The sequence below is a fragment of the Bemisia tabaci genome, chromosome 5 (assembly GCF_918797505.1).
Source record: "Bemisia tabaci chromosome 5, PGI_BMITA_v3".
NCBI lineage: Eukaryota > Metazoa > Arthropoda > Insecta > Hemiptera > Aleyrodidae > Bemisia > Bemisia tabaci.
In genome coordinates, this window is record NC_092797.1 from 49,630,709 (window position 1) to 50,207,424 (window position 576,716).

General features: G+C 39.8%; 18 protein-coding genes and 3 long non-coding RNA genes across 45 annotated transcripts; 11 read left to right on the forward strand and 10 right to left on the reverse strand.

The window, feature by feature from the left end:
* Positions 1-405: 405 nt before the first annotated feature.
* On the reverse strand, positions 406-3,408 carry LOC140224676 (YEATS domain-containing protein 4-like). The gene is made up of 2 exons (XM_072300866.1): positions 2,681-3,408; positions 406-632 (listed from the first exon to the last, which is right to left on the reverse strand). Exons 1-2 carry the CDS (start codon positions 2,742-2,744, stop codon positions 493-495), a joined length of 204 nt encoding a protein of 67 aa, XP_072156967.1. The 5' UTR covers positions 2,745-3,408; the 3' UTR covers positions 406-492.
* Positions 3,409-8,381: 4,973 nt separating this feature from the next.
* Positions 8,382-11,642, forward strand: Tap42 (immunoglobulin binding protein Tap42). Its single transcript, XM_019044092.2, has 3 exons — positions 8,382-8,816; positions 9,619-10,355; positions 11,129-11,642. The coding sequence occupies exons 1-3, from the start codon at positions 8,706-8,708 to the stop codon at positions 11,331-11,333; spliced, it is 1,053 nt and encodes a 350-aa protein (XP_018899637.2). The 5' UTR covers positions 8,382-8,705; the 3' UTR covers positions 11,334-11,642.
* Positions 11,643-11,978: 336 nt separating this feature from the next.
* LOC109032112 (uncharacterized) lies at positions 11,979-22,632 on the reverse strand. The gene is given in 9 exon segments (XM_019044080.2): positions 11,979-13,468; positions 14,420-14,508; positions 15,395-15,524; positions 16,316-16,552; positions 16,555-17,506; positions 18,361-18,515; positions 19,847-19,982; positions 20,952-21,101; positions 22,339-22,632. Coding segments are annotated over 9 exon segments (2,022 nt in total). The 5' UTR covers positions 22,396-22,632; the 3' UTR covers positions 11,979-13,352.
* LOC140224680 (uncharacterized) lies at positions 11,979-390,361 on the reverse strand. Its single transcript, XR_011899928.1, has 2 exons — positions 390,279-390,361; positions 11,979-12,792 (listed from the first exon to the last, which is right to left on the reverse strand). It is a non-coding gene; the product is annotated as an uncharacterized lncRNA (long non-coding RNA).
* CLIP-190 (Cytoplasmic linker protein 190) lies at positions 23,371-129,261 on the forward strand. Of its 21 annotated transcripts, none has more exons than XM_072300867.1 (18): positions 23,371-23,529; positions 25,283-25,550; positions 88,385-88,444; positions 92,251-92,328; positions 93,706-93,774; positions 96,658-96,810; positions 99,217-99,480; positions 100,093-100,261; positions 100,830-101,019; positions 102,634-102,687; positions 113,003-113,143; positions 113,940-114,104; positions 114,739-116,383; positions 117,305-117,456; positions 118,595-120,513; positions 123,712-123,953; positions 124,600-124,926; positions 126,612-129,261. In XM_072300867.1, exons 2-18 carry the CDS (start codon positions 25,397-25,399, stop codon positions 126,656-126,658), a joined length of 5,829 nt encoding a protein of 1,942 aa, XP_072156968.1. In that variant the 5' UTR covers positions 23,371-23,529; positions 25,283-25,396; the 3' UTR covers positions 126,659-129,261. The 21 variants fall into 21 exon arrangements, with proteins under 21 accessions (XP_072156968.1, XP_072156969.1, XP_018898578.2 ...); XM_019043025.2 differs by lacking the exons at positions 23,371-23,529; positions 25,283-25,550 and adding exons at positions 57,155-57,324; positions 59,017-59,091; XM_072300868.1 differs by lacking the exon at positions 93,706-93,774.
* Positions 130,428-288,957, forward strand: rl (Mitogen-activated protein kinase rl). 2 transcript variants are annotated; one of them, XM_019043681.2, is made up of 9 exons: positions 130,428-130,666; positions 161,124-161,250; positions 179,990-180,100; positions 259,082-259,216; positions 259,972-260,088; positions 271,540-271,707; positions 273,986-274,174; positions 275,571-275,700; positions 282,610-288,957. In XM_019043681.2, exons 1-8 carry the CDS (start codon positions 130,542-130,544, stop codon positions 275,688-275,690), a joined length of 1,092 nt encoding a protein of 363 aa, XP_018899226.2. In that variant the 5' UTR covers positions 130,428-130,541; the 3' UTR covers positions 275,691-275,700; positions 282,610-288,957. The 2 variants fall into 2 exon arrangements, with proteins under 2 accessions (XP_018899226.2, XP_018899218.2); XM_019043673.2 differs by lacking the exon at positions 282,610-288,957 and having other exon boundaries at positions 275,571-278,736.
* Positions 173,805-176,715, reverse strand: LOC140224677 (uncharacterized). Its single transcript, XR_011899926.1, has 3 exons — positions 176,378-176,715; positions 175,154-175,360; positions 173,805-174,214 (listed from the first exon to the last, which is right to left on the reverse strand). It is a non-coding gene; the product is annotated as an uncharacterized lncRNA (long non-coding RNA).
* LOC140224678 (uncharacterized) lies at positions 215,105-219,723 on the forward strand. The gene is made up of 2 exons (XR_011899927.1): positions 215,105-217,315; positions 219,064-219,723. It is a non-coding gene; the product is annotated as an uncharacterized lncRNA (long non-coding RNA).
* On the forward strand, positions 290,641-294,825 carry CIAPIN1 (cytokine induced apoptosis inhibitor 1). The gene is made up of 5 exons (XM_019044930.2): positions 290,641-290,958; positions 291,545-291,885; positions 292,473-292,635; positions 293,308-293,432; positions 294,320-294,825. The coding sequence occupies exons 1-5, from the start codon at positions 290,799-290,801 to the stop codon at positions 294,431-294,433; spliced, it is 903 nt and encodes a 300-aa protein (XP_018900475.1). The 5' UTR covers positions 290,641-290,798; the 3' UTR covers positions 294,434-294,825.
* Sse (extra spindle pole bodies like 1, separase) lies at positions 297,330-311,507 on the forward strand. Its single transcript, XM_019042414.2, has 12 exons — positions 297,330-297,571; positions 298,966-299,095; positions 299,516-299,640; positions 301,760-301,886; positions 303,186-303,402; positions 304,458-304,576; positions 305,329-305,545; positions 306,859-306,992; positions 307,781-307,960; positions 309,207-309,374; positions 310,228-310,334; positions 311,122-311,507. Exons 1-12 carry the CDS (start codon positions 297,496-297,498, stop codon positions 311,262-311,264), a joined length of 1,743 nt encoding a protein of 580 aa, XP_018897959.2. The 5' UTR covers positions 297,330-297,495; the 3' UTR covers positions 311,265-311,507.
* Positions 312,168-335,194, reverse strand: LOC109031084 (uncharacterized). The gene is made up of 13 exons (XM_019042404.2): positions 334,786-335,194; positions 334,079-334,175; positions 332,860-333,009; positions 331,427-331,565; positions 329,297-330,135; positions 328,176-328,472; positions 326,613-327,095; positions 325,301-325,422; positions 324,361-324,494; positions 317,009-317,301; positions 315,791-316,194; positions 314,715-314,972; positions 312,168-313,081 (listed from the first exon to the last, which is right to left on the reverse strand). The coding sequence occupies exons 2-13, from the start codon at positions 334,119-334,121 to the stop codon at positions 312,989-312,991; spliced, it is 3,255 nt and encodes a 1,084-aa protein (XP_018897949.2). The 5' UTR covers positions 334,122-334,175; positions 334,786-335,194; the 3' UTR covers positions 312,168-312,988.
* Positions 336,600-340,124, reverse strand: Chrac-14 (DNA polymerase epsilon subunit 3 Chrac-14). The gene is made up of 2 exons (XM_019042435.2): positions 339,600-340,124; positions 336,600-338,383 (listed from the first exon to the last, which is right to left on the reverse strand). The coding sequence occupies exons 1-2, from the start codon at positions 339,868-339,870 to the stop codon at positions 338,226-338,228; spliced, it is 429 nt and encodes a 142-aa protein (XP_018897980.1). The 5' UTR covers positions 339,871-340,124; the 3' UTR covers positions 336,600-338,225.
* Tpi (triose phosphate isomerase) lies at positions 340,230-346,668 on the forward strand. Its single transcript, XM_019042428.2, has 5 exons — positions 340,230-340,489; positions 342,764-342,877; positions 343,291-343,385; positions 345,094-345,312; positions 346,157-346,668. The coding sequence occupies exons 1-5, from the start codon at positions 340,381-340,383 to the stop codon at positions 346,361-346,363; spliced, it is 744 nt and encodes a 247-aa protein (XP_018897973.1). The 5' UTR covers positions 340,230-340,380; the 3' UTR covers positions 346,364-346,668.
* On the reverse strand, positions 347,860-351,025 carry LOC109031106 (thioredoxin, mitochondrial). Its single transcript, XM_019042445.2, has 3 exons — positions 350,628-351,025; positions 348,769-348,892; positions 347,860-348,180 (listed from the first exon to the last, which is right to left on the reverse strand). Exons 1-3 carry the CDS (start codon positions 350,798-350,800, stop codon positions 348,052-348,054), a joined length of 426 nt encoding a protein of 141 aa, XP_018897990.1. The 5' UTR covers positions 350,801-351,025; the 3' UTR covers positions 347,860-348,051.
* Positions 390,362-390,560: 199 nt separating the features above from the next.
* RpS13 (ribosomal protein S13) lies at positions 390,561-395,186 on the reverse strand. The gene is made up of 4 exons (XM_019044980.2): positions 395,004-395,186; positions 393,291-393,418; positions 392,770-392,971; positions 390,561-390,790 (listed from the first exon to the last, which is right to left on the reverse strand). The coding sequence occupies exons 1-4, from the start codon at positions 395,024-395,026 to the stop codon at positions 390,652-390,654; spliced, it is 492 nt and encodes a 163-aa protein (XP_018900525.1). The 5' UTR covers positions 395,027-395,186; the 3' UTR covers positions 390,561-390,651.
* A 287-nt stretch (positions 395,187-395,473) lies between these two features.
* On the forward strand, positions 395,474-416,886 carry Helz (Helicase with zinc finger). Its single transcript, XM_019042457.2, is given in 21 exon segments — positions 395,474-396,489; positions 397,600-397,828; positions 398,800-398,985; positions 399,951-399,961; positions 399,964-400,147; positions 400,650-400,932; positions 401,482-401,739; positions 402,408-402,618; positions 402,965-403,250; positions 404,579-404,685; positions 405,060-405,286; positions 406,095-406,227; positions 406,736-406,854; positions 407,910-408,056; positions 408,992-409,138; positions 410,577-410,760; positions 411,802-411,994; positions 412,431-413,268; positions 414,170-414,297; positions 414,662-414,929; positions 415,464-416,886. Coding segments are annotated over 21 exon segments (6,114 nt in total). The 5' UTR covers positions 395,474-395,783; the 3' UTR covers positions 416,733-416,886.
* Positions 416,887-417,344: 458 nt separating this feature from the next.
* Calr (calreticulin) lies at positions 417,345-426,537 on the reverse strand. The gene is made up of 8 exons (XM_019042469.2): positions 426,317-426,537; positions 424,628-424,729; positions 423,890-424,093; positions 422,767-422,918; positions 421,889-422,197; positions 420,991-421,182; positions 419,846-419,974; positions 417,345-419,416 (listed from the first exon to the last, which is right to left on the reverse strand). Exons 1-8 carry the CDS (start codon positions 426,399-426,401, stop codon positions 419,396-419,398), a joined length of 1,194 nt encoding a protein of 397 aa, XP_018898014.1. The 5' UTR covers positions 426,402-426,537; the 3' UTR covers positions 417,345-419,395.
* LOC109031133 (large ribosomal subunit protein mL38) lies at positions 426,317-447,667 on the reverse strand. 3 transcript variants are annotated; one of them, XR_002008767.2, is made up of 6 exons: positions 447,130-447,662; positions 446,336-446,459; positions 445,566-445,724; positions 444,611-444,689; positions 443,753-443,954; positions 426,317-427,644 (listed from the first exon to the last, which is right to left on the reverse strand). XR_002008767.2 is itself a non-coding variant. In XM_019042514.2 (5 exons), the coding sequence occupies exons 1-5, from the start codon at positions 447,301-447,303 to the stop codon at positions 440,500-440,502; spliced, it is 612 nt and encodes a 203-aa protein (XP_018898059.2). In that variant the 5' UTR covers positions 447,304-447,667; the 3' UTR covers positions 440,242-440,499. The 3 variants fall into 3 exon arrangements, 2 of the variants coding, with proteins under 2 accessions (XP_018898059.2, XP_018898037.2); XM_019042514.2 differs by lacking the exons at positions 426,317-427,644; positions 443,753-443,954 and adding an exon at positions 440,242-440,575 and having other exon boundaries at positions 447,130-447,667; XM_019042492.2 differs by lacking the exon at positions 426,317-427,644 and having other exon boundaries at positions 442,915-443,954; positions 447,130-447,661.
* LOC140224679 (uncharacterized) lies at positions 435,308-441,604 on the forward strand. The gene is made up of 3 exons (XM_072300875.1): positions 435,308-436,009; positions 437,828-440,202; positions 440,706-441,604. The coding sequence occupies exons 2-3, from the start codon at positions 438,003-438,005 to the stop codon at positions 440,873-440,875; spliced, it is 2,370 nt and encodes a 789-aa protein (XP_072156976.1). The 5' UTR covers positions 435,308-436,009; positions 437,828-438,002; the 3' UTR covers positions 440,876-441,604.
* A 7,002-nt stretch (positions 447,668-454,669) lies between the features above and the next one.
* LOC109032484 (uncharacterized) lies at positions 454,670-539,414 on the forward strand. 2 transcript variants are annotated; one of them, XM_072300876.1, is made up of 4 exons: positions 454,670-454,979; positions 496,779-496,830; positions 520,427-520,625; positions 535,351-539,414. In XM_072300876.1, the coding sequence occupies exon 4, from the start codon at positions 535,352-535,354 to the stop codon at positions 536,204-536,206; it is 855 nt and encodes a 284-aa protein (XP_072156977.1). In that variant the 5' UTR covers positions 454,670-454,979; positions 496,779-496,830; positions 520,427-520,625; position 535,351; the 3' UTR covers positions 536,207-539,414. The 2 variants fall into 2 exon arrangements, with proteins under 2 accessions (XP_072156977.1, XP_072156978.1); XM_072300877.1 differs by lacking the exons at positions 454,670-454,979; positions 496,779-496,830 and adding an exon at positions 515,015-515,130.
* Positions 539,415-566,757: 27,343 nt separating this feature from the next.
* On the forward strand, positions 566,758-574,598 carry trus (programmed cell death 2 like trus). The gene is made up of 5 exons (XM_019044897.2): positions 566,758-567,274; positions 568,580-568,740; positions 569,683-570,082; positions 570,685-570,971; positions 573,660-574,598. The coding sequence occupies exons 1-5, from the start codon at positions 567,167-567,169 to the stop codon at positions 573,925-573,927; spliced, it is 1,224 nt and encodes a 407-aa protein (XP_018900442.1). The 5' UTR covers positions 566,758-567,166; the 3' UTR covers positions 573,928-574,598.
* The last annotated feature ends 2,118 nt before the right edge of the window (positions 574,599-576,716 follow it).

The window sequence follows — 576,716 nt, forward strand, 5'->3', positions numbered from 1 at the left end:
AGAGGTTTCCATTGACCACCTGGGACCAATTCATTTTTGATAATGACAAATGAGGGGCTTAAAGTACAAGGCACAGCATAAGTGCAGTTTTTGCTATTTCATAATATACTTGTTAGAAGTTTCGAAATTACATGAATCCTCAAGGCAGAAAGAAAGTTCAAACTGACTTTATGATGTTTAAAAATAGGAATTTGGGAGCGAATTTTTCATAGAATATGCATCAAGACTAGTTTCACTTGAAATCGTTAATATCTCAACTTTTAAAGACTGCACTAATGCGCCTTGATCTCCAAGCCCCTCAATTTTACTTCAATGCAGGAATACCAGAGAGAATTTAAATGAGGCCTTGTTCTTTATGATGATTAAGGGAAAAAGATTACATAAAAAAATCTTAAGGAAGCTGAGTTTATATAAAAGTAGGAACTTTATTTACAGGAAATTTTTTTTAATTCATTATTTACAGTTGCCTCACCTGGTTTATCGCTTTGAAGTTTAAGTACCAATTTCATTCTTGAATTTAGTGATTGTTTCTTTAGCATTTTTAAGACGGTCCTTGTACTCCCTAATTTCTTGTCTAATCTTCTTTTTGGCATTTAAAATGGCTTGAAGGATTCTCTCCCTCTTTTCATCAACTAAAACAAATCAGAATTAGAGTCACCTAAATTAATTTTAAAGCAACTTTAAGTTAACAATTGAAAATAAAAAAAACCAAGATACGAATAATATTAAAAGATGAACATTCCAGATACAGTAAAGAATTCATTTAATTTTGCAGCTTGGGCTTCGCTCTAGGTTAATCTTCTTAGGTCCATTTCATAATCATACCTTTGATACAAAAGGTCTTCATTTACATCCCTTCTTGCTTCATGCTAACTAGATATTGATGGCCAAGGTCAAAAAATGTGGAACTCTGATTGTGACATTACTAATCTCCACTCTCGTGTCCCTTTTTTTTCAGAGGAAACTAGCCCAAGTACAGTTTTTTTTTACATTTTCTGTAAATTTCCCATACTCATTCATAACTATTCACAGATAGTTTTAAAGAGATACTTTAAAATATTGGTTCTCTTTTAAAAAATAATACATTATCGGGGATTTTTAAATACTTGATAATATCAAAAAAGGGCCATCTTCAAAATTTTGACAAACTTACTCTCCGAAAGGAATCTTCTCTTAATGGATACGCAAACCAGTCCCTAAAAGCTTACGACTGGTTCTCTTGCGAGATATCATTCAAGGGGGTTCAATTTTCAATAATTTCGAAAAGGAGCTATCACCAGAGAGACCAGAAGTCAACCTGAAGTGTTGTTGAAATACACTTTCTATCTTTACTGACAAGCTACTGTGTTCCTTAGATTTGCCTATCATTCTCAGCTAGACAGAGAATGGAGATGTTGCATGTGTGAGGAATTTGCGATTTGACTGTTGATTCTAATGTAAAAGTTCGCGAGAAACACGATGGTGACACTGGTTTTCTCTGAAATCAACTCCCAAGCTCAAAAAAAGCTCTCAAGTTGAGGCCAAAATGGAGGGGATATCCCACGCTATCCTGAGAGCCCACCTCTACATCAAGACAAACTCTCCATGCAAAGATAGGGAGCCAATACATTGACAGGGCTGCCACTTTATTTGAGGACTCTGAAACTGAAAACACGGCATCACTGCTAATGTTTGCTCCCTATCTTTGCATGGAGAGTTTGTCTTGATGTAGAGGTGGACTCTCAGGATAGCGTGGGATATCCCCTTTATTTTGGCCTCAACTTGAGAGCTTTTATTGAGCTTGGGAGTTGATTTCAGAGAAAAACAGTGGCACAGTCGTGTTTCTTGCGAACTTTCACATTGGAATCAATAGTCAAATCGCAAATTCCTCACTTATGCAACATCTCCATTGTTCAGTACCTAGTTCTAACAATACAAAGCAAGTAAGTAAAAATGTTGCCTTTTGAATTTGATTTCACATGTCGACGGTGTAAGTGGGCAATCACATAACTCGGTTTTCAACGTCGCAGACTTCCTGTCATACTATATTTTTTGAACGGAGAACTACTCGAAGCTAATTCTTTAAAACTGCCGTGAATTTTCTTCTCTGTGCAAAGAAAATTCTGCAAAAACTTCAAGGAATGATGTCAGTTTGTTCTCCTTTAAAAAAATAACAAAGAGGCAGAGATTTTCAGACACCGCAAACGAGTTATGTGATTGCCGACTTGCACCGTCGATGTGCTTTGTCACATAATAATGTGTGTTTCACTGGCACTGGCACAGAAAAAACACGACACGGTGATAATATTTTTCAGGAAAGATCTCAGCGCAATAGAAAATTCCTTACATATATGCGAAGATTATAGAATTAAACATGGAAAACTGCAAATAATATAAAAAAAGGGCCATCCCCATTTTTATCCTTCAGTTCCAGTATTCATTTAAATATCTGGTTTTGCTCTGGATTTACTCATTACTATCATACACAGCATCAAACCTGCAGTCTCGAGATTCACTTTCCGAGCAGTTTTTTAGCTCTTCTGAAAAATTTAAAAAAAAGGAGATGGTCTTTCTTCGAAATTATTAATTCAAAAGTTACAATGAAAAAGTAAATTTTTCTACTCCAGCCCCGAAAATACAAGTTTGGTAATAATGAAACGGTAGCTCACAAAGGGTATTAAAAGTTGAATGCAATACTTACAATCAGTTTCAAGTTTCCACGGGCCTATGGTGGCTGGTTGAGGATTTGTTAATAAATTTTCCATGAACGCAGTTGGATCATGAAACACTATTTCTTCTTAGTACGCTGATACAAGAGTTTTCATAGAAACTAAAATATCTGGATTTGTTAAAAAAAGCTTCAGCATATGGTGGACTGTTCCCTAAACAAAAATGAAAGTAACGGTTACTCTGTAAAGTACAGACTCGTTGGAAATCAAATGAAAAAATTCATTAGGGATGATATCGATTGATAACCGCACTCCAGAAACTACAACAGGTAAATGGATGATAATGATTATTATTAAGAGCAAAATCTCAAAAGTTCCCTGACAGCCAAATTACTTATTGATGGTAGCAAAGCTCTTTCATAGCCTCTTTCACTTTGCTACACTGCTCAGCAACATGAAAGGGCACGAATGCGTAATGTTTTCCATTATTGTTTTAAGGCCACCACCATTGACTATCTACAGAATTAGAGAAGGGTCCCAGGAGGCGTTCCTCCTGAAATATGCTGTCATTAGAGATGAACAAAAGAAATTGACTCTGCGATCGACTTGCACAAAATTATGGATTTTCGCTCATCCAGGAAGACGGCAACATTGATCGAAGTTTCCCGTTTGGATTTTCTCTAAATTTTCCGAGGATGGTCCTGGGAGTGTGGACTCAATACATAATGTGTCAAATCGGATGAAAAAATGAAAGTGTGGAAACGTTAGAGCCTGTTCCGAATATCCGCAACTCGACTCGTATGGATGATGGGGCGATTCGGCAACATTTCACGATGTGTCCCGTTTGGAATTTCCCTAAATTTTCCGAGGATAGTCCTGTTAGTGTAGACTCAATACACAATGTGTGAAATCGAATGAACAAATGAAATTGTGGAAACGTTAGAGCCTGTTCCGAATATCCGCGACTCGACTCGTATGGATGATGGGGCGATTCGGCAACATTTCACGATGTGTCCCGTTTGGATTTTCCCCAAATTTTCCGAGGATAGTCTTGGGAGTGTAGACTCCATACACAATGTGTCAAATCAGACGAACAAATCAAATTGTGGACACGTTAGAGCCTGTTCCGAACATCCGCGACTCGGCTCGTATGGATGATGGGGCGATTCGGCAACATTTCACGATGTGTCCCGTTTGGAATTTCCCTAAATTTTCCGAGGATAGTCCTGTTAGTGTAGACTCAATACACAATGTGTGAAATCGAATGAACAAATGAAATTGTGGAAACGTTAGAGCCTGTCCCGAATATCCGCGAATCGGCTCGTATGGATGATGGGACGATTCGGCAACATTTCACGATGTGTCCCGATTGGATTTTCCCCAAATTTTCCGAGGATAGTCTTGGGAGTGTAGACTCCATACACAACGTTTCAAATCGGATGAACAAATGAAATTGTGGAAACGTTAGAGCCTGTTCCGAATATCCGCGACTCGACTCGTATGGATGATGGGGCGACTCGGCAACATTTCACGATGTGTCCCGTTTGGATTTTCCCTAAATTTTTCGAGGATGGTCGTGGGAGTGTAGACTCAATACACAATGTGTGAAATCGAATGAACAGATCAAATTGTGGACACGTTAGAGCCTGTTCCGAATATCCGCGACTCAGCTCGTATGGATGATGGGGCGATTCGGCAACATTTCACGATGTGTCCCGTTTGGATTTTCCCCAAATTTTCCGAGGATAGTCTTGGGAGTGTAGACTCCATACACAATGTGTCAAATCAGACGAACAAATCAAATTGTGGACACGTTAGAGCCTGTTCCGAATAACCGCGACTCGACTCGTATGGATGATGGGGCGACTCGGCAACATTTCACGATGTGTCCCGTTTGGAATTTCCTTAAATTTTCCGAGGATTGTCCTGGGAGTGTAGACTCAATACACAATGTGTGAAATCGAATGAACAAATGAAATTGTGGAAACGTTAGAGCCTGTTCCGAATATCCGCGACTCAGCTCGTATGGATGATGGGGCGATTCGGCAACATTTCACGATGTGTCCCGTTTGGATTTTCCCCAAATTTTCCGAGGATAGTCTTGGGAGTGTAGACTCCATACACAATGTGTCAAATCAGACGAACAAATCAAATTGTGGACACGTTAGAGCCTGTTCCGAATAACCGCGACTCGACTCGTATGGATGATGGCCCGCCCAACACGAAATATTGCAGCAATATTGCAGCAATATTGTCAATATTGAAACAATATTGTCATGTAAATATTTCCTTAAATACACTGCAGAAATATGTTGACAATATTGCTAAAATATTTCATGACAATATTGTAACAATATATTTATAAAAATGTTTTAAATATATTTACAAAATATATCTATGTAATTACTTTTAAAACAGTTTGTAAAATATATTTACAAAATATTTTAAAATTATTTTAGAAATATTAGTTTAAAAATATTTGTTTAATATTATGTTAAAAATATTTTATAAATATTTTTGTAATATTTAAAAATTAATTGCTAAAATGGCAAAAAATGGTTTGCGATTTCTGCAATTTGCTTTTTTTGCTAAAATGCCCACCCTCGTGGCGAGAACGACAAAACAATTTGCAAAAGTGGTAATTTTATTGTGCGAAAATGGCACTATACTTTTGCGAAATTAACATTACTAGTTTATGCTATTATGGCTAAAATTTTTGCTAGATTTTCAAAATGTTTGCCAAATTAGCGTATGGTTTTGCTCTGTTTACCAATTATTTTGCGGAACTTACTAAAATCAATCGCTAGAAAAAAGAAAGGGGGGGGGGAAGAAAAGACAAAAAGAAGGGAAAAAAATAAATAACATAACATAAATACATCGACATAAATTCAAACTAGGAAAAAGCTCAAATAATTAAAACTGGAAAAAGACGCAATTATAAAAAACAGTAATTTGGTAAAGAAAAAAATGAGAGAGAGTTAAAAAAAACGAAAATTTGTAATACATGAATAGGAATATGTTGAGTACAATTAATAAAGAATTTGAAACACAAATTACAGGATGAAATAAAAAATAATAAATAAATAATAAATAATAAATTCTGGTAAAATATTATAAGAATCCGTCAATAAACAAACATATTACGGACTCAGAGGCCTGCGATAGTTAAGAGATTGAATTTACGGGCCCATCTACATCAAGCCTGGCTGGTCTGGTGGTAAAGTACTGGACTTCGGATATCAACTCCACCCCGAGGCGTGGGTTCTAATCCCGACTAGGACGGCGCGGATTTTAAGGTCTGTAACAACTCTACGATCCACAACCTGGACGCATGTGTACATTAGAAAGAAAATTAGTACCAAAGACGTCTCCTAGAGTGCGCGCACACGGATATGGAATATGATAACCTCATCGCAAGTAAATATTTTTAAAATATATTATCAATATTACCTTGACAATATTGCTGCAATATTGTCAGGGGGGCGGACAACAAACTATTGCAGCAATATTATTTCGATATTGTTAAAATATTGTTAAAATGTTTTTGACAATATTTCAGCAATATTTTTAAAATATTTCCGTGTTGGGCGGGGGGGCGACTCGGCAACATTTCACGATGTGTCCCGTTTGGAATTTCCTTAAATTTTCCGAGGATTGTCCTGGGAGTGTAGACTCAATACACAATGTGTGAAATCGAATGAACAAATGAAATTGTGGAAACGTTAGAGCCTGCTCCGAATATCCGCGACCCGCCTCGTATGGATGATGGGGCGATTCGGCAACATTTCTCGATATTTCCCGTTTGGATTTTCCCTAAATTTTTCGAGGATGGTCGTGGGAGTGTAGACTCATTACACACTGTGTGAAATCGAATGAACAAATGAAATTGTGGAAACGTTAGAGCCTGTTCCGAATATCCGCGACTCGGCTCGTATGGATGATGGGGCGATTCGGCAACATTTCTCGATATTTCCCGTTTGGATTTTCCCTAAATTTTTCGAGGATGGTCCTGGGAGTGTAGACTCAATACACAATGTGTGAAATCGAATGAACAAATCAAATTGTGGAAACGTTAGAGCCTGTTCGAATATCCGCGACTCGACCCGTATGGATGATGGGGCGATTCGGCAACGTTTCTCGATATTTCCCGTTTGGATTTTCTTTAAATTTTCCGAGGATAGTCCTGTTAGTGTAGACTCAATACACAATGTGTGAAATCGAATGAACAAATCAAATTGTGGACACGTTAGAGCTTGTTCCGAATATCCGCGACTCGGCTCGTATAGATGATGGGGCGATTCGGCAACATTTCTCAATATTTCCCGTCTGGATTTTCCCCAAATTTTCCGAGGATAGTCCTGTTAGTGTAGACTCCATACACAATGTGTCAAATCAGACGAACAAATCAAATTGTGGAAACGTTAGAGCCTGTTCCGAATATCCGCGACTCGACTCGTATGGATGATGGGGCGATTCGGCAACATTTCACGAAGTGTCCCGTTTGGATTTTCCCCAAATTTTCCGAGAAGTAGTTGATAAATCGACGAAGCAATACTCCCTCCCTCCCTCCCTTACTCAGCTTCTTCTCCCTTTCCCCTGTATCCTTCACTCCTCCCTTTTTCCGAAGGATGGATGATGGATGGATGGACTCGACTCGTATGGATGATGGGGCGATTCGGCAACGTTTCACGATATTTCCCGTTAGGATTTTCTTTAAATTTTCCGAGGATAGTCCTGTTAGTGTAGACTCAATACACAATGTGTGAAATCGAATGAACAAATGAAATTGTGGAAACGTTAGAGCCTGTTCCGAATATCCGCGACTCGACTCGTATGGATGATGGGGCGATTCGGCAACATTTCTCGATATTTCCCGTCTGGATTTTCTTTAAATTTTCCGAGGATAGTCCTGTTAGTGTAGACTCCATACACAATGTGTCAAATCAGACGAACAAATCAAATTGTGGACACGTTAGAGCCTGTTCCGAATATCCGCTACTCGGCTCGTATAGATGATGGGGCGATTCGGCAACATTTCTCGATATTTCCTGTTTGAATTTTCTCTAAATTTTCCGAGAAATAGTAGATAAATCGACGAAGCAATATTCCCTCCCTCCCTCCCTCCCTCCCTCCCTTACTCAGCTTCTTCTCCCTTGCCCCTGTATCCTTCACTCCTCCCTTTCAACACCCTTTCTTCTCTCCCTCGCCCTTCCCGCATCCCATATTCAGTATCTACGACTTCCATAGCCATCATCTGATCTTGACGGATTTCTGCTCTCCTTTTCCTATCCGCTATTTGGCTCAAAAAAGCTAATTTCAGTGATTCATAATAATAGAGGAATCCAAACGGGTAAATTAATGGTAAAAAGTGATCCCGGAACGAATTCCTCTGTATAGTTTTATGATGGTTCCGGATTTTTTCCGGATCTTTTAGAATACTACCCGTTCCAAAAACATCGGACATCAACTTAGTAGGTAACTCAAGTAACTCCTGGGTAACTCAGGTAACTCTGTAGCGTTTAGCTCCAATATCACGAAAAATTAATCGAAAATAGCTTCAATGAATTATTTCCAGAACTTTATTCGTTTACGTAATGAATGAGTTCAAAATACATTCAATCATTTCATCATACAAAAAGAAAAATCTGGATGCAACAGACGCAACTTTGTATACACAGATGTACTTTACTTAGTTGCAATCACGAGAAGAGACGACCTCTCACTCTGTTTTCATCCATGGTGCGTTTGTTGTGAAGTTTTTCCATGTTTATATTTTGCTCTTTTTGATTTCACTATAGTTTTCCTTCGTTTTTTCATGAAATTTTAGCATTCTGGTGTATCAAATTTCACCTTTTGGCGTGATTTACAGTTAGAAGAATATCTAATTTTGTCACTCCTTTTATTTGTTTATTTATAACTCAGTAAATTGGAGTGTTCATTGCTTATATAGCGGTGTTCGAGTTTGACTCTGCTCTTGTCTCTTCTCACCAACTTCTCACGCATCCATTCAATCTATTCAAATTTTGCTCTTTGTTTTTCGCACGAACTTCATGTGCAATGTCTAATGAAGATTCTGAAAAGACATTATCAGACCACTTCGATGAAGCTCTCAAAAGTTATGAGAGTATCTGCAATTGCTCCGAACCAACTAACAGTCCAGAAATTCAGGTAAAGTCAAGTAGTCAAGCCTTAATCTTGAAATTTAACACTAATAAAATGTTATGCCTTAGAATATATTGCTCTTTTAACTTATTATGGAAAGTCTAATTCACACGATCACATTTTTCGCATGTTCATAATCAGATTAAATTTACTTACTTGGTGATTTCATAGCGGTACTCAATCATACGATAAGTTGTACAGGAACTTGAATGTAACATCATTTTCCAATTTTCATCCCACTTAATTGAATGTGAAGCTCGAACTATGATTCAAGCTTTATTTATTGCAGGGCAATATATCTAATTATAAAACGTGTTTGACAAAAGATTCTAAGTCCTAGGCAACCAAAGCGAGAGATTGATGTCCCATAATTGATCTGATTCCAAGGCATTTTAACAGAGTATCTACCATTTGAATCTGAATATTGATGACAAGTAAGACTGCAATGAAATGAAGGGAGGCATCTCCACAGACCTTCACCTGTCTTGTAGTATCTGTTACAATCTTCTGGTCTTTTTTATACACCTAGGTTCCACACCAAGTGTGATTATTTTTGAGAAATAGTGCCATTCAACAGAAATAAGAGTATCAAAGAATTTATTCCCTGACCTGTGTAGAGTCAAAAAATTATAATGTTGTCATGCAACCTCCCAAGTTTTACCATTCACCCTTTGCATGATAATTTAATTTAAAAACTTTTCCCTTGAAATACACCATGCGTCCTCCGTCTCAAGTCTACTCTTCCCTCCCTCACTGAAAATGAAGAAGAGGTTTATCTAACTCCTTGAATTTTTTGTTTTGTTTACAGTACCGAGTTAAAAAGTGTATGAATTTGCTGGAAGATACAACTCGATTGGTATCGGAGACAGGCATGTTCAGCTCCAATGAGTCCATCAGTGAAATCGCAACTTCTCACATAAAATTCCTACTTCTGCCTGCTCTTTTGGGGTCCTTGGCATTAAAATTAACCACATCAGGAGATAGGACTGAAATTGTTCAAACTGCAGAAGTTTATTTCAGAGACTTCTTGCAGCGCTGTAAAGATTATGGACTCACAGATATTCAACTTCCTCCAGCTCTTGATGAGGATGAAACTGTCGCTGAAAAGCCCACAGCTGGACCTTGTCCAGGAATTGATTTCATTGGAATGGCACAAAGGAGACAAACTAAGATTCAGCAGTATCATCAACAAAAAGAACTAGAAGCCAAATTATCTATGTTAAAAGAGGAAATGTCTCGAAACGTTGATGAGGAAATTAAGCGAGAATACTTTATTTCACTAGTAAAATCTTATGTTCACAAGAGTTTTGAAGACTTAGAATGTGTCATGTCTGAAAAAGAGATGCTTGTAAAAATGGCAGCTATGAGGAGTAAGGCGAAAAATGAAGGTTTACCCGAAGTTCGCAACAATGTCAAGACGAGGCCTCTTGTCCCGATAATCATCACCAAAAATGAAATTCAGAAGCAAGTGTTTGGTGCAGGTTATCCTAGTCTACCAACTTTTACAGTTCAAGAGCTTTATGAACAAAGAATTAAGGATGGAGTGTAAGTCTTGTCCTCTTTTCACGTATCTCATATATTTAAATGCCTCAGTATCTTTTTTCAATCTCTACGATTGAGGATTCCGTAAGAAGGGCCCATAGAACATGGGCGAGCCCACTGCATATCATCTGGAAAAGCAAGTAGCAATGGTCAGCCATGCCCCCGGTTTTTTCATTCAGCTATTGCTGCGAAACGAGCGTACTTGGACTTTGGGTCTTCCCTCTAAACCGCCTCTTAATCTTTTTCCCCACAACATTGATACAAAATTTATGGAAGCTTGTTTTGATTAGGTAATCAGGAGTAGTTGCATCCCTTGACAATGTAAAGTACTTATGAGCTCAGGTTTTGGACACAGGAATCAAGATCCACATTTTCAGAGTTTAGCAATCAATGTATCCATGTCCGGAGAAGTCCGATAAAAATAGGACTACCTTACCTCAGCTTTTCGGTTTTCCTTTACAAATAGAATGGAAAGAAGTTAGGCTGTAAAAGTCATAACTATACGATGAAAAGAAGCTGGAAGTCATTCTTATGTGTATCTATGTCTATCTACGTGTATCTATGTTTATCTACGTAGTTACTTAGTTTGAGAGGAGTGCAAGTCTCTCAGACCCATTTACTTTCTGTCTGCCATCGATGCAGAGTATCTTGTCGTGTTTCTTTTCCAACGCTGAAGAGGAACCTGCAGAACTTGTACCAAACTGACCTGTAGAACCAAAATGTTTTTCATTTTTTTATTCGAAAATTTTTGAAAGATCTACTTGTTCGGATTTCAGATGGAGCAATCCAGCAGAAACTTCAGCCAGAAGCTTGCAAGGTATGTGTGATCCTAATGCTCATTTGACGAAAGAAAGAGAAGAAATGGAAGAAGAGAAGGCCATCGAAGAGGATGATCCGGAGACTCTCGCTAGGGCCCGCATGATGGACGAATTCAAAGATGAAGTGAAAAGAGGATCTGGCAACAGATATAACCGCAGCTAAAATTGAACTTAGAAATTGACACTATCACTGTGTGAATGATGATTTCATTTCTTGTCAATCCTTTTTTTTGTGATCAATGTTATTTTTTTTTACATTATCACCCATTATGGTTGATTTTATCCAACCCTTAAAGACTATTGTCTTTTGTTTCCTATTTTTGATGTCTAACACTAGGTGGATAAGTTCTAAAACAAATTGCTGTACAAAGTTGAGTATCTGGAATCCCTTTTTGTTTTCTGCCCCGTCTATATTTTCAGTCCTTGTAGAAAGTAAGAATCCAAACAATAAAAAATGTGATCTATTCGTTTACATATTTTTTCCTTTGACTTTTTTTTCGAAGAAAGAGCAACATTTTACAACCGCTTTTTATCTGGATTGCGCCATAGCCTATTTAAAATGAACAATTGGTGCTGTATGCTGTGTCACCAGTTCATTTGATGTACCCTGTATGCCATTTTTATTCTTCTTAAAGTTAACTAAGTTTACAACATCTGCCATTTTTTAAAGCAAAAATCGGCTCTTGCTCTAAAATCTTTCTGATGGGCACAAACAAATTTAACTTTTAATTATTAAGAAATGATAAATTTAACTCTTTTGATTTTACTAAATTTGACTTTTTTACTGCGGTAGTGACAAAAACAATACTTAACAAGTGTTTAAAAGACTTTTATTATTGTGGTAGTGACAAAAACAAAACTTAACAAATGGTTTATAAAATATTTTGAAAGGGTTGAGTTTTAAATTTTTACAACTTATAAATAAACTGCTCAACATAAATGCTGCAGAGAAATTAGTGAATCGTACAGACTTTCTCTTTATACATCTACAGATTCTTGCATTAGAAATTTTTTTTGGAAAACACGATTTTTGAAATTTCAAATGTTTCTGCAACGGGCGAAATCTAAAGATTTTTTTTTTTTTCGGTTTATGAGGCAATAGAAATCCTAAGATTTTTCCAAAATTCTTTGTAAACATACACAAATATCTTGTGCCATTAAAGGTTTCCCTGTCCCTGATAATTCCTAGGTCAAAATTATATCCTCATTCCTCGTCAGTTGCAGGTTGCAAACAGATTTGATCTGTTCCTTGGATTTAGTGAGAAAATCTCACCACATGTAGAAAAAAATCATTTTACTTTCAAAAAATTTCTTGGCTAAGAATAGTATTATAATCAGTCTAGAAAGGTCTGCCTTCCTATTTGCTGACTTTAACTTAACACCGAATATTTTGGCCAACAATGATTTCTGAACACTTAATTTAATATGCATGGATACAACATAATTCTGTTTTTCTCCAATGGTTTGTCCCCGTTCTGGAATGCTAAGGCTGATCCTAGACTTATAAAAATTCAGGGTCTTTGCTCTGATATAATTCACATGGAGCGCAATAATTTATATCAGCACATCCTGAGGAACATCACGAGGCTAACATTACAAAAACTTTGCTACCTCACGATGAGCTTCTTAAAATTGATTGGACTAAAATTGAGAGTTTTCAAATACTGAAAAATAAAACTGAAACTAAAATCATTTAAAAAAAATAGAAAATGCTTTCGGTTAAGAGGGATTAAAATCGAGAAAGAACTGATGGAGAGGATTTTCAATGGGCCAGTGGCACTGAATGGAATCTTACTTTGTACTTTTTTCTGGTAAGAATGAAGGTGAAAGAAAGAAAGGAAAGTCTAATTCTCACTCAAAACAGTCTGAGTAAATTGTCTGAGCACTTCAATGATGGTTAAATTACCAGTGATTAGTCGAAAATCAGACCCAATTCCCAAACTGAATTTTTTCAGAGAAAAGTTGACCACAGTATCAATGCGTTCTCACGATAATTTCCAGACTGTACTTGCAAATACGAGGAATTGTCAATATCCCCTTGCAAATAGAGTTCATGGTGTCTTTGCTACACCGCTGAGATGAATGAGATAAACCTTGACTTTCAGGCATGTCGCTTTGAGTTGCTGCCTCTTCAGGAACCCGAGAGAGAGAGAGAGAGAGGGAGACGTTACCAGAGGCCGAACTAATGTTTCTTGAGCTTGCTCATCTGGGTTAGTTTTTGTTGTTTCAGCTTTCGCATTTTCTTCCTCCTCTCTTCTTCCTTTTCTCTCTGGATATCTTCTAAATCTTCCAGAAGACCTGAAATCAAATGGAAAATGGAAGCAAAATAATCAAAAATGGAAAAAAATAATTAAGAGAAGAAATTCATGGAAAGGAGTTTTTTTCTGAAGAGACTGAAAAATGAAGATTTGAAATGCTAGGTAAATGGTCAAAAAATCCAAAGGAGATGCATGTTGATGGTTGAATTGCGAAATCACGTATCTCCATTAGTTCCATTGCAGATTTTCTGCAATAATTCATTTTTTCTTAGAAAAACAAGTCAACATAATTTTTTGAAAACGTCCTTGATTTTTCTTCTCTGTCAGCAGAATGTTCTGCATTAACTCCAAGCTATAAAGTTGTTTATTTTCTCTTCGAAAATGTAGAAAACAAAATTTTGAAATACACAGTAGAGATGCATGGTTTTGCACTTCCGTCATTGATGTAGGTGATTCAGAAGTTACAGAACTTGAAAAAGTCCGCTAAAAACGACAATTCCTCACAGGTTTGGCAAATTTACAAAGGAACCACTAAGCCATCTAGAGAGAACTACATATTATGGAAAAGTATATCAATGGTAAAACTGCAGGAATGCATACAAATCTCAGTTTGTGGCATTGCAGACTTCCTGTCACACTTCATCCTCTGCATGGCAAACTAATAAACGTCATTCCTTGAAAACTTGGCTAGATTTTTTTCTGGCATATTCTGTGAAGATTATAAGCAATGATGTTGGTTTGCTTTTCTATTTGAAAGATAAAATAGAATCGTAGATTTTGAAACAGCTCGACCGAGATATGCATTTTTGCTGTTTAACTGTTGAGAAGTACATACCAGAACATTTAGGGCAATTTCTATGGTTCTTCACAGGTAACATTTCACAATATTTTCTTACTTAAGTTAAAGGCGTTTGGAATTTTCAAAACCCTGGCTCTATAAGTCGGCAAAATATCAGACCTGAATTTTGGTGAAAAGAAACTAAAAACTCACCAATCCTCGCACTGTGGAATTCCTCCTTTTGAACTTGATGGAAATTGGACTCCATAGCAGCATCATCCTCATCATCCACATATCTGTACCTATAAAAGAAAGGAAATAAATAAAAATCGAAGGCTCAAGAAATCCAGCTGTGTAAAAAAAATTTTTAGGAGCATCAGTTGTAAATTTAGTTTTAACTCATGTGTTTACACTTGACATTATCATTCTTACTGACATTAATGACTTAAGGTGACTTACAATTAGTCATTTTTCCCAACAGATGAGACAAATCGACGGTGTAAGTCGGCAATCACATAACTCGGTTTGCGACGTCACAGACTTCCTGTCATACTTTATTTTTTAAACGGAAAACTACTCAATGGCAATTCTTTAAAACTGTCATGATTTTTCTTCTCTATGCGAAGAAAATTCTGCAAAAACTTCAAGAAATAATGTAAATTTTTTTCTCCTTTCAAACAATGATATATAGGCGGAGATTTTCAGACACCGCAAACGAGTTATGTGATTGCCGACTTACACCGTCAAAATGCAGCACGCTGCAGGCTATTCGAAAAGCAAGAGATTGGGGATCCAGGGGGCGTAGCCTACGACTAAACGTAAAGCAAGCTTGTGCTGCTAATTTAAGATACAATTTGAACGATTTATATTTTATCTCAGGATGCAGCTGAGTTAAAGCTCAGAATGTAAATTACTGTGATCTTGAACGAACACTTTTCACTTTTTTGCTAGCAAATCTGCACTTGTGTCCCTACATAACTTTATATTTATGATCTTTTTGTTGGTGAGAATATATAAAAAAGGTCAAGCTCCTTGAATTTTCTCGATAGGAGATACTTTCCGGAGGGTGAAATAAGAGGACTTATTTTTTTAAGAGACAAACTCGAGCTTCCGCGCTTGAAAGAATTTTTCAACGACAGAAAAATACCACAGTGCTGATTAATAAATATAGGATTTAAGAACGCTTACTTTGATTTATCATAACCAAATATTTCAGAAATGGCTTTGGAAACTTCATTCGCAGCATCATCTTCATCATCGTCTATAAAATCGTCCAGCTCAGAGTCATATTCATCTTCATCGTCAGACTCAATACGTCCTGAAACAAAAAGATCAAAAAATCACAATAGGGCAAGATAATCAAGGTGATATTTCAAACATACTTCACGCAGATAAAAATTGAGTTTAATATCAGTGATCGATTATTTAGCTCTCCTGGCAGGCAAGTTTCATGCATTGTCATGTTATATCTTCAGCAAGCCTGGTTTCTTAATCTCAATTGTAAGCTCTGAATGATGATTTGATATGATTTTGTGTCTTGGAAATTTTGCTTACATACTCGAGAACTACTGAGAAGATCCTTGCAGAAACTGAATTTAAATGTGTACAACTAAAAATATTTTTTTTTTGGGTGTCCTTATCTAAATAAATACTGAAAGTGATAGAAAACACTCAAACTCAATCAACATTATGAGGTTTCTCTGGATATTCATCTGGGATGACCTCAATGTATTCCAGGCATGAAAGACTTTGTGATATATTCTCCATGCTAGGGTAACATCCGAGCGCATCTACAGAGCCGAATGTGTGAAATTTGGACACTACACATTCATGCGGCCGTTTAAAAATGCACATCTTGTAAACAGCTCGGTGACAGGCAGGCTAAAACAAATGAAAGCTTTTGGAGTAAAAGTTAATGAAGGCTTTCTCTCCTTCATGATTATCAAGGAATCAACATGGATAGTGTACTTAAAAATAAACGAGTAAAAACAAAAATATTAAGAGGATCAATGTTTTCAATAATAGAATAGTTGAACAACATCCGAGATGAGTCTTGCTCCTGACGCAATATTTAAAAGAGGAAGATTATTTAAACTTTAGGACACTTACGTTTCACAACTTTTAAAGGTTTTTTCTTCATATCTCCTGGTCTAGATTTTGGATAGAGATCTCGAGGAGGAAACTCTCTTGGTTTGATATCCTTGCGAGGCAGTTCTCTTGATTTGACATCTTTGGGAGGAAATTCTCTAGGTTTGATATCTTTCGGAGGGAATTCTCTCGATTTGACATCTTTAGGGGGAAATTCTCTAGATCGGATATCTTTCGGAGGGAATTCTCTCGACTTGACATCTTTAGGGGAAATTCTCGAGGTCTACCATCTTTAGGCGGAAATTCTCTAGATTTAGAATATGGATCTTTACTAGATAAACTCTTAGACTTTTCGGGGGGCAGAGAAACTTTTTTACTTTTTTCATTCCTACTAGAGTCAGATAATGGCTTCTGTAATGTATTCTTGAGGATTGAGGATGAGGATTCCTCAGATCGATCAAACTGAAGATCTCGCCGAACTGAGCTGGATGAACTGCTTTCATTAATCTTGGGTGAACTTTTGAAACCATTCAATTTCCTATTGTCGTCATTTGACGGAGGCCTCTTAGAGGCACTTAAATTTTTGTTTTGGGATATTTTCACATCCCTTTCCATAACTTTTTTCCTTGCTAGATTACTATTTTTATCACTTGTGAGATTACTTGGAGATGACCAAACTTTACTGTCTTTCTTCAACCTCTCCTCTGCTGGTAAACTTTCGTCTGACTCAGATATGGATACCTTTTTACTAGATATTTTGTCGGATGAGCTTGGTTTCTTCCCAATCTCATCTTTTCTTCTGTTCTTCAGGGCCATTTCCCGCTCTCTCCTCAATCTTCTTTCTCTCTCTTGTTCATATTCTAATTTTTCTTTTTTGGTCATTAGCCTTTCAGGCTCTTGCCGTTTGACGACTGGAGCTTCTTTTTTAACCACTACAGGTTCATGTTGTTTTTGCTCTGCGATTTTAAGAAGTTCATGAAAATCCATAGGAGGGGGCATCGGTTTTCGCGGCTTTTTGGGTTTTTCTGGTTTTTCTCTCTCTTTCTCTTTTCCATGTCTAGTTGGTGCATCATCTGATTCATCTCCATCTCTTTTTTCCTCATCATCCTCCCCGTCCCGAGCACCATTTTCTTTATCTTTGTCTTTTCTTTTCCGTTTTCGAGGTAGGTACTTTTCTTCCTCTTCCTTTTCCAGTTGAGCTTTTACTCTGTCCTGCAAGAAAAAAAGAAAGGAAACGACAATATAGGAAGTCTGTTTTATAAGAAAGAAGCTTATGTTTGTTTTTATCTTGGCGTGATGGAAGAAGAGAGAAAATCATCGCTAAGGACAAAACCAATGAAAATGATACAAATAGAAACTTTTCGCCAATGAAAACTAACATTTTCACACAGTGCAGGATCCAGAAAGATGAATCTACTAGGATATTCAAATTGACTGATGGCCATCATTTCTTTCAATGGAAGTTCACAGGAATAAATAAAAATGCATGAGCATTGACAAATTAACCACAAAAAAGAAAGAAAAAAAAGAAAGAAAGAAAAAAGAAAACGTAGAGGTACCTAGTTTTTCAACTTTTTCAACAGTTTTTCTTTTAACTAGCTAATACTGAATCTTGGAGAACAAAACTGTCTCATTAAAATTAAGATTTATGGTGTATAAGAAACAGACTAGCATTAATCTAAACTAGACATCAAAATAGCTAGGCAGCAAAAATTCCAGCAGTTTTGGAGGTTTCCTCATATGGGACAAAGATTGCAAGAAAAGTACGTTTTAATGAAAATTTCTTGACTTGTGCTACTCATTGTACTAAATTGTTCTCAGTGGTTGGAATTAAAAAAATGTTTCTAGTGAGGAGTAGGTAGCGGTGAAAAATACTGTTACAAGGCGTAAGATACATTGCCTGTTTTAAACAGCTCAGTCTCTTTGGGCCACCTCTTTGATATAGTAACCTTTGCATTTACGGAGATATTATATACAAGGCTAACCTAAAATTTTTGCTCCGACTAGGGAGTGTAGTTCATACCTGAAAACAAAAAAGAATTTACAAAGGAGAAAAATTAGCTTACCCTTGTACTAGATATATCTTTGGCAGATACAACCTTCTTCGAAAATTTGTTTTCTTCAGCAGGCTGTGCTAAATATTTCTCCATTAACTTATTGTAAAGTGATGATGCTTCTTGAGAAACGTAGCCGTAATCATCTTCATCACACTGCATTGGACCTGAAATTAAAATGTTCTGATCTTACTATGTTGATGTGAAAATAATGAATTCTAAGTAAAACTCGAGAGTCTTTAAAAATTAAATATAAAATCGGGTAAAAACTCACTTACGCCCTATGATATAATACAGCTAGATGCGTTTCTGACTGTGTGGTCGAACATCAGTGGCTTCATTGGACCATAAAAAAGAGTTTTCAGAGTTTTTGTTCGAACTGATATTATTTTCATAATAGCTTTTATTTCTCTGATTACTATACCTTTTTTTGCTGTTTTCATAATTATAATTTTGTGTTTTATAAATATCACTTGTTTTAGTAAGCTTAACTTTTTTATAAATCACATATATCTTACCATTTGCTTAATTTTATTATATTTCATGGTCATGTCAAACTTATTACTACCTAGTTTCAATTATGGTTATGATAATTAAAATTAAGATTGTTAAAGTTAATTTTTCTGGAATTGAAAGGTATACTACTTTTCTATTCATATCAATTATTCAGAATATCTTGTTACCTAAAATTACAGATGGTGTAAATAAAGAAAATATTTTTCTCAATTTTTGGTCTTTATTTTCTTTTTTTACTTTTATAACTAAGAATACTTTATCTAAATTAATAATCATTGTCATTTTTAAGGAGTAAATGGCAGATAATGCCTTCTGAGGTCCAGCTCTCCTCTTGTAGATCAAAAGTCTTTTATCGATGTTACTGGAAAAACCGCCATTTGCTGGATCATCTACTACAACAGCAGAAAACTTAAATTTGACCGTACAAAAATCTTCTCCCAGAAGTAGGGTGCCTTCCACTAACACTAATCACGTATAGAGCGTTGAAAAATATTTTCAGATCATTGACAAGTTAAAAATCTCATGGATTGAAGATTGTTTCAGCAGGAGCACAGAATGTTAGTTAAATCAAGCCTGAAATTTTATTGTTTGGGTATTAAAGAAATGACTGAAAAAAAAAAATTCTGCAACCCTGACCACTGATAAGCACCGTTGGGGTAAAGGATGTGTCAAGCTATCATTATCAAAACTGAATGTATCAGTAGAGTGGGTAAGTGAATCTAAAGCCCTGTTTAAAAATCTTTTTCTTCATACAAGAGCTAAATTTCTGGATTTCAATAGTCCCTGAGAAACTCTATTGGCCCCCACTTACGGAGGTGATCGTTCCTTCGCCCCCGAGCCAGTCTGTCCCTGCACTAATTACAGGCTAAATTGGATGGTACCTGTTAGATTACATTGATAATTTTCTGATTTTATTATAGATTTTTCGTTTTGTCTAATTAAATTACACAGGTCTGACTACATCAAGATGAAAATCCCTTACCTGCAGCTGTCACAGCCGTGTTGACATCATCCTTAGCATCATCTATCACAGCTTTGTTGGCAGATTTCGTTCTTTGTAACATTGATTGTATTCTTTTGGTTGACTTTTTGTCTTTACTTCGTAACGCCAATAATTCCTGTAAAATTAGGAGGAGAGTGATTCAATGTTGATCTCCTAGAATTTTTTCATCTGGTTTTTTTTTCTTTTAAAATAAAATTGATTCTGAAACTAGAGTATTGCTGGCCTGATCTCAGAGGAACATCTTTAAATTTTTCTGAAGATGAAGTGCAGTTTATGATAATACTGCTGGGCCTGTTTACTACTATAGAGTACATAGAGTTATAATATAGTGAAGTGAGCTGGAGTCATGTTCTGGTCGATGAGTTCCGAGCACGATGAGCGCAGAGATTCAATCACATTTTCGATCCATAATGGAGAGGTAGAATACGTAATGATTCCTGACCTCTTTGTTTACATCTGATGGCCGGACATTCTTGTATCGAAATGGTGGCCTGTCACCGCATAGGAGCCATGGAATTTAGAGACTGGAAATACTTAAAGTGGGGCCAGCACCTCCGTTCCTATGACGACTCTATGTACTCTATGCTGTTTACTGAATGATGCATATAGGAGGTCAGGATGACTATTATGACGATGTTTCGATTGAATAGCAGAAATACACCAGATTTGGATGTTTTGTTGCATTTTCTTTCATTAAACGTTTCACTCCACAAACCTTTTGAATTCACAACAATTGAGTGCAAGTCTTAGGACCTGTGATACCGGTCAAGATGCTTGCACAGGTTCGAGCTTTTTTCTTTTAGAATGACACATAAATTACACAGTAATTTTACGTTTCTAAAAGTTAATGAATGCAGGGGCTCATTGATGATTTAGATGACAAAGAGAGACTAGAAAGATTAGTGACTTGATATCTCGAGGCAAGAGAAAATTATCCAGACTGACTTCCGCAAACCCAGAACAGCTTCTAACATACTTTTGCCTTTCCTTAATAATTAGAAAGTTTTGCTCCATAGGATAATGCTTCATTCCAAAAGTTGAGTTAGAAGGTAGAGAAAACTTATGAAACTTGAAGGAATGTTACCTCTTTTTTCCTCTTTTCTTCCTCTAATTTCCTTTGCTCTTCTTCATTTTTCTTTTCAAGGAATTTCTTAATGCCTGCAGACAAGTTTTTCTGCTTTTTATCTTCTTTTTTTGGCGGAGCGAACTTGGTGCTGTAAAATCTTTGCGGGGCCTGAAAAAAAGGAAAACGACAGGGTTATTAACTGTCAAGAAGATGTTGACCTTCAAAAGTTTCAACAAAATTTTAAAATATCCTGTTCCTTGACTGATAAGAAAGAAGGGTCATATTTGGAACAAAAAGTTGAAAAGTGGTCGAACTAACAAAAAATCAACACAGGTTTGAGCGACCTGCTGGAGATAAAAAACTCTTAGTTTTAAAGGTACACTGAGGAAATGAAAAAACAAATAAAATCATGGCAAAGGAACTATTTAGACTTAAAAAAAAACACAAAAATTACTGATCTTCCCTCAAGTTTCTAGGGACTCTCAAAATTCAAGCTTCATCATTACGGGAGACTGATTCAAAACAGAACTACCAGATGCCAAATAGTCAGTTTTTCTTGAGTCCGTTTGGATTGCCTAGCCGATTACCCTACCGTTTGGATGACTTGCATATTTACAAATGAATCCATCATCCTTTTTGCCCAGTGCAGAATGGCCTACTAAGATGATTAGGACTACTGAAGGGCATTAAAAAAATGGAGGAACTAACCAATGGTGAATAAGTTCACTTCTACAACGCAGTTTTCATATGGATATGGATAAAAGGCTGTACTAAAGCAAAGTTATCTGTCCTCAATTCATTACTACTTCTGGTTAATACGTAAATCTTTTTCCTCTTTCGAAGCTTTCGATTTGCGCAGTTTCGGCATACTCGGTACCCTGTGTTAAAATTTCTCCAGGCTTTGTTTCAGAATTCTTGCATTAAATTACCAAGTAAGTAATTGATCAGTTTGTCCTCAGGTTCAAGTGAATGGCTTGGGCACTGGTTTGATGAATTGAAGGGCTACATTTGCACTCACGTACCAAAATCCAATATTGTAAGTTAAATCACTCAGTTCTAAGGGCTATGGCACATAAGTTAACGCATTGTAGATGGCGACAAATTTGTCAACTGTCTTCAGTTCGGCAGCTAAGATAAATTAAAGAATCAAAATGGCTGATCTTGTGTGGAGCTCTATAAGTGCATAAGCTTATTTAGTGGAGATTCTGAACAGAATATATATCTACTGACGGTCTCTTTCATCACACCATATGATGACATGATATGGTAAGTAAGAGCTATTTGGTTGGCTAAGGATTTCAGGAACCAAGGATAGAAGGACAATCTATGATGTGACGATCCGCAAAAAAGATTGGTTTGTACAATTTAAGAATGTAGATAGTTGTAGGCATCATAAGATACAAACCTCTTTGACTTTTTGATCATTTTTCTGGGCAGTGTAGAGCAGTGACCCAAAATCCATTTCTGAATGAGTTTTGACAGGGGTTGAAAGTTACCCCTGATTGAGACGAAAACTAAAGTATTTATGAGCTAATTGCAAGAACACTGAGCTAGTTACATGATGAAAGGTTTATCTGCCAAGATCATTTACACAAGCAACATTTTCTATGATTTCAAGGGTATAAAATCCAGGAAAAGAAGTCTCTCGAATAAACCTAACCTCTACTGTTTGTTTACATGGCAGACACGACGACCATTTGCAAGTCGAAGTTGCCAGATGAGATCATGTTCATTGCGTTAAAAAAATGAATATATTTTAGTAAATGAATGATCAGACAACTCTGTCGTGCTTACATTTCAGGTCATTCAATTTGTGAACGTGATTGGTCTACAGCAAAGACATAAAGACGGAGCGCTCGTATCTAAAAGCACGGGGAAAAAGTGAAGCTAGGTTCGGCGCTGCGCGCTTGTGTGAGTGTGTAAATGAGCGCGGGAATCCATGGCGGCAAACGGAAATTTGATTTGAACTTGTCCTCTTGATTTTTGCACATTTCTTCTTTGAAACGTATTTTAAATTCCTAAAACGAATATACTAAGAAAGTTCGGTCTGCGTCCTAATATAATACACCTACTTTTGCTCGGTAACAGGCAGTAATCTCAGATAAAGTTAGTTTTTCTTCTGCTTATGGTGGTTCTGCAGGTTCAAACAGGCCGTTACAGTTCTAGATCAACGTTACTCCCAAATGAAATTAATCGGTCGACGACGGACTGAAACTAACCTAAAGTTAAAAAAATATGAGTGTGTACCTGAATTTGGGCAAAAATCAACCTAAAATACTTTGTTTCCGCAATTTTATTTATTAGTTCCCGCCCTACATTTGAATTCAAACTTGTCCCGATTTCGCCGCCAATCCTCTAGCCAATAGTAGAGGTGATTGAAAAGAAGCTTTAGAAGCTTCATTTTTTGCTTTTAGTGCTCCGTCTTTATGTCTTTGGTCTACAGCACTTTGGCAACATTATAACCTCACTTTTCAGTTGAGTGTTTGGCAGTTATTTTTTTCGTTTTTCCGTAAAATTTTCGTGCTTTTTTGAGTGGCGTTTGGCGTTTGTCGTGGTAATTTTGTGTTCGTGTCGAAAGCTTCGCGCCGTGATACGGGTGAGCATCCATTTCATCACTACACAGTATTACTTTACGTGTAAAATTTTCTTCATTTAGTCATTTTTTGAGTTTGTCACTCATCAAAATCCTGATGTGAAAGACTAGCAACCTTACCTTCTTTGTGCTAGACTATTTGAGTGACTAGACTGGAAATGGTCCTACAAATTTGAAATGCTGCTGTTTCCAGCCATATGCAATCACCAAATAAAGCATCTGAATGTGTCTGGGCATCTACCCACAAGCTTTAGTCTAGAAGTTTTACGACGAATGATACTCCATTGCGTAGGTCATCCCTAGAATCCTAGTTTTGCTCACACATCTAGTTCTCTTGACATTGAATATTCAAGTCATGACTAAAGTCACAAATGGACTAATTTTCAAAGAAAAATGAAGGCGTTTTCGTTCAACTCTCACTAGAAACAAACTTGACGTTGAATTTAAGTTTGCTTGAAATGATCTATAATTTACTATCTTTGAGAACGATTACCCTCTATTATTGACACCCTTCATCTATTCTAGATTTGTGTTCAAGGTGTTGGACATCAGTATTCATTCAGCGAAAAGTAGCGTGCATGGCCAGATTACACAGCTTAGTGCAGAGCCTCCTAAATGTGTAGTCACTGGGCTTTAAAATGAGTTGGCATCTAGTATCAGTAGCTTTGATCTACTGGATGAAGGAAGAGAAAACTCCCACTTTACCGCGCTTAGGGAAAACGTAGTGCCTATGAGCAACCGAATGTTGCTAGTTTTCCTTCTAATAAAATATTCATTTTCAGGGGGAGTTATGGATATATTTCTTCGAAATATTCAGAGACGCTTACTTAAATTGTGAGTGAAATTCACCGAAAAGTATTTAATAAATTTTCAAGAATATTTCTGTTTTATTGTAATAATTTTGGCAAAGTTTTGTTTTTCATACAGCATTTTTCCCAAGTACGGTAGTGCTTCTCTTAGGCTTGTTTCCACACCACCTTAGGAGAGCCCGACCATACTGAATAGACGGTGGCTACTCCTGGAGGTAGAGCTTTTGGTGTGTTTTTTTAACGTGGTATCGCCAGGAGCCCTAATTTCTTAATTTTCTTTAATGAAGCGTGTAAAGTACGCAATCCGTTAATTCTCAGAGCAGTACTCACCTGCAAGATCTCTTTGCCAGTGTGCTGTCAGTCAATCTTCAAGTCACCAATGAAATTTTATGTCTACCGCATTTTTGTCGCAATTCGAGCGAGAATTTCAAATTTTCAAAATTTTTCTGAATTTTGTCAAGTAGAGGCACTGGAAAAGTGCTGAATTTTTCTGTTGAGGTACTAAATTTTTGGGAAATGTTCTGAACAAGTACCGTCAAAGTACTGATTTATGGTTAGCCTGTCTTAGTAGACACCCTGTATTGATTTTCTGCTACACATGGCAAATTTGACGGCGTAAGTCCGCAATCACATATCTCGTTTGCAGTGTCTCAAAAACTCTGCCTCTATGTTATTTTTTTAAAGGAGAACAAATTGACATCATTCCTTGAAGTTTTTGCAGAATTTTCTTTGCGGGGAGAAGAAAAATCACATCAGTTTTGAATAATTGCCGTTGAGTATAGTTTTCCATTTAAAAAATAAAGTATGACAGGAAGTTTGCGACATCGCAAACCGAGTCATGTGTTTGCCGACTTACACCGTCGAATTTATTCAAAGACTTCTCACATCCTGTTTTTTTACTCTTGAATGGTCAATACTTAATTTTTTCATCTCTCATTTTGTTGCAGGGTACTTTGAAATGCTGAATCGGTTCGCGTCGCGGGGTTCGGAATCGAGCTTCTAATGGTGCGGTTTTTGAATCGGTCGTGCGAGTTTTTCCCTTGTGATTTTGCTTTTAAAGGATGAGTGATACATCGGAGACGCCGAGTCTCAGCGAGTCGGTTGTTTCGGTCGCTTCTCAACGCTCAACTGCATCTACTGCTTCTGGAATCAGGCCCCCATCGAAAATCAGTAGATTAGTAAGGCCAAAACCAGTGCCTGCCACGCCGAGTAAAGGTGAGTCTTTTAAAGATGCCTGCTTTTACTCACATTCTGCACTAATTTTTGATTTAAACTAACCTCAAAACATTTTATTTCTGGTTCTTTAAGAGTATCTTATTTGTCTAGAGTAGTTATTTGTCGATAACGTGTATCATGTTGTCGCATCAAATAATGTTTGACATTCACTGGAAATTTTTTTCTTGAGTAGGTATTATTTTGACTTAAATCGTTGTTTCTCGTTGACAAAATTTGGTTTTTTTGAGTCAGACCCGATCGGATTTAACTTAGAGTCATTTATTTTGAGTTTAAAAAACGTTGTTCTACTATTGTTAGGTTTAAGTTAAAAACAAATTTTAAAAAAACAACGTTTCTTTCTGACTCTAAGTTAAATCCGCAGGAATTTAACGGATAAAAAACAAATTTTGTTGACAAGAAATGACGCTTTAAGTGAAAATAATATCTCAAGAAAAAATTTTTTCAGTGTTTAAGTTTACACTTAACGTACCTCAGGGGTGCGGAACCTTCCTGTCCTTGCGTTAAATTTAAGCATTTCGATGACCAAAGTGCGAAACCTCGTATCTCTCTTACAGTGTTTCAAAATTTCCGCTCCAATTTCATTTTTTTGAAGAGAAACAGGCTATAACTTCATAGCTTGAAATTGATGCAGAATATTCTGCTAACAGAGAAAGAAAATTCAAGAAATTAAGTACGTTGACTAGTTTTCCAAAGAAAAAATAAAGTATGGCAGGAAGTCTGCAACGTCGCAGACGGAGATACGAGGTTTCGTACTCTGGCATCGACTTGCAGCAATAAGAATTGAGGCCCTTGAGTATTTTTGTTTGGAACCGCTGAGGGACTCAGAAAGTTCAATCCTTTTTGAAAACTCCTCCTCTTGAGTTGCCTGTGTCACACTATCAAAGCTAGCTATAAAAATATGAATGTCAGGTGTTGTGATTGGCTTATTCGATAACTTGGACCAATCACAGCACTTGACCTTGACATTTTGATGGAGTATTTTGATAGTGTGACAAGCCTATAATGAGGAGGCTCTTAGTTTAATTCTGGAGCCTTTGAGGTTTCTGCACCCTTGCAATTGCTTCCAGCACATTTATTTTACTTTACTATTTGCGTTAATGCAGTGAGCTGTATATAAAATTGCTTTTCTTCTGGGTGCATATTTTGCAAGTTTTGTCTTTTTTGAAAGTCAGAAAAAAATGTAACAGTCAGAGTGGAGTGTCAGTGTAAATAAGAAACTGGAAATGTCTGATATTATACTGCTGTGCTAAGGAAAAACGCCGTATGACGTTATGAACCTTCATGTGTTGCCAAATTTTCTTTGATAAAACACAAGTTTCCTGCTAAACTTATAAATATTTTTCTTTTAATTTTTTGGATAATTTTGCTCGCAATTTCAACTAAAGTTCCTGAAGATTGCAAGGAAAAATATTCGTAACCTTTCTCAATAATAAACATTAATTCGAGGAAATTCGGAAACTCTCGAATGTTTACACGGCATTCTTCCTTAACACGGCAGTATAGTGAATGTTGTACGTTGGGTCCCGGTTCCCCTACATTTTTCCAGGATATTTAGATCCTAGTTGCCTCTGTAGGTCTTGCGCGGTATTGATTCTTCGTTTAATTCAAAATTAATGCAGTTTTTTTCATATTTAGAATGGTTTTTTAACAATTTATACCCACTCGGTTTTTAAATTTGAAGAAGCAGTCTTATGTAAAAGAAAACAAAAAAGAAGAAAAAACTAGAGAGAAGATGAAAAGAACATCGAAACCATTCAAAGAAGGTGAATTTCATTGGCTTATAGAGTGAGATTTTTGACAGTTTATTTTTCGAATTCTTATCTTGAGGAGAAGTTGTTTCCCAAATGTGTTTTTTTCCCCTGTTGGTTTAATGCTGTTATCCCAGTGGGACCTACAGCCAACTATTGAATATTTGTATGAACTCAGAGGCTTTATTTCATCTAATACAGATTTTGATAACAATATCTGTCGCTAAGTAAGAATTTAAAGTAGGTACATTTAAAAATTAATTTGAAAATAAACACATAATTTTCTTTTGAAAATTTTAATTAGCCGGCCAATCGCCAGTGTTACCACCAAGGGCATCCATTTATTTCCGAGGAAAGCACAGCTCTAGTCTCCAGTGGCGAGGCGTGAACAATCGATCATCGATATTTCCTCATTTGAAACTGTGGTAAAGAATCGATTATCAGGGTGTTCGTAACGAACACCCTCTCTATCCATCAAAATCTATAGGTTTAAACGGCAGATCAATCGATATATCGCAAAGCACGCCACGCCTCTGGGTCTCATGTACAAATTGTAAGCGGCTCTCTCTCTCTCTCTCTCCCCCTCTCTCTCCCTCTCACTCTCTCCCTCTCGAGGAGTCGTGACTCGGACGATCAAGTCACGCTTATTGCGTGCTCTCAGTTTACAGGCGCATCATGACGGGAACGTGTTCAAAGCACTACTTAAAGCATTGGCTCTTGTTTTGTGACTTTTTAAACGGAAATGGTTCATATATCTTGTGTGAAATGCACGTGTTCCGTTGAAATTTCGTTCCCAGTTTCAACGGGAAGGGTCTAAAAAGGTCTTTTGAGGTCCAAAAAGACCCAAACCGGTATAGATCTCTCGCCGTGACTCCAACTTAATATTCTAATGGAAACAACCTGAGCTGAACAACCCCCACCCCCTCAGTTTTGTAGAGTTCTGTTAGAGTTTAAAAAAATTTAGTTTTGACTCTAATTATAATTTTTGGAACTTCTAGGCTTTGATTTCCTCGCGAAATGGTGTGGACCCAGCACCATTTTTCCACCTTGTTACATACAGTATTCGGGTCTCTTCATAGTGTTTTTTTTTTTTTGTTTTTCCCTCATTTTAACGGGAAGTATACATACACTGTTAAGAATTTCGAAGTGGAATTCTGTGCCGGAGTCTGTACGGCGCCCAAGAACCTCCAGTGACATGAATGCGGAGCGGAATTTATTTTCCATACGAATGACTTAAACTATATTACAGAGCGGAATCTTCTCTTTTTGCAGAGTATCATACGATACGCTTTTATAGTGCTAAATTTCACTACGAATTGGACTGCATTTTGCAATTTGGACCTATAAATTTTGGCTCATCTGAAAAAACACTTATGTGCATAGGGAAACTAATGGCTCATACGTTGTTTTTAAACCGGGCCGGAATTTATAGGTCCAAATTGCAAAATGCAGTCCAATTCATGTCACTCGGGGTTTTTAGGCGTTTCATATACTCCGGCGCCAAATTTCACTCCTCGATCTGAACAGTTAACGGGCGAAGAAGATCAACAAGTTAAATTATCCATGCCCCGAGAGATTTGGCCGGAAAATTTGTCGACTCGTTATTTATTTTTAAACTCGGGTGTATCGATTTTTATGGAAGTACGTGGGACGACCCGACCCGACCGGCAGACTGTAATATGGTCTCCTGCTCCTCTGTATCGAAAACGGACCTTCGGCTACTCCTGCTGGTTCAATCCGTGCTCAAGTGTTTATTTAAGGAAGGTCAGTTTCGATATTAAAGACGCGTATGCTGTCGTGCTAAGGAAGAACGCCGTATGAACATTCGCGAGTTGCCATATATTTCCTTCGATGAAACGTATATGTTCGAGGAAAGTTATGAATATTTTTCCTGGGGTTTTTCAGGAACTTTACTCAGGTGTAATTGCGAAAAAATCGAAAAATTGGAAGGGAAATATTCATAAGTTTACCAGGAAATTTGTGTTTTATGGAAGGAAATTTGGCAACGGCTGAAGGTTCATACGGCGTTTTTTCTCAGCACGGCAATATGCTCGCGTTAACTCCACCGTAGCCGGATCGTCAAGTATCATGAGAATCAGTGGCGATGCGTGAACGATCGATTATCGATATTTCTCCATTTGAAACTGTGGTAAAGGATCGATTATTGAGGTGTTCGTTGCGAACTCCGTGTTTATCGATCCTCTTCCATAGGTTTAAATGAAGGACCAAACGATTTATCACCACTGATGAGAATTCTTCACCTCCGTTCGAATGCCGTTGTATGCCGTTCAGGTGGATCTTCAACTTTTTCGAAACGCACTCTGGGTACCATTAATATCTCTCAGATGTTAACAATTTGGTAGATTTCATGATTTTGGGAACATTGGAATTTCAATCTGGAGAGCAATCATTATGGAATAAGCGTGCCGAAAATCATCTTCCAAAATATGTAAATAAATGTAGTAGTACTGGGTTCACTTCACACCAAGCATCCGATTTCATCGATGTCGATGGTGAATTGGTAACACTACGTTTAATCTTGTTTTAAGGCTTTGTAAGATGAGTCTCGTTACGGACGTTCCTTAAAGACTGATTTACAGCCTGAAATATTGATTTTTTTCAAAATAACCCACCCAAAGTAAAAATTTGAAATATATGGATCGTATCCCGCATGTATTACACAAAAGCCGGAAAATCCACATTAACCTTCGTATTATTTGTTTTAAAAAAACTCGTAAATTCTAAAAATGCTAGCTCTTAAAATACTGTCCGAATTATGTTCTAGGAAATCTGTTATGAGTATTTCTAAAGTAAAATTTAAGTTTAAAAAAGGGTTGGAAGACTCTTAAAAGATCTACTGGAAGTTTTTAACATTTGTGTAAAATGAATGTAAAACAACTCTTAAAAAAATAGTCGTTTTTCTTTAAGATTTTTTAACTTTTTTTCTTACCTACAATATAATATCCAAAAATGGTTTCCTATATATAACATAATTTGTAACAGCTACTTAAGTACTTAGTGGCGCGAAAAAGTCATAAGAGTTTGCCTTGATCATGATCGTTTTTATAATGAAAGTCTTTATCGATAGGGAACTTCGTGAGCCTGAAGCGCCTTCACCCCCCCCCCCCCCCCATGATACTCCACGCACTGCCGCAGAGTTAGTTTAGTTGCTTCTCCGACCCGAACCCAATCGAAGACCGAGTTGAAGATTTCGCTCCTAAGAGAGACTCGCTCAGGAAGTGCCCTCATTTTTCCGCAATTAATGAGTTTTTGAGAAGTGCACTTGAGCTATACTCTCGAAAATAAACTGCAAAACGGGCGAAACCGAAAAATATTTTAAAGACAGCGCAAGTGATACGCGTGGCAAGAACGTATGTGACACTTATTTGTTGAAACTACGTAAGAACGTATGTGACACTTATTTGTTGAAACTACGTAAGTCCAAAATCATCAGAACCAGGGATGAATCTTGATGAATTGGGATTGTTCTGAGTGAATTAGAATATGATAAATAGAGACGACTTTTGTCATAATTTGGAACAATTTGGGATAGGTAAATAAGGACAAACCATTGTAAAAAAAAGGGATGAATAGGTAAACCTGAGTACACGTGATAGATTGGCAAAAGAAACTACATGTTCTGTCTTTCAAAGGCAAATCGGCAAAGATCTTGAATCGATATATGGAAAATTTAATGTTGGTGCCACTCTGCAGTAGCTCGCCCACGGGCTTGAAGTCGATGTAGGTAAACCGTGAATGGAGCCGATTGAATTTCGTTGACCTCCTTGATCCTCCCGCGCGGAATATGAGATCAAGATTGTATTCATGGAATGCGGTAAAAAAAAATTTAAAACAATGAAGGAATATGGTATCCTTCTTACATCCGTTTTTATTATTCGAATATTTGTCTAATTAACTGCACCCATCGAGTTCCAATTTGGTTCCAAAATATGCTTTAACGAAAGAACTAATGATCATTTCTCAAATGTACACTTTATTTTTATGTTTAAGATATGCTTGAAACATATCTTATTAAGTATTGCAAAACGCAATTGTTTAGAAATCTCAGTTTTCTGGGGGGAAAATGGTAAAATACGAGGTCATCTTTGACTTTAGCAGAAAAAAGTAAGGTCTAGTAGCCCCCTCAGACTCAGGTTTAAAATCATTCCCTGATGTCCTTCCACGCGCCAAACAGAAATATCAGTTTTTCTTGGGGGAGGGGGGGGGGGGGGTATGTGGGCGGATTAAGTAATTTTACCCGCAGAAACTTGTTCTCAAGACACAGTAAGGAAATTTATTTCAGCATGAGTTGCTTAGGGTGCCAATGCATTTTCAGCCGCTAAATTCGACAATTTTCATTGTTTTTCTCTATCATGCACTAGTTTCTCGGGAAAATGGTATGTTCCGCACAGAAAAACATATATTTTCGGTAAATATTCATCTCCTGGAAATTCGTCGTTGTGCACAGGATGTCAGATCATCATAGGAATCAATCATCAGTGCTCCAGCACTTTTTTATTTTTCGGCGCAGAAACGAGTAGGTAATGCCCGATTTTGCAATCTGTGGATCGTCGCCGCCGCAATTTGTGGCGTGGGTCTGGTCTGGAAGAGTTTTTTCAGTCGATTGCCAGGCCAGGATGTTTTCTTTTAACGCGTAGTGTATCGGCGACGTTCTGAAATACCGAGGTAAAAATCATATGAATCGAAAAGGATATCTCAGGTGGCGGCGTTTCCGTTTTCGTGGTCTTACAGCGGAAGAAGTTCGAAAAAAGTAAACGGAACAGCTTGTCGCCCCACCGATCCCTTCTTCGCCAGCGCCGTTGCCGCTGCGCGACACCTACGGGTCGATTATTGAATCGTTATCGAATGATCCTGATCGATATATCCCTATCTTAGCAATGCTTTTTATCGATCAAGGTCATTCGATATCCACTCACAATCGTCGCTGCCGCCGTTTACGAATTACGACACCTGTGGGTCGATCGTTGAATCGTTATCGAATGATCCTGATCGATATATCCCTATCTTAGCAATGCTTTTTATCGATGAAGGTCATTCGATATCGATTCAACAATCGAGTCGCTGCCGCCGTTTTGCACTCTGCCGCCCTGAAAGAATGGTCCTCAAATAAATAAATAGAAAAAGTTTTAGTGAAAAATTGATGACCAAAGTGGAAAACCACGTATCTCTGTTTGCGGCGCTGCGCATTTCCTGTCATAATTTATTTTTTCATTGGAAAGCTAGCTAACGTAATTTCCTGAAAACCTCCTTGATTTTTCTGCTCTGCCAGAGAAATATTCCGTACCTATTTTCAAGCCAGGGTTGCCACATGCCACAGTCAGGAAAAACCGGAATTTGTCAGGGAATTTTAAGAAGTCAGGGAAAACCGGGAAATTTCAAGGGAAATGACGAAAATATCAGGGAACATTTGTTAAATCACCTTCATTTGCTTCCTAGAATGGGTTTGAGGTTTCAAACAACAATTTTTTCCTGGAAACTATTTTCAATTATGCCTTCTCAACCATCCGTCACATCTTCAACTGTCAGGGAATTTCACCAAAATGTGTCAGGGAAATCAGGGAAATGTCAGAGAATTTAATTTTCTAAATTCTGTGGCAACCCTGAACGTTGGTTTGCTTCTTTACGAAAAAGTAAAATAGAAGCGGAAACCGTGAAACACCGCAAGGGAGACACGTGGTTCCGCACTTTGGCCATCGAAATATTTTAAGAGAAGTTTTCCAGCGGACCGATTATTGAAACTGATAGATAAAGCGATAGACAAAGACGACAAAAGGGATTTGGAGGGATCCTATTGGTGGAAACGGGTTGTTGCAATGGACAAAGGAGGTAGGTAATCGAATCGACTAAGTAACGGCAACCCACGAGAAACCCGACAGTTAGTCTATCATTTTCCCCCTTACTCGATGAGAACCACCCATTTCAACCAATAGAATTGCTTTATACTTCCTATGTCATCTTTGTCTATCGCTTTGTCTATCAGTTTCAATAATCGCCCCGCAGCAGGGTGCTTGCATTTCATCCTCAGAAAATCGGCAGCGGCGTGGCGTAAATAATCGATTATCGATATCTCGCCATTTGAAGCTATGGTAAAGAATCGATTACTACGGTGTTCGCTGCGAACACCCTGATAATCGATCTTTTTTCATAGCTTTGAATGGCATAACAATCGATGTATCGCAATTCACGCCACGCCACTGAGAATCGGCAACGTCCTTCCGCTCGCGCGGCGTTTTTCCCTAGCTCGAATGCTCGACAGCATTGAGCAGGTATCGATGATAATTTGTAGTTATTGTCGTTCGTGGGTATCCGGCGAGCTCGCGCGATAATCGTCGCGAGTAATGATATGCGTTTGGATCGTGCTCGGGCATGAAGTAAGATGAGTGATGGGTTGAAGCTGTTTAGCTCCTCAGTTAAGGAGAAACGCCTCATAAGCACTCAGATTTTGCCAATTTTTTCTCGATAAAAACCGAACTTTATCGGTAGCTAATCTGTATTTTTCTTCGAACTTTGCGCTTGATTTTAATGACAACAATCTCGTTTGTCTGAAGATATGTGCAAGAAAAACCTCTCGGATCTTTTCCTGTATTTATAAATATTTTATCAGAGGTTTGACAATTTCCAAGTGCTCTTACGCCGTATTTCCTCGGCATGGAAGTTTAGGATTGTGGATCTTGGATGAAGGTGCGGATGAAATCAAATAGTTTCACCTGCAGCCTAATTGTTGAAACTTTAACCGGCTATGGCTTGTGGTTCCAGCTACAGGATGACATCGATGCGCATCAAACAGACTACATTTTGCAATGAGCCTCTAGACAGGGTAAGAACTGGAGGCTCTAAGCACATGAATCTGCATCAGAATTTCGCGTAGAATTCAATGGTACAAACGGGAATTCATGAAACCAACTAATAAGCGAGATATTTGCGTAAATAGACTGCGCATTTTTGTAAATCCCGCTCGCCTAATATACGAATGACGTCACATTTGTAGCCAATAGGATTGTCGCAGCGCTGCGCAGCGCCGACTGAGCATCGGCCATCGAAAACGTCCAACGCTCCCAACGCCGGGATCGTAAACAAACGAAAATTGATAACAGGAAGGACCCAAGCACCCAAGCAACTCGAAATCTTTTAATTTTCATTAATTACAGTCCATGTTCGACTTCAAGAAAGCATTTGACAACCATTTTCCTCGTATTTTATAACCTGGAGCCACAGCCTATCGGCTCATTGTAATGTGCACTCTGAGAATCAGTTCCACAAGTCCAAACCCTGACATTCTTTTCTTTGACCATTCTCTTTTCATTCTCGCCACAATTTAAGTGTTATGCAGTTTCTTTATCTAAAATATGTGGTCTTGAATTCATTCAGGAGTCAGAAGTTTACCTTTCTTTTAGTATTACAGCCCTTTGACCCCTCAAACTTCACCGATATGACCTCATGTAGTTCAAGGTTTCTCTGGCCCGAACCGAGTGATTACACATCTGAGGTGTGTCTCATGGTTCTTCAAATTAGCAGTTTAGAACTAAATTAGGGACTACAGTGACTCAATCCAGTTCTGCTTTCTTGTTCAATGTTTGTTATCAGTGTCTGTTCTTTTACGTGACCAATCTAGTGCATGCACTGTTACGCTATAAGTACAGGTATTATTGCTTTTTTCCTGCTGTCAGACCTTTTTCTTAAGCCTGCTGATTCACCACAGAATCTGCCCTAGTTGTGTAAATAATTTGGTGTGTAGTTATTGAGTTAATACCTCCTTGCGGTGATGCAAACTTTCTCAGATCCGTCATAAGTGGGTATTGCATTTAGACGATCACTCGGACCAGATGAAATCACTGCTCTAGCAGCTTCAAATTTATACTTTGATCTCTGATTCACTAATAAATAACACTTTATGGTGTCATTTATATTTAATCAGTTCAAAGCTAATTCGACAATGAATCATCAATGGTCCGATCGAAAAAGGAATTTTCTGGTGCGTGCTACGGCTGAATCGACATTACCTACAACTCAACTTTCGAAAGCATGAACCTTAAAAAAATTCATCAGGAACTGGTACTTGGTAAGTAATAATTATGTTAGCACTCTCCTATTTCTGAAGAGATGTGTGTCCTGTAAATTTCAGAATATACTCTCCTGCCATATATCTAAAGAGGAATACAACATCTCAAGTGGGTGAAGTTATAAAATTGTGGAAATTGGTCATTTAAAGGGCTTTTCTGCTCGAAGACATGACTGAACCAATCTGAAAGCTGTGAGTTACGAATGATGGAGGGTCCAAGGTGTCTTCCCTGCTTTAAAAGATAAGGAATTGTGCCTCAGGCCTTAAATGCTATTGGAAATTCCAAACATTGTGAATTCAAATGCACGCTACACTTCATCAATGAATATGGAAATTTGTCTCAGAGAAAATCTGATAAGACCATTCTGGTAGTTATTTATTCCTGGTTTCTTAATTTCAGAATTTTTGTATTCTAGTTATCATCAAATGCTAATCAACAGATATTGCACAAAACAGTTGCTAATTATTTGAGGATTCATTTCTTAATCAGTATGTTTTATGTGTTTCATGCAGCGACGAGCCTTACTGAATTTCATGAAATGAAGTGATCACACCTACTTACCTGCAACATAGTTAGATCATCCTCCAAGCGTTAAGAAAATATTTTTCCTCTCTTTTAAGAATTCAGGGCGAGTAAAACCTGCTCAACAAAAGTTTGTGTAAGATTGTTCCATTCAAAATCACCTAAGAATCATTTCAATGGTAAAGTTGCCAACGATTCCTATTGAAAGTCGTTTGGTTCACTGAATTTTTCAGGTACCGAAAGATGAAAGGATCTTGAAAAGTCATAGAATTACATCCCACCATGAAAACAAGTTGGGAAAAACAGTTCAGATTGACCAGGGATGACATTTGTAACATTTACTTCTCAAACCAATCTAATGGCCAAACATAGGTATCATTTGCAAAACGTGTAAATTACATATCCTGAATACGTTGCTCAAACTTTCTACATCCAGTTCAGATTTTCAAAGGGAAGCAAGTCAGCATATTGTTTGAATTAATTACTGAATTTTCTGCCCATGTAGAGGAAAAATATCACATTTCAGAGATTTTGTTGAATGATTTTTTAATTGAGAAATTAAGAGGAACAGGAAGTCTGAAACTTTGTGAATTTAGGTAAGTGGTTTCCCAGTTTAGCCTTGTCATTAACATCCTCTTTTTGCCATGAATGATTATCCACAAACGTAAGCATACTCACACTAACTGTCCAACAACAGATCCGTATGTACCCTGGTGATACCTTAGTAACTTCAGATATCTTACCTTTTGAACTACTTGAATGGTTGAAAAATATTTTCACTTCAAGACGGATGGTCATGTCCTGATTGAAGCTTTCGAAAATTGAATGTAGTGTCGATTCAGCCATAGCACGCACCAGAAAATTCCTTTTTCGATCGGACCATTGATGATTCATTGTCGAATTAGCTTTGAACTGATTAAATATAAATGACACCATAAAGTGTTATTTATTAGTGAATCAGAGATCAAAGTATAAATTTGAAGCTGCTAGAGCAGTGATTTCATCTGGTCCGAGTGATCGTCTAAATGCAATACCCACTTATGACGGATCTGAGAAAGTTTGCATCACCGCAAGGAGGTATTAACTCAATAACTACACACCAAATTATTTACACAACTAGGGCAGATTCTGTGGTGAATCAGCAGGCTTAAGAAAAAGGTCTGACAGCAGGAAAAAAGCAATAATACCTGTACTTATAGCGTAACAGTGCATGCACTAGATTGGTCACGTAAAAGAACAGACACTGATAACAAACATTGAACAAGAAAGCAGAACTGGATTGAGTCACTGTAGTCCCTAATTTAGTTCTAAACTGCTAATTTGAAGAACCATGAGACACACCTCAGATGTGTAATCACTCGGTTCGGGCCAGAGAAACCTTGAACTACATGAGGTCATATCGGTGAAGTTTGAGGGGTCAAAGGGCTGTAATACTAAAAGAAAGGTAAACTTCTGACTCCTGAATGAATTCAAGACCACATATTTTAGATAAAGAAACTGCATAACACTTAAATTGTGGCGAGAATGAAAAGAGAATGGTCAAAGAAAAGAATGTCAGGGTTTGGACTTGTGGAACTGATTCTCAGAGTGCACATTACAATGAGCCGATAGGCTGTGGCTCCAGGTTATAAAATACGAGGAAAATGGTTGTCAAATGCTTTCTTGAAGTCGAACATGGACTGTAATTAATGAAAATTAAAAGATTTCGAGTTGCTTGGGTGCTTGGGTCCTTCCTGTTATCAATTTTCGTTTGTTTACGATCCCGGCGTTGGGAGCGTTGGACGTTTTCGATGGCCGATGCTCAGTCGGCGCTGCGCAGCGCTGCGACAATCCTATTGGCTACAAATGTGACGTCATTCGTATATTAGGCGAGCGGGATTTACAAAAATGCGCAGTCTATTTACGCAAATATCTCGCTTATTAGTTGGTTTCATGAATTCCCGTTTGTACCATTGAATTCTACGCGAAATTCTGATGCAGATTCATGTGCTTAGAGCCTCCAGTTCTTACCCTGTCTAGAGGCTCATTATGCACTACAATATCTGACTCAGTTCAGAAATAGCTAATGTGCCATTAGTGCTATGCACCTATCTGTTTTTACGGATGAGCTAGAAATTTTAGTTCCTACCTGCAAGATGTACACTGGGAAAAAAAAACACACATTGGATCTAGAGTCCAGACTCTTAAAAACATCGACAAGAGAAAATACTCTTGATTCAATCGGATTTTTGTTTAAATCAAGAACCAAGCCTCTTAATTTGAGCGGATTTCCTTTTGATTTAAGCTTAAATCTGATTGAATCAAGAGTATTCTTTCTTGTCAATGTTTTCCATAGTCTGGAGTCCAGATCCAATGTGTTTTTTTTTTCCCAGTGTAGTCCAAGTAACATAAATTGACGGCGAAACTGCAAAAACGCGTATCTCTGTTTGCTGCGATCCTACTTTCTGACATGATTTAATTTTCAAATGAGAAAATAATCAAGAATAATCAACGTCATCGCTTTCCGGTCCTTCACAAATTTCGCAATTGAACGTCAAAAGTAATTTTCCTTAAAAAAAAAAAAAAAAAAAAAAAAAAAAAAAAAAAAAAGACCCGTTAAAGTAAGCTGAAGAAAACTGAAGAAGTCATGCTCCAGATACCAAAATGCTGCAATTTCGAAGACCGACAACATTATTATACATTTAAGAAATCAATGCTAGCGTGCTAAGGAAAAACGCCGTATGAACCTTCAGGCGTTGCCGAATTTTCTTCAGTAAATCATACATTTTCAGGGAAATTTGTAAAGATTTTTCCTCCAACTTTTTCAATATTTTTGTCCTCAATTTCACCTTACGTTCCTGAAAAGTTCAAGGAAAAATATTCATAATTTTCCTCAGAAATGAAAATTTTACTAGAGGAAATTTGGCAACTCCCGAATGTTCATACGGCGTTCTTCCTCAGCGCGGCAGGATGCATTTCTCGGATTACTAACAACGCCGCGATAAAAATCAGTCAGCGTTTACCTCATCGGCACAACTTCAATAATTGGACTGTATTTTGCAATTTGGAACTATAAATTCTGGCTGTTCTGGAAAAACACTTATGTGCATAGGGAAACTTATGGCACATACGTTGTTTTTAAACCGGGCCAGAATTTATAGATCCAAATTGCAAAATGCAGTCCAATTAACGCTGGAATTCAGCGAAGGTGTTAGAGAAACGAACAGCGCCCTCAATTATTAGTGTAGCATACGACGACAAACCCGAAACGAATGTCTTTATGGCGCCTGCAGATGCATCTATTCGGGCTCCATGGATGTGCGAGTTGCATACGCACGGATTTGAAGGCGTTTTAACTTTCCAGGTAATCTCACACGGGAAAAAAAATTGCTGATTCAACAATTCAATTGCTGAAAACAGTGAGTGCAATGTTTCAACGCAGATTTTACAACAAAAACATGCTACTTTAACCACATTGTAAACTAATTTAACCACGGGGGTGGTAAAAGTAGCATTTTTTTGTTGTAAAATCTGCGTTGAAACATTGCACTCACTGTTTTTAACAATTGAATGGACCACTAGACAAGGTACGAATTTAAGCGATCTGATACATGTTTCTTAACCAGAATTTCACGTAGAAAACGATTCACACAACGAAAATTACTGAAATCAACTCCTAACGGAGATATTAACGTTTTTATTTCACATTGGTTACGAGGAATTTGAACTGCCCGCTCACAAGAAACTCAAAGCTCTACATAAGTCAAATCGCCCACTACAACGGTTTCAGCAAGCTTCTCAATCGAGCAATGTTCATTTCCCACCATGTGTTGTTCAAACTATTAGCAATTTGCTATAACTGAGCCAAAGCGTCAAGATTGAGGTTGCCAGATTTTTATATCGCAGAGACTGTCATGATAAACGTTTGGCGCGCGATGTGAATCACGTAGAGCATTGAGTTTTCATGAGCGGGTGGTTTGAATTCACGCATCAAGAATCATTAAATATCTTCGTAAGGAGTTAATTTCGGTAATTTTCGTTGTGTGCGTCGTGTTTTACGTGAAATTTTAGTGAAGAAACGTGTATCAGAATGCTGAAATTCGTACCTTATCTAATGGTCCATTCATCTAAGGTGTTAGAGAAACGAACAGCGCCCTCAATTAGTGTAGCATACGACGACAAACCCGAAACGAATGTCTTTATAGCGCCTGCAGATGCATCCATTCGGGCTCCATGGATGTGCGTGTTGCATACGCACGGATTTGAAGGCGTTTCAAATTTCCAGGTAATCTCACACGTGAAAAAAAAATTGCTGATTCAACAATTCAATTGCTGAAAACAGTGAGTGCAATGTTTCAACGCAGATTTTACAACAAAAACATGCTACTTTAACCACATTGTAAACTAATTTAACCACGGGGGTGGTTAAAGTAGCAATTTTTTGTTGTAAAATCTGCGTTGAAACATTGCACTCACTGTTTTTAACAATTGAATTGCTGAATCAGCAAGTTTTTTTTCCGTGGCAGCTTCATCCACAGCTCAGCACGGCAGCGCCGCGGGCTGTCTTGATTGGATCTAATATAATATGATAAAGCGCCTTCAATTTTTCACCCATACTCCAAATACACATCAACAAGTATTTTCAACTGTTTAGGTCTGTTTCATGTTCATGTTAAAGCCAGTTTTAAGCAAGACATCCGTAAATGCGATCTTCTGCATGTTTTCGTTGTTGCATTTTCAACACACTACACACAAAGTTCGAGGCTGGAAATTCATAAAAAGGCGTAATTTTACCCAGAAGTACATGCTCTCTGGGGGACCGATGCTCTTTTCGGCTGTTTTGTCTGAAACAACTTCAACTTCAAGCACTTATTGTTTTCTCATTTGTCTCTGTTTCGTAAAAATTATACAAATTATGCTCTTCTAGCTTCATCAGTGATTTAAGGTGATTCGATGGACGCCATATTTTGTGTCAGAACGGCATGCGATATATCGCATCAATTGGTCCCATATTTTCAGCTCCTCGTCATTTTTCTCCTATTTTGAGATCGCACTTCTGTTGTCAGGAGTCTAAAGCACTCACTTACCAATTTTAACAAAGAAATTCAACTTAATAAAGGCGTGGTTCTTTCAGAGAGAAAATATAGCATTCGAGTGCAGTTTCGATATCAGTATCGAATGCGATGTTTTCTCTCTGAAAAAACCACGCCTTTATTAAGTTGAATTTCTTTGTTAAAATTGGTAAGTGAGTGCTTTAGACTCCTGACAACAGAAGTGCGATCTCAAAATAGGAGAAAAATGACGAGGAGCTGAAAATATGGAACCAATTGATGCGATATATCGCATGCCGTTCTGACACAAAATATGGCGTCCATCGAATCACCTTAACCTGAGTTAGATTAGACGAAATTTGAAGGAAACTCGACTTCGAAAAGACAGGTACAGGTCTCCTCGATACAACGTCAAAATAGTTAGATAGTTGAAACGCCTTCACATCCGTTTCGATGCAACACGCACATCAATTGAGCTCTAATAGTTGCATCCAGGCGTTTTAAGTAATGAACATTGGGGGATCCAGCAACTTGGCAACATTGTCTTTTCTCCATTCAAACCTATGGAAATGTATCGATACTTGGAGGAGCCAGGTTCTTCGGCAAGAATCGATTATTTAGCATAGGTTTAAATGGAGGAAATCCGGCGTTGCCAAATTGCTGGATCCGCCTCTGGTATCGAAATTCGTCTCAGGTTCGTCGTGTGATGCACTAACTCAGGGCACTTTGCTCGTCCGTCTCGCACACGCACTTAATTCCAGCGTTGCACATTGTTTGGATGAAGTAAACTATTGCCGCTTTTTATCGCAACGTTGTCAATATTTCGAGTATTGCATTGGTTTAATAACGTGTATGTAATTATGTATGTGTATGTAATGCAGAATAACGTTGCTGGTCCTCGAAATTGCAAAACAATTTCGGCATCTGAGCGTGATTTTTGGAATTTTCTGTAACCTTCCTTACCGAGTCGTCCTCTTTTGTTTTTTCTTTCAGTAAAAGACGTTTAAAAGTGTGAAATTTTCGAAGAACGATCCTGATAAATTTCACGAACAGCAATGACGTTGATATAGGTTAACTTTTCCATACATTTTAACTTTTTTCCTTCAATAATGAATCTCTTTAAATAATCAAGTTTTTTTTTTTTGAGGTTATCCCTATTCTTTTAAACAGTCATTGCTATCAAAGCTGTTCAAAAAACTTCAAGTTGAAAGTCCAAATTCTCACCTTTAATCATTCAACTCAGAATGCGGCTCAAAAGTCGAGAAGGTGGAATGTAGGCGTCACTTAAGCCTCTTTTATGACTCTGCCGCGGTCATTCCTGACCTGCGGGAGTCGCGAGTGCAGTGCACTGCAATTTATTGGCTCCCTCGCCCCCCCCCCCCCTCGCCACCCCTCGTTTCCGCTGCTTCGAGCAATATGACAACTGCAGTGAATGTTGTCGTCCAGTCTTAAAAATTAAAATCACCAGCTTTTTATAGATTATATATGAGGAGTTATCTGTAACAATAGCGGATGTGAAAAATTACCTTTTCGAAACACGCTTAAAAAATTGTTTTGTTCACACAAAAATTTAATATGTTTGGCTCGCTGGCATGATGTACAGATCTCGAAGATCACATCTCAAGTATTTTCTCAAAATTTTCTCGATGCCAAAACGGTTTTTTGAATGTGTTTCGGAAAGGTAATTTTTCACACCCGCTATTGTTACAGATGAGTCCTCATATCAGAAGTAAGCAAACCGACGGCTCAAGAACAATAGCTTAAGTGACAATTTTAGCGAAAAGGACCTAGCAATTTTGCCGCATTCTACAGTAAATAATGAGGAAGCTGATGATTTTAGTTATTTCCTTTTTTGTAGGGGAGCGCTGCAATGACGCTGCAATGTATGAAAAATTGCAAACCTAATCTTAAAATTACAAAAATGGCAAACTTTCCTCTTCATCCTGTAAAATCGCCAGTTTGCAGGTAGCATTGTTGCTTAGCCATCGATATCAAGATACTGAACAATTCTTTCGTAAAAACTGGTTTCATTCTAAATTTTTGCTAGAAAACTGATATATTTTGTCCACCCTGGTAAAAATTGGCGATAAGAGCTACGTTTCAAAATACCGCAGGAATTCTTATAGCCGGCTAAAGAAGGCTGCAGAAAATCATATAGCTGGCTGTAGAATGCGGAGAAAATCATACGGCCGGGCTATATGATGCGATTAAAAAATTATGTAGCCGGGCTATAGTTCCTATAGCCGGGCTTTACACTTTAACGCCTGGCTGTTGCTTTTTCGCCATCGGTTATAAAAGGCTATAAGAAATTGCGCAGAAATTCGTGTGCTTTGGAAATCATTAAGTTTGATACGGAACCACCTTAATATTTACGAACGCATGTTATATTTTCCTTTAATACATATTTTTTTCATCAATTAAAACGAGAATAATCCATACAGGATGTGCAAACATTTCAAAATCATGAGTTGAATAATGCTGATTCCGCCAGATTAAATATTAGAGCCTAACACAAAGCGGAGCGACGACGCACTGGCGCCTACAAACCTAACAGGGATACTTCACGCATTGCGCAACGCGTGAAGTATCCTTGTTAGGTTTGTAGGCGCTAATGCGTGTTTCGCGCTTGCTGCCCGCCTGCCACGGCGCTTGAAGCAACTATTTCACACCAGAGGTATTGCACAGTATCATACGAAACTGAAGGCGCTCTAATATATTAGGAATGGCAGGCATCCATCAAAAGTACGGAGCTTTCCTCGCAAAATAAATCAGGATACTACGGCCCAAAAAGAGAGCAGTGGTTCAAAAACTCAGTAAGTCCTAGCATCCGTAATTAGTGACGTTTAGCATACACTTTATCGCCTGACTATGAGTTGCTTAATTCGGCTATAAAAGTCTGTAAAAAATTGTGCAGCCGGCTATAGAAGCTACTGGAAATCTTGCAGCTGGCCGTAGGTCTATGGTATTTTGGAACACAGATTCTACTGTCAATTTTTACCAGGGCAGGAACACTTCAGCTGTTAATACCCAAAAAATCTCGTTTGTAAATTCTGAATGAAAAATGAAAGTATGCGAACGCGAAAATTAAGCCGACTTTAATCGAAAATCGAAGGTAATATTTCGCGTTAGCAAACTTTCTGCTTTATTTTAGAGTTTACAACGAAGTTCGTTCGCGATGTCTAAAATTAAAGCTGAATTTATGCGTAAGCTAAATATTGCATTTGATTATACTCAAATCCGAGATTTTAGAAGACCCGAAGATCTGAAATCTATAGAGTTCTCGGAAAGAAACGACTGAAATCGTCGTCTCCCTTATGAAAGAACGTAACTGCATTTAAAAGTTGCCAAATTTCTCCTATCAAATTGTATTTTTACCAGGAGAAAGTTGGGCAAATCCAACCGGAAATTCTTACTGATTTTTCTTCCGATCTCATGCAAAAATCAGAAAAATTCTGGACAAAATTTACACAGGTGCCGTCTTGTAAAAAAAACTAACTATTTGAGTCAAGTTTAAAACTTCAGTATTGAGTTACATCCTTTCCTTCGGCAGGGTGTCTACAAGTCCGGAAAGTTCGGAAATAGTACGGATTTTTTAAGGGCGGTCCGGAAGTACTGAAAAAGTGCGGAAATTCCGCAAGAAGGTCCGGAATTTGTCTAATTACTTTTGTCATTTCCGTCTCAATTTGAGCAAAATTCAATTTTTTTAAATTTCGACAATAATTGGAAGTACCGAAAAAGTACTGAATTTTTCTGTTGAGGAGGTACTGACTCTTTAATTATAATCGATGAAACGCTAGCGGAGATTTGGAGATACTGAACGTAACCGAGAAATGCCTTTTCTTCGAGTCCAGCGCCCAACGCTTCAAATGCTCCAAAAAGGTGTATAAAAACCTTTTTTAACGCTTGTGTCGGGAGGTTGGGAATTCCAACATAATGATACCGTCAGAGGCAGGAGTAGAACTTAAAATTACCTCGATAAAAATGAGTTGTGATACAAGGGTATGGCAACAAGGAAATGAGACGTAGTGCGCGCCTACTGTAGACGTTATGGAACACCCACTCCTTTACCCAGTGTAGTCGTCGTCGCTCCTCGGACGGAATGACGTATCTTCGTTTTCACGTGAGCCCTGGAATGAATTGATTTATATGGACAACAGGGATCACGTCAAAATTGAGGTACGCCTTTACGTCAGAGGAGCGAAGTCGTGTGACGTCATTGTGTGGTATCACTTTGCCTATCGGAATTGCGTCCCTCACTCGTACGCGTTACACTCGATTCGGTGGGATAGGTCAGATGTTGCGGGAAGCTCGGTGGATTTCTTATAACTGGAAGACTTTTGCCTTTTCGTGGAATTAATATGAAATGATCTCCGATTCGGAGGTTTACAATCAGAAAGAATGTCTCCCGAATGAGATCTTATCGGAATTATGAATAAACGAACAGTAAGGTTTCTGTGGCCAAGGCCACTTTTTTTTCAGACAGAATTTGAAGACAGAATTTAAATTCCGTATCGGGGTGTCTACAAGTCCGGATTTTTAAGAGCGGTCCGGAAGCACTGAAAAAGTACGGAAATTCCGCAATTTTTTAAATTTGTTGTCATTTTTGTCGCAATTTCAAATTTTTTAAATTTTTCGAATTTCGTCTAATGGAGGCACAGAAAAAGTACGGAATTTTTCTGTTGGGGGAGGTAATGAATTTCTTGAAAATTTACTGAAAAAGTACTGTAAAAGTACTTATTTTTAACCAACCTGTTTCAGTAGACAGTAGACACCCTGCCCTGCGTAAGCATCAAAGATTTGCCTCTGCGAGGAACAGTTAAGGAGTTTGGGGGATGCAAAAATTCGTTTTGGTTTCGCAGATTTTGCAAATTTTCGCAAATTTTGCAAAAAATTTGCAAAATTTTTTTGGACGAAAGAACGTAACTCCATTTCAAGGTCGCAAAATTGTCCCCAAAAATTCAATGCTGTACAAGAATATACATTTGTAATTTTCCCCTCAATTTTTTTCTGATTTTTGCATGGTATCAGAAGAAAAATCAGGGAAATTTTCAGTCAGAGATTCCGTTGATTCTTTCGATGAGAATGCAGTTTGCGAGAGAACATTTGGCAGCATTGAAATGTAGTTACGATTTTCGTCAGGGAAACGATGAAATTCAAAAGTCTCAAATATTAAGTTAAAAATTGACTTTGAGCACGAAGGTTTATACACATGAAGAAAAGCTGGAAAACTGAGAAAACCACGGTGTTTCAGACGTGGATGAACCGCCAATGGAAAAAAAGCCATTCTGAAAAATGGGATGGCTAGGAGCTTTCTGAAGCCTTTGGTATCACTTTTCTCAATGAAAAATCACTGTAACCCCGTGCCAGACTCTGTTGCCAAAGCTAAGATATATAACTTGGTATATATCTCTAATTTTGGGGGGGGGGGGGGTTCCTCTTCTATGAAGCCACGTTGAAGGTCTACTCGAACCTCTCTTACAGTCAGTGTACCTAAATCATGTGGTGCTTCCCCGAGGAACAGAACCAATTAAAGACACGCCTACGGATGCTGCCGTCTAAGTTTTCCGTAGGCTCATTAAATTTCGTGATTATATTTAAAAATCGACCTTAAAACTGCAAAATAGCGTATCTAGTTAACAGTGTTTCAAAATCTCCGATCTCATTTTATTCTCTACTAAAAGGAAAACAAACAAACATTATTGCTTGAAATTTTCACAGAATTCTCTTCGGTTGGAGAAGAAAACTCAGTACACGTATCAAGGAATGACATCAAGCGTTTTTTAATTAAAAAAATAAATACCGACAGGAAGTTTGCATTTTGCAAACCGAGATACGCTTTTATGCAATTTTTTCGTCGTAATCGTAATACTCTTCTTTTCAATGTATTTACGGCGCACAGTGGTTTGAGTCAGTCAATGGAAGAAGTCAGACATAAATTTTTTCAACTAAAACTGTGAATTCAGTTGTTTATTTCGTCAAATTTTAAGTTTAAGGTGTATTTTCTAAAGTAAAGTTTACGAGAAAACCAAATGGAACCACTTTCAAGACATCAACGTTTTGCAATAATGAAGTTACGAGCTTTTAAAGTTTCCTAATTTTATCCGACTTCTCCCATTGATTTGTTCCACTTCGCGGTGCTTCACGTCACTGTTCCTGGTAAAATTTTCCTTCATCGTTTGGCGACCCTTTTAAGGAGCCAATGGATCATAAAATTATGTTTTTAATTGTTACGTCGGCAATTCTGCCGTTCTAAAGAAAAACGTCGTATGAACATCCTAGAGTTGCCAAATTTCCTCAAATAAAATGTTTATTTTTGAGGAGAGCCATGAATATTTTCTATTGAAATTTTCAGATACTGTAGATCTGGTGGTGAATGGAATTCTCTGAAAAAGCGGAGGAAAAATATTCACAGATTTCCCTGAAAATGTATGTGTTATAAAAGGAAATTTGGCAACGTCTGAAGGTTCATATGGTGTTCTTCCTTAGCACGGCAGAATTGGCCGGCGGATAAAGGCGGTGGTGGCGAGGTGCTACAATAATTGCTGTGTCACGGGAGTCAATTCGCCATTGTATCGGCTATCGATGAAGAGCTCCATCCTCAGAGAGATGTTATTGAGGATTATGGTGCAATATCGTGTTCTCCCGAGCGGCCCGGGTCCTTCTGCTCTTGTTCCTTTTATTAATCTCGTGTTGTCAGGGCTCGGTCAACTTTGTTGAAAGTCGTTTATTATACCTGTCAGAATTAGCGGCGGAATCTGTACCATCACCCTTCGCTCAAAACGGCAAATTTATCTCCGATTCGTTAAACTTCCCAACTTTGGAGGTCGCAGAATGTAACTTGCATCTTTGCGATTTTGTACCTAACCAGCTAAAACTATCCTAAAAATGGGGGGGGGGGGGGGGATTTCTCCGTCAAATCGTCGCTTGGCTGACATAAGACCGTAACTACACATTGAGATAAGCCCGGAAAAGTATTGCGTTGTATGGCCAATGGGGTTCATTGTGTGGGTGCTCGAGTGATGTGGTGGCCCTGAAAAGGGCCGTTTTAGATGGTGATGAGAGACAGGATGGATGGCGTCTGGAGCGAGCGAAGACTGGAGCAGCGTGACTGGTCTTGACTGACTGGAGGACTGAGCACGAGTGCCGTAGGTGGCCGGGGGCGCTGGTCTTATACCCTCGGGGAGCGACCGTGTCGGCCAATCACGGGCGAGCGCGGGATGCGCCGCGCTGGAGAGGCGGTGATCGGCCGCCACAGTACTCCCCTACGGCTGAGACGGAGTCTCTAAGAAGTTGGTGAATTTTGCTGTGAGCTTTCTTTATTGTTTGACCAAGTCCGGGAAGCGGAAATGCACTTTCCTCCCTGATCGAGTTCTGTATTCCGGGGCTTTGGTCTCCGCTTCGTTGGGTGTTGGGGGCGGGACCGCAGCTGGGGCCGGAGTGGTTTTGGGATGTGCGAGCTGTACAGAGGCTGGTTCTTCGGGTAGGGTGTAGGCCGGTTTAAGGCGGTCGATGCTGATGTTGACTTGCCTGCCTTTAATCAGAAGTTTGTATACTTTGTCGGTACGCTCTATGATTTTGTATGGCCCAGTGTAGGGGGGCTGTAGGGACTTGCGGCTTGTGTCGTCTCTGAGGAAGGCGTGGGAGCATGTCTTCAGGTCCTTGAATATGAACGTGTTTGCTGTGCCGTGGCGAGAGGCAGGTTTGGGCCGAAGATTTGCCATCTGGGTGCGCAGTTTGCTGACGTATTCTGCAGGGTTTTCTTGAGTTGGGTTTGCGACCAGTAGTTCCCCTGGAAGGCGTAGAGGTTCGCCATAGGTCAGCTCTGCGGGTGTTGCTTGGGCGTCTTCTCTAAAGACGGATCTCATGCCTAGAAGTACTAGTGGGAGGGCTTCTAGCCATGTGGAGTTTGGGTGGCACATGATGGCGCTCTTGAGATGTCTGTGCATCCGTTCAACCATTCCGTTTGCTGCGGGGTGGTATGGAGTTGACCGGATGTGGTTGATTCCTAGCTGTTTCTCCAAGGCTCGGAAGAGATGAGATTCAAATTGTCGGCCTTGATCACTGGTAAGCTGGGAAGGTGAACCGAATCTTGAAATCCAGCAGTTTAGAAGGGCTGTTGCGACTTCTTCAGCTGTGATGCCCTCTAGAGGTTGTGCTTCTGGCCAGCGGGTGTAGCGGTCGATGACCGTGAGGCAATACTTGTAGTTTTGCGCCAGAGGAAGAGGTCCGATCAAGTCGATGTGGATGTGCTGGAATCGGTTGGATGGAGTGTTGATGGTGCCTAGAGGTGAGTGTACGTGCCGGGAGACTTTGGCTCGTTGACACTCTTGACAGGCTTGGGTCCATCTCCGACAGTCAATATGCATTTTTGGCCAGACGTAGCGATCGGAGATGAGTTTCTGTGTTGCTCTGGTGCCGGGGTGGCTCAGGTTGTGAAGTTGCTTGAAGATCCTTTGTCTGAGTGGAAATGGGACGTAAGGTCTTTGCTGCGTTGTAGAGTCGCAGTAGATTTTGATGTCTGTTCCTGGGACGGGAATGAGCGTGAGTTTGATTGAAAGTTTGTCGTCCTTCAGGAGTTCTGGTAGCTCTGGGTCGTCCTTCTGTGCTGCGGCAAGTGTGTTGAAGTTGATCTGGTTTGTGGAAGTGATCGCTTCGATTCTAGAAAATGCGTCAGCGACGACGTTGGCGGAACCTGGTATGTACTGAATGTCCGTTGTGAACTGGGATATGAATGAAAGTTGGTTCATTTGGACGGGCGGCAGGTTTCCATGTTTCTTGTCGAAGACGTAGGTTAGTGGCTTATGATCTGTGTAGATCGTGAAGTCCTGACCTTCAACTGCCGGTCTGAAATGGCGGATTGCTTCGTACACGCCCAGGAGTTCTCTGTGCGGCGTGGGCCATTCCTGTTGCCGTGGATTGAGCTTTTTCGAGAAGAAGCCGAGAGGTTGCCACTTGTTGTCGACGAGTTGCTGTAGACAGGCTCCAATCGATGCTTTCGAAGCGTCTGAGAAGAGGCCTATGCTTAGGGGTGCGTCGGCGCTTGGGTGCGCGAGGAGTGTGGCATCTCCGAGGCTTTGCTTGCAGGCTTCAAAGGCGTCCAGAAGGGAAGGTGTCCAGTGAATCGGTTGATTCCCTTTTATGCCAATGAGAGCTTCGTGTAGGGGTGCTTGGTAGTAGGCAGCATCTGGCAGGAAAAGACGGTAGAAGTTCATCATGCCCAGGAATCTTCGTAGACCGTGTGCATCTGCCGGAGGTGGGTATTCCATCAGTGCTTTTATGCGGTCTGGGAGTGGTCTGATGCCTTGGGCTGATACTTCGTAACCGAGGAACTCAAGGGAGTCGGCGAAAAAGATGCTCTTTTTGATGTTGATAATGATGCCGTATTTTGCTAATCTCTGAAAAATCAGGCGTAGATGCTTCTTGTGTTCCTTCTTGTCTTTGGAGGCGACCAGGATGTCGTCTAGATACGGGAAGCAGAAGTCTAGGCCTTGTAGGACTTCGTCGATGAACCGTTGGAAAGTTTGTCCTGCGTTGCGCAGTCCGAAACTCATGTAGAGGAATTCGAATAGTCCAAAAGGAGTGGTGATGGCTGTTTTGGGTACGTCTGCTGGGTTGACGGGGATCTGGGTGTAGGCTTTGACCAGATCTATTTTTGAGAAGACCTTACAGCCTTTGAGGTTGACTGTAAAGTCGTGGAGATGGCGAATGGGATATTTATCGGGTATGGTGCGAGCGTTGAGTGCCCGATAGTCGCCGCAAGGGCGCCATTCATCATCTTTCTTGGGTGCCATGTGAAGAGGTGAAGACCAGGCGCTTTCGGATCTCTTGATGGTCCCTTCGTTGAGCATTGCCTCGAACTCAGCTTTAGCGATTCGGTATAGCTTGGGTCGGAGGCGGCGAGGGCGGGATGAGACTGGGGGTCCCTCTGTTGTGCGGATGAAGTGCCGTGTTGAGTGAGGAACCTTGTCAGGTTTTGGGCTGCCTGGCGGGCGAGTCAGTTCTGGGAATTCTGCTAGGATGCTGCAGTTGGTGGCCGAGATTTCTTTGACGCTAGGTTGGTCGCTGGTTGCTTGGCTTCCTTGGGCTGAGAGTGAGGTAACCCCGTCCACAAGCTTCATCTTGTGGCAATCCGGGAGAAGATGGTATTCGGCTAGGAAGTCTGCGCCAATGATGGGAACGTCGACGTCAGCGATGATGAACCGCCAGGAAAAAGCGCGTCGTAGGCCGAGGTTTAAGTTCATGGGCAGGAACCCATAGGTTTTGATGAATGATTCGTTCGCTGCTTTTAGTTCATAGTTTGTTGGTTTGAAATGGCCAGGTAAGAGACGTCTAGGGAAACAGCTTAAATCAGACCCTGTGTCTATTAGGAAGCTGTTGTTGCTGTCTCTGTCTTTAATGAAGAGGCGGTTGGACCGTGTGGGGCAGCCAGCAGCCGCCACTATTGGCTGCCGTTGTCGTTTGTTGAACTAAGGTATTTGCATGGTTGATGGCACTTGCGAGCTTCTTTTCCGAAATTCTCATGATAGAAACAATATCCTTTCTCGGATTTGAACGGCTTGGGTGAACTGTAGCGTGAGCGAGATTTGGAGCGGGAACGGCTTCTGCTTCTATCGATATTCCTCTCCAGGTTCTTGACTTTGACGTCTAAGAGGTCAAATTTGTGACTGAGAGCTGTTAGCATTTCTTTGATGTCGGTTAAAGGGTCAGCAGGTTTGGAGATTTGGTGAACTGAAGGAGGAGGGATGGTTTGATTTGTGGCGGAAGTGGAATGAACGGAATGAGGAATGGTTTCCGCAATTCGGTCTGCCACATCGGCTATCTCAGTCAGCGTGTTGTTGCTGGGTTGGGCTTGCAAAATGCCTTGCACATAGGCGGGTAGCCTACTTAGCCATAGTGGTTTCATGATGTTGTCAGCAATTGGTGTGCTGCCAGCGACAGTTTTGAGTCTGCGTAAGAATTGGGATGGTTTCAAATCGCCGATTTCCTCCTCTTCGAGTAGTTTCTTGAGGCGTGAATTTTCGCTTAGTGAGAAGCGGTTAATTATCTCCTTCTTCAGAGTGGTGTAAGGAATGTTTACACTAGGTCCAGCTCGGATTAAATCGTTTATTTCGACCAGCCATGATCCTTCGCTTTGACTGATAACGGTACGATATTTATCAATCTCAGCGTTTATGCCGTAATCGGCAAAAATGGCTTCGATTTGAATGAACCATAGGTCTGGCATTTCGGGGCGAAATGCAGGCAATTTGATTTTTCGCTTTATGATTTGTTTGTTGGCTGAGGTGGAGAGACTTTGTTCCTCTTCCAGCTTGCGTTTAGCGTCTCTGATGAACTCCATTTCTTGGCGGAGGAGATTTAGATTTTCCTCGAGTAGTTTGCAGCGAGAAGAGGACTGAACTTGTAGAGCTTCAGCATTAGCCAGGTATTGTTTTACCTTTGCTGGATCTTGCATGTCTTCGTCGGTCAATGTAGGGATGCTCATGATTGTTCAAGAGGTGTGACGAGTTGAGTAGGAGATTGGCTAGAATAGCAAGAGAGCGCAGTCGGAGCGTGATTTCAAAGAACGTCGGGAGTCACCACTGTGGGTGCTCGAGTGATGTGGTGGCCCTGAAAAGGGCCGTTTTAGATGGTGATGAGAGACAGGATGGACGGCGTCTGGAGCGAGCGAAGACTGGAGCAGCGTGACTGGTCTTGACTGACTGGAGGACTGAGCACGAGTGCCGTAGGTGGCCGGGGGCGCTGGTCTTATACCCTCGGGGAGCGACCGTGTCGGCCAATCACGGGCGAGCGCGGGATGCGCCGCGCTGGAGAGGCGGTGATCGGCCGCCACAATTGCAAAGTGTAGTTACGCCCTTATGTCAGGAAAGCGACGAAATGTTGAACATGAACATTTCAGAGAACTACATTAACATTTTTGGAGGTCTGCTGAAAAACACAGAGCAGACCCAAGTATATTTATTTTGAATGCCGCCGGCATCATGCCTCTGTGCGCCTTCAATTTTTGAGTTATGTAATTTTACCTACGCATGAGTACGTTTAGTTGTATTCAGTGATTGAATGTTTATAACGCGAATCCTTGCTTGATTGAATGCTCACCAAAGATAAATCTTAGTATTAGGTAATGTAATCAATTCGCCCGTTTTCCAATATTACTCTCAGTTTTTAATTTTTCTCAGAACCGAAAACTTCAGTGTTTCTTACGATTCAAATTGGAGATCTTGTGCAACCGAAGTTTTTTTTCTCATTTTATAGCAAACATTAAAGCTCCTGGTCATTTTATATCGATAATGGACGATTTCCACTCTGACAGCATTTTGCAATTAGGAACTGCAATTTCTAGCTCATCCATAGAAACACTTATCTGCATAAGGAAACTAATGGCTTACATGCTGTTTCCAAAATGAGTCAGATACTGTAGTTCCTAATTGCAAAAAGTGCTGTTTCCAAAATGAGTCAGATACTGTAGTTCCTAATTACAAAAAGTAGTCCATTCGATATTTAATTTTATCGTCCGCTCGTAGTAATTCGCGCACGAGCACCAAAAGTCGTCTAGGAGTTCGCCGAGCAACGAAATTAAGATCGGCGAGTGGGCTATATCTGAATAGAGCGTATTATTGGAAGACGAGTTCTCACATTGTGCTAATCTTTTTATCACCTTCGTGATGTATGCCGTGTGCTTCTCCTCCTATGTACACCGGCAATCGAGCGCTCCTCCCATTCGCATACTCTCGAAAAAATCTCAATTCAGGATGGGTCCCAGTGACATACCGACGGTCGTCCTTGCATATGCATTCGCGATTTTCCCCCGTGGCGCCTCGGAGCCTGGCGTGGATCCTCTGAAGCGGAACCGTCGACATTATGCGAGTTTCCCTCCGGGATATATTACTAGGTATATTTTTTGTGCTCCACGTATGAATCAAGTGTTGTTTTTCAATGTTCACCCGCGGATACCTTTACTATGGACTAGAGTCCCTTTTTACTGAGAGTCAAGACAATTCGGCTCATGGATGTCACAAACGGGAAGAAAGATTACAGAAATTGAACGTTTTTCGTAATCTTTGATCGGCCCATTCTCAAATGCCTTTCTCCGTTCCTCCTTTCATTCCGTTTGTTCCTTGCCGAACCCGTAATTCCCTGGTCTATTCCAGATTATAATCTTTGCAATTGGTTTTGCAAATTACCGAAATGAACTCTCCACCAAGGCACTGACATTTTTTTAAACAATGGTTATGAACAAATTGAATTTCCCGCTTAAATGAAAAACAAGAGTCTACTCGAATAAAAGCGCGTACTTCCACGATTTCGGAGGGCCTTACAATAATTCCCTCCCACCCTGTGTTGTTCAAAGTGTAAGCAACGTGTAACAGCCGAGCCGAAGTGCTGACATTCAGGTTGTCACATTTTCATACCGCAAAGACTGTCACGGTAACGCTCTGTATGCGGTTTAACTCAAGTAAATTATGGTTTTTTATGTGCGCAAAGTTTGAATTGTTGCACCGGAAAAATTGAAATCTTTGTTAGGAGTTTCGTTGCACAGATCGTGATCTGCGTAAAATTTTGATGAGGAAACATGTATCATAATGCTGAAATTCGCACTATGTCCATTGATCTATTCTTTTTGAGAGTGCGCATGAGTATCCATCCACAGAGTGTGCGTTGGATATTCTTGTCACAAGCAATTAATATGTAAAAATTATAGATAAACCGAACCTTTTCGCCGCAAATGGTGAGTTTCGCACCCCATCAGAAGTAATAGTAAGGTTATAGGACGGAAACAGTCGGTAAGTCGGCGGTCCTCATCACCACTGTTCCACTGCTCTGATTCCTGGTGACCAAACTATTATTAAGAAGGTACCGTTGAGAAATTAAAAACAATAAAACTGAAAAAATATGTATTTCTGTATGCAAACATTCTCGTCAATTTCTACGATTTTGGATATCGATGATATTATTCCCCAAACTTTAATGTAACTCTGCTTTGTCCTATCAAAAATGTTTAAAACAAACTAGCTTTGAAAAAAGCAGATAATATTCACTAGAAAGAAAAATTCAATTCAAGTAGAATTGTTAAATGTTGCTTCCAAAAGGCGACTTAGCGTAGTTAAGGTTGTCGTAGACATTTTACCATCGGATTGGTCATTTTCGGATCGAATCGCTCATTTTTACACCGTAACCATCAGTGGCGTGGCATGATTTGCGATGTATCGATTGTTATGTCATTTAAACCTATGGTAAAGATCGATTATTAAGGTGTTCGCTGCGAACACCCTGTTTATCGATCCTTTTTCATAGGTTTAAATGGCAGATCAATCGATTTATCGCAATTCACGCCACGCCACTGGTAACCATGGTTCAAGATCAGGCAAACGTACTGTGAAACTTCGTAAATACTTCCTAGGAGTATGCACCTTTTGAACCGCCGTAAACTTTTAATTCCTCTTGAAACTCAAAAAGTCGGCACTCACCTCCGGGGCCTCACGTTAGCTACGTTAACTTGACTGTCGGCTTATGATTGATCGGATTTAGCTTTTTCTGCCCTCTTCAATGATTTTGTGAACTTTTAGTGAAATTATTAAGGTATTGTCTCGAGGTATGGCGTCGGACCAACTGGGCTGCATTTTGCAATTAAGAAATACGATTTCCAGCTCAGTTTAGGAACGACCTATGTACCAGTAGTTTCCTCCTGCACATGAGTGTTTTTACGGATGAGGCAGAGATTGTGATTCCTAATTGCAAAATGAAGTCTAACGGTGCTAATCCTGCAACTCCATGTCTCTGCCTCATTCGATTATCCAATATGCATCGTGCGTGCGGCGTGTTAATTTTATCAGCGAATACCACTATTGTGCCTCCTGAGTGCGCGCTTTTGCCTATATTCTAAATTGAAGGCGAAATGTCGCACTTACATCGTTTCAACCTGAGGCTGAGGATACCGCCGTGATCGCGTTTCATGTTTACCGCTTCTAATAAAAGCGCGCAGCTTTGCCGAGTGGTTTAAATCCTCAGTACTTTTCGAAATTCGAATATGTTTTTTGAGTTAAATTCTGTTGTAAGTTGTTACCTGGAAAAAATTAAATTGCTGATTTTACAATTAAATTGCTAAGAAAAAAAGTGACCGCAATGTTTCAACGTAGATTTTACAACAAAAAAATGCTATGTTAACCACTATTGTAAGCCAATTTAACCACGGGGAGGTTAAAGTAGCATTTTTTGGTTGTCAAATCTACATCGAAACATTGCAGTCACTTTATATAGCAATTGAATTGTTAAATCATAAATGGAATTTTTTCCGTGTACTTAAAAATGAGAACATCGTGAGTCGGAATAAAAATTACATAGGTAGATAGACTTCAGATTAGTGTAACAACGCAACCAGGGTGTCCACCGTCAATAAAAACCGGAAAATATCAGGAAAATCGGTCATGGATCAGGAAATTCTAAGTGCTTCAAGCATTCTTCCAACATTAGCGTCAATTCATCGAAAATTTTTATTTGTAACTTCATATGAATGTGAATTTATTCATGCGGAAAGGTGGGAAAGTTCAGATTAAACCTAAGGACAATCCAAAATGAAATTTAAGTAGACGCCCTGGCAGCGTAGTAACGTAGCTCACTATTGGACCCCTTTTTAGCATAGATTCCCTTCAACAAGCTGCAAAAACTTTACTAAAAAACGCACACCGATCAGGGTCTCTCCAAGTCCAGAATTCCCGGAAAGTCCGGCAATAGTACTGATTTTTTAAGGGCGGTCCGGAAGTACTGAAAAAGTGCTGAAATTCCGCGGAATTATTACAATTTTTTTTTCATTTTTGTCGCAATTTCAAATTTTTGAAATTTTTCGAATTTCGTCAAGTGGAGTACTAAAAAAGTCCGAAATTTTTCTGATGGAGGAAGTACTGAATTTCTTGAGAATGTACTGAAAAAGCACTGTAAAAGTACTTATTTTTTACCAGTCTGTTTTAGTAGACACCCTGCAGAAGATAATCCGCGCGCGGTAATAAAAATGACAAGGAAAAACACCACATTGTCTAGTGATGCGGCGTGAAGCTGCGATCCTGGAGGCGTGGGCGTTTCGTGGACCAATATCATCGGCCAACACCGAGATGCGTCGCGTATCCTTTTCGCGTCCCCCCTTTTGTGCCCCCTCCCCCCGCGGACCCCGCCACCGCGAGCGCGCCTCCTAAGGTCGCCCCGCGCCGGGCCCGATCAGCTATGCAACCAGTCCCCCAGCAGCCGGAGCCCGGCAAGTGATCGACTTAACGACTTCAGTTTGTTTTGTGTCTTGTCCTTGCAGAGTTGGATTTTTCTGTGTTCGCCATGCCTACCGCCGAGTTGGATTTTCAGAATTTGGGCACCTACTGCCGGATCGAGGGTGAGTTTCAGCGAGGCTCCGCTGAAATCTGGTTCTGTTTTCCATTCGCTTCATCCCCCTTTTTCGGGGTTTCAGAGTGGAAACTTGGTTTCTTGGACATTTTGTACAGCCGGATATTTTTCGGATTATTTTCTATTTATATTCAATGACTGGACCTTCTGACAGGGTGACAAGTTCGTGGAGTGTCAAGGGAAATCTGGGAAAGTCAAGGAATCTCCTGCATTCTGAAATTTCGGGGAAAAGTCAGGGAAACTCTTGCATTCTGAAAAGTTGGGGAAGAGTCAGGGATGTTTGCTGCGGAAGCTTGATTTTTTTTTTATTTTTTTACGAAGTATTGCGCTTTTGCAATACCAGAAAATTTCACCCTGAAAATGTTTCGTAAAAGTAATTTCCATGATTAAACATGCCAATATTAAAATATTGAAACGTCAGAAACATGCCAGGGAATTCAGTGTTCAAAAACCCTGAAAATTCAGGGAAAAGTCACGGAATTTTAAAAAAACAAAAAAAAAAAAACAAACAAACAAACAAAACTTGTCACCCTGTCTAACTGTACGTGAAGGAGGTAACTGAAATTTTTGCTATTTGAATAAAAATGAGTTCATAACTTAAGAGTAACATTACTCATAAAATAAGTACAAACGGATTTTGCGTGACTGGACGATTCAATTCCCTTCAAAACCTTTCACGTCTCTGATATTTTTAGGAAGAATCTCTCCTTTACTTTTATTCAGTGATTGAAACTCCCTCTAAATGAAGGAGGTAAGTGACATTTTTGTGATTTTTACCAGAATGAATTCGATGTCTAAATATTAAAAGGAAAATTTTGCTATCAAACTCTAAATTTTCTTGTCCTGTCGACAATTTTCAATGCCCCCAATCTTACACATGCTCCTCTTTTTTTAGCAAGGCCGCAGATTCACCCCCAGATTTATCACTTGAAAGTTTATTTTATGCCTAAAATCCTAAAAAAAAGTCAGAGGAAAGTTAGACTATTTTTTTTCCAACAACGTAGAAAAGTCAAGAAATGTTTTACCTCAAGAAGAGCCTGCTTTGAACACTTAGTATAGTCACGATTTTGCTAAGTTTTTCAAAATAAATTTGCTGAAAAGCACTTTCATCTCAATTTTTCTTGAAACATGTCCCTTGCCTCCTTCATTAAATCGGAGACTTCAATTTTATTTATGACCAACACTTAAAATCTCTGACCAGTGTAAGCTTTTTAATTTTTCCAATATCCTGTAATCACAGCTAGTTTTTAAAATTTAAAATAATTGTATTAAGGATATTTACATGCACGATAGTATTATTTAGCAAAGATATCGTACGAACAGAGTTTAGTAATCAGAAAAGGTCATACCGCTGGAACATTTTGCACCCTTGAAAAATACTATTTTTTAAATAGTTTAGTATCACTCTATTTGTCTTGCCTATCTCGTTTCAAACCCTTTTCCGTGGACTTTTGGAGTGGATTTATTTTTTACCAAGTCCATGCAGGTAATTGATTCACCCACCCGTCAGCGAGAAGAATGTTGCAGGACGTGGTTTTATTTGAATAGTTTTTATCCGTAAGCTAACTAGATGCATCGGCCAAGGATCCGTTGTTTTATTTTCCAATATTCTGTGTCGATCAACAACTGCCTTTTTTAAGAATCCTCAGCAAAATTTCTTATTTTCTTTTCTCTTTCGTAGATCTCTATTTGCGAAATCGATTTTTCCTACCTTGGTTGTACCGTCGATACAACTTCCTCAAGCAAACGTACTCAAGCAAGTATTTTCTACTTGACATCACGATGTCTTTTCGAAAGTCTAACACTTAGATAAATAGTGCAAAAGTAACGCACAAAAGTCCCTATACTCCACCCCCACTTGCTTGTTCTATCCACCGATTTGTTTTTAAAGCGTCCAGCAGTTGGTACGCAAAAAAGCGCATTAAAACGCTGGGGCTATATCCCACGAATATTCCAATCAACGGTTTATTGCGTGACATTCAGTTGAAAATGCGTAGGCATTGAAAAAAGAGGCTATGAAATCGGTAGTCTGTCTTTTTTCCCGCAATGCCCTGCTGGAGTCTCGAATTCCAGTAAATGCCAAACCACCTGCTTACCACCGAATGGTTGCAATGCACCTATTTAACGCATATCATGGCGCCATAATCATATACCGTTAACTACCCACGTTGCTCATGCACTCATTCATAAAATCGCGAAATGTCAGCATTCAATCGGTTCCGCATTATTCAGATATTTGTTGCTAAGTAAATAGTTCTCTATTGTCTCGTGTCGAACATTTTACATTCCTGCCATGTTATTAAAAAGACCAGTAGTGTGAAGAAGGGTGATTTAAAAATGGTCTTATTTATGTCCGATCGGAAAATCTCATTCAAGGAATCCTAAGTTCTACATTAAATTGTCAATAATCATCCATAAGACATTTAGAAATTTTTCAGGTGATTGAAAATTGGCAAATATTTTTTTTGAAAGTTTGAAAATAGTCTCATCATTTCATGTTGCACAATACGTCAGTACGAGCTTTCTTCTGCACGTTTGCAAGGTTACGTTTTCAACACAAAACAGACAAATCCTAAGGTTAGAAGTTGGGAGAAAAGGATATCATTTTACTCAAGACAGCAGTAAGTCCAGCTCCTTTGCGGAATTAATTGCACTTAACAACTGCTTCCGCGTAACTCTTTTTTCCTGCGAATTAGACGAATTTGTCTATTCTAGCTGTATCAGTAAGTTTTATTAAAATTTGAAGATCGGTCAAATTTTGAAGGAAACTCGATTTCAAAAATTTTAACATTAATACTCCCTTCGGTAAAACGAACAGTTATTATTATGCACCAATGCAGTTGGTGTACGAAGTAGTTTGGCCGTTTGCAGCGCCAACTGGATTACAATAAGTTTTTATGTGTTTATTAAAACAAACTTTACTTAAAAATTACGTAATTAGCACAAGAACTATACATTTGTCTTGTACCTATCTACATACATTAAATGAAACTTTCAATCGTATTAAGCAAGGAAGTATCGTTCGTAAATACAATTATCTGAAAAACAAGAATTGTATAAAATTATCCATCTTTTTTCTCTGATAAATTAAGTGTAAAATGTAAGCTTAAATATTTTTTTTAAAATCAGTGAAGAACGTCTAATTTTTCAAGTATTCAGCATCGCAGGGTAAAAAAAAATGTTTTACGTTCGTAACCTCCAGCAGTCTTGTGGAATCTCGATCTTCGATGATTTTTTTTTGATAAATTGAGTGTATGAGTTTACAAGCTTAAATGCTTCATAAAATCAGTTAAATACGTCTAATTTTTCAAGAATTCAGCATTGCAGGGTTAACAAAGTGTGTTATATTGGACGTTTAGCAGTCTTTTGGATCTCGATCCTCGATGGATGATGGACGTCACCGTCATCGTAATACGCACACGCAACATGCAACTTGTCCTATCTATCTCACTCTGTGCGAGCTGCGTAGAACTTTCCCACCCGTTTAAGCGGCTCGATTGTAAAAAAAGATCGAAAGTGGCGTCCCTGTTTATGCAAAAGAAAGTAAGCCGTGAAAGTTCGATCGTTAATCGATGACGGGGTAATTGTCGCTGGCAGTGAGGACACTGAAAACGGGCCAGGACCGGTGTACGTAAGCTCTTGCGCGTGGCGTTGCGTTGTGCCCCGAGTGTTAATTTATATATCATCTCGGACGTTTGCAAGGCGTTTAATCTGATTCTGGGTTTTCGATTTATCGCCGTTGCGCTTCGAGGGCATGATCTCTCTTTACGCGTTAAGGTGAATCTATGCGCCAGCTGTTATCTAGGGGCATATTTTAGTCTTAACTTAATCTAATATTATTTTTTAGCTGACTATTATACTGGATACCAGATCTTTTAATAAACTACACATCCACCAAAGTATATAAACATAACCAAGAAAATGATTAAAGAATATATTATGTAAACTAATTCTTAGTAAATCAGCTGATATTAATCATAGAGGAATAACTATGATTCCTACGAAGTAGGAATTCTTAGGACTACATTCCTTAGGGGGCCCCGTTTGGTTTACACGGTAATTATAGGGATAGGTCTAAGAAGATCTTAACATAGCATCAAGAAAAGGACAATTTGTGCCAACCGTGTGCAAAATTCAGCATTATAACTTTGGTAATGGGTCTTTGCAAGGGATCACAATGGCTTGCCACTGTTCAAAGCACAAAATACCGAAGAAAAATGTCTATGATTTAGACAAACTTTGAGGTAAGTTTAAACCTACCTCAAAAAATTTACGAAACTAGCTATGTATTTTTCTTGTATTTTGTATTTATGTAGGAATAAATCATTATAATCCCTTTCAAGGACCCATTTTTGAAGTTGTATTGTTGAATTTTACTTCAGGTTTTTACGCTGCGCTGCAACACGACCGCACCGGCATCCTAGGGAAGTAATATCCTTATCGTAAACTTAGACTTGAAAGAAAAATATTACATAAATTTGCGTGGCATTACTTGAGTGAAGTGACATTAAAGTAAAACTTTATGTATACAAATTAGGAAAACGTACATTCCTCATTCCTTCAACAAGCAGGGCCGGATTTACCTATAGGGCACTGGGGCACTTGCCCATAGCGGCAAATTTTGAGGGGCGGCAAATTTTGGCACTGGATTAATTGAAAGTTAAAGCGAGAAAAAAGGAAAAAATGGAGACAGAGACGGAGCGAAGTGAAAAATGAGCGGCAAAATGTATGAAGGAAGGGAGTTGACGCTTGACGGGAGCGGCAAAGCTGCCGCCCCTCAGGTCCGGCCTTTGAGCGCTAGGATGATCCTTCGTTGGAGTGATACTAAACAACACGGCAATTTTAAACATCGGGGCAGACTTGATAATCAATTTAGACGTTGATGCTCTGGCACGGTGCCCCTGAACTCACTTTAAATGCGACTTTGTTGTACATCAAAAATTCAAGTTGGAGGTTGTAGTGGGGTACTCCCTGATGGGTTTTTGGGCAATTTCGAAATAGGTTGTCGGAGCTCCTCGAAAAATAATCGCATTTTTGTGGTTTTTTAGGGGTAAAATAGCAAAATTGGCCTCCGGGCGACAAATTAAACCCCCTCTCTCTCATCCTTGCCTTGACCGATCTGAATTTTTAGTATGTTTTTGCCTGGTATAAGATGGGACTTTTCTGAAATTTTCATGCCCATACAAATTTTTTTGCTCCCGCGGCAGCGTTGCCAAGTTGCGGACTCCAAAATATCGAATTTAATGATAAAATGAAGGTTTCGGAGTGTGATTTCCATTCAAAATCAAAAATTCAAATTGTAAGTTGTAGTAGGGTACTGCCTGATGGGGTTTGGGCCAATTTCGAAGTAGAGTGTTTGAGATTTTTGAAAAATAATCGAATTTTTGCGGTTTTTTAAGGGTAAAATAGCACACTGAGCACGGGGCGGCAAGTTGAACCTTTTCTCTCTCATCCTTGCCGTGACCGATCTGAACTTTTAGTATGTATTAACCTGGTATAAGATGTGACTTTTCTGAAATTTTCATGCCCATACAAAATGTTTTGCCCCCCGCGGCAGCGTTGCCAATTTGCGGACTCAAAAATATCGAATTTGATGATAAAATGAAGGTTTCGAGGTGTGATTTCCTCCAAAATTTCACGAAAAATGTGCAATCTGAGAGTTTTCGATAAGAAAAGGCATACTTGAACAATTTAGAGTTGCAGTGTTGCCAGCTTTTGATTTAAAATTCGTCAAAATGACCCAAATCGTGTTGCAACCTCGAGCGCTGGATTTTTATTTCGTTCAGAATTGGTTATTACGGTTCTTCTGTACTCTATGCATTTAGGTACCATGAAAATTATGCCATTACTTACTTGATGGATGCAGCTAACTCAAAAAGAGAGGCCGGATAAAGCGATGAGTCGGGGGAAAACGAGCGGTTCGGGTTGACAGAAAGTTCTTAAATCTACTCCATCACCAGAGAGTAGAATTTGAGAACTTTCTCCCACCCCCCAAACCTTATCCCTGTTGCAGTCAATCCTTTGAACATCTGATCTGAAATTTTGCCCCCGAATTTTTACCAAAAACATGATGTGTTTTTGCACAAAAACGTGTTTTTATTTTTCATGTTTTTGGTAAAAATTCGGGGGCAAAATTTCAGATCAGATGTTCAAAGGATTGATGAAGCATTTTGAAGCAGCTACGCGCACGCGCCCAGGCGGCGCACGGGGGGGGGGGGGGGCAAGATGAGATGGCGTGGGAAGTTGGGAGTGCGAAGAGGGGGAGGGGGAGGAGGGGATACTGTTGACAATATAGTGGCGAAATATTGCAGACCCAGGGGCGGCAAAATGTAGCTTGCCCAGGGGCGGCAAAAAGCTAAATCCGGCCCTGTCAACAAGTAAGAGGTCGGTCTCAAAAAGCTGTCGCTCAAGTTATTATATCAATGAGCGACGTCCCTTTCGCTTAGAGATTTGCATTCCAAAAAAAATCATTTGAGGCACCTGTAAATTGTTTTGGCGGACGAGAGATTTATCTGGCGCGCTCCAATTTATGCAAGAATGCTCGGAGCTGTCAGCAGAGATATTTTGGCGGCGATCGGAGGCAGATCTGCCTTATTGTGTTGTCTCTCGGCGCGTGGGACGGGCTGAGCAATAATCAATCAATTTAAAATGATCTTCAGTATTTTCAACGGCATCGTTATTTAAGCATCAATCACAAAAGCTTTAACTGTCCGCGAACCACTCATCCCTGTTTTTTCGAGAAGTTCTAAGGTCAGTGTCCGTGAGTACTCGCTTGTTGTTCGTTCTGCACGGACGCCGATGGCGCCTCGTGGAAGTTGGTGAATTTCAGCCTCGTCCATTCATTTTTTTTTTTAAAATAATCGATACCGGTTGAATCTGAATGAGGCAGGTTAGAGTTTTGGTGTATTTTCCGAAGAAAAGTTGAAAACCGACGTGGATTCTGCAGGGTATAGACGAAACGTAGTAATTATTATGAGCAGGGTTGCCACAGTCAGGGAATACCGGGAAAACTGGGCAATGTCAGGGAGTATTAAACAGTCAGGGAAAATGACGTAAATGTCAAAAATGTCAGGAAAAATGTGTTAAAACTCCTGTATTTGCGCTCTAAAATGGGGTTGAGGTTTCGAACTACAAATTTTGCCTGAAAACTATTTTCAATTATGTCTTCTTAACCATTTGCCGTATATATCTGCAATTGCCAGGGAATTTCACCAAAATGTGTCAGGGAAATGTCAGGGAATTTCATTTTCCAAATTCTGTATAGCAACCCTGTATAAGACGGCATTTTGCATCTAGTGATCCGAAGGAAACTGAAAGACAGGTTCACTCCTAGTTCCATTTTTAGTCGGATTTTCGGCCCGTGTCTCCCTGCTGCATGCGCGGTTAGTCGAAGCTTTCGTCTCGCGTCATCGTGGACCGCGAAACACGCGCAGATGCGGTTTTTACGATTCTCAGAAACTCGTTAACCTAATGAAGAAAATCAGAGGTGTGATTATTGCCGAATGACTCTCTTCCCTCGTGTCCCCACGATTTGGCTTTCTTTTCTCTCTATTTGGTCGTGTTATTCGACCAATCACCCGTAGGTTGCGTTGTTGCCAAATCTTGAAGTTGTAAAATATCCTACACCAATCTTAAGTCAGCACGGATTGGTTATTTTCTGCGGACGCCAGTGTGTAACGGACGGGTCCACACGGAGAAAAATCTATGGCTTATAAACCAATCAGTGGTTCATACGGAACCCCACTAATAGTAGTGAAGGCAACACATAATAATACATATATCTTAGTCATGGTATACATACTATAGAATGGTACGAGCTACCACAGTATGGTTCACAGACCGATAATCATTAGTTCATATCCAACTATTAATGGTGATCCATATGAATCACTAATTGGTTTATAAGTCATGGCTTTTTCTCAGTGTTTATGCACGGTCAGTAGCCTGGATCAATAGGATGATAAGGTCTTGAAAAAGCAGGGTATTTTCGGCGAAACCTTGAAATTTTCTATTTCAGTCATGCAGAATATCGCATTTTCTCAATTTCAAGAGTCATTGCATTTTCTACGCATTTTTCTGCAATTTTCCGTTGGAAGAATTTGTGCATAATGTCATGGTAAAGCACATCGGGAAATCAGAGAAATTTACGTTCAAAATCCTTGAAAAATCAGGGAATCATGAAATTCGAACTTGTCACCCCAAAAACTTTGAACTCGACGAAAAAAGATTTATTGGTTCTCACTTCTTTTTCTACAAACTATATTTTGCCATAATCTCGAGGTATTTTTGAAGATTTTAAGGAAAACTTCAAATTTAATTGCGGATTAATCTTAACAAATCACAATTTTAAATTCGAAGCGATTCTTTTAGGAACTATTTGCCAAACTTTCACCTCCACAAACTATAGTTTCAAAGTTTATATGCACATTCAAATACTTCCATGTTTTTTCTTATACTGGGTGCTACTGTATCAGCTGGAGATCTAGAGCGAGTTCATTTATTTTTCGTGTACCGTGAAATGCAGCATTTTACTAAACTAAAACTTCTAATTTTAACGACGCGTTTAGTATGCTCTCTCGGACTTTAGCCTAGTTTTTGTCAATATTGATCCAGTTCCCAATTTGCCGAAATCTAGGGTCAACTCTTTCTTTATTCAACATTAATCAAAGGTATTCCATTTGAACTATTTTTTTTTTGAACAGTCTATATGTAGCTACTGTTGACAGCAATTTTCTACCAGTCCATATACAGAATATATTTTTGTCCATTTTCAACGCTATCCAATTTTTTTCAAGCATATTCCGAGCAGGCAAGGTCAAGTATTAACGATAATCTGTGGATTAACTCAGTAACGGATAGAATTGAATTCGAGTGCTATTTCGTTTTTCTATGCAGGCCGGCGGCAAAAATTCCTCTTGATTGGCGCTTACTATCTCACCAGTTGGAGAGATAGTCAATAGAATTGAAAGGAGTGTAAACAGCACATTAAGAATAATACACACCCAGTGTTGTAGTCCTCAAAATTGTAGCTAGAAAAAATACACCAAAGAATAACTTGAACTAAATGAGTCAACTCGAAATCAAGTATGTTACGTGTAGAGGAGGTGTTATTGATAAAATTAGCCTTTGAACTAATAAAAATGTTCGTGCTTCTGGAATAATGGAAAGTGATCGTTTCAAAGTGGGGAGAATTTCCGTGGCATTGGTATCCAGGATTTCGACTGACGTGGAATATTAAATCACTTCAGACATCAATAGCATCATTAAAAATGCAAATCTCAGCTTACAAATTTGACCTAGTGGCCCGAAGAGTATTAAAAGAATGTTATCGAGAAGTGAAAAGCTCTGTTTTTCCGCCAGCTTAGCTTTCGCGTATAACTATACCACTTCGATAGTTCAACATATTGTAAATTCAGCCATTTCATGATGCCTTTTTTTTGAGAAATCGATTTTTCAGCCCATAGACATGCATTAAAATGCGGTCCTACAAAAAATTAACTTTTATAACCCCATAATGCGCTCTAAAGTACCGTTCCCAATTTTTAAGCGGTTTCAATGTATGTTTAGTAATAGTCAATTGAAAAGAGTATTTTTAGACGAGTTTTGGAAAAAAGGTCCTTAGTGGTTGGTCTTGAGAATGACAATCGATTTTTCCAAAATGATCCCCCTGATAGTTTAAATTTAATCCACTTATCTGCATTGCGCAAAGGCTAAGGATCCATCTTAATCCACATTGTGCTGCGGGCCGATTATTGAAATTTATAGACAAAGCTATAGACAAAGAAGACATAGGGGGTATGGAGCGATCCTATTGGTTGAAATGTGTGGTTCTCATAGACTAAGGGAGAAAATGATGGACTAACTGTCAGGTTTCTCGTGGGTTGCCGTTAGTTACTCCATTACCTACCTCCTATGTCCATTGCCACCACCCGCTTCCACCAATAGGATCCCTCCAAATCCCTTTTGTCGTCTTTGTCTATAGCTTTGTCTATCAGTTTCAATAATCGGCCCGCTGTGCTGCGTCGCGATATCGATTTATCTCGCTCTAACAGCGTCTAGTGGCAAGTGGGTACCGCCGAAAAGTCTTCGGCGACCACGTTCCGAACTCTGGAGTGCTCTTAATTGCTTCGATGTCGAACGGTGGAATGTTCTGCTGCGCTAAATAAGAACATCGTATGAGCCTTCAGACGTTGCCAAATTTCCTTTTATAATCTACGGATTTTCAGGCAAAGTTGTTAATACTTTCCCTCCGATTTTTCTGAGGATTTTGCTCGCGACGTAATCTCTAGTATATCTGTAAATGTTGCCAAAAAAGGTACATAATTTTTCTCGGAAGTAAGTATTTTATCAGAAGTGATTCGGCGATATCCAAATGTTCATACGGCGTTTTTTTCTTGAGCGAGGCAGTATTCTGCCGTGCTAAGGTAGAACGCCGCATGAACATTCGAGAGTTGCCGAATTTCCTTCGATAAAATGTTCATTTTTGAAGAAAGTTATGAACATCTTCCCTTGAAATTTTCAGGACTTTTCGGTGGAATTGCGAGCAAAATTATCTGAAAAACTGGAAGAAAAATATTCACAAGTTGAGCAGGAAATTCGAGTTTTATCAAGGGAAATTTGGCAACGCCTGAAGGTTCATACAGCGTTTTTCCTTAGCACGGCAGTATTGTTGCTCTCGACGTGACGTCTAACGCGTTGGTCTTCTGCGGCGAATTTGCGTCGAAGCAATTGTCGAGGAGCAAACGGTATTGCTAATGTTGATCTTGATCGGCAGCAAGTGCCCACGCGCTCGCCTCCCCTTGTCCCCCCGAGCCACGGGCAACCCCCGCACTCATCTCGCTCGCGACCGCCTTTTTTCGCCGGTCCGTAGGTACATCCGCGTACAAGTTGCGCGCAGCTTTCGGAAGTTTCCGCGCACTCCCGCCGTTTTTGGTCGATTCTAATTTCTGCCAAACGTATCCCCGGAATTGGGTTCAGGAGATCGCAAAGTCTTCAGAACGTGGAATAAAAGGAAAATACCGGTATCTAAGGGTGTAGCCAGGGGTAAATCGGATTGCATTTTGCAAAAAGGAACCACTAGCATTGCAATGTTGCTAAGATTGTGCAACTTCTTTTGTCTTGGAGGAAAAACCCGATTATCCGTTAATAGTTTCTATTTTACTCGCTGAAAACTGTAAATTTAAGACAAAAATTACCATCTAAATTTCATAGTTTTTCACGATTTCCGCAATTTTATTGCAAAAGATGAAGCTGCACAATCTTAGCATCATTGCAATGCTAGTGGTTCCTTGTTGCAAAATGCAATCCAATTATTCCTAATAAACGTCATTTTGTTTGATTTTCGAGACGTTCCCTCCTCTCATGAAAGCGCATAGCTACGCCACTGGCCGTAATTCCGCAGGGGACGTAAAACATCCGGAATAATCAGCGGATAACATCGTTCCTCTCGAGTGACCTCTATTTCCAGGTGAGCACTGGAAAGCTGCAAGTTGAATGAAGAACAGGGCTCACGTGGCAATTGAGGTACGCCCTTGCGTCGGAATTTCGACGATACGTAAAAAATCGGCGCTTAAAACCGAGAATTTTATCTCTACCCGCGCCTCAAGCTCAAATTGTTGCATTATTTTGAAAATTGACGGTTCGCGTTGACTCGTTTTTAGAGATTCAGACAAAAGATGAAAAAGTTGATTTTTCCCCCGAATATACAAAAAAAATTGTGTTTTTTTTTTCTAAGAGGGACTCTTGAGGAAGATGATGAAAATCCCGAATTTTCATCGGAGAACTTGTCAGTGGAAATCAGGATAGTTGTAGGAAATATCAGGGAATGAAAAAAAAGCAATCTTTCTAGACACTATGAGAGATCGATTTGGCCGTCACCCTCTAGCGTAAAAATCAGAGAACTTCAAAGGTTGGCGGCAGTGGTTCTGCAAGAAATAAGGCAGTGCCAACTCCCTTAAAGGCTGTGGCGGTAAGATGTTGCAGAGAGCCAGAGATCGCTGTGAAATCGGCCCTCATGTACGTAATTCCACTTGAAGAGCAAAAGCTCAGAAATATTGCAATGTTTTCTCCGACCCCTCAATTGTCTTGATCATACAATTCAGAGGAAACATGACGAATATCCGCCGACAGGAAGACGCGAATGTCTTTCAAAACAAGCGTATTGAAGGTGCGAAAAGTATTTTTTCTTCTGACACCAAGTAATGAACTTGGAAATTCGGCGTTTTGTCGAATTTTACGGCGTCGAAGCCCCGAGGTCCATTCCAAAGAGACGCAATGACATTCCGAAGGGAATTATGTCTAACTCTACTCACACTCAGGTACCGAAAAAAAAATACGATCGCCGATTAGCAGCTGCCATAGCATCCTCAATTCGCGCTCGTGAGTGATACAGGAAGCTCATGTTTGGTCATCGGTCAATTCTTCTAATCTCACCTTCGTTTTTTCTCGTAGATTTATAGGCAGCAAATTGATTGTGTAAGTGTAGGCGTCAGAGGACATCCTTCCGAGGTGACACGCGGATTAACCGACTATTCGTCTTGTTGGCGACAAAAAGTTTATGTTACCATTTATTTATTGTTCACAGATCATAGAATACATTGAAACGCTTTATCTCGGTTCTAATCACGAAGTTTTGAAAAGTCACAGAATTTTTCCTACCCTGAAAATTCAGGAAATTTTGCTGCGGAACCTCTAATTTTTCTCGCAGCCAAAAAGTTGTATTTTTCCAATAGCACAAAACTCTGCGCCAAAGATTTTTCGTGGAAAAATTCGTATAAGGAATCTAAAAGTATTGACTTGTGTGTTTGAACCGCCAACCTGAGGAAATTTTCGGAGTAGAAAGTTTATGAGGCAGCAGGTGCAGCAGGAGGGTGTTTTTTTACTGTAAGAAACATCATGCACAATCTTTGCGACACACAGTGGATCGAGTCTAGTATACGAGAGATCGGACAACATTTGGAAACTATAAATGCGTATAACTCCGAGTATACAAAACTTAGAAGTTCTTAAAGTGACTCCATTGGTTTCCTCGTAAAATTTTCTTTTACAAACATCCCTCGCAGTTTAAAATTTGACGCAATAAACATCACAATTTTCAGTTTTAGTCGAAAATTTCATGGCTGACCTCTCCGATTGACTCGCCTCATTGTGCGACATCAGATGCGGCGCTTATCAGTTTTAGAATTTCCACCCTTCAAACAGACATCGAGTTATATAAGGAAGAAAGAAGGAAGGCAAAATCCTGACGATTGCAAAAATCCTTGCAACTTCAGCCAAAAATTTTCAGAATGTTGAGAAGAGTTGAAAAATTTCATCCGATTCACTTTTTCGTCGCACGCGCACGCGCGAAGAATATTTTTCTCGAATCTGCGAACAAGGCGGTCGGTCAGTTCGTAGGCGAATCCGTGTTCCGCAGCGAAATCCTGTTATTCCCGTAATAGGAGCTTTGAATTAGTCGCCATAGTTTATCTTTCCTGCTTCCACTAAAAAATGAAACAGACTCCTCTGCAGCGCTGACGTCCGACCGATGTTTACCAAACTCACGAGGTATTGCGTGGATGTCTCTTTTGCATTTAAGACGCTTTGGATTTTATTTTTATTATTATATTCGTTTTCCTTTCGGGAATCCGTCGATCTAGTTGTTTCCACGCGATTGCGTTTCGCCCGGTCGGTGACTCACCCCAATAGATTTTTGAGTTCCGATGTCAACATCCTGAATAGTGAATAGTAACGTAAGATGAATGGAAAAATGTTAAGGAAAAAGCACGTAAACTGTTATCAAAGTTGACGTTTCGTAGCACGAGAAAACTTTTCGGTATGGTAGACTTTTACGTCATTCCAAAATCTAAAAATAAATAATAAGAATATGTCGTAGGTATGGTTTCAGAAACAATTTGTTTACTGTTATTACAAAGCGCTATTTGTTTACTATTATTATACACGCGCTTCGACTTCATTGCTGGGAAGGACCATCCACCATAAATAAACTGGGCTAAGCGGAAAGGAACCAAGCCGCATCAGATTTTGCTAACTTCAATCGGTCGATTTAATTTTTTACATGAAAACGATTGTGCGGATTTCAATGAATTTTTTGCATAGTACGAAGGAAATTCCTTAAAATTTTCAAAGGAATGCGCATAAACGTTCTCTCGTAAAAAATTTCAGCCACAGGCAATGACTGATGTGGCTTAAATGTCTGACGTGCTCTAAATCACGTCAGACATTTGCCTCAATCATTGGCCCCTTTCCCCATGCCAGGAACCTAACATGAATTGAACTTATTTATGCTAAAAGGAACTATGTGCATAGGGTCTATGTGTAACGTAGTTCCTTTTAGCATAAATACGTCCAATTTTATCGATTCAACTACAAACAGCCAGATTGCATTTGACATCCCTAAAAAAACAATTTTAAAAGAAATTGAACATTTTGGTGAAGTGGGATTAATTGGACCGCGTTTAGCAGAGAGGTACCAAACCACATCAGTTATTGCTAAATTTAACTGGACAATTTAGTTTTTTCACAAGAGAACGTTTGTACGGATTCCTTTAAAAGAAAAATCCCTCTCGTCGTATCATGAAGAAAATTCACGGAAAGCACAATAATCCGCATAACCATTTTCATGTAAAAAATGAAATTGCCCAGTTAAAAGCAATAGTTGATGTAGCTTGGTTCCCTTCTGCCGAACGCGGTACGATTTTATCCGACTTTCCCATGGAACCTCACACTTTCTATCTTTTAACGCATCTCTATAGCCCAAGCAAAAGTTCACAACAGCCCCGTTATGGTCACGTGGCATGAACGAGAATATATTTGCCCACGCCGCGCCGTATCTCTCGCCCTCGGTTCTCAGGGCGGACGGAGGAAACCCGTCATGTAGCAGTGTAATACCGTTGAGTGTCCAAGTGAAGTCTTACTTTCGATCGTGACGTCATAGTACCCTCTAGGGCAATGAGCCGCATGGACCGTCGTCAACACGTGCGTGCGGGGTGTGGGTCATTCGTAACGGAGTAGCGACAACTCACTACTCACCGGTGAGCGAGCCGGGTGTTGTCGTCACCTCAGCAGGTTGATTATTTGATCGAAATCGGTAGACAGAACGATACAAAGAGGAAATGGTGCGATCAGGCCCGCCACAAGGGGGGGGATTCTGGGTCCCTGGTACCGGGGCCCGGGCCCTGGAGGGGCCCGTGACGCAGGTGATAAACCACTACGAATTCATGTGTAACCCTTGTCTCGTAGGGAAAAGTGAAAAAATTACCCTAAAAATTCCGCAAAAGGTGAATAAAGTTTCAAGAACACGCTAGGGCACTATAAAATTTTTCTTACTTTTTTAGAGATTTTCAAGATTTTGAGAATATGTAGAATGATATTTTTAGTAACTGTGTTTCATTTTCTTCCGTTGTTGGATGCTAAGAGGCTCCTTTCTGGGCATCCTCGACTTCAATGGCTTAACTCCCTTGCCATAGACGTACGAAAGGGGAGTCCAGGGGGGCCCGGCTCCCCATAGAATTGAAAATTATCATCTGCCCCCTCAAAAAAAAATTTATAGATGTTTTGAATGCAACAATTCGAAAGTTTTTGGTGCTGAAAGTAAACAAAAAGACGTAATTATTCTGCAGAAATTGATGGAAAATCTCCATCGTAAAAGCTTCATAATGCGTCCAAATAGATTTCAAATTTCAAAAATTTCCCGGGGGAGGCCCCCCGGACCCCCCCTCCCCCCGTGCTAGGGGCCCGGGCCAGAAAATTGGTACCAGGGCCCGAGATGGGATGAGGCGGGCCTGGGTGCGATCCTACAGGTGGAAGCAGGTAATGGAGATGTTGGCTGTGTGTGAGGAATTTGCGATTTGACTATTGATTCATATGTAAAAGTTTGCGAGAAACACGATAGTGCCACTGGTTTTCCCTGAATTAACTCCCAAGCTCAACAAAAGCTCTCAAGTTGGGGCCAAAATGGAGGGGATATCCCACGCTATCCTGAGAGTCCACGTCTACATCAAGACAAACTCTCCATGCAAAGATAGGGAGCAAATACAGTGGCAGAACTGCCACTTTATTTGGAGACTCCAAAACTGAAAACACGGCAACCTTGCTAATGTATTTGCTCCCTATCTTTGCATGGAGAGTTTGTCTTGATGTAGAGGTGGACTCGCAGGATAGCGTGGGATATCCCCTCCATTTTGGCCTCAACTTGAGAGCTTTTTTTGAGCTTGGGAGTTGATTTCAGAGAAAACTAGTGGCACCATCGTGTTTCTCGCGAACTTTTACATATGAATCAATAGACAAATTGCAAAGTCCTCACACAGCCAACATTTCCATTGCAATGGACAAAGCGTCGCTCTTCTGACGTAAGGGCGTATCTCGATTTTCGTATGAGCTCCAAAAAGCATGGAAGCAAATGTAAAGCGGGGCTCACGTGGAAATCCAGATACGCCCTCACGTCGGAAGGGCGAGGTAAGTTATTCGATCATTTCCCCCCCTTTACCCTTCTACCCGGTCTGAAAGTTCATAAATGCATTCAGTTGGTGCTTATCAAAAACCGCGGACCTACCAATGACTTGCACCGTAGTTATGCGGTTCTGTCCGGGCCGAGAGACCATTCTAGCCCCACCGTGCTAACAATAAGGCCAAACTGTGTAGGGTTTTCATCGGATGTATGCGTTTCTATCCGGCTTGAAAGAACATACATGGATTGCATTTTTTCCAAAAGGAACCTAGAGCACTGTAATGTTGCTAGGATCGTGTAACTTACATTCTTCGCCAAAAATAAGTGAAATCGTGCGAAAACTTTAATTTACAAAGGTAATTTTCCTCTCGAAATCATAGCTTGTCGGGAGTAGAGATATATGAAACTTGTTTAGATGATCAGTCTATATGCAAGGTAAGAAAAGTTGCACAATCTTAACGACATTGGAATGTTCTTGGTTCCTTTTCTTAAATGCAATCCACATGCACTCTATTCTGCCGTGCTTAGGAAGAACGCCGCATGAACATTCGAGAGTTGCCGGATTTCCTTCGATTAAACGTTTATTTTTGAGAAAAATTATGCATATTTTTTGTTGGATTTTTCAGATACCTATTTGAGATTAAATCGCGAACCAAATCGTCTGAAAAATACGAAGAAAAATACCCACAGGTTCAGCAGGAAATTCTTGTGTTTTCGAAGAAAATTCGGCAACGGCTGAAGGCTCAAACCAGTGGCGTGGCGTGCTTTGCGATATATCGATTGTCATGCCATTTAAACATATGGAAAAGGATCGATTAACAGGGTGTTCGCAGCGAACACCTCAATAATCGATTCTTTACCATAGGTTTAAATGACATGACAGTCGATATATCGCAAAGTACGCCACGCCACTGGCTCAAACGGCGTTTTTCCTTAGCACGGCAGTATTGTGCCCACACTGAAAAAAAATTATCGGCGTTTTTACCAAGGTCCGTTGGTACCTTTACCATCTCACATTTTTACCAATTATTAGTAATTTTATCAAGACAGACCGGTAAGCTTACCTAAAAACTGGTATTTTTACTGTTTTTTTCAGGTAAGAATACCACTTTTATTGGTAATCAATTCCCGGTAACTTTGCCATTTTATCTCGATAATTCTACCACAGTCGATAAAAAATATTGGCGTTTTTACCAAGGTCCAGTAAAATTACCGAGAAAGTTCAATAATTTTACCGAGATTTCTTGGTAAAATTACCAATTCCACAAATGGTAATTTTACCAAGAAAAAACCGGAATCAAATAGAACCCTGAATTCTTGGTAATTTTACCCATTTCTTGGTAAATACACCGAGATTTTTTTTTCAGTGCAGTTAAAACCGTGGATCTGCGCACGGTTTCCTCCGAAGTTCCATCCGGCCCGAAGGACCATGACTGTAATCCCTCGTGATAACCAATAAGCGCGGAGTCACGTTTGGTTTCCATTGTTTTTACGCGGTTTTGGGTAAGCGAAGCGCTAGGTCCACGCGGAATCGGAGGAAATGGCGAGGATCGAGGTTTGAAGAGCGATTGCGAAACGGAGGCAGGAGGCGCAACCTCGTTCACGGCTACGTCGAGCCAAGCTGCATCCCACGCCTTAAACTTGGCCGTCATCCTCCTTCGCCGCCACTGCCACCGCGATCCTGGGCGCTCCTGGTCGCCGTGTTAGGGAAAAGAACCGTAAGTGGATTCTGGGATGAACCTCGAGACGCACAAGAGCATGTGCTAACCGCGGCTTGTACAGAAATCCACTTACGGTTCGCTGTGCTATCTCTGCTGGTCACTGCTCGATCCTGGCTCCGTCTTCGCTGAAATCGGAATTCCAATTCGGTTCGCTCATTTCCGAGTTTCAGCCGATGTTGCCGGGTTTCGGTGGGTTCCGAAAACTTGGAAAACTGTTGAGTTTGAGCATATCAGTGAGCGTGTCTACTGTCGAAAAAATCCGAAAGTATTAAGACCTTTAACATCATGTCAGCATCAGGAAAAACCGGAAAATATGAGGAATTTTGGCTGATCAGAAAAATCGGACGTTTTATCAGGAATTTTTCTTACGCGAATCTCCTCAGCGAAGTCTTACTGCTTTTTGCCTACCGTGCGAGGAGTCGTTGCGCCGTCTTTGTTGAAAAATCAGGAATTTTCAAAATGAAAAAATCAGGGAAATATCAGGATTTTTCAAAATTAAAAAATACTAGACACCCTGTGTAATGTCATCAGAAAAAATCATGACAAGATCAGAAAGATCGATCACGGAATAGAAAATTCCAAGTGCATCACACATTTTTCAACTAAATGCAGTTTAGTACTAGGAAAAGTGCAATTTAAGAAATATGTTGGTCTATAAAATCAAACAGGTGTCAATTTAGTTACGCAAAAACTTAGGAAATTTTAAATATTAGGGAAAATCAGGAAAATCCAAAATTAATGTTTAGTAGACTCTTAGTAAGTGGAATATTATTAACCCCAAATGCCGTATGATAGGAAACAGAAAAATGTCATCAAAGACGTCAGTGAAATATCTGGAAATTCAGGGGGACGTTTGCCCGTGCCGAACCCTGGAAAGTCAGCAAATTTTCTCGCGAAACCTCGAATTTTTTTTCTTCCAGTCCAAATATTTTATTTTAAACATCTCAGAAGTTTTCTGCTTTAAAGTTTTCGCAAAAGTTGTGCGTGAAAACATTTACATGAGGCTAAAAAAAGAAAATCGTGAAAATTAAAAATCATACCGACGAAAAGAAAAAAAAAAATTTTTAGAATGACGTAAGCAACGGGCAAAAATTAGCAAAAAATCTACAAGTCCGAAGGATCGGTGGCAAAAATTTCTATGTCTAAATTCACCTCTGAAGTTATGGATGGAATCCTTAAATGACGTCACCAACGATTGTTATCAGTAGCTATTATCAGTCGATGTTATTTGTCGCTTCAAAAATTCAAAGGACCCTAGGAGGAGAGAAAGATGTAGTCGCACGTCAAAAAACCTGAGAAAAATGAGGTCTGCCATATTATACAGAACCGAGATACTGTCAGTTCACAATTTCGCACAAGCGGACAGCAGAGTCCCAAAACCGAACGCAACCATTCGCCCTCTTTTTAAGTCGAGGAGCTTCTTGTCTCTTATTCGCGGCGGCGACGGTGCCAAACAGCGAGAACTATTTCACCTTTTTAAATTAACAATCCGTGAATTTGACTTTAAAATTTGGCAGGGCGGCGCAAGTTTGTTTATATTTCGTACTTCTCATTCACGTACACGTAGGACGCGGATGCCACGCTATTTTGTTTACCATTAAATTGAACGGTATTTTTTTGCCGTTCGTTTTTCTTCCGTCCGGCGCGGCGCGGCGGCGGGTGTGGGCGCAGTAGCGCTTGCGTTTGCTGAACAAAGCGTCGCTCCTCTGACGTAAGGGCGTATCTCGATTTTCACGTGAACCCTGTTGTCCATATAACTCCATGTTTTCCAGGGCTCATGTCAGAATCGAGATACGCCCTTACGTCAGAGAGACGACGAAAGTTGCCGCGAATCCAGAGAATGGGAAAGGACCCTGGAAGTCAGGGATTTCGTTATCTCTCTTCCTCTTGAGTGTTTGCTTGGCCTGCGTTGCCTTCTCGTTGGCAGCTCTGAGGAAAATCGGATTCATTACAATGGAGGAAACAATTTTCTCGTTGCGTTTAAGAAGTTATATTTTACACCGAGAAAAAAAAGTATGGTTTGAGTGACAGTAGTATGAGTATGGTGATCAACAACGGACTCTATGGTCGCAAAGACTTTGAATCTAATCGTATTCAACAAAATTATGGGAAATGCTACCAGATGTCTGGTCAACTTTACCGAACATTATTACCATGTCTAGACTCACGTCTAGGATACACGGAGAAAAAAACTTCGTGCGTGGGACCCGAAGTTTAGGTCATATGGATCTTTGAAGTTTTCGGATTGAACATCCGAACACTTTAGGTCCAGCTGCTGAGGTTTGGATCACACATCTGAAACTTTAGTTCTTACATCTGAAGTACTTCGGTTTTCACATCCGAAAAACTTTGGTTCTCATACCCGAAAAACTGTGGTTCTCACATCTGAAGTAGTTCAAATGTAAGAACTAAAGTTTCAGGTGTTTGATCCGAGCCTCGACAGCTAGACCTGAAGTGTTCAGATGCTCAATCCGAAAACTTCAGAGATCCATATGACCTAAACTTCGGGTCCCACGCACGAGGTTTTTTTCTCCGTGTAACTCCAAAATTTACCATAGTTCTGGTAAAAATTGCCATACTTTTGTTCGCCCCATCTCTCGGAAAAAAACATAGAAAGCGGAATACACTGAATTTAACCATAAATGTTCAACGGAAGAAGTTTTTGGCGCATGTTATTCAGTTGTCACAAAGAGCTCCACAGCCCGAAAAATGAAAATTTTCCGTCCATATTTTCTACCGTTTGGATGTTATTAAAACTTAGAATCCTATGTGAATTTTCTACCGTTTGGATGTTATTAAAACTTAGAATCCTATGTGAATTTAGCATAACCCACAGGCAACTGAATCCAGTTCTCTCCTTCTCAAGAGCTCACAGCAGAATCTTTCCCTCCTGTACTCAGTCATAGCACTAAGTTATTCAAGAGAATTAATCAATATTGGTTTTACACTAGAGTTTCGCATTCAGGCGTTTTCGTTCAGTAACGCTGTGCATTGAAGTGTTGACGCATTATCGTATTTGTACTTGGTGAAGACACAATACACTTTTGCATCATGATGTCTCATCGTGGGAACCCAGAAACAAGTAGTTCCTCTCTGTGAGATCACTGCATAAGATAGTGCAAGTTGAAAACAGCCTTTACATCACCAGGCCAGAGAATGGTTGGCTTCAATTATTTCATAACTAGGGGCTCATGGGGCTGCTTCGCAGCCCCTTATTTTTCCTGTACACTTTTCACTTTCACATGTTTTTTTTTTTTTTATTTATTTTCATTTAATTTTCTGTTTTGTCTTTGAATCGGGTCTAATTATTTCTTTGAGAGAATAAATATAACAAATGTTTTCAAAAATTGTAATTTTATTTAGTAAACTTTAAACTAAAATTTTGTTTTAATCTTCATACAAAATTATTTTTCAAATATTTTAAAAAATATTTCAATATTTTCAATATTTTTCAATATTTTTATTTATCAATATTTTATTTTCAATACTTTCAATATTTCAATATTTTACAAAATCTTACACCATTAACTAATCCACCACCCAAATTCATATAATTAAAATTAGTAAAAATTATTATTATTTTAACAAAATCATAACTGAAAAGTTCAATTTTTAAATTAAAAAAAATAAATCAGAAGAAAAAGGATGAAATGAAAATGGAAATTAATAATAAACATATTTATACACATTGAAAAGAAACAGCGTGAAAAGTTCTGATCGAAAATGAGAAAAAAAAAACTTGGAGGTTATTGCCTTAATGAGGAAAAATTGGCAATAGGAAAAAGATGGAACCAATCATGAAAAACCGTAGAAAAAAAAAAAAAAAAAAAAAAAAACGCGGGAAAAGAAAATGTAAGTTGATGGCAGTTGAGTGTTGGAAGTAACCTCACTTAATGATGATTGTTGAATGAAAACAGCTGATAAAAAGACAGCAAACAGTAAAGTAAGATGCGTAGCAACAAAACTTTTCCGAAAAACAAAAAACAAAAAACCCCCACTTCCCCTCATCCAATTTATGAGTTTTTAGGGATTTAAAAATCGGGGACGAACCCCAGAAAATAATTTATAGTTTTCCCGAAGCATTGAGAACAACACCTTTCAAATGAACCAACGCCCCTCGCAATTAATACAGTGGTTGATTCACAATTTCATTCTATTTTTCAAATTAAATATTAAGATTACTAATAATACTTATTAGCTAAATTTTTACGTAGCATAAAAACCGGAAACGGTTGGGTGAGGTATAGAAGTCAATTTCAGAATTCAACGGTTTTTTTTTACCCATTGATGATTGATGAAAAACTTTGTGAGCATATAATTCGCCAAGCGATGATTGGTGGATGTCGAGGAGGCATTTTGCAAGGCGAGTTTTCGGAAATTATGTCAGAATTGTGAAACCAAAATTGCTCAACTGGTCATCAGTCATCATCAGGCGAATTTGAGCGTTGACTTCCGAGAGTAACTTGTACTCTATGGAGAAAATAGTAATGCGGAGTCTCTAAAATATGTTGTCTTTGATTTCAACATACCTAAGTAGTTTGTTTGTTTTGATCCTTTAACTCAAGCAGACCGAAAAAAGCACAAAAAAATTGGCGTTTACTTTTCTACTCGAGCGTTCAAGTCTCTCCGCGCCCACGATATGTAGTCGCAGATGCAGCGCACTTGTATCGTGTTTTCCGTCGCTGCGTGTGCAGCGATGAGTGATCACTATTAATCGATGACTATAATCGATCTCGATCGCTCACCCGGTGATCACGTCGCGAATTAAAAGCATTCGCGAAAAACAAGGTTGCGATTATACCGCGATCCTAACCTCTCACCCGTTCTACTGCCTAATACCAATGGACCACTAGACAAGGTACGAATTTAAGCAATCTGATACATGTTTCTTAATCAGAATTTCACGTAGAACACGATTCGCGCAACGAAAATTACTGAAACTAACTCCTGACGAAGATATTAACCTTTTTATTTCACATTGGTTACGCGGATTTTGAACTGCCCGCTCACAAGAAACTCAAAGCTCTACGTGAGTCAAATCGCGCACTACAACGGTTTCAACAAGTTTCTCAATCGAGTAATGTTCATTTCCCGCCATGTGTTTTTCAAACGATAAGCAATTTGCTTTAGCTGAGCCAAAGCGTCAAGATTGAGGTTGCCAGATTTTTATATCGCAGAGACTGTCATGATAACGTTTAGCGCGCGATGTGAATCACGTAGAGCATTGAGTTTTCATGAGCGGGTGGTTTGAATTCACGTATCAGGAATCGTTAAATATCTTTGGAAGGAGTTGAATTCGGTAGTTTTCGTTGTGCGCGTCGTATTCTACGTGAAATTTTTGTTACGAATCATGTAACAGAATGCTGAAATTCGTACCTTGTCTAGTGGTCCATTATAGCGAATCGCCCGCTACTTCTGTACCCACTTCTGCACCTGCCACCTCGCTTACTCTCTCATTAACTTTGACACGATTTTTTTTTCGATTCGACTGAGCTCTACCCGTTTTTCTGTTCCTTAATTAATTTTCGTCCCATCAATTTTGTAGCGCCGATATAAACACAGTAACTCAAATTAGAAATAGTAAGGATTAGGATTAGCAACAACTGTTAGTAAGGATGATTATACACGGAAAAAAAAACTTCGTGCGTGGGACCCAAAGTTTAGGTCATATGGATCTCTGAAGTTTTCGGATTGAGCATCCGAACACTTAAGGTCCAGCTGCTGAAGTTTGGATCACACATCTGAAACTTCAGTTCTTACATCTGAAGTACTTCGGTTTTCACATCCGAAAAACTTCGGTTCTCACATCTGAAGTACTTCGGATGTAAGAACTGAAGTTTCAGATGTGTGATCAGAACCTCGACAGCTAGACCTAAAGTGTTCAGATGCCCAATCTGAAAACTTCAGAGAAGCATATGACCTAAACTTCGGGTCCCACGCTCAAAGTTTTTTCTCTGTGTGAGAAAATGTTTCACTATGGTACAGTCTTATTCGTACCTGTAGCAATTTTTTTTTTTTTTTTTTTTTAAATCCTGATACCCAATCCTGAATCACCCTGTGTATAGGGCACACGATAAAGTAATAAGCTATGATTAGTTTTAATGAGTGTCGTTGTTTCTCGCTCTGTCGTCGGTCTTAATTAGTAAACCTCAATAATCGCTTTAATAGCCGATTGTTAACAGCTTTGCCCGGCTGAGCTCCCGTGCGTTTATGTTCGTGCTCATTATACTGCACCGTTTTCGTGAGAATATTGACCTCTCATAATGGAGTCTATTGAAATATGATTTTAAAGAAGTCATACTGGATTTCGTACAGTATTTTCTTATCTCCTGAGAAAGAGCTTTTGGGACAAATAATGGGCTGCTGTCGCCTGTATTTTTGTGCCACAAAAGTTTTACTGGTTATAATAATTTCATTCCTGAAATTTTTTAGAAATTTGCGGAATTTTTGTCTCTTTACACATTCGAAGCGAAAGTATGTCCGGCAAGTTTGCTACTTTTCGTGCGGAGAACTGGTTAATATGATTTTATTTTTGGAGAAAGGAACAGTAAGGAGCACTGTTTACGTTGCGCGGTGATGTAAAGGTTGCCCTAAAAAATACGAAGGCGAAAAACACTCTGCACCGCTGGCACCTAGAGTAAAAATTAAAAAAAAAAATATCCTTTTTTTCCCCCCTTAATTTCCCTTCTTCAAAAATAAAGAAGAAAACAATAAAACTTACACTGGAAAATAAACCACATTGGATCTATAGTCCATACTCTTGAAAATATTGACAAGAAAAAGGACTCTTGATTCAATCAGATTTAATTTTAAATCAAAAGGAAATCCGCTCAAATTAAGAGGCTTGGTTCTTGATTTAAGCTTAAATCTGATTGAATCAAGAGTATTTTTTCTTGTCAATGTTTTCAAGAGTCCGGGCTCTAGATCCAATGTGTTTTTTCCAGTGTACAATTCGCGTATAAACAAGTAAATGAAAAGTAAAAAATAATGAAGAACAAAGTAAAAAACAATAAATAAATACATAAGTAAAGTTTTTAATTTTTATTTTAATAGGCTATTATGCTCATGTATACGGAAATATTTATCTTGCTGACGTCTCGTCCCATGAAACTGTCAAATCCTTTACATCACAAAGTGTTATTTATGATCATCATTGTTGGTCGGCTCAATTGCTGGGTAATGGTACCCATTTTTAGAAAAGGGCTCGCGAAACATTGAAAGGAGTCAGCGCACCGGTCAGATCTATGCTTTGTAGACCTTGACTGTCATGTCGTAATGAGATTTTGATTCTTACTACGGTTACCAAGGTCATCTTTGTTTGGGTTACGTGAACTTCGTGTGGACGCGTGGCAGAAAAAACTCGTTAAAATGAAGAGCGTGCCAGGAAAAAAAAAATTGCCGGTCCAGCGCCTTTTTGGAACGAAATTCGAGAAGAAATTGGACCTCTCATCCGCAACATACTTCTGCCGTGCCGAGTAAAAACGGCGTATGAGCATTCAAATGTTGCCAAATTGCCTGTCCGAAAATATTTATTTTTGAAGAAAGTTATGGATATTTTGCATCGAAATTTTCTGAAGTTTTAGATCAAATTTCAAATGAAATCCTCCGAAAAATCGGAAGAGAAATAGTCGCAAATATTTCCGAAAATTCCTGATTTGTCGAAGAGAATTTGGCAACGCCTGAAAGCATACACGGCGTTTTACTTTAGCACGACAGATTTATACACTCCACCCGTTATTTTGCCTTATTGAGTAAGCTCCACACCACGAGAATGCATAAAGAGGAAAGTATAAACGAGAAAGAAAGACGAATTTCCTTGCATATGTTTATCTCTCCTCGGAAAAGACGAATTCATTTGACTTACTGCGATTTATTTTAAGCGCCTGGGCGTCGTTTAGTTCACCCGCGCATTTGATTTTTTTTTTTTTTTTTTAAGAAAAAATTGGTCAGTCCTTTTTCGTGTAACCTAGTCTTGACCTAATATGGATTAATGTCACGCCACTGGCGGTTAAATAAATCCACTCGTTACTTTTATACAATCACGCAACGGGATGCTGCGGTTGGCGACACAGTTTTTCCTCCATTTAAATCTATTTTAAATAATCGATTCCCGGTGAGCAGTGGCGTGGCGTGCTTTGCGATCTATCGATATTTCCCCATTTGAATCTGTGGTAAATAATCGATTATTAAGGTGTTCGCTGCGAACACCCTGTTTATCGATACTCTTCCATAGGTTTAAATGGCCGATCAATCGATATATCGCAAAGCACGCCACGCCACTGCCGGTGAGATAGATTGCATCCATAAATATCGATTGTTTTACATTATTAAGATGGATGAAACTCATGTCAGTGCTACCAACTCGCAAGAATCGTCTCCGCCTCGAATGAAACGAGATGCGATGTGTCTTTGGCGGATTAAAATTGATTTAATCCGGCTGGCTTTTCCACGTGAACCCATTTCGATCAGTTCTCTGACCATGAATAATCTGATTAGACCGAAATAAGGCGTTTCGTGAAAGTAAGAGCACTCGGGAATGATATTATATCGACCCTCAAAAAATCGCACGGATGAGGGCAAGGTCTTGGTTCGGAACCTATCTAACTCGGAAAATAATGGAAAATCGTTTGATTCGAGAAAAATGGTTTTTCGAATCGGGCGCATATTTCATTCTATCTACGTTTTTATTTTCTTCAGAAAAAAATAGTTCTACATCACATTGGAAAAGTTAGGCACGAATTTTTGTTCGCTCAAAAAATTAAATTGCCGATTTAACAATTCAATCGCTAAAATAAAGTGACTGCAATGTTTCAATGTAGATTTTACAACAAAAAAATGCTACTTTAACCACCCCCGTGGTTAAATTAGCTTACAATAGTGGTTAAAGTACCATTCTTTTGTTGTGAAATCTACGTTGAAATATTGCAGTCACTTTTTTAGCAATTGAATTGTTATCCAATTTAATTTTTACCGCGTGAATTGTTTCTAAAAGTGCCCCATTTCTAAGTTTACGAACGTTCAGATTTAAATATTGAAGAAATTTTAATGTGAAATAATAAAAATTTAAATTTTGGTTGAGCTCAGTTTTTTCCGTTCATGGATATTGCTCCCTTTCAGAGTTGGGCACTTTTCAAAGCAAGCGATTCATTCGCGCGCGGAGGGGGACTCGATAGCAGAGCAGAACAGGGCGAGGCTCACTCCTTCCATCATCCTTCTTCCTACCTCCGTTGCACTATTATTAGCCGATGCAAGCTTACGCAATCGCGGCATTGTGTCCGGACGAGTGTAAACAGTAACCAAACGGACGGCGATGGATTCGAAGCTCGACAGCAAGTGGGATCGCGCTGTGGGAGGGGATCTGCTCATCTTCCGGGCCAACCTTCGCCAGGAAGCCACTTAATTACGAAAAGTTATCCTGAAAATTAATGCGCTTTCAAATTGCCGCCACTCAATTACTTTGAAACCACTCACGTGCTGTAAATGGAAAACAACTAGAGTCCCTTTATACTGACAGTCAAGACAATTCGGCTCATGGATGTCACAAACGGGAATAAAGATTACAGAAATTGAACGTTTTTCGTAATCTTTGATCGGCCCATTCTCAAATGCCTTTCTCCGTTCCTCCTCTCATTCCGTTTGTTCCTTGCCGAACCCGTAATTCCCTGGTCCATTCCAGATTATAATCTTTGCAATTGGTGAAAATGTAATCTTTATTCCCGTTTGTGACACTGTGAAGGCCTAAAATACGGGAACCAATCAGAAATGGATTCAAATTATCTTGACTCTCAGTATAAAGGGACTCTAGAAAACAGCCACGGGCAAGAATATGAGTGGTTTTGTTCCGGTTACGAACTTGACGAGTTGAAATCGTCTAAGGGTGAAGAAAAACGTTTGTCCGCAAATACTCCGAATCGTTCTAAAAACTCCTAGTTGCTGTCAACGAATAATAAATTTGAATAATAATAGAAAAATGCTGGTCGACAATTTTTATCTGAATCCTTTTAGCAAAGAATCAGCAGAAAATAATGAGATCTTTTCTAGCGCCCAGTTTCTACATTCGATTATGGAGATGTTGCATGTGTGAGGAATTTGCGATTTGCAATTGATTCTTATGTAAATATTCGCGAGAAACACGATGGTGCTACTGGTTTTCCCTATTATCAACCCCCAAGCTCAAAAAGAAGCTCTCAAGTTGAGGCCAAAATGGAGGGGATATCCCATGCTTTATCCTGAGAGTCCACGTCTACATCAAGACTTACTCTCCATGCAAAGATAGGGAGCAATACGTTGACAGGGCTACCACTCTTAAATAAGAATCAATTGGACTACATTTTGCAATTTGGAACTATAAATTTTAACCCGGTTTAAAAACGACGTGTGTGCCATTAGTTGCCCTATGCACACAGGTGTTTTTCCAGAAGAGCCAGAATTTATAGTTCCAAATTGCAAAATGCAATCCAATTGTCAAATCGCAAATTCCTCTCACATGCAACATCTCCATTACGGAGGTATCGTTTTCTTTAGAATCACGGTGTTTGACGTCATCACCGCGGTGGCACAAACCTTTCCTCCACGTTGAGTTCATAAATTAGTAATGCCTGTTACAGTGGTTGCTCGACTGAGAACACGAATGAAATCAAGGTGGAAGATATCATGGTATATACCACCGCTGTGGATGACGTCACACACCGTGTTTTTCGAAGAGTGATCTTACTGGACGCGAAAACTCAGTGTTTTCATTTTTTGCTGATCTAGAATCTAGAATCATCAAAATGTGATTATTTACCTAGCGCAACTGGCCAATTTTCGTCGGTTTTGATGGTTGCAATTGTAGGTCAAAGATTTAAACGCATGGGAGGATTGAACTCGCCGCCTTTCACCCGAAGTCGGAGTTCGGCGATCCTACTCGGAGAACTTCTAGAACCCTCTGGGTGCCTCCTCCCTCGAACTCAAGTAATAAACAAAGCACGTTTTGCGTGGGTCGCCCCGATCTCGAGCCGTTGTAGGTTCGCAATTTGCGGCGTAATAAAAGCAACACCGCGAGATTTTTCGATGCGCTCATCCAGGGCAGAGGTGTTGACACTTTCTCTCTCCTTCTTTCTTTTTCTTCGCTCGCACTATGAATCACTGTGGTTGTAGGTGGTTGAAAAGTCGACAGTTTTCAAGGTTGCGAGGACTTCTTTCGTCGCCTATTTTTGTGAAAATAGTCCAAGTTCTAACTCATATTTGGATTGCATTTTGCAAAAAGGAACCACTAGCATTGCAATGATGCTAAGATTGTGCAACTTCATCTTTTGCAATAAAATTGCGGAAATCGTGAAAAACTATGAAATTTAGATGGTAATTTTTGTCTTAAATTTACAGTTTTTAGCGAGTAAAATAGAAACTATTAATAGATAATCGGGTTTTTCCTCCAAGACAAAAGAAGTTGCACAATCTTAGCAACATTGCAATGCTAGTGGTTCCTTTTTGCAAAATGCAATCCATTTGTCTCTAGGATATGGTTTGTAGAACATGAAAACCCGATAGTCATTTAATGAGGGCAAAATATTCGGAAAAATCAGGGAATTTATTCAGAGAGATTTGTCGCTAAAAACCAGGGGTTTTGTCTCCTCCCGCGCAGAGACCATATTATTTTTGAAATTGGTGATTCGCCCTGACAGAGTTTTTAAAAATCAGACCAAAAACGGTAAAGTTGATTTTTCTCCAAGAGAATCGCCAGGAAAATGAGAGAAAATACCAGGTTTTCATCAGGGCATTTTCCCCTGGCAGTCGCGAAAAATGACTGAGTGAAAAATTCTAGACATCATGTTATGTCGTGTAATTTTTTTGAAAATAAGACTGAGAAGTTTGTAGTTTCTAATTGCAAAATGTAGTCCAATTTGTTCGAGATGATTCAGAAAATCGGTATTGAGTTTTCGACGAATTGCTCACTCGCTCTCATTTGGACTTTTTGCAACGAAGAACTAATATCTCAGGCTTATCCATAGAAGCACCTATCTGCCCAGGGCATCTAATGACTCAGCTTTTGTTTTTCCTAAAATGAGCCAAAAATAGCAGCTGGAAAGTAGCTTATTTTAAAGTTTTGGCCCATGTATCTCAACTATATCATAGTCTTATATTATTATTGTTCTCTAAATCCTTATTTACTCACTTTCATTGTAAGTGTAATTTTGTAATTTTGTAACTATTCTCAAGCGACAATAAAAAAAAAAAAATAAAAAAAATAAAAAATAAAAAAATGATAAGGTGATCTCGGGCTGAGCTATGTCGGTATTTCGAACAAAGTTACCTGATATAATCCGTCATATTTGCGCGAAACTCCAAAAGAAAATAATTTATGATGCGAGCATTTAAAATGATGCAAAAAGAAGTCAGATGGATGAAATCAGATAGAGAGTCAAATACGAGTGGCATGTGATCGTGTGAATAAGCATATCTCCTAGGGATACTGCATTTTGCATTGAAAGACCTATAGTTAATCATAGATTTGTCATAGAGCGTGGCATTTATGTAGTTCACAAGACGAAGAACCGGCATGTTATTATCAGTGAAAGCTTGTAGAGATGAACTGACTGTGTGTTGTGTACCTTATGGTTTGCCCCTCTTTTTAGCATCGGTCTAATGCGAGAAAAATGACTGGCTCTCAAGGAGTTGTCAAATCTACCGAGCCTGGTGTAAAATTCAAAATCGTTGTGTTGTTTAAAGTGCAGTACATTATAACAACACAGTAAAGTAGCCTTCGTGAAATCGCAAAATGTTCCGGCGGATTGTCCAGCAAATTATCAAACACTCAAATGAAATGTTCATTTTTAAAATTGTGAGAGTCTATGTTTAAATGGATGTTTTTTTATTATTTTCATATTTTCCGTTTCCTGCAGATGGGAATAAGACGTCTATTCGAAAACTAAGCGATGATTTGATTAAAACAAGATTGAGTGGTAAGTCTTCCGTTCCATGCACGTTTAAAATGATCAGTTCAGTAGACTGCACAGTAGGCACTTAAAATTGCCGCATTCATTTAAATGCTCGATAGAACGCATAGCAGTGCTTATATGCAACGTGTGTTATCTTTATATGAGTTTGAGGATTTGGCATTTCCTCAGTCGAATACTTTGTTTCTATAAGTACCCGATTTCGGACCAAGAACAGGGTGTCTACAAGTCCGGAATTTCTAAAAGTCCAAAAATAGTACTGCTTTGTTAAGGGCGGTCCGGAAGCACTGAAAAAGTGCGGATATTCCGCAAAAAGGTCCGGAATTTTTTAAATTTTTCATTTTTGTCGCAATTTCAAATTTTTTAAATTTTTCTAATTTCGTCAAATGGAGGTACTGAAAAATTACGGAATTTTTCTGTTGGAAGAGGTACTGAAAAAGTACTGTAAAATTACTTATTTTTGACCAGCCTGTTTTAGTAGACACCCTGAAGAATCCCCAAAAAAGAAGAAATCGAATTCAGCCGTAAATTCTCGACATCCAATTGACAAGCAGCATCAACAATTTCTCGTGAAAAGCATTTTCTCAGGGGCCGTCCATAAATTACATCACCCAAGTACGGAGAGGGGGGTCTAGCGTTGGGTGACAGGGAGGAGGAGGGGTTCAAGCCAAGGATGACATATAAGCTTTCCTGAAGGTGAAAAGGCTGAAAGTCTTGCTTGACTTTCATCCATTTCCTGCGTTTTCCCCCAAAAAGGGATTAAAAATATAAAAATACTCAACAAAAGGAATTTTATAATGTTCTTAACGCTACCGACTATTTTTACTGATTTTGATCGATTTTCTGCGTTTTCTTTCCGGAAGGGAGGGGGAGTACGCTAAGGATGACGTAATTTTTAGAGGGACTAGCAGTGGATGATAGTTGGTAATGATGAGAGGGGGGGGGGGGTCGAAAAAATTGAAAAAAATGGGTGAACTTTTTTATGGCGGTCCCTTACCCACCTTCTTTGAAAAGTCTCGACATTCATGTTCAATAACCTTGAAAAAATCAGTTTATTTCGGAATCCAACAGAACTAGTCACTCTTCATGAGCTATAAGATCCCAGGAAACGTGACTGTATTATGAGCTGAAAAAGCCCAAGCACTCCTTAACTTCAAAGACGAACGTCAACTCACAGAAGGAGTGATACAGTTTCTGCGGCGGCTACGGAACACGTTGATGGAAGACTATCAGTTCCTTTGGGCTTGGAGCCAGCTTTTGATCGTGATAAAAGGGCTTTTTATTGGACGATGGCAAATGAATAGTCCCGGTATCCTCTAATGGACTTTTCTCATCAGATCGGTCATCCGAGCCCGTGTTACCGCGGACACTAATTGATCGTTAGGTATTGATTCCGATTCTCGCGCCTTGGATCGGGTTTTTCGTGATCGACCTCAACTCAGCTGCAATTATTCCTCGTTCGTTGCTCTCAATTATCCTTCCAGTTTTCCATTGAAACGTTCAGATTTGACGTAGAAGGGTTGAAGGTGATTCGATGGACGCTGCATTTTGTGTCAAAACGACATGCGATAAAATCGTATCGATTAGTTCCATTTTCTCGACTACTTGTCATTTTTTTCGAATTTTGAGATCGCAATTCTGTTGTCAGGAGACTAAGGAATTCACTTACCAATTTTGACAAACAAATTCAACGTAATGTAGGCGTTGTTTTTTTAGAGGGAAAATATCGCGTTCGAGTGCAGTTTCGATATCAGTATCGAGTGAGATATTTTTTCTCTAAAGAAACCGCGCCTTTATTAAGTTGAATTTGTTTGTCAAAATTGGCAAGTAAATTCCTTAGTCTCCTAACAACAGTATTGCGATCTCAAAATTCGAAAAAAAAATGACAAGTAGCTGAGAAAATGAAACGAATCGATGCGATGTATCGCACGTCGCTCTGACACGTCTTTTGTCATTCCTGGCTGAATAACGAAAATAATCGGTAAAAATATAGCTTGAGCTGCTTGACAAAATTAAATTCGCTGAAAACCAGTATAGTAGGAAGTTTTGTTCGAAGATTAGGGACAATTCAGGAAAAGTCTAAGATTGAGGAAAATTCGGAGTCAGGGAAAGCGATTGAAGTTAGGGAACTCATGAAAAATAAAAGAAACTATGGAAAACCTGCATCCCACTCGAAGAGCTCGAACAAATTCTTCCCCCATGATATTCTCAAGAAAGTCTCATATTCCTGACTTTTCGATCATCGCCTGGAGTATTTCAAAGATCGCAGACAACCTTGGTACCGGGCCTGGTCGCTCGACCATGTCTGGTGTTTTCTTTCAGGGTCTGATCGCTGAATGGTCTCGGCAGGCTTCCATCCGGCCGTGTCCCGCAAATTTATTTATCGATCCGAATGAATTGGCTAATCGAGACTACTTCAATGATCCCAACTTCAGAAAAGGAATATCAGGAGTTCAATCAGGTCTAAGCATAATGCCCGCACTAGTATCGCCGGGACAGCTCACAGCCCGCACGCAACTAGGCGGGCTCCATCTATTATATCCACCTATCGTTTTGTGCACCCATGTCATTCGGGGATAATTTATCACAGTTACGCTTCCACGCAGCCTTATGTTGATTTTTCTCTAATCAGTCTCATTACCAAGCTCAAAGACTTGTGCGGGGACGTTATTATGACGTCGAATGCAAATGCGCTGGCGCCATAGCTTCATTCCAGCGGACTGATTATCGAAATTGATAGAAAAAGTGATAGACAAAGAAGACACAGGGAGTATGCAGCGGTTCTATTGGTTGAGATGGGTGGTTCGTATAGACTAAGAGAGAAAATGATGGACTAACTGTAGGGTCTCTCGTCGGTTGCCGTTAGTTAGTCTATTATCTACCTCCTTTGTCCATTGCAATCACCCGCTTCCACCAATAGGATGCCTCCATATCTCTATTGTCTTCTTTGTCTATAGCTTCGTCTGTCAATTTCAATACTTAATCAGGCCGCAGCGGGATGATTATTGAAATTAATACGCGAAGTTTTAGACTAAGAAGACAAAAGGAAATAGAGCTATCTTATTGGTTGGAATGGGTGATTTTTATGGAATAAAGGAGAAAATAATGACTGACTAATCATAGGATCTATCAGGGGTTTGCTTTCACCAATAGAATCGCTCCGTATTCTCTTCGTCTTCTTTGTCTATCGCTTTGTCTATCAATTTTAATAATCAGCCCGCTGGACTTTCGAAATTTTATCGAGTGATCCGGATCGCTAAATTATGTAGCATCCCTAAAATAGAAGTTTATTGATCAAGATACTTCGTACACGATTCAACATTCTACCCTCAGCAAAGTTGCAATTTTCAAACTGGGACCCAACGCAACGTTTCTTGCCACTTATCGACGATATGAAACTGCAGAAACGTGTATCTCGGTTTTTACTTCTTTTTTTTAAAAAATATAAAACTACTCAATGTCATCTCTTGAAAACTGCAGTGATTTTTCTGCTTTGCGTGAAAAATATTCTGTAAAAATTTCAAGCCATGATGTTGGCTCGGTCTTCGTTAAAAAAATAAAACAGGAACGAAAATTTTGTAACACCCAATCGACATACACGATTTTGCAGTTTCACCATCGTCATTGTGGCTTTTGCATATTTCTGTGAAGCCTGTATTCCACTGCATTATACCCGCATTCACTCAAGTTATGATTTTTTGCCGCATTTTGCATTATCTTGCATTGATTTTTAAATGTTTCGTGTGTAATTTGTATGCTTTGGTATGCGCTTTTCTAAGTTTCGTTCTTTTCTCCCGTATTTTTTTATACAGGGTCGATCGACGAAAACGATGAATTCGTTGCACCGCTCTCTATCAACAGAAGGAGAAGTTCCGAACGTCGATTTTCAAGTGAGTTCTCACCCTATCCCGTCATGAACCTGTCCAAAATTTACTTTTATTTTCCGTTTTTATTTTCAGTTCCAGTTTTTTATTTTAATTTTTCGCATTCCCTCTTCAAAACTTGATTGTTCTGTCCCTCTTACCTGCCCATTTGAAATTCAAAGCAGAGCGCTACAATTTTTTAGGCGATGTTATCGTCATCAAAGACTATTTACATGTATCCGAAATAATTAGAGCCCTTGAGCGCTTAATTCTCTGATCTATGGTTTAAGGACAAGAGTGCGCCTAAAAGTTGTTTTGTTTAGTGATCTGAGAGGATTCCAACCAACTTATGTATGCCATTTTACTGTCCTGTCATTTGAAACCAGGTTTTCATTTACCTTACCTCTTAGAAGTTCAAGTCCCACTTTTTCAGAGAAAGTCTCCCCTAACTGTTGTTCTGCTCTTCATATCATTATATCAAGTGCATTTATGACCTATTGTAAGAATGAAATTTTTGTTCCTCTTGTTATGCTTATATTTTATTATTTGTCTTTTCTTTTGTGTCCTTGCACAGGGATTGCCAACGTGCAATTGAAAATATCTTCTGTTTTAAGTTCTTTTGCATGCCTCGTTATTTTTCCCATATCCTGTTACGTTCTATCTTGTTATTCTTTCTTTTCCTAACCCAATCCATTCCTTTAACGAACTACTAGGAATGAATACCAAATCTGTATTCGATAATTGGAGCTAAATACCTGCCGTATAATGTTGAATACTTTATGAAATGGAGGGACACATTTCTTAAAATGGGATTCATATAATGAAGAAGAACGATTTTCATAAGGATCACAGTAGAATGGAAGTAAAATTCTAAAGAATTTCCTAAGACGATGGTAGAAAACGGAGCATTCGAGCTTGGACTTAAAGTTCATCACTGAGTTTCTGCCCCTCCTTTCCACCCGCTAGCTGTGCTCCCATCTTCAACCCTTCTTCCCCTATGCTGCCGTGCTAAGGAAGAACGCCGTATGAACATTCGGGAGTTGCCAAATTTCCCTTAATAACACCTGTATTTTTTACAAACTTTATGCATATTTTTCTTTGAAATTTTCAGGTATTTTAAATTAAATTGTGCACAAACTTGTCTGAAAATTTGAGAAAATAATATCCACAATCTTCCCAGTAATTTCGGTTTTTATCGGAGGAAACTTGGCAACGTCTGAAGGCTCATACGGGGTTTTTCTCAGGACGGCAGTCTGTCTCTCTGTTTCCCGGTCGAATCTTCTCCAGATCCTGTGGCTTGAGGCACCCCTCGAACCTGGTTTTTATGTTTTGTATGCTTGTTTATCGTGTTGCTTATGCCGTTTCTTGCGAGCACATTGTAGCTTTACGATTTTTGCATGCCAGATGCTGGATCGGATTCGGGTTGGGCCGATGCACGGCGCCTCAGCGAGGCCGGCGTTCGACGAACCTCCGGTAAGCTTAGCTCTATTTTCTTCCTCCTTTCTTTTGTCTCTCTCACAATTTTACACTGGGAAAATTCACATAGACTTCGCCCGTCGTAGGGTTGCCACAGTTTAGAAAAATGACGTAAATGTCAGGGAAAACGACGAAAATGTCACAGTAAATGACGAAAACGTCAGGAAAACCGGGAAATGTCAGGGAAAATGGCGAAAATGTCAGGGATTTGTTAAATCACCTTCATTTGCTTTTTAGAATGGGTTCGAGGTTTCGAACAACACATTTTTTCCCCCAAAAATTTGTTGGATTTCTTGTGGATTTCTTATAACTGGAAGACTTTTGCCTTTTCATGGAATTAATGTGAAATTATCTCGAATTCGGAGATTTACGGGGTTGCCATAGTCAGGGAATACCGGGAAAACGGGAAATGTCAGGGAATTTTAAAAAGTCAGGGAAAACCGGGAATGTCAGGGACAATGACGGAAATGTCAGGGAAAATGTGTGAAATCACCTTTGAATGCTTTCTAGAATGGGTTTGAAGTTTCGGACAACAAATTTTTTCCTAAAAACTATTTTCAAGTATGCCCTCTTAACCATCCGTCACATCTCCAATTTTCCGGGAATTTCACCAAAATGTGTCAGGGAAATCAGGAAAATGCCAGGGAATTTCATTTTCTAAATTCTGTGGCAACCCTGCCATTGAAAGCTTTCACCAATCAAGCTCATGAAACACTTCACCCAGAAATTCAGAATCTTAGACCTCCCGCCCCCTTTCACCCTTATTTGTAATGCTGCGTAGATATGAATGGAGAATTCGCACGCAAAATTTTTATTGCTTCATCTGATAGTGGCTAAAGAGTTGATTTCGCAATATTTTTCATCAAGCTTACAGCGCCGACATTGCAAACCCCCTCCCCCCGCCTGGAAGAAATTCTTGATCGTAGACTCCTACTTCCCTCCAATGTACGAAACATCTCTGACTATGGCACTGCCGCCCCTTCATATGCATTTGCATTCAGCCTTTCATCGGATCGTTGAATTATTGAAAGTATAATACCTACCAGTAATAGTAAGCTCTTTAGATCTATGTTATTTATTAATAAAAGGGCGTTTTTAAAATAATCGTCTTTTACAAAATTATGTCTTATGTGTAAGCATGGATGTATATTTTCTGTTTGTTTTTTTCCTTCTGGGTTTTCTTGCGTACCTATCTCCATGTACCATTTGCGGATAAGTTTGTGGTACTCTTTACAGTCTATATAGGTAAATCAACCAAAGTTCTCGGCTACAGAGTCTTCCAACTATTTTTACTAGTCTCCTAGTTCGTTACGAGGCTTATTTTCTGTAATCGTCTACTGTTGGTTGCGCCAATCTTATCTGTTGCAAAATGCCTGTATTGCTTGGTTTCATGTTTTTCTATGCGGTTTTCATAATTTGGTGTTATCTTGAAATGTTTTTTCTGAGCTATTACCCATATCTTATGTCAAATATATTAAACCGTTATCCACAAGTGTCTATGAAAATCTGCTGAACTACTTAGATTGAAAGCAATGATTCAAAAAATACCATTACTGAGTTAAGTCCATGCATGTGTGTCTATATGTAGTTCTAATTCTAAAACTACTCGTTCAAGAAAAATAAGTATTCATTAAAAGGTAAGCTCCATAGTACATGCATTTTTTCATCAAAGAGAATAGAAACTATTTTTGCTAAGGTATGGATGACAAAATGATAGCAGAGACAAACCTCTGTAAGGATAAATTGAAAGAGTAAGTTTTCAGAAAGGTATAAACACCATCGTTCCTGAGAATATTCGGCAACAACACATAATAGAAGGCAAGGAATAAGTGAATTGTCGCAAATTAGCGTTTAAATTGAATAATATGCAAAAAATCATTGGTATACATGAAATAATCGTCAACTTGATATGATTTGTTTTTTCCCAGATTTTTTATCCTCTCTTGATTAAATGTAATTTTTGTAAGAATTTTGTTTGTTCAATCAAACTAGAGAATATTTGCAGTTGTGTTCACCGCTGCATTGGATCAAACATTTTATGTGACGCTTCTTGTCAAAAATGAACAAGTCGCAAGCAATAAGCAATCGCCTGATCTGTAATTATGATGTACTTATGTTGAATAAAAACATGTATACATTTAAAAAAGAGAGACCAAATAAAAAGAACTGATCATTATGTTTGGAATTAAAACATAGGTTTTTCCTCATTAAATGCATGATACCAGCTAGCATAATTGCGAGTGCGTGTTGTGAAATCGGCGACCTGAGTTGGGTTTGGTTCGGTCACGCAACTAAACTAACTTCCCGGTAAAGCGGAGGGTATCGCCGGGATTTGAAGGCGCTTCAAGCTGACACGAGATCGTGTCTACCAATGAAACCTTTTTTTATGTCGATGCGTATTATTAACACGCACATATCGCTCGAAAATTGACGGCAATTGCTGACTGTCTGCGAAATTCAGAATGTTTTCACTAAATACTAAGAACTGTTCTTTGCACATTTTTACATGACTATTTGTTTTTATTCTTAGCAAAAAAAGTTCCTCGTGAAATCCTAGTCTGCTTTCTTTTATACCTCAAATTTAAGGAGGCTATTAAGTCTGTCAAGTTAATGATTGGCGAGTGCCTATAATCATTACACTCACGAGTATTTAAGTAGTTCTGTTTTTTTTTTAAATTTAATTTATCTATTAAGTTGGTTAAATTTACACGGAAACATAATTATTCAAGATACATGCAGATGTCCATGCTTAATTAAAGAAACTTAACTTAATGAAACCCCGGGACTGCCGGAGGGCATTCAGCAGTTGTGTGCACGTGTTATTTTTTCAAAAGTGTACCGTATGCAGGAGAAATTGAGTAATTTTTCTCTCTTTTACAGATGCCAGTGTCGTTCTCACTGAAGACACAGATAGCTTCATCATCGGAGACCGAGTCTGGGTTGGAGGAGCTAAACCTGGACAAATTGCTTACATCGGTGAGACACAGTTCGGGCCCGGAGAGTGGGCTGGCATCGTACTCGATGAACCCATCGGTAAGTTCGACGCAAGGACACGTGTCTCCACCACATTATGTCATCCTTAAAATACCTGACCCTATCACAATAAAAATGCCAATAAAATGCATTCAGTGGCGTGACGTGCTTTGCGATTTATCGATTGACCAGTCATTTAAACTATGAAAAAGGATCGATTATCAAGGTGTTTGTAACGAACACCTTAATGATCGATTCTTTACTACAGCTTCAGAAGGAGAAATATCGATAATCGATCATTCACGCCACGCCACTGAATGATGCATTGTTTGTAATAGGAGATGATCCGTCGTTTATCGCACGAAGAAACGAAGTTCGTCTAAGAAACGTAATTGCATTTCAATGTTGCCAGATTTTTTCGCGCTAATTACATTTTCACGAGGAGAGTTTTGAGAATTTTTGACTGAAAATTTCACCAATTTTTCTTCGGCTGATCTAATGTAAAAATCAGATTTTTAAACGAAAATAATACAGGTTTTTTCTCCCAAAAAATTAAACCGATTAAGTCAATTTTGCAACCGTGGAATAAAGTTACGTTCCTTCTTGCGGGAACCGACGAATTGGGGGGGGGGGGGGGGGTGGAATTGACACCAAGCTTTGGCGGGATCACCAATTTTGCTCTGTTGCTTGCAAATATCTTTCTGCCTATTATACTTAAGGGTTGAAATTAAGTACATATCTGTATCGATCAAGTACAGTGATTTCCTTGTCTTCAGTATATACTCACAAAAATGATTCAAGCAACTTACAGTGCGCTTTTTTCTACTCTTTGATGCTTCCTCCCCTTGTAGAGAGACTGTATTAGAAAATTTTGCGCCCAGGGCTGCTGAATGTTCTTTAACCAATGAACGATCGGTCGTCAGTAAGCTGCGGAAGCAGTGAGAAAATTGCGTAGGCCACAACCTTGAATAATGGATGATGTAAAATTTATTACGTTTTGGAAATGCGCTCCATTTTTGCGTACACCTTCCGAAGGTGTGTACGCGTACTGCCTTATCACGCACTTCCAAATAGCATGTGCGCCTCGGAACTTAACGCGATTCGCGAGTCAGGAGCTAAGAGCAAGACTAGAGTAGAAAAGTTGAATGGGGTGATACAACTGATTCGACTTCCCAGCAGGTAAAATTGTATATCGACGAAACAAAGGAGACCTTGGAACTCCATTCGGCTGACTCAGAGACGTTAACGCATGAGTAGAAAAGTTGGATGGGGTGATACAACTATTTCGACTTCCTAGCAGGTAAAATTGCATATCAACGAAATGAAGGATAACTTGAACTCCTTTCGGCTGACTCAGAGACGTAAACGTTTGAGTAGAAAAGTTGGATGAGGTGATACAACTATTTCGACTTCCTAGCAGGTGAAATTACGTATCAACGAAATGAAGGAGAGCATGAACTCTTTTCAGCTGTCTCAAAGACTTTAACGCATGAGTGGAAAAGTTGGACGGGACGGAACGTGTGATACAACTATTTCGACTTCCAAGAAGGTAAAATTGTACATCAACGAATCGAAGGAGAACTTGAACTCCTTTCGGCTGACTCAGAGACTTTAAGGCTTGAGTAGAAAAGTTGAGTGGGGTGAAACACGTTATAAAACTCTTTCGTTTTTCAAGTATACAACTTTGCGATTCCACAAAATGAAGGGAAACATAGTGTTCTTCATCATCCCAATTACTCAATTCGTCAAACCTAACTTTCAGTTCATGTGACCGAACGCTCAGTGCGTACAACCGAATTTATGAAGATTCGATGAAAGAACTTGGGTTACATGAATCAAACATTCGGTTAAACAAATAAAAAAAATTGGTTTTATTCTAAAGAGTTAAAGCTCAACTTAATCGAGGGGGTTGGAGGACAAGACGTATAAGTGCAGTTTTTGTTATCTGGAGAAATTCGTGTTTGAAGTTTCGAAATTACATGGATTCTTGTGGCGGAAAGAAAATTCAGACTGACTTTTTGATGCTTAAAAATTGGAGTTTGGGAGCGAATTTTTCACTGAATATGCACTTGCGCCAACAACAAACTACTTGTTTCTGTACAAATTAAAAATGTTCAAAAACCGATTATACCCAGATGACTTACTTTTTTATTATTCTTTACGCACAATGGCCATTTCGGGTAGGCTGCCTATCTTCAGGTCATCTTCAAAAGTAAGTCATCTAAGTAAAATCAGTTTTTGAAAATTTTTTAATTTGTATAGAAAAAAGTGTTCATAGTGCCGATAAAGTGTCAGAAAAATTGTGCAGTATGCTACAACATAACGATAAACTAGTTTTACTTGAAATCATTAATATCTCAATTTGTTCAAAAACTTTACTTATGCGCCTATCCTCCAAGTCCCTCAATTAATGTTTGGACAGCGTTTAAAGGAAATTCACGATCTTTTAACTTTTGATTTTTCCAGGTAAGAATGATGGATCCGTTGCTGGAGTACGCTATTTCCAGTGTGAACCAAAGAAAGGGGTGTTTTCTCGGCTTACTCGCCTGACAAAACACAGCTTAGACTCAGGCACATTGACTGGTCTACTCACCGGAACAGCAGATGCTAGAAAATCGTCGATTTCCACGCCTCAACCACGCAAATACTCAGCTGCATCCACCCCTTCCATGGTTTCACCCACATCCAGCGTCAAAAGTTACTCCCTTACCACACCCAGTCGCAAAGCCAGTAAGTTTTTGTTCTTCTAATTTTGTTTTAATTCTATTAAATTCTAATCATATCTTAAAAGAGAGAGAATATTTATTTTCTGCGGTATTTGGCACCAAACAATCTTCCTAAGAGAGGAAAATAGTCCCGGCCATATTTGATTTTCATTTGTACAATGAAATGCTTTTTTGGCCTTCAAGAATCTTTGTCCTAGCTTTTTCTGTGGGAGCACAAGCAAAATAATACCCTGCTACCACATCAGACTCTTATAAAATGAAGGTATTTCTGAATATTATTCAGACATAATGAGCCTAACAATCTCAGATGTTGTCTAGTTTTCTCTGATATTTTATTTTTTGAACAGGAAACTAAACAAACTGAAAATTGAAAGTTTTGGAGTACACTTTTCATAATTTAAGGTAAATTCCTAGAAATTTTGGAGGCGTGAGGGAGTTTAGCACTTTTTTAAAAAAATAAAAAAGGAGAGAAAATTTAGCTAAATGAAATTGCATTAATTCTGATTCCAATTAAATGTGTCAAATTGTCAATCCCTTTGTGTGTTCACATAGAAGAATTGAGAACTTTGTCTCACTTCTAATGGAGGTTTTAATTCTTGCAAAATATTCTTTCAAGGTTCAGGCGAACTGAAAGTCGGAGACCGTGTCATCGTCTCAAGCAATCAAGGCAGCAAAGCTGGAATCCTCAGGTACAAGGGTCCTGTAGATTTCCAGCCTGGTGAATGGTGCGGAGTGGAATTGGATGAGCCCATGGGCAAAAACGATGGCTCAGTGGCCGGTAGAAGGTTGGTGAACTTTTAAAACTGTTAGAAATCCTTAAATTCCAAATCCAGTTATGAACGAATTGAAAATTTCTAGTCTCATTTCTTAAATAATGAGGAATAAGTTCTTTTAATATTTGCAATCTAGGACTTCCCATTTGCCAAGAAACCAATAAATATTTAAATCAAATTGGGCAAATTTGAGCAAATTTTAGTTTGCTGAATTCATTTTTACAAATAAAAAAAAAAAAAACTCTTTATTATGGAAAGAGGAACATTTTTGTGAAACCTAAATCCAGTTGTCTGCCTAACGATAATTTTTTCTTTCAACGGCTGATTTGACTCGTGTTGATTTGGTTTTTTTAATGAGCAGAAAGTTTGAATGGATCAATTATGAGCAAACAAAATAGTCTATCTTTGATAAGAAGCAATTTTTTTAAAATTTTTCACTCTGAATAATTAACTCTTTATAATAACACAAACTCTAAATATTGAACACTTTAAAGTGCCAAAATGTATTTCCCATAACCAAAAAAAAAATGCCCTGTTGTTGTATCTCCATATCTTATTTTTCTACTTCATTCCTTTGCAGGTACTTTGAGTGTGCTCCAAATTTTGGCCTTTTCGCCCAATCTTCAAAAGTGAGTCGATCCCCTATTGGAGCCAATAGACGGCCATCCTGCGCTGTGCACAACAGTGCCATAAAGAGATCTGGTTCTCGCGAATCTCTCCAATCCTCTTTTAGTACATCCACCGCTGCCTCTGGTATTCCAACAATGAGGGTAAGCCAAGTCAAATCGTGCCAGTCTTTCATATTTCAGTCCAAGTAAATCCTGCCCAATTATGGTGACTTTCTAAATTGATTCCCAGGAGTCTGAGCATTGAAAGACAGCTTTCTCAGAAGTTTTTTTCTGAACTGATGAAACTCTGGAGGTTATCAAAGTTTGAATCGATGTTTGCTCCTCTGATTCAGAGAATGTTTTGTTTTACCATCTTAAATGGGCCTGTTGCAAACTTTTGCCAGAGCAAAAATAAGAGTTGTTTCCATGTAGATAATGCCTCAAAATTCATATGAGCGCATTGGCAAAGTCTGAAATGCACTCATAAATTCTCAATCTGCGCAAGAAATTTGCGTTTTTTTGAGCTTCCCGCTTCAAGAACGATACCATGGCACTGGTGAACATTTTGTTAGAGGAGTCTCTCAATAGAGGAATCGGCAATATGCATCATGGCCAGCGCCTCCGCAGTTCCGAGCGTAATTCGAAGTGAGTTCAAGGTTAATCAAGGCAGGCAAGGAAACTATGTACGTAAACATGCCGATTGTTATCTGATTTTATCCTGGTCAGTTGTTATTTTGTCCCATCACACATATTTTGGCAGATTGCCGTCGGTCATGATGAATATTGCTGACAATGGAATGACTCCTCTAACAAAATGTTCACCTGTGCCGTAGTATCGTTTTTGAAGCAGGAAGCTCATAAAACCGCAAATTTCTTACACAGATTAAGAAGTTATGAGTGCATTTCAGACTTTGCTGATGCGCTCATCGTGATTTTTTAGGCATTATCTATAAGAGATAATTCTTAGTTTTGCTCTAGCAAAAGTTTGCAACAGGCCCATTGCAACGTTACTGTTTTTTTTCTTCAATAGGGAACAGTAGATTATAATGAAATGTTCAGATATGATATTTCTCCTCGGATCTTGTCCTTTTAAATTCAAACAGTTCATTGCATGTCATAGATAATTATTTTTTATTTTAGAGTATTACTAGTCGCTCACTTCAATTTGCACTTAAAATTTTGATGGGATTCTTCTAATTTTTGTATATATATCAGTACCCCAGAGTCAAAAGGTACCTAACTCCATTTTAGTCCTTCCGAGGTATCAGGGAAAAACCTTGCATCCCTGCGTCCTTGCATTGATTCTGATGTAAATTGCAATTTTTTAAATCCTGTATCTCACAACCGGCCTTAGATAGGGCTACCAAATTTTCCACAAACACAGAACCGTTATTAGAGATTTCTAAAAGGACGCTAACTCGATTTTTTCAAAAATGTGAGTTAGGTACTTTTTGGCCCTGGGGTACTGATATTATCAATGTTGAAATTTTTTCTTAAAATTCCTAATCGAAAAACATCATTTTAAAAAGCATCTCTCTTTGTTTTTTGGCAATTTTTATCATGTAGAAGAATTTGCTGTTCTGAGCTGTAAAATGAATTTAAGTAATATGAATCCACCTATAAAAATAGTTTTAAGATGCAATGTATGGTGAAGCCATCAAGTAGAAAACGGAGTACTCTAATTTTGTGTTCAAGGAGATTCTTCTTCTCTTTGAAATCCAATCAAGTGAGTTCATTTTTAGGTTCTAAAGTTTTTCTCTGCTTAAATTTTTTTAGAAACCTGCAATTCGAGCGTCTGTACCGGCAACACCATCGAGGACACCTCTGCAGGTAATGATTCTTTCAACATTGACTCGTCAGTTTTCTCCTCAAATTTTTTTCTTCTTATTTTCAGTTGTACAAATGATGAATTTGAGCCTTTGGGAAGTAGTCAGGTAAACATTCATTCCTAGATATCTTAAATAATGTTGCAAATGTTCATGTTTCTACAAGGAGAGAGTGTTTCTGTTCCAAAAACAAAGCAATCAACCTCAAATACCTTTCCAAAAGTCATCTAAAATGAACTGCAGGGACATCAAATGCAGTAGAATGCTGCAATTGAGAAATATTACATTCTAAGGAAAACGTCATAGGGAAACTGCAACAATCAATTATCAATTAAACAACTATTCCTACTGCAACAAATAAAAGTCTACATCATGTCTCCCTAAAAATTTTGTCTCCTAACTCTTAACCATAATCCTCGTGGACGCGTGAAATTAGAATTGAAAACCAAGAGTAGAACGATAATAATTTCACTACGATAGTGTTTTACCTCTTGTTTCATGCAGAGAATGGCTTTATGTCATCAGCATATATACTTCACGGATTTTAATTCAGGTTTTTGAATCTATGAATTCAGAATTTAGATGAGATTAGATTTTATGGGTTAACTTAGAACAGCAATGGAAATGGCAATTGTGAGTAAGAAATGTAGGTTCTACATTTTTTCATTTTAATTTTCTTCTCTTTTCGTTTGAGTGGGATGGGTTCTGTTTATTTTTGACCAATATAGGCGCGAAGCTGATAAATTACTTTTAACTTCTTGATTAATTTTTTTAATTTGTAGGAGAGGAGAGAATCAATTCCGTGTCATATCATCTCTTAATCTTCATTCCTAAATTATTTCATGCTCCATCAAGCGTTGATGAATATTTTGAAATTCTGTTTTAAAAGAGTAAAGAAAAAATTTTTTAAAAAAATAAATAAGATAACGCTTAATGAAAGTTTCTCTTTGTACCCTTAGGTTACTTTTTCTCCAAAGGTTAGTTTTGGTAGTTTGTTAAAGAATGGAACAAGTCATACTAATTGAAATTGTAAGTAACTTAATCTCAGCAAAGGCACTTGCGTTGTCACAGGCACTGTGGGGCAAGAATTATCACAAATAGAAGTATATTTACATATTTTACTATGGGATGCTTATCGCTTTCTTCAGTAGGTATCAAAAGAAATAAAATGAACTAAATCTTGAGGAGCAGTCTTCCCGGTCAATTAAGGTTTAGTTCATGGATGCTTCAATTTATCTGATGAAGGAGCGAGTTAAAGGTATAAAAAGGTTTGAAAAATATTTTTGCTGATTTCAAAACTTTGTTTGAATTAATTTGAAACGAGGATTGAGGAGAAACTGTTCATTTCATGCTTAATGTTGGTGTATGAAATGAAGTTAAACAGAGTTTTAATAGAAGATAGTAAAGAATGTCAAAATTAGACTTATGACCAAATCGCAGTGTACATCTTGAAAGCCAGTTAGCCTCCCTCTGTGACATGCCCTTTGCTATTCTTTCAGTCGCAGCAATCAGTTTTGCACTATCAGCTTCTTTTTATGAATTTCGGAATGCATTTGTTGCCATCACGATAGACAACTGAAACTGATCGTCATATCAATTTTTTTATGCCACCATTTGCTAATTTGGATCATTCGCTTTATGTTGCCTCCTGCAGAATCTGCTTTCACGTTTTTTGTTTGAGTCTTGAAATGCATGCTCTGTGTTGTTCCCAATTTTTCCAAGCTAGCAATTTATTTGTTTTTGCAGCGTTCAGCTTTGATATGTAATGTTAAATTATATCACTTTTTTTAAATTATTATTTATTCTTTTGTTTGGAAGTCAAAGGATTATTTTATAGAACTTCTGCTGCATTTGTTTCCTCAACAATTTTTTTCGGAAGCAAACTACTTTCAGTGCAGTTTCCACTTTGCATGATAAGTACTTTGAGCACCTTCAAAGTTTCCTTTTTTTAAATAAAAATTTCTAGGTATTCCAAAATACCATTGGTTTGCCTACAAACTTTGCAGAGTAAATGATAGCTGTTCATAGAGTATCAGGTTTTTTTTTTTTTTGTTTTTTTTGTCTTTCTATGTCTCTACTGAAGTTTCACAAGTTATAATATGACCTAATAACACCTTAAGGTCAGGTTGAGACCATTTGTTCAAGAATTCAGTCAATTTTTAAGTAAAACGGATAGGGGTCTTCGAATGAATCCTTGCCGTAAGATATGGATCACTACTTGTTTCAAAATATGGATACACTCTGATAAGGCCTCTCAGTGCTCTTATTGGGATTTATTGAGCGGATTTATTGGAACGGTGCGAGATTCTAGTCAAAGCATTGTTGTTTAGTATGAAAGTCCTTTGGGTTGCTTGGCCGCAAAACTGATGTACATGACAACAGCTTATTTTTTCCAGCTCCAAAAACTCTTGATACCCGTCATTTAGGAGCTTCTCGTCATTACTATTTTTAACGGAACTGTTTCATTAGCTTACTGTAAACTGATGGGACCCCTCTGATAATGAATTGAGAGAGGACAAATTTAAGGATGGAACTTTATTTCCTCCCTCAATCTGTGTGTATCCACCGGTCGCATAGTAGTTCTTACGTTGTTGAATATTTTATTATATAATAAACAATTAGCCGTGAACAATTTTTTAAAAAAGGTCGCTAAGAAAATTAAATTTTCGTTCTTTCCATTTGCTTTATACATTTTGCTAATTTATTTCAGGTAAGAATGGTGAAAGTGTATTATCCCAACTGGGAACCTGGTTATTATTAAAGAGTGCCTTGCTGATGGTTCCACCGCCGGCTCTTCTGTTGATTTTATGTTTTAAGTATTTTTTAATGAATCATTGTATGATTTCTTTGTTGTAATTTCTTAATTCTGTTTTGCTTTAAGCTTGCTCTTTCCTGTTTTATTATACATTATTCTTCTCTCTCGTTTCTTCCCCATCCTTAATTCTTGTTTTCTTCTTTTTTCTTCATTAATTTATGTTTAGTCATTAAATGAATCTATGTGATAGTTTATAAGAAGATCCCTTCTTTTTTATATGAAAAGAAAACAAAATTATACTTCCTTAAACCCAGGCTCAAGTTATTTTCCTCCTTTTCATCAAAAATATTGAAGGATTGTGAAAATGTAACGAGCAAAATGCAACTCAGTATTGATTTTATATCAGCATGTTGTTGAATGATTGCTTATATTTTTGCCTTATTCTTTAAAATCATACTCTTTTCTAGGTATTGTATTTAAAGGTTTTTGATTGTGGAAGCTTAGAATAGCCGTAGAAGTTACACTATTATCCGTGGATTTTCTTCTTTGAGAAATATTCCTTACTGGCAAAAGTCTTCTGTACTTTTTACAATATGCTTTGTGTTCGTTTGGTTTTTGCTTTTACCTTTTTTATTCTTTTGTTTGAGGGAACGAACGCTAAAAGCTCGACAATCAGTATAAGCTTCCTTTCTACCAGCCATAGTCAATTTTATGGCTTTGATTGTAATTCACGTCAAAATTTTTTGATAAACCTAATAATTGAATGCCATTGGTCAGACCTCTCCTCCTTTTATTAGTTTTGGTTTTCCAAAGTACTCAAGTTCAATGGCGCTTTTTCTCCACTATTGATCTTATTTGTCGCTATCAATGTACGTTTCATACTTTTTTAAAAAGTAGAGTAGTATATCCAGTTTCTTTTCTTAAAATTTATATGGGTACGTAGGTAATATATTTTTCAGTCTCTTAGTTTTCAAGGAGATTTATCAAGATTAAAATTCATATGTCAAAAAGAAAGCTCAAACTGAAAAAATGTGAAGCACTAAATATTCCATCATAATTATTATTTTATCGTATCTATGCTTCGAAAGGGCATCATTATTTCTTCTGGGGCATCAGTGGATAACGCTTCCTGGTCTTATACTAATAAGTTAAGCATTTAAGATAGTGAGATTTTCAATTGAGTTTGCCAGAACAACAAACATTACCAGAGGTAGTGGGGCAGGCATGTATGAAATCGATGAAAACTCCTAATTTAAAGTCTGCTTTAATCAGTGCCTAAATCAAACTTTTTAGGTAAACTAAACAAGGATTTTCCTTTCTTCAAAAGTAAAACCATATGAGAAGAGTTACTGTATTCCTACTCTTAAAATAATATCTTAAATCGGACGTATACTTTGTGCCTAGAGAGTCGATCCAGCTCTCTAGTAATTAAAATGAAAGTTTAGGCTCCAGTCCAATCAACGGCTCAAAATTTTTTTCTTTTTGTCTCTTCACTTATCAGTGAATTTGAATATGAATTTCAAATTTCTGCTAAGTTAGAGGGAAAATCAGTAGAGAACTCTGGTTCATCTACTTCGATAGTCAATTTTATCATGGTTTTGTTATACTATATGAAGGCCACTATTATTAAATAGTAAAATAGTAGTCCTTTTTTATCAAACCCTTTTTTTAATTAAAAAAAAAGAATTAATTCCTCTACCAATATGAATGTATAAATACAAATAAAACAGGAAGCATTATTAATGTGGCCATATTAAGGTAATCAACTGCTGTTAACGTCTCAAACGACATGAATTATTCTACCAAAAGCCACTCTTACATTATCTGCATAATGCAAAGTTAAAAATTATGAAAAAGTGTTATTATGGTCATAGTAGGTTTTGAATAACCTTTATAATAACTCTGGAAGAATTTAAAATTGTGAGAGTAATAATTGTATAAAGAATTCGATCTCACAATAAGAGATATCAGAAATTATGCGTTATGTTCGATGAATCAATCTATGTAAGAAATGGATCGTCTGTCAATGAGCAGAGTGTTAGCTGTTGCCATGAGCCATTTATCGAAGCCTCCTCTGTCTTGATGGCTTTCAGGTAAGTTTCTAAAAAAAGCAATGACTGATCTGCAGTTCAAATAGTAATCCTTTACCGCCTGCTATCATCTTGTCTTGTGAATTTTGAATGGGACAAACTTCAATGTCAATATACTTGTAGCAGTTGCATTGGTAGGGTTCAGCCTAACATTTGACAATGCCTGCTTTTTTGAGCCAGTCAGTGATTTAAATTTACTCAAGCTTTGCTTTTGAAGGAGAATCAGCCTTGAAATTTGGCAAAAAGAACAGGTAAACTGAAAACAGTTTGTAGAGCCAATTTTAGCTCCGTTGAAATGGTCTAGTGAGGAAAAATATGTGGTGAACCTTGGAATGAAAGGGCACACAGGCAGGAACATCCGAAAAATTCCCGGTAGGCCAGTCAATATTTAGCGTGATTTTGGACCGGTTTGTCTTTTTTAAACGCCAAGAAAACAAATAAAAATTGGCTGATTCCCAGTTTTCCTCAGCCCTGTTTTGAATTTGAGCTAGTTTGCCTTTAGTTCATTAAAATAGCATGACGGAAGATTGCCTGTGTTCTTGTAGGCGAAATGTAAGCATCAGGTCAACCCATTTCAACTCCGTGCATTGTCACAAGAAATATTTTGCATGCTGTGTTATTGGCTCTTGTGGCTAAAATCGGAATGTGAACCTTCCACATACTTGTTTTAGACCTTTTCTAGACTGTATGACAGAGAATTTCTACATTCTGGAATGTATGTACCAATGACGGAACTGAAAATAGATGCTTCTCATCTCAGATCTCAGTGGGTACATTTTTAATTTTTTCTTCCAAGAAAATGACTAAGAACTATACACAGAATTCTTCAAGAATATCAGTGACTGAACAAAGAATAATTGTTCAAAGATGTAGGCAGTTATTATAGTCAAAGCAAAAATGGCACTCATATTGATGGCTAAATTCAGAAAGTGCCTGGGTATCTCAGATTGCAATGTTGCAAATCGTCACTGCTCATGTTTTATTTTTTCAAAGGAATACTAACCAGCAGTTTTAGTGAAATTTTTTGTGAATTTTTCTTAATCATTCTAAAAAAATCCCACTAAATTGTGAGAAAGTTCTGATCAGTTCTCCCTGGAAAAAAGCAACATTTAATCGGAGATTTTTAAACGTTTCAATTAAGGTATGCATTTTTTGCATTCAGCCATCAATGCGCATTGTTATCCTCTTAATTTGACAATTGTTATAGTATCACTGAATAGTTATACTGCTGTAAAATCAGTTAACCCTAGTCTGCCTGAGTGGGGTCAGATTGACCCCACGGGAGTTTCAACTCTTTGCCATTTCTCGTGGTATGCACGAAATTTTTTGTCCTTCACAAATAGCTCTACAAAAACATCTAGGAACACGATTTTGAAGGGGGAAAAAAAAAAAAAAAAAAATTTGCATGAGAGATCAGAAAATTCACGAGTACCGCTAGAAAGCCTGAGCGGGGTCAGATATGCTTATAACATATATTTTACCATTTAGCATCACAAAAGCTTACTTTGAAGGTGTATTCATTTTTCTCTTTTTAATTTTTTTCAGAAACTTATATAAAAAAAGCAAAATTTTTCAGATTTTTTTCATTTTCAGTATTTAGTAGCCCTATGATTTTTTTTTCTCATGCTGAGAACAATATGGCAACATGTGTATGATAAAATGGTTGCGTGCCCTGCGCCGTGTTTTTTTAAAAATTAGATATGCTTTATGGTTAAGGCCTGTAAGGTTAGTGCACTGATATTAACTAAGAATATGAAAAAAACATAGCTAACTAATTGATTTTCAGCTGGGGTCAAATTGACCCCGCTCAGGCTTTCTCGTTGGTTCAGAGGCTCAGGGAGACTAGGGTAAAGTGTATAAAAGTCTATGGGTGGATCTGGATCATACTATATTTAATGAATAGATGTTTCAAATTCTATCAAATCGTACTGGAAAATGATCAGAATTTGAGATTATAGAAGCATTAGGAACAGCCTGATAAAAGGTTTAGGGAAAAATAAAAAATTTTGAACAATAAATAAAAATTACAGAAGCATTATTTACACCAACAAAAGATTAAAACTCATGGTCAAGCAATGCAACAATAAGTTTTGTAGTGAAGCTGTGCCCTGATATCATGGACTAAATATGTCACCACCTCCTCATATATTTCCCTCATATTTTCGATTTTCTTTTAAATTCTCAATAGTCTCATTTAGGATGGCTGGATCCAGTTCACTTTTCAACTTTTAGTCTTTATCCTCCAACCATCTTCCATAATCACCCATAAATCGTGTTTTTTTCTTATTTTCATCTATCGTAGTTCGTTGGATCTACCATATCAAAACCCAACTGGTGCTGAAAATAAACCTTAATAAGAACTCGCTAGTTCCAACATCACCATTTTAGTAAGAACTCGCTTGTTCCAACAAAATACAAACCGACTGTAGCGGCAAGCAATGATGAAAATCCCATCGAAAAGGAAGTTTTTGCTTCTGCTGCTGGTCTCATATTTGGTGAGACCCTTCATGAACAGGACACTTTCCTTCCATCTGGACATTTTCACCGTGTTTTACTGGCATTTTCCATCAAAAGGGCAAAATGAATTTCTTAGGACGCAAAAGAAAAATTTAAAAGCTAAGCTGTGAGGATAAATGAATATCAAATTGATGGCAAAACTTGAAAATGAAGTACCTGTCTCAGTTTGCGACAAATCATACTTCTTGTCGTATTTTAGTTTCTTGTCAGGAAACTCATCAACAGTTGTTTCACGAGCTCCCGTAGTTTTTTTATCTTTATTTGAGGGATATTTTGTGAAAATTTCAAGCAAGTGCGTTTACTTGTTTCCCCTTTGAAAAAATAAACCAGGAGTGGAAATTCTTAAAATCGCAGTTATGATTTATGGTTTTTGAGTTTAGCCATCAATATTATTATACTCGGAATAAAATTGAGAAAATTTTGTGCCAATCACGTTGCTCTCTCTTTTGAGGCTTTAGGAAGTGGAGGCAATTCATTCACGAATGTAAAAGAGCAAGCTTAGATGTAAATTGAATTGAGACATGTAAAAAGGGAGAAGTCCAAAAACTCATGAGCTCCAGCACATGTTTCTGATTATGTCTAGCATGACTCATGGGTATTCGCCTATTTGTCTCTTTCACATGTCAAAACTTTCAGTCGGTAAATTTTAATTTTTGGTACAAGAAAAAGGCGCAAGTGTAAATACTCATGAGCCATGAAAGAGGTTATCAACAACAAATGCCAGTGCTCAGAAGTTTTTGGACATCCACCCTCTTTGCTTATCTCAATTCAATTGGTGATGGGAAGTGATCCAAAATACCATAGGAAGGCGCGAAAGGCTTGGTGTTAAAAAGTATCGGAAGGAGAGTATAGTAAACTCTCAAGCTGGGCAACTTAAAGTGATATGCAGCAGACTCTAGCTTGGCTGCGGTGATTACAGATGCTGATTTAGATTGGCTTTAGCTATTTTTACCAAAGTTTACATTTAGATTACATTTTGCAATAAGGAACCACTATCTCTGGCTCTCCCACAAAACTACATATCTGCACAGGGAAACCAATGGCATGTAAGTTGTTTTTCAAATGGGCCAGAAATAGTGGTTCCTTATTGCAAAATGTAATCCATTTTACAGTAAAGAGGGCCAAAATTCTGTAAAGAATAGATAGTCGGGCCCTAAAAAAATTGACTCCTAAAATTGTATCGCAGAAAATTGCCGTGATTTAAATCGCCAGAAGAGGGTGACGTTATAGCCGTCTCTCTTGCAACCATTTAAATGCCCAATATATATTTGACCTTCAAGGAGAATACTATTTTCAATGATGAGAAGGATAATCTACTGGTAGAGAAACAAAATTTTATGCACAGTTTTCCATTAGTCATCAATACGTCCACTACTCAAAGAATTTATTTTTTAGTGAAACGATTATAGTTGTCAGGGCAGCAATGTTAAGGTGATTTGATGAACGCCATATTTAGTGTCAGAATCCAAATATTGCATTTAAGTGCTGTTTCAATATCAGTATCAAGTGCAATCTCAAAATTGTAAGAAAATGACAAGTAGCTGAAAACATGGGACTAATCCATGCGATATGAGCTCAGATTCTCATTTTACGTGTATAGAAGCCATCTCAACGTTTCCATTGCTAATATAGTTGACGAGATGTAGGCATCTTACAAGGGGTGGTTACTGCCACTTAAGAGCATGTTTCTAAGTTGCCAGTTGCCATTTTCTAAAGGTTATTTTGTGCAACCAAAAGAGAATCTGTTTTTTTTTATCTCTGTGATTTTATGTCTGCAAGTATCTCTTCTTAATTTTGGCTTGTTTTAAATCGCTTGCATGAAATGTGGTGTTGGTATTAATTATAAAATAATGAGAAGAGAAGAGATTGTAGAATCGACTTCAAACTTAAATTTTTACAAACAGCTCAAGAATGTATACCTGACTACTCACCAGAGATACCTACTTCAGTCTCAACCCCACAAGTTTCAATTTCATTTATCATCAAGTTGTTTTACCTCTCTTATTTTATTTTTCATGGGCATTTGTACTTTTCTACCTAATCTAACGTTTATTATTTATTACAGAACCCATCCTGTCTTTTTTTGCAACACATTTTAATCTTTTAACATAATCAAATTGGCTGATAATTTTGATATTGAGATATCCTGATACCTAATAGACTGAATAATATTATGATAGGTTTGAAATGTGAACAAAAATCACATGTATCATACATGAGGATGGATATTAACAATAAATGAATAGAATCAAATACAAAGAATAAATCGATGGTGAAATCAAGCCATGTATCTTGGCTTGCGACATTGCAGACTTCCGGCCATATTATTTTTATTTAATGAAAAAATAGGTACTCAACGTCAATTCTTGAAAACTTGCGTGATTTTCTTTCTTTTTGTGAAGGAAATTCTGAAAAAACTACAAGTAATGATGTTGATCTGTTCTCATTTTAAAGACATTAAAAAGGATTTGAGAAATAGATTTCAAAACACCAAAAACAAGATACTTGGTTTGGGAGTTTCACCGTCGAAATGTGAATGATAGAAATCATCATAGAGAGGGGGAATAATACTATGACACACGCCACATAACATAATAGGCACATATCTCCAGCAATAATGACAATTTAATTTTTTGAACAAAAATGAATAGAAGATGCATCTTCATCATTTCAAGTCAACGATGGCATTAAAACTATTGATTTTTCGTCTCACCAGCTTTACTTGCTGAGTTTCAGCATATGCTGATGCTCAGAAATCTATAATAGTGGAAGTTGGATTTTTAAAATTTTTCCTCAATATTCAATAATATTTCCTTGGACATGTTGCTCAAATGGAATAATAGGAGAATTTTCTCATAGGATATTTGTAACGTCAAGTGTTAACTCTCTGCAAAATGTAGGTACCTGGAGCTCCAGCAAATTTTGCCAATGTTCACTCCTTTTTTTTTTTTATTCAGGATGTTTTGAAAGAAAAAAATGCGTATATCGAGCAGTTATTGAAGGAGCAAGAGTTGGCACGATCTCAATTTACGAAAGCAGCAACCCAAGTTGGAGACACAGAACTCAAACTAAATACTCTACAGATTGAATTTGATCAAGTTAGTATTCTTTATTACATCATTTGGATCAAGTAACTTGGGAAGAGACCAATCCTCATTTTTCAAAAAACTTAGTTAAGCTTTTTGAAATCAAACTACCTACGTCAAAATTTTATTGTATCAAAAGATGAAAAGTGTAAACTCATATTTGAAGTTATTGGGGTGAATCTAAGTGATTCATTCATAAAAGAAGACTTACCATCAATAATGGACTAAGTGCCAAAGAATCGAAGATTGAGTTAGAAGTTACATTTACTCTTAGCGCTCTGACCCCCTAAAGTTTTTTTGTGTCATTCATTCAACCGTTCTTCTGAGTTGATTTCCATGATTTTTGCAGTTATCAACAAGTGGTAGCCCCTAGACAAGCTAGCTCCATCAAGATTCTGGGAACATTACCCAGGTTTTTCATATTTTGTGTTAAAATTGTGAATTATGCCTTTCAAAGGATGAATGTGTTCAATTTTTATCACGCAGTTCTTTCTGTTTCTTTTATGTACGTTTCACATAAAGTTTTGGTTTTTTATGTTGCATATTTTGCTGTTTTTCTGTTTGTTTCTATCTCTGAAATGAGTGATTTTGAGAATTAAAAAGATTTTGAAGTCAACTTTGTTCAACAAACTTTTTAAACTTGAATTTCACTTATTTACTTAAAGAATAGCAACAAAAGGCTCCCTAACTCGAATATTTTAACAATTTTTTTACACTTTTTTAAAGTCCCAAAATAGTCAGTGCCACTATTGCAATAGGCTTAGTATTTTTCTGTGTATTTTTATTCATTTACGTTGTCCTGTTTCAGTTTCGTAAGGAGGTCGATGTGAATCGGAAGAAGTTTGAAGAAAGTATAGCTAAATTAGAAAAAGAAAAACGAGAATTGATAGAGCAACTAGACGATGAAAAACGCAAAAGTGAGGATCTCCAGTTCAGAGTCGAAGAAGAGTCCATCGAAAAAAGTGAACTCCAGGTACTTAATTTTAAGTTTCAGCAGATAGTTTTACTTTTTTTTTCACTGATTCTACCTACTCAACAATGAATGGAAGTTCGTACTTTTGTCATTTAGGCTCTATCATACCCTTTTTACTAGTTTTTGCATTGTTGTGGAAATGATACAGTCAGTTCTTTTTATGCTAGCCATGCCTGAAGAAATACATTGCATTTTTTTATCAAAGTCACCATCAGAATGAGCATTATTTTTCAATTTTCTTAGCTGAAAGGTATATTAACTCCACTGGTTTTAAGCCCCTCAAAAAAATGTAAATAATATCATTAGTGTAGCATTTATTTTAGAATTTTAGGGAGTAAAAATTAAATGTCCAGCTATTTTTCTTTGGAATTTGAGTTTTAAGGGAGGCATGCTTCTGAAAGCTCCCATGAAAATGCAGGTCAATCGATTTTACTGAATGACTTCTCTGACTCTGACTTCACTCTGTCATTATGTTGACCATTTTCTTGTGTCCAAAAATTGAACATTATTACTTTCATCTGTATAGGTTCACTTACTAGGCTGCAATGCCTAAAACTGAAATGAACTTTATTTTGCCTATTGTTCAACACATTTGTTTATCACATGTGTAATCGTTTGTTTTTCTCTTCCACAGACTCAAATTGAACAGCGGTCAAAAAGGGTAGCTGAATTAGAAACTTTAGTGAAAGAAGGGAATAGCAAACTTGGACAGACAGATGCTGAATCCAATAAATTATTTGAAACTGAAGAAGCGCTGTTAAAAGTGCGGGAAGAGCTGGAGGCCATCCGCAAATCATCCAAAACCAATGAAGAAACACTACGAAAACAGTTAAATGAAACTCAAACTAAACTAGACAATAGCGAAAAATTTGTCAAAGACCTACAAAACGAAGTAGAGAAACTCAGGGAAGAATCAGCCGCCAGCTTGAGTAAAACGGTTGAAGATTTGAATAACGAGATCTCCAAGCTAAGAATAGAATGCGATGAAGCTTCAGACAAAATGAAAATCATGGAGCTTGAAAACACTAAATTAAAAGAGGAGGTCGAGTCTATGGAAAAGTTATCAAAATCCCACGAGGAAAGTTTGCAAAGTGAATTTAATATTCAAATTTTGAAATTCAAAGAGCAGATTCAGTTGTTAGAAATAGACAAAAAAAGAGAGAAAGAAAAGGCTGATGAACTAAGTGCGATAATAGATGAATTAAATAAGAACAAATTAGAAGAAGAAAAAAAATTAAGAGACTCTAATCTTGAATTAGAGAAGAAAATAACTTCACTTGTCAATGAATCAACGATGAATTTAGAATCAAAATCCAATAGCTATGAGAAAAAAGTAAAGGACCTATTAAATGAGGTTAACGAAAAAACAAGCACGATAGAACAACTTAAATCTCAGCAAAAATTAGTGGAAGATAATGCTAAAAATCTTGAGATTAAATTACAGTTACAGCTGAATGATTTGCAAACATCTTTAGATCAAAAATCTAAAGAACTTGAACAATTAAAAAAAGATATGGAAGAAAAATTGTCCAATTCAAGCAAAGCGGAAGAAGATTCGCGTCTAGCTTTTGAGAAGAAATTAGGAGATAAAGTTGAAGAATGTAACAAATTAAATGAAAAACTATCTTCGCGAGAAGTAGAAGTAACGGAACTGAAAACAGCCATGGAAACAAAGCTGTCAGAATTTAAAAATCTGGAAGATAAATTATCAGAAGAATTGAAAAAACGAAAATCATTAGAGAATGAGCTTCAGTTAAGACTTGCCGAGAGCTCAGGTTCTGCCGAAAAAAACACAGAGCTCGCTGAAACTTTGAAAAAACTTCAGGATGAATTGGGAAGTAGCAACGAGAAACGGGAGCAACTTGAAGCCAAGTTGCTGAAAAAAGCAGAAGATTTTAAGGAACTTGAAGAAAAATTAAAATTAGTCCAAGCTGAGTTCTCAAACATCGAGGAAAAATTAAGTAAAAAATTAGATGAATTTGAGACGGTTCAAAATAATTTAGCTTCAAAATCCTCAGAATGTGAGAAGTTAGCTGTAGAGTTAAAGGAGAAGGTGAATCTCGTAAAAACATCGGAAAATGAATTAAATAAAATGAAGGGAAAGCTGATTGAAGTCGAGGGAAAACACAGTGATGTAACCAAAAGTCTCGATCAACACCTACAAGAATTCAGAGAACAACAAGTTGAAATTGAGAAGAAAACAGAGGAGCTTGCTCGCATTAGTGAGGAATTGAAACTGAAAGACATTGAAATTAGCAAATCATCAGAAACCATCAAACGTAAGTTAAAAGATTCTAGTTCATGACTTCATCATATTTTACCTATTTCTACAGATAAAATTGAACTGATTCGTACTTTATTATATTACAGCTCTAAGGGCGCCTAAAAACCGCTGGAAATTCATGCCAGGAATTCCTCCTCCCATGTAACGCGCGACGCAGACCCACTGACCTCTCCCCGCTGACAGTCTCCTCCCTACCCGCCTGCCTTCCTCTCACCATGCACCGTGCCGCACGCGTTTCCCACTCCTTGGCTGCTCTCCGCATCGCGTTGCTGAGTGAGTTCAACCAGTGTCGATTCTCGACTGGTTGAGAGCGCAGCGCTATGCACCTCCTCTCGATTAAATGCTGCGATCGCTTTGGAACTCATGAAGAATTGAAGAGTGCAATCGATTCTCGAATTTTCTCGATTAATCAATTGTTGTGCCATAGAATATTCTAGGAGGCTCAGGAACATTCCGACCTGGGCGAGCAATTCCTGGCGCGCTTGCCCGAACCGACTGATGAGGCTCGTTTTCAATTATGATGTGAAGATTAGAATGCATGCATAGGCTTATTTACTTCTCCGCTTAAACTTGAATCAAGTAACTAAAACTTAAACTAAAGTAATTGTACACCTGTAAGTTCAGGAAATCAATAGCGATAAAACAGTAATTAAAAAGGATCAAACAAACAAACAACAAAATAAGACTTTTAGTTCTAGGGACGACCTTGTGTACAGCCTCTAATCTTTAAAATATGTATTCTAAAAATATGACACAGAACAGAACCTGATTGTTTTCGAAAACTTCACTGCCTAATCTAGTAGTTGTTACTAATGATAGTCTCAGCTCCTTCTAATTAGGTGCAGTAGCTTAGCTCCAACGAAACTGATCCTGCTGTTTAACTTATTTTTTATTTTTACCCAATATTCATTTCCAGAGTTGAACGATTCGATGGCAAATGCAGAAAGATCGATTGAAGAACAAACAGAAATTATTCGAAATTTAAATAATGAAAAAAGTGACATGGGAAGGAAAATACAAGATTTGGAAGAAAAGTGTGAAAGCCTCATCCAGCAGAAACAAAAATTGGTAAGTAACCTCTTTTGTAGCCTTAATTTGTGTGATGATTGATTTTTAAGTGCATTATACAAATCCATTTGCTAAAATATTACTTTTTAAATCGATTTGTTGTATCCTCTTGAGATAAACTTAGAGTATCTGAGTGGCCACTTTGTGCGTTTCACTGAATTTAAAATGAAGATTCTGAATGAGGAGACAAGAACAAAGTTACGATAGGAAACAAATCATTAGAGAAATAGATCAGTATTTGTATCACTTCTAAACCACAATCGCTGTCTACAACAAGCAGAGACAAAACACATAACGACTCAGTAGTGAAGCAGATGAGAATAGTAAGTGTAATAGGAGGGTATGGATTCGATCAACATGAATCAATCGACACCGATTCGATCGACAAATTGTTAAAAAACTGGTGTCGATTCGATCGACATGAATCGATCGAAAAATTAAAACGTGATTCAATAGACATTAATCGATCGACACCGATTCGCTCGGCAGTTAATTTAAAAACACCCGTGTCGCTTCGATCGACATGAATGGATCGAAAACTGAAAATGTGAATTGATCGACACCGATTCGATCGACAAAATTCGATTGACTCACAGGTTTGTCAATTGACTCACGGGTTTGTCGATTGACTCACGGGTTTGTCGATCGACTCACGGGTTTGTCGATCGATTCATGTCGATCCATTCACGTTTTCATTTTTCGAACAATTCATGTCGATCGAATCCATACCCTCCAGTGTAATAAGGCTAATTGTAAATAGAATAATAATAATAATTACCATCATAATATTACTATTTACGCAATGATACGATAATATTACAAATATTTACGAATAATATTACTATCGAAGCTAAACTCAGGTTCTGAAGAGGGAAGGAGAGGGAAATTTAGGACTGTCTGATAAACCCCTTCAGAGAAGGATGGGAGCCAGGGAGGGACGAAGGGACCTGACAGAGAAAGGGGGTCAACAAATCTAAAAATGTGCCTGGCTTCTTTGATGGACAGTCCCCTATCTTTGAAATTTTGCCGTATTGTACTTTCTAAATTGCAACAGATGCTTGGAAAGCTAGATATTTTACCAATGTTTTATTTACCTAATCATTGATTTATTTGTCACCTCCTTTATTTCTGCTTTTAGGAAGACAACATTTCGGAACTCATGAATAATTCCAGCAGTTCATCTGAGCAGCTGACCAGGCTTCATTCAGAGCTCAGAGAAAAAGGTCAAGAAGTTGAAGGGCTTAGAGAAGCGTTGAATGAAAAAACGAGAGCTGTTGAAAGAATTGAAGAAGACCTGCGACAGCAGTTAGAACTCCTCTCTGAAAAGAAGAGCAAATTGGAGGCTGCCTCAAAAGAAGAAATTGAGAAATTGAAGCAAGAGCATGCAAATAATTTAGCAGCTCTAAAAAGTACACATGAAGCATCATTAATGAATTCTTTAAATGAAATGGAGAAGGTTAAATCTGAATCGATCAGTACTGAAACAAATTTGAAAGAACAGATCAATCTTCTCATAGCAGAGAAAAAAGACCTCGAAACCAAGTTGGAGTCGTTTAAAGATAGAGAAACTCAGTTGGAATCGGAGTTGAAAGTTCTCCAAGAAGAAAAGCAGCAGATGGAAAAGGATCTAAAGGAAATCAGTGATGTGAAAGCTAAAACTGATTCTGACCTTGAGGCGCAACTAGCTGAAAAAGAAAATAGCATAAAAAGATGCGAACACCAATTTGAAATGTTCCGACAGTCTGCCAACCTTATGGAGGAAAAGTTCAAAAAGAAAGTGGAAGAACTTACTCAATCTTTATCCAAAAAAGATACTCTCCTAACCTCAGCAAATATTCAAATAGATGAGTTAAAAGTAGACTATGAGACAGCAGAGGCCAGGATACAGGATTTGAAAACTAAAGTCAGTAAGAAGAAAGAAAAGATTGAAATGCTGAACAGAGAGTTACAAGATACCAAAAATATTGCTAAAAATTTGCAGACTGCTGTAACAGAAAAAATTGAGTTGTTGGAGAAACAGGAGAAAGAAATACAATGCCTCAAAGCAGAAAAAGAATCTTCCGTCCTAACTGCCGAGGAAAAAATCAGGAACCTTGCTGATTTAGAGAAAACTCAATCACAGTTTGCTGAAAAAGAGGTTTCTTTAGTAAAAGAAATTGAGAGTCTGAAGTCTGAAAGTAATAAAATCAATGAAGACATGAAGGCCAAAGAAAATCAACTTCAAGATTTACGTACAAAAATTGAAAATCTTCAGAGAGACAGGGTAGACAAAGAGAATGATTTGAACAAAGAAATCGAGACTTTGAACGTCGAAAAAAATCGCATTAGTCAAATACTCGAAGAAAAAGATGAAAAATTGAAATCTTTATACGCTGAGATTGAAAGTATCTCCCACAAAACGGCTGAAAAGGAAACCCTGCTCAAAGTTAAAATTGAAAATCAGCAGAAAGAGTCAGAAGAACTTACAAAGCAATTAGCTGAAAAGAGTAGTCAGATTCAAATAGTTAGTTCAGAGCTTGAACTTCTGCAATCTAAAAATCACTCTCTCAACGATGAGCTGTCTGAGAAGACAAACAAGATAAAAACTCTGACTGAAGAGTTGAACTCTCTGAAACAAAGTATTGCCCAAAATAGTTCAGATAAAGACAAGATTATTTGTGAGAAAAATAATATTATTTCGGATTTGCAGCAAGAAAAAACGGCTAGTCTTAAATCTTTCAATGCCGAAGTAGAATCTTTACAAAAATCAAACAACATTTTGTCCGCTGAGTTAGCAGCTAAAAATTTGTCTCTTACTTCTTTGACGGAAGAAATAAGCAACTTGAAGCAAAACATATCAACCAATTCTGAAAACAAAGACAGTGCCTTATTTGAAAAAGAAAAAATCATTGCAGAGTTAAAAACGGAAAAAGAAAATGTCAACTCTAATCTAAGCTCTCTCATCACCAAATATGAGGATTTGAAGACAAGGTTCGAGAAAGAAAGAGCTAGTCTTGAAGAAAAGCTAAAAATTAACGAAAAAGAACAGAAAGCTCTGGCTGAATTGAAATCTACACTGTAAGTACTATTTCTCAATTTATTTACTATTCTATCAGTTTTTGGACCATTAAAAAACTTCCCATTAAAAATTTAGCTCATGACTGAATTATTTAAAATCAAGTGCATACTTTTTGTAATGCATACATCATGTGCAAAATTTGCTCCTTAATTGATCTTTAGAATCCCATTTTATGCAGAGCTAACAAAAAGGATAAGTTATGTCCGGCGGCTACCCTTCATAAATGCACCTCTTTCAAAATCCCTCTCATAAAACTGATTTCATTCAAAGTTTAATTTTTCAGCATAAACTGATTTTAATCAAGTAAAAAAAAACTGCCCCTCCAAGTTTTCTTTTTACTCGTAGCATTGTCTTGAATCTTTATCAATATATTCACCTGACCATAAGATGTTTCAAATATTAGGAGCATTTTTTGTTGTAATCCGTTATTAATGTAAAATTTCATATTTTCTTCTTTTGTGTTATTTTAAGTTTTCTTTTTTATTATTATATTTTCTTGCCACAGTTTTATTACAAAGAAGCACTTAAAATCGTACAAAATTAGTAACTTTAACTGTAATTTTTACATGGCTACAGAAAGGTTGAAAATGATTTAACTCGGGAACTGGAAAGGCGAATGAAAGAAGATGCTATCAAGCATCAAGAATTGTTAGCTCGGGTTGACTCTGTCCATCAGTTAACAAAGAGTTTTTCACCAGGACAGGACTCAGATTTCAGCCAATAAACAAAAGCATCTTTCAAAAACTTTCCATTTAGTGTAATTCAAGAGGTAACAAATAGAAACTACATATCTCACTGTTACATACATATCTGCAATTGATTTTGTTTTTTGTCTTCCCTTTCTTGAGGAAACTAATGGGGCGCAAGGAGTCAAACTCAGGATTTTAGCTCCTAAATTAGCTAGAAAAAGGGTTACTTCTAATTCTTTCTTATAGTGAAAACATTAGAGGCCAAAATACACAGCAACAGCATGCGGAGTAGGGAGCAAGAAAACTTTTACTTCATTTTGCAACTCTGTTAATTGAAGTGATAGCAATGGTTGTCAGACCTGTTTGACTTCTTGTTTTGACCCTCGTTTTCACATGATGAAAAGAACTCAAAGTTCGCTTGGGTGGTATAATTTAATTTGTTTCATGGTGACGGAATAATGGAGGAATTTATAGCGTCTGATACTGCTTTTCTTTAATAGCAGATGTACTATTTACTTCCACATCAGCTTTCAAAAATCGCGTAATTCTCTCGACTCGTTCATTTTTGCCAGGTGCTACATGGACCTTGTAAAGTATCTAATATTTTTCATGTTTTTTATATGATCCATTCATTACAGTTTGGTTTTTTCTCAACAGTTTCCAGTTCTTTAAAATGTTTGCCTTCTTAAGTCTGCATTCTGTAATTTCTGTGCCTCTTAGTGCCTCAGTTTAACCCATCTACTCGTAGGTAGTAAGAACCAGCTTTCTCATGAAACTTAGGTGCTATTGTAAATATGCTTAATAGTCACAGCATTTTTGCCCAAATAGCTCTTAAGATCATAACAAACATTTAGTAAATAATCCATCCTTATCAATCAAGAAAATTTTGTAAAAATATTTACAAAATTTACCCTAAAAATATTTACAAGACTGGGGAGAGTCGAAATATGATTATGGATTGAGATAAATGCTGAAAAAATTCAGTCAAATAATTTAACATCCTCTGAGAGGAATATTCATGTATTCAAGCTATAATTTTTCCCAAATCCTTTTGTCATAATAGTCTTCCATTTGCTGTGCATTTCATTCAATCCTCATTCTTTGCTGCCCAAAATGAGAGAAAGCTTTTGACGAAGTTCGTGAAATCAGCACGGGCCAGCGGGAACACAAGAAAACATTCTGCTGAGCTCGCCATTATTCAGGGTGATTTTGGACCTGTTTTCGTAGGAGGAACCTATTTGCATATCCAAAAAATAAGTAAATGAGTCAGTCCAAGCACTAATGGGCTAATATTCACGGTCACTATTTCAGTTCCAGGGCATCCCTGCGTACAATGATTGACTGTTTTAAACCCTAGTGTTGTTCAATTGCTCCCCAACAACTAATGCATCAGTAACGTTGACTGTGTGTAGGTTAAAAGTTGACCTGTTTCTTTGGAAATAAATATTTTTTATCATCAAACATCTCCGTGGAATAAGAGATACTACATTTCCGGAAAAAAAGGAAAGGGGGCATAGGTTTCTTTCATCATGTTTTCTCACTGATTTTTGTTTTTTTATTTCGTTGCTTCGAAACCCGCTCTCTCTTCCCCCTCCTGCTCTCGCTCCCGATCTTATAATTGAAGAGTATGCACCCACCTCTGCAACACAGGAGCTACCATAACTAAAACCAAGCGATTCGTTGGTACTACTAGCTGATGGCTAGTAATTATTCGCCAGAAGTAGCTTAGTTGTTAATCGTCTGCACCATGACAGCAGCAAAATCATAACTTGAAAAATTTTACTTAAATCATTTTCATCAGTAAAAATCCACTCTCCGATCTAGAAATTCATGACAAATTTGTAATCTCTGATAGTATTCCCTTTCAGTATTCTTATTCGTATGATGTCATTGAGATTTTCTCGTGCCAGTTTTAGAACCTTTAACTTAAATTTAAGGTCAATCACAGGGAAAGTTAAGGCTTCCAGTATATCAGTAGACAGCTCTGTCCCTTCAACAGGTCTGTTGCGAATGAACTCAACACCATGAACTGAGATAGACTCAACATGAAATGGAGAGTCCACTAAGCCAAATAACCTTGTTACTGGCCGGATAAGGAGACAAACTTTGAACAAATAATTTTGCTCACTTTTTTATCCTAAAGGAATAGTTTATTTTTTTCCACAATATTAAATTTAAATTTGTCATTGTGACAAAAGACCATGATGTAATTTGTTTAAGTTCAATAGGTATTGAAGAATAAAAAATCTTTCATCAGTATGGTACTAAGAAATGAAGATTTAGCTGTCAGTATAGTGGAACGAATAACAGTAAAACAATCTCAGTAAATGTAAATCCCCTTTTACTGGTGGGAAAGATTTTGATTAACGTGTGCTTTTTTCTCCATGTCACCTTTTAAGTTTTGAAATTTTTTGAAAATGTTCATGTTCAGTGCTTTTGAAGATTTTTATTCACAAAAATACTGAATAGAACATTACCTCAGCATTATTTTCTTTTTTCTGATTTCAGAGAGAAGGAGAGTGAAGCAAGCAAGAAGCAGATAATTGAAATGAGCCATACATTAAATACTAAGAATGAGGAAATGTCATCGATGATATCAGAACTGGACACATTAAGGAGAGCCATGGTTGATGCAGCACAAGTTCAATCTGAATTAAACGCTCTGAAGTTTGAGAGAGACGAACTTTTGATCAAACTTGGTTCTGTGCAAGCATCGGCAACTCAATCTCTAATTGATGCTAAAAGCGGAGGTAGCTTACTTTATCACATTTTTTATCACCACTTTCAGGATATTTTATGAAAAAGACTGAAAATTTGAAATATCTTGAAACTTCAACTCTGGAAAGACAACCATTAGCGCTGCACATGATATCAAACTTTGCCTCAGTTTGGTTTGGGGCTCATTGCTTTGAGTACATTCTGAGCACTATTTTTTCATTTTTGAATAGTAAATCCAGACGAATATTTTACAATGATGAACAGTTGTAATTTTAGTTAATTGAATGATAAATACCTGAAGTAAGAGGGTTCATATGTTTCTGTAATTTGCAGTGAAATTAATGCCAAAATTTTTTTGCAGTTTTACGTATGCATTTTGTTGATGAATTGAGTCAGGGAACTTTGATGATTTTGTTCTGAGAGATCCTGGAAAAGTCAGGAAATGCTTCTCTGAAAAGTCTGTAGACACCTTGTATGTACCTTATACATGTTATATTAGCGTGCCAAAATAACCTTATGGATGGGGCAGCAATTCAACTATAGCAGAAAGTACACGCTATTCAATACATTAAATGCGTTTTTCTCTAAACTGTGATCTCAACTGTGAGTCAGCCTTCTCACCAAGGAAATTCTCAATAAGGGAAATCTTGCTATTAAAGTCGCTTTGTGTTTGCACAGATCCTGCCTTCAAGCAGTTACTAGAAGAGAAAGAATTAGCCGACAGCCAGGTTAATTTCTTGAATTCCATCATAGCTGACCAGCAAAAGAAACTTGACTCTCTTAACAATCAGCTGGAACAACTTTATCTGGATCCCAACACAGCATTCAATCCCGTCAAGGAAAAGAAAATCCCAGCTCCTCGCTTATTCTGTGATATTTGCGATGAATTTGATCTCCATGAAACGGAAGATTGTCCACAACAAGCATCTGAGTCTCCACCGCCAGAAAGAAGAACTAAAACGGGCGTTAAACCTGAGCCCCGCCCATATTGTGAAAATTGTGAAGGTAAGGACAAATTTTTCCAATCACTTCTCCTCCTGCATAAAATCATTCATCACTACAGAGCCTAGCAGATCTACACTGATAATGGGTTACTAGACAAAGTATAAGCTCAAGCTTTACGGGCAGTGGCCCCATGTGGCGTCCTTTTTAATGTATCGATTGATCTGCCATTCAAACCTTTGAAAAAGGTTCAATAAACAGGGTGTTCGCAACAAACACCTTAATAATCGATTCCTTATTCCCATATATTATATATCCCATATTATTATTATATATTCCCATAGCTTCAATTGGAGAAATATGGGTAATCAATCATACTTGCCTTGCCACTGATAACGTATCTTGTTTCCTCCTCAGAATTTCACAAGGAAAACTAATCATACAACAAGAGGTCTAGAATTCATCTCCTAAACAAGATATAAGCGTTTGCAATTATTACTGGTCATGTGGCAAAAATATAAATGACGTTATTTTATCAATGTAACCTCCATTTTCATTTGTGTTAAAAATTCATGTTCTTAATTGTTTTAATCATTACTACATGTCAGACCGTATTGTTTATATAACGTTGTTATAGAATAGACTTTGTAGCATTATCTCAATAAAATATGCAGACTTTCAGAAATTTAAAAAAAAGAAGGAAAAATGGAGAGAAAACATAAAAAAAAGATTTAAATAGTCAAAAAAAAAAATTAAAGAATTTTTTTGGGATCTAAAGTCTACTGGGGACCAACAGTTTTCACTGCATTTTTAAAAAGTTTGACAGAGAATCTTAATCTGTCCACTAATTCTCCTATTTTTTACAACTATGCGATGTACATTTGTGAAGCTGAACACAATTTCATGCATTGAGGATCGATAAGAACATTGTTAGCCATGAAAACTGCAGCAGACCGACAATTTTACTCCCATTTCTAAACATTTGACAAAGAATCCTAATTTCTCAAAGATTTCTCCCCATTTTGGACCATTGTGCGACCGAAATTTTTGAAATTGAACACAGTTAAATGCTTGGGAGCCCAATGAGAACATTTACAGCCGAAACCCATCAAAGGTGTAACTTTTTCGTCCATTTTTCCAGTCTTTTTGCAGTAGAAATGCTGTCCAGAATGATGGCGATTTGGCAACTTTGCCCCCTCATTTCTCAAAAACTGTGCGTATACTCAAGCTAAAATTTTTACCAGAGTTTTAGGGTATCATAAGGTATCGTTTGGGCCCGGTTCCAGAAAAATCCCCGCTGGCCCAAATTGTGCCAAAAAACGGTCGTTTTTGGCGTCGCTCTTTGTATTGATCCCTCTTAAAATTTCTTAATTGTATTTTGGCACTCATTGATATGGCCATTTAATCATCCATGATCGACCATTGATGACTAGGTGGTGTTACTTCTTCTCTTAAAAATTACTTGGAAGTTATAATAAACATTTACCTAGGCAGCATTGCTGTGCATCAGCCAGAATTGAATTTTTTTAAATTTAGTTTTAATGCCAATAATTTTGCTTCAAGTATTTGTAATTGGTAACGGCTGATGACAAAATGGCCTCCCTGCCACTTCTAGTTGTTTGACTATTTGTCTCCATTTTGATCGTGTTGATTTTTCCTCTTGATCTGTCGATTGTTTTTGCCTAAATTTTTTCAGTCTCCTCGATAAATATTTTTAAGGTAATTCAATTTCGTTTTTCTGTTTTCAGTGTTTGGCCATGATACTGAAGATTGTGATAAGGATGAAACTTACTAAGCCTCCCACCGACATCTTCTACTTTCCTTGTCTTTATTTCTTTTTCTTTATTTATTTTTTTTTATAATTTTCCTTAATGCCTCTCTCATGAATCAAATTATTTTGGAAGGTTTCTCTGTCCAACTTCATGAGTTTCTTTTGGAACTACTTTAAAGAATTTAGCAATTTAAAAAGGGCAGCAAAAGTTTGAAAATGTACTTTTAAATGTCTTTCCTTAAGCTCTCTCATGTAGCGGCCTATTTGTTGATTTTTAGTTTTAATTTTGTTTTTTATTCTTGTTAATATTGTTGATTTTGTTTTAACTCTTAGGATCTTTCAGGCTTTTTTGCTGTTTGTTTTGAAAATTAAATTCTCTTTAAAGGAGCTGCAACTAACAAATCAGCTTGATCCATATTTATTGATACCGATGGATTATATACCTGTGTGCATTAAACAGTTGTCACTATTTTTGGTAAACTTTCATACCGGCGACAGGATTTCTTTAGTTTTTCACTTGAAATGTATCTTCTGGGATTGAATTTTTATCCCTGTAAAGTAGATAAAACACAAAAATGTAATGTGTTTTACTTTGTTTTATTTGCCAGATAAAGTTATGAAATGAAAAAAAAAAAATATTCAGATGCCTGTTAAACATCATGTTACAGTCGAGATTTTGTGTTTATTGTTTAAAATTTAACCTTTTTGTTTAAATCTCTTCTTGCCATTACTCATGCATTAATATCTGAATATCTTTCTAATTTTTGAGCTTTTTGATCCGTATTGAACAGCCATTTTTGGCCAAGTGTGCCATTTTGATCTCGCAATGATGTGTTTTTTCCTTGTCTATGACACCTTTTTTGGGGTTTTCCTAGAGACTCTTTTTGGTTACAAATCGTTAAACCCCTTCACCACATTATGAATCATTTCTAGACAAAAATTCTCTTTTTATTTATTTGATCAAATCAAGAATGTCATACTCTCACGCACTCTGTTGCATCTCTGAAAAATAAATCATGCCTTTTGTTTTACTGGTAATTTTTAGTGTTTCAACTTTCAACAATCCTTGAACATTGAAAGGCTCTTTAATAAAAAACCAACAAAAAAAATTGACTTTGATTAATTTAAGACTCATTTTACAAGGATAAGAACAATAATTCCAAAATTATCTTGAATGTACCAATTTATTTTTCTTAATTTATGGAGGGCGCACCTCCTTTGAATCTGGCTTTATGCACTGGAGTACTGGAGCAATTCATAATTTGCATCTCAGATTTTCAGGTGTTCATTGAATGGATATTGCTCTTATCATAAATTTTTGTGTCAAACTAGTTGGTAGATTTTATTATAATTATTTGATTTTAATTGAAGTACCTGTAGGGCAGAGTATTCATAATACTTGTCTTGTCTATTACCAAATGATTTTGGAGTGTAAAAGCCTTTTTTCTGTCTCCCCCGAGGGCCTTTTTTTTTTATCATTCTGCTCATGCAGATTTTATCTTTATTATTCCTCTTTTATTCATTTCCTGTAATGATGTAGTTTACAAATAGACTTCCAAAGAAGATCTTTTTTATATTTTTTGTCCGTGAAAATGCTTAAACACCATTGCTGTACTTATGGTTGTGAGAAGGCTGCCCCAAAACAACTAAAAGTTATCTTGCTCCATGAAAATCACTCTAGAAACTATGCAAAATATGGTTGGTTGAAGGTTTTATAGTAATTTTCTCGTATTTAAACAATGTAGCAATAAGATCATGTGGTTTAAATCATACCTATTTATCAAAATGTTTTGAATATAAAATTTGACTGAAGCTAAAGGGTCAAATCAACTTTGCAAAAAACTGAATGACTCAGAGCGGTCTTATCAAAATTTAATGTTATCATCCCCAAAATATTTGATAAAGATAGATTGGACGAAGATCGCACACCTTTTCCCTCATTTCAACTTATTTTCATCGGATACTTAAGTTAATGTCTCGAAATTCAATGGGGTCTTCTCTGAGGTAATCAATTTTTTTGTAGAGTTGATTTTATGCGTATGGTTTTCATCAGAATTTATTAGTTTTCAACTGTCACTCGTCAATCATAAGAATCAGGAAGCCTCAACTTTTTTAGTTCAGTATTATGAGTGAATTTTCAACCAATTATAGCCATGCTAAGGAAGGACGTCATATGAGGCTTCTGACATTGCCAATTCTCCTTTGATAAAATACGAATTTTCAGGGAAATATGTGAATATATTTTCTTCAATTTTTCCGAGATTTTTATTCGCAATCAGGTCTGAATTATCTGAAAATTGAAAGAGGAAATGTTCAAAACTCTTCTAACAAATATGTACTCAGTTTATTGGAGGACATTTGTCAACTCTCAAATGTTCATGTCGTTTTCCCTCAGCACGGCAGAATAAGCCTTACACACAGCTGCTGTTTCAGTTTTTCGTAATCATGTTTCAGAAGTTTTTTTGTCAGTGATTAGATCGAAGGAATTAATGACTTCCCTGATTGGTTTTAATATTTGTTGTCTTCAAAGTCTATTTCATGTAAAAACAGCTACCTACTTACAATAGTAGAATTTGTTACTAATTGTTTAAGTAAAAAAAGGCAAATAAAAAGGCTATATTTTTTTATTTGAAGCTCTTTTTCTCATCATAACTCTCACCTAAAATAAACAACAAAATAATGCCATTGCATTTTACACGTTAATTGCAATCCGGAGATGCAAGACTATTCTTAACTAAAGGGTTGTGCCCCCTGCACACGGAAAAAAATTAAATGTTGATTTAGCATTTATACTGTAAAAAAGATGTCCGACAAGTTTCAAATGCTGATTTTACAATACGAAAATGCTAACATAACATTTTAATTTGTATGTTTTGCAGTGGGCGTAGTTACATTAGCATTTGTTAAAATGTAAAATCAGCATTTGAAACTTGTCGGACATCTTTTTAACAGTATAAATGCTAAATCAACATTTAATTTCTTTCCGTGCAGCGGTCTGGGGGTAACTTCCGTTTGATCTCCCTTAAAGATACATTTTATAACATCTTGTTCAGAACTTTACCTATATCTGAACTTTTCAATGCGAGAATCATTTTCTCCAAAGCTTTTGAAGAGGAAGCATTGAAGGTTTTTCTAGGTCAAACCTTGCCTAACAGCTCATTAGCTTTAATAAATCAATACCTGGTGAAAGCTCTACCCAAATGAATAGATGAAGGAGTCTAAGAACATTTTTGCAATTTATCGAAAAATACAATTAAATTTGAAAAACTACATCAAAGCTTCAATGTGCACTGAATCTAGTGGTGCCGTCAAAAATCAATTTTTGTTGCTGGAAACATTACTTTTGACCACTTTTCGGCTCAATACTCCCCTAAACCCCCCCCCCCCCCCCTCAGAATGCGCTCTCCTTATTTTGAAAAAGGCGCTAAAAATTGCCCTTGCTCACCAATGGCGTGGGACCCAAAAATGGCGGTGCTTTGTTTTGGTTTTTGAGTATGGGAGGAGGGCAATAGGAGGGTCATTGCCAACTTTTGACGGTTATCACCGACCGCACTTGCTGCCAACCTTACCACATCCAAGATAATTTTTCTCAAAAATTGCATACGATTAGCCCTAAAAATACGTGAAGAAGTCGCAATAGTGCATTTGGGTCAATTTTTCGTTACGATAAGCAAAGAAAACTACATTTTGAGTCATTTTGCATTACATTATTTTATGGCGTCCGCCATTTTTGGGTCCTAAGGGCTCCATTCAGCCTAAGCCTAAGATGGCTAAGCCAATCAGAGGTGGCAACACCAGTGGCCATACTCTCTCAGTATAGGTACTCTATCGAATCCCGTTGAGTTCCCGTCCCCCTTTTATCCCTTGTTTTATTGTTTTGAGTCGAGCGAAGTTATCAGTCGTGAAAATGGCGGCCGAGGGTTCGGAAACTAATGCGCGGAATAGTGAAAGTGTTCGGGGTCAAATATTCGAAGTTGGACCAAGATACACAAATTTGGCTTACATTGGAGAAGGTGCTTATGGAATGGTCGTGTAAGTACCAGTTCAAGTACTCTAACTGTCGTTATAATTGTGTTTTGGCAACAGGTTGGCCCCTTCTCCCCAGATCCAGCCACTATTGTTGCGATGATATTTGCCAATATTAATGGTCTGCTCCTACATTAAACACCATTAAATCAAATCCGTGACTGTTCTCGTCTCATAGAATCACACCCTTGTGTTCTTATCAGTGCCCGTACTGTATATGAAACATGGACACAAATGTGAGGTTTTAAGTCTGTCGAAATTGCGTCTCCTTCGGACGACAATGCATCGTTGGGTCCATTTTCATGCTTGAGGAAATGCTACCTAATTTAGTGCAACATGATCGGAGTGCATTGCTGGATGGCGATTCTGACATCCTTTGACGCCATCAGTTTTGTAACACCATTCAGAGTTCCTATGTGCCGTAAAAATGAAAAACAGTCCCTGAGTAATGAGTGGGAATGTTTCTGAAGCGACATGAACTCGGATGATGAAATGTTATTTGATATCATATCCTGTCGTAAGATTATCATCCTCAAGGAGAATATCTGTGGCGTCGAGTCTGGCCTTAAGTAGGTGCTTACTTAGTTGTGATGCGCAATGGATTTTTTCATTTTGGGATATTAGATACTTATTTTCAGGCTTTCGTGTTATCCCTGAACCTTTCCATCTCATTCTATACGGTGATCATTTCTAATGCGCTTTTCATTTTATCAGGGTATGAAAATAAGTATTTCGTTGCTTGAATCGCTGTTAATTCACAGTTTTACCACACACTGAATTTTGAATTTTATAGTTACAATTATTTTCCATGACACTTATGAAATAAGTGTTCTAACTGCCACAAGGTCCTTCCGTAATTCTAGCACTGTCTAAAGAATCAATTAATAGAAAGGTATCATAGGTAGGAGAGTCAAGTTGAATTTTTTGAGGCTTCTAGAAAAGTGTATTTAGAGTCACAGGAGTAGAGAGCGCGTTGCACAAATTTAATTTAAACTCTGAAATTGGGCAGATAAATGAGCCCTAGTTTTCAATGTTTGCCTTAAGGTGAATCCAGGCTTGGAACTTCGCGATTTGGCCACCACATCGCGCTGCTCAGAATAGCCGTATATATTTGCCAAATAATAAAAACCGTAATACTTATTCAAGATTGGGGATCCAGAGGATACAGCAACATACTTGAGGAACACTCAGTAAAAAAATCTTCCCAAAATTCCCAAAAATGAAGTCGTAACTACGGCGGAAAGTAATTCCCATTGCGGCAATGGGAGAGAGATAGACAGAACAAGAGGGATTCGGTTAAGAATATTCTTTGACATGTGTTTTCAAAATGATCAACTATTCAAAAAAAAAAGTCCTCAAAGTAATTAAATCCTTTATTTTTATTAAAAAAAGAAAATACCAGTTTGTGGAAAAGAATAAAGAACCAATACTTTGTCTAGGATACAAGTAAAAGAAGTTGGATTTCAATTTGGTTCAAATCCAGTCTAACCTTTCCAGAATAATCATACTCTTCATGTATGAGAAATTACTTTTTTATAAAGTTGAAAAGAAAATTAGGAGTCGGTAAATTTTAGGACTAAAATTAACCATCATAATTTATTTTCAGACCTTGCAAGGCAAAAGTAATTTTGATCTGAGATCTTTATGAGTCCACTTTACCACGGTCCACGGTTACCTGAGGCTGGCTTGATTAGGGACGGAGGGGGATGGGGCTTTATGTATGGTAGAGCGCAGGATTATACTTTAAGTGTAAAAAAACAAACAAACAAAACAAAAACAAAAAAAAACATCATAATGAGGCAGTAAAAATTATTTTGTTTTGTTTCTTTTTTTTCTCTTTTTTTTCCCTCTCATTATTTAGCCTTTGAAGAGCCAGAGACCCCAGATATTTGTCCTAGGTAGAGTCTGTGCTGACTAAGTCTATGCACTTCTAGACTGCAACAGAAGATTGTCTGTCATCATTTTTGCATGGAAAGTAAATAAAAGTAAGTAAAAAGATGATGGATCTTCTGTTGCCGTCTAAACATGCGTAAACTTTAGTTGCCGAGAACTCTACCTTGGTTGGTCCTGGCGTTCACCTGTGATGAAGAAGAACAGCCAAGTACTAAAAAAATTTTATTTGGATTGTTGATTTGGAAATTGTTATTAGGATTACATGATTCATAATTTCCTCAATTATTGTTGCTGTGGGGATGAAGCATTTTTTGCAAAAAGGCTTATCAGAGGAAAAACCTGAGAACTAGAGGAAAGCAGATTTGAGTCAAGAGATACCAAATACTATGATACTTGATGGTAAGATTCAACTATGTGCTGTGCAAAACCAGCCCCCCCCCCTTTTTTTTTTTCGGGAACTGTTAGTGGCTGAAAGTGCAGGATTCAACTCCTCATTACTGCAGTGCAGGCTGTGGCTAGATGTTAGTTGAAGGATAAGTGTAGTAAGTGCAGGATTAATATCTGAGGGTCTTTTCAGTAAAAAATTGTGATTTTTCCATCCTTCCTATGTAAATGATGAAAATTGTGCATCATCGTTTCTTAGCTCACAAATACTTTTGGCCACCCGCTCATTTTCAATACTACATTACCTACTACAAATATCTCTACCAAAAGGGTAATTCTCACCGTAGATAAACCGCAAAAATAAATTACAGCTGGAAAAATCGCGTACTTTGCGTAGTATTCAGTTGAAAATGGCGTATAATTTTTTTATTTTATACAAAACCACTGGAAAACTCGCGTGTCTTCTGAATTTTCATCCAAATTTGCATAAAAATGTTTTAAGAATCAACACAGGTCAAAACGGACGCCATGCATGCAACAATTCGAACTCCGAAGTAGTCATGCGGTATCACGCGAAAATGAAGGAAAATCTTAGCTTTTCTCCTGTCTTTATAACTACTGACGTGTATGAATGTAGGAATGCTCGCAACATTATCTGCGGAAATCAAGCGCGCAACTTTTCGATCTCCGGTGTAGGTATGTGGTATCACGCGAAAATGAAGAAAAATCTTAGATTTTTGCCTGAAAATACGTCGGCGACTGACGTTCATGAATGCCCCGATGTTCATGAAAAAAATATTTAAATCCTTAACATTTTCAAGTAGCGAACCACCATTGGTTCCCCTTTGCCGAACCGCGCCCAATACTGCTGGGCCAAGGAAAAATATATACATTCAAGAGTTAAAAGTCGCCAATTTTCCTCCAGTATAATATTTATTTTTGAGAAAAGTTATATCGATGACCGAAGTGCAATACCACGTACCTCCATTGCGATTTTTCAAAATTGTTGCTTCTACCTATTCTATTCTTTCTGAGGAAAGCAAACCCATTTGTAGCTTGAAATGTATGCGGAATATTTGAAGGAAAACATTTAAGTGTAAGTTTCCCAAAGAATTCGTGTTTCATGAGATGAAATATGGCGATGTCCAAAGGCTTATATCAACGGTGAAACTCCCGAACCGAGTATCTCGGTTTGCAACGGTGCGGAGTATCTGCCGTGCTAAGGAAGAACGCCGTATGAACATTCGAGAGTTGCCATATTTCCTTCAATTAAATCTGTACCTTTGAGGAAAGTTTTATATATATATATATATATATATAAAGCCGCTTTACAACGCACTCTGGCGTTCTACGACACCCAAACGCCACTTATGCCTGTCTTCTCAGAGGTTATCGGGCAACCGACACCGCAACATCTCTTCGTCAACGCCCTGCCGCCAACCCTTTACGGGACGTCCCCGTCGCCTCTTCCCAGGTGGTACCCAATCCAAAACTTGTTTGGGCAACCTCTCCTCCGCCATTCTTTGCACATGTCCATACCAGCATAACTGCCTGGACATGACGTCGTGCACGATATCTTTCTCAACCTTCATCACCTGGCGAATTCTCTCATTACGGACACGGTCCCGTCTCGAAATGCCGGCAGATCGCCGCCAAAAATCCATTTCAGTTGCCCTCAACATTTCTTGCGTTCTTTTCGTCAAAGGCCACACTTCTCTACCATAGAGCACGATACTTTTCACGATGGCGTCATATATTCGGTGCTTGTTTGCCTTTGAGATGCTCTGATCCCAGAGCACCCCGTTCAGCATCGCGATGACTCTCCTGCCCTGGATGATCCTGTCCTTAATTGCTCTATCCAAGTTATGCATATTTTTCCTTGAAATTTTCAGGGACTTTAAGCGAAATTGCGAAAAAAATTATTCAAAAACTATTAAGGAAAATATTCATAAGTTTACCAGGAAATTCGTGTTTTATCAAAGGAAATTCGGCAACGCTTGAAGGTCCATACGGAATTTTCCTTAGCACGGTAAACTTCCCGTCATAATTTCTTTTTCAATCGGCAAACCACTCAAAGTTATTTTTTAAACACTTCCACGATTTTTCTTTCTGTGCTAAGAAAATTTTGTGAAAACGTCAAGGAATGATGTTGATTTGTTCTCTTTAAAAAAAAAATTAAATGAGAACGGAGATTTTGAACTACCAGAAACGAGATACGTAGTCGAAGAGTTTCATCGTCGATACGCAGGGTTGCTACTGTCAGGGAAAACCGGGAAATGTCAGGAAAATGACGAAAATGCCAGAGAAAATTGTCAAATCACCTTTATTTGCTTTCTAGAATGGGTTTGCGGTTTCGAACAACAAATGCCTGAAAACTATTTTCAATTATAATGCCTTCTTAACCATCCGTCATATCTTCAATTGTCAGGGAATTTCGCCAAAATGTCACAGGGAATTTTATTTTCTAAATTCTGTGGCAACCCTGGATGCGGTGTTTTCCTTCAGTACGGCAGAATAAATCCCGTCTCGTCGGTTCGCCCTCTTACTTGATCCTGGGATGGGAGGAGAGAGGAAGATACGTTCGCAACGATACGGAAATCGAATTTCATTGCACGTGGCTAATCCCATCGAAAGAATTCCCTGAACTTTCTCAGGTGATACCTAAATATACCCGATGAGATAACCGCTCCCTCGCAGCGTGAGGTGCCGAACACGACGTGAATTTTCCCGCGAAAAAATTCGCACTCGATCTTACCCCCTTTGACGTGGAAGCTCATTCGCTGATGGGTAAACTAACTCCCTTCCTTTGCCCGCCGCTTCCCATTCCGCGGATTGGGTATTCAAGTCACAAGTCGTCGTTATCCTCACGAAAGAACGTATCTACGTTCCATTGTTGCCAGATTTCCCCAAGCAATTCGAATTTTTACCAGGAGATATCGGACATTTCTAACTGAAAATTTCGTCGATTTTTCTCCTGATCTCTTGTGGAAATCAGAAAAGGTTTGAACAAAAATTGCACAAGTATATTCTCCAGGGTGTCTACAAGTCCAAAAATAGTACTGATTTTTTAAGGGCGGTCTGGAAGTACTGAGCAAGATCCATCCATATAGGTCAGTCATTGCGCAGATTTCCCCGCTCGGGGTAGGCCCTTTCCATTGGCTCGTGACGTCAGCATTACTGCCGCGAAAACCAGAAAAGTCGGAAACAATGCTTTTCTTATGGGAGAGGGCAACTTTTTTCTTAACGAGTCATTTAAATTTCTTACTTTTAAATCCTTTGAAACTTTCTGAGTGTCGAAAGAAACGTTCAGACATTAGTATTCAGGGTTTCGATTTTGCCGAATTTGTGTTCTTTCATTTTTACAGTTTACTCTGCATCAGCCATTTTTACACGCGAATCTATACCACTAGATGGCTTGTTACATCGCTGACTTTAAAAATCATTTAAAAATATAAAAAACGCAAATTCAGCTGAATTTAAACCCTGTACGCTAATGTCTAAACGTTCTTTTCGACACTCAGAAAGTTTCAAAGGATTTAAAAGTAAGAAATTAAATGATTCATTCAGAAAAATTTGCTCTCTCCCATAAGAAAAGCATTGTTTCCGACATTTCTGGTTTTCGCGGCAGTAATGCTGACGTCATGCGCAGAAAATTCTCATTTCAGTTTCGGGAATGACTGACCTATATGGATGGATCTTGGTACTGAGTAAGTGCGGAAATTCCTCATAAAGGTCCGGGTTTTTTTTAAATTTGTTGTCATTTTTGTCGCAATTTGAAATTTTTCTAATTTCGTCGAATGGGGGTACTGAAAAAGTACGGATTTTTTCCGTTGGAGGAGGTACAGAATTTCTCGAGAATGTACTGAAAAAGTACTGTAAAAGTACTCATTTTTGACCAGCCTGTTTTAGTAGATCGTCACCTTCCAGGCAAAGTATCACAAGCGCCATGCGACGTTTAAAAATTTCCGCCGCCATTTTATTTTTTCACAGAGAAATAGTTCAACGAAGCTGTCCGAAAATTTCACTGAATTTTCTTTGTGCTGTCGATGAAATTTAGTGAAATTTCCAAACAGATTCAACCAACAATTTCTCAGTAAAGAAATAAAATGGCGGCGGAAATTTTTAAACGTCGCATGGCGCTTGTGATACTTTGCCTGGAAGGTGACGAGATACCCTGTTCTCGTGAAAAAATGGATTCTTCGAGTAGATTTGGCAACCTCGGAATGGAGTTACGTTCCTTCGTTCGGGGAACGCCGAAGTGATTTACTAGGCCAGATCACGTCTTGAAATCATGACCCTCGGCGACCGGGCGGGAAAAATCGCTTCCCTCCGGAAAGTCGGTGGAATAATAAATTATTACCGCGGTCACGCCATTAACAAAATAAATTCTCCCGGCTAGATAGGCAATCGCCGTGTCAACTCAATATTCGCTCCGACCCGTAAATTTCGCTGTGATTTCCTCCGTTTTTCACGGCGGTTTCCGTTGCTCGCCCTTTCCTACGCCGCCTTTTTCTCTTATCTCCGACGAGGAGATAAATCATCTTCGAGTATGACTGTCGCACCACCCGCGCCCTTCTGTCTCGCCGTAGGGTTGTGCTTGTTGTGTACCGCCGTGCTAATATAGAACGCCGTATGAACATTCCAGAATTGCCAAGTTTCTTCCGACAAAGTGGTTATTTTTTTAGGAAAGTCGTGAATATTTTTCTTTGAAATTTTTATAGGAACTTTCGGTAAAGTTACGAACGAAATTATGTGAAAAATTGGAAGAAAAAGTTTATAAGTTTATCAGGAAATTTGCGTTTTATTGGAGGAAATTTGGCAACGCCTGAAGGTTCATACGGCGTTTTCCCTTAGCATGGCAGTGTGGTCGCTCCTTTAACAGCCCCTTTCCTTAGGGTTGAATTCATAGTCGTTCCTTGGCTTACACTGGAAAAAAAAAAAGAAAAAAAAAAAAAAAAAAACAAAACACATTGAATCCAGAGTCCAGACTCTTGAAAACATTGACAAGAAAAAATACTCTTGATTCAATCAGATTTTTGCTTAAATCAGAAGGAAATCCGCTCAAATTGAGAGGCTTGGTTCTTGATTTAAGCAAGAATCCGATTGAATCAAGAGTATCTTTTCTTGTCGATGTTTTTAAAAGTCTGGACTCTAGATCCAATGTTTTTTTTCCAGTGTACATTGTGATTAAGGAAGGTGCAAGGAGATCCTTGACATTAAGTCCTCACCAATTAAGTTTACACACAGAAATCAGTTTACTGCGACAGGAAGTCGCCATCTTGATTCTTGTATTTTCTCCATTGTCTTCATGCCAAAATGACGTAAGGCGATCTTCTATCGCAGTCCGTAAATGCGCGAACTTGTTTAGCCTGGACTCGAGCATCATAAAAAAGGAAAATTTTTGCAAACCTCGAGTTGAATTCTGCAGCGAATTTCAAAATATAAAAATGGATCTGCACGAGGGATTAAAATATTCGCTATTGCAAAAAAGTACAAAATATGGAAGGAAAATTCATTGACCAACTTTGTGTTATAGGTGCGAACTTACACTAAAAATTCACAAAATTCGCAATATATTTTCTTGCATATTTTGTACTTTTTGTAAAGGCGAATCATTTTAATCCCTATGAGGATACATTTCTAGAGTTATACAACTGAATTTATTCGAGTTTTGTAAGTAAACCATACGGAACCTCCTAATGGCACTTATGTTGTTTCGTAAATGAGCTAGAAATATTAATTCCTAATTGTGAGATGTAGTCTATGTTCTCACATTTTCACACGCCCGTTCGCCCGCCAACTTTTCTCAGCAATTTCTAAAGTGATCAAAATTATTGAAAAGCTCAAAATTAAAATTGATAACTCACTTGCACGTAGATCATAAATTAAAATCAGACCGGTTTTTAATTATTAATCTAGGTGCAAGCGAGTTACCAATTTTAACTTTTAGCTTTTTTATGATTTTAAAAATCTCGTGCAGTCCTCTTCACGTTAGATCAAAATTATTTGCCATTTTCTTCGTTTTCCCCCTTGACTTTCGACTTTCGACCCTTACAAAGTTCCCCCTTCGAAATTTTCAGAGCCTCTCCTTTTTTGCGATAGGGCATTTTCTGCACCGCTGATTCAGGGCTCTCGCTCTCAGTCTCCTCTCGCTGAATTCTCCACCTTAGAGTCCCTTTATACTGAGAGTCAAGACAATTTGAATCCATTTCTGATTGGTTCCCGTATTTTAGGCCTCCACAGTGTCACAAACGGGAATAAAGATTACATTTTCACCAATTGCAAAGATTATAATCTGGAATGGACCAGGGAATTACGGGTTCGGCAAGGAACAAACGGAATGAGAGGAGGAACGGAGAAAGGCATTTGAGAATGGGCCGATCAAAGATTACGAAAAACGTTCAATTTCTGTAATCTTTATTCCCGTTTGTGACATCCATGAGCCGAATTGTCTTGACTCTCAGTATGAAGGGACTCTACTCCACCCATGTCTCGACAGAAAATTTTCAGGAGAGCTAGCTCCAGGAGAGGAGGATTGAAATAGGTCACCTACGTGATGGTGTAGGGTGAGCGAGAAGGATTAAGATCCATCCAAACGTCAAATTTCAACGTCTAGTATTATAGGATTACCCCCCGAAAAACGGAGGATAACCAGTGGCGTGGCGTGAATTGCGATATATCGATTGTTATGCCATTTAAACCTATAGAAAAGGATCGATAAACAGGGCGTTCGCAGCGAACACCTTGATAATCGATTCTTTACCATAGGTTTAAATGGCATAACAATCGATATATCGCAATGCACGCCACGCCACTGAGGATAACGTCATCCCGTCGCTCGCCGTGTTACTTAGTGCTCATCATCGTCTTCCACCTTGGTTTCATCAATCAGTGATGAATTGCACTAGATCCTCCGCGCGCTCTGTCGCTCGGTCGTGCGGTGGGAAAAGCAGTATGTGCAGAAATCGTCGCTCCTTGCGTAAAGGCGTACCTCGATTTTCTCATGAGCCCCAAAAAGCATGGATCAGGGTTGCCACAGTCAGGGAAAACCGGAAATGTCAGGGAATTTTAAAAAGTATGGGCAAACCCTGAAATGTCAGGAGAAATGACGAAATGTTAGGGAAAATTTGTTAAATCACCTTCATTTGCTTTTTATGTCGAGTTTGAGGTTTCGAACAACGAATATTTTGCCTGAAAATTATTTTCAATCATACCTTCTTAACCATCCGTCACATCTTCAATTGTTAGGGAATTCCACCAAAATGTGTCAAAAAAATCAGGGAAATGTCAGGGAATTTCATTTTCTAAATTCTGTGGCAACCCTGGAAAGAGAGATACGTCCTAACGTCAGAGAGGCGACAAAATGATATATGCGTAGGAGATGGAAATGACTATTCTAAATATTTTTCCAATGAAGGAGAGACCTATGTCGTAGGCAATTAGCAATCGCCAGCACAGTGCAATCTATTTCTGTCGAAGATAAAGACGTAAATACTCAGAAGTAAATGAACAAGGTAGATAGCACTCATTCAGGGTTGCCACAGTCAGGGAATACCGCGAAACGTCAGGGAATTTTATCAAGTCAGGGAAGACTTTGGAATGTCAGGGAAAATGACGAAAATGTTAGTGAAAAATTGTCCAGTCACCGTTATTTCCTTTGTAGAATAGGTTTGACGTCTCAAGCAATAAATTTTGCCCAAAAACTATTTTAAATCATGTCTTTTCAAGCATCTGGAATATCCTCAATTGTCAGGGAATTTTACCACATCGTGACAGAGAAATCAGGGAAATCTCAGGGAATTTAATTTTTTAAATTCTGTGGCAATCCGGAAAAAGTCATTTTTCCATATCGCAAAGGATGAAAGACTTTGCGTTTTAAGCATTACGTTGTTCTCGAGGGACGAAAAAGAAGAACCAAAGTTTCACGAAGTGATTCCGGACCGTATACTTAGTGTCGACCGCTATTTGCGACTTACTTAAAGCCGCTGAATTTCACTCGGTGCCGGTGTCCTTTGTTGATTTATTATTTCATCAGCGTAATTTATCTCTTCTTGAGGACGTGCTAAATGTTTTGCTTTTCCATAACTTCAATCCCCTCAGGCAGTCGACAAATCTATTCCAAACATCACTGCGGAACGTTAAGATGGCCCGGGGAAAGTTTCGTACTTAATTATTTGCAGCCTGGAACCTGAGCAAAAAAAAAAGAAAAAGAAAAAAAAAAAAAAAAAAAAAAGGCGAAAATAAAATTGGCAAGCTAGAATCCACGCTCTCTCCCTCGAATCGTTTTCTCTCACTTCATTCCCTCGTTTTGTCGTGGTTCTCACAACGAATCGTCATTTCAATCCAAGAAATTCGTCGAAAGTCATTCTAAGAAAAGTAATCCAGTTAATGATTCCCGGGCAAAAAACTCACGTTGAGTCAACGGATGCGTAACTTTTCATGTTTTTTCAAACCGCTGGAAAAATCGCGTATATGCCGCGACACTCAAGTGAATTTCGGTAATTATTTATGTTTTATCAAAATCTCTGACATAAATTGCGTACGTGCCGCGATGTTGAGATGGAAATCGTACATAATTTCTTGTGTTTTTGTCAAGATGCTGGAAAAATCGCGTATTTTTTTTGCATGCAAATTTTTACGAATCAACACTGGTCAAATCGGACGTCAAGCGCGCAACTATTCGAACTCGGGAGTAGTCGTGCGGTATCAAGCGAAAATGAAGGAGAATCTTTGCTTTTCGCCTATCTCAAATTCCTGACGGTTCATGAATATGGCTGTATCCGAATTGCGTCCCAGGCCATTCCAAATTGCGTCCCGAGCTCTATCCGAATTGCGTCCGGCGCATATATCGGGAAGGCGGCAAAACCGCATTTGAAAGGCGATGTCAATCGATGATGATCGGACATGTTCAGCGAAAAATTCCCGGTGTTTTAAAAGTTAGTATCGATGGCTAAATTATTGAATCTAATACGAAACACAATCATCAAAAAACTTGACGACAACGTTTTGACGAGACAAAAAGTCAGCAACTCTGAAAAAAAAGCAGCAGCAGACTTTTTTTAGCCAGTAAGAAAGTAATTTTTCAAGTGAAACTACCGTGACGAAAGAGCCCTTTACACCTGTATTATTTGTTTTACAGTTGGACGTAGTTCTACCAAACAGACCTATGTGGAAGTGAGAAATATGGGGTGTGCTTGTTAGTCTCTGGCCGTAAGAGTGAATGAGAATAATTGTGCGCCAGTGACGTCAGCGGCAACGAGGCCGCCCGCGAGCGAGGGGGAGATGGTCGTCGGGGGGCATTAACTCATGAGCCCTGTGCACAAGGCTCTCTTGCCATGCCCGCGGCTCATGAGTTCCGCACTCAGCTGCACATAGGTCTCTTTGATAGAATGCAATATCCCGCTTTTCCAATTCTTCAAAAGGAACCATGCCCACTTTTACATTGCTTCTTATGCAGATTTCTAGAGCACACCCCACATTTCTCGTCGACACATAGGTCTGTTTGGTAGAAATACGTCCAGTTTATGACGAGACTCTCTTGATCTCCATTCGCCAAACGGTTTTTGTAATATGGGAACTTTATGTCAACCGAACCCGACCATTCACCGCTCTATTCCTATTTATTTTATTCTGCTTTCCGGACATTGGTATCAACATGAGAAAAAGGTAAGCAGCGTTGCCATTTACGCCTTTTTCTGAAGAATTAAATGGGCGTGATCTGGGACGCAGTTCGGAGAGTCCCGCCGGACGCAATTCGGAGTCTACGGGACGGAATACGGACTCACCCTATGAATATAGGTATGCTCGCATCATTATCCGCGAAAATCAAGCGGGCAACTTTTCGATTTCCGGTGTAGGTTTGTGGTATCCCGCGAAAATGAAGGCAAATCTTAGCTTTTCTTCTGTCTCAAACTGCTGACATGTATGAATGTATGTATGCTCGCATCATTATCCGCAAAAATCAAGCGCGCAACTATTCGATCTCCGGAGTAGGTATGTGGTATCACGCGAAAATGAAGGAAAATCTTAGCTTTTCTTTTGTCTCGAATTACTGACGCCCATGAATGCCGCGATACTCATGTGAAAAATCAACGGGGATTCTCTTCAAAGTGACAGGATGTCTCTTTGGAATAACAGAGATACCATTTGAAACAAGGCGATTTCCTGTTGATTCGACGATAATGGACCACTAGACAAGGTACACATTTCAGCATTTTGATACATGTTACTTAACTAAAATTTCACGTAAAATACGACGCGCACAACGAAAATTACCGAAATCAACTCCTTCTAAAGATATTTAAGGTGATTCGTCAAGCTCAAGTGACTTGCGCGAATCGTGCTCTACGTGAAATTCTGGTTAATAAACATGTATCAGAATGCGTAAATTCATACCTTGTCTAGTTGTCCATTATCGGCCAAGAATTACTATTAGGAATGTCTATTTATCCAACAGAGAATTTTCCTCGTGCAGCAAAATTTTGTTTCCGTTAATTCGGTTAGAAATTACCCGGTAGAGTGAGGTTAGTTTCTTCATTGTAGTCCCTGAATTACCGGGGATTTTTTTCCGTCGGAAGCCCGATGAACTTTTCGGTCCGCACATTTAGCGCCAAGATTGATCCATTTTCAATTTCGCGACCCGGCGACTCTCGATGCGGTTCCGCGACCCGGCGACTCTCGATGCGGTTCCGCGACCCCGCCGCTCCTGGCGATTTCAAGCCACGGCTCCACAGACACCGCGCGGCCTCAATCGATGCAATGATTTTACAGTAAATCTTCACCGCGCTTAACAGGGTTGCCACAGTCAGGGAAAACCGGGAAATGTCAGGGACTTTTAAAAAGTCAGGAAAAACGGGAAAACGTCAGGGAAAATGACGAAAATGTTGGTGAAAAATTGTCCAGTCACCGTTATTTCCTTTGTAGAATAGGTTTGACGTCTCAAGCAATAAATTTTGCCCAAAAACTATTTTAAATCATGTCTTTTCAAGCATCTGGAATATCCTCAATTGTCAGGGAATTTTATCACATCGTGACAGAGAAATCAGGGAAATCTCAGGGAATTTAATTTTTTAAATTCTGTGGCAATCCGGAAAAAGTCATTTTTCCATATCGCAAAGGATGAAAGACTTAACAGGGCTTAACAGGGTTGCCACAGTCAGGGAAAACCGGAAAACGTCAGGGACTTTTAAAAAGTCAGGAAAAACGGGAAAACGTCCGGGAAAATTCGTTCGATCACCTTCATTTGCTTTCTAGAATGGGTTTGAGGTTTCGAACAACAAATCATGCTTGAAAACTATTTCCAACTATGCCTTCTTAACCGTCCGTTACATCTTGAATTGTCACGACGAAAATGACGAAATAATGTCAGGGAAAACCAGGAAATGCCAAGGAAAATGACGGAAATGTCAGAGGAAATGAGGAAAATAACGAAATTGACAGGGATAATTTGTTAAATCACCTTTAATTGCTTTCTAGAATGGGTTAGAGGTGTCGAACAACAAATTTTGCCTGAAAACTATTTTCAATTATGCCTTCTTAACCATCCGTTACATCTTGAATTGTCAGGGACTTCCACCAAAATGTGTCAAGGAAATGTCAGGGAATTTCATTTTCTAAATTCTTTAGACGAGATATGAATGAAAGCACTGTGGAACGTACTTGCTCTTCAAAATCTTACGTAGGAAAAGATTTTCACAATGGGAAATCTGGAAATCAACTCCTCAGCAACACCTAAATGTTTGAAATCTAACATTTGTTAAATGGCAAAAATACAAGTTACGTTATGTGTTTAATCCAACTTTCATTTGAGCTGTTGAAATACCTGTTTAGTTAACGGCTCGTTCAAAATTTTCTTTTTGATCTTCCTGTTATTTCGTATTCAACGTAAAAGTTTGAAGAGAAGACATGTGCCGTCTCTTTATAGTTTAGACCTTGTCTAGTAGCGGAAAATTAAAAAAACCCTGGATTCTTAAGATTCACCAAACAATTTGGACCTGATCGCGCAAATAATGGACCAGTAGACAAGATATGAACTTAAGCATTCTAATGCATGTTTCTGAACTAAAATTTCACGTAGAACACGATTCGCGCAACGGAATTTACTGAAAACTCCTAACTAAGGTAGTTTATTGGCGGATCTAGGAAACCGGGAATATTGCCTTTCCTCCCTTTCAACCTATGGAAATGTATCGATTCTTGCAGGGGCCAGGTGCTCCGACAAGAATCTATCATTTAGCATAGGTTTAAATGGAAAAAATTCGGTGTTGCTAAATTGCCGGATCTTCTTGTAGTTATTATCTCGGCTAGGAGTTGATTTCAATCATTTTCGTCGCGCAAATCTTGTTTTTGGCGAAATATTGTTTCAGGAACATCACTGGAAAAAGAACACAATGGATCTAGAGTCCAGACTCTCAAATACATCGACAAGAAAAAGTACTCTTGATTCAATCAGAATCTAGTTTAAATCAAGAACCAAGCCTCTTAATTTAAGCGGATTTCGTTTTGATTCAAGCAAAAATCCCGATTGAATCAAGAGTATTTTTTCTTGTCAATGTTTTCAAGAGTCTGGACTCTAGATCCAATGTATTTTTTTTTCCAGTGATGAATCAGAATGCTAAAATTCGCTGCATTAAGCGGCGCGATGGACTCGCGTCTCGTGGAAGCGCGATCCGAGCGAGAGTCAAATCGTCGCCCCTATGACGTAAGGGCGTATCTCAACTTCTGCTCGAGCCCTGTTTTACCTATAAATCCATGCCTTTTGGGACTCATGCGGGAATCAAGATACGCCCTCACGCCACACAGTGGATCGAGTCATCGAGAGAGGTCGGACATACATTTTTTGACCGAAACTGCTAATTTTGATGTTAATTTCGTCACATTTTAAATTTCAAGGGGTGCTTGAAGCTGAAAATTTCACGAGAAAAACAATGAAACCACTTGCAGAGCCTCAAAGTTCTGTACGAACGAAGTGGATTGCATTTAGCGAAAAGGAACCACCGCGATTACAGTGTTTTCAAAATCGCGCGACTTCTTTTTTTTAAAAAAAAATGTTCAAAATTTGTACACAGTTAAAATTTACAAGGTTATTTTCCCTTAAAATTTACAGTTTTTTTGGAGGAAGCAAAAACTATTCGCTCCTCCGGGATATTTTTTAGATAATTAGATTGCATTTTGCAAAAAGGAACCACTAGCATTGCAATGATGCTAGATTGTGCAACTTCATCCTTTGCAATAAAATTGCGGAAATTGTGAAAAACTATGAAGTGTAGATGGTAATTTTCGTCTTAAATTTACAGTTTTTAGCGAGTAAAATAGAAACTATTATGGGATAATCGGGTTTTTCCTCCAAGACAAAAGAAGTTGCACAACCTTAGCAACATTGCAATGCTAGTGGTTCCTTTTTGCAAAATGCAATCCAATTATGAAGAAGCAACATTACTACAGCACTGTAATTGCGCTGGTTCCTTTTTGCTAAATGCGATCCAAGTTAAAAGCTTTTGAAGTTTCCAAATTTTGCCCGACCTCCCTTATTGACTCGATCCACCGTGCGCCAGAGGAGTGACAAAATCCGGCGGCAACGGCATCGAACATGATCGATTATTGTCATCAAGAGCCCTCGCCGTGCGTTCGAGAGAACCTGTTGAATTCCGAAATCGGCACCCTCGACCGTCACCGGTGACCAATAGCGAGGCGCGAACGATCGATTATCGATATTTCCCCATTTGAAGCTATGGTAAAAGATCGATTAATAAGGTGCTCGTAGCGAACTCCCTGTTTATCGATCCTTTCCTATAGGTTTAAATGGCGGACCAATCGATGTATCGCGAAGCACGTCACGCCACTGTCGTGACGCCTGTCCAGCCGCCCGGTTCCCCCGGGAGCGCTCCGCAAAACTCGTGACGACAATCCACCGAACACATCGTTTTTTTTTCTCGTTTTTTTCGCATAGCGGGTCGCGATACTTTTGACCGCTCCTCACTCGGCGGTTATCGGCTCTCGGTAGAGTTGGAAAGCAGTGGCGTGGCGTGAATGGACCACTAGACAAGGTACGAATTTAAACAATCTGATACACGTTTCTTTACCGGAATTTCACGTAGAACATGATTCGTGCAACGAAAATTACTGAAACCAACTCCTAACGAAGATATAAACGTTTTTATTTCACATTGGTCACGAGGAATTTGAACTGCCCGCTCACAAGAAACTCAAAGCTCTACGTGAGTCAAATCGCGCACCACAACGGTTTCAGCAAGCCTCTCAATCGAGCAATGTTCATTCCCCATCATGTGCTGTTCAAACCACAAGAAATTTGCTATAGCCGAGTCATACCGTCAAGATTGATGTTTCCAGATTTTTATATCGCAGAGACTATCATGATAAACGTTTAGCGCGCGATGTGAATCACGTAGAGCATTGAGTAATCATGAGCGGGTGGTTTGAATTCACGCATCAAGAATCATTAAATATCTACGTAAGGAGTTGATTTCGGTAACTTTTGCTGTGCGCATCGCATTTTACGTGATATTTTAGTTAAGAAACATGTATCAGAATGCTGAAATTCGTACCTTGTCTAGTGCTCCATTGCGATGTATCGATTGTTCTGCCATTTAAACCTATAGAAAAGGATCGATAAACAGGGTGTTCGCAGCGAACACCTAATAATCGATTCTTTACCATAGGTGTAAATGGCAGATCAATCGATACATCGCAATTCACGCCACGCCACTGTTGGAAAGTGCGGTCAAGCGGCTACCGACGCACAGTGGATCGAGGCAATAGGTAAGGTCGGACTAAATTTGGAAACTTTAAACGCACATCACACCGTTTAACACAGTATATTGAGGTCCTAAAAGTGGTTTCATTGGTTTTCTCGTGATATTTTCTCTCCAAAGCACCCCTTAAAGTTGAAAATGTGACGAAATTAACTTCAAAATTTGCAGTTTTAATCAAAAATATCATGTCCGATTTCTCTAATTGACTCAATCCCCTGTGTGACGCTTTGAAAGTGTGGTCGGCTCCCGGACGGCGCTGTCGGAGCCCTGTCACTATGTAACAGTAGGGGCGATTTTGCAAGTTGGCAACTCTGTTTTTCCTCCATTTAATTGTATGCAAAGTAATCGATTCTCGGGGAGCACCTAAATCGATATTTTTAATGGATTTAAATGGAGGAACAACAGTGTTGCCAACTTTCAAGAAACGTGTCTGGACGGACTGGAAGACAACAAAGGATGGAGTGGGAATTTTGTGGTAAACCAGAGTAGCCTAAGGGACAGCTCATTTTTTGTTTGATTGGAGTGGAGGGATCCTGGCGTATCCAAAAATATGAAAGGGGGCTCTATATTGTGAACAGGAAAAGAAAAATCCCCTTTTGTCACTTTTTGGGGTCCAAGAACTTCAAGTGTGCGAAATGGTGGAGGGGTACTCTTCCTGTAAACCAGTGGCGTGAGGTGCTTTGCGATGTATCGATTGATCGGCCATTTTAACCTATGGGAAAGTATCGATAAACAGGGTGCTCGCAGCAAACACCTTAATAATCGATTATTTACCACAGCTTCAGATGGGGAAATATCGATGGATCGCAAAGCACACCACGTCATTGCTTTAAACAGGAAAAAGAGGATTACGGAAAGTCTTTTAGTGAAAAATCCGAACAGTCTGGAACAAAATACAGTCTCACCTCTAATTAAAGGAGGTGGGGATGGGCGAAAGCAAACTACTCAAAAAAGAAAAATCTCGAAGGAACGTGAGTGTTCCTCTTACAAGATTTGTTCATGATATTTGAATCGAAGCATGCTAAAAGGGCGTAAGTTCAAAAAGTCACGAACACAACTTTGAGCTCTTTTTTTTTTTTTTTTTTTTTTGTTTTTTTTTTTTTTTTTTTTTTGTTAGGTTTGTTAGCGCTTGTAAACTAACGATAAGTGCACTTGCGACTTTCCAACGAAAGCCAGAATTAACAATAATTGAAATAGCCTCCATGCACGCCGGGCTTGTCGATTTCCTTTGACATTTTTGCAGTGGTGAATGCATAGCTTAAGTGCGCTCCACCTAGAATTGTATTTAGCAAATGAGTGGTTTTTATACGAGGATCAAAAATAAACAAGTGGTACGGAATAAAACAAATTAATAGGAACTTTGCAAAACGATACTCCGGATATCGGAACTTGGCTGTTTTGAAAACGCCTTCAAATGCGGCGTGATACCTCACGCATTCCGGAGAGTTCAAATAGTTGTATCATTTCGCCGTAAGAATGTGACGGAAGATTAAAATTGAAATAGCCTTCATACACGCTGGCCTAGTTGATTTCCTTTGACATTTTTGCGGTGGTGAATGCATAGCTGAAGTGCACTCCAGCTAGAATTGTATATAGCAAATGGGTAATTTTTTTAGGAGGATTATAAATAAACAAGTGGTACGGAATATAACAAAATAATATGAACTATGCAAAACGATTATCCGGATATCGGAACTTGGCTGTTTTGAAAACGCCTTCAAATTCGGCGTGATACCTCACGCATTCCGGAGAGTTCAAATAGTTGTATCATAGCGCCGTAAGAATGTGACGGGAGATTAAAATTATGAAACAAGCTCATTATAAAATTGTGTCACAAGACAAACGAAAACTAATTACAATTCCTGTCCAAAAGATAGCGAGCAATGCTTGAAGTCCACTGCGCAATTAAATTAACTTTGGGGGAACGGTGGACAATTCTGCCGTGCCAAGGAAAAACGTTGTATAAACGTTCGAGGGTTGCCAAATTTCCTTCGATAAAATGTTTATTTTTTAGGAAAGTTATGCATTTTTCCTTGAAATTTTCAGAAACTTTAGGTGAAATTGCGAACAAAATTACGTGAGAAATTGGAAGGAAATTATTCCCCAACTTTCCTGAAAATTAGTGATTTGTCACAGGAAATGTGGCAACGCCTGAAGGCTCATACGGCGTTCTTCTTTAGCACGGCAGAATTCGTCGCCTCTGACGTAAGGGCGTATCTCGATTTCCACATAAGCCCCAGGAATCATTGATTCATGCATAAATTAGGGCTCACTTTGAAAATGAGATTCGCCCTTACGTCAGAGGGGCGACGACTTATTTGGAGCTGTATCAATTTTTGCATAATTGTGCGAATGAAGGCTCGGCTCTCTCTATGACTCCGATCCCAGTTGTAATTCCTTCAGCCCCTAATTTTCCTGTTTCGCTTTGCCCGTTCTCGAGTTCGTAAAAGGCTCTCTATATGTGTTTCTATCAAACGGAACTTTGTGCATTGAGACATGAGCCCTGAGACCCGTAAGAATATATGCATAACAGGGCTCACGTCATAATGCACATATTTCCGTTTGATAGAAATCCGACCATCTGTGAAAGCGGCTCTCGCCGGATTTTACTCGTTCCCGCTTTCCCTTCCACCCCAAACGAGCTTTTCTTCCCCATTTCTTAATCTGATGATATTGAACGACTCGCTGATGCGCTGTAGCTCTGCCAAGAAAAGTAAAGGGTATTTTTCTAATTTAGTCAATAAGTGCCGGCATCGTGCACGTCGATGGGCAATCGGCCCCTATATATTTTCGGGATATTTCGGGTTTTTGTAATCAGTGCCTGCATAAAAACCTCAATATCGAGGGCTGAGGAACAGTGCCTCCTAACTGACAATTTTGACGAAAATGAGATGGCGATTTTGACGTATATTATACATTATTAAATACGCAAGCTGATGATTTTAGTTTTTCTCAATTCCGCACGAGAGCGCTGTAATAAGCTGAAATATATAACAATATCGCAAATCTAACCAAAAAATTACAAAAATGGTCAAATTTCTTCTTTGTCCTGCAATCTCGTGAGTTTGCATGGTAGGCGATATTGTTTCTCAGGCATCGATGTCTTGGTTGGGAGTTAATTTCAGTAATTTCTGTTGCTAGTGTCAAGTTCCACTCGAAATTCTCGAGAGGAAATATATATAGATCAAAATGTTTAAATTCGCACCATGCCTAATAATCCGTCGTTTACTTCTTTTTTATCTCACTTGGATGTAATTAAATTCAAAGGAACTATCTATTTTGTGACATTGGTCCTGCCATGCATCAGTGGCGTACGTGCTTTGCGCGATATATCGATTGATCTCTCATTTAAACCTATGGAAAAGGATCGATAAACAGGGTGTTCGCAACGCACATCTTAATAATCGATTTTTATCTCAGCTTCAAATGGGATCCATCAAAAATCGATCATTCACACCTCGTCAATGCCATGCATTGAGGTGTAGGTTTCAGTGTCCAATTCTCAATGGAGATAGTACAATTTGATTCAAGGACGTCCATTCCTAAATGCGAACATTGTACCGCAGAGTGAAGCCCAATTCACACCATCAAACTTTTCACTCATCTCTTGAATGCAATTTGTCGCAATGAAAAGTTGGATAGTGTGACACTGACGCGAGAAAACGACAATTTGATGAAAAATCGCACGGAAACTTGAATGTGACGTCACATCCAACTTTCCGCTCAACTTTCCTCCATCCAACTTTTCGTTCAATTATGTCGGATGAAAAGTTTGATGGTGTGAATCGGGCTTAAACAGGTGTCTCTTAAAACGCCGATAGTTCAGATTCCTGAAACTGCGTCCCGCGGAGGAAGTAGGCAGGGAAGTCAAAGATAATAACACTCTCCCGAGAGCTTATTTTTAAATTGCCCCGGCGGTGGATCGCGGAACAAAAGCTCGCAACTTTCCGCGAGAATTCGCGAGTTAAGTCGCGCGCTATCGACTAATGTTCGCACGTCGGCGGATGAAGAAGCGGCGACCGATGCGATGGAAATGGGAAAGTTCATGATGAAGCATCAAAGCGTGAAATATTACTCATCGCAAAATTTGATCGATCCCCGGCCCGGCCGGCCGCGGTGTTTTTACGATTCGCCGCACAGAGGATACTAGGACTATTAGGAGAGTTCGGACAAATTTTTTAAACTTTAAAGTGATTCCATTGGTTTTCTCGTGAAATTCTCTTTTAGAAGCAATCCTCTAAGTTTAAAATGTGACGAAATAAGCATAAAAATTTGCAGTTTTAGTCACAAATTTTATGCCCGACCTCTCTAATTGACTCTGTCCATTGTGCGTCGCTCACCTCTAGCAGTTCAATTCTCTCGCCGGGTGAGTCCTTTCAAATGAAACGATCGGCAGACGCCGCCGATAAAATAGGTAACAGCTTGGAAGCTCCTAGCAGTAGCTAAGGAAAAACGACGTATGAACTTCCGAGAGTTGCCAAATTTCCTCCAACAGGGTCTGGCGTAGCGTGCTTTGCGATATATCGATTGATCCGCCACTTAAACCTATGGTAATGGATCGATAAAAAGGGCGTTAGAAACAAACACCTTAATAATCGATTCTTTGCCATAGCTTCAAATATAGGATAATATCGACTCTCGCCTCTGAAAAGGGTGTCTACCGTCAGACAAACTGGGAAAATCCGGAATATTGGTCATGGATCAGGAAATTTTGAGTGATTCAAGGATTCTTTCGAACATTTGATTCAATTCATTCTATGTTGATTTTTTATGTGCGTAACAAGTGTCAATTCATTCGCGCGAAAAATCAGGAAATCTCGTCCAAAATACCAGTTTAAACCAGGTGGTTATCAGGAAAACTCAAAATTATATTTTAGTAAACACTCAGTTCAACTAAGTGGTTCTTTTGATGAGGAGTAATGAAGATTTCTTCTTGAAATCTTCAGGTGAGTTAGATCTGATTGCGAATCAAATTCTCTGAAAGAATATCAGGAAAAACATTCATATATTTTTCGTCTGAAAAATCGTATTTTTAGAGATGAAATTTGGCAACGTCTTTAAGCTCATACATCGTTCTTATTTAGCACGGCAGCCTAGACCGGCGCGGCGAGTCGATCGTTGAATTTTCGTCGAATGACATTTTATCTTTTCAACCATATCTTATCAATGGTATTTATCGATCAATTTTTCGATAAGGATTCGACAATCGAAACGCTGTCCGGAAATTTTGGGGTGAACACAAGGAACTGAAGGGCGCCTTGAAGGACGGAAAAGAGAAAGAATGTATTCGCGCTTGGCGGTTCGCGAATAATCTATGCAGCCGTGAAAGGTTTGCGTAAACCCTCTTTAATCCGTTTTCATTCATCCTGATTTTGATGAGATTATAAAAAATTAGAAAAAGAATGTTTTTGCCAGGAGGATGAGATATAGCCTCGGCAACACACAACATCAATATCCCCCCGTCATCTGAAGATTGTGGCCTTGAGAGAGTTACCGGAACATGCTTGCCGTATCCTGCCGTGCTAAGAAATAACGCCGTATGAGCCTTCGAACGTTGTCAAGTTTCCTTCGATAAAAACCGAATTAACAGGAAAACTTATGAATATTTTTTTCCAAAATTTTCAGACAATTATGCACGCAATTGAATCTAAAATATCTGAAAATTTCAAAGAAAAATGTGCATAAATGTCGTCAAAAATACATGTTTATTATCAAGAGAATTTTGGCAATTCTGGAATGTTCATACGGTGTTCTTCCTTAGTATGGCAGTATTAAATAGAGAAGAAGGAGGCGGGAATTTGTTAATTTTGTGAAGTCTTGTAGTTGCATAGCTTTTAAATATCATTGGTCGTTTTTTACATAGCGTCTGCGAAATATGGAACAGCGACCGAGTGCAATTGAACGGATTTAAACCGAATCAGCTGAACTAGATATTAAGTGCTTTTCGTGCTTTATGTTTTTACTAAAAAACCAAAGAACAATATGATTTGTATTTCTGTAACGATATACTTTATAATCTAAGAAAAATCGGAGAAACTCTCCAAGCGATGGTCGTTTAGTTCTTTGTCAGAAACAATCAAACATTAAAGGAAGTTAGGCAAAGTGGAAAGCAGTCGGGCTGATTGTGGTGAAAGTCATTCAATTTATCCGTAAAACTAAACTATGTACAACACATTTATAATAATTTACAATGGTTTTCGGTTCATCTGAGGCCAAGGGGAGTACCAGTATTGTTATGGGGGCAGAAATGCCATTTTTGTTTCACGAGTTCACCCCTTGATAATGAATGGACCAAACATTAAAAAAGCGCATTGCCTCACAACAAGTTTACAATACGTGTGTAAGACAGAAGAGAAATCATCCCTTCCACACATCCAAACTCCGAGTCCTTATTTTCATGGGGCCCTGTTGACCATATCAATCCTACTTATGGAGTGAAAACATAAGTGCATGGATGGAAGAGCTGCTTAAAAACAGCGTAAAAATTAATTTCATAAAATCAGGACGGTTATATTAAAAACGCGCAGCAAGAAAAAGTTGGATGCTTGGTAAATTAAATTATGCGTCGATCTCCATCTGAATATATACATATGTTTAGCTGGAGTGGTTTAATATCATTCGGAATTCGTTTTCGACCCCCATTCCTGCAATACAATGTTGGATACTTTCGCGATGAGTAAAATGCAAATGCAAATTCATACAAAAATACTACGTAGCATACAGCACCGTAGACAGACGTAATTAATCCTTCATGAACTCGCGGCAGAAAAAATCGTATATATACAGGGTTATTCAAAAGTCACGCACCACTGGCCATAACTTTAAGTCCTAATTTTGATATGGACTAGCGGCTCAAGACGTTTTTCCTCATATTAAGGGGGAAACTTTTTAAGGTATTTCTAGTTTTTGATCCCCTTGGGGAGAGGAGAGCGGGGGGCAACTCAAAAATTTCAAATGGCCACCCCCCTCATGGCCGGTGCGGTGGTGCGTGACTTTTGAATAACCCTGTATTAACCTCCGCCGAGTACTTGATCTTTAATGAAGAAATTTCCGCTAAAATGCATTTTACGGCTTTTTTTACGACTCTATTTGACTCTGTTGTTTCCCGACCGGGTGTCAGGAGGTACAAAATATATTCGCTCCCAGTTCACAGAATGTTTTCATTTTATAAAAAGCTACGCATTTTAGACCCTCTTAAACAACCCTATTTATATTCCGAGCCAGCACCGCCGTGGGACCCACACCACACGCATCTGGAAAGCGAGAAGGAGCTCTGCCTTTTGTGAGGAAGAACGCCGTATGAGCCGTCATACGTTGCCAAATTTCATTTGACAAATCACGGATTTTCGGGTACATTTTTAAATATTTCTCCTCGGATTCTGCAGGAAATTATATTCCGAATTTCATCCAAAATATCCGAAAATTTTAAGGAAAATTGGACCGAGTTTAACAGAAAGGAACCAAGCCACATCAGCTATTGCCAAGTTTAACTGGACAATTAATTTTTCTCCGAGAGAAGGTTTGTTCGGATTTCTTTGAAATTTTTAAAGAATTTGCTTCGCACCATAGAGAATTTTCACTGAAATTTGCACGAAAATCCGCACAACCGTTTTCATGTAAAAAATTAAATTTCACAATTAAATTTGGCAATAGCTGATGTGGCTTGGTTCCTTTCTGTTAAACTCGGTCCAATTATACTTAACTTTCTTCTAAAATAATCATTTTTCGAGAGGAAATTCGGCAACATTCGAATGCTCATATGATGTTTTTCCTAGCGCGGAAGAGTTCCCTTTTAAAATGTTGATTTTCGCTACCGTCCGCGGCGAAACTAAACTCGTCGCGAAGTTTTTCCGAGTCACAGAGGGATGCAATTCCAGCTCCGGCCAAAGTGCCGTGAGGAGGTAACCGAAGGTCGAGTCAACCTCTTTTGCACATCACCTTTCTGTGCGGGCGGTGAGCATCTCGATCTAGGAACCAAGATTAACCGTAGCCCGCTTGCTTAACTCACTCGGTTAGCGCGGTCGGCAGTCCAGCACCGTTGTCAAAGCTCGGTTGAAAGTCATTTTTTCCCCGGTAAAACTAGGGTTCAAATCCATGGTTGCCCCTGAAAGATAATCAAACACAACCAGTTTAAATGTGCTCCCAGGCTTAAACGTTCCTTCTTTTTGAATAACATTTAAATCGGAACCAATATTTGTCCTCTCTGTATGTTTGTTTTAAGGGTGGCAAGTTTTTAAAAAGTCATCGGAAACCTGAAAAGTCAGGGAATTTTTCTCAACCCTGAGAGTTGAGGAATTCCGCCGCGGAATGCAGAACCTCGAAATTGTTTCCTCCTGCCGAGATAGCAGCTTTTTTCCTTCGCATTTACAATCGTGCTCCGTAGGTCACTCATATAATCATCTAGTGGAGTTTTTGCCTTTTAGTTTAAATTCTCGAAATCTGAATTTTTTTATTTTAAAGAGGCTTCATGCTGAATTGCTTTTGTTTATAGCATGTTCATCAGAAATCATGCCGAAAGAAAAACATTGAAAAGTTAGGGAAAAGTCAAAGAATTTCATTCTGAAGAAAAAGGCACGGTCTATGTAGATATACCGTCCGCCCCAGGCTCAGAGCCCGGAAGCTCCGGGTGCTGAAGCAGCAGCTGCGATTGCCCTCAGTTCAGTAACCGGAACAGCGCTTGCGCCACCCGAAACTTTTGGTCTTATTCAAGTCCGGAACGGACGCTATGTCCTATGTAGCTCGGAACTGCGGCTTTCACAGCCTTAGCCTTCAGGGTGTCTACAAGTGCGGAATTTCCGGAAACAGTACTGATTTTTCAAGGGCGGCCCGGAAGTACTGAAAAAGTGCGCAAATTCCGCAAGAAGGTCTAGAATTTTCCATTTTTGTCGCAATTTAAGAGAAATTCAAATTTTTGAAATTTTTCGAATTTTGTCAAATGGAGGCACTGATAAAGTACTGAATTTTTCGGGAATGTACTGAAAAAGTACTGTAAAAGTACTGATTTTTGGCCAGCCTATTTTAGTAGACACCCTGGCCTTTTTTGAAGTGCATGTTCAAAATCCCTAAAAAGTCTCGAAAAATCAAGGAAATTCGAATTCTAAGAGAAATTTTCCTCCTGATTTTCCTTCAATTATGAATTCCTTGAAAGCCAAAAACTGGCTCGTTGTAAGGGATCTCCGGCAACGGCGCGGCGTGCGGCCGATCCCGCCGTGGGCAATCGCGTACTCTTTCCAAGAAATAGCTTCAGATTTAAATTTCGATTTTTTTTCTTTTCAGATTTCCGTCTCGAAAAATCAAGGAAATTCGGAATCCCAAGAGAAATTTGCCTCCTGTTTTCCTTCTATTGTAAATTCGTCGAAAGCCAAAAACCGGCTCGTTGTAAGGACTCCTCGGCAACCGCGTGTGGCCGACCCCGCCGTGGGCAATCGCGTACTCCTTCCGAGAAATAGCTTCAGATTTAAATTCGTATCCTCAAGTTAACTCGGAACACCCGCGCCGCATCCCTCCAACTTCTGAGGGATTACGTATTTAAGATCCGACCGCGGCTGCTAAACTTCCGCGGGCCCCGTAAGCCATCCCTGTTAATCACGGTCAAGTTCGACCCCGGGATCCGCGATCGTCCAACCCTGGATCTAACCTACGTCTTCGGGAGCAGTGATTCTGGGACTCGATAAAGAACGCGCCGCTTTTCGAGCGTGTCTTCTCTCTCTCTTCTTTCCCGCTATTTTCAGGTCGTCTAAGTGAGTGACTGGCTAATCCTCAAACCCCGCTCTTCTATCCCGGATAGTGGCTATTCAAGATAGCTTCGGAAACTCAATTTTCCCGCCTCACGTTTGCGCGGAAAGCGTCCACAGCAAGAGCGCCGTAAATCCAGTCCAGATTTTGCGGTTTTTTCACCAACGAAATTCGATCTTGATTTGATACCTGAGCATTTAAGTGCCTCTTGCTCTCAGTGATACTGATAGTTCCCAATAGTATGATATAGTCACCGTCAGTGGCGATCTCGCACGTTGGCAATACACTGTTTTCCACCATTTAAATCCATGAAAAATATCGATTCTATGTGAGGCAAGCTGCCTCACTAAGAATCGATTGTTTTACATACATTTAAATGAAGGAAAAACATTGATGCCAAATTTCAGAAATCGCCACTGGTCATCCTGAAGACATGAAAGATGAACGTTTGCTGGTGTTTTTGGAATAGAACATTTTGTCGAGGAAACATTTAGGATTTCACGACGTTCTTGCTACGAATGGAAGCGTTCCTCGTGGATTATGGCAGGAATGGTACAGCACAGTTAAAACTCCCGTGTTTTTGGTTATTTTAGGTCAATTTTCCTCTCTTCTTCCTAATCTTGTATTATTTAATCGACCAAAACCCTAGGTTTGGTTGTCTTTTTAAGTTAGGTCAGGAAAATTACGCGGCGCTCTGTTTGACTCTCTCCCCCTCTAATCTGTGTCCTGTGATGAATTTTGGATGAACATTTTTATCCAGCGAAAAATCAGCGCAGACTACAGCGTTACGGAAACAGCCCTAAACTTCCTTATTCCGAGAGGGGCTTGTGACACACCCTTAACGCAGGCTCAGACCCCGCTCCCCCTTTCCCCCAAAAGGGGTTGCTCATTTTTGAATGGCCCAGCGTTGTGGAATTCATTTGATCATCGAAGTCATGAATTGGATTCAATCGGCTGACGCAATTCCTGACGTGAAAACAAAATATAGCCTGGACGTAAATATACATACAGTGAGCATCTCATTGAGATGCGTATTACGTTTCGCCGTTCCTTCTCATCTTCGTACTCATCAATTCAGTTATTATTGAGTCATTGGCGTCTTGAAATGGATGACTAGACGTCTAAAACAATAAGTGTCAAGATATAATAAATATATTACCAGATTTAGTAAGTATCTCCTTCGCTTTGCCGTTTTACGGGAAGAAAATAATCATATTAACATCAATCATGTTTCCTTAATTCTCCTCAATTGCTAACTTCCGATGACCGGATGACTTCGACAACGCACCTGATTGTAGTGCTCTCAAGTCAAGTGAGAAAAACGATTTAAGGCTACTCGGCCTCTCAGTCAACCGTTTAGCATTCAAGTCGACTCGCAAATAGGGAAATGCAAACATTTCGGCGAATTTGCTGTTCACAACTTCAAGTGTCGATATCGAGTTCTGCGTCGCACTATTATCTATGACTAAGAAAACTCGGCGGTTCACTAAGTTTCAGTTCTTTATCCTGGCTGATAAGCTTGTATGGAGAGAGAAACGATGACAGATAGTGATATCCAAGGTTTCCTTCACGGCACAATGTATAGACTCATTAAAAGTTGCCAATAGGTGTCTAATTTTTTCTCCAGACGCAGGCGCTTGTCAGACGATGAACTTGCGTAAAATTAAGGAGGAGTTTATCAATGTTCATCAGCTTGCATTACTATGAATCGATGTACATCTCTCACACAAATTTATCACTCGTCTGTGCGCCACTCTTTCAGGTTATATGATTTCGCAGAAACGTCGGTTCAAATCTCACGCATGCAGCATGCACCATTGCATTACTCGAATGAAAGTGATTTCACAGAATGATTGCATTTTAAAATGTTGTGTCTTATTTTGATTGAGGCAACAACATTATTAAAAGTAATCGCTTTCAATTGAAACGCTGGATGCAGAAAGGGAATTTCTTGGTTGCGGTGTTCAGAATCTCTTCTGACGTTTCATCCATTTTAATTAAAGAAGTTGTATGGAATTCATTTAAACTTTCACTGAATTTTCTTTATGATTTTATAATGCTGAAACTGAAAAATTTCAGAAAATTCACCCAATAGTTTCCTCTCTAAAATATAAATTAGCAGCGGAGATTCCAAAACATCGCAACCGAGAAATGTTCTTTCTGAACCTAACGTCTCAATTCTGCTTGAAAAGTTGAAACTTCTTTTTCTTCATTTTTCTCGCCCCTGCTTAGTAAGTTTTGATTTTCGTCTATCCGTCTTAAAAATTAGATGAATTCCCAACCATCACATAAATTATCAGACATTGTTTACGGAACAATAGGGATGTTGGACGATAGACTCTTAGGAAAGTGCTAAATGACAGCCGAGAGGGCCCCTTTTTATGATCGATTTCTGCCTTCATTCGTCCTTCGGGAAAAGGTCAACGTGGCGCGCTTCAAATTTTATTGCCCCGGAATAACGAGCGCTTCGATATATATTCTCTGCACTCGTCAAAAAGGTCAATACTTTGTTCGGGCAACCGATCTTTTTAACAAAAAAAAACTCAGGATCTCCGTTCTAAACGTATGATTTGATTGAAAGCTGACATTTAATTTATTAATGGACCGCATCTAGTAGGAAGGAACCAAGCATCATTAGTTATTGCCAGAAATTGGGCAATATAATTTTCTACAAGAGAAAATTTGTGCGGATCTCTTCGAAAATGTTGAGGTATTTACTTCGCACCGTGCAGAAAATTCACTGAAATTTGTACAAAAATCCGCATACAACCGTTTTCATGTAAATGATTAAATTTTCCAAAGAAATTGTGCTATAGCTGATGTGGCTTGGTTCCTTTCTGCTTCACCCGGTCCAAGTATTCATCAGACCCATTTATCTGTGCGATTATCTTCGTATATCTGAAGACTAGCATGATACTTATGAAGTGCAGTTCCTCAAATTTTGAATTTTTTCCCTTTAATTAATGTCCGTCGATATATCGATTTTTAGATGCAGTGTAATTAATTGATGCTTTCTTATCAGAAAGTTACGATTTTCAATCAAGAGCATTTTTATGATGTACATCACTGAAAAGTTTGGGAATTGGTAGAACTTTAACACGCAAAAACGTTGGAGTCAGAAAACTTTGAAGCACAAGACAGCTTTGTCGCCCTGTGTGTGTAAAACGTATCAGGGTTGATTTTTTTCGATTTGTTGGTTGCCAGGTCGCCCTCCTAAGTTATTGCTATAGACTACGTGATCAGAAGACTTCAATTTGCAAAATGGGTTCCTTCTTTCGGGTGACTTAGGTGTGACTCTTGACTCGCATCAATCAACTGTTGGGCACCTGTCAACTTATCCCTTGAGATTCCAGCTTCTCTGATTTTTGAGAGCTGCTATGAGCGAGTGCACTTTCTATGGGGTGATCTTCTGCGGCTCAAACTCCCGATTTATACGTCAAAAGCGTGGAGAAACGCAGTAACATTTTGAACTCATAAAACCATGTATATTTTGCTCTGAAAAGTGATTTACTTTTTTCTAAAATTGTGTGAGATTTTTCTTCTCACACTTTGATTTGGGCCTACTTTAGCTTCCTTTCCAATTGTTTTTTCTCAGATTGAATATTTTTCATGTATCATGTTTTTCCTGTCTTTGCAAGCGGATTTTACTTAAACGTTTTGGTGTTGTTATTTTGTTACAGATCTGCATTTGACAATGTAACAAAAACCAAAGTTGCTATCAAAAAAATTTCACCTTTCGAACATCAGACCTACTGCCAAAGAACGCTACGGGAAATCAAAATCCTCACAAGATTCAGGCATGAAAATGTAAGTTCATTCATTGTACTTTTCATTGTGAGTTCATTCATTGTAACTAATTGTGAATTTTATTACTTTTATTCGTGTTCGGTTTTTTTTCGTGACACCATCTTAACAATATTGCAAGACTTACTTGCCCGTTCACCAAAGAATAATCAAAATACTCAAATAATTCACGTGAAAAGAATGAAACAAGTATAGAAGTAGGAATGAGTGTAAATTAGGTACTATTTTCGAAAGTTTTCACTTGAGCTTGAGAAGAATCATTAGACATTACCATTTGCTTTGTCGTTAGTATCGCGAAATCGCCTGTAAGTGTTAATGGTTCAATCGGAAATTCCTGGTGTAAGTTGGAGCTCTGTAATCAAAAATACCAATATGAAAATTAGAGTTCAGCTTGAAAACTCAGGATTTTGAGTAACCTCAGTATCTGTAAAATTCAAAGAAGGGATTGGTTCTACAATGCACAGTATGGCTTACCCGAGCATTTCTAGAAAACTGAGGTAGAATTGAGCTCTTTCACTCTGAGAAGTAACCCTTTCTGAAAAGTTTCTTCCTGCCCTCCTCAGGTTTGAGTGCCATTTCGCTAACAAATATTGGATCAAAGAAGAAGTTTTAATGTTGACGAAATGGAGGGGTGGCTGTTCTTGACGTAAAAAATGGCCTTACTTTTCGTGATTAAGTAACGGGGTTTTTATTTTTCAGATCAGGGTAAATCTTAATGTTCAGCGGCAGTATACCCCATTAAAGCTTTTTCAACAGGCTGAACATATAAATGAGTTTTCTCTTCTTTTTCCCTGTCTAAATGTTTTGATCAAACACGCACCAGACATTTAAATTTATCACATGTCTTCTTCCTCTTTTGATTTTTATGTCATTATTCACGGATAGAATTCAATAAGTATGAAATTGGTAGGATGCGCAGAGCAATATAAATTCGCGCAAATCTAAAACATTCTTGGAGAATAGGCTAAATTAATGGCCCGCCCCTAGCTTTGTCGATGCTGAAAGATCATATATGAGATTGGAAACTTTTCGATCCTTTAATAGTAGAGTGTTAACGTAAGGAGACCTTCACCAAAGAACATTCCGTATCCAGACCGATACAAACGCCATTAAGTTTCAGCGAAGAAAAGAAAAATACGGAAAGAATTTTCCTTTTTTTCGAGTCTGACAGTTTTCGTTTTCGGAACAAGTCATTCCAGTAAAATTCACTGCAGGAAAGTCAAGCGACAGAACCTGAGAAGACCCCCACCGAAGAGCATTCTGTACTGCTAAGCTACGGAAAAACGCCGCATGCACATTCGAGAGTTGCGAGATTTCCTTCAATAAAATGGTTATTTTTGAGGAAATGTATGGATATTTTTCCTCGACATTTTCAGGAAACTTAGGTAAAGTTGCAAACAACATTATCAGAAAAACTGGAAGAAAAATATTCATAAGTTTACCAGGAAATTCGTGTTTTGTAAATGGAAATTTGGCAACGTCTGCAGGATCATACGGCGTTTTTCCTTAGCACGGCAGTGTACCCGGACCGATGCGAATATTTTCAAGTTTCCGTGAAGAAGAAAAAGGCGCTGAGAGTCGGAGGAAAGCGAGATAAAATGTTACATGCACGTTTAAGTGTTAAGTGCAGATCAGAGTTTTCGACCCCTCACGATCCATGCCAAAGCTCGCTTACACCCTCGCCGCGCTGCGAGATCTAATCGGCGGCTAATCCCCTCCCCCACCTGTTGCAACCCTTTCACCGCGGATTCGGAGCCATCGGAACTTCGTGACGTTATTGCGGGTGCGTGCCCGTGGAGTCGAAGCGAGACTTTTCACACTTGACCCGCGTCGGGAAATTCCAGCGTTTCGTTCGGTTCCCCGAGTTTTTTACGCTCCATTTGTGTTTCGGTCCGCGAGAGGGCGCGATAAATCCGACGAAAATACTGCTGTGCTCAGCGTTTCCGGCGAGCTGGAAACTTGAAAAGTCCGAAAATGGAGATGTTGCATGCGTGAGGGATTGGCGATTTGACCATTGATTCTCACGTAAAAGTTCGCGAGAAACACGATGGTGCCACTGGTTTTCTCTGAAATCATCTCCCAAGCTCAAGGAAAGCTCTCAAAGTGAGGCCAAAATGGAGGCGATATCTACATCAAAACAAACTCTCCATGCAAAGATCAAATACATTGGCAGTGTTGCCGTGTTTTCAATTTTAGAGTCCCCAAATAAAGTGGCAACCCTGCTAATGTTTTTGCTCCCTATCTTTGCATGGAGAGTTTGTTTTGATGTAGAGGTGGACTCTCAGGGTAGGGTGGGATATTCTCTCCATTTTGGCCTCACTTTGAAAGCTTTTTTTGATCTTGGGAGATGATTTAAGAGAAAACCAGTGGCACCATCGTGTTTCTCGCGAACTTTTACATAAGAATCAATGGTCAAATCGCAAATCCCTCACACATGCAACATCTCCATTCACAGATAAAGTCAGAGGTATCATTGGTTAAGTGAGGGCCGTATTCATAGTCGTTCTTAAGCAGTTCTTGCCCTAGGAGGCCTGTATCGCTATTACCTGGAAAGTAAAAACGCCTTCATCTCCGTGCGTATGCAACATGGCCATCCGTGGAGGTCGAACAGTTGTATCCAGGCGTTATGATGAAATTCTCTTACTATTCGTCGCATGTAGTATTACTTTGACTGCAGTAATTTTGCGACTAGGATAGGACCTCTCGGACCTATACTTATTTGGTATCACCCACAAAAGCATCTACCTGCTTTGAAACACTCGTGACACATGCGTTTTTTGTAAAATGAGCCGAAAATAAAGGTTCCCTAATGCAAAGTGTAGTTTTATTGAGAGTTCTTTGATTGTTTCTATTAGGGTCGAATTCGCAGTCGTTCCTTAAGTTGTTCCTTTCCTAAGGAGGCTCCACATGGTTAACACCGTGATTAAGGGAAGATCAAGGAAGCCCTTAACATCGCATTACGTATAAAATAGACAATTGCTGCAAACCTGAAGTGAAATATTGTATTATAACTCTGGAAGTGGGTATATATTAGGGATTACAATGATTTGCCATCGCAAAAAGTACGAAGTACAAAAGAAATGTATTATGATTTTGACAAGTTTTAAGGTAGGTTCAAACCCATACTTCAAATAATACAAAACTTGGGAACTATTTTCTTTTTTTCCAACGCCTCGTAAAGATTCTTTTCAAGAGGTTTGATACGGAATTTTACTTGAAATTCGCAAAAATCGTCAATTTCATCAAGCTATGAATGAAGCCTTTTTAAACGGAGGTTTAAGGAAGCTTAAAAAATCAACAAGCCAAGGCTTAATCATAGATTGAAAGAATTATCTTCAATTTTCTACTTCTAATGTGGCAGAAAAAGCATTTTTAAGATCTATAAAAAAGATTTAATCCTCCCCTTTAGAAATAAATAAGTAAGGCAATTTAAGGTTTCAAAATAGGACTTATTCACATTGTACACCATGTGGGACAGCTCCCAAAGAAAGAAGCTGTCGAAGGATCGAATATGAATAGAACATAATAGAAGAAAACGGATAGAAACCCCCGGCAGAAAATCCAAACGCCGATAATTGAAACTCGACTGTAATTTCATGAAATCTCAGAACTTCAAGCGATATCATCTCAGCAAACGAATTCTCCCATTTCGAAATCTAAGCGTTCATTCCATCCTCTAAATAGAGCCCCGTCGATTTTTCTCGGTACGTGCCAGTGGCGTGGCGTGAATTGCGATTTATCGATTGTTATGCCATTTAAACCTATGGTAAAGAATCGATTATTAAAGTGTTCGCTGCGAACACCCTATCTATCGATCCTTTTCCATAGATTTAAATGGCAGATCATTCGACACATCGCAAAGGACGCCACGCCACTGGAACGTGCTGAAACGACGGTGCGCACACTTGTCTCGGCGCTTTGTCCGAATGTCTTTTAATCTGTGGCGCGAAGCGCGATTGAGTTTATTCGGGTACAATTAAATTGATTATTGTTTCGTTCCCGTGGAATCCTGTTTTTGTTCCCGGATTAATTTCTCCCCCTCGCGATGATTGGACGAGGGACGGATGGCGAGTGAATTCGACCATTACGAGCCGGAACATGGAAACACCTCCGTGACAGCGAAGGCTTGTTTTCCAATCGCCCGAAGCACTCGAATTCTCCGCGTGTTTTATTCGCACGACCAATATAGCACGCATCGCTAAAAATAAGCCTGTCCTGGGAAAAAGTATCTTCTGGCCGTGTTTATAGTCGTTCCTTCGATCAGCTTTTTTTCATGTTGTTTGCAGTGCGACCAAAGAAAGTTTAAGGGGAAAAGTATCTTATGGCTGTGTTTTTAGTCATTCCGTAATCAGCTTTTTTTCATGTGGTTTTACAGTGCTATTCAGGAAGGTTTAAGGGGAATCAAATATAATAGTGTATTTTCTTCGGAAAATACACTAAGAGTATCTTATGGCTGTGTTTATAGTCGTCCCTCAATCAGCTTTTTTTCATGTGATATACAGTGCGACCAAGGAAGGTTTATGGGGAAAAAGTATCTTATGGCTGTGTTTATAGTCGTTCCTCAATCAGCTTTTTCCATGTGGTTTACAGTGCGAATAAGGAAGGTTTAAGGAGGTCTCCATTATATCATCATCGTAAAGATGAGTTATGCAAATTTCGACTATAATTCTCCTTGGCGACTTTAGAAACTCATCGCGTTGCTCAGGATTACTCATGATCATTTTTATCACTAAAACTGCATAATTTAATGGACCACTAGACAAGGTACAAAATCAAGCATTCTAATATGTGTTTCTTAATCAGAATTCCACGTAAATACACGAATATTCTTCGTGATATTCTGGTCAAGAAACATGTATCAGAATGGTTAAAGTCGTTCCTTGTCTGGTGGTCCATTCCAACGTAAGAAGAAATTTTGGAGGCTCTTAAGTAGCGGACACATGTTTTTAATGGATCAGCAAAATCAGCGATTAATAGGTCTGATACAGTGGACTCTCGATAATTCGAAAACCTCGTTAATTCGAAGGAAAGTCCGTTTCCCTAGGAAATCTCTAGATAATTCGAAGAAAATCAATGTATTTTTCTCCCCTCGTTATTTCGAAATTTTTAAGCTGGCTCGACCCTCTATAATTCGAAATTGCGACGAAAATTCTCTTCGTAATTCGAAGTGTGGGAAGTAAATATGGTCCTCTCTCTATTATTCGAAATAAGGCGGTACATTCCCTCTACAATTCGAAGTCAACTGTTTATGTACCTGGGTGTCTGAAAGAGCTGATAGGATTGTCAAAATGTAAACATGTAATTAATAATTTTAAAATTAAATATAAATAATTAATACTTAATAATTACTTAGTGTAATTTTCACCTCCGTAAAGAAATAAACTGATATATTTGGTTCCTTTTGACGTAAATCCGTCCATTTGCCTCTCTACATTCGAACCTCTCTAATTCGAAATCCCTCCGCATGAATCTCTTTAATTCGAACTCTCTTTATTTCGAAACCTCGCTAATTCGAAGAAAAAATCGATTCCCTTCAATTTCGAATTATCGTGAGTCCACTGTATCAAATGATGGCAATAATGGTCCAGCATCGAGATCGGAAGGAAAATAATATGCGGGTATTTTTGCGAAAACGGAAAGTCAAAAATTTGAAAAAATTATATTTGTGCAGGAATGTTGCATTTACTCTTAAGATCCGACGTTCCATCGATTGTGTGCTCCGAACTCGATGCGGCACGACAGTCCCGATATCGAAACTTGGCCGATTTGAAAACGCCTTCAATTGTGGCGTGATACCTTCCGCATTCCGGAGAGCACGAATAGTTGTATCACCGCGCCTTACCAACGCGACGGAAGATTAACATGGAAGAAGCCCCCACTTCCACGCTGGCCTCGTCGGTTTTTCTTCGTCATTTATGCAGTCGTAACCGCATAGTTAAAGTGCGCTCCAGTTAGGACTGTACTTAGCATTGTTATTTTCAGAGGAGGACTAAGCAAGAATAAGTGGCATGAAATAAAACGAAATAATGGGAACTCTCACGTGGTTTGGGAGTTTCGTTGTCGATACTGGTATTTTTCCTCGACCGTTAGTTTTAAGCTCCAAAAACTGTCCTACTCTATCGTGACGTTTGTAAAGGCTTGACATTTTTCGTAAAGGAGCTCAACCAATGGAACCTTCCCCGAATGACATATGTATTTTTGAGGAATGTTATGCATATATTTCCTTGATATTTTCAGGTATTTTAGATTTAATTGCTAACTAAACTGTCCGAGAAGTTTAAGGAAAAATACTCACAATTTGCCCAGTAAATTCAGTATTTATTGAAAAGGATATGGTACCGTCTGAAGGCTCATACGGCGTTCTTCCTTAGCAGGGTGGCATGACCCGTAAGAAAAAAATAAAAGATTGGAAATTTCAGCGGAATATTTCATGAAATTTCACGAGGCTGTGAAATATTTCAGGGGCTAAAGTATGCAACCCGCACTCAAACTCAAACAAAATTTAAAAAATTCACAATTTTTACATTTTACAAAACATGTAAAGGAACCGGTATTTTTCGATTCTTTCATACATTTCTGAAATTCCATGAGATATTTCACGTGAAATTTCAGGATTTGGATTTTCATGACATATTGCCACCCTGTTTCTTAGCACGGCAGACTCATTCCTGGAGCATCCAAAAACGAGATGGAGGTCTCCAACTAAAAGAGACTTTCCAGCGGAAAGCCGAAACGCTTTTCCGTCTCCGCAAAGCGAGACTCATTTCCTTTTCCCGCGCGGTTTTCCGTCGAGTTTCCTCGGCTCGCTCTCCCGGACGCGCTCGAGTTCGCCCGAAACAAATTATCGGAGCCGAGCGGATCGCTGTTTTGTTTTCGGATTAATTTTCCTCCCCCATTAAGATTAAACGGAGGGGGCCTTTTTCTCCTTTTGTCGGAAATGCGCGGAGTTTTATTTTCGTTGACCTTTGCTCTCCCGCGCCTTCTGCGATTCACGAATCGGCCAATCGAATTAGCCGTGGATTTCGGGATCGCGTGGCGCTGCCAGGCCGGCGCCGAGCCAGCCGTTGACAGATCGTGCATTAAAATTCGGATATTTAACATACACTGAAAAAAAAACTCCAGCCGTGGAAGCCGTACTTACGGGCTTATAGACTACCGCTCGCGTTCCGGGCTCAGAGGCCGAAAGTTCTGGGGGTATAACCCGGAGCTATATAAGCTACGGCTCCAGCACCCGGAACTTCCAGCCTCTGAGCCCGGAACGGACGGTATGTCTCTATAGCCCGTAACTTTTTTTCCTGTGTAGCTTTAAATCGTCGTTTTCCTACGGAGGAACGTAACCCTATTCCAGGGTTGCAAAATTGACTCGAACAATTCAATATTTTACGAGAATAAACCTACACAATTCTCGTTGAAAGTTCGTCTGAATTTTGCATGAGATCAGAAGAAAAATAAATGAAATTTTCAGTTAAAAATTCCCTAGTTCTTCCGGTAAAAATGCAATTAGCGCGGAAAGGAACGTAACTCTATTCCAGGGTTGCAAAATTGACTCGAATAAGTCAATTTTTACGAGAAGAAACCTGCATGATTTTGTTGAAAAGTTGTCAGATTTTTGCGTGACGTCAGGATAAAAATTAGTGAAATTTTCAGTTAAAAATTCTCAAAATTCTTCCGGTTAAAATGCAATTAGCGCTGGAAAGAACGTAACGTTATTCGGGGTTGCAAAATTGACTCAAACAATTTGCAAAATTGTCTCAAACGATTCCATTTCTTACCTGAATAAACTTGCATAATTTTCGGTGAAAATGTGTCTGATTTTTGCATGAGATCAGAAGAAAAATCAGTGCAATTCCTTCCGGTAAAAATGCAATTAGCGCGGAAAATGTGACAACATTGTGATGTAGTTATGTTTTTTCGTGAGGAAAACGACGAAATTGAGGCAAAAACGATGATTTTTTTCAGCACAATTCGGCAACAACTGGTTGAAGGGCCCAAAGGGCGCCTGGCTAAGCATAACGCTCGCGGCGCTTCGACCCACTTTCTCTCTGGATGCTTGGCAAAATATTATTCCTGTACCCGCGTATGCGTACTCTTCTCAGCTCGTGGGGGAGGGGGGAGTTATCCCCCGAGTATTTCTGCGTCTCGAGGCGTCCGTGAGGGAGGGAACCCCCTCTCGTTTGTTTTGAGAACCTGGCGAAATGAAGGAAAATGAAGTCGGCCATGTGTTGCGGGTAAACAGACGAGTCAGGCGTTTAGTGAAATGAATGGGCGGATAGTGGGTGCTTCGATGTACTTTGTGGCACGATATGATCGGCGGTATCGAGGGGGAAAAATTCATTTGCTTTTCCTCTTAAAAAGTGAGGGGAAGAAAAAAATTCCAAACGGTGGCAAAACCAAAACGTAGGTAGATTCCTTCGGTTTTTAAGGCTGAGAGGAAGACAGATGGAGAATTTGCATGCAATTTTTTATTGCTTCATCTGCAAGTGCTTGAAGAGTTGATTTTACAGACATTTTTATAGTTTTTTTTTCTGATATGGGAATCAGTGTAAAAATAGATTTAAAAGTGAGAAAATGCACCGCCTAGTGACGTCATCTGGCGGCATTTCCCATTTAAACACACGTATTTTAGCAGATTAGATAATTTTGTCTTATCTTCTCCAATAAATGTTCAATTCATAAACCAAAGGCATCCCTGTGTTCAGTTCACTCAGAAGTTTCCTCTTAAACACGAAATTCATCAAATTTCAGACACCTGGAAATTCTCTATTGACTGCATTTTGCAATGCGATGGCTCAAGTACGAAATTACTTATCTCCATTGCGGTGCTTCAAAATCTCTGCTCATATTCTAGTTTTCCGAAAAGAAACAAGTCAACTATATAGGTTGAATTTCTACGGAATATTTTGCTCACAAAGCAGAAAAATCCGGGAAGTTTTCAAGAAATTAATTCGACTGGCTTTTCAAAGAAAAAATGAAGTGAAAGACAAAAGTCTGTGACGTTGCAAACGGAAATACGTGGTTTTGCACTTCGGCCATCGAATTACTATCTCCAGCTCTAGGTCATCGATAAAAGCATCCATCCGCATAGGAAAAGTGTCATTTACGTTGTCTCTAAAATAAGTCAGAATATTAATTTACTGTCTCAAAGTGTAGTCCAAATATCCTTAAGGTGATTCCAAGTGATCTAGGGAAGGCAACTGCCACCACGTAGCGCTGCTACGTGAGTGAGTCTTCAGGAAGGAATTGTCGTCGCCACTTTGATTTTTATGAAGGAAATCGATCCATAACGTGTAGCCGCATAAATTCTGAGCACAATGATACCAAATTTGTCAAGAATTATTGCAAAAATATACCCGAAAGTACGGGAACGGATTTTACATAGGGTATCGTAATGAGTAAGAGAGAGATAGCGATATGCCGATGTCAGCTGCATGCTGCATGGTTGCCGTTGCGGTTGCCCAATTCCTACTTTTGGGTTGCCCCGTGGATCCCCTGATTGTTTTGATTTCGTTTTCTGAGTTCTCACTCTGCGAATAATTAGACTGCTGACTATCGTATTAGAAATGCAATAGTGGAAATATTCATCCGTGTAAGATGTGTCGTAAAATGTGTCAACTATCGTTTTCGCGACAAGTTTGAACCAGATTTGTGCTAATACCATAAATTATGTAAATTCATTATTTGTTTCATGTTTGTTTCCATACAAGTTTAGAGGTTAGCAATGAACAGTTCCTTTGCCCCTTGATGTAGATACATAACAATATTTTTTACATCGGATGTTTGACACTGCAAAAGCAGTGAACCATTACAAAATTGTGATGTCAGGTAATACAGCCTCCCACTACCTTGTTGTTTCGAATTCAGGTGTATCGATGATACTTTGCCAATGGTTTCGTTACAGCACTGAAAACCTAACAAAGAAAGTTACGCAGTCTTTGATTCAACCCTCTTTCTCCTCCCCAATTCTATCTTTCGTAGATGCCTTTACAAGCCTCTGAATGTTTCATAGAGTGCCTGCTTCAAACTTCCATCCCGACTGTGATCTTCCTCATAATGGTCGTAGAACGTCCAAATAGTTGGCCAACTTATTGAGTGCGGAAGAATTATTCCATCCATTAGACCTTGAAAGTAATTGTAAGAACGAGGATGGAAAATCCTCCTTCCCATGTTGAATGCCTGACAACTAACTTACTCAAGTAGCCCGATTGTTGAAACTTTAACTGGCTAAGTCAGCAAGATAAGACAAGATATTGCCCCATCTGCGCTGCGTAATATATCGATTCCCGATTCTTGTTGTGCCGACATAAATGTAAATAATCAGGCTGCTGATCTACCATTCTAACTGAAAGACCTTATAATTGCAGAGTGAAATGACAGGAGTGGATTTTATGTGTATGTGTGATGACACTTAGTGATCACAGGTGTCGCGAAAGGAAAAGTGGAGACAGCTCTGTGACAGAATTCATGTTTCTTGCCATAAGAGATAGGAGTGTAGTGTTGGGATGATCCACTGATCTAGCAATGTGAAATTAGTATTAGGTATGATAAAGCTCAGAAGAACACATTGGTCTGTCCTGTTCTGTCCTCAACATCATGTGATCAAGAGTGTTTTGGGGTCTTTCCAAAGGTCAGTTCGTGTCCTCTCAATGAGAAGAACTTGATTTTGGAAAGGCCTGCTGGCATTACTTTCACTCATCAAAACCATAACTTTTAAAAAGCATTTAATGCTAAGCAGCTACTGGAGGTAAGAAATCACAAGACATCAAAATTCAATCAGAATTGAAAATACCGAAGTAAGTATTTAATTTTACTTTTTTCAGTATTGACTTAACTTAAAATAATTCATGTCGCTAAGTGTACTTACTCCTCACTATCAATCGTAAATTCACTTCCACTAAATTTTGTCTCAATAACTATTTGAATCACGCAGGTCACTAGTTCAAGACAAGTTCTGTTATTGGTCCAATCTCAAATTAAATTTGATCGATCTCTCCCTGCCGGTTCCGTTTAAAGATTTCAAAATACCTTCGTTTCGTCAACTTAGTAATGGGCACTTTTCCCTACAGAACTGTTACGTTTAGGTTACCAAATTTCTGTTGAATGAGAGGAACAGTTGCACAAGCATAGTAACAACAGAAGCGCTATAAAGTTTTGAATTTCTTTCCTTCAGATGTTGGCTTGCATAAATTCTATTTTTACAAAATCATAGGTCAATAAATCAATTCAAGAGACCTGAATAAATCCTGTCTGTGAAAATTTGAATTAAAATTATACCTTAGAAACTGCTTCAGATTAGATTCCTTTTAAATCTCATAAAATGTTTTATCCTCTTTTATGCTTCAAACTTTCTGTTCTTGAATTTCTTAAATTTTCTTTTGGAAGTTAAGTATAAGGGTTCTCAGACGTTCAATTAAAGCAACATACATACTTTTAACATTTCAGTTGGCGGATTCTGAAGATAAGAAGCTTGAGATGAGGTCTGCCGTGCTAAGGAAAAATGCTGTATGGACCTTCAGGCGTTGCCAAATTTCCTTTGATAAAATACAAATTTCCTGGTAAACTTATGAATATCTTCCTTCCAATTTTTCAGATAATTTTGTTCACAATTTAACCTAAAGCCCCTGAAAATTTCAAGGGAGAATATTCATATCTTTCCTCCAAAATAAACATTTTGTAGGAGGAAATCTGGTAACTCTCGAATGTTCATAGGACGTTTTTCCTTGGCACGGCAGAGATGTACTTCACATTCTAGAAGCAAAAGGGAGCATTTCCCTCACTTCCTTCTCTCACAGGGAAGATTGTGGATCAAAGCAAGAAATTTCCTATACCTATAAGTTCCAGGCTACTTGGTTTAACAATACAAGGAAACCCTCGAAGAAAAACATACCTACAATGCATATTAACGTTCCAACATATTCCAGACTTCCCCCTCCTTGCTCTGGACTTGACAGGAAAATTTTATGCATACATTTATATTTTTGAAATTGATAAAAAAAAAACCTTGAGAAAGTAATGACGTTTTAATTTCAAAATTAGTACTTTTAACTATTTTTAATCATTTACATTTTTTATTTTTAAATTCATATGATCCCTGCAAACAGAAGAAATTTCATTCCATCTAAGATTCATATTTTTCTTGCTTTTAATTTTTCTCATGAGGGAAAACGTTTGTCAAATCGTTTACAATTATTATGGAGAAAAGCTCAAGTTAAACTAGATGATCGCAGCAAACAGGTTACTGTAAGAATGGAACTCAGAAAATATATAACTTTTTTAAGTTGCGCAAAACTGGATGGTTTTATCCTGTTTATTCTCAGAGGTCCAGTGGCGAGGCGTGAATGATCGGTTACCGATATCTCCAGATTTGAAGCTATGGTAATGAATCGCTTATTAAAGTATTCGTTGCTAACACCCTGTTTATTGACTCATTTCCATAGGTTTAAAGGGTCGATCAATGGATATATCGCAAAGCACGCCCTGCCACTGCAGAGGTCCATAGTTGTTTTCAATAAAGCTTACCAAAATCTTTAAAAGTGTGAATGAATGAAAACCAGCAAAACTTATCTAATAAAGAAAATAAAAAATTTATTAAGATAATGAGAGAAAATTTACACACATTAAGAGAGACGCTGCCAGACCATTCTAACTATGACTTATTTATTCTAACTTCAAATACTATGATACTCTGATTTCTAACCCTTTAGGATACCTACATGTAACGTTTGAGTTTTAGCGATTAAATTTAAAGAGTAATTTCTAGAACTAAAGAAAGTAAGATAGGTAAGACTAAGGGGGAAAACGATGCTCCTTGTGGCGTCTGAAGAAAATTTGAAGCCAGTCAGTCCCTACTGAGATGTGGAAAATTTCACCGATAGCGACAAGATAGACCCTGCATTTACTCTAAGTCCAGTTCCAGTTCTGGAATATGGGAGCACAGGATTGTCTGATTCATATGACTGGGGTGGTCTCTCTGCAAAAGAACATAAGGCATTTCATCAAAATTAAAAACTAAACAGTTTAGAAAATGATTATTGTTAAGTAGCATTTGACGAGCACAAAGACATGGAAGGTAGCCAACAAGACAATCCGATTTGATTGCCACATCCGGAAGTTACAGGGGAGGAGGGGAATGAAAATCACAGGAACCTCCCAGGAGAAGGGAGGGGATTCCCAACAATAATTCACTGATTCTTCGCCTCTCATGAGAATTCTTGGTAGAAAAGGACAATAGAGAACAGAGTGCAATGGCTAAGGCCGAAAAATATCCTTCCATTGAACCGTTTCAAAAGCCTTCTATTATATTTTTTGTTCTTCTGAAAAAGAAACTGACGAAAATATATGATTCAAATTGTTATGAAAATATTTACGATTGTGTTAGAAATTATACAGAATATTTTAAGGAAAACTGTTGGTTCATGTATTCCTTAAAAAATTAATAAAGCATGAGCGGAGGTATAAGCACATTGCATTTGGAGGTGCACAAACAATTTCTACCGTACAGAACTCTTCTTGAACTTATTTTGAATAGACCCGTGTACTTAGCTAAATTTCTCAATACAGTGTGTTACGACCCTCTAGATCTGAGCTACTCATATAGTCTCTGTGATTAATGAACGTGGATTCACTGATTAGCTAATTTTTTCTTTCCTTACCTCCTTGGAGAGAGTTCACCAATTTCAGAGTTGGCATGAGGCGAATTATGAATTTTCTTTCTGAGGGAGGTAGGGGGTCGCAGTGCACTTGCATCAAGGAGGGTCAGTGAGCAAGGGAAGGCACCCACCTGGGGTAGTGGGGAACACCTACAGCTTCAAGGAGAGATCTTTTACATTCTTTGATTTCACATAAAAAATGTTGATAAAATTTTGCAGAATACAAAAATATCGCGTAGATATTTTGCAAAATCCCTTACCTTTTCTGGAGAGCACCCTCTATCTCCAAAGGTCCAAAGGTCACTGGTGCCCACTCTGGTTGGATCAGATCACAAGAATTGGTGTTCATTGAGTTAAACGTCCGGTTCTGGCAATATCCTTACAGAGAATCCCAGTAGAGAGTGACAGGATTCACTAAAATTAATGCTGCATCAGTATGATCCTTTGACTTGACACTTGGACACCTCCTGGAAAAGAAACATGCATTCCTGATGAAATGAATGGCAAAGGATGGTTTTTCAGAGCAGAACATTGTATAGAAAATTTCTGTAAAATAAGCCAAGTACCTAAGTAGGCACTCTTAATAATCTACTCGATCGTCCCTCCTTCAACTGCAAAGCTCATATTATCCAGAAATTGAAGGTACCTCTTACCTGTTCAAGCATTCATTTCCTTTCTAAAATTACTTACCGTTAAAGTAATTTCTATTATCGTGTCCATCCTCTCATTCAATGAACCAAATCAAAGTTCGGTCAGAGCATACTTCAATTGGACCGCGTTAAACAGAAAGGAACCAAGCCACATCAGCTATTGCCAAAGTTAACCGGGCCATTTAGTTTTTTACGAGAGGACGTTTGTGTGGATTCCTTTGAAATTTTTAAGGAATTAGCTTCGTACTCTGGAGAAAATCCACTGAAATTTGCACAAAAATCCGCACAACCGTTTTCATGTAAAAATTTAAATTGCCCGATTAAATTTGGGAATAGCTGATGTGGCTTGGTTCCTTTCTGTTTAACGCAGTCCAATTACAATTGACTTAATATTCCAGAGACACTGAAAGTTAGATAAGCAACAGGAAAAATTCACTGAACACACATATATTTTTTAAAAATGCATAAAACTTCCCCTTTGAATTTTTGGGTCAGCCACCGTCCCCTTACAACATAGTCAGTGTCGCGCTATTGCTTCGCTGGAATCCTTGTCAAAAGATTTCAGCCTTTTGAGGTGTGGGGTCGGAAATCTAGCTGTCTTTGCTCATTGGTTTTAATTCATGATTCAAGATACAGGGTCTTTGGTTCGTCTCTGAGAGTGCATAAACATACTCGGAACATACGCGCTTTCATTTACCAACTAATGAGAATTGTTGGCGCAAATATAGTGTTCACCCCAGTCTCCGTATATTTTGCTTGTTCCTCTAAAGTATTTGCGCCTACTGGAATAATAGGGGTTGCGTTTGAAGAAGTAAATAGAGTGTAAGAACTTACCTAAGTTACAGTGCGGTGAGCAGGTCCAGTGCACTCGATTCCGTCCCAAAATCTTGTTAAACACAAGTTCCACTCGCGATTTTTCCACAATGATGGCATTAGAATAACAAGCAAGAAAAAAACGGGAAATTCTATTCCTTATACGTAAAGGCGGTAGAGTCTTTATCAGATAAACAATTTGAACATTGTATATTGTGCAGGTAAACAGAAGACATAACCTAAAGTTAGGTAAACAAAACAACAACAATCATGGCGGTCACTTTTCTCACGGCCGCTTTTCCTCACCTCAAAATCTGTTACCGTACTTTCACCTCGTAAACTGAACCAATCTCGATGAAAAATACATCAAAAAATAATACAAAAAATTAGCTATAAGTTATGGATCCGATTTGGGAAATCTTCGCAGGGAATTTGAAGTAATAGACGATTTACTGGTCGCTTCAGAAAAACGACTAGTGGCGCTCTCTGCGCGGATACGAGCTGTCCCTAGATCACTTGGAATCACCTTAATTATGTCATTGCCGTTAATGCTTTTGAAAGGCTCCAAATATGATAAACATCAAACATAACATCGTCTGATATCAATCTTTTCCCGGAAAAGCTGATTTCGACCTTAAATCGGTCGCATAAAATCGCTGCCATGTTTGTAATTATTCGTACCATTCGATATCTCGGAATAATTCATTCGGAATAGCCACCCTTGCTGCACGACGCTGCTAATAGCGTAACAAAGCATAATAAAAATGTATCACGAATGAAAGAGTCAAGTGACTTTTTCGTGATTTCGAAAAAAATGCTTAAAGCTGAAAAGTTGCATAGAGGTTTATGACGTAAATCAGCTTATATCTCGAATACTGGGGCGAAAAAATAAGCTCTAATTCCAATACTTTCACCAGGTATGTTTTCTGACGAGTTTTAATCCGTGTAACTAATTAATTTCTCGATTTTATTTTCGTTACAAACATGTCCCTTAGCGCCTTTATCCATGAGACCTCTCTTTTATTTTAACTGCACACGGGCGGTGAATAATTTCTGGCTACGCTATTGTTCGCACGCGTGCAAAAAATGTAACTGCCCCACTTTCAGAACTCGTGTCGCTAAAGTGACTGGTTTCAGTGCCGTGGTACGATGAGCGAGCTATACCTACTCTCTTAAAGTTTTGTTGCTTTTAAAGGCTTAACTAGTTTTAAAAGCAGAAAAGAGAACTTTTATCAGATTACGAATAGCTCTACCTCTGCTTTATTAATTTATTTTTCTCACTAATTAATTGATGTTAATCTCGAAGTTTGCAGCGCTCCGTGAGCGTAAGCCGTCGCAATTTTAATGGGAGGCGAAGAGGATTGTGTTTTAAGTCGCATATCCTGGAGGGGAATGGTGATCATTTGCTGTTGAAAATGCCTTAAATTATCTAAGAACATCTTTTGAGAGTCAGAGTCTCAAAGGAAGAAAAGCTCTAGGCTAGGCAAGCCTCTGTAGCTCGTGCTGCTGTGGAGGATGCTGCATGAGACCCCAGATGTTGCCAAATTTCCTGTGATAAATGCGACCTTAACATGGGTTCGAAGGCCGATTTTGGCAAAATATGCCGTTTTTTTTGGCATTCGACCGCAAATTCCGCTTTTCACAATCGACCCTCAGACCAATGTATAGGCCAGTATCAGACCCGGAAATGATCAGATCGAAATGAACTCCGTCAGATATTTTCAATGAGCAGGAAATGGTGAAGATCAGGAAATTCAAGATGGGCCCAAAAATGGTCCCTTATCGACAACCCTCCCTCATCAGATAATTAATCTACTGCTTTGAAAATGTGACAGAATAATATTAACAAAATTGGGTTATAAGACATTTCGTCAACGATTTTTTGTCCGCGCACCTGTTTTTTCCAGTAATTTACGTCCACGCGTTTTTTTCGGCACGGGAGTTTTGGTCCACGTGCCAGTTGAGACCCAAAGTTAATTGGCCCACACAAACAAACGACAATTGCTCACGACGTTTTTGGATGAAAATGTATATAATGTCTTGGAAGAATGAGGGTTTACTTGTTTTTTTTTGTTTTGCCTGTTTGGTCCAACGGAGAATAATATATAGTTGAGAGTTTTGGTAAAAATGGGGGAGCGTCAATTCCATGAGACAAAATTCACTAAAACTCTCTACACCTCTTTGGTGTAACAGGACTTAATTATATTTCAAGAAATTCCCACCTTGTTATACCTGAACCGGATAAACCTCTATATTTGCCTCAGCTAAAGGCTCTTAGATTTCTCCTGTGTACGATAAGTATCTTGATTTATTTTGCGAGGAAAGATCTGTACTTTTAAAGGATGCCTGTCATTCTTAATACGTTCAATTTCGTATAATACTGTGCAACACCTCTGTTGTGAAATAGTTGCTTCAGGCGTCGCCGCCGCACGGCGGGCGGTTGGCCAGCGCAAAACGCGCATTGGCGCCTACAAACCTAAGTGGATACTTCAAGCATTGTGCAATGCGTGAAGTATCCACTTAGGTTTGTAGGCGCCAGTGAGCCTCTCACGCTAGCAGCACGCCGCTCCGCTCTGTTCGGCTTTAATATTTATACTCGCATAGTCAGCGTTTTTTAACTCATGATTTTGAAATGTTAGCACAATCTGCATTGATTATTCTCATTTAAATTGATGGGGAAAAAATGTGTATCAATTCATCAAAGGAGAATAATAATATAATGTGTGTTTTTTAAATAATTGGTGGTTCCGTGTCAAATTTAATGATTTCCAAAGCACTTTAATTTTTTCTTTTACATTTTGTGCTTTTATTGTGCTGCAGCGAAGTGTACGCGCAACGAAACGCTCAAAATTTGACGTATTTGACTCTAAAAGATCGATGTACAAATGGGTTAAAACTAAAGATTGTGTCTTCTTGGTTTTTTTTCATCTTTTATTCATTTTTACAGTTTCTGTCGGCACAACTGCGGCTCATTGAATTTAATGTCGCTTGGAAAAGGTTTAACAAATATTTGTCAAGTTTTAAAAATATAAATGTTTTCAAAATGAAGTAATAATTTCGTAAAGAAAAAATTTAAAAAATGAAAAAAAAGTACCTATACATATATAAGGTATATTGTACATTCAATATTTTAAGGATAGAAATAAAACCAAATATTCACCAATGATAATTTAAAAAGATGATTCAAAAGGAGAAAGTAATAACGTTTCATTTAGAAAATGAGCAACCATAACAACACCTCCTTCTCTCTCAATTTCTCATTTCCATATTGTCAATATAATTTTACATACCGACTAAAATATAACGCTTGGACCAAGTCACTGTTGCTTATTTTACGTGTGGGCGTAAACTACCGGACAAAAAAGGTGCGCGGACAAAAAATCGTTGACAAAATGTCCTGAAACCCAAAAATGCCTTCAAAATATTAATATTATAAGGGTCAATTTGGGAATCTCTGAAATTTCACCATTCAAATGAAACATTTATCGGCTCACGGTAAGATACGTTGCGTCGATAAATTCCAAAGTTTATGTCAGGACCTTGCATACAACTGTACACATTTCAACGGTACAATATCTGCGTTCGCACTATATAAGACACTCGCTAATTCTTTAATCTCCGTTTCTCTTTCAGATTATCGACATAAGAAATATACTGCGATCGTCAACCATAGATCAAATGAAAGATGTTTACATAGTTCAGTGCTTGATGGAAACTGACCTATTCAAACTTCTCAGAACTCAGGTAAGCTTTCATGAACTACTTTTTTTTAGCACGGTCGGTGAACTTTTGCAACCCTCGGTCTTGCTGTCAACCGAAGAGGTTGGTCTGCAAGATTGAGGTCTCAGTCATCGGAACGGAAGAGCGTAAACCGAATTCATTAGTTCGTGCAACCGAGAGTTTTTTTCTCGGCCACGGTTATCCCCCTGGATATTCGTATTTGCCAGGAACATTTTCATGACGTCCGAATTTTCTTAATTCTCACGGGTTTTTTGTTTTTTTTTACGGCAGTGTTGCCGTAAATAAATCGATTCAAATTCGTCTTTTTGTTTTCACAGTAGCATTTATCTTTTGAGCTTTGACAGCGCTGTCTGAAAGCTGTCCGATTTATCCGCTCAAGCATTAACCCCATCCGTTGCGGTGGGGTTGAAGCAGTGTTGCCGATGAGCGGAAAATTCACCTCATTGTCCTCTTTAGCGCAGGCATCATGCGGGCGAATTTTTACTCGTTCGGATTATTTCGACAATAACCAGTTCTGCTGCGCTGAGGAAAAAAGAGTCGTCGGCTGTTGATAGATTTCCTCTATTAAAATAAACAAATTTTGTGAAACTTATGGATTATTCTTTAGAGGATTTTAATTCCTATTTTTTTTTCATAGATATACGAAATTTTTAAAATATTCATTACTTTCGTCCAAAAAAATAAATTATAGGAAAAAATTTGACAATATTCGAGTGATGACATCATTCCACAGCGCAGCAAACGTTTGAGTCTTTCTATACGTTTGACTCGGTGAAACAGCAGGACAATAGCGACGATGGTCGTGCAGATTGACAAATTCTTGAAAAGTTCCGGAAAACCGTGGAAAAGTTAGACAATTTTGCCGCCGAACCTTGTCATTTTCCCCTTCAGCCAAAACACCGCATCTTTTTAATTTCTAAGAGACCTCGCATTTCAGCTTTTTTTTTGTGAAAATAATTTCTATGATATATCATCAGGGTGTCTACAAGTCCGGAATTTCCGGGAAAAGTACTGATTTTTTAAGGGCGGTCCGAAAGTACTGAAAAAGTGCGGAAATTCCACAAGAGAGTCCGGACTTTTTTCATTTTTTCGTCATTTTTGTCGAAATTTGAGCGAGGAATTCAAATTTTTGAAATTTATTGAATTTTGTCGAATGGAGGTACTGAAAAAGTACTGAATTTCTCTGTTAAGGAGGTACTGAATTTCTTGGAATTGTACTGAAATAGTACTGTAAAAGTACTGATTTTTGGCCAGCCTGTTTTAGTAGACGCCCTGGTCATTTCGCCCACCCCCGCTCCCCAAATAAATTGAGATGTCAGGGATAAATTCCGGAATTTCTGCTCCGAAACTCTGAAAAGTCAGGAAATTTCGAAATCCCAGGAAACTTGTCGCCGAAGCGGGGGGGGGGGGGGGGGGGGGGCTCGCTGAAAGCTAGAAATTTTCAATCGATGGAGTAAAGTTTGAAAGCAAAAGCGGGGGCGGGGGGCGCAACAGCGTGCGGCGAAAGCGCCAAACCGCGAACTTGCACAGGGAGGCGCCGACCGCAGGGAGACTGCCATCATTTTGGCGCCCATTACGAGGCGGGAAAAAAACGAGAGAAAAAGGACAGGACCGTTAGAGTCGGCCACCCCCGCCTCCGCCCACCCGAAGCCTCGTTTTTTTCTCGTACCTAATCCGCTCACCGATTTATTTGCCCTCGTTATACTCCGGTTCCGGATAATACGGTAGGTGCCGCGCCATGCCGTACAGCGGGTTGATTCTTGAAATTGATAGACAAAGCGATAGACATGGAAGGAGAAGGGATAAATTGGTGGAAGCGGTTGGTTGCAATGGACAGAGGAGGCAAGTAATTAGAGACCGACTAATGGCAACTCACGAGAGGCCCCATAGTTAGTCCATCAAATCCCCCTTCAGTCTACTCCAGCTCATCATTTTCCCCTTCAGTCTTCTCTAAAACAACCATCCGTTGTAACTAGTGGGATTATTCTATTTTCATTTCGTCCCCCTTGTCTGTCTATCGCGTTGTCTCTTTATTTCAATAATCAGCCCCTCAGTCGCGAAAGAGATTTAGACATAATGCGGGAACTTTTAAAGCTTATTTCACCGTTAATGCAAGACTGAGAAGTTCAAGAATGGTTCCATTGGTTAACTCGTAAAATCTCCTCAAGGCTGATTATTGAAAGCGATAGACGAAACGATAGACAAAAGAGGTACATAATAGACTATCTAATGGTTACCCACGAGGGACCCTATCCGTATAGTTAGTCCATCATTTCCCCCCTCAGTCCGTAACAACCACCCCTCTCAACCAATACGATGGCTTCATTTCTCCTTTGTCCTCTTCGTCTACAGCTTTATCTATCAATTTCAGTTATTAGTCCCTTTAAAATACATAATGTCACCAAAAAAAAAAAAAAAAAAAAAAAAAAAAAAAAAATGCAAATTTGCAAATTTAGTCACTTATTTCTTGTCCAACCGCTCCTTGAAGCTCTTTCCACCGTGCGCCGCGTGAGGCATCAAACGAAAGCCCGGATTGATCGGATCATCACGGCTTGATTCCTCGCGTCTCCGGCGGCGGCGTTCTCCTCCCGATTACCTTTGCAGCGCCGCGAGATGATCTCGAATCGATATCAAAGCATCTCGATCGATAGATAACATTACCAACATAGGGATTAATCGATGAAAGTCATTCGATGCAACGATTCGATATCGACCTGCAGCGGGGCTTCGTCCGCGTTCCCGCCATGTACAGTTTCTCGTTATCTTTAGAAATCTCTCGCGGCCACCTTTGGCGCCGGGTCACACGTTAGTGGAAACCTTTCGCGGGTCTTTGAAAGCCCAGCGGACGCGGAGACACAAGCTCGTGTTCCACGAATCTGTTCGAGAGGATATTTTTATCTCTTGCTTTTTCACTCTTTATTAAAGATACAGGGCAGTGGCGTGACGTGCTTTGCCATATATCGATTGATCTGCCATTTAAACCTATGGAAAAGGATCGATAGCCAGGGGGTTCGCAACGAACACCTTAATAATCGATTCTTTACCATAGCTTCAAATGGAGAATTATCGATAATCGATCATTCACGCCTCGCTACTGATAGAGGGTCTGCAGGGTGGCCGTAGCCAGAGAAATCTGAGAGAAGTCGGAGGATAAATTATCAGGAAAAAGGCGGTAATATTCGTGTTTACGGAAGTGGCGAGTTTTTACGTGTTACGCTACAAAGCTTCTCTGAGATGGAAAAATGTGAACATTTTTTTTAGACCTGAACGGAGAGAAAAACCTCCGGCTATATACTTCGAAGGATATTTGGACCGCGTCAGCAGAAAGGAACCAAGCCGCATCAGCTATCGCCACATGTAATCGGGCAATTTAATTTTTGACGTGAAAACGGTTATGCGGATTTTTGTGCAAATTTCAGTGAATTTTTTGCATTGTACAAAGCACATTCTTTAAAAAAATCCAGAAGAATTCGCACGAACGTTCTCGTATAAAAAATTAAATCGTCCGGTTAAATTTGGCAATTGCTGATATGGCTAGGTTCGTTTCTGCTACAAGCGGGTCATTTATGGTTGAGAAGACTGGAACCCTCAGTCAAGAGGACTGACTGCTTTAGCTCGTCGCTCCTCTGGCGAAAGGGCGTATCTCGATTCCCGCATAAGGCCCAAAAAGCATGGATTTATATCTAAAACAGCGCTCACTTGGAAATTGAGATACACCCTTTCGTTAGAGGGGGAACTAGTTTTTAGAACTGAACTTCATTTCGGAACTAAAACTTCGTTCCGAACCGGAAAACTTCTGTCTATACGGAGTATGTTCCGTATGAAACAATGGACCACTAGACAAGGTACGAACTTAAGCATTCTGATACATGTTTCTTAACCAGAATTTCATGTAGAATATGATTTGCGCAACGAAAATTCCTGAAAGCAACTCCTAATGGAGATATTAACATTTTTATTTCACATTGGTTACGAGGAATTTGAACTGCCCGCTCACAAGAAACTCAAAGCTCTACGTGAGTCAAACCGTGCACTACAACGGTTTCAGCAATCTTCTCAATCGAGCAATGTTCATTTCCCACCATTTGTTGTTCAAACTATAAGCAATTTGCTATAGCTGAGCCAAAGCGTCAAAATTGAGGTTGCCAGATTTTAATATAGCAGAGACTGTCATGATAACGTTTAGCGGGCGATGCGAATTACGTAGAGCATTGAGTTTTCATGAGTGGGTGGTTTGAATTTACGCATCAAGAATCATTAAATATCTTCGTAAGGAGTTGATTTCGGTAATTTTCGTTGTGCGCATCGTGTTTTACGTGAAATTCTGGTTAAGAAATATGTATCAGAATGCTTAAATTGGTACCTTGTCTAGTGGTCCATTAGAGTAGAAGCTTTGTGACTTGATACAAATGCGAAGAAAGCCGGGCCGTATAAGAAAATTTCCGTTCAGTTGTGGCATACGGATAATTTTAACTGAAATTTCGACTAATTTGGAGATTCGGCGGTAGTTTTGAGGATCGGCCACAAGGAAAATTTCTAGGCCAATCCAGTGCGAAATCAAACGAAGGAATCGCCTCCCGAATCAGAAGATCGGATTTGGACGTAGGTATTTTTGCTCAAAGGAACTATGCGAGAGTGGATTCAATCAAAAGGAAATATGTGCATTGAAGTTACGTGCCCACCCTCTGATTTAACTCATTTTCACGCAAATTCGTCCATTTTGAACACCCTTTATGCAGATATTAACGTGTACAGAAATCGCCATACTGAAGATAGTTTCGAGAAGATCTCATTTCAATCAGAAATTTACAAAGATAATCTGAAGACGTCTACTTAAGCAGAAGCTTTACAGTAGATTCCTGTCGTACTTGTCGTAGCCGAAACCGCAAGCTTCTTACTCATTCCGCGGAAATACTCACACTCACACACTCATTCAAACCCTCGCTTTCTACGATCCGCATGCATTTACATCGTTATCAAACGATACTCGTATCGATATGGAACCCTGATCGATAGATCCGTATCTTAGCAATGGAATGTATCGATCGAGGAAATTCGATAACGAGTCGAAAATCGACTCTCTGGAAGTATCCTCACGCTAGGTTCACTGTAAGCGCCGATTACGATCACGACGCAGTTTTGCAGCTCTTTGTACGAAAAGCGTCGAAATAATTGCGCACCTTGTCGGGAAAGTTTAGAGCGGTAGGGTAGACAGTAGTGCTGTAAGGAGAACGCCCCACGTGCATTCGAATATTGCCAAATCAACCTAGCTGAAATATCAGTGGCGTGGCGTGAATAATCGATTATCGATATCTCGCCATTTGAAGCTATGGTAAAGAATCGATTACTAAGGTGTTCGCTGCGAACACCCTGATAATCGATTTTTTTTCATAGGTTTAAATGGCATAACAATCGATGTATCGCAATTCACGCCACGCCACTGTGAAATATTTACCTCGGGAAAAGCCGAGTCAGTATATTTTAGAGATTTCACGCTGTTATCTTCCTTGCAGTGTATACGTGACTTTGTGTCAACGATCGGATTCTAAAAAACCTGGAAAATTTCAAGGAATTTCAATTCTAAATTTCAGTCGCCAGCTGATCACTTGAATTTTTACAGGATTCCAAGGGATTCAAAACATGTGGATAAGTTCGGTGGGAAAGTAGGCAACTTAAATATTTAAAGGAGTCCCGGCATTTTTCTCAGCAAATGTGGGAAGTTAAGGAACTTTTTACAAACCTTGAATCGGAAAAACCAGATTTCTGTTCTGTCGTATGTATAAACTTTTCGTTGCCTATAGTGTGGAATTCAGAACCTTCTCATTCAAAAAAAGAAAAGGAAACCCCCTTGAATCTGATTTATGAGAGGAAGGCAATTTTTTTTTAAAAATCACACGCTGCATTTAATTTATGATGATTCCCGATGAAAAATTCGGAACAATAACTTAAAATCGGTCAGGGAATTTTTTTTTTCCAAAATTGGCGGAGAAACCTTTCTCATAAATTTCGGCAACGTTCTTACGGCGGCGTTACCCCCGAAAACAGCCCGGGTTTATCGCGGCAACTTAATTCTCGGAAACACGGGCCTGAGATTGGTGGGGAAGTGAGAGCAATATACGAGAGACACAGGGGGGACGGGGAGAAGGGTTAATAATAACAGGGGTCGGTGTTCTGCCAGGGGGGGGGGGGGGGGGCTAAGCAGGGGGTCAAATCATTTGTTTCTCGCTATTGTTGAGCCGGCCTTTGTTCTGTCGCATGCCGTCATCGCATCGTTTTGGAGCCCCGGGCGAGGCCGCGGCGAAAGCTCACGGGGCCGCGGCCGTCCGCTCCGTAGCGTCCTCAACTTCTTTCGGTTCCGGTCGAGTACCCCGTCTCTCGTCTCGACCCTCTAATAGCCTCGTGTTAGTGACGTTGCTTGAGTTAATCGATCCAAGAAATAATAACTCGCAACTATAGTCTCTTTATATCCAGAGTTAAGACAACTCGATTATCAGCTGACTGGCAGCCGGCCTTGGCTGGCCATGGAAGCCGAAACGAGTGCACCCAAACGAACGATATTGAGGGATAAGGATCAGGAATCCTGCGATGTCTGTCACACAAAAACAACAACATCAACAAATTGATCAATTAAAAAGAAAATGAGATTGGTTTGTAAATAATTTCTTAATCTATTTTCATTTTGGACCGATGGAAATAACAATTTACTCTTGATAAACCACAATTAGGTAATATTTTCATTATTCTTGTTCACATTCGAGGTACCGCCATCTTGGTGCACTCGTTTCGGCCTCCATGAGCGAGAGCCAATCAGAATTGGATTTTTTTTTAGGCCACTTTCAGCCCAAACAAAAGTGAGTTGTCTTAACTCTGGGTATAAAGGGACTCTACTCGCAACTTGAGACGCGAGGATAGACTCCTGACTCCTCTCACCTGACGCCAGTCTCTACGGGCCATATCCATAGTCGTCCCTTAAACGTTAAGACTCTCTAAAGGCATAAGAATAGCTTTGGTCAAGGAGACCTTAATGTTTGAGAAACGCCCATGAGTCCCGTAGAGAGTAACCAAGATAAGGTACAAGAGAAACGAGCAAAGCGGTCTTGATTAGTATCGTATGCGACGAGCACAAAGCTGATTTCTTAGCAACGCATGGACCATGGATGCAACTATTCGACCTCTGCGGATGTCCGTGTTGCATACGCACAGATTTGAAGGCGTTTTAATTTTCGCATTTATCGCTTCATCCGCGGCGGCGGGCTGTACTGGCTGGCTGTACTGCGAGGCCCCGAAAAGACAGCGTCAATTCGTCGTCGCGCCGAAAAATCAAGTTGATTAGTTTTCCGACGAAACAAATAAGTATGTCAGGCGATCTGCAACATTGCAAATGGAGGCACGTGGTTTGGCACTTTGGCCATCGATTTGTCTTTCGAAGAAATGAATGCGACAGGAAATCTGTAGCATCGCAAGCTGAAATTCACGTTCATGATTTCAGTAGTAGTTTCATTAGTATCTGTTCATGATACAGTCCGATTAGCTCGTTAACTAGCATTCTTTTGCTGGAGGTAAGGAAAAATTCAGAGTATCTTGACATCGAGGTCAAATATTTTTCGTTAAAACCAGGCCGTTACAAAAAATCAGGGCATTTTGAAGTTTCACTAAACTTGCAGCCCTGACTGTTAATGAAGCGCGAATTGCTATACCATGGTACCGTGCGTGGTAAGGAAGAACGCCGTATGAGCATTTCAGACGTTGCCATTTTTCCTTAAATAAAACACGAATTTTCCGTGAAACCTGTGAATACTTTTCTTCCATTTTTTCACAGAATTCTATTCGCGATTTGATCCAAATTATCTAAAAATTTCAAAGAAAAATACTCACATCTATCCTCAAAAATTCATATTTTATCGATGGAATTGTGGCAACATTCGAATGTCCATACGACGTTTTTCCTTAGCGAGGATCGGAGGATCATCATCGTTAAGGAAGGATTCCATGGCGGATTCCAAGCCCCGGCCGACCCCATCGCCATCGGGGCGTGAGCATCATTGATTCCTCTTGGATTGGCGTCGGGATTTCGGGAATGTCGCGTCTAATTGATTGTTCTCATTTTTCACCTCCTCCCTTTTAAACGCTTTCCGAGCGCCCGCCGAACGAGAGCCCCTCGTTCTCCGCACCGCTGCCGTGTTACCAAAGAGAGCAAAAAGTCCTAAAATAAAGTTTTGAGGTAACCGACTTCGCAGCGATTGAGCGGAAAATTGTATTCAATCAATCAGTGTTGCCACTATCAGGGGAAGCTGGGAAATGTCAGGGAATTTTAAAAAGTCAGAGAAAATCCGGAAGTTTTAGGGAAAATAACGAAAATGTAAGGGAAAATTGTTGGGTCACCTTTATTTGCCGGCTGGAATGAGTTTGACGTTTCAAACAACACATTTTGTCTGAAAATTATCGCTAGCTAGTAGCGTCTCGTTAACTATCTGGCATATATTCAATCCTCAGGGCATTTCACGAAAATGTGTCAGGGAAATGTCAGGGAATTCATTTTATAAATTCTGTGGCAGCCCCGAGTAGCTCAATATCCCCCATGAGTATCCCATGAGAGCGCAATATCCTGCTCTTCGTAAAATCATCAAATAACTCCCAGATATTTTTCGGATCATGAAAAATCAAAGAATTTCACCTTCGACTGTAAAAAGAACCTAGACTCTGGGAAAAAGTAACGAATATTTAAAGTTAATATAATATAAGTAGTAGCACACAAAGTAACGTAAACGAGCGTTAATAGTTTTTGGTTGGGTTTTCCGTGGGTTGCATTCACCAAATCTTCGGGTTGAAAATGTGCAACCTCGTTTGAAATCAGGCGCGAGCCGCCAGGATCGGACCTAGATCGCAGTGACGTGGCGTGTAGCGTGTTTTGCGATAGATCGATTGTTCTGCGTTTTAAACCTATGCAAAAGGATCGATAAACAGGGTGTTCGTAACAAACACCTTTATGATCGATTTTTTACTATAGCTTCAAGTGGGGGAATATCGATAATCGATCATTCACGCCTACTGCTAGATCGCATTGATAAGAGTCTAAAGCGCAAGCCTCTCGCAACTTCTGGGCGACATTAGAGAACTAGAGTACAGGACACTTCCTTCGTCCCCAGATGTCTGCATGTCTGAGGGTAACTTGGGTATTCGGTCGATTTAATCAAAACTATGGCCGACTGCAAGTTCTCTGGTTGATTAGACTGAAAAAAAAAAAAAAAAAAAAAAACCCTCTCAAAGTTACCATAAACTCGGAAGTCGGAACTGATTAACTGTGTACCTCATTTCATGGCCGGCGATGCAGCAGCACGTGGTGTCCTCTGCATTCCTTCTATTTTTAGACACGCAGCAAGCAAAGCTCAAAGTTGGAAATTGGCAGGAAAGGGTAGGATTCTACTGTAGGTAGCAGTAAGAAGCACAACTAGTTCGTGGAATTTCGTTGGCTTACCGCTGCGTTGTCTTAAACGACGTTAATTTTTTCGCTTTTACTGCTTCTTCATAATTCTCGCTTTTATGCAAATATGAAGAATTTTCCGGTTTGATTTGAATCGGTCAGCAGTTAAATGTGACTGCATCTGTAAAAAAGGATCTTATCTACTGGAACTGTTTCCAAATGTGCAGGGGAAGAAAATTTGGAAAGTTTGGCGCAAGTTTGACCATAAAATTGAATAATTGAACGATATGTTAGTCCTAATGTCCCGGTACATTCCAGTTTATAATCTTTGCAATTAGTGAAACTGTAATCTTTATTCCCGTTTGTGACACTGTGAAGACCTAAAATACGGGAACCAATCAGAAATGGATTCGCATTGTCTTTACTCTCAGTGTGAAGGGACTCTCGTTCGACAGAGAAAGAGGCAGACTCTATCAAACTTTTCATTCAACTCTTGAATGCAGCTTGTCGAGTGAAAAGGTGGATAGTGTGATACTGACGCTGGAAAACGACAATTTGATGAACAATCGAACGGAAACTTGAATGTGACGTCACATCCGACTTTTCGTTCTGTTGGCGGCGCCAATTGTATGGAAAGTTGAACGGAGAGTAATTTAATACATTTTTTTCGTTCATCTTTCCATCCAACTTTTCGTTCAAGCATGTCGGATGAAAAGTTGAATAGTGTGAGTTGGGCTTTACTGCTCTCTTCGGCAACACAGGTGTCAGGAGTGTTCCTCGCGGTTGTCGCGCTGCAATCCCGAAGTCTCAACGGAAGCTCAACGCTTCAACGCTGATGACGTAATGCCCCGTGTAGCCGTCAACAAGGCTCTCTTCCCGTTTTCGCGCGTCTCTTGCCCGATCCTTTCCGTAATTAATAAAATGTCGACGTCCCTGCTCCGTATTCCTCGCCGAACTTTCCGCTCCTCGCCCCTCCCCCCCCCCCCCCCCCGACAACCCTTCCGAATAGTGTCTCAGGTGCGCCTCTTTTTTTTGACAGCCTCGTCTTTTAGTATTAAGCGCAGTTTAATCGGAGCGCTCCCCACGGCTCGCCTCCTGACTTCTACTCCTAGATTTTTAATTAAGGAAGAAGGTTTTCTCCTTTCTGCGCTTTTAGTCAGGCCGCACGGTCCACAGCGAAAACGTTGTGGCTTCACTCATGGTTTTGCATTTTTACAAAGAACCAAGTTTTTTTTACTTACAAGATTGGACGTAACTAGTATTGTGCCAAATAGCCTAACTCCGAGAGAGGAATGATGTCCTGTATGAGATTTTTCCCTATACTGAGAATACTCTGCATAATGCGAAGTCATTACGTCACTAAATTGGAATGCCAAATTTGGCTGGCCATGCTATCAAAAATGAGGGAAAAACGATGACTGCCATAAATTCAATTACATGATGCTACAACTACAAACAAGCAAGTGAAACAATGAACGGATAGAATTTTCGAAAAATCACCGGTTTTTTTTTGGCTGTCATGACGTCACCTTGACTGTAATCGTATGATTACCAACTTTTGTCCTTCGCATTTTTCTTCCAAACATAACACTGTATCATGAGAAAACATGACATCATACATACTGGGCAAGGTGTCTAAAAGCCTGGAAAACCTTGAAAGGGGGAATTGTGAGGGAATTTCATTAGGTCATGGAAATCAGGAATCATAAATATTGGATTTTTGAAAAAACTTGAAACTTAAAATCTGAAAAAAAAAAAAAACAAAACATTAGCGCTGTATACTCAAATTGAGTCCCTATATGGTCCAGGTTTCAATGTTCTGAGTTACACTCTAAACAGTAGACTGAAGGAAACTTTTCTACAGGTAATTGCAATTTCAGTTAATTGATTGAATAACACCTGAAGAAACAAGGTCTACATTTTTCTGTCATTTTCAGTAAAATTGATGCGAAATGTTTTTCATTTTTAGTTCGACGCGTGACGCGGCTCATTTGTCGATGTGGAAAGTCTTAAGAAAATGTGGAAAATTCAAGGAATTTTTTCCTGTCAGGCTGTAGACATCCTATCGGCGTTGTTTCTTCATTTATCTTCCATGATCTTATTGTTTTATTTTCATTCATTAGATTTTTCATCAGTTTTTCCGAATTTTATTGGATATTTTTTCAACTCTTTCACTTAAACAGTTGTATCGCTGTTGAGGGTTTAGAATCCACAAAACAGTGATTTCCTCTTAATATTTCCCCCTGTTTACTTGTCCTCTTCTATCGTTTCAAATTATTTTTCTCTGTAAGTAGAGGTTCCCATCGAAGTATCAAAATCAAATTTTTCGATCGAACTCTACAAAAATAAGTCAACTATAAATTTCGCGTCCGCGGCAGTGGACCTTACGCTCCTTTTCCCCGTGGAAAGTCACAAATAGGGGAGCGCAACTTCTGTGATAGAGTTATCGGCTTGAGACTTCCCGGAGAATATGCCGTCGAGGAAAGAGGACTATTTTCAGAAGGAAAGTCCCGCGGAAAATTCAGAGGATTCCGCTCCAAGACTGAAGTCGGAATCTTGTTCAAGTAGTTACGCAGCGAGTCGATGAAGTCACAAATTGTTATACCGAATAAAACATCGCGGATAAGTGGACGAATAAAAGTTCGACGGGAAAGTTGACTTTTCCAATCGTGTTATTTCGCCCTTCGATTTCCCTTTCGCCCCGTACGACGCGATTATAGGCTAGTTCGCCAGAGAAGAGTTAGAAGTTTCGTCAAGTCTAGTGGGATCCCAGTCTTTCTGCCGACGACATTTCAAGGGAAAGACAGATACACTGCCTTGTTAACAGGGTAATAAGTGGCAGGAAAAAATCGGGAACCGGGAAAAGTCAGGGATTTTTTCGATTCGTAGTGCCTCAGCCCGTTTGTGACGACTTGAAAAGTGCTTCACTGATAAGTAGGGTTGGAGTAGTTCAACTTAGCCAACCCGAATTGGTATTATACACTGACAACCAACTTATCGAAGTTGTACACCAACACCATTGGCTGATATTGAGTCGAAGCTGTCCATCCTTTTTTTTCATTGTCGAATATACTACTTGAATACTAGGTTCGAATGGTGAATTAGCACGAAGATATTTTATTAATTCACCTGAGAGTGCTTGCTGAACTGAATTCGCAGTATTTTTCTTATTTTTTCGTGAATGGGAATCTGTAAAAAAAGATTTAAAAAGAAAATAAGTGCTTCCTTGTGACGTCATCTAGCGGCATTTCTCATTTAAACACATGTATTTTAGCAGATTACAGCATTTTGTCATACCACCTTCAATAATTGTTCGATATTTAAACCTAGGATATTCTCGTGCTCAGTTGTTTTAGCATGCAGTTTCATCTTAAACATGACATTCACCACGTTTCAGACGTCGGCAAATTCTCCTCCTGGCTAGCGACCGGAAAAACGGGAAAAGTCAGGGAATACATGCAACTCGAGGAAGAAAAAATCAGGGAAAAGTCAGGGGATTTTTTGTGGAGCTGGGTTCCACGTAAACATTAGGTCCGCGACGGACCAGTTGATCGTTTTCAGTCACATTAAGGCCTTGTCTCCACGAGCCGTTTCACGAGATTTGTCCCAGGGAAAAATCCCACTTATGAAGTTGGGCACCAAGCATGGTACTTGTACCCCTAGGACCCACTGAGAGAAGAAGAAGAAGTGAAAACGAATTGTGCGATATTTTATTCATTACTACATTGTTAATGTTTGTTCATTGTTAAAATAATGTGTCTAATTGTCAATTGAGTGCAATTATTATTTTAATCCCGGTTAAATACTCGACTTTAACCAATTTATCTTCCCGCGAAAACTAGTCGCAGGACTGTATGAGCCCCGTCCCGTGGAGACGGTAACTGGGAAAAATCCCAGAAGTTTCATTCCTGCGATTCGAACTTGGGACAAATCCCATGAAAACGTCCCGTGTAGACAAGGCCTAATGAAGAACCCTCACTTTTTCGTAAAAAAGTCAGGGAATTTTACTAGATGAAGTCAGGGAATGATAAAATGAAATTTTGCCAGCGAGTAATTCATCGAGCGAAATTGGGCAACATCGGAAAGCTCTTAGGAGGTTTTTTTCTGAGGACGGGAGCACAGGTAGCGGTGGCCTACCTGTTGCTTGAAAGCACGACGACGCGCAAGCTGGAACTTCCCGGTCGATCCGTCTATCAAGGGACCGGGGCAGCACCCGCTCGCTTCAGATGTTGAGGCGTAGTTGCCAGACGATGCTGCCAAATGGAGATTTCTCCGCCGCGCGGGGTGCGGAAGGGCGAGATCCGGCAACGCTGCGAAGGGAGCCACGCTCCAGGCGGAAAAAGAGCGGCTCAAAGCTCGCTTTTTTTATTTAATAAATGGAAATGTGTTTCTTTCTTCTTTTCCGTGGAGTTGGTGATTGCGAAAGACTTTGAACTCTCTCGCAACTTTCAGGACCCCACTGTTGCGCCAGATTTATGAGACGTCCTAATCCCGTGTCGGGCCAAGCTAAACAAACCGCCGCGCTGAGGAAAAACGACTAATGGACGTTCGAATGTTGCCAAGCTTCTTTACTCAAAAATGTGTATGTTTCAGAAAGTTTTGATTAATTTTTCTTGAAATTTGCAGATACTTAAGTTAAAGTTCTGAAGAATCTCTCTGGAAAATTGAAAGAAAAATATTTACAACTTCTCCGGAAAAATCTAAGCTACATAAGAGTGAATTTGACAACCTTTAAAGGCTCATACGTCGTTTTTCCTTGGTCCGGTACGCTCATCTTCGCGCCAAAGGTGCTTGAACCGTTTTGGTGGACGAATTCGTGACCAGTCCGCGAATATCCACACTCAAAAAAAGCTCCGGCCGTGGAGGCCAGAAGCACCGGATCTGGAGCACGGACTGAATGGGCTATATGGCACTACCGTTCGCCTACGCGCCTGACGGCCGGATTGCTACGTGCGGGGACGACGCGGATTGCAACGGACATGAAAACCGTAAGTCGCGGCCTCGAGCGGCATAGGCAGCTTGCGCTCTAGGCGCTACTTACGGGCTGGATGGCCGGAGCTCTGCGCGCCGCCGCTGTCCGCGACGTGGTGGATTTTTTCGGAACTACAGCTGAAAATTCACCATTAAAGTACATAGAAAAGAAAAACTTTCCAGCAAAGTTTTAAACATTGAGTGAATTATCTTGTGTCAATTTCTGAACAAGATTTTTTTTCTTTCCTTCTTTTTAAAATAGGTATATATTTCTTTGTTGATAGTTCATAACAATTTAGTTTCAGGAAAGTGATGGATAATTCACTGTCTAAGAAAGAAAAAGAGCATATGAACGTTAGCTTGTTGATCACGTTTCAGATATCAAGAGAGATTTGAACTCCTTGGCTGATAGTTCAGCAAGTCAATTTGAGAAAAGAGATAAATCTTAGAGAAGAGATGATGCTTATTGAGAAAGAAAATCAGCATATGAATGTTACCTTATTCATCGTGTAGAGATATCAAGAGAAATTTTCAAAAACCTAACTTTAATGTTGCAAGCCTTCATAGAAATAAATAAAGCACTGGGGAAGCACTGGAAGGAACAAATGTAGATAGATCAAAAATTCTTGCTACCTATTTTAAATGTAGAACAGACTGTCCAAGGTATGATAAATTGCTAAAACTCATTGCAGCGAAAAATGTAAATTGAAAAATCATTTTTATCACTTGGCAGCCCGTTCTCAATAAATGTAATTACTTTCACTCAATGAGAATTCAGCATTTGTCAAAAACAAAACCTGGTTCATCCCTCAATAAAAAATACGAATGCAAAGTAGGAAATCACCTAAATGATTAACAAAGGAAAACCACAGGCGTAGGTCTAGGTACTTACAGATTTTTACTCCTTACGACTAGAAGAGCTTCAGAATCTTGAAAATGAGGTTGAGAATATTTCAAAGTGTAAATTCAGTAGTAAAAGTTGACAAAACTTCAAGATATAACTCTCCGCAATAACTACCGGATACAATTTCCACAAAATATTAGCGAAGAAATATACCACCGAAAATTGTCACACTTGTTAAAATTATAGATCTTCCCTTCAGCAAACTGAAGCGCGATTCACACAAAATTTTACCACTATTACAGTAACACTGAGCTCCCTAGAATTGGGATATGGAATCAGAGAGATTATTCACAGCAACAACGTTCGAGCTTGCTCTCACTATCAGATAATCTGCGCAGGATGGGATCTGTACAGTTTCCGCTATCAAACAGCTGTTCTTGTAACAGAGAGGGAAGATGTCAGAGACTGCAATACTACTCACAGTTGAAAACATCTATGAGTTAGAGATTAGATCGAAATGGAATAAAAACTGTATCCTCTTACACAGGCAGAACAAAGCAAAAGCAGTGATGATAGAATACAGTCAGCAATAAATGGATATTCTCGTGCCTACATTATCAGTATTTTAGTGTGGCGGTAATTTACTCTGTGGGAAGATGCGTGGCAGGTAATTGATTGCTTTTCTTTAATTTAAGTTCTTTCCCTTAGTAGGGGGAAAATAAGTGAATTGCAAACGAACTTACAGGGGGAGAGGATATGAGCTCAGTGCGTAGGTACTACCAAAACTGACAATTTTCACTTAACTCTCGTCGCATTTCCGAAAGTATTTGACAAGCGTTATCACACAGAACTTTAGAATCAATCGTGCACCACACAGAATCAAGAAAATATATCGGAAACCTCCAAAATTAAACGAAAAACGAACACACGTAATGAGCAATGACCAAGCAATTTAGCGACTAGATTCTAACCTCAATAAACAACGCTGAGTGGTGGCTCCCGAATATGTTCAAGGCTGGCGGCAACTTTAAATTCACGCACTGAATAACATTGACGTAAAATATTATAATTTTCTGCGAATATACACGGAGCCGTCTGAATTTTAATCTGATGGTGACGCCATTTTCCGAAAACTGAATCTCACCTCACTGCCAACGGCCGTGGAAGCGGTTGGTTCCGATCCTGAAACCCGTAACTTACGCTCGGCTCCTATCCGGTGTTACGGCCACGAAGGCCGCGCGAGCTCCACGGGACATCGGCCGCGGCATCCGGTACTAGCTGGCTGACGGCGCGTTACCACCGGGATCACCAGTGTCCAGAGCAACCGGGTCACAGGGCCGTAGTTTTTTTTTTGAGTGCATCCAGCGAAAAGTTTCAAAGGGGCGATCGTAAGCAAACAGGGACGAGTTGAGAGGGGATGAGATATTTTTAAGGGTGAATAATCTGTCACATCTTTGTGAATGCGATTCGCTTACGTGCCTAGGGATCTGAGCGAGAATTTTTCGTTTCAGAGAAGGTTCCCGGGAATATCTGACTGAAATCTAATATACCGGGAAACTTTGATCGAGAAACACACACACTTATTCGCAAAAAGACGGTTATCATTACTCACGTGCACTTTTGAGAAACGCCGGAAACTCTCCAAATGGTTCCCCGGAACTCTCCAGTTCTCGTTTATGGCACTTGGCTTTCCCGGAAAATTTTGATCCCCATAGAACGAGTATGTGCCTCTCAAAACAGCTGGAGGGAACTAGGTTAAGGGGCTAAGGGGCCCCCAAACTCAGGTCAAAATACGAATGTCCCCTTCGGCACCCCTAAGTTCAGAAGGGCCTCTTTGGGCCCTTTTAAACCTGTAGCCCCCCCCCCCTCCCGTTCAGCGACGGTAAAACTGCAAAAACGCATATCGCGGTCACGGTGTTTCGAAATCTCCTCTACTATTTTATTTTTTTAAAAAAAGTAAATTTTATTTTTTAAGAAGGAGTTCAAGCCAATATCGTAGCTTAAAGTTTTTACAGAATATATTTTATAAAGAGAATAAAAATCACAGAAAATTTCAAAAAAGATGCGTTCAGTAGTTTCCCAAGTAAAGAACTCCGCATGACAGGAAGTCTGCAACGCCGCCCCCCCGAGATACGCAAGTCTGCAGTTCCACCATCACTATTCTCTTTTCGGCGTGGCTCGTGCCTCAAAAAGTCCAAAGTCATATGCAACAGGAAATTCATTTTTCGGTACGTTTGTACGAGTCTCCAAGGATGATTGACGTCACAGAATGCCTTACATTTCCGATCAAAAGTGTGTCAGCTGAAAATGCCACGAGCATTCGTCTCCTAAATGAATAAACATTAGTAAGAGTACAGAAACTGTTGAGATCATGTGCTTTCTTCAAAAGCAGGTCGATGGAAACAACGCCAATCGAATTCATCGAATGATTCTGTGGACTCGTATGTGGAGCAGTTCATTTCTATAAAATAAGCAGTTTGTCTTCGGAAAAAAAGGGAATAAAGGGAAAATTAAATTCCTCGAGTGGGAATATCGAACCGTGAAACATGCCTGCTCTGCCGAATGAATTGATTTTGATAATGGAGTGTTATCATGAGGATGATACTTTATCCACTCTCCAATCGCTTAAAAATTCTCTTTGAAAGGAAAAACCCCGCGACTTGAAAAGGGAATGGAAAATTCCCGTAGCGAGGGATATCCCAACTTGGAGGCGGTTCCATCCGAATGGCGTATTTTAAACGCTCCGGGGTGAGTCATTAAAAAGTCGTGAGAGGGCTGGCAGCGAGTAAATGAGAAGCTACATCCCCCATCCATAATCAATCAAAACAGTTGATGCCGGAAATTGTGCCGCGCGCACGTTGAAATGTGATCAATACACCAAGAGTAGCAATACCCTGAATATCTTTATCAGCTACATCAGGACTGACGATCAGTTTATGACGCCGTCGGTGTCGGTCTCGCAACACCACGTGGAATAACATATCGCTAACTTCATGTACAAATGTACCACAGTTCCTAAATAACATGTCCTAGAGTCCCTTTATACTGAGAGTCAAGACAATGCGAATCCATTTCTGATTGGTTAACCGGATTTTAGGCCTTCACAGTGTCACAAACGGGAATAAAGATTACAGTTTCACCGATTGCAAAGATTATAATCTGGAATGGACCGGGGAATTACGGGTTCGGCAAGGAACAAACGGAATGAGGGAAGGAACGAAGAAAGGAATTCGAGAATGGGCCGATCAAAGATCACGAAAAACGTTCAATTTCTGTAATCTTTATTCCCGTTTGTGACTCCATGAAGGGTGTTGTCTCGACTCTCAGTATAAAGGGACTCTACATGTACCAATGTACCACAGTTCCTAAATAACATGTCCTAAAAGAACTTACAAAATGCCTGGGACGTCGGGGGGGCTCAACACATTCATCGACCAGCATACAAAAATATATGCACAAGAAAATAAAAAACAGCTGCTTTCTATGTAGGTGTGTTTTAAGTTCTCCAAAGAAAATGAGCGTTCGTTGCGATGAAAGAACTTTCTCGACAAAATTTCAACCATCAACTTTGAGAAAACTACACTACCCTTAAAAAAATAAATTCTAGAAAAATGAATCTCGTCCGCCGTTTGACATCGGAAGCATTGAATAAAGGTATCACAGATTAATCTATTCTAATTATGTAAGGTCCCTCTCCGCCATCTTGTTGTTGAGCTGGTGCGCCATTTGAGTGCATCGCCACTAGTATACTAGAATACCCATTGAGCTCAGGGGAGAATTTCACGAGCGCCACCGCGCGCCGTTCGCAGCGCTTCATGGCCCAAAACTCAAGAATAGGAAGAAATAAGTCGGATGATGACAGAGAGATCACGAAAGTTTCGTAACTGATGTTTTTAGAGTCGCTAATGTCGAATTTGATGTCAAATTGCCTACATTTTAACACCCTGACCTATTAATTGTGGGCAAGTTTATGGCACGCTGCGGCGCGGCCGCGGCGTGCTGCCAGCTCGAAAAGCGCACTGACGCCTACAAACCTAAGTGAATACTTCAAGCATTGCGCAATGCGTGAAGTAGCCCGTTAGGTTTGTAGGCGTCAGTGCGCGTTTCACGCAGGCATATATATTCGGACTGCGTTCAGCAGAAAGGAAGCAAGCCACATCAGCTATTGCCAAATTTAATCGGACAATGTAATTTTTTACATGAAAATGGTTGGGTGGATTTTCGGGTGCATTTCAGTGAATTTTCTGCTTAGTACGAAGCAAATTCCTTACAATTTTCAAACGTGGCTTGGTTCCTTTCTGCTAAACGCGGTCCATTTGTGTGTATTCTCTCACAGGGTGTCTATCGGTCCCCAAAAGTCCCCAATTATCCCCGATTTTGGAAGGGTGTCCCCGATATCCCCGAAAGTTCCCAATTTTCTCGTTCAGGTCCCCACAAAATGACAAAAATCGTCCTAAAAAAAACTGAAGTGTTGCTTGGTTTTTCGTGTGTTTTCATCGGTTGAACATAACTTGTAAAATTAGTCGTATAAAATACACCTTTGAACCCTCTAACTAGCTCCCTTTCTCTTACTTTTTCGGGAAAAGCTCCCTTTCTCTTACTTTTTCGGGAAAAAAGTCCCCGTTTTTCTTGATAAAACATCCCTAAAAGTCCCCGAAAGTCCCCAATTTTGGTTTTCTATAACTGTCTCATAACCACACTGGAACAAAAAACACATCGGATCTAGAGTCCAGACTCTTAAAAACATCCACAAGAAAAAGTACTCTTGATTCAATCAGAATCTAGCTTAAATGAAGAACCAAGCCTCTTAGTTTAAGCGGATTTCGTTTTGATTCAAGCAAAAATCCGATTGAATCAAGAGTTTTTTTTCTAGTCCATGTTTTCAAGAGTCTGGACTCTAGATCCAATGTGTTATTTTTTTTTCCAGTGCACGTTTTGATCTTACAACTCGCATTCGGTAAGGAACACTACCCCAGAGAAGTAACAACGTCATGAGCACCTCGAATGATAATTGGTCCCGCGCTTCGTAAGCCCCAACCTCGTTTCCTAGCCCCCCCTCCCCCCTCCCTTCAGGGCTCCCGTTTCCTCCGGGCTGTTCTCCAAACAGTAACTCTCTTTTATCGCTCATTATCATCGGGCCGTTCGCTGTCATGTCGGGCTCATTACCTGCTGTCCCCGCGCGGTTCTATGCTGCCGTGCTAAGGAAAAACGCCGTATGAACCTACAGGCGTTGCCGAATTTCCTTCGATAAAGGACGAATTCTCTGGTGAACTTGTGAATATTTTCTTTCCAATTTTTCAGATAATTTTGCTCGCAATTTGACCTAAAGTTCCTGAAAATTTCATGGAAAAATCTTCATGACTTTCCTCAAAAATGAACATTTTATCGAAGGAAATTTGGCAACTCTCGAATGTTCATACGGCGTTCTTCCTTAGCACGGCAGTATGATCTATTCCGTCCGCTCTACGTCTCCTCGGGACGGAACCCAGAGACCCGAAACGGAGACGCGGTTGGAGCCAGCGGAACCGCAGCATCAGTTACAGCGGTTGGCAGTGGAACCGTGCATGGCGATGACAGTCCGCTGGCTTTTGGCCTCGCGTCCCGCCTCTTCGAGAATGGGACTGTCGCAAACTTTAGGTGGAGCGAAAAGGGAGTATTCCAAACGGAAAATGGCTCAAATCACGGTGAGTATACCTTTAAAGCTCATTTCGTCGCTCCTCAGTGGAAAATAAAAAACACATTGGATCTAGAGTCCAGACTCTAGAAAACATTGACTAGAAAAAGGACTCTTGATTCAATCAGATTTAAGCTTAAATCGAAAGGAAATCCGCTCAAATTAAGAGGCTTGGTTCTTGATTTAAGCTTAAATCTGATTGAATTAAGAGTATTTTTTCTCGTCGATGTTTTTAAGAGTCTGGACTCTAGATCCAATGTGTTTTTTTTCCAGTGCTCTGACTTAAGGGCGTATCTCAGTTTAACGTAAGCCTTCGTTTTCGTATAATTCTATGATTTACGGGGCTCATGTAGGAATCGAGGTTCGCCCTTACGCCAGAGGAGCGACGAAAAGAGCTTGTTCAGGAATTTTTAATCATTGCATTTTTGAAAAGTAAACAGCGAACGTACTTCTCGGGGATTTTATCGGATTTTTCTAATGATCTTAGCCCACACTGGAAAAAAAAAACACATTGAATCTAGAGTCCAAAAACATCGACAAGTAAAAATACTCTTGATTCAATCGAATTTTTGCTTAAATCAAGAACCAAGCCTCTTAATTTGAGCGGATTTCCTTTTGATTTAAGCTTAAATCTGATTGAATCAAGAGGTATTTTTCTTGTCAATGTTTTCAAGAGTCTGGACTCTAGATCCGATGTGTTTTTTTTTTTTTTTCCAGTGCACTAAAAACGAGCTCAATGTTTGGACCCACAATTTAAACCAGTAACGTCATTCCACCAAAACCTTGAATTGGGGGGGGGGGGGGGGAGCGACCTGACATGATCCCTAAAATGATACCTAAATAAAGATAAAATCAAGTTTTCAGCAATTTGATCAATTTGTTTAGTTTATTTAGGCCTCTTGAAACGCCGGGTATCGTGGCGGCCACAATCCAATTATCGCGCGATGCTTCTGTGGCGTTCCATCCATGCAGCCAGACGTTTTTACTTTTAACGTTATTTGTAATATTCGTTCTTTGCAAAATGTAATATTTTTTATTGTTCGTGACACTCGGAGAACCAATCAGTAAAACGTAAGTCGATCAGGATCAGGCATGGCTTCCTCAAATGTCTTTACTCTAGCGAGAAACAATTGTTAAGGGTTACATCCCTAAAATTGTGGTACTACCCCAATTTGTTGGATGATATGGACATTTTCAATTAATTTTGGTAGTACCGTAACTCATGCTGAAATAGAAGCCAGGTAGTACTAAAATTGGCTGGCCGAAAATCAGTACATTTACAGTACTTTTCCAGTACATTCCCAAGAAATTCAGTACGTCCTCAACTGAAAAATGCGGTACTTTTTCAGTACCTCCAAATATTTGACGAAATTCGAAAATGTTCAAAAATTTTAATTTCTACTTCAATTTGTGACAAAAATGACAAAAATTAAAAATTCCGGACCTTGTTGGGGAATTTTCGGACTTTTTCAGTACTTCCGGACCATCATCATAAAGTCGCGATTATAGCGCCGCCTCGCGCTCTGCGACGCCCAATCGCCATTGCCCCCTATCCTCCCAGAGATCATCAGGCAATTGGCACCTTCTGATCTCCTCCTCCACCCCTTGTCGCCAACCTTTCACAGGACGTCCACGCCGTCGCCTTCCGGGAGGAACCCAATCGAAGACCTGCTTGGGCAACCGATCATCTGCCATCCTTCGCACATGTCCATACCAGACCAACTGCTTGGACCTGATATCGTGCACGATGTCCTTTTCCACACCCATTATCTCGCGTACCCTTTCATTGCGGATACGCTCTCTTCTCGATATCCCAGCAGACCTTCGCCAAAAGTCCATCTCGGTTGCCCTAAGCATGTCTTCAGTTCTTTTCTTAAGTTGCCAGACCTCACTCCCGTAAGTTACGATACTCTTCACGATGACGTTGTAAATTTTCCTTTTGGTCTCCTTGGAGATACTCTGGTCCCAGAGAACCCCATTCAGCATCGCGATAGCTTTCCTGCCTTGCACATTCCGATCTTTAATGGCCCGATCCAAATTTCCGTCCTTAGTTAACCAAACTCCGAGATATTTATACTCTTCACAGTCCAGGATCTTCCGGCCATCCTCCAGTTCAATGCTTTGCTGATGCATTTTTGCAGATGCTGTTCGGAATGGGCGTCCCGCTACGTGAAGATGGCACCCTTTATACTCTGTGCTTTGCTGATGATCAGGTGGTAATAGCTCAGGACGAAGAAGATGCGAATTACATGACGCGGAAGCTAGTGGAAGTATACCGAAAGTGGGGAATGGAAGTAAATGTGGTTAAGACGGAGAAGTTGGTTATCGGTGGTGATCAGCAAAGCATTGAACTTCCGGACCGCCTTTAAAAAATCAGTACTATTTCCGGACTTTCCAGAAATTCCGGACTTGTAGACACCCTGGGAGCGGAGATTTTAAAACACCGCAACCGAGATACGCATTTCCGTAGTTACGGCCGGCGATATACTGTCCTCACACAATTTTAAGGTGGGACGCTTTTTAGTTTTTCAGTAAAAAATTTGAGTGGGACTCATGAGAAAAAAAGGAACACGCGATACGATAATAAGGCTAATTTTGTTTAATGTTGTCCAAAAACTGGTCAATATTTACGACAAGTCATCGTTATTACACAGCCTGGCAACGCCAACAAAACTTCACGATCAGTAAGTTAGAATTTGTTAGCCAACGTGCATTAAAAACTTCACGATCAGTAAGTTAGAATTTGTTAGCCAACGTGCATTAAAAATCAGCATAAGGCTGAAAATCTTAATACACAGGGAAAAAGCTCATACGAGCACAATTTTCCCTTAAAGAGATACGCTGTTTGGTACAACACTAGTTACGACCGATCAGGAAGGCGACATTTTCAGCTTTATGCTGATTATTGACGCTGGTTGGCTAAAAAATTCCAACTTTACGACTCGTGCGTCTAACGCAATCAGTTTGAACTTCACAGTGGCGTGACTAATCGATTATCGATATTTCTCCATTTGAAGCTAAGGTGAAAACTCGATGATCGATATTTCTCCATTTAAAGCCATGGTGAAGAATCGATCACTAAGGTGTTCGTTGCGAACGCCACGTTTGTCGATCCTTTTCCATAGGTTTGAATGGCAGATCAATCGATACATCGCAAAGCACGCCACGCTACCGGACAAAATCTACGAAATCAAACGTCGGTTTCCCCGCGCCTCGGGGAGGAAGCGCACACAGCTCCCTCGCAAATTGAAAAACCTCGGCTGCCGACTCCGTAAAAAACGAGGACTTTCTCCGCGCCACGTTCGGGGAGTCTGCGGGCGGACTTGAAAGCACTAAACCCGCCCCGAACGTCGGAAACGTCGCCTGCGAGAGTGCTCGCCGGAATTGACAAATGGATGCATTTCTATCAAACGGAACTACGTGCATTAAGACATGAGCTCTGAGACCCGTAAGAATACGTGCACAAGAGGGCTCACGTCACAATGCGCATAGTTCCGTTTGATAGAGATGCGTCCAAATCATCACCCGCCGACGAAAAAACACCTAAACGCCATTCCTACCGCGCCCCAGCGAGCACGGGGTTAAACGGCCGTCGCGGCTCATGCTGAAGCGCCGTTACGCGGTTACGAGGGACGCGGCGACGAAATCACGCGAATGTAAAGCACTCCCCGGCGCGGCGCACAGTGGATCCAGTCAATCAAAGGGTCGCACATAAAATGTTTGACAAAACTGCGAATTTCGACGTTTATTTCGTCACATTTTAAAGTTCAAGGGGTGCTTTCAGAAGAAAATTTCACGAGGAAACCAGTGGATCCACTTTCAGAACCTCAAAGTTTCGTATAAACGGAGTTATAAGCGTTTGAAGTTTCCGAATTTCGTCCGGCCTACCCCGTTAACACGGTCCACTGTGCGGCGCCGCGCTCGGGCTCTCTATTATCCCCCGGTAACTTCATCTCCTTTTCCTGAATTATCCCTGCCTCCCGGCTTATCCCGTTACATCAATATTGTTTTATCGCCGTCCTCCCCGGCCGGGTGGGTCCACCGGGGGGGGGGGGGGGGGGGGCTCCCGAAAGTTGGGAAGTTTTCACGCGCGTCTGCAATAATCCTCGCGGTGAATGGGAACCGATGTCTCGGGTAATTTATGTCGATGCTTTTAGGGAGGTGTTACGGCGAGCGCGTCCGACCTGCGATTCGATTGCTGGATCGTTATCGACAGTGGCGTGGCATGCTTCGATATATATCGACATTTCCCCCTTTGAAGCTATGGTAAAGAATCGATAATTAAGGTGTTCGTTGCGAGCACCCTGGTTATCGATCTTTTTCCACGGGTTGAAATGGCAGATCAATCGATTTATCGTAAAGCACGCCACGCTACTGATCGTTTATCGAATGATCCTGATCGATAACTCCCTATCTTAACGATGATATATATCGATCGAGGTGATTCGATATCGATTCGATAATCGAGGCGCTGGGCCGGGATCGTTGGGAAGATATCGATCGATAGATAGCGAGGCTGAGATAAGGGATGAATCGATGGAGGTCATTCGATAATCGAGAGGGAGGGGGTGGGGGGTCTCGATGGGGCCATTTTTAAGTCGGCGAGCACTCAAACACCGGCTGCTCCTCCGTGGGATGTGTGCGTGCGACCCCCGAGAAAACCAAGATGTGTGTGTTCTCCGAGGGAACGTAGATTCTGCGAGGGGAATAAAGATTTGTGAAGATGTGTTACCACCTGCCTGGATATCCGACCGCTGGAGACCCTTTCCAGTGAGCACGGGAACAAGAGCGCGGGGTCGGTGGATAATATGGACAAATCCCATTGATAATGGTAGTACCCCCATTAACTGTGACAGTACCCCAATTTAGGTTAGTAACCCAAATGTTGCGGTACTATGTTTTTATTATAAAGAGGCCGCATCAACAATCAACATCAAGTCTTAAAAAGATTCTTGACGTAGAGAGAAAAATTACAAAAGTTTTCAGAAAAATGACATTGAGGAGTTTTCCACGTAGGAAAAAAGTATGACAGGAAATCTGCAACGTCGCAAATCGAGATGCGCGTTTCTGCAGTTCCACCATCGACACGCCCTAGAATGTAAACAAAATCGCAGAAAGTTAAAAGACATTATGGTTCCTAGATTTGTTTTCCTAATGTAAAAAAATCGTTGAAAGTTTAAAGGCTTTATGGCGCCTGGATTTATTTTTTATTCCTTCTTTTTTAGCGTTTTTCAAAATCATGAGGAAAACTTTAACAACTTAAATCGCGCGATCTGATTCTGTGTGGTTAATAAAGCCCATCAGCATTATTACGATTTCTGCGAGGTCGAATGTTAATGAACAGTGCAATAAAAGAATTAATTGGACGTATTTCTGCCAAACGGAACTATGTGCATTATGACGTGAGCCCTGTAATGCATTTATTCTTATGGGTCTCAGAGCTCATGTCTTAATGCACATAGTTCCGTTTGGCAGAAGTACGTCCAATTATTCTCCTATAGTTTATCGGATGGGGCTTTTTTTCTTACACCCCTGTATCTGAACTTTATGCCCTCTCCTCTGAATGAAAACAACCACGCTACGCCAATCATTGCTGGCAAAAAAGCTTATAAAGTGGCCTTTATTTTAAAACAAGGCAACAGTGTAAAGTTTCGATGCGCACCTGTAGAGCTTACGTCTGAAAAACCTACTTTACCCACTTTGAGCATAAGGAAATTGACACTATCCTGGGACCAGATTTTCTCCGGTGAAGGAATCTAAAACCTCCCACCGAAGGGAAAGAGCTGTTCAAATGCAACCCATTTTTCGGAAAAGATAATCCGGCACAGATTCGGCGACCCACTTAGATTTACTGAGCGAGAAAGCTTGTCCATTTGTCTTCTACGTGAATATTTTTATTTCGATCGTTTGATACGCTCCGGTTTATACACCTCCAGCGGGCCGATTATTGAAATTTATAGACAAAATCATAGACAAAGAAGATATAAGGAGTATAGAGCGATCATATTGGTTGAAATGGGTGGTTCTTATAGAGTAAGGGGGTAAATGATGGACTAACTATCGGGTCTCTCGTGGGCTGCCGTTAGTTAGTCTATTACCTACGTCCTTATTTGTCCATCGCAACCACCCGCTTCCACCAATAGGATCCCTCCATATCTTTTTTGTCTTCTTTGTCCATTGCTTTGTCTATCAATTTCAAAAATCAGCCCGCAGTTCTTGATGAAAGCTGTTTCACGAGTAAGCCATCGTAAATCGTAATATGTGAAAACGTTTGACTGTTTATCAAACTTGACAACATTGCATGGCAATTTACCCGGGCGGAGAGAGTGTTGCAACACGAGTCTCTCCGCAAGATCTTTCAGGGCTGACATAATTTTTATGTGAATTTTGTGTAGGATATAGTAACTGGAATAAATCGATTTGACCTGCGTCACATCCTCACCGGATGAATAACTCAGGAATCCCGAGGGAGAAATGAGAAATGAATGTCACAGGGGTGAATGAATTTTTTTTTAAGGGAATTAATCGCACGGAAAAAGCAACCCACATCAGATCGTCGCCCTCCTGACATAAGGGCGTAAGCATACTCTGCAATTAACCCTATCGTCCATTCGTTTCAAAGCTTTTCCGGGCTCATCTCAATGTGTAGTTATGCCCTCATGTCAGCCAAGCGATGAGATGTTGCCAGTATATAGCTGATATCTCCCGAGCACCCACGCATAACCAAAGAGGAAAAAACCAGAGCACGACACCAACCTATATACTGCTGCGCTAAGGAAAAACGTGTACATTTTTGGACGTTGCTAAATTTTTTCCGATAAAATACGATTTCCCTCGCAAACTTATGCATTTTTTGGAGAATTTTGCTCAGACTTCAATGATTCAGGGTTACCGCAAAATTCAGAGAAAACTTTTCATGACTTTACACAAAAATAACTTTTTTATTGAAGCAATTCGACAACATTTGAATGGTTACTTATACGGCGTTCTTTCTTATTACGGCAGTATATTTATCTAGTTTTCTCTGATAGGATTGTGAGGAAATGTAAATAAAACAAAATATATGTTTAGTCAAAATGAAGTAAAAAAGAAATAAATGAAAATAAAATTTAAAAACCAAACGATAAAAATAATAATTGTGATTCGCAAGCCACTTTCCAAATGGAACTACTCATCTTTTTGCTTCAGAAACATTTTGCAGTAGACACATTACAGAATGATGTAGACGCATGTATGCTGTAAAGAACTGTTTTTAACGTGTATTACAGTTCATTTTAGCATAAATACGGCCAATTCAAGGTTCGGCAGCAACATTTCTTGACTTTTCAAGGCTGAATAAATTTGTCTGCATTAAGAAAAAAAATTCAGTCCTGTAAACCGTAGTTTGTCGTTTTGTAGTTAGCAACAGTAGGGGCCGCAGCTTTTAGTTCAGGAGAGCAATGGTGTAATTTATTCAAACGGTAAAAGCATTTTTCGGAAAGTGGACCAAGTTGCAATAAAAGTTGGTAAATAGTATAATTCAGCGGCACAATATGCAACTCTGGAATTAAATTACGGTGGAAGACAAACGAGTAGAGCGCAGTTAGGAATGTATGCGGCTAACACTAAATGTAAGCGAATTTAATTATAACGACTGGATACAACTATTCGACCTTTACGGATGTCCGTATTGCATACGCACAGATTTGAAGGCGTTTTAACGCCGCAGACACTCAATCGCTTCACCCGCGGGTGTACTGTACTGCTAGGATAGAAAATGACAGAGCGCTTTAAACTACATTCTATTTTTTAAGGTTTATGCTACAGAGACAGTTCTTATAGGCATGAAAAGTTGCGCACAGGCGTCAGATGAGAATATCTTCCGTGCCTTACTTTTGATATCACGGTGTGCTGATCATGAATTAATCGTATGTAGAGGAGCTATTCGTGCTAAAAAGATGTACTTGTAGTATAAACGAAGAATTAAATGCTCTCGGTCCTTTTGGATCCTTGCAGTGCTGTCTCAATTCATGCAACCAAGTTTTTCTATAGTTTGGTTTGGTTTGAAAGTTCGGTTGCATAAACTGAGAGCGCGATCGATGTAGAACTCTATACTTTACGGTTCGTACAACCAAAATTCCGTTGTTAGGGGACTTTTCAAGAAGTTGTGATCATACATCCCATACTCACATACTGCTGTGGTAAGTAAAAGCGCCCGGTGAACATTCGGGAGTTGCAAATTTAGCCCGAGAGAATATATATATATTCGAGGACAATTCTGCATTATTTTCCGTAGAATTTTTAGATGGTTCAGTTTAAATTGCGAGAAAATTTTTCTGAAAATTTTGAAGAACAATGTTCATAACTCTTATAGAAAACTTGCGTTTTATTAAGAGAATTATGGCAACGTCTGATGGCTCATACGACGTTCTTCCGTAGCACGACAGCAGAACAAACCAACCTATTCCTAAGATCATATTTTTCCCCTGTCTTCGACCTTTTTGTGCGTAAGGTAAGAAACCAAAGAATATCAGGAGGAATATCGACCTTGAGCTGTCAAAATTGAAGTGCGCGCCGTGGGACCTGCAAACGACAGCATGCTCAAGTAAAGCAGCATGCGAGCAAGGCTCGTGTAGGTGCGTATGCTCACTTGACCCCTCGCATCTGTCAGAGCAAAACCGCCGAACTTCCATAAGGCTCCCATGGGAGTTGAGTGGTTCTTCCGTAAAAATAAATACGAACCTTTCCATCATTTTCTTCGTCCGTGTTCTTTCACGCTCGACCGGGCATTAATTCGGTTTGTTCTGCGGTGTCAGAGAATCGAGCTGAGAGTTCTGCCGTCCTAAGGAAAACCGCCGTATGAACCTTCAGGCGTTGCCAGATTTCCTTTGATAAAACACGAATTTCCTGTCGAACTTGTGAATATTTTTATTCACATTTTTCAGGTAATTTTGTTCGCGTTTTCACCTACAGTCCCTGAAAATTTCACTGAAAATATTCATAACTTTCCTCAAAAGTAAATATTTCATTGAAGAAAATTTGGCAACTCTTGAATGCTCATACGGCGTTATTCCTTAGCGCGGCAGAGTTGCTCGAATCGCTGAATGTTTAAATCTTTGTCATTATCTGATGGTCTCTGGAATATGTGCTTTCTTACGGAGCTCAGAGCTCATCAAGAAATTTACGTTCGAGGTTTTAGCGTCGACTGATCCCCTCTTCCCATACCAACTCTCCGACCCCTCTGTTTTTTCGGCCTGTGTGTTCCTATTCGAAGTGGAGAGGGGCGAAAGAAGCAAACTTTTCTCAACGATCGAGGGGAGATTTTGGACTCTGCGTCAAACTTTTGAGTGAATAAAAAACACGCTTTCACTTTTCCACCGCTGATTATCTTCATTGTCCGGGAAAACGCTGCCATGCAGCGAGGCCTTTGCGATCGGAACCTTCGAAAAACATCTCGACGTTTCATCACCTTATTCTTTTTGTTGGCAAAGGAAACCCGAGAACTTGAGACGTGGAATCCACTCGCAGAGTGAGTAAACATATTCGGAAACTTGAGAAACTAATTAACGAAGTGGCTGGTTGGTCAGTTTAGATAAAGGAAAGTTTGGATACTCGTAGGTCATCACACCGGAGGAGCTTATTTAGACACTTCTCATTTGCGAAAATTGATTGAGTAAACATACAAATGTCAAGTGAATGCTACCACAAGTCGTACTCTGTAATTGATTTTTAGTGTTTACATTATAAATATTTTCTAACGGCTTACGTACTCTGCTGAGTAGAGTCCCTTTATACTGAGAGTCAAGACAACACCCTCATGGAGTCACAAACGGGAATAAAGATTACACAAATTGAACGTTTTTCGTAATCTTTGATCGGCTCATTCTTAAATTCCTTTCTCCGTTCCTTCTCTCATTCCGTTTGTTCCTTGTCGAACCCGAAATTCCTCGGTCCATTCCAGATTATAATCTTTGCAATTGGTGAAAATGTAATCTTCATTCCCGTTTGTGACACTGTGAAGGCCTAAAATCCGGTTAACCAATCAGAAATGGATTCGCATTGTCTTGACTCTCAGTATAAAGGGACTCTATGCTGAGAAGGAGCACGAGGAAGGGGTCCAAAAATTGTATACGTGTATGGGAAGAAAAAGATTCCTTCAAAATGAGTTTGGATAATCCAGAGTTTACTAAACGTGTAAATTTGAGAATAAGTAGCCTCTTTTTTTCTGATATCAGTACAGGCAGAGCTATTGAAAGGCCAATATCCGTAGATTTCAATGATCGTGAAGATATAATTTCTGTGCGGTTCCTTATTTGTTTCGATCTTCTCTCTTCAAATATTGCAGAGAATACTTGCTGATATGCCAAGGTAATGTTTTCTGAATTTCGGTCATTTATAACGCAGATTGCGAGGGAAGAAGTGAATTTCAGATTTTCTCTGTGTCGTCACCTTTCGGCCGAAGTATCACAAGTGCCATGCGACGTTTAAAAATTCCCGTCGCCATTTCATGTTTTTTACAAAAAAAATTGTCCAACGAAGCTGTCCGAAAATTTGTCTGTACAAAAATAAAATGGCGGCGGAAATTTTGAAAGTTGCATGGCGCTTGTGATACTTCGGCTGGTAGGTAACGACATGAAGAATGCATAGAAGAGTCTATCTTTTCGATTGTCTTTATACATCCCAGCGCCTCGATTGTTGAATCGTTTATCGAATGAATTCGATCGATAACTCCCTATCTTCACAATGCTATATATCGATCAAGGTCATTCGATAACGATTCAACAATCGACCCGCAGGTACACACAAAATGAGGTCATGGAAAGCTTCAAAGTTCTCGAATTTTGAAGTCGTGCTCTCTGCCGCCGTAACGCGGCGGGAATCCACGACCAACATCCGCGAAGATATCGCCTTTCAAAGAGCGCGGTTTGACTCCATCCACCACTGCAGCGCATATCGCACCCGAAACATTCAACAATCCGTCCGCAAGTCTCTCCCCAAGTCGAACTTAATAATGCAACGAACTGTTAACAAGCACGGAACTTCATTTCGGTCTATCGCTAACGTCCAGTATTTAGTCTCGTTGTTTCGAAAGCTCTCTTAACACGAGCGCAAAGCGCTGCGAGCGGAATCAAAGTTGTTGAGCAGCGTTGAGACTTCAATTTTCCTGCGTGGAATTTATTCGCGGAATTCCACTCGTTTTTCAACGAACTTGCCACTTAAAACGGCGCGTGGAAGGTGGAAGGGGGTAGTCGGGACTCATTTTATGTTGTGGAATTCTTGCGCGAGGCTTATTAGTTAATTGATTTGACGGTGCACTGATAACAGTTCATGTTTGAGTAACTTTTGACTTTTTTCATGGTAATTCTTTCTTATTCTTTTTCCACGGCGCCAAGTCGGTGTTAGCTAGCTCGAAATTATTAACGCGAACATTGCTTCCAGGACCCGGAAAAACCGGGATTCATCAGGGAATAAAAAATTTCAGGAAAAATCAGAGAAAAATTGAGGAATTCGCTCCTAAAACCGGGAATCTATTCTTCTGCCTCTTCGAGCATTTCTTTGTTAAATTTTGCGGAAATTTAAAGTATCTAATGTTGTTAAGGTTTATGACATTGCTCCTGAGTCGCCATTATTGACCTCTTGAATGAGGTATTTGAATCTTTAAATCATCATTATACTGCCGTGCTGAGGAAAAACGTCGTATGGAAATTCGAGAGTTGCCAAATTTTCCTTGATAAAACATGTATTTTTGACGACATTCACGCACATTTTTCTTTGAAATTTTCTGATATTTTAGATTAAATTGCGTAAAAAATTGTCTGAAAATTTTAGATTATAATATTCACCATTTCCCGAGTAAATTTGGTTTTTATCGGAAGAAAGTTGGCAACGTCTGAAGGCGTTTTTCCTTAGTTCGGCAGTATAGAGGAGACGTAATTGAGCAGATAACATGAACATCAGAAAAATGTTTAAAATTAAAAATTTAAATTTACGTTAAAAAATCGGTCGAATGATGAAAAGAATTAGATACTTAAATTTAGAGCTCCGGAAATGAATGTGGTTTTTCCCAAGAAGAGCCCGTGGAAGGGAGATAGGTAAAACTTCGGTTTTTCATTAGGGAATAAGTTCATGAAAATCAGGGGAAAATCAAGGCCCGAGCATGGGCAAGAATTCTAGACACCATTCGCAAGCAGCTCTCTGAAGGAAGTCCTGAAGAAAACATAAAATGAAAAAGAATAAAAAAACTGATGATTTGACGAACGGAGAAACCCACGGAAAGACGTTGAGATGACTGTGTCCATGCTCAATTATTTATGCTCCGAAAGGGAGAGAAATTGACTAGTCAATAATGAATGTGCATCAAGATTACACACCACGCCGATTGCACATAATCATTAATAAATAACAACTCGGATTCAGGCTCAGCAAGTAAATTGATGAAAATCGTGTTCTGTTTTTGTCTCAACTCCGGAAGCTAATTGAACCACATTTTGCTATTAAGAACGACAATCTGTAGCTCATTTTAGAAACAATACATTTGTCATTAGTGTTTCCATGCACATAGGTGTCTTTATGTATGGACCAGAAATTGTGGTTCCTTCTTGCAAAATGCAGTCCAATTTTAAGTGTTCGATCGTTGAATTTCAGCGGTTTCCGACGAGACCAATGAGTTTATTAAAAGGGGGAAAGTGAACAACTATCGATATAGGACGGCAAAATTTTACGAGAACAATCGCTAAATTTGACGTGAAATATTTTTTGGAATTTTGGAATTATGAATTGCCTAGAATGTCTCATCGTCCGCGGATGTAAAATTTTCAGGGAAAGGATTTTCTTAAAGTTGCATTGATATTTCTCGATATTTTTCAATGAAATCGCAACTTCTTATTTTTTTTTGAGATTATTGATCGATCTGAGTTATTGACAAAAAGCTCCCTGCAGTATCTTAATGCGTATCTCAATGGACCACTAGACAAGGTACTAATTTAAGTATTCTGATACATGTATCTTAACCAGAATTCAACGTAGAACATGATTCGCACAACGGATATTACTGAAACCAACTCCTAACGAAAATATTAACGTTTTTATTTCACAATGGTTACGAGGAATTTGAACTGCCCGCTCACAAGAAACTCAAAGCTCTACGTGAGTCAAATCGCGCACAACAATGGTTTCAGCAAGCTTCTCAATCGAGCAATGCTCATTTCCCACCATGTGTTTTTCAAACTATAAGCACTTTGCTATAGCTAAGCCAAAGCGTCAAGATTGTGGTTGTCAGATATTTATATCGCAGAGACTGTCATGATAAAGTTTAGCGCGCGATGTGAATCGCGCAGAGCATTGAGTTTTCATGAGCGGGTGGTTTGAATTCACGCATCAAGAATCATCGAATGTCTTCGTAAGGAGTTGATTTCGGTAATTTTCGTCGTGCGTATCGTGTTCTACGTGAAATTTTGGTTAAGAGACATGTATCAGAGTACTGAAATTCGAACCTTGTCCAGTGATCCATTGCGAAGTTTCAAAATCTCCGATGATGTTTTATTTTAAAACTAATCCAAATTTTTCCTCGCAATTTTGTGCGATTTCTTTATTTAAGTGAAGAAAATTCACAAGAAATTTCAGTAGAAATTGCTAGTTAGTTTTTCTTGGAAAATATGCCATGAGATCGGAGACTCGCAAACGCCGCAATCTGAAAAAGACAATTTTAAACTTCAGCCATCGGTACCTACTTTGTTGATTCTTAACATGGCGGACTAGAGTTTTAAATAGCTTTTTTTCTCGAGACTCCTTTTTTTTTAAACTAGAAACTTCAAACCGCCAGAGCTCCGGTTCAGTTTAACATGCTCGAAAGTTTTGTGCCAGATCTCTCGTTCGATATTCCGCCATGCTCCAATTTTCAACCACTCAATTTTGAGTTTTTTTGGACTTCGAGCTTTCGCCCTCGATCGTTTTTGTTTTTTTTGTTCTTAATCATAGTAAAATTGTAATTGAGTCGAAACCCAATCACTGGTCCGACGCATTAATCGTAGGATCAATTCTGTCGCTACGACCCTTCGTGCACAAATCGGCCGTGCGGGGGGCATCAGGGACCGTCGAAAATTTCCATCACACGTATTCGACCGAGTGGAGGGGGAGGGGGGTTGGGGGGCTGCAAAAGGGCATCTAAGCGTGCTCGAGCTTTGAATAGGAATTTTTCCCGGTAATTTAATTCTGCGTGTTTCCTAATAAAATTAAACACCGAAGTCCCGTCCCCTATCAGCACGTAACATCAACGGGATGAATTCGGTAAGGATCCGGCGAAACAGGTCAAAAACTGAATAATGCAATATTTCATGCCTTTCCGCATTGTTGTCGCGTCGTGCCCACGTTCAGTTTCACTTGCATCATTACATCAAAATGGACCAACTTTTTTTTATTTTTCATGAAAGCACTTATTTCCACAGATGAATCACTGGAAGTCTTGCTCATGAGCCCAAAAAAGTCAACAATTCTGGCTAAGAAACGAAATCATCTATCTGTATAGAAATGTCAGTGAAACGTGAAGTATTTCTGAAATGAGCCTCATCTAGGAACCAATCCGTATGGCTCATTCATATGAAGCATCTAACCGCGCAAGGAGACAAATGGAAGTTTTGACCTTTTGTCGATGAGTCCCAGAAGGAACCAATCTTCGTAAATGAGCCCAGAGAGGAACCAACCGTATTTTGGCAACACTTCAATTTATTAAAGCACCACATTTGTGTCGGGAATTCAATGTAACGTATGTCATTTCTGAGATAAGTCTAATCCAAGATCAAATATTCATGATTCACCCGTTTTAGTACCCTATATTTGCATACAGAAATCAACGTTGCAAAAAATAATTAATCGCTCTTTTTATAATAGTATCTCAGACTTTAAGTAGGTAGACGTATTCATGCTGAAAGGAACTATCTTGTACTCTATTCACTTATTTTTCCTTTCAGCATAAATACGTCCAGTTAATCTTCACATTTAATTTTAATATTTTAATTTTAAGACAGTTGAGTCCCTGTAAGAATAAGCCTACGAGTCTCTTGGGTTGTCTACCCATTTGGCAATGAGTCCTTTTCCTCGCAGAATTATTCATGATCGTTCAATATACTAATTGCAACGCTTTAACCGACATCAGCAGACTTGCATCACTTCATGCCTAATTCCCGCTCATGTTTTTCCACTCCTTTTGGCGGAAAGCTCAACTTTTCAAATTTTGTGAGTATTTTCCGTTTAATCCGGGAGAATTCTTGACACGTTTTGTGGCATCGTATTGCTAAGTTTTCGATCGAAAAAATTAGACATGGCAGTACATATTGTACAACGAAAAGTCGATCGCCAAAGTGCGAAACCGCGTATCTTCCATGCGGTGTTTCAAACTTTCCGCTCTTTTTTATTTTTTAAAAGAAGAACAAGTCAACTTTATGGTCTGAGATTTTTACGGGATATTTTATCAATAGAGAAGAAAAATCCAGGAAGTTTTCAAGAAATTACGTCAACCAGTTTTTCGAAAAAAAAATGAAGTATATGACAGGAAGTCTGCTCGCGACGTCATAAACGGAGATACGTGGTTTTGCACTTTATTCATCAAAACATAGTTATGATTCTGGTGGTAGCCGTTCAATTAGTCCCTTGACTGACTCAGTCGAATTGGCTCAATTGTCGGTACAAAGTCCCTGAAACAGCCAAGAGTAGGATAGGCATGTTTTCCGGCCAGAATTGTGCCGAATTGTGTTTGTTCTAGTAATTTACTTATTCACTCATTGTAAAATCTGCTTGAATCATTCATTTTTCAAAGCACGTGCACGTGAGGTATTAAAGGAGGATAGTCGCTGTGAGTGTGAAGAAAGCCAGAGCTCCTTCAATTTTTAACGTATGCAACACGGACATCCGTCGAGCACGAATAGTTGCCCTCAAGCGCCGTACAGTGAAGCAAGTCGATGGGAGAATTTTCATTATTACAAAACGTAGAAGTGAAAGAGTGGTTTCATTGGTTATATTGTAACCTTGCCTTCAAGGAGCACTCCTTAAAAATCATGATATACAACCAATAACCAATAAACATTAAAATTTGTTGTTTTATTTATTTATCTCAACGTTTTTATTACGCGTCGCGTCGTGACAGATTTTTATGATTTTTTTTTTTTAGTTTGGTTCTTTCCGCTCGGAGTGTTTTGTGTTTATGTGCTGATAATGCGTCCGGTGCTTGAAATGTCTTTACGATCAGCAGTTGGACTGTATTTCTAAACTTGAAACTACAATAATTTTTGGCTCAGTTTAGAAAAAGACGTATACACCATAAGTTTTCCTATGCACGTAAGTGTTTTTACCGATGAGTCAGAATTTAGTTCTTCATTGCAAAATGCAGTCCAATTAATGAAATGCTTGAAATGGCAAGCCTTTTTCCCATATTATTTATAATTGTTTTGAAATGTTCTTATTAGTGTGTGCCAAGGGCGCATGCAGTCGCATCTGATCAAAGGCAATTTAAACCGCGTTCAGCAGAAAAGAAGCAATCCACATCAGCTATCGTCAAATTCAGTTTTGAAATTAAATTTCTTACAAGAAAACGGTTTTACGGATTTTTTTTGCTAATTTCAGTGAATTTTCTGCTTATACAAAGCAAATTCGTTAAACATTTTGAAAACATCTGCACAAACGTTCTCTCATAAAAGATGAAATTGCTTCGTTAAAGGCTAAAGCTAATGTCGCTTAGTTCCTTTCTGCTAAACGTGGTCCATTTTAGGTGAGCGTCGAACAGTTAGAGGGTGAGAAAGGGGGAAGGGAAGGGGAGGTTGGAGGTAAAAAGAAAAGAGCCGACCGGACGTGAGAGAGTTATAAAACTCAAATTGCGCACCCTCATGCGTAATTTCGAAAATTTGAAGGAGGCCTGTACTGTGAGAATACGATGTAAATGCTACTAGTCGAGAAAAAAAATTGTGTCCATCGCAGTAACTTCACCACTGTGTCATCATTATAACGAGCACCTCTTGTCTGATTCATGCCGCGGAAAATGGTGACTGCAATTGCTGTGATAACTGCCACGTGCTCCGACTGAAGAACGCTCACGAACTACGCATATTTTGGTTTAAGGAGATGCAATCACAGACAGGGTGTTGCCGCTTTTGTTCCATAGTCAGCTATAAAAAAGAAAAAAGGTGCGGCTATCTGTGCTGCCGTGCGAAGGAAAGATGCCGTATGAACATTCGAGAATGAAAATAACCAAATTCTCTCCGATAAAATGTTCATCTTAAAGAGAGTTGTTAATACTGTCTATTGAAATTTTCACATAGGATGGATCTGATCACGGATACAATGCGCTAAAATATTCGAAGAAAAATATTCACAACTTTTTCTGAAAATTTACCTTTAAGTTGGACCGCGTTTAACAGAAAGGAACCAAGCCACATCAGCTATTGCCAAATTTAACCGGGCAATTTAACTTTTTACGAGAGAACGTTTGTGCGGATTCCTTTAAACATTTTAAGAAATTTGCTTTGTATTACGGAGAATATTCACTGAAATTTGCACAAAAATCCGCACGACCATTTTCATGTATAAAAATAAATTGCCCAGCTAAATTTGGCAATAGCTGATGTGGCTTGGTTCCTTTCTGTTTAACGCAGTCCACTTAATCTTACCTTTCAATGGTAATTTGGCAACGCCTGAATGTTCTTATGGCGTTTTCTCTTAGCCCGGCAGCGTGGCTTCGCACCGCGAAAACGAGTTGGAAGAGATCGTCAGGAGAAAATGTATCATCGCGACTTAGTTTAGGAAAATTATCCTGTCTGCAACCTAGATACTTCCTGTCATCATCGCATTAGGGAATTGATTTTCTCTTACGTATGTAGTGAAAAAAATCTCGAAAATGAGAAAAATAAACAACGCAGGAGTGATAGAAACTTTGAGTCGCGATTTCACGGCAATTCACGTCGAAATTGCAACGTTCTTGTTTTAGTATCCTTGGAAAACCCCTTTTTTACGATGTTAATTGTTGCATTCTCACACTGGCAATACATTGATTCTGTTCCGCTAATAGTTTTCGTTATTTCTCTGTGTTTCAGGTTAGTTGACTACTCTAAGCCATTGAAAACTGCCGGGTCAATATCGCATCTTCGAGTATCGTAAGTCGCTTTGACTTAATATCTTCGGCACAGGGAGCGCTAGACCCCTAACTAAAAAATTTCATCGTTCGACTCTTTCAAGGTGGCAACTATGTTTTCCCTCCATTTAAATGCATGTTAAATAATCGATGCTTGGCGAGGCGGTTTGTCTCACCTAATATCGATATATTTAACGGATTTATGTTATGAACACTTCCGACTTTATAACTAACGGGAATCATGCTACTAAAAATTGATGATTCCGACCCTAATTACTTATTTTCACCCCTCTGGAATGTTCATTTGGGAAGTTATGAACCGTTTACTTTCCAGGAAGCGTAATTTTGAGGGGCGTCATTTCAGCCCTCGTTTGAGCGTGGAATCTCAGTCTCATTTATTTATCTAATTCTCTCCTCCTTCCTCCCGTTTTTTTAACGCCCCTAACAACCAAAACCCGGGAAATTGTGACGTTATTAACTGTAATCATGCGCCATTCTTTCTCGTTTCCATTTCATTCCATCCCTTCCCCTTCAGCCGATTTAAATGGGATGTTAGAGAAATCTTGTATAAAAACAACTTTTAAGAGCTAATTAAATACCAGCAATTGCGGCCGAACTAAAATTTATCTTATTTAATTTGCTTAAAGTATATTTAATTTGAGAATGAAAGGATTTAAAAATTAGTTCAAGTAAAAGTAAATTTTTTGAGAGTTGTAAGATGGACTGTAAACGATTGACTTAAAATATGATATTCTTTGGAGATATAATTAGTTATACTTTGACGGTGAAATTACTAGACCCGCGTATCTCGGTTTGCGGCGTTGTAGACTTCCTGTCATGCATACTTTACTGTTTCATAAATAGAAATAAGCTACTCAACGTCAATTCTCGAAAACTTCAGTGTTTTTTCATCTCTGTAGGAAGAAAACTCTGTGAATATTTCATGAAAGGATAGTGATTTATTATTCTCCTTCGAACGAATCAAATGGGAGAGGAGATCTTTAGACACCGCTAACGAGATGCGTTGTTTCATAGTTTCACCGTTGACTCATAGTACTTTTTAACTAAAGAGGAACATGAGTTTTAGGAGAAGGCATCGATTCTTTTCCGAAATTTCTTTGCGTTGCTGAGTAAATGTAATCGAAGAATGCATCAAAATAAAAATACTCAAAACGCGCGATTTGGAATAATTCAAAACGAAGGTATTCGTCGTGTACGAATCGCCAAAACACCCTAACATCTTTTGCAATGGAGGAAGTGACTTGGCATTATTTGACTAAGTGAAATGAATTCGAGGAAAAAATTGTATCGTCTTTTAAATGCTCTCCTCGGAATAATTTTTCGCTTCCGGCAAGTTTTCCACGGAGCTAAGCTGTTACGAAGATTAAGAGTGCAGTTCCCCACCCCCACCCTCAATCCTCCGGGGCAGAAAAAATGTACTTGTTGTCAGCGAAGAAGCCGGGGCACTGTAATCTACCGAGGAGGAGGAAGAGTCCGAAGCGTAAAATTAAAGTAAATTATTACTCAGAAATCCTGTTTGATGTTTATTTTTCTCCCGGTTATTTTCCCCCTGAAATACTCGCTCACCGAATCAAATAAATAACGACGAAACTCGGAACAGCCGAAGTTCAACGATATTATGGTTGCGTCAACCTCCTTAAAAACTCGTATTTTCTCACTTAGTTTTTACATCGCCCAGTGAATCCCTGCCGCGCTGATGAAGAATCTTCATTTCCATCACAAAAGAACGTAACTTTATTTCAATGTTGCCAAATTTCCCCTCGCTAATTGCATTTTTACCAGGAGAATCCTAGGCTTTTCTAACTGAAAATTTTTATGATTCTTCCTCTGATCCCGTGCGAAAATCGGACAAATTTTCGACAAAAATTACACAGGTAGAATCTTGTAAAGAATTGAATTGTTTGAGTCAGTCTTGCAACCATGAAATTGAGTTAACGTTCACGGAAAAGACGATATAGTGCTGAGCACTAACTGTTTGGATCAAATGGAGCCAGCTGATATGGCAGTACTGCTGAGACACTGAAAAAAAAGTATGGTACCATTTACTATGAGTCTACTTGATTGTTTTCACAGTGATACTATTTAGTGAAAATAACCAGAATTGTAGTATTATTCACCAGAATCAAGTGCTTCTTACCATAATATGGTAAATGCTACCATAGATTCTGGTGTTGATTACCATACTCGTATCTGTGTCAGATTATGGTAAAATCTACCATATTTTTTTTCAGTGGACCTACAGTCTGTAGAGCTGGACCCTATTTTTGTACGGCTCAGCACTACTGCCGCACTAGCTAGCTCCATTTGATCTAATAGTTAGTTCTCAGCACAATATAGTTTTTTTCCGTGATTCGTTCGTCCCGGGAAAGACGAACTATTGTATGAAGATCCAGATGTTGCGAGATTTTTGCCGATAAAAGTTGGCTCTCTCGATACTCTATATTTATTTTCCTTTGAATTTCTCACAGAATTTTATTTTCAATTCCATTCACTGAATGCAAGGAAAAATATTCATAACTTTCCTCAAATATAAATATCTCATCGGGAGAAATTTGACAACATTCTGTGTTCAAACTGCATTTGATGAAGCCGCCGAGTTCTTCTTTATTGCACGGGGCATCGTTGGCTCTCAAATTGAAGCAAATAATCCCATTTCAATACTCATCCAATCGGATGTTTCTCCCCGTATGATGCTTTACGCATACTGTACGTACTTTATAACACTATGTTTCAAGAGAGAAACATTTTTATCTTTATTTTTTTATATAACCTACTTATTCCCGTGCAAGTAGATGAAAAATACGTATTCAAAACAACTTCCATCCGAATAAAATGAGGACTCCAAACATCAACCAATTCACTTTCTCGTTTCACTCTCGTCGTAAGCCCGCCCACATTTTCATCGCGCGGTAAAAGCATAAGCCGAAAGCCGATGTGCTTTTATCTCAATGAGCAACTATTTTAACTCCGGAGTGCCTGTTATTGCATACTCTCTGAAGAGAAGGCGTTTTGCGTATCATATGAATTTTGCAATTCGTCTCACTTCTGAAGCATTCTGGCTAACCTAAAATATTTTATCTCCTTTAAACCTTTTCTTGAAACTATTAAGTTGTCAATACCGAAAATATTTAGGTTGCCTTAATTTAAGTCCTGAATGTAACTAAGAATATGCCTAAAAATGCACATATTCTCATAATGGAAATAGGAAGAGGGAACGCCATTATCAAGATGTGTATTTTTCAAGGCCTGTAAAATATTTTGGTGCATCTTCGCAGGCACTCAGAACTTTTTTCGGAAATCCTTGAAAGAGCTTTCACTCTCGGTGAAAAGTATCGTTAAAAAACTGTCTGTAAAATTAAAACTAAATTTTCTTCGACCAAAAGAAAATGTCCTCTTGGCAAAAACATTTTTGTACGTCAATTTTTTCTTCCTTCCAGTATAACTTGTTCATTGATGACAAATCGGATTTTCTTGTTATTAAAACAAAATGCATTCACCTCGGAAAATATGTCTTCTGATCATTGATAGTTCAGTTTCAGTTTAAAAAAAAAAATGTTTTTTACAATTTTTACTGTCTTATCAATCAGAACTTCTTGAAAATTCCTCGGTTATATAGTCCTGAAGAACTGTCGTCAGGGATTCTGATCCAGTTAAAGCCACCCAACTTATCGCCAACGGCCGGAAGACGACGAAAGTCGTTGGCACAGAACGTCGTCCCTGACTAGAGAGCGCATCTCTATTTTCACATGATCCGTGGATTGCACAGCGTTATACGAAGAATAGAGCTCACGAGATGCACCCTCTTGTCAGAGGGTCGACGAGAAGTCGAGACATCAATCGCAATACAAATCCCCAACTTTCACGAGGACTCAAAAAAGCATCCAGTGCGGTGGACCGGCGCGAAATGAGCGGAACTCCCCCGAAAAGTTGAGGGATCTCCGCTCATAACGTCGCCCCTCCGACGTAAGGGCGTATCTCGATTTCCACATGAGCTCCGAATAGCATGAATTTATGTTCAAAACAGGGCTCATGCGTAAATTGAGATACGTCTTTATGTCGGAGGAGCAATGATAATAGCCTGTATCGCCGCGTTCCGCCCGTTCGGGCTGAATATCGGGCGGAAAAACGCTGACTAAACAGATTGGGAGTTGGCATTTCGGAAGCCGAGTCCGAACGATAAACAGAAGTTATTTTTCACGTCCGAGTTTCGGGGCGTACGCTACGCTCCCTCGCCCTCGCCCGGAAAAAAAACGCCGTGTGAACGAACGGACGTTGATATATTTCCTTTTAAAAAACACGATTTTTTTTGGAAAAAATGGGTTTGCTTTCTTTGATTTTTCTGAAAACTTATGATCTACTGACTTTGTTGTGTCCGTCGGTGGCTAATAATTGAATCGAGCTTTTTATCCAGCCTCACAGTCATATCGGAGATTGAAATTTCGAGCGCTTTCTCAATTTTTGACAAGGAAATGTTTTTGAATTTGTGCGTAGGTAAATGTCTCCCGTAAAATGTTTTATCAGCTCATTTTTTTAATTTCTTTTTTTTTTAGTTTTTTTGTGCTGAAATTGCGTTTTCGTCGACATTGCTTCATTTCCTAGAAATACAGCGTATCCAAACGTTTTAAATTTAACATGATGCTAGGAATTTCGAAGTGCATGTGAGAGTCTGATCAGTTGTTCCTTTCTAAGGGCTGGAAAGTGCAGAAACCTCCCTAAAAAAATCAAAAAAATCTGGTATTTCTTCAACATTTGCCTATTTTCTTACGCATTCAACAAAATTTCCAAATGTTCATTTATACATATCTTAACATTTTGTGTAATGAGTATACCATTTTTAAAAATGAATATTTTATTAAAGGAAAGTTCGGGAACTACCTAACTCTGAGAATTTCAAAAATTCAGTCTCGTACAGAAAAACGGATTGCAAGACCAGACAAGCCGCCAACTCTTGCAATTTCTCTCTTTATTTTTTAAAAAAAGGGGTTTTCCCCTTCCACAAAATTACCATCAGCGAATCCCGTTCTTTTTAAAAATGGCCCATCTACGAAGTCCTCAACACCTTCCCTTCTCTTGCCAAAGCGAAAACTTTCGCACCACCGCCTGACAGTCTATAAAAATGATTAATAACATTCGCCAAAATCATTCTCAAACTCCGAAGAACCATCGGCTTCCATCAATTCGTTCCCGTTTTTGCACCCCCCCCCCCCCCCCGAAAAGTTGAGTCGTTTTCGAACGAAACGGTCCCTCAGCCAACTTTTATTTCCTCGTGCGTCGTCTTCGGTCTGATACATTAATAACCTGCGCCAAAAAAATTTTCAACCCCGCAAAGACTATTGGCTCCCATCTATTTTTTCCGTTGCTTGCAATTTTCCTCTCTCGGACTCAGGTCGTTTTCGAACTAAACGATCCATTACTCGATTTCCAACTGCTCTTACGTCGTTCTTCCCTCGGTTTCGGGAAGCGAGGATGGAGAACTTGGAGCGGAACGGGAGAGCGTATATCGGGATCCGTGGCCGGATTTACAAGCTCGGGAGCCCGAGCGCCCGAGTTCAACGAACCTGCAACCCGCCGAGCACGCAGACCGTCGCGTCGTCGCTTGATAAACTACCCGAATCCGAACCCGAAAGCGACTGCCGAATGGCGAGTGGCGAATACCCTCCAACTACTGTCAAGTGCACAACTTTCAACTTAGCCTCTCAACCCGCGACTCGATTCAAGTGCCGTCACGCACGCACACACTCGAAACCGCACTCGAATACGCGAGCAGCCCTTCTTTATTTTACCGCCCTCCCCGCCGGAGACAATATATTTTCGGGGTTGCAGACGTCAAGGCGAACCTGAAAAGATGGGGGATTTTGCCGCAGGTCAGGGGAATTGTCAGCTTGTAGAGGAGATCGTAGTTACGTGTACTTGTTACCCAGGCAAATAAATCGGCAACTATGAAAAAATTAAAATTTCTACCAAAATTACCTGAAAAAATACGTCTCTTGTTTTCTATAAACGCGCAGCAGTGTAAGGCTCACCGTTCCGAAAGAAGCCGAGCAGCTTCTTTTTTCTTCAAAAAGCGAGGGAATTTTGCCAAAATTAATCAGGGAATTATGCCTCTAGTCAGGGATTTCTCTTTTTAGAATTGATAGGGAATTTTGATATGTTAGCTTAATTTCCGCCCTGATTTTAATGTAGAGACTTAGCTCTGCTATCCACACTATTTTGTGGAATTTACGTTCGGAAGTCAACGCTCAGATTCGCCTATAATGATAATTAATGATCTTGAGTTGAGAAATTGGTGTAGCGATCTCAACCTAAATTGCAAAAACTCACTCGGCAAAGTGCTCATCGCGACATTCACCAGTCATCATTGTCGTCAGACATCAATTTTATGCTCTACAAGCTATAATCACCATTAGGCAGAAAGTAGCGTGGACCTGCAGTATCTCGTGGACAGGATACCACAGGGCTAATAAGTCCGACTTTGGAGGATGACCACATTCAGGAAAAACTCCGAAAACAGGGAAAAGGTAGGGGGAGGGGGTGGATCCGGGAAAAGTTGGAGAGTACTCAAAAGTCAGGAGAAAAACAGAGGAGCTTTAGACGCTCAACTTTCTACACTGAATATTGTTGGGAAGTGCGAGGGGTTGAAAACGGTGCTACGGAAAAAGTTAGTGACAAAGTTTATTTGATCGTGGATTTTATTCCAACACTAAGCACTTCACTCACTACAATCTTGAAGCTCTTAATAATTACCATGGACTGTTTAAGTGTTACGTTTGCTTTTTTCCGGGTTTCGTTGCCTCTCGTAATTCATAAGTAACGCAAACCTGAACTTTCGGGGAATTATACGTCAGGGTTACCGGCGGCTTGGAAAACCGGGAAAATCACGGGATGTCAGGGATTTTACTGCGACCGGGAATAGTCAGGGAATTTCATACACACCTTCACTGAAACATGTCACTGATCTTCGAACTGTTTAAACCATATCTTATTTTATTTTGTTTTGTTTTAAAATTCCTGTACATGAAAGCTGCAATTATAGCCATAATACAGGCCAAAAAAAAAAAAATACAAAAACAGCAAATTAGCATGAAGCATAATCTTTCAGGAGCAATTCATCAATACTGTAAAACGCTTCTTGAAGTAGGAGGTGTTTCAGCTCCAACATGAAACACCTCCTACTTCAAGAAGCGTCTACTTTCTGATCATTATTAAGGCTTGTCATCTCTTAACCAGCTACTTCGTGGCTTTTTCCATAATTTGATCTCGATACAAGAAAATTTTGTAAATTTTGGTTGAGAGGTCATGGAAAGTCAGGGAATTATATCATTTTGGAGTCAGGGAAGAGCAAAAATAGTCGGGAAAAATCAGGGAATTTTAAGATGAAGAAATTGTGGCAACCCTGTTAAACGTTCCAAACCCCTGAAAAGTCAGGGAATTTTTAAATCCTAGGAAACTTGTCACCTTGTACAACTATCTCCTTGATCTCGTGCTCACCGTCGAAACGGGCCGCTTTTATTCTCTCCTATCCAATTTTTTATAGCGCACTTTACGGCGAACGCCCCATTTTTCTCACTCGAAACATAGACCAACCGCCGAACTTGCCAGTATCGTGGTTTCGAGGATGAAGCGAAACTCGTTGTTACGTGAAATATGATTTTCTCGCTTGCGCGTCATTTATTATCTGAATGGAGGTCATCAATCAAAATTTTCGGGTAAAAACCGTACGCTCCCGGCAACAGGCAATTTTGGCCTTAAAGATCGTGTCCTCCTCCTCCAGTTTCATGCTTTGAAATGTGCGGAATGGGTATACGGCTTCGTCGGCAAATGCCAAAAGCGCCGGTCTATACGCAAAAAAGTGAGCTGCTGATGAAATAAGGGCTGTATTAACAGAAATGCATTTTCAGGGTGTCTAGCATCAGGATTTTCCCGATTCTATCAGGATTTGAGGTCAACCAGGATTTAATCCCGATTTCATCAGGATTTGAGGAAAAATTGATCGTAAAATCAGGATTTGAGGAAAAATTGATCGTAAAATCAGGATTTGAGAATATTCGGCCGTCCGCTTATTTTCCGTTAATTATTCAGTTTCCGTCCGTCAATGTTTCTCCGTAAAAATCAGGATTTTGAAAAATTATAAAATCAGGATTTAGCAGTCAAAAATCAGGATTTGGAAAAATTGTGAAATCAGGATTTAGCAATCAAAAATCAGGATTTCCCAAAATGAAAAAAAAAAAACTAGAAAAACTGATTTTGCAATAAGGAACCACTATTTATGGCTCATTTCAGAAACAACATACATACCATTGGTTTCTCTATGCAGATATGTGCCTTTATCAGAGAGCCAGAGGCAGTGGTTCCTTATTGCAAAATGTAATCCAATTGTAGTTCTCGGAACAGTCTCTTTTCTCAGGCGGATCCGTTTGGTGTGTGTTGCGATCGAGGGAGCTTCAAAGGAATCCTTAAAATAGCATCATTAAAAATACAATTTTTACGAATCCTGAGCCAATTCAACAGCATAACTGTACCATGTTCAGCATAAAGAAACCAAGCTACATCAGCTATTGCCAAAGTCAACGGGGCAATTTAATTTTTTCAAGAGAACGTTGGATTCCTTTTAAAATTTTAAGAAGTTTGCTTCGTACTATGTAGAGGAGTCACTAAAATTTGCACAAACATCTGCACAACCAAATTCATGAACAAAATTGAATTTCCCAATTAAATTTGGCACTAGCTGATGATGTGGCTTGGTTTCTTTTTGTTTAGCGCGGTCCAAACATGCTCTCTCACAGAAATTAAGTAGCCGAAATTTTGAAACGTCACCATTGCGGTGCCGTAGTTTCACCGTAAGTACGATTCGTAACACAGCCGAAATCCAACCCTCTCCGTCAGAAAACCCTCTTTGAGGCAACGTTCAAACGTTGTTGAGAACGGAGGATCATGCGCACACACTGTTTACTCATTTAAAATGCGCTTAAGCAGTGTCTTGCGAATTTGCAGGCATATTTAAATGAAAGAGGTTTCTTAAACGGAAAAAAATAAAGAATAAAAAGCCAAGCGTAATCCTGAGGTAATCTGTACGCGTTATGTGAACAAAAACGGGATCCGTTACATCAGTCCGTCGCGCTGAACGTAATTCATGCGGATGATCCTTCAAAACAGCTACAAAAACAAATAACTTTATAACAGTGTTGCCTGGTCACGAATCTCAACCGAAACCAGAGGTCCTCGCCGCCTGAAATTTATTTTCCCCCAACAAGTTGGCAAAACAGCGCGGCAGTAAATCCACTTGAGCTGAACTAATGGCAGGAGGGGTTTTTCACAAGTAGCGAGTAACTTCCTGTGGGGCGTACGTTTGCACAGCTCCTTAAGTCTTTCTTCCGAGTAAATATTTTTACGTTTCAAGTTCCACGAAATTTCCCGAGGTTTCCCGGATGCTCTTAGTCACTGAGCGATTCGAATTACCCGCCTGAAAATTTTTCCGACTTAACCGTTTCGAACGACAGCATTGAGGCTATGTTGTGCGAGTAAATTTTCTCAGAAATTGCACGATTGTACTCGGAAATCCAAGAATTGACGGCAACTTAAAAGCGTTTGTTTCCTCTGCATTCCAGAGAGAGAGGCAAAGAATATGTGCATAATATGTTCATTCTAGTGCACTCGGGCCCTGAAAGAATTTCAGTGTGTGTTGCGATACAATTATTTTCTCAAAGCGCTGAATTTTTTTGACTTATTGAGGAGTAGAGTGGATCAGAAGGAGAAGGAAATTTTTTTGAAACTTTACTCAAATTTTTGCCACACGTCCAATTTGTTCTTGACGGTCGGCTTTAGTCACACTGATTTCGTTGTCGGCGGAAACGAGGAGCTGGAATCCACTGATTCTAGTCTTAGTTTTTAACACTATTTGCTGCTTATTGAGTTGATTTGTTCGGTTTCATCGTGTTTCAAACGCGTTTCTCGCGAAATAGTGACGAGAAGTTATGTTTGATGATGTATCCAAATCCTTACCCTTATGACGATTCATTGTGTGGTAAAGATAGAGTTTTTGACATTTATGATTTCTTTCTCGTAATTCGTCGCTCTCCTGACGAAAAGGCGTAACTGCCTTTCGTGATGAGTCCTGTTGTCCATTTAACTCAATGATTTCCCGGGCTCATCTCAATGTGTAGGTACGCCCCCTTGTCAGCCAAGCGAAGAATTGAGCGACGTTAACCAAAATCATCTTTACTGCTATTGATGCCTCCTAATTGGACTGCAATTTATAATTCCAATTAGAAACTACAATTTCCAAGCCATAAGCCATCCATTAAAACACTTATGTGCATCGGTAAACCAATGGTGCATATACGTTGTTTTTAGACTGAGTCAAATGTTGCAGGTCCTAACTAAACAATTTAGTCCAATTTCGTATTACGTTTCTACAGCTTAAAAGAATATCTAGTAACATTTCGGCTTGAAATTGTATGGATCGACATATCGACGGCGTAAGTCGGCAATCACATATCTCGTTTACGGTGTCTGAAAATCTCCGCCTCCATGTTGTTTTTTTAAAGGAGAACAAATTGGCATCATTCCTTGAAGTTCATGCAGAATTTTCTTCGTACGGAGAAGAAAAATCACGGCAGTTTTAAAGAATTGCCGTCGAGTAGTTTTTCGTTTAAAAAATAAAGTATGTTAGGAAGTCTGCGACGTCGCAAACCGAGTTAAGTGATTGCCGACTTACATCGTCGGTGTCCTTTCTAAACAAAGGAAAATTCTCTAAAAGTTTCAAAGCTTTATGCTGCTGAGTTTTTGGGCAAAAAAGAAAAATCAGGACATGTGAAATGCAGTTAAGTTGTATCCGGTCAAAGCCATCTAATTTGTGTTTAATTTTGCGTGCAGTAAGTTCCCCTCGGTCTCCGTGCAGTGGCGTGGCGTGCTTTGCGATATATCGATTGGTATGCCATTTAAACCTATGGTGAAGAATCGATTTTTAGGGTGTTCGCTGCGAACACCCTGTTTATCGATCATTTTCCATAGGTTTAAATGGCATAACAATCGATTAATCGCAATTCACGCCACGCCACTGCTCGGCTCGTACCGCAGTTGGGAAAGACAGGTCCTAGACACGAACCTACCACCAACTCAATTATGCCAAGGAAAAAAGCCGTATGTACCATCAAATGTCGCCAAATTTTTCCCGATGAAGTATTCATTTTTGACGAAAGTCATGAATAGACCGAATTCTATACTGGTTCAATGTATCACTTGGTCTCAAACATCAGAACACAGCTTTAACCCAAAGTTTAGGATTTAAGTTATAAAAGCTGAAAAAGAGGAAATTCCTTACCATTTCTCATTTTTTCTATGCCATGTAGTACTCAAAAGAATACAAAATTAATTTAAAACAAGCAGTGAACTCCAACACAATGTGTTGATAAGGCGCGTCATTAACTCGCACATATCAACCCCTTTAGTTTTCATTTACAGAGATTTCTAAATAGGCAAACAGCACAACAAGAGAATTCACGATCCAACACTGCGAGGTCAAAGACGCACCTTGACGAGACCGTGTATTGTGAAAGTAGAAAGCTATTCGATCGAATTTAAGTTTTTTGATCTGCCTCAAGCAAAATCTTATCAGATTCTCGAGGAAAAGTGCTACGGAATAATTTAAGCGAAGAAAGGAAAAATTCTGTCGAACTCCTAGAAGATAAAGTCGATTTAAAGGTATTTTGGGGCTAAAATACCCAAATCACCGGTAGTAAAAATCCCGTTATATTATTGAAAAGAAATTGACTCGATATAAATGCAATTGCATTAAACACGTCTTGATTTTGTTATTTTAAACGTCTTTTCATGCAAAGAAGTTCAACCATGTCGTTGCTTTATTCATTCATGAATTGAAAGTAAGCAATCTACATCCCGAAAATCTACTGATTTGCCGTAAAAAATTGCAGAAACTTGATATACCAGGTCGATGCACCCACTCGTTGAATTTACCAACCAATTTCGTGAGTGCAGATGTGTAAAAATCAATATGCTATAGTCATTTTGGGTGCATTTATTTTTCATGAAACAATAATAATTTCAATCCCGAAAAACCATCAATTTTCCGTATAAAATCGAAAAAATCAAAATATGTCGACTCCCCGACGTGAAAATTAGATTCTACGTGTGTAAATACTTATGTATCGATATGCTGAACAGAAACTATGTGTGGACACAGTCAGAAGCCCGCGGCAACATTAATTCAACAGAAAAACTGTAAAAATTAGATCGGATTTTAGCCGCTTTGCCCGCCTCTCCTCGTTACTTACAACAAACCGTTCTTACACTCATCTCAAAATTTTTCTCAGAGCTTTGGGTTATTATCAGCTTCCATTTAAACTCCAGTTCGATGGCCGAATCGGCTGCCAAAAAAGCAAGCCACTGTTGAAGGGTTCTATGAGAAATTCGTGATATTATCGACTCTCAGGAAATCACCCCATGGCTAAAATTGGTGGTATAAATGTTTAAGTGCTTAAAATAATCGTATTCAAGAAACTAAGGAATTAAACTATGGATTCAATTTCTTTTTAACAATATAACGGGATTTACTACCAGTGATTTAGCTATCATAGCCCCAGAATACTTTTAAAGCGCCTTTACGTTCCAGAATCTTGACGGATTTTTTTTTTTTTTTCTTTTTTGCTTAAACGATTCAAGAGACATTGTAGTTAAGAGTATAAAGATTTTTCGATTTGGACGTATAAAAAATGTTTAACTCGTTCAGGCACACCGTGTATTGTATGGAGTACTGCTGTTATTCGACCGTTGTCTTCAGGTCAAAATTCTTACAAAGAAGCCCCTTGCAAGAGGGGAATTTTTGTAATTTCTCCCAGTTTTTTCAGCGTTAGGTATATAAATGAATTGCTTGTCAAATTCTGAGGTCAATTATATTTAATTGTAATTTATACTTTCTTTTTTCCCCATCATTTTATTTTTCGTATCGAGAAGTCGAGGTTTTGTTGATTTCTTCGGATTTCGATTACTGTAACTTCTCTTCTATTCGGCCGATTTTTATGAATGAGGTCTCTTTTTATTTGTGTTTTAACGGAGAGTAAGGAAAAAATTGCTAAATACACGCGAAACAATTTTTTTTTAAAATTGGATGAATCCTAGCGTGACGGTGAAATGGTTAATGAAGCGTGAGTAATTGGGGTACGGGTATCGGCCGCGTTGGGACCCAAGGCGGCCCAAGGCCTATTGTTCTTCGTGACGCCGACGCAGTGATCAGGAGCGTGGGGAAGAGAGGGCTGAGTGGACTCCTGTATGAGCCACGTTTAGAAAATGGTCTAATGAGTCTCGAGGCTCATCACAGATTGCACTTACCACTATCCTGCTGGCCCCGGCTATCAGAGCAAGGAGTACCAACTTTTGAAAAGGATAACAGTGGTGTGGAGATATGTCAAAGCAACGTTTTGAACAAAACGGAGTGAGTGAAATTCTCATTCAAGGAGTGCCGAACTGGTCAGCCATCCTCGAATCAGTTCGCTTGCTTCCGCTTATATATGCATATTTTAAATCAGCGCGCCCTACTCTTAGGCTTTTTTTAAAAAAACCAAGTAACGTAGACTCTTGGTATTCACTGCACATAAACTAGCGAGCCCCAGAATGAGAAACAACTTTAAATCATAATTATTGACGGATAAATAAACTTTTTACACGCTTTGGAAAATCTCAGAAGTTCGCGGTAGTCACTTTTCGGTAAGGAACTAAGGGACTCGGTTATTGTATCGAGCAGGGTTCGAAACGATCGCAAAGGCGGTATACTACGTATACGCGCCAAAAATCCGTTATCACAACTACCTCGAAAGACTTTTGAGTCTATGTTCACATAATGAACCAATCGATCCCGATACAATTGCAGCGATAGAACGCCTGTTAGATGTATCGAATACGCTCTATACTTTTTCTTGCCATTTCGAGGCACCTGGGATAAAATTGCGTTTATAATCCGCCGAAAAATTCTAGGGAACATACTTTGACCGCGTCAAGACGAAAGGAACCAAGCCACATCAGCTATTGCTAAATTTAATAGGCATTCTAATTGTTTACGTAAAATCGGTTGTGCGGAATTTCGGTGCAAATTTCGGTGAATTTTTTACATAGCACGAAGCAAATTCCTAAATATTTTCTGAGAAATCCGCAAAAGCGTTCTCTTGTAAAAAATTGAATGCCCAGTTAAAGTTACCAGCAGTTGATGTGGCCTAGTCCCTCTCTACTAAACGCGGTCCACTTTTCCTTGCCATTTCTAGACACTTGAGATGAAATTGCGTTTATAATCCTCCGAAAAATTCTCGCAAGGGAAGAATAGGGAAAAAAAGGAAAATACTCGTAAGTTTTCTCGAGAATTCATAGTTTTTCAGCCTAAATTTGGCAACGCCTAATTTTCATAGGGCATTCTTCCTGAGCGCGGCAGAACACACTGATCCTGTCTTCCGCTGAGAACTTTTCCATCCATCCATCCGCCCCGGGGGAGAGGGAAACCCAGCGAGCCTCTGCGCCCCCCTCTGCCCCCCATCCCCCTTTTTTGGACCGTCGGAATAATGACGGCGAGGAACTTGGTGAGGCCCAATGCCTCCGGGAATTCAGCTCCCCGTTGTGCGTTGCGGGGCCGCGTAATATTTTTACAGCGCGCGTCTGTTTTTTCCCCGGCATCAACAAAGGGATGAATTTTGAAAAAAGGTAGCTTAAGCTTTCTCGCGCGCGGTGACGCTTTTTACACGTAGTAGCTGACGATTAAGAGCGTGCCTCCTGTCCTAGAACGAGGTTGCCCTGTTTTTTTTTTCTTCTTCTTTTTTTCTTCTAATTGAAATCAAGAGCTGGAGCCTTCTCCAGGATGGACCCGTCTCACAATCAGTAGAACTACCCGTCAGTTCTGAGAAAATTTGACACCACTAACGGGATTGGAACCCGGGACCTATTGACCTAGAGTCAGACACGCTGACCACTAGGTCATACCGGCCGACTGAGAAACCTGTCGAAAGGTCTGCAGAATTCATGGTGCATTGATAAATCGGTGAATTCCGAAAGTGCAAACCTCCAAAGTGCATTATGAAGAATCGCACTCTAAGGGTGATGAAAACAGGGAGTCGTTTGAGCAAATGCAAATGAGACGAAACCGAAGAGAAGGAGACAAGAAACACTTTCTCTTTGTTAGAAATCTGGTTGCGATGTAACAATATTGTTTAATTATGTGGTTTTTAAGGAGTCTCTGTGCAAAAGACAAACGAGCACAAGAGTTTAGTCAGTGTGTCGGTGACGGTCAACTAGAATGCGTATACCTGAAGAAGGGGGAAACTTAAGAAGAAACATTTTTTACTCGATTTTTGTCTAGGCTTTTGTGCGAGGAACTTTAATACCCCTTTAATACTTCACCATTGCTTCATTTTTTATGAAACCGGCCTTCTGGTCCTTCAGTTCGACGACGCCGAAAAACGTAAGAAACGTTCGTAACGCGAGCCCACCGTTTGCACCGCGCCGCGGATGAAGCGCTGTCTGCGGAATCAAAACGCCTTCACTTTCGCACGTATGCAACACGGACATCCGTTGAGTTCGAATAGTTGCATCCAGGCGCTATAATGAAATTCGTTCTGTGTTCTTTGCAGGCGTTACGAATTATGGACGCTTCGCTTGTTTCTCTTATTTCTTAACTTCATGCCAGCGTTGCATATGTAGTGCTGATGAATCCAAATTTTGCTGATTTTCCATCTCGACTTTGTCAATTTTCCGAAAAATGTTTTTATTACTGGGAATTTTTGGAAATCTTTGAAAAAATTTGGACAATTTGGATAATTTGGAATGCGGTCCCTACTCTCAGGGTGTCTACGAGTCCGGAATTCCGGAAAGTCCGGAAATAGTACTGATTTTTTGAGAGTGGACCGGAAGTACTGAAAAAGTGCGGAAATTCTGTAAGATGGTCCGGAATTTTTTTTTTTTTTTTTTTTACTTTTGTCGCATTTTGAGCGAGAAATTCAAATTTTTTGAAATTTATCGAATTTCGTCAACTGGAGGTACTGAAAAAGTACCGAATTTTTCTATTGAGGAGGTACTGAATTTCTTGGGAATGCACTGAACAAGTACTGTAAAAGTACATATATAGCCTGTTATTATTGTAGACACCCTGTTACTTTTATTGACCAAAGAAAGAAGAATATGGTAAAGTCGTTTTACGGGCACTTCAGGGAAAAATTGTCGAGCACGCATCCCAGCATATTTGTTTGCGCGAAAGAATTAAAAAAAAGTCCAACTGAAAATGTGTACCAACCTACGAGTCAGCTCAGAATCCGGTAGGGTAGGACCTAAAGCTTGTAGAAAAAATGTCATACGTCACTGATTCCTTGTGAGTCATGCTACGTTTTGGCAACACTCGAATGCGCACACGGTGATTTTCTTTAAGAGCTCGTAGACACGCGACTCAGGACTAAGAAATTCACCTACCTTCTGCCTGTTGCGTCGGGAAGTAAATTCAATTCATACTGTACGGGAGGTAGGTATGGAAGGATAAGTAAACTTCTCCCGTGAGATGCCCGTGCCGTAGTCCCATTTCTATGTTACTTAACACCTCAAAGGGATGTTTTAAAAGCGTATCGCTTGCTGTTTTTTATTCATTTATTTTATTCTATTTTTCTCTTCCGTTCGCTATGCGTGAAACCATTCCGTTCTATAGGTAAAAAGCTCAAGAGGACTTCGACAAGGAGGCATTTTTGCGTCTTGATTTTTGGATCCGTTCGGAGATTTAACATGTTGCTGACATGAATCACCGGAAAAAATTTTTAAAAAATATTTTTTTTTTTAAAATTAAAACAAAATTCTCCTTGATTTAAATATTTTTTCCAGGTAAAGAATTTTTTGTAATTCAAAGCAGAAAGTTTTAAGTGAGAGAAATATTTTTTAACAAATAATTTGGAAGTTCAGAGAAATGTGAGATTGACATCGATGACACATTCAATCCTTTTGAATCCAACAAAAATTTCGTCCCCGTAAAAAAAAATCCCTTCCAATGAAGAAAATCATTTGCCGCAAGAAATTTTCTTTGAATCATAGAGCCCTTTGTAGCAATTGAAAAGAAAATTTGTTTCAGCCATTTTTCCAGTGTTTATTCATTTAGTCGGAGGCTTTTTTTTTTATCCTAATTTAGTTTTTAGGTTGACTTTATCCTTAAAATCCTGCGAAGGCATTCAACATTCTTATGAAGACCGCACACCGAATGAGCTCAGATCAAAAATTCTTCTGATATGAAGACCATACGTCAGCCCACAAGTTTAACTTATTCAGTTCGAAAGATCGATTCGTTTTAATCTTTTATTTGTCCTCCAGAGGTAAATTTACTCCACATGGTTTCCATCAATACTGCCGTGTTAAGGAAGAACGCCGTAAGAGCCTTCAGACGTTGCCAAGTTTCTTTCGATAAAAACTGAATTTATTGGGAAAACTGTGAATATTTTTTCCCAAAATTTTCAGACAATTTTGTACGCAATGTAATCTAAAACATCTGAAAATTTAAAAGAAAAATGCGCATAAATGTCGTCAAAAATACATGTTTATTATCAAGAGAATATTGGCAACTCTGGAATGCTCATACGGCGTTCTACCCGAGCACGGCAGAATTACACCCCCCCCCCCCCCCCAGAGTTAATTGAAACGGGTGAAAAGAATTCGGTGTTTTCTTTGAAATGTTAGTTTTGCTAGGAATCTGTCTGATACGTAAACCACACCGAATAGGTTTCTTTATCCTCTATCCCATCCCTGCCCGTTATTATTCGATCTCTCTGTCTCTATTGATTGCATAAAAAATTCAGGTGATTAATCAGACTCAAAACCAAAGAACAACCTTTCAGCTACTGAATATTCCGATTGTAATCAAGACAGCAAGGTAGCAAGGTATGAATGATTAGAAGAGCAAGTATCTCCACTCGCTCCCAACAGCGGCGAGGCGTGAATGATCGATTATCGATGTTTCTCCATTCGAAACGATGGTAAAGAATCGATTACCAAGACGTTCGTTGCGAACACCCTGTCTATCGATCCTTCTCCATAGGTTTAAATGGCAGATCAATCGATATATCGCAAAGCACGCCACGCCACTAGCACCCAATGCATGTTAAAGCTTTCTGTTAGCATCAGAGGATTTTGACTTTAAATTCCTCCTACGAGCTTTTGAACGTGGTCGGGATTTTGATGTCTTGAGCTCGAAAACAATCATTTTCGGTGTTGCGACATTACGAATGCTTTCTTCTCGATTTATTGTTCATGTTAGGATTTTATTTTTCAAAAAAATGGACTGAGGGTATTGGAAAATGAAGAAATTATAGAATCCCTGTGTAAAATTTTTGCACGGTGAACGGTCAAATGTCAAATCAACCCGTAGTAACTGTTGTAACCATTTTAAAAAATTTAAAAAGTACCAGACTAGGTCAGCAGTTGAAATGAAATACAATTTAAACTCACTAGTCAGCGAAAAATTACGAAATCAGAAACAGAATGAACAGACTAATGTAAACAGTCACAGTTCAGGAAATGCACTTAACGCTATTTAGAGCCTAAATCTGTGATTGAAGGGTGTCGAAATTGTCGGATTTACATCTTTATACTTCCTTTTTCGGCTCGCTTGTTCGGCTTCGCAACTATATCGCTCGCAACTCATAGCAACTCACTGCTCTGGATCATAGGTGATGTTTCCAGTGGCGTGGCGTGAATTGCGATACATCGATTGTTATGCCATTTAAACCTATGAAAAAAGATCGATTATCAGGGTGTTCGCAGCGAACACCTTAGTAATCGATTCTTTACCATAGTTTCAAATGGCGAGATATCGATAATCGATTATTCACGCCACGCCAGGACTCACCGTCACGTCTGTATAATGGCACTTACGTTGGCTCTAGAATGAGCCGTAAACGGGGGTTCCTTATCGCCAAAGAGTCCAATAGATTTTTCCTTTGTAACGAGGAACTACGATTTCAAGTTCAATCACAAAAACACCTATCTGCAAGGGGAATCAAATGGCGCATGTGTTGTTTATAAAATTAGCCAGAAATAGTAGTTCCTTATTGAAGAGTGTTGTCCAATTGATTGCCTCGTGTTCTTTTTAAATGTTTCATCGGAGCTCCCACTGCACAAAAGTCCAATTGCACTTCATTTTGTAACGAGGAACTACCATTTCAGGTCCATCCTTAAAAACACCTATGTGGAACGGGATCAAATGGCGCACGTGTCCTTAATGAAATGGACCACTAGCATTGCAATGATGCCAAGATTGTGCAACTTCATCTTTTGCAATAAAATTGCGGGAATCGTGAAAAACTATGAAATTAGATGGTAATTTTTGTCTTAAATTTACAGTTTTTGGCGAGTAAAATAGAAACTATTAAGGGATAATCGGGTTTTTTCTCCAAGACAAAAGAAGTTGCACAATCTTAGCAACATTGCAATGCTAGTGGTTCAATTTTGCAAAATGCAATCCAAATGAGCCAGAAATAGTAGTTTCCAATTGCAGAATGTAGTCCAAATGCTTGGCTCATGTTCCAGGATATAAATGTCTTATGAGGTTCCGTCTAAGCTTTCACAATGATATACATATATCATCGTTGATACTGTTATCGCAGCATTCTCCATCTCCATCACCAAAATAATAAGTTTTATGGATCCCACGAATAGCGAAAACTCTTCCGGCCGACGGGGTACTAACTTGTCACACAAAGGCGGGGTATCGACAAGGGTCGTTTTTGGGCCAACCCTAGCTAAATTTCTTCAACTTCACGATGCTTTACTCATTGAATGTTTATTTTTTACGGAATACATCACGATTTTTTCGTTTCCGGTCTCTTTGTAAATCTAATACTGGCCTAAATATGGGTCTGATGGCCGAGTTACGCGAAAAATGCGGACTTTCCGGCATTCGTCCTCAAACCCTCAAAACTCGCATTTTTCGCTTATAAATCGGCCTTCAGACGACCCACTTTAAGGCACTATTAGACACTTAAAGAGACTAAAAAGTACCATATTATAATGAGTTCAGTAAAATGGATCGCGTCAAGTAGAAAGAAACCAAGCCACATCAGCGATTGCCAAATTTAACCGGACAATTTAACTTTTTACAAGAGAACGTTTGTGCGGATTCTTTTAGAAATTTTAAGGAATTACTTCGTACTATGCAGAAAATTCCTGGAAATTTGCATAAAAATCCGCGCAACCCTTTTTATGTAAAAAAATCAAATTGCCCAAATAAAATTGGCCAATATCTGATTTGGCTTGGTTCCTTTTTGCTTAACGCGGTCCAAATAGTCTGAATGAGTAAAAAATTATCGAGTTCGGAAGATGCAGGGTGGTCCAGAAACGGTGTTTATCGATGTCTCGCTCCTTCGAGAACAGCAAGGAAGGGGAGGAGGCAAAGTCGCGTTGAAGCTTAAAAAAAAGGGAAATATAACAGAAAATTGGATCTAAGAATTCGTCGTTTCCGCACGAAGGAACGTAACTCCATTGCAAGGTTGCCAAATTGACTCAAACAATTGATTCATTTGACAAAAATGTACGTAAGAAATTTGTATCTAAAATATTGCTATTTTTTGCTTGGAATCTAGGGAAAAATCAGGTAATTTTCAGTTAGAAATGCCCAAGATTCTCATGATTAATAGGAGATTTGCGAGGGGCAAATTTGGCAACATTGAAATGGAGTTACGTTCTTCGTCCAGGAGACAACGAATTCGATCACGAGCGACACAATCCGCGACAGAGAGAAAGAATCAAAAGATCCGGCACCGCCGTTCCGGAACAGCTTCATCGTCCCTCGTAGTAAGCTGAGCCCCGATCGAAGATGGGACGAGAGAAGGGTGAGGGGAGAGGGGGGGGTGGAAGAGGGGGTCGGGGGAAAAAAGCCGTGAGCGCGTCAAATCCGAAGTTGCTGCATCACGGAAAAATCCCCCCGTTTCCCGTCGGAGTTACTAATGCCAGCTTTTCCGCCACAATTTAGCAATGCCTTATTTATCACTCTCTATTTTTTGGCTCCTATCATTCCGCGCCGGTTGCCAGAACTATAAGCGTTTTCCGGGGGGGGGGGGGGGGGGGGGGGGGGGGCTCCGCGCCGGGGTTGCACAGGGTGATTCTAAGTTAAACCGCCGAATCGCAGGAGCTTGTTATATGGACCGAAGTAGGACTCTATTCCATGGAATTTTTCCACCGAGGCTTTTTAAGGGGGCTGCAGTAGCCCCTCAAACTTTCTGGGAAATAAGTCGTTTTCCGGCACTTTGGCAACGGCAATGCAACGAATCTTACGGAAATCTTCATGCGCACATAATATGATACGCAAAATACATCAGTGGCATTTGAACAATCAAAATCTCAGTTGTAAATCAGGATTCGGGCATAGGCGGATCCAGACACCTCTAATGGGGGGGGGGGGGGGAGCTGAGTGCGGGGGCCTCCTCCAAAAAATTTTTTTTGAATATTTGAAACATCCATTATGCAGTTTGAGTCAATTGTCTCATGAATAATTACCATATGTAATCGTCTCTCCTTCTTCTTTCCTCCTTCCTTCCTTCCTTCCTTCCTTCCTCTTTCCTCTTTTCCTTCTTTGCTTCTTCCTTCTCTTCTTCTTCTGCAGTTTGAGTCAACTTTGCCATGAATAACTGTCACATGTAATTGTCTTTCCTTCTTCTTTCTTCCTTTTCTTTTTCTTCCTCCTTTTTTCGGGCAATAGGGGAGGGGCGTATTCGTATCCTGGATTCGTTTATTGTTCCGAGGGGAGGGGGGGGGGTGGTCTGGACTTCAAGAGGCCAATAACATGGTTTCTTCGCGAGCAAAGACGGTATTTTGCGAACTTCGGCAAAATATGTCATCGAAAAAAGTCTTATTTTGACCCCTAAAATACGTTCCCACATTCTAGCAGTTTAACCTCGAATCACCCTATATACGGACTGAAAACGGAAAAAAAGTAGGGCACACCCGTCCGTCTGCGCGAGCTATGATTAATTTTAGGGGTCGTTTGCGGGAGAGCGAGGGGCGAGCGCTTTTACGACGCCGCGCTGTCATAATAAAACCGCATGGACAAATTAGCATGAAAAATGGAGCCGTAACATGCGGCTGGGATTTGCCGGGATGTCGACGCGTGTAACGCAGCGTCGATTTCTGCGCGAGGGGGAAAAGGTGGCGATTTGGGCTTTTCATGACTCTACACGCGTAATCTGACGTTGAACTTCGCAAAAACTCAACCGGCGCAAAATGAAAAATTTCCTCGATTTTGAAGCTCTACGCTTAGCTCTTGATTATCCGGATCAAGTGGGACTAGATTGATCCGAATAACAAAAAATCCGGCTGCTCTTTGGATACAATTTTTTTAAAACAAATGCTGAAGATAGTCGACTCAGTTAGTGTACCTATGTAATTCTTGTCGAAAATTTGTCTGATTTTCGCAAGAGGTCAGAAGGAAAATCCGCGAAATTATCAGATATAAATGCTCAAGATTCTCCTGGTATAAATGCAATTTGCGAGTGAAAATTTTGCAGAATTGAAATGAGGGGCTTGGAGGATAAAGCGCATAAGTGCTGGTGTTGATATTTCGAGAAATACGTGTTTGAAGTTTTGTAACTACATAAATTCTCATGGTGGAAAGATAGTTCAAAATTACTTTTTGTCGTTTAAAAACTGGATTTTGATACCGAATTTTTCACAGAATTTGCATTAAAACAATTTTTCATAGTATCATAAATATCTCCTTTTTTTCAAAAACTGCACTTATGCGCTTTGTCCTCCAAGCCCCTCATATCGTCGCTCCTTTGACGTAAGGGCGTATCTCCAATTGAACGTGAGCCCTGTTCTCCATATAATTCTATGCTTTCCGGGGCTCATGTGGAAATCGAGATACGCCCTTGCGTCAGAGGAGCAACGATATGTAGCTATGTTTTTTCGTGATGGAAACGACAAACTTAACCGGAGGAGTTTCTCTAAGTTGGACGAAAACCCTCTCAGAATCATGTGAAGCAATCGATATTCCTTGGGTGATCCGGGAAAGGACGCAAAAGCGTATTGTGTCAAGGAACTAAAATTGGACCGGAGTCGATGTGGAAATAGCAGCGAGAGTTGGAGCATGAGATCGATTGAACGGATTTAAACAAACACGCACAACCCCACGGACGGCAAGAGTGAAGATTGATTGCTTCAATTAAGACTTCTCAACTGAATCCGCGGTGACCTGATGTCCCACGGTATATTTCCCCACAAATCGGACCTCCCTCCGATCCCGAGATTGCGAATATTTCCGCCGAGCTCAAATGGACGTATTTCCATCAAACGGAACTATGTGCATTAAGACATGAGCCCTGAGACCCATAAGAATACATGCATTACAGGGCTCACGTCATAATGCACATAGTTCCGTTTGATAGAAATACGTCCAAGTGATTCTACTGCGTATCTATCTCCGCTCGGAAGTAAACAAGTTCTGCAAGAAAATCGATCGCTGAACGTGCGAGGAAAAATTGCCTTCAAAATTGCGGGTATGCAATAAAACTACATAGGCGTTCGAATAGTTATCGCTCAAATGTGAAAGGATCTTTGAAGGCGTTCACTAGTTTGAATACGTCTTGCTTCCGATATCAGCATCTGTGTTGTGCATTGATTGTTTTCCTCAGATGGGATGTTTCTGACTGAAATTTTGAAAGAGAACGCGTTTTTGAGCTTTTTAATAAAAAAATTAAGCTCAAAACAGCTTTTTTGACTGTTTGAAAATTGACTCCAGGTTGCAGTTAAAGTAAAAGTGTTTCTCATTGGCTTATGTCGTAACATGGAGTGACCACCCAGGTTTTTAATCAACGTAAATCCACTGTAACATGGCTGCTGTGCGATTCCCATCACAAACAAGCGATTTAAGAAAACAAATAAGGCATTTCGTAAAAATACAAATAATTAAAAAATTTAAATATTAATTCCTTCTTGGAAAAAAACATTTTGTGCTAACACATCAATTGCTGAATGTGCGAGGAAAAATTACCTTCCAAATGGCAATTATGCAATAAAACTACACAGGCGTTCGAATAGTTATCGCTCAAATATAAGAGGAACTCTGGAGGCGTTCACTAGTTTGAACACGTCTTGCTTCCGATATCAGCATCTGTGTCATGCATTGATTATTTCTTCTGTAGAAGTTTGTAACGGAAATTTTCGAGGCAAACGCCTTTCGAGCTCAAACAACAAAACAACATTTTTGGCTGTTTGAAAAGAGGCTCCAGGTTGCAGTTTGCAAGTTGTGCAGATAGATCAATCGCTGAACGTGCGAGGAAAAATTTCCTTCAAAATAGCAAGTATGCAACAAAACTACACTGGCGTTCGAATAGTTATCGCTCAATTGTAAGAGGAACTTTGAAGGCGTTCACTATACTGTGAATACGTCTCGCTTCCGATATCAGCATCTGTGTTGTGCATTGAGTACTTCTTCCGTAGATGTTTCTAACGGAAATTCTTGAGAAAACCGCGTTTTCGAGCTTCACATAAAATAAATTTAAAACATATAATTATGAAACTAATAAACACTTGAAAATAGAAATTAGTAAAAGTGAAGGGAAAGGAAGACTGAAAACTGTTGGTTTTCTAATTTGTTACGTATTTTTCTAGGATGTCTACCGGTCCCCAAAAGTCCCCAATGTCCCCGATTTTGGAAGGGTGTCCCCGATATTCCCGAAAGTCCCCGATGTTCTTGTTCTTGTCCCCAAAAAATGACAAAAATCAACCTAAACACCGCCATTTTCAACTTTTCCCTCCAGCCGCGGCGGCGCGGTATAACCAGAAATAAAAAAAAACCTAAGTGTTGCTTGGTTTTTCATACTTTTTCATCGGTTCAACATGCACGGAGAAAAAAACTTCGTGCGTGGGACCCGAAGTTCAGGTCATATGGATCTCTGAAGTTTTCGGATTGAGCATCTGAACACTTCAGGTCTAGCTGACGAAGTTCAGGTCTGACATCTGAAACTTCAGTTCTTACATCTGAAGTACTTCAGATGTGAGAACCGAAGTTTTTCGGATGTGAGAACCGAAGTCGTTCGGATGTGAAAACCGAAGTACTTCAGATGTAAGAACTGAAGTTTCAGATGTCAGACCTGAACTTCGGCAGCTAGACCTGAGGTGTTCAGATGCTCAATCCGAAAACTTCAGAGATCCATATGACCTAAACTTCGGGTCCCACGCACGAAGTTTTTTTCTCCGTGTGACTGGTAAAATTAGTCGCATAAAATACACCTTTAAACATTGGAAAAAAAAAAACACATTGGATCTAGAGTCCAGACTCTTAGAAATATCGACAAGAAAAAGTACTCTTGATTCAATCAGAATCTAGCTTAAATCAAGAACCAAGCTAAATTTAAGCGGATTACGTTTTGATTCAAGCAAAAATCCGATTGAATCAAGAGTATTTTTTCTTGTCAATGTTTTCAAGAGTCCGGACTCTAGATCCAATGCGTTTTTTTTTTTCCAGTGAACGCTCCAACTAGCTCCCTTTCCCTTACTATTTCGGGTAAGAAGTCCCCGATTTTCTTGAAAAAACACCCCTAAAAGTCCCCAATTATGGTTTTTTATAACTGGTAGACACCCTGTTTTCAAAACTTTATTTTCGATATTCTGCCCTCTTTTTCTTTTCTTATTTTCTTTCCTCGGTCGATACGCACTCACAGGAACGGCAGCATAAGCTGCTCAACAAATCGACGACCGCGTACGTATCTCGGGAACGCGTTACATTTCAGCGCGAACCATGCGCGCTTGTCGTAGACCATTTATCATCCGAACGTGGCGTGATGATTATGTCACTCTAGCCCAACAACCCCTTTCGAGGTCCACGATCCCCCGGGTGTTCCTCTCCCCCCACCCCCATCAACTCCCCGGCATCGTCATCCCCCCCCCCCCTTCGCCGTCAGTGCAAAAGTCAAGAACCTTAGCGACGTGTAGAGCGGTTTTTGCCGGTGATGTTTACGCAGCGCAAACTGCGGTAGCGATCATCCTCACTGCGTGACGCAACAAGTCGCGGTGAGCCCTTGTCCAGGTAATGAAGGATTTGTGGATGTAAAATTTAGGTGAAATCAGGTTATGGTCGTTACCTGTAAAACTTTTGACCCTGAAGCCAAATATTTGGTTTCCCAGCGATTTTCTTTGTGCTAACGCTGGAAAAGCGAGAAAATTGCAAAAAAATCTAGTTTTTCCGCAGTTTTTTTTAAAAACATCTCCATTCCAACACAAGATATCGAAAAAAAAAGTCGTATCCCAAACTGAAGTTGACAAAATTTCCTATCAAGAAAACATGCTAACTTCTTTCGCACGCACTAAAGGGCCAACCCTGGAGCCGTGAAAATCTCCTACAACGCCGCAAATTATGATTTTTCGCGATTTCCCGTCATTTCTTCGAAAAATGGCCGTTTTCACGCCAAAAAGAAATAAATTTAAGTTTAGTTTTTGGTTTTAAGAAATCAATTGGTTTCAAATCAAAGCTCATTATGCTAGATCTACACTGGAAGTAAACAGGCATCGCGGTATCGCGAACAAATCTTGCTAAATTACCGGTTCTTTTCTAAATTTTCTGCTGAAAACATGTCCTTTACGCTTTAAGGCACGTTTAAAATCTTGTGTTTCTCGCGAAATTTTACATAGGAATCAGCACCTACATTTCAAATTCCTGACATATGCAATTCACCTTTCACCTGCGATCCCTGGTAAAAATTGGCGATAGGAGCTGCGTTTCAAAATACCATAGGAGTTCTTATAGCCGACTAAAGAAGGCTATTGAAAATCATACAACTGGCTGTAGAAAGCGGAGCAAATCATATAGCCGGGCTGTACGAAGCTATAAAAAAGTATACAGTCGGGCTATAGTTCCTATCGCCGGGCTTTGCACTTTATCGCCATTGGCTATAAAAGGCTATAAGAAATTGTGTAGAGATTCGTGTGCTTTTGGAAATCATCAAGTTTGATACGGAACTACCTCAATGTTTACAAAACACACATTATATTTTCCTTTAAAATATATTTTTTTTTCATCAATTAAAATGAGAATAGTCCATACAGAGTGTGCAAACATTAAATATTAGAGCCTAACACAAAGCGGAGCGGCGACGCACTGGCGTCTACAAACCTAACAGGGATACTTCACGCATTGCGCAATGCGTGAAGTATCCCTGTTAGATTTGTAGGCGCCAATGCGCGTTTTGCGCTCTTTGCCCGCCCGCCGCGCCGCAGCGTGCCACGGCGTCTGAAGCAACTATTCCACACCAGAGGTATTGCACAGTATCACAAGAAATTGAAGGCGCTCCAACATATTAAGAATGACAGGCGTCCTTCAATAGTACGGAGCTTTCCTCGCAAAATAAATCAAGATACTACGGCACTAAAAGAGAGCGGTAGTCCAAAAACTAACTAAGTCCTAGTATCCGTATTTAGTAACGTTTAGCATAAACTTTATCGTCTGGCTGTTGCCTAATCGCCATCGGCTATAAAAGGCTATAAGAAACTGTACAGCCGGCTACAGAAGCTATTGGAAATCTTACAGCCGGCTTTAGGTCTATATTATTTTGGAACACAGATTCTACTGCCAATTTTTACCAGGGATTGGTAGTCTGCCGTGCTAAGGAGAAACGCCGTATGCATGCGCCTTCAGACGTTGCCAAATTATCCTTCATAAAACACGAATTTCCGGGTAAACACATGAATATTTTCCTTCCAATTTTTCAGATAATTTTGTTCGCAATTTCACCTGAAGTTCCTGAAAATTTCAAGGAAAAACATTCACAATTTTTCTCAAATATAAATATTTTACCAAAGGAAATTTGGCAACGCCTGAGGTTTCATACGGCGCACGGTGGATCGAAACCTGCAAAAAGTCGGACATGGGCGATTCTCACAAATAGTCATTTCATTGATGTAAATGTCTTCCCAAAGAGTTATATTTTATGATACAGGTATTGGTTTTCAATTTTTTAACCCCAGTTTAACGCACACAGCCTCCTAAAGTGGCTCAGGCGGCACTCGAAACATGTTGCCTCACTCGGGACAAACCGTTCGCCTGTTGGTATTTCCCTCCGATAGATTTATGACAATTTCTGACTAAAGTAGCTTGTTCTCCTCCTTAAGTAGAATATATTTCACTAATAACAAGTTAAGATATCGCTATTTTTATAAGCGGTATTCTTGCTTAAAAGTACCCTCCTCAATACCGTAAAAATAATAATATAGCTAGACTTTTAACCAGCTATTTCAGCGTATTTCAGGGAAACCTTTGTATAGCAGTGTTAACTGATCCCTGAAGATTCATTATCAAGAAAAATTGGCTGCCCCAAAGTGCCATTTTGGGAATAAAGCTTAAATGATTTTGAAAAAGTGAAGTTCATAAAATGGTGGCTCGAGAGAATTCGAATTTCACAGGTCTGTGGCGAATAAACACCGGGTATTTGATAGGTGATTTGTATGTAATTTTTAGTGCTGAGTCCGAAAATGACCTTGGTTTTTCTCCAACACCCACCGATTTTCCGGAAAATTGAGATTTTCCACTTAAAATGGACTTTTCGGGAAATGTGATTTTCCGGAAAACTGGTGCATGGTAAAGAGAAACCAAGGTCATTTTCGAATCCAGGAGACCAAAATACATGAGAAAACATGCCTTGCGTGGTTAAAAAAATGTCCACGTTGTTTCAGATAACGGGGTTTTCCTCTCAAATGTCCTAATCGACGCATATGATACTGATCCGTTTGTTTTGCGTCTGAAAAGACGGGAAAATTATATCAAGTTGGGGTTTAATGGAGCATTTTTCATCTACTATTTGATTCTAAAGTCAACAATGGCCTTAATGGGCCTGTTGCAAACTTTTGCTAGAGCAAAACTAAGAGTTGTTTCTTATAGATAATGCCTCAAAAATCACGATGAGCGCATCGGCAAACTCTGAAATGCACTCATAACTTCACAATCTGCGTAAGAAATTTGCGGTTTTTTGAGCTTCCCGCTTCAAAAACGATACTACGGCACAGGTGAACATTTTGTAAGAGGAGTCGTTCCATCGTCGGCAATAATCATCATAGCCGACGCGAATCCGCCAAAACACGTTTGATGGGACGAGATAACACCTGAACTGGATTAGACCAGATAACAATCGGTGTGTTAACGTTCATATTTTCCACGCCCGAATGGAAACTCTCCTTGAATTACGCGCGGAACTGCGTGCAAGCGTCGGCCATGATGAATATCGCCGACGATGGAGTGACTCCTCTAACAAAATGTTCACCTACACCGTAGTATCGTTTTTGAAGCGGGAAGCTTAAAAAAACGCAAATTTCTTACGCAATTTGTGAAGTTATGAGTTCAGACTTTGCCGATGCGCTCATCGTGATTTTTGAGGCATTATCTATAGGAAACAACTCTTCATTCTGCTCTAGCAAAAGTTTGCAACAGGCCCATTCTTTTCTATCTTCTAACTATTTCCCAAAAACTCGTGTTTTTTGACATCGGATTTTTTTTTTTTTTATGTTTAATTTCTTCGGAAAATTAGAAGTTAATAGAGAAAATTGAGGTAATTTGAGCTTCAGCAGCAATCATTAAGCCGAAGAAGCTCCATTAGATACCTAAGTATAAATAAAGGCAGTGTACAATGGTGACTCGCGGGGCCCTTAATTAGGAAGGCTCGGATAATACATGATTTTTTGTGTTGATTGATGTGTATTTGATTTGTATTTTTCTCTCATATTTTTCCCCCTTGTCATTTTCTTTTGTTAGAAAGCTAAAAAGGTGCCCCAGGAATGAAGGGGAAAGGAGATCCTCTGTTTTCCTCTCAACATTTTCGGATTTCTATCAATTCATTTTTTGGGGGAGAGGAGGGGGAATGGTAAAAGAGATGAGTAATATACGTTTTATATACGATATTTAAACATTTTACCGGAGAGAAAAGTCCATTGAACACTTAAAACTTCGATTGAAATGAGTGTAGAAAGTTTAAATTTATCTGTTGTTAAACAATATCTCTTTATTTATCTGAAATTGTGCCAAAATACATATCTAAACCCAATAATCAGGAAAATAGTCATCAAAAATGAAATCTGCGACGAAAAATACATAAGATACATGTATCCTGATTTGTTTTATGAGCGCAAACACTACGTAAATGAGCAAACCAAGTCGCGTGATGTGCCATGTCCGGCCTGCCCTATGACTCGATCCACCGTGCGGCGTTCTTTCTTAGCACGGCAGTATTGTCCAGACACTGGTCGCGGGACCGAGACACACATGTTTGATCATAAATCGAGGGACCATTCGCTCTCAGATAAACTCCTATTTCAAGGGGGGCTCAGTTCGCTAGGTATCAATTCTTTCATCGTTTTATGGGCCGAGACATTCCCCGAAATTCGTCTCTTTCTGGAAAACAGGCTTAACGCATTTCCACCTGGTCCCCGGATGGTCCGAAGACATACATTCAGCAGGGTCCAGCTCACGAAATAGTAACGTCATAATGCTCCAACGTTTACCGTCGTTCGTACGTCGTTCCCGAAGGACGGTAAATCCGTTGAAGGTCGCCCCGAGATTTTCGCTATTCTCCCCTGTGGCATGGCTCACTTCGCGATTTATCGATTGCTCCGTCATTTAAACCAATGGAAAAGGATTGACAAACAGGGCGCTCGCAACGAAAACCTTACGAATCGATTCTTCACCATGGCTTTAAATTGGAAAAGATCGATCGATAGTCACGCCTCGTCATTGCTGTCTTACCGTGGAGCGGATTTTACGATCTAACGAAAAGCGAGGCAGTTAAGCTCATACCGCTTTGGGTGGAACAACACTGTTAGAAAAAAAGGCGTGAGTTTCACACTTCGGCGGAGAACATACGGAACCAGTTCCGTCCGCGTGAGAATTCCTAGAGTGAAAAATCGAGGGTTGAGTCTAGTCACTTTTAACTGTTGATTCTCATCCTTTCTCCGCCATCGCAGCACGCCGCACGGGATGGTGCTTTCGTCGCCGAGGATTGACTCTAGTCCCGCTTGGGATGATGCTCAACCCGCGAGGATTGATTCTCAACCCGCGGAGGATTGCTTCTCAACCCGCGGATGATTGATTTTCAACCCGCGGAGTATTGATTCTCGACCCGCGAGGATTGATTATCAACCCGCGAGGATTGATTCTCAACTCGCGAGGATTAATTCTATTGTGGTATTATTTTGGATGATTTATTTGAAATTATCCAAAGTTCTACTCAAATGAAGAACAGTGAACTGAAAGTGTGTCTCGGCAATCTTTAACCTAGGTTTTGTGAAGTGTTTGTGATTACCAGAAGACCAGAACCATGCAGCTGTTGCTGAAAACTAAGTTCGAAAAAACTATGAAATATATAGGAAGTGTGCAACGTTGCAAACGGAGATACGTGGTTTCGCACTTTGATTATCGATATGCAGCTCCTGAAAAATCTGTATAATTTCGCATCTCTGTACCCACTGAACATTCGGTTAGACTTTACAAAGAAACTGTAACTTAGGATTTGTAATTGCATCTTTTCTTCCTCAATAAGAATAATAAATTGAACGTATTTCTGCCAAACGGAACTATGTGCATTAAGACATGAGCTCTGAGACCCATAAGAATATATGCATAACAGGGCTCACGTCATAATGCACATAGTTCTGTTTGGCAGAAATTCGTCCAAATATAATCAATTTGAACTTGATAATGCTGATGCGGTTTCTTTCCAATCGTTAACTAGGTTGCAAAAAGCACTAAGATTACGCAGAACAAGCACTGGAACATGCATTGCAAGGTAAAAAAAAATTGTAAGAGTTCAAATCTGCCTACTTTAAATCGGCTATATAGATGATGATGCAGGATATCATACCTGTTTTCAAGAATTCAAATATGATCTCCTCCTGGGTAGGCTGATCGGTTACGTTTAAAACTATATATTTCATAGTTTCTTCGAACTTAGTTTTCAGCAACAGCTGCATGGTTCTGGTCTTCTGGTAATCACAAACACTTCACAAAACCTGGGTTAAAGATTGCCGAGACACACTTTCAGTTCACTGTTCTTCATTTGAGTAGAACTTTGGATATAAATCATCCAAAATAATACCACAATGAAATTAAGCTTAATGGCAAATAATCGAGACAAAAACGGATACTTACAGCCACCGACCGCGCTCGCGATTAAACTGGCGCGACGAAATGACCGTTACAAATTCCTTCTAGAAGATCTTCGCTTCCCCTTTCGGAGGGGGAATTGCAGGAACGGAGGGGCCCGTGAACCCCGTGGCATGGATGAGACTCAACCGTTGTGGGTTGACACTAAGACCTCAGCGGACGAGCTTGTGAGCTGGAGAAAGAATTTGCTATCTTCAAACCTTTCGGGTTGTTTTTCAACGCTGTAGTGATGTAGCTCAAACTGCAAAGATTGATTCGCATGCCGTCCTAAATTCTCAATCCTTTTCTCACTCCGTAATTCTAACTCCGACTCCGAAATTTTTAACAGTGAACTGAGAATATTAACCCTCGAAGAAAATTAAAACCCTACCCTCTTCCTCGGGGAATTCGCTCTCTCATGCGCCGAGTGATTTTTGTTTATCTTTTATATATTGGTACTTATAGGTCCGGGTAGTAATCATCCCTTTTTTTGTGAGGAAAACCAGGTTATCGCGTGATATCGCACGAAGGCCAGGGAGAAATTCTATCCGAACGGACCACTAGACAAGGTACGAATTTAAGCGATCTAGTACATGTTTCTTAACAAGAATTTCACGTAGAGCACGATTCGCGCGACAAAAATTACTGAAACCAATTCCTAACGAAGATATTAACGATTTTATTTCACATTTGTACGAGGAATTTGAACTGCCCGCTCACAAGAAACTCAAAGCTCTACGTGAGTCAAATCGCCCACTACAACGGTCTAAGCAAGCTTCTCAATCGAGCAATGTTCATTTCCCACCATATGTTGTTCTAAACTATTAGCAATTTGCTGTAACTGAGCCAAAGCGTCAAGATTGAGGTTGCCAGATTTTTATATCGCAGAGACTGTCATGATAATGTTTAGCGCGCGATGTGAATCACGTAGAGCATTGAGTTTTCATGAGCGGGTGGTTTCAATTCACGCATCAAGAATCATTAAATATCTTCGGAAGGAGTTAATATCGGTAATTTTCGTTGTGTGCATCGTGATTTTCGTAAAATTTTGGTTAAGAAACATGTATCAGAATGCTGAAATTTGTACCTTATCTAGCGGTCCATTGACGAGGAATCCAGGAAAAAAGCTTCCAAAGTTTTCTCAGCGAAAGTTCGCCCAAAAATTAGAAGACTCCGAAATTGAGGCGTTGTGTGCGGAAAGGGCGTTTCTTGGTTGCGGTGTGCCGAAATCTCAAGTGCTAATTTTTATTATAGAGAGAAAACTATAGGGTGAATTTTTCTGAAATTTTACGCTTTCAGCACTCTAAAAGCATAATGAATATTCAGGAAAATTTGTAACAAATGAAATATATTTGTTTTAATTTAATGAATGGAACGTTATCGAGAGATTTTGAGATACTGTAACCAATAAATGCCCTTTTTGCACCCAGTGCTTCAATTTTCCATCTCGAAAAAGCTTGGGCACTCCTGAAACTCTCCAAAATGTTTGAAAAAGTTTGAAAGATTCCACACGGAGAAAAAAACCTCGTGCGTGGGACCCAGAGTTGAGGTCATGTGGATCTCTGAAGTTTTCGGATCACGTATCTAAAAACTTGAGGTCTAGCTGCCGAAGTTTGGGTCAGACATCTGAGGTGCCTCGATATATACCGAAGGGTTCGGGTCACACATCTGAAGTACTCCGGGACATACCGAAGTGCCTCGATGTCTGACCCGAACTTCGGCAGCTCGACCTCAAGTTTTCGGATGCGTGATCCGGAAACTTCAGAGATCCATATGACCTCAACTTCGGGTGCCATGCACGAAGTTTTTTTCTCCGTGCAATAGCAATGAAAATATTGAAATAGAATCGCGACTAAACGCAATTAAGTATCAGTTATCTTTACCATGGAATTGCAATGTTATTCCATTATTTAGTTAATACATGCCGATTTTATACATCAACAACTTGCTGACTTACATGTATCAGAAAGATAGGCAATTTGCAATGCAATGAGATTTTGAAACTCATTTCAATTTTGTTGTAAGAAACTGTATGAAGAGTCCCTTCAATCACAAGATATAGGCAACATACACGACTTTCCGATCCAGTAGCCATAATTGTATCATGCAAATGCATTTTATTGCAATAAGTGCTGCTCGGGTAATGTAAAAATTGTAATAAAAATAAGAAAGCAAAGATGTCTTATTTGAAATTTATTTACCCAGTACACGGAAAATTCATTCGCAGAAAGAAGGAAAATCCAAAGAAAGAAAGAACGAAAAAAAAAAAGAAAAAAAGAAGAAAAAAGAATAGCCAAACGCAACAAGAGGAACACCAAAACAAAAATAACTAAGTAAAAGAACAAAATGAGGATGGAGATTCAAGCACCTTTTAGTAGGGCGGATAAGCATAACAATCGTGCATTTCTGGAAGAAAGCATGAAACTTTCAGGATATCATCTTTACCTATAGAAGGTTCAATTTCGCAAGTGAGCCCAAAATTCTGAGGCCATGGGGGCCGGGGGGGCAGGGGGCCCTGATTTCGCTATGTTTTGCCGAATTTTCGCGTTGGATCATCGTGAGAACGCCGTTAACAATGTAAAATGTGATCAAAACCTGTGTAAACGTCATTAATAGGTTCTCTCAAACAGTATCCTAAAATGCTAGCACTGTCCGATCCCGGAGCACCCCTCAAAATGCCTAAAATTCAAAATGGCGCCCATAATAAGGCCTCCGGAATATCGGTATTTTCACTTGTGCATATCCTGTCATGTGAGGTATCGTTTTCCATGTAATTTTGGTCGCAGATTTCATATTTGAAGTCAAAACAACCCCCCGGTCAAAATTGGTGCCCCCAATCCAAGATGGCGTCCAGATTTGAAAGGCAGGAGGGTGCATTTTTTAAACTTTTACGCGATAAGGCAAGTGATATGTCATTTCCTATGTAATTTTGGTCGTAGATTTCATTACTGAAGTCAAAACAGTCCTCCGGTCAAAATTGGTGCCTCAAATCCAAGATGGTGGCCAAATTTTAAAGGCAGGAGGGTGCATTTTTTCAAATTTTTACGTGATAAGGCAAGTGATATGTCATTTCCTATGTAATTTTGGTCGTACATTTCATTACTGAAGTCAAAAAAGCCCCCCGGTCAAAATTGGTGCCCGAAGTCTAAGATGTCGGCCAAATTTGAAAGGCAGGAGTGTGAATTTTTATGAGAAAAATAATCACGTGAGATGACAAGAGAGGTAGGTATCAATTCATACGCATTTTTAGTCAACAAAACGAATCTAAATGAAATGTAAAAAAAATCTTTTACACAAAAATGAAACGAGATATCAAGATGATTGCCATCATGGCTGACAAGTGAAAAATGATGAGCCACTAATAGTGAGGTGTCTTGCTGGTTACTGCACAAAAACTCTGAACTCAATTTCAGATGCCCTAGACTCAGAGGATGAACAATTAATAAGTACCGAAAATAATTTAGAAAACTTTCAGTCGGTTTCAGTTGGTGGGTCTCTACTCCATCGAGTGCGATCGAAGCATAGGCATACTTACGAATCCATTGCACAAACCTATGTTCCATCAAATTGATGAGCAGACACCAATGTTTCTTTGCGTTTTCAAAGTGATGTTAAACGCGCAAAATCCGAGATGATAGCTGTTCTTGCATGCGTTTACTGGTTGCCATTCAACCCCTCACATCCATAAAATAGGAACAGCAACTTTATTCTGTACGCTTTTATGTGATCCTTACCTGCAAGAATCTAAAGAAAGGTTCTTGGAACCTAATCAAAACCATGAACGGATATAAAGAGCTGGAAAGGAGTAAATCGATGGTGAAACTGCTTAAATACTATTTCGATTTGCGGTGTTGCAGACTTCTTGTCATACTTCCGTTCCTTCATTAAAAAATACTTGAGTCATTTCTTGAAAACTTTGCTTGTTTTTCACTCTCTATGTGAGGAATATTCTGTAAAAATGTCAAGCCATGATGTTGGTTTGGTCCCCTTTCAAAAAATAAAATAGGAGCGAATATTTTGAAATCCTGCAACCAAGATACGCTCTTTTGCTGTTTCACCGTCGAAATATTACTCCTCAATGGTAGCCAAAAAAATGTGACTTTCGAAGACCTCCGTCATCATATATCGAAGGAAAAATTTCCAGCTTTCAAAGTCTTCATTCAATTAGAGAAATTACCCTCGATATCATCAGCAATGAAGTAGGTAACATTAATTTAGGAGCTACTTTGATACTCAACTGTGGATGGGATGAAGTGATCTGGATGCTTGTCTTTGGGGATGGATTAATAAAAACAAGGAGCTTCATCCTATTTTAAGTGACTTGCCTCCAGCTTCCGGAATCCCCGCTTAAAATTATCCGGTGTAATTGTAAGAAAGGGAGTGACACCATGCTGTACCACCGAGAAAATAATACTTTCGTTCTTAGACTCGTGCAGAAGTTCTGAAGACTCCAACTGTAAAAACTTACAGAACCGTAGGAGGAAGATCCTGAAGAGCCTCACTGGGAATGTGAATCAGCATGTGTTGATTAGGATTTTCTCCTATACTGACTGGAGAGGGTACGGCAGGTGCGTCGCGTGAAATGTCCTTATCTTTATTGAGAAATTATATGGGCTTAAAAATGAATAAAATAGCTCATTATAGATGCTCCTGTTAACATCATTCCTACCGTGGACGGCCAAACTGATCACCCTCTTAATTATCTCGTATCATTTTTGTGTAAAAGATTTTTTTTACATTTCATTTAGATTCGTTTTGTTGACTAAAAATGCGTATGAATTGATACCTACCTCTCTTGTCATCTCACGTGATTATTTTTCTCATAAAAATTCACACTCCTGCCTTTCAAATTTGGCCGACATCTTAGACTTCGGGCACCAATTTTGACCGGGGGGCTTTTTTGACTTCAATAATGAAATGTACGACCTAAATTACATAGGAAATGACATATCACTTGCCTTATCACGTAAAAATTTGAAAAAATGCACCCTCCTGCCTTTAAATTTTGGCCACCATCTTGGATTTGAGGCACCAATTTTGACCGGAGGACTGTTTTGACTTCAGTAATGAAATCTACGACCAAAATTACATAGGAAATGACATATCACTTGCCTTATCGCGTAAAAGTTTAAAAAATGCACCCTCCTGCCTTTCAAATCTGGACGCCATCTTGGATTGGGGGCACCAATTTTGACCGGGGGGTTGTTTTGACTTCAAATATGAAATCTGCGACCAAAATTACATGGAAAACGATACCTCACATGACAGGATATGCACAAGTGAAAATACCGATATTCCGGAGGCCTTATTATGGGCGCCATTTTGAATTTTAGGCATTTTGAGGGGTGCTCCGGGATCGGACAGTGCTAGCATTTTAGGATACTGTTTGAGAGAACCTATTAATGACGTTTACACAGGTTTTGATCACATTTTACATTGTTAACGGCGTTCTCACGATGATCCAACGCGAAAATTCGGCAAAACATAGCGAAATCAGGGCCCCCTGCCCCCCCCCCCGGCCCCCATGGCCTCAGAATTTTGGGCTCACTTGCGAAATTGAACCTTCTATAGGTAAAGATGATATCCTGAAAGTTTCATGCTTTCTTCCAGAAATGCACGATTCTGGGAACTTTTCCCCCTTATCCGCTCTACTATTTGTAGAAATGAGTTTTTAACCATCTAAAAAAAGGTAATGATAGAGAAAAAACTCTAATGCCATTTCTAATTTTCGGGAAACAACTCTAATTTCCACGATTTTGCAGTCGCTGCACTCCCGACGCCTTCACTGTTTCTCCGAAAGGAATTCTTGTTGTTTTTACAAGATTTTCCGATTACCGCACTGTGCCTCTCTCTCCTCAGAGTAACGTAGCCCACTTTTTTCGAACGCAAGCTCAGAGATAAAACGCAGAGCGAGGAAATGAAATATGGCGCGTGATCCGAGAAACTCTCACGATTAATTTCCCCTCGTAAAAATAAGACGAATCCGCCGCATCGCGAATCGATGGACTTGTTTTTCGGTTTCGCAAACGTCATAGGGTGGGGCAGAAAATTGCATTCAGCTCGGCACAGGAGAATGATTGCTGAGCTTTGCTGAAGTAATACCACCAATGTAAACATTTGACAATCCCGCAGGGATGCAAACTCAGGACTTTTTGATGTCGTTCATATTGATTGCCTTTCACGGCTTGCTTCACCCGGTCGTTTATGTCGCTGAACCGCGAACCTCTATCTGCACATGGACGTATCCATGTTAAAAACAGTGGCGAGGCGTGAATGATCGATTTTCGATATTGCCCCATTTGTAGCTGTGGTAATAAGTCGATTATTAAGGTGTTCGCTGCGAACACCCTGTTTATCGATCCTTTCCCATAGTTTCATAGCAAATCAATCGATGTATCGCAAAACACGCCACGCCGCTGGTTAAAAAGAACTATGTTGCACATAAATCCTCATGCCCGTAGTTCCTTTTAGCGTAAATACGTCCAGTTCTGCCGTGCAAAGGAAGAGCGCCGTATGAGCCTTCAGGCGTTGCCAAGTTTCCTCCGATTAAAAGCGAATTTACTGGGAAAATTGCGAATATTATTTTCCAAAATTGTCAGAAAATTTTGTACGCAATTTAATCTGAATTATCTGAAAGTTTCAAGGAAAAATATGCATGGATGTTGTCAAAAATACATGTTTTATCGAGGAAAATTTGGCAACTCTCGAATGTTCGCACGGCGTTTTTCCTCAGTACGGCAGAGTTGTCTTCTTGGTAATGACCAGTGCACGATGTGGATGGGTCTCGTCGGAAACAACCTAACTGTATTTCACGTTGCCTACTTGTCTCTCGTATATTATTTTTCAAACTAGAATTGAGCAACACAATGCTTCGAAAATTTCTCTGGATTTTCCTCTGATTATGAAAAAAAATACTTCTTTTCAAATCAAAATGTTGCTTAGTTTTCTGGGAATGAAATAAAACACGAGAAAAAAAATTGGGACATTTTTTATGTCAGGCTAAATGTATGGGTTAAAGTTAGACTGATCGTAATGTACACTGAAAAAAAAAGATTGGTAGAATTTACCATTCCTTCACGCTGTATTTCACACAGCGTGAATTCGAAGTAGATTCTGCCAGCGGAATGGTTACCTGTACCAGTATACAGTAACGTTTACCTTTCTTCTGGCAGAATTGACTGAATAATTGACGCTGTGTGAAATACAGCGTGAAGGAATGGTAAATTCTACCGATCTGTTTTTTCAGTGTAATAACGTCCAATTTGAGTGAGGTATTAAAATACCGGTATTAAAATACATTGTGATGAGTTTTACCACTTTTAGGCTTCAACGGGAATCTGAGAACCCACCGTAGAAGAATTCATGTGGTTTCTACGTGAGTCGTACATAGACATTCAATAAGCTCCTTGGTAAAGTCGACATCATGCTGAATATCATGATATCAGGCCGAAGCAGTGTGATATCATGCTGGCTCAGCATTACATCAGTATGATGATATGATGGCAGGAAAAACCAGTATGATAAAAGTATGGCACTAGCAGGATAATTGACGCAACAAAGAAACGCTTTTGATTAGAATATCATGCTGATACCGAGTATCATACTCCGATCATATAGGAGAATCGGTCAATTCTCATCATGATATCATTCGGATTGACTTCGCTAAGGATGAACTGCATGGATATAATCATAAAAGAGCATATCTATAATTTTGCAATCAACAGCAGATACTTATGTTATTTCTGAATTTATAAATGTCGTTCATTTATGCAGCTACAATTTCTTCATGTCCCAAAATAAATCCCAAAATAATTTTCTTATGTTACAGAGGCTGAGTAATGATCACATTTGCTACTTCCTGTACCAGATTCTCAGAGGGTTGAAATATATCCATTCGGCAAATGTTTTGCACAGGGATCTCAAACCAAGTAATTTACTCCTCAACACAACGTGTGACCTCAAGGTATTGTAGGCTCTTTATTTTCTGCTCTATTCTTTGTGTCACTACACATCCATTGTCAGCTCGCTTTTCCAGAAATCTATCCCCCCCCCTTCACCTTCTAGTTTTTTGTCCAGGTCTCATTCAAAAAGCACCACCGCATAAGCATATCGTCTTTTTTTAACTAGACGTAATTTTTTACTTGCACAGTCAGGTGGTCTTTTATTTTTTCCTGTCGGAGTTATCTATAAAAACCACCAAAAACCCCAAAAACTTTCAGGTTTAACAAGGTAAAGGATCCGGCTCAAACTTTTACTTAAATAATTCTGAAACTTGTAGAACCAAATTTTATTGTTACTTCCAACAAAAGGAAATGAAAAATTATACTTCACTGAAAATGAAATAGAATCCCCTTCATACACGAGTGATGCAACAAACACCACATATGTGTATACAATGAAGCCCTTGCAGGAGCCCTCAAGTTTCTCATTCCTCACCTATTTAGTTTTTTCAAATCAAAACTCCTCCTTATATGTGCTTTGAAACAATGCAAAATATTATTGCACAAGGTCCAATCTTGCTCTTAAAAATTTAGAGCTAAGGAATCCAATAATCATGACTTGTGTATTTGTAGAAAAGCTTTATGTATAAGAGACTCACAATCAGTAAATTCACTTTTCTCGACACTGACGTCCCCAATTTTATTATTATATGATTTCTTTGTGTCGTAATGCATCTAAATCTTGATTTTAATTCTTGATGCCGTGCTCTTCTTTCAGATTTGCGATTTTGGTTTAGCAAGAGTTGCTGATCCAGATCATGATCACACAGGATTCCTAACAGAATATGTAGCAACAAGATGGTATAGGGCTCCCGAAATTATGCTCAATTCAAAGGTATTCTCATATTTCATAGAGTTTTAATTGTTATTGAAACTAAAATAATCTTTATAATCTTTATGAATGCAGTTTTTCACCTCCAGCTTCATAGAATAGCTCATATTATAAAATGCCTGATATTTTGCTCTGAAGCACCAAATTTTTTTTTTCCTATTTTTGGGGGGGGGGGGGGGGGGGTTACGGACCCTTACTATTTTGATTAGAGGTCTAGAATTGAAGTAAACTCTTGTATTTTCATTCTCATAATGATCGGAAAGACCAATATAATTCTTCTGACAACCAATGGGGAGTCTCAGATCACGGACCAGTTCCTCATCACCGCTGAATTACTTAGGCACCTTGCTTTGCATAATGGGAAGGCAGAGCGCATATAGTTCTCCTACTTCAAACAACTCTAGTTGTTCCGACCATCCAACATCTTCTCTTTAGCTCTTCCATTCATTTAATCAGCAAGAAAGTGTATTCAGTTGAGACTCTCAGAACTGGGGAAAGAAAAGAATGAACATATGTCACTGAAAGTTTAATGAAAGTCTTCTAAAAAGATTAGCCGAAAGGGTCGTCCACGGCACCCGGACCGTAGGCAATCGTGACCGGTCACGAGTAGCGCGATGGAAGCTAATTAAAGAGAGAGACGAACATTTACTTTATTGAAATTTTGAAGAATTCATCCGCGGCACTCGGACCGCAGGCAATCGTGTCCGGACACGAGTAACGCGAATGAATTTAGAGACCGAAAGGAATTATTTATTGGCAGAAGGCCGGAATTTGACATGAATTATTATTGATGAAATTATTAGAGAAAAGAAGGTGAATTTAGAATACATACTCACTTGATTGAATGAAAAGACGTAACTGTTTAAGAAGGAAGGTTACAGCGCATGAAAGACATATGCGGGGCGAATGTACATACCCATAGACGCTACCATAGAGTGGTAGGTGAAGCATAATTTAGGTACAGCACACGGGCCAACCGGTCAAACTAGATTTGAAGAGGAATTACGCGGACGCGTGGATTAAGTTGAAAAAGGTTGTGAAGGAAGGCGCCGGTGAGTATTATAATTTAGGATTTATGGAGAAAAGTAATCAAAGATGAATTTTATATATTGAAACAGACAAAATAATAAATAAAAGAATTTAAATATTTAAAGGAAAGCCGGAGGGGCGAAAAAAGAGCCCGCAGCGCGATCGGGCGGGCCGCGGCGGAACTAGGCGCGCGGCGCGACATGAGATGCGGGCGGCTTGCCTAGCTGACGGAATGAAGGCTAAATATTGGTGACGCTAGCGGCGCCAACATACCGGCCCCCATTGAAATACTGGGGTGTTTCAATAAGAAGAAAAAATTTAAAAAGTTGAATTTGATGATTTACTTTAAAAAAGTCCGAAAAATGTAGAGAAACAATTATTAATGACAGAGTGCAGATGCGTCTCATGATAATGATTGATAATGCAAATCGTAACTGAGTGATTTTTAGGCATTAAAATGGGATGGCGAGCCTTATAATCGATAGAGGCTTTTTGAAGTCGGCCACCCACTCGCATGAGTCCTTGAGTGTCCAGGAATGGACAAAGTCGTTGTATTTGATCACTGCATTCCTTGCCTTTGCGGAGGTTCTTGAGGTCCTCAGCGAAGGCTTCCTTTTGCACCAGCGTGCAAATTTTGTTTTGAGCTGCTGCAATCTCCTCAAGTGATAAGGGTCCATGCAGATTTGACAGAGAGCTATCAATTTTTCTTGCTCTAATGTTGTTGACAAAACGTAGTATGTAGGCCATCACGCGTTTCAGAGAAGGCCACCAGGAGAAGCGCTGGAAGAAATCCCAGGTTGCGGGTTTCTCGTTGAGGTGAAGACTGGTCGCTGATTCTGGTTTCATAGCACCTTTGATGAATTCATCTTCCCGTTTAGTTGGGTCCTTTCTAGAGATAGGCCATTCTGATTTTGGTCCACTGAGCCATTTTGGGCCGGACCACCATATTTCAGCGTTCATCAGCTCTGCTGGCAGCAAACCTCTAGACGCACAGTCTGCAGCGTTCTCTTCTGATGGTACATGTCTCCAGGACTCTGGAGATACGTTTTCTTGAATCTCAGCAACTCTGTTCCCCTCATAGGTCTTGAGGCGATAAGCTGGAGTTTGGATCCAACCCAGGGCTACGGTGGAGTCCGTGAAGGCGTGGGTTTCTGCAATCTCGAAGTCCTCTGCTAAAATTGATTTTGCATATGCCAAAAGTTTTGACAAGAGGTGAGCTCCATTGAGCTCTAATCGAGGTATGCTTAAGGTTTTGAGGGGCGAAACTCTGTTTTTAGCCATGAATAATCGAACTTTTGAGTCTGTAGTGCTTCTGATGTAGATTACGGCAGCAAATCCTTTTTCTGAACCATCGCAAAATCCGCAAAGCTCTATAGAAGTGCAATTTTCTGACACGAGAAGTCTATCGATGAGAATATTCTCAAAGAGTGGCAATTCTGTGGTAAATTGGTTCCACAGGCACAGAGTTTCTGAGGGAACCGGTTCGTCCCAGTCGAGCCCTTTAGTCCAGATGATTTTCATGAAAGTTTTACACCATAGACTAGTTGGGGCTAAAAAGCCGCACGGGTCATAAATTCGAGCTATGACTGATAAAATTGTGCGTTTCGTGTTAGCAGGCATTATACTTTTAATTTTGTAGGATAAAGCATCCTTAGGTTTTATCCATCGTAGACCTAAAATGCCGAATGATAGATCATTAGGATCCGTGAAATCAAGAGGTTTTTCGAGGTCTTCCTGAGGTATTTTTGCCAAAATTTCAGGTGCATTGCTGACGATTTTTCGTAATGAGAAATGACATAAGCCGCATAAATCGATTAATTCTTGAAAAAGACACTCAGCTGTGTTCACGGTTTTCACGGAGGTTACGATGTCATCAACCAGAATATTTTTGCGCAGTACTGGCGCTGCCAATGGAAATTTATGACCTTCATCTGTCACCAATTGATGTATTGAGCGGACCGCTAAAAAGGATGAGCTGGTGAATCCAAAAGTTACTGTGGTGAGTTGGTACACAGTTATCGGTTCATTTTCTGATTCGCGCCAAAAAATTAATTGATAATTTCTATCAGATTCATCCATGTTAATTTGTCTGTACATTTGGCGTATATCACAAACTAATACGATTGGATGAAATCTAAAACGGGCAACTACATCAACAAGCTCATTTTGCAGTTTAGGGCCACACAAAAGTTGAGAATTCAAGGATTCTCCGTTGTCAGTTTTCATACTGGCATCCATGACTACGCGACACTTAGTGGTACTGCTAGAATCCTTAAGTACAGGATGATGAGGTAAAAAATAATTAGGCTGCGAAAAATCAAAATGATTCAACGTGGCAACCTTTTTCATGTGCCCAAGTTGCTCGTACTCTCTCATGTACTCCGTATAAAGAGCTTTGAGCTTTGGATTTGAGTTGAGCTTTTTCTCTAGGGCATAAAATCTTCTTAAAGCCTGAGGGTGTGATTTACCCAAATTAGGACTTCCATTTTTGAATGGCAGGCGCACACTATAACGACCATTTTCCAGCCTGGTGTGCGTTTCTTGATAGTGTTTTTCACACGCGAGCTCTGCAGGGCTCAATTTTTGAGCTTGAGGTGGTTCTTCTGACCGCCAAAAGCGCTCCATAGTTTCCTGAATAGAAGGAACAGTGCTTGTTAACAAAGAGACCGATGAGTCATGACTTTGATCAAGAGTTGGACCAAAAAGTGCGTCACCGAAGACTGTAGGCAAGGCCATTGGCATGTTAGGGCCAAGAGAAATCGGTGTCCCAGAAATTAGGGTTGGCATTAAATCAGCGCCAAACAGAATGTCGATTGGGCCTTTGACGTGAAATTCAGGATCCGCCAATTTGAAATTGCGCGCGTAAGTACGCAGCTCACTGGAAACAGGGTGCGACGGAAGTGGAGCTGTAATAGCATCAAGAACATCTACGGAGTGATTCTGTGTCACAAGAATGTTTTCAGATGTTAAGACATTTATTTTGGTGCTCCCGCGTACATTCACTGGTACATCTGAAATGCCGCTCAAAGGAGAGCTTTTAGGATAGCATTTGAGATGCAGCTTTGAGAAAGTTGCGTTGTGATTATCGTTCTTTGAGCACCGGAGTCCAGAATTCCGCGGACCATGATACTACGATTCGAATGGCCTGAAATTCGAGCCTTAACCGTGGCTAGTAGCACAGTAGTACGAGCAGGGATCGCGTCTGCAACGGTTGTTGCCACAACTGTCGCTGGTTTAGTGGAATCATCGTTTTTGGCATCTGAACTTTCAGTATGGAGCAATGTATTATGAGCTTTAAGGCACACTCGACAAGTCCATGTAGAATTGCACTGGTCGACGGGGTGCGAACGCAGACAATTTTTGCAGAGTCTGTGCTGCTGCGCTATTGAAGAGCGCTCTCGGACCGATTTTTGCAAAAACGCTTCACATTTGAAAACTGGATGAAGTTCTTTACAAAGTGGGCATGGATCGGTCCAATTGTTTGATTTAGATGAGTTGTTTGGTTTTTTCAAACTACTCTTTTTATTAGATTTTTTCTGATTTCGTTCATTCGAGTCAGAATTTTCTCCAGTTCCTACTAGAGCTCGAGCATTTTTCTGTTGAGCCTTGGGTTTCGGATTTGAGGAAGAAAGTTCTTCAACCAAAAGAGTTTCCTTTTCAAGAAAATTAATAAGTTCATCAATTTTAGGAAACTTGGCATCCTTGCCTCGATAATCTTCAAATCGCTTTTTGAAATAGTGATTCATTTTGCGTAATAACGCCGCAACGAGGAGATGAGGATTTTCTTCTTTGTACCCTAGACCTTCAAGCGCTTGAGTATGCTCGCGGTATTGCGTAAGAAAGGTTGGAATATGCTCTGTTTTGGAAATTTCAGGCAAATCCAAAAGTCCATGTAAATGATGGACAACGTGACGTCTCTCGCACTGGTACCTTTTACATAAGAGTTCATAAGCAACATCGTAATTTTGTTCTGTGATGTTAAGTCCTTTTACAAGATCAAGGGCTTCACCGCGAAGTGAGCTTAAGAGGTACTGGAATTTTTGTACTGATGATAATTCCGGCAGAGAGTGCACAGTGACGTTAAAAACGTTAAAGAATGAGCTCCAGGTCTCAATTTTTCCTGAGAATTGAGGCAACTCCATTTTTGGAAGTCGTACTGACGCTGCTGATTTTTGAGATGAGAAACGAGTTGAATTTGAGTTTTCATTATGCGAGCTTTTTAGAGAGTTGAACTTGGCTTTCACTTCGTAAAAGAGCTCCTCAAATTGTTCCATCTCAGATTTTAAGTCAGTTCTCTTCTGCTCCGAAATGTGAGAAGAGAGACGGACGAGTTCGGAAAAATTTTCCTCGTGTTCCTTCCACAGACTTTCAAGATGCTCACAGCGAGCAAGAAAAATTCCGCGTTTTTCCGGCAAATTTTCTGATAGTGCATTTGTGTCTTGTACACGTTTGAAAAGCAATGAGTTCCTAATGAGAATCTCGTTTACTCTAGAGAGTTGCTCTTCCTGCACTTTTGCCTTTCTTGGAGCCATATTTGAAAGAAGGAGACACGTTTTTGATGCTTAATTTTTGAGAGCAGTGGACTGTATTTTTAAACTGAAAATTTTGCAAGTTCAAATCCGGTTCGGTCAGGACCAATGAAAGTTTAATGAAAGTCTTCTAAAAAGATTAGCCGAAAGGGTCGTCCACGGCACCCGGACCGTAGGCAATCGTGACCGGTCACGAGTAGCGCGATGGAAGCTAATTAAAGAGAGAGACGAACATTTACTTTATTGAAATTTTGAAGAATTCATCCGCGGCACTCGGACCGCAGGCAATCGTGTCCGGACACGAGTAACGCGAATGAATTTAGAGACCGAAAGGAATTATTTATTGGCAGAAGGCCGGAATTTGACATGAATTATTATTGATGAAATTATTAGAGAAAAGAAGGTGAATTTAGAATACATACTCACTTGATTGAATGAAAAGACGTAACTGTTTAAGAAGGAAGGTTACAGCGCATGAAAGACATATGCGGGGCGAATGTACATACCCATAGACGCTACCATAGAGTGGTAGGTGAAGCATAATTTAGGTACAGCACACGGGCCAACCGGTCAAACTAGATTTGAAGAGGAATTACGCGGACGCGTGGATTAAGTTGAAAAAGGTTGTGAAGGAAGGCGCCGGTGAGTATTATAATTTAGGATTTATGGAGAAAAGTAATCAAAGATGAATTTTATATATTGAAACAGACAAAATAATAAATAAAAGAATTTAAATATTTAAAGGAAAGCCGGAGGGGCGAAAAAAGAGCCCGCAGCGCGATCGGGCGGGCCGCGGCGGAACTAGGCGCGCGGCGCGACATGAGATGCGGGCGGCTTGCCTAGCTGACGGAATGAAGGCTAAATATTGGTGACGCTAGCGGCGCCAACAGTCACACCGGAAAATGGCACCATTCAACAGACATTCAATGCTAACCAATAGGTCAAATGATTGATGCACCTCAGATTGTTTTATTTCTCTCTCAAAAAATTTGTTTCTTTCAAATCCATGCTCACTCCTCATGAAAAAAATGGCACATCAAAAACAATCTATTTCTCTTGAACAGCGTGCAGAGAGCTGAGTTCTGAATTCCCTTCATGATGGACTAGCCCCTTGGTTATTTCATGCAAGGACCCACTTCAGACGTCCTGACTGTTATCTGTCTGTAAAAAGATGCATATCTATTGTAACCTACAAAGTGTATCATTATTAATTATCTCACTGTTGCCTTGGATACGCAATTGATATTTTGGTACTCATATATTTTTTTTAAATTGAAATAACAACATTAATCCTTTTTTCTGTAAAAAAAAATCATGATTATGATGGTGTCAACAATGAAAAATTATAGTTTTTAGCTATTGTGTAATTTGTAATTTAAAAAAAAACAAAAGACAATTCCAAATCAATCACTAAAATTAGTGAAGAACTTCATAGTGTGACTTTAATTGATGCCCCATCCAACTTTGAACGGTCACACATGTGTTTCTGTGCAGCCATGTCTATTGGTGAACCAGAAAATGGAACTAATTATCACACTGATCATATTTCGCACGTTACAAATTTAAAGAAGCAAGTACCTAAAAACAAATATCCATAAAAGTTCACCAGAGGTGAGTCTCCTGGGCATCAGGTGAAGTTTAAAAATCAGTATGCACATTTTCCCATACAGAGAATAGCCAAAAATTGTAGAACATATTTTTGCACTAACAAATTGCCAAAATGCGAAGGTCTACACCTGGCCTTGAATCAAGCAGCTCTCAAACTATCAAAAATGGGAGTTCATCTCTTTGTCAATCCACCTCCCATATCTTGCACTCAACCAGCTCAAAAATTGCCAAAGATGAAAGTCCACATTGCAGTTCTTCTACTTGCAGTACGTCATCTACTGAAACCGTCAAGTTCTATCCCCCAATTCATGATCATGAATTACCTTCCTATAATTTAGAACCTATCAGTAGTGTATGTGTTTGTAATTTAAAGAAAGAGATTAATGAGAAAATTTCAACATTGTGCCAAGCCTACGATGAGGAAATTTCATCTGGTTCCAGTGACAATCCGTTTTTGTCTGACCAATCCAGTTGCCTCGGTTCGTTTCTGACTGGAACTTTAACAATCTCTTCAACAGATGACACAGACATATCCTCTCGCCAACATGGAAGTCATTGGAACCCATTCTTTAGGCAATGGACTACTATCACAGCTACAGACCTGCGACAATCAGGCAGTAAAAAATATTATTCCACCTACACCTCAAGTGATCCAACTACGTCAATTACTTCACAAACAACCATTACCTATGATTCATCCAGCGCTCCCTGTCTTCCAGGATATGACTCAAAAAAACAGTGTTTCAGGAGAAACTTCCTCGGGAGGTTCAATCACTTATGGGCCCATTATTTTTTACCAGAAGGAACTGTGTCCCGTGAAACTTACACCACAGACTCTGCGAAAACCCTCGTGGCAAAAAGTGCTCCTTTTTTGATCCTGTTGCTGAAGCTGCAGCACAGAATACCCGAGAGAGAGGTGTTAAACCTTTGAGCACCTCTTTGAAGAGTAGAACTTTAACTAACAGAGCTGCCGATAAATCTACAAGTGTGGAAATGGAGCACCTTCAAAAAGAATTAGAAATGCTCAGCGATACTCATAGCCCAAAGATCATAACAGATGCGAACGGTCTAGAATGTCTTGGAAATACTGATTTGCCCAGAAATCCTGGAAGTCAAAAGATAACTGGCCAGTCCAGAGACCCTGAGATACCTGAAGATGTTAATGATCCAGGAAACATTAGTGACCAAGAGATGCTGGGGGATGTCAAGAATCAAAACATTTTACCCAAAAAATCCGTAGAACTTCCGACAGTATCACATTCTGAGGTTTATAGCATGGTTAGAAATGAACTGACAGCAAAGGACAAGTCTTGCAATCTGGTTGAAAACCTGTGTAATGTGAAAAAAAAATCTAAACTAACTTGGTCTGTGGATGTTAATTCCTCCTTCAGTAAAGTATCAATCAGCACCAAAATCTCCAGCAAAAACACACAGTCTAATAAATCTGCTCTAAAATCTTCAGTAAATAATAAAAATCTCAAGAAATCTTACTCCCAGAGCACCACTGCCACCTCATCAAAATCAAAGTCTCGATCAGGACCAAGTTTCTACAAAGCTCTCCAACCTACATTTTTTCCATTCTCACTACCTGGTCCAAAAGGAATCTTCCTAAAAATAGTCCAAAAAGCAACACTCACGTAAATAGTTCGAAGAAGAACACTCACAAAAATTGTCCGAAAGGGAACATTCACCTGAGTAGTCCCAAAAGGAACACTCAGAAAAATAGTCCAACAAATCCTCCAAACCCCAGTAGAAAGCTTTGGAATATTATACCTCGTTACTGTAAACATTGTCATGTTCGAAAATCCAAAAGCTCTGCATTTGCTAATAAATATTCGGCTACCCACCGTAATTCAAAAGCCAACTTTTGCAACCTCAATGCATCCAAAGCTCCTTGTGATATCTCCCCAAGACCTTCTAATGTAAAAGGCACGAAGTGCAATTCTAATTTGAGCCCTTCTTCTAAATTTTCCTCTCAAAATGTTGCAGTTCTTTCGACAAATCAAAACCCTGATTTACCTTTACCTGAAGAACAATTTTCGAACTGTAAAAATCTTGCAGAAGTGGGGAAATTTGAAATAACCACCTCAAGCCCAACTCACTTAGAAGAGTCTAACTTAACCTCTAGTTTCTTGGATTCACCTAAAAGTGCTGTGCAGACTTTCAGCAACCAAAATCCCTGTCTTATCAACAAGAGCTTGTCTGCAATCCCGACTATCTCCTACTCATGCCTCACGAAAAATGTTCCAAAGAATTTCAGCGGGAAGCCCATTTCTTCTAATCCAAGACGGTCAAAATGGTTTGAAGATTATCCAGGATCACAGAAATCCATGCTGAATGAAGTCAATATGATAGATAGCATTGGTAATCAGTTTCTAGAAAGATCCTCTGAAAACTCTCTAGAAAAACGACTCTTCATTTCAAAATGCAATAAAACTGAAAATATCTCGCAAAATGCTGCGATAAAGAACAACGTCAATCACGGCTTGCCAAGGAAGTATTCCAATGCCAAGAAGCATGATCGTCGTAAGACACCTCGTCTTGTAAAGGCTCAACACAGCCTTAACCATCTGTCTGAATCAGAAATCATCCCAACCCATCTATCATTCAGATTTCATACAATGCCTCAACGTCGTCTGTATCAAGCAAAACAAAATTTATCTTCCTTATCAATACAGTCAGCTCCCAATCTTGATGCCGGTCGTGACTCTAAAGACTCTGTACGGTTACTTTCTCGAGCTGAAACTGCGTTTCTGATGAGCAGAAAACAGTCGCCTCTCAAAAACATGTCTCCTCCTTTTCATCCTACTTTTAACGACACCTTAATACCTCCTAACTATGATCAAAATTATGGTTTTTGGCCACCCATTCCTTTCAGTTTATCTGCCAAAAATTGTTCCCCCTTAAGTGAACCTCAATCCATCAATCAAAATGTATATTTTTCCAAGTTCAATCATCCATTCATGAATACATTTTCATCATCACCGGTATTTAATCAGTGTACCAAAGAGCAGTCTCATCGTGAAGAAGTAGAAGCTGTAAACCAGAAGTCAAGTTATACAAATGCTAGTCGTTTCATTAAAAATAAGAACCCTAAATCACTTCTAAAGGAAGAAAAAAAGAAGTACTTTGTTAAGAGTGCTAAGATGATGGAACTTCGCTTCGAAAAGGAGTCCTCATGGTTTGGACGTTCTTTGGACTCACTTTGGTACATCCCAAGAAGTCCAAAGAAAAAGAAAAATACCAGGGGAAAGGCAAAACATCAGTGTTAGTCGTTTGTTTTCATGTATTGGTAGTGTATCTTTTTGCTTGCCTCTTATTCTGCCTGGCAACAAATTGTTGCGAAAACCTTGTCACAACGTTACCGGCAAAATTAATGTTTTAACAGTGGTTTTGCAATGTTTTTGTGATTTTATTTTTGGCACTTGCCAAAAATATCTCCTTAATATAGATGTCTAAAAAGGTGTTCAAATCACCATTTATTATGAAATGCATTGTTAGGTAGGCCTTCTACTCACGGTTAAATATTCAACTCTCCATCTCAGGTAATTTTTTTTTGGCTCTTGTGCTCTTGACAGTGGGCCGATTATTGAAATTGATCGACAAAGCTATAGACAAAGGAGACAAAAGAGATATGGAGAGATCCTAATGGTGGAGGCGGGTGGTTGCAATGGACAAAGGAGGTAGGTAATAGACTAACTAACGGCAACCTACGAGAAACCCGACAGTTAGTCTATCATTTTCTCCCTTTGTCGATAGGAACCACCCATTTCAACCAATAGGATCGCTCCATACTCCCCATGTCTTCTTTGTCTATCGCTTTGTCCATCAATTTCAACAATCAGCCCGCAGATGAGGAGAGAAGTTCTCTCTTTACTTCCTGATAAACTCTTAAAGAGACCTTGTTTTCAACTTATTCCATGTGAGTGTTGAGTCATAGCAGATTCTTTTGGGGAGCTACTATTTGTATCTTTGCAGTATTTTTTGGCCCTGGAAAATTTTGGTACTTGTTTAGCTGTCAAGGGAAACTTGTCAATGTCTAAAAAAATTCCTAAGTACAAATGAAATATCAGTATAAAGCAACTTCATGATAGACACCAAAAAAGGACATTTATCTATTCTTGTTAATTTCCAATGATATAACTTGACTTTAACCAACCAAAACCCAACACCTGCTCACCAAAAATATGGGAAACTAATTTTTTTGGACGATACATTTACTGCTGTACCTTTCTAACTAATTACATAAACTTTTCACTTATCCTTTTTTGTTTATTTATGCTTTCAGGGTTACACTAAATCAATAGATATCTGGTCAGTAGGATGCATTCTTGCTGAAATGTTGTCAAACAGACCCTTATTCCCAGGGAAACACTACTTAGATCAACTAAATCATATTCTAGGTATTCTTGGATCTCCAACCCAGGAAGATCTCGAAAGTATCATCAATGATAAGGTTAGTTTGCAGTTTTTGGTTCTACTTTCTCTATGTAAATGAGGGTAATATCGAACAGATTCACATTGGTAAGTCTTCCGAAAACTTCTGTAAACTCAACCAAAGGACTCAAGGCCACATACAGGGTGTCTCATGAAAAACGAGCCACCTTGAATATCTGCCGAACGCGTCGGAATTTCGAAAAACGGTAAAAGACGTGTTCGTTTATATCAAGGGGGACACCTTTTGGCGTATTCGACATTTTCCCAAACCGCGGGAGGGGCGCGGGGCGGGGGGTGCCCCACCCGTAAGTCGAAATTTTCAAATGGCACCCCTACTTTTTTATTTCAGAAATCAATTCTATGCAAAAAAACAAGCCACCCTGTCCAAACCGAATGTAAATCGGACAATTTTCCAGTGATTGACAGAGTTTTAAACATTTTTTTCATGCTCTTTTCAAAAATTTCCCACGCCCAATGGAATTGCTGTATCAAACCAAACTCTCCGCCAAAAAAATTCTTAAACATTGCACTTTCGATAAAAAATTAAAAAAAAAATCTGCTGCACTCGAAATCTGGAGCACGCGGAGCCCTTCTTTGCGACATTAAAATTCGTTATACTGAACATTTCCGAGGGGCGCTCATCTGGAGGGTGTAGTAAGTTTTAGACAAGAATTATTAATCTTTTTTCTGAAGCATAAGAAACCGTGTCCATGAAGAAGCAGTTAAGGAGAAAAACAACGCACCGCGGAAAAATAGCGTCCTCAGAAGTATCAAGGTCCGGCTCAAGTCATTGACACCCCCCCCCCCCCCCCAAGAAAAAAGCTAGTCCATTTGTTTTTCTACTTATCTGCTTCTTCATGGACACGGTTTCTTATGCTTCAGAAAAAAGATTAATAATTCTTGTCTAAAACTTACTACTCCCTCCCGATGAGCGCCCCTCGGAAATGTTCGGTATAACGAATTTTAATGCCGCAAAGAAGGGCTCCGCGTGCTCCAGATTTCGAGTGCAGCAGATTTTTTTTTAAATTTTTTATCGAAAGTGCAATGTTTAAGAATTTTTTTGGCGGAGAGTTTGGTTTGATACATTAATTCCATTGGGCGTGGGAAATTTTTGAAAAGAGCATGAAAAAAATGTTTAAAACTCTGTCAATCACTGGAAAATTGTCCGATTTACATTCGGTTTGGACAGGGTGGCTTGTTTTTTTGCGTAGAATTGATTTCTGAAATAAAAAAGTAGGGGTGCCATTTGAAAAGTTCGACTTACGGGTGGGGCACCCCCCGCCCCGCGCCCCTCCCGCGGTTTGAGAAAATGTCAAATACGCCAAAAGGTGTCCCCCTCATTATGAACGAACACGTCTTTTACCGTTTTTCGAAATTCCGACGCGTTCGGCAGATATTCAAGGTGGCTCGTTTTTCGTGAGACACCCTGTATATTCAGAAATCAAATATTCTGAGGGAGCCAGCTATATGCTCATCAATAACCACGGAAAAAATAAATTCCTTTTCTTGAAGTACCTCCGAGAAGTACATGGTGTAAATGTATCATGAGACAAGATGGGTGAAATACCCAAACCACATTTCTCATTTGTGATGCTTTGATGCTTCGCTTCAATTTTACTTTTTTAAAGGAAAACTGATCAACACCATTCCTTGGAGTTTTGCACAAAGACGAAAAATTACAAGCGTTTTTCAGAATCGATGTTGAGTAGTTTTCCTTTCAAAAAATAAAACATGATAGGAAGTCTGCATACAATGTTGCAAACCGAGATACTTAGTTTGGGAGTTTTACATCGATATGAATTTAAAAACCACTACATATATTACCGTATCAAAGTTTTACGTAAAATACAATGGACAAATCAAATTTTTCAAAATTCAACACAAAAAAATGAAAAATGATAGAAAGTCCGCAATGTTGCAAACTGTTACAATAGGTATAATGGTTTTCATCTATGTCATTTCTCACATCCCGCTCACAGAAAAACCTGAGTTTACTTAAATAAAATGGAGCACTAAAGACATCGGTATGTTTTAAGATGAAAGCATCTACCTGTGTGCTAACTGCTTTTTGACAGAATTGAAGATACCTTGTGTCAGAGGAGGAAACCGCGTGTCGTATGTGTATGAAACCAAGCTATAGTTATTTGCTGAATGTATTGGTTGATTTCAATACCTAATTTATCCTACGTTGATTATGGTTTTTTCGCGAGCAGAAAATTTGAATTAAGGTTTATAATGTAAATTATGAATCATTACGTGATCATTAAGATTTTTGCTAAATAATATTCTCATTGCAGGCACGCAATTATCTGCAGTCATTACCATTCAAACCAAAAGTTCCGTGGACAAGATTATTTCCTTCAGCTGATGCCAAAGCATTAGATCTGCTCGACAAAATGCTGACTTTTAATCCTCACAACAGGATAGTAGTTGAAGATGCCCTTGCCCACCCTTACCTGGAACAGTATTATGACCCTGCTGATGAGGTATATTTTTACTTTTTCTTGTTTGTAGGGCTGTGCGAATCTTCGCAATTCCGACTATTCGCGCCTCGAATATTCGCCGAATATTCGCTTTGTCTGCCTCGCGCACTATTCGCAAATTGCGAATAATCGCGCCGTCGCGAATAGTGAATTTTTGAACTGACATTTTCAAATATTCGCGCCGTCACGAGGAACGAATTTTCAAATATTCGCGCCATCAAAAATAACGAATTTCCGAGTGGCAATCGTGAAACGTTGTGAGGACCTGCGCAAGGCTTCCGCTTCCATCCGAGACATCGTGAACAGCGGATCTCCTTTGATCTTAACCGACTTTGCCGAATTTACGAACAGCGAGTGCAATTGCGACTGGCCCGCATATCTTGGTCGCTCCAAGAGTACCTTTTGTAATATTTGCGAATTTTCACACTAAAAAAAGTCATTTCAAATTATTCGTTTTACTATTCGCAGCTGTGATTAATTGACTTAAATTATTCGCTATTCGCAAATAGTTGCCGAAATTATTCGCTATTCGCTTCGTTCGGAAAAGTCACTATTCGCACAGCCCTACTTCTTTGTTATCTTCAATTCCAAATTAAGAGAGGAATCAAGTTAATTCAATGGATGAAATGACTTTTAAAAATCACTTCTGTTCCCTCCAATGGGCCTTTGGACAACTTGTTTTCTCTTCAATATCTTACGTGAGTGTAATAAGTATTTTTAAGTATAATTGTTACTCGAGTCTAATGAGTCTTAATAAGTAATTACCAATGCATGTAATCTAATTTGTGTAGTGCTTCGTGCCTGATGATGATCCTCCGGATTGTAAAGCTTAGCACAAGAATGTAATTCAATGTAAATAAAATGTATGAAGGCTACATGTTCTATGTTATTATATTATTGTACTTGAGAGACGATTTACACAATAGGAAGTCTAGAAATCAACCCCTGAAGAAGATGAAAAAGGTATAAGAATATAGTTAAGTGGCAAAAATACAGATTACATCATTTGTATAATCTAAATTTCATTAGATATGTGTCAAAAATATTACTCAATATCTTTTTCAGGATTTTATTTCCAAACTTATTGTAGAGTAAATAGTTTCCTAAGTAAGCTTTTGAAGAGAGAACATGTACCGAGCCTTCCAGTTTAAATCTAACGGACATCCTGGTGTTGTCTACATTATTTATTGGTAATTTTATCAAGATACGTGAGTATGAACAGCGTTATTAGGAATGAGAAGGGGTGTTACAGGCGCTTGTGCAGAACTGGAATATCATGATGGGAGGGTGACAGATCCAGTTAGTGATATATGATTTGCGTAGACAGCATGTACTAGACCCGTTGTGGCAAGCTAAAGTAACTTTAGTGACACAATTTTTTGTCTCTTTTTTTTTTCAGCCTGTCGCAGAGGAACCTTTTCGATTTTCAATGGAACTAGATGATTTGCCCAAAGAGACTTTGAAACAGTACATCTTTGAAGAAACTGCCATGTTTAGGCAAGATGAGGCAGGCATGTAGTGAAATAAAGGTAAAATAAAAAATATGAATGTATTCGCATCCAGCCTCGTGTATTTGGTCTGTGATTTGTTTTATTGAGTTACGCCACTCAATTCTTATGAGTCAATGTTTCATTTTTGATTTTTAGTGTATTTTAATTGTTGTCAATTTTAAGAACATTTTAACATTACTTTCATGAAATTACCATTAATATAAGGTCCTAACACTTGTTTGACCATATTCTGTGGCTGGTTAGGTTCTCAATTCAAAATTTAATGCGATGAATGAAATGTCAGTGGGAAACAAACTCAATTTCAATACTTGCTATCGGCAGATAAATTATCGTCGTGACAGACTAAATTTTACTCTGGTCCAACTTTTTTTACAATTTTTATTTCAACTGTTCTGCCAATTGCCTTTTTTTAGAAGAGAAAAAAATTATTTTTTCTTTATTTTACGGACCTTACTTTTTGCCATCAGTTTTACCAGTGAATTTTTATTACTCAGTAATTTTCAGTGCCAAATTTCTTTCCTCTGAAGAGAGATCTGACTTTTTGATAAAACTATATAGACTTGGAATTCCCCATCTAGCCTATAAAGGTGCTATTAAAAGGAAATTTTTGTCCTTCTTATGCCCTAAACCTTTACCCAGACTCTTTAGTTTCCCTTGGGCCTGTCCTTGACAAGCTCAAATTGAATATTCTACTAATCTCTGGCATGTATTTCAATGCGAGGAGCACCAAAAAAAAAACTGTGGAATGCCTCTGTCAAGCCATGTTGTAAATACAACTATTACACAAGTCTCAACGATAATTGAACCTTAACAGATATGTTAAAGTTAGGTCTACCAGCACCAGTTTTGATGTATTTTTTAGGTATTTCTTTTCTTTTATTACTGTAATTTTTAATTTATTCTTAAGTTCAGACAACAACTTAACTTGTTTTCACCAAGTATTGATACGTATTTCTCTAAGCTAAAAAACTCAGACTAAGTTTGACACGGACTAAAGTTGCAATGACTTCAAAATATTCTTCCTTTCATTGATCTCTGCAGTAATTGAATTCTAGAATTTTGATGTTTTATTTAACAACTGGGGGCTTTTTATTATTTTTGCTGCAATTTGAAATTTAAATTAGGGAATACCAAGCACTTTTTATTGAAGAATTTTTTTATTTATTTCATCATTCATCATTTTAACTTTCACTTTATTTTACTGCATTATATTGAAATGCAATATTTAACCAAAGTGATTTGCGAGAAAGATTGTCAAAGGATTTTCTGTGATGACATGATCTTCTCAAACGCATGCTGGCCATTAGTATTATGTGTTTGATTTCAAAATGCATGTATAAGTACTTCGTTTGCAGTTTATGCATATGAGTGTAAAGTGTTGCATGATTTTTTTTTTTTCAGTGTCTTTTAAATAAAGAAAAAATGAAGCCAGGAATTTCTATCAAATTCCTTATGTAATTAATAGTTTAAATCATGGCTTTGAAATCCTTAAATAATGTATGATTTTATGTGGAACTTTTTCTTTGCGAATGTTTATCGTTATTGGTAGTCATCATCATAATTCCTCAGTAATGTTAGAGTTTGAGATGGTTTCCAAGCAACTAAGTCAGTTTATAATTTATCCAGTCTTTTCAGGAGTAAACAACTTTAATTTATCTATCCTCCATCGTGGCACACAAATGTAAAATTAACAAAGAAAAATTAAAAAATTTGGAAGTTGGTTTTTCTTGACAATTACACTGTAAATTTTAACTCTCACGAAGGACTCGTGAATTCATTTTTAATTGTTTGACTGTTTGAAGCATACTCCCTTTTTTGCATCATATTATTTTTCCCATATTTTTGATGAGCGTTTTTCCACCATTATTCAGAAGTAAATTATGTCTTCCAGAAATATTTGTTTGTTTAATCTTGGAATCAAAGATGTAAATGTCCATCTTTGTAACGAAGTGTAGTGTGAATTTATTTTTATCTTAAAAATGATGAAGCCTGAATAATGATGTTTGACCTGTCAAAAAATAAATAATTGTAGCATATCGATGGCCAAAGTGCGAAATCATGTCTCTCCATAGTGATGTTTCAAAATTTCCAGTCCTATTCTTTTTTTCTAAAGGTAAATAAGTTAACCACATAGCTTGAAATTATACAGAATATGTTCTACTAACCGAATCAAGGAAGTTCTCAAGAGTTTGAATCAACTAGTTTTCCAAAGAAAAAATAATGTATGACAAAAATTTTGCAACGTTGCAAACAGAGATATGTAGCTCCGCGTTTTGGCCATTTATTTTTTTTGTTACTTAGCAGGAAGCATACAAGTTCCCATCTTGAACCTATCCTCTAAGCGATCACTCGAGCAGCCGGGGATCGAATTTTGTGGGTCCTTTCAATTGTACATACTTACACATACTGAAGAGGAGTCATGACTATATTTACTTTATTTAAGTCCGTTGTAGTGCCTCTGATGGCCGGTGGTGCAGCTTACAATCGCTCATTGAGGGCTGGTATATTTCCGTTTAAAAGTACTAACTAGATTTGCCCCAATGGATTCAATTTGAATCCATTCTCATGGAAGGACAAATTTAGATTTGTTCACTCGAACTTAGGAACAGAGACTTCCCGCCTTCAATATAGCTGCTCGTGATTGAGAGCTGGGAGATAGTTCAGTGCAATTTTTATAAAATAATGTCACACAAGCAGACTATTCGATGGTCATTTGAATATTTTGCATATCATTGTCCCTGTGCTAAGATTTATATTTTATGTGTTCAAATCATCGGTTCCATTGAAATAACTTACATTGGCAGGGTCACTATCAGTCTGAACTTGAGTTAAAATTTTAGAGGCTCTGTTGATCGCAGTATCTGGAACAGGACTGAATTTAATACATGTTTTGGTCCTGTTCAACCCACTTTGTTCTCTGAGAGTATATACTCATCAGTTTAGTTTTAAATGTTTTCCTTTCCTTGCATGTTACGAAAACAGATAGTTTTACTTTCTTTTCTCATGCTTGTAAGTTTCTTGAATGATCATTACATTTTCTTTTCTAGTTAAAAATTGTTTTCTTCTAATTTCCCAATACATAAAGATCAGGGAAATAAGAGCAGAGCTGTGAGTTCCTGAAAATGTAGAAACAGAATGACTATAATTCGTTGTCTCCTGCTTGAAGCAACGTATCTTGGTTGCGCTGTCTCAGTATCTCTTAATAACATTTTATTTTTTTGTATGAGAACCATTGTATGAATTTGCTTAACAAATCCCGTGACTTTTCTTCAATTTTCGTGAAAGAATACACCTACAATTTTTTGACAAATTTGGATAATGAATCTCCCATGAAAAAATAAAATGTTCATAGAAATACAGAAACAGCGCAGACAAGATACGTTCCTTTGTGCGAGAGACGACGAATTTGACCACATTTTCCAGTAAGGAACTATTATTTCTGGTTCATTTTAGATACAACGTATGTACCATTATATTCTCTTTCTAGATAGGTGCTTTTCTAAATGAGCCTGAAACGTTGCCTACAAGAATGGAGAGTCTATAACCACTTGGTTTCATGACGTCAAACTAGTAGAGTAATCGCTGTGTTAACCAATCAGAGCTGCTGTCGATCGGCCAAAGTTGCACGAGCGGCACTTTTGAATCTTAGTGGGGTAACGATTTTCGGTATTTAGTCACGTTTAGCTTTTATTTCCTCAATTATCAGACAATGTAATTTATGAACTAGGCAGTTTTCTGCTGTGAAATTTTATCTTTTTTCATTAAGGTTCCTATGAATTTTCGCATAAGATCAACCCCTGAAAAGATACTAGCACAAAAAGAACATGTGTCATGCGTTTTCCCATAAGAACTTATGTTAAATCGCGGCCGAGTTTCATCTACTAGTGTGACATCACTGAATCGAAGTTACGGCCTCTCCATTCTCGTATGCAACGCCTGAAATAGTTGTTCCTTATTGTAAAATGCGCTTTAATTAGATCCAAAATTCTAGGAGTTGCCTACCTAGCTATTTTGATCAAAATTTTTGAATATGCTTGAATACCTTTTTTTACCTGGTAAGCTTACTTTAATGTTTGTAGGATTGACATTACTTCAAATTAAATATAAATGACAATCATTTTTAAATTTTTTCAATGAAATCACAAGTTTATATTACACTTCAACTAAAATCTGCAACCAATCTAGTATTCAGCCAACAAACTGTGAAGCTTGTATACTGGCAGATAGGCTATGCCAATTTTACAAAATATACGTTCATTTTAAGGCAAGTGATGAAAACTCAACTGGCTATCATTATTGAAAAAGCCCCGCACATCAGTGCGGGTCTACTGGCTCTCAGTACATTTTGATGTAATCATAGTAGGTTTTGGTCCAGTTGCAGTCGAAGTATTTGCGATTAAACATGTTTTTTTAAGAGGAAGTGGGAAGTCCAAATTAGGAATCAAATCCAACCAAACTTTGTGCTCTCTTGTGGGCTGGATATTTTTCAAAAACATTGAATCGCATAGACCGTGTATCCTGTGTTACGGAAGGCAAGACAACTTTTAAAAATTTGCATGCCGATGAGTGGTGGCAACGACCCACATCGATGAGCTTGTGTGTCCCAGTTGCGCACATCTGCGCATGCACAGTAGCGGCTCCAGTGAATTTTTGTCAGATTATGAGGTTTTTTCCTCGGTCAATAATTAGTTCGGAAAAATGAAACAATGCTATTCGGGTGTAAAATTATGTGTTCTAAAACTTGTCTTCTTAGGAATTTTGTCTGAAAACAGACTCTAAACGAGATATTCGTGAAAAACCGAGCGAGGGCATGAATTCTCCATTGCCTCTCTGCAGTCTCTTCGAGTGCTTGGGACACACGCTCTCTCCCCTTCCCCGCCCGCCCATCTAGGGGCTCCGAGAGACTTGCTTTGCTCCGCCTGCACTAATCTGAGCCGGACGCACGGTCTACGTGATTCAATGTCTTTGATATTTTGCATCATACTTACGATTACGTACACAAGGGAAGTTACAGTAGGTAGCACGCTGACACAAACTTGCATGGAAATTAAATCAACATGACAAGTGACGTTTACTGTATCACATGTATTGAGTAAAAATGCTCTGTCAAAGAGTAACATGTGTAACCTTTCCCAGGAGGGTGCTAAAGTTATCCTTGAGGACTTGCAGGAAGCTAACAAAATGGAGGTGAGAAAGGTTTTCATTTTTGTTGCAAGCTTTCAAAATCTTTGTTTGATAATATTTACCAGCATGATTGATGTAGTTCGTTCTTAATGTACAAGAAGATTACAGGTAAAAAATGCAACGTAAGTCACCTCAGGCGAAATCCAAATAATTCGAGCTTAAAAATTTTATGGAAAAAAACCTGAGTTCAAAATAGTTTGTGGTTGCTCCTACGCAAAAATTGAGTTTTAAACAAAAATTTCTCATGTAAATACTTCGGAAATTTATGTCACTCGGCTTCTTAGAGAGCAACAAATGCCAAAAGTATAGAATTTTCAAAATTTGGACAACTCTCCAGCATTCTTTCCCTGTAATATTTAAGTATTAACGTAGAAGGGGCTATATTAGTATTGAGTATGCCTTCTTCAGTCTCACCTTTCCTCTCGTTAGGCACCTGTAAGACTCCATCCCCCTTTTGAATCATCTTAGACGGACCTGACACCCTCCCATCCCTATTTTTTTAAAAAGTAACGAAGAAAGCCTTAAAAATAGCTGCGAAAATTCTTTTCATCCGAAAATTTTTTTTTTTAGAGTTACAGGCGTATGTCATATGTGTGACTGAGCTTGACCCCCTCCTCCTTTCGGTAGCTTACGTAATACTTGAAGGGCCCCTGAGTATGCAGTATTTTTCTAAAGCTTTTTTGCCGTTGCCTTCAATGAATGTTTGAATTTGGAACAGTAGATGTGAACTGAGTGTTAATGCTTACCATTATTTGAGACCATGATTGTGAATAGAAAAAACAAGGTGCACTAATACAGGAAGTTCAGTTCAATTTGAAAACAGTCTACATAGCATCGCAGCAGATAATTATTGCTACTGACCCCTCTTACAATGGAGAAATGCAGTATGATCAATTTGACGGTTTTACAAGCAAAAGTTCCTTTTGTTTTCATCAAATGGTTGTACGATCGGACAATGTGGCAACATAGCTCTCCCAAAATTGAATGATGAGGAAAAATTTAAAAATTCAGGATCCATCATGTTTTGACTTGGAGGGGAAGCAATGCCGAATTAGCAATCAAGACTTCAGCATTCCTGTTGCCAAAGAAGTCTATCTGCAATGCAGCTGTTCTATGGAAAAACTCCGCATGAGTCTTCAGATTTTACCAAATTTCTGTTGATAAAACACGAATATTCTGAGAAATCTTTGGATATCACTCTTCAAATTTTTCAGATAATCTTGTTTGTGATTTGATCTGAATTATTCGAACACTTAGAGGAAAAATATTCTTAATTTTCCATGAAAATTAATGTTTTAAACGGAGAAATTTGGTAACTACCGAATGTTTAGGCGGCGCTTTTCCGTAGCATTGTAGAATAAATTCCTTGTGAAGATAAACTTGTTTTGTATGAAGGTATCCATTGTATTCATCCTCAAGTGCATCATTTTGACCTGAATTTTTCTATAATTCGTCCCAGTAGGAGGTCTCCCCCTCCTTTTTTTTCTGAATTAGAACGCTTCATTTGAACTTAATGAAATAAGATTTTTCAAATTCAGAATCTCATGATCTGGAAAAAAGTCAACCGAAATTGTAGGCAAATTAATGTGATGAAGCTCCCATTAAATTATAAATTGTTAGTAAGAAATACGGAGTCAGCGCAATTACGATATTTTTTCTTGTGCAGGAGACGATGAACTAGGCAGGTTTAGGTTTTTTTTATTGCATCTTTTGTTCTCATATATGTATTTCTATTTGTTTCAGCTGTTTGGAGCAGTTGCATAGTTGCAAATCTCAAGCCAAAGCAGGAGTAAGCTTTTGCCAAAAGGATATTAAATGTTTGCATTTAGCTGTCATTTTATTTGTCCCATAATTATCATTATTCTCTTTTTTAGGTGTCTCTCTTAATCCTGTTCCTTTTGTTCTGTAACAGTCAGGCAAATTATCTTGTTTGTAAATATTGGTGGAAAACCCTGTGAACGGGATGAAATTCTGAGAAAATGAATCTCAATGATAATTCTTTGTATTTGCTCTTCTGATTGGTTAAGAATTCCCTTAGAATTAAGAATGGAGAATTTTCAAAGCACCTACCTGCCTAAAGTAGTGAAGAAATTTATTTCAAACAACTAAAGTCCTTGCATGTGGAATCAATCAAATAAATTACCTGCCGAATAATAAAATTAAGAATCCTGCAAGGCTATTTTTGCTATCATTAATAGCGTGATTTACACTATTTGGAATTTAATGTCTCTATCTCACGAGAGAGCAGGCTCACCAATTTTTCCAGGTGTGCATGAAGTGTTTTGGATGAACATGCTTTATTCATTAAAGGAAAATACGCAGCTATCATGTATTTTGCTATTTGTAGTATGATGTTAATCAATCATCAATTTTAGAAAAGGGGTTTGTAAAACTTCTGCTCCAAATGTTATCATTAAGTAGATTGTTTATAAACACATTTTTGTGGCCCACTAGATAACAATGGAAAAGGGAACGTTTTAAAAACTTGAAGCCTGTTTTTTTTTCAAAAAAGGTACCTTTTGTTTTCAAACTTGTAATTGCTATCGTATGTCATTGATCGTTTTGATTTCTGCGCTCTCTTTAATGGCAAATCACACAGACTCAGCTGTGTCTTGTGTCAGCAGCAATAACTGAAATTTTTCTGTGTGAAGCTCTCTATGTATGCATGTTTTTTCAGAACTAATCATGTAGAAAGCATCAGTGGAAGTTGTTTCGAATTTAAATGACTCAATTTTCTTAATAATATGAGTTTCAACGTTCAGTCGCAAGTATAAAATTTGAATCCTTTAGATATCAGAATTCCAAGGTTGTTCCAGCTTATCTTTAATACTTACATCGTTCTTCATAGCCAATCTTCAGGGCAAATTTTTCCTCCATCTTGTAAGTTTTTTTGAAATTGAAATAGTGAATTGTCGTTCCTTTTTTTGGGCTCTTTTTTCACAACTATTTGTAAAAATAACTGCAAGAGTGGAGCATTCTCCTCCCCCTCCCCCCCAATCTCTCAAATTAGTAATAGATAATGAACCAATAGATAGGGTAAGCCATGAAGCACTCTATCATATCGTTCTAGTTTAAAACTTAGGAAAAACGATAAAAACACAAATAATTCCGAAATTCAACTTATAATTTGGGTAAGCTAACAAGCGTTTTCTGCGCTCATCAGTTTAAATTATCTGCATGCAAAAAATCCAAGTTTACAAGTATCAAACAGACCATTGAATTATTTTCAGTCCTCTGCAAGAATAAGTAATTTTTGCCTTGTGCTCAATATCCCCTGTGAATTTTACATATGCCATGGATTTGCAGGAAACAATTTTTTGTGAAATTCAACACTAATTATATGATAATTTTCAGAGGCTAATGTGCCACACTTTGATTTTGCTTTTTCATTAGCAGATAATTTGAATTTAATAACTTCGATGCTGCATATGAAAATTAATCTATAATTTTATCCTCAACTTTTCAAACTTGTCGAACAGCTACTGCTTGAAATTTTGATGAGGAATATATCAAGAAGTGTTTTAATATTTACCCTATCTAGTGACTCATTGTTTCCATCGTATTTATGTAAGAACTTTTCAAAGGACTTTATCCTGTCTCTGACTTGTAATGTCATTTAGGCTCTACATACAGATCTGACTGATCATTCTTTAGGTAGGTTAGCGCCCATTATTCAATTAAGTTTTTCTACATCCGAATAAATTAGGATCGATTGTAAATTCAATGAATATGTTTTATTGTTGTTGATGTTGATTTTACTGTTCTTTAATTTTCAGCATATGAGTGCTGTATTTATTTTATGTGTAAAGCAAGCTTCTCTCTCTAAGCATGACTTTATGATTCTGATTTGTTCACATCGCATCTTTTAAACCCAATAGTTAGGTGCATTTCCTTTCAGATGTTACATTTAAAGGCTAAGAGAAGAATTTTTGGGTACGCATGAGGGTGCATTTTCGTATCAACCTCTTCATTTAGCCATCAAACATTACCTTAATTTGCACACTGTCAAATATTCTGTGCTTTCTACCAGACCACTTGTCAGGTTAGTTGGCAGTTGTTTATTTTCTGTCTGCGAGTGGCTGGGCTGCCATTGTCTAATAGCAATCAAGGATGGTACTTCTGCCATGCTTAGACACATGAAATAATTCTCAGCGCATTACAATCAAAAGTAAATAACTGCCAACTTGACTTAAGTGATTCCTATACATTCATAGGAAAACATGCTGAAATGGCAGTTATCAACTCAAACTTTCTGATTTGAAGTTAGGTTCCTTATTCAGTGTGTTTTCAATACCAAACATCATAAAACTTATGAAAGGGCTGTTGCAAGATTCAGGAATCACCTCGGAAATAGGTATTTCCAAAGCAAATTTTATCAGGGGATCAAAAAATCGGTAGTTGAGCGCTACGTTTTTTATGAACCGCCCCTATCCAGTTTTTATTAAAATTCTAAAGCAATTTTTCTGTTAAGTTTGAAGCATCATTCCTGCATCTTTCAAACTGATTTCAATCATACTACTAAGGCTCATCTTTTTATCTTCTCCTGTACTCTGATTGGGTCCTATATAATTAACTGTTCTCAATTTTAAATGAAGTGAAGCGTTTAATAGATTTTAGTGTTTAATTTATCAATTACCTTTAAGCCACTAAATGCATAGTATTATGTCATCATAGAAATTTTTCCAAGAAATAGAGACTAAAAATTACATGAAAGGCCTAAAAGCATGCAAATGCATATATTCGCTTTTATGCATCTTGTTTTGCAACCTAGTGCTTTACCAAAAAAATATATGTAGTATGAATTTTACAAAGAGAAAAACTCTATTTTAAAAGAGAGATTTTTAAAGTTGAGTGTTGAGTAAGAGGAAATAAAATTAATTAGCTCGTCAATGCTCAAATATTCATAGAAATTGAGATTTTTATTTAGACTAGGAATAAAGTAGAGAAAAGATCATTTTTTTTTAATTCTCAAAAAATTACTTATGGACTGGACATAAGATACATCGAACCACTATGGATTTCTCGTAGAACAATGTTTTGCTTACTTTCTACGGAGACACATCATTTTAAAGTCGATTAGCACTGTTCTATCTTTTTCACTTTCTCGTTTGTGAATCGTTCTTTAATATTTGACTTTCAATGTTTTGAATTTGTCTCATTAATTTGGAAGACTGTCGCCATTGATTTATTCAATTAAAACCGGACAAAATGTATTCAATTTTGTTAGCTCTTGCTTGTATGTATTTCAAACAAGTGGTTCGTCTTGAATGGGTTTTTTTTTTCCTTTCTTTTTTTTCCCTTTTTTTTTTCTTTTATCATATTCTTAGCTAAGCCATGTCCAAATGAACAACTCTTTTAAGTACATTCATCCATCTGTTAAGAATCCATACGTATGTATTATGACAACTACTAGAGGATAAGTGCAACTATCATTGTGTAGAATTATCATTCATTTTATTACCACCCTTAATTTTTTTTTCCTTAAAAGGAAAATAAATAAACAGTACAGTTTTTAGTCTTTGCATTCTTCTCTAACATATTATAGGAAACATTTTTAGATCACCTTCAGTGACATAGTCTACTTCATCCCTTTCCCATAGCCAAATTTATTTGGTTTCTTCTTGTCGTGCATATTCTTTTATAGCTACACAGTTGAAAATTTTTTGATGGAATGATATTAAAATAAATGGCATCTTTACGATCAGGTAATGGATATTTTTATAGGAGTGTGATATTTATATGGATATCGATTTTCTCCCCTCTTAAAGGGGTTTCATTCCTCAAGGCTGATGTATGAATTGCACAGATGTGATAACAGGCAGATAAGTTAGTTCTTGTGCTAGGAGCTCTCTTGAATCGTTCAATTTTCACCGTTTAATGTCAGGGAGCTGCGTGCCTCATTTTTACTATATAAGAAGTAACATTTTCAAAATTTATACCAGTCATCTGCAAGTTAAGACCTTTGTCTCACCCATTTGTTCGATGGTCTTGTCACTATAGCACCCCTTAATTTTCTTCTTTGCGACTAGTCAAACAGTGCACCTTTAAACCAAACAGAAATCAGGATTTTTTTGTCACTTTTGAGTCAGCTGATTTATTTTAGTTGTATGTATGGGGCTTTTGACCAACGAGGAACCACAATGTTACTACGTGACAGTGGAGTCCCCTGGCTGGTTAAGGTTTCCTTACTTCACTTACCCTCCTCTGTACTTGACTAGATCTTAATTGTTTATTATTTTATTGTTTTTTAGTTAAAAAGGTTTTGTAACCAAAAATTTGCAAAATTTGAGTCTATTTGTGCTTGTGTCAGGAATATTGGTTTAGTAGCCATTAAACCAAACCTAGTTTTTTTCAACCTTTTCAATTTCACTGATTTATGAGAAATTTTAAAAATATCGTCCTAATGACCATTAAATCTAATCTGCGTTTTCTTTTAAATTTTCTTAAATTTTTTTCTTCTCATAGAATTTTGAAACATAGCACTTCCTAAAGTCCTTCACTTTTGGATTGGGCAATTAGTTTCGTTATTTCTAGTCATTTTACTCTTCTCAAGTTATTAGAATGTGATGAAAGTCTGAAAAATCAAACGAAACTGTGCGATGAAGAAATTCCTTGGTGGTTTTCTCTGTTATCTCAATGATCCTACAGAATAGTTTCTCATTGAAGTGAATTTTTTTTTTTTCAGATCATCATAAATCTTCACTTTATACTTTGAACTACTCATGGAAAATACTTAACAGATAGCATAGTAAAAGACACTCAACTGAATAGAGACGTTGGCAAAATTCCTACTGTGTATTAATCTAAATTTCAATCTAAATTATTAACCAGCTAATTATAAATTCTTCTTTGAGACTTCTTATTGATATTTTTGAACTCTGAACCGCTTACTCTCTGATATCCTCCTTTGAATCGTTCATTTGCCGCGAAAGAAAATGCATCGGACGCAACTCACCCCAACATTTTAGCTGAGTACGTTTCAGTGTCAAGGTATTTTTTGTGCTAACTTTTAAGCAGATGTTTTTTTAATAGGATAAATGTTGATAAATCTGAAAAATTTATATTTTGTTCCCGTTACAATGAACTTGGGCTATCATCAAATTGAGTGCCTGTCTTTATCAATGACATTTACTTTTTCTCACATTTTCATTATAGCAAGGAATGATCAAGGAAACTAATTTTGGAAAGCTCAACCGTTCTTTCCGCAAACACTTCGGAGAAGTAGCTGGCATCGTTAATTTATAATTATTTAGTTTTCGTCATAGTTAGAAATATCCACTGTTAAGAACTGGAAACCAAAAGTTTTTTAATAATACACTGCAATGAGATGAGATACTTTGTGCATTAGCATTGAGGTTGGGGGGAAAAAAGTATTAAATGAAATTCAGTCCGATTCATCTTTTATTCACATTAATTTGAATTTAGTGTTGCTCAACCCCAAATAAGACTTCAAAAGTAGTCGTGCAAGTTTACAGCATCTTATTTCCTGAAGTCTACATCATTTTTTCAATTAGCTACTTTCAACCATGTAGGTATGTATGTACATAAATTATTTAAACTCTTCTTTTTTCCGAACGATATTAGATTCTGCTGTGTTTATTTACCACTTATTTCATCCTGTTCTTGATTTTCTGTGTTGAATTATTTCCCTGAATCCAGTCATTATGTAAAGTTTCATTACTCACTAGAATTGTTCTCAGTTCATGGATTACGCTAGGTACTTACTTCAGCATTCCATGTGATATTTATCATTTTGTCTGTTATTCTACGATTGTTCAGCCTTACTTAGAAAAAGAAAAAAAAAATACACAGAAGCTTTCATTTGACTTTGTTATTTGTTTACCTTATGGAGGCGACATTATATCTGTTCATTTAGCATTATTAGCTCATCTTCCCAGAGGAACCTATTTTAAAATTGATGATTAAATTAATGATTGATTAATTGATAGATGTTGCAGTTTTTATGATTGATAAGGTAGATAAGGCAAACGTCTTGAAAATTTCTAAGACATTGGTGCATTTCCAAACCATCTGTAATAATTATTCAACTCTTAATTATACTCAAAAATAAAATTTCTAATTTGAACCGTCGCAATTTCTTGTGCTTTGATGCCCCTCACCCACCTCCTAAAATCTTGCTTTTCAAAATATTGCAGCTCAGTAAATTTCAACTACCAATACTTCAGAGTGAGAAAAAATGAGATTAGGGAAAGCTTCAATTGAAGAGTTATAATTTGTCATACTGTGATAGTTTCCATGATCTTTTTGCAAAATATTATCCTGCAGGCTTTTTTTAGGCTTTCATGAAAGCCTTTAAAAAAACCATTCCAGGAACCATGGTGAAAAACTTATTCAAATTTTATGGCAATACTTAAATTTCAATCAGTGGAATCCCTCCAATTAGTAAGTAGGCAACATACGCAATACTTTGATGCAGTATCAACAATTATTTGGATCGCATTTAGCAAAAAGGAACTAGCACTATTACAAAGTTGAAAAAATGTTGATTCTTCATTGTTATTTAAAAAATCTTTCAGAATAGCAAATATCTTTTGCTTCCCAGCAAAAAATTGTTAATTTTAAAGGAAAATAATTGTGTAAATTTTAATACTGTAAATATATTGAATATTTTTAATAGGAAAGAAGAAGTTGCACAATTTTGAAAACACTGTAAACGTGCTGGTTCCTTTTTGCTTAATGCAATCCATTTTACCTCGGGCTTGACAGATGTCGTTTCAAGAACAATACTTAAACAATACTGACATTTTGTCCAGTAGTTAGTTTGGTCCAAAAGAAAATTCGTCCTACCTTTTTTAGTCCTCTTTATTACCTTGACCCATACTTATGAGTCCAATGATCAGATTTTATTTTTGTCCAATTTAAATTGGACAAAAATTACCTACGCTATAATTATAGCATAGGTAAATGTTAGAAAAGGGAAAAATACCTTGGTTCTCAAGGCCCTTCCCTCCTCTCTAATCACAATAGCATCCTCTCTTGAAAAACTGCGGTTAAAATCATATGTTGATATTTGTCTATTTTGTCACTAATACCTATTGTGCAATGTTCTTGGTCGAAAAAAAAAACTTTGTATGAAGGTCAAAAAAAAAAAAACGATTGGACCTAAAACGCAGGGCCATTTTATGGATTGGACCGAAAAATATCGGACCAAACTTACTGGACTAAGCGGTACTGGACGAAGTTTATTGGGCTGATATTCTCTAGGACCAAAAAATTGGACAGAAATTCCTGAAACTAACAATACCTACGCTTGCCACTTAAATAACAGAATGAGGATTTTTTTAATAGATGTCATTCAATCATTGTACGCAACCTGAACTTAGAGTTGGCAGATGAGAGGAAACCATAATTTGAATCATTACTAATGCTACTGATGTTTTAATTGAATTGTTTCGAAATCTGGCCACAGCAGCGGCAGCTTTATACTGGATGAGTTCCTCTAGAATTTTCGAATATATTGCTCTTTAATAGGGTCCACTTTTGGAACTTTTCATCATATATCCCGCTTATATTTTATGAATTTATATTTTCCAACTTTAAAGGTCCATTCGAATTTTTCAGTTAGAAAATTTGTATTAATTACTAATTTAATTGTAAAAGTGCGGTTTGTTGAAACGAGGCCAAAACTGTCATTTCAAAAGTTCTTCAGCTCAGCTGCACAATTTTGTCCGCAAATTTAAAAATGCCGCCAAAAAGGCGAATGATCACAGCGCTCCAGTGGCGCTTTACGACAACTTCAAAAGCTCAGAGGATGTTATTGTTTTTTTTCGAGGTTAGAAATTAGATTTGTTTTCCCAATTTGTTCCAGAATTCAAGTTTATAATCAAGGTGCTGCTGAATAATCGTGTTCTGTTTGTACTGTGCTAAGGTTTAAATTCATAATTTGTGTCCTATAAATTCGTCACTGCAAAATGTCGTACTTAAATTTTGTTCAAGAAGGTAATGTCGCCCTCTTGTTGTGGAACTCTTCCGATGAACAGTCCCTCATGACTTCCACAGTTGATGCAATCAAAGAAAAATGTGGCTCTTCCGGCGATGTGCGCGTGGAAAATCTGCAGAGATTAGCCATAGGTAAGAAATTTTCTCTATTGTCTACTCTCTTGGCCCCTGTGAAAGCTCAGCTTGATTTACAACTTCATCCAGTCTCCTAAAGTTTCAACCAATGTTCCGGAACTTGAAAGGCGTAAGTTTACTCAGTGGATATCTTTAAGTTTGCTCAGTGTAACTTGTGAATTCTAGCACTTTGTGGAGGATCATTTAAAACCATTTTCATGCTATTTTCATTCTGCTCTACTTCCGGGCTGCTCCTTTTCTCCAGTTCGCTAGGTATTGCGCAATACAGTGTCATTTCACACAGTGCCCTTTTGAAGGTAGCATAACAAGTTGAATCCCTTTCTCCTGCGCTTGACGCAGAATTCATGCTCCCTCTAACAGGAAAATACCTTCTTATTTTTCCGTTGAACCTCATGATTAAATCCGTTTAAAGTTCAAGCACTGGGGAGATGAAGGTCTTTGAACCATCCAGCACAACACTAACAGATCTAAGTCCCAACATAATCATCCAAAATTTACAAAAGACTTGTACGCCCATGTACTTTGAATCGGAATGTCATATAAGTAACTATCATATAAAATATCATGTTCTATTTTTTTTCAGGTCAGCATGGATCCTCTTCTTTTGATGTAATTTTCTCAGGAATCCTCTCTCCGCCATCATTCAATCATGATGACCTTGTTTTAGCAGAAATTTTACGTATCATCAAACCCAATGGGAGACTTATTCTTCGAGAACCTGTGGTTGAAACTGCCGATGGAAATGGCAAAGTCTTAACCTCTGAACAGTTTCGAAGCAAATTACTGATCAGCGGGTTCAGCAACATTAGTGAACCGAAAACGCTTAACCTAGAGGATGCAGAGATTTCAGCCATCAAGAAGTCCTTCAACACAGAAAAAAATATCTCCGTGATGGAAATCATTTGCCAGAAACCAAATTTTGAGGTAAGTCTCTGTCGCTTTAAAATAATGTAATTTTGTCTCCTGAATCATTAATTATTCATAAAATTGATGGCTAAAGTCAGAAAATGCATTTCTTCATGGCAAATTTTTCAAATCTCTGATAATGTTTTATTTTATTTTCACAGGGAACTTCCGAAATGCTTCTTAAAAATTTTCTGTGAATATTTTTGAATGAGCGAAGGAAATTCACAGAAATTTTCAAGAGAATATGTCAAGTCAGTTTCCCTTTAGAAAAATGAAACAGTTCATAAATTTACAATTAAGAGTATGCATTATTTGTTTTAAGCCATCAATGGAATCATTAAAAATTCTAGAAAATCGTACCTACGTACAGCTCTCTGACTTCTAGTATTTATTATTTTATCAATCTATAAGTCGAAACATCACCCCTCCTCATTTCTCATTGTTAGTTGCCCGATAACCTCTAGGAAGGTAGGCACATGTGGGATTTGGGTGTCGAAGAACGCCTGAGTGCGTTGTGGGAGGGGCTTTCATGGTGTGTTGTGTGATTCTTCTTGATTACTTAAATCTTTTGTGTAACTTTTTTTTTCTTCCAAATGCCAATGTAGGTAGGAGCATCAGCTAAATTACCTTTTGCCAACAAATTATTCGAAAGTGCTGCCGCTGTATGGAAACTGGAGAGCTCTCTTGATGACTCGATTGAGGTCATTGATTCGGACAAACTGCTCGATGAAGAGGATCTCAAAAAACCAGACCCTCAGTCTTTGAAAGGTAATATCAAGCATTTCAAACCTGGCCTGCATAGGATGTAATAGAAATTGTGATGATAATTAACCGCAAGGGAAAAATCTCCAGTGTTCATTTATTTAAATTAGCGCCGTCCCTGTCCTAGTTAAGTTGAGGGTCTACTTCTTAGCGAAAAATATCAGTTTTTTGGTACTAGATGCCCATGAATAAATTAACAAAATCTACTGGCGTGTAAAAAAGTTTTCTTTAATCCTACAATTTATGGAAAGGATGAAATTGAAATGCAGGGGTAGAAAAAGTACCTAACTTCTTGGTTCGCAAAAGTCAGCTATCTTCAAGAGTGATGACCTCTTTGTTTTCGGCTCATGACTTGAAAAAAGTCTCTGTAAAATTTGGCATCATGAAATCTCACATTTTTCCGTGAGACTAATTGACACCTAGATCGAAAGTCGAAATCGCCAGTTCGCAAGAAATTTTTGCATTTCCTATGCTTTTAAATCTGAGCTTACATAAGATAGATTCATGTTAAAACCTCTGAGTTAAGTCCAAGTACTCTCTGGCCTTATTACTCACTCTCCTTTATCTCTGTCAAGGAACTTCAACCGTCCCATACTTTTTTATTCAAGTCTCATAAATGTTTTGTTGTACCTGTTGCTTTAAATTTGTCGATTAATTCTAAATTTCTTGTTTCTTTAGTTTGTGGCACAACTGGGAAAAGAAAAGCATGCAAAAATTGTTCCTGCGGACTAGCAGAAGAATTGGAGAATGAAAAAGCGGAAAAAGAACCAAAACAGGAGGTTAAGAGTTCAGCCTGTGGAAACGTAAGTTGGTGAAATATTCTTTTAAGGATTTAGGTCCAGGGAAAGAAAAATTAAATTAAAACATCATAAAGTAAATAAGTAGATTCTTGGCTTGACTTATTGACATATTTTCGGGAAAAGGCTTTTCCAAATAAGTAAGTAAATCATTGAAATAATTAATGACGCTTGTAATGAAAAACTTAGGGCAAAGTCGCAGCTTAAAAAAACGTAAGAAGTCCATCATGAAGTTTTAGAAACCACTTCAAGATGAGATGAAGCTGATCAAACTCTAACTAACCAGAGGTAGACTGTTGTCATGATGTAACTAGGCCATGTTTTCGGCCGGGCCTCAGCCGGTCGGAGAATACGGAGTCCCTGCTAAAATCTTTTTCACAATAGACGGCCACAAATTTATGTAAAAAGTGAGTTCAGATGTTGGCGACTTAGACCTCGTTTTTTGATGTAAAGAAAATCTTATTGAATTACTGGAAACTCAACTTTTTTAGTCCTTAAAGAAAATGAATAAAAAAATAGGCACCACTGACCCTTCCAATAAAACTGTTGTTAAAGTTTGTAGGGACTGTTGCCACTTTAAGGAATTATGCTTATCAAACTTGTGAACATCCTTATCAATGCAAACTATGATTTGAAATTTTAACCTGATGTTCTTCAATGCATCAGAAAGCATTTATCACTAAAAACTGATAATCGATAGACTTGACACCAAATTTGTTTTTCCACTTTACTGAAAAATTCGAGTCCCCACCTTAATGCACTTTTGTCTGACGCTATCACTTCTTAATAATCGAAATGAGACAAGGCTTTCAACTTCGCAGCTTAAGACTTTTTTCCTTTTGAGTTTTTATTTACAAGACTCGGTCTCATTATGTTTTCCTCTTTTATTTCAGTGTTACCTTGGTGATGCTTTCCGTTGTGCAAGCTGTCCTTACTTGGGAATGCCAGCATTCAAGCCGGGGGAGAAAGTTAAGCTATCAGATCTCCAATTGAAAGCTGATGTGTGATATATTTAAGAACAATCCAAGTTTCCTAAATAGAGTAATTATGGTTTGTTGTGTGTACCCATAATTGTTTTACCAGACGATGAGTTACAAAAACATACAAAATTAGAAGTATTAAAAACAAATAGATTACTATGTCTGTGTTCTTATGTGGACATTATGATCGATTGCTGTTGACATTGACAACTGCAATGACAGAAACTTTGTATTTATTTTTTTGCAATCTGGGTTTTCTCGGTACGTTTTAATAGCACTGGGTTTTTTTCTATGTCAGAATTGGATGGGAACTGCTCCAGTAATAATCAAAGTAATCATTTTACTGTTTACTTTTTTGTTTGCTTGTTTATATTTTCTGTGATAAATATTATCAAATAAAGGTAATGAATTGAAATGAACTTCTCATACATGACTTTCTATTCTTGAGAGAAGTTATGCTGCACCATCAAAGCTTTAATTGGATTATCTGCCATGAAAGGTGGTCATGAAGAGCTTGTGTCTTGTAAATGTTGAGCAATTACAGGACCTAAAAATCCATCTTTGGCCTTGCCTTCATGACTAACTGTTTTGACTAAAACTTCTCTGCTTTTCTCTTTATCCTAACTGAATTTGTTCTCAGGTTTTTGAAAGGTCTCTATTGCGTAGAAGGTATGGTCTAAGAGTCGACTTCTGTAAGCTTTTAAATTATATATTATTTTTGTGGTGAAGAAAGTTCTTTTTTATTATAAAGATCTAACCGCTTGAAAATCTAGTTAGCTGGTTTAAAGAAGCCTAAATTCATTCAATTATTTAGTGGAACTTGCATAAGATAAGTTTGCAGTCGGAAATGTTTTATTATGCGCGGTAGACTACTTTTTGTATCTGCGCATGGTGACAGTACGACAGTCAATTCTAGATTCACTGTTGGATGGCGATAGCGCAGTTGCTTGTAAATGGAGTGCAACCAATGGCTAACTCATCTCGTGCAAGTTTCTGTAAGCACTTTGAACATGCCTCCATTGTACTGTATAATAATTGTTAATCAAAGTAAATCAACCAGTTCTATCATCATGTCACAAGACTCCTTTTAAGTTCACATCCCTAATTTTGTCAAAACCAGTCCTGAAATTAGGCTAGAAGTTAAATAGAATCCATCAAACCCATGTTAAAGTAATATCAAAGTTTTTGAATCCAAGATTGTAAAAATTGATTTTAGTTGGTACTTGATCAGTATCAGTAGTTTATAGTTGTGGCAATTCTGGTTTTTCAAGTTTGTTACGCAGTAGCTTTAAAGCATTCAGATGATAAAAGTTCTGTATTTTAGACTTTTTGAAGTCAGTTAATTGCCAGGCCCAATTTCAAGAAAAGTAACATTACGATACTGTTTGGAATCATTTTGACAACTGTGACACCTGTAGGTTTCCTATTTTTTCCCCCAAATTCTCCCAGATGGCAATCTTACGTATAGAGCTCCATCATACCTCAGCCCTACTTCACATAGCCAGCCCAGACAACTGTTATGTGAGACCATCAAATTCGGTTCGTCTTGCAGGGAATTAAACCTGGGACTCCCTGATCTTAGAGCCAATGCTACATCGACAACACCACAGGAGGCGGACGTGTGGTCAAAAACTATTTTCCTCAGCAAAACAGTTGGAATCTCCAAATAGTGTTGAACTTTTTTCTCACCGATTTTTCAAAAAAAATTACCGATTCCGAATTACCGCAAACCTTTTTCTTACGGATTTTTGAAAAATTGGTAGAAAAAGGTTCTACACTAATTTGATAAATATGACCGATAAAGTTATTTAATGAAGTGAGTTGGAGTCTCATTAGTTCCTTGCAACTTCCAAGAAAATGTATTACTTTGATAATTCTAATTGATTTATCATCAAAATATACTTAAGTGAAATATTTTTGGTGAAAGGGTTGATGAACCGTGACCTGCTGCTACTAAGAATACCCAATGTATCCATTTAAAATGGATCAGTCACTTTGAGCATAGAATCATATATTTAAGGGTGAAACTTATGAGGTAGCAAAATTTGGAAAATCAGTCAAATGCCTAATTTTGATGTCCTTCATCAACATCGTAATGGCACCAATCAGAGATTGGCTGTCAACATCATCCAACGAGATAATGCACCTCCCTCCTGGTCTCTCTCATCTGAGTTTTTCACTTTTTCAGCATTGTACATAGAATCTTCGTTGGTAGAAACCATGGTATGTTAGAACTTTTGCCCTGGATAATGTCTGCAGAGTTACTGAGGGGCTTTATTCTTCTGATCTTTAGAATTCAACTGTTTAACATGATTCTTTCACGAGTCTAGTTGACTCACTATATGTAATTTAAGAGTTTTTCTAATGAGTTTGCAGTGTATCAACTGAAATAGGTTCTATATTTTGGGATTTCAGTGTTGCAGAATTTAGAAGAATTTGTTGCATCATTTTTTTCACTTTTCCAAGCAAATATTCTTTCTCATCACTTCTGAGGAATATTCTCGTTATTACAATTAATTCCCAAAGAAACTTGGTAGACTGGTCCACTTGGTAATTTTTCAACAAGAATACTTGTTGTCACATCGAAAAATCTACCAAGTTTTGATAAGTAGAATGTTTATTTTCCTTTGAATAGAATGACTCTGCAGCTCCGAGATCTCAAGGCTAATTAAAACCACGAGGCAAAAACGACAATTCAATAAAAGGAGACACACACCTAAACAAACTAAGAACAAAATTTTAATTTTTCATAATTTTAGCAAATAACAAAAAACAATGAAGTTTGGCACAATATTTTGAAGTTTACTAGGATTTCATCATTTAAATGTAAGCCGGCAATTCAAATTTCCCGCGAATCGCTCTGGTGGATGTTGAGGTGTTGCCACCGTTGAGCGACCGTTCATGGATTTTCGCGGGCTTTGAGATGTAAACAAACACTCCGCTGCTCCGTCCTGTCTCCTCAGATACATCAGTGAAGTGTAAAAGTTATCTTATTTTACTTTATTTGTGCCATATTACAATATTATTTTATTCTAATGACGTTACTATATCTCAATTTTCTCTGAAAAAACTCATCTGTGTAATGAAATATGAAGAAAACGCTGGAGGACATTGACAAAAACGTCTTGCCGAATGCAAAATTCTGCTGCGCTCCTGTCAATAAAAGTAAGCCAAGTAAAGCTCAACTTCTATACTACATACATATTTACCTTTCAAATGGATACATACATGATATAATTAATTTTTGAAAGATATGCCTTTTCTTGCATTAATCTACCTCTGAAGCATTTTCTGAAGCACAGCATGGATGCTCCCAGGAAACCTTTAATGGACTGCTGATAAGTGATAATGCAATACTCAGAATCTAGGGTTTTACCTCTATTTATTGGTGTAAATCTAAACACCTTAATCTCTTTTATCTAAGGACTTAAGTCTTTTCCGTCGAAGACTAAAACAACTAAACCTCAGGTTAATCACTGATGAAAGTTCTATTCTGCATTGTTAGACGCAATTCGCATCCTTTTCTTTCTCCCTCTTCCCATCTCTTTCCCTCTCGCTTTTCTCTTTAAAGTCAAATTTTTGTGTCCCCTCATTTTTATTTCATCTTTTAGTCTTTTATCGTGCTATAGACGCTATTAGTGCAATAGTCACAGAAAAGCGATATCTATCGATTTTCTCACATTGGTAGCATTGAAAGAGGTTATGCCAATGTTATTGTTTGGATCCAATTCGATATAATGGAGAATCCCTATGATGACGTGGCCAGTAATAGCGTCTATTGATAGTTCGATCACAACGTCGTGTATTGTGTTGTGACTTGACGTCACTTATAGCCCCTCTGATTGTGTGATTACTCTGCAAAGAAGTTCTTTGTTTTACCCACTTCTCATAACCATCAATTGGACGTATTTCTGTCAAATGGAACTAAGCGCCATAGGGTGAGAAAGGTAGAGGGGGGCTTGGATTGGCGGCGAAACCGGGCATCGGGCTCATTCTGTCCTATACTCGCAATGCTTTTCCATGGCGCTTAGGTCCGTTTGACAGAACGCGCTATCCGGCATTCTAAATTCCTCAAAAGGAACTCAAATTGGCGCTTAGTTCTGTTTGACAGAAATACGCCCAATTATCTTTTTCAAGAATGTTTGGATGTCCATTAAGCTCCTCTGAAAAGGTTCAAGAAGCTTAAGCAGATCAATTATGTCCTAAGAAAAGTCGCAAGTCCAAGAGGCAGTGCTTCACTGCACAGCTTAAAATTATCTTTTGTTTCACTCTCTCGGACCATCATATTCTGTCTCTCGCTCATCAACGTTTCTATGGACTGTTACATTTGAAGCACAGCAGTACAGGGAATCAAGTTACTTCAAAACTGGTTTTCACCCACATTTAGCAGCCGCATGAGAAACCTCTTCAGTATTTAAAACATGTTTTCACATTAAATAGGTGCCACCTTTATTATGTACTCATTATAATATCTTGCAGAAGTAGCCCAACCACACAGTTTCATAATTCATCTAGCATTTGAATGTACTATAGCAGGAATTTGTTTCTTGTTTTCTCAGATCTGCGGAAGCTTGCAGCGCTGGAATGTTTCGACAAAGGTGACATCGATATGGGTATTCACCATCTCACAGAAAGTCATGCAATTGGATTTCGCAGCAAAATTGTATCTCGTATCAGCCAAGTTAATGAGTGAGTATCTTTTTTAATTATATGTTTTTACAGTTTTCATCGAGACGAGAGACATTGCTCACGAAACGTGTCCAATCACAGCACAAAGTTTTAAGATAACTGCTGTCACAGTAGAAATGAATAGAGGAAGGAGGAATGTGTTTAGAGACACCTAATAGTTGTCCCAAATGCAGTACCACAGTTCAACACATCTAAAGACATGCAGCCTGAAAACTATACTTGGTGTTCTAGAAATATCGTTTTCATTTTTTAAAATTTGTCGGAATTATCAAATTATAACAATATTCAGGTATTGTGGTGCTTAATTTAGTACCCTATTTGAGAGTCTATAACTTAAATTTTTATATTTCAGTGTTATCTCTTTATCTTATTGAAAGAGTAATTTTCAGTGTAAAAAACGGATAACAATGATTGTTTCAGAATGCAAGCAGAATTTCTTAGTCTTCCTCATATTTCATTTGATCCTGATCTCATAAACTTTAGTAGTAAATATGCATCGAGTAACGATAAAGGCCTCATGGAGCGTTTGCAAGAATTACCAGAAGGTATGTAAGCTCACATCTTTTTTATTTTTTGGATCAAATTTTTATAGATTGTTCTTTTTTATGGAAAGTATCCTCTTGTTTTCCCAGTATTATTTTTCTATTTTTTAACGCTAATTGACATCCTTTATTCTCCAGAATTGTTTATTTTTACTCTAAGTAATGATTACTGCCTTTGTTTTTGGAAAAATAGGGAGATATTTGTGGTAGAAACCCACAATTAAGAATGGCCAGAGTGCCAATTTACATATCTCCATTGCGATGTTTCAAAGTTTCTGGTCCTGTACTTTATTTTTATGAAGAGAAACGAGCCAACTTTATACTTGAAATTTACGCAGAATATTCCTTTTTTTTTTTCAAATAGCCTGTAAGGCTAATCCAGTTCCAAATTTGCATACCGTACATTCACCTATCTTATACCCTCCCTGTCTACTTCCCTCATCAATCTTCCCTCACCCCAGTTATTGTTTAGGTATACCCTCAATTTAAACAATAAGTTCCTTTTAAATGCCTCCAGTCCCAATTCCTCCATCTTGTAGCACTTGAATTTGTTATATTCCCTTACCCCTTTATAGAAAATCATTTTATCCACATTACCCTTTTCATGGTATGCCCAGACCTTACCACCATACCTAGTCCCTTTTGCATTATCCCCCCACATTAGCTTTTTCAAGTCCTCATCCACACCTTTTATATAACATTTCTTAATTTTGTAAATAAATACAAAGGCCCTGTATTTAATGAACAACTCTATACACAACCACTCCAACTCATTCAACATTCCTTCAATATTTTCTTCTCTACTCCGTTTTAAAATATATCTCATTGCATTGTTTTGCCCCACTTGCAACCTTTCTATCACACCCTTCCCTGCTTCATAAAGTATGGTTGTACAGTGATTTAATATTGCCCCTACTCCCCCTTTTTCTGCTGACGGAGAAGAAAAATCAAGAACGTTCCTAAGAAATTACACTGAATACTTTTCCAAAAAAAAAAAAAAATGTGGTGTAACAAGAAGTCTGCAAAGTTGCAGACGGAAATAAGTGGTTTTGCGCTGTGTGCATAAGTGTAGAGTGTGCTCACTTACAAAGTTCCTCCCATGGAGCCTCCCATGGTATCCTGAAAAGAGAATGTCAGAATACCAATTTCAAATATTTCCCTACACCAATGTCTTACCGCCCTGTTTTTAGGTTTTTCTGTATTTCCAAGTATGATTGTATTACCAAAACATCAACTGACACCTTTCTTTGTTGATATTTTTGAATGCTCTGCATCATTCAGCCTCTGACGATTCATTAACTTACTGCCGTAAACTTTGTCAGATAAGTCTTTTATCCCCGACTGCCTGTATGCAGTTGATTTACTGACACATCTGCCCACAGCTGGAGTTGTGTGTTTTAGTCAAATTAGCAGAGTCGCTGCAGACTGAGAAAATTAAGAATGTCAGAGAATTTTAGAAAGCTTAAGAAAACCAGGAAATATCAGGAAAAAAATGTTAAATCTCCTTTAATTGCTTTCTAGAATATTTTTAACGTTTTAAACAAAAAAATTTGTGTGTCCCGGTTTGGAGGTGACGATTTTTTACCAACTCATATATGGTCTAATGTCAGGCATTTTCCTCCAAAATTTGTGAGGGAAATGAGGGAGATGCTAGGGGATTTCATTCTCTAAATTCTGAAACAATCCTGATCTAAGATCGCAATTGGACAGTTGGAGTATTCCTCTTTTTGTAGAGTTCAACCAGTTGCCAACTAATTTGATGTGAGTTCTAATGCAAATCTATGGAGACGTTAAGAAAAATTCAAGATTTTTTGTATCAGAAACAGAAAACACATTGCTTGAGGTTATGACATGAATAAATAGTACCATAAAATCAGGAACAGCTGTATTGGCTCCAAACCAAAATTTGTATGTACATATATTGACTGTTGATTGAAAGACGCTTCTGTCAGTAATATGACACTTAATTGTCAAAAAAGTCAACCTCCATCAGAAATACTTTGTAGATTTTTGATTTCTGTTATTTGAATGTATCAATTTATCGGTTGCAACTATTTTTTAAAACAAATGGAAATTTTTCATGAGGAACACTTTTCTGTAACTATGTAATTTGATATTCTAGAATGGACATTGGTCCAATTGACGCAAGGCTTTTCCTCCAAAACACGTTGCACCCCCAGAGAAGCTGGAACTCCGAGCTCAAATTCTGTTTTCCACATCACAAGGTTTTCCTGTGGCCGGAACGCAAGGTATTCTTTTCATTGAACTATTGTTCTTTATCGTTTTTTTATTTTGTTACTTGAAGCTTTTTTTAAGGAAGCAACAGTTTAATACTAGGGGGCGTAGCCCCTGGTCGCCACGCGGCCCTATTTTTATCTTCTATCAGTGTTAGTTTTATTTTTCCCCTAAAAAATTACGATATGAGGAATACTTTACTTTCAGAATGAAATAATTTTTGGTTTTAATGAATAAAGAATTTTTTTTTTTTGAAGTCAAAAGGACGCGTTTTGGAATGACTGCTTGATGAAATATTGCAGTAAAACAACGAACAATGATAATCAGGTAATAATTAAAATAGCCAGGAGTCGGGGATCGAACCCACATCATGATCTAAGTGGACGCATCCGACGTCTTAGACGACTCGGCCACCACTCGTTTGATGATAATCGGCGTGAATCTTGTGTAGATAAGTATAGAGCTGATGCGCAGGCTACCCAGCTTCTGCGCAACCTCCTCGACCACTGCGCATCCTCCCGCGCATAGCTGTAGCAGTCCCGGAGCATTCCGTAAATTCACTCAATTTTATAACTTGATTTTAAAAAAACCTGGGTCCCATTTCCAAAATCTGATTAGAGCGGGCTCATCTAGGGCCTATTACCTGTCGATTTACGCAAAAATCATAGAAATCGGCCCGGTAGAACGCTCAAACGAACTATGACAAAAAGTATAAATTTACATTGTTTAAATGGGAGAATTCGCAACTTTACCACTTGTTATAAAAAAAACCTGGGCCATATTTTGAAAATCTGAAAAGAGTTGGCTTATCTAGAGACAATTGCCCGTCGATAGCCGCAAAAATCATTAAAATCGGCCCGGTAGAACGCTGGAACTAAGCGTCACCAGTTACGCAAAATTAGGAGGTCTTGGAGCTTATATATATGATGACGTCCTTTTCACTCAGGATGTAGGATTGACCAAAAAGAAAATAGATCAAGTTGTATTAACTCTGGAATGATCAACTGCAATTGGTCAATCTTCCAACTCACTTTGAGGTGACGTTTCTGTACCAAATTATGTCTTTGCTACAGTGCGTTTTATGAAGTGAGAATTTCTAACATGTATGAATTCCTCAATTCTCTCGCTAATTATTCACTTAGTGAATCTAAAATTTTAGACTTTGCTAAAGCATACATTGCAATTTTTCAGCAAATTCACTAGAGGAACAACTACTCTTATCTCTGTAAAATTGTTAATTTCAAACTATTTTTACTAAATAATTATTTGCCCAACAATGAAATATTTTTTACAATTATTTTTTTAAAATTTAGGAAGCCTTGCTGTGTAACTCTACCAAAAGGATCCATCACAGCTGCAAAATTATCCTCTATTTTTGAAATCATCGAAAAAGCTGTCACTCCAGTGTCATCAAAGAAAGTCACTCCCTCAAAAATGTTACGTGAAGCTTGCATCCCTAACACGAGAATCTTTTCCAAACTTCAGCCTCCGTCCAAATCGACCCGTGAGGAGTATGGTGAAGCTTTAAAGGTATGTAATTTTGATTATAGATAGTAGTTTTTCGAAAATGAACTTAAATGAAAATTCTGTGTTCTGTAGCGTCTGCCAAAGTTGTCGATACAACTTAATGTTGGCTTATCAGATGGCCACTGAGCCTTGTGGGAATATGGTATGTGTCATTTTTACAAGTTAAGGAGAACGGTCCAGCTTTGGGCGCATAACAGCTATCCTGAAATCGTCTGAACTCCATGAAGGTGCCTCATTGGTCATACTACTATAATACTATTAATACTACTATTACTTCTGAGATGATCTTCACAACTAAGGTAGAATGAGTACAAACTGTTGAAAACATTCAAATCTCTGTAATAAAATTTTTCACTTGTCACTTGTCTGATAGTACTCTTAGTCGCACTCAAAAATCATTTATTTCCTTTTGCCTCACCATGCTAACAAAAAAAAAACCCTTAATGGAGATGTTGCATGTGTGAGGAATTTGCGATTCGACTATTGATTCAGATGTAAAAGTTTGCAAGAAACATGATGGTGCCACTGGTTTTCTCTGAAATCAACTCCCAAGCTCAAAAAAAGCTCACAAGTTGAGGCCAAAATGGAGGGGATATCCCACGCTATCCTGAGAGTCCACCTCTACATCAAGACAAACTCTCCAGGCAAAGATAGGGAGCAAATACATTAGCAGGGTTGCCCTGTTTTCAGTTTTAGAGTCCCCATAAACATTAACAGGGCTGCCACTTTATTTGGGGACTCTAAAACTGAAAACAGGGCAACCCTGCTAACGTATTTGCTCCCTATCTTTGCCTGGAGAGTTTGTCTTGATGTAGAGGTGGACTCTCACGATAGCGGGGGATATTCCCTCCATTTTGGCCTCAACTTGTGAGCTTTTTTTGAGCTTGGGAGTTGATTTCAGAGAAAACCAGTGGCACCATCGTGTTTCTCGTGAACTTTTACGTAAGAATCAATAGTCGAATCGCAAATTTCTCACACATGCAACATCTCCATTTTCAAAATTAATGTTTTACTAGTTTACCTGCATCTCTCTCATTGGGTTTTTTTCTGCTCCACAGGTTTTGGTAGATGAAATTAATTCGGAATGGCTTCAACAATGGAGATGCATGTTGCTGGGACAACTTTGCGCTAGTGATCTGAAAAAAGATATACGGAAAACAGTTGATAAAGTTCTAAGGTAACATTCATCATTATTGTGTTATATGTGTTAACAAATACATCTCTTAAGGGGTGTGTTTCAAAATAACCAATTTTGGTGTGTTTAAATACTTTACTCTGTGAGGATATTATAAAACTTAAGAATTAAAATATTCAGTGTAAAATTCAAGTAGATGATGTTCTGATACTATCACCAGACCTATAAATGTTTTCCTATTAACAAAAAAAATTATTCCCATCAAGGTAATTTTGATTTAAAAATTGCATTTTTTGGCTTTTTAACACGTTTTATCAAATGAAGAAATGCATCATTGTTGAGTCGAAAGTATTGAGCCTTTCGTTTTTAACTGAGTTGATGCGCTGTCTGATCCTCCCCAGCTTGTACGAGACAAAGAAAGAGAAGCTCGAACCTTGTCGTGCATTTTCTCCGTCATCATGCCTTAAAAATTTTCGGAAAACACATCCTTCACACCTGTTGTTCTAGAGATAGTCAAATAGGAAGTCCAAATTTAAAAGCTCATCTTACCCAGGAGATTGTAAGGAAGATCGTATCAAAAAATCTTGAAATTTAGCTGATGCCAAATTTGTTAGTACTCTGTGCGTAGTCCTTTAGATAAAAAATTAAATTTAATGGAATGCATTAACTTTTCTATAGGCACATGAAAAAAAATCTCAGTATTCATTTTTCGCTATTGGACAATTTAGCTGAATATTTTTGTTTCCTCCAAAATTAAGTTTTCTCGTTAATGTCTGTACAATTTTTTGTTTCAGTAAATCAAAATTGCCAGAGAATAGTGTCACCCTTTTATATCAAATTATGGATGGCTCGGGTCATCTAGATTTAGGAGAAATAGAAGCAGCTGTTTCCGATTGCATTCATGATGAAGATACTCGCTGTGCAATGATTGAAGCTATCAAAGAGTTCAAAGAATCAAATTTAAACTTAGCTGTAGCGAAGCGTTATCCTGTGTTATTAATTTTAGATGAGGTGAGTAAAGAAAATAGTTTGTTTTTACTTAAATCTTTTTTGTGTTTGTGAGATACGAGTAGGCCGCTTTTATTGGAATTTCGTGTTTGTCTGGTTGGCAAGACAAGACTAGAAGAGAATGAAGCTATGTAATCGGTTAACTAAGTCAAATGGAAGCTGCCGTCATGCAGCAAGAGGCCTTTAACGGATCGAATAGTCGACAGGCTGCCTGCCACCGAGGAGGTGCCTTTAGCTAGGTGATTTTTCAGCTTGTTGAAGGGCTCTTGTGGTGGACTAACGGCTTCCGAACAACGTAGGAGACCAGTCTTATAGCTATATTCCTCCTTTGTCTTTTTTTCCATGTGGGAAACATGAATTTTCTAAGATAGCGGGCTGCATGTGAAAATGTATCTTTAGAGAAGAGTATCTAGGTCTACTCTTAAGAGTCTTCAGTAAAATTATATCTTCATAGAAAGTCCTTAGTAGCGTACAGCAGCTGTTTTTTAATGACAGTCAGTCACCGATGTCTTCATGCCTATCATATTTTTTTTAAAAAATGTTTCAAAACAATGAGAAGATGGTCAACATCTCAAACTTATTTAATATTGAAGTTTTCAACTGTTTACTAATTTTTAAAGACACTAGGTAAGGAATTGCATGGAGTCTTTCGATGGAATCGAGATAAGATTTATCCACCTAAGAAGACTACTTTTCAAAGCTATCCAGTCCTGCTTGGATCTGGCCAGATTTTTCATTTTCTAAAAATACTAGTTCTGAATAGACTTTATACAAAATATTTCCCAATATGAACGCTTTAAATGGCGCAGAAGTGCTTTTAAACCAAATTTCCAGCAATGAAAAATACATTATCATTTTTGCAAATCCTTCAGCCTCTATTGCCTTTTGTGGATGTCAAGTGATCTTCTGTGCTTTCTGAATTTAAATATTTGATACTGATAATGATTTCTGACAGAGACAAGTCAGAAGTGGGTATCCCAGAAGTGCAGAAACTTTTAGACCTCGCAATTGGTGTGGCGCAGTCCGTTGCCTGTGAACTTGAGAAGGCCCATAAAACTGGATTAAAAAAGTGGGAAGATAGGTTTAATTATTAAAAATTGCATGTGTTCTGTAAAATTGAGGCTACATTTGTATGTTCATCGCAAACGGCAAATTATTCGGAAAAATACAGTAGGCCAAGAACTTTTTGCATTCCTTGGGTATCTAACGTGTCTCAAAAAGCTTAGCTCTTGGTGATGTTTGCCATTCAAGTCAGTTGATAATTAAATCCGATCTTCTGTCACGGCTAATTTTGAATAATCTGTTTGTTTCTCAAGATTTTAGATAAAGTACCTTGGGAAATGATTCCAGTGCTAAGAAGACATCCTGTCAGCCGAATATTTTCTGTTCACTTCGCCCATGCAATGTATAATAGGTTCAAACAGCAACTTCCAATGAAAGATGGATGCTTGTAAGTATATTGGTTTTTTTTTCTTGCATGCTTTCGTAAGTATCAAAATACTACGGCTGCAAGCTACATAAATAAGAACCTGAAAAAGTCCAGGATTTTTTGATGCATAAAAAATTAATGGGAAAGTTATCAAGTTTAATCAAAGATGAAAAATTAATGGAATTTTCACCTTCATTCTCTATTTTGAAAAGTTTCTGAGGAGAGATAAAGCTAATCAAAATCCGATCAATCATAAGCTGACAATTGAGTTGATGTAACAAGGCAATGCTTTGAGCTGAGTTCAGATATTCAGCAAACACTGTTTCCCTTGCCTGGCTACGTCATCAGAGTCCTACAAAATTCTTGTTTCTAACGGGTCTCATGTTTGCCGTTTTCAAAGCAAGGTCTCTTTATCTGTTTAGGGTCAAAGAAAATCTGGAAGAGTTCCTGGAAACTTAGTTCACCCTGTCCTTTCAGAAAATCAATTTTGAAAAATGGGTGCTACTGCCATTTATAGCAGAGTTTTTTGCTTTTTTTAATCCTCCAGGTTTTTGGTTTTTAATCCTCCAGGGTTTTTTGGTTGACATGGTTCAGAAAATTTGTTAATTGGTCCTCAAAAATTCAAGGAATTTTCCCCCATATTTTCGCTATTAACATTGTAATTTTAGTTTATATTGCTTCTTCATCTGACTAGACTATCCATTAATATCGCTTAACAATAACCTTCAAAGGATCGCTAGTTTTTCCTTTTCATCATACATCTTTCTAATTCTCGCAATTTGATTCAATTATACTTTTTCTTGTTCCAGTATCATTGAAAAACCGGAAGATGGCTACTATGTGATAAATCCAGGTAAAGATTTGAGTAAGATGGAGGAAAAAATGTGTGATTTTATATCTAGTCGTGTTCCGTCTTGGGATGGCATTGCTGGCAGTTTTCCACCAGATAAAGAATTTGCTGCTGCTTTAAAGAATCACTCCTTCCTTTTGTAAGTTTTAGTGTAAACTTATACATTATAATAAAATAATGAAGATTTATTTGTATGTTGCTTAAAAGAAAGGTTGCTTTTGGGATTAAAAATACATCAAGAACTATTTAGAAGAATAGTACAAAGAAAGAACAGCGAAACTGCAAATATTTGTATCTTGGTTACGGTGTTCCAAAATCTTCGCTCTTGTTTCATTTTTTGAAAATAAACCAAATTAAAATAATGGTTTGAAATTTTCGTAGAATATTCTTCACATACAGAAGAAAAATTAGAGAATTTGTCAAGAAATGACATCCTATAGTTTTTGATGTAGAAAATGAAGTATGACAGAAAGTCTGCAAAGCGGCAAACGGAGATACGCATTTCTGCAGTTTCATCATTGGAATAAATCAAGAATAGAATACATGCAAAAAGAATTTAATCAGTTTTTACTAAGATTATCCAAGTAAAATCCAATTAAACGGATGGTTTATTTATGAGCCAAATGCTTTGCTGCAAACCAATGGTACTTGTGCTATTGAGTGAAAGGAATACCATGTGCAAGTCTAAACTTCCTTTTTGGTGAGACACAGGTTTAGATCAATTAAAGTGAAGACTGTTCAAAGGCAGAATCTAGACATTCGTATTTTATGTAGTCTTGGGAATTCAGAGATGACTTTTGGCATGTAGTCTTGACAGTTGGGGCTTCATTATTCTGACTTACAATGACCTCAGTTCCTGTGTTATGATTCACATAGTCTCTCACAGGGCTCTACCTTAGTGCAGCGATGTAGTCTGTGAAAGTATTGTCAACCCATCCATCTTTGAGCGCAAGATATTTTTTCAAATTATGATACATGAAAATGATGGTCATGATTGATTAGATCCTACTTATAAATCATAAGGTCTTCAAGTCCAAAAAATTGACAGGATTAAGTCGACCCAAGCACATCAACTTTTCGCTTAAATCAATTATTTTGTTTCTGCAGCCCAATAATTGAAACTATGTCAGCTTCAAGAGACAAGACATAGCCCCATCTCAACCATGAAATATTTTGCATCTTGATGTCTTATCAGCCTGCTATGTTGGATTAAAACAATTGATCCCAAACCCTTACTTTCGTATGTTACTTAACATGTTTGCTTCGTTGGTTTTTTGAAAGAAAAGTAAATATGTACTTCATAACAAAAACTTTTCTATAAATACCCCTGAATGTCATGGTTTTTGGAAAGGATTGGCGGCTCTTACTGAATTTTATTGTTTCAGGTATTGCGGCCATGGGAATGGAACTCAATATTTTTCAAGTGATATGATTTTTAGCTTAGATGTCAAAGCCATTCCTCTACTGTTTGGTTGTAGCAGTGTAAAAATGGAGGATTTTGGAGGAAGAGTATGTATATCTGGTTTAGCCATGAAGTACCTCACTGCCGGCAGGTAATGATTAGTGATTTTCTCAGCCATTTTGTTGTTTTCCATACAAAGGAACGTAACTACATTTCAGCGCTCCAAAATTTTTCCTCGCAAATTAAATTTATACTAGGAAACTCTTGGGCATTTCCAATGGAAAGTTTCAGTGATTTTTTTTCCGATTACATGGTGAAGATTGTGTGAAAAATGTTCAGTGATTCTCTCCTCAGAGAAGAAAAAATAGGAGAGGAAATTTTGAAGCACCGCAGATCAGATACAAGTTTTTGCTGTTTGACCATGCATATGCCTACTTCCTGGGAGGCAAATTGGAGAGAGTGCCAAAATCATTGTCTTCGATTAGTATGTATTTAAATTGAGAACCTGAAGGAAAAGTTTGTCTGATCATGAGATATGGTAACCAAGTATTGATAGTGAGATGCATTGTGCTTTTATAATGGCATTGTTATCCTACATCGAAACTCGATCACAAATGCCTGTACTTTCACTTATTCTTACCCTCTCTTTACCCGTTTAAGAGTATGTCTATTTTTTACTTATTTGTGGGTGCTATTTTAAACTTTTATCCATCAAATGAATACAAAAATTACAAATTATTGCACGAGCATACAAGGACCAGTAAATAAACCAATGACCAAAACAATTAAATCAACATAGTATCAGCGATTTATTCCAGGAATATTATATATTATATTGTTAATTTAAGTAAATGATTTTATATTGATAAATGTTACTTTAAACCCTTTTGAAACTAGTGTTTCACAGGCTTGGCATTCAAACTTTTCTGTAAACCTCTTTTCAAGATCGTTTATTATGAACTTGGCTTTCCTCAAAGTAACGTTTGGTTTTTTTTTTTTTTCAGTCCATGTGTGCTAGGCATGCTGTGGAAAGTTACAAGTAATGATGCTGACAACATGTGTGTCACTCTTTTAAATAACTGGCTTCCTGGAAAATCCGCAGAAATAGCAAGTAAGTTTCTTTTGTTCCATCTCATACTACGCCTGCAAAAACAAGGAGATTCACCCGCTTACTTAGATTTTGCTAAAAATAATCAAAATTGTTCGATTGAGGAATTTCAGAAGAGCGGGAAAACATATGAAACTGTTTGCATCCATCTTTCATCTTTTTTTTTAAAAAAAAAAAAAAAAAAAAAAGGATTATCTTTTTATTTCAAAATTAAGATAGTGGATCTTTTAAGAAACCTGAAAATTGGCAAATCGATTTCAAAACAGTTCCAATTTGCGCTAATCATTGCTATCTAAAAAGGAGACATTTCTGGTGTAAATTCTTTACACGTAGGTAGCTAGAAAAATCAAATATTTAGTGATGGTTAGAATTTGACAGTTATTTGGGTAGCTATTAGCGAAAGGGAATCAAGTGACATGAATTTAGAACAGGGAAAGATGGGTTTGCGGTTTCACCTCTCCATGAGGATCATTGTAAAAATAACTACAGGAAGTTGACTTAAAGTCAACTTCCTGTATGTTAATATTTTCTGCGGACAATAGATTTTCAGCAGCAAGACCTATGGTTGTAGACAATCTTAAAACTACCATTTAACTCAAATTTGTTGAAAATTTCACTCTACAAGTGCCAAGAGAGTAAGAGGTTCCTATTTCTTAGATCCCTCGTAAAAAGTACCTTTTTTTTATCCGAATAGCTTTCTTAGAATGTATACATGGTCCATTTAGGGCCTTATCCGATTTTAGAATTTTAAAAATTGTATACATAATTTGTTGATTTTTCTCATTTTTAGGTTTCATCTCGGGGAAAGTTGAGATTGTAGTCAAATCTGAGCCGGAATTATTACGCTCTCTGAGGTTTGCCCGGGAATCTTGTGTCTACTATGTTAATTCTGCAGGACTTGTAGTTTATGGAATTCCTGTTAAATTCTCCTGAAGTTTATTAGCATGTTTTTTTTTATGAATTCCCTTTTATTTTTGTTTTATTGTGAATCCTTTTTGTCACCAATTTTAAGAAATTAAAGTTGGCAGGAAAGGAAGAATGAATCGTTCCAGTGCATGAAATTTTCTTCTAGGTTAATTTGAATTTAATTTTTCTGTTCATACTTTTTTTTCCAATGAATGTAATGGTTTTATCTATAGTAATTGTTCACAATAAATTGCAAAAATTCTTCGTTCAGTCTGATTTGTGAATTCAATTCCCTCTGCTCTCATTTGTCTTTCTTAAATAATGAAAAGGCAGGATAAAGTAAAGATGAATAATCATACTTATCAGTGGAAAAAACCATTCTGCTGAAGGTCTTCATGATAAGTAGCCTTTTTTTGCTAAAATTTCTCAAATTATCATAAAAATTTCATTATGAAAGAAGTGTATAGATAACTGGGCTGCGAAAAATGCGTATCTCAATTTATCCTTTAAAAATCGCCAATTTTGTTTTGTTTTCCTTGAAAACGAATCTAATTTTTTTTTTTTTTCCTTTTTTTGCGATTTAGTGTAATTTTTAAAGAATGGGTGAAGACAATTCACAGATTAGTTGCTACAGAACTGTTGGTCAGTTTTTTCTCAAAAAGACATGTCTGTAACTTACAAAGTTGCAATATAAAATACACATTTTTTACTTCTATCATGAATATATTTCGATAACTGAATGGCTTGGAGAGAAGTGAATTCACATGTTTGTTGCATACAAGGCAGCAAGAAAAGGGAAAGATTTTTTGCTGAGAAATATTTTCAAATGGACTTTTGCATCCCCATAACTTAGAGAAACTTTCAGTTTTTGCTCGTGATGCATCACGGCTAGGATTTGAAGGAAACTTAGGATTAATGAAGAAGAAATACTTCAATTTAAAAAAAGACGATTTTATCTAGGGCCAAGAGGGAAATTAACATGAATACCAATGAAATTCCAGCTATGATGATGGATAAATATGAAAAAGATAGACGAAACTGATCATTACACGAACTTAACACGAATGATGATGATGAATACAAATGTGTATTCACAGCAGGTGGCGCTGAAGTAGTGACTGACATTAAAGTTTAGAGCGCAAGAAAATACGGTTCATATAACCTTACTGGCAGGAGAAAATTTTATTCATGGTGTGTGAGAAAAGTGCCTTAATCAAACCTCTATTCTCTCTGACTCAATCCTAGTTGTTAACAACAAAGGCTTCCAATGAAAGAGCCCTAAGTGTTCCCTTTGTTTTAAGCATATTTTTTCCTATCAGTCCTGAGGCAAATAATTAGTGGGGCAAAGCCGTTTCTATTACTAGTATCTCAGACGCCCGCAAAAAAATTTCAATTTTGAACATTCTTTGCAGGCATCTTGATACTGGTGTAAAAAAATTTGAAAACATGAAAAGTTCCTCCTAGAAATAGTTTTTTTATACACTCGACTGGTGATAAAACTTCCTCAGAAAAAAAAAATTAATGTTGTAACCACTTATTATTAGGGTCAATAATTAGCTTTGATATCATTATGAATTAGGTTCATAAAGAACAACTCATGTTTACAACCCAACAAAAAATACGATTCTAAAAAGTCAGAATAATTTACACGAGGAAACAAAGATTCACTTAAAAAACTTTACACAAATTACAAGATGGCAAAAATAATTTCATGCATTCAATAAATAAAACTTAAAAATAAAGTAACAGGTTTAATCACAGACACTTTTATGTACTTTTTCCCACTTTGCAACGAGGGAGTCAAGACCCTTCTTCTTCAGCGTCAAACCAGCTGCAAGTTTCACCTGCCAAATAATAATAAAAAAAAATTATTAACACTATTTGGAGTTTATAAGAAAATAAAGTATAATATACATAGTCCAATACGCATTTGTAGAGCCTGCAAGAGATGGAGGTCAACTGTCCTCAGCAGAGAAAATATACAAGATGGCTTAAATATATTTTTTGCGATTACTTTTAATCGGTTGCAGATAAAATTATTTTGATTTTAATTGCATTTAGAAGTGGCCTTAAATATATACTGGACTACATTTGTCAGATTTTCAGCTGCGATTTTTCCATGATTGAAAAAATTTTGGGGTCAAAATCAAAAGTTCTCCGATTGAGCTGAAATTAGTCTAGTCTCATGTAAAATGACCTGAGAAGAAATATATCTTGCAGGTGAATTATCAAAAACGCTCGTCTTTGTAGATCTTTATCTATGAAATTGTTTAAAAAATGTAAAGGACCTCCTGAATAAAAATCAATGTTTCATGATTTCCTATGTAAATGTATTTTGAAGTCAATGAATGTATTTATCGCAGATAGAAAGCTTTCTATTATTGATCTTCATTTTGATTGAGATTGATACAGTTTGTGGTTCTCAGATCATTAATTACACACAAGTTTGTGAATGGCAGTACAAGTTTAAAGTGGGAAAAACTGATTTGCTCGATGGGGATCGTCGTATGAGACCCAGGTCTGCATACTGCACAGCCAGAAGTGAATGTTTCACTTCAAACACTTCAACACTTCATGAACTTATCAAAGAATAGACTGATTCAGTGGCTACGTCATTTGATATAATATCGAACCCTTGGTTCAAATGCAAACAAACATGAAACATTGTTTCTGATTTGTGCCATTTTGCCCTCATTTGCGCACTATGCACCATGGTTATAAAATGCGTCTGGGTGTTTCTTACAATCGAAAGTTCTCGTAATTAATGAGTCTTTAGTTGATTTAGGACCGATCAATGACTAAATCTTAATAAATTAGCACAATTAACTCATGTGCGAATTCGCACATGAGGTTATGTTAGTCTGTTTTGGTTTGAACCAAGAGTTCAATGTTATATCGAATGACGTAGTCACTAAATCAGTCTAAACAGGAGGATCCTTGTGGAGGAGACAGTTAAAAGTCTTGACATTTCTGTTAAAAAAGCTTAAGATATAATCTCAGAATAAGAATCCATTTTACGAATGTTTACTTCCTGTCTCTCAAAACGGTAAACTGTAAATGGAAGAAGTGATTTTGCAAGGGCCTTATCTTTCTACCCATTTTCAAGAGGAACTTACCAGGAGTCCCTATTTCCCGCGCAATTTTCACCCTTTAGATAACGCTTTGGAGAGATACGTTGTTTGTTGTATTTTTTGGTCTACTTTTAAATGAAACCAAAATTCGAGTTGATGGTTCAAAACTCGTTGAAAGAAAACCGTTAATTTTTGAGGCACCCTCATGTTACTTCTTATCACTAAATCATCGAGAAATTATGAAATTAAAGACGTGCATTCAGGAGAAAAGATAACGGACATTATTTTGGTGATCTTGATCAAGAGTGTATCTCATCCTATGTTGATTTTAGGATAATCAGTTAAAAAGCTTGTTTACAGTAGTTTGGCCTTTTTCAGCCTGTTTATAAAATGGATCGACACTAACCTTCTTTTTCTTTTTTGGAAGACTTGGTGACTCAGTTTCAGCAGGAGTAGGTCCTGGTAACGGTGCACTTGCACCAATATGACCTGACGATGGTGCACTAGGTTCAGACTTTGATGTCTCTTCAGGAACATTGGCCTCTAAACTAGCAATATCAGAGTAGAAGCTATCCAAAGCTGAATTTAGGTCTGTGACTGATGGAGGGAGTGGAGGTTGTGCAGGCTGCACTGAGTATGCTGGAGTCTCGATCACTTGGTGAGACTGAAATGAAAACATTATAAAATTTATTGGAAGAATGACACACAGCATCCTCAATAAAATATATCAAAATGAACAGGTGATGGAGCCATGTAATCTTATTCTTCTATTTTTTCTATCCAATCATGATCATAATATTTAAGAAAGGTAGAGCTCTCTTCCTGCAAAGACAAATTTCCAAAATTCTTCTTTGATATTTCTAGGTTTGCTTTACCTCACTTGAGCTTCATGACAGTGCAGTTTTAACTTTTATTCTGGTTACAATGAAATTACTATGTAAGTTTTTCGGTTTCACAAGGTGAATTTCTGCACAATTCTTTTTTCAGCTCTGATAAAGTTGGTTGAGGAACTGATTGGATGCGATGCCTCACATTCAGTAGTCACTGTTATTCAAAACCAGAATGTTGCCAAAAATGCCATTCGAATTCAAGGCCAAGGAGGTCAAAAATTCATTTCAAATGCCTCTCGGCCTCCTAAAAAGTAGTAGTCTTCGGACTGGAACCACGATCAAGAGTTCCCAGGTTTGATTCCCTGCTAGCCGACCCAAGTTTGATAGTCTCAAACAACAACTGCTTAGGCAGGTTGTAAGGATAAGACTGAGAGGAGGAGGGGGGGCTCCGACTGAAAAAGCGCAGGATTAACACTTGTGAGGTGCTCTGAAGTAGGAGTAAAATAAAGCCTTAAAGTCTTAAAGCACCTTTCTACAAGGTAACATTTTCGAAGAATAGTGAAATTACAACTAAGTAAACAAGAGAAGGTTATAGAGAGATGAATCACTTCTAAAAACCTAAATAAAGTAGTAGAAAGATAAAAATACTCACTATTTTATCAGGTACTTTATTGGTGAGACTCCTTGGTGCAGACACACAGACAGAGGGAAACATGGGCCGCTGAGTTGCCGGTAAAGCAGGTTTAAGAGATTCAGATGTGCGTTGCTGCGGCGAGGGTGGAGGATAAGATGGAGGGGGAGGAGGGAGTTGCTGACCTGCAAAGATTTGAGCGTTATTCTGGTTAAATTCCTTTAAAATTCTCTGTGTCTGATTAGTTCCAACAGCAGAGCTTGGAGGCAAAGGAGCGCTGATACTCTTGGGATCGGAGGGGGGAAGAGGAGGGAGAGGAGGAGGAGGAGCGTCTGCTGGTGGAGGGGGAGGAGGATTTTTCGGCAAAGGCGGATTCTCTGGCAAAGGCGGCAGCTCTATCGACAGGTTTTCAGACTTTGATTTTTCTGGAAAAAAGAAAAAGATTTAAAAATGAGTGGCACTGAGCAATGAAAAAGGGTGCATTAAACAAATAAATTGAGACATTTTTTAACAATGCTTCCTGATTGATGACCGGATTCTTCTGTTAGAAATTACACTCCCCCTTGCAATATTACAAAATTTCATTGTCAATGCTTGGTTCTCATAATACAATCTACATTGATTGGGTATTAGATGATAAATTTTATACATTTTCACTGAGAACGCATAGATACGTCCAATTGAGGCAATGGATGCGAAAAGGGCACTTCTTAATTGCAGTGTTTCAGAATTTCTGTTGCTAATTAATCCCTTGGAGAAGAATTTAATGGGAGATTTTGCCAGAATTCTTTCCATAGAAAATTGTAGAATCATAAGGAATATTCAGTGAAATTTTTAGTGGAATGGATGCATTCACTTTTCTTACAATGAATCAAATATTAGAGGAGACTCGGAAACACTGCAACCGAGAAGTGCACTTTTCACATCCAGTGCCTCAATTAATCCAGACACTGAAACTTTCATTTTTCTAAAGTGATTCTTGCAATGGCTAAAATCTACTATCTATTGAGGTAAGGGCAATGAGCAGTGGTAAAAACTGAGAAGCCATGATGTAAAAAAGGCCTTAGAGGCTGTTCTCCTCGCACGGTTTCAACAAAGCTAAAGAAGCCAATAACAATTGCTAAGTTACAGGAAAATGTGAGGACTCGTATAATCTGAATATCAACAGTACTTTGTTCAATAAAATGCATGTGTAAAAAAAGGAAAGAAAAAAAATGGACACGATCATAAATGGCTTACTTTTGTTCACTGTCTTCTTGACGCTGGATTTAAAGCCCGAAATGACAGGTGGTGGAGGAGGACTGAAGGATATGACTGGTGGAGGGGGTGTTTTGGGTAGAGGTGGTTCCTCAGAAGGAGGAGGGGGTGTTGCGGGAGGTTGTGGGATTGGAGACGATGGAGGAGGTGGCGTCTCGCATAGCTCCATTTCAACTTCTTCAATAGTTTCCTCATTTTCGTTGGCGAGCGGAAGCGGATATTCCCACTGAATGCGACCGGTTTCTAAGTTTCGATAATAATATCGATTGAAAGATCTACAAGGGAAACCAAAACAAACAAAACAAATCTTGTGAGATTAATTGAATCATAAAAAATAAAGAGAGATAAATTTTGCTATCCAATTTGATCGACAAAAGCCTTCTACATGTCCAGTACCTACTGAGCATAATAATAATTTCGAAAATTTTGCAGACCTAACATTTTGTATTGTTGAAAATAGAGTAAAAAATTGGAGTGCTTCAATGAGATCTGCCTGATGAGAATATTCTGATGCCAAAAGAAATGACCACAGCTGATGATGACATAGTATCCTTTAAAACTTAAAAATATTCATGAAGAATACCATTTGTACTTCCATAGCTTTATCTCTAGGATACGAATTTGTTACAACATTGCTTCATATCATTAGTAAGTCGACAATCTCCCTCGTTATCAATTTTAATAATGCAGATGTTTCCGGCTTGCATGAGTTGAATGAGAGAATTCATTATCATGAGGGGATCTCAGTGACGGTCATTTACTTTGAACAGCCCTTCTCTTTAAAGCTGCTACGCATTTGAAGAAAATCTCTTGTTTCAGTAAATATGATACGCATTTAAAAAAAAAAAAATTACCCTCCTGACTCTCAAGTAGTAATTTTCAAAATCTGAGGGAAACTGGTTTTTATCTAAAAATCTTCTCTTAAAAAGAAATTTCTTGGAGGCTTGATTAGAATTTTTTGTCAACTGTTAGCCCTGTAGCCTTGTGATTTAATTTAAAGCAAAAAACAGCTTTAAAAACATGATGTTACTTAATTTTTTAAAATAATTTAAAATTAACAAGCCAAATATGCTCATTTTGGGAAATACGTGCAGCATATTTGCATCCATTATTAGACAAGGGGAAATCAGAATGTCAAGGGTGCAATTGAAAAATGTCAGGAAGGAGTTATTTTCATTCCTAACAAATTTGCATTTTCTCATTCGTTTTACTGGTTTACTTATTTATTAAATGTTGGTTTTACTGATATGTAAACCAACCAAATTGACAACACAGAAAAAATAGACCAGTGACAAGTAAGCAAGGGAAAACTACATGATTTTCTTTGGTGTGAAATAGGTTGAATTTTTAGCCCAAACACTGTAATAAAATAGCATTTGGGCTAAAACTCAACCAATTTCATGTATATATACTGGTACTGATAAACGAAAATCACTTTTATTAATGATGTTTTTTTTAAAAAAAACCTTTCTGCCTTCTTTTGACCCTTCAGTTCGGTTAAAAATTACAAAAAATGTATAATCTGAATTGAGTTGAAATAGTTCATGGCTAGAAGTTTTAAAAATTAAAAAGTAGTTCGTTCTTAGCTTAAGATGACAAACATCCTCGTTATATTTTGATTCTGATGAGGTTGAACACAGTTTCCTTAAACGTTTCGTGTGATTTGTTCGTTTAATGAGTGATTCTGAATTGCAGCCATAAATTTCTTGCTCAACTCAAATGAAGACAGCATGTGTCGTAAGATCAAACCGTTTAAAAAAGAAATTTCCGACTTCGAAAATTAAAGTAAAGATTTCGAAAATTTGGAAAAATGTTGCAACACCTTCAGTGAGGCAGATTTCCCATCCCGAATCACAAAACAAAAAGACACAATACTAAAACTAACTTAAATATTCCGGTAGACAGTGAAAAATTTCAAGTAAAATATGAGAGGACAAGAACCTTGACATACTTACTGTTTGTCTCACTACGCATCCTTCACCTGAGCCTCTTGATGACTAAGCCAGTCTTTAATGTAATTTATGTCTCATCAAAATGCTTCAGACAAAATTTAAAATTCGCGATCTTAACAGCCCTTGGAAACTCTTTTGAGATTCCACAACATATTGTGTGAAACTTTCAGAATATTTGTAAACTTCAACTTAGTTTTAGAATTGATTTTTAGGAGCCGAAATTGTTCTTTAGGATCTCTTCCTCGTCATCATAAATCGCACTTTTTCTTCTTCGGAATTTCTCAAGTTTTTTCTGACATATGCCATTATCCGAAACACCGAACCCCATCCAGAGCTAGGGCTTTACGCATTTAAGTCAACACATTGTGCTAAAAATCCCTTTCGCATGAACATTTCGACTCATCAACTCCTATAACCAACCCAAAATCTACTGGATTTTTAAGATTAAATTTTGACATCTTTGTTTGTCATAATTCCTCTTACTATTTGATAGACTCACAAATACAGGAGCATTCAAATGCATAAGTGTAAGCACGGCAGTCCTTACTGGCAAGGAACTGCAGTTTGTTCTATTTTTCTTCAGTGTATGTCTTGAAAAGGGGAGGGAAAGCCGCAGTTAGTGACTGGCTACTGTTTAAGGATCGAATTCTAATTATTGGCTCATTTGAACAATCCAAGCTCAACAATGCCAATCACTCTTAAACAAGAGATTCAGCCGATACAACTTGACTTCGCTCTTCACCCTTCACTTTTCATGGCATAGACTTCATTAAAGAGGCCAATACTACAAAAACCCATATGAAATCTTAAAACCTGCACAGCTGACCTCTCATTTAAAATGTGTGCGAGGAAAATAATTGGAAAAAGATTGAATAAAGAACTACTGAATAGGTTTCCCCTTTTTCTTCTTTTCAGAAAAAAAAGATAGAACAACCAATGAATAAATATTTAAATCAGTAACTTATCAAACCAAAGTTTTTACAGATCCTTTTCTCACAAAATAGAGGCTCTAATTGACATCAAAAAATTTCCAAAGACCTCAGAAAATGATCTCAGCTGGAAAATGAGACTTGCAACTTTCCGGTATGCTAATCATGAATCTGGCAGGGTTCCACAGCTCCAGTGAGTACTGCTAATTGAAGAAAGACGGCAGAACTACGTGCAGCGGTTGCGTTGTTTTTGCCAGTCTTTCCTAGGTTAGATCTTGTTTTTGAAATGACGGTCTTGATATTAATTGCAAGGTGGGTACAGCGCAAAGTCAGGGTCTTGTACAAGTCGAACAAGCTAAAATTTTAGGATCACTGATCAAATTTATTGTAGAATGCTGGCTATGAGCATAAAATAGCTGAAATTTTTCGATCTTTGAACACTAATCAAAAATGAATAAAGGAAAAAATAGAAAATAATGAAAAGGAACCGGTTGAATACTAAAATTATGGTGATTTGTGATCGGTTTGCTGTGAATACAAACCATTACAACCTCTTGTAGTTGGAAACATATATTAAATTATAATTGCAAAAACACGGAATAGTAAGTAAAAAGGGATGGTATGCCTGTCAGAAAGGCATCTTTGCTAGTTTCCAATAGACTGATAAGTTCCTGAAAATTTGACGGATGAAATTTTATTGCACATCATCATTCAAAATATATGTGTGATTAGGAATTCAAGTTCCACATGCTTTTTAATTTTTGCACTTGGTTTGCTCAATCAATGACCTTTTTCACCTTAAAAAAATTAAAATATAGTTCTCTTTCTAGAAGTTCATCTCCCTCTATCAGCTAGAACTTGCATCCGATAAGTTGGCAGTGGTTTACTTTCCACTTGCAAAATCAACTGCACTCGACAGTCAAAGTGAATAACTACACACTTATCCGATGCAAGTTCTATGATAATTTGACCGGTGTCATGTTTTTCCTGACTACACAACTCCTCCAAATCCATGCTCAAATTCTGCAGTCACTTAAATGAGTGTCTTAAAGGTTGAGTCATTAAAGTTTTTGTCATTACTGATTTTGATAACTCATCATAAATTCTCATTAGGTCATAAAAATGAATTAATGACAAAATATCTCCAGGATGGTTGAATGATTATAGTCATATTAAAATTAAAATGATAAGTCACATTAGTGCTTAAGAACAAAAAAAAAAAAATAAAAAAATTCTGACCCTTGCGACTGCTAGGGAGGAGGGAAAAAATAGCTACAAGTTGATGAATGATTCACCGAGTGCAAGCATGATCTTCTCCTCATTTATTTTGCTACTGCTTTGCTAATTTTTATTAAAACAGATAAAGATTGTGACAAATAATGTTTTAACACTTTTTTTTTGTTCAATTTGATAAGCCTCCTGGTGTAAAAAAACCTAGAACAGCGAAGATCAAAGCATAAATCACAGAAAACCAGAAGATTGTATAGTAGGAGAAAATACACATCTAGGAAACAAATAAAAGAACTAGAATCGATGACTAATATCAAGAAAGGGGCGCCTTACGGTGGAATTGGATGAATTTAACATATGTTACTCTCCGTATTGTCCCGAGCCCAAGACCTCTACACTTGGATTTTCTTTGAGAAATTTTCAAGACATTTACCTCAATGACAGCAAAAATTAGGTTGTACATCACTTTAAGTTTGGTGTGAATACATCTTAACAAAGGCAGAATAATCCATTGTTTTTTTTGGATTGAGTGAAGAAATTTCACAGAAAATTTCAATACAAACTGTTGATCAGTTTTCTTTCCAAATAATCAAACAAAAAACGGAGAATCAGAACATTGCAATCTGAAAAACACATTGTTTTACTTTAGCCAAAACAGAATTGAGCAATCAATAGAGTTTTTGTTCAAGATGATAAGGAAAGTAACATGTTTTGATTTCATCAAATTCTACCTGAAGATAATTCCTGTACTTGTGAAATCTGCTGGCTTCTAGAAGGCTAAAAGATTTGGTCAGTTCGAAACTCTAAAAAGTTTGGGACAGGGTTGGACAAAGGATAATTTTCCTTCACTGAAAATTTAAAAAGAAAAGAAGAAAAAACCAATAGCTCTCTGTTAAAGCTGCTCTTATTTGTTTTCTTAATGGGAAGTAAACATGAGGAAGATCATTTCCTCATGATTGGGGAGGCTTGAGGACAAACCTTAAGAGTAACAGGAATCAACTGAATGTCGCACGGAGATTTCCACTTTATGTTATGTTTCATTGGGGGTGAGAAGATTCCAAATGATAAAACAAAAAATTTCACAGAGGAAAAAAATGAGGGCCTGAACTTTATAGAAGAGGGTTGATACGGTGAATGTGTTCTTAGGAAATAACTCTCAGACATTTCACACTATGAGGAGGGGGTTTCTCTTCAGCTCTGCACAGGGTTCATAATATTACCTACCCCAATTAAAGATTTCATACAGTTTCCCTCTATTCATACGGATTGCAGCAGAGAGAGATCTCGGCTTAAAGACCACTTAGACAGCTTTCACGGATCTTGAACTTTAGTTTCGGCTCAAAAGCAATACTCGTCTATGCAAAAACCTACAATTTGAAAAGATGCAGAGAATTTTTCCCCTTTCTTAATTAGAACTTTTCGGTGACAGTCCGTAAAGTTTACTTTCTATTAAAAGTTCTAATAATAGACCACTAGATAGGGTGAGAAATTGAGCACCACAGCACATGCTTTTGCGTCAAAATTTCACACAGAAGACACTAGGCATATCAAAAACTTTAGAAATTACCTTATCTGTGAATGAAAACGTTCATACATTACAAAAACAGTAAATTCAAACTTTTCCCTTCGGAAAAAAGCCATGATCAATGTGGGTCAAATTAGGCATTGAAATAAACCTATACGTTAGGCAAACAACTAGCCCTTGGTTTCACTCTCATTTTCCTTCCTCTGCTGATACAAAGAGCCTTTCATTAGCTCAAAAAAAAATTAGCACTCAGAAAAATTCTTCCGCCGTAAAAAATACTGAAACCAGTTTACTGCTCAATTTGACTTGAATAAACTCCAGTTTTTCTGTGAGCAGAGAATGTGACAAAACATCGTCAAAAACAGTTATTTTCAAACTTGTGAGCTGAATTTGTAAAGTTATAATGCGTCCATCGTATTCTGCATACAATTTCAGCACAAACATAAAACAAGGTTCTTAATTTCAAACCATGTCTAGTGGTTCAATGTAGTATTAGTATTGGATGATCTGTAATGCAAAACTTGTATCCATCAGAGATATAATCTGAAAGGATTGCTCACACTGATATTTCTTCTTAAGGTCTAAATTCACGATTCCTTCCACTAGAATAACTTCAAAAGCATTTTGAAAAAGAAATTTTTAAAAAGGTTTTTCTCATATGCGTTGAAGCTGTTCTAAGTAAAGAAAAGGGTGGATTGCCTGTTATACAGTAAGTAAAGAGTATCTTAAAAATGAGAAGGCAACTCGAGCAATCAGCATGTTGACTAGCCAATGCTTTTGAGGTTTCCAGGGTTGAATGAATTCTCCAAAATCAAATGCTGATTTTTTTCTGTCTCTTCTTGTAACTGCTCATGGTTTTCTTTGTTTTTCTTCAACATCTTCTCAATTTCTGATCACATGTAGACCAGTTCGGAAATATTCCAATCTTCAAGCTAGAGATTTAGAATCTTTTCATACATCTACCTTTTTTCACACCGGTCTCTTTACTTAGAAACTCTCCGGATTCAAAAAATTTTTAATTTAAAGAAAATTCTTAGTCCGACCAACATCATTTTCTTGAGTGGATATCATGTTCACTCAGCTCTGTTATTAAAAGTTCCTCATTTGAATTCAATGCTCGTAGATTCATTTAAATTTTGTTCTTACTAGTTATCAACATTTTGAAATTGGTATTCTGCACATGTAGAACTGTTTGGCGGTCATCTCTGCTCAGATTGTAGGGATTTTTGAGTCAGCACACTTTTGAACAGGCTTTACTTTCATAATTGAATGACTAAATGTAGTAAATAATCCCTGAGTAGCCAGTAATTTAAATTGGAGTTTGAGGAAAGAGATGCAATAGATAAAATAATAAAACTTTGTAACTTACAGTAACAGGCTACGTTGAACAGGCAGGTAGCAGCAAGGAGGCCCTGGCTGGACAGAGTTCTGTTGCATGGTAGGTTTAATCCTTTGGCTGGAATCAGCACTACAAACTCGAAATACTTGCGCAGGAAGAGTTTTATACATTTTGCGAGCGATTTCTGTTGCTAATAGAAAATACTGACAAATCTAATATTTGCACGAAAATTGGAAAAGTTTTTAGAGACGAAAGTTCTAATTCGAGGGAAAAGTGATAAACGCTCACACAGGGAGGGAAAAAACCAAAGTTTCTTTTCATTAATTAGCTGGAGCAGGAAAATGATGTTGGAGACGTACCTGTCCCACTCGCATTTCCAACCGCCAGGAGCAGCTTCTTTTTCAAGACTTGATAATTGCTTGGATGTCTCATTCAGCCAGTTGAGCAGGTATTTCCCTGATAGGCAACTAGCTTGCCAAGCGTTCATTAAAGTCTGAAACATTTTACAGCAGAATTTAGATTGTGAAATACGGTTTTTTTTTATTTGGTTTTTTTAATACATAGTTATGTACTGTGTCTTTTTTTCTGTTGTGATTTAAATTCAGATTTGTTTTATTACTTTCAGGTCGCACTGTTGTAATGATAGGTTGTGTATCCTGACCTTACTTGTGATATTATTGCTGTTTGCAGTAAACATATTTTTTTAGATTGAGACCTTTTGTTGGTGATTTGAATTGTACAGCAGAAATATTGCATTGGATTTCAAGGTGGATAAAACCACTGAGCGTCGCTTCAAGACATCATAAGCTTCCAGCCAATTAGAGACACTAACTGGTTGTGGTAAACACACGGGTCGTAAGACGGGATGTTGGAGTTTCTTAGACAACAGCTCAGCTTAAAGCTGATATCTCATTACAGGGGGAAAAGTATATTAATAAAAATTAGAGACATTCTTTTCATAACTTTTAACTTTATGCCTCAGACTCATTATCAGAAAAGCAGTTTTGAGCTTTAAGAAGCAGCAAAACGCGTTTCCTGCTTTACGTCTGCAACACCTAACTTCAAGCAACTTCTAGATCTTGCGGCGGCTTAATTCCCCGAAACTTAAAGACATGCAACCGGACACCAAAGCACGATAAACCCTGACATGTTTCTGGCATAGTACACCACATGTTAAAGAAACGTTTCAAACCATGGATAAAACAGATCAGTGGCACTCATTTGACTTTCTTTAAATTCATTTGCTGGAAAAAGTTAAAAATACTTCAAAATAACTGAAATCAAAGAAGTTGAACGTACCTCAACTTGAATTGCCATAATTTGAACGGGCGATACAGGCTCTTTTCCCTCACTGAGGAATCTGACTTTTTCTATGATTACTTCAGACAGTGACTCGATCTCAGTTTTACTGGCATCATCAGCTGGAATGATAAAAGATAGGTGGTAAAATTGAGAAGTTTTTCGAGAAAGCTAACTTTGAACTCCAAAGAGGTAAAATCAGAAATGAAAGGATGGATGTAACTACACAAACCAGATGGAGAAAAATATTTAAAGGTGTCTACAAAATTAGAGGAAAAAAATTTCCTCACTTCTCTAGGTTTTCCCTGACTTTATATAATTACTATAAATTTAGATGCATGGGACCAAAATGAAAGATTTTTTGGCATTAATTTCACTGCAGATGACAGAAGCATGTACCTTTTTTTCTGCATGTATCTTCAGATATAAATCATTCAATTGAGTAAAGGTGCAATTCCTGATTAAAGTTAAACCTCTATTTACTTTTCAGAGCGTAACTAAGGGCGTTGAACCCTGAATCAGACTCAGACTCGGTTTAATTGTGAGGAAAGCACTGATAATATTTCAGATTTTAAGTTTCAAGATGTTTTGAATTTCCAGCCTTTTTCATAAAATTTCTTGACCTGATAAAATTCCCATAAAATTATTTGTTCTTCAGGTTTTTCAGACCTGCAGACATCCTGCGTTAGATCAATTAAAACATAAAATAAATGAAGGAATTTTATCAAGATGCATTGTAGGTTGAGTTTACTTTGATTCTTTTCTAATTATTTTGGATACATGCGATTATTGTAACAATATGAAGCTCTTTCAGAGCCTCCGCCATCATACCGCAGCAAAATACTTGGATGCAGTCCATGAGTGTTCAGTGAAATAAGAAGAGGAGAATGGTTTAGAATAAGAGTAAGACACTGAAATACAATTTTAAAAGGTATCTCAAGAAGTATGCATAATTGATTTGCCAGTTAATATCTCAGCGCTTTAAACTCATGCCTTATCCTACGTTTCATAGAAGTGTATTAAGATTGGCAATTTAAATTCCAAGATTCTGCTTAGGCAGTGAAGTCAATAAGACTTACAATAATCATATTCCACTGAAACTTATACAAAGATAAATCTTAAAAGAAACTGACTACTACAACTCCACCACTTTGCAAGAGATTTTGAAGTGAAACAAGTTCATGGCTCATCACTTTCATACTTGTCTCTTTTTAAATTCAAGATTTCAGTCATACATTCCTTAGGAAAGCTTAAACAAAGATTTTAGGATCATTCTTTGATCTGGACGACTTACGAAACGATGGTTTCTCACCTTTCACTATCTCAGGAACCACAACAGGAACAGGTGCAGGGGGGTTGACATTGATTGTTTCAGCCTTGATAAACTGAATATTGGCAGTTTTCTTCTCCGATTTGCTTCGATAAAATGAAGAAGATGTAGGGGAGGCAGGTTTGAGGTCATCACTGAAACCAAAACCTCTTTTTTCATCCACAGCATATGTTGTTGCACTATCCCAAACAGAAGTGTAACAGTTTGATTGTGACGAGACTGTTGAGAGAGCGGGTTTAAATGATTTTGAGCTAGTGGCAAGGGATGATGTTGATGGTTTCACTTCCGAAGAAGCTTGAATTGCACCAATTCCATTCACAGGAACAACAGTGGGAACTGCAATGTTTTTCTTTGTTACCTCTTGAATTTTCTTTTCTTCTTTAACTTCTTTTTCACTTGGTGCAGGTTTCATTTCTTCTTTGACTACTGTTGGTGATGAGGCGCCTTGATTTACAGTCACAGGATCTAGAAAACAAATAAGATAACAAATTTAAAAAGATGGATTCAAGTTGCAGTAAAATTATTTTAGGGAGCTCATAAGTATAGTTTATTGCAAAAATCCGAGGGAGCTGTTCTTCATTAGTTATGCCTTTGATTTTAAGATATTAAATTATTATGATACCAACTTTCCCTCTTACATTTGAATCTCATACAAAAAATGTTTTGAAATGACTTCAAATCATGGAGGAAAAACCGAGAAAAAGGTTTTTTGCCTAATTTTTATCAACTCAAGGCCCAACAATGAATCTGGAAGAATAGCATTCTTAAATTTACTAAAAGAGAGCCTTAGTTAATCTTGAAGAGCCCATCCTTGCAAAACTGGGCTTTGATTTCGATAGGTTACTCAAGGAACTTTCATACGATGCACGCAGCATTACACAACGGTGGTAGAGGTAACTAGAAATGACTTGACACCATGTTTGATCACGCTATGAACACTGGTATTCTGTGCGGTTTTTACTTCATAGAGGAGTCAACACAAGGATACATGTTCTAAAAATTGGCCCCAAAATACATGGAAAGCGAATAAAGTTTTTTGGTGGTTTTCAGATTTTTTTGGCTAAAATATTTTCACGGCAGACAAAAAAAAAATATCCTACAACTTGTTGATGCAGCTAACTTAAATACTTTTTTAAATTTAATAATTGCAGAGAGAACCAATGAATTATCATACTAATGGACATAATTCGAGCGCACAGAAAAGATTTTATAAAATCATCAATAATTATTTGATTCTAAAATGTGTAAATTCTATCACAATGATGATTACAAAGTCTAAAAAACTTTATAAGATATTTGATATTTTTACCATTGATACAAACAAAGACTATTGAAATTTGTTTTAGAGGCTTCATGCTCCTACATATTCATTTTGTTTTCAGATTTTTTAGATTTTAAAATTTAGAAATAGGTAGTTGCAGTGAGTATGACACTTTCCATGCTGCCTTTGTCATAGTGTTCTGTTCAAACAGACCAGTTGCATTATCCTTCCTGCAGCCACCACTGACTATTCTACATTAATTGTAAGTATAATGCAAAACTAACCTTTCACAGGTAAACTGTCCACTGGTACCTCCTCCTTAGCTGGTGCTGGGCAAGCAGTAACATCAGACTTTACATCTGACGTATTTTCTTCCGAGAGAGGAATAGAGGGTGTTGCACGTGCCTTTGCGGTAATTATACTAGCGTTGATCAACGCTTTTGCTCTGGCTGACAGTTTGATTTTCTTGAATGCTGGTTTTGAACTTATTTCTAATTTGCTAGGGACAGGACTTTTGTTTGGTTTTTCATCGATGGGAAATAAAGCCTTCCTTTTGACTGCACCAGTTCCACTACCAGTGCCTGAAACAGTAAAGAAACCTTTTCAGAAAAGGGAAGGGAAGATTTTCGAAGTTCCAGGTTTTTAGTGACTGACTGGCTGTATTTTATGTTACTGACAGTTCAACCGAACCACCGAGGTTGGACCCCAAGAAAACGAAATTCTAAGTATCAGTTTCCCTATGCACATAAGTGTTTTTTTCAGATGAGCCAGGAATTGTAGTTCCTAATTGCAAAATGCAGTCAAATTTTAGCAGAAACCTGAGCCGGATGCCAAAAACGCCAGACGATCAAAAATGCGTGAAATAACGTAAAATATGTACAGAGAGAAACAAAGAAAACGAAAAAAAATGAGGAAAAAAACTGGAAAAATAAAGTGCAAAAGTTCCTCATTACCGCACCAAACCAGTGATGAGCAGATAGTGGAGGTGTTACTACAGTTAGTATATGTTTTATGTTAAAATGGATGAGAGGTCCGGAGCAATGTTCTAATCCAACAGGCACCATGCCCAAAATATTTTTTATTGGTGCCTAAAAATTGGAATCGTGGCCAAAGTTGGGGCCACAATATTAGCGGTGAACTAGCTATGAAAATGCAGGAACCTGAGCAAACTTTTTTGATAGATACCAAAATCTATTAATGGCCCCTCAGACAGGATTCGGTTGGGTAATGGCAAACTGTGAAAATATGAAATCAGTTGGAAAAAAGCCCAATATTAAGGTGCTAAAAGACATCTGATTTTCATCATGAACTGTTTCAGAAAAAAAAAAAAAAATTGGCCCGTTAATATTGATCAATCAGGCCTGAATTTCTTGGTTTTATACAAACATTGGTCAAAAGAACTTACTCTTAGGAGGGGAGCTGGATTCCTCTTGATCAGAATCATCACCGTAGCCTGCGATCAAGGCAAAAGAGGAGGGTTGATTGGCCTTGGAAAATTCAGGGTTGCTTCCTTCCAACACTGATTTTGGCGAATTCACTTCTTCGACTGTTTTAGACCCTTTTTCATCTGTTGATGGTGATTTTGAGGATGATTTATCACAGTCTGAGTTTGTAGCATGATCAGGTGGGGTTTCATTCTCTATCAGCGCTATGATGTCATCAATACCAATATCAGGGTTTTCACTGTCAATCAAGCACTTGATTTCATCTGGAATTTCACCTCCAAGCTGTTTGAGAACCATTGCCTGACTCCTGAGTTTTGACAAGATCAAACTTTCATCTTCATCAAATTCTTCTTCGTCGCTCTCTTCCTCGTCTGATCGAATTTCAGCTGTTGCAGATTCACTTCCTGAAACTTTGGTTTCGTCAGAGGAATTATGATCAACAGCAGTGCTATCCAAATTTAGGTTAGAAACAGATGATTCACTGTTCACGGAAGTGTCCGGATCTCCATATGGAACCAGCGAAATACTCTTGCCTTTTTTACCATCCAATTTTTCCACTGCTTTGGACGGATTTGAGGTGTTGACTGTCGCACCAGGTGGAAAACAAGGGCCGTAACTGCTAGGAAATTTAGTCTGAGCTTCCTCTTTGCTATGAGATTTTGAGATTTGAGGCACAATTGACTTATTTTTACTTGAATTTACTTTCGAGATTTCCTTAGTTGATTTAGATTTGGGAGAGCTTTCACTATCTGAGCTGTCGCTGGAATCTGACCCATATGAGGTGATCAATTCAATTTTCCTGAAATGAAACAAACCAATGAAAATGTAAGAGTAAAAAAATTGAACTTTTTACAGTACATTACTTGATGCACTGCCAAGGGTAAACAGAATATGTTGATGTATGTTGGAAAACTGAAATTTCATTAATTCATTTTCTCTGAGCCTTAATGATTGCACCAGATCCAAAAATTTAGAGAATGTAGAATGTCGTTTGTATGAGAAGCTATTCCTAGGAAAGAAATCAATTGATCTGCATCTGTGGGTGTATATTTGCTAAAATACAGCTGCTTGGATTTAGAAGTTATTACCATTCAAAAATTTTGAGGACTCTTTTCCACGTACAAACTGGGGCTCTTAAACTGGCACTGATTATTTTATTTCTCCATCAGTTTTGTACAAAATTCCCTCAAAATCTTAGGCTCTGACCTATATGTAATGTGTCTTGCGCAGATTGGGTACCTCCAAAGGTCATCACCCTGACGCGAAAAACGCAACGAAAGGCAACAGTCAACCATTTTGTTAGTGAGCCTCTTTAGAGCATCCAGTTTTTGCATAGAGAAGAGCCATGAGTATCTAGAATAAGGAAAAAGTGACTGTTTACGCAAAAGGAGTCAAGCTCAACAAGTCTTCACTTAATGGATTTTGAGTTAATCAGGGTAGCCACAGAATTTAGAAGATGAAATTCCCTGATTTCCCTAACACATTTTGGTGAAATTCCCTGACAATTAAAGATATGCCTGATGGTTAAAACGACATATTTACAGATAGTTTTTAGGCGAATTGGTTGTTAGAAACGTCAAACCTTTCTTAGAAAGCAAAAAAAAGTTGACTTAAGGATTTTTTAAAAATCCCTGACATTTCCATGTTTTCCCTGACAGTGAAAACTCTGGATAATGCTGATTTTGAGTAATATGCAAACACAGCACCCTTTTTTGTCTGCTCACATGAGGGTTAATGACAAAATACATATTGAAGGTATACGTCAGAAAGTATAGAAGGTAGAGGCCCGACTCAATGCTAGGAAATTGAAACAGAAGCACTCCCAGCGAGCTCGTTGGCAACGTATACAACTACTATTTTCTATTGTTTTTCAGCGACTGGCGGTGGGTATGTTGCTGCCAGACCACCCTCACGTAGGCAATTTTTCATACATCGTCCGTTCGCAACTCTCGCTTGGCCAATCAGCGCAGTAGTATGGGCCTCTAACCTTCTATACTCTCTAGTATATGTATTGAAGGTATCCATGGCAGATGTTAAATGTTTCTTCCACATTAAAAAAGAGAAAAAAAGAAGAAGAAAATTTAACTTACTCATCTTCCTCTGAATCCGAGTCGAATGGATACTTCTTTTTTGGAAGAGCTGATTCCTTTTGATTATTGCTGAGTTTATTTTTACAAGCTTCCAACTTTTCACTAATGGACGCAGAGGAGTTGCTTAAAGAAGTTTCAGCTGAAAGGAGAAAATAATTAATATTAAGGAAATATATCGAAGAGTTAAAGGGGTTCATCCTCGCAAATTCATCCGGGGAAACAGCAAATGTAATACCTATCATATCAGATCTTGTTGAATTTTATTTTTACATAAACTATGGGCCAAAACATGAACTTAGGCACAGTTGCGGCTCTCAAGCTCAAAAATGAATTTTTGGATATTTGGTACAGTTCTTAGTTTGCAAAATTCTGAAATTTTATTCTCTTAATTCTCAAAACAGAATATTTATATACATTATTGGATGAAGTATTTTTCATAAAAAAGATGGCACCCCCAAATATATCTAGTCTTCATCTAGGAGGGTGAAATTCTAGGGTACTCTTTTGATATTCTTAGATATGGAAAAATATTTAGGGAGTAAGACTGTAAAAATTTTCGGTTTTTTTTCTTTCTTTCTTTTTTTTTAAAAAAAAAAAAAAAAAAAATACCTTCAATAAAGATACTCAGATTCCTGGAAAAATACTTCAATAGCCATGAGAGCCAGCAATATAGACATTAAAGTAAGCACCTTAAGCAAAATTATTATCACTCTCATATCAAATTATAGGTGGCAATATGTATATCAAATGAATCACTAAATACAAAAAGGGCACATGTCCAGAAAACCAAATTGTTCAGGAGACACAAAAAACTGTTTATTTTGTGGTAGATATTTTTTGGAAAGTCATTTTGTTTAAAAAAACCGGCGATCCGCTTCTGTCCGCGCCGGTTTTTTTTTAAATATATTTAAATCAAATATGGATAAAGATACTTTCTCACTTTGGAGGGACAAGGGTGCATAGGACCTGGCTTAACCTATTGATGGCCAAAATTCGAAACCATGTACCTCCATTTGCAACGTAGCAGACCTTTTCAAATGCTTTATTTTTTCTTTGGAAAACTAGTCAACATAATTTCTTGACAACTTCCTTGATAGAAGAATCCTTCTCTGTTAGAAGAATATTTTGTATACATTTCAAGCCATAGTTTGTTTCTCTTTGAAACTAAAGGTGCAATAGGAGTGGGAAATTTTGATACAATGCAGTGCAGATATGTAGTTTTGCAGTTTCGGCCATCCAAGGCATTTCTGAATGAAAAACGTTTTTTGCTTCCAACAGGTATAACTTTCACATCCCAACTCTGACTTGGTTGGAAAGCAACGTTCAAAGTATCCCAAGTAAGAATTAAAAAAAAAAAAAAATCAATAAATCAATAAAAAAACAAAAATTTGGGTTTCAGCCTTTGGACACATAAAAGTATTAAAGATCTTCACCTTTTTTACTGTTCAACTGCTGCTGCTGAAGAAGTTGCCACTTTTGCAGAGCAAGCTGATATTCCGCAGGCATCTCCCATGTTACCTCGTTGGTTGTCATGTTCCAGTAATAAGGATACCCTGAGTTCTCATCATGGCATTCCTGCCATGCTGAAACAGCAAAAATAAAATAAGATAGCTTAGTTATTTATATGAAAAATACTCCACTTCATCCTTAGTTAGGAACTGAAAACTGTGTTTCAGGCATCATAAAGTTCACTACTTTTTTTCAATTGGAAAAGTTTCCAGAAGGTATTGTACTATGCAAACCTTGCAAGTACAAAAATTAGAGGTCAGAACAGTGTTCAAAACTCACAGGCGCCAACACGCCAAATGCGCCTAAGAAATCGGTCATGGCGCCTAAAAAATGAAGGCTTTATGCCGACGTGGCCCCTAAAAATTGCCCCTCCCCCTCCAAAAAAAAAATTCTAATTCTTTTGTTTGGTGATTTTTCGAAATGTCCCCCAAGTTACAGTTACTAGTTCTGTAACTAAAACATATTGTGTCTAACTTTTCACTAAATGTGCCATGATATATAGACAAAAAGTCAATCTGGCCCCCAAAAACTCTTCAATGGCCCATAAAAATCAAGCTTGATGCGCGACATGGCTCCTGAAACTCAAAGGTGAGTTTCGAACACTAGGTCAGAAGCTGTTTAATATATTGATTGTTGACTGACGTTTGGACAACAGTTTTTCAGAGTCCTTTTGTGAGATAGAGGCACTGTTTGCAAGCTCTCAAAGGAAGAGATTGTAGAGTAGACTTGCCTAACCAAGAGGTAGGTAGCACTAATGTCAAGGCCATCAGCAAAAACCATATTTGGACTACATTTTGCAATTGGGACCTACAATTTCTGGCTCATCCATAAAATATGCGTATGCCCATAATGGTATATACATTGTCTCTTAAGTGAGCCAGAGATTGTAGTTCCTGATAGGAAAATGTAGCCCAGTTCAATGTGTTCAAACTCTGCTCTATTTTGTGACTTTTTAACCAGACAGAAACGACTTTGCAAGCACACATTAGCAGTGAACGTCAAAAGGGTGAATTTTTCCTCAAAGTAATGAACCTCTTGATCTTACTCTAAGATCAGGCTTATTTGCTGATAGTAGTAGTTTCATGAAAGCTTACAACTTAAGGACAAGTATGAATCAGATTCTGATAGTATCAATTAAATTACCACAAGTAATCTGCACTGGTTTCATGTTGGCAGCATCAATCATGGAGCACACCTTTTGAATTCACAAATTTCAGTGATCAGCTACCATTTCTGTAGGCTGTGAATTAAAAAAATTGTTGATTAATATGGGATAACATGAAGGAGATTCGAAAAGGTAAATATAAATAAGGAGAATAAGTAATAGACGACAAGGTGCACTGGTTTGAAGTTAATGACTTGACTGTTGATACCATGAAGTTTCCACACTGATCAATGTATGCTATTCGACTGAAGGTAACTAAATCCAGCATCGGGACGAGGCTCATCGGTAAAATCATTACTACGGCCGATCATTGCTGAGTGGTACAAAATCCATTGCAAGTTAAAGAGCGGACGCATCGTATGTTGAGACAAAAGTCAAGTATTGTTTCGGTCACCACTCATCAGTGATGCCATCTGAATGCGTTTATTAACCTCTTGAGTGATGCTGATTCAGAGGTAATCAGAGATAGACATTTGTCTCAACATACGATGCGCTCACCATTAGACAGATCTTAAGTCATAACGCTGCTGGTACCTTTAGTACAGAGTTCTGAGTTTAAATGTTGCAATGAAAGACCACTGAGTATAGCCTAACGGCAATTATTTAGCTGAGACCTTTGTAATGATCCACTCAAGAAATCGCTCAGGGCATAAATGATGTAATAAGACATTCCACGCATACTCACTTTGGTTTGACACTCAGAAGGCCGAAGAGTGTCTGCATGAAAACTGACGGCTCAATGTTCACAATCATAAAGTATTTCACTTCATTAAGTAAAAAACATTATCAACGTAGCTTTCCATCCTTCTCCATCCAATGAGACCCCTCTAAAAGAGCTGAGGTATGTGGTTTCAAGGAAGCAATGGTAGCACAACACAACAACACTGCTGTTAGATCAAGAATTGAAAGGAGAAATTAATCTCCTGAGGATAACCTGATGACTGATCGTCAGAATGAAGACCATGACAAGATTTTTGTTCATTCACTTCACAATAAGAGGAAAGCCAAAACTGGAACTGGTGGAGACAAGTAAAATTTTCAATACATTCAATTCAATTCAATTTCGATGCAAAGCAAAGTCGCAAACGCAGAAGTGACTGAAAAACTGAAAAAGTTAGGTTATACGCCATGTTGTTGATGACGTACTAGTGGGAACTTAGCGTCGCGCCAAGTTCGAATTGACGCGTCTGGTGAGAGCTGTGCGCAAGCAGACCGATATGACTGATGCCATTTTAAGCAGTGCATAAAAAATATATATTTATTGAACACATTTGAAATTTTGTTTCAAATTTGTTTAGTTATTATTGAGATATTTTGCATTGCTCCTCTCATTTATTAGTGACCAGAAAGCCCTTTCTGGCATATCTAAGGGAAAAGTAAGTACGTCCTGGAATCTGTGGTGCGGACATGGTTACATATTTTCGAGAAACAATAATATTATTCCTATTGTGTTTTCGGGGGGCTGGATTAATGATGAAAATATCACGAAAGCGCGTGGCAGAAAGACAGCTGTCAAAACAATTGGCAGGATCATTTCCTTTGCGGAACGTTGCCGGTTTGCCATCATAAGTACGATACGATTTTGGAGAGAAAACTAATAAATGCAGTTTCTGAATTTCGTATAAATTATCTGTTGGATGAAGAAGGTGCGATATATTTTGTGATTCCACGTAATAATGTCCACTGGTTTACCTTCGAAAATTAAACCAGGAACCAAAATTTGCAGCATTGCAGGAAAGATCGCACACATATGCATTTGAGGTTCCCATTACTATGTTTCAGCTAGATGGGTGTACTTATGTCTACAGACTTCTTGAGATAAAGATTATCCTCATTACCTTGAATTACTCTACCTTGAATTTACGCCGGTGTGATGGACGCACAAAACTGGAATTCAAGAGAGTAACTTGATAGCTTTTGTGTTCCCCTCCCATCCAATTACTCTACCTAGGATGGCAGTTGTAACGCCGTTCAGGTGCTGTGCATTTAATCGATAGGCTTCTCAAACAATAGAAAATTCTTGAAAAAATTTCGATAGTGAAAAGGTCTAGGCAATGGCGATCCTATAGCACCTGGTCCTATCACTTCTCAGTGACATTAAATCCTCTTGAGAAAGCAGAGCTTAAGGTGAATCCAGGGTTAAATCAGAGGAAATTTATGATTAAAAAGAGTGCCCACAAGTTGCTCTTGCTACTGACTTTTTTTTTGTTAGTCGCATTTCGATGCTTTTTTGGGCTGCTAAGAACTTAAAATAATTGACCCCTGGTGGGACAATTTGAAAAAAAAAAAAAACTTCACACTATCATTAGCCCCAGCTTTGACTGATGGATAGGCTCAAAAAATTGAACCATTTCAAAAAGGCTCTCACAGAGATCAGAGACTTACCTACTCACTTTTAAAAGAGCAGTTTTTGAGCAATTATTGAGCAGTTTTTCCTTGATGCTTTCGGTAAAAAAGCTAGTCATTTACTTTTGAGGGAGTAAAAAAAAACAATAATGATAAAATTACATTGTTCTATAATGTCAAATTTCCTGAATAAAAATGTGTGTATTGGTTGGAATGACTTAAAGATACTGAGGTATTAAATGTTAAAGTTTATGAAGATTTCTACCTCCAAAATGGAGACAGATGTTGCTTCATTTACAAAAGTTAAAAAATACGAAAATTAGAATAGAAGATATTTAAATTAGTTGTTTTTAAAGGAGAGCAAGTCTATTTGCTGATGAGCCCTACTACTGTGCTAGGGAAAAACACCGTTTGAAAATTCAAATGTCTCTAAATTTCTTCGAATGAAATATGTATGTATTTTAAATGGTAGTTTAAAAATTACTCCTAGAAATTTTCAGATTCTACTAGAAGTAACATCTTCTCAGAGATTAATCAGAGGAAGAGTAGGTATTCGTAGGTTTCTCAACACAACTATATTTTATTTAAGAAAATTTGGCAATGTGCAAAGGTTCATGCAACGTCCTTTCTTAGTACGGCAGTCTAGTTTGCATCATTTTGATGCACTTCACAACTTGCAAAAAATTAGACTTGCTTCTTAATGAAAATTACCAATTCATCTACATCTGACTCAAACTAGAAAATTCAGCAACCTCTTTAAAAACACCTAAGAAGGTATGATGAAATCACATTTCGACGGTGAAACTACCAAACCACGTATCTCGTTTGCGGTGTTTAAAAATCTACGCTTACATTTTATTTTTTTGAAGTAGACCAAATCAATATCATTTCTTGAAATTTTCACAGAATTTTCTCCACACAAAAAGGAAAAATCACAGAAATTTTCAAGAGTGGACGTTAAGTAGTTTTTCATTTAAAAAATAAAGTATGACAGGAAGTCTGCGACGTCGCAAACCGAGATACGTGGTTTGGTAGTTTCACCATCGATTTGTATCAGAGTAACATACACACGATAAAATTGATAATCAAATTACTTCTTCCAAAACTTGTATAAAATTACTTGCAGGAAAAGGAATATCTAATGTTATAATTGGGAGTGTTTTAAAACTAAATGAATCTTAAAGCATAAGTAGGACTTTATGAGGGCCAAACTGAAGCATTGGGTATAAAAGGGGCACTTCTTGCTTGCATTGGTGCAGAATATTTACTGCTAATTTGCTGTGAATTTTCAGAAGATTTCTGTCTAGAGCATAGTAAAATCCGAAGGAATAATCAGTAACATTCAACGAATTTCACACTTTTGCTTGGATCATAATGGACGAGACGTTAGGAGAGATTCTATACACTGTGAACAAGAAGGGCCCTGTCTGCATTCTGCACTTCAATTATTGAGGAGGTAGGTGGTTTTGAAAGCCCTGGAAAGTAGGGATTATTCAAAGTGACCCTATTTTTTATTGACGAATAATTTTTTTTCTCCTTTTAAAAAAAGTTTAGGTAAAAAATAAAACAAAACTGTAGTCAGAGAAGCATAAAGTGTCGGATACCGAGGAACTATAGTCGAACATAAACATTTTGGGAAAATACTGATATAAACAGAGAAATAGGAAACAGATGCTGAAATAAAAAATTCCGATAATTTAAGACCTTGTGCCTTCCTTATCTTTTTACTTATGACTGGTGCTAAAATATTTATTCAATTCAGACTTATTGATTCAGTATTCACTCTGCATCTTCATCGACTTCAGCAGGCACTTCTTGACCTGATGTGTTTTGTTCATCTTCTACAACTTCCTCATCATCATTGTTAGGATTCGAGTTTTCTTTGCTACTCCTTTTCTTGGCTGCTCCTTTTTTTGCTTCTTTAACTTTCTTGAAACCTGAAATGGTAAGAAAGAAATTAATAAAGCAATAATTACGATAGGCAATAAACAGTAAATTATAAAACTACCTTCTGTTCAATTTCTATCAATGGTTATCTCAGTAATCACTGAAGGCTTCATTAATAGCTCCGAAAGTGCTTCACTTATGAGTTCAGCGCTCAGTCATAATATTAGCATATAACAACTGTCTTGATAGGGATTTCAGAAAAATTGTCAAACTCGCAACATACTAAATTGGTGGTTAGCATTAGGACCATATGCATCAGTATTTCAATTTTACCCAGCACCCTTGTGCGCTTGAAAAGGACCTCTCACCAAACTTAGCGGCTGAGGAATTAGTGTAGTCTCCTCGCTCTGCAATTTATTTCCTGATGCATTGTAAGAAACCTTGTTGGCTCCATAAAAGTGAAGGTGGTGCCTAAACTTAAGCTTGCTGGCCAGATAACTCCTGAAGGTTTTAGGGTAGTTCGAGGATTATTAATGAACACATTTTCAGTCTGATTTGTGGGAGGAAAAACTGACTTAACTAAAAAATTGATAAGTACTCATATACATAGCTGTAGGAACGAGAAAAAACACAAAAAAATGGCCCGAACAGTATGTAATAAGGTGGAGAAATGGTGCTGGATCCACACCATTATGCAGGGAAAAGTATGTTACGCTGTCGAGTGTGATCTACTGATGAGGTCTAAAAAGATAACATTATAGATCTCTCAGCACGCCCTCAACTTATTATTCCAATGCAAGCTGCTTTAAGCTGAACACTCTCCCCTCTTCAGTCTTATACTGGTGCTCATTAGAGCAAAAACATTTTTTTGACTCTAATTGATAATTTTTGGAAGTTCTTGGTTTTGTTTTCCCCGCAAAAAGGTGTGGACCCAGCACCACTTCTCCACCTTGTTACAAAGCTGTAGGTTAACATGCTTGGGCTACCTTCCTCAAACTAGTTTGGAGAAAATAGTAGAGAAAAGGGGTGGACCAGGTGGACAGGCTGACGGGAACACTATGAAAAGTACCGGTGGGCTAATTGGTACTTAAGGTAATTTGAAACTGGTTGCTTCCTTCACACGGCACATAAAAGCTGAAATAGGCTAATCTAAGCACTGTGGGTTACTATTTTAAGTCAATTTTAATTCTTCAGTCCCAGTCCGCCAATGTATATGAGATGACGATAATGCAAATTCTTCAGGTTAGTTCAATCATATATACATACCTTCAAGAGATTGTTTCAAAGGTTCAATAAACATGTTCAGCTCAACATCAGATATCGCTTGAATAACATCAGGTCCGTTGATTGTTTTACGGCTGTGCTGAGTAGCTACATCGTTTGCACAAGATGTGAGATAAAGCACGAACACAGATGCAGCTCGGGCAATAGCTAATCTGGCTTCTTTAGACACATTTACACCGTCTGGTAGAGCATCCTTAATTATCCGAGCAACAACAGCTTGAGGTAAATTTAGGTCTTCTAGTGTTTCTGCCATTATAGATCACAGTCCAAGGAATATATTTAAAAGTTAACGCAGTTCAATGATAGAGTCAAGACAATGCCAGCGGAATGTCACTCGCACAGTGGAATAGATTATGCTTTAGAAAAAGGACTGAGTAAGCCAGTAATGTAATAATAACTTCAATGAGCACTGGTCGAGGTTGAATAGTGATTTAAATATTTTCAATATGATAAGGTATAATAATATTCTACGACATACAAAAAATTAACTTTCGATCACATGAATTTGGCGCGTTTCGCGTTGTTTTGGAAAACCTAACCTCAAACAGACGCAAAGATTACCATTCATCAAGGATTCAAGGAGGAAGCGTTCCCCGTAATCTTTGCCTGTAACCTTTGCTCTGTTTACGTTCAACTCAAGGTGATAATAAGGTGATAACAGCAACTTTTCAATAAAAAGCAGATAATTTCTGTCGGAGATCCTTTTCTCTACCGTATCTTCATCTGTAACGCTCCGGACGCTGTTACTCCTGATCCTTCCAAAATGAGTCGAAAATTCTTCGTCGGTGGCAACTGGAAAATGAATGGTGACAAAGCCCAAATTGAGCAGATCGTGCAGTTCTTAAAAACAGGACCTCTGGATCCTGCTGTTGGTGAGCCAAAATTTTTGCTCTCTTCATTTTCTTTCTGTTCTATACACTCCGAGCACTGTCACAAACCACCCCGATTTTTCTAATCAAATGAACTCATCACTTCGCTCTCCTCTATTGATGATGCAATTTGTATGATCTTTCATCGGATATTCTGGTTATTACGTATTTCATCAATGAATCGCACCATGAAGATTACTTTGTCTCAATTTTGTTCCCGTCCATCAAACATGTGCTCTCATCGAAGGCCTCTCTACTTAAATCTCACTCGTTATCAGGGTTGCCTGTCAAAAAATCCTTTCTTTTACAAATTTATTTTTAACAGCTCAATATCGAACGTTTGTTCCCTGGCCACTTACTTTTGCTGGATGAATTTTAAGGGGAGAGCATCTTTCTTTAATATAAAGTGGTCCTCAATAGCCGCATGGTCCTCAAAGCTGTTACTAGCCTTTAATTACCCTTAAGTATCTTTCATTCTTGAGGTCAGGAGGACATTCACGTCATAGGATAATACTATTGTCTATTCCTTAACTTTCAACACTGGTGACTCAAATTTTTTTTTTTTGTTTAACTAGCCCTCAAGGGCGAATCCAATCATTCCAATCTGCTCGCAAACCAGATCGAGCCAATCCCTAACCCGTTATTCTGTATTTACTCCTTTCCCTAACCACTCGCTACAGGCCAAACTCTTTCCATCTGTAACATCTCGGTAGAAGTTCGGCATCCCCCAGTTATCTCTTTGGAATTTCATTAACTCATTCCCTACCTTATTTTTAAATGCTCTCAATTGTAGTTCCTCCAAGACTAATGTATCATCAGCAAAAAGGCTCAATTTGCTCTCCCTCATCACCTCCTTCAGATTATTTATATAGATTAAAAATAACAGAGGCCCTAATCTACTCCCTCAGGGTACCCCCAGCTCCACGCACATTTCATCTGACAATTTTTCACCCCATGCTACTTTCTGTCTCCTATCCTGTAAATAATTTATAAACCACTTTAAAACTCCATCAGCTATCTCTATTTTTTTCAACTTCATAATCAACTTAGCCCTATTTACGGTCTCAAATGCCCTTTTCAAATCTAGAAATACCGCAACTGTAGTTCCCCCCCCCCCTTTTTTTTTCTTTCCCTCCATTTCTTCAACAATCCCTGTATCAACTAAATCCTCTCCTAAATCCTAAATCCTCTCTGCTCATTTACAATCGTTCCCTTTTCTAACAAGTATTCAGTTAATCTTTTTACAAAAATCCCTTCTATCACTTTCTCAATAAAAGGCAATGAGTCAATTGGTCTTAGATCCTCTGCTTTTTCTGAGTTAGCAATTTTTCTAATTGGTACGTCTAAATAATGGTACGTCAATTTTTTTCATGAGCTCTGAAACACATTACCACTTGGATTTCAAGTTTTTCCCTTCTGCAGGTGCTCTGATTTATAATGCTGGTCGTATTTTGTTGGTTGTCAAAAGTGATTTAGGGTCACAAATTAGCATAGATTTTTCGATTGGAGGACACTTTAAAAAAATAGAAGATTGAAATCAAATCGCATAGAACACGGTTGAAACCTCTGATTTCTGTGCCTTGTGATTTTTGGACTTTGAACACTGCACCACCGGAAAAAAACTGCATCATTGATAACACTTTTCCAAGCTCTGAAAGTAAATTTTAAGTTGATAGCACAGCAGAACAACTCAAATAATGATTACTATGGGAATCTGTATGTAATGACTTCCAATAGCTTTGAGACAACATCTCTGATCTTAAAGTCGGTTTTTTAACTATGATTGCAGATTATTTCATGAATACCTAATATTTTTTTACAAGTTTCTAGTAAAATCTTTCAAGTTTTGTTTTTAAGTGCACTGCTCATCGTCAATTTTTATTAGATTCTCTTCTTTATGGATAATATGTCTTTTTTTCCAAGTCGTCAGCTTAAATTGAGGAGAGTTCAATCATAACTTGATGGTTAAATGCTGAAAATGTGCACCTAAATTGCAACATTCAAAAATCTCTACTCGTGTTTAATCTTATTCAACAAAAAATTAATCGACATTTTCCCTGCAATTTTAGGCGATTTTGTTTTTAAAGAGTCAAGAAACTTTCCTGAAAATTTCAACAGTGAATGTTGGTTATATTTACTTTAAAAAATTTAAGCATGATAGGAGACTTAACATAACTCAATCTAAGATATACATTTTCAACTTCAGCCATCTAACTGTATTATCTTCAAGTATTTTGTTCAGTGATTTTAAAGTTTTATGTGTCTAATTTATTTCAGAGGTTGTCGTTGGAGTTCCAGCTGTGTATTTGGAGCATGTCAAAAACATTTTGCCCAGTAACGTGAAAGTCTCAGCCCAGAATTCCTACAAAGTTCCCAAAGGAGCTTTCACTGGTAAATATAAACCCTCACAATTTTTAGGTCAAGATGATGAATGAAAATGACCAATATTCACAAGAAAACTTTTTACAAAGAGTAGCATTTGGTTTCAATACTTCTTGGTCTACATCTTCTCTGAAGCAGGAAAAGGACTCATAAATTATTCTAGAGCATTCAAAACCAACTTTCTCACTTTTACTCTGAGAGACGGTTTATGAGCTGTTGCGGTTAGCTGTATGAGATGTTGGGTCTCTGTCACATCTTTCTTCCTTTGCAGACTTTTCTATTCTTCCCCCCCCCCCCCTCCTCTCCCCAGGATGAACAAAACCCTGGATTCTGTTTGACTTTGACTTGATACACTAAGCAGATAATTTCTCTACCTTATCAACCATTATTAAATATTGACTCTGTGCTTCATTTTTCTCTAGGTGAAATCAGTCCTGCACAAATCAAGGATGTTGGTGCTGACTGGGTTATCTTGGGTCACTCTGAGAGGCGAAACGTTTTTGGAGAAAATGATGTGGTGAGGTCATTTATTCATTACACCGCTTGAAATTGAAAACGAAGGAATGCAGGAAGCCTTCTTGTCATGCGCAGGAGATTTTCTCCTAAAGTAAACATTCTGCTGTAAAATATTGTTTGCAAAACTTGTTGCTGTGGATGTGAAGTCAGCCTTTACATAGGCTCCAAGAGCTGCCTGCAGTTATAATATTGGGAACTACTAGTAATTAAGTTTTTAATACTGAATTTTTTCATTTTGTTAGGTAAGTAAGACATCCAAACTATGCAAGTGAGAGTCCCCCCTTCTCAAAAAAAAAAAAAAAAATTACAGAAGTCCTCCATCAATTTGCTCACTGTCAGGATCTTCACTCCTCTGTTATGTTTCTGTCAATAACAGGACCTCTGTCGGCATCTTTTTTTTAAAAAAAAACATTGGATGCAAACAATTTATCATCAACTTCCCCTCCACTGTTGAAAATTTAATATACTTAAACAATAATACTCTTGAGCAAAAAACAGTGAAGCTCTAAAACGCCAGGAAGAAAACCAGTTCAAGAGGTATACAGGGTGGCCCAGACCTACCGTACCAGGCCTTTTTTTCGGTTAATTTGGGTCGCAGGAAGTCCAAGACTGCGGGGATGAATAGGGAATCGACCCCGAAAAATGTGAATTTTATGGTCCCAAAGCCCCCCGTCGACCCCTAGGGGTAAAAGGGGGGTCTGTACTTCAAAAGTCAGGGTTTATGTTAAAATTTTGAAATTATTTCATCGGAATCAGAACGTACAGAAATTTTTAACTTGAATCGACACCAAGAAATCCAAAATCGGCCCATCCGGGTCCCTAATACCGACCCCTAAAGGTGGGGAACAGAGCCCCCTTTCAAAAAAAAATCAAGTTCGTTAAATTGACGTGGAGACTCGGAAAAAATGTGTATTTATGGGTAATCGACCTCAAGGAATCCAAATTTGCGGGTCCCGTTGTCCTCAGAGACTTTACTGATTGAGCACAGGGGTAACCTCCGCACCGGTTAAATTCAAAAGTTCAGAGACCCCCTGTGCCCCATCAGAAAAGTCTCTGAGGACAACAGGACCCTCAAATTTGGATTCATTGAGGTCGATTATCCATGAATACACATTTTTTCCGAGTCTCCACGTCAATTTAACGAACTTGATTTTTTTTGAAAGGGGGCCCTGTTCCCCACCTTTAGGGGTCGGTATTTTAGACCCGGATGGGCTGATTTTGGATTTCTTGATGTCGATTCAATTGAAAAATTTCCGTACGTTCTGATTCCGATGAAATAATTTCAAAATTTTGACATAAACCCTGACTTTTGAAGTACGGACCCCCCTTTTACCTCCTAAGGGACGACAGGGGGGCTCTGGGACCATGAAATTTGCATTCTTTGGGGTCGATTCCCTATTCATCCCCGCAGTCCTGGACTTCGTGCGACCCAAGTTAACCGAAAAAAAGGCCTGGTATGGTAGGTCTGGGCCACCCTGTATAAATCTCAATCGTCACTTAGGGTGTGCCATTTCTAAGCAACTTTTGATAACTGTTGAAGGATCTAGCTAAGAAGCAAAGGTTGCAAGACTTTGAAGAAGTGTAGTTCTCCTTAATCCAAGAATTTTTAAAGTTCTGAATTATAAACTATGAATAGGTTTTGATCTCTTGATCTCTAATTACATGTCTCATTTTTATTGTTGTCTAAATATCATGAATGTATGTTCCAGCTAATCGCTGAGAAAACAATCCATGCATTAGAAACAGGACTGTCAGTTATTGCTTGCATCGGAGAAAAACTGGAGGAAAGAGAGGCTGGTCAGACGGAGGCAGTTGTTTATCAACAGACAAAAGCCCTAGCTGATAAAATTACTGACTGGTCGAATGTAGTCCTTGCTTATGAACCCGTTTGGGCGATTGGAACTGGAAAGACGGCAACTCCTCAACAGGTAATATTTCTTCTAACCTTTTGATTTACAGATACATGTAGGTTTTGTCCTGTTCATGTAAGTTTTTAGCTGTAAGTATTTTGGAAAAAAAATTTGATTTAGCTCACCAAGAAGTTTAAGGAAATGAAAAAGTCTAAGACAGGTCTATTCATAGCTTCCATCTCATTTTCTATGGAACCAATTATTGATGATAAATATGATTGGTCAAAAATTGTATTTTCGCAGATCAAAAAGCTCCATCTACATTGATGTCCTGAAGCCTTAAAAAGTACATTTTTGATGAGAAAAAAAGAATAAGAGGTCATTCTCTAATATTCTCAGGGCTGTGGATCAGATCGTGAAATTTGAAAGAATTGTTTCTCATTTAGAACAGAGATGATTATGGAATTTATTGGATCACAGGATTTTTTTTTTCTTTTCCAGAAAGTTGTAAAATATCGAGGGCTCAGGCATTGCTAATATTTTTGTGATACTGAATTACAAAAAAAAACTGGCACTCAAGCAAGTGCTTCATGTAACCTGTTTGGTATAGGATGGACGTTTTCTAAAAAAAACACCGAAATCTTGAAAGTGGACTACAGTTAAATTTATCCATTTCTTAATCATCAACCCCTGACTTTGAGAGTGAACTTTCATGTATTTTTATTGGTTGACCTGTTTAAAATGATGTCTCATTGATGCTGATTTTTCAAGGATTGTTACAGAATTCTACTGAAATCCAGCACTTTCCTCGTAGAAAGCCACAGTTATTCTTGTCATAAGTAATAGTTCCTTCAAATGGGAGAGCCATGATGTTTCGGAACTGTGCAATTTTTTCACCTACCGATTTTTTTCTCTGTTTCAGGCTCAAGAGGTTCACAAACAACTCCGAGAATGGCTCAAAGCTAATGTATCAGAAAAAGTGGCTCAAACATTGAGAATAATCTATGGAGGGTCAGTAACTGCTGCCAATTGTAAAGAACTTGCTAAGGAACCCGACATAGATGGATTTTTGGTCGGAGGAGCATCTTTGAAACCTGAATTTGTTGAAATTGTAAATGCTCGCCAATAAAATCGTGCAAAAAATTTCCAGGAAGAATTCAACTCTTCCATGCTGGCTGAAGAAAGTCAGGTTAAAAAGCAAACACTGATTCCCTTGTTATTTTGAGATTATGTAATTTTAAACAAAACAGAACTTTATTTTTATCTTTATTGGCTTTAAGTTTTTTATTGAAGTATTAAATACTAAAAAATTCTTTTTTATTTATTTTATTAGTTGAGTCAATGGGAGTGATCGATAAGAAAGCATGAAAGGTTGTTGTTGTTCATTTTTTTTTCATCACAACTTATTTAATAATAAGTACTGATACCCTCGTAGCTCTTGTTGTTCTTTCCTTCAAATTATCATAATCTCTACATAATTATGCTCCTTGGAAAGTGTCCTACTCACCTCTGCATAAAACGCAGGAATGAAATGTTAGTTGCCTTTTTTTCTTTTTCACCAGTCAAGATGGGAAGACATCAAACATTCAGCACTCAATTTCATTGAATTTGAAGACTAGGAATTTGATTTTAAAAAAATACAATTAGATGTAATAAGTTTTTGATAAGAAAGAAGCTAGCTGAAGATTAGTAATGCAATTTTTTCTCTTTTGACAGTTCAGTGTTTTCATGCCGGATCTTTTGTGAGTCATGAGATTTTCTCAAATTTCTTTTACAAATCAAAATCTCAAATTCATAACATTAGCCATTGCAACAAAGGTTGCTTAGGTACTCTTCCCTTTTGGGGAGGGAACGTTTATTTAAAGAAATAATAATAATAACACAGAATATAGAGTTGAGGGAATTATATTGAGATTTTGCTGTGACAAAAAATAGGTATTGGCTCATTAGCCAATGAGAATGAGGCTATAATAAAGCGCAAACACTATTCAACACTGCGCATAACTCAACTTTAAATTGGGCCTGTATGATACTCCGTTAGTATTAGATCTATGGTTACTTACTATGATAGAAGAATTTACATTGCTCCGCTTAGCCACCATTTCACTCAATTTCTCTATGAATTATCAATGGATCTTTAAACTGCACAAAATATTCATTCATGGGGGGGGGGGGGAGAGGTAGAGGCCTGCAAGGAAATAGCAAATTCATGTTGGAGGTGCTTCTAAAAATTCTGTGAGATAAAGAACACTGTTGTCTGAAAGGCTTCCTTTTATCCAACTTTTCAAGGTCGCACGGACAGCTTTATGGCTAATACGAACTTCGAGAAAAAAAAATTTTAAAAAATAAACATTCAAGGCTAAATTTGGACCTAATGATGTTATTCTCTGATAAGGAAGTAATGATTAATTTAAAGAGCCTGACAGTAAGTTTTTTCTTCAATGCATCAATTTTTGCCAATAATATGTAAAAACGTGTCTTCACGCCGGTTCTTATGTGAGTCATGAGACTTTGTCAAATTTCTTTCACAAATCACATTCTCAAATTCATAACATTAGCCATGGGTAATCAAGAGACCAAGAGTAAAATAAAGGAGTTACTTATTTGGTGAATAAAAGCACATGCTTAATTGTGAACAAAAAACAAGAAGGTTTATTACTGTATTACTGGAGAAATGTGTGCCTGCTAAATAATTTATAAAAATAAATATTTTGTGAGGATAGATAGCAAACCATAAAAACGAAGACAGTCATAAATGGAACAAAATGATTCTAAGATGACGGATTTTTCCTCTCTCTTCAAAACTCTCATAACAGACTATTTGGGTACTGGAGCTTCTATTGCTTGGTCGATAAATTTCCTCAGTTTGTCAGTGTCTTGGAGTCCAACTAATCTTTCGAGAACTTTTCCTTCTCGCATTACAAGCAAAACCGGAACTGCTCCAACCTATATTTCAACGAAAGAGAAATATATTACTCTCAATTTATTCAGGATTTACAGAAAATAAATTCTTGGATGAACTACAGACATGATACACGGATACTAGAAATTCGCATGTTAGCAGCTCTCTTGGTTGCAAAATGAGAGAAAAAAACCTACAGACGTCCAATTACTTGCAAGTCTGCATGTGAAAAAAAATATTCTGATATTTCAGGCATGTTTGGTGAAAGAGCGTATGAGACTTCCAATGCTGCTGAGATTGTGCGACTCAGTTCTCTGGTTGTAAGTAACTGATTTGACAATTCTGCTACAAATTTTTTCCTGAATTTGCTCAGAAATTTTCCTCACTGTTGTAACGTGTCTGTAAGTGTGAATGACTTTCATTTGCCACAAACGCTGTAAAAAATTGCACAATCTGAGCAGCATTGCAAGCCTCATACGTCCTTTTACCGAAGAATGCCTCAATTAAACCAGCTGACATAAAAATGAATGATGTACTTACAAATAGAATCACCCTGTCATATCTTTGGAGCCTGACTACTTTTGCAGGTACAGAAAAGTTTAATATCTTTTCTCCAAAAGAATATTATTTACCTCATAATCCATTGCCAGGTCCGTGTTTTCGTCGATGTCAACTTTAGCCAGTAGTACCTCTCCCTTCCTCTCCTCAATTACACTTTCTAGGCGAGGAGTCAAAGTCCGGCAGGGATTACACCATCTGAAACCGATGATTTTACAAATTAATGAAGATCATAGAATAGTGCCTTGATGCAAGGATGTACCTCACTCCACCTTAGCAGCAACCTGTGAGCTAGAAATAGACTTTTTAAAAACTTTTAAAAAAAAAGTAAACTCACTGTTGTATCTTGACATCCTCTCTAGTTTAATAAAATGATTTTCAAGACTCTTAATGGACAGGGTGAGGAAGGAGAGTAAGACGGTCCAAAGGTCGAATTCCAAAGGAGGAATCAAAATTCAGATTAAGGAGAAAGTCATTACCTAAGAATATTGTTTGGCAGGAAATTTTCTTTGAAACATTGTTGTGTTATTCGAGCAAAATTATTTCCTCATAAACCACCAAAGGGCGATTTCGATGATTTTGCTGGCCACAGAGTAGCCTTTCTGCGGCGCAAGGGTTGGGTCGCATAGCGGTCTGGGGGCAGAGCTTCCTAGTTTGTAGTGCCCTCTCTTTTTACCACCACAAAGGACCCCGCACACTCCTCATGGAAGAGTGCACTAACGTTCGGCTGTGTGTCAACAAGGAAATCAGGGGAACTCCAGCACCGAGCGGCAGTCTTATCTCGGATTCTGCATGCCTTTTTGCTTGATCATCCAAATCAGATTCGTGAAGAGCATAAGAACAAAGAGTCGGAGAAAAACAGTGAACGTCAAACGGACGAGAGCGGGAGGGAGATAGCCCCAGAGTAGGCAGGAATAGATAAGAAGACAGACACTTGCTACGGTTTTCCTTATTCACATCAGACATGTTTTTGAATGCCTTGCTCTTTTTGACTCTTTATCGCCGAGTAATTGAAGCGTTCCAGGCGTATTATGCAAAAACGGTGCATTGTAGAAAGCTATCACAATGATCACTTCTTATCAGCAACTGGAGATGAATTGAATGCAGTAAAAAATTAAAAGTCGATCGTGGTGCACTAACCATTAAGAGTGCGCAGGGTCCTTTAAGTGAGGGAAAGTGTTGTATCATAAGATTCATACGCATTCAGAATTTCCATGCTCACCAGTGGAGCCATTGGGGTCATCCCTGAGCTACTTGTCTTTATTAGTAGATACTACTTGTTATTCGCTAGTTCCTAAGTGCCATTCCATCATATTAGTATTTCAGGCAATTAAAAATGTTAGGAATGTACCTGAGTGTCTCTCTTCTCAGTTCATGACACTCATAGAAGAGGAAATCTTATTCTGGTACTTTTATATTTAGAATCTAAATGAGGATGGCTTTGAAGACGATGAATTAATATTCCTTTCAAGAGATTAATATATTCTTTTTCTGGTCAAGTTTTGAACTAACGTAGAATTCGCCAAGCTACAATGTTAATATTTACTGGAGTCAGTACTTAACATTGGCATAAAAACTTACTCTGATTCCTTCATACACTTGAATTATAGTTGAAAAATAAGGGACATAGAGGTTAGATGTGTCTTGAATGGTTTGCTAGCCTTGGCATCAGTGTTGCTACAGATCGCTACGCGTCTCTCCTCATATCTACGTTTAATTGTGCGAACCTTAGAGTTTGTGTTCATTAGACAGCTTTATTCTAAAAGAGTATAACCAATGAAAGCAGATGTTGGGATAATTTTTCAATGGAGGCTCAAGAACGTCCTATTTGCATGGAAATCTGTCAAGCATCTCCACGAACAGAGATTTGCTCCCAAAAATGATTAGATAAGTGAACTAAGATTAGGATACACAATCAATAAAATATACTTACGTTGCAAAAAAATCTACAATCACAGGTTTTTTGCTACTTTTCACTCTTTCCTCAAAGTCCTTAACGTCTTGAATTTTAAAAGAATTGCTACTCTCTAGTCTGCGACCTCCAATCAGTAAAGTTTCTTGCACTTTCAATAAAGAATTCAACCTTGAGAAAACTCTGAGACTCATTATAAACGGAATTTAGTTGAAATTACACCTACTTAAATTATACTAATTTAAAAGGAAAAAAGTCGGCAGAAGATACAGAAAGAAAACACGGTGATTGCTATCGTTTATCAGCACTATTACATCATGCATGTTTACAATCACCACGGTCAACAGATGTTGTCTAATTGGCAAAAAATTGATTTGCTGACAACGATTTACTAACAAAAGAGCTTTTCATACGACGGAAATTTACAAAAAAAGAAAAAAACAGCCAGAGAGCCCGCTAATGCATGGGAGAGGGATAGAAAACAGCCAGGGAGCCCGCTTATGTGTGCGAGAGAGAGAGACGGATAATCATGTGTGCGAGAGAGACAGATAATCGCCTAGCGGGACGCCTACGAGTGTGCGCGAGAGACAGAAAACAGCCAGGAACCCCGCTAATGTGTGCGAGAGAGATAGAAAAAAGCCAGGGACCCCCTAATGTGTGCGAGGGAGATAAAAAACAGCCAGGGAGCCCGCTTAGGTGTGCGAGAGAGACAGATAATCGCCTGCCGAGACGCCTATGAATGTGCAAGAGAGACAAAAAACAGCCAGGGACCCCAAATGTGTGCGAGAAAGACTGAAAATCGCCTGTGCAGCGAGCGCGATGGTGCATGTGCAGCAGCAGAGAGACAGAAAATAGGTAGCCAGGCGAGTGCTCGCTAAAGTGTGCGAGAGAACAGAAAATCGCCCGGGTAGGAAGCGTACAAGTGCGAGAGAGACAGCAAATAGCCAGGCGGGACTTGGGTGGTTTTTCCGTCAAAGCAGCATCGCGTTCCCCCGCGACCCTCCGAGAGTGGTTGCACCGTCGGTTCCCCGTTCAAGGGCACCCAGTGCGAGAGAGACAGAAAATCGCCCAGGTAGCAAGCGTATAAGTGCGAGAGAGATAGAAAATCGCCTTGCACGACGCGATTGTGTGCGAGAGACACAGAAAATAGCCAGGCGTCTCGCTAAAGTGTGCGAGAGAGACAGAAAATCGCCCGGGTAGGAAGCGTACAAGTGCGAGAGAGACAGCAAATAGCCAGGCGGGACTTGGGTGGTTTTTCCGTCAAAGCAGCATCGCGTTCCCCCGCGACCCTCCGAGAGTGGTTGCACCCTCGGTTGCCCCGTTCAAGGGCACCCAGTGCGAGAGAGACAGAAAATCGCCCAGGTAGCAAGCGTATAAGTGCGAGAGAGATAGAAAATCGCCTTGCACGACGCGATTGTGTGCGAGAGAGACAGAAAATAGCCAGGCGTCTCGCTAAAGTGTGCGAGAGAGACAGAGAATCGCCCGGGTAGGAAGCGTATAAGTGCGAGAGAGACAGCAAATAGCCAGGCGGGACTTGGGTGGTTTTTCCGTCAAAGCAGCATCGCGTTCCCCCGCGACCCTCCGAGAGTGGTTGCACCCTCGGTTGCCCCGTTCAAGGGCACCCAGTGCGAGAGAGACAGAAAATCGCCCAGGTAGCAAGCGTATAAGTGCGAGAGAGATAGAAAATCGCCTTCCACGACGCGATTGTGTGCGAGAGAGACAGAAAATAGCCAGGCGTCTCGCTAAAGTGTGCGAGAGAGACAGAAAATCGCCCGGGTAGGAAGCGTATAAGTGCGAGAGAGACAGCAAATAGCCAGGCGGGACTTGGGTGGTTTTTCCGTCAAAGCAGCATCGCGTTCCCCCGCGACCCTCCGAGAGTGGTTGCACCCTCGGTTGCCCCGTTCAAGGGCACCCAGTGCGAGAGAGACAGAAAATCGCCCAGGTAGCAAGCGTATAAGTGCGAGAGAGATAGAAAATCGCCTTGCACGACGCGATTGTGTGCGAGAGAGACAGAAAATAGCCAGGCGTCTCGCTAAAGTGTGCGAGAGAGACAGAGAATCGCCCGGGTAGGAAGCGTATAAGTGCGAGAGAGACAGCAAATAGCCAGGCGGGACTTGGGTGGTTTTTCCGTCAAAGCAGCATCGCGTTCCCCCGCGACCCTCCGAGAGTGGTTGCACCCTCGGTTGCCCCGTTCAAGGGCACCCAGTGCGAGAGAGACAGAAAATCGCCCAGGTAGCAAGCGTATAAGTGCGAGAGAGATAGAAAATCGCCTTGCACGACGCGATTGTGTGCGAGAGAGACAGAAAATAGCCAGGCGTCTCGCTAAAGTGTGCGAGAGAGACAGAGAATCGCCCGGGTAGGAAGCGTATAAGTGCGAGAGAGACAGCAAATAGCCAGGCGGGACTTGGGTGGTTTTTCCGTCAAAGCAGCATCGCGTTCCCCCGCGACCCTCCGAGAGTGGTTGCACCCTCGGTTGCCCCGTTCAAGGGCACCCAGTGCGAGAGAGACAGAAAATCGCCCAGGTAGCAAGCGTATAAGTGCGAGAGAGATAGAAAATCGCCTTGCACGACGCGATTGTGTGCGAGAGAGACAGAAAATAGCCAGGCGTCTCGCTAAAGTGTGCGAGAGAGACAGAGAATCGCCCGGGTAGGAAGCGTATAAGTGCGAGAGAGACAGCAAATAGCCAGGCGGGACTTGGGTGGTTTTTCGTCAAAGCAGCATCGCGTTCCCCCGCGACCCTCCGAGAGTGGTTGCACCCTCGGTTGCCCCGTTTACCAGTGCGAGAGAGACAGAAAATCGCCCAGGTAGCAAGCGTATAAGTGCGAGAGAGATAGAAAATCCCCGAGGTAGGAAGCGTATAAGTGCGAGAGAGACAGAGAATAGCCAGGCGGTAGCTCGCTAAAGTGTGCGAGAGAGATAGAGAATCGCCCGAGGTAGGAAGCGTATAAGTGCGAGAGAGACAGCAAATAGCCAGGCGGGACTTGGGCGGTTTTTCCGTCAAAGCAGCATCGCGTTCCCCCGCGACCCTCCGAGAGTGGTTGCACCCTCGGTTGCCCCGTTTCCAGTGCTAGAGAAACAGAAAATCGCCCAGGTAGCAAGCGTATAAGTGCGAGAGAGATAGAGAATCCCCGAGGTAGGAAGCGTATAAGTGCGAGAGGGATAGAAAATCCCCGAGGTAGGAAGCGTTTAAGTGCGAGAAAGATAGAGAATCCCCGAGGGAGGAAGCGTATAAGTGCGAGAGGGATAGAGAATCCCCGCGGTAGGAAGCGTATAAGTGCGAGAGAGATAGAGAATCCCCGAGGTAGGAAGCGTATAAGTGCGAGAGAGACAGCAAATAGCCAGGCGGGACTTGGGTGGTTTTTCCGTCAAAGCACCATCGCGTTCCCCCGCGACCCTCCGAGAGTGGTTGCACCATCGGTTGTACCGTTTCCAGTGCGAGAGAGATAGAGAATCCCCGAGGTAGGAAGCGTATAAGTGCGAGAGAGATAGAGAATCCCCGAGGTAGGGAGCGTATAAGTGCGAGAGAGACAGCAAATAGCCAGGCGGGACTTGGGTGGTTTTTCCGTCAAAGCACCATCGCGTTCCCCCGCGACCCTCCGAGAGTGGTTGCATCCTCGGTTGTACCGTTTCCAGTGCGAGAGAGATAGAGAATCCCCGAGGTAGGAAGCGTATACGTGCGAGAGAGATAGAGAATCCCCGAGGTAGGGAGCGTATAAGTGCGAGAGAGACAGCAAATAGCCAGGCGGGACTTGGGTGGTTTTTCCGTCAAAGCACCATCGCGTTCCCCCGCGACCCTCCGAGAGTGGTTGCACCCTCGGTTGTACCGTTTCCAGTGCGAGAGAGATAGAGAATCCCCGAGGTAGGAAGCGTATAAGTGCGAGAGAGATAGAGAATCCCCGAGGTAGGGAGCGTATAAGTGCGAGAGAGACAGCAAATAGCCAGGCGGGACTTGGTTGGTTTTTCCGTCAAAGCAGCATCGCGTTCCCCCGCGACCCTCCGAGAGTGGTTGCACCCTCGGTTGCCCCGTTTCCAGTGCGAGAGAGACAGAAAATCGCCCAGGTAGCAAGCGTATAAGTGCGAGAGAGATAGAGAATCCCCGAGGTAGGAAGCGTATAAGTGCGAAAGAGATAGAGAATCCCCGATGTAAGAAGCGTTTAAGTGCGAGAGAGATAGTGAACCCCCGAGGTAGGAAGCGTATAAGTGCGAGAGAGATAGAAAATCGCGGAGGTAGGAAGCGTATAAGTGCGAGAGAGACAGCAAATAGCCAGGCGGGACTTGGGTGGTTTTTCCGTCAAAGCAGCATCGCGTTCCCCCGCGACCCTCCAAGAGTGGTTGCACCCTCGGTTGCCCCGTTTCCAGTGCGAGAGAGACAGAAAATCGCCCAGGTAGCAAGCGTATAAGTGCGAGAGAGATAGAGAATCCCCGAGGTAGGAAGCGTATAAGTGCGAGAGAGATAGAAAATCCCCGAGGTAGGAAGCGTATAAGTGCGAGAGAGATAGAGAATCCCTGAGGTAGGAAGCGTATAAGTTCGAGAGAGATAGAGAATCCCCGAGGTAGGAAGCGTATAAGTGCGAGAGAGATAGAAAATCCCCGAGGTAGGAAGCGTATAAGTGCCAGAGAGACAGCAAATAGCCAGGCGGGACTTGGGTGGTTTTTCCGTCAAAGCAGCATCGCGTTCCCCCGCGACCCTCCGAGAAAGGTTGCACCCTCGGTTGCCCCGTTTCCAGTGCGAGAGAGACAGAAAATCGCCCAGGTAGTAAGCGTATAAGTGCGAGAGAGATAGAGAATCCCCGAGGTAGGAAGCGTATAAGTGCGAGAGAGATAGAAAATCCCCGAGGTGGGAAGCGTATAAGTGCGAGAGGGATAGAGAATCCCCGCGGTAGGAAGCGTATAAGTGCGAGAGAGATAGAGAATCCCCGAGGTAGGAAGCGTATAAGTGCGAGAGAGATAGAAAATCCTCGAGGTAGGAAGCGTATAAGTGCCTGGCGGGACTTGGGTGGTTTTACCGTCAAAACATCGCGTTCCCCCGCGACCCTCCGAGAGTGGTTGCACCCTCGGTTCCCCCGTTCAAGGGCACCCAGTGCGAGAGAGACAGAAAATCGCCCAGGTAGCAAGCGTATAAGTGCGAGGGAGACAGAAAATAGCCAGGCGGGACTTGGGTGGTTTTTCCGTCAAAGCAGCATCGCGTTCCCCCGCGACCCTCCGAGAGTGGTTGCACCATCAGTTCCCCCGTTCAAGGGCACCCAGTGCGAGAGAGACAGAATATCGCACAGGTAGCAAGCGTATAAGTGCGAGAGAGATAGAAAATCGCCTTGCACGACGAGATTGTGTGCGAGAGGGACAGAAAATAGCCAGGCGTCTCGCTAAAGTGTGCAAGAGAGACAGAAAATCGCCCGGGTAGGAAGCGTATAAGTGCGAGAGAGATAGAAAATCGCCTTGCACGACGCGATTGTGTGCGAGAGAGACAGAAAATAGCCAGGCGTCTCGCTAAAGTGTGCGAGAGAGACAGAAAATCGCCCGGGTAGGAAGCGTATAAGTGCGAGAGAGACAGAAAATAGCCAGGCGTCTCGCTAGAGTGTGCGAGAGAGACAGAAAATCGCCCGGGTAGGAAGCTTATAAGTGCGAGAGAGACAGCAAATAGCTTGGCGGGACTTGGGTGGTTTTTCCGTCAAAGCAGCATCGCGTTCCCCCGCGACCCTCCGAGAGTGGTTGCACCCTCGGTTCCCCCGTTCAAGGGCACCCAGTGCGAGAGAGACAGAAAATCGCCCAGGTAGCAAGCGTATAAGTGCGAGAGAGATAGAAAATCGCCTTGCACGACGCAATTGTGTGCGAGAGAGACAGAAAATAGCCAGGCGTCTCGCTAAAGTGTGCGAGAGAGACAGAAAATCGCCCGGATAGGCAGCGTATAAGTGCGAGAGAGACAGAAAATCGCCCAGGTAGCAAGCGTATAAGTGCAAGAGAGATAGAAAATCGCCTTGCACGACGCGTTTGCGTGCGAGAGAGACAGAAAATAGCCAGGCGTCCCGCTAAAGTGTGCGAGAGAGACAGAAAATCGCCCGGGTAGGAAGCGTACAAGTGCGAAGGAGACAGAAAATCGCCAGGCGGACTTGGGTGGTTTTACCGTCAAAACATCGCGTTCCCCCGCGACCCTCCGAGAGTGGTTGCACCCTCGGTTCCCCCGTTCAAGGGCACCCAGTGCGAGAGAGACAGAAAATCGCCCAGGTAGCAAGCGTATAAGTGCGAGAGAGACAGAAAATAGCCAGGCGGGACTTGGGTGGTTTTTCCGTCAAAGCAGCATCGCGTTCCCCCGCGACCCTCCGAGAGTGGTTGCACCCTCGGTTCCCCCGTTCAAGGGCACCCAGTGCGAGAGAGACAGAAAATCGCCCAGGTAGCAAGCGTATATGTGCGAGAGAGATAGAAAATCGCCTTGCACGACGCGATTGTGTGCGAGAGAGACAGAAAATAGCCAGGCGTCTCGCTAAAGTGTGCGAGAGAGACAGAAAATCGCCCGGGTAGGAAGCGTATAAGTGCGAGAGAGACAACAAATAGCCAGGGGGACTTGGGTGGTTTTTCTTTCAAAGCAGCATCGCGTTCCCCCGCGACCCTCCGAGAGTGGTTGCACCCTCGGTTGCCCCGTTTCCAGTGCGAGAGAGACAGAAAATCGCCCAGGTAGCAAGCGTATAAGTGCAAGAGAGATAGAGAATCCCCGAGGTAGGAAGCGTATAAGTGCGAGAGAGATAGAGAATCCCCGAGGTAGGAAGCGTATAAGTGCGAGAGAGATAGAGAATCCCCGAGGTAGGAAGCGTATAAGTGCGAGAGAGATAGAAAATCCCCGAGGTAGGAAGCGTATAAGTGCGAGAGAGACAGCAAATAGCCAGGCGGGACTTGGGTGGTTTTCGTCAAAGCAGCATCGCGTTCCCCCGCGTCCCTCCGAGAGTGGTTGCATCCTCGGTTGTACCGTTTCCAGTGCGAGAGAGATAGAGAATCCCCGAGGTAGGAAGCGTATAAGTGCGAGAGAGATAGAGAATCCCCGAGGTAGGGAGCGTATAAGTGCGAGAGAGACAGCAAATAGCCAGGCGGGACTTGGGTGGTTTTTCCGTCAAAGCACCATCGCGTTCCCCCGCGACCCTCCGAGAGTGGTTGCACCCTCGGTTGTACCGTTTCCAGTGCGAGAGAGATAGAGAATCCCCGAGGTAGGAAGCGTATAAGTGCGAGAGAGATAGAGAATCCCCGAGGTAGGGAGCGTATAAGTGCGAGAGAGACAGCAAATAGCCAGGCGGGACTTGGTTGGTTTTTCCGTCAAAGCAGCATCGCGTTCCCCCGCGACCCTCCGAGAGTGGTTGCACCCTCGGTTGCCCCGTTTCCAGTGCGAGAGAGACAGAAAATCGCCCAGGTAGCAAGCGTATAAGTGCGAGAGAGATAGAGAATCCCCGAGGTAGGAAGCGTATAAGTGCGAAAGAGATAGAGAATCCCCGATGTAAGAAGCGTTTAAGTGCGAGAGAGATAGTGAATCCCCGAGGTAGGAAGCGTATAAGTGCGAGAGAGATAGAAAATCGCGGAGGTAGGAAGCGTATAAGTGCGAGAGAGACAGCAAATAGCCAGGCGGGACTTGGGTGGTTTTTCCGTCAAAGCAGCATCGCGTTCCCCCGCGACCCTCCAAGAGTGATTGCACCCTCGGTTGCCCCGTTTCCAGTGCGAGAGAGACAGAAAATCGCCCAGGTAGCAAGCGTATAAGTGCGAGAGAGATAGAGAATCCCCAAGGTAGGAAGCGTATAAGTGCGAGAGAGATAGAAAATCCCCGAGGTAGGAAGCGTATAAGTGCGAGAGAGATAGAGAATCCCTGAGGTAGGAAGCGTATAAGTTCGAGAGAGATAGAGAATCCCCGAGGTAGGAAGCGTATAAGTGCGAGAGAGATAGAAAATCCCCGAGGTAGGAAGCGTATAAGTGCGAGAGAGACAGCAAATAGCCAGGCGGGACTTGGGTGGTTTTTCCGTCAAAGCAGCATCGCGTTCCCCCGCGACCCTCCGAGAAAGGTTGCACCCTCGGTTGCCCCGTTTCCAGTGCGAGAGAGACAGAAAATCGCCCAGGTAGTAAGCGTATAAGTGCGAGAGAGATAGAGAATCCCCGAGGTAGGAAGCGCATAAGTGCGAGAGAGATAGAAAATCCCCGAGGTAGGAAGCGTATAAGTGCGAGAGGGATAGAGAATCCCCGCGGTAGGAAGCGTATAAGTGCGAGAGAGATAGAGAATCCCCGAGGTAGGAAGCGTATAAGTGCGAGAGAGATAGAAAATCCCCGAGGTAGGAAGCGTATAAGTGCGAGAGAGATAGAGAATCCCCGAGGTAGGAAGCGTATAAGTGCGAGAGAGATAGAGAAACCCCGAGGTAGGAAGCGTATAAGTGCGAGAGAGATAGAAAGTCCCCACGGTAGGAAGCGTATAAGTGCGAGAGAGACAGCAAATAGCCAGGCGGGACTTGGGTGGTTTTTCCGTCAAAGCAGCATCGCGTTCCCCCGCGACCCTCCGAGAAAGGTTGCACCCTCGGTTGCCCCGTTTCCAGTGCGAGAGAGACAGAAAATCGCCCAGGTAGTAAGCGTATAAGTGCGAGAGAGATAGAGAATCCCCGAGGTAGGAAGCGTATAAGTGCGAGAGAGATAGAAAATCCCCGAGGTAGGAAGCGTATAAGTGCGAGAGGGATAGAGAATCCCCGCGGTAGGAAGCGTATAAGTTCGAGAGAGATAGAGAATCCCCGAGGTAGGAAGCGTATAAGTGCGAGAGAGATAGAGAATCCCCGAGGTAGGAAGCGTATAAGTGCGAGAGAGATAGAAAATCCCCGTGGTAGGAAGCGTATAAGTGCGAGAGAGACAGCAAATAGCCAGGCGGGACTTGGGTGGTTTTCGTCAAAGCAGCATCGCGTTCCCCCGCGTCCCTCCGAGAGTGGTTGCACCCTCGGTTGCCCCGTTTCCAGTGCGAGAGAGACAGAAAATCGCCCAGGTAGCAAGCGTATAAGTGCGAGAGAGATAGAGAATCCCCGAGGTAGGAAGCGTATATGTGCGAGAGAGATAGAGAATCCCCGAGGTAAGAAGCGTATAAGTGCGAGAGAGATAGAGAATCCCCGAGGTAGGAAGCGTATTAGTGCGAGAGAGATAGAAAATCGTCCGGGTAGGAAGCGTATAAGTGCGAGAGAGACAGCAAATAGCCAGGCGGGACTTGGGTGGTTTTTCCGTCAAAGCAGCATCGCGTTCCCCCGCGACCCTCCGAGAGTGGTTGCACCCTCGGTTGTACCGTTTCCAGTGCGAGAGAGATAGAGAATCCCCGAGGTAGGAAGCGTATAAGTGCGAGAGAGATAGAGAATCCCCGAGGTAAGAAGCGTATAAGTGCGAGAGAGATAGAGAATCCCCGAGGTAGGAAGCGTATAAGTGCGAGAGAGATAGAAAATCCCGGAGGTAGGAAGCGTATAAGTGCGAGAGGGACAGCAAATAGCCAGGCGGGACTTGGGTGGTTTTTCCGTCAAAGCAGCATCGCGTTCCCCCGGTACCCTCCGAGAGTGGTTGCACCCTCGGTTGCCCCGTTTCCAGTGCGAGAGAGACAGAAAATCGCCCAGGTAGCAAGCGTATAAGTGCGAGAGAGATAGAGAATCCCCGAGGTAGGAAGCGTATAAGTGCGAGAGAGATAGAAAATCCCCGAGGTAGGAAGCGTATAAGTGCGAGAGAGATAGAGAATCCCCGAGGTAGGAAGCGTATAAGTGCGAGAGAGACAGCAAATAGCGAGCCCCGCAGGTTGCCCCGTTTCCAGTGCGAGAGAGACAGAAAATCGCCCAGGTAGTAAGCGTATAAGTGCGAGAGAGATAGAGAATCCCCGAGGTAGGAAGCGTATAAGTGCGAGAGAGATAGAGAATCCCTGAGGTAGGAAGCGTATAAGTGCGAGAGAGATAGAGAATCCCCGAGGTAGGAAGCGTATAAGTGCGAGAGAGATAGAGAATCCCCGAGGTAGGAAGCGTTTACGTGCAAGAGAGATAGAGAATCCCCGAGGTAGGAAGCGTATAAGTGCGAGAGAGATAGAAAATCCCCGAGGTAGGAAGCGTATAAGTGCGAGAGAGATAGAGAATCCCCGAGGTAGGAAGCGTATAAGTGCGAGAGAGATAGAGAATACCCGAGGTAGGAAGCGTATAAGTGCGAGAGAGATAGAAAATCCCCGAGGTAGGAAGCGTATAAGTGCGAGAGAGACAGCAAATAGCCAGGCGGGACTTGGGTGGTTTTCGTCAAAGCAGCATCGCGTTCCCCCGCGTCCCTCCGAGAGTGGTTGCACCCTCGGTTGCCCCGTTTCCAGTGCGAGAGAGACAGAAAATCGTCCAGGTAGCAAGCGTATAAGTGCGAGGGAGATAGAGAATCCCCGAGGTAGGAAGCGTATAAGTGCGAGAGAGATAGAAAATCCCCGAGGTAGGAAGCGTATAAGTGCGAGAGAGATAGAGAATCCCCGCGGTAGGAAGCCTATAAGTGCGAGAGAGATAGAATATCCCCGAGGTAGGAAGCGTATAAGTGCGAGAGAGACAGCAAATAGCCAGGCGGGACTTGGGCGGTTTTTCCGTCAAAGCAGCATCGCGTTCCCCCGCGACCCTCCGAGAGTGGTTGCACCCTCGGTTGCCCCGTTTCCAGTGCTAGAGAAACAGAAAATCGCCCAGGTAGCAAGCGTATAAGTGCGAGAGAGATAGAGAATCCCCGAGGTAGGAAGCGTATAAGTGCGAGAGGGATAGAAAATCCCCGAGGTAGGAAGCGTTTAAGTGCGAGAAAGATAGAGAATCCCCGAGGGAGGAAGCGTATAAGTGCGAGAGGGATAGAGAATCCCCGCGGTAGGAAGCGTATAAGTGCGAGAGAGATAGAGAATCCCCGAGGTAGGAAGCGTATAAGTGCGAGAGAGACAGCAAATAGCCAGGCGGGACTTGGGTGGTTTTTCCGTCAAAGCACCATCGCGTTCCCCCGCGACCCTCCGAGAGTGGTTGCACCATCGGTTGTACCGTTTCCAGTGCGAGAGAGATAGAGAATCCCCGAGGTAGGAAGCGTATAAGTGCGAGAGAGATAGAGAATCCCCGAGGTAGGGAGCGTATAAGTGCGAGAGAGACAGCAAATAGCCAGGCGGGACTTGGGTGGTTTTTCCGTCAAAGCACCATCGCGTTCCCCCGCGACCCTCCGAGAGTGGTTGCATCCTCGGTTGTACCGTTTCCAGTGCGAGAGAGATAGAGAATCCCCGAGGTAGGAAGCGTATACGTGCGAGAGAGATAGAGAATCCCCGAGGTAGGGAGCGTATAAGTGCGAGAGAGACAGCAAATAGCCAGGCGGGACTTGGGTGGTTTTTCCGTCAAAGCACCATCGCGTTCCCCCGCGACCCTCCGAGAGTGGTTGCACCCTCGGTTGTACCGTTTCCAGTGCGAGAGAGATAGAGAATCCCCGAGGTAGGAAGCGTATAAGTGCGAGAGAGATAGAGAATCCCCGAGGTAGGGAGCGTATAAGTGCGAGAGAGACAGCAAATAGCCAGGCGGGACTTGGTTGGTTTTTCCGTCAAAGCAGCATCGCGTTCCCCCGCGACCCTCCGAGAGTGGTTGCACCCTCGGTTGCCCCGTTTCCAGTGCGAGAGAGACAGAAAATCGCCCAGGTAGCAAGCGTATAAGTGCGAGAGAGATAGAGAATCCCCGAGGTAGGAAGCGTATAAGTGCGAAAGAGATAGAGAATCCCCGATGTAAGAAGCGTTTAAGTGCGAGAGAGATAGTGAACCCCCGAGGTAGGAAGCGTATAAGTGCGAGAGAGATAGAAAATCGCGGAGGTAGTAAGCGTATAAGTGCGAGAGAGACAGCAAATAGCCAGGCGGGACTTGGGTGGTTTTTCCGTCAAAGCAGCATCGCGTTCCCCCGCGACCCTCCAAGAGTGGTTGCACCCTCGGTTGCCCCGTTTCCAGTGCGAGAGAGACAGAAAATCGCCCAGGTAGCAAGCGTATAAGTGCGAGAGAGATAGAGAATCCCCGAGGTAGGAAGCGTATAAGTGCGAGAGAGATAGAAAATCCCCGAGGTAGGAAGCGTATAAGTGCGAGAGAGATAGAGAATCCCTGAGGTAGGAAGCGTATAAGTTCGAGAGAGATAGAGAATCCCCGAGGTAGGAAGCGTATAAGTGCGAGAGAGATAGAAAATCCCCGAGGTAGGAAGCGTATAAGTGCCAGAGAGACAGCAAATAGCCAGGCGGGACTTGGGTGGTTTTTCCGTCAAAGCAGCATCGCGTTCCCCCGCGACCCTCCGAGAAAGGTTGCACCCTCGGTTGCCCCGTTTCCAGTGCGAGAGAGACAGAAAATCGCCCAGGTAGTAAGCGTATAAGTGCGAGAGAGATAGAGAATCCCCGAGGTAGGAAGCGTATAAGTGCGAGAGAGATAGAAAATCCCCGAGGTAGGAAGCGTATAAGTGCGAGAGGGATAGAGAATCCCCGCGGTAGGAAGCGTATAAGTGCGAGAGAGATAGAGAATCCCCGAGGTAGGAAGCGTATAAGTGCGAGAGAGATAGAAAATCCTCGAGGTAGGAAGCGTATAAGTGCCTGGCGGGACTTGGGTGGTTTTACCGTCAAAACATCGCGTTCCCCCGCGACCCTCCGAGAGTGGTTGCACCCTCGGTTCCCCCGTTCAAGGGCACCCAGTGCGAGAGAGACAGAAAATCGCCCAGGTAGCAAGCGTATAAGTGCGAGGGAGACAGAAAATAGCCAGGCGGGACTTGGGTGGTTTTTCCGTCAAAGCAGCATCGCGTTCCCCCGCGACCCTCCGAGAGTGGTTGCACCATCAGTTCCCCCGTTCAAGGGCACCCAGTGCGAGAGAGACAGAATATCGCACAGGTAGCAAGCGTATAAGTGCGAGAGAGATAGAAAATCGCCTTGCACGACGAGATTGTGTGCGAGAGGGACAGAAAATAGCCAGGCGTCTCGCTAAAGTGTGCGAAGAGAGACAGAAAATCGCCCGGGTAGGAAGCGTATAAGTGCGAGAGAGATAGAAAATCGCCTTGCACGACGCGATTGTGTGCGAGAGAGACAGAAAATAGCCAGGCGTCTCGCTAAAGTGTGCGAGAGAGACAGAAAATCGCCCGGGTAGGAAGCGTATAAGTGCGAGAGAGACAGAAAATAGCCAGGCGTCTCGCTAGAGTGTGCGAGAGAGACAGAAAATCGCCCGGGTAGGAAGCTTATAAGTGCGAGAGAGACAGCAAATAGCTTGGCGGGACTTGGGTGGTTTTTCCGTCAAAGCAGCATCGCGTTCCCCCGCGACCCTCCGAGAGTGGTTGCACCCTCGGTTCCCCCGTTCAAGGGCACCCAGTGCGAGAGAGACAGAAAATCGCCCAGGTAGCAAGCGTATAAGTGCGAGAGAGATAGAAAATCGCCTTGCACGACGCAATTGTGTGCGAGAGAGACAGAAAATAGCCAGGCGTCTCGCTAAAGTGTGCGAGAGAGACAGAAAATCGCCCGGATAGGCAGCGTATAAGTGCGAGAGAGACAGAAAATCGCCCAGGTAGCAAGCGTATAAGTGCAAGAGAGATAGAAAATCGCCTTGCACGACGCGTTTGCGTGCGAGAGAGACAGAAAATAGCCAGGCGTCCCGCTAAAGTGTGCGAGAGAGACAGAAAATCGCCCGGGTAGGAAGCGTACAAGTGCGAAGGAGACAGAAAATCGCCAGGCGGACTTGGGTGGTTTTACCGTCAAAACATCGCGTTCCCCCGCGACCCTCCGAGAGTGGTTGCACCCTCGGTTCCCCCGTTCAAGGGCACCCAGTGCGAGAGAGACAGAAAATCGCCCAGGTAGCAAGCGTATAAGTGCGAGAGAGACAGAAAATAGCCAGGCGGGACTTGGGTGGTTTTTCCGTCAAAGCAGCATCGCGTTCCCCCGCGACCCTCCGAGAGTGGTTGCACCCTCGGTTCCCCCGTTCAAGGGCACCCAGTGCGAGAGAGACAGAAAATCGCCCAGGTAGCAAGCGTATATGTGCGAGAGAGATAGAAAATCGCCTTGCACGACGCGATTGTGTGCGAGAGAGACAGAAAATAGCCAGGCGTCTCGCTAAAGTGTGCGAGAGAGACAGAAAATCGCCCGGGTAGGAAGCGTATAAGTGCGAGAGAGACAACAAATAGCCAGGGGGACTTGGGTGGTTTTTCTTTCAAAGCAGCATCGCGTTCCCCCGCGACCCTCCGAGAGTGGTTGCACCCTCGGTTGCCCCGTTTCCAGTGCGAGAGAGACAGAAAATCGCCCAGGTAGCAAGCGTATAAGTGCAAGAGAGATAGAGAATCCCCGAGGTAGGAAGCGTATAAGTGCGAGAGAGATAGAGAATCCCCGAGGTAGGAAGCGTATAAGTGCGAGAGAGATAGAGAATCCCCGAGGTAGGAAGCGTATAAGTGCGAGAGAGATAGAAAATCCCCGAGGTAGGAAGCGTATAAGTGCGAGAGAGACAGCAAATAGCCAGGCGGGACTTGGGTGGTTTTCGTCAAAGCAGCATCGCGTTCCCCCGCGTCCCTCCGAGAGTGGTTGCATCCTCGGTTGTACCGTTTCCAGTGCGAGAGAGATAGAGAATCCCCGAGGTAGGAAGCGTATAAGTGCGAGAGAGATAGAGAATCCCCGAGGTAGGGAGCGTATAAGTGCGAGAGAGACAGCAAATAGCCAGGCGGGACTTGGGTGGTTTTTCCGTCAAAGCACCATCGCGTTCCCCCGCGACCCTCCGAGAGTGGTTGCACCCTCGGTTGTACCGTTTCCAGTGCGAGAGAGATAGAGAATCCCCGAGGTAGGAAGCGTATAAGTGCGAGAGAGATAGAGAATCCCCGAGGTAGGGAGCGTATAAGTGCGAGAGAGACAGCAAATAGCCAGGCGGGACTTGGTTGGTTTTTCCGTCAAAGCAGCATCGCGTTCCCCCGCGACCCTCCGAGAGTGGTTGCACCCTCGGTTGCCCCGTTTCCAGTGCGAGAGAGACAGAAAATCGCCCAGGTAGCAAGCGTATAAGTGCGAGAGAGATAGAGAATCCCCGAGGTAGGAAGCGTATAAGTGCGAAAGAGATAGAGAATCCCCGATGTAAGAAGCGTTTAAGTGCGAGAGAGATAGTGAATCCCCGAGGTAGGAAGCGTATAAGTGCGAGAGAGATAGAAAATCGCGGAGGTAGGAAGCGTATAAGTGCGAGAGAGACAGCAAATAGCCAGGCGGGACTTGGGTGGTTTTTCCGTCAAAGCAGCATCGCGTTCCCCCGCGACCCTCCAAGAGTGATTGCACCCTCGGTTGCCCCGTTTCCAGTGCGAGAGAGACAGAAAATCGCCCAGGTAGCAAGCGTATAAGTGCGAGAGAGATAGAGAATCCCCAAGGTAGGAAGCGTATAAGTGCGAGAGAGATAGAAAATCCCCGAGGTAGGAAGCGTATAAGTGCGAGAGAGATAGAGAATCCCTGAGGTAGGAAGCGTATAAGTTCGAGAGAGATAGAGAATCCCCGAGGTAGGAAGCGTATAAGTGCGAGAGAGATAGAAAATCCCCGAGGTAGGAAGCGTATAAGTGCGAGAGAGACAGCAAATAGCCAGGCGGGACTTGGGTGGTTTTTCCGTCAAAGCAGCATCGCGTTCCCCCGCGACCCTCCGAGAAAGGTTGCACCCTCGGTTGCCCCGTTTCCAGTGCGAGAGAGACAGAAAATCGCCCAGGTAGTAAGCGTATAAGTGCGAGAGAGATAGAGAATCCCCGAGGTAGGAAGCGCATAAGTGCGAGAGAGATAGAAAATCCCCGAGGTAGGAAGCGTATAAGTGCGAGAGGGATAGAGAATCCCCGCGGTAGGAAGCGTATAAGTGCGAGAGAGATAGAGAATCCCCGAGGTAGGAAGCGTATAAGTGCGAGAGAGATAGAAAATCCCCGAGGTAGGAAGCGTATAAGTGCGAGAGAGATAGAGAATCCCCGAGGTAGGAAGCGTATAAGTGCGAGAGAGATAGAGAAACCCCGAGGTAGGAAGCGTATAAGTGCGAGAGAGATAGAAAGTCCCCACGGTAGGAAGCGTATAAGTGCGAGAGAGACAGCAAATAGCCAGGCGGGACTTGGGTGGTTTTTCCGTCAAAGCAGCATCGCGTTCCCCCGCGACCCTCCGAGAAAGGTTGCACCCTCGGTTGCCCCGTTTCCAGTGCGAGAGAGACAGAAAATCGCCCAGGTAGTAAGCGTATAAGTGCGAGAGAGATAGAGAATCCCCGAGGTAGGAAGCGTATAAGTGCGAGAGAGATAGAAAATCCCCGAGGTAGGAAGCGTATAAGTGCGAGAGGGATAGAGAATCCCCGCGGTAGGAAGCGTATAAGTGCGAGAGAGATAGAGAATCCCCGAGGTAGGAAGCGTATAAGTGCGAGAGAGATAGAGAATCCCCGAGGTAGGAAGCGTATAAGTGCGAGAGAGATAGAAAATCCCCGTGGTAGGAAGCGTATAAGTGCGAGAGAGACAGCAAATAGCCAGGCGGGACTTGGGTGGTTTTCGTCAAAGCAGCATCGCGTTCCCCCGCGTCCCTCCGAGAGTGGTTGCACCCTCGGTTGCCCCGTTTCCAGTGCGAGAGAGACAGAAAATCGCCCAGGTAGCAAGCGTATAAGTGCGAGAGAGATAGAGAATCCCCGAGGTAGGAAGCGTATATGTGCGAGAGAGATAGAGAATCCCCGAGGTAAGAAGCGTATAAGTGCGAGAGAGATAGAGAATCCCCGAGGTAGGAAGCGTATTAGTGCGAGAGAGATAGAAAATCGTCCGGGTAGGAAGCGTATAAGTGCGAGAGAGACAGCAAATAGCCAGGCGGGACTTGGGTGGTTTTTCCGTCAAAGCAGCATCGCGTTCCCCCGCGACCCTCCGAGAGTGGTTGCACCCTCGGTTGTACCGTTTCCAGTGCGAGAGAGATAGAGAATCCCCGAGGTAGGAAGCGTATAAGTGCGAGAGAGATAGAGAATCCCCGAGGTAAGAAGCGTATAAGTGCGAGAGAGATAGAGAATCCCCGAGGTAGGAAGCGTATAAGTGCGAGAGAGATAGAAAATCCCGGAGGTAGGAAGCGTATAAGTGCGAGAGGGACAGCAAATAGCCAGGCGGGACTTGGGTGGTTTTTCCGTCAAAGCAGCATCGCGTTCCCCCGGTACCCTCCGAGAGTGGTTGCACCCTCGGTTGCCCCGTTTCCAGTGCGAGAGAGACAGAAAATCGCCCAGGTAGCAAGCGTATAAGTGCGAGAGAGATAGAGAATCCCCGAGGTAGGAAGCGTATAAGTGCGAGAGAGATAGAAAATCCCCGAGGTAGGAAGCGTATAAGTGCGAGAGAGATAGAGAATCCCCGAGGTAGGAAGCGTATAAGTGCGAGAGAGACAGCAAATAGCGAGCCCCGCAGGTTGCCCCGTTTCCAGTGCGAGAGAGACAGAAAATCGCCCAGGTAGTAAGCGTATAAGTGCGAGAGAGATAGAGAATCCCCGAGGTAGGAAGCGTATAAGTGCGAGAGAGATAGAGAATCCCTGAGGTAGGAAGCGTATAAGTGCGAGAGAGATAGAGAATCCCCGAGGTAGGAAGCGTATAAGTGCGAGAGAGATAGAGAATCCCCGAGGTAGGAAGCGTTTACGTGCAAGAGAGATAGAGAATCCCCGAGGTAGGAAGCGTATAAGTGCGAGAGAGATAGAAAATCCCCGAGGTAGGAAGCGTATAAGTGCGAGAGAGATAGAGAATCCCCGAGGTAGGAAGCGTATAAGTGCGAGAGAGATAGAGAATACCCGAGGTAGGAAGCGTATAAGTGCGAGAGAGATAGAAAATCCCCGAGGTAGGAAGCGTATAAGTGCGAGAGAGACAGCAAATAGCCAGGCGGGACTTGGGTGGTTTTCGTCAAAGCAGCATCGCGTTCCCCCGCGTCCCTCCGAGAGTGGTTGCACCCTCGGTTGCCCCGTTTCCAGTGCGAGAGAGACAGAAAATCGTCCAGGTAGCAAGCGTATAAGTGCGAGGGAGATAGAGAATCCCCGAGGTAGGAAGCGTATAAGTGCGAGAGAGATAGAAAATCCCCGAGGTAGGAAGCGTATAAGTGCGAGAGAGATAGAGAATCCCCGCGGTAGGAAGCCTATAAGTGCGAGAGAGATAGAATATCCCCGAGGTAGGAAGCGTATAAGTGCGAGAGAGACAGCAAATAGCCAGGCGGGACTTGGGCGGTTTTTCCGTCAAAGCAGCATCGCGTTCCCCCGCGACCCTCCGAGAGTGGTTGCACCCTCGGTTGCCCCGTTTCCAGTGCTAGAGAAACAGAAAATCGCCCAGGTAGCAAGCGTATAAGTGCGAGAGAGATAGAGAATCCCCGAGGTAGGAAGCGTATAAGTGCGAGAGGGATAGAAAATCCCCGAGGTAGGAAGCGTTTAAGTGCGAGAAAGATAGAGAATCCCCGAGGGAGGAAGCGTATAAGTGCGAGAGGGATAGAGAATCCCCGCGGTAGGAAGCGTATAAGTGCGAGAGAGATAGAGAATCCCCGAGGTAGGAAGCGTATAAGTGCGAGAGAGACAGCAAATAGCCAGGCGGGACTTGGGTGGTTTTTCCGTCAAAGCACCATCGCGTTCCCCCGCGACCCTCCGAGAGTGGTTGCACCATCGGTTGTACCGTTTCCAGTGCGAGAGAGATAGAGAATCCCCGAGGTAGGAAGCGTATAAGTGCGAGAGAGATAGAGAATCCCCGAGGTAGGGAGCGTATAAGTGCGAGAGAGACAGCAAATAGCCAGGCGGGACTTGGGTGGTTTTTCCGTCAAAGCACCATCGCGTTCCCCCGCGACCCTCCGAGAGTGGTTGCATCCTCGGTTGTACCGTTTCCAGTGCGAGAGAGATAGAGAATCCCCGAGGTAGGAAGCGTATACGTGCGAGAGAGATAGAGAATCCCCGAGGTAGGGAGCGTATAAGTGCGAGAGAGACAGCAAATAGCCAGGCGGGACTTGGGTGGTTTTTCCGTCAAAGCACCATCGCGTTCCCCCGCGACCCTCCGAGAGTGGTTGCACCCTCGGTTGTACCGTTTCCAGTGCGAGAGAGATAGAGAATCCCCGAGGTAGGAAGCGTATAAGTGCGAGAGAGATAGAGAATCCCCGAGGTAGGGAGCGTATAAGTGCGAGAGAGACAGCAAATAGCCAGGCGGGACTTGGTTGGTTTTTCCGTCAAAGCAGCATCGCGTTCCCCCGCGACCCTCCGAGAGTGGTTGCACCCTCGGTTGCCCCGTTTCCAGTGCGAGAGAGACAGAAAATCGCCCAGGTAGCAAGCGTATAAGTGCGAGAGAGATAGAGAATCCCCGAGGTAGGAAGCGTATAAGTGCGAAAGAGATAGAGAATCCCCGATGTAAGAAGCGTTTAAGTGCGAGAGAGATAGTGAACCCCCGAGGTAGGAAGCGTATAAGTGCGAGAGAGATAGAAAATCGCGGAGGTAGTAAGCGTATAAGTGCGAGAGAGACAGCAAATAGCCAGGCGGGACTTGGGTGGTTTTTCCGTCAAAGCAGCATCGCGTTCCCCCGCGACCCTCCAAGAGTGGTTGCACCCTCGGTTGCCCCGTTTCCAGTGCGAGAGAGACAGAAAATCGCCCAGGTAGCAAGCGTATAAGTGCGAGAGAGATAGAGAATCCCCGAGGTAGGAAGCGTATAAGTGCGAGAGAGATAGAAAATCCCCGAGGTAGGAAGCGTATAAGTGCGAGAGAGATAGAGAATCCCTGAGGTAGGAAGCGTATAAGTTCGAGAGAGATAGAGAATCCCCGAGGTAGGAAGCGTATAAGTGCGAGAGAGATAGAAAATCCCCGAGGTAGGAAGCGTATAAGTGCCAGAGAGACAGCAAATAGCCAGGCGGGACTTGGGTGGTTTTTCCGTCAAAGCAGCATCGCGTTCCCCCGCGACCCTCCGAGAAAGGTTGCACCCTCGGTTGCCCCGTTTCCAGTGCGAGAGAGACAGAAAATCGCCCAGGTAGTAAGCGTATAAGTGCGAGAGAGATAGAGAATCCCCGAGGTAGGAAGCGTATAAGTGCGAGAGAGATAGAAAATCCCCGAGGTAGGAAGCGTATAAGTGCGAGAGGGATAGAGAATCCCCGCGGTAGGAAGCGTATAAGTGCGAGAGAGATAGAGAATCCCCGAGGTAGGAAGCGTATAAGTGCGAGAGAGATAGAAAATCCTCGAGGTAGGAAGCGTATAAGTGCCTAGCGGGACTTGGGTGGTTTTACCGTCAAAACATCGCGTTCCCCCGCGACCCTCCGAGAGTGGTTGCACCCTCGGTTCCCCCGTTCAAGGGCACCCAGTGCGAGAGAGACAGAAAATCGCCCAGGTAGCAAGCGTATAAGTGCGAGGGAGACAGAAAATAGCCAGGCGGGACTTGGGTGGTTTTTCCGTCAAAGCAGCATCGCGTTCCCCCGCGACCCTCCGAGAGTGGTTGCACCATCAGTTCCCCCGTTCAAGGGCACCCAGTGCGAGAGAGACAGAATATCGCACAGGTAGCAAGCGTATAAGTGCGAGAGAGATAGAAAATCGCCTTGCACGACGAGATTGTGTGCGAGAGGGACAGAAAATAGCCAGGCGTCTCGCTAAAGTGTGCGAGAGAGACAGAAAATCGCCCGGGTAGGAAGCGTATAAGTGCGAGAGAGATAGAAAATCGCCTTGCACGACGCGATTGTGTGCGAGAGAGACAGAAAATAGCCAGGCGTCTCGCTAAAGTGTGCGAGAGAGACAGAAAATCGCCCGGGTAGGAAGCGTATAAGTGCGAGAGAGACAGAAAATAGCCAGGCGTCTCGCTAGAGTGTGCGAGAGAGACAGAAAATCGCCCGGGTAGGAAGCTTATAAGTGCGAGAGAGACAGCAAATAGCTTGGCGGGACTTGGGTGGTTTTTCCGTCAAAGCAGCATCGCGTTCCCCCGCGACCCTCCGAGAGTGGTTGCACCCTCGGTTCCCCCGTTCAAGGGCACCCAGTGCGAGAGAGACAGAAAATCGCCCAGGTAGCAAGCGTATAAGTGCGAGAGAGATAGAAAATCGCCTTGCACGACGCAATTGTGTGCGAGAGAGACAGAAAATAGCCAGGCGTCTCGCTAAAGTGTGCGAGAGAGACAGAAAATCGCCCGGATAGGCAGCGTATAAGTGCGAGAGAGACAGAAAATCGCCCAGGTAGCAAGCGTATAAGTGCAAGAGAGATAGAAAATCGCCTTGCACGACGCGTTTGCGTGCGAGAGAGACAGAAAATAGCCAGGCGTCCCGCTAAAGTGTGCGAGAGAGACAGAAAATCGCCCGGGTAGGAAGCGTACAAGTGCGAAGGAGACAGAAAATCGCCAGGCGGACTTGGGTGGTTTTACCGTCAAAACATCGCGTTCCCCCGCGACCCTCCGAGAGTGGTTGCACCCTCGGTTCCCCCGTTCAAGGGCACCCAGTGCGAGAGAGACAGAAAATCGCCCAGGTAGCAAGCGTATAAGTGCGAGAGAGACAGAAAATAGCCAGGCGGGACTTGGGTGGTTTTTCCGTCAAAGCAGCATCGCGTTCCCCCGCGACCCTCCGAGAGTGGTTGCACCCTCGGTTCCCCCGTTCAAGGGCACCCAGTGCGAGAGAGACAGAAAATCGCCCAGGTAGCAAGCGTATATGTGCGAGAGAGATAGAAAATCGCCTTGCACGACGCGATTGTGTGCGAGAGAGACAGAAAATAGCCAGGCGTCTCGCTAAAGTGTGCGAGAGAGACAGAAAATCGCCCGGGTAGGAAGCGTATAAGTGCGAGAGAGACAACAAATAGACAGGGGGACTTGGGTGGTTTTTCTTTCAAAGCAGCATCGCGTTCCCCCGCGACCCTCCGAGAGTGGTTGCACCCTCGGTTGCCCCGTTTCCAGTGCGAGAGAGACAGAAAATCGCCCAGGTAGCAAGCGTATAAGTGCAAGAGAGATAGAGAATCCCCGAGGTAGGAAGCGTATAAGTGCGAGAGAGATAGAGAATCCCCGAGGTAGGAAGCGTATAAGTGCGAGAGAGATAGAGAATCCCCGAGGTAGGAAGCGTATAAGTGCGAGAGAGATAGAAAATCCCCGAGGTAGGAAGCGTATAAGTGCGAGAGAGACAGCAAATAGCCAGGCGGGACTTGGGTGGTTTTCGTCAAAGCAGCATCGCGTTCCCCCGCGTCCCTCCGAGAGTGGTTGCATCCTCGGTTGTACCGTTTCCAGTGCGAGAGAGATAGAGAATCCCCGAGGTAGGAAGCGTATAAGTGCGAGAGAGATAGAGAATCCCCGAGGTAGGGAGCGTATAAGTGCGAGAGAGACAGCAAATAGCCAGGCGGGACTTGGGTGGTTTTTCCGTCAAAGCACCATCGCGTTCCCCCGCGACCCTCCGAGAGTGGTTGCACCCTCGGTTGTACCGTTTCCAGTGCGAGAGAGATAGAGAATCCCCGAGGTAGGAAGCGTATAAGTGCGAGAGAGATAGAGAATCCCCGAGGTAGGGAGCGTATAAGTGCGAGAGAGACAGCAAATAGCCAGGCGGGACTTGGTTGGTTTTTCCGTCAAAGCAGCATCGCGTTCCCCCGCGACCCTCCGAGAGTGGTTGCACCCTCGGTTGCCCCGTTTCCAGTGCGAGAGAGACAGAAAATCGCCCAGGTAGCAAGCGTATAAGTGCGAGAGAGATAGAGAATCCCCGAGGTAGGAAGCGTATAAGTGCGAAAGAGATAGAGAATCCCCGATGTAAGAAGCGTTTAAGTGCGAGAGAGATAGTGAATCCCCGAGGTAGGAAGCGTATAAGTGCGAGAGAGATAGAAAATCGCGGAGGTAGGAAGCGTATAAGTGCGAGAGAGACAGCAAATAGCCAGGCGGGACTTGGGTGGTTTTTCCGTCAAAGCAGCATCGCGTTCCCCCGCGACCCTCCAAGAGTGATTGCACCCTCGGTTGCCCCGTTTCCAGTGCGAGAGAGACAGAAAATCGCCCAGGTAGCAAGCGTATAAGTGCGAGAGAGATAGAGAATCCCCAAGGTAGGAAGCGTATAAGTGCGAGAGAGATAGAAAATCCCCGAGGTAGGAAGCGTATAAGTGCGAGAGAGATAGAGAATCCCTGAGGTAGGAAGCGTATAAGTTCGAGAGAGATAGAGAATCCCCGAGGTAGGAAGCGTATAAGTGCGAGAGAGATAGAAAATCCCCGAGGTAGGAAGCGTATAAGTGCGAGAGAGACAGCAAATAGCCAGGCGGGACTTGGGTGGTTTTTCCGTCAAAGCAGCATCGCGTTCCCCCGCGACCCTCCGAGAAAGGTTGCACCCTCGGTTGCCCCGTTTCCAGTGCGAGAGAGACAGAAAATCGCCCAGGTAGTAAGCGTATAAGTGCGAGAGAGATAGAGAATCCCCGAGGTAGGAAGCGCATAAGTGCGAGAGAGATAGAAAATCCCCGAGGTAGGAAGCGTATAAGTGCGAGAGGGATAGAGAATCCCCGCGGTAGGAAGCGTATAAGTGCGAGAGAGATAGAGAATCCCCGAGGTAGGAAGCGTATAAGTGCGAGAGAGATAGAAAATCCCCGAGGTAGGAAGCGTATAAGTGCGAGAGAGATAGAGAATCCCCGAGGTAGGAAGCGTATAAGTGCGAGAGAGATAGAGAAACCCCGAGGTAGGAAGCGTATAAGTGCGAGAGAGATAGAAAGTCCCCACGGTAGGAAGCGTATAAGTGCGAGAGAGACAGCAAATAGCCAGGCGGGACTTGGGTGGTTTTTCCGTCAAAGCAGCATCGCGTTCCCCCGCGACCCTCCGAGAAAGGTTGCACCCTCGGTTGCCCCGTTTCCAGTGCGAGAGAGACAGAAAATCGCCCAGGTAGTAAGCGTATAAGTGCGAGAGAGATAGAGAATCCCCGAGGTAGGAAGCGTATAAGTGCGAGAGAGATAGAAAATCCCCGAGGTAGGAAGCGTATAAGTGCGAGAGGGATAGAGAATCCCCGCGGTAGGAAGCGTATAAGTGCGAGAGAGATAGAGAATCCCCGAGGTAGGAAGCGTATAAGTGCGAGAGAGATAGAGAATCCCCGAGGTAGGAAGCGTATAAGTGCGAGAGAGATAGAAAATCCCCGTGGTAGGAAGCGTATAAGTGCGAGAGAGACAGCAAATAGCCAGGCGGGACTTGGGTGGTTTTCGTCAAAGCAGCATCGCGTTCCCCCGCGTCCCTCCGAGAGTGGTTGCACCCTCGGTTGCCCCGTTTCCAGTGCGAGAGAGACAGAAAATCGCCCAGGTAGCAAGCGTATAAGTGCGAGAGAGATAGAGAATCCCCGAGGTAGGAAGCGTATATGTGCGAGAGAGATAGAGAATCCCCGAGGTAAGAAGCGTATAAGTGCGAGAGAGATAGAGAATCCCCGAGGTAGGAAGCGTATTAGTGCGAGAGAGATAGAAAATCGTCCGGGTAGGAAGCGTATAAGTGCGAGAGAGACAGCAAATAGCCAGGCGGGACTTGGGTGGTTTTTCCGTCAAAGCAGCATCGCGTTCCCCCGCGACCCTCCGAGAGTGGTTGCACCCTCGGTTGTACCGTTTCCAGTGCGAGAGAGATAGAGAATCCCCGAGGTAGGAAGCGTATAAGTGCGAGAGAGATAGAGAATCCCCGAGGTAAGAAGCGTATAAGTGCGAGAGAGATAGAGAATCCCCGAGGTAGGAAGCGTATAAGTGCGAGAGAGATAGAAAATCCCGGAGGTAGGAAGCGTATAAGTGCGAGAGGGACAGCAAATAGCCAGGCGGGACTTGGGTGGTTTTTCCGTCAAAGCAGCATCGCGTTCCCCCGGTACCCTCCGAGAGTGGTTGCACCCTCGGTTGCCCCGTTTCCAGTGCGAGAGAGACAGAAAATCGCCCAGGTAGCAAGCGTATAAGTGCGAGAGAGATAGAGAATCCCCGAGGTAGGAAGCGTATAAGTGCGAGAGAGATAGAAAATCCCCGAGGTAGGAAGCGTATAAGTGCGAGAGAGATAGAGAATCCCCGAGGTAGGAAGCGTATAAGTGCGAGAGAGACAGCAAATAGCGAGCCCCGCAGGTTGCCCCGTTTCCAGTGCGAGAGAGACAGAAAATCGCCCAGGTAGTAAGCGTATAAGTGCGAGAGAGATAGAGAATCCCCGAGGTAGGAAGCGTATAAGTGCGAGAGAGATAGAGAATCCCTGAGGTAGGAAGCGTATAAGTGCGAGAGAGATAGAGAATCCCCGAGGTAGGAAGCGTATAAGTGCGAGAGAGATAGAGAATCCCCGAGGTAGGAAGCGTATTAGTGCGAGAGAGATAGAAAATCCCCACGGTAGGAAGCGTATAAGTGCGAGAGAGACAGCAAATAGCCAGGCGGGACTTGGGTGGTTTTTCCGTCAAAGCACCATCGCGTTCCCCCGCGACCCTCCGAGAGTGGTTGCACCCTCGGTTGTACCGTTTCCAGTGCGAGAGAGATAGAGAATCCCCGAGGTAGGAAGCGTATAAGTGCGAGAGAGATAGAGAATCCCCGAGGTAGGGAGCGTATAAGTGCGAGAGAGACAGCAAATAGCCAGGCGGGACGTGGGTGGTTTTTCCGTCAAAGCACCATCGCGTTCCCCCGCGACCCTCCGAGAGTGGTTGCATCCTCGGTTGTACCGTTTCCAGTGCGAGAGAGATACAGAATCCCCGAGGTAGGAAGCGTATAAGTGCGAGAGAGATAGAGAATCCCCGAGGTAGGGAGCGTATAAGTGCGAGAGAGACAGCAAATAGCCAGGCGGGACTTGGGTGGTTTTTCCGTCAAAGCACCATCGCGTTCCCCCGCGACCCTCCGAGAGTGGTTGCACCCTCGGTTGTACCGTTTCCAGTGCGAGAGAGATAGAGAATCCCCGAGGTAGGAAGCGTATAAGTGCGAGAGAGATAGAGAATCCCCGAGGTAGGGAGCGTATAAGTGCGAGAGAGACAGCAAATAGCCAGGCGGGACTTGGTTGGTTTTTCCGTCAAAGCAGCATCGCGTTCCCCCGCGACCCTCCGAGAGTGGTTGCACCCTCGGTTGCCCCGTTTCCAGTGCGAGAGAGACAGAAAATCGCCCAGGTAGCAAGCGTATAAGTGCGAGAGAGATAGAGAATCCCCGAGGTAGGAAGCGTATAAGTGCGAGAGAGATAGAGAATCCCCGAGGTAAGAAGCGTATAAGTGCGAGAGAGATAGTGAATCCCCGAGGTAGGAAGCGTATAAGTGCGAGAGAGATAGAAAATCGCGGAGGTAGGAAGCGTATAAGTGCGAGAGAGACAGCAAATAGCCAGGCGGGACTTGGGTGGTTTTTCCGTCAAAGCAGCATCGCGTTCCCCCGCGACCCTCCGAGAAAGGTTGCACCCTCGGTTGCCCCGTTTCCAGTGCGAGAGAGACAGAAAATCGCCCAGGTAGTAAGCGTATAAGTGCGAGAGAGATAGAGAATCCCCGAGGTAGGAAGCGTATAAGTGCGAGAGAGATAGAAAATCCCCGAGGTAGGAAGCGTATAAGTGCGAGAGGATAGAGAATCCCCGCGGTAGGAAGCGTATAAGTGCGAGAGAGATAGAGAATCCCCGAGGTAGGAAGCGTATAAGTGCGAGAGAGATAGAGAATCCCCGAGGTAGGAAGCGTATAAGTGCGAGAGAGATAGAAAATCCCCGTGGTAGGAAGCGTATAAGTGCGAGAGAGACAGCAAATAGCCAGGCGGGACTTGGGTGGTTTTCGTCAAAGCAGCATCGCGTTCCCCCGCGACCCTCCGAGAGTGGTTGCACCCTCGGTTGCCCCGTTTCCAGTGCGAGAGAGACAGAAAATCGCCCAGGTAGCAAGCGTATAAGTGCGAGAGAGATAGAGAATCCCCGAGGTAGGAAGCGTATATGTGCGAGAGAGATAGAGAATCCCCGAGGTAAGAAGCGTATAAGTGCGAGAGAGATAGAGAATCCCCGAGGTAGGAAGCGTATTAGTGCGAGAGAGATAGAAAATCGTCCGGGTAGGAAGCGTATAAGTGCGAGAGAGACAGCAAATAGCCAGGCGGGACTTGGGTGGTTTTTCCGTCAAAGCACCATCGCGTTCCCCCGCGACCCTCCGAGAGTGGTTGCACCCTCGGTTGTACCGTTTCCAGTGCGAGAGAGATAGAGAATCCCCGAGGTAGGAAGCGTATAAGTGCGAGAGAGATAGAGAATCCCCGAGGTAAGAAGCGTATAAGTGCGAGAGTGATAGTGAATCCCCGAGGTAGGAAGCGTATAAGTGCGAGAGAGATAGAAAATCGCGGAGGTAGGAAGCGTATAAGTGCGAGAGAGACAGCAAATAGCCAGGCGGGACTTGGGTGGTTTTTCCGTCAAAGCAGCATCGCGTTCCCCCGCGACCCTCCGAGAAAGGTTGCACCCTCGGTTGCCCCGTTTCCAGTGCGAGAGAGACAGAAAATCGCCCAGGTAGTAAGCGTATAAGTGCGAGAGAGATAGAGAATCCCCGAGGTAGGAAGCGTATAAGTGCGAGAGAGATAGAAAATCCCCGAGGTAGGAAGCGTATAAGTGCGAGAGGGATAGAGAATCCCCGCGGTAGGAAGCGTATAAGTGCGAGAGAGATAGAGAATCCCCGAGGTAGGAAGCGTATAAGTGCGAGAGAGATAGAGAATCCCCGAGGTAGGAAGCGTATAAGTGCGAGAGAGATAGAAAATCCCCGTGGTAGGAAGCGTATAAGTGCGAGAGAGACAGCAAATAGCCAGGCGGGACTTGGGTGGTTTTCGTCAAAGCAGCATCGCGTTCCCCCGCGTCCCTCCGAGAGTGGTTGCACCCTCGGTTGCCCCGTTTCCAGTGCGAGAGAGACAGAAAATCGCCCAGGTAGCAAGCGTATAAGTGCGAGAGAGATAGAGAATCCCCGAGGTAGGAAGCGTATATGTGCGAGAGAGATAGAGAATCCCCGAGGTAAGAAGCGTATAAGTGCGAGAGAGATAGAGAATCCCCGAGGTAGGAAGCGTATTAGTGCGAGAGAGATAGAAAATCGTCCGGGTAGGAAGCGTATAAGTGCGAGAGAGACAGCAAATAGCCAGGCGGGACTTGGGTGGTTTTTCCGTCAAAGCAGCATCGCGTTCCCCCGCGACCCTCCGAGAGTGGTTGCACCCTCGGTTGTACCGTTTCCAGTGCGAGAGAGATAGAGAATCCCCGAGGTAGGAAGCGTATAAGTGCGAGAGAGATAGAGAATCCCCGAGGTAAGAAGCGTATAAGTGCGAGAGAGATAGAGAATCCCCGAGGTAGGAAGCGTATAAGTGCGAGAGAGATAGAAAATCCCGGAGGTAGGAAGCGTATAAGTGCGAGAGGGACAGCAAATAGCCAGGCGGGACTTGGGTGGTTTTTCCGTCAAAGCAGCATCGCGTTCCCCCGGTACCCTCCGAGAGTGGTTGCACCCTCGGTTGCCCCGTTTCCAGTGCGAGAGAGACAGAAAATCGCCCAGGTAGCAAGCGTATAAGTGCGAGAGAGATAGAGAATCCCCGAGGTAGGAAGCGTATAAGTGCGAGAGAGATAGAAAATCCCCGAGGTAGGAAGCGTATAAGTGCGAGAGAGATAGAGAATCCCCGAGGTAGGAAGCGTATAAGTGCGAGAGAGACAGCAAATAGCGAGCCCCGCAGGTTGCCCCGTTTCCAGTGCGAGAGAGACAGAAAATCGCCCAGGTAGTAAGCGTATAAGTGCGAGAGAGATAGAGAATCCCCGAGGTAGGAAGCGTATAAGTGCGAGAGAGATAGAGAATCCCTGAGGTAGGAAGCGTATAAGTGCGAGAGAGATAGAGAATCCCCGAGGTAGGAAGCGTATAAGTGCGAGAGAGATAGAGAATCCCCGAGGTAGGAAGCGTTTACGTGCGAGAGAGATAGAAAATCCCCACGGTAGGAAGCGTATAAGTGCGAGAGAGACAGCAAATAGCCAGGCGGGACTTGGGTGGTTTTTCCGTCAAAGCACCATCGCGTTCCCCCGCGACCCTCCGAGAGTGGTTGCACCCTCGGTTGTACCGTTTCCAGTGCGAGAGAGATAGAGAATCCCCGAGGTAGGAAGCGTATAAGTGCGAGAGAGATAGAGAATCCCCGAGGTAGGGAGCGTATAAGTGCGAGAGAGACAGCAAATAGCCAGGCGGGACGTGGGTGGTTTTTCCGTCAAAGCACCATCGCGTTCCCCCGCGACCCTCCGAGAGTGGTTGCATCCTCGGTTGTACCGTTTCCAGTGCGAGAGAGATACAGAATCCCCGAGGTAGGAAGCGTATAAGTGCGAGAGAGATAGAGAATCCCCGAGGTAGGGAGCGTATAAGTGCGAGAGAGACAGCAAATAGCCAGGCGGGACTTGGGTGGTTTTTCCGTCAAAGCACCATCGCGTTCCCCCGCGACCCTCCGAGAGTGGTTGCACCCTCGGTTGTACCGTTTCCAGTGCGAGAGAGATAGAGAATCCCCGAGGTAGGAAGCGTATAAGTGCGAGAGAGATAGAGAATCCCCGAGGTAGGGAGCGTATAAGTGCGAGAGAGACAGCAAATAGCCAGGCGGGACTTGGTTGGTTTTTCCGTCAAAGCAGCATCGCGTTCCCCCGCGACCCTCCGAGAGTGGTTGCACCCTCGGTTGCCCCGTTTCCAGTGCGAGAGAGACAGAAAATCGCCCAGGTAGCAAGCGTATAAGTGCGAGAGAGATAGAGAATCCCCGAGGTAGGAAGCGTATAAGTGCGAGAGAGATAGAGAATCCCCGAGGTAAGAAGCGTATAAGTGCGAGAGAGATAGTGAATCCCCGAGGTAGGAAGCGTATAAGTGCGAGAGAGATAGAAAATCGCGGAGGTAGGAAGCGTATAAGTGCGAGAGAGACAGCAAATAGCCAGGCGGGACTTGGGTGGTTTTTCCGTCAAAGCAGCATCGCGTTCCCCCGCGACCCTCCGAGAGTGGTTGCACCCTCGGTTGCCCCGTTTCCAGTGCGAGAGAGACAGAAAATCGCCCAGGTAGCAAGCGTATAAGTGCGAGAGAGATAGAGAATCCCTTAGGTAGGAAGCGTATAAGTGCGAGAGAGATAGAAAATCCCCGAGGTAGGAAGCGTATAAGTGCGAGAGAGATAGAGAATCCCCGAGGTAGGAAGCGTATAAGTGCGAGAGAGATAGAGAATCCCCGAGGTAGGAAGCGTATAAGTGCGAGAGAGATAGAAAATCCCCGAGGTAGGAAGCGTATAAGTGCGAGAGAGACAGCAAATTGCCAGGCGGGACTTGGGTGGTTTTTCCGTCAAAGCAGCATCGCGTTCCCCCGCGACCCTCCGAGAAAGGTTGCACCCTCGGTTGCCCCGTTTCCAGTGCGAGAGAGACAGAAAATCGCCCAGGTAGTAAGCGTATAAGTGCGAGAGAGATAGAGAATCCCCGAGGTAGGAAGCGTATAAGTGCGAGAGAGATAGAAAATCCCCGAGGTAGGAAGCGTATAAGTGCGAGAGGGATAGAGAATCCCCGCGGTAGGAAGCGTATAAGTGCGAGAGAGATAGAGAATCCCCGAGGTAGGAAGCGTATAAGTGCGAGAGAGACAGCAAATAGCGAGCCCCGCAGGTTGCCCCGTTTCCAGTGCGAGAGAGACAGAAAATCGCCCAGGTAGTAAGCGTATAAGTGCGAGAGAGATAGAGAATCCCCGAGGTAGGAAGCGTATAAGTGCGAGAGAGATAGAGAATCCCTGAGGTAGGAAGCGTATAAGTGCGAGAGAGATAGAGAATCCCCGAGGTAGGAAGCGTATAAGTGCGAGAGAGATAGAGAATCCCCGAGGTAGGAAGCGTATTAGTGCGAGAGAGATAGAAAATCCCCACGGTAGGAAGCGTATAAGTGCGAGAGAGACAGCAAATAGCCAGGCGGGACTTGGGTGGTTTTTCCGTCAAAGCACCATCGCGTTCCCCCGCGACCCTCCGAGAGTGGTTGCACCCTCGGTTGTACCGTTTCCAGTGCGAGAGAGATAGAGAATCCCCGAGGTAGGAAGCGTATAAGTGCGAGAGAGATAGAGAATCCCCGAGGTAGGAAGCGTATAAGTGCGAGAGAGACAGCAAATAGCCAGGCGGGACGTGGGTGGTTTTTCCGTCAAAGCACCATCGCGTTCCCCCGCGACCCTCCGAGAGTGGTTGCATCCCTCGGTTGTACCGTTTCCAGTGCGAGAGAGATACAGAATCCCCGAGGTAGGAAGCGTATAAGTGCGAGAGAGATAGAGAATCCCCGAGGTAGGAAGCGTATAAGTGCGAGAGAGACAGCAAATAGCCAGGCGGGACTTGGGTGGTTTTTCCGTCAAAGCACCATCGCGTTCCCCCGCGACCCTCCGAGAGTGGTTGCACCCTCGGTTGTACCGTTTCCAGTGCGAGAGAGATAGAGAATCCCCGAGGTAGGAAGCGTATAAGTGCGAGAGAGATAGAGAATCCCCGAGGTAGGGAGCGTATAAGTGCGAGAGAGACAGCAAATAGCCAGGCGGGACTTGGGTGGTTTTTCCGTCAAAGCAGCATCGCGTTCCCCCGCGACCCTCCGAGAGTGGTTGCACCCTCGGTTGCCCCGTTTCCAGTGCGAGAGAGACAGAAAATCGCCCAGGTAGCAAGCGTATAAGTGCGAGAGAGATAGAGAATCCCCGAGGTAGGAAGCGTATAAGTGCGAGAGAGATAGAGAATCCCCGAGGTAAGAAGCGTATAAGTGCGAGAGAGATAGAGAATCCCCGAGGTAGGAAGCGTATAAGTGCGAGAGAGATAGAAAATCCCCGAGGTAGGAAGCGTATAAGTGCGAGAGGGATAGAGAATCCCCGCGGTAGGAAGCGTATAAGTGCGAGAGAGATAGAGAATCCCCGAGGTAGGAAGCGTATAAGTGCGAGAGAGATAGAGAATCCCCGAGGTAGGAAGCGTATAAGTGCGAGAGAGATAGAAAATCCCCGTGGTAGGAAGCGTATAAGTGCGAGAGAGACAGCAAATAGCCAGGCGGGACTTGGGTGGTTTTCCGTCAAAGCAGCATCGCGTTCCCCCGCGACCCTCCGAGAGTGGTTGCACCCTCGGTTGCCCCGTTTCCAGTGCGAGAGAGACAGAAAATCGCCCAGGTAGCAAGCGTATAAGTGCGAGAGAGATAGAGAATCCCCGAGGTAGGAAGCGTATATAGTGCGAGAGAGATAGAGAATCCCCGAGGTAGGAAGCGTATAAGTGCGAGAGAGATAGAGAATCCCCGAGGTAGGAAGCGTATAAGTGCGAGAGAGATAGAAAATCGCCGGGTAGGAAGCGTATAAGTGCGAGAGAGACAGCAAATAGCCAGGCGGGACTTGGGTGGTTTTTCCGTCAAAGCACCATCGCGTTCCCCCGCGACCCTCCGAGAGTGGTTGCACCCTCGGTTGTACCGTTTCCAGTGCGAGAGAGATAGAGAATCCCCGAGGTAGGAAGCGTATAAGTGCGAGAGAGATAGAGAATCCCCGAGGTAAGAAGCGTATAAGTGCGAGAGAGATAGAGAATCCCCGAGGTAGGAAGCGTATAAGTGCGAGAGAGATAGAAAATCGCCGAGGTAGGAAGCGTATAAGTGCGAGAGAGACAGCAAATAGCCAGGCGGGACTTGGGTGGTTTTTCCGTCAAAGCAGCATCGCGTTCCCCCGCGACCCTCCGAGAGTGGTTGCACCCTCGGTTGCCCCGTTTCCAGTGCGAGAGAGACAGAAAATCGCCCAGGTAGCAAGCGTATAAGTGCGAGAGAGATAGAGAATCCCCGAGGTAGGAAGCGTATAAGTGCGAGAGAGATAGAAAATCCCCGAGGTAGGAAGCGTATAAGTGCGAGAGGGATAGAGAATCCCCGCGGTAGGAAGCGTATAAGTGCGAGAGAGATAGAGAATCCCCGAGGTAGGAAGCGTATAAGTGCGAGAGAGATAGAGAATCCCCGAGGTAGGAAGCGTATAAGTGCGAGAGAGATAGAAAATCCCCGAGGTAGGAAGCGTATAAGTGCGAGAGAGACAGCAAATAGCCAGGCGGGACTTGGGTGGTTTTTCCGTCAAAGCAGCATCGCGTTCCCCCGCGACCCTCCGAGAGTGGTTGCACCCTCGGTTGCCCCGTTTCCAGTGCGAGAGAGACAGAAAATCGCCCAGGTAGCAAGCGTATAAGTGCGAGAGAGATAGAGAATCCCCGAGGTAGGAAGCGTATAAGTGCGAGAGAGATAGAGAATCCCCGAGGTAGGAAGCGTATAAGTGCGAGAGAGATAGAGAATCCCCGAGGTAGGAAGCGTATAAGTGCGAGAGAGATAGAAAATCGCCCGGGTAGGAAGCGTATAAGTGCGAGAGAGACAGCAAATAGCCAGGCGGGACTTGGGTGGTTTTTCCGTCAAAGCAGCATCGCGTTCCCCCGCGACCCTCCGAGAGTGGTTGCACCCTCGGTTGTCCCGTTTCCAGTGCGAGAGAGATAGAGAAATCGCCCGAGGTAGGAAGCGTATAAGTGCGAGAGAGATAGAGAATCCCCGAGGTAAGAAGCGTATAAGTGCGAGAGAGATAGAGAATCCCCGAGGTAGGAAGCGTATAAGTGCGAGAGAGATAGAAAATCCCGGAGGTAGGAAGCGTATAAGTGCGAGAGAGACAGCAAATAGCCAGGCGGGACTTGGGTGGTTTTTCCGTCAAAGCAGCATCGCGTTCCCCCGCGACCCTCCGAGAGTGGTTGCACCCTCGGTTGCCCCGTTTCCAGTGCGAGAGAGACAGAAAATCGCCCAGGTAGCAAGCGTATAAGTGCGAGAGAGATAGAGAATCCCCGAGGTAGGAAGCGTATAAGTGCGAGAGAGATAGAAAATCCCCGAGGTAGGAAGCGTATAAGTGCGAGAGAGATAGAGAATCCCCGAGGTAGGAAGCGTATAAGTGCGAGAGAGACAGCAAATAGCGAGCCCCGCAGGTTGCCCCGTTTCCAGTGCGAGAGAGACAGAAAATCGCCCAGGTAGTAAGCGTATAAGTGCGAGAGAGATAGAGAATCCCCGAGGTAGGAAGCGTATAAGTGCGAGAGAGATAGAGAATCCCCGAGGTAGGAAGCGTATAAGTGCGAGAGAGATAGAGAATCCCCGAGGTAGGAAGCGTATAAGTGCGAGAGAGATAGAGAATCCCCGAGGTAGGAAGCGTTTAAGTGCGAGAGAGATAGAAAATCCCCGAGGTAGGAAGCGTATAAGTGCGAGAGAGACAGCAAATAGCCAGGCGGGACTTGGGTGGTTTTTCCGTCAAAGCACCATCGCGTTCCCCCGCGACCCTCCGAGAGTGGTTGCACCCTCGGTTGTACCGTTTCCAGTGCGAGAGAGATAGAGAATCCCCGAGGTAGGAAGCGTATAAGTGCGAGAGAGATAGAGAATCCCCGAGGTAGGGAGCGTATAAGTGCGAGAGAGACAGCAAATAGCCAGGCGGGACGTGGGTGGTTTTTCCGTCAAAGCACCATCGCGTTCCCCCGCGACCCTCCGAGAGTGGTTGCACCCTCGGTTGTACCGTTTCCAGTGCGAGAGAGATACAGAATCCCCGAGGTAGGAAGCGTATAAGTGCGAGAGAGATAGAGAATCCCCGAGGTAGGGAGCGTATAAGTGCGAGAGAGACAGCAAATAGCCAGGCGGGACTTGGGTGGTTTTTCCGTCAAAGCACCATCGCGTTCCCCCGCGACCCTCCGAGAGTGGTTGCACCCTCGGTTGTACCGTTTCCAGTGCGAGAGAGATAGAGAATCCCCGAGGTAGGAAGCGTATAAGTGCGAGAGAGATAGAAAATCCCGGAGGTAGGAAGCGTATAAGTGCGAGAGAGACAGCAAATAGCCAGGCGGGACTTGGGTGGTTTTTCCGTCAAAGCAGCATCGCGTTCCCCCGCGACCCTCCGAGAGTGGTTGCACCCTCGGTTGCCCCGTTTCCAGTGCGAGAGAGACAGAAAATCGCCCAGGTAGCAAGCGTATAAGTGCGAGAGAGATAGAGAATCCCCGAGGTAGGAAGCGTATAAGTGCGAGAGAGATAGAAAATCCCCGAGGTAGGAAGCGTATAAGTGCGAGAGAGATAGAGAATCCCCGAGGTAGGAAGCGTATAAGTGCGAGAGAGATAGAGAATCCCCGAGGTAGGAAGCGTATAAGTGCGAGAGAGATAGAAAATCCCCGAGGTAGGAAGCGTATAAGTGCGAGAGAGACAGCAAATAGCCAGGCGGGACTTGGGTGGTTTTTCCGTCAAAGCAGCATCGCGTTCCCCCGCGACCCTCCGAGAGTGGTTGCACCCTCGGTTGCCCCGTTTCCAGTGCGAGAGAGACAGAAAATCGCCCAGGTAGCAAGCGTATAAGTGCGAGAGAGATAGAGAATCCCCGAGGTAGGAAGCGTATAAGTGCGAGAGAGATAGAAAATCCCCGAGGTAGGAAGCGTATAAGTGCGAGAGAGATAGAGAATCCCCGCGGTAGGAAGCGTATAAGTGCGAGAGAGATAGAGAATCCCCGAGGTAGGAAGCGTATAAGTGCGAGAGAGATAGAAAATCCTCGAGGTAGGAAGCGTATAAGTGCGAGAGAGATAGAGAATCCCCGAGGTAGGAAGCGTATAAGTGCGAGAGAGATAGAGAATCCCCGAGGTAGGAAGCGTTTAAGTGCGAGAGAGATAGAAAATCCCCACGGTAGGAAGCGTATAAGTGCGAGAGAGACAGCAAATAGCCAGGCGGGACTTGGGTGGTTTTTCCGTCAAAGCAGCATCGCGTTCCCCCGCGACCCTCCGAGAGTGGTTGCACCCTCGGTTGCACCGTTTCCAGTGCGAGAGAGACAGAAAATCGCCCGAGGTAGGAAGCGTATAAGTGCGAGAGAGATAGAGAATCCCCGAGGTAGGAAGCGTATATGTGCGAGAGAGATAGAGAATCCCCGAGGTAAGAAGCGTATAAGTGCGAGAGAGATAGAGAATCCCCGAGGTAGGAAGCGTATAAGTGCGAGAGAGATAGAAAATCGTCCGGGTAGGAAGCGTATAAGTGCGAGAGAGACAGCAAATAGCCAGGCGGGACTTGGGTGGTTTTTCCGTCAAAGCAGCATCGCGTTCCCCCGCGACCCTCCGAGAGTGGTTGCACCCTCGGTTGCCCCGTTCAAGGGCACCCAGTGCGAGAGAGACAGAAAATCGCCCAGGTAGCAAGCGTATAAGTGCGAGAGAGATAGAAAATCGCCTGGCGGGACGCCTATGAGTGTGCGAGAGAGACAGAAAACAGCCAGGGAGCCCGGTTATGTGTGCGAGAGAGACGAAAAGTCGCCTGGCGGGACGCCTATGAGTGTGCGAGAGAGACAGAAAACAGCCAGGGACCCCGCTAATGTGTGGAAGAGAGATAGAAAGCAGCCATAGGGTGCCCGCTTTTGTGTGCGAGAGAGGCAGCAAATAGTGACGCCCAAGTGTGCGACAGAGATATAAAACAGCCAGGGAGCCGCCAACAACGTGCGAGAGAGATAGAAAACAGCCAGGAAGCCCGCTAATGTGTGCGAGAGAGACAGAAAATAGGCAGGCAGCCCGGTAATATGTGCGAGAGAGACAGAAAATACCCAGGCGTGACACCTTTTTGTGCGAGAGAGATAGAAAATACCCAGGCTCGACACCTTTGTGTGCGAGAGAGATAGAAAACAGCCAGGGAACCCGCTAAATGTGTGCGAAAGGGGCAGATAACAGACAAAATTTGCCACCCCCTACATTTTGCCGCCTTCGAGGCACGGCCCATGTGGCCACCCCCTTAATCCGGCCATTTCGATAATGACTCACTATGGCTCTAAAAGTAAGTAATTTTGTAGTCACGGTGTAAAAATATGTGGAACCCGGTCTTGATTTTCCAGAATTTTTTTACTGGACAGATGTTGGCCAGCTGGGATGCTCTGATACTGTGAACTTTCTTTGGAAAGCGTTTTAGAGCGTGAGCCTTTATCAGGGGTGGATGCAACTCCCTTGGGAATCCTCATGAGATTGTTCTAATAGAAGTAACTGTAACTGATTCTGATCGAAACAGTCTTCTGAAACGAAACGATTAGTTGGAAATGAACGACTATGAAACAACAGGAGAACCTTGAAATTTTAAAATATTGCTTTTATAAAAATCCAATTCTCACTTACCGTATGAAGTATATATGCCTTGCCACAATTTTTACCGTGACCACTTAAATATGGTCTCAAGTGAGCCAACAAAGCCACAAAATTTCAGCCATTTTCATCGGGACACTGCATTTAGAGGTGATGAATGTAAAATGTCCATTAAACAAGTCTAATAGCCACTATAAAGACTAAAATCTTAAAATGTTTTTAGCGCGACTAAAAATTCATTACGGCTGCTTGATTTCAAGATTTTTAAAGGAATATGATGAAAGCGTCCAAACATAACATTGAATCACTTGCACAAGTTGCAGTGACAGTTGAGAAGATGGACTGATCAGTTGTGAGTTGTGAGAAAAAAATCAAGTCACATTTTCAAAAAAACTGAGGCAGCTTTGGCGCTTGACTGTATTACTTCTTTACACCAAGAAGCCGAGCATGCCAAACATTCGTAGCATTCATGACATGGTCCTTTAAGTTCTTTTGATATTGGGTCTAAAAGAGGAGGGAAACAATAGATGTATTTTTCTACACTTTGACAGTATATGAGACTTTGGCTCCTCCCTATTGGCAGACCAGCAAGTTCATCAGCGATGCTCTTGGGGTGCAAGATGTAGGCATGTGGACCAGTGTGAGGAAAAGGATGTGGTCAGATCACATCGACCAAATGGATGAAGAGAGACTAGCCAAAATTTGTATGACCGTACAACCCTTAGGGAAAAGATTACCTGAACGACCGCCTAAGAGATGGGCACAAGGCTGGCTCTCTTCTTCTAAGGATGATTGAAGATTTTATGCTGTTTCAAAACATTTGACGAGTCCTTTATTTTTAGTGATTTTTAATATTTATATAGTTCATTGTGCCCGATACTCGATGGCCTGACAAACAGGGCTATGTCATAGTCGTTAATGGAAGAAGAAGAGGAAGATGGACATTCTAACAGGTCTACCGCAAGGCTCAATCTTTTCCCCATTGCTCTTAAAAATTTAATCAGCGATTTGCCATGTTGCATTGACTTTCTTTGCCTACTATTTGCTGATGACACAACAGCAGCAACATCAGGACCAGATGCAGCAATAAAAGGAAGGTCAGCCAATAATCAAACATCAGATTGGCTAATTGCAAATGGTCTAATCTTAAATCATTCTAAGACCAATGCACTGTCCTATTCCGCAAAGAAAACCAATTCACTCTGTAGTAAAATCAATGCTATCAATGATCATCTAGAAATACAAACCAGTGAGACACCCAAATTCTTGCGCATAATACTTAATCAAAATCTTGACTGGTAGGATCATATAGACTGCATTTTGCAATTTGGAACGATAAATTCTGGCTCTTCTGGAAAAAAACTTATGTGCATAGGGAGACTAATGGCACATACGTTGTTTTTAAACCGGGCTAGAATTTACAGTTCCAAATTGCAAAATGTAGTCCATATAGCCTTTGTAACTAATAAAACGAACAGCCATGCCTATGCAATCAGAAGTCTTTCTAAAATACTTAGTCCCTTTAAACTGTTTATTTTTAGCTGTCTTTTATTTCGTCTGCAGTGGACACTTCGCGGTCCGCAGGCGTCTGCAATCGTCATTTATTATTTTGCGGATGACTTGGAGTGGACAGGGCTTAATTTTGAGGATGCAAAGCGGACACAAGAATTCGCCTGGATGCGGACACCTACAAACGTAGACCGCGGACGAAACCCTAACCTCTCGACAATATCATCTTCTTCACCATTTCTTCACGTCCCCTTCTATTTTGTCATTTGTCAATCCTACTTAGTCTCTATTTGTTTTTTGACCCATGATCTTCGAACTTTTATACCTGTTGAAACAATTCAGGATTTTATAACTGTTCAAGAATTACGGTTTTATTCATTTATTGGTTGTAATTTGAAATATGTTGGCGTTTATGCCCAAATTCCTCATCTTTATTTCGTTTTTGATAATTTTCATCGAGCACTCCTACGTAATTTTTTATAAAGATGCTTCACACCCAGTCAAGTTTATTTAGTAAATATAAATAAGAAAATAAAAGTTCAGTGGCGCCCTCCAACGGACCGCGCTGTAAATAACCTGCTTCGCTGCGATTGGTTCTCTAAATATCTGCAAAAATCGTCGATCGTCTGCGGTCCACAAAGAATCCTACAGATAAAATAAAAGATGGCTAATGTACTATTGTGCCAACATTGTTTTACATCTGAGATATGGCTTATTGTTAGTGTTATGGGGGAGGAACTAATCAGCTGGCGAGCTTTTCATTGAACAAAACAAGATCATCAGAATTATTTTCAATCTGCCATACAACCACTCAGTTTAGGAAATCTTCAAGAGGCACCAAATTCTAACTCAGCCCTCACTGTATATCTACAAATGCCTATTTGCTATTTCTAACAACTTGATAAAGTCAGAAAACTGAACCCCTCCCCACATTTATAACAGCAGGCATGATTTTACTGAAGTCCAAAAACACTGTACAAAAAAGTCAAGAAATAATATCAAAATTGCTGCAATGCAACTTCTCAACTCACTATCAAGCAACGTGAAGGAGTTGCTTTAATTGGGAAACATTACTGGGTTTTTGAACTCACTTAGGAGCCTTTTAAGTGCAAATGCCTCTTACACTGAAGAGGAATTACTCAACCTGTAGACCACGTTTTTGATTGCTTTCTATTTTAGTTATATCTTATCAGGTATCTACTCCTATCATGTACCTATCACCATCGATGTATCAACTGTATGTGTTGTATGACATGACAACATGTATGATCTGAATATTAGCCATGTGCATGGCTCATGTACCCAAGGCGGATGAAGAATGGTGGTCGCATTTCGTACCCTCTGGACGTCACACGGTATCAGGTGCATGGGCCCGCCGAGACCGGGGGGGGGGGGGGGGGGGGGACCTCAACCTCGGATTGCAAGGCAAAACCCTTGACGTCACAACACTTCAAGATGGCAGCCAAAATCGAGATGCGACCACAATTCTTTATTCACCTTGCATGTACCAATCTATATGAATATATAAATAAATAAATAAATGAAACAGTTATTTGGAGTCAGTGCTTACAATAATAGACTGAATTTATAATATAGATGTTGTATATTAGAACAAAGAATTATCAATAGATAAAAAAACTGTAAAAAAAAAAGAAGGGCGGTCAAAGTACATAAATTATGCAACAAGGGCTGAAGCTGTGCTGGATTCATACTTCCAGTTGGGTGGCAGGGATCTTTTCAATTTGTAGAAACGTGCAAGCCTGTGGATCCTGGATTCAACTAAAATAAGACGGAATTTGGAATCTTTGTCTTTCCTGTAACATAAATAAAAATAACATTAAATGGACGAGCGAGATTCATTGAGCAAATTAGCAAGTTCTTTTGGGGGGTTACGCGCCGACAAGATGGCTGCAGTGCTTTTTTCTCTTCTTCCACCACATCTCAGTTTGATTAATAGCACTTAGGTAAGCTAAATGTTAAGTTAAGCTGGTGCCTTTATGATTAAAAAATTATATTTCACTACTATTTGAGGGGTACAAATGTTACAAATGCATATCAATGACAGAAGTGCAAAACGATGTACTTCCCTTGCAGTGATTCAAAATTTACGCTTCTTTTTCATTTCTTTGAAGAAAAATAAGCAAAAATAGCTTGAAATTTACACATAATGTTCTGCTGATACAGAAGAAAAACTACAAGGGCTTTTAGGATATTAAGTTGACTAGTTTTTCAAAAGAGAAATAATATATGACAGGAAGTCTGCAATGTCACAAAAGGAGATACGCTGTTTTGCACTTTGGCCATTGACATGTAAAATTGTGAAGTCATTAATTTTTTAAAGCTATGGCCATAGTACAAGGACCTGTTAGCTGAATTTTCAATACGTGGTCAGACTGGTATAAATTTTCGTGCTGGCAAGTGTAAATTTCTGTGAAGTTACATGGTTTTTTCATTTTACCAGTTAGGATATTATTACCTGTAAGTTATCTTTTCGTCTCCGTTTTCCTTCAGTAATTCCTTGTCTTAAGCGAAGTACATTTTGCAAATATTATTTCCTTCTTCAGGCCACAAACTCTTTTTTGACTCGCACTATTACATTGTGCGCGTTCGAAATTACAAGAAATGTTAAAATACTAAAACCGAAAAATAAAACAGACGTAGACTAAACAAAAATTGATTGACTGTGTAACCGCACCGGATCGCGACCGATTTATTACTCATATTTATTTTCATTTTCACATCTATTACTTAATAATAAATAGGACACGACCAGGTGCGGTTACATAGTCATTTAATTTTTGTTTAGTCAACAAGTTTTGTTTTATATTTTTCCGATTTTAATATTTAAACGTGTCTCGCAATGGGCCTGTTACAAACTTTTGCTAGAGCAAAAATAAGAGTTGTTTCTTCTAGATAATGCCTCAAAAATCACGATGAGCGCATCGGCAAAGTTTGAAATGCACTCATAACTTCACAGTCTGCGTAAGAAATTTGCGGTTTTTTGAGCTTCCCGCTTCAAAAACGATACTACAGCACAGGTGAAAATTTTGTAAGAGGAGTCGTTCCGTCGTCGGCAATAATCATCATGGCCGACGCCAATCCGCCAAAAAACGTTTGAAGGGACCAGACAACATCTGAACTGGATTAGACCAGATAACAATCGGTGTGTTAACGTTCATATTTTCCACGCCCGAATTGGTTGACCTTGAACTCTCCTCGAATTACGCGCGGAACTGCGCGCAAGCGTCGGCCATGATGAATATCGCCGACGATGGAGCGACTCCTCTAACAAAATGTTCACCTGTGCTGTAGTATCATTTTTGAAGCGGGAAGCTAAAAAAAACGCAAATTTCTTACGCAGATTGTGAAGTTATGAGTGCATTTCAGATTTTGCCGATGCGCTCATTGTGATTTTTGAGGCATTATCTACAAGAAACAACTCTTATTTTTGCTCTAGCAAAAGTTTGCAACAGGCCCATTTCGAACTCACACAATGTAATAGTGCTGGTCAAAAAAGATTTTGTGGCCTAAAGAGGGAAATAATATTTCTGAAATGTGCGTTGCTTCAGACAAGGAATTACTGAAGGAAAACCAGGACGAAAAGATAACTTACAGGTATTAAACTTCTGTGATTTCCCCAATTCATAGTAACCTTTCAACCGATGCAGTACTGAAGTGCGATCGCTCTGAGTCCTACCAAACTTTGCCAACACCTGATTACGATCCTATCCATTCATTATTGTCAGAAAAATAAAAAACACCAACTGACAGCGTAAAAGAGGATTTAACCTACCTGTTCCTTTCCAAGTGCTTCCTGATGGAGACAGCCTTCTTGATTAAACAGTACAAATCTTCAGGTAAAGATGGAGCAAGACCCAAAGCTCTCATGATTCTGAGAATCTTGTTTCCTGATACAACTTTTAAGTATCGTGAGATGTTGTTTTCAAAAACTAATTTGACTTGTGACACTCCATGAGAATCTCGCAGGATTACACCTGAAAAAGGGTTAAATAATATATTTTCATCCACTACCATTTAGACATCAATCACTTACAGCATAGTCGGGTTTATTTTAGATTCTTAATAAATCAGGAATACTGAAGCAATACTTAAACAATACGAACACTTGGAGACTAATCTTTTTGTTCGAGTCTGATTTTTTTCAGAGCTGGTAGTTTAGTTTGTGTACCTTCCAACCAAATTAGGTTTTTTGATGCAGTTGCTTCAGGTTGCCGGACAAACTGTGCGTTGATTTGGTTCACTTTTGAGCCTAATATAGAAAAAATAAAAAAAGAGAAAGAGAGGAATTCTTACCAATTTTGGATGGGGTGAAACCTTTCTTCGCCAGTTTGTAAATGTGTTCTTTGACATCTTCTGGTGTTAATTTCAGCCAGTTGGGAATGGACCGCCGGTATGGGAGGGCAGACTGGGATATACCCTTGCTAGAGAACAGAAACATAGTAAAGAGAACATGAAGACTTGTCATTGAATGTCCATGATTGTACCTTTTATTACGGGGATTTTCAGCACATGCTGGGTGAGTTCATTGAACAAGAAATAAACTCAAGCGCCATTTTAACTATTACAACTTTAAGAGCTCTATCCATTGTTGATGAGACAGAAGGATGAATGGAACTGCATTGAACAGACAATTGTCCAAATGGCTGGATGCACTCTGAAGCTGTGGTTGACTGGCATAATGGACCACTAGACAAGGTACGAAGTTAAGCATTCTGATATATGTTTCTTAACCAATTTTTGACGCAGAACACGATTCGTGCAACAAAAGTTGACTCCTGACCAAGAAATTTAAGGTTTCTTGACGCATAGATTCAAACCTCCCACTCAGGAAAATGCAAGGGTCTGCGTACGTCAGATCGCACACTAACAGTTGTCATGGCTGTCTTTGCGAAACGAAAAGATGGCAACCTCGATCTAGACTATTTGACTCAGCCAAATTGTTTACTCTTTGAACAATAAAGGGTAGGAGGGAACAATGCTTGATTGTGCTAAAACCGTTGTAAGGGGCGATAGAAATCACGTAGAGTATTGTGTTCCTTGTGCCCTGGCTGTTCGGATTACCCGTGACCAATGTAAAATTAAAATGTTAATATCCTACTTAGGAGTTGATTTCAGTAATTTTTGATGAAAGAATTGTGTTCTACATAAAATTATGGTTAAGAAATGTGTATCGGAATGCTTAAATTAGTACCTTGTCCAGTGGTCCATTAATGAGAGAATGAAAAACGATGAATGATGGAGCTCGCTCATCCTAAGGACATTAAGGCAACAGAAGAGTTTCATTTCCATAAGTACTCATCAGTGAATGCAAGCATTGACTTGCTGAGTGGTGCTACTTTGGGGCTATTCAAAGATTTACGCAAGTGTCGACATAGGATAAGCAAGCTCTCCTCATTGTTAATACTGCTAGTTGGTAAAAATAATTATTGGTAACGCTGAGTATATAGATATCAAATGGAAGCATCAGGGAGATAGTTACCTTGCACCGTATTAGATTTGTGAGCTCCATTTGAATGGGTAGGAGAGGAAAATATTCAGACACATGATGTTATGAATACATAGCATCGGCATATACACAATCAAAGAGAACTGAAAAACTCTGAATAATTTGGGGCCTAAAGGTAGCCAAACATAGAGAGAGGGACGGAGCAGAGTTCGTGAGCTAGCAGATGCGGAATACTTAGAAGAAGTGCGTAAGATTTGGACATCATTCCACTATGTACTCAGTTCAGTGGGACGTCGGTACGTTGCCTTAGGATTGGAACTTGGGGGGTAGCTTCATGAGAGATATGATTCATGGGTTATGTAGCTAGTGATATTTGTTTAGACGGTTTAATAAGGTAGTAATCATGGAATGAGCGTGAAACTATTCTTGAAATAGCAAGACAAAATATGGGTTTACAGGTTAGCTTAGGCTCTAACTGATGCTGTCAGGCCGAGGGATTGGCAGTTATTACAAAAGGACACCGTAGCTTCAAGAAACATTGTGATATTAATGAGACTTACCCAGGTGCGTGCATACGACCCATGATTAGAGTTTTTGATCAATTACACCCGCGAAGATGAAAATTAGAAGAAAAACACGCTACACGTGTAAAGCTTTCAGGCGGCAGGATAGATCTCCATGAAGTAGAAAAGAAGGAGGAGGAGGTGAACACCGCATACGTCATTCCTTCAATCGGAAAATCAGTCTCAAAGCAAAGGAGATGACAGTGCTCTCTGACGAGGAAAATGTGAACTAAGTCAAATAAACAAAACGCATAAAAATGAATTTCAATGATAGTTTTTGCATTGATAAGCGAGTAATCTCATGAGGAGATTGCAGAAAATTATCAAGAACATATGGAATTTTTTTTTCTAAAATGAAGACAATTTCCAATTAATTAGGAATTTTTTTCCAATTTTTATTTAGAAATGAAAGTAGATGGCGCTAAATTTCTGAAGCTCTTATCAGTGGTCACTAACCAATGACCAATTTGACAACCTCCGTTCTATTGCTGCAAAATGGCTACTTGGTAGTTTCCCCTGACAGTTTCGTAATGTTTTTTTCCCTTTCCAATCATAACATTATATTGTACAACCGTGATTTTCCGATACCATTATACTATTAGTTACGATGTAGTTTTCGCCTAGTGTCTGTGTGAAGTGAACCTTTATTCCTCGTCAAGAATGTAGCGAAGCGGCGGTTTTGTTGTTCTAACCCTGATCTATCTTCTGTCATTAATGGTTTACTTTATCTAGTTTTCATTCAAGTTGAATTACTCTAAGGGAATAACTGTGAAAAGTATGAATGAAATCGAGTTCCAGGCGCACGAACTCGTGCGTCGTAAGGAATGGAGTCAAGCTCTTTACTTGTTTGATGAACTTCTGGGACATGCAGTTTCTAAAGGGCTGTCCAAAGAAAAAGTTGTTTCCTTCTTGCTTGGTCGATCAGAATGTTGTTTAGAACTTGGACGACATGAAGCTGTTGTTCTGGACTGCCGTCGAGTCATCAAACTGTTGCAAGGTGCTGAAAATAACAATAGCAATCTTGGTGCAAGAGCCCGAAGACGTCTTGTTCATGCCCTTTTCTCACTCAGAAGGTTTGGTGAAGCTGAAGCTGCTGCCACCGAATGGATAGCATCAAGCGATAACTCTGCTCAGACTAACACTGAAGCCTTAAAAATGCTGGAGCGAGTAAGACTGGTATTACAGATGGCCAATGGTCAAAAGAATACTTATAATAGGAGCTATGCAAATCCTCATCAACGAGTGGAGGATGATATCCTTGCCCTAGATTATAAACTAGAATCATGGATAGGAACAGGAGTAACAGGATCTGTTAGGAATCAGAAACATCCAGTTGAACTAATTGGTGATCCAGCTAAAACAGAACCCTTCATCCACCAAGAACAACATGGTCCAGAATTCTCGTATGCGAGTAACCATCTAGATTTGTTAGACATGTCATTCGTGGAGAATGGTCAGCAGTCTCTCATTCCTTTGAACCAAGGTAACTATAGTTTCTCGATTACTTAGTTTTAGGTTTGATCTTATCTTTCATGCCGTATCTGGCTGTCAGTGAGTTTATCAAGGTTCTGCTCCGAGTAAATCTTGTTGGACGTCTGAGTAGAACTTCTCAATATCTGAAGCATGATGATACTTTTTTTTTAAATTTTCCTCTTTCCCATTTTACTTTGGTTTCAAGCAATGGACAAATTGTTAAATAAAGTGGCAGCTTTTACTCCCAAGTCACAGAAAACACTTGATCATGTAAGAGGAATGTTCAGAAACTTTCTGGGCCACAAACTTGTTTTTAAAATCTTACTTAAACTAGCTCTTCATCTAAAAAATGATTTCAAGCTTTCAATTAGGTACTGTTGCCACGTCTTAGTGTGAAATAAAATAAAAGTTATAGAGCCTGTGTATTCTCTCTGGAATTTTTATATACCAGTAAATGTGAGCAATGCCTGTTTAAAGGAAATGAGTAGTTTTGTAGGTTTGATAAAAAGATTCACCTTGAGCAACTAATATCCAAAAATAAATAGACTTGCAGGCCAGATCTATTGAATTATTAGCTCATCAGAATTGTCTGAAATTAAGATTGATTCTACTGTAGAATTGCTTTTATTGAATATATGTTGTGGACTGAGGATAGATTGTATCTAGGCCCCTAACGCATCTTGCCAAAAAGAAAGGAATGGGAGGGAAGGGAGTTTTTGAATAATTAAAATTTTGTCATCACCATTTTACTTGTTGAATACTTCATACCTCTCTCAGTATGAACCGGTATAACTATAACATTCCATTTCACTTAATTTTTTACAGCACACTTTTTCTTGAGAAGTCAGTGAAACACTAATTTCAGGATTCTCAAGTTGAGGAATTGCACCTGTGATTGCATGTATGTACTCAGGAGTCTATGCCAACTAAGTATATGCACTTCTAAACCGTGAGAGATCTGCTATCTTGATTCTTGCATTTCCTTCCAATGCTAAATGGACTTAAGAAAATCTCCTGTTGCAGTCTGAAAGAGCGCAAACTTATTCGGCGTGGAGTCCACATGAATTTATTCTAAAAACTTTGCCAAAAGTAATGAGATTTTTTTTTCTTTTGTTTCCAGTGGTCAGTATGCCTCTAGCCAATGGATACTTGGAGCCAGAAAAGAAAGTGAACAAACCCAGTGATAAACTCGTTTATTCCTGTACTTACTGTTGTTTAAATTTCAGTGATAGATCAGAACTTCAAGCTCACTGTGGTTCAGAAAGCCATCAAACTGTTATAATGTCTGATGAAGGAAGGGACTGGAAGTGGAGACCCCCGCCTCGAGGCTACACTGGTGACAATTATAGGTGTGTGAATCCTTTTGTGAAGAAAGAAATCCACATTTTTGACAAATTTCATATGTGTAATAAATACACGCACAGTTTTTTCAATGCTACGAAAAATTCAAGAAAGAAAAACATTTGTCTCATGAAATCTGTATATTGCTTTTCCCCCAGTATATCAATCAGAAATTAGTATGTTAGATTTACCATCAAGACACCCTTAGAATCTACTATTTTAGGAAAAGAATATCAGCAGCTTTTTTCAAATCAGTCAAAGAAAAGTTTGTGAAATTGTTATGAACACTAGTGAAATGAAAAGTCTGTGTCAACATTGCATTCTTTTTTTATTTTGATACGTTTCTGCAGGAGTGCAGAAGCTTCCTTAACATTTGACTAGCGTTCCATTTGTGTGAAATGGGGGGTAGCCCTTGAGAACAGGAGGTTTGGAGGGATTTTTTGGGAGATATTTTTGTCTGCACAACGTTCTTGAGGTGAAAAAGTCAATTTCTTGGAGTACAGAGTTTTTGTATTTTTTATTTCTCGTCTTTATTTTACCTCATCCTAAGTTTTAAGGTGGAAAATATTCATTATTTTTTGTGAAAATTGAGGAATTTAAGAGAAAGCCAGGGACTTTTTATGTCCATGTATGTATACTTGCAGGTGCCAAAAACATTAAAGAAACCGACCAATCATTATTAATCATCACACATTTTATTGTTTCATCAATTTTTAGCACAAAGTAAGTATTTTTATATGTAAAAAATATTTACCCTTACTTTGAGAAAGTAACATTTCTTTGACAAAGAAATTTAACCTCTATGGAGGCATGTAATTCTGATAATGTGTTTCTGCTTTCAAAAGAGTTGGAAAGCGAACAATTTCTGACAATTAATTTTGATTGAATCTTTATTGGCTTACCGTAACTAATTTACCTCACAAGCAATGTTTATCACTGTCAAGTAATGTTTTAAAATGGTAATTGTTCTATCCCTCAGTCTCTGTGAAGCTTTTATGGATGGTGGTGAAAACGCCTGCCGATATGGTGCTCAGTGTGTAGAAGCGCATGGTGTTGAAGAGTTAGCGGAATGGAAGCATCGCTTTGAGTATAGAAGAATGCGCCTAGAGCGAGCTGCTGAAAAAGAACTCTATGGAAAGTCCTATACAGAGCAACTATTAGAAAAGTAAGTAATGCTTCTGTGGGTGACCTCTCATGTGATAGTGGAAGTTCTTCTGCATTTCTTATTTCAGTCAACTCTCTAAAATCCAAAAATTGCTAAGACGCTGCATATTTTGATTAGAACACATCACTGTAGGGCTCATTTTAGATGTTGAGAGGAATGCTTTTTTAACCTAAAACACTCCAAGACCTATACATGAACTGGAACATGAAGGCTGTCAAGAGGCGAATTTTCGCGAGTGGATTTAGTCGACTTTTTCTACCAGATTGGCAGGGTTACAAACTAAAGAAAAAAAACGCTCTGATGCAATCAAGAACTAAACTCAGTTATTTGATGAATTTTGCCCAACGTTTGCATCCATCCACTTTTCAACCCACCGCGGCAGGTGAGTCGAGAATTTTGGATGTGGTTGTCACTGCTGCCAGTAAGAAAACTGAATGTTGTAAATGCACCGTCGTCCAGAGGGAATTTCATTTTGGTGTAATGGAGGTTGCCAGTAAGTTAAAAACTTCAACCAAATCCACTCGCAAAAATTTGCCCAAAGTCTGCTGTTTTGGTTTCTATCCAAACGCTATTCCTCAGTTGTGACAGATAGGATTTAGATGAATTTTGCACTCATTGAAAGCTTTAATCATGAAGAATTACTTTGTTCCTCTCCTAATTTTGCAGTTAAATCTGTAGCTGTTTAAAATTTTAGAGGAGCAAAAAATGTTTAACAGTACATTTATAAAAATATCAATTTGAAAATATAGAGTATTAACTCCCATAAAATTAACTGCCTGAGGCTAGAATATTTTAAATACTGAAGGTCAATCGTGAAATGATGACCATAATTTAAAAATCTGACAGTGTTAGACTCTATCAGCACAGTCGGTCTAAATTACTAATTTTTATTGATTGTAAGATAAAGATAATCTACTTCCAGCAAAGATTTTATTTATGAACATACACATTACTATTTCCTCTAGATGGCTGTCCACTACGAGCCCGAAAAAGTACTGAAGGAGCATATTGAAGAAGTAGAGGATAGTTGTGTCGAAGAACTAGAAACAACGGTTGCATCCAAAACTAGTAGTTATGAGTGGAACTTCATTCTGAAGTCGAAGAAATCTTTAAGAGCTGTGGCTCTTCTTCAAGATGCACATAGAAATCATTTTTCCCTAAGGTATGTATTTCATACGCAAGCATTCAATTTTTATTTTGTTTTAAAATTATCATGCCATTCTATTTTTTACTCTGCAGTGATTCCCAACAGCTTTTTTTTTTCGGTTGACCAAGGAAGACAGAGAAAGGTACTTTTTGAACTCTCAGCACTGTGCATCTTCTGTGCATCTGTGTGTCATGTCTGTTCAAAACCTTTTTCAAACCTATAATGACCTTTAAAAACTTATCAATTATTATCTATGTTTACTAACAGGCATTTTCTTAATTGCAGAAACAGAATGGGCTATTAAGAAATAAGGCACTAGTAGCTCTGAAGGTGCTGCAAAGTTGTATTTTGTCTAAGCAGATAATTTCAACTAAAATAAGAAATAATCATGCAATTTTAAACAGAGTCAAGTCAGACACTCTAAAAGCAGAATTTAAAGAGTCATTTTAAAAATTTCAGTGCAGATTGTGCAGTTACATTTATGTGTTTTTGATGGTCTTTTGATTCTCTTTTCTAGGCGGATTTCAACTTCTGACCCTTCTCATAAAACTAAGTTTGACTGTGAACCAAACAACAATCAAGAATGGCTCTCCCCAATCCCAATATCCAACAGTGAAGGATTTCATGAAGAGCAAGCAACGTTAGAATACTCCGTCAAAGTTTCGTTTTCTACTGATATCTATGGAACTTTTAGGCAGTCTGTAGTTTTCGATTTTGGATCTGATCCTGTTCTAGTGAAGCATGTATGTGTTGACGTTGTCCCTATTGATGATGTTGATAAATTAAAAGAAATTAAGAAGGTATGTGCTTGTAAAATTAGTCATTTTTTCTTCTTTTACCAATAAAAATTGATAATGTTACATAGCCATGGGAATTTTTCTCTGAAGGAGAAACAAAGTTCAATAATTCGAGTTGTTACTATTGAATAGAGCAAGAAAGTAATCCAAATCCTATACAGTAAGACTGCGATTTATCTGATTGCTTTTTAATCTATTTTGCGATTCAATGGATCAGTTTTCTGGTTTCTTCAAGGGCTTCCAGTTAATTTGAATCAATGGATTCTGTGATTGAACAGATCAATTCACCAGTCCTATGATATCTGATTTATTGATATCTTATTGTAATCTAATTCTATCCTTACATAATTCTATTTTCTCTCTCAACCAAACTTAGTATTATTATAGATCAAAGAGCTTCCGAAATTCGTGAGAAGAAACTCTTTTTGTATGTGTCCTCTCTATTTCCATATTTTTTTCATTTTTTTATTTTATTGGGAGGCTGTTCGGCTCATTATAAGTGAAAACAACATATTTTGTACACAGTTATATATTGACAATTTTGATTTCCAGGAATTGACTTTATCATCGTCTGAAAGGTGGGAAAAAGAGAATTCGGAGGTGATTCCATTCAGTTCTACCATTGTACCATCAGCATCAGAGGACGATACCAGTCGGGAACAGGAATTAATGGCTTTGTATCCGACGCCTCATAGTAATTCATTCCAACTCACCCAGTCAACAATTTCAGAAAAGAAACTTACGAGGAATAACTACAGACCAAGGATGCATGAACTCCTTTACGTTGAAGAAATGGCCAGATACGAACAGGTCTGTAACCTTGAGCTCTTATTTTATGTTGGAATATTCAGTTTGGATTATTTAGTCACAAATTGTAATATTTATCACTTCTTCTATTCATCTTCTTGATTATTTTTGTGGGCCTCTTTGGTCGAGGGGGGGAGGGTGTCCAAGGATTTGAAGACAGGGCCCAAGCTCGTTTGTGCGCTGCTGAGCACTGAACACGCCTTGTACCTAGTTCCCATCCCTATTGGGTGATCGGAGGTATGGGAATAGTTGTTGTTGTATTTGCGTTTTCTTTTTGCCTGTGGAGCAAAAAAAAAAAAGAAAAATATACCTTGGTTTTGGCATGAAACTGCCACAAGAATATTTTCATTCCATAATATCTTTTATGTAAAAGGTCTTTTTCTTACTTTTCTAATTTTTTTTTCTGTAAAATGTTTTTCAGGAATTATCTCAATGCTGATGATTTGAATCAATGCTGATGATTGCCTGATGTAGAATAGACATGGGTGAATACATTAACACTCCTGGAATATCATTCAAGACTAAAATCCATAAAAGCTCCATAAATTCTACTTTACCATAATTAATAATTTATTGGCTCCAAAACTCCCAGGCTCAGATTACAGTTCAATGCTTCATTTTAACCTAGCAACTCGACAAATTAAGTTTAATTGTCTCTCTTTTTCTTTCAGATTGCCCATTATAATCTATCTACGAGACTCAAGCTAGTGAATTGCTATCTTTTATCTCCTAGTGGAGTTTCAGCTAGCACAGCGAAGTATGCCCATAATGATGAACTATTTGCTTTAATGAAACTTGGGAAAGATGTTTCTGAAGATACATCCGCCGGTAGACTAATCTTAAACAATTGTGCAACTGTATTATTAGCTCCTAGTAAAAAAGGTAATTATAATATTCATTGAAACACTTATATTTAATGTTTTCTTTTTTTGTAGACTTAGGCTACTGAAATAATCTCATAGACAGTTGCAAAGAACTTGGAGATTATGGATACTCCAGTTACCATATTTAAAAGAAATAAATAAAATCGCAACAGAAGTCGTGCTCAGAGGTTAGGGAATTTGGAAATTTTTGAACGGAGAAAAAGCAAACAAAGGCAGGGAAGTCGGGGAATTGGAACACAAAGAAATTATGGAAACCTGGTACTATTTTTTCACCTTTTTATCAGCTTTTTGTGAGTTGCCAAGTTTTTTCTGACCTAACTTGTGCCCTTTATTTATTCTTTCAGCTGTCAAGAAATCTTCCAAAGAAAATGATGAAAGCAAAGAAAAACGTATAGTTTACGAAGCTCTAATTGAAGATAAAGGGAAAAATACAATTTATCTTAGGTTATCTGCTAACACTGTCAAAACATTAAAGTTGAAGAGGGACACAGAAGTATTATTCGATGTTCAATTTCAACTCAATAGGATTCCGTACTGTGAATGGCATCAGGCTGTGGATAAAATCACCGATTTTAAACTAATATTTCCAGATACTTACACTGAGCCAAGTATCCCTTGGACACCAACGAAGTAAGTGTTTTCGCTGTTTTCCCTTGTATATGAAGTCATTTTCTATTCACTTCTCTGGATCATTCCGATTTCCATGTTACTGTCGCAGGCAAATAGTAAAATCAGGCATTTTGTCAAATGGTTAGGCAAATAGTCAAATATTCTAACTTAAATTGAAATTCTGATTCTTTCCCTAATTTAAGACAAAATAATTCGTTGCTCCTGCAAGAGAAAATTCTCAGTAAAAATGTGCACCACACAATAGTATTTTAAACGATTTTTAGCCCCTGAATAGACACTGATCTTGAAATTTTCAGCATGTCATAAAATACAGAATTTTCGGAATTTCAACATTTAAAAATATTAGAAGCAATTGGAGAGGAAGAGGCAAAAAGAGTTCGTAGGTTTGATGAGTTATTTTTCCAAAAATAGTGAAAAATCGTGAGCTCTTCACCATAAATTCACAAAATTTTGTAGATCGTCAAAATTTGAAAATCTGCCTAGGCATTTGACAAAATGCCTGATTTCACTATTTGCATGCGACATTACAACCAGATGCAGAGGCTGCTAAAGCCACTGAAATGCTTCAACCCATTGACATGAAGGGATGGCTGTGAGTTATCTGTGCTGCACTAGGCCAGTTCTGAACTAATGACTTTGATGGATATCGATTTCTATGAAATATCAACAACTCTACAATAGATCACATTCTTCTCAATGTTTTCATGAGTAGTTTTACCAACCTAAAAATGATTTTGAATGGTAATTTATTGCTTTGTCGTGGTATTTTTGTATTATCGTACTGTTGAACTTATATCACCTCAATACGTTCTTACTTATTACTCATTTTATGATTTTGACAGTGATAAATCAACATTTTGAAATTATAGAAACTAAATTGTCTCCTTGTTTGCTGAGAAAACCCATTATAAATGCTTATTATGTTGATTTTCAACTTCAGTAAATAAGTTCAGGATTATTTTTAAGTGTCCAAAGCTCTACTGTTTGCATATTTATTCACTTATTTTAGGTGTGGCTGAGTCAAATCAAATCACAAGCCAAGCGGTTAAAAAGATAAGTGTCCGTGGGTCTAGTAGTATTTTTGAGTGTTTTAAAAATAAAATTTCTGGAACATAAATATTTTAAAAATAGATTTGGCATCTTTGGTTCACAAGTTACTATTTTGTGAATGGTATTTGCCAAAGAATTTTGATTGATACCCACACAATGCTCTTATTTGAATGTGTCGTGTGACTATGGTCAAAAGCCCCAAGGATATTTGTTTGCTTTTTATTGTTATTCTCAATCGTATCCTTATAGCTCAATTAATTTTTGCCTCTTTCCTCTAGACAGTGGAGTGATACAATTGATTCAAAGCTAAACCCTAAGCAGAAAGAAGCTATTGTTGCGATTACCACTCCAATAGAAGTATCCTTACCACCGATTCTAATCATAGGTTTGTACTCTCAATTTTTATCAAAATTCAACCCTTATTTATAATTGGTATAACAGTAAATACAAAGAAACCCAATGAGCATGCTATGCCAAGGTAAACTTGACAACCTTTCTCCATTTTTTTTCACTAGGAACTCCTGTAACTCTTCTCTTGCTGAATAATTTCATAAAAATACATAAAAAGTTGTGCTTGTTATCCAATTTTCAGATTTCAGCAGCACAAATCCATTCCTAGCAAGACTGCTATATTTCATTTCAGAGACTCTGTTTTCTATGATGCATTTCTGCAACTTCCATGTTCTTATGTGTACGCCATGTATCAAATAAAATGTTGAGTTTTTCTTCCTCTGATGTGAATGTTTGTTTTCATTATAGGTCCATTTGGAACTGGAAAGACGTATACATTAGCGCAGGCAATTAAAGAAGTTCTTCTCCAGTCAGATACAAGGATATTAGTGTGCACTCATTCAAATAGCGCAGCTGATCTTTACATTAAGGATTATTTACATCCGTACGTCCAAGCCGGTCATACAGAAGCTAGACCTCTCAGGGTTTACTACCATAAAAGATGGATGGCAACCGTGAATCAAGTCGTTCAAGAGGTCAGTGTTTGAGATTGCAAATTAAAAGTTATGCATTTTTAATCTACAAGTATATTTTGACATACCAATAAAAATGGACAATTATTTCATTAATCTATCAATTGAAAATCAATTATATGAAGATAATAAATTGCGTCATCATCGTTAATCCATGAGAATAATTGAATCAAAATATTTCATGAAAATCTAGTAAGACTGTGACTAATGATTTTTTTGGCCAATCTTCCCTCCAAAATTTAATGCTTTTTGAGGTTTAGTGAAAATCAGAATCGTAAAGCTGACAAATTTGCCCAGTTGTCGTGTTCATGGCTTGAAAAGATTTGATTTCTCTATCAATCAAAACAATCGATATTAAAAAGATTTGATTAACCAATTAATCGAAATTTCCATCCCTAAATTCTACTGCCAGAGGACAAGCCTTGTGTATGGTCAGAGAAAATTAAGTTTTGAATAGGATATGAGCTCCAATCTTTGAAAAAAATTCAAGGTAAAGTTTTTAAAACCCTAGCGCAATCTTGAACTTTTAATTCAGATGTGTGATTTGGAGAAAAACAAGCATGAACAGGTATGACAGTCCCGGATGTATTCTAAGCAGAGAAATTGGAAAAGCGGAGGGAGATCTTTATTTCCCCTGCCATTAAGTTCCACTTTTCCCTCACATGGGCAATCAGCATCACAGAAGAACTCAGGTCACCACACTGATTCAACATATGTGGCATTTTTCAAAATTTTTCTCATCCAAAAGTATAACATTGCCTTTAGTTATCTGCTTTTAATTTCATAACGAAACATTTTCTATATTTTTCAGTACTGTCTGTCAGAGGTTGTGAATGGTGTGCGGAAGTTCAAGTTTCCGACTGTGGAAGATATTTTAAAGCATCGTGTTGTAGTTGTAACTTTGAATATTTCAATGTTTTTATCAACATTAGGCTTGAAAAAAGGTATGTTAAAAACTTCGAATTTTGAAACAAATTTCGAATACAATTTTGTTATTCGTTTTAACCCTTATGTGCCTTTGTAAACATTCACCAGAGAAGTAAGTCTCATTGGTAATTTGAAAGGGTGTCCAGCACCCGGGAAATTTTTAGGATTCAAGCCACTTACAATAATTCCGGGGATGAGATCTACGATGTGGGATTTTTTATCCATAAGAAATCGTGGCCATTCTCTTTTGAGCAATTTTGACTCATTTTTTGTACAATCCTAATATTTCCTCCCTTGTGATCCCTTGATCCTCAAAATTATCTGCCCCAAGGCAGTTGCCATGGTTACCTTCCCACTGCAACATTACAGAGCGCCTCAGGGGGTGGGTGGGTGTCAAAAAACTGAAATATCAACATCATATAATTCTTGAATTTCTTATTATCTTTTGTAGCTGATTCTAGGATTGTACAATATATTTTTCATTATTGCCTATTTTGTTTTCATTATGTATCTATCTTTTTTTAGGTTTTTTCACTCACATTTTGCTTGATGAAGCAGCGCAAGCAATGGAGTGTGAGGCGATCATGCCACTAGCGTTAGCAAATGATAAAACTAGGATAGTGTTAGCTGGTGACCATATGCAAGTAAGTTCACAAATCTGATTTTCTAGAGGTATTGAAGTATCAGTGAAGGATATATTCCCATATTGGCTGAATTTTCTGAATTTTGAGAGAGGAAAAAACTGTGTTGATGGTACACATCAGGAAATGAATTTTTGGAGTTGTTAATACCACAAATATGTTTAAAATCGCAATCTACTAATGAACTCCCTTCTTTTACTTCCTTTTCTCTTTACTTTCTATTCTCATTAGTTCCTACTTCTATCTTGTTCTTACCATTTTTTTTCCCTTTTTTGGATAAAAAGTAGTAAGAAGAGTATTTGAAAGTTGTGTGTTTTAATTTATGTTAATGAACAAAATACTTTCACTGTCCGTGGAAATTTACATCATCACAATGACCAAGTTTTGTTTCAATTCTGTGATGGCTAACTTCGAAATTTTGTATTTTCTTTAGCTCCTTCAATGAGAGGAAAATAGTTTACTCAAAACAAAACCAATTTGAGAGTCTTAGAGTATGGAATAATAGTGAGTGAAATAAAGAGTAATGAGATAACAAAAAAAATGAGTCTATCCATTTATTTAGACTTGGTTTTTTTTTTTTTTTTTGCTTTTGTGTAAAATTTTTTGATAAAAATAAATGTTGCTGAACATGCATCTTAAAATCTGTTGGATACAAATGACAGGAAAAATGTTCTTTCATGTATTCAAGATGTACTATCTGGTGCAGAATTAACCCTCTGCGTCTATCTCGATTTCCAAAAATTGAAATAAAACTGTTAATTCAATCATGATACGCTAATGTGACCAATGACAAATTATTCATTATTCTGATGGAGCCTCTTGAATTAAGTACATAGGAATAAATGCAAATAAATAATTAGTATTCTCAAGTCCCTCTGATACCTTGTCAATTTAGATTACTTTTTTTTTTCTTAATCTGTCTATCATTGCTTTAAATAAGATGATGTTCATCTATGTTTCATCTTTAAGCCACTTCGGCAAACATTTCTTGTCAATTTGTAGAAAGATGATTCGGTATCTTTTCTCCTTTTCTAACGATACTCATTCTTCTTTTGCAGTTGAGTGCTGAAATATATTCCCAGTTTGCAAAAGAACGACTTCTGCATATTTCACTGCTAGAAAGACTGTACGATCACTATCCAACTACATTTCCTTGTAAAATTTTACTCTGTGAAAATTATAGGGCTCATGAGGCAATTATTCAGGTTTGTATACATTCATTTTGATCTCCTTATCGGCTTCTAATATGAACAAAGTCCAAGCTTTATTTCTCTTTATGTGACCAAAATATTTTCAGACTGTTAGAGTCACTCCACGTATGTCTAACCTTACCTTATAAAAACTGTTCTATGTTCGCATGAAATTTGTTTTTTACTTTTTCTTCTCACCTAAAGGTGAAGTATATGTATAAAAAATTTAAATTTTTTTAAAAATTTTTAAAGCAAACTTTAAAATCACTCACTCGCATAAAATTTTTTCAATTTTTAAAGCGGACACATTTCAGAGGTGTCCTGACCTCTGTCCTCAGCGTGATTCTGTAAAATTTTCTCATCAAAGTGTATGTAACTAACTTTGATGGATTGGATTCGATATTGGTTTGACGTATCGTTTGATTTAAAATAATAGAGCCTAATCTCAAACAAAAATTTTAGGATTTAAGTCAGAAAAGCTGTAAAAGAGAACATTCCTATTGATTTCACTTTTCATTGCCATTTGGTACTCATAAGAATAGAAAATCTATCACAAAAACCCGCTCCCACAGATTACGCAATTGACTTTTGAGGCTATGTTTATGTGTTGAACCAATCGATATCGATACAACTTAACCTGTTTGATGTATCGTATACGATCCATGATGTTACCTTCAATGTAACTTTCAACTTTTTTCTCTCGCGTAACTTTCAATATTGTATAGCTCGAAAGTTAAAAATGATTTTTGTTTATTTTCTTTTTCCTTTAATTTGGTCAAAATGAATAAAAGTTCCCATTGCAGGTTGTAATCAATATTTTGGCATTAATGTGTGGAATGATATAAAATTGCGCTCAGCTGATAATAACCTTTCGTAGAAGCTCTCTTTGAAAGAATAATCCTTTTGTTGTAACTTTTGATCATTAAATTCTCTGAAATTTTCATTTTCAGTTTACATCAGAGTTGTTTTATGACCAGAAACTAATTAGCAGTGGGAAACAACCGAGGCATGATACTTATTATCCGCTGACTTTCTTTACAACCAGAGGAGAGGACGTTCAAGATAATAATTCAACAGCTTTTTACAATAACGCTGAAGTAAGTTATTCTTTTTTTCTCCTTTTTATTGCTCATTGATGGCTTGAAAAGTAGAGAGATGCAGATGTTTGACAGGAGGAAATATTTTTGTTGTTTACTTTTATTTGAGGAACTCTGTTTCATAATGGTGGTCTGTGTTGTTATGTTTATCAGACATATCACATTTGAATCTTTACATCTATGTAAACTTGCATGATGTGCATTCTCTTTGGAGCAAGAAGCTAAAAAAAATATAATAAAGAAAAAGCAAACTTTCTCTGCAAAGGACCCGCACACCTCTTATGGGAAGCTGCACCATGACCGAATGCTAATATGTTTATGTCATTCGATTCTCCTCAAGATGCTGATCAACAGTTATAATTGTGCCAACTTTCTACGATGCACCGTTTTTGCAAAAAAACCGCCGAGAAGATTCAATTATTCGGCGATAAGAAGCCAGAAAGATTCCTCATTTCAGTACTCGATTGACAAGCGGCTGTGTGTCAACAAGGAAATCATGGGAACTCCCGCACCTAGCAGCAGTCTTATCCCGGATTCCGCACGCCATTTTGCTCTACCATCAAAATCAGATTCTTGAGGAGCATGAGCACAGAAAAGTCGGAACGTCAACCGGACAAGAGCGAGGGGGAGATAGCATCAGAGTCGGCAGGTACAGATAAGAAGATGGACACACATACGTTTTTTCCTTATTTACATCGGCCCTGTTCTCAAATGCTTTGTTCGTTTTAATTCATTGTTGCCGAATAATCGAATCTTCTCGGCGGTTTTTTACGAAAATGGTGCATCGTAGAAAGTTGGCGCAATTATAACTTTTGATCAGCATCTTGAGGAGAATGGAATGGCATAAATAAATTAGCATTCGGTCATGGTGCAGCTTCCCATAAGAGGTGTGCGGGGTCCTTTTTAGACTTTCAATCGAGGGGCTTGAAGGACAAGGCACCAAAGTGCAGTTTTTGCTATTTCAAGAAATACGTGTTTGAAGTTTCGAAATTGCATGGATCCTAATGGTGAATCGTTCAGACTGACTTTTTGATGCTTAAATTTGGAATTTGGGAATTTTTCAAAGAATATGCCATAAGACTAGTTTTAATTAAAGTTATTAACATCTCAGTTTTTTCAAAATCTGCACTGATGGGCCTTGTCATCCAAGCCCTTCAATTGGTCTACATTCTGCAGTTTGGAACTATAATTTCTGGCTCATTTTAAAAACAGCATGTGTGCCATTAGTTTCCCAATGCCAGATAGGTGATTTAATGTGTGAGCTAGAAATTGTAGTTCTTTATACAAAATGCAGTCCGATTGTGCTTTCACAGAAATTTTACAGGAATCGCAACCATTGTTGGGATCAATTAAAAGTCAGCGATAATGTTAGTACTTTTCTTCACCAGGAATGATTTATCGTAGTAATAACAAATGTTACTAATTATTCCATTTCTAGGTTTACGAACTAGTTGAAAGGGTGAGCGAGCTTAAGAAAAAATGGCCTTCATCTTGGGGTAAGCAAGATGAACATTCAATCGGCATTATGACACCCTATGCAGATCAAGTATTCAGAATTCGGTCGGAACTGAGGAAACGACGTTTAGGAGGAATATCTGTGGAACGAGTCCTGAATGTTCAAGGTATGCAGTTATCTATTATTAATTGAAATTTATTTTTAAACTGTAAAATGAAGTTGTCCAAAATTTTTTGTGGTTTCATATCAATTAAAGAAAATTAAGAAAAACTCCTGTGTATGGGAAGCCGTCTGGGCAAAAAGATAAAGTACTGTGTTAAAAAAAAAACTTCACTGAACATATCTATTTACTCCAATTTTATACTTTTTTACCTCCGAATATTTTTATTAAGCGCAATTATTGTATTTTTTTTTCTCGATTATTTTTTTGCCCAATTATTTTTTTTTTCACTATTATTTTTTCAGAAATAAAAATATATCATCGACATTCCACCGCAGTGTTGCCACACAGTGCCATGAATGGTGATGATGTTTTTGAAACTAAATGTACCTACCTAACCTTAAAAGCTCTTAAATGCCTGTGCCTTGCCTATGTTATTTAAGCTCCTGTAAGCCCCTTTGGATCATCAAGTGCTTAGTATAAAGAAGACGACTCTTCGTTGACTAGAGTTGCTACTAGCCATCTCATAAAAGTCTTCTTTTATCTTATTGGACTGTGTGGCAACGTTGCTGAGGAATGTCGATAATATATTTTTATCTCTGAAAAAATAATAGTGAGAAAAAAATAATCGGGCAAAAAAAAAATTGAGGAGAAAAAAATAATCGTACGTAATAAAAATATTCGGAGGTAAAAAAGTATAAAATTAGAGAAAATAAATATGTTCGGTGAAGTTTTTTTTTACATGGTACTTTATCTTTTCGCCCACATGGCTTTCCATACTGTGAACTGAAAGCTTTACTTACTTTTAAAAAATGAAAAAATTAAAAATTACTAGAGTAGCTCCTCACTTAGTTCCCAATATGGTTCAGCCCTTTTGTAATTCTCGTGTAACTTCATTCTGACTGTCTTTCTGGATTATCTTGATCAATGACTCTTCTGTCTCGGAAAAGTTGAAAAGAGAAATATTGTTTTACTGGCTTTAATTTTATTTTGTTATTATTGCATCCTAATGAAGTTATTTCTATTAATTTTGATTTTGTGACACAGGTAAACAATTTCGAGCGGTATTTTTAAGTACGGTTAGAACACGGCGGACTTGTGACTCCAATCAAGGCAGTGAAGATGTCGAATATGGATTTCTATCAAATTCGAAGCTCCTCAACACAGCCATCACACGGGCTCAAAGTCTAGTTGCTGTTGTTGGTGATCCTGTAGCCCTTTGCTCCATCGGTCGTTGCAGGTAATGAGAATCAAATGTCTCATGTCTTATTTTTAGATAGCTTGAAGCATTCAAGTTCAGTACCCAGTTTTAATAGGTACCAAAAAGTAGGAAAACGTAGTGTCATTTCTCATAAAATCAATTCGTTGGTTTACTCTTTTTAGTGCAATGGATCCAAGAAGAAGAATGTTGTGTTTATTATTTAAAAAGTTCTCATCAACAATGTTGCCGCCGACCCAGAAAACGAGGAAAGTCAGGGAATTTTGGGAGGTGTGTTCATCAGCAGTGAGTGTAGTTTGAAAGTTTGGAAATGTCAGGATTTTTTGGATTGTCAGGGTATCCGAAAATCTCTGAGTCAGGGGAAAGCAAAAATAGTCTGGGAAAGTCAGGGAATTTGATGATGAAGACATTATGATAACCCTGCTTTAATCTCATTCCATTTTTTTTTATTTTTCAGGAAAGTCTGGGAGCGTTTCTTAGAAATTTGTAATTTGAACAAGAGTTTACTCGGAATCACATGGTCACTACTTCGAAGTCAGCTTGATGGAGTAGAACTGAAAAAGACTTATGTGTTGAATCCCTTGGCACCGGAATTTGTGCCAAGAATCCTGCCTGTAGAGCCGTATATTCGAATTCCAAACAATTTAGTCGGAAATTTCAATAAGATGTGGAACCCCTTCGGGGTTCAAGTTCCCCCGCCGCCCCCTGCGATCATGCAGAGTGTTCACCCTCTTTATCCTCTACCATTATTCTACCCTTGTCCTCAACAACCCAACGGTTTTTACGCTATTAGACCACCACCTGTATTACCCTCCTCTTCAAATCCATTGGTAAGTCCTTGGACGATGCATGTTCCACCTCCTCCTCCTCCTCCGCCTTTACCCCCTGCATCTATTTTGTCTCCTTCTAATGGTGTTTATCCAGCAGCATCTAACTGGATTAAAAAGAAGGACCTTTCACCTACCCTTAACGATAATAGTATTAGACCTCCCCCTGGACTACTTCATCCTGCTGCATCTCAGAATCCTGTTTATCAGCCAGTTCCCAGACAGTCATCAGCCAACTTAGAGCCCTCAGTTCCTTTTTCTAATAGTCTGACTGTACCGCCGGCAACTTTAATTAGACCACGAAATATAGTAGCATCAAATAACTTGCTTCAGACAGTTCCAAATCAGCATCCAATGCAGATTCAACAACTCAAAGCGGTTAGAAACGATTTCCTTGCGTCACCTCAGCAATTAGACAGAATTGAGGATCTTCAATTCATTCAGAATATGAATTTTCCGGAAAAACATGTAAGTTAATGCTAGTCTTTACGTTACTATTTTAATCGAAGTTGATTAGTTTCATCGCCTCATTGTAAATAATTTGATTTCCGTCACCAGTTTCTTTATAAAAAAGTCCAAGGGATTTATTTTAATCTGAGTCAATCTTCCTCTTAAAGCCTCATAAAGAGAAACATCCAATGAAGGATAAAGGCTTTTTGCATTTTTATAACTTGTCCAAGACTTGAATTCTCCCATTCTCCAAACGACCCTGTACAGAAAGCCAATGACTTAGACACCGGCTAATATTTTTCATCATTTGTTATAAATGTCCTTTACGACCTCCAGAGGACAATGAGTTTCTAAATTTGACCTCTCTGCATGCCTATTTTGTTAAGAAAGAATTTTTGAAGAAGAATCCAGTAGAATTGTTGCAATATCTGCTTGGTAATTAAGGAGAGTTGTGGTCTTCTTGCTGATCAGGAAAATGAAACAAATGGAGAGAATCCAACCCTTTTGAATGATTACAGCTTTCAGGGCAGTGTCCTTACACACAAAGCAACAGCCCCACATCTTTGTAAGAATATGTGTGTAAGAATCCCGAAGATTCATCTAGAGGCCCTGTCTTTTTTGACACTGGCACATAGAATGCTTAATTTTTAAAACTAATATTGCTCATGTGGTCATAAAAGAAATTATATGAAGTAATAACAATATTTAGCCAGCACAGAAGTTCTTGGTATTTCGTGCAGGGCCATTTTAGCTTAGTTTTCATACTGATTGAAAGCTTTAATTCACTCTAATTTGGTCTCAAGTTTTTACCTAAGTCACCGAGGCAACAGCGGTTATGATATTTTGATATATTCAGGAATTGGAATCAGTTACAGAAATAATTTTTCTTAAAAATTATCTATGCTTATATTTGTTTCAGGAACCAACAGAAAAAATCTCTCTTTTACCCCCAAATGTTAGCTTGAATGAATTATTAGACTCTCCACAACAACAAGTAGAATGGTATAATCATCTTTGTGATGTGGCAGGCATTGAAATAGCTAATAAGTAAGTGCTTCCAAATTTTTTATCTCCTTTTACCTGTAACAGGAATATTTCATGAAAAATTGATTTTTAAATTTTCGCCTGCAAATGTGTGGTACTCATAGCAAAAATCAAAATATTTTTGCTTTTCATGCACTGTTACCCTTACAATTGGCTGATTTTCAGCAAAATTTTCCCCGTAGCATACTTCCTGAATCATACTTTTTGAACTCCTGTCTTGATGCATAATTTATCATGCATTAGAAATACAACTCTCAATTCATAATTATAATCAATTGCAGTGAGTTGTGAGTGCTTGGTTTTTCCCCACTCTTGATCTTTTCTAGCGTCACTAATCAATTATGTAATATGTTTATTTCATCATCAGGTACGTAGAATTAATAACAGCGGAAATGAAAAAACATAGGCATTTAGCTGTCACCACTAATCAAGAAAATAGGATTCAACAACGACCTCAGTCCACCGAGATATTCTCCTCGCAATCCGTAATAGATCCAATGTTGGCTCGACCCCAGACCTGGTATGCTGGCGAAAAAACTGTTATGCAAGATATGAAACCGCCTCCAACTCAGAATATTCTGGAGACAGAATTTTTCAATCAACCTATTCTGAAACCACCAACTGCTCTGTCGGAGGTATGTTCTTTGTCATGTTTTCTCTCCTATCATCAAAATTTTAACTAGGTGGGAATTTCATGGGGGAATGACCAATGAACTGTGCTGGCATGTGCCTCTTTCTGAGTGATCTTGAAATTTCGGTCACTTTGTCCTTTGCTGATGAGGAGCGTGTAAATTTGCAAGAGCTAGGTGACGCTGAATACACGTCGAGCCTCGGCTCATTGAAGAGAACCATAAGTGGGGTTTGGATTTCAGTATTTCCAAAACGGAAAAGATGAGTTTCAGAAGTGAACAGGAGAGCATTGATTTAAGTATTTGTCAGCAGATCGGAGGCTACTGAAAATTTGCCCATCTGGATGGTTTTTTAACCCAGGTGTTAGGCCTCGCAAGAAGAAAGGTCACTGGGATGTCACCTCCACAACGCAGCACTACTTTGAATGAAAGGAACTGTCGCGAATGATTTTCCCAACAAAATACGTCCATTTATCTATTTTTAAATCCAGCATTGTCTCCATAGTAATATCAATTAATGTTTACTCTTTCGTGTTGCAGGGAGTGGATCAGTTCGAAAAGTTAAGTATATCCTCGGACAGGACATCTATACCTCTGTACCAAAGACAGTCTCAACAGCAACAACATCAACAGCAGCAGCAACAACAACAACAACAGCAGCAGCAACAACAACATCAGCAGCAGCAACAACAACAACAGCAGCAGCATCAGTTACAGCAGCAGCAACAACATCAGTTACAGCAACGGCAGCAAATTCAGCAACAACAGTTACAGCAACAACACCAGCTTCTGCTTCAGCAGCAGCAGCAAGTTAGAGTAATAGTGCCCGATGGTCTGGATAGGTCAAATCTTCTGATCAAGACCGGAACTGTTCTTAATGGTTTTAGCTCTCCGCTAAGTTCAAACGCATCATTTAGTCCTGCAAACTCATCCTCCTTTAATCTAGTTCCAAATAATGCATCGTTGATAGGTTTGAGCAACATTAGCAACCCTAATTTCTCAGCACCAATTAACAACAACTCTGTTTATAATCTAGACGCTAAACCTCCTCTGAATCTCCCTATGTCAAGTGGCAACACAACACCCTATAATCTCACTGCAACATCCTCTTTTAACTTACCTAGTGGCTCTGTTCAAGCACTCAGCATTTCTACAAGTAATCATGTTGGTGCACATCACCTACCTATGAGCGATGGTGTAAATACATCCTCTTTCAATATCCCTGTAAATATTAGCATTAACTCGTCAGCATATAACATGCATACACTGAATAACTCCGTTTATAGTATGCAGTCTTCTAGTAGTTCATCATATAGTAATCTACCAGCAACAAATAACGTTTCTACTTATTGTGTTGTATCAAATAGTAGCACAAACCCCACAGCTTTTAGTGCTCCGACAAAAAGCGGGCCCAGTATAGGAGGGTCGAATGATTATATGTTCATGAATGGGTTTTCAAACTATTCTAGTAATCAAATGTATGTATCATCAAATAACGATGTAAATAGTAGCGCGGAAAACTCAAATTCTGTTAGTGTGAATGGATTTTCAAGTGCAAAACCAAATGCACCTTCACAGAATGCATCAAATGTTAACCAGTGGAGTAATCAAGATCTAAGTGATGATGCTCAAAAGCAAACCACTTACGCGAGTGTTTTAAGACAGCAGCAACACCAGCAACAGCAGAAAACCACTAGCAACCAAGATTCTGTAAATAAGTCACCAACTAAAGTTGTTGGTCCTTTTGCAGTTTTAAGAGATCTAGGACAAAAGAATACCCACAGTGGGTTATATCATTATTTCTCATAAATTGTTTGCATGTGCTCGTAAATTTTATTCCAGTTTGTAATTTTCTGATCGCAGTCTTTTAAAGTGTTTTATAATCTTGTGTTGATGTCCTTGCTATTCTATCTCAATCTTTTTTATCGTGTAGAAAAATTAAATGTTATAAAGTAACATCCTACCCAAGTGTTTTCATTTCTCAACCCTTTTAATCGCTTAAGGGTTGTCTCCAATGTAAGTTTCAGTAATTTATTTCTTTGCAACTATTGTAACTAGAGTAAAGATGCAAAAATAGGCTTTCAGGGAGTACCCATGAGTTTCCAAGAAGCTAAACACGGGCGTTTTTGACGCCAGATGGTCCTCTTTTTATTGCAGCGCTTCAATATCTACCCCTGAAGATATCTGCATTTACTTGAGTTAAGAGAACCAGCAGAGGGCATAAATGCATGACTTGATCTTGCATGGGAGACGTACTACAGGCCTCAGCAGCGGCTGGATAGAGCCCATTAACGAGAAGATTTTTGAGAGATGAGAACGTTCTCGGTGAAAAATTCTGAACTTCAAATAAAATATTATTTCCCCCCAGGTAATTAATGAGAATTTTGGTGAATTGCAACAATACAAAAAGAAAGAAAGAACTTAGGTGTAGTATCAAAATTTTTATTTGCTTCAATTAATTTTGATTACAAAAAGAAAAAAAGATGGATTAAAAGACTAAAATCCAGGAGGAACAGGACATTACTTCAGGATAACAAGACCATTAGTACATATGAATGGTGGTTTCTACTAGTGTTGGTACAATCCGATGAGTTAAAAAGTTTGTCTACAGCACATTCAAATGCATCGCTTTATTGATAATTTTTACTTTAACTTCTGCAAGGGCATTCAATAACATTGATCATTCACAGCACATAAAATCTAAGTAGACCTGAAACAGGAAAATCTTGAGGGGGAGGGGGGGATGTTAATGCAAAAAAAAAACAAGTAGTTTTTGAATGCACTCTCATCTAAAAAACACCTTCAGCTGCTCATGGTTTGTTTAAGTATATTCGGCTGAGATTACCACCGTCACTGATGAAATTTTTTCCATTCTGTTATTTTTCTTCTCCTGATGACTAAATTTAAAATATTTACAAAAATCATGCAAGTAGACGGCCTCTATAAAAAGAGTGAGATATCGATGGACTGAGTTAATATTTAAGACGATAGCCCCACTGGTCTATCGATTTAAATTGCAGAAGTCATACAAGTCATTCTTTTTCTCAATCATAAAAAAGATGTATTGATTATCAGATTTTTTTGATCAGTTCCTTCATGATAGTAACTCTTGAGATACATTTATCAAATTCAGTGTTAGGAGGAGGGGGGGAAAAACACCAACTGATGGGGACTTAGTGAATAAGTAAATCAGGAATCTCTTGTCTGTGGTTCGGTACAAAACATGAAAAAATATTGTCTAAGTTTTCCTAAATTAAAGATAATCCAATAATATTTGCTTTGCAGGACAAAATACATTATATTAGGTATCAGGGGAAAAAAATTTCACCAATTCGCTTTTAGCTTTTGAGATCTCAAGTAATCTCATCAATTTATAAGGAAATTGATGAAATAAGAAGAAGAAAAACAAAACAGCTCATAAAAGTTAGGTATAAATGTAAGACTGACTGACGTACCCGCAAGAAAGTTTCAGGGGTGTGCTTCAAAGAAATCTTTAAGGTGCAGAATGACTTCTGAGTGAAAAAAGTTTAAAATTACACAACTACTTACACCGAGGCCACAATATGCTACATTGACCAGATTTCATTGAAGTACACCACATGAAGGGGGTGAGAGAGGCTGATATCAAAGTTACTACCTCAATGACAATATGTCATTTTGACGTTTGATAAATCAATATGCACATTTACTCGTGGAATAAATCCAACAAACCAACACACATATTAAACAACCTACATATTTAAGAATTATGTACCATCAATCGTTTCTTAGCTTTAATATTTACAAGGAAAGGGACAAGAAGAGAAGAAGCTGGGACAAAAACGAGGACCAGTAAGACTGGTACAACAAATATGTACAAAAAAGAATTGCAACAGGGTGAGGATAAAAGTAACGGCTCCAAAAATGTAGAGAAGCAGAGAGAGACAAGGATAGGAGCTGAGGGACCTCATTTAATTAACTCCTGACAAAGATGAAGAACTGAATTGAAACCGAACAGAATTAAAGCTTGGAGGAGGGTACAATCTTACACAGCCGCATCAATTAAATTTCAATCGAGAAAAGTATCCGGACTTTTCAAAGTAAAAAATTCCAAAATCACTTGGAGATAAACTAAAAAAGAGTTCTGTTGGTATAAAGAATCTTTTCGCACCATTGTTGTATTTTTGGTTACTGATGAATAAAATGGGACATTCATAAATTCCACAGTTCTTTGGAATCTTTGGTCTTCAAGTTGACGTCAGGATTTAATTAAGTGAAAGCAAGAGCGTCAGAACGGTTGAGAGCTACGCGAAACAAAAGATGACTTAATTACGTATGATACAAAACAATAATCAACAATAATCAACATCACTCAAGTTTGTTCTCACACAAACAGAATCAGTTCTGCGCGAGGCAAAGCGCAACACGGTGAAACACATTTTGGTTCAAACTTCTCGTTCTACAAAATCAGTTCTGGTGGCTTTGTGATTGGCTTACAGTTCATCGTGATCCTCCTGAAAAAGAAAAATTAGCATCGTTAGAAATCATCTCATGGGAATTGGCATTGAGAGGTGCAATTGCAAATATGAAAACGATAGAGTTAATGGCTTTAGGAAGGTATATTCCACTTACAGCTTTGAAATACTTATGCTTGGTCTAATAAATAGTAGGTGGTAAAATACTGTGCCCAAGTTCAAAAATAGAAAATACTTTGAGAAATATGTGATTAAGTAGTCTAAGTAGGTGCTAAAGAGGTGGAACTCATGCGGTCTATGACAATTAATCTCTAACTGATAGACAGATATCAAAGGTGTTAGGATACTACTTGTATTTCGAAGAAAAAATAATAATCTGAAGATTGGTTGATAGGTCATTCGTCCCTGGATAAGAGGAAACAGTTTTTCGAAAACAAGAATCAAGGTCAAATGGATGAGATAACTCACCTCTGCTGGTTCTGCTTTGCCCTCTGTTTCTTCTTCTTCCTCATCTTCGTCTTCTTCTTCATCCTTCTTCGCTTCTTCTTCCTTCTTTTCAGCTTCATCTTGACTATCCTTCATTTTCTTTTCACCTTCCTGTAGAATCAAAATAAAAGGATGTTTAAGATAGAGAGAGAGAAAACACATTTCAAGAAAAGGACTTAGGGACAGAAAGGTACAAAAGAGAGACATGTACACAAGAATTTCTGGTTGTGCTATCTGCAGATTGGTTACAAGAGAAAAAGCCTTCGGAGGCAAGAAAAAATACTCTTTTCAAGTTTGTATGTATAAGCACCATGCTTCACAATCACACTGAGAAAAAAATGTTAATTATTTTCCAGTCTCCACTTAAGGTGGGAACTCATAGAGTGTAAGACAGGTTCTGCTGCGATTGTAAAAAAGAGGAATCCGAAGTCTTAAAACAACTCAACATGGCAGTTTTAGTTGCTAGTCTGAGTCCACATCAAATAAGATTACGCAATTCCACACAGCAACCAAAGATTGTCTTATATCACTTTTACATGTAAAGTAATTGCAAGAGGCATGATGACGGATCTTCTGTCGCTGTATAAAACTGCATGAACTTATTTGGCGTGGACTCTAAAGTTTTTCAATTTATGCTAATTTTGTATTCTTCCTCTCAACTGATTGGATTTTCTCGAAAAATATAGTGATATCTGATAACTTCATTACTGATATAAAATGAGAACATTTTTATTGAACCCAAAGAGGTTGGTAACTCATGTGACCTTCAAAGTATGAGGATCCATTTCCACCTTCACAGGAAAATATTGAAAAAAGGGAGAAAAAATTCAAAATACTTAGGTTGCCATGAACAGGGTGTCTACTAATACAGGCTGGCCCAAAATCAGTACTTTTTCAGTACCTTCAAATGACGAAATTCGAAAAATTTCAAAAATTTGAATTTCCCGCTCAAATTGCGACAAAAATGAAAAAAATTCAGGACTTTCTTGTGAGATTTCCGCACTTTTTCAGTACTTCCGGACCGCCCTTGAAAAATCAGTACTATTTCCGCACTTTCCTGAAATTCCTGACTTGTAGACACCCTGATAAAGCAAGAAGGAAAACATGATTGGTAATTTTAACAGTACCTGAATGGCCTTATAGACTGATGCGACTTCCTTGGCTTTCTCAATATCATCTGTGATGAGAACATTATCAAAAATAGTTCCAGATTTAACCTGCCACAGATCGAAACCAATGGCACACAGTTCCTTCCTCAAGTAGAGTTCCGGGTCTGGCTGGTAGTCAGGGTTGTCGATTTCTGGATGTTCCCATGGACCCTAAAACAGGATAATTAATCATGAGATAGAAATATTGTAAACTTTTCATAAACATAAAGACTTGAGGCGTAAAACTTGAGTTGAAAAAAGGGTTTTGGCATGATACTTGTCATGCATTTCGCAGGTATGATTAGGATGAGAAGATGGCGACAAATTTAAAAACCGAATAAGATAATACTGCATCAATATCACCTTGATACAATAAAGTGTGTCTTGATTATGCACAAAACAGCAGTCCTAGTCACCATGGAAAAATTCTGAAAGGTTTTAAGTGACTTAATGGACACAGTAGAAAACACATAGAGGGAGAGGAGTTATTCTAGGAAATGGAAAAAAAAAACAGGAAAGTTTCATTTTGATGACAATAATCTTTAAGGTCTTGCGATAGTGTGCAATATCAATTTTTTAGTAGAGTCCACTGAGACTAAGTGGGGATGGCTTATATGTATGATGAAAATTTCTATTTGCCTGAGGCACCACTAGGTGCTGTAAAATTTTGGTGTGTGAAATTTGAAACATGTTTTCGGCAGACACAAGGAATTTTTACAAAATCATGAGCAGCATTTTCAACTTTGCTGTTGGGCTTACAGAAGAAACATAAGTAACAATTTTTCTATGCTACGTTCCAACTGTTACCTTAAACAAAATGCGTCTAAATCTACATGAGACTTTTAAAAGAGGAGTGGTGTGCTGAGGGTTAACAAACCTTGTATTTGGGGTTGTCGATCTGTTTCGGTTTCCATTCTCCTTTGTATTCAGGGTTATCGATCTGAGGGGGTTCCCATTCTCCGTCCATCTCATCGTCCCAATCTTCTGGTTTGGTGGCATCTGGGTCTGGGATGTGTTCAGGCTTGTCCCAATCTTCTGGTTTCGTGTCTTCTGGGTCATCGATGGTGGGGTTGTCTTCCCAGTCTTCAGGCTTCTTGGCAGCAGGGTCCTTGATTTTCTTGGGGGGAAGGAAGTCCCAGTCCTTCTCTAACTCTCCAGATTCAACTTTCTCATTATCGATGAGAACCTAATAAAAATAAATTAGCAAATTATTAGTGAGGGAGAAAAAAATCAAAATAATGAAAATTTTGTTCCTAACATTTGATTGACGGGAGAGACATAGGCAGCTCCTGGAACCGTTAATCTGTGACAAATTTACTTCAGGGTGGCATGTAAAAGGTAAATAAATCTGTAGATATTGGGCAGATAGCAAGAGACATCCACTGGTTATTGGTCCATTTGAACAAATGAAAAGTGATCACACATAGAGGTGATCAATATTTTTTGCAGTGAACTGTCAGCACGTACGATGGACATGTGATACATCCTTTCAATTTATACTCCTTAGAGCAGATTGCTTTAAAAAAAATTTCACTTTTTAATTTTCCGGGATCTTTGAAAATTCTGTGATAGTTATTTCATTGAAATTCAGCGGATTTTCTATCTGCCACAGAGCAACGGTAACTTCTAGGCCAAAAGACATGTAGGTTTTACTTCGGAATAGGAGCGTTGTAAAAAGGGATTTTGAACAAGGGAAATCTTCTATGAAACCATGAGGTCTAGTTAAAAACGAAGGCTAAGTTTAATGATAGTTACCTCGTAAGTGTTGTCGGGCTTAACAATAAGAGTGTAGAAGTGAGTGTGAACATCGTCTTTACACCTAATGTCTTTGTTGATAAGTAGATTTTTGCCTTTGTAACTAAAGATAACATGGACTTTTTTCGTTCCTGGGCCACAAATGTCAGGACCTAATTGAACATAAGAGGAAAAATTAGATTAATTACCTTAAATGAGAGAAAGTTGAAAGAAGAGTGGAATTATCAAATCAATATTATCAATATTCGATGTCCTTTCGTGAAAAAAATTGACCTTTTTAATTTAATGAGCGCATAAATTACAGGACAAGAAAGTACGAAACAGGCAGAGTTAATTCCTTGAGCAACTTCTAAATTTTAACTGAATTCGCATGATTAATTTTTGACAGTTTTCTCTGCTTCCTTTAGGGAAATGTTTTGCTTTGTATCGACACTCTAACTCTGGGAACTTAATGTGAAAGATACTTTCATTCTGCAGTGAATGAGATCATTAATCTCTGAACCAAGCCTAGGGCTAAAACAATTACTAGAAAAATAATTGTAAGAGGCTGAGTAAATCTTCCCAGATAAGTTTTAAATTTTCCCTAAATAGTGGTTTTTTTTTCTTCTTTTTTTTTGCAACACTGGATTAAATTCTTCAAGTTTGGATGGACCATGAACATATGTTCGAAATGATTGAACTAGTGGAGCAAGAAAAATTAGTTTGATAATTGAGATGATTGATTGTTTGACTAATACATGACAGAAGTAGAAGTCTTTATCTTGATTAAATTATTTAATGGTTTTGAGTCCAGTGCTGAAGGAATAGGTTCCACTTTGTGACAATCAGCAACAAATTAAAATGGTATTAGGGAATGCCAGAGGGCAGTGGAGATAAAAATTTAACAGTCGTTATGGAAATGATATCAACCGACAGAAAAAGTATTACTTGTACTTGATAAGCTAAAAAGCTTTAGAGACATTCATTATAGATATTGGCGAAAGACATATAAGGAAGTTAGTTAAACAAAAAAATTTCTTTTGTCATAAACTAAATAGCTTCCATTTTTCTCCACTTGAACTACTATAGTCTGTTCAGCATTGATAATTACCCTGTCAGAGAGAAACATATTTAAAATACATACCAAACATGATTTCGTACGGAGTCTCTCCATGCATATCCTTCTGGTCTAAATTACAGTCGAAAACTTTGACATAACCACCGCCACAGTCAATGTTTTGTTCATGTTTGACTGAGAACTGGATGACAAGGGGCTTGTCTTTGTTGCTGAACGGCGGGAATTTTTTGGAGATAGCGTAGAATCGGGCATCCTGGGATGTTTGGATACCTAAAAAGTTGGAGAAAGAAGAATTAGATGAGCTGTGTAAGTGAATATTGTATGACGGCATATGTGAAAAAAATGACATTTTACGCATCTTTGATTATGATTGGAACACTAAAAAAAAGAAAGTGCTGGCAAATGAAATGAAAAAATGTAAGTTGCAGAAGAAAAGAAATCATTTTTTCAAGAAATTGGTCTTAGAACTTACTTGACTGATGTTTTTGGAGTGCAAAATTAATGGAATCATGTTCACTTTAGCAGATACCTACTGTTAAATTTTACTACATTTTTTCATTGAAAATTTTTGTTTTGGAATTTGCAACAATTTGAATTCTGCTCTGAAATTCTTCTCTAAGAGGAAAAATTCCTAATTTGTGCTTTTTTTTAAAGATCAAGGATGCCATTACATGACAATGTCAAAACTGCAGAAATTCATACATCGGTTTACTGTTTTGCAGACTTCCTTTCATACCTACTTTATTCTCTATGTAGAAAACTAGATACTGAACATCTTTTTTGAAAACTCAAAAAATACATTACCTTTGTCTTCAGGATCATGATAGAATTTTCCTGGAGTTAGGACGAATTTTCCAAATTCTTTTCCACTGTGTTCAGAGTAGAGCCACTCAGACTCCCAATTATCTGAAAAAAGAACAGAATGAGATTATTACATGATTAAAAGAAAAAGAGTGCTAAGTACAAACAATTTAGATGCACTTTTTCTGAGGAAAAGGAGGTCTAAAATTTGAAGAATAGTTTGCTGAAAGTAGTAGAGTTTGATTATGGATTCGTAACACTGAAAAAATATACTATTAGTGTTCTTCGCATTTCCTAACAAAAATTGACAGTTACTAGAAAATTTTAATGTATAGACGTAGAGATTTTCATCGGCGGGATGATCAAAATAGGTACTGATCGAGTCGAGTGAAAAGGATTGCGATAAGACTTGCTTTGGTTTATCAGTGTGGACTGCTTTGAAAAAAACTTAAAAGGAATTTTTGAAATGGAACCTGGTAAGCACTGTAGTTCAGAAAGATAGGTTACAGGTCATAATCTTCGGAGAAAATATTCGAATGTCACTTCATAAACTAAACTTCAAATTTTTTTCCTTTTGTAATCAATTTGACACATAAGTGCCTCTCATTAGTTTGAACTAAGAGAGGAGTTGAGTATTTTGCTGGTGAAATTCACTACAGCTCGGCAGCTAGCTACAAAGGTCCTAAGTTAGTCAAAAGAACATTGCAGTCCAAGGGACCTAGCATTTATAATAAAAGCTGAAATAGACTTAAACAGAGAGACTGGACAGATAGAAGTTGCGTATTGGTATCTGAAGTTGAGCAATTCATTTTTTCAGTTGCGATGATTCTGACTCCCCTCATGTATTGTTTTTCCAGAGGAAAACTAAAATTGACATTTCGGCCTGACATTTGCGGTGAAGTTTTTTCAATCCTTTGGTAATATTCACAGAAAATCTCAGTCAGATATTTTGGCTCGATTTCATAAAAATACGACGTAGACGGCAATTTTAGAACTTTGCAATTACTTTGTGCAGACTTCATTCAGCCATCAATAAATACCAAAACGTTCTTAGGAACGCATTTGGATGATTAAAAAATCAGACACAGCTGGTGGCTTCTACGATACTTACTATAGTATAGATGACCATCAGAACATTAGAGGTCTTGCGTCTACAATAACATGTAAAGCACTTAAATGAAACACGTTATTTCAAAAAAGGTCTTGAGCTGTAGAAAGGCTGATGTATGTATTTTTAACTAAAACTAGTACTGATTCTTAAGTTGCTTGAGTTCGCTTTTTCTGGAAAAGCTTCGGTTTGGGTTGGCAAAAAAGGTAGATATTGACATTTGATCATGGAGAGCGGAGGTGTTACGTAAATACGGAGGCGTAAATACATTCAGGGCGAGCCTACAGAGCTTGCAGAATAAGATTTAGGCCAGCAGTGAGTAGGAAGAGAGGAAATTGAATGCATGGAGAAATCTACTGAAAACCTAGGGGGTTTGACTTGGTCCGAAAGGACTTCCTTAATAGTGGGAATTCTGATTAAATCAAGTAAACTCGACTATGGTGATGGTTTAAAAAGCTGGTGCAGCTCATGTACAGTGAATTCCGAATGGAAAACACTGTAACAAAACGTATTATCGTCTAGAAAATTGATTAACGTGGCAAGACAAAGGTTCGAGCTACGTTCATGCAAATGGGCGAACTTACCGTCTATGAACTGTTCATGTAAAAATACATCGGTTAGAACACCGGAGACTAAATATAAAACTAGTAAACTGATTGACCAATACATATTGGTAATACTTTAATATTGAACTTCACTGAAATAATCGACGGAGAATAAGAACTTCCACCGCAAAATCAAAAGCGACTTTGACAAAATTATTACTTGACCGGTGTGATTTTAGAGAGTTTACAACACAACGCCAGCCACCTCGACAACTGGAATGTCGTGATTGGCTGAAAGTATGAGCCAATCAAAAGTGCCCACGCTGCGGAAGATTGCTGCGAAGTGAAGATAGGTGGGCACGTCATTCAAATTCTTACCGCGAAATTATTGCTTATCAAAATGAATGTTTTTCTTATCAGTAAACTGACGATGAGCAGCACTTAACGGACGACTCCTTAATCTAGTGTAATTAATAATGACTCGTAATATTGCTAAGAAATGAAATCTTCTCCTTATTTAAGTTTAGTCGTGTAAATGGTGAAATCAGGCGTGTTTCGCAATGAAATTTGGTGTCATGCGTTGCGACGTTTTCCGTGAGAAAAATTCTGCGGCTTTTCCTGTCTCCTATTCATGTTGAAGAAAAATCATAAAATTCGATAGATTCATTTTTAAAGTCAAAGGATGATATTCGCATAGTTTGTGCAAATGGGTATTTGATGAATGGAGCTTTCGCGAATTTCATGAAATAATTTTAAACAAATTCCCCGCGAAGCTCCTAAAATAAAAAAAATTATAAACTGCTCTCGTCTCCCCTCACCGCGGTGGACATGTTGCGAAAAAAAACTATTATATTGATGAAATTTTGATGATTCGGAATAGATTAAATCTTGAAAGAATTTAAAGTACGTCTGCAGTCTTAGACGAGGCCCTCCGATGTCACCATTGTTGCCTACCCTACTAGTTGAAGGCGGACCCTAATTTGATGCTTATTGGAACCACGCTCTGTATTAGCGGGTAGTGCTTCATTTTAATGGTTAGGCAAAGACAAATCCCGGCTGTCAAATGAGTCACATCACTGAAAATCTATCTATGAACATCACAATTTATTGGCACACTCTTATACCTTACGTTAAGAGAGAGTAGAATACAGGTAAGAGGTTTTAGCCCAATTAGGCTGGAAAATCAGAATTTAAGATTCCAGCTGAAAAGAATGTCCTAGAATATTTTACATTTTTTTGCCTTATTTTTTTTTAAATGACGTTTTTCCTATTCTAAATTTAAAAACGTCCTGATATATCGGTTTGGTCTGACTTTTTTGTTGGCTCCGTAGTTTGCCGTAGTTAGGGATGTAGAGGACCTGTCTTCCCTATGAAAAAGAAAAAAAATAAAAAAAATAATAATATATAAAAAATTAATGCATAAATGACTAACTGTAAAAAAAAACTACTTAAATAAAAAAAATCATACAATGCTCGCCCGATGGATTGTAGAGTTCATTCTGTCTCCCACCAAAAACCCTATGCTCGCTCTTTTCAGTGTGATCTGTGATCCGCGCGCGCGCGCACAATGAGAATGCGACTTTAATGAAATATTGAAAAAGAAATTTCACCATGATTTTCAACGAAATTTTTGAAACTTGCAATTAGATGCAGGAAGTTGTAAGACGCCGAGGAATAGTAAAAAACAGTTTGCATATTAAAATAAGATGATCATAAGTCAAATTTAAAAATTCCACGTCGATCAGTCGATTATTTTTCGCCGGAAGTATATACTCAGCCTCTGATCGTCTGATGAAATTTTATGTAACACTGTCAGAGAGGGGGAAAAAAATTTACTCCATGAAATTGCATTTTGCATCTCATAGCCACCCTCGGGGTAATCCCTTCCTGAGTAGCACTAGTTGCAATAAATTGTAGTCACGTGGTTAAAAAATTATTGTTATTGTATCGGAGTGTTGTGTATGTTGCCTTTCTCCTGATTGAAGGGGCTCTTCTAATTGAAATTGATTGCAAATAAATGAAAAAAAGATGCGATTTTTTTGCATAGCAAATTGCTTTCCTTCGATCTCAATCGATCATTTTCCGTAGGCTTAAATGGCAGAGCAATCGATATATTGCAAAGCACGTCACGCCACCGGTTCGATTATGAAGAATCCGGAGGTGAGGAAAAGGACACTTCATCACAGCTGAAAAATCCGATTTGATCATTTCTCGCGACCAGAATTACGTCAAGTGAACTGCGACCAATTCAACGAGGTTTCAAATTATCATGCGGCTGAAATTCTCCATCTGAACCTCATCAATTCAATCTGCGGAACGCGGTGCTTGAAATTCATTGATCGCTCTTCGAGCGATTCATATCGATAAAACCTTGCAGTCCTGTCTATCGATATGGATGATGACCGGAGAGGATTCAGCGATTGATCGTGAATTTTATGTGCAGAACGATGATACGAACATTCAGTTGCTCATTTTTACAGCTAAGTACTGCAATACAAAATTTACGACCAAATGGTGTTATTCGTCGTTCAGATGTTCTCAACCTCTGGGAACGAAGGAAAATCGTGTTTTTCGTACGATTTTTTGCGATTATCTTCTTGCAAGTCTTGCTCTATGCAGCCATGCTAAGGAAGAACACCGTATGAAAATTCGAGAGTTGCCAAATTTCCTTCGATAAAATGTTTATATTCAAGGAAAATTATAGATATTTGTTCTTGAAATTTTCAGACGTTTCAGATCAAAATTTCAAACAAAATTATCTGAGAAATCGGTAGATAAATATTCAAACTTTCTCCTGAAAATTATTAATTTGCTAGGGGAAATTTGGCAACGCTTGAAGGCTCATACGGCGTTTTTCCTTAGCACGGCAGTATGGTACTTATTAAGGTTCAACTTTTTTTTTAAAAAAAAATGAGATAATGAAGGATACCAGACTATGAAGAATGTCTTTTTGCCGACTCGGTGCTTTTTCAAAACTCGAGGCAACGCTGGAATAAAGTTAGTACGCCGTAACTTAATTACGCAGTGAAACAAGCATCAAAGCGCCCTCAATTAGTGCCGAATGCGACGGACAAGACGAGCACTCATTTGCACGTATTTCTATCAAACGGAACTATGTGTATTATGACGTGAGCCCTGTTATGCATATATACTTATGGGTCTCAGGGCTCATGTCTTAATGCACATAGTTCCGTTTGGCAGAATTACGTCCATTTAAACTCCTGGAAGTAACTATTCGGGCTCCATGGATGTCTGCGTTGCATACGCACCGATGTGAAAGCGTTTTGACTGTCCAGGCGCTCACCACTTCACTTGTGCGCCAACGCAACGGCGCACTTTACTGCAAGGATCCAAAATGTCAAAGTTCTTTCAGTTCATTGTAGAGCAACAATTCATGCCTGAAAGATGTCTTTGAAGCGTCAATGAAGAATTAAAGACACTCTGTCATTTCAGATCATCGCAGTAAAGCTCGCCGCACATTGAAACGAGTCTTTCAGATAGGTTGGATATGAAGTTTTCGACCAAAATTTTAAATTTCGATGTTAATCTCTCCGCATTATAGATTATATGGGGTGCCTTTTGAGGAAATTTCACGAGAAAATCAGCGGAACTACCTCTGAAACCTCTACGTTCCGTGTCAACATTAATATGAGCTTTTACTGTTCACACATTTTGTCCGACTCCTCTCAATGACTAACTCCACTGAGCGCCGCTGGTGAGGCGGTTAGTGTCTGAAGTCAAAACGCCTGCACTCCCGTGGATATGCAACACGGACATCCATGGAGCCCGAATAGTTGCTTCCAGACGCTGTAATGAAATTCGTTTAGTATCCGTCGCATGCGACACAAACTGAAGCTTTGCTTTGTTTCTCTTACACTTTAGCTTAATTCAAGCGTTGCCTATTGTGCCCATGAAGTAAACCATCACTGATTTTTAACGCTACATTGTCAACTTTCAGAGAAATGCATTATTTAAATGTGCTCCTACGTTGCCGGTCCTCGAAATCGCAAAAAAATGAAAAAAAATCTAAGCAAGAAATGTAGAGTTTCCTTTCATCTACTTCATTGAGTATAGCATTGAGCACTGAGCATTGAACATTGAGCATTGAACATTGAGCATTGAGCATTTAGCATTGAGTATAGTTTGTTTGGATTTTTTTTCTATTTTTTTTTCATCCATAGGGAAAACTAATTTTGACGTCCAAGGCGATCTTACTGCGATTTTTTGGCGATACATTAGCAAGGATCATAAACACCTGAGCGATCATCCTCAATCTTGTCGCAATTTTATCTCCATAAAATCGCGTATGATCAAATCGAAGTTTTATGCAATATATCACGATTTTCGTTCTATAATATTGCGATAAATCGCCGTCGATAAAATCGCAATTTTATTGCAAATATATGAGATGACATCGCTATCATCGCAATTTTTCCAACGATAAATCCACGTTGATAGAGTCGCGATACATTCCTCGATCAAATCGCAACATACCGCATGATCACTGGTATACTTCGGAATTAGGAAAAATATCCCAGAAGTTTCATTCCTGCGACTCGAGCTTTGGACATGTCACATGGAAACGTCCTGTGGAGACGAGGCCTTGAGTTTTCAGTCGACTCGTTTCGAAAATTATCGTCTCGGTCTCGGACGCGTTTCGACGGGGGAGGTGGCATGGCATGGCAGGGCGCTGCAGTTTTTTCAAGCCTCCTCTTCCTCCTTGATCGCACTTCTAAATTTAGGTCTGTCTCTGTGGCTGGAGCCGCACGCTTCTGTCACTTTTAGAAGTCATGCATCATTACTCAATGCCTTATTTACCGCTGTCGCCTAATACCCACCTAGCGGCTAATCGAGCATGCGTGTGTGTTTTAACAGCTGTTCCGGCTCCATTGGCACGTTTGTCGTCTGCTATCAAAAGAGTTAATATTTACGAGCATCTTGCCGCAAACCGCGAGTTCATCGATTGAGACTTCCCAGCTCTGGCGAACGCTCTGGCATTAAAGTTAATGGCCGGGACATTTCGCGCAATGAACGACATTGACGGCTGCGGTAACTCTTGCAAATTGACAACACTGGTTTCTCTCCATTTGAATTTATGTAAAACAATCGATTCTTGGTGAGGTAGCATGCCTCATCTGAAATCGATATTTTTTATGGATGGGAGATTTTGCACACTGAGCGAAATTGACTGCAGTGGCGATTCTTGCAAAATATCAACACTGGTTTTTCTCCATTTGAATATATGTAAAACAATCGATTCTTGGGGAGGTAGTTTGCGCCTCCCCTAATATCGATATTTTTAATGGATTCAAATGAAGGAAAAACAGTGTTGCCAGCTTGCAAAGTCGCCATTGTTTACAGCAAAACTACAAAAACACGTATCTCGTTTGCGGTGTTTCAAAATCTCCGCTCATCCTCCTTTTCCCTTTTTTTTTGTCAAAAGAGACCGAACCATTACTCTTGCTTGACATTTTCGCAGAGTATTTTTCGTACAGAGAAGAAAAATCAATGCATTTTTAAAAGATGACGTTGAGTATTTTCCGCGTGAATATTAAACTGAGAGGCTTGAAGGTCATGACGCATAAGTGCAGTTTTTGAAAAAATGGAGATAATAGTGATTTAAACCTTAAATAGTCTTAAAATATATTCTGTCCTGTGAGAACTTTACCGGTAAAACGCAATTTTTATAAGCATTAAAATGTGAGTCTGGACTTTCTTTCCGTCATAAAAGCCCCATGTACTTCAAACGAGCATTTCTCTCAAAAGCATAAATTGCACTTATGAGCCTTGTCATCCAAGTCCTTCAATTGGACGTATTTCTGTCAAACGGAACTATGTGCATCAAGACAGAGCCCTGAGATCCATAAGAATATATGCGTAACAGGGCTCACGTCATAATGCGCATAGTCCGTTCGACAGAAATGCATCCAATTATGACAGGAAATCGACAGAATTGCACAGGAAAGGTCGCGTTTTCGTAGCTCCATCATCAACATACAGCCGTGCAAAATTTATACTGGCGGCTCATTTTTAGGAATATGAATTAGGCGTATTTAAATAAAACAGGATCCATCTTCTTTCTAACATGGACCGTATCACGCACGCATTGGTATAGTTGACAGGGCCCTGATCTTCGAGGAGAAAGTTCCTTCTGAATTAAACGTCCATCTTAATCACACGACCACATCAGTGGCGTGGCATGTTTTGCGATACATCGATTGATCTGCCATTTAAACCTATGAAAAAAGATCGATTATCAGGGTGTTCGCAACGAACGCCTCAATAATCGATTCTTCACCATATCTTCAAATGGGGAAATATCGATAATCGATCATTCACGTCTCGCACGTCTCGCCACTGCACCACATAGAAATGAGCAAACACATTGGTGCGCTCCAATATGGATCAAGCGTGTGCTGGAAGCGGCTGAATCTTCGTTCGACCTTGGGCTTGATTTATTACTTTCGCTTTTCCCCGGAAAATCTGTTTTAACTCGGGATAACACGAGGAAAAAACCGCTATCGTGGGAAAAAAAAGTAGAGGATCCTTGACATATTTGCTTCGGTTCAATTTTTAAATTTGTGAAGCTCTGAAATTCGAATGTAAAAGCTGTTTCTTTCCGAGGCTACTTTCCACTCTAAAATCGAATGGTTTTTCTGCACAGTTGGCGAAAGTTCAGGAAATCAGAGTTTTTGGTTCTTTATTGGTTCTTTATATTAGAGGAGAAGATATAAAAATTAAAAAAAGTCACACCGAAAGAACAGGCGACACTTAAGCGCTTGAAAGAACTCGTTTGGTGCAGTTAAACCAGCAAATAATTTATTTACTTCCACTCAAGACGACTGAAGATTTCAGAGCATTCTTACCTGGTCTCTATTACTTTTACCTCCTTTACCGAAAATTTGGCTACTTTTTGTTGAAAGCCAAGGGCTTATTCGATGTGTTTTTTTTTTTTTTTTTTTTTTTTTTTTTTTTTTTTTATAAATCTGAGAAAATACTATGCTGTACTATGGCGTCAAGTTCACTTAATTTTCATGCGTATGTTTTCGTAGGTAAAATGTATTCAGGACGTAAAATTTGCGTTCGAGGGTTGCATTTAAATCGAAAAGGCGAAAGGTGCTCTCTGTTCGATCTCTTGATCTACCTTCTTATTCCAGATCAAGAAATGGCTCATTTCAGAGAGCAAAAAGTACACGGAGAAAAAAACTTCGTGCATGGGACTCGAAGTTGAGGTCATATGGATCTCTGAAGTTTTCTGATCACGCATCCGAAAACTTGGGTCGAGATGCCGAAGTTCGGGTCAGACATCGAGGCACTTCGGTATGTACCGAAGTACTTCAGATGTGTGACCCGAACCCTTCGGTACATATCGGAAGTACTTCAAATGTCTGACCCGAACTTCGGCAGCTTGACCTCAAGTTTTTAGATACGTGATCCGAAAACTTCAGAGATCCATATGACCTCAACCTCGGGTCCCACGCACGAAGTTTTTTTCCCCTTGTACGATACCTAAAGAATAGATAATTAATTATTTTCAGTCATTTTTATGCTGGGTCAGAAAGTTGTTCTCGTCAACATTAGCGCATAATGAACCGTTCACTCACCAAGGTAATCTGGACCCCCGCAGATAATCAAATTGGAGAAAAATATCCCCCCTCCCCCCCCCCAAAAAAAAAAAAAACTGTTTGTGCACAACGGTTACGTGCATGTCTACCAATATGATCAGTGGTAAGGCGTGAATAATCAATTTTCGATATTTTTCCCCTTAAAGATATGGTAAGAATCGATCATTATGGTGTTCGTTGCGAACTCCTTGTGTAGGTTTAAACGGTAGTCAATCGATCTATCGCAAAGCACACCACGTCACTGAATCTGATATTGTTATTGTGGAAAATCTGTAGTTATTGTGAAAACTTTTCAAAAACAACCTCATGGACAATACTTGTCCCCAAAAAATTCTCCTTTTATAGTTGATTCTGCGTGTACACTAGTATTGATGTTAGCATGCGTACGTTGCGTTGTCTATTAAACATTAGTGAGCTAACACGCATAGACAATTGCGTGCTCCTGTTTTGAAGGAGTCATACGAGTAGCGTGGTAATTGCTTCTTTTGTAGAGGAAATAATCAAGACTATGCACAGATCAGGCAATCTACTGTATCATCCTTGTCTTACTTTTTTCTCCCTTATTTTCGGTGGCTTATTATTCTTTCCTGCTAAAGGAGACGAAAAGTTAAGCTATCCATTCGCAAAAACAAACAATTCTATTGCGTCATGAGCTTTGATTGAATCGATAAATAGCGTCGTAGACCTATAGCTACTTAGTCCATCTGAAGCTCGCCTTTAATGTTGCTGAATAGGTAACATACCTACTTAGGAGCGTAATATCACTCGAAAAACACTCCTTGATGTCACTCGACGAGAAACTTTGATAGAGCGAACACACCATCCGTAAACCTATTTCACAGAGATCGATCCCTTAAGATTCACCTTCAATTTTGTTGCGTAGGCAACAATCATACCGCGGAGCGCGGATAGCTCAATATTAAAGAAACATACCGTGTGCATATTAAATTGACTTTTCGCGTCTTAATTACCTAAATGGATGTAAATAGCGGAACCATAAGAAAGAAATTGCTGAAATTTCATAGTTCACCGATAAATTTATAATTGAACCTTACGCACGCGATGTCAACGTAAACTCAAGTTAATTACAGAAACGGCATATACACGCATGTAATAGCGCCTACAAGGCTGCATAAATACTTCACGCATTGCGTCAAACACAGTGCGGTCAGCAGCGGTCGACGTGAAACGCATAGCGCCTACAAGACTGGATGAATACTTCACGCATTGCGCCAAACAGTGCGGTCAGCGCGGCGCGGCGGCGGAAGTTAAAATTATTAAACCACATTTATGTTTGTTCTTTCATAATTTTTTCGTTCATTTCTTATGAATAGAAGGCCTTGTCCTCTCAGAGATAGGTTTACGGAACTTGACTTTCGCGCGAAGGTCCGTGAACTTTTGTTAGTAGTGTTGACAGGGCTTTCGCAAAAAATGTGTCCAACACGAGTAAACGCGTCTAATGCACCCTTTCCCCTCCGGCACGTTCACTTGATGGTTTTTATTGATGTTACAAAACGAATGAGAAGGGGGCGGCAAAATACAGGCGGCCCATGAGCGGCAAGCAGGTAAATCCGCGGCCCTGCGTACATAAGCAGGTACTCAGTGAGCTGTGAGACTCATGAGTATTGTACATTCCTCCAAAAAAAGTGGGGACTAAAGTAAAAAATGCGACGACTTTCTTTTGAAGTAATTACATTTATACTTCTTGAAATCGTGTTCCATTTTGCTGTCATCATTTCGGCTAAATTTTTCCTCTCCATTTTGAGAATATTGAAATAGTCATCGAATTTTCCAGCAGTAACGGAAAAAAACAATGTCATCGCCGGTTTTTTTGATAGCTTCAAAAGCCGCGATGGCAATCCACGTGCAAACCACGTGTACTGCATTGTTTACATCCCAGGTGCAGGCACGCTCATACAACCACTACCCCCGACTTTAAAACAGGTTTCTATGGCAACCGCCAGATGTAAACAAAGATGGCTCGCAAGAGAAGGATCTACGATGAAAATAATACCTCAATCGGTTCCGTTTTTCGGAGGGAATCACACGGGTGTATGAGATAAGACTTAATGTGTTTTTTGCGTCGACATCATTTCTTCGATTGGTGGTAAGATCCGTTTTTCCTATTTGTGAGCCTTCAGCCATTAAAGGTCTCAATTATCGGAGATGACACTTCTCGTAAGTGACTTATTGATAAGCGCCTTATTCATACTAAGTGTTTTCAAAGCAGTTCCTCCTCTTGGGGAAACTACGCACCCACATTATAGTACGCTGTGACTAAGAACACCTTTGACGCAGCATCATAAAAAAGGCAGTTTTTTTTATGGAACTCCAGGAAAATGAAATTCAACAGCTGTAGTATGGAAATGAATGTTTACAGGGGATCGTAATGATTTGCCTCTACAAAAAGCACTAATTGTAAAAACATACAAGAGAAAATATATTGCAGCTCTTGTAATTTTAAGCTAGGCCTTTACCTACTTTAGAGTTTGTCAAAGTCAAATAATTATTTCTTTTACACGATATATTACATTTTTTGGCAATGTTGAGTTTCATCTAAGTTTTGAAGCGTGGTACACAAATATGCTTGATGCTAATTTTGCTTTTTGCTTGAAAATTACTCGTGTTACTACGTTTGTCTTGCAGTGTAACATAAGTATTGAGTTCGAGGCAACTATCTCTAAATTCTAATTGAAATAAAAATATACTCATTGCCCTGGTAAAAATTGGCAGTAGAATGTGTGTTCCAAAATACTGTAGACCTAAAGCCGGCTATAAGTTTATGCTAAAACGTGACTAATTACGGATACTAGGACTTAGTTAGTTTTTGGACTACTGCTCTCTTTTTGTGCCGTAGTATCTTGATTTATTTTGCGAGGAAAGCTCCGTACTTTTGAAGGATGCCTGTCATTCTTAATATGTTGGAGCGCCTTCAATTTCGTATGATACTGTGCAATACCTCTGGTGTGAAATAGTTGCTTCAGACGCCGTGGCACGCTGCGGCGCGGCAGGCGGGCAGAGAGCGCGAAACGCGCATTGGCGCCTACAAACCTAACAGGGATACTTCACGCATTGCGCAATGCGTGAAGTATCACTGTTAGGTTTGTAGGCGCCAGTGCGTCGCCGCTCCGCTTAGTGTTAGGCTCTAATATTCAATCTCGCGGAGTCAGCTTTTTTCAACTCATGATTTTGAAATGTTTGCACACTCTGTATGGACTATTCTCATTTTAATTAATGAAAAAGAATATGTTTTAAAGGAAAATATGATGTGTGTTTTGTAAATATTATGGTAGTTCCGTATCAAACTTAATGATTTCTAAAGCACACGAATTTCCACACAATTTCTTTTAGCCTTTTGTAGCCAATGGCGATAAAGTGTAAAGCCCGGCGATAGGAACTATAGCCCGACTGTATACTTTTTTATAGCTTCGTATAGCCCGGCTATATGATATGCTCTGCTTTCTACAGTCAGCTATATGATTTTCAATAGCCTTCTTTAGTCGGTTATAAGAACTCCTATGGTATTTTGAAACGCAGCTCCTATCGCCAATTTTTACCAGGGTGTCAGTGTACCACTGTGCCAGCGGAGCGTTTAGAATATAATATGAGGATTTCAGTGGCAACTACTTTCTTCGTCAGAGTCGGATAACTTTTATTTTTCAGAGCCGAATAACTATCATTTGTCACCACTAAAAGGAAGATTTGAAATATTTCAAAACCCTCTCTCGATAATATTATATTCCCAATGTACACCATGGTGCATCAATAACTTTTTTCAAGCGTACTTTTAAGGTTCCTCGTTGGTTCATATAATTTTTTTTCTTTTAAAAAAATTGGATTAATTGTAAGTTACATTGAAATCGAATGTTTAAATGATAACCAAATAATCTACGAGCTTGCTAACTTAACGCTTTAATTGTTCCAGATTAGAATCGACGGCTGCGAAACTCAGCCAGCGGATATTATCAGACATGCGTTTATGTGGAGAATCCTAACCACACTCAATGGTACCTAATATTCCTCCTCATAGATCGAACATTTTTAAACGCATCATGAAGGTACAATAATTTTTGGCTTAATTGTATACCAAGCAGATAAACATGTTGAAGCTAAACAGAATCAATTTAAAACTCCAAGACTTCGAAAATAAATACATAAAAAATAAGCAAAAGAGCGTAAGCATTAGCAGTACTTCCGATGAGTCGATATCTTATGATTCGAAATTTCCCGAGGCAACATCACACGTCGAAAGTGAAACAAATGGCAATGTGGTTCAAATCCTTCGAGAAGAAAATGAGGCAATCGAGCCCAAACACCCCGATTTTAGCAAGATGAAACCGGAAATTGAGCCAGTTGTAGTAAACGGTCACGAGGATAATCTCATAAATAATGAATTTTTTGAAGAAATAGAAACACCAAAAATCAAATACCAGCCAGAAAATCGGTCGAATAGTAACGCGGGTAATTTCAACCATGTTGACTTCACCGAAATATTAAAAAAGCCTAGGCCCCATACAAACCAATCCAACACTTTCGATGTTTTGGGAAATATACGCCTGATAACCCTCGATGACTTGCCTGACGATAGCAGTGGCTCCGGAGCCTCAGGCAAAAATAAACGCGGTGATAAGATTGCGTCGGCGGCAAGTTTTTTTCAGAACGGCCACCGCGACAAATCAAGCAAAGAAAGCTCCCTGGTGTCTTTAAATAGTGACATTAAAGCTTTCAGCAACAGTAACGGATCTGTCTCGAAAGAGGGGACGAAAATGAACGGCCTCAATACAGAAAGTGATATCATCGAGGAGTTAATGTCACCGGTGAGTGATATCCCTGAGGATATATCCACCGCTCTTTCGGACGGCATCTTATCGGCGGCATCTGAGATCAAATCGGAGCCTAAACGTGGTGCGAATAAAAAAGGTTCGCCATCAGCAGCCACTAATTACGATTACTCATCTGAGTTCGAAATTCTGAGTGACTTTGACCGAAAACAAGGTTCTGAGCGGCTGGGTTCGAAAAGCGTTCACTCAAATAACAAACGATTGAAATCGATAAATCATGAGGTATCGGATGCAACGATCGAGAATGTTAGTGAGCTTGAGCAAACACAAACGCATGACCAAGTGTCCCAAAATGTTGAGGAGCAATCACATCAGTCGATATCTGGCCTGCTTGTTGAACAATCTTCTGAGAGCTTTAGCCGGAAGCAATCGGATTCTACTCAGTTAAAATTTCGCTCTTGGAAAGAGTTTGGGCATTCATCGAAAAATAAAGAAAGGAGAGGAGGTTCAAAAGCTGAATTTCTGAAAAGAACAAATTTCGGATCTGACTCGTCGGTTATAGAAAGTGATTTGGACCGGAAGCCCCACGTTTTTCCGGAATCTAAGCCCAAGGACCGGAGAGAAGGTATAAAAGCTGAATTTTTGAAAAGAGCCAATTCCGGATCAGACTCGTCGGTTGTGAAAAGTGATTTCGGCCGGAAGCTCCACGTTTCTCCGGAATCTAAGCCCAAGTTACGGAAAGCAGGTGTAAAAGCTGAATTTTTGAAAGAAAATTCCGGATCTGACTCATCGGTTGTAAAAAGTGATTTGGACCGGAAGCCTCACGACTCTCCGGAATATAAGTCCAGTGAGAGAAAAAAAAATATTACGTCATCTCTCAGAGACGGTGAAAAGTCCCGAAGGGAACGCATCAAACATGTTTCTGGGGCCCAAAATTTTAAGAGGATTTCCCCGGATGATGAAAATTTTAAAGTTGCTGAGAGTCTGAAAACCAGGAAACGCCGAAAGCATAAAATCAAGCGAAGTTCCAAAAATCTTACATCTGAGAATTTGAATAATATTACTGATCCTCAGAGAAATGGAGGAATAGAGAGATTAAAATCGCGATTTGTAAAATCAGCAGCCAGTGTAATCACGAACAACAAACCTTCGATGATTGCGATAGAATCACGCGAAGGAAAGAGAGGGGAGGTGAAACGCAGACCTCACATAGAAAGGATAAGAAATGATATAAGTTCCGAGTCTGAAATTAAGAATCGGAATAAAATCGGAGACAACGTGAAGTCTAAACAAGATTTCACATGCCTCGTGAATATTCCCGGTGGAGAGAAGGATTTCAAAAATGTGAAGAGTGTAAATACGCAGACCAGTCCGAAAGTTGTAAGTTTTGATGAGCCACCTCGATTTGAGACATCGCACGAGTCGCTTTTTGAGGAGAAATTCAAAACTTCCGCGGAAAATATTTGCAACTGTTGTGCGAGGAATAGAGGTTGCTTTCGGAACTCAATGAATTCCCTGGGTAAGTCTAAGTGGCGTTATTACTAGCATCATTGTAATCTTTTAAAGTAGACGATTAGGATCTGGAGGGTGAAATCTGTCTGATTTTGCCGGAGGAGTAAGCAAGTAGTACCAAACGCTTAGGAAGGAAGGATTGCAAAGAAAACTTTCATGCATTCATTGAATTACATTCTTACTCATTAAACGTCTTTAGGATTCATTTACTTAATCGATCATAAACCAGCCTGTCATAAGCAGTGACAGCTTTCGACTAGTGGGCAAGTTTTAAAGATAGTGATCCTCTTCACAGAAAGCGCCTTCAATTCGTGTGCAAGCCATAAACATTACATGAGGTGCTCCAATTGTTTGAAGAAAGATTTGGATTATTCTGTGAACTTAAAAATAACAAAGTCCTGATTTTAGAGGTATACAAAAGACATGGCAAGTAACACATTTAAATCATGAAAATATATCTGGAATTTTGTTTCTTATTATTTTCTGATGCAACATTTTTCTCTCTTTCAGTGCTCAGAAATCACGATGGACTTTTGGAGACTGCCATGAACCGTTTATTGATGGGGCAGCTAAAATTTATACAAAATATGGTCGAAAAACAGAATAAATCGCACGAACTGAATCGCCAAATTATTAAACTCATGAACCTTTCGCAACCTAATTGCTTTTCTCGGACGTGACGATGTGACATATCAATAAAATGAATAGTGAAATTTATTCAGAGTTTTATTTGGCGACCTTGTATAAAATAGTGAGAAGGGGTAAGCTTTTGTCATCAATGTTGCGTACGTGCGTAATTGAAGGCGACTAATCACTCGGAAACCTCTTAAAAGGAGCTTTTGAAAATTGAGTCCATTTGTAATCCTGATACGCTTGGGGAGTATCGTAAGAACAAAATCCATAGTAAGTGAACCAGCTAGCAAAGTACTATCTAACAGTGGTCTTGAAACCAAAAAAAAAGTGCGACAAGAATGTGCCCAAAAACGGTTTTCAGGGGTGAATCTTTGGCACGTGTAGACTTAAAATTGCGAAACGTAAAATCTGGGTAAATACAAGTTTTCTACTGATTTTGATTCGGTTTTCAATTTATTTGTCCATTGAATCGGTGTGGATTGGTTCACGTCGATCGATTCACGTTTATATTTTTCTTTCCATTCAAGTCACTCGAATAAATACCTTACTCTTGCATGGATGCTTGCAATGGATGTTTAAATGATACGAATTTTTACGGTACAGCCCAAGACAATGGTATAGAACACAAGGGGACGAAATAGGAAACAAGGCTAAAATCCAACAGTAAAAAACCCCCAGACATTCCGACTCAAAATGAGTCATTTTCAGTCGGAAAAAATAAATACAAATTACTTCCCGATTGAAAATAACTCACTTTTGAGTCGAAACGTCTTGGGTTTTTTATTGTTGTTTTTTTAGCTTTTTTCCCCCGTCATTTCCCTTATTTTTCGCATGTTACATTGATGCATGCAGACTTCCTACCATACTCTTTTTTTTTTAACTGAACAGTTCGCCCTTTGCTGCATCTGAAGCAATTGAGGACACCGCACCAAGAACAGCGTATAGGCGTATAGGTCGTTATTACGCCCATCTACCATTCGGATTCCACGTACCCTGGACCCTGCTGTGGTAGCGATAGAATATAGATAGGATTAAAAATAAACAAGTGGTACGGAACAAAACAAAAGAATATGAACTATGCAAAACGATAGTCCGGGTATCGGAACTTGGCTGTTTTGAAAACGCCTTCAAATGCGGCGTGATACCTCACGCATTCCGGAGAGTTCAAATAGTTGTATCATTGCGCCGTAAGAATGTGACGGAAGATTACAAATTGAGGACACCGCACCAAGAACTGCGTATATGCGGATAGGTCGGTATTACGCCCATCTACTTTTCGGATTCCACGTACCCTGGACTATGCTTTGGTAGCGATAGAATATAGATAGGTAACGGCTCGAGGTCGAAAAACCTTTTTTTTCCGAGTTAAGTCAGGCCTCTGGATCGATGGGTGCAAGAACGACCTCTAAACGGGCCTATAAACTTAAGGGCCTATAAGGTGCTAGTTACCCCTTCCTTTACTCACTATCGATATTCTTTCATTTTGCGTTAATCATGCGTGATTAAAATGATTTATACTTCATATTGCCACCAAAATGACTGTTGGGCGTAATAATGGCCTATAAACCGCTTTTTTAAATTAAATATATGAGAGTATAAACCCAAAATGTATCGCAAAATCTACCCGGCATCCTTCAATAGAAGGGTTAGGTCACCCAAAAACACCAAAACAGGGTACCTGCATAGAAAAGTCTGCGCAGTACATACATCAAAAACAAAACTTTAAATGCGTTTTTCTCAAAACGCGGTTTCCAGTTATAGGCTGTTCTTGGTGCGGTGTCCTCAATATTGTTGTTACGGATATGTTGTGCGTTCTGATTTCATCTCATTGCATACTCGACTCTCTGAAGGCGTTTTACGAGCGCGAGTGACGCAATTTGTTGGAGAACGAACGAAGTGTAGGGATTGAGCGATTCATTCAATTTCATTTCTGTTTTTCTACAACAGGGTGCTCTAGTTTCGCACATAAAACGCCTTCAGAGAGTCAGGTATGTAATGAGCTAAGATCGGCACGCGCAACATATTCGCAACAACAATTGCTGCGGACGCAGCTGAAGGCGAATTGAAAGCAACCATATAATGCACGTTGAAAAACATTTTAGCTCTTTAATTAATATTGTTACCGATAGGAAGTCGTGTTTTATGTTCTTCCTGAGGAGGATTCTCGAAAAACTTTTCACGACAAACTAACTTTAAATGCAAAATAAAATAAACCGCAATACAAATTTTCAGTCTTGGCGAGAGGTTTAGCCTAAACTTCCCCCTAAGACTGAAAATGCGCCAACATCACAATGATCTTGAAGCAAAGAAATTAGAAAATGCAACAAAAATGTACCCAAAAACGGTTTGCAGGGCGTGAGTCTATGTTAGCGTTCCCAGTGCTGTGGAAATTTACTGTGGAGACTTTCACAACTTTGCTCTAACCAATATACCAAAACGTTATTTCCATCTATGAATTCTAAGCTTCGCTCCACGGGTCTTATCATGACGTGGATTTTTAACGATTTAGAGGGAGCGTTGATAATACTTCACGATGCTTCATTTAGCTTCTCAAGTCTTCAACAATTTCAGTTTCTACAATTCAAGGCCTGAGATCAATTGATATTGAAAAGATCGCCTTGATTGCAGGGAAACCTATCTAAGCAAGCTTATCTATGTAATTCATTTTTGCATTATTGCAGATTTTGATTTTTCGCAATCTTAAGTCTACACATACCACACATTCACCCTCTGCGAACTGTTTTGGGCACATTTTTGTCGCATTTTTTTTTTGCTTCAAGACCACCGTGATCTCTGATCTAGCATCAATGTGTCGTTTGTCACACCTTATGTTACAGTTACAAGTTCTGGAAACAATTATGTAATTTTCAGAGAGTTAATAAATCTCAGATTGCAGTTAATTTTCGGTCAAAACTAAAACTTACTGCTTTCATAGCATGAAAATCCAAATCACGCGTAGGTGCGGCTTTCGAAAGTGCTGAAACTCAAGTCCAGGTCTCTTTGATCGGTCCATTGAGCTTTGGGACTTGTACGGGTGCTCGAACAAAATTCATAGCAATTGGTCCTATCACTATGTACTTATCTGTCAGATTATGTATGTTAAACCACATTCGATAGTCCTTCCGCCTGAAATGCAACTATGTTTTAATCATTCATCTATTTTTAAATTTTATGAATAGTAAGAATATTTAATTCATGGTCACTAGTATGCTCTTATAGATGATTATTACGAACGGCAAAATTCAACAAAGGATATAAATATAGACATATGCGTAGCGAGAGGGGTCCTGGGGGGGCCTGGCCCCCCAGAAATCTCGTGCCCCCCCCCCCCAGAAAAACGGGATCCTCCATTCCTCACCCACCCCCCGCTCTCTCCACCACGAGAGGTGGTCCCATGCCCCCCCCCCCAGAAAAATTTCCTAGCTACGCCCTGAATATAGATCGCGTTTGTACCGACTATACAGACAGCTAATCCTGCTTCAAAAGGCAGATTCCCCTTTTTACTATGACCCTAAAATTAGTTAAAATTGTAAAATGCCTATGGGAAATTTCTATGAGACAAGTTTCACTCATCATGATCCATATCTACAAATTTTTGCTCAGTTTTGAGGTTGTTTTGCATGTTAAAGATATGTTGGCCGTCTATTGTTGGGTCTCTTCTTCGATCCAAAAATGATGAATTTTTGAAAAATACCACGTCAATAAACTTAGTAAGTAAAGCACTGAACTATTACCCGCTGATGATAAAACTGGATTGAAATCTAATCATGGATAGTACTCACTTCTCAACCGTGTCGGGCGTGTAGAAGTCTCGAGAACCATCATATTGAAAGTAAACCAGGAAGCAAATTCTATGCAATTCTGAAAAACGAACGTGGCAATAATCAGCAAGTTGTCATTTTTTATCTAAGATTATACCTTTGAATTTTCAGTAAAGTAAAAAAAAAATAAAAGTTTCAGACCATGTATTGACATTTATTAGCATTCGGTTATTCGATTATCTCTCAAAAAGGTCACATGATACGTTGCGACATGCAAAGGATAACTCTCTTACTAATGTTACAGTTTACTCAATTTATTAATACTCTTGATAATTTCAGTATCCCGGAGCCAATAGGTGCGTAACTCACATGTTTGGGAAAATCGTGTAAGTGGCGTTTTCCATATCTCCAGTAACGGTTCCGTGTGTGTAAAAGGTTAGTAGCCTAACTTACACCGATTTTAAGATACGGAGTATCTACAATTGCGATTTACATTGGAATCAATGGGGCCGACGCGCGGTTTTCCCTCGATGTCTCGAAAAGACTTAAATAGAGTTAGGTACTTTTCGGCTCTGGGGTGCTGACATAATGGTAAACGTTTAAAACCAGGTAATAACGGAGAGACTGAACTAAGTGGACTGAGTTAAGCAGAAAGGAACCAACCCACATTTTGGAAAAAATTGAGTTATGAGTGGTTTTGAACTCAACCACTGTTTTACTATCTATCGCCAAAAATTCTAAGTTTTTGTTGAAGCAAATTTTGCAGAAATCGAACTTGAAGTTTCACTTTTACATTGAGTCTTATGCAGGAGCTAAACGTTAAGCCTCTTTTTCTCGGTTCGATCCCGATGTGGCTTGGTTCCTTTCTGTTAAACTCTGTCCAATTCATGATGAAATAGAAAGCTCCTCAAAATTAAGTAAGGATCATAACTTTTTCCACGACGCAAAGTTTGTTCTATATAATAATCAGGTTTACCTTTTTGCCCGGCCTGATCTATTCGCGGAGCCTCGTACGGTACGATTTCATAACCTTTCTCTATCGATGAAGTCGGCACATTTCCTATAACCCAGTATGCATAGTGAATTTCAGATGCATTCGATGTATTTTTCACCCCGTCAATATGGTGATCTAAGTCTGTAGAATAAAAAATTATAAAATGAAAATTTTTAGATGACCTAAGCCATCGGAGGTCCCAATTTTCGAGGACGTAAGGGGGTCCGGCCCCCCAGAAAGTGTTTGGATTTTTAAAGCTTTTAACATGTAGTATGAGTCGTCATGAATAATTACCAAATGTAAGCGTCTTATTACTCAAATTCCTTCCTCCTCCCTCCGTTCCTTTCCTTTTTTTCCTTCTTGCTCTTTTTTTCGGGCGAACAGGGGGGGGGGGGGGCGTACGCTCCCTGATCCGCTTATGCAATCGGTAAAAAAGTATAGGCAACTAAATAACACGAGGAAAACTTGGAAAGCATTGTTCTTGCTCAAAGATGTTGATCACTTCCGATCATTTACAAAAATGGCCTGAATGTCCACTCTAATCCTAAAATGTAGATTCCTTCATTTGGGTGACTCTGAGGAGTTCCGTTCAAGAAATTGACGTTCACTACGATAGGCCAAAAATGTTTGACACGTTTAATGCGAACATGAATATTCTCACATAGATTTAAATTTCTACTGTTAGAAGACCATGCAAGAAAGGACTAGCCCTGGATATTTGAATTACGCCGGATATACGATTAAAAGTTTACCCATGATTACCACCGTGTGCTCAGTGTCTACCTTTGCAGCCCAAGAGATATTTGGTGCCTTCAGCATCTGTTGCTGCGAGACTACATTGCCAAAGTCTGCAACTGACCCATCGTGTAACGTTATCTACAGGACGATAGTAAAAAACATATCGACGGTGAAACTACCAAACCACGTATCTCGTTTGCGGTGTTTAAAAATCTACGCTCGCATTTTATTTTTTTGAAGTAGACCAAATCAATATCATTCCTTGAAATTTTCACGGAATTTTCTCCGCACAAAGAGGAAAAATCACAGAAATTTTCAATACTGGATGTTAAGTAGTTTTTCATTTAAAAAATAAAGTATGACAGGAAGTCTGCGACGTCGCAAACCGAGATACGTGGTTTGGTAGTTTCACCGACGATATACTAGTACATATTTGAAAATTATCAAATGATCAAGACATGGTAAAATGGAGGGAATTGGTTTGACAATGTTTTCATTTTGCCGAGAAGGGTTGCTTTCTTTGGGGATTTCAGAAATTTCTGGTTTTCTAATTTGACAAAAATCACCCAAATTGTTCTACGTATGAAACGTACATCCGTGGAAAAATGAAAAAAATGGGCTGTCAGGCGAAACTTTGAATGCTATTAAGGCCCTACTGCTCTTCAATCATTGCATGCACACTCATTTCAAACTTGTATTTGAAGCCTTTGCCATTGACGGTTCATGTTTTGAAATTCTTGGATCAAGTAATGAGAGTACAATATTTGTTTTCGAAACGAAGTTTTTGTCAAACACGGTGGGGATTTACCTGTGCTTCTAAATGTGGTGGCCTGGACAATAAATCCGGCAAAAGTTTGTATTCCTCTAATTTTTTCAGTTTCTCGGCAGGAAAATTGGGCTCGTATGGTATTTCTAACTTTAGAGCTTTTGCAGACAAGATTGTGAAAAATGATGACAAGATTGTGAATAGTAATAACAACATTGTGGATTCGGAAAGCACACGTGCGAATATTATTTTCGTTTCACTTAAAGGTGCAGACTACAGTATTCTAATTTTCTAATTTATCTAATTTTATCTATTTTCTAAATTTATCTAATTTTTCAGTTTTTCAGCAGGAAAATTGGGCTCGTATGGTATTTCTAACTTTAGAGCTTTTGCTGACAAGATTGTGAAAAATGATGGCAAGATTGTGAATTGTAATAACAACATTGTGAATTCGGAAAGCATACGTGCGAATATTATTCTCGTTTCACTGAAAGGTGCAGACTACAGTATGTTTCATTCACACGAGGACCGATCATTTAAATGCTCGATGAAGGCTTTCAAAGTAAACTTACACTATAGGTTATCAGATCGAAATCTAGAGGAGTAAGCGATAGCGACATTGATAGTTAGTTACTATTGCATAAGGCAAGGCTTTAAGCTGCATATTGATTCATCATTATGAATTTATCGAAATGACTGATGTTTGATCGCGCACCATTAAAGCCGTAGGTATAGTAGTAACATAGTAATTCTGTAAATTACCCCAAGTAGCAGTGATGACGACAGGTTGCAATTTGATCGGAGAATACAAATACATCACGATTTTGTCTAGGGCGATATATCGCAATATTATCGATAAATAAAATCGTGATTAATTACAATAAAATTTCGATTTTATTGAATGTGATGAGCATTTATTTTCTTCATCTTTATTCTAACCTTATTAGTTATCATAATATTACAAATTATTTTTCTGGTCGTAAGGGGGAGGGGGGCGAGGAAGTAGTTGATAGAAATCGTGGAGCCCTGACCTAAAAACTGGTACCAGTTTTATGTCGAGCAGACTCGAGTTAATTCAATCGATGTATCGAATAAGCCGCGCGCGCGCGTCTGATTTATCGAACTAAATTGTGGGGAGGGATACATTTCTCCGCCATTTTTTCCTCTCTACGGGAAAGTAATGAAGCTTCCATACCGCACTCGACAACTCAGTGTCCGTTTTCTTCTCTTTTGTCTGCGTTGTTGAATTTTACATAGGAGTTAATAATTTGGTATCAATCTCAATTGAAGGCGCATGTTGGTTTCTCGTGCAAACCTCTAGATCATTATTGCATTCAACACTTTCGAGTCCTGCTTTTGTCCAACCTGCAGCCTGCAGCGGCCGGCGCGGCGGCTAAACCCGGAAGAGATTCATAGTAGATTTATTCAACATAGTATGATTTTGCAAAATATTTGAATACCAGGAAATTTGAGCAATCGGCGGCATCGCTAGATGAGTCTTTTTAAGGTGAATCCAGGCTTGGAACTTCGCGATTTGGCCACCACGTCGCGCTGCTCAGAATAACCGTATATTTATTTGCCAAAATAATAAAAACCGTAATACTTATTCAAGATTGGAGATCCAGGGGATATAGCAACATACTTGAGGAACACTCAGTAAAAAAAGTCTTCTCGAAATTCCCAAAAATAAAGTCTTAACTACGGCGGAAAGTAATTCTCATTGCGGCAATGGGAGAGAGAGAGAGACAGAAAATGAAGGATTCCGTTGCGCGCTCGGCCGCCGCCGCTGAGCTGAAAGTTTCAGCCGTACTTTCTCTGCGCTTGTAATTCTAATTGCCAATATTTATGGCTCAAAAAATCAAGCAAAAAATAATCCATATCTTGTGGATCTGCTCTTTGTAATTTGAAGAATATTATTTCAGCAATCGTCGAAGGAAAGTGAAATTTTCAGTGGTGACTGGTGGCGCTATCTCTAATCTTAAATTATCCCTTATCGAACCCTGGATTCACCTTAAGTGAATTATTTCTAAGACTGTCAACAGTGCAGGCAAATTTTAACAGAGGTTTTCTCAAATTTCTTGTTTTTCCGGCTTGAAATTTCCGGCGCAAGTTCAATTACTGGAATTTTCTGGCGTTTTTTGAGCCAAATTATGCAGGAGTAACCTTTCCAGGCTTTGTTATGGTTATTCCACCCCCCTCCCACCTTAAGGCATACTGTCCTCTGTTGTTTCATATACAAAGACAAGAGACTCTCCATCGCTATCTTAGCAATGGTGGAAGCTTTTACTTTCGGGACTTCAACATTCAACCGTCGACTCACCTACTAGGTGGATGTTGAGCAACGCGTTTAGTAATTCGTTTCGCAAACAAATCGAAGTTCGGCAAACTTATTCGGCACGTTACATCAGTCTCGGACTGGCCATAAGGCCATTTGCCATTGGCAGATACGTCCCTTTGGCGCGCCGAAAACGCGCCCCTTTGACAGCTACCAAAATATGAGGAGAAAAAAATTACGACCGAGAATAGATGTGAAAAATTTCTTAAATGCACGGAAGAAGAGAGAGTTAGGCTTAAGGAAAGGTGCTGTTACGCATGATAGTGGTGAACAGAGGTCCAAGATCTACTTTCTGAAACGTAAACACTTTTCTGTAAAATTTTCACCCTTTTGTTGACATACAGGCGCTTTATCATCCCCTCTTTCATTCGCTATGTGTAACTCTCTTAGAAGCGATGGTCGGTTTGATTTTTAGACATACGCACCCTTTATAGATCTCTTGAGAGACTTTTAAACACATTTCTTCCTTTTCAAAATGACTATTTCTTTGGACGTGCCATAGCATATCTCAGGAAAACTTAACCTTAATTTATCTCGAAATTCAAAAATAAGAGACATCTAAAGTGTATAGACGCGATACAACTATTCGCGCAAGATGGATGTCCACATTGCATGTGCATTAAATAAAGCGAGGGAAAGGATGCGCGTTTACGACGGCGCAGAGATACAACTATTCGTACTTGATGGACGTCTGTGCTGTATCTGAAAAATTGAAGGCGCGATATGACGCGAAGCGTAAGCTCTCAATGCTCTGCTATATGCTGTCAATGAGGTGTTGCTCAAATTCGGGAGGAAAGTTAAGAAAGAGGCCCGAATACGTCTTTCCTGTCTTCAGCTGTGTTGATACTCGTTCTTTCTTCTTTTTTCAGTTTCTTGCCTGATTCTTTTTTAGGATGGATTTGCAGACCCACATCTTAGGCTCGTGTAAACCGCGGCACTGGCTCGGTTCTTTTGGAAATAATGCTCGGATGCGTCCAGGGGCTTTAATTTTTTATGTTTTCTTTAATTTCAGAAGTCTGTCGGTTACTTCAATACGTTCAATTTTGCAATTTTTAATCTGTATGATTAATAAACTTGGAACCTGAAAATGGCGTAAACTTGTGCTGCTTTGTCCAAATTTTCCGAACCCCTCTCCACATAGGGGATGCCCTACCAGGAAATATCACATTACGCCCCTTTAACCAGCCAAGGGTCTACGTTCTCAGATGCAAGCCAGTCCAACCCTGCGTTACATCACCCGAAGTTCACCACCCGCCTTGTAGGTAGGTCAACAGCCGAAAAAAGGGTAATGATTTTGGCCCTCTCATAATTATTGTCCATAAGGAAGTGTTGAATCTCCGAAGGTATAAAGTTTCCATCCGTCGCTATGAGGCCAATGGAGGGTCACTTTGTCTCAGGTCTCATATTCCTGTGAGATGATCGCGATATACGCTTGGCAATTTCTAATAATTAAAATTAAACAATAATAACATTAAGATTTCCACCATTCGCCAGAAGATAGAGAATGATATGATAAAGCGTCTTCAAGTGTCCAGCGACCCTGGTAGGTCTGTCAACGAACATGACGTCCGCCACAGCCTCGCAGCGACGGACATTAGTAACGCCTTGATACAACTATACGTGCTCAGGGGATGTCCGTGCTGCATAAACGAGAAATTGAAGGTGTCTCGGCTTCTTTTATTTGCCCGAGCAATTTGCGCACAGCAGCGCATCTATAAGTTGGTGGCGAAAAGGCACATACTCATGGCGTATTTATAGAGTTCATGTAGACTCTATCTAGTTCAGATCTATCTATTCAGTTCTACGTCTGCGGGCTGATTACTGAAACTGATAGACAAAGCTATACTCTGGTAAAAATTGGCAGTAGAATCTGTGTTCCAAAATACCATAGACCTGAGGCCGGCTGTAAGATTTTCAATAGCTTCTAAAGCCCGCTGTACAATTTCTTATAGCCTTTTATAGCCGATGGCGATTAAGCAACAGCCAGATGATAAAGTTTATGCTAAACGTGGAGCGTCTTCAATTTCTTATGATACTGTGCAATACCTCTGGTGTGAAATAGTTGCTTCAGACGCCGTGGCACGCTGCGGCGCGGCGGGCGGGCAGAGAGCGCGAAACGCGCTTTGGCGCCTACAAACCTAACAGTGATACTTCACGCATTGCGCAATGCGTGAAGTATCCCTGTTAGGTTTGTAGGGGCCAGCGCGTCGCCGCTGCGATTTGTGTTAGGCTCTAATATTTAATCTCGCGGAGTTAGCGTTTTTCAACTCATGATTCTGAAATGTTTGCACACTCTGTATAGATTATTCTCATTTTAATTGATGAAAAAAAATGTGTGTTTTGTAAACATTAAGGCAGTTCCGTAAAAAACTTAATGATTTCCAAAGCAGACGAAGTTTTACACAATTTCTTATAGTCTTTTATAGCCAATGGTGATCAAGTGTAAAGCCCGGCGATAGAAACTATAGCCCGACTGTATACTTTTTCATAGCTTCGTATAGCCCGGCTATATGATTTGCTCCGCTTTCTACAACCAGCTATATGATTTTCTACAGCCTTCTTTAGTCGGCTATAAGAACTCGTATGGTATTTTGAAACGCAGCTCCTATCGCAAATTTTTACCAGGGTAGACAAAAAAGGCAAAGAGGAAACGTCGCGATCTTTTTGGTGAGAGCGGGTTGTTGCAGTGGGCAAAGGAGGTATGAGTAAAAGGCCCGCGAAAGACGGCAACCCGCAAGAGACCTCATGATCTCTATTGGGACCATCTGTTTCAATTCAACAATTAGGCTCATCAACAATTATAACCTCAACTTTGAAAGCTCTTCTTGAGCTTGGCAGTTTCTTTCATAGAAAACCAGTGGCACTATCGGATCTCCTCAGAACTTTTACGCAGGAATAGACGTCATATTGAATATCCCTGACTTTTACTAGCTATTCAGTTCTACGTCTGCGGGCTGATTACCGAAGCTGATAGACAAAGCTATAGATAAAGAAGACTGGATAATGTAGGAAATAGAGCGATTTTATTGATGGAAGCAAGTGGTTGCAATGGACATTGGAGGTCCCGCTTAGGGACAGCTGTGCTAGTGGCCACGTTCGCGGGTTCCTGGTTCAGCCGATCAGGAGTCAAGTGAGGCTGGTAGTATGCTGCTGTGATACACTGAAAAAAAAAAATCTCGGTGTATTTACTTGGAAAAGGGTAAAATTACCAAGAATTCAGGGTTCTATTTGATCCCAGTTTTTTCTTGGTAAAATTACCATTTATGGAATTGGTAATTTTACGGAGAAATCTCGGTAAAATTATTGAACTTTCTCGGTAATTTTACTGGACCTTGGTAAAAACACTAATATTTTTTATCGACTGTGGTAGAATTACCGAGATAAAATGGCAAAGTTACCGGGAATTGATTACCAATAAAAGTGGTATTCTTACCTGGAAAAAACAGTAAAAATACCGGTTTTTAAGTAAGCTTACCAGTCTGTCTTGGTAAAATTACCAATAATTGGTAAAAAAAAGTGAGATGGTAAAGGTACCAACGGACCTTGGTAAAAACGCAGAGAATATTTTTTCAATGTAGCGAAGAGAGCAGTAGGTGCATTTCTGCATGAGCCATGGTTAGCACATGCTTTCGAGTGTCTCGAGGTTCATTCCAGCAACCACCTACGGCTCTCTTCGCTATCACACGGTAGTATGGGAGGCTCCGATCAAAAGTGCATCGAAATTGTGCCCAACGTCTGCGGCGCCGACTCGTTAGTTTGCACGCGTGACGTCATATCGGCACGAGGATGCTCAGTGCATTTCCCACGGCTCCTCGTTGACTCGTGGACTATGGAAGACCTCAAACCACCACGATGCCACCTCCGAGGGTAAGTCTGCGTTTTTCACGCGGCGCGCGAACGAGGTAACGGTAATATCCTACGCCACCTGGCAATTCCGGCGCCGGCACTCCAACACCGCGGTTCGTCGCGCCGGTTCACCGCTCCGCAGGCAGCCCAGTGTTGCAACATAACTTTTTAATTATATTTTTTAGAAGGAAAAATTCAAATTTCGGTTCATCTGGAAAAAAATAGTAAGTGAAGATATGACCTGGAACTTTGCGGCCTGAATATGATTCGGGGCGGTGGTGCATGAGTGGAATCTGTGCCGTACAAACACGGCGAGCAAAATTTCTCGAAAAACATATCATCTCGAGTAAGCAGAGCTGGTTTCCAATTATCGACTGAGCAAAATGCAATGTCATGCAGAACTACACTTTTCAGTATAAATTTTAACACTCGAAGTTGATCAAATTTCCATCAAAATTGATATATCTCTTCATGCCATCAAACCTCGTCAGCGTCGTCTGAAGTCACAGCATACTCCGTCAAACTTGGTCGAGTTCACCCCCAGCTGCGTCAAACTCGATAAATAGGTAACGAGTATGAAACCCTGGCCAATTTCACCGAGCCGTCAAATTCCGTTTCTTCAGACCATTGACATCAAATTTCGCCAACCATCATCAAATTTTGCTCCAACTTCGACAAACTCGATCAAATTTGTATCATGTCCATGGGAAACCTTACGAAGTCATCAATTCCGTCAATTTTGACCAAATTACCATCAGACTTCGTCAAAATTCTATAAATCGAGATCCCACTTCGTCAAACTTGATCAAATTTTAGGCGCACCCTGACCAACTTTTTCAACTCATTAAATCCCATAATTTTCCACCAAATCACCATCCAACCCCACCAAACTTCATCAAATTGAGCCCAACTCCGTCAAACTCGATCAAATGCCTACCAAACTCGGGCTAACGCAAACGGCGCACCAAAGGCCGAACTTCATCAAATTGAGATCAACTCCGTCAAACTCGTCCAAATGTTTATCAAACTCCGGCCAACGTAACAAAATTTGCAAGAAATATCATCAAAATTCATAAAATTTTCACCCAACCTCAACAGACTCCGCAAAAATTGAAAAAATCCCGCACCGAATGACAACATCGAGGGGGCCGCCGCTGTCAGCTCGCCGTGGAAACCCCCAGCGATCCCGTGCGACTCCACGGTAAACCGGGGGGGTCTGACAACGGAGTGCCGAGGCCGGCGGTAAGCACCGGCCCGGCCGTCGACCGCCGCGCCGACGGGCGACCGGGGGGGGGGGGGGGGGCTGGGAGCGCAGGCACTCGAAGCCGGCGCTGATGCCTGAATGAAAGTGGTGGGAGAGGGGGGGGAGGGGGAGCAGCGGCGCTCCAAGAGTGCCTTGTGAAACACTCCGTGCACCGATTGAAAGTTTTACAGTCGTTTGATGCCTTTCGTTGCCGCGCGTCGCGTTATCGTCGTGGCTTTTCCGCCGTGGAGGATGATCACCGCGGGGTGGACCGCATTGGTCCTGCGGGCCGGATGGTGATAGTGCAGTGCGCTTGTGTTGTTGTTTCTTTCGGAACTCTGGAGGATATCATGGATGTGTTCGCAGAGTATCATGTTATCAAGAACAATGTTTTAGTGTTGTTGTCTAGTGATTGTTGGATTTGACCCTTTGCTGGGATATTTTCTTCGAGCCTTTTCGCTGATTATCGTAAGTTCCTTTTTTGTGATTTTTTCAGTTTGTATCTGGACGACGGGACGTAATTCAATTCTTATCATGGAGAAGAAAAGCTCTACTTTACTAAACTGAAGTTTTCTGGTTCCGGTAACCGTAATTGTTGGTTACAGAAATCGAAATACGGTTCAGCTAACCGGAATTTGGTTCAATATATCTGGGAAGTTAAGCTACCTGAATAAAAAAGAGTGGTGTGCAAAATGATAAGAGGTTCAGTCTCCGTAACCGAACTTTTTTTCTCAAGTTTACAAATTGACATTGACAAAAAATCAATTTTTTTTAAGAATACGACTGTGCAATTTCTGTCTGAAATACTGATGAGTTTTGTCTGAAATCGAAAAAAACTCGGGTATCGAAATTTTCTTAAAAGTCATGAACTTCTAACAGTTTCCAGAAAAAAAGCCCATTTACGGGTGGAAATTTTGTAAAGTTGAAATGTCGTTACGTTCAATACCGTCTGGAAACTACAAATCAGGTGTGCCAAGGGTCCGTGATTTTGAGCTCAGCACTTGGTTATGACGAAATCCTATGGGGCCCGGAAATTTACCTAACAGTAAGTTTCTGTCATGTGCACGTCTATTGACATGCTTGTCTTGCCGAATTCGATGAAATCCGGACTAATATTTTTGTCAAGAGCAGTCTTCCTTAGGCGAAAGCTTCATTTCGACCAGGTTTCACACTTTTTATGCATAAAACACATAGTCATGAAAATGTAACGATTTCACGTCGAATGAAGCGCAAGTTTTGGCTCATCTCAGCAACAACATATCTTCTACTGATTGTCTTATGCAGAAAAGTGATTTCTTTCATGAATAAACAAGAAAAGTTGGTTCATTTTTGCGTGTTGCTGACCCTATGTCCGTGGGTTAGGCATAATAGATTTCAATATGATTTGTGTTAACGAGGGTACCTATGTCTTACACAAGTGTAAGGATGCAAGGCACATGATTCGTGATTCTTTAGGTATCTTTTTAATGCTAGGTTCAAAGAAGTACTACATTCACCCCATCGCGTTCGAGTTTCTCAGAGAATCGATTTTCCACGAGGAAAAACTAGATTATCTGGGGAAAATGAATATTTCGGGAACTGAAGCTGTACGGGTGAAAATCTGGATCAGTTTTTATTACTTACCTAGAAATCCAGCTGATATATTTTAAGTATTCTTCCAACTTACTATTCGGACTGAAATACTCATTCTGAAAGTGTTCCTCCGGTCAAATAACCCAATAATCCGTCCATAGCCACTAGCTGTATGTTCAAAATATCTGGTTGTTTTGCACTTAAGTGAAAGGACGCAATGTTTTTGTCAGTTCGCCAGAGATCTAACTCGCATACATTTTACCATTAAGTCGAAACTAATCCTAGTTTCCTCATCATCCCTTAATTTTTCGGAAATTCAAATTTTTCACTCAGGGCCGGATTAAGGGGATGGCCACATGGGCCGCGGCCCATGGCGGCAAATCTATAGGGGGCGGCAAATTTTGCAATTTTTTTAAATATAGGTGTAAAAAAAATCGGATTTTGAAAAAAAATTACAAACGAGAAAAGGCGACAAACTCTCTAATTTTCTGAGAGTATTGTAATTTCTACTTTTGTCGTCCTTCAGTGATACAAGAGACAGCACCCTCTATTAGTCGAGTTAAGAGAAAAACCAAACACGCAATTTGGCCTGGAACGGTGCGACTTATAGAGAGAAACGATAACTAGGACTTGAGATGAAAAGGAGAAGCCCTCGGCGCGGCGATCGGCATGTAGCACATATTAGCCCCTACAAGACTGCGTGAATACTTCACGCATTGCGTCAAACACGTTGCGTTCAGCAGCGGTCGCGTCGGCGCGAAACTCATAGCGCCTACAAGACTGTCGGAATACTTCACGCATTGCGCAAACACGGTGCGGTCTGCGCGGCGCGGCGGCGGAAGTCAAAATCATTAATCCACATTTATGTTTGTTCTTTCATAATTTTTCTTATAATTAGAAGGCCTTGTCCACACAGAGATAGGTTTACGAAACCTAACTTTTGCGCAAAGTTCCGTGAACTTTTGCTGGTGGTGTTGACACGGTTTTCCCAAAAAATGTGCTCAACACGAGTAAACGCGTCTTATGCACCCCTCTCCCGCTGGCACGTTCATTTGATTGTTTTTATTGATGTTTCTTAACGAATGAGAAGGGGGCGGCAAAATACAGGCGGCCCATGGGCGGCAAGTAGGTAAATCCGGCCCTTATAAAAAATCTCGCCAATGATGGAAACTCGTTTTTCTTGCATTCTTAGTCTGAAATGTGATTGTTCTGACGACATCAATGTCGCAGAACTTGATACATACATGCTTTTACTTTTTAAGGAACAGAATTTGCAAGTAACTTAGGCAAACATTTAGATGAAAAAATCGGGTGAAAAAAGTACAATACTCTCAAATTTTCTAGTTTCCCACACGTAGGAAAGTAACTCCATCCCAAGGATGCAAAATTGACTTAAAACATTTCATTTCCCCCGAAATTTAACCGTGCAACTTCGATCCAGAATCTCACTTATACTCCTGTGTTTTTTTACATAACAAAACCAGTGAAATTTTCAGTCATTCCCAACAGTTTCCTAATGCTAGAGAAGCAAATTCTGAATGGAAATTTCGCAATCTTGATATTTAGATACGCTCTCTCGACCAGGATACGACTATTTGTTTACATTTCTCTCAACTCGCACGATAAGAACCATTCCATTAGAATGTCAGTAGCAAGTCGCTTTGGCCCGGACACCAAATTTTAGTGTAAAGAGCGGAAAAATCCCCAGAGACCCCGATTGATAGCAGTGGCGTGGCGTGAATTGCGATATATCGATTGTTCAGCTATTTAAACCTATGGTAAAGAATCGATTGTCAAGGTGTTCGCTACGAACACCCTGTTTATCGATCCTTTCCCATGGATTTAAATGGCATAATAATCGATATATCGCAAAGCACGTCACGCCACTGATTGATAGTGACTCGAAACGAGGGGAGCGAGAAATCAAAGAGGAAACATGGTTTCGTCGCGCCGCACCGGGTGTTCCGGTTCGTGCCACTGTCTTATCATCGAGAGAAAACAGAGCGGAAAACGGCTCCCTCCAGACGCAAAGACCTAACTCCATCCTCTCATGAGCCATGAAAAGCGTGGAGTCATACGGGAAACAGGACCCACGTGAAGTTGGAGTTACGCTCTTACGTCACACGAGCTATGAGAAGAGCCAGACGCAAAGCAAACACCACGACCGCGGAGAGATGTAAATTGTAAACGATATCCCCCGCAAAGCAGGGCCGACTGGAGAGGGATGGGCGTTTAACGAATCTGAAGAATAATCGAATATCGATCTATTCGGAATCGTTCGATCGGGTATTGATCGGCACTAGAGTCCCTTTATACTGAGAGTCAAGACAATTCGGCTCATGGATGTCACAAACGGGAATAAAGATTACAGAAATTGAACGTTTTTCGTAATCTTTGATCGGCCCACTCTCAAATGCCTTTCTCCGTTCCTCCTCTCATTCCGTTTGTTCCTTGCCGAATCCGTAATTCCCTGGTCCATTCCAGATTATGATCTTTGCAATTGGTGATAATGTAATCTTTATTCCCGTTTGTGACACTGTGGGGGCCTAAAATACGGGAACCAATCAGAAATGGATTCAAATTGTCTTGACTCTCAGAATAAAGGGACTCTAGGGCCGACTGGAGAGGGATGGGCGTTTAACGAATCCGAAGAATAATCGAATATCGATCTGTTCGGAATCGTTCGATTGGGTATGGATCGGCACGACCGCTGCAGGATGTGCATCTAATCGAAATACTGCAACGGCCCGCGGAATGAGATGGATCGGGTGATTAATGCATTAGGTAATTGAATGCTCATTATTTCATTAATTAAGTGCCTTGATTAGTTTGCCCCTGCCGTGATGTCACTGCAAGGGTTCTATTTTAGGTCAATCATTGGTTACATCTCTTCCTCCTCCTTGACGATAAGAAAGGCTCCCAATCATCATCTGAAGGTGAAAATTCAAAATCCGGTTGGCGCCATCAGGTGTTGCTAAGATTGTGCATGGTGCTCTCTGATTGTAGGAGAACTTAAGCGTCTTTAGACTTTCTATGGGGAAATTTTCTCTACATTTTGGCCATACTTTTCACACAAGAATCAATATTTTAGGTGTCTTGGTTCCCGTGAAATGACAAAAACAGTCGCACAAACGTAACATCTAATAGCGCTTACCAGGTTTTGAATTTCGACTCTGAGACAAAGTTGAGTGGAAAGAGAAAGAGAAAAAGAAAAAGCTAGAAAAAAGGAAAATGAGGAAAATAAATGAAGAAAGGGGAGGCGGCAAATATGAAGAAAGAAATTATGATGGTGATGGAAAAGTGAAAAGATAATAGTCCCATACTTTTTGTGTGCTTGTCGCTTCAGACCAATCGAGAAAAATTTACCCGCGTAAAGTCTAAATATTTTGATAAAAATTAGATATAAACCAATTTGACCAATTGATACGATCAAAACGCATCTGTAATGAGAGACCAAAAAAGTCTTTTTGACTCACAAGCGTGATTAATATGTACATGGGAGGATCATCGGTAGAGGACCTTAAGTTCATAAATCTTAAATGCCTTCATTTACCCGTGATACTACACGCCTTACCGTGCAGTTAGTTTAGTTGCCGAGTCGATCCGAACCGAATTTTGCAAGTTTACGATACGGAGCGTAAGAGGGGTGACGTGGCTGAACCCAGCGTAACGATCTGAATGTAAATAGTTGGGTGAATCTCAGGGGAGGAAAATATTCATAACGCTACATTCCGACGAAAAACCGGCTAAAACGGTGTAATTAAAAAACGATAAAAGTGAGTCCATATTATGCAAATTTTTCGCTCAATCTTGAATTCAATTTTATTAATCACAAGTACCTAATTCTAGTACACTGATTGCAAGACATACAATCAATCGATTCTCTTAGTTTATTCGGCATTTTTCATCCTTTCACGTAAATCGATGATTTTAACGCTACATTCCGACGAAAAACCGGCGAAAATTGTGTAAAAAATGATAAAAGTGAGTCCATATATTGCAAAGTTTTCGCTAAATCTTGAATTCAATTTTATTAATCATAAGTGCCTAATTCTAGAACACTCATTGCAAGACATACAATCGATCGATTATCTTCGTTTATCGGCATTTTTCATCCTTTCACGTAAATCGATGATTCTAACTCGATCGATCGAAGGGGCATTTAGGTTTATTTTTGGTGCACCAACGCTCGAGGCTTGACAGCCGGAAGAGGGGTTGAAGAGACCCATCGCGCCGCGCGGCGTGAAGAGTGATGATAAGGAGGGATGCAGATCAAACAATGTTTCGTGTCAGAATGATCTCGGAGAGGGTAGCAAATGGAAAAGATCGACTTGTTAATATCTTATGAAAACATTGAGGCAACTTCGTAGAAAAAGGGTTCGATAAATATTCAATTTATTATCGGTTGAGTGTAAGCCTGTGAGAGTCGATAGCGTGAAAAGATTTTCTATATGAGAAAACATTTGTAGATGTGTCTATATTTAGATGCGCTTATTTAAATACGTGGGGTTTTTTTTTCTTTGTACGTTCTATAGCCGACGCATTGCAGGAGATCCGACTGCTTACAGAGATCAATGCGAACCAGCCATGTGATATAGGTCAGTTAAGCTGATCACAGAAATGTAAAGTCTTCATAAATAGATTTTATTGATGGTAGCCTATCCTCTATTTCTATTCATGAGAACTCGAGTCTGTTACCAGCGTAAATAACTCATTGAAAAAAAGGGTTACGTGTCTAAATACTCTGAAACTGGGGAAAATACTCCGCATTTCGCATTACATTGTATGAGTAAGATGCATTTTTGATCATTAGTTTTAGCTTTGGAATCCTGCCCTCTGAATGTTGTCCCATAATAATTTTACCTCGAATTATGGATGGTTTGACAACCTCGTGGGCTCCAACAGGAGTAGCTGTTGGAGTGGACTTAAGTTACCTCGGAAACACTCCCCAGTCATAACATGCCCCCACATCTTAAAGCATTAAGCAATGCGGTCACATTGTGTGGAATATTCAACATTTATAATGAGGTTTGAATTAAAACGCTCGAGTCGTGAATTTCTAAAATACCCCTCCGACAACGTATAAAAATTTATAGAAATCATGCGTTTCCTCTTAGATTTTTTCCTTAAATTTAATTTCCAAGAATTTTCTCGTTTCTTCTTTTGACTGTAAAATGAACCTTTTCACCGAATTGCAGCTTTTCAATATTTAAGTATGCTAGGTACTAGTCGTTATTCATTGCGAAACTGAGGAAATAGGAACTTTAGTAAATTGTAAAAAAAGAAGCTAAAACCAAGAGAGAAGAAGTTAGGGGATGAAAAATGTGCAGCATTCGTTAACGCTCAACTTAAAAAATTCAATATCTTGATAGCAAAGCAGCAAATTCACCGATATTATTCCACTCAAACGTTACGTGTTAGAGGTTTTCTTCCCAAAAATCTGAAATATTTTTCTTCCCTTTTTTTACTCGAGGCCGATGAGGAGGAGCAGGTCTTTGACATAGGCCGGATGAGTGGAATTACTTGTAAAAACCAAACAAAAAATAAAGAAGGAAAGAAAACACGCGGAATGGTGCGAAGCTATTCCATAATAAGCAAGTTGATCAACTTCCCGTTTTCGATAGGAGTCAACGCTCTTGAAAATATACGCTGCGGAGAGGCCGTATCGGTGAAGTGGCTGATATAGACAAGGTTTTGCCGTGACAATTTTAGTCTCGTCAATAGGATTAACGCGCTGAATTTTATCTCGAGGATATAGATTCGCGAATCTTTTCAAGCAGTTTGGATTCTGATCCGACTCTCATACCTATACTAACTTTGTGTCGATGACTCAACTAAAATGATGTCTCATTAAGTGCATGAACTTATTTTGCCCATCCAATAAAACTTATATTTTTTTGTCATACTTACGAGAATACTCAAGCTTCAGGTGAATCTATAACAGGATCCAGATATCGAAGAAATATAGTAGCTAGAATACGGATTTCATTTTAAATTTTTGACCGAAAATAGATCCATTACCCCCGGAGGAATATTGTAACTTTTTAATTGGATCGCATTTAGCAAGAAGGAACCAACGCGACTACAGTGTTTTCAAAATCGTGCGATTTATTCTTTTCTTTTCAAAATACATAAAATATATATAGTATTAAAATTTACACAATTCTCTCCTTTAAAATTAACAATTTTGTGGTGGGAAGCAAAAACTATTTGCTATTCTGGGAGGTTTTTCTAGATAACTATGAAGAAGCAACATTTTTGCAACAATGTAATTGCGCTGGTTTTCTTTTGCTACTTAAATGTATTCCAATTAAAAAAAATCTCGTTTGTAAAACCCAGTCTCGAAACTCTATAAATCAATTCATCCCTTAAGTAGATACGCCCTCTCTTGAATCTACCTCTTGGGTGGACTCCTTTTGCATAGTCGCATCGTGATGTCCATTTTCATCCACGATGATACGGACAAAAAGTCTGTAAACACGGTACAAACACTCACATATCATATACTACTTTTTTGCACCGCCATTCTCGATTCATTTTAACGCACTATAAGTAGGTGCAAGAGAAAGTGCAAACTCATAGTGAAGAGCACCAGTCCGAGAAAGATGAAAATTAGAATGGAATACCCGACGACATGTCTGCCGTATGACCATTCAAATGCTGCCAAATTTTCCTGCGTAAAATACTTATTCTGGAGAAATAATATAGGTGACTATTAAACAAAGCCACGTTTTTCTATTGCAGGGCTTGTAACAATTTCCGAGCCTATTTTATTTTTTCGAAGAGAACCAACCTAACTTCATACCTTGAAAATCCTGAATATTCTGCGAATAGAGGAGAAAATTCAAGGGGTTTTTTAAGAAATTAACATTGAACAGTTTTCCAAAGAAAAAATAAAGCATGCCAGACAGGGCCGGATTAAGGGGGTGGCCACATGGGCCGCGGCCCATGGCGGCAAATTTAGGGGGCGGCAAATTTTGCAATTTTTTTAAATGTAGCTATAAAAAAAAATCGGATTCAGAAAAAAAAATTACGAACGAGAAAAGGTGACAAAATCTCTCTAACTTTGTCGTCCTTCTGTGATACAATAGACAGCACCTTTAATTAGTCGAGTTAAGACTAAGAGAGAAACCAAACACGGAATTTGGCCTGACACGGCGCGGCGCAGCGAGCAATGATGACGAGAACATGAGATGAAAAGGAGAAACCCTCGGCGCGGCGGTCGGCATGTAACACATATTAGCGCCTACAAGACTGCATGAATACTTCACGCATTGCGCCAAAGACAGTGCGGTCGCTGCGGTCAGCAGCGGGCATCGTGAAACGCATAGCGCCTACAAGACTGCATGGATACTTCACGCATTGCGTCAAACACAGAGCGTGCAGCAGCGGTCGGCCCGAGACGCATAGCGCATGTAAGACTGTAGAATAATGCCACGCATTGGCACGCATTGCGCCAAACACAGTGCGGTCAGCGCGGCGCGGCGCGGCGGCGGAAGTTAAAATTATTAAACCACATTTATGTTTGTTCTTTCATAATTGTTTGGTTCATCTCTTATAAATGGAGGGCCTTGTCCATACAGAGATAGGTTTACGGAACTTAACTTTCGCGCCAAGTTCCGTGAACTTTTGCTAGTAGTGTTGACCGGGCTTTCGCAAAAAATGTGACCAACACGAGTAAACGCGTCTTATACGCCTCTTTCCCTCCGGCACGTTTACTTGATGGTTTTTATTGATGTTTCAAAACGAATAAGAAGGGGGCGGCAAAATACAGGCGGCCCATCGGCAGCAAGAAAGTAAATCCGGCCCTGATGCCAGGGAGTCTGGATGAAAGTTGCAAACGGAGGTACGCTAGGCACGTGGTTTTGTACATTGGTCATCGATATGGTTTTTTTCCTAAAAAATGTTGAACATATTGGTTGAATTTCGAATAGAATTGCGTAAAAAATTCATAGCAAAAAATGCGCACCAGGGAAAAAAGAAACGTACCGCTGAGCCCTAACTTTTTAGATAAAATAGTGCCAATCACAGACAGCAGGGCCAGACCCGAATACCGTAGCGTAGCGTAGGGCTCAGCAAAACAGCATGTAGTAAGTGGTTGGCGCCATTTCCCTAAATTATTAAGGCTCAGTGCTAAGTTGTTTTTAGAGTACCTGTATAGGGAGAGTACCGACAGATCGGTTCATGGAGGGTTAGGGCCCAAAAGTGCAGCCACCTTCTAACCAACTTCTAACGCACAAAATTCACTGCAGTTGCAGATTCCAATTCTACCAAGATGCAAGAATGTACAGAAATGAGCGTTCTTCGCGAAATTGAGAAATTTATGCAAAAACTGAGTCAAACACGTGCTTAGTAAAGGACGGTTCGTAACAATAGTATCAGTAAATCGCTCTGGATAATTGAAATTCATAGGTTGGCTACCCTTTTGGGCCTAACTTTATTCGCGGAGGCATCGGTGAAGGCCTGATGGACTTTCGGAGTTTCAGATCTGTCGGCACTCTCCCTATACAGGTACTCTAGTTGTTTTCTCCGTGAACTTAACCAGAAAAATCGAATTTTATCGGATGAAATTCGGCAACGTTCGGAAATTCATACAACGTTTTTGCCTGAGTACGGGAGACATGCATTTCTGTATGCTTTTACTTCTCGGAGACAGGACTGTTTTTTTCTCTCGGTCGAGATTCCACACCCTGCGTAAGTAAGTCTTGTCTTTTGCAATGCTCGGGCTACTGTCAATCAAACTGTCCGTTTCCGCAGATCGTTAGTGTGCGCATGTACGCAAACGTAATCGAGGGGGGCAATCATTATGAGACCTTTAAAAATGAAAGTTCCAGATTAATTATGTCCTTGGGTGTTTACACCTCGATCGAGCTTCCATGAGGACTCGCCTCGCGTCTCTCCTCTTCCTGTCTCATAAAAATATCACTCATTCTCGTTTTGATCGACAAGTAACCTTAATTAATTTTATCCGGTCTCGTGCGAACGATGTCTTAATTTTAATTTGCGGCATTATTAGGTTTTGCGGTAGCCCAGAGTCCCTTTATACTGATAGTTAAGACACGCCGAAAAAAATAATATGCTGTTTTAGCATCAAGGATGTCAAAAATGTGTCTGGTGATCCCAAGATGCTGCCTTTACTGCCCTCGCAGTTGAATTTGCATTCACAGGATGTAAAATTAACTGCGGGGGCAGTAAAGGCAGCATCTTGGGATCACCAGACACATTTTTGACATCCTAGATGCTAAAACAGCATATTATTTTTTTCGGTGCAGCCCCCCCTCATGGAGTCACAAACGGGAATAAAGATTACACAAATAGAAAGTTTTTCGTAATCTTTGATCGACCCATTCTCAAATTCCTTCACTCAAAAAAAGGTATGACTCTGAGACCCATAAAAAATGGCTCGGAGGTCCATAATTTCTAACCAAAGTGACTTACCGTCTACAGTATGGCTTTCTGAGCCATACTTTATTGGTCGTGAACCTATAAGCATGGCTCCACGAGCTATATTTTATGGCTCCATGATCCATATAACTCGGCCGGTAAGTCACTCTTCCCATACTTGTTTTTTGAGTGTTTCTCCGTTCCTTCTCTCATTCCGTTTGTTCCTGGCCGAATGAAGAAAAAAAAGAAAAAGAAAAAAGAAAAGCCGTAACTCCCTGGTCCATTCCAGATTATAATCTTTGCAATTTGTGAAGATGTAATCTTTATTCCCGTTTGTGACACTGTGGAGGCCTAAAATACGGGAACCAATCAGAAATGGATTCACATTGTCTTAACTCTCAGTAGGTGTAAAGGGCTATGGTAGCCTATATAAAATTACATACAACGTAGGAAAATTTCCGCTGAATTTCAATTCAGGTGCTGAAAATCGATGCATGAAAAACTCAATTTTCAGTAGGTAGTTGAAGAATGGAAATTCAAAACCTGGTGAGCGCCATCAGCGGACTGATTATTGAAATTGACGGACAAATCGATAGGCAAAGAAGATGAAGGGAAAACGGAGCAATCCATTGGTCGAAACGAATGGTTGTTATAGACTGAGCGGGAAAATGATGGACTAATTACAGGGTCTCTTGTGGGTTGCCGTTCGTCAGTTTGTTACTTACCTTTTTTGTCTATTTCAACCACTAACTTCCACCAATAGGATCGCTCCACTCAGGCCTGCCACATCCATCTCGGGCCTGGTACCAATATTCTGGCGGGCCTAGCACAGGGGTGGGGGGGTTGGGGGGCCTCCCGGGAATTTTTGAAATTTTAAATCTATTTGGACGCGTTATGAAGCTCTTATGATGGAGAGTTTCATCAATTTCCGCAGAATAATTACGCCTTTTGTTTACTTTCAGCAGCAAAAACTTCGAATTGTTGCATTCAAAACTTTATTTTTTAAAAGAAAAACTACTCAGCGTTCCGGCTTCAAAATTTCTGCGATTTTTCTGCTCTGTGCGGAGAAAATTCTGCGAAAACTTCACAAAATAATGTTGATTCGCTTTCAAAAAAAAAAGTAAAATGGGAGCCGAGATTTTTAAACAGCGTAAACGAGATGCGTGGTTTGGGAGTTTCACCGTCGATATGGCTTTCTACTGTTAAGGAACCAAAATTTATTCGCATTGTGGCATGGAACTATGAGCTATTTGTTAAGGGACTAGAGGAGTACTATCTCTCATCAAGGGGAATCTGGGGAGTACAAAAAGATTTTCTACCGAGGGGTTCCGTGGGACTCCTCCAGACCTTTGAAGGAGGGTTTGAAGGCTTTTCCTAGCTTCGATGGGGAGTTCGAGGGGCTTCTTAGGGAAAATTTTGAAAAACTCAGTCGTCTAAGGAGCAGTTTTAAGCTGTTCTCATTAAAAAATTGATCTAATTACAGCTGTAAAGGAGAAAGATATGCCACGCACTTGCTTAGCAAAATCCCTCACATTTCTTGAGAGTGGCCTAGTAGATTTCTGGCCCCCCAATATCTGCCCAGGTTTTAAGGACTTTTAATTGGACATTTTTTTCTTTTCGATTTTCATGATAAGGAAAGCCCGCATCATGCGATCAAAGAAGAGCTCTTGAAGTGAAGTCGCGTGACACCACCTAGAGGCTCTTCTTTGATCGTATGATACGGGCTAAATGTACTTTTTTTTATCTACCACGGAAATAACTACGAAAAAAACCCATGAAGATACAGGCGGACACAATTCCTTTTAATGGATGCTCACGTCCGAAACATAAAAAAATCAAAGGCTCTTCGTCAAACCCTGGTAAAAATTGGCAGTAGAATCTGTGTTCCAAAATACCATAGACCTACGGCCGGCTGTAAGATTTCCAATAGCTTCTATAGCCGGCTACACAATTTCTTACAGCCTTTTATAGCCGATGGTGACTAAGCAACTCACAGCCAGGCGATAAAGTGTATGCTAAATGTCACTAATTACGGGTGCTAGGACTAAGTGAGTTTTTAGACCACTGCTCTCTTTTTGGGCCGTAGTATCATGATTTATTTTGCGAGGAAAGCTCCGTACTTTTGATGGATGCCTGCCATTCCTAATATATTAGAGCGCCTTCAGTTTCGTATGATACTGCGCAATACCTCTGGTGTGAAATAGTTGCTTCAAGCGCCGTGGCACGCTGCGGTGCGGCAGGCGGGCAGCCCGAAACGCGCATTGGCGCCTACAAACCTAACAGGGATACTTCACGCATTGCGCAATGCGTGAAGTATCCCTGTTAGGTTTGTAGGCGCCAGTGTGTCGCCGCTCCGCTTTGTGTTAGGCTCTAATATTTAATCTGGGGGAGTCAGCGTTATTCAACTCATGATTTTGAAATGTTTGCACATCCTGTATTCATTATTCTCGTTTTAATTGATGAAAAAAAAATATGTATTAAAGGAAAAAATAACGTGTGTTTTGTAAATATTAAGGTGGTTCCGTATCAAACTTAATGATTTTCAAAGCACACGAATTTCTCCACAATGTCTTATAGCCCTTTATAATCGATGGCGAAAAAGCAACAGCCAGACGATGAAGTGCAAAGCCCGGCGATAGGAACTATAGCTCGGCTGCATAATTTTTTATAGCTTCGTATAGCCCGGCCGTATGATTTTCTCCGCATTCTACAGCCAGCTATATGATTTTCTGTAGCCTTCTTTAGCCGGCTGTAAGAATTCTTATAGTATTTTGAAACGCAGCTCGTATCGCCAATTTTTACCAAGGAAAACATTTAAAACTTGAGCTACCACCCACGCATTTAACAATACGCTTGAGTTGAGTGATGACCTTCCACAGATTTATCGCAAGGATGAAAATTGCATTTTTTTAAAAATTCTAATTAAGATCGGATTTCCGCACCACGGTACCGATGTTAATTAAGATTCCATCCCTACGCTGACTGATTCCGTAAAACCTTTCACGACGCAAACCCTTGAAAGACAGCCACATCCACACACGGCCCATCAGTTTGCTGAAAGGTCGGAGCTCGTTGTTGTGTTGCATCACGTTCGGTTTCCTTTTCTCTATTTCTCACGAGAGTTCATGTTCATGCTGACCGTGTGGCGTCTCCATCCGTCGCTCCTCTGACGTAAGGGCGTACCTCCATCTCCTCAATGAGCCCCGAAAAGCATTGAGTTATACGGAGAACAGTGCTCACTTGGAAATCGAGATACGGTCTTACGTCAGAAGAGCCATGCAAAGTTCACCTGAACTCATATCAACCATTCAAACAGTGGCGTGGCGTGAATTGCGATATATCGATTGTTATGCCATTTAAACCCGCGGAAAATGATCGATAAACAGGGTGTTCGCAGCGAACACCTCAATAATCGATTCTTGACCATTGGTTTAAATGGCAGATCAATCGATAAATCGCAAAACACGCCACGCCACTGCATTCAAACGGGCACAGAAACCCCATCCGAAGCCCCCGACAGGAAAGAACCAGCATTTAAACACATAAAAACAAGACGTGAACTGGAGCGAACGCACGCACGTCTTTTTTTAAAGTTCACCGTGTAAATCCGCACTGACGTGGTTTCAGCTCTCCCATTTTTTTTTCGCTTGAATTTTTATTTTCATACGGACGGAGCGATCAACTCGTTGCCACCATTGGTGCATTTTTTCCGTCGTTCCACTGTGTCAGAACTCACGATGTCGTGCGCTTGTAGACGAACATTAATTTCGCGTGGTGCGATGGTCCCTTCCCTCTTCGTTCGCTTTTCGTCCCTAGCTGTGATGCCGGGTGATATAATTCGGAGAAAAAACACGCCGCGATGGGAAATTGACGAGTTTCTACGAGGCAGACGCATGATGCAAGTTTTTTGGGTGATTCCACGGTGGTATACATACGGTGGATGATATAATTCCAGAAAAAACACATGACGATGTGAAAATGATGGATTTTATGCTATGGTGCGAGTTTTTGGTTGAGCCTACGCTGATATACGATGGTCTCGCAAGGGAATCAAATTAATCCATTTATCAGATAGTCATACGTTTTTGAGGGGAGGAAAATATGTTTAAGGAGCGGGGGATTTTTGAAAATATCGGAAAACTCCCCCAAATCGATCGAAATCTACACAAATTGCCCAAAATCATATCCCATGAAATCGCGAGAGAGGGGTAGAATCGGCCAAATTAAGGGTCGCGTATGAGAACCGGCTGGACCAGGCGTCACCATAAAAAGGGTGCTAAAATAAGAGGAAAGAAAAAAGGTGAGGAATAGAGGAGAGAAGGAATAACGAGTCACGGTTAGTAATGAATTTACTGGATAGCGCGAATAGCAAGCTATGCGAAGATATAGTCATATTGATTTAATGAGGGATGCTTTGACTGAACCAGTGAATAATGTGCGATCTCGTTGTTAGGTATCGTCCACTTGCAATCGCCTTCAACTTTGGCGCACAGGCAACAAACACACCGGGGAGCGCGAATAGTTATCTACTCGAAAAACGCACGCATTTTTAGCTCCAGGACCCTCGATTGAACAGAAAAACGATGTTGTTCACCTCATAGTAGGTATCATCCATTTGTCTGAAGTTCGCCTTCAGTTTTTTATATTCTGTTTCTTCTGACGTTTGTTTTGATAATAATTATTTTATGTTTAAAAAATCACCTCAGAATCATTTAATATTGACGGTCCCTAGCCGGCTCATCACAAAATAAGTAGTTTCACGAGACATTTTCAACCAATCGAAGGCCAGACTCTTGTTAATTTCCATTTCAGGGGGTGATTTTTGGTGATCGCGGATATTGATATTATTCCTTAGAGTTTTTAAAGGAATAAGCCAATTTTCAAAAATATTTAAGGTAAGACCTAGGAAAGGAGAGGGGAAGCCTCGTTGCACTGGACAGTAAACTCTCATAAATATATGTAGGTGTGAAGTTAAATCTCTGTCTAAAACTTTCTCTAGCCACAAGTCTCAAACCGAAAAGAATCAAAGAGTCATAGAAATGAAGAGACGAGGAGTCAAGAAGACAAATATATATTTGTCCGACGGACCCTTTCCAAGACTGTCTGATACATCACACCCGTCGGAATTCGAGCCTAAGACCCCTAGCTCACCAAGTCAGTGCTCGGTAATTCTAACGACCAGACCACGAAGATAAGATCAGCCTCTTGATTTTTCTTCAGTTGTTCTCCTCGATGAGGCCAGCCTGTAGTTTTATTTCCCTCCTCCCCCTGAATTCCGCAAGGTTAAGTGCAGTTTCGAACTACATTGAATCTCTAGGTACTAAATACTGTGCGCGGCCCAACTTGGTAGTAATTTTACGGGGTACGTAATCCCCCAAGCTGTGAACGCGAATGGGAATAAACTCCTCCAAACAACCTCCGTAAAAAATTAGAAATGAAAACCTGGCGGGCACAGCACTTAAACGGCTGGCTGTGAAACATATGTGAGCGATCCTGTGTCTAGAAGTCGACAGCTCACTCTCCTGGAATATTTTGCCGCGCTAAGGAAAAACGCCTTATGGACACCCGGATGTTACCAAGTCTCTCCTGGTAAATTGGGAATATTTTAGCGAATTTGCGAGGCTTCATTCTTAAATCTTTAGATATCTTTAATTTCATTTGCTAATTACTGTATCGCATCGAAAATTTTACAGGCAAAATTTTCATAACTTTCCCCGAATATAAACATTTTAATAGGAAACGTTTGGAAACGTTCATATGGTCATACGGCGTTCTTTCTCAGCATGGCGATAGATGTAGGAACGCGTGCTCACACACACACACACACATATACAGCGCACACCGGAACCAGTCAACGGGAGAGACATGTGCAAACTTTAAAAGCTTACAATACAAAAGACGTAGAAGTTTAAAGATGGTTTCACTGGTTTTCTCGGAACAATTCATAAAATTTTAAAATTCCTACAAAAATTAAAAAATTTAAAAAATTAATAATTAAAAAAAAAAAAAAAAAAAAAAAATTAAAAAATTAATAATTTTTCCAATTTTAAATTCCTTTTTTTTTTACAATTCCTAAATTTTTAAAATTTATAACGTGACGAAATAAACACCGAAATTTGCAATTTTCGCCAAAAATTTCATGTCCGACCTCTGTGCGGCGAGGAAATGCGCTCTCCAGCATTCAGCGTCCACCCCGCCCAACCTTTCTTTTATGAATCATAAAACACTGTGGGCCGTTGCTGTATCAAGCGCCTGTATTATGTTTCGATGAAGAAAGCCTCTTCAAATCGTAAACTAGCCCCCGACTCGTAAGGTAGGCAAGTGTAGCATAATACGACTAAGTGGGCAGTTTTTATTCCGTGGATTGTTTCTTCGAGAGTTTTTGAGCCGAAGGATCGACTGTGATCTCATACGCGGCGAAAAAAGTGCGTGTGTGGGAGTTGAAGTCGAAGGATTTTTTTCCGACTGCTCTTTTTGTCCTTCAGCTCTGCTAATTTTTTTAGCGTAGTCCTAGAGTCATATCGACGGTGAAACTACCAAACCACGTATCTCGGTTTGCGACGTCGCAGACTTCCTGTCATACTTTATTTTTTAAATGAAAAACTACTTAACATCCAGTCTTGAAAATTTCTGTGATTTTTCCTCTTTGTGCGGAGAAAATTCCGTGAAAATTTCAAGGAATGATATTGATTTGGTCTACTTCAAAAAAATAAGATGTAAGCGTAGATTTTTAAACACCGCAAACGAGATACGTGGTTTGGTAGTTTCACCGTCGATATCCCTTGTGAGGCCCCACACAATTTTTCAGGGACTCGAGGACCATCATTTTTAAAGATGAGCCGCTTCCTAGCATGAGGGGGGTCCGTAAGGCCGTGAGGCCGCCTTCGAAATTTTCTTTCTTAAAATTGTTCAATTCAAATGTTTTTCATTTTTGAACTTCTTGCTGTTTTCGCACATACTCAGAAGGGCTCAGCAAATTTTTCCGCCTTTAAAAATTATTCGTGTATCGATATAAAAAAAAGCTATCCTGTTTTTTGGATCCCATTCTAAACTTGGGAGGACTATATAAAAACCGATCTCGAAGAAATCGGATATTTTGACTGCCCGAAGTAAATCATTGAATTAGCAGCAACATGGTGACGGTGAAACCGCAAAATTTCGTATGTCGGTTGCAGTCTTTCAAAATTACCGGTGTTTCAACATTTCCGCTCCCAATTAATGTTATTAAAGGAGAACAAACAAAAACTATTGCTTGAAATTTTTATAACATTATCTCGACGCACAGGAAAAAAATGAAAGAAGTTTTCAAGATTTAACGTAGAATAATTTTCCTTTCGGAGATTAAATTGAGACAGGAAGTCAGCAACGTAGCCAAACGAGGTCCGAGGTACTCGTTCCTGCAGTTTCACCGTCAATATGCGTATTGAGGCGACTTTTTATCCCACTGGCGTAATTTCTGTTAGCCCGTCAGCAACTGGATCACCGTCTTCAATTCCAATTAACCCCATGCTGCCTGTGTATCATCATATAATTAATTCCTCTCACTTTCTGTTTACTGCAGCTTGCAAAATGTGACCATGCATAAAAATTTGTGCCCGATTTGATAAACTTTTTAGAGAGTGAGTCGTAGGCCGAATCGTAGGTTTTAACTTTTTGACCGGAAATATACTTCCGAGGGTCCTTCCAATGAATTTGTGACAAATATATCATCGTACGATATCTTGAATTTTTAATAGCTTTCACCCACGCGATTAGTGTTTAATTTGAGCTACTTTTCCTTATGACTAATCCTAACAGATACTCTCTTTACGATGTTAGCGACAATTGCAGAAATTTTTCGATTGAGTCTCGTTTTCTATGGAAGATTTTACGTTTACCAGCGCGATAATGATTGAAATGGATAAACAAAGCGTTAGAGAAAGAAGATGAAGGGAGAAAGGAGCTATCCTGTTGGTTCAAGCAGGCGGTTGTTATAGACTACGGGGGGAAATGATGATGGACTAGCTTTACTGCTAGCAAAAAATGTCGCATGAGCATTCGCATGTTGTCGAATTTCCTCTCAGAAAATATTTATTTTTGAAGACAGTTATGAATATTTTCCATCGACACTTTCAGACTATTTCGATCAAATTACGCCAAACAAAATTCCCTGAAAATCGAAGGAAAATTTGTACCAAAATATACCCCCGATAATGCGTGAATTATCAAAGGAAATTGATACGACGTTTATCCTCAGCACGGCAGTATAGGGTATTTAGCGGGTTATCGCTAGTTAGTATGTTACTTACCTCCTTTGTCCATTGCAACCACTTGTTTCCACCGCACTGAAAAAAAATTCTCGGCGTTTTTACCAAGGTCCGTTGGTACCTTTACCATCTCACTTTTTTTTACCAATTATTGGTAATTTTACCAAGACAGACTGGTAAGCTTACCTAAAAACTGGTATTTTTTCTGTCTTTTTCGGGTAAGAATACCACTTTTATTGGTAATCAATTCCCGGTAACTTTGCCATTTTATCTCGGTAATTCTACCACAGCCGATAAAAAATATCGGCGTTTTTACCAAGGTCCAGTAAAATTACCGAGAAAGTTCAATAATTTTACCGAGATTTCTCGGTAAAATTACCAATTCCATAAATGGTAATTTTACCAAGACAAAACTGGGATCAAATAGAACCCTGAATTCTTGATAATTTTACCCTTTTCTTAGTAAATACACCGGAATTTTTTTTTCAGTGCGGTAGGATCGCTCCATTTTCTTTTTGTGCTCTTTGTCTATCGCTTAGTCTAGCAATTTGAATAATCAGGCCGCTGCTGCAGGTGAGGCCTCATGGCGGTCAAGAGGACCCCCGTAGCACCTCACGCGACGGCGGCGCGCGGCGAATCCTCGAACGTTACGGTCCTGTTGTTCGGCGGCGACTTAACCGCAAGGTTGTTACACATCTTAAAGCGCCCCCCTTTTCGGCCCCTGGCCCCCGGCTCGGGGATTTTTCAACCATTGAGTGTACATATATTTAGAGCACCACATCCATCGCGGAGCGTGGAGTCAAAGCACATAGCGCTTTTGTTTTACGCCTGTCAAATCCGCGCGACGACCCGCCTTTCATGGCCCCTGCGCACAGTGGAACGAGTCAGCGGAAAAGTCGGAACTTTTCGGAAACTTTCAAATCTTTTTTTAATTTAAGTGGACTGCGTTAAGCAAAAAGGGACCAAGCTACCTCAGCTATTGCCAAATTTGATCCGGCACTTTAATTTTTTAAATGCAAACGGTGATGCGGATTTTTGTGCAAAGTTTAGTGAATTTGTTTGCATAGTAGGAATCAAATTCCTTAAAATTTTCACAGGAATCCGCACGAACTCTCTCTCGTAAAAAATTAAATTGCTTAGTTAAATTTGGAAATAGCTGATGTGCCTAGAATTCTCCCTGCTAAAAGCGGGCCGAGTGTTTTCTTTCGCCGACGAGGGTCCAACAGACGAAATTGGAGAGATACGAATAGAGATTGATGAAAGAGTATAAGCAGATCTAGAAACTTCGAACGAGGGGAAGGGGAGGCGCCGGAGTAGGGGTCTAGGGGATATCCATCAGACAATTTTCGAAATGTTAATGCATCTAATATGCAGTTTGAGTCAATTTCGTCATGAATAATTAGGTACTAAATGTAAGCTTCCTTCTCCTCTCTTTCCTCCGTTCCTATACCTTCTTTCTTTCTTTCCCTTATCTCCCTCTTTTCTTCAAAAACGGGGGGGGGGAGGGTGTACGCCGCCTCCTACGCCCCTTCTTAGATCCGCCTATGAAAAAAAGAGTTTTCGATGCCCCACCGTAGTTACTTAAACCAACTTTCTTAATTTTGTAAACTTTCAGAGCTTAAATCGCAGTTAATGTGAAAATACGGTCGCGGTCGTATTCATAATTGTTCCTTAAACAGCTCTTTTCGTTAGGGGGTCCGACATAAGTCACATTGAGATTAGGACCTTTAAGGAGGCGATTCTTAAAGATGTTAAAGTTTCCGTTGGTTTTCTCGTAAAACTGCTTCCAGGGAGCACTTTTTAAAATGTATAATGTGACAAAATGAACCTAGAATTTTGCTTATTTAGTATAAAAATTCGTGTCCACCATGGCTCAATGGCTTGTTTCACTGTGTGGCGACCCGCCTTTCATGGCCCGAGCGTTCTCGATCCCGCATTGTCCCGATAACGACCTCAAGATCATTAAGACGGGATCAGAGGCTGGAAACGGAGTGAGCTGTCCTTGATCTCGTTGAGGAGTCAGTTTTAAAATGCAATTAATAAACTTCCAGGAAAGATGAGATAACTATTTCGATCTTAGCGCGGGGCTCCGTTCCTTCCTTGGAGTGTCGCTTTGATTGTCGAATAGTTTATAATTATTTACTGTTACTTAACGACTCTTCTTCAGGACTTCAGGGCCGGCGGCCGGGTTTACCATACAGGCGCGCTGCTCGCGGGCCTCGGCACCACAAGGGGGCCCGCACCTCAGAGATTTTAATTCCCTCCCTTCCCGGCCCCCCGTGTCCCTTTGTGCCCCCCGTGCCCCCCCCCCCCCATTAGCATAATTTAAACGTAGGAGTTCGCATTTCTCCACTTCTGGGGATTTTTTTGAATTTGTGCTTCCAGGACTTTATGTCCACCGCTATAATGTCCACTAAACGTTAAGTCCAGTCTTTATTAAGTCCACATGATTTAATGTCCAACAATAAATATGTCCAAAATTGTCCATGTCCACATTTTTTTCTGCTCATTTAAATGACAGGAACCACCTCAAAAATAAATGCATACTACTACTACCACCTTCATTCTTAAAAACATTTCATTCATGAAAGAGAAACAGACTCTAAGAGCAGATAAAAACATATGTTCATGTGTACAATGTACGGATATGATAAGATGAAAACCAAAGCGGGAGCCTAGGAAACGCTCCAACGCCAAATTAAACATTTTTCAGTAACAGATGCAGTCCAAATTGAAAGCCTCTTTAACTAGTTATTTCGTGCGCCTTCAATCTTGTAGGATACTGTGCAACGCCTCTGACGCGAAATAGTTGCTTAAAGCGTTGCGGCGCGGCAGGCAACCAGCGTGACACGCGCATAGGCGCCTACAAACCTAACGGGATACTTCACGCGTTGCGCAATGCGTGAAGTATCCCGTTAGGTTTGTAGGCGCCAGTGCGCGTTCTGCGCTGCTAACAGCCGCTCCGCTCTGTGTTAGGCTCTAATATTTAAACTCGCGGAGTCAGCGTTTTTCAACTCATGATTTTGAAATGTTTGCACTCTCTGCATTGATTATTCCCTTTTAAACTGATGAAAAAGAAATATGTACTACTGGAAAATATAATGTGTTTATTGTAGATATAATAGTGGTTCCGTGTCAAATTTAATGATTTCCAAAGCATTCAAATTTATTACTTTATGTTTTGGGCTTTTACTGTGCTGCAGCGTGGTGTAAGCGCAACTAAACGCTCAAAATTGGACGTATTTGACTCAAGGAGGTCGATGTACAAATAAGTTAAAAACAAAAAATTGCGTGCTTCTTAGTTTTTTTGCCTCTTTTATTAATTTTTGTATAGTTTCTTTCATCACACTTACGGCTCATTGAGATTCATATCGATGCCATTGCTTGGAAAAAGTTTTACAAATATTTACCATCGTTTTTAAAATGAAGTAATCATTTAGAAAAAAAAGAATGTACATTTAAGGCATATTTTATATCGGAAATTTCAAGGATAGAAATGAAACCAAGTATTTACCAAAGACAATTTGAAAAGATGAATCAAAAGAAGAAATTAACATTTCATTTAAAATATGAGTTACGATAACAACACCTCATTCCTCTTAATTTTCTCATTTCGATATTGTCAATATAATTTTACACACGGACTAAGATATGACGCTTGAATTTGATTTTAGTGGACTTTACATTTGTGGACTTAACTTAGTGGACGTTTAAGTAATAGACTTAACAATAGTGTGGGCTTCAGAACTGTGGACGTAAAAATTGTGGACGAAAAGTCTGTGGACGTAAAAAAAGTGGACATAAAGTCCGTGTACCGAATTTGTAATATTGATAGCACCTACTTATGCTAGTCACTGATAACAGCTGTTTTTTTTTCTCTAACAAATTAAAATAACAAATTTTATTTAAAAATAACGTAACTGCTGTAGGTAAGAGCTTCATATAAGTCCCAATTCGTATGCATTATACATGGATTAAATTAAATATAACAGCTGTTGGTGGCGTTAATTAAGGTACATCTGTGCTCACAGATTTTCCCCGTTCATCGAATTTTTGGACAAAAAAATTTTTCGCCCATTGAAAACGTCATTAATGGTGTCATCTACGACGTCAATGCGGTTTTCGTGGGGTTTATTATTTTTTATTTATTATTTTATATATCATTTATTATTTTCATTATTCCTTATATATACTAATCGTTTAACAATTAATTACTATTACTTTTATAGTTATATGTATAGGATGCCCACTATCCTTTCTTTCCAGTCACAGACTCCTAAAATTTTCCAGTTGAAAACCAAATTTAGAGGGAAGATTTTACAACGCTAAAATACAAGTACGTTGCCTTGCGCCACGGGAACGACGAATTGGACGCATTTCTATCAAACGGAACTAAGCGCCAATTTGAGTTCTTTTTGAGGAATTTAGAATGCCGGATAGCGCGTTCTGTCAAACGGAACTAAGCGCCATGGAAAAGCATTGCGAGTGTAGGACGGAATGAGCCCGACGCCCGATTCCGCCGCCAATCCAAGCCCCCCTCTACCTTCCTCACCCTATGGCGCTCAGGTCCGTTTGATAGAAATACGTCCAATTGGATACGTTGTTTTGGAGTTCAGCCACGGATACGCTTTTTCTCGGCGTTAATCATTTCGGTGGAAAATTTTGTCGCAGGCCCCTCATTACGACCGAGTGCGTGCGACGCGAAGAGTGCGGCACATGACGCGGAGAAAATGACGCAAAGAGCGCGGATTAGAGATGGAAAGTGCGAAGAAGCGCTGAAAAGTTAATACGATCACCCAGATGGCGAGTGCGCTCTGGTTTTATGGGTAATTTGAATCATTACTTCTTTGCCAAGGTAAGAGCGGGCCGGCTCAGCGGCTGAACCTTTCACCCTCGGTTGCGAAATTCGCTCGCTGAATCATAATGAGAGAGACGTATCTCGATATCCAGACTTCTTGGCTCCACTTCAAACGCCGCCGGTTGCGTTACGGTTAACCCATCGATTTTTCGCAATTATCCGCGGATTCGCCTCAAGTTCATGTTAATGGCGCCCGTATCATCTATGACGTCCGCATTTCCTCCCGGTTTCTTATGCACTTGTTCCTATTCTGCCGTGCTAGGGAAGAACGCCGTATGAACCCTCAGGCGTTGCCGAATTTCCTTTAATACAACGCGAATCTCCTGGTAAAATTTTCCTCCCGGTTTCTTATGCACTTGTTCCTATTCTGCCGTGCTAGGGAAGAGCGCCGTATGAACCCTCAGGCGTTGCCAAATTTCCTTTGATACAACGCGAATCTCCTGGTAAAATTTTCCTCCCAGTTTCTTATGCACTTGTTCCTATTCTGCCGTGCTAGGGAAGAACGCCGTATGAACCCTCAGGCGTTGCCGAATTTCCTTCAATACAACGCGAATCTCCTGGTAAAATTTTCCTCCCAGTTTCTTATGCACTTGTTCCTATTCTGCCGTGCTAGGGAAGAGCGCCGTATGAACCCTCAGGCGTTGCCAAATTTCCTTTGATACAACGCGAATCTCCTGGTAAAATTATGAATATTTTCCTCCCAATTTTTCAGATAATTTTGTTTGCAATTTCACCTAAAGATTCTGAAAATTAAAAGGAAAGTAAACATTTTATCGAAGGAAATTCGGCAACTCTAGAATGTTCATACGGCGTTTTTCGCACGGCAATATTCTGCCGTGCTAGGGAGGAACGTCGTATGAACATCCGAGAGGTGCCAAATTACCCTCGATAAAACAGGTATTTTTGACAACATTCATGCATATTTTTCCTTGGAATTTTCAGATGTTTCAGCTGAATTTGCGTACAAAATCTGAAATTTTCGGAAGATGATATTCACAATTTTCTCAGTAGTTTTGGATTTTATCGGGGGAAACTTGGCAACGCCTGAAGGTTCATACGACGTTTTTCCTTAGCAAGGCAGTATTCTCATCGGAGCGTCTACACTAGTCGTCGTAAGGGCGTATCTGAATTTCCGCGTCGCTCTGATTTACATGTAAATTCATGCTTTCTGGGGCTCATGCGAAAATTGGAATACAACCTCTCGTCAATAGAGCGACGCAGTGACGACTAAACAGAGATGCAAAATTTCATGGAACTATATAAAATGCAATTTGGTTTTACGGGCGGATTGAAGCGGAGAGCCTACTTGCATCAGCGGGGATTACTGAAATTGATAGATAAAACGACAGACAAAGTAGACAAAGGAAAAATGGAGCGATCCGATTGGTAGATGCGGATTGCGGGTGGTTGCAATGAACCAAGGAGGTAAGGTATAGACAAACTAATGGCAAACCAACAGGGAACCGAGTAGTCCATCATTTTCCAACTTACAATTAGTCTACGACAACCGCCCGTTTCGACCAAAAGTAGACTACGGCGGAAAATCATCAACTAACTGTAGGGTTTCTGGGTTGCCGTTTTTGTCTATAACTTATACCTCCTTCGTTCATTGCAATCATCCGTCTCCAGCAATAAGATCGCTCCACTTCCCCTTTGTCCTCTTTATCCATATGTTTGTCTATCAATTTCAATGATCAGACCCCTGTGCACTCGGGCAAGCGCGGTACTCGTAATTTGCACAATGAAACGTGTGTGCAACGGTGTAGAGATTGAAGTATTCCTACGATGTCGAAGGCGCTATTTATGGTGCGCGCATTTTTTCCGCGCTGTGATTCATATTCGTGGCGTCAACTAATTAAAAGTAGCAGACGTGCAGCCATTTTGCTGAAAAATCTGCAAGTGCTTTGATTTTCATAGTAAAATTAAAAATGTATAACTTACAACTCTCACACTGATTATTGTGTAAATAACTGCGCTAATGTATTGTTAATTTTACCGAGACTGCTCGTACTTCACTTCGACTGCGCTGATTTTTTTTGTCAAAATTTCTTCTCCCGCGCAAATTTTCTGCTAAGAGTCGCTATTTGATTGTGCGTAGGGAGATATTATATTTTAGTTTCCGCCAATAGGATCGCTCCCTTTTCCTTTGTCTTCTTTTCTATCGTTTTGCCCATCAATTTCAATAAGTAGCTCGCTGTTTCGATGGGGTCCTCGGAGTGTCGTCTGTTAAAACCACGCGATGCAACCAACCGGATCGCTCGATTTTCCCTACATCTCCATTGTCTATCAACGTCAATACTGCCATGCTAAGGAAGATCGCCGTATGAACATTCGAGAGTTGCCAAATTTACTACGACAAAAGTTTTATTGTGGAGGAAAATCGTGCATATTTTTCCTTGAATTTTTCAGACCCTTAAATAAAATTACAAACATTGTATTTAGCATATGGGTGGTTTTTATACGAGGATTAAAAGTAAACAAGTGGTACGGAATATAACAAAATAATATGAAGTATGCAAAACGATTATCCGGGTACCGGAACTTGGCTGTTTTGAAAAAGCCTTCAAATGCGGCGTGATACCTCACGCATCCCGGAGAGTTCAAATAGTTGTATCATTGCGCCGTAAGAATGTGACGGAAGATTAAAATTGAAAAAGCCTTAATGCACGCTGGCCTTTTCGAGTTCCGTTCACAGTTTTGCAGTCATGAGTGCATAGCTTAAGTGCGCTTCAGCTAGAATTGTATTTCGCAAATGGGTGGTTTTTATACGAGGATTAAGAATAAACAAGTGGTTAGAAATGAAAACAAAATAATATGAACTATGCAAAACGATATCCGGGTACCGGAACCTGGCTGTTTTGAAAACGCCTTCAAATGCGGCGTGATACCTCACGCATTCCGGAGAGTTCAAATAGTTGTATCATTGCGCTGTAAGAATGTGACGGAAGATTAAAATGGAAATAGCCTTCATGCACGCTGGGCTTGTCGATTTCCTTCGACAATTTTGCATTGGTGAATGTATAGCTGAATTGCGCTCCAAGCTAGAATTATCATGTAAGAAATTGGCAGAAAAATATTCAAAAATTTTACGATAGTTGGACCGCGTTAAACAGAAAGGAACCAAGCCACATCAGCTATTGCCAAATTTAATCGGGCAATTTAATTTTTTACATGAAAACGGTTGTGCGGATTTTTGTGCAAATTTCAGTGAATTTTCTCCATAATACAAGGCAAATTCCTTAAAATTTTCAAAGGAATCTGCGCAGACGTTCTCTCGTAATAAATTAAATTTCCCTGTTAAATTTGGCAATAGCTGATGTGGCTTGGTTCCTTTCTGTTTAACGCGGTCCAGTTAGTGATTTGCCAGAGAAAATTTGGCAACGCCTGAAGGTTCATACGGCGTTTTTTCCTTAGCACGGCAGAATAATGAGCCCGCGCAGAAGGATTGGAAGACGATATCGATCGCTCCGTCCAGGAAGTCCCGGGATTAAAATAAAATGCAGCTCTGAGCTGTGCTGTAATCCTGGGGTTGTCGACACGGTAGGGATTTTCCTTGGAGAGGAGGCAGGATACTGGAGACAAGCTACAAGCTGGAGTGGCGCGCGGCGTGTTCAAGTGCGGTTCATCCGAGCGCCGAACGGAAACCGGGATTGGACACGACCTGCGACCCCCGTAACAGTCGTAATACTTACATTCACGCAACAGTCGCTCACTTCACAGTTGCCATTTTAATCCATTCAATTAGCTCGAGAGATAATTAGTCCTCACGGCCATGTTTTCTCCCGAGATTATGTGGCATACCCAGATTGTTTTTTAATTAATTTGTGTCGGTTGGGTTTGATGGGAACGGGAGCAGCTCAGAGTGGCCAGGTAACTATATTGGGGGAGTGTACTGCCGTGCTAAGGAAGAACGACGTATGAACATTCGAGAGTTGCCAAATTTCCTCCGATAAAATGTTTATTTTGGAAGAATGTTATGAATATTTTCCTTTGAAATTTTCAGGAGCTTTGGATGAAATTGCGAACAAAATTATCTGGAAAGCTGAAAGAAAAATATTCACAAGTTTACCAGGAAATCCGTGTTTTATCAGAGGAAATTTGGCAACGCCTGAAGGTTCATACGGCGTTTTTCCTTGGCACGGCAGTGTAGGTCTCCGGTGTGCCACGTTCCATCAACTTGTGCACAGAAAAAAAAAATGGTTGAAAAACATTTTTCAGATGAAGACACCATTTTCTTTGATTTTAAGAAAATATCGTTGAGGTTACAAGTTAAATGAGTTTTTCCTGAAAAAATCTTTCATTAGAAAATCTTTTTTTCTTCACAAAAATCAATTCAACGACTCCAACATTTTTTTTTCTAAATCAAAGAGAATTCTTTCTCTTCAATTCGAAAAAATGTATTCAACATTTTTTTTTTCCGGTGTCCAGTTATATTTCTCGTCTCTTAGAAGAGAGTGCGTAACTCTATTCCAATAAGTTAAAAATTGACCTGAGCCAAATTTATTACAGATCTATGATTGTGAAATTTCTGTCCATAAGTTTGCTAATTTTTGTGGGTAGTCAGCAGAGTAGTCAGTGAAATCCTAAGTCAGAAATTCCCAACAGTCTCCTTGTAAAAATACACTCGGCGAGTTTAAATTTTGGAATGGTGAAATGTAGGAGAAAATGTGAAGGATCCCCCACTATGCCTCCTCGATCCTTCTCTATCATCAACTAATGAGAGAAATTGAGTGCGCCTTCATTTCTACGGTTATGTAAGAGAGGGTACAGAGAAGTCAAAATAGTTGCATCACGCTTTTCACTCTTAGAGCGGGAGTCATTTTGATTCGGACCACCTTACAGCGAGAGCCAACAAGCTGTTGCCACTGGAAGATTCCCTTTTTCTGTTTCACTCGATAAAACAAAGAGTCAAGACACAAGGAGACAAAAAAGGGGAAAAAATAGAGAAAGAAAGAGAAACCCAAGTTTTACAACAGATAGTGGAAAGAGAGTTCCAACTTTCAATCAAGAGATAGTTTAACTTAGGACAAATTTTTAAAGTTGTTTACTGCTTTCATGTCAACTTTTGAAGTCCAGAAAAAGACAGAGAGAGAGAGAGTAGGACCACCATGAAGGTAAATGTCCCATGTCAAGTCTTATGTTCCAGCTTCACAAAATCATTAGCATTTTCCGAAGCACATAGGGTGACGTGGCGTGCTTTACGATATATCGATTGCTTCGCCACTTAAACCTATGAAAAAGATCGATTATCAGGATTTTCGCAGCGAACACCTTGATAATCGATTCTTTACCATAGCTTCAAATGGCGAGATATCGATAATCGATCATTCACGCCACGCCACCGGTGGCGGCGTTTGACGTGTGCGGGCGCTGCTAATGAGACGTCATTGATGATCCGTCACTGATTTTTGAGCTGTTACAAGCACGCTTAGTATTTTCGTGTCTTTGCACTCAATCGGAACACCTGTCTGTTTTCATTTCCCCATTCATTTTCATTTCCACATGCGAGGATCCTTGCCTGTCGTAAAAACGCGATCTTCAAGCGTATTTGCCTTGGTAAGATCCTTTAAAAAATTTCAACCGAAGACTAGATTTTGCGATTTAGGCAAAACTCCTACATGCCGAGCTTGTTATAAAGCAAAAATTGTTAAGAAAATTGAAAAATGTTAAGAAAAATGATTAAGATAGTTCAGTCAATGATGTATTTAAAGAGCATGGTCTGAAGATTCGTATGACAATTATTAGTAAAAATGTAGCTCAGTATTGTAGTTTAATTTAAACAGTTTTTTTATTTTTATTTTGAGGTGAAGTTCCACAAACCGTTTAAAAACTAGGCACATTTTAGCATCATTTACTTACTTTACGCAACAATTTCAGTAAAATAAAAAATTAATAAAAAATTTACCATCGTCCAAGCTCAATTAATAGTCGAGGGGCCATCCTCACCTTTGAATCTACGATAAAAAATGAAACAGACCGGAGAGGGAGGGTACGGAAAGTTTCGAAAATAGAAGACAAAATGAAACGGATGAGGAGGACCCTTCTTTATGTTCTAAACTTTAAAGTCGCAGTATTATTATGTTCATTTATTAATTAGAGGAGAATAAACTGGGCTTCAGAGGGAGTAAAGTTGCTTAGTGCTACCAAACTACTTTTCCTAAATTTAAGGACACGCAAACAATAAAAGAACACTTTTTCATTTTATCAACGTCGTTCTTGGCGACACCAACGAAGTTAATCTTGCTGTGATGGTGCCATTAATTACAATCCGTCCACGTTAATCTTTGATTCGATCCCTGATAGGTTTGAAGTTAATTTTGGTCGGGAAGCCAAGGTTTTTCGAGACAGACAAATGCATGACCGTGTCGACGAAGTGCATTTAGTATCTCCAATCTTATGACATCGCCAAGGTTTACTGCCCAGCTAGGCATAAAAACTGTGAGCATCCACATTTCAACGTCGGATAGCCCCTCCCCCCTCCCCCTGCCATCTTGATACCTAGTTTTTTTCGTTGTGGAGTGTAAGTAGTTCACTCCTCCGTCTTTTTTAATACTACTCTGGCACTGAAAATCGTAATTTAAAGGTTAATTTAAAGGTAATTAATGAAAAAGACTAGACCATCAATCTACCGTACTGAGGGAAAACGTCTTGTGAGACTTCAGACGTTGCCAAATTTTCTTTGTTAAAATACTGATTTTCGAAAAAATCTGTGAAGAGATCTTCTCCAATTTTCCGGAGAATTTTTTTCACAATCAGATCTAAATTGTCTAAAACTCTATCTGAAAAAATATTCACTTCGTTAAAAAATCAATATTTTACCGGAAGAAATTTGGCAACTCTCAGATGTTCATACGGCGTTTTTTATCACTGCAGTGAAGTCATATCAGTTACCACGCAACTTTCAATTCTGGTGTTTTTCCTTTCTCTGAAAGCTGAATCTATTGACTCTCAACCCCACACGGTTTTACGACTTAAAGGACGTACACATTTCAGAGAGTCTACGAGTATTTATTATTTGGAAAGTTTATACTGATAAGACTACAAAATCTATTGCAGCTTATACTTAACATTTGGTTTCTTGGTTTTGCTTATTTCTAAAAATTCACCCCTATAAGAAGGGACCTATCGATAAGGGCCGTTTTTGGGCCCACCCTCGCTGAATTTTCTCAACTCTACGCTTTTTTGCTGAATTTAGGTCGACGTGCTACGGAGTACATCATGATTTGGTCATTTTCCATCTCTTACTATGTCTAACAATGGCCTGAACATGAGCTTGAAGCCCGATTTTGAAAAAAATGCGGATTTTCCGGCATTCGAACGCAAAATCTCTAAACTTGCTTTTTCCATCAAAATCTGCCTTCAATTCATGATTGAGCCAGTATTTAACCTGAAAATAGACCGACAATGACCAAATTATGATGCATTTGATAAGAAATAGACCCTCAATGAGCAAAAAACCATAGAGTTGAGAAACTTCAGACGGGTCCAAAAACGGCCCTTCTATCAATACCCCTTCATTCAAAACAGAATGCAGTCTAGTTTTCAGTCAAAAAAGAATAAAACACGAGGAGAGATCAGGCAAAGACTATTGTAGTTAGGCCAATTCTAGTTAAGCGTTCAATTCGTCGCTCATCTGGCGTAAGGACTTATCTCAACGTCGAAGAGAACCGTGGGAAGCATTGAGTTATATGGACATCAGGGCTCACATGGAAATGGAGATGTTGCATGTGTGAGAAATTTGCGATTTGACTGTTGTTTCTGATGTAAAAGTTCGCGAGAAACACGATGGTGCCACTGGTTTTCTCTGAAATCATCTCCCAAGCTCAAAAAAAGCTCTCAAAGTGAGGCCAGAATGGAGGGGATATCCCGCCCTACCCTGAGAGTCCACCTCTACATCAAAACAAACTCTCCATGCAAAGATAGGGAGTAAATACATTGACAGGGCTGCCACTTCATTTGGGAACTCCATAACTGAAAACACGGCAACCCTGCTAATGTATTTGCTCCCTATCTTTGCATGGAGAGTTTGTTTTAATGTAGAGGTGGCCTCTCAGGGTAGGGCGGGATATCCCCTCCATTTTGGCCTCACTTTGAGAGCTTTTTTTGAGCTTGGGAGACGATTTCAGAGAAAACCAGTGGCACCATCGTGTTTCTCGCGAACTTTTACACAAGAAACAACAGTCAAATCGCAAATCCCTCACACATGCAACATCTCCATTGGGAGGTAGCGACGCGACGGTTTTTCCTCGCACGACGGCTTTCCGGGTCCTCCGGTGACGTCACAGCCGAAAATGAAATCTCGGTTACGAGGCCCGAGAGGACCCGTCACAAATCGCGGCATGTCCCGGGTCCCGGGTTTGGAAAGTTACGGGGGACGTTGAGTAACTGATCTGGTGCATTCCTCGGGGACCATCATCGGATCGTGACTCGGTCCTCCGGCTGCCAGCGGTGCTAGCTGCTTGCGGTTTTCGCTCGCCGGCGGGGACGCCGTTCGACGATGCCAAATCGTTCGCAGGTATTCTGCCGTGCTAAGGAAAAACGCCGTATGGACATTCGAGGGTTGCCAAATTTCCCTCAATAAAACGTTTCTTTTTGAGGAAAGTTATGAATATTTTCCCTCGAAATTTTCAGACACTTCAGATCAAATTACTAACCAAATTATCTGAGAAATGGACCACTAGACAAGGTACGAATTTAAGCATTCTGATACATTTTTCTTAATCAGAATTTCACGTAAAACAAGATTTGCGCAACGAAAATAACTGAAACCAACTCCTAACGGAGATATTAACATTTTCATTTCACATTGGTTACGAGGAATTTGAACCGCTCGCTCACAAGAAACTCAAAGCTCTACGTGAGTCAAATCGCGCACTACAACGGTTTCAGCAAGCTTCTCAATCGAGCCATGTTCATTTCCCACCATGTGTTTTTCAAACTATAAGTAATTTGCTATAGCTGAGCCAAAGCGTCAAGATCGAGGTTGCCAGATTTTTATATCGCAGAGACTGTCATGATAACGTTCAGCGCGCGATGTGAATCACGTAGAGCATTGAGTTTTCATGAGCGAGTGGTTTGAATTCACGTATCAGGAATCATTAAATATCTTCGTAAGGAGTTAATTTCGGTAAAATTCATTGTGCGCCTCGTGTTTTACGTGAAATTTTGTTGAAGAAACATATATCAAAATGCTGAAATTCGTACCTTGTCTAGTGGTCCATTGACAGAAAAATATTCATGAGTTTACCAGGAAATTCGTGTTTTATCCATCGAAATTTGGCAACGCCTGAAGGTTCATACGGCGTTTTTCCTTAGCATGGCAGTATTCGCCTCCGTTATTGTCTTCGGGATTGTCACGTCGCTGCTTGGCTGACAAAAGAACGTAACTGCAATTGAAGATGAGCCTGATAAATAATTGAGTTTTATGAACGACAGGGCTGATCGCGAATTGTAGCTATGTCCTTATGTCAAGAGGGCGACGATGTGATTGGGAAGGAACCCCAGGAAAAGAAGTGCGGTTGGTCCCCTCCTGTATTTCCTAATGCTCAATTATTCAGAGAAAGGAACCAACTGTTGAGTGATGCTTCTTATGGAGAAGAAATATTCGTTACTCGTCACTCTTACAATACTCATAGTGGATTCAAAGTTCTACTTAATTTTCACGTAGTGGTTACGATGTCACCTCTGTGTTTATGCGGCATTGTTTCCTGAAACGGAATATAATTGTTACTTGCCTCAGAGGTAAAAGTGCAACTACGACGAAAGATCTTGGTTGTAGGTTTACGAACCGGAAAGTTCTGTAGGTGTTTTTTTTTTTTTATTCGGAGACAGACTGAGGTTTCGGTTGAGCTTGAACTTCAGTTCCGTATGAAGTGAAGACTAGGTTCAATCAATTGAAAAGCTTTGGTTCACATGAGATTTTCCATATCGATTTAAGCTGAACCATCAGTTTTGTCGATTGAAGCGATCCAGTCGGTTGGCTCGACTGAAGTGGTCGTTCGCTTGATTGCGGGCTGATTTTTGCAATTGATAGCATGGCCGGATTCACCTACATGCCACCCATGGGCCGCCTGTATTTTGCCGCCCCCTTCTCATTCGTTTTGAAACTCGATAAAAACCATCAAATGAACGTGTCAGCGGGGGAGGGGTGCATAAGACGCATTTAGTCGTGTTGAACACATTTCTTGGGAAAGCCCTGTCAACACCACTAGCAAAAGTTCACGGAGCTTTGCGTGAAAGTTAAGTTCCGTAAACCTATCTCTGTGTGGACAAGGCCTTCCATTCATAAGAAATGAATGAAAAAATTATGAAAGAACAAACATGAATGTGGATCAATGATTTTGACTTCCGCCGCCGCGCCGCGCAGACCGCACTGTGTTTGATGCAATGCGTGAAGTATTCGTGCAGTCTTGTAGGCGTTAATATGTGTTACATGCCGATCGCCGCGCCGAGGGCTTCTCCTTTTTATCTCAAGTCCTCGTTATCATTTCTCTCTAAGGCCCAAATTGCGTGTTTGGTCCCTCTCTCTTAACTCGACTTATTGAAGGTGCTGTCTCTTGTATCACTAAGAGACGACAAAATTAGAAATTACTATACTCTCAGGAAATGAGAGATTTTGTCGCCTTTTCTCGTTTGCAATTTTGTTTTTATAAATACGATTTTTTTTCTTAAGCTTTAAAAATTGCAAATTTTTGCCGCCCCTTAGATTTGCCACCATGGGCCGCGGCCCATTTGGCCACCCCTTTAATCCGGCCCTGATTGATAGACAAAGCTATAGACAAAAAAGGCAGAGAGAATATGGAGCGATCCAGGGGATTGGGTGGGTGGTTGTTACAGTCGAAAGGAGACACTGATGGACTAACTGAGGGGACCTCGTCTCGTGGGTTGCTGTTAGTTTGTCTATTACGTACCTATCTAGTTTAGCCATTCCGACCACTCCACCAATAGGATCCCTCATTTCCCCTTCCTCGATCTCATTTGTCTATTGCTTTGTCTATAAATTTGAGTAACAGCCTAGGGATGGAATTATTCTATTTTGTTCTCGTGAAGTGGTGTTTTACCGCTACCACGTGGCGACGAAGGGCACGATAGATGCACACGACACGGCACGCAGCGTGTGACAACGACAACCCGCGCCACCGAAACGAGACCTGATGCCTGCTGCTTGATGGCTTGATGCATCGATGACGATGGTCACACGCTTTGATTCTATCAGCGGCAACGACATCGTCCCCACCCCCGCCGCCGGGCAAATCACGAGCTGTGCGAATTTCTTGCATTTTCTTCCGGCCCGAAAGTTATCATTACGCGAGGACAATACGGCCGCCAACATGTGTCAAGTCACCCACGTTAATGGCGTTCCCTTGTTAACCGTTCTCCGTTCCCCGCTCTTATCTCTCCCATCTCCGCTCCTCCTCCTTGGACGATTTTTTCTCCGCGTCTTTGTTTTTCCTTCGTCTCCCCCCGCGCCCTTTTTCTGTCTCGCGCCTTGTCGACAAATCGTGTGAAAAATCCGTCTTTTGTCGCTTGGATTGTAATTGAAATGATGCAAGAGCGGACAATGGTGTCATCGCAGCAGACGGATTGTGACTAGTCTTATTGTCCCTCGTGCGTCTGGTCTGGGGCTCGAGGCGAGTTGAGCTCGAGACTGTCCCAACATTTACAGTTTGATTTGGCCATCGAGTGGTGCAATGAAAAACACTGTGACTGCAGGCAACCATGGGATGTTTTCATTAAGGAAGAACTGCCTTTTCTAGGAAACGAAGGCCTACATTATTGATTATAATCAATTTTATAGGATTTTTTAAACAAAAAGTGTGCATTCTTTGTAAATATCGATTAGATTTCAGCTCAGAGTGCTGCACTTCCAGCGGGGCCGATCATTAAAACTATAATAAACAAAGAAGACTATAGAATAGTGTTGCTATCCTATTAGTCAAAACGGGTGGATAGTCTATTACTTACCTCCTTTGAGCATTGCAACCACCCGCTACCACAATTAATAGGATCGCTCCAGTTTTTCCTTGTCTTTATTCATATAGCTTTCTCTATCAATGCTTAACAATCAAGCTGCTGACATGAAATCAATAAAGCCACTTTTTATGAATTCAAAATTAAAATTTTTCGATATTTGATCATCCGAACAATTTTCAAGAGCCTCCACGACGAATCTTGACAATTTTACAAGATGCGAGCGGAGAATTCGTTGAATTAAAGTATTCGTTAGAAAGCCCTCTACATTGAGTCAAAAATTGTAGTTTTTAATTGCAAAATGAAGTCCAATTCTTGCACTGACTGCTCTCCTCTCGTACTAGAAATGAAGTCTCTTGGATCCAGAATCCAGACCCTTCTTCCAAGAAATCGACAAGGAAAACCTACTCTTGTCTCACACGAATTTTCGCTTGAATCGAGAGCCCACCCTCTTAGTTCAAGTGGATTTTCTTTTGATCTAAACAAAAATCCGATGGGATCAAGAGTATATTCTACCTTGTCAAGTTTTTTCAGAGTCTGAAATCTGGATCCAAGAGACTTTCATCCAGTGCGGCGATCCTGTGACGCAAAGGCGTATCTCAATTTCCACGCGAGTCCTGTTTTACATATAAATCCATGCCTCCTGGGGCTCATACAGAAATCGAGACACACTGGAAAAAAAAACACCTTGGATCTAGAGTCCAGACTCTTGAAAACATTGACAGGAAAAAATACTCTTGATTCAATCGGATTTTCGCTTGAATCGAAACAAAATCCGCTTAAATTAAGAGGCTTGGCTCTTGATTTAAGCTAGATTCTGATTGAATCAAGAGTATTTTTTCTGGTCGATGTTTTTAAGAGTCTGGACTCTAGATCCAATGTGTTTTTTTTCCCCACACGGAAAATTATAAAATGTTGATTTAACATTTATAAACCTGGAAAAGTGTGCGAGATGTGTCAAATGTTGATTTTACATTAAAAACTGAACTTTACTTTTGAATATGTTCATTTAACCGACATTTTCATTTTTTCAATGTAAAAACAGTATTTGAATCTTCTCGCACATTTTTTTAACATTATAAATGCCAAAGCAACATTTAATTTTTTTCCGTGCAGTGTACGCCTTACGTTAGAAGGACGACGTTCAGACACTGTGCAGTGCTCTATCTACATCTCCTCGGGTTCGACTCAACAAAGGCGAAAAGAATGGAAGCGGCCACGCTGGTTGGCGATAGGAGGGAAGGAGGGCGGCTGGGGCAGCGGCGCGGGAAGTGGGCATTACTCGGAGAAGTTTATTCAGTGCTCTCTATTGAGAGTGTGAGCGGTGCTGCATGAAGCTGGAGCAAACTCCTCGGCGTCCGTGTCGCGTCCGGCGTCCGTCACCTCCTGTCGCACTCGCGTCGCTGTCGTTGTTCCCGAGAGCGTGGCCGCTGCGGCAGTGGCGAGTCAAGTGGGCTGTGGAGTGGCCGCGGACGCCGCGGCAACGCGACGCGACTCGACGCGCGACGCCACTGGGGTGGACGTGGACGAGGAGGTGGAGGGAGTTGCAGACTGCGTCGCCTTACCGTCGCACAATGGACGGGCAATGGACCACTAGACAAGGTACGAATTTAAGCATTCTGATACAGGTTTCTTAACCAGAAATTTCACGTAGAACACGATGCACACAACGAAAATTACTGAAAATCAACTCCTAACGAAGATATTCAACGTTTTATTTCACATTGATGACGATGAATTTGAACTGCCCGCTCACAAGAAACTCAATGCTCTGCGTCGAGTCACATCGCGCGCTACAACGGTTTCAGCGAGCTTCTTCATCGAGCAATGTTCAATTCCCATCATGATGTTGTTCAAACCACAAGCAAATTTGCTATAGCTGAGCCAAACCGTCAAGATTGAGGTTCCAGATTGTTATATCGCAGAGACTGTCATGATAACGTTGTAGCGTGCGATGTGAATCACGTGGAGCATTGAGTTTTTCATGAGCGGGTGGTTTGAATTCACACATCAAGAATCATTAAATATCTTCGTAAGGAGTTGATTTCGGAAATTTTCGTTGTGCGTACTGTGTTCTACGTGAAATTTTGGTTAAGAAACATGTATCAGAATGCTGAAATTCGTACCTTGTCTAGTGGTCCATTCACGGCACGCCACTGCTGGCTCGATTTGCGGAGTTGCCGACTTCCGGTCACACTCAGTCATCCGGTCATCCGATCGGCTTTAAATGGAAATCTATCCTCTACGTCAATGCTTGAACCTTGCCGTGATTTTTGTCCTCCGTGCGGAAAAAATTTCATGAAAACTTCAATGAATGATGTTGATTTTTCTCTCAGAAATAAAATAGGAGCGAAGGTTTGTAAACATCGCAAACGAATACGTGGTTTGGGAGTTTTGCCGTTGATGGGAAGAATCAAAGTGGGAGAGGAAGAGGAAGAATAGAAAGAGGGAAGCAGGAAGAAGAAAAGAAAAAGAAAAGAACAGTAAGAGGAATATAAGAAGAGACAGAGGCTGAGAAAGAAGAAAAAGAAACATCGGTGGAGGATTGAGAAAAAGAGAAGGAGAGGAAGAAAATGAAGTAGAAAATAATGAAGAGAAGGAAAAAGGAGGAGAACCACGAAAATGAGGGAGGAGAGGAAAAAGAGAAGAACAATATGGAGAGGAGAAGAGAGGAGACTGAAGTTAGAAAGATGAGGAAAATGAGGAAAATGAGATATAGACGCAGAGGACATAAGAGGACAACGAAGAGGATGAGTAAAAAGAGGAAAATCAGAAAAAAATAAGAAGAGAAAAAGCATGAAGAGACAATAAAGCATCATCGTATTTTTAGAGGTTCATCATCATTCATTATGAGCTTAATCTTTATGTAAAATCAACGATTTGAGGAGGTTTCATAGTTCTCAATACGGGATAAATACAAAGTGGCATACAATACGGAGGGAGGGAGGTCTTACTGGAATAGTTCAAGAATATTTTTGCCGTGGAGGGCTAAAATTTGGTTTTCTGTAGCTCAATGCCTGGTAGACTGTGCGTTGGATAACCGTCTCGAGGACTTGGAGTAGCGTTCCTTGATAAAGAGAGCTCTGACAATGGATTTCTTGGAGGCCTCTCAGGAGGCAAAACAAACTCTCTGATTGGCTCCCTCCAATCATGCCTTATTATATCCTCTATCGCAACATTCAAGGTTTATCCATCTCTTGGTGGAACCTGAACATTTTTACAATCAGTCGGGTATGAGTTCGTGATTTTGAGTTTCCAATATTAAAAACATAAATATTTTGATTCGTCTAGATTTTTACAACTGGTAGAAAGTAATCTACGGTTGTGTGTTGATTGTTAACTAATGAGGTCTATGCGCGTATACCATCATTACCTATACTGCGTTGAAAATAGCAAAATAAAGTAAATTTATTACTTAAAGTATTTATTAATCAAATTAGTGTAATAAAAAGAACAGAAACAACGGCACAGACTTCCGTTTGCCATTTTACATCTCTCAGCAACTGATCTCCGATCGCCAGTAAGGCATTACCCGCAGCATTCAAGTAAATGCAATTATAGACAATTTTTTCAAGTGACTCTATCTAATTTTATACTAGATTCAACTAATTGGTCACTGCAAGTCGCACAACTTTCTGGTTTTAAGGAAAAGAAAAAGGTAAAAGCATAAAAAGCTGTATCGCTACTTTTCTACCCGTGCGTTTGAATCTCCGAGGCCGTGTACGATCATTGCAAAAATGGCTAGTTCCTAGAGCCAGAATAAGGTGGGTGCAAAGGGGAAATAGTTTAGAGAGCTGTTTCCTGTCCAATTACTAACTTTCAGCGAGGTATTTTTGTACGTGTATCCACCGATGCCAAATGTGGGCGGTAATAAGTACAGACCCGCTACAGAACTGACCAGCGGGGCCTGGAGTTCGCTACATGTGCGGAGTCTTGCGATTGAAATGGCCGTATCGACATTCTCTTTTTTATAAAAAAAATGGAATAGTTTTCAGAATGACATGGCAACACTGTTCTTCCGCTGATTGCAGATCACTGATCTGAGATTCAATCGACTATACAATGTGCGCTACCGCCAGCCTATTCGGCCCAACGCACAAACGTCTCGACAAGCCACAGAGTTTGACACAGAAATAAGAGGGGCTTTTGTGAGGAACTTTTTCTTTTCCTTGAGATTTTATAGGCAACCTTGCGCGCATTTTTAAGGTGCATCGAGTTTTCTTGGATTTTTTCGATCAGAGTAATCTGAATATCATTTCATTCAATTATATTTTGCCCTATAGCTTTCCTGCTCAAAGTGGGACTTTTGTAAAAAATGAACTTAATCTGTTAAAAACACTATGTTTTTTCCGATGTATTGAAACTCGGAGCATTCATTTTAGCAATCCTCCATACGTAAAACCACTTCTAGGTATAGGAAAATCATAGGTTAAAATTTCTAAAGCAGCAGCCCGTGACAATAGTGATATCAAAACATAGAAGAAAAAACGGGAAACAAAGGTTTTTTTGCTCTCTTCTCTTTGTTTTGATTTTCTCGGCGAACATGTAGTCTGCAGATTTCTATTTGAAATTTTTCTATTTTATTTTTTATCTTCCGACTGAAAATGGCTCAGTATTGAGCCGAAACGTCCCGGATTTTTTTGTGTACTTAATAGCCTTGTTTCCCGTTTTTTCTCCTATGTTTTGATATAGGTAAATCAATAGCAGATTTGTCTTTTCTGACAAAAAGCCGAAGAAATTGGCTCCTCACTGAATTCGGTTGGTCGGTTTAACTAATCTGCTGCGTTTATCATCAAGGGCACTTGGAAATAATGACACACTAATTCCATCGACGTTCACTGCAATTTTTTTGCGCAACAGACGTTAGTGACGAATGTTGAGGGATTAGCTCCAACCACTCGCAAAAATACGCTCCAACAGTAGCACGACTGACAAAACGCAATCGGAACAGGAAAACTGTGCCACTCTCGAATCGAGGATCCCCGATAAAATGTTAATCTAACTGTAATTGTTCAATTTGAAGGATGCGCGCCCGGACCGCCTCGGATAGAATTAGTGCGCAAAAGAAAACATTGAGCGATGTTCGAGGCGGCCAAACAGATTTGCAACGTTGCCACACTTATTTGGGGAACTTACACGGAGAGAAAACCTCCTGTGTGGGACCCGAAGTCGAGGTCATATGCATCTCTGAAGTTTTCTGATCACGTATCTAAAAACTTGAGGTCCAGCTGCCGAAGTTCGGGTCAGACATCTGAAGTCCGTCTATATATACCAAAGGGTTCGGGTCACACATTTGAAGTACTTCGGTACATACCGAAGTGCCTCGATGTCCGACCCGAACTTCGGCAGCTCGACCTCAAGTTTTCGGATGTGTGATCAGCAAACTTCAGAGATCCATACCTCAACTTCGGGTCCCATGCACGAAGTTTTTCTCTCCGTACTTTGAGCAACAAGACAAATGGGTCTGAGGTAGGGTGGTAGGAGTGGATGGATCGGATTCGATAGTGGCTCAATGTATCGTTTGGTTCAAAACAGTAGAACATAACAGCAAACAAAAATTATAGGATTTAAGTTGGAAAAGCTGAATATGAGAAAATTCCTAACAATTTCACTTTTCATTGCCATATTGTACACAAAAGAACAAAAATCTATCACAAGAAACCAGTTCCCTCAGATTGCTCAATTAAATTTCGAGGCTATGTTTACACGTTAAACCAATCGATATCGATACAATCTCACCTGTTAGATGTATCGAATACGACTTATTGGGTCCTTTCCCACGGGACGGGCCCCGCCAAGAATACAAAATATCGATAATCGATCATTCACGCCGCGCCACCGTCTACGAGATTACTTGGAAAGTGGCGAACGGGGGCCCTGGGGCCCTGAAGGACCTCTTCGTTCAAAATTTAGGAAGCAATCGTCCCCTAGCCCCTCAGCCCCTGGAATTTACCCCTTCATTTCGTTTTTAACACTTGTTAATTTGCACAATACTGGCAGCATTGTTAAGAGAAATCATGTTTGTTGCAAATAGCTCAAGTAAGAATTTGATTGTACAGGTTTTGGAACTGCACATTTAAATTTACTGAACTTTATTTTAATGTTTATAAATTGATCATAATCAGAATATAATGGGTTAACATTCAGTATTCACTTCTTTGAAATTTTCAAGATTACATTTAATTTTTCTTTTTTTGCTATGATGTAAAATAACACGGTTTTTTTTGTCTGTTCCAGGTTACTTGTAAGTGTCAAATGAACATTGACCCAATTTTAAGCATCGATAAGTGTACGTATGATTCGAATTTTTCCAAATTTCATGAATAAAACTCGATCTATTCCATTTACCCGAAAGAATCCAGAGAATCATCATTGTCTCTAAAGCATTTTTTTTTAAAAATCAAATCTTGAAGATAAAGGGGTTCTGCATAAAATTACAATAGCTGTATTAAATCTTCTTTTTGTTACTATAAAATTTCTATTAGGTCTAGGAATTTTTCGTAGATCTATATGCGTTAGGTTACATTTCCTTCTTAATATTAACACTTTAAAGCGGAAACTCTTAAAATGTTACGATTTGTACAATCATATTCTCCACCAATGGGAAATTCCGCCTGCGCAATATCAGTATTTAGAACGCATGATCAAATTAATGGCATAGGCTTCTTTCCTCAGTGCCCTATACTTCAACGCTGCCGGAGTGAATTTAATTTTTTGTATTATTAGAAGTGTATTACCATAAAATGACCACTTATACCATTCAATCTGACAACATCATGACCGTTTCCTTCTCCAGCGATAATTTTAATGTGCTCACTGCATTTGCCGCACTAAGCGTAAAAGAACAGAGCGATAATTTTAATAGAGGTGCCGCGTATGATTTGCCCTGTGTGAACGAACTCGAGATTTAATATGACTTCGTGAGAGTAAAAAATCCACAATAGCATTATTGTATAGGCGTGAGGCACAGCGTCGCTTAAGTCATAAAAACCAACTGTTCGAAACACAGCGACACGATTAGGATAATGTATTTAGGTTTATATCATTATGCCAATTAAATAAAAGTATCGCATGGCTCCCCTTTCAATGAAATGTATTATTTAACATGATAATATTTATAATATATGAGCATTGCAACTGATATTTGTATGATTGAACACATTTGAGTGTTATCAATATCTTTTTTGGCTGGAAAAAATATTGAAGAATAATGTCTAATTTTAGATCAAAGAACCTATTTTAGTAGGAGATTACAGATGACAGGTTCTTGATCCGGTGCTTTAATGAGGAAACGATGATCTTATCTTGTCATTTATTGTCACCATCAAGTATTGTTCATGGGATTTCAGTTAAATTCATGGCATTATTTGGAAGATCATTGATTGACCGGAGACAAACAAAGATTACGGGAAATATGCATTCTGAGCACTTCTAAGGGTGGAAAAAAAAGAAATCTGCGACTTTTCCTGGCTTTCCGGCATCATTCCATATTGTTATCACCGGGAGGAATCGGTTCTTCAATTTTTATGTCATTATTTTTTTGCTTCCTGATCGGACAAGGGGCCAGTATCACACCGAAAAGTCCTGCACATTATGTCATAATGTTTAGCCCACGTGACCCATATTGCTATACGTTGCTGTTTCTTCAAGTTCTTTGGATCATTGGCGGAATTAGGAGAAGTTGAGGGAACCTGATAACCCCCCTCCTCCGAATTATTTTTGGTCCTCTTATAGGAAAATGTAAGACATTTTTCAAATTTATTTTGTGACATTGTTATCCTTGATTACAAGTTTTCTTAAGTTCTCTCATTCCTTTTTAAGTTCAGCTTAAAATCGCTCCTATATGTTGGCTTAATTTCTCAATTTTTTCTGAAGAACTCCCCTTTCCTTGAGCAAGAACTGGGAGAGTGACCATGCACATACTGACCACGGCTAATCTATCTTGGGTACCTTTCTGTGCCCCAGACACCCTCTGTAAATATCCCTTTCCCCAAAAAATCCTAGTTTCGTCCACTCGGGCCATATTATTTACAATTTTCTTGTTTCTACACTGAAAAAAAACTCCGGCCGTGGAAGTCGCACTTACGGGCTATATAGACGTACCTTCCGCGTTCCGGGCTCTGAGGCCGAAAGTTTCGGGCGTACCACCCGGGGCAGTCGAAGCTATACGGCTTCAGCACCCGGAACTTTCGGCCTCTGAGCCCCGAACGAACGGTATTTCTATATAGCCAGTAATTTTTTTTCAGTGTATTATTTTTCATGGCAGAAGTATTCGATAGAGAAATACATATTTCTATGGAAGACGACCGAGGGGTTTTCTCGAGACCCGACAACGGCGATCGGAGTGAAAGTGGAGTTTTGTCCTATCGCAATGTTTACGGGAACTCCGCCTCCGTGGCTCCGCTCTGGACCCCGGACCCGGGGCCCCGGAGTGGCCCCCCGCCCCCCCCCCCCCGCCCGGTATCCTGTCCTATAAATTATAATTCTATCATTCGAGTTATCTCTATTTCGTTGAATTAATGGCACATCACCCGCGCACAATGGCCCCAGCAACGGAAAACCTTCCTCGCAACGTTTCGTCAACCCCCCCCCCCTCCCGATTTTCCCAACCGCGACGCCCGCACTCGCACCCGTCTATCTGTGCGTAATTAATTCCTCTCGCCATTTGAATTTCAGCTCCGCGGACATTGCTCGGTTGCCAAAGTGTCGCCGAAAAACCTCATTTGGTTAATTTACTGTAATGCGCTTTAAATTGAACTCTATTTTGCAATTAGGAATTACTCTTTCTGGCTCAGTTTGCGAACAACATGTGTACCATAAGTTTTCCTATGCACATAAGCTTGTTTACAGATGAGCCAGAAATTGTAGCTCCTCATTTGAAAAATGTTCAAATTATATTCTGTACTTTTTCTCTCTAAACTTCGTCGATTAATTTATTTATTTATCTATGCTTTTAGTGAAACTTAGGTCCAAATGTGCTTCAAATTGCATTTAGAGGAGTTAAGGTTCCTATTATTGATGACCAAATCAGAAACTACGTATCGCTACTGCGGCGTTTCAAAATTTATGCTCTTTTTTATTTTTCCAAAGAAAAACATTCTCTTCCAAAGCTTGAAATTTCTACGTAATATTCTGCCAACAGAGAAGAAAAATCAAGGAGTTTTCATAAATTAAGTTGACTGGCTAGTTTTCCAAAGGAAAAATAAAGTATGATCGGAAGTCTGCAACGTCGCAAAAGGAGATACGTGGTTTCACACTTTAGCTATTGAATATCTGGGAAAAGACTACCGGACCCCGATTATTAGGAAGCAATATGCCCTTGAGCGCCTGAGCCCCTCCCGGGGCCCCCAAAATAACATTTGGGACCTAACTTTTCAAGCGTAACCAGTGCTAGATAAAAATCTCAATAGTTTGGTTGGGAGTCAATTTCAGTAATCTTCGTCGCACAAATCTCGTTCCACGTGAAATCTTGAAGAGGAACTATGTATCAGAATGCTTAAATTCGTACCTTGTTTAGTAGCACATGGAAGGAGCTTGGAGGACAACGCGCATAAGTGCAGTTCTTGCTATTTCAATTAGGAATACGCGTTTAAATTTTAAAAATTGCATGGAGCCTTATGGCGGAGAGAAAGTTTAAACTGACTTTTTGATGCTTAAAAATTGGATTCTCGCGATGAAGTTTTCACAGGAATTGAATTCCAACTAGTTTAAGTTGAAATCATTATTATCTCATTTTTTTCAAAAACTGCACTTATCCCACTTGTCCTCCAAGCCCCTTATTTGAAATGTATGGAATTTTTAGTTCAATTTAGAAACACTGTTTGGCGTGCGGCGGGGGCCCAACCGGGAAATCCACTTCCGCGGGGTGATCTGGGCCAAATTCAAATGAGATAATCTGGAACTATTGCTGCATCCATATTTTCTAGAAAAATGGAAACCAAAGGATTTATGGACACTGATTTATTGTTACACTCGGTGAAATTTTAAAGGATGATATAGGTCATCATGAAGGAATAAACTGTCTGTAATTCAAGTTATTATGACGGATTGATTTCAATTTTATATACGCTTTAAACAAGTTTTACTCCTTATTTTTTTATGGGGGGGGGGGGGGAATCGATGTTTTCACACTCAGAAATGGATAACACCGCGGTGGTACCGCGCAGTTGATAAATGCGGTTTAGATGATGATGAAAACCCCTAAATGCAACTATTTCAGCTCGGTGGTTGTCGGTGTTGCTTATTCAAAAATTGAAGGCGCCCAACTATATTGCTCTAGCACTAGTATACAATGAGTGTTTTGATTGAAGTTTGAAGATTGAAGATTGAAGTTTGATTGAGTTCCTTATGGCATAAGACTTTTCGACCTAGTGCTTATCTTCAGAGCATAAATTACATACCTCACACAATAAATACAAAATTCAAAACAACTTTTTTATCACTAAATAATTATAGTGCATTGTAATTGTTATCAATATGTCAATATCAACAAAGGATTGCCAATTATATGCATCATTATGAAAATGTAGTTCTATCATTGATCCTTCAAGGGACCTGAAACTCTCCCAAGTTCCTTTCAAGAAACTTCTCACGGCACAATACTTCCCAAGTATAGCGTATTATTTAAAATTGTAAGCATTCTTTCTCGATTTACGCACTAGCGGACAATCTCTAGACCGGAAAATCTTTTCAAGACCGATGAAATCAAGCCCAAAATTTGCATACGTGCATCTTATTAGTTCAAAGTGCGATTCGAACAGCGTAAAGTAAATATTTCAACCTGAGCCCTAACAACCGCCCTCTCTCGTGCGGGGCAGGGATCACATTAATTTTACAGATTCCCTTTGTTTCATGCTTCGTTTAAAGAATAGTCTCTTTGCAGAGTTTTCCTCCGATACGTCAAGAATTCACTTCCTTCAACATATTCGCACAACGCGGAATTCATCGTTTCCCGCACGAAAAAACATAACTTCATTCCAAGGCTGCCAAATTAACTCAAGGAGTTAAATTTTTCACGAGATTGTAACCGTGCAATCGTTGTCGAAATAATTTCTGATTTTTGCATGAGATAAGAAGAAAAAACAGTTAAATTCTCAGTCGGGAATTTCCAGGATTTTCCTTGTAAAAGTACAATTTTCGGGGGGAAATTTGGCAACAGTGAAATGTAGTTACGTTCTTTCGTTAGGGAAACGAGGAATTTCGGCCATGGGTTGGCCGGCCGGCCGCGCGCGGAAACACTCCAGAACTCGCTTATCGCACATCATTCCTGTCATTATTAAAAAACAATTTCCGACCCACTCGTACGTCTCCGTTATTAGTTTTAGGCGTCCGAAAAATAGACACCCGTCTTATTGTATTCGCGTGTGAAATTCCTCGCCGCGAGATGGCAGGGCACACCTAACCGGCGGCTTTATTTCCTTGGTTTTGTTACCCGAGTTATCTCATAAATTATATCATAAAGTGTTTTCCCACTGTCCGCTTTCTTCGTGGTTGTTTCTCTAAATTGAGGCTGCACTAAACCAACTGCGAAAGACCTACAGCGCCAACGAGGGCTTCGATCCACAAAAAAAGGGTTAAAGAAGGGGCCTGGAGGAAAAGGCGCATAAGTGCGGTTTTTGGGAAAATTAGATTTTAATGATTTCAAGTAAAGCTAGTAATAATGCATATCGACGGTGTAAGTCGGCAATCACTTAACTCGTTTGCGGTGTCTGAAAATCTCCTCCTCCGTGTTATTTCTTTTAAGGAGAGCAAATTGACATCATTCCTTGAAGTTAATTCAGAATTTTCTTGGCACAGAGAAGAAAAATCACGGCCGTTTGAAACAATTGCCGTTGAGTAGTTTTCCGTTTAAAAAATCAAGTATGACAGGAAGTCTGCGACGTCGCAAATCGAGTTATGTGATTGCCGACTGACTCCGTCGATATTCTGTGGAAAATTTGCTACCTAATTCCAATTTTTAAGCATCAAAAAGACAGTTTGAACTTTCTCTCCGCCATAAAGGTTCATGTAATTTCGAAACTTCGAACACGTATTTCTCGAAACAGAAAAAACTGTATTTATGCGCCTTATCCTCCAAGCCCCTCAAATGTGATCGTAAAGGGGAAACACTAGTGAAGTTTTTATTTTTTTCCTTTAACTATCCCACAATAGTAATCCTGTGCTGTATCATTTAGAGCCTCATCATCCCTTAATAGTCGCCCCTGTAAAACCAACCTCAGGTGCACTCTTCGATTGAGATCATCAAACTCGAGTCGCCTGGCGGGGAAATTATTGAACCCAGGACTTCCTGATTATATTGCAAGCGCTACAACCGCTACATCACAGAGGATGCCCTGGTAAAAATTGGCAGTAGAATCTGTGTTCCAAAATACCATAGACCTACAGCCGGCTGTAAGATTTTCAATAGCTTCTGTAGCCGGCTGTACAATTTCTTATAGCCTTTAATAGCCGATGGCGATTAAGCAACAGCCAGACGATAAAGTTTATGCTAAACGTTACAAAATACGGATACTAGGACTTAGTTAGTTTTTGGACTACAGCTATTTCTTTTTGTGCCGTAGTATCTTGATATCCGTACTTTTGAAGGATGCCTGTCATTCTTAATAAGTTGGAGCGCCTTCAATTTCTCATGATACTGTGCAATACCTCTGGTGTGAAATAGTTGCTTCAAGCACCGTGGCAGGCGGGCAGCAAGCGCGGAACACGCACTGGCGCCCACAAACCTAACAGGGATACTTCACGCATTGCGCAATGCGGGGAGTATCCCTGTTAGGTTTGTAGGCGCCAGTGCGTCGCCGCTCCGCTTTGTGTTATGCTCCAATATTTAATCTCGCGGAGTCAGCGTTTTTCAACTAATGATTTCTAAATGTTTGCACACTCTGTATGGATTATTCTCATTTTAATTGATGAAAAAAAATATGTGTTAAAGGAAAATATAATGTGTGTTTTGTAATTATTAAGATAGTTCCGTATCAAACTTAATGATTTCCAAAGCACACGAATTTCTACACAATTTCTTATAGCCTTTTATAGCCAGTGGCGATAAAGTGTAAGCATAGGAACTATAGCCCGACTGTATACTTTTTTATAGCTTCGTATAGCCCGGCTTCATGATTAACTCAGCTTTCTACGGCCAGCTATATGATTTTCAATAGCCCTCTTTAGTCGGCTATAAGAACTCCTATGGTATTATGAAACGCAGCTCCTATCGCCAATTTTTACCAGGGTGGACATGAGCTAGAGAAGGATGTTGTAAGCGTCGAATTTACGCACAAAAAATTGAAGAATTCAAAAATACAACGGGCAGAGGTGATAAGCCGCAGAATCACCAGTCAAAGGACATAGGTTGTGATCATAGATCAATCAGCCAAGGTGGCGGCAAGTCTCTGTATTACGCGGCTTGTCGCAGAATTATGCGTGATGCAGAGACTCTCTACAGAGAGAAAAAACTCATTTCGAGTACAAGTTTTCCCCTTGGAGATGAGCTGTTTGGCGCAACACCAGTTGCGTCAATCTTGACGCTTTTTGAATTGACGTAACTGGTATGCCAAACAGCATATCTCCAAGGGGGAATATGTATTCAAAATTGGTTTTTTCCCTCTAACAGTGTGTCAATTTTACAAATGTTCAAGCGGAATGAAGCAGTGGCGTGGCATGCTTTGCCATGTATGAAAAAAGATCTATTACCATGGCGTTCGCAACGAATCGATTCTTCACTATAGCTACGAATGGGATAATATCGATTACATTGGCGGATCCAGCAATTTGGCAACATTATCTTTCCTCCTTTAAACCTATGGAAATATATCGATTCCTGTGAGGGACCTGGCCACCAGGTACTCCGACGAGAATCGATTATTTAGCATAGGTTTAAATGGAGGAAAGCCGGTGTTGCCAAATCGCTGGATCCGTCTCTGGTCGATTATCACGCCTCACCACTGTAACTGACGGCGGAGAGGGGAAGAGAGGGCGAACGAATAAAAAAGACGCCCGAACAAAGAACCCTAACTGCTTAATGGATCACAAGCAGGTGCTTAAGGAGGAACCGCGAGAGCAGACCTCGACAAGAACAAAAGAGAGTATTTTATGACATCTCCGAAGCCGATGGTAGCCGCGCGAGAAGAAAGATATCATAAAATGGAAAGTGCGTGAAGTGGGTCGTGTTTTCTCGCCGTCCGTCGTCGGAGCTGGAAAACTAACGAATCCAGTGCCGAGGCGTGAACGGATCGATTCTCGATATTTTCCCATTTGAAACCATGGTAAAGAATCGATTATAAAGGTGTTCGCTGAGGACACCCTGTTAATCGATCCTTTTCCATAGGTTTAAATGGCAACAATCGATATATCGCAATGCACGCCACGCCACTGAACGAATCGCGTGTAAAAATCAATTGCTCCACCGATCTCGCTTTTAAATATTAACGAGGGGCTCCGCGGACATGTTTCCCTCGCCGTACAGTGGAACGAACTAATAGCCGGTCGGACACGAAATTTTTGACTAAAATTTCAATTTTTTTTTGTTTATTTCGTCACAAACCCAATTTCCAAGGGTGTTTATGGACGGAAATATCACAGAAAAACCAATGGAGCCACTTCTTAACTTTTTTGTTTCATATTTTCGAAAATATGAGCTCTCGAATGTTCCTCGATTTTGTCCGACATCTCGTATCGACGAGATCCCCTGAGCGCCGTGGATAATCAACGAATAAAATATTAGAAATTGGTCGAGCACATTAACCGTCCAATTATGCGCGCTTTACTTTACGATGATGATTGGATCCGACTGATTAATGGTTTTCTCCTCGGTGGGTGGAGGTTCTTGGTGAAGCTCGGAGAGGTGGTTGGTGGTTGGGGGACAGGTTTGATCCATCACCGAAGCATGAGGGAATCGGGAATCGTATGATTACATTCAATTATATTTAAATATAAGGAGCATGCTGCCGTGGTAAGGAAGAACGCCGTATGAGCCTCCAGATGTTGCCGAATTTCCTTCGACAAACCATGAATATCCGGGAAAATTTGTGAATATATTTCTTCCAATTTTTCAGAGAATTTTGATCGTAATTTGACCTGAAGTTTCTGAAAATTTCGATAAATTATATTCATGACTTTCATCACAAATGAGCATTTTATCGGAGGAAATTTGGCAACTCTCGAATGTTCATACGGCGTTTTTCCTTAATATAGAGGTGCGAGGTGGATAATGGTAACTTTCGACGTTCCTGAGAGGCGGGCGCGAGGTGGTTTATTGAATATTCATTGATTATTTTCTTGCGTTGCGTGTGGACTGTTTAGATGCGGGGGTCTTGTGGTTGTAATGCCCTAGGGACTGCATGCTACCAAGAAAAAATTAATATCGAAAAGACAGAAACTCTTTTTGGATATTAACTCCTGAAATACTTTTAGAACGATCAAATTACCGTTTCGTTTCCGAGAAAGTTCTCATTACCTGAAGGAGTTTCAAAGTTGATCAGCAATCAGCACGAATTGAAGCATTTTTCGGTAAAAGGGCGTATAAGACTTCCAATGCTGTTCAGATTGTGCGATGTAGTTCTCTAGTTGTAAACAGCTTATTGGACAGTTCTGCTTTGAATTTTGCCCTGAATCTGCCCTGAGTTTTTCCTAGCCATTTTAAGGAAGTAAGTCGATTGTGAATTAATTTCATCTGCCGCAAACACTACAAAAAATGGCACAATCTCAGCAGCATTGCGAGCCTCATGCTCCCTCTTACGGAAAAGTCCTCAATTTATAAAATACCCTAACTGGTGCGAGATTAATTCAGGCGATTCGAATATAGGTCACTATTCGCGCTCTCCGGTACGTTTGTCACCTAAAAGGCGAATTGAAGGCGAATTTTAAGTGGACGATATCTGCCAATATAGGTTTACGTATTCTTCATCAGTTTTGTCAAAGACCCTGGCGTGAGCTATATGTCGTCGCTTGTTTGACAAAACGGCGCGGCGTAAATACGTTTAGAGATGAGCTCGGGAAAGCATTGAGTCATACGGATCATCGCGAAGTAGTAGTGTAGTTATGTCCTTTTGTCAGGAAGGCGACGATATATGTGTGATTTTTAAAAAAGATAACTATTTTTGCACTCCCCGGTAAGTTTGTTGCCTACACGGCTATATTGAAGGCGAATTTGAATTGACGCCTCAAGTTGATGCAATAATGTCAATCTGTTTACGCATCCTTCATTGGTTTCATCGAAGTGTACGGAGCAAGATCCAAGCGGTGTTATGCACTGTTACTGGTCCATTATTCCGATGCATGTTGTGCTACCGCGCTGAGGGCAATAATTGCATCAGATCCATTCGATCAATCGAACCCATCGATAAAACTCGTATTTCACGGTGAGTAATCGATGTGTCGCAGGCAAATAGTCAAATCAGGCATGTAATAAAATGCCTTGGCATATGGTCGAATACTGATTGTTTACAAAGTTCCATGTGTTTTTGACGAAGAGCTCTCAAGTTTCCAATGTTTCGAAAGTGGAATTCATCAAATCTGCGAAATTTTCTTTTATTTTTCCCTCCATGTGCTCCCCATGCATCTTTTCTGTGAAAACTTTAAAAATTATGTATTTTATGACATACGCTCTAAATGTCAAGATAAACGCTCGTTTAAGGACTGGAAATAATTTATTTCCCATTAAACGATGCAAATCCTTACAGAGAATTCGTATCTACGGGAGTATAGAAAAGTATAAGTAAGTATATCTTGTCAAAAAGTATAGCGAAAGAATCAGAATTCCGAACATAGTAAGAATATTTGACTATTTGTATAAGCTTTTAACCAAAATGCCTGATTTGACTCTCTACGCACGATAGATGCATTTCCCATTCTCTCATGGGTCATAACGGTGCATGTTCGACTGTTCAAGTCATCGATTTCCTATTTTAAATAAGCCGAGACTTTAATCGTGTGGAGACGGTGTTAGAAATAGGTCAGTGCGGGTAGGTTCCTCTGATGAATCCAATTCAATTTACCCTTTGACTGGACCCCGTCCTGTCTACTCCAGAACAAAAGTAAAACCGCTCGCTCTGTTGCTCGCCCGCACCAGGGAGATCTTCGTTAGCTCCAGGCATTGACTCCAGACCACATTAATTCAACCCACATGGGGGCGCAACTCCATTTAAAAGTGAGCCTTGGAAAGCTCGAAGTTAAATGGGCAACGGGGCTCATTTAAAAGGTATAGTTACAGCCTTACGTCAGTGGGACTACGTATTATACCAAACGTGAGGACTATCGTGCTATGCTAACGAATAACGCCGTATGAGCTTTCAAACGTTGCCAATTTTCCTCTGATAAAATACAAATTTCTACGAATCTTGAGAATTCTTCAATTTGTATCCGGCAGGAGGATAGAAGTCCAACATTTTCATTTTTTGCTTTTTATAATTATTTTTGGCCCTCTGAATGGTAGGTACTCACACAATCTCCCGAAATTTTTTTCATTTAAAAAAGAAAATTTGATGCCTTCAAATATTTGTCTTCATCTAGAGGTCTTACCTCCATGCATGAATAACAAAAATGAGAAAGAATACTTTCTAGACTCATGCTCACATTTGTGTGCTCAAAAACGTGTCGAATTTCCTAAATATTTTTTGAAAAGGGCTTGAGCCAAAAATTTCATATCAGCCCAAAAGAACCTTGAAAATCTCCCCACCCCTCCCCAAAAAATGGTTTTAGAACTTCCAGATAAATGTTGACCTATTCTTAAAATACTCAAAAATATTTTTATTCATTCCATTTGACAAGGTAGCAGTTATTTTGCCTCCTCTGGTTTTGTGCAGTTTTAAACTGTTTTTCCTGAAAGCAGTTACTAATTATATTTTTCCATTTCCAAACAATTTCGTACAGACTTTAATCTGAAAAATTCCAAAAATTTCGAGGAATACACTAACAGCGTTCTTGAAAATAAGCATTTTATCGAGGGAAATTTGGCGACGTCAGAATGTTCATACGGCTTTAATCGTGGGGTGCCACCGATCTGGGTTTTCACGGAGAAGCCGGCCGGCGGTAGGACCCGGTCGCTTGTAAATGAGCTCTTTAATTGAAGCGAGAACTATCACTTTCGGTTCGACTTGCGACGCTATGCAGGCGTGCTCGAAATAGTGAAAAAGAAAGTCGTTGAAAAAATCGGCCGTGATTTTATGACACTGTTAAATTGTGCGAACTAACTCGCGCCTCTAATTCCTCGTCCTCGCACTTTATTCGGCTAAAGTCGCCACGAGTCGAGAACCGCCGCGAAAAAGTGCGCGCACCACGAAATTAGACCGCTCTAAATTCTTTCTGTAGACTGTCGAGGTGAGACTTTTCTATAAATTTGATGTTTTTTGTGAGACAACTCACTGCGCAGAAAAAAATGGATTCCTGATTTCACTGTTAAATTGTTAAAAAAATCTGTCCGATTTGTCTTAAATGTACATTTTACAATAGCGGAAAGTTAATTTAATTACGGAAGTTGTTAAATTAGCATTTTTTTTTGTAAAATCCACATTGAAATAAGTCGGATACATTTTTTAACCACAAAATTGTTACAGCAATTTCATATTTTGCCGTGTGCCCCTGATCACGAGGGGAGATAGTCGTTGCTCCTACAGTCATAGACAATATCGATTGCCAAAGTACGAAACTACGTATCTCCATTGCAATGTTCAAAATTTCCGCTCTCATTTGATTTTTTCGCCGAGAAACAAGCCAACTTTATCTCTTGAAATTTAATTTCTACGGAATATTCTGCTTACAGAGAAGAAAAATCAGGGAATTTTCAAGAAATTACGTTGACTAGTTTTTCAAAGAAAAAGTAAAGCACGACAAGAAGTCTACAACAATGCAAACAGAGATGCATGGTCTCGCACTTTGGTCATCGATCAGTTGTGTGGCGTGCCTTGCGATATATCGATGAATCTGGCATTTATACCTATGGAAAAAGATCGATAAACAGGATGTTTGCAACGAACATCTTAATAATCGATTTTTGACCATAGCTTTGAATGGGGATATATCGATGATCGATCACCTCGCCACACCACTGTCATCGATATGTTTTAATGACTCCCCACTAACAATCTAAGCAGTGCAATCTGGTTAGGTAAAGTTAAATTCGGAGGTCAGTGGTATTTTTCGTCTTATGGAGGTTGACGAGCAACTTGTCGAGCATACAAGTTGCAAAATGAGGACTGATGAAGTCGGGGTAAGCAATTTTCTGGGCTAATTTGTGGAAGTTAGGTTGAAAGTTTACCAAACAAAATGCTCAACTCTTTAGTTATGGGTCATTATTAGACGATTCAAGGCGTTGACTCCCGAATGTGACTTTTAAATTATACAGGAAGATTGCAAAGCAGGGTCTCTGAAAATGTGGCTTTTGCTCACAATGCTCATGGTGGATCCAGATCCTTAACACGTTTCAATCCGTAGGTATAGTGTTACTTTTGTGGTAACAGCTATTTCAGTCCCAATGAATGTTCCATTATTAGTGGGATCGAAATAATATTGCCACAGAAGTGTAACTACATATATGTACGGCTGGATCGACTTGTTAAAATATCCGACTGGACTAAATTTTGCAATTTGGAACTACAATTTCTATTAATCATTGGTAAAAACACTTGCATAGGAAACCAATAGCACATACGTTGTTCAGAAACTGAGCCGAATACAGTAATTTCTAATTGCAAAATGTAGTCTAACTGGTGATGAGATTCTTGGCGTTATTTTTCAATACTTTTGAAATTTTTGTCCAAAACCCTTGAGCTCTGAATTAATTAGCGGACTCTACAACCACCAGGGAATCATTTTTATGAGTCACGAAGGGTGAATGCGTGTACTGTGTATTAAAGGCAAAGCTCACTTAGCGCGCGCGTATAAGCTATCGAATGCAACAATGAGCATCTAAATTGATATAATTTTAGAAATGACATTCTTGCGGGTTCTTGGAGCATGCAAAGATAGTGCAGATACTCGACGATATAGTAAGATAACCTCTATCATTGCGAAAATATCGGGTGTTACATAGTTTAATTTACGTGCTCCATAAGCTGCATATTTGTTTTGCAATTTTGCGAGCGCTTATTATATGCATGACCGAGTTCAGGCTAACTGCGTGCGGCTCGGCGGAGGAGAAGTTGCGAGTTTTAAGTCTCGTTTAGAAGGAAGCAGAGCGAATGCGACCAATCTGTTCCTCATCTCTTGCAAAATACTTGACCAGTCAGAGGCTTAGACTTTTTTATCAGCAACAGGTGACTCGAATCAGTAATTTTTTTCGCGCTTATCTTTGATAAGTCTCTGCCTAAATGCATTTGATTCATAGAAATTTCATATCCTATCATTATTTTTCCTTCTCTTAAAACTTATCCAGTTCCAAAGTTTGTGGAAAAGCTTCTCCCGGTTGGTTAATTGTCTGCTGTTGCTTAGCGCGGAATGGGGTGGGGGTGGGACAAGAGATCTGGGCTCCGGAGAATTTTCCCCAAAAACCGTAATTTGTCGTGATTTCCTGGATCTTTTAACCTCTAGACTCGCCTCACAAGAAATTTTGACCGTAGAGCTCTCCCAATAAATTGTTTTAGCCACGCCACTGCTTGTCTATCATCACTAAGGGAAATGATTGCATTTTTCTCCGGAAATCCCCAAAAAATTCCATCGATATTGCCAAGAAATTAGATCTTACTCAAGTCGCTGATTTGAAGATGGGTCCGAGCAAAGTTAAAATGGATCAAATATTGGAATTTGGAGCTACAATTTATATAGCATGTCTGTAAAAATAGTTATGTGTATAGGGAAACTAACGGTACGTAAGTAATTTCTAAATTGTGTCAGAAAATGTAGCTTCTAACTGCAAAATGTACAGTCTAAACGCGTTTCGGGGGATGAGAGATGCCTAAGCCGACCATCACGTATCGAGAACGTTTTCTCCGTGCAGGGGCGTTGAGCGTGAAGTACATAAATTCTAGAATACAGGCATGGCAACCCTGCTAATGCATTTAGTCCTATCTCTGCATACAAAATTTAACTGGCTGCGGAGGTGGACTGCCCGCTAATCGTGTTCCGTACCACCATTACGACCTCAACTTAAGAGCTTTTTATGAGCTTCAGAGCGTCAATTTCAGGCAAAACTTGCTTGGTACTATTGTGTTGAAAAGATTTTTTTCAAATATAATGTACTCGATGGATTCAATGCTTAGTAAATACGCCTAACTATGTAATTCGAGGTAGGCTCACGATAACGCACGCAGGGATGCAGGAAGTTCTTCGGCCCACTCAGTTTCAACCAACCAAGGATTTAGCCATATTTCCAGTGGCGTTGCGTGAATTGCGATATATCGATTGTTATGCCATTTAAACCTATGGTAAAGAATCGATTATTAAGGTGTTCGCTGCGAACACCCTGTTTATCGATCCTTTTCCATAGGTTTATATGGCATAACAATCGATAAATCGCAATTCACGCCACGCCACTGCATATTTCATGATATCGTCACCTTCCAGCCAAAGTATCGCAAGCGCCATGCGACGTTTCAAAATTTCCGGCGTAATTTTATTTTTTGGCAGAGAAATTTTTCAACGACGCTGTCCGAAAATTTCACCGACTTTTTTTTGTACTGCCGATAAAATTCACTGACATTTTGGAACAGATTCAACCAACGGTTTCTCTGTAAAAAAATAGAATGGCGGCGGAAATTTTGGAACGTCGCATGGCGCTTGCGATACTTTGACCGGAAGATCGTGGCGTGTCGCGTTTGTGATGATTTTGAACAAAAAATAGGGCGTTCGCAGTCATTTCCTGATCATTAAACGCGTTTAATTTTCTAAGACCTCATTGCTTTTGCAGTAAATTTTTCAAAAATGCAACGCTTTGGAGCTAATTTTGCAAAAATCAGTGTCTCGAGCGTTCTTCCTTTAGAATAAAATCTATTTTTTGATTCGTGTAGCAGAACTTCTATCATCAGTTCATTTGGCCTCTTAAGTCCAGTTACTCGAACTGAAAGTTATGTGTGGCGAACCGAATAGTTTGGAAGAGGTAGAATACCATGGTCTCCTTAAGTTTGTGGATAGGCAATTTTACCTACTTGAAAGTCGAAATAGTTGTATCCCGTGTTTCGCCCCATCCCATTTTTCTACTCCTGCGTTAAAGTCTCTGAGTTAGCCGAAAAAATATGCGCCTTCATTTTGTGGATATTCTATTTTACCTACATAAAAGTCGAAATATTTGTATCACGCGCTTCGCCCTATCCAACTATTCTACTCCTGCGTTAAAGTCTCTGAGTCAGCCGAAAAAATATGCGCCTTCATTTTGTGGATATTCTATTTTACCTACATAAAAGTCGGAATAGTTGTATCACGCGTTTCGCCCTATCCAACTGTTCTACCCCTGCGTTAAAGTCTCTGAATGAGAAGAGAAAAGACTAAGCTCTCTTCCATTGTTTTGGATTTTCGAGAAAGTTTTGTTGCTTTATACTTTTGACCGGATCAGTGGAGAGGGACATCATCTTCCGCGAAAACATCTCCAAAACTAGCAACTTTGCGCATGAAACGATCGCGGGAAGCGCCTGCAAAACTGCAGGGATACTTCAAGCACAGCGCCGTCTCCTCGAGTGCGCAGCGGAAGCGGAACAAGATCTCTTGTCCCGCTCTCGGCTCTCGACTCGCGAATCGCTGAGAACGCAGAACCTATTTGAAAATGCGCAGGGCAACGCGTGCACATAACTTCGAAAGGTGTGCGCAAAAATGGAGCTAGCGCATTTTGATTAATACTCAATAAATTTTATATCATCCATTAGGTAGGCATACATTCGCAATTTTTCTACTGCCAAAGCAGTTCGCGAACGACCAAATGGACTACATTTTGCGATTCGGAACTGTAAATCCTGGCTCATCACGGACTTTTGTGCGAATTTCGGTGAATTTTCTGCATTGCACGAAGCGAAGTCATTAAAATTTTCAAAGGAACCCTTACAAATGGATTGCATTTTGCAAAAAGGAACCAGAAGCATTGCAATGTTGCTAAGATTGTACAATTTCTTTTGTCTTGGAAGAACAACCTGATTATCCATTAACAGTGTCTATTTTACTCGCTAAAAACTGGAAATTTAAGACAAAATTACAATGTAAATTTCACATTTTTTCATGGTTTCAGTAATTTTATTGCAAAGGATGAAAATGCGCAATCTTAGCGTCATCGCAATTCTTCTGGTTCCTCTTTGCAAAATGCAATCCAAATAACGTTCTATTGTAAAATAGTCAATTGCCCTGTTAAATTCGGCAATAGCTGATGTGGCTTGGTTCCTTCCTGCTAAACGCGGTCCACATTAAATCCGTCCTTTTCCACTCCGTATCCATCCCATCAGGAGTGAAATTTTTAAAACGGCAACACGGACGAAAACGTATTTACCTATTTAGACTCCAACTGGTTATCAGTGGCGTGGCGTGAATGCTCGATTATCGATATCTCGCCATTTGAAGCTATGGTAAAGAATCGATTACTAAGGTGTTCGCTGCGAACACCCTAATAATCGATCTTTTTTCATAGGTTTGAGTGGCGTATCGATCGATATATCGCAAAGCACTCCACGCCACTGGGTTATCCGTCTGCTTTGGCGGCCACGGTCGAATTGATTCCCGTCAGCTTCGGCTTCTACATCGGAGCGAGGAGGCTCCTCGAAGTCTCACGCACATAGAAACGTGCAACACGGCCAACCGTACTTATTTAAATCAAAACGACCTGTATCCATACTGACATGAGCCCTAAGATCCATACGAGTACATGCATAACAGGGTTCACGTCATGATGGATAAAGTTCCTTTCGGGTGGAATACGGCCAACTCGTCTCCGTTCCCGTCTGGCCGCCGCGCGGTAATAATTCAATAAAGACTTGTTTTATGTTAATACCATAGCATTAGGAATGGAATTACGCGGGTACTTTTAATTCACAGTGCACAGATACAAATTACGTGCACGCCGCGTCATGCTCGCGCCGGGTCGCGCTCACCTGAACCGCGTGAGTGCTCGAGCGATCGCGCGTAGATGCGCGGTTTTGTCGCCGGTGTCGAGGGTCTGGGTTAATCCTTTAACCTCAAACACTCCTTGATTTAACCTCATCCTCCGGTGCGCTGCGTTGCGTTGCGGTGCTCTGGTCCGGACTCTCGGCCCTCCGTTTACGGACACCTACGGCTCATTAACGGGTCTTTAGGTGTCGGCCACCGCGTAGTCGAGTCGGGTCATAACTCACGTGTACTCGCGGTGAAACGGAAAAAACACCTATCTCGATCGCCCTGTTTCAAAATTTCTGCTTAAGTGCAGTTGTTTCTGTCAAAGAAGGAACCGGAAAATATGGAGCCTTCAAATGTTACGTGGAGACTCAATAAACTAGGAGAGACAGGTTAATATTCCTGTTCTAATCTAACCAAGGAATTGAATGAGAATAGTAGATTAGATTAGATCTAGTTAGATTAGGTTAGGTTAGGACAGGAATATTAACCTGTCTCTCCTAGTTTATTGATTGTAAGGAGTTGCTACAAGCAGAATGCCTATTTATTTTCAGAATACGTGGAGACTACTTAAATTGCCATTTCGCCTTCAATTTTGGAGGTAGGCCTTTATCACTTATTTCTCATTATTTATTTTTTTGGGATCATAATTACTTGCCCGATGAAATTTTAAAGTCAATATCTGTATAGCTTTTCAGAGTAAGAGTTTTCCCTTTCTCGCAATAACTTATTGTTTCGGAGAGAAAATATTTCTCATCGTGTCACCGTAGCGCTAACATTGCTCCGGAGAGAAAATGTTTCCCTTCTTAGCAGTAACTCATTGTTCGGGAAAGAAATTCTCTCCGGAACACTAATTGCTCCGGAGAGAAAATATCTAGACATCAAATGCCTACCAAAGTTGTTTATTCTTCATTTAAAAATGTATTTTTTAGTCCTGGGCCGGATTTACCTACTTGCCGCCCATCCATGGGCCGCCTGTATTTTACCGCCCCCTTCTCATTCGTTTTGAAACATCAATGAAAACCATCAAGTGAACGTGCCAGAGGGGAGGGGTGCATAAGACGCGTTTTCTCGTGTTGGACACATTTTTTGGGAAAGCCCTGTCACCACTACCGGCAAAAGTTCACGGAACTTTGAGCGAAAGTTAAGTTTAGTAAACCTATCTCTGTGTGGACAAGGTCTTCCATTCATAAGAAATGAACAAAAAAATGATGAAAGATCAAACATAAATGTGGTTTATTGATTTTAACTTCCGTCGCCGCGCCGCGCAGACTGCACTGTGTATGGTGCAATGTGTGAAGTATTCCGACAGTCTTGTAGGCGCTATGCTTTTCACGCCGCGCCGACCGCTGACCGCTCTGTGTTTGACGCAATGCGTGAAGTATTCATACAGTCTTGTAGGCGCTATGCGTTACACGCCAACCGCTGCTGACCGCACTGCGTTTGACGCAATGCGTGAAGTATTCGTACAGTCTTGTAGGCGCTAATATGTGTTACGTGCCGACCGCCTGGCTGAGGACTTCTCCTTTTCATCACAAGTCCTCGTCATTATTTCTCTCTAAGTTGCGCCGTTCCAGGCCAAATTGCGTTTTTGGTTTCTCTCTTAACTCGACTAATTGGACCGCGTTAAACAGAAAGGAACCAAGCCACATCAGCTATTGCCAAATTTAACAGGGGCATTTGATTTTTTACGAGAGAACGTTTGCGCGGATTTCTTTAAAATTTTAAGGAATTTGGATTGTATCATGGAGAAAATTCACTGAAATTTGCACGAAAATCCGCCCAACCGTTTTCATGTAAAAAATTAAATTGCCCGATTAAATTTGGCAATAGATGATGTGGCTTGGTTCCTTTCTGTTTAACGCGGTCCAATTAAAGGTGCTGTCTCTTGTATGACTGAAAGACGAAAAAGTTAGAAATTACTATACTCTCAGGAAAGGAGAGATTTTGACGCCTTTTCTCGTTTGTAATTTTTTTTCTAAATCCGATTTTTTTTATACCTACATTTAAAAAAATTGCGAAATTTGCCGCTTCCTAGATTTGCCGCCATGGGTCGCGGCTCATGTGGCTAACCCCTTAATCCGGCCCTAAACTAAATTTTAGTTCTCTCAATATACAGGTCCTGAGGATGGTAATTGTGCCGAAAATCTTTGACCAAACATTATAATCAATAAAGCAGTTATATGTAAGTTAATACTTGCACATTATTGGCTACACACCTACCTATAACAAGTAACTTATAAATTTATAAAAAAGATCAGATATGTTTATCTCTAGAAATTGATGCCCGATCCTGTCTCTATTTTTCTTTTCATATCTTCAACAATTGGTAAAAATCTCACAATAAAAGAAAATTGCCCCACAAAAATTTCTCTGTGGAAACATTGCTCTCTCTCTGCAGCGTTTTACGCACAGGAAAGTCACACTCGTGACTGACGAACAAAGGGGTCAACAGGTACATCGAAAAAAATGAAGGAAAAAAAACTGCAAGTAACATTGTCCGAGATCCTGAGAACTGTTTATAAATATTTTCCCTGCAAGTAGACTAATAGTCGAACCCGGTTTTTTCGAGTTGATTCACCTGTATCACGTCATCCAACGCTCAAAACAGCCCATCACTCATCAAGCTCACCTCGGAGGACCATAATCCGCATCGCTGCCGTGATAGCGAAGAGAGCAGTAATTGCACTTCTGTATGAGCCATGGTTAGCACATGCTTTTATGTGTCTCGAGGTTCATCCTAGCATGCACTTACGGCTCTCTTCGCTATCACGGCAGTTCGGTGATGCTTTTACGCCGGGACCCTCGCGTCTTGCGTGCATTTCCTGTTCTCGACGATGATTCAGACTCCTACAGACTGCACTTCGGGTCCCGACCGACCGCGACCGATGCGTGGGTAATTACACATTCACCTCGCCCGCACTCGCACCGCCCGCTTATATACTTATTTACCCGCAACTTGTCAATAAAGTCGCCTTCCTAGATTCCCTCTCATCATTTTATTTTAAGAACTCTCATGTCATGCCCGCAGAAACAATACCTAGTCAAGTTCATAACTGGGATTGGCGTCTGGGCTTGACCGCTCAAGTCGTTTTCCTGTTGCCAAACCTACTTGCGTCGACATACTACACAAGTAATTTAGTCAGACAAAATGACCGTAAAGGAGAAGGGGGGGGGGGGGTTGTTGAGGTAACGTCTATAACGAATTCGGCTGTAACACAACCTAGAAAAGTTGATTTTGCAACATTTCGATGCCCAAAGTTCGGAACCGCGCATCTCTGTTTGCGACGTAGCAGACTTACTGTCATTCTTTATTTTTTCTTTAGGAAACTAGTCAACGTTATTTCTTGAAAACCTATCTGATTTTTCATATTTATTAGTAAAATATTCAATAAAAATTTCACGCTCTACGGTTGTCTTGTTTCTCTTTGAAAAAATAAAATATAAACGGCAATTTTGAAATATCGCAATGGAGATACGTGGTTTTGCATTTTGGCCATCGATTTGGCGTAAAGGACACCGATTAATTGATTTAAATACGTCCAATTTTAAGTATCGTACGTTTTTATGAAAAATCTGAATAATTTCTCGAGGAACGTAATTTTTTTTTTTTTTTTTTTTTTTTTTTTTTGTAGTTTTTCCGGGAGAAAAAGTGGCGAATCTTTGCGAAGATATGACAATTTAAGCAACTTACTTCACCGGCTGTGGTAAACCAAAGTCGGGGATTTCGATTTCCATCCGTTTCGCACTACTACCCCGAGGAACGTAATTTGTATTACAAATTTGTGAATGTGGTATCTGATTTTGAGAATCCACCTGACAACGCTGTTGGTTGATCCCTCTACGACCGGACCCAACTTTGACGTCAGGTCAAACTCTGACTATTCACAAGCTGACGTCATTTCTAGGGCTTGCAAGTCACTGATGTCATTCCTACCGTAACGAGATGTTTCAAACGTAGTGACGCCTCTGAGAGACCTTAACGGCAAGTGCAATATTGACTGTGAATGGTGATACGATACTTTTCGGGCTTTGTTCCTCAACTCATTCAAGCATAGTTCCCATGTATCAAATTATACCGATGGGTCCACTGACGTCAACGCCGGTGTGTCTTCTGCTCGTTGAAGATAGTTCCTCGTTTTCTTGAGAATAATTTTCGTTTTCTTTTACTTAGAAAAAGGCTTTCTACTACCACCCCAAGATTCTATGCTTTCGCGTTGAGCTGCAATGTTGTAATTCGCGGTTGTCAGCAAGTGTACAGTTTTCGATTGGACGGATTTAAATCCAAAGGAACTATATCCATTCTGATATGAGCCCTGAAATCCATAATAATGCATGCAATACAGGGCTTGACACAATGGATGCAGCTTCTTTTGATTTATATACGTCCAATTGAAATATTAGACCGCTATCTTTGCATCCTCTGGGACTATCCTCATCAATTATTGAGAGACATAGGGAACACGGCGCTTAAACGTTTAGTTTTTAAGAAAAAATTAGCGAGTAATGATTACAACTGAGACCGGCGCTAAAAAATATCCTGTGAAAAATTTGGGACTAAAATCCAAATTCTAAGCATGAAAAAGGGAATTTGAACTTTTGGAGAGCCTTATGGCAGAAAGGCTCTGTGTAATTTTGAAACTTTAAAAACGTATTTTTTGAAATAGCAAAAACTGCACTGACTCATGTGCCAGTCCGTCAAATCCGAATTAGCGTTTGAGCTTACTAAAAATTGCGTTGATCTTGAAAATTCGGACACATTTACTTTTTCGTATTTGAGAAAATGAACCCTTCTTAATTTTGAACGCAAATCTCTATTTCGGAACAGGGACTAATCACGTAATTTGAACTTTCATTTCATGGTGTCATTAAACCTCTCTTTATATAACCATGATGATGTTAATCGCCGGGGAATTCGGAGTTTTGATCTGTTTCTCACACTACTTAATGGCTTTCTTAACAGGTCGTTTCCTCCAATAAATAATGTTATACTCTGTTTATTATCGCCTTTGGGTCTTTACCACAGGGGACGGTTAATTCTATATATGGTTAGGGAAAAATGAAGAATAATAAAAAAAAAAATGTAAAAAGAAATTTTATTAGGAGCAACATCAAAAGTTGCCGGATCAGTTAAACCGCAGACAAGTAGCTGTCATCAAACTCACCCGCATGCCTCCTTCTTTTCTTTTCCTCCAACACAGTGGCTCAGAATCGGATCTGAGTGACACGACTCTCAGAGGAATCGTATCGCTTAATTTCGACGCTTGGAAACGCTTTAAACGTATAGAACCACTCGAAAAACTAAGAATCTTGTTCGGCTAAAAAATACTGTGTTATTATTTCGTAAAAAATACTGTGTTATTATTTCGTTACCAAAAAGATTCCTCGAGCGTCTTATCGGCATAAAAAAAGATCAGTTTATCAAATAAAGTCGATGAAACTCTATATTCTGCCGTGCCAAGGAAAAACGCCGTATGAGCCTCCAGATGTTACCAAATTTCTGGCGGTAACATTTGTATTCTCTAGGAAACTATTGGATATTTTTTACCCAATTTTTCGGTGTATTTCACTCGCAATTTGATTCAATGTGTGTGAAATTGTCAAAGAAAAATATTCAAAACTTTCCTCAAAAATTACCTTTCTACTAAGAGAAATTTGCCAACTCCTGAAGGCTCATACGGTGTTACTCCATGGCATAGTAGTATTCTAATGAGGCGTTTAATTAATTTCAATGTTCACTTTCTTCGATTTTTGTCGCGGTTCGGATTATTGTGCGGCGCGCGGCGGTCGTGCACGCGTGAATGACAGAATGACTCGGTCGAATTTCTCCTCCGAGTTTTTATCAGTTAAACCAATTTCATTCTTGAAATTCGCTCATAACTTGATCTTGTTGACAGGTTTACACCGATCAGTGTGGGTGGACGGTACTTTCACTCGGTGACTCCGAGGTGGATTAGCATTCAGCTCGGCGACTCGGATCCCGCCGCGATATCGGCAGCCGCAGCCTCCGGTGTCAACACAAAAACTTCATTTTCAATTCATCTTCCGCATTGCCAGATGTTGGGGATACTCTGAACTTCGCCTCGGCTCACAAAAGTAAGTCCTTTTTTGAACTCTCAAAGGGTCGTACTCATTGCAGGGTATGGATTCGATCAACGTGAGTCGATCGAAAAATGATTAAAAAACCGGTGTCGATTTCTTGGACATGAATCGATCGAAAAGTTTTAATGCTATTCGGTCGACACCGATTCGATCGATTCATGGGCTCGTCGATCGATTCACGGATTTGTCGATCGATTAATGGATCTGTCTGTCGATTCACGGATTTGTCGATCGATTCAAGGATTTGTCGATCGATTCACGGATTTGTCTATCGATTCACGGATTTGTCGATCGATTCACGGATTTGCCGATCGATTCACGGATTTGTCGATCGATTCACGGATTAGTCTATCGATTCACGGGTTTATCGACCGATTCACGGGTTCGTCGATCGACTCACGGGGTTCGTCCGTCGGTGGTCGGTCGGTCGACTCATGAGTTTTATCGATCGATTCACGGATTTGTCGATCGATTCACAAGTTTGTCAATCGATTCACGGGTTCGTCGATCGATTCATGGGCCTGTTGATCGATTCACGGGCTTATCGAACGATTCACGGGCTTATCGAACGATTCACGGATCTGTCGATGGATTCACGGGTTTGTCGATTGACTCAATGCTGGGTTCGTCCGGCGGTCGGGCGACTCACGGGTTTTGTCGATCGATTCACGGTTGTCGATCGAATCGGAGTCGATCGGTTCACATTTTAACATTATGATCGATTCATGTCGATCGAATCGACAGCTGTTTATCAATAATTTGGCGATCGACTGTGTCGATCGATTCACGTGCTCATTTTTCGATTGATTCTTGTCGATCCAATTCACACCCTCCATTTTGATAGTCGTCCTTTACAGTACCTTTCCTCAGAAGAGCCCTGTGCACATGTCGATGGCTAAAGTGCGGAACCACACATCTCCATTGCGGTTAATGGCTTGTATTCGTATACAAATCTCTCGAGGAGAGGGAAAGGAGGGAGTGAGAGAGATTTCTAAAGCACACAAAATGCATCAAATTAACCATTTGCATCGATGAAAATAAACCATAATCGCCGGTGTACCCGGCTGATAAGATAATATGACATAATTGTCGTCAGATGCGGCGCACTCACAATAATTAGCCATCTTTGAAGTGCCTTCTTAATTTTTTTCCCTTTGAAGGGTTTGATCCTGAAGTGTAAACACTCCAAAAAGGAGATAAAAATTAGACGTAAAAGTTTCCAAACTTTCCTCTATTTGGATGGGAGTAAGAGGAAATTCTAGAAAGTAATTAACTAGCTTTGAATATATCCACCTAATATCGTACCCAGAATGCATTGAACCACTGCTGAGGATCCGTCTCAAGGAGTAAACTCGACATTATACAAAATTTAGCAATTAGGAACTACAATCTCGGGCTCATCCGTAAAAACACGTAAAAGCATAGGGAAACAAATGGTACGTACGTTAATTGTTACTAAACTGAGCCGGAATTTGTAGTTCCTAATTGCGAAATGAGGTCAATTCTAAAAGCTATCGTTCATCTGGATTTGACGCACTCTGCTTATAACTACTGACTGTCGTGCTAAATAAGAACGCCGTATGATCATTCGAATGTTGCCAAATTTCCCCGACAAGACATTTGATTTCGAGGAAAATCTGGTTACTTCTCATAGGCATTTTCAGATATTACAGCTTAAATTACGAACAATATATCGACGGTGAAACTACCAAACCACGTATCTCGTTTGCGGTGTTTAAAAATCTACGCTCGCATTTTATTTTTTTGAAGTAGACCAAATCAATATCATTCCTTGAAATTTTCACAGAATTTTCTCCGCACGATGAGGAAAAATCACAAAAATTTTCAAGACTGGACGTTAAGTAGTTTTTCATTAAAAAAATAAAGTATGACAGGAAGTCTGCGACGTCGCAAACCGAGATACGTGGTTTGGTAGTTTCACCGTCGATATGTAGTCTGATAAATTGGAAAAGAAAATATGCAGGATTTTCCCGGTACATTCGTCTTTTATTCAAGGAAATATGGCAACGTCTGAAGGCTCATACGGTGTTATTCTTTGATATGGCACTATGGTTGAAGAGTATTTCTGTTTCTGTTTCGCGCAAAATGAGCTACAAAGATTTTTGAGAACCTTAACTCGCCGATTAAACGACGGATCTTCTGTCTAGAAGGAAATAGCGAGTGTCTTTAAGCCCAAGATAAGAATCGGTTATGTAAACTCACGCGAACTTTAATGGCCATTTTTGAAGTCGTAAAAGCGTGGATGAAAGAGCGGAGAGGAAGCCCCAGATTCACCTACCGCGAGCCTCCAGGACCGACCTCGAAGGTTCAGAGAATTGCCAAAAAAACGACGTATGTGCACGGAATTTTCGTTGACGGTACGTCTTTTGCGCCTGGGCACAGCAATAACAAACGACGAATGCGGGCATTTCGTGCAGTGAACTTCCAGAGACGTTGAGTGGGTGGCAAGCGTTTTTTTTATAACAGGCCAATTTTTCAACCTAGCTTAATTAGGCGCTGAAGCCGACAGAAATGTAAGGTAATTGAGGTCTTAAAAATATGACACCGGCCGAGAGCTGTGGAAGTGGTGGTCGCGCTCTCCTTAACGTATATGTGGAAAATAAACTGTCCTAGAAACAAATATATGTCTGGATTGAAAGGAGAAACACTTATCTTTTTGGACGTCGCTGAACCCCTTCATGCATAGCTCATTTTATTTGCTTTAATTTAGCCTCATAGGCCCAAAGAAGAACTAAGAACTTACTGTCATATTTTATTTTCCACATGGAGAACTACTAAGCGTCGTTTTTTTTTTAAATTTAAATGATTTTTCTTCTCTTCATAAAAAATATCTTGTGGAAACTTCAGGCCATCATGTTGATTCGATCTCCTTTTAAAAGATGAAATAGCCGCGACCGAGATTAGCATTTTTGCAGTTGCACCATCAATACACCAATGGTGGAACTGCGAAAACTTGAATTCCACTTGCGGCAAAACAAAGACTCCGTCTCCATTTTATTTTATCAAAAGAGAACGAACCAGCACGATTGCTTGAAATGTCTAGGTATATATTCAAAGGCAAAAACTTTCGTGTTTGTTCACATGAAAACTTAATTAGGACAGGAACGCTGCAACATCGCAAATCGGGATACGTGTTTTTGCAGTTTCACCTCCGCATCAGTATATGCAGTATATGAGAAGTACAGATCTGACCATTTATCTACTTCTTTTGATCTGACGGCCCTCGAATATGACGCAGGTGTCAGTATGAAAATATTGAAAATCGTTACAATTTTAAATTAAAGTTTAGTTAGGAGTGGTATCAGAGGTTAACGTGTGTAACTAGATATTGTTGACGTAACTAAGTAAGCATCCAAAACATAAATCATGGTTTCATTTCAAAACATGTACGTTGTACGCCTTGCAAAAAATTATATCTTTAGTATATCCAGTATCCCACCGGTGAGAAAAACACTTTAATTCAATAGAATTATTACTCGCAAGTCTATTCCTTCACCAATTATTCACGGGATAATAATTCTCGATGAAGCAACAACGTTGAGCTGGCGTAGTGCTGAATTAGCTAACTGAATCACTGCTTACTTCGTTCACCTGCTCCTTCGAAAGGGGGCAAAAGTTAAGATTATTGGTACTACAGTTATTAAACAGATATTTCAAGATAAAGCGTGTTATCAACTGAACTTGTACAAACAGTGAGCTGCACAGTTCTGCCGTGCTAAGTAAAAACGCCGTATGAGCATTCGAATGCTGCTGAATTTCCTCTCAAAAAATTTTCATTTTTGAAGAAAGTTATGGATATTTTTCCTTGAAATTTTCGGACTTTTTCGATCAAATTACGAATATAATCTTAGGAAAAATCAAAAGAAAAATATGTATGAATTTTCTGGAAAATTCGTGATTTGTTAACGGAAATTTGGCAACGTCTGATGGTTATACTGCCTACTTCTTTGGCGAGGCAAAGTTGGCGTATTGCGTCGAACAGTAACAATGACTTATCTCCACGTCGATTTTTTTTCAGAGTTCTCGCATGTTTCCTAGTTTTCGAAATCTTTTTATCACACCTTTTAAGTTATCATGAAAAGCATTATCATCACATAGCAGAATCCCCTCAGTTTTTAGTAAAATACGAGAGTAAATTTTGTAGGTAAACCGTCCGAAACTTGGCAGATGAAGGGCTTGGAGCACAAGTAGCATGTGCAGTTTTTGCTGTATTGAGAAATATGTGTTCGAAGTTTCGAATTTACATCGATCTTTATAGCGGAAAGAAAGTTCAAACTGACTTTTTGATGCTTAAAAACTAGAATTTGGGAGCGAATATTTTCATATGCACCAAGACTAGTTTTACTTAAAATCATTGATCTCCCAATTTTTTCAAAAACTGCACTCATGCGCCTTATCCTCCAAGCTCCTCAGATCACCTCCATATTTTGAAGCACGCAGAGAGGGAAACCTATATTCTCCGGGCCTCTTTTTAACCTCCATAGGAGTTGGCCGACGCGGCTCGCTTGTGCGCAACAACAATCTTCGTTCTCAGAGGAAGAAAAAGAAAACTAGTCGATTAACCGTATTACCATTTCAGGCCCTCAGTATCTATTTCACGGACAAAGATGCGCCGAACAGGGAGGGATACGAGGATGGGAGAGGGAGAGGGAGATTATAAAAAAAAGGATCGAGTTGAAGCTGAGCTTTAGGGCAATACACGATAGTAAGTACCTATCCTACTCCTCCGACAAACAGGTTCTGCGATTCCTAGGACTTCTGTCTTAAATTTCATAACGCGTTCTCTTCCACGAACTTGCCGCTTTGAGCACATGCTAGGAATGTTATACGGGCGGGGGGGGCTTAAACGAAGCACTCTAATATGCGGCATAGAGGTGTTACCGGGATCAATATCACCGGAAGGAGGAACAGAGAGCGTCATTTCCCACAAAATTGTCACATGCTTGTTCAAGGAGAGAAGGTTCTTATTGTTAGTGTCGAAAACGCAATTTATGGAAAAAGGGCCAATGCTCAGCTGAATTGGAATACAATCGACGATTTTTAGGAATTACGATTTCTTGCTCATCCGTAAAAACACTCATGTGCATAGGGAGATCAATGGTACATACTTCATTTCTAAACGAAGACAAAAATTGTAGTTTCTAATCGCAAAATTTAGCACGATTAAGCAAAAGGAACTTTGGAGCACGCCACTCTTATGTACACAGCTCCTTTTGATGTAATTCATCTGCAAATAGTTCTCATATTATAAATACGTGTAGTTGACATATTATAATACAGAACAAGTTTTTTCCAAAAGGGAACAGGTCCAGTTTTAGGGGTTGCGAAAACACCAGTGCTATGTCGCCGAAGGCTTATCTCAAAATGAACGTATTCCTTTTTAGAAGTAACACGATTACCATTACTTGCATGAGTGTATTTTGGACATTCTGGCACGAAAATGCTCTAAAATTTTAAATTAAATCGGGATCATGATGATGATGTTTGTTGTTCAAGAATCTTGATTTTCATAATTTAGTATATCTAAATCTTCCGTGTGCGAAGCCCAAAATTGACGAATCATGCAACCTTATGTTCGCTTAGCACAACAATGAACTACGTCACTAGCAAAAATCCATTCATTGAAAGAATTTTTGTAGCTAATTTAGTTGAACCGAATTGACGAAAATCACTTCCCTGATATTGAATTGTACGTGTTCACTGTGACACCCTCTCTAGCAAGCGATAGCATTTTTCAAGCAAATAATGACAATTAAAGGTACCCTGCAACTAAAAAAAAGTCTCAGTTTTCAAAAATTACAGAGGCATCATTTTCTGTTCGGAAATATGCATGGGCCCGTACTGAATATTCTTCCGACGTCAGAGAGTTTCAAGTCTTCCAAGAGCAATGTGTCGCTAATAGGTCTTCGAATTTTCGCCGTGGGCATCCTATCTTCTTACCCGCGCGTTTGAGTCACTCGATAGAAGGGGTTACCTACAACCACAGAGACTTCATTGCGTTGCGACGTTAGAATATAATTAAGCTCTCTGACTCCGACCCCTTCAAATTTGTTTTTAATGGCGGCAAAGCCCTACTCAAAATGCACAGACACATATCGATGGCCTCAGTCACAAAATTTATATCTACCTTCGCGACGTTGCAAATCTCCGCTTATGTTTTATTTTTTTAAAAAGAAAATTAACCAACAGTTTTTCCCGACGATTTCTATGGCATTTATTTAGAAACAAATTTCAGGGAGATACTTTGGTTAGTTTGCTGTCAAAAAATAAAACATAATTGGAGATTTTTTCATATAGTGCAATGGACAAACGCATTGTTATCGAAATTTTCTTTTGCATTATACCACTAATGAAGAATAAATTAACACTTTTTAGATAAATAAGATTTTGTTCGGTTTGAGTAAAACTTGTTTCTGGACGTAGGTGGATCCAAAGAGAGCAGGGAGCCTGGTTGAAACGGGTAGTAGTTATAGACAAGGGGGAAAATGGTGGACTGGCCATAGGGTCTCTCGTAAGTTGCCGTTAGTTAGTCTATCACTTACCTCCTTAGTCTATTGCAACCACCCGCTTCCACCGATAGGATCGCTTATTTCTCAATTAGTCATCTTTGTCTATAGCTTTGTCTATGAATGTCAGTAATCAGCCGGCTGGCATGGAAACGAGGAAAGCAGGTGGATTTAGAATGAAGATCTAGTTTACGAAAACAGAGTGGAAACCGGTAATGACACGAATGGAGGAGCATGGAGCATCCAGCATGGAGTATGGAGTCGGAGAGTGGATGTCGCATCGATGTCACTGTGCCAGTTATCCAGTACCCTCGTTGCATCACCGCATAATCATGTCGATAAAACGCAAGCCGGTCGTCGGCGGCGTCGCTTATGCTAATCGGGGCGCCCTCAACCACGCCGGCTGCCAGATTCTTCCAGCTTGCCGGGAGAAAATTCGCGCTCCTTCTGGCGGTCGTTCACCCTACTACAGTGCTAAGGATGAACGTCGTATGAGCCTTCAGACGTTGCCAAATTTCCTCCGATAAAATACAAATTTTCACGGAAACTGTTGGATATTTTTCTACCAGTTTTTCAGACAATTTTGTACACTTTTTAGTCTAAAATATCTCAACATTTCAAGGAAAAATACACAACTTTCCTGAAAAATACATTTTTTATCCGGAGAAATTTGGTAACTCTCGAATGTACATACGGCGTTCTTCCTTAACACGGTAGTAGGCTGCCGTGCTAAGAAAAAAACGCCTTATGAACATTCGAGAGTTGCCGAATTTCCTCTCAGAAAATGTTCGTTTCTGAGGAGAGTTTTGAATATTTTACATCGAAATTTTCACAAACTTCAGTTCAAAAAAAGAACGAAATTCTCTGAAAAATTGGGAGAAAAATGTTCACAAATCACCGAGGGTATTCATGATTTTTTGAAGGAAATTTGCAACGTCTGAAGGCTGATACGGCGTTCTGCCTGAGCGCGACAGCCTAACTCGCGAGGGTTTCCTCCGACAGTTTACCGGCTGGATGGGTGAGTCTATTCCGGAAGTAAACAAATATCGAAATATTGAATGAATTTTGCTTCGTCATTGGTTTTCAGACCGAACGTAGGATTTTAGGGTGCGTAAGCATGGCACGTGGAGCGGTGTATCCCCCGGGGAGGAAACGGGGAGGTTCGTGGTGAAGTTTCTCGACAAAGGCATCGACAAAGGAGGGTCCGATGTGGGTCGGTTTATCTATAACCAACGATGTTTGGTATTCTTTCCCTTGCGCGTAGGGTTCGCTAACGTTTTGTCCCTCAGCCCAAAACACGCATAAAATTCTCGTAAGGACCAGAATAAAATTTTCTTGCTGCTGCGGAGCACTCTTGTCAACGTTACGACTGAGGCGACCAACACAGAGTGGCAATCTTGCCAATAATTACATTCAGCACTATCTCTGCACGAGAAGTTTCACTAAATATTAATGTTCACTGCCCTCCCAAACAAAGAGCTCCCCTCTTGCGGTCTAACTTTAAAAGCTCTTTAAGAACTTGGTAGGTATCAGAGGAAACAGCGGCACCCTAATGTCCCTTACGTAATTGTATGCAGATACGTAAGCCGAAATCGAAAAGCTCATACAGGAACTCCTCTCAACAAAGGATAAGCTCAAAGTGTGACGTAACAATCACCCCCGAACGTGCCGTGAATGTTCTCATGGCAACGACCATCTGCAGAACTCATTTAGTCATTCTCTTTGAATTGATTTCCAACAAAACTTTCGCTTCTTAGATTAATCTCCACATATTTTAAGGCTCCTTTACAAACGAGCCCATATATTCCGTCTTTCTAATGGACGGTCCATTTAAAACCGCTGACCTATGCTAACGTGCTAAGGAAAAAACAACGTATGAGCATTCGGATGTTGTTACATTTCCTCCGATAAAATATTTATTTTTGAGAAAAGTAATTTACTTGAAATTGTCTGATATTTTAAATTGAATTGCCGACACATTTTCGAAAAATTGGAAGGAAATATGGGCAAATTGGATGCAGAAAGGGCATTTCTTGCTTGGGGTGTCTCAGGATCTTCGTCAACGTTTCATCCACCATATTCTAAGCAAATGCATGGATTTCGCTATTTATCTTTATGATGTCCCTGGTAAAAATTGGCAGTAGAATCTGTGTTCCAAAATACCATAGACCTACAGCCGGCTGTAAGATTTCCAATAGCTTCTATAACCGGCTACACAATTTCTTATAGCCTTTTATAGCCGATGGCGTTTAAGCAACAGCCATGCGATAAAGTGTATGCTAAACGTTACTAATTACGGATGCTAGGACTTAGTGAGTTTTTGGAACACTGCTCTCTTTTTGGGCCGTAGTATATTGATTTATTTTGCGAGGAAAGCTCCGTACTTTTGATGGATGCCTGCCATTACTAATATATTAGAGCGCCTTCAGTTTCGTATGATACTATGCAATACCTCTGGTGTGAAATAGTTGCTTCAAGCGCCGTGGCAGGCGGGCAGCAAGCGCGGAACACGCATTGGCGCCTACAAACCTAACAGTGATACTTCACGCGTTGCGCAATGCGTGAAGTATCCCTGTTAGGTTTGTAGGCGCCAGTGCGTCGTCGCCGCTCCGCTTTGTGTTAGGCTCTAATATTTAATCTGGCGGAGTCAGCGTTATTCAACTCATGATTTTGAAATGTTTGCACATCCTGTATGGATTATTCTCATTTTAATTGATGAAAAAAATATGTATTAAAGGAAAATATAATGTGTGTTTTGTAAATATTAAGGTGGTTCCGTATCAAACTTAATGATTTCCAAAGCACACGAATTTCTACACAATTTCTTATAGCCTTTTATAATCGATGGCGAAAAAAGCAACAGCCAGGCGATAAAGTGTAAAGCCCGGCGATAGGAACTATAGCCCGGCTGCATAATTTTTTATCGCTTCGTATAGCCCGGCCGTATGATTTTCTCCGCATTCTACAGCCAGCTATATGATTTTCTGTAGCCTTCTTTAGCCGGCTATAAGAATTCCCATGGTATTTTGAAACGCAGCTCTTATCGCCAATTTTTACCAGGGGTTACAATGCTGAAAACTGAAAAATCTAGAAAATTCACCCGATAGTTTCTACTCTAATATATAAATTAGTATTGGAGATTTTGAAACACCGCAACCAAGAGATGCCCTTTCTGCACCCAACACCTCAATTACCCTGAGAATTCTTTTATTATCTAAGGAAATTTTGCAACGTCTGGAGGCTCATACGGCGTTGTTCCTCAGCACGGCAGTACGATGCGTCACCCTTGTCGGCTCTCCATAACCGTCAATCAAAGTTGTCGCGATCTATGGTCAATTCCGGCGCCATGCTAAGCAAAAACCACATCGTGCATGAGGTTCCCGTCGCACAGTTCCGAGGTTCCTGCCTAGTGCAAGGTTGACTGATCGCGGCGGTGGTGAACTGCACAAGCGCGAAGTTGAGCTTTTCCCATTTCTAAATTCGCCCGGGATATTCCCGTCATGCGGTGTCCTTGATTACGCGCACGTGGGGAGACTGGTCAAAGAGGCAGTAAATTGCCACCTGTCTCGCTCTCAGCAGAGCAGACTTGTGTGTCACTGCACCAGCATCGCCACCGCCGCACAATGGATCGAGTCAATTCCAGAGGTCGGACATGAAATTTTTGACTAAACTTGCAAATTTTGATGTTTAACTCGTCTCATTTTAAATTTCAAGGGGTGGTTTTAAGGAGAAAATTTCATGAGGAAACCAACGGAACCACTTTTAAAACCTCAAAGTTTTGTATGAACAGAGTTATAGGCGTTTAAACTTTCCAAATTGTGTCCGACCTCTTCAATTGATTCGATCCATTGTGCGCCGCTGATTCAGGACGTCCACATCCCGATCAGGCCCGGGACATTGGACAAGTCACCGCACCGATCAGTCAACTCGGCCACTTTGCCATGTTACCAAAGAGACCAATAAGTACAAAACGCCGCTTGGCTGACGAAAGGGCGTAACTACTGCTGTTATTTCGGGCCCATCCATAAAAAACCCCATCTCAAATTTGGAAACTAATGCCGCATGTGTTGCTTCTTAAATATGCTGGTATGTAGGGTGTAGCCAAGTGCTAGAAATAATGTGACATGTTTATAAAAAAACCACTTACATTTTATCAATAAACTTTGACCGAAGCTTTTCGAAGCAAGCGCTAAAAATATGCCATAAGTAGACTTCATTTTTCAATTAGGAACTAAATTTCTGGCTAATTTTAGAAACAACATATGTACCATTAGTTTTCCTATGCATAGAGGTATTTTTATGAATGAGCTAGGAATTGTGATTCTTTATCGCAAAATGCGGTCAAATTCATATTAACTTACTGCAAAATGTAGTCCATCTGCAAATCAGCCAGACGCTGATAAGGTAGATCTTGCAAGGGGTTAAGACATAGACGGATCCAGACATTTCGGACGGGGGGGGGGCGGTAAGGGGGAGTTAAGGGGGGTAAAGGGGATCTGAGAAAGCTTTCGCCAGAAAATTTTCGAAATTATAAAGCATTTAATGCAATAATTTGAGTCAATTTCGTCATGGATAAATGTCAAATAGAAGCATCCTTACTTCTTCTTCCGTCCGTTCTTTTCGTTTTTCATTATTTTCCTTTTCTTCTTCCTCTTTTTCAATCGAACGGAGGGAGGGGGGGGCGCCCCCTACGCCCCCCCTCCTTGGATCCGCTTACGCGTTAAGACTCTCGATAAAAAATACGAAATATCATCATGCATCATCACCACTGACCTCCGAGGAGAGGTACACTTCCACAAAACTATCATTCAGTTTGTTCTCGTTTGTTTGCACTAAAAAGGTGCGTTGCTGACTCAAGCCTCGAGGTCTGTTTTGAAACAGAGTAACCCGATGCCAAACAGTGCCAGTGGCGTGGCGTGCTAAGCGATACATCGATTGGTCCGCCATTTAAACCTATAGGAAAGGATCGATAAAGAGGGTGTTCCCAACGAACACCTTAATGATCGATTCTTTACCATAGCTTCAAATCGGGAAATATCGATAATCGATTATTCACGCCTCGCCATCCACTGAAACAGTCCGCGTTGTTCACCTCCGCTGGGTTTACCCGTTGACCGTCATGTTTTACTCAATGGTAGCGAAACATGCTCGACAAACAACAACCTCTAGAATAGGTACGGTCAGGTACAGTCGGCCCAACATCTCTTGTTGACTTTTCCATCCGCGTAATTTCAATTGCACACTTGCACCTGTATTACTCACCACAGTGACAGTGCTCACTGTCACTGTTACAGGGTCATCAGACGGATACGAAACGGTGACATTGTTCCTATTTTCATCAGTTGTATGTCACTGATCGGCCCGGTGGTGGGAATACTAGACGCGCGATTTTGCCAGTTTTCGGGAGTGTTAAGTTTCGCGTCATTAAAGCGCTCTCGTGCAGATTTAGAAAAAACTATAAACATGAGCATACGTATTTTACATTTTAGAATGCGGCAAAGTCGCTAATTCATTTTCGTTAGAATGGATAATTTGCAGGTGTCTGAAATTTTATGAATTTCGTGTTTAAGTGGAAACTACCAAGTGAACTGAACACGAGGATACCCTTGGTTCATGAATTGAACAATTATTGGAGAAGATATGACAAAATGACATAATCTGCTAAAATACATGTGTTTAAATGGGAAATGCCGCCAGGTGACGTCATCAGGCGGTGCATTTTCTCACTTTTAAATCTATTTTTATACTGTTTCCCATATCAGAAAAAAATTATAAAAAATTCTGTGAAATCGGCTAAAGAAGCACTTTCAGATGAAGCAATGAAAAATTTGCATGCAAATTCTCCATTGTCACTTAGGCGGTGTTGTTGCTTAGTCCTCGATATGCAGAAATCACCACTAACTTCATCAGGCCCCATCCATACGGCTAACTCAATTCCTTCACTTCCAATGGCTTAGTCATCCCCAGAGGAAGATCAATTTCGGCCCGAAAGTAACTTGCGTCCTTACGAAGCCACCATGCAGGACCCCTGGGAGGCTTACCGTGTCTCTGGTGATATCTCGTCTCACTTCAAGCGTACTTCCTCCCAAACGTTTGTTCACTCATCTTGATCGTGATGTCGATCGATACGATAGCGAAGTGGGTATCCTTTGGGTATCCATCTACCCACCTCCGGTGACAAACGAGTGTATCGCCGGTATCTTGACGGGAAGCTGGGGGGAGGAGGGGGTTGAAGCAGCTGCCGCGACAACTTCTGCTCAATCAGGCGCGCGTCACTCTGATTCCGAATCGATGATCAAGGGCAGCAGGCGGGGGAGGGGGTAGGGGGGATCGGGGGCATTCGAGGTTCAAGGATGTGCTCTTTAGGCCTCGTTTTTCCAAGTCACGGATGACCGCGCTATCCAGCTTGCGATTCAGTTGACGCGACGTTGCTAGGTCGGGAAAGTTCTATGATACGTATCTATTAGGAAGGGATGGATTTTAGAGTTCGATGTGGCAGCGATCGCACTTACTGACAACCTGATGACCGCGTTGACACCAGCGCGCGCACTAACCTCCCCGATGAAAGTTTTATTGCGCTTCCACATCCGAAAATCGTCGTTACGAGACAGACGCAGACGCATGTGCGTATTCTGTATTCCGATGTAGGATGATGCGAGTTTATATTTGGACGTATTTCTATCAATCGGAACTATGTGCATTAAGACATGAGCCCTGAGACCCATACGAATACACGCATGACAGGGCTCACGTCATAATGCACATAGTTCCGTTTGATAGAAATACGTCCATTTAATTCTCACCGAGATGGCTTCCGATAGTCTCGACGAGTGTTGACTGATTAATGGAGGGGTGACGGATGAGGCGATTAAGAGTCGTTTTTTGCTTATTTCGAAAAAAAAAAGTGTTTAACCTCTCGAGTCCCGGGGGAAGACGTCCTGCCATTTTTTTCGGTAGTGCTAGAGACCCGATGGTAAATCGACTCACCATTTCAAGTCCTCATTCGAGCCACCAGAGCGTTGTTCTGGCCCGCATTGAATGGTTTTTATGCGAGCTCTTTTGTTCTATTTTATGCCACAAAGGGGAGATTAATATTATATTTTTACTTTTTGGCAGTGAGAAAAGTGAGAATGCGAAAAGTCAAAATGAACTCAGGACAGTGGCAGTATAAAAATCGTCAAAATCTCCAGGTCTCAGGAGGTTGACGTCGGAAGAGTCACTTGTATTCGTAATACTTTGAAATAATTTGGAGGTTCAAAAGTTCTTTTTTTTACTTTTTTTTATAAAATGCTGCGTGTAAAATTTTCCGAACACTGCAGATTTCTTCATGAACGCCATGCGAATTCAAGTGACAGAGAAAAATCTGCAAGTACCATTAGTACCCTTCCGGTTACGGACGTCGTCTTTTTGAATATCGCCTTCAATTTCACCGGATAGGCAAGAAATATACCGAGGATCACGATTAGTTACCTATTCGAAACGCGTATCATTAACTCGTTTCATGCTTTAATGATGGATAGGCAACACATACGAAGAGGAATACGCATAAACGTAGTCGTGCGCCAGCCCATCGGTTAATATCGCCCTGCAATTGAAAAATACTTGTTCAACTTTTTGGATAGCTACTGTTTAAGTTTAAGGTGATTCGATGGACGCCATATTTTGTGTCAGAAAGGCATGCGATATATCGCATCCATTGGCTCCATTTTTTCAGCTACTCGTCATTTTTCTCCAATTTTGAGATCGCAATTCTGTTGTCAGGAGACTAAACAATTCACTTACCAATTTTGACCAACGAATTCAACGTAATAAAGGCGTGGTTTTTTCAGAGGAAAAATATCGCATTCGATACTGATTTCGAGACTGCACTCGAATGAAATATTTTCTCTCTAAAAAAACCACGCCTTTATTACGTTGAATTCGTTTGTCAAAATTGGTAAGTGAATAATTGTTTAGTCTCCTGACAACAGAATTGCGATCTCAAAATTGGAGAAAAATGACGAGTATCTGAAAAAATGGAACCAATGGATGCGATCTATCGCATGCCTTTCTGACACAAAATATAGCGTCCATCGAATCACCTGAATTGTAATCTCCTTCGTAATGATCAACGGTTTCCTTTAATTTTTCCCACCCAAGATTTGTGTAAAAAGTCAAGAGGAGCTAACAGTATGACCCTCTTTTTGTTTCAGGATGGCTCACCAGTCGTCCGAGCGTAACATCCCGTCCGTGCGGGACATCTTCGGCCTGGACCGGGACAAGCGCTCCAACAGGAAGGAAGAGCGGGCCCTGGACGACGCGCAACTCGCGCGCTTCCAACAACTCAGCCTCAACCGCTGTTTCCAGACCCCGGACCGCTCTCCCCTCTCGCCCACCCACGACCCCCTCGGGAACGGCGGCAACGACTCCGCCATCTCCGTCGGGTCCACCAGCGAAGAAGACCTCTCCGGCGTCGCCTCCTCCTCGCCGAAGAAGAAGAAGCAACAACGCTCCCGCCGCGAGAAGGTCATCCCGGAACCGGACGTCAAGCACCTGGAGAGGCACCTCTCCATGAAGAAGACCATCCGGAAGAAGATCATGCGCGACCTCCAGCAGGCCTTCGTCGAGGACCCCAACGAGTTCCGCGTCGAGGACATCTCCCCGGAGCAGCTCAAGGCCGAGATCAACGTCACCTCCCTGAGCTTCGGGACCTCCAGGAAGAAGAAGGACAAGCGGAACCCGACCGAGTCCAACTTCTTGGACTTCCTCCGAGCCGGAAGCGGCGAGAACCGGAACCAGGGCAAGTTCGACGATGAGGACTCCGGACACGGCTCGCCGACGAGAGACCTGTCCACTGAGAGGTTCACTAACTACGAGTATTTGCGACAGCAGCAGATGCTCCAGCAACAGCAGCGACAGCAGCAGCAGTTGCTGAGACAGCAAGAGCAGCAGCGCCTCCAGCGGCAACAGGAAGAAGAGCTCGCTGCTGCGGCTGCCGCCGAGGCCGCCTCGAAGAAAACCAGTTTCTGGAAGAGACTCACAACCAAAGGCTCCAAGAGCAAGAGATGAGACCGCGCCTTGGTGTAGTTTTTTTTTTTGTACCTTTCGTATTTTCATTTAACGTTTCTCGACTTGATCACGGGCCTTCTGGTCCGTCGGTTTCTCAGACGGTTCCGCGTTCAAACATTTCCTTTGTTCCTGGGATTCGGAAGCGAAAGGCTTCCTTGGATCTAGCGTTCATGCTAGTTCTCTTGTTATGTTGATCACCTGACCATGGTTGTTGCGTGGCGACTGCTTCAGCGGGTTCATCATTCGAATTGATAGACAAAGCGATAGACAAAGAAGACAAAAGGTAATTGGAGCAATCCTAACGGTGGAAGCGGGTGGTTACAATGGACAAAGGAGGTAAATAATAGACTAACTAACGGCAATCCACGAAACTTAATGTAGGTGGTGCATCATTTTCCTCCCTAGTCTATGACAACCACCCTTTTTCAGCCAATAAGATCGCTCTATTTTCCCTTTGTCTTCTTTGTCTATCGATTTCAACAATCAGCCTGCAGTTGATAAACAACACTCTCGCTCCAGACCTCTTGTGGTCGTAGACGTTGAGTTATGAGGCGAATAATTTACCGACAGAATCATCTTTTAATTTCGGATTCCGGATGAGATTGAGAGCAAGAGATAAAGTTGGGCTGTTTTATTTAAAACCGAACGAAAAATTTATATTAGTCCATTTTCTTCGGAAAACACACGAAAAGAAGCTCATCTCGTTTTTTTGTTGTTGTTTGTCTTTGGAAGAGAAATGAATTTCGCGGATGATTTTTGAAGTGGCTTCCCGAGTTTTGTTGATAAAAAAATTTCTTTAGTTGTGTAAATACCTCATGAAATGGTCGATAGTAAAGAGGAAGGTGAAAATTTGATCATTTTCCGAGCGGCGAAATGAAAAAAGTACTTTAACACCTTTTCAGTAAATGTTTTCATCTTACCAGAAAATTGTATTTTATCTGAGGGGACTATTTTAAATTCGGGCTGAGATGGCATGCAGGCTCCGCAACGTTTTCGCTGTGAAGTCTGATCCTGCTCACTCCTTTCACAAGTCTCCTTTACCTTTAGGTGTCATGAGAGACACTGATGAAGATAGTCATTCCAAAGTCGAACGGTCGATTTTTTGTCAAGTAGGTAAGAAGTCCTCGCCGTTATATATAACATAAATAATTTTATCGACGAAAAGTTTGATCAAAAGTATTTCTTTCTAGTCCATTGTCTATTTTCATCCTCATGGAAAACTCAATGAAGTGACTTGTACAGAATGCTGAATTAATAAACTTAAACAGTAACTGCGAACATTTAATGGAATTTTTTAAGTTAGTATTACCGGTGTTTGTTATTTAGAAAAGTTTTTCCTCTATCCTCTTGTAATTTACTCGTTTTTATAGCTGAGAAACTTTTATCGAATCCGCCTTTTCCCAACATTACTTCGTTTCTGGATATCTTGTCCAGATACCTTGCCTGAGAAAAGTCAAGTAAACATCACAAAAATCTTGAAACCACTGTTTTACTATCTGGCTGAAATTATTGAATTCTAGTACTGACAGGCACATATTTGTGAATAATACTTTTAATCCCCCCCCCCCCCCCAACCGCTATAGTAACAGCTGCAGATTGCAATGCTTTCATAATTCAAAATTACCACTTTACCTATCTTATTTTCAAACTACAGGTTTAAAATTTGGCTAATTCGCTTGTCTATGCCTACCTTTATCGAACATCAGTAATTTTGAACTATGTAAATTTTCCTGTGTTTCACGAAACCTTTCTTTTGAGGTAATTGATTGAAAGTCCTGTCATCTGTCAATGCGCAATTTTAGGAATAGTCTTATGGAGTAAAGAGAATCCAGATTGCATAAGTTCCGTGACGAATCTCAGGCGCCCGAGGGGCTGAAACGAAGAGTTGGAAACCAGTTTTTGATCAGTACTTTCAACGTCTTTCAAAAATATAGCATCAATCCTTTTTTGAGCAAACAGCTTTTTTCTTGCCAACGGAGCCCCTGATCATAAATTATGTACATTTTTTTGTTCTGGTTCCTTTTTGTGGCAAGAATAACCGGCCGGAAAGGAAATTTTACAAGTCTGATAGTTCCCAGCTTCTCTGATTAAAAATAAACATAAAATACAAACAGTACCTAAACTAAAATATGAATAAAAATAATATTATTAAAAATGCTTGAGATTTTATGGGAATGCATTAATACCTACATTGATAAGCAAAGTCATCAGAACTAGGTACATATATCGTATTCCCTTGGTTCCTCTTTTATAATTTTACGTTTTTACTATTGTTAAGAGTGTACCTTCTGTTCGATTTTAAGTGTCCGTTTCAGATAGTAAGTGTAAGGCCCTTTTATAAAACGAACTGTAAAGCGGATTATTGTAGATGGTTCATTTATCCAGGCGTGTACAGTAGCTAACTGTATATCTAATGTAAGCAAAGAATGGCAATAACTGGTACTTCGTTTCTCACATAACTCCTCAGCATGAGGTCCTAGTCCAATGCTCGTGTGCCGAAGTGGCGAGGCGTAAATGATTGATTATCGACATTTACCCATTTGAAGCTGTGGTAAAGAATCGAATATTAAGGTGTTCGTTGCGAGCACCTTGTCTATCGATCCTTTTCCATGGGTTTGAATGACAGATCAATCGATAAATCGCAAAGCACGTCACTCCACTTGTGTGCTGCTGATAATAAGTTGGGAGTAACATGTTTGGCGCGCCTTCATAATTTGGTCGTATTTCTGCCAATCGGAACTATGTTCATTATTACGTGAGCCCTGTTATGCTTATATTCATATGGGTCTCAGGGCTCATGTCTAAATGCACATAGTTCCGTTTGGCAGAAATACGTTCAGTTTGGTAGAAGGTCTGGAAGGTAGCGTGACCGTGACCCGACTAATCATCTATCAAAACGATGCAGGTATCTACTTTAAGTGCTAATAAATCTCAAGGAAGGAAGCTGTCAGAAGTCATTTGTAGCTTCCGAAGTTATGAGGGTACACACTTTGACCCAAAGAATCGCTACCGTGCCAGTCTGGGCAAATGGACCGAAAATGTATCGCTAGTTTAATACCTATCAGAGTGCATCTTGCACAGCCCGCATTAATCGTTTTAGTTTTGGTTTTATGATTGTGATAATTCTAGAGCTTAAGAATTTTTCGATCGTGTATTTTTGATAAATTTTAAATGTGATAAAACGAATAGATTTAGATTCTTATACAAATTTATTGTTGTTTTTATTTTTAACAATTACGAATTGTGTTCCACCTCAGCATATCCCAAAGTGAATATCGATGGTGAAACTGCAGAAAAGTGTATCTCGGTTTACGGTGTTGCAGACTTCTTGTCCTACTTTATTTTCTACGGAAAAATACTGAGCGTCATTATTTGAAAATTTAAGTGATTTTTCTTCTCTTTATAAAGAATATTCTGTGAAAACTTCAAGCCATGATGTTCGTTCGGTCTCCTTTTAAAAAATAAAAAAGTAATAGCGGAGATTCCGAAATACTGCAGTCGATATATCGACGGTGAAACTACCAACCACGTATCTCTGTTTGCGGTGTTTAAGATCTTCTGTTCATATTTTATTTTTTGAAGTGACAAACTCTTAACTGTCCAGTCTTGAAATTTCACAGATTTTCTCTTCGTGCGAAGAGAAAAATCAGTGAAAATTTCAAGGAAGAAATGAGTTGGTCACTAAAAAAATTAAATACGAGCAGTATAGATCTCTTGCACGACCGCAAACCGAGATACGTGGTTTGGTAGTTTCACCGTCGATATGCATTGTTGCACTTTCACCGTCGATATGTTTCAGAATTGAATAAGAGGTTGACAAAATGGAAGAGTGAACTGAAAAAAAAGAAAAATAAAAAATATAAGGAGCCCAGAAAAATAACGGTAAAAAAAGGAAATTCTAATCACATTCTGCCTGACCGATAGGACATGTTTAAAAAGGCTATACCTAAGAAAAAATGTAAAAAAGTAAAATAAAGTTTACAGGGAATCGATGAAATAAGTTAAAGTGGTTTTGACGGAGGTGTCAATAGGATCTTTTGTGTCCAGTTTATTGCTTTAATACATGAGGCTTGCAGTTATTGAGATTGTAGAATTAAAAAAGGGATACAAAACAGGGAAATAGGAAGGGAAACAAAAGTATATCGACGGTGAAACTACCAAACCACGTATCTCGTTTGCGGTGTTTAAAAATTTACGCTCACATTTTATTTTTTTGAAGTAGACCAAATCAATCTCATTCCTTGAAATTTTCACAGAATTTTCTCTGCACGAAGAGGAAAAATCACAGAAATTTTCAAGACTGGACGTTAAGTAGTTTTTCATTTAAAGAATAAAGTATGGCAGGAGGTCTGCGACGTCGCAACCCGAGATACGCGGTTTGGTAGTTTCACCGTCGATATTCAGACAAAGTGTACAGGAAACCACCGACAACAAATGTTTTGATTACTCTCTACAGAGATGACAGTGATTCTTTTTTTTTGACTCAACAGTGTAGCGCCCCTGGTAAAAATTTGCGATAGGAGCTGCGTTTCAAAATACCATAGGAGTTCTTATAGCCAACTAAAGAGGGCTATTGAAAATTATATAGCTGGCTGTAGAAAGCGGAGAAAATCATATAGCCGGGCTATACGAAGCTATAAAAAAGTATACAGTCGGGCTATAGTTCCTATCGCCGGGCTTTACACTTTATCGCCATTGGCTATAAAAGGCTATAAGAAATTGTGTAGAAATTCGTGTGCGTTGGAAATCATTAAGTTTGATACGGAACTACCTTAATATTTACAAAACACACATTATATTTTCCTTTAAAACACATTTTTTTTCATCAATTAAAATGAGAATAATCCATACAGAGTGTGCAAACATTTCAAAATCATGAGTTGAAAAACGCTGACTCCGCGAGATTAAATATTGGAGCCTAACACAAAGCGGAGCGGCGACGCACTGGCGCCTACAAACCTAACAGGGATACTACACGCATTGCGCAATGCGTGAAGTATCCCTGTTAGGTTTGTAGGCGCCGATGCGTGTTTCGCACTCTCTGCCCGCCCGCCACGGCGTCTGAAGCAACTATTTCACACCAGAGGTATTGCACAGTATCATAAGGAATTGAAGGCGCTCCAACTTATTAAGAATGACAGGCATCCTTCAAAAGTACGGAGCTTTCCTCGCTAAATAAATCAAGATACTGCGGCACAAAAAGAGAGCGGTAGTCCAAAAACTAACTAAGTCCTAGTATCCGTATTTTGTAAAGTTTAGCATAAACTTTATCGTCTGGCTGTTGTTTAATCGCCATCGGCTATAAAAGTCTATAAGATATTGTATAGCCGGCTACAGAAGGTATTGAAAATCTTACAGCCGGCTTTAGGTCTATGGTGTTTTGGAACACAGATTCGACTGCCAATTTTACCAGGGGCCTTGGAGGTGCCTACCCTAATTCTTTTTCTGCCTACGTTCTTTCTATTACGTGATCTCTGCAATATTATTTTCTCTCGTGGTTGAAAAAGTTTGCTCATCGAGAGAAGGGCCAGAAGTGCTTAAAATTTGCGGGCTCCTAAATTCATGTAAAACACGCCGCAAATTTGCACGGAGTCGCGAAGCCACACAAAAAGCGTAAACGAACGATTAAGGTGAGAGATGTGAGGAGCTTGCACATTTAAAACTTTCCCCGTCCTTTCTCCACCTGACCAAACCGTGAATGATGTGGAAGTCGAAAATCCACACCACGTTTGGAGATACTGTCTCGAAATGACCTTGTAAAATTTGTGGGATTCGTGCCTAACATTCGTGCGTCAGTTGGAAAGCCAAGATTCGCCTGTAATATAAGATTTTTTTTTCCCTCCTGATTAAATGGACAGTGTCCATTGCAACAGAAGTAAGTGCGTGAGCTTATTTTTAACAGAAATGTTGGAAAAGAAGATGAGACGTTTCTGGAATAAACAAAATAAGTTACTTCCTGATGGCTCCATTCCATCCAAAAAAATTCGACCGCGTTGAGCAAAAAGGGACCAAGTCACATCAGCTATTGCCAAATGTAACTACATTTGTGTCGATTCTTTGAAAAATTTTAAATATTTGCATCGAACTATGCAGAAGATGTACTGAAATTTGCAAAGGAAAAATCCGCACAACCGTTTTTCTGTAAAAAGTTGAATTGCCCAATTAAATTTGGCTGTAGCTGATGTGGCTTGTTTACTTCCCACTTGACGCGGTTCAATTGTAGACGTTTACGTTGGCTCACTGCTATCCCTCAGGGACCTATACTGGAATTCTTGTAATTTTTATAGAGAATTTTGAAAATTTCAAATACTCTTGATGAAATTGCAGACAAAATTCTTTGAAAATTTTAGGGAGAGATATTAACAGTTTTCCCAGGAAATTCGTTATTAATTGATAGAAATATGGCAACGTTTGAGGGCTCATACGGCGTTTCTCTCTACTACGGTAGGTAGCATATTCCTGCAGAGTGCATTCTCTCTAAATCCACGTTTCCCACTCTGAGTCTGGCCGCCTTCCGGATCTCCAGTGGCGCGGCGTGCTTTGCTATATATCGATTGTTATGCCATTTAAACTTATGGAAAAAGATCGATAAACAGGGTGTTCGCAGCGGACACCTTAATAATCGATTCTTTATCATAGGTTTAAATGGCATAACAATCGATACATCGGACTTCACGCCACGCCACTGCGGATCCCCCTATTATTTTCCCTTGTATGGAACGTTTTGGCGACGATGGCCAGTGCAGGAGACAGCACAACGGTGATACTGAATGACCTGGAAATGGAGGTATGAAAAAAGTGAAAGGCCTCCTCGGTCCTCGTGAGGAGCCATTCCCGATCGGTTGCCAATTTTAGCTTATCATCCTATTCCACCTGTTGATGATCTCCTTAAGTCGACTTAAGACGGGATTTTCGGGGCCTTTTGTAAGCCGAAACTCGATGAGAGAAAACCCACCGCGATAAATAAAGACCTCTGATAGCGACTTTAGTCATGCAAGTTGATAGCGTTTATTCTCAGTGAGAACGGGTTTACCTAGTTGAGATTTTTCCTCGTTTTTACTCAAATTGTATATTTTTTAAAGGGATGCACCTATACTTTTGTCAAGCGATTTTTCTTAATGAGTTAGCAAGACTGGTTTGTAAAAGCAAAAATTTAATAAAACATAAAAAAAATTATAATTCATCACTCAAAAAAAAAAAAAAAAAAAAAAAAAAAAAAAAAAAAAAAATCTTCGGCTCCAGGAGACGTAATTACAGGCTATACAGCACTACCGTGTGTTGCCGGTGAGGAGACTGTAAGTCTCCCATTCAGGCTGTAGCAACGGCCTCTAAACCAGTAGCTTTGGAGCCGGAGTTTTTTTTTCGGTGTAATCAGAACTGCCCGGAAAATATCAAATTTTTGAGTCTCTCCCTCTACTCAAGCTCTAAAATCGAATAGGTTTCAATTAGGCGGGCGTAAGTCCAAAAACTGATGAGCCGTATAGCGTCCTACGTGATCAACAAAAGCCAGGGCTCATGAGTTTTTGAGAACCCCATTCATGAGAAACCCATTAAACTGCGGTCTTGATTTTTTTTCTGAGAGGTAAGAATACACTCACACGAAAATTCTAAAAACTAGGTAGCCAGATTGAGACGTCAAGACTCAAGAAGTACTCATGTTCTGGATAGAGGCTTTTTAATGTATAATGGAAAATCATAGTGGGTGGTAACTTTAACTGGCAACTACTTTGCAAGAGGATTCGGGCGAAAATTCCATCAGAACCAGAATAAAAATCAATGGTTTCAATCATGATAATGTAAGGAATCAATTTTGATTCATCTCGAAATAGGAAGGAAATGTACGCTGTGAAAAATGTATAATGATATAAGAATAGAATACGCATGAGTTTCGAAGCTTCTTATTATTTACTTTGCTGAGGCTACGAGTTTCGGTCATGGTTTTAATGTAGCATTGATTCAAGATAAGCTGGATAAACTAATCTTCTTAGTATGGTCTAAGTGGTTGAACCTCACGGCGCGGAGAGGTCAAATGAGTGAAACAGTCAAAATGGTCGAGATGGACAAAACTGCTTAGGTACACAGTCAAAACTGTCAAAATGGTCGATAGAGTGTAAATGGTTCTATAGACCAAAACAGTTAAAACTGCACAAATCGCCAAAACGGTCAGAACAGTCAACTCTGTCGAAACAGTCAAAACGGTCAAAACAGTCAAAACTGTCAAAACAGTCAAAACGGTAAAAACGGTCAAAACAGTACACATTTCCAAAACGTTCCACATTGCCAAAACGGTCAAAATCGTCAAAACAGTCAAAACTGTCAAAACAGTCAAAACGGTCAAAACAGTACAAATTTCCAAAACGTCCCACATTGCCAAAACGGTCAAAATCGTCCAAACTGTCAAAACGGACAAAACAGTCAAGACGGACGAAACGGTCAAAACTGGTGAATCGGTGGAATCAGTCTAATCGAGTCGTTTAAACCATGTATAACTACCAGAAAGGTGCAACGGTCGAGGTAGAAAAACTGACAAAACTATTAAAAAGACAATTTAATTGCTCGGTTTTACGAGAGGGAAATTTTAACACTTGGCGACATCGGTCTACTCTCGATGGTGTCAACTGCGACGCTGCTTGCGAGCTACGTTGTCAATTTTCCCGAAATTTCCTGGGATTATCCGTAAAAATCTACACGAAGCGCACATCCACGTACGAAAATCGGCACCGACGGTACACACCGTAGAGTTTTCGCTGTTCTTCTCGCTATTTTGCATTATGTGGATCCGGGGGAAATGTGCGTGACAAAGACGCTGGACAGAAGAGTACCAGGGCTGTCTATGACCTACAATTTAGAGTTAGAGGCAAGTCGTCGCCCTCGCGACAAAAGGACGTAACTAATTTTCTAGATGAACCCGATCATCCATATAACGCAATGCTTTCCGGGGACTATCTCCAAGTGTGGCTGCGTCTTTTTGTCAGGCAAGCGACGAAGTTAGTAAATCCAGCCTCCGTCCACTGTCCACTGTTCACTGTCGCGGCGCTGCGTGGTGTAATGGGCCTTGTGACAAGTCTCCGGGCTTTAGGCTCCGTTGCCGCGCTAAGGGTAAGTGAAAATGAAACTGGAAAAACGCATCTCGCGTGCTGTTATGATAAAGATGAAAAAGTATACCGAAACACGCATATTGTTGAATAAGGTTTAATGGCTTGGATGCATTTCGGGCTTAGCCCATCTTCAGCAAGCACTTAAAACAAAACACAGAAACAAGTTAATTACAGTAAAGAATTGTCACAATGCATGATGGAGAAGAATATCGAGAGGCAAAGCGAACTAAAACACTTGGGAACTGGTCAAAAATGAAAAAATGTTAAAAAATGTTAAAAAATGTTTAAAAAACCAGTGGGAATAGCCGATAGAGTTAGCAGAAAAATATAGTAAATAAAATGAAGTATAAAAAAAAAATGAAAAGAAAATGAAAACTTATTTAAACAGGAGCGAATCCAAAACGGACCGCGTTCAGCAGAAAGGAACCAAGCCGCATCAGTTATTGCTGAATTTAACTCGGAAATTTCATTATTTACGAGAGATGTTTGTGCGGGTTCTTTGGGCAATTTTAAGGAATTGCCTCGTACTATGCGGAAAATGTACTGAAATTTGCCCAAAAATCTGCACTATAATGTTCATGTAAAAAATAGATTGCCCCATTAAATTTGGCAATAGCGAATGTGGCTTGGTTCCTTCTGCTTAACGTGGTCCAAATATCCCGATGTTCCCTCTTTAAAGAGTTTTTCACAGGGTAAGGAAGTTACCCTTGCCGGGAGGTGGAGCATGCATACGTACCGATGACAAAAGTGCAAAACCACGTATCTCCATTGCGATATTTCAAAATGTCCACTCCAATTCGATTTTTCCGGTTAGAAATAAGTAATTTTTACAGCTCAAAATGTTTACAGAATATTTTGCTATCAGAAAAGAAAAATGAAGGAAGTTCCTCAAAAATTACCACCAGTTTTGCCTACCAATTTTTGATCAGTTTTCCAAAGAAAGAATGAAGTATAAAAGGAAGCTTGCAACATCGCAAACGGTGATACGCACTGAAAAAAAAACTCGGTGTATTTACTGCGAAAAGGGTAAAATTACCAAGAGTTCAGGGTTCACCATTCATGGAATTGGTAATTTTACCAAGAAATCTCGGTAAAATTATTGAACTTTCTCGGTAATTTTACTGGACCTTGGAAAAAACGCCAATATTTTTAATCGACTGTGGTAGAATTACCGAGATAAAATGGCAAAGTTACCGGGAATTGATTATCAATAAAAGTGGTATTCTTACCTAAAAAAACAGTAAAAATACCGGTTTTAGGTAAGCTTACCAGTCTGTCTTGGTAAAATTACCAATAATTGGTAAAAAAAGTGAGATGGTAAAGGTACCAACGGACCTTGGTCAAGGCGCCGAGAATTTTTTTAAGTGCGTGGTTCGCACTTTGGCCATCAATAGATGCTTGTCGCGCTTCCTAGCACTCAATGACACCTGACCGCCACTGTTCTCCATCGAACCACAATCCTCTGGGAATCTTGCCTTTCAGCATCTCCGCCGATTCAATCTCATACTTTCACTTTCTTATTGGGAACCCCCTGCAACTTCTCCCGGGAGGAATCCAAATCCAGGATCTTCTTCGGCAACCTGTCTACTTCTACCATTCCATAACCATGACCACACCACATAAGTTTTTTCGTGATAATGTCATACACGATTGTCTGTTAAACACCCATGATCTCCCATACTGTCTAATCCTAAACGCAATACCGTTTTGAAATATTAGCCGATCTGCGCCGGAAGAGGAGGGATATGAGCCCATAAAGAACAAAATTTAGTAAATAACGTGGCAGGCAATTAACAATCGCCGGCAAAGTGCAAACGGTTGGGCTGCTACATGTTGTCTTGATAAATCGCAGTAATGCGCATCGGCATAAAGCATGTTTGCTGCTAATGACATTTCAAAAGTACGATCTCAGCTTGGAGCGCCTTCATTTTCCGTAATACTCTACGCATTGTCATAAAGTTAATTTAGTTGCCTATTCGATCACGACTATAGTCTCACGGGACAGTCTCATGGGGTGATAGGTAGGTATGTATGTATTCAAAAGTGACGAATTTGCAAATTCGCTTCTTCAGGAACATGTTCTTGAAGATCGCTGTTTCCAGTGATGAATAATGAGCCCTAAATTCATTGACAGCTGTCATAATGCTCTTGACTGGAGTATTTTGTGAACCCATCAACAGTCAACAGTTATACTGATTTTACATTTTGGACATATTTTCGCTAAAACGAATTATGTGCATGGTTTGCAGGGAACATAGTTTCTTCTAACATAAATACGCCTATTTTGCACAGAGGATGGCTTATTCATATGAACGACACACATTTGAGTTTTATACTCCCTGATGGTTATACTGTGCGTTACTTGTTTTGGTCCATCAACTGATGTACCCATGGTGACAAAAACACTTCCCTGGTAAAAATTGGCAGTAGAATCTGTGTTCCAAAATACCATAGACCTACAGCCGGCTGTAAGATTTCCAATAGCTTCTATAGCCGGCTACACAATTTCTTACAGCCTTTTATAGCCGATGGCGATTAAGCAACTCACAGTCAGGCGATAAAGTGTATGCTAAACGTCACTAATTACGGATACTAGGATTTGGTGAGTTTTTGGACCACTGCTCTCTTTTTGGGCCGTAGTATCTTGATTTATTTTGCGAGGAAAGCTCCGTATTTTTTATGGATGCCTGCCATTCCTAATATATTAGAGAGCCTTCAGTTTCGTATGATACTGTGCAATACCTCTGGTGTGAAATAGTTGCTTCAAGCGCCGTGGCACGCTGCGGTGCGGCAGGCGGGCAGCCAGCGCGAAACGCGCATTGGCGCCTACAAACCTAACAGGGATACTTCACGCGTTGCGCAATGCGTGAGGTATCCCTGTTAGGTTTGTAGGCGCCAGTGCGTCGCCTCGCCGCTCCGCTTTGTGTTAGGCTCTAATTTTTAATCTGGCGGAGTCAGCGTTATTCATATCATGATTTTGAAATATTTGCACATCCTGTATGGATTATTCTCGTTTTAATTGATGAAAAAAAAAAATGTATTAAAGGAAAATATAACGTGTGTTTTGTAAACATTAAGGTGGTTCCGTATCAAACTTAATGATTTCCAAAGAACACGAATTTCTACACAATTTCTTATAGCCTTTTATAGCCAATGACGATAAAGTGTAAAGCCCGGCTATAGAAACTATAGCCCGGCTGCATACTTTTTTATCGCTTTGTATAGCCCGGCCGTATGATTTTCTCCGCATTTTACAGCCAGCTTTATGAGTTTCTGTAGCCCTCTTTAGCCGGCTATATAAATTCCCATGGTATTTTGAAGCGCAGCTCTTATCCCCAATTTTTACCAGGGTTGGCCCCAGAGGACACTAGTAAAAAATTGGTATATTTGTATACTTTTTGGCAGCCGAGCGCTCGTTACTTCGTTGTCCAAGATCTCGCTTGCAGGTGCCGGCATTGTGGCTTGAGACTAGTGTCCTCTCGAAATCTGTTACCGGCATCGCGCGCGCCACACAATGCTCCGAAAGAGAATGGATCGGCCTGCTAGGAAGTGTATTAGGTGTACTGCCTTGCCAAGAAAAAAACCCGTAAAACCATTTCAATGTTGCTAAACCTCCTTTTGAAAAATTACTTATTTGTGAAAAAAGATACGAATATCCTTAATTTAAAATTTTAGACACTTCAGATCAAATTGCGAATAAATTCTCTGAAAAATTTGAGGAAAAATATTTTTAAAATTTCTAGGAAATTCGCGTTTTATCAAGAGGAATTTGGCAGCGTTCGAAGGCTTATATGGCGTTCTACCTTAGCACGGCGTGGCGGTATGAAAGCCACACCGACGCAGAAACAAAAGACTCGCGTGTAGAAAGAGGTAAAGGGGGGGGGGGGGGCGTGAAGAGAGGAGAGAAATAAAGAGATGGCGAAGAGAGCAGAGAGCCACAGCCATGCAGGCTCGATATTAGAGGGCTAGGGGTACCTGGTCCCTTCGTAATATCCCAACCTTTCTTTTCTGTCCCACCAGATAAAACAGTGGGCACTCCCCATTCTCATCCCCTCGTGTTCTTTTGCGAGAGTTCTTTTGAGAGAATTCTCTCGTCTTTTCTCTTCCGTTTCTACTTTAGAAAAAATGTAAAACATAATTTAATTAATTCAAAAATAATAATTATATATTTTTACATTTGCAGAAGACCTATCTTTATCTGAAGAAAAGTACTGCCGAGAAGAAAATTTGTGACTTTTCATCTATGGATATGGGGCATGAGTCGTGCCGAGAAAAATTGCCAAATGAACAGTCAAAAATTGCCAAATTTCTTCGAAAAAAACACACATTTTCTGGCAAACTTGTTTCGATTTTTTCCGGAAATTCCGAAGAACATTATCCACAATTTATTCCATTTTAACTGAAAATTTCAGTAAAAATATTCATACCTCTTCTCAGAGATAAACATTTATCGAGAAGAAAAGACAACGTACAAATGTACATACGACATTATCCCCTAACACGGCAGAACAAAGCTCATTTTTTTGTTCTAGTAATGAAGTTCAAATTTAATTTTAACTTCCAAGTAATCTTCAACATTAAAACGCGTTTCCCTCAAAATCAAAGATACATCACGTAACCGCTCCATCCATGATGCCCCTCAATTCGTCGTTCCTCTGATGCAGGGACGCATCTCGATTTCCGCATGAGTCCCAGAAAGCATAGATTCATTCGTAAAACATGTTCCACGTGGAAATTGAAACACGCCTTGACGTCAGAGGGGCGACGAATTCAAAGACGGAGCACGTTTTAGATCACGGCTGCAAGGGCGACATTCGCCTCTCGAGCATCCTGTCCTCCGTCCCCATTATTTCTTCTCGAGACAATGTTCATTTGGGCTCATTCATTTTCATTAGTATGTGAGCACGACGTAGAGCTCCCTTCGATGGGTTCCCGACTAACGTAAAGAACGGAAGTCGTATATCGAGATGACCCCCGTTTAAAACGCACATAAACTCGTCTGAGGGCTCACGCTAAAATGTGAATAGCGCTGCCCGAGTGCCCAATTCTCCCGTGCTAAGGAAAAACCCCGCATGAACCACCAAGCGTTGCTAAATTGCCGATGACAAATCACGAATTTTCGGAGAATTTGTGAGATTTTTCCATCCAATTTTTCGGAGAATTTTGTTCGTAATTTAATCTAGAGTGGCTGAAAATCTCAATGGAAAATCACCATGACGTTCCCCAAAAATCAGTATTATCCGAGGGTGAATTTGGCAATATTCGAATGTTCATACGGTGTTCTTCCTTAGCGCGGCAGAATTCAAATCAGCGCAAAGCACACGCGGAAGTGACTTTTCACGATCACGCGGAGCAATCGAGAGCGGTGCTTTATTCGCCGCTGTCCCCCTCCCCTCGGCCTCGCCATTCGCACCCATTGTCAGAACCGCTCAACTCCACACGAATGCTCCATGTACGTAAGCGGTTTTTAATCTTACAGGGGGCGGGATCACATCGGCGAGAATAGCGAATAATGGCGGGCAGTCGAATTTATGGGCGATCGTATGTGGGTTTTAGATTACGGTAAGCACTTGCGAAGTTGTATTCTGCCTGCTGACGCGTGAATGACCGCCTGAATGTGATACTGGGTCTCGTAAGCCACGGTTGCGCTGCCATGCTAAGCAAAAACGTCGTATGAGCTTCCAGACGTTGCCTATTTTCCGTTACTGAAAAACATATTTACTGAGAAAACTCTGAATATTTTTTTCTTAATTTTTCAGAGAATTTTGCTTGGTATATAATCTAAAATATCTGAAAATTTCAAGGAAAAATAAAGACAAATTTCTTCAAAAATACATGTTCTATCCGGTGAAATTTGGCAACTTTTAAATGTTCATACGGCGTTCTTCCTTAGCACGGCGGTGCGGGTGTTGGGTGTTGCATTACGGATTGGGCGCATCTGTGTCTGCCGAAGCCTGGATGTTGCAGTTAGATCGGGCCAAGCTCTCGTGCAACACCTCGGAGGGAGGGGTATTACAGCAGGCTGAGTATTGACATTGATAGAGAAAGTGATGGAATGAAAGGATCAATGGAAAATGGAGTGATTCCTTTTGCTCCTAAAGCATCACTACAAATAATACAAATGACAATTAACACTTTACAGAAATACAGCAAGGGAAAGGACTCGCCTTGCTACGGCGCAATGATACAACTATTTGAACGTGATGGATGTCCATGCTGCATCTGCAAAATTGAAGGCGCGATGGCGCGCGGCGCGTGAGCTTGCTCTATACATGCCAATGTCGCCAATGTTGTGTCGCTATACTAGGGCTGTCCCCGAACCGATATTTCGCTCGTTGGTTCGTACGAAACGATCGAGCGATCATTTCGTAATCGTTCACTTCGAAAAAATCGTTTCGAAAGCCTGTTTCGATCGGAATCTGTTTCAATCGAGCCTGCTCGATCGAAATCTGCTCGATCGAAATCTGCTCGATCGAAATCCGTTTCAAATAGTTGTATCATTGCGCCGTAGCAACGCGAGTCCTTTCCCTTGCTCTATACATATCTGTAAAGTGTTGGTTACCATTTGTGTTATTTGTGGTGTTGCTTCAAGGACTACGTGAGCAACACATTCGAAGATAGAAGAGACATAATCTGGCCTCGTTTTTTAACTTTTCCCCCAAATCTGAGCGACGTAGCGACACAATTTTGGCTACATTGGCATGTATAGAGCGGAGCGCTGCAAGTTCACGCGCCCCGCGCCATCGCGCCTTCAATTTTGCAGATACAACACGGACATCCATCAAGTTCAAATAGTTGTATTATTGCGCCGTAGCAACGCGAGCCCTTTCCCTTGCTTTCGATTAACTATTACCTGCATTAAAAAGTAAAAGATTCTGAAATCACTTTTCCCCATTTTGCTTCTTCTTATTCTTCCCTCAGAAGTTTTCCGCTTCCAGGAGACTGCATAAGTTGCTTCTCTGTTGAACCTCAGCATGAGCGGAGCGTAGTGTTTCATCGATGTAATCGGTGAAATATCGGTACAGTTATAAAAGGAGTTTACAACTTTACTTGTCGATGGCTGAGGAACGATACCACCTAACTCATCATTTTGGAGGAAAAGGGTTAGCGGCTCTGCCGTATTCTGCAATATAAACTAAGCAAGCTGGTGTTAAATTTTGTTTTGTTTTTTTTCAATTCCTAATGGGAGGGCTGTGCAATGACACTTTAATGTATAAACAAAATTGCAAACCCAACCTCAAAAGTCAAAAGTACAAAAATGACAGAGTTTTTTCTTCGTCCTGTAAAATCGTCAGTTTGTAGATAGGCAGTCTTGTGCCTTAGCCATCTATATTTGAATTACTTCGCGGAAAAAAAACTGCAAATAAAGGGAAAATGATGTGTTAAGTCAATCGGACGATTAAAATATGACAGAATCGTGACCCCCTATGCTGTTATACCAAGAAAGAACGCCGTATGAACATTCGAGAGTTGCCAGATTTCCCCGTATAAAATAAGTATTATTGAGGAGAGTTATGAATATTTTTCCTTGAAATCTAGCAGATATTTTGGATTATATTGCGCAAAAAATTGTCCAAAAATTGGAATTAAAAATGGACAACTTTTCACGGTATAGCCACAATTTATCAAAGGAAATTTGGCAATGCCTGAGGGTTCGCACGGCGTTTTTCCTTAGCACGGCAGTTTGGATCTCGTCTCATCGCGCTTCGCAAGTTGAGCTCTCTTCGCCACCGAAAAAAAAAAACGGTTCAGCCGCTTCGCAACGCTTTCTTCTTAAAATTTATCGCCCCCCTGACCATTTCCCTTCCCTCGAGGATCGGCGCGATGATCAAGCCTTTCACAGAGACGCATTCCGAAGACAATCGCGGCGATTATCATTCAAAGGCCGAATTATTCCACCGAGCGAGAGCTTGCCCTTGCTCGGAACGGTGCAGTGTAACACAAATTACAAACCTAGATCCCAATACTGCCGTGCTATGGAAAAACGCCGTATGAACCTTCAGTCGTTGCCACATTTCCTTTGATAAAACACGAATTTCCTAGTGAATGTATGAATAATTTTCTTCCAATTTTTCAAATAATTTTGTTCTCAATTTAAGCTTTGCCTAAAGCTCCAGAAAATCTCAAAGAAAAATGTTCATAACTTTCCTCAAAAATAAACCTTACATCCAAGGAAATTTGGCAACTCTCGGATGTTCATACGGCGTTCTTCCTATGCACGGCAGTATACCACACAGACTTGTGACATCACCTTGGCCTACCATACATGACGAGTAGAAATTAAAAATCTGGCGAGCGTCATCAGGTTATTGATAAAATATATATGTTGTTCCTTAGAGTAAAGTTCATTGAATTTCCGTGAGGAAACTTTCTCTAAATTTGGTCTATTAGAAAATGATGCCTCATTGTAGGCACCTGATAGCACTTACCAGGTATTGAATTACTGCTCTTCGTGTAAAAAAGAAAACTCACACTTCTTCAGCTTCGTGTTGCTCTCACCTGAAAATTTCAGTTTCGTATGGTTCAATAAAAAAAGATTCTCAGGTTTTGACGTCAGCCAGAACCTATATTGCCGTACTAAGTAAGAACGCCGTATAAACCTCCAGGCGTTGCCAAATTTCCTCCGCTATATCACAAATTTCCGGGAAAATTTTTAAATATTTTTCTTCCAAATTTTCAGATAATTTTGATCGCAATTTCACCTAAAGTTCCTGAAAATGTCAAGGAAAAAACTAAACATTTTATCGGAGGAAATTTGGCACCTCTCAAATGTTCATACGGCGTTTTGCCTCAGCACGGCAGTATAGAGCACAAATCGTAAAATGAATGGGGAAACAACTTTTGAAAAGCTCGTTTCCACACCACCTTAGAAGAGTCCGATCAGGTAAATGATACGGTACTGCTCCTGGAGGTAGAGCTTTGGGCGCGCTTTTTTTAACGTGGTGTCGCCATGAGCCCTAATCCACGGGGGGGGGGGGGGGGAAAAAATTAAGTACTTACCAACGCTGACGCAGCTCCAGCTTCCTCTGCTCCATGCCATTTTTGATTCTGCTAAAAAGCAGCTCTGCTCGTAAGACGGAAGTAGTGCCCACTAAACCTGAATCACTATTATAACCCTTATTTAGAAATGAGGAGAAATAAAACGGTATCTTACCTTCGGTTGTGGGAACAGCAGCTGCACCTGAAACAGAAAAAAAAAAAAAAAAAAAAAAAAAAAAAAAAAAATCGACGATCCCGGTACGACGATCCTGGTACGATGATCCTGGTACGATGATCCTGGTACGATGATCCCGTTACGATGACGGCCTCCCCCAACCCCGGCTTCCGGCCCCTCCGGCCCCCAGGTTCCTTTCCCACCTCCTCCCTTTTTTTTTTTTTTTTTTTTTTTTTTTCCACTCGTGGCTTGCTGAGATCCTCCGGGGCGTAACGCCTCGGAGCCGCCGTCGCCGGCAGGGGCGCCCGCCGGGACCCCATAAGGGTCCGTTGGGCGCCCCCACCCCCAACCCCCCGCGAGGGGGGAAAAAGCCCCCCCTTGCGGGGGGGCAAAGACCCCCCTCGCGGGGGGTCGGGGGCAGGGACGCCCAACGGACCCTCGGGGTCCCGGCGGGCGCCCCTGCCGGCGACGGCGGACCCCGGGACGTAACGCCCCGGAGGATCTCAGCAAGCCAGTCGCGGAAAAAAAAAAAAAAAAAAAAAAAACCTACTCCTCCCCCCGTGATTCTACTCCGCGGCCCCTCCCCCTTGGAAACCCTACTCCGCGATCCTACTTAAACCCCACGGACATCCCCCCTCTCCCCGGGAACCCCCTTAGGAAACCCTACCCCGCGATGCCACACCCAACCCCACGGACCCCCCTCTCCCCGGGACTCTCCCCCCTGGGAATCCTAGTTCCGCGATACTTCCCAACCCTACGAACCCCCCTTCCCTGGGAACCTCCCCCCTCAGCGATCCCTCCCCCCAAGCCCGAATCTTCAGCCGCATCTGAAACAAACAAGGCAAATCATGAATTATTAGTATGATTAAGCAACAGGTGACAAAACTGGCTTCTAGATTTCTATTTAATCCCTCATCCACGTAGTTAAAAGTTTGGTTCTATGATCATCAGTGGTGTAGAGTGAATTGCGATAAATCGATTGTTATGCCATTTAATCCTATGGAAAATGATCGACAAACAGGGTGTTCGCAGTGGACACCTTAATAATAGATTCTTTACCATGGGTTTACATGGCATAACAATCGATATATCGCAATTCACGCCACGCCACTGATTATTACGCTGGACTTATAAATGCTAAAGGGAACTATTTGCATGCAACATACTTCCTTTTAGCGTGCATAGGTCCATGATCCATTTGTCCATTTATCTCTTGTCAAAATTTTAGTCAAGGCACCATGCCAAAATTCAGATATCAAAGTTTAGGTATTACTTTTTCAAATTTAAAATGCAGTTCCTTGATGCTTTCGGACTATATCATGCAGCGTTAATTACAGAAAGGTGGTAAAATAGTGCTGGGTCCACACTATTTTGTGAGGGAAACGAGGCCAAATAGAACTTTTGATTTCTATTTTTTAGAAATTTTTTGGCCTTGTTTTCCAGCAAAATTGTGTGGACGCAGCACTATTGTACCATTTGGCTTATCTACTACCTATTTTATTATTAATCACTATTGTACCACCTTGTTACATACCGTTCCCTTCTGATGTAAGGGCATATCTCAATTTCCATGTGAGCTCTATTTCGCATATAAAACCATGCTTTCTGAGGCTCATACGAAAATCGAGGTACTCCCTTACGTCAGATAATGCGTCCGAGCTACCTTTCTTAGTGCTTTTGTTTTTCTCGTTAATTTCAAGTTTGCATTCAGCTGTAGAGTAACTGAACTGTATTACGCAAAAAGAAATTAACTTTTCTGGCTCATTTAGAAAAATTCATGGCATTTATGTCTATGCTACAATAAACCGAAAAAGATAATTCCTTTCTACATGATTCAGTCCAATTACTTTCAGTTGAATGCAGTATTGTTCGATAGTAGGTATCACACGAGAACTATGCAGAACTTATAGGAATTGCAAATACTTTTCATCTCTTTTAGCAACTGAGGGTATTTAAGTTAAGGATACGATAGAACAAATAGGTACACATTTTGGAGGGCACTACTTCCGTCTTCAATGGCTCATCGTGCGGAGCATTTTCTTCTTTTTTTGCAGACCTGAAACAAACTAAGAATAAAAAAAAAAGAATGATTAGTTGGAGCTTAACCTAACGTGAAAATAAAAAGTTTAGTGGAAAAGTAGTTTTGTTCATGTAAAATCAATTTGATAAAGCTTATGCAAACTGAAGCTGCTGAAGCTGCTGCTCTTACTCTAATGCAAAATTAATTATTTATTTGTAATGTAATGTAGCTAATTTTTACTTGTCGCTTGGCTGACAGAAGGGCGTAACTACACATTGAGATGAGCCCGGAAAAGCATTGAAGCATATGGAAAACAGGGCTCATTGCAGAGTGTAGTTACGCCCTTATGTCAGACGATGTGAGCGACTAATAAAAGTAATTTTAAAGTGATTATAAATGATAAAAAATTGATAAGTGATTAGAAACGTCTCAGTGTTTTTCTGCTTAATTATGCGAAAATCTATGTTAATATTTGCAACACTAAATATTATTAATGTGAAATTCAATGATCAAATTGCGAGTGAAATAGCTTCCACTGTGAGTGCTTCGTTTCTTGCCGATCTGAAAAAAAAAGATAAACAAAAGAAAATTAGGTAGTTTGAGGTTTATGGAATATAAAACGGGAAATAAAATTAAGCTGAACAGTTTGAAAAACTGTTTTTCCTACCGGTCTGAAACTACAGAAAAAGAAGAAAAGTAGTTTAAAGTATACAAGAAAAAACACTAAATAAAACAAGGTGAAACAATTTTGGAGGGTATGGATTCGATCGACATGAATCGATCGAAAAATGAAAACGTGAATCGATCGACACCGATTCGATCGACAGTTAATTAAAAAACACTCGTGTCGATTCGATCCACATGAATGGATCGAGAAATAAAAACGTGAATCGATCGACATTGATTCGATCGACAAAATTCGATCGGCTAACGGCTTTTGTCGATCGATTCAAGGGTTTGTCGATCGATTCACGGCTGTCAATTGAATCGGTGTCAATCGTTTCACGTCCATCGATTCACGTTTTTATTTTTCGATCCATTCATGTCGATCGAATCGACACGGGTGGTTTTTAAATTAACTGTCGATCGATTCACGTTTTCATTTTTCGATCATACTTACCCTCCAACAATTTTTACTGCGTTCGTTTCATATTAATCTGATAAAAAAATAAATGAAAGTAAAACACAGAGAGCAAAACTAGTTTCTCATTCGAGAGAGTAATAAAAACGCAGTCAATCAATTTTCCTTGTGATTAAAATGCTGAAAATTATTTAACCGCATCTCTCGTCAATTGAGAAAACGGACAATGGTATTTGGGACGTGGAATGTCCAAGGCATTTCAAATAAGTTACCGGAAGTGATATCGGAGATTCAGAAACTTGGAGTGGATGTCGCTGTTCTTACTGAGACCAAGAAAAAAGGGCACGGGTCAGAGAATTACGGTGACTATGATCTATTCTACAGCGGCGTAGCCAAAGATCAGCGTGCTCAGCAAGGAGTAGCAATACTTTTGCGGAGAAGCCTACGTAAGTTCGTGGGCACTTGGGAGGCCGTCAACCAGCGCATTATCAAAATGAACCTTAACCTGTGCGGACATAAGATCACGCTGCTCGGAGTATACGGTGTAAATGATGATGCCACTGTCGCATGTAAGGACCAATTCTTCGAAGATCTGAATGATGAAATACTGAACGTTGGTGCTGGCAGGGAAGCCATTCTTATGGGTGATTTGAACAGCAGAACGGGACGACGAGTAAACTGTAAAGTTGTTGGACCGTTTGGGGAGGATGCTGTTAATGATAACGGTGATCGGCTCATCTCAATTTGTTCTCAAACTGAGATGAAAATTTTGAATGGCTTTTTTCAACACAAAGACATCCATAAGTATACCTGGGTCCAGCCAACGCGAGGATTGAAATCCATCATCGATTATGTAATTGTAAAGCACACTACTAAGTTGAAATTGCAGCAAGTTAGAGTGTGCAGGGGACTCTCTTGCGGCAGTGATCATCATTTCCTCCGAGCAGATATAGCGTTTCCCGTTAAAGGGATTAAAGATAAAGAGCCAATGCCTGAGCAACAGCAGAGTCAGGGAACGCAAAATCATGAAGTATGGTATAACATCGAAAGTTTGGAGCACCCTAGTGTCAAGGCTCTGTATCGGAAACGCTTAGATGAGAAGCTGGGGGATGGACTCTCGGGTACCACGGAAGAGCAATATCAGTTCATCAAAGATTGTATCCACTCTGCAGCGAAAGAAGCCCTAGGTGTTCACAAAACCAGTAATAAATACCAGCATCCTTACTGGTGGGATGAAGAAATTGAAGACGAGATAAATCTTAAGAGGCAAAAACACCTTATATTTCTGTCGTCTAAAAAGACTGAAGATAAAGTTGCTTACAGGAAAGCTCAGTCTAAAGTTAGGAGCCTCATAACACGGAAGAAGAATGAAGCTTGGGAAAGCAACTGTTCTAGAATTAACACCTACCTAGGGGGGAGAAAAAGTGCTGAGAGCTGGAAGTTAATTAAAGGTTTACGTAGAGACATGAAGCGCGACATCGTTTCTCCGATATCACTTAAAAAACTGGAGGATCATTTTAAAGATCTTTTGACGGAAAGGCGCCCAGAGTTTCGAGACAACAGCACGGACAACGGAAGAATGAACAACTTGGAGATCCACACTTGTGACATAATTAAAGCGGTTAAAGAGCTAATTAATGACAAAGCACCGGGTCCTGGTGGGATTCCTGTCGAGTTGGTCAAGTACGGGACTGCCAAGCTCTTTGAGTGCCTCAGAAAACTGATGCAACAATGCATCAGGGGTGACGAGGTACCAAGGGAGTGGAAGGAGTCTTGGATCAAGGCCATCTACAAAAAGAAGGGAAGGAAGGACGACTGTAACAACTACCGGGGGCTCTCAGTGACCGGGACAATAAGCAAAGTGTACGGGAAGATACTGAAAGCGAAGATCGAGGACGAATGGCAGGATCACGAAGCAGAGGAGCAGGCTGGTTTTAGAGCTGGCAGGTCTACGATAGATCACCTCTTTGTTATTGTCCAGGTCATTGAGAAGAAAATGGCCGTAGCTCAGGAACTGCATTTAATTTTTGTGGATCTCCAGAAGGCGTATGACAGCGTGCCGTTGGTGAAACTTTGGGAGGCCTTGGAAAAATCGAATTTTAACGGGGGGTTGATTGACGCTGTTAAGCGATTTTATAAAGGGAGTTTTACCAAAGTTAAGTGCCATGGGGGGTTGTCAGCGGGATTTTATGTGACTAAGGGTTTAAAACAGGGATGTTGTTTGTCGCCAACATTATTTAAAATTTATCTCGAGTGCGTGCTAAAAGAATGGAAAAAGAAATGCTCTGGTATGGGTGTCCCCTTGGGTGATCTCGAAACTCTGTTTACTCTGTGCTTTGCTGATGACCAGGTGGTGGTTGCTCAAGATCAAGATGACGCGGAATACATGATGCGCAAGCTAGTAGAAGAGTATCGGAAGTGGGGTCTGGAAGTCAGCATATCCAAATCTGAGAAGATGACTTTTGGCGGTGATCAGCAAAGCATTGAGTTGGAGGATGGGCAGCAGATCAAAGGCTGCGAGCACTTTAAGTACTTGGGAGTGCGGTTGACCCAGGATGGAAGGACGGATCAAGCTATCAGGGAAAGGAACACCTTAGCAAGGAAGGCTATAGCGATGTTAAATGGAATCCTCTGGGATCAGCGGATTTCCAAAGATAACAAGAGGAGGATATACAACGCTGTAGTCAAAAGTATATTAACATACGGATGTGAAGTTTGGCAGCTGAAGAAACGGACACAGGATATGCTAAGAGCAACGGAGATGGATTTCTGGAGAAGGTCAGCAGGAATTTCTAGGAGAGATCGGGTCCGTAATGATAGAGTGCGTCAGATAATGGAAGTCGAAAATGACATCGTGTTCGACGTCATGACCAAACAACTTGTTTGGTATGGTCATGTCAATAGGATGACGGAAGAGAGGCTGCCAAAAAAGATGCTTGATTGGGTTCCTCCTGGGAGGAGACGTAGGGGACGCCCAGTGAGAGGTTGGCGACAGGGGGTGTTAAATGAGATAAGAGATTGTCAACTCCCTGATGACCTGTGGGAAGACCGAGCTTTGTGGCGATTAGGCGTCGCACAGCGCCAAAGAGCGCTATAAAAGCGACTCATATATATATATCTCTCGTCAATTCAGAAAAGATACATACAAATGAGAGAGAGAAGCTGACGTGAAGCTTTTGAGGAGGGGAAAAAATCCGGCTTAAGAAAAGAGTTTAACAGTTAACAGTCTCTACAGTTTAAGAACTTTATTTTAGATTTTTAGAATTTAAATTTTTTGATTTCAAAAATTTTAACTTTTACATTTTAGAATTAAAAGTTTTACTTTTTAAATTTTATAATTTTTATTTTTCAATTTGATTTTTATGTTAATGTTTTACATCATTTCTTCCATTTTTCCAGACTCAATAGATCAATAGTGTATATACTATAAATATTGCAGTAGGCATATAGTGAGTAGTATGGTAGGTAAATAAGTATAATAAGTACAGTAAGTAAGTATAGTATAAGTAGTAGTAAGTATATAGTTGCGGTAGTAATAATATATATTTATTATTGACCTATTGAGTATGAATAAATTGGAAAAATGATATGTAGCATTAAGATAAAAATAAAATTGAAAACCAAAAATTTTAAAATTTATAAAGTAAAAATAGAAATCTAAAATTTACAATATAAAAAATTTGAAATTAAAAAATTAAAAAATAAATTTTTGAATTGTAGAGCATATAAATTTTAAACTATAAATTTTCTTGCAGTAGAAGTTAAGAATAAGCTATTATACACAGTGTACTCACGGATTAGAACCTGTAGTGTAAGCGACCATTACAACACAACACTACCGACTGACCGACTGACTGACCCACTGACCAGCTCACCCATGAAATTACTTCCCTTGCTGAAACCAAACTAACTGAAATTTAGGGTTGGGTTTGCCCTTTTATAATCTCGTAAACTGCTGGCCTGAAGCCACCACAAACAATCCCACCCCCCCCCCCTGGCTGACCCCTCTCGCAATTAGGATGTATTCCAGAAACTTCTTCCTTGTTTTCCAATGGCGGAAAATCCGAGCTTTGCGGGATTTCAGGAAGGGGTGCATTCCATCACTTTTGGATGCGGCCAGGCGGGGTCCTTTGTTTCACTGAGACGGATTATGGACCTTACGTGTCATTGTAATCAGGACATGGAAATCCCCTGTTTTGTTTCTTTGGCGGTACGGTCAAGAAAGCTCCGGGCTGCAAAACAATGACAGAGGGGGGGGGGGGGGGGTCGTAAACAGGAAAAAGAACACGGAGATAAATTATTTCGGAGACAGATCCGTAACAGTGAAACTGTAAAAAATACTGAACTACAAAGAGAGAGAGAGAGAGAGGGGGGGCGGGGGGCAAAGTCCAGAGAAAGTCTCTAAGTGGATCAAATTTTGGTAAAAGGAACCAACGCAATTACAGTGCTCTAAAAAGATTGCTTCTTCATAATTATCAAAGAAATCTCCCAGAATAACAAATGGACTACATTTTGCAATTTGGAACTATAATTTCTAGCTCAGTTTAAAAACACTGTATGTGCCATTAGTTTCCCAATGCATATGAGTGTTTTTTCAGATGAGCCATTTATAGTTCCAAATTGCAAAATGCAGTCCAAATAATTCTGGCTTCTCACGAAACAATTGATAATTTTGAAGGTTAATACTGAAGGTAAAGTTCTAACATTGTACATAGATTATGTACAAGAAAAGATTATGATACAGATGAGAGAGAGATTAAGATTTTGATGTAGATTATGTACTTTTTAAAAGTATAGAAGAAGGTGCACGATCTTGAAAACACTGTAATCGCGCTGGTTCTTTTTTGCTGAATGCGATCCAAGTGAATTGCGTAGTTCCACAAACAAAAGCGGTACGGGTATGATAATATTAATATTATTTCTTGGTGAGGTATGGTATGAACATTTTTCTTCGAAATATTTAGATAGTTTTGATGAAATTGCGAATAAAATTCAGGACCACGACCACAAATTCCCCACGAAATTCTCGTTTTATCTCACGAATTTTGGCAACGTCCGAAGGCTCATAAGACGTTCTTTCGCAATTCAGAGTTCGGACTGACGGGATTTGAGTGTTGACTTCAAATATTTTTTCTGCCCATTAATTTTTCTGGTTATCGATGAGAAGTATTCTCCAGCTGACCCCGCTCTCCCTAGATCAGGGTGTCTACAGGTCCGGAAAACCCGGAGATTACTCTTTTTTTAGGGTGGCTCCAGTGGCGTAGCGTGCTTTGCGATATATCGATTGTTATGCCATTTAAACCTATGGAAAATGATCGATGAACAGGGTGTTCGCTACGAACACCTTAATGATCGATTCTTTACCATAGGTTTAAATGGCAGAACAATCGATACATCGCAATTCACGCCACGCCACCGCGTGGCTCGGAAGCACTCGTAATGCGTGGTTTTTAATGACAGCCTGGAAAGTATGCAATCTCTTGCGCACTAATTCTTTGTCTTGCATCAACGCACGTTTTACTTTCCTTCTCAAGCATTAAAGTCTCCTAGTGATTCTGTCGTGCTAAGAGAACGCCGTGCGAGCATTCGAAACTTGCCAAAGTTCCTCCAGTAAAATGTTCATTTTTGAGAAAAGTTATAAACATTTTTCCTTGAAATTCTCAGGAGCCTCAGGTGAAATTGCAATCAACATAATCTGAAAAATTGGGAGAAAAATATTCATAAGTTTACCAGGAAATTCGTGTTTTATAAATGAAAATTTGAACTAAATTGAAAACTACCGAGAGAACTGAGCACGAGGATACTTTTGGTTCATAGATTGATTAATTACTGAAAGAGATACGACAAAATGATTTAATCCGCTGGAATACATGTTTTGAAATAGGAAATCAAGTTGAGCGAATATTGTATAACACAAAGTCTAAAAGGTAGTAGCACTGAATATATTGGTGTGTAGGGTATAGCCAAGTGCTGGAGAAAATGTAACAATTTTATAAAAAAAAAAAGACACTTACATTTTATTAATAAACTTTGACCGAAACTTTTCGAAGCAAGCGCTTCATCGTCAGGGTCACAACACAAAGTATATATCGCGAGCAAATAGTAAAATCAGGCATTTTGTCAAATGCCTAGGCAAATAATCAAATCAATTAACATAGATTGAAATTTTGATTATTCTCCTAATTTTAGACAAAATATGTAATTGCTCCCGTAAGAAAAAATTATCAGTAAAAATTTGCATCACACAAAAGTATTTTAAATGATTTTTAGCTCCTGAGCAGCCACTTATCTTGAAATTGCAGCATGTCATAAAAAACAGAATTTTTAGAATTTCAACGTTTAAAAATATGAGGAGCAATCGAAGAGGCATCGACAAAAAGAGTTCGTAGGTTTAACGAGATATTTTTCCCTAAAATATTGAAAACTCGTGAGATCTCCGCCATAAATTCACAAAATTTTGTAGACCCTCAAAATTCTCCATCTAGGCATTTGATAAAATGCCTGATTTTACTATTTGCCTGCGACATGAACATCACAAAGGCCATAACCCTTGCTTGATTCGGAACCGCATTTTCCGTGCCTGGGCGACACTTGGCCGCCGCGGGCCTCAAATTTCGTACCCGGCAGCCCCCCCCCCCCCCCCCCCCCCCCCCGAGTTAGTTGTCGGGCCCCGGTGAGCGTCGTCGAAATTCCACCTCCACCGGGCGTGAGCAACAAGGTCGCTGAGTGACGAATTATGAGGCTGGATCGTTTGAGTGGAAGAACCAAGATCAGTGAACTGTGTGTTTTTACAGTTGATTTGTTATGGCTCGGGAGGAGGGGGAGGAGGAGGAGGAGGAAGAGCAAAGACAGAGCCACCGCTGATCGGATGCCGCTTTGGGCAGTTACGCAATTTTAGAAAGGTCCTCTGATCAGGACCAACTTTGACCGAACTGATGCTGGACGAATGCAATTCGAGTAAACGGTAGGAAAATGAAGATATTCCTTCAAAGTTCGAAGTAACTAAATTACAGTAAACTAGATTTTTGAACAATCCGACGGTGAAACCCTCTAATCTTTTTCTCGTTTGAGTTTTTTAAAAATCTTCATTTTTTTTTTTTTTTTTGAGAGAGAGAGAGAATAACAAATCAAACTCATTCCTTTAAGTTTTTGCAGAATTTTCCTCGAACAGAGGAAAAATCAAAAAAGTTTCAAGATTTGATGTTGACAAATTTTCCATTGGATAAACAAGTACACAAACTGTTCGCAGTGGACGCACGGGTCGCAAGACGGTATAATGGAGTTTTTTAGCCAACGTGCGTTAAAAATCAGTATAAAGCTGAAAATTTCAATACAGAGGGAAAAAGCGAACAGGGCGAACAGCGTATCTCTTTGAGGGAAAATTGTGCTTATGTGTGAGCTTTTTCCCTCTGTATTGATATTTTCAGCTTTATGCTGATTTTAACGCACGTTGGATAAAAAACTACAACATATACAGTCAAAAAACAAGCCCCACAAGAAGTCTGCAGCGTTGCAAACCGAGATAAGTGGTTTGGAAGTTTTACTGTCTAATTACTCAATCTGGGGAAAGGCTACAAGAAAAGACAGAAATTGAGAAGACAGAAAAGGAGCAGTGGCAGGGGGAAAAAATACATCTGGTTTCGCGTCAAAATCGAGACAGATAGTCGACTTCTTTTTCCGAGATCAAACTTTAGAGTTATTTGAAGTTTTTGAAGTTGAAATATATCAGCTACATTTCAACATGTAAATGATCTGAATAAATAATCTTAGACTTTAGAAAATCAAACTTAAATGGTGGATAAATTCGGCAACGTCGAAAAGAGGAGCACGCCGCGCCGTGTGGCGACGCAACGCGCCGACGAATTCAGATCGGGAACCAGTTATTGTAAGTACTTACCTACCCTGGATCTGCGAGCCGTTTTGCCACTTTTCGGGGAATCATCATGACTGAGGCAACATTAAAAAACGAATTTCCTCGCGAAATACGTCGCCCCAGTCCTCGAAGCCTACCTATGTCAATCCAAGCCGGTCGTCGCGTCGCGTCGGTCCGGCAGATGCTCACGAATTTCGGCGTTCGAGCCACTCCACTGCCAATGCATTCTAGGTGAGAGGTTTTTTCGAGTGTGTTCCCAAAATATTGCCATTCTTGTCAAAATATTGCGGTAGATTTTCCTTACAAAAAATAATTTGGAAAAAAAAAACTGGAGTAAAAGAAGAGAGGAAAAAAACTTGGAGGAATTGTTTCAAACAGGATTTTAAATTATTTTTGAATACTTTTGCTAAAAACCATCGTAAAATATTCTAAAAACAATCCATCGTTTCTCTGATTTAACGTTCTCTTCCAATCTTGCTCTTCCCTTGCTTTTTCACTTTTGCGCCTTCGGAATGCAATACGGCGCCTGTGGTGGAGTGGTGTGGTGGAGCGAGTCAATCAGAGAGGCCCGCGGACATGAACTTTTTGACTAAAACTGCAAATTTTGATGTTTATTTCGTCACATTTTAAATTCAAGGGGTGGCTCCAGAAGAAAATATCAAGAAAAAACCAATGGAACCACCTCAAAGTTTTGTATGAACGGTGTTAAAAGCCTTTAAAGTTTCCAAATTTTGTCCGACCTCTCCTATTGACTCGATCCATTGTGCGTCGCGCCCATCGCTCTACTCTCGCGACAGCTTAGCGAAGGCGAAACTCACAAACCACGTATCTCGGTTTGCGACGTTTCGGACTTCCTGTCTTACGTTACTAATTTTTTACATGAAAAAGCACTCAAACTAAATTCGTAGACATTTTCGTGATCTTTTTTCTCTGTGCGAAGCAAATTCTGGAATACAACTTTAGGGAATGATGTTAGTTTTTTCTCCTGTAAAAAAATTAAACAGGAGCGGAGAATTTTAAACACCGAAAACAAGATCTGTGGTTTAGGAGTTTCACTATCGACTGGTCTCCGGCGTGTCAGTAGATATCGCAATAGTGTATTGCCCTCGAAAAATGCACTGAAAGAGAAAAGGCAACGTTATGATTCCATGCATGAATCCAGCAAAATCAAGTTTAAAATTGCGGGTGAAAATAGAGCACTAAGTTTCGCCAAGATTTATTGAGAATGAAGTACTTCAAAAAGAGCGTCAATTTAAAAATTCGCGCCATAAATCGTATTATGAGTGGCGGGAGTGGCGATAGCCAAACCGTTGATTCGGCAGTGGTTGGCTGCTGAAATTCGTGACATGTGAATGAAAACAGAAGAAAGGAACGAAAAATCTTTGGAATTTGTTAAAATTTGTGTTACTTTTTTCAGTCGCCCGAGTTCCATTAAATTTCTAAACCGTTCCGTAATTTCTATTTGAATCGGTTCCATAGATTTATTTGCCTTGATTTTATCCCCTGTCATCGATTTCGGTCATCAGTTGCTTGTGTTTTGGACTCTCACACAGAACCTGATTATTGATCTGCTGCAGCATGTCCATCTTCATGGGTGATATGGTCTTACTTATGAACAATATTCTTTTCTCTCTCACATTTTAAGTTGAAGATGAACTGGTCAGTTGTAGACTGAGAATTACTTCCTAAGTTAGTTAGTCTTCAGGCAGGATCCTGCTTTCAAACTTTTCCACAATGGCCAAGCGCTGGCCCCTTGTTTACTTGGGCTTTGAAGATGAAGCAATCTCCGATAAACATCGACCTTTCTTATCTTATACCACGAATAAAATTGGTGGGAAACCTGTGAGTATGAAAATTTATTTTCTAACTATATGCCTCATTTCATGCCTGGGATCGCTTAGATGCACTTAGATCTGTCTAATTAAAATCGAACATCCTTCAGTGCGAGAATTCCTCAGTTCATGTTCTTCTTTCTGAGGGGATTCGAACGCTCTGTCACGAATCTTCTCGCTCAGTTTAGGAAATCCTGAAGCCCAATCCACACTTTCAACTTTTTCATTCAACTCTTGAATGCAACTTGTCAGAATGAAAAGTTGGATAGTGTGATACTGATGCGAGAAAACGACGATTTGATGAAAGATTGAAATGACACTTGAATGTGAAGTCATATTCAAATTTTCGTCTAATTGGTACTGCCAACTGGATGAAAAGTTGGACAGAGAGTAGTTGAATCAAATTTTTTGAATTCAACCTTTCGTCCAACCTTTCATTCCATTAAGTCAAATGAAAAGTTTGATTGTGTGAATTGGGCTTTATATTAGGTTTTTACCTGTGAATATATTCTAGACCTAAGACACTTAGTAGGACCATAAGTACACATTGACGGTGTAAGTCGGCAATCACATAACTCGGTTTGCGACGTCGCAGACTTCCTGTTATTCTTAATTTTTAAGACGGAAAACTACTCAACGACAATTCTTTAAAACCGTGATTTTTCTTTACTGTGCGAAGATAATTTTGCAAAAACTTCAAGGAATGATGTCAATTTGCTCTTCTTTACAAAAATAACAATGAGGGGGAGATTTTCAGACACTGCAAACGAGTTATGTGATTGCCAACTTACACCGTCGTTAAGCTGTATTGGAATCTGTAATCTGCCATTAAAGCAATGAAGTTGTCATTGATCAGAATGGGTTTCTTTCTTTCTGATAGGAGAATGCCACTCCAGTCAATCGGAAAATTTTCTCTCAAATTTTCTAGGTAGCTCTATTTAATTACAAAGAGACATCCATTTACTTTTATTGCTTTTATAATGTCAACAAAAGCAGTCTTAGTAAAATTTGTATTTTCATCCAAAGAGTTGAAGAAAACATCCTCCAAGAAATTCTTAGAGCAGTATGGCTCTTAAAATGTCATCAGGAAAGGTTTAATTTGTAGGTATCACAAAATTAACCTGTTGCAATCATTTGGTGTTACAAATTATTTTTTGAATTCAGAAGTACTTAACATTTTCCTGCAGTCTGAAGGAATTCTTAAATTTCATTAAGCTAAGTAGATATTTAGTTTTATTCTCATAGGTATCGTCAATCCAATCAGATACATTTATTTGTAAAGCGTTACATTTGGAACAATATTTTGATGTTTCAGGACTGGCACGTCAAGGGCAGTGAAGTTCCAAGTTGTCAGTTATGTTCGTTTCCTCTTCTGCTGGTAGTTCAAATCTATGCCCCCCTACCGAAGTCGCCAAATCACAGGACCTTATACCTGTTTGCATGCATTAATCCTAATTGTTGGAACCAAAATGGAAGGTAAGGTTTACTGAAGATATGCATTTTTTTCCTTTCCAGCTTTTCCCTACGCTTTGAAAGTACAAGGAGACCAGGGTCTTATTGATACCACATCTATCATTTTTCAGCAACAGCACCAACTGGTGCAATGTCAGGTTATTAACGACTCCTCAGTTTCTGCTAGTTTCTGAGTCATGTAATAAAAAGTTTTTTCAAAAGCATTTTCGTTATTTATAGTTCAGCTCGAAGATTAATATCTCAGTCAATAATAAAATTACAGAATGAACCAAGCTTACACCATGAATTATTACTGTTTCTCTTACACACTTATTAGCATGAAAAAAATCTGTTATTTAGGCAGGTTTATTCCAAATACTGCATGCAAACTGTTCAAAATTTTGACCTCGTATGGTTTTTTTGCAGGAAGTTGTGTGAAATATATCGACGGTGTAAGTCGGCAATCACATATCTCGGTTTGCGACGTCGCAGACTTCCTGTCATACTTTATCTTTTAAACGGAAAACTACTCAACGGCGATTCTTTGAAACTGCCGTGATTTTTCTTCTCTGTACGGAGAAAATTCTGCAAAATCTACACGGAATGATGTCAATTTGTTCTCCTTTGAAAAAATAACATAGAGGCGGAGATTTTCAGACACCGCAAACGAGATATACGATTGCAGACTTACGCTGTCGATATGTAAAATTATCTGATCCTAAATTCCTGACCAAAAAAATATGCCAATACAGGATTTTTTATAATTGAAAAGTTTTCCAATAGTTGGTAAGTCTAAGAAGATCAAAACTTTGCAAAATATGTTTTATTGTTTAAATGAGTTTAAATGTTTTTACTTGACCAGGAACATGTCAAAATTATGCACCTTTTGGAACCTATACTTACATCGAAAATAATGATGTCAATGAAAAATTCAAACCCTAAATAGCTTGCCCTCTATTCTTTCAGCTGGGTTTGCGTCCGCAGTGAATCTACTGACTCAACATCAGAGACCAAAACAAACACCACTGTAATCAGCACAGATGACTGGTGCGGTGGTGCCGATAATTGGGGTGAGGATGAACAGAATGGCAATCTGACTTACAACTCATCACCAGATGAAGACTCCATCACTAATGATTTCACCGATCTCTCCCTACAAGGGAGAAACAGCACAGGTGGTGAGCTTTCTGAGGCAATGGGAGGAGGTGCAGCAGGAGCAGAAGCTGAGGGCCGACTCATGTCTCCGATTGCCAGCGCAGAGATAGAAGTGGAAGGCGAAGAAAGAGAGATGGTAACCATCGATACACCAACAGCTCCTGAAGTCAATATTGTTGCTTTATTGGAGCAGGCACCAGCTGTTCCTGAAGTAAGTGTCTATCTCAGTGTGTTATTATGCATTTATTTCCTATTATACTCTTTTAGAAAATCTGGAAAAGAAAGAAAAATTATAGTCTTAGAGGTAATGAGGGAAAACCTGCAGAGCTAGAAGCAAAATCATAGATTCAAAGAATTTTGTCTATCAATGGCTTACAATCTGTTAGCATGAAGCAAAAAATTTGACTAATAGTTGTAAATATAGTAAAATTTGAGGGAATTTATCTTTGACGCAATATAGTTACCCTTCAATCAATTAAATTGATTTAATATGCAATCCATTGCGTAAAAGCTAACTTTCAAGATCGTCAGTTTGTTTTTCAGTTGTTCATGCTTTTTTCCCCATCGAGAGAAAATGCTGGAGGAATCAATAGCATAATCAGAGAATTCAAAACTATAAAGAAAATACCCAAAGAAAGAAAAAAGAAAATAATCTATGTGTATAAATCCTAAGGCATGCAGGGATGGCTGACCTCAGAAAACATTTACAAAAAAATCACAATTAAATATCAGCAACCTTATCATCCATGATACATCCAAAATTCACTCATAAAATGGGTTTAATCCTAATAAGTTTGATCCTATTTTTTCCAGGTCAAAGCCGAGCTGCTACAGTTTGTGCCAATCTTCATTAGTGTCATGGAAGAAGAAACGACCTATTCTGGCCTAGAACATGTAAATGATTTATTGCAGGTCTACCAACAAAATAATCCTGGCGAGCTTGATAACTTCAATACAAATCAGAATCCCTTCCAAAAGAAAGACCGTTCCACGAATCCCACCAACGTGGAAAAGTACGAACCGAGCACTCCCAGTCACGGTGACAAAATGTTCCATCAATTTGTCACCAAAATCCAACAGAATCCAGGCCAAATTTTAAGGTTAGTTCTTATTGAAATAAAAACTGATCACTGATGCCTGGGAGATAGGACCTTGCCTTAGGATTACTCCTAGGACTTCTGCTGTTTTTGGGGGTCATTCCACATCCTGCAAACCTTTCAGTGGAGCTATAGTTTTTACAGCTTGCCGTATTACCTCGCCATGGAGTACACAGAATATATGTTTGTCATACAACACTGGAGATAGCTACAATTCAATGGTGAAACTACAAAAAGCGTATTTTGGTTGCAGTGTTTCAAAGTCTCCGCTCCCATTTAATTTTTTATAAGGAGACTGAACTAACATCATAGCTTGAAATTTTCACAGAATATTCCTCGGATCAAGAAGATTCATCATCAGAGGTTTCAAGAAAAAACGTTCAGTAGTTATCCATGGAAAAAGCAAAGTATGACAGCTGCAACGCCACAAATTCAGATATGCATCTCTGTAGTTTCACCATTGATAGTATATTGTGTCCCAAAACACAATAAATTCTGCCTATGGTTGGAAAAATCCCATAGAGGATGAAAAATTTCCATACCAGGCCTGCTTTGTCTGACAAAATTGTGTTTTCGTGGTGCTTGGTAGGGCTCATCTTGTAGATATGGCAAACTGAAGTCCCAATGAAGTCAACAGTTGGCAAACTGATGTCGAAAAATTAGTAGTAAAGTGATTGCAATGCTTTGAAAACTTCAGGCTCAAATCTCTTATAACCCTTTTTAAAGTGTTCCAGTTCTGCACCAAAGTTGACTACTATTTAAAGGACATTTCTCTCATACCTTGGAGAAAAGTATCCTAAAACATATTTAATTTTAAAATTTAACCTGCCTCACGAATATTATTTCTTAGTCGATTTGTATAAGTTTCATTGACTTATGAAAAATAAAGCAAGGAAGAATATAGTGGTTGATTTTAGATATCGATGGTGTCAATTGGCAATCTTATAACTTGGTTTGCGACGTTGCAGACTTCCTGTCATACTTTATATTTTACACGGAAAACTACTCAACGGCAATTCTTTAAAACTGCTGTGATCTTTCTTCACTGTGCAAAGAAAATTCTGCAAAAACTTCAAGGAATGTTGTCAATTTGTTTTCCTTTTAAAAAAATAACTTAGAGGCGGAGATTTTTAGACACGGCAACAGGTTATGTGATTGCTGACTTACACCGTCGATATACTGCATGTGTTACAGGCTGATCTCAATTTAGGGGGAATTGCGATCCATCTGAGCTGATGATGTGCTTGGGCTGATTGTTATCAACCCAAACTAAATTGAGCTGATTGACAATTTATCTTTTCGGCTCATTGTCAGCCTGATGTGTATAAAATGAAATGGAAGATATTTGGCAGAGAAAGTGCACCTGACTCCAGTCACTTATGAGTCATTATGAAGCTGAATTTGGTGATTTCTTCAAGGATAATTTGTGCTTTGAACCATTCGAACTCTTTTTTAAATTTATTCAGATCCTGCCTCATGTTAACTTTTTACCTCCATTTGAATTTAATGTCATGCATCTATGAAGGAGTTAGATTCTTTTTTAGTTTTTGTTTTTTTACCGATGGATTCTTAAACTCTTACTGCAGTTCTGTTTTGAACAGCATAGAGTGAGTCTTAGTCGCAACTACAAGGGCTGTCCCATAAGAAACCGGACTTTTGTCATAGCAGGTGAACCAAGCCTCGTAATGAGGTTTTCTTGGGTTTATCTGAAAGCTGAAAAATCGATAAATATTACTTTTTTTTACAGAATGTAAAAATTCATCTTGATTTGGACACTGTTTGCTTTGGAATATAGGAAAATCAAACACAAGTTGCGATTTCTGTCTTTATTTCAAGAAAAATTTAGATACAACTTAGATAATATTCAGATTTTAAATTAAAAACTTCTTTGCTCACTTCTTCAAATGCTTAAAAATAAAAAAAATTAACTTTTCAAGCAGCTGACCGAGTCATCATTTATCCCCTTCAAAATACTCCCCAGCTTTGTCGATGCTTTTATGTCACCGTTTCTTCAAGTGGGAGGAACACTTATGAAATTCCTCAGGTTTGAATGACTGCAACTCCTTCAAAGTCTTTTCTTGAATTCCCGGAATGGTTTGAAAACGTTGAACTTTCAAGGTAGATTTCAGTTGTGGAGTAAAAAAAATCACAAGGAGCAAGATCAGGTGAATAACAGGGATAAGGGAGAACTCTTGTGGCATTTTTTGCACAAAATTCACTAATTTAGAGCGATGCATGGGCTAGTGCATTATTGTGATGCAGAAACCAGGAATTCTCTCTCTGAAGCTTGGTCCTTTTTTTGCGGACATTTTCGCATACTCGTATCAGAACACCATTCCAATATTTGCAGTTAATAGTCTCCTCTGTTGGCAATTTAACGTTGCATTTTTGCTTGAAAAAAGACCTCATCGTGAAAATCGCAAAACGCAATCGACTCAGTCTGAAACACAGGATCATCAGATGAGTGTTGATCAAGATAATTCAAATCGATGAAAACAAGTCTCATCAGTTGCTTCAGTAGCTTGAGGTTTTCTTGGGCTCCTCTGAAAGCCCAAGAAAACCTCATTACGATGCTCAGTTCGCCTGCTATGACAAAAGTCCGGTTTCTTTTGGGACAGCCCTTGTATTCGCTAAATAAGTTGTAAATTTTTTAACTCTTAATTTAACTCTTGCATGTATTCCTTTTTTCAGATACTGTCGGGAAGGTGGCTCGCCGTTATTTTTATATCCAGTCCAGGATACCCCGAGGCAATGCCAGCACTGCAAGGGAGAGTTGCTTTTTGAATTACAAGTTCTTCCCAGTCTAATACCCAAATTGAACTTACAAACTCCGTCAGGAACTGAAAGCGGTCATCTAGAATTCGGATCAGTTTATATTTTTAGTTGCAAAAAAAGCTGTTGGTCATCGACCGATAAGTGGAGAAAAGAAATCGTGATTGTTCAAGCAGAACGAATTTAAAACTGTAGGTAATATTATTTTTGATCTCACCTCTATCTCAAATTCTATCCCTCATTTCTTATTTATCAAACCTTCATGTTTTTATCTTTTACTTCAATTTAATTAATTTAAGTAGGTTATTACTGGCTGGAACCGGTAAAATCTAAAAAAAAAATGTGATAATTAATCATCTTACCATGTAGTTTATAATGTTATTTTATTTAGATTTTCTCCTGAAAGATCGTATTTTTACGTCTATCGTTTGTTATGCATTTATAATGAATTAAAATCTAGAACGTTTTTTGCTGAAGCAGCAAATATCATTATGCACCCATTGCCTACGTAATGTCAATATTGAAGTAGGGTTCTCTTTAGTATTATCGCGTTATCCACTGACTATTTCATTGCCAATTTTTACTGTGCATCATAATCTAAAGATCGCGTCTTTGAGCTCTGATGCTTTGGGAAAAGTTAGATGACAATCTATGTTATGTAGTCCTTCATCCTCCATTCAGAAGGAGATGATCGGATTTTGAGTTTCTAGCGGTTTTTGTTTTAGCGTTAATTGCCGATTACTGTTGCTTTCAGAAAAATTTTTGTTCAAAATTTTATGGTTCTGTTGATGTTAGATCTTTTAAAATTAGATTTCTGATAAAGAGCAATAATACATGGTATGTTTTTCTTATCTGAAATTTTGAAGTCTTGAATTTTCCTTAAACTCCCAACTCCTCAGGTGTTTGAGAGCACAAATTATTTATGTTTGTTCATCGGTATTAGCTCATATCATCACGTTTGCCCCCATTTTATCTCAGACCTGGTTGAAAACTGTACTGCAGATAGAATTCAAATCCAAATGCTGCATCTTTGCGGCTTTTTGCAGTAATCTCATTTTTCTTTTGTTCCAATCGAGCTCAGCTTTATTGCAGAGAGTTTTTTTCCCTTTTTTTTGTTGTAGTGACTGGACTTTCAATAGGTTGTTTTTGGAGAATATCTATTACATGGTGTCAAAGTTTGAAAAGTTAGTTAATGTTACCGCTTTGAGAAAAGTCAGGAAATTTTGCCATCAAACCTTGAATTTTCTTGATCGTTGAAACTTAGAAGTACCATGATGCTCTATCAGTCAAGCTCAAACTTTGTACTTTATGAGTCTTGGTAAAAGTTTTTCTACACGCCACACTCATGAAAAATCAAGAAATGTCATGTTCATAAACCTTTAAAAGACATGAAATATCAAATCTTCAGAGAACTTATCGCCTTGTAGTACCATTATTGAAGCTGCTGTATCCAGGTCTTTAAATTTTTTGATTTTCAAGGTCATTAGGTAAGTAATTCCATGTCTAAATATTAAATGGAGTTGAGTTGCATTTTGGTTTTTCTAGCTGTAGCTAGTCTTTTGTTTTGGTTTTGTCTTCATCTTGATTTTCAATTCAAGTTCTGGTACATCAGCTTAAGAGCATTACTTTTAAGCTTAATATTTTCTCTTATTTTCTTGTTTTCTGTCATGACAAAAATCTCTCATCTTTCTCCGAGCTGTTGGCTGTTTTCTCCTTCTAGTTTTATCAAAGGATTTTTATTTTTGGTCATATTTTATTTTTCTACTGAGTTTGCTTGGTTTAGTGCATCTTCAGTTCTGTACAAATCCTCGTCATTTATTTTCCTGGGAAGATTTCAATGAGACTTGATACCGGTGGATCTATGACTTCATTAATTTGTCACTTTCACTCAGTTTTCTGAAGTCCTTTGAAAATTAAGATTCTAATGTATTTCTTTTATTCCATTTTCAATCCATCTTCTCTTAACTATCAGTCTCTCTTGTTACAATTATTGTTCCAAGTATTTATTGGCAGAAATTCTTTCGAAGCATCAGAGTCAACAAAAAAATTTTACGAAATGAAAAGAACGAAGAGCACTTAATAGTTCATAGGATACAGAAAGGAAAAGGATTAGAGCTTTGTGTTTAAATTTTCTCCTTTGAATGGAAAATTCTTATATTTTTCATGTTCCTCTTGCGGCTGACAGGCAGGCAGAGACACCGAAAACTCCTGGTTCGTTGATCGATTTTAAGGGTGATTTTTGACCGGTTTGGCTCCTTCAGAGCGAAAAAACAACTGAATTGGGCCAGTCCTAGCTCCGATATGTACGGTTAATTTTCCGACCCTGACTCCAGCTTGGCCCAGGAACAAAAATACCTAGTCAAAGTTGACTTGACATCAGGTAATGCAGAATAATGAAAGAACTGCACCCAGTCTTAAAATTTACCCAAGGCCACATCGACAAATTGAATACATATTGCAATTCGGAATTCGCCTGATTTCTGGCGCATCAGCAAGAGCACTTATGTGTAGGGGGAAACTAATGAGACATATGCTGTCTTTAAACTGAGATAGAAATTGTAGTTCTAAATTGAAAACTTTAGTCCAAATTAAATTTATAATTTATTGCTTCGACAGCTGATTGGACGATCTGAAGGGTCTGCTCTCATTATTTTTGGTCTCTTGCATAGAGTTGCTCTCTTTGGTTTAGTCCATGCATCAAGTATTTCATTTTATATTTTTTCTTCACCCAATTTCTCCCTGTATCATCTCCCAATATCCCTCTAATTTTATCTTGAAACTACTGTCTTAAATTGAGCAAAGACACATATCCTATGCAACTCCAACTTAGGGCGAGAAATACAAGTAGCATTTTTGTTTCATTTCTAATGTCCTGCAATTTTTGGTAAGTTGGTGAGCTACAAAATCCAACTTTGGGAGAGAGATATCATGTCTCTCCTTACCTCCAGATCATGCAATTAGAAGGCAAGGGGTCAG

What these genes read in the sequence shown, in the direction of transcription:
- LOC140224676 (XM_072300866.1), bottom strand. Translation starts at nt 2,744, where the DNA reads ATGGAAAATTTATTAACAAATCCTCAACCAGCCACCATAGGCCCGTGG. An exon ending in GTGGAAACTTGAAACTGATT is followed by an intron (nt 633 to 2,680) that starts GTAAGTATTGCA and finishes GATTTGTTTTAG; the next exon opens with TTGATGAAAAGAGGGAGAGA.
- Tap42 (XM_019044092.2), top strand. Translation starts at nt 8,706, where the DNA reads ATGTCTAATGAAGATTCTGAAAAGACATTATCAGACCACTTCGATGAA. An exon ending in CTAACAGTCCAGAAATTCAG is followed by an intron (nt 8,817 to 9,618) that starts GTAAAGTCAAGT and finishes TTTTGTTTACAG; the next exon opens with TACCGAGTTAAAAAGTGTAT. An exon ending in CAAAGAATTAAGGATGGAGT is followed by an intron (nt 10,356 to 11,128) that starts GTAAGTCTTGTC and finishes TTCGGATTTCAG; the next exon opens with ATGGAGCAATCCAGCAGAAA.
- CLIP-190 (XM_072300867.1), top strand. Translation starts at nt 25,397, where the DNA reads ATGAGTGATACATCGGAGACGCCGAGTCTCAGCGAGTCGGTTGTTTCG. An exon ending in CTGGTATTCCAACAATGAGG is followed by an intron (nt 101,020 to 102,633) that starts GTAAGCCAAGTC and finishes AAATTTTTTTAG; the next exon opens with AAACCTGCAATTCGAGCGTC. An exon ending in GCTGAATTGAAATCTACACT is followed by an intron (nt 120,514 to 123,711) that starts GTAAGTACTATT and finishes TTCTGATTTCAG; the next exon opens with AGAGAAGGAGAGTGAAGCAA.
- rl (XM_019043681.2), top strand. Translation starts at nt 130,542, where the DNA reads ATGGCGGCCGAGGGTTCGGAAACTAATGCGCGGAATAGTGAAAGTGTT. An exon ending in GGTGCTTATGGAATGGTCGT is followed by an intron (nt 130,667 to 161,123) that starts GTAAGTACCAGT and finishes ATTTTGTTACAG; the next exon opens with ATCTGCATTTGACAATGTAA. An exon ending in AAAGTATCATCAATGATAAG is followed by an intron (nt 271,708 to 273,985) that starts GTTAGTTTGCAG and finishes TTCTCATTGCAG; the next exon opens with GCACGCAATTATCTGCAGTC.
- CIAPIN1 (XM_019044930.2), top strand. Translation starts at nt 290,799, where the DNA reads ATGTCGTACTTAAATTTTGTTCAAGAAGGTAATGTCGCCCTCTTGTTG. An exon ending in TCTGCAGAGATTAGCCATAG is followed by an intron (nt 290,959 to 291,544) that starts GTAAGAAATTTT and finishes ATTTTTTTTCAG; the next exon opens with GTCAGCATGGATCCTCTTCT. An exon ending in AGAGTTCAGCCTGTGGAAAC is followed by an intron (nt 293,433 to 294,319) that starts GTAAGTTGGTGA and finishes CTTTTATTTCAG; the next exon opens with TGTTACCTTGGTGATGCTTT.
- Sse (XM_019042414.2), top strand. Translation starts at nt 297,496, where the DNA reads ATGAAGAAAACGCTGGAGGACATTGACAAAAACGTCTTGCCGAATGCA. An exon ending in CTGCGCTCCTGTCAATAAAA is followed by an intron (nt 297,572 to 298,965) that starts GTAAGCCAAGTA and finishes TTGTTTTCTCAG; the next exon opens with ATCTGCGGAAGCTTGCAGCG. An exon ending in TGTTATTAATTTTAGATGAG is followed by an intron (nt 305,546 to 306,858) that starts GTGAGTAAAGAA and finishes TTGTTTCTCAAG; the next exon opens with ATTTTAGATAAAGTACCTTG.
- LOC109031084 (XM_019042404.2), bottom strand. Translation starts at nt 334,121, where the DNA reads ATGATTGATGCTGCCAACATGAAACCAGTGCAGATTACTTGTG. An exon ending in ACCAGTGCAGATTACTTGTG is followed by an intron (nt 333,010 to 334,078) that starts GTAATTTAATTG and finishes TTGCTGTTTCAG; the next exon opens with CATGGCAGGAATGCCATGAT. An exon ending in ATCCAGCTCCCCTCCTAAGA is followed by an intron (nt 328,473 to 329,296) that starts GTAAGTTCTTTT and finishes TTACTGTTTCAG; the next exon opens with GCACTGGTAGTGGAACTGGT.
- Chrac-14 (XM_019042435.2), bottom strand. Translation starts at nt 339,870, where the DNA reads ATGGCAGAAACACTAGAAGACCTAAATTTACCTCAAGCTGTTGTTGCT. An exon ending in TTTGAAACAATCTCTTGAAG is followed by an intron (nt 338,384 to 339,599) that starts GTATGTATATAT and finishes TTACCATTTCAG; the next exon opens with GTTTCAAGAAAGTTAAAGAA.
- Tpi (XM_019042428.2), top strand. Translation starts at nt 340,381, where the DNA reads ATGAGTCGAAAATTCTTCGTCGGTGGCAACTGGAAAATGAATGGTGAC. An exon ending in TCCCAAAGGAGCTTTCACTG is followed by an intron (nt 342,878 to 343,290) that starts GTAAATATAAAC and finishes ATTTTTCTCTAG; the next exon opens with GTGAAATCAGTCCTGCACAA. An exon ending in AGACGGCAACTCCTCAACAG is followed by an intron (nt 345,313 to 346,156) that starts GTAATATTTCTT and finishes TCTCTGTTTCAG; the next exon opens with GCTCAAGAGGTTCACAAACA.
- LOC109031106 (XM_019042445.2), bottom strand. Translation starts at nt 350,800, where the DNA reads ATGAGTCTCAGAGTTTTCTCAAGGTTGAATTCTTTATTGAAAGTGCAA. An exon ending in ATTGTAGATTTTTTTGCAAC is followed by an intron (nt 348,893 to 350,627) that starts GTAAGTATATTT and finishes CATCGGTTTCAG; the next exon opens with ATGGTGTAATCCCTGCCGGA. An exon ending in ACCTGGCAATGGATTATGAG is followed by an intron (nt 348,181 to 348,768) that starts GTAAATAATATT and finishes GTTGAAATATAG; the next exon opens with GTTGGAGCAGTTCCGGTTTT.
- RpS13 (XM_019044980.2), bottom strand. Translation starts at nt 395,026, where the DNA reads ATGGGTCGTATGCACGCACCTGG. An exon ending in GGTCGTATGCACGCACCTGG is followed by an intron (nt 393,419 to 395,003) that starts GTAAGTCTCATT and finishes TCTGTTCTCTAG; the next exon opens with CAAGGGTATATCCCAGTCTG. An exon ending in TTTCACCCCATCCAAAATTG is followed by an intron (nt 392,972 to 393,290) that starts GTAAGAATTCCT and finishes ACCCTTTTTCAG; the next exon opens with GTGTAATCCTGCGAGATTCT.
- Calr (XM_019042469.2), bottom strand. Translation starts at nt 426,401, where the DNA reads ATGTATTGGTCAATCAGTTTACTAGTTTTATATTTAGTCTCCGGTGTT. An exon ending in ACATGAACAGTTCATAGACG is followed by an intron (nt 424,730 to 426,316) that starts GTAAGTTCGCCC and finishes TTCTTTTTTCAG; the next exon opens with ATAATTGGGAGTCTGAGTGG. An exon ending in TCCGTACGAAATCATGTTTG is followed by an intron (nt 422,919 to 423,889) that starts GTATGTATTTTA and finishes ATGTTCAATTAG; the next exon opens with GTCCTGACATTTGTGGCCCA.
- LOC140224679 (XM_072300875.1), top strand. Translation starts at nt 438,003, where the DNA reads ATGTTGAAGCTAAACAGAATCAATTTAAAACTCCAAGACTTCGAAAAT. An exon ending in GAACTCAATGAATTCCCTGG is followed by an intron (nt 440,203 to 440,705) that starts GTAAGTCTAAGT and finishes TCTCTCTTTCAG; the next exon opens with TGCTCAGAAATCACGATGGA.
- LOC109031133 (XM_019042492.2), bottom strand. Translation starts at nt 447,303, where the DNA reads ATGTTGTTATTACTATTCACAATCTTGTCATCATTTTTCACAATCTTG. An exon ending in AGATCAGGCCGGGCAAAAAG is followed by an intron (nt 444,690 to 445,565) that starts GTAAACCTGATT and finishes TTCGTTTTTCAG; the next exon opens with AATTGCATAGAATTTGCTTC. An exon ending in ACGCCCGACACGGTTGAGAA is followed by an intron (nt 443,955 to 444,610) that starts GTGAGTACTATC and finishes GTTGCATTTCAG; the next exon opens with GCGGAAGGACTATCGAATGT.
- LOC109032484 (XM_072300876.1), top strand. Translation starts at nt 535,352, where the DNA reads ATGGCTCACCAGTCGTCCGAGCGTAACATCCCGTCCGTGCGGGACATC.
- trus (XM_019044897.2), top strand. Translation starts at nt 567,167, where the DNA reads ATGGCCAAGCGCTGGCCCCTTGTTTACTTGGGCTTTGAAGATGAAGCA. An exon ending in ATAAAATTGGTGGGAAACCT is followed by an intron (nt 567,275 to 568,579) that starts GTGAGTATGAAA and finishes TTGATGTTTCAG; the next exon opens with GACTGGCACGTCAAGGGCAG. An exon ending in AGGCACCAGCTGTTCCTGAA is followed by an intron (nt 570,083 to 570,684) that starts GTAAGTGTCTAT and finishes TATTTTTTCCAG; the next exon opens with GTCAAAGCCGAGCTGCTACA.